At 49.4% G+C, this 576716-nt stretch overlaps 1 protein-coding gene across 1 annotated transcript; it reads right to left on the minus strand.

Annotated features, from left to right (window-relative positions):
• Positions 1–50811: 50811 nt before the first annotated feature.
• On the minus strand, positions 50812–430676 carry LOC148093619 (CUB and sushi domain-containing protein 1-like). The gene is made up of 4 exons (XM_087815025.1): positions 430430–430676; positions 192565–192781; positions 79120–79232; positions 50812–50870 (listed from the first exon to the last, which is right to left on the minus strand). Exons 1-4 carry the CDS (start codon positions 430512–430514, stop codon positions 50812–50814), a joined length of 474 nt encoding a protein of 157 aa, XP_087671151.1. The 5' UTR covers positions 430515–430676.
• Positions 430677–576716: the final 146040 nt, after the last annotated feature.

Genomic DNA, 576716 nt, shown 5'->3' on the forward strand with positions numbered 1-576716 from the left:
CACTGAACGCTAACCTGTGTGTCAGGAAATGAATAAGCGATGAGCCGATGTCCCTCAGCTCGTCCCGTGGTGCTGAGGAGAGGAGCGAGCTCCAGGCCCACCTGGGAGCAAAAGCTGCTTCTCACCCAGAATTACCTGGCAATTAGAGCTCTTAGGAGTCAGTGGAAAAAACTGGTCTTGATAAATATTAATGTTTTAGGGAAAACACAAGCATTTCTCCCAGGATCTGAATGACTGACCCAGGACCTGGAGATCATAGATGGATGTTAGAATTAGAAAACAGTCAATGAATCATGGAATTGGGTTGATAATTTTAAAGACAGTAAGTCAGAGCTTAGAGGTGTGATAACAACTTCTACAAGCCCATACCCTTTATATACGACTTTGGCTACCAAAAAGTCAGCTACTTATATCCATCTGTAACCTCCCCACAGATAAAGATCTGCCTGCAAATTCAAAATGAATTTTGAGGCAATAGTTCCCTCCCCAGAGCCCAGAGGGCGGAAAACTGGGATACGGACTCTTCCCAGTACCTCTGCCCTGTGTGAGCCAGTCCTTGGTCGTTCCAAACCCACCTGCTCTCCTGCGAGCCAAGCACATCCCCTGGCAGGGGTCAGTCAGAGCTGGTTTAAGTAACCACTGTTTTATTTACGCCACTTCAAGTACCAAAAATCCTGTGTCCCTCAATAAACTCAAAGCTTTCAGTAGCATGTTTTATGAACATAATAGTAACAGATTCCTAAAAAATGGACATAAAAACTTAATACCACAAGGAAGCTTTATAAAGGTCTTATCCTATATATATATTTTAAACCCACCTAGGTCTTAGGAATAAATTATTTGGAGGAAAAAACACAACTTTTTAGTATAATAGGCAACCAATTTGAAAATATTACTAGAAACTTATTTTTATTTTATTATAGTATGTAGTGCTATATTGAAAACTATTAGATAGAAGCCAATATAAAAATTTATAATTCTGATAAAGAATCCACTAAATTTAAAAATAGGTAATTTCCATCCTCATAAACCCCCTTTAGAAAGGTCATTTTAAACAAACACTATGATTACACATGTAAGAGCCTAAAGTGAACTGAACTCCCCTTGAATCTTTTTTTCATCATTTTTATGAACATGATATATCTTCAAAAAAATAATCTTCCAAAAAATTTGTAGATAGAAACCAACTTTCTTCTTATAAATCAGATGAATACTTGGCAAATCATTTACATATTAACTCACAGGCTCCAGATAAAACTTGAAATAATGTGTCATGATTATTATGACTATATTACATTTATTCCAAAATTGAAACTATGAGTCAATATTTGGAAATATTTTAATTTAGTATGTTAATATGGAGGAGATAAAATAAATTATTTAGTAAGTAGTAATCAAAGGCATTTAGAAAAATGTTATATCCATTCTTGATTAAAATCAACAAATGTGGGACTATAAGAACATACCACTGTATGTGAATTTTACAAAACAAAAGTCAGTGTTAAACTTAACAATGAAACAGAAAGCATCCCTAAGACAGACCCCTGAATAAGGTGCCTATTTCTGTTAATGTTATTTAACATCTGTTTTTCTGAAAGTGCTTTCCAATGCAATTAGATAAGAAAAAGAAATAAGAAGTGTTTATTTCATTAAGTATTTCAAACAATTAGAATTGAAACAAAAACCAAAATATCATTAACTTCAGAAGACCAAACAAAAGAATCAACGAAGAACAAACACTAACTGGTAATGAGTTTTGCGAAGTTGCTAGTTAAGAAAGCAAACCATATTTTAGCATGTATTAGCCAAAACCATTTCGAAGATATAACGCAAAAAACCCTCATGCAATAGGAAAAGAGATTAAAAAGTAGCAATCAGGGTTTAAAACAAAGTGTCAGCCCGGCCGGCGTGGCTCAGCGGTTGGAGGTAGACCCCAGGATCCAGGAGGTCGTAGTTTGATTCCGGGTCGGGGCACAGGCCCGCGTTGTGGGCTCCGCCCCCAGCAGGGGGCGCACAGGAGGCAGCCGATCAATGACCCTCATCACTGATGTTTCTCTCCCTCTCCTTTCCTCTCTCTGACATCAATAAAGGCACATTTTTAAAAAATGTTTAAAACAAAGCCTTAGGAGTAAACTTAAGGGCTGTGAGAGGCCCAAGTGAAGAAAATGATGAGCCTCTACGGAGGAGCATAAAGGGTTAAATAAATGAGATCAATGTATTAACCGATCTAAAGGTTTCCGTATCACAAAGGCTATAAAATATCGCTTCCTGCCGCTCGGTACCTCCAACTGTGACGGAACCAGCGATTCCTGCTGCGCCACAGTCGGAGGCAGCAACCTTTTTGGTCAGCAGAATGGATTTTTACATCAAATATTAAAAATTAAATACATATTTCTGCCTGCTTAGCATTTTGGCTTCTGCTCCAACCACCGGCCCCCCCTCTTCATTGTCCTCCCCAGTCTTCTTGCCGCCTCTCTTGCTCCTGGAGACACTGCAGAATTATAGGGTTACCCTGAGTATATTTTTAACTAGACGGTGATAAATAAACTTATTGTACTCTGCAGCTCTATAAAATGTAAAGTGTATTACAACTTACCTTCAATTATTAATAATGGGCACAAAATATGTCGTTATTTTTTGCCGACAGACGACACTCCTTGTGGTTATTTTGTGCCTCGGCATTAAATACTAATGTATACGAGCATTTTTAGAATTCTAATGCCTGAAATAAAAAGGTTTCCTCCTTTGTGCTTGACGTATATTCCAACTCCATTTCCGGGGCATATTCTAGAGCAGCTACAGGGCCGGGGGGGGTGAAGGGGGCGGAGAGGCGGGAGCCACAGGTGACCCTAATTTCAGAATTTGTGCGGCTCTAAAATAGAAGCTGTTACCGAAAAGATCTACATCCAAGAGCAACGACCCTCCTACTCAAAGATCTATCAAATCCACATGGTTTTACAAAAATATCATCGGGACGCTCTGCCTGAGGCCATCACAAGGGGACTGTCACTGTGTACCAAGAACAAGGGGCCCGCGAACAGGACGCGTCATGGACGCGCCTATATTTGAACAAACTGGCGAGTCCGTCGATGTGTGAGACAATTATGACCTGAAGTAAATATTAATTAGATTCTCCTTGGCTAATGTTTCCCTCCTGGGTCAATACACTTTGTTAATTCTCTGGAGGGAAAGCAATTATTGTCCCAGCAACTAACGATTGTTAACGGCCCGCCGTGGGGCTCACGCACGCCGAGGGGAGCTGCTGCTCGTGTCTGGAGAGTTTATGCTGCTTAGAGAGACATGTGGTCAGAGTCATCCTCAAATTACGCCCCACGTACCGGGGACACGGACGACAACTGTCCTCCGCTCCAAAGGGGTTCTCAGGGAGCAGCGCTGTGAGCACCCAAGTTCGCAGGAAACAAACAAAATATCCAAGTCCAAAGAAAAAGGGAATTCAGACACGGGACAGGGAATTTTATAAAGTGACACCGTCGATGGTCCGCACTTAAATCAGTCGACAAAAAACGCGTGCACAACGCCGGCCTGGTGCTCAGAGGGGGGTTGCCGGCCGGCGGGTGGGAGCCGCGCGCTCTCAGGGGTCAGGGGCGCCCAGGAAACACCCCGCCCCGTGCAGACGTTAGTTCACCGGCAGCGAGTCTCGCTGTTTGGGGAACAGGAATCAGTTTCCCATTCCACTGTTTCATTTTATTAATTTATTCAATATAGAAGAGAAACGCTTTCCTAAGGACGGTCCTGATTCAGGACACAGCGGGCGCGCCGTGCGGCCTCCAGGCGCCCTCCCGGCGTTAATCGCGCTCCGTCCCTGCTCCCGGCGGCGCAGGCTCTCACTGGGGGGAGTTTGTTTCTCCAGCGCAAAGCCCCAGCCGCCTCCGTCAGCCCCGGGCCCCTCCCCACGCCCCGGTGAAGCAGGCTCCGCGTTCCACCCGTGTCCACCCTCGCTGGCTCTGAGCCCAGGTGCTTTCCCAAGAGCTTTAAAAACAAAACGCAGCAGAAAACAGGCTTATCAACCAGGCTTGCGCTTAGGCACGAACCAGGAGAGATTTCATCCTGGGCTTTATGTTCTGATTGAAATGCTGCCAATGTCAGCTGCATAAAAACGGACAGCACCCAAGCTGTAGGCGGGTGACGCCCCATCGTGTCTCCAGAATTGCCGGTGCTGCCCACCCGCCCTTCCCCTGAAACGTCACCCAAATCGTAATTTGTGCCCGAACCCGTCTCCCCGAGTCCCCACTGCCTGGGCGGCCGCTGCGTTGAGCCCATGAGCTCCCGCAGGGGAAAATGCGATTTTCTTCCAATCGGCCTTGTGTCCATTTAATTATGGGACCCGCCAAGAACCTGGGGTGGAAGGAGGGGAACGGTTTCCTCCCCGGGATATTTCAGGAGCGTCTCTGGGGGTTTTGGGTGGTGGGGGGACAGACGGCGGCAGAGGGGCCGGGGGAGAAAGAACAGCGAGAGAGGCCGTTCGCTGTGGCCCAGGTCACACACTCCCTCCCGCTCGCTTAGGGATTTAGTTCCTATTTTTATTTTATTCGCTACGGTTTCCATTTTTAAATTCTTCACACTGGAGCTAAGTTGTATCATCAAACCCAAATTCCAGCTGTTGGGAGTCATTATCGGTGTTTCCCCCCCAGGTCTCCCCCGCACCCGTCTCCCCCACGCCCAGGTCTCCCCGCACCCACGTCTCCCCGCACCCATGTCTCCCCAGCACCCACGTCAGCCCCGCACCCATGTCTCCCCGCACCCACATCTCCCCAGCACCCACGTCTCCCCAGCACCCACGTCTCCCCCACGCCCATGTCTCCCCGCACCCACGTCTCCCCAGCACCCACGTCTCCCCCACGCCCATGTCTCCCCGCACCCACGTCTCCCCAGCACCCACGTCTCCCCGCACCCACGTCTCCCCAGCACCCACGTCAGCCCCGCACCCACGTCTCCCCAGCACCCACGTCTCCCCAGCACCCACGTCTCCCCCACGCCCACGTCTCCCCAGCACCCACGTCTCCCCAGCACCCACGTCTCCCCAGCACCCACGTCTCCCCAGCACCCACGTCTCCCTGCACCCATGTCTCCCCAGCACCCACGTCAGCCCCGCACCCATGTCTCCCCGCACCCACGTCTCCCCAGCACCCACGTCTCCCCCACGCCCATGTCTCCCCGCACCCACGTCTCCCCGCACCCACGTCTCCCCAGCACCCACGCCCCCCCCCCCGCACCCCTTTGCATTCACTTCTCCACCCTGGGACCCTAGGTCCCCTCCAGGTGGCAGGGCTGGCGAGGCTTTTCCCAGGAGGTGCCTGGAGCGTCCTGCCCTCCTGCGGCACCTCTCAGGCTCCTCTCCTCTGACACCCGGGGGTGCAGGCGCAGCGGGAGCCACAGGGGCCCCGCTGGCCGCACGCCCTTCAGCCCTGCCTCCCCTCGGCGTGCTCAGGGGCTGCCCGCAGCTGAAGACGCGCCCGCCCGCTCCGCTGCTTTCCCGGCTCCCTCTCATATTAACGGCACGTGGTCCTTGTTTTGATCTATAATTTGAAAATAGAAAACCTGGGCTGCAGCCGGCCTCCCTGGCGTCCCCGTGAGGCCCTGGGGCTCTGCGCCTTCCCTCCACCTGGCTCCTGGCCTCCCGCGCTCCACCCGGTGAAACCCATTCTGAGGCCCCCGGCCTTTGAATCAGGGTCTGAGCTCCTTGAAAATGAGGCTCCCTGCGGAGAAGGGGGCTTGAAGCGGTCACTGGGCATTTCCTGTCACTAAGGCTGAACTTTAAACCCTACCCTGGGGAGGGACCTGCGAGAAAAGAAATCGGAAGGGGGCCGCGAGGGGGGCCGAGCGCCTGCCGGGGTTCCCCAGCCGGCTGCCGTGGACCCTGAGCTACACTCGCCGTCACGTGGCTCCACGGGTGACACTTTCACCCGGGACAGTGGGGCACAGCTGCAGGCACCACGGCCGTCCCGCTTGGCGGCCACGCTGTGGGCTCAGGACACAGTGGCTCTGCCTGGGCCCCGAGAGCTGTGGGTGCTCCCCCAGGACTCATTCGCGGGGCTTCCGGGAGCCTGTGAACAGTTCGTCAGTGGTCAGCGGCTCATTAGCAGGGACGACGGCTGTGCTTGGAAAATGCCAAAAAATAATAAAAGTTAAAACCCCCTTATTTTTTTCCTGGTAACAATCGTTGAAATTCTGTAGGAGACTTTTATTTATGGTTCACTGGGGGAAAACCACTAGAATTCAATAAATTTTGCAGAGAAATAATGAAGTCTGAATCAGAGGAGCCAAAATGAATCTAAATGTCACCATTATAATATCTGAAAAGAGAAGAAAAGTAGCTAAAAATCTCACAAGCCTGAAAATTAGCTCTTTTGTAGAAAGAAAAAAAATATTAAAATACCTCGATTTTAAGCTATAAATTACAACACACAACATTAATGGTTTGTACAACTAAATCACAGGTCTCCGTGTTATTAATACACTGAAAGACCCGAAATCAACGGTATTTCCCACCTTCCTCACTTTTATAATTACTCAGGAGCGAGAAAATTAAAACCGCGTAAAAGCCCCGAGGAGCAGCCCTGCGCTGAGTGGGGCGTTCGAGGCGCCCGGGCGCCGGCTCAGATCCCGAAGGACCAGCCGCTGCGGGACACCCCGTGGAGGGGCAGGCTCACGCGCCGACCACGCCTGGCAGTGAGTGAGCATCGACCACGGGCCACGGGGGTTTCACTCTGTGTCCCGGGAGGGCGGGGAACTAGCCGTGGGGCCGGGTGGGGCCGAGATGTCGTCGCAGAGCCGAGTGGCTGGACCACTCTCGGCACCGGGACCACGGGCATAACCGGCTGAGCAGCGGGGACCCGGACAAGCCGCAGGATGCAGCGCGGGGCGGGGGCCGCCTCCTTCCTGCCTGATAAACGGCGTTTCATGAGGCCTCGGCGCGTGGAGGCCGGTAACGCCGTGTTTGTGCAGCTTCTGCAGAAATGGGCACCGCGTGGTGTCTGCTCCCGAGTCTTTAAACTCTATGGTTTTGTGAGCAAACGAAGGGCAATCGATGCTAATAGGGGGAAATTACTGTGACGTTCGATTTCCAGGTTGAAGAAATAAGGGGCGTGAATTTTCATGCAGCGCCTCCGCTGAAACTCAAAAGCAATATTTTCATAAGAACGTGAAAATTGATAATGGGGTGTTATTATCATCACCCTTCCGGCAACACCCTTGCTGTGGTTCTGGGACCGGTGAGCTGTTCTCAGCACACACACCGTCAGTGCGTAGGTCTCTCCCTGCAGCGAGGAAGCGCACAACCTCGCACACCGAGCCTGCGCTTGTTCTATGCTTTATTACGTGTCAGGAAAACACCAACTACAGGCAGGGTTCCATGAGTCCCTAGCACAGATCCAGGCAACACAGATTTGCTATATTTAAATATAATGCGCAGAACCCCGCGCCCCTGAAATCATCAGTTTCACGTGGAAACCTTGTGACTCACCCGCAGCCTTCATGAAGCCAGGATTCGCTACTGTTGCCACTAAATTAGCTCAGGTGACTGTGCTCTTTAGGAGACTTCAAAACTATCGTCAATTCATATAAAATTTATTTGAGTAAAATTAAGCTTGTAATCTGTGATTGCCCAGCAACTCTCAGTAGGCGGAACGGGGCTGGCAGGAGGCGGCCTTAATTCCCGCTTCAGCGCCGCGTGTTTCTGTTCACATCGGTGCTGACCATGAGTCGGTCTCACACAAAGAGAGATGGGTGACAGGCGACTGCCGGGTAAGGAGTTTCTTAGGAAGTTGAAGTCTTACATAGTCAGAGACCCAAGGAAAGGTGAGTACTTTGGGAGAAGCAGGATTAGTAGCCAAGGCTGCTTTTCATGACACAGCGACGCACAAGGCAAGTCCCCTGCAGCTCCGTTGTAAGTTCCAGCCGCTGGTGACAACAGGGTTGGCGTCACTTTATGTTGTTAGCAGAGGACACATAAAACAAACAAACAAAAACAAACAAACGCACCAAAAGGAACAAAAAGACAGAGAAAAAATTCCCATATTCTCTTCCCTTTAACTCTTACAAGAGAGATCTGAGCAACATTGTAAGAACATAATCCTGAAAATACAGCAGACTCTCACAAGAAAACAAGATTGTAAAATGCAATGATAACATTTGTGCGAGTCCACAAATACATATATTTCTACGTTTCCCCCCCTTTAATATCAGAAGTGATGAAATATCAGTTTTCCAATGATTGATATTCAGGGGTAATGAAGAAATGGGCAGGTTTCTGGATTTCACAGGAGATGAGCTATCTTCAGCTTCATTATCTTTAATAGGGGAGTTATAATAAACGCCTAATTTATTTTGAAAATTAACTACCAAGTTGGTCCGAAGGTTGTGGGTTATTGTTAAGCTGAAAATTAACTAGCAAATAAGAAATTAAATTTTCAGATAAGTGACGGATGTTTAAGATAAGCATCTGCCACTCATTGTTTACCTAAAATTCACATTGACCAGGGTTTCCTGTATTTTACCTGCCAACCCTCGTGAACAGTGATGATTCACGGGAAGCGTCTTCCTCCTGGAACATCCTCCCGAGTGTTCAGTTAGACGTGGGCTCTGGGCCCGGCCAGCTCGGTCCCAGTCCTGGCGCCTTCTCAGGGGGATGATCTCTGAGCTTCAGTTTGCTCACGAGCGAGCCGGCCCTGGTATCAGCACCCCCGTCAAAGGGGGGTGGGAATGAAGGGAGGAAACACATGCAGGGTGCTCAGCAAAGTGCGGGCGCTCAGCAGGTGTTTCCTGTTGGCATGGTCACGGTTTTGCTCTTCTAGAAGCTTCTTCAAAGGCACTGGGGTTCGCAGAAGGACGTTTCTAAGTTAGAGACAACTGAACACATTTCCCCCTTAGAAGCTCCACTCGTCCCTTCAAGAGACTTGTAGAGCAGAAGCATAAAATGACTTCATTCCAGCATAGGCATTATTAATAATATATTGAACATATTAGGTAGCACCTCCCCCATCGCTGAATTTAAGTTACTCCAATACAAACTGGTGCATCTTCTGCAAAGTTGAATTAGGCGCCACACGGAAAGGTGAGAAAGGGCCGGAGAGCCCCGAGCTCTGAAATGCTCCACCCGGCATCGGCTCCTCCCCAGACGCGAGTCCGGGACACGCTGACCGTGTGCGCTGCAGTGAGAGCGCGAGTGTTTCACGGTCCCGTCCTTCAGACGGTGCTCAGGAAGTCGGGGCTTTAAGCAGCATTCACAGACTCTCCTTCCTGGTGCCCGGAGCTGCAAAGGTGCTGTTGACTGATCAGTGGGAAGCACCGGGCGCGAGCGACTCGTCCCGGCGAGTAACTGTTCCTCGAATGCTTGTCCGTTTCGTTCGCGGAGTCTGGAACCAGGTCCGCGTTTGCGGGGCAGGCCTCGCTCCGGTCAGCTGTTGACCACGCCTCCCTGTCCCGCGCAGGCCTGGCACCTGGCCCCGTGCCTCCTGTTGGCACATCCATGTGAAGTCACCAGGTCGCGTTTCGTCGCTCGTGTCGCTGGACGGTCTGAGACTGGCACAGGTTCCGTCGCTTGGAGAAAGGCCGCCGCCATCCACAAACCTGGCGTCAGTCTCGCCCTGAAAACCGTCTCGCTGCCCTTCCCTTTCCCAGAGTCAAGTCCCTACGGTCCGCTCACAGGCTTTCCCAAGGATTGCTCCCCAAGCGCGGGCGCCCCCAGTTTCTCAAGGACAGCGCCCCACTGCGCAGGGCACAGGATGCAGCCGTCACACGGGAGGCTGGCAGGCTTCCCCCGGGCCCAGGGGCGGCTGGACCTGAGTCCCCCCAACGGGCAGACTAGCGAGATGGGGCAAATCGCTGAAGCGGCCTCGGCCTCGGGAAGGGGACCGAGGGTGTTCAATCCAGGACAAGGTGCCACGGCACAGCTCTGTTTTCTTGGATTTTCCCCTCAAGCTTTATGTTTAATGATTGTCTGGTTTACTTTGTATTGACGCTGTTGATAAGTAAACACGGGAAGAACGAAAGGAATGAAAGAATTATAACCCCTCTTTTATGTTATTAAAAAAACATGACGAGAAAGGTTAGAGGTGTAGGCTCGTGTGATAAAAGAAACTCTATGCCGAGATGAGGGGGAGCGTCTTTCCACTTCCACATGAAGGGTGAGCGCTCCCCGATCTACATGTAGGTGGCAGGTCCCTCCCTTGGCACCTGAAGGCCCGGGAAGGGTGTGCTGGGCACAAGCCTGTGCCAGGGTCACAGTTACTACCTGGTGGCTCCCGTTCAGAACCGAGTGTCCACAGCTCACCCAAGTCTGAAAGTAATATTGTTCTTACACCTCAGTGCAAAATAAATCATAGGTACAGCTTTCTAAAAATGCAAATGAAAGGAAACTGGATAAGCAGCTTGATCGAAATTTGCAAAGCGTTTCTAAGACAGTGTCCGCTGTGCATTCATTCACTGCTGGCAAGATATGCATTTGGACAAGTGTGGAAACTGCTTTTGCCGCAAAACCAAGAACCCGGAAATGCTGCGACCTTTGACATTTTAAAGATCTATGCTAATGAGATCAGGTTTTGTTACATTTTAGATACTTTGTTCTACAAAGAATCAAATATAACTGGGAAAACACAGATTAACTTGATGCATAAAAATAGAGGATTATTTAAATGGCGATTCACATAAAATCAAACTTTAACTAGGTGGTTAAAATTATTTTATGAATTAGTAATAAAATAAGATGATCTTGATATAATATAATGTAACATTAGTAAGACAAACTCTTCATGTCCAGTGCGATACCGATTTTTAAAAATAGGCAGACGTGTATGCATTTTTGTGTCTGCACATACAGAAAAAATAACTTTGAAAGAAATAACATATGAAAAGAAAGAGCAGAGGTTTTCTCTAGGTACAAAGTCTCTGTTCAAAAGTTAACACCAGTAAGTTTTACTTATTAATCAGAAAATCATTTAATTTAAAACATTAGCATCTATAATTAATTAAGGGTAGGTAATGGAGTAAGAATCAGAATTCATCTCAGAGTAGCCTGTGGGGATTTTCATCTAAAGGCAAATGAAAGTAAAATCTAGTTTTTAAGATACATAAATTCTAGATACATTTAAATATTGAAGAAAGTTCAAAATATTACCAAGATGCCATCAGAATATGCATTTTACACCATGGCATATGGTAATACTGGCACTACTTGAAAAAACTCTTTCCTCTATAAACGCTTGTTATAAAAGTTAAAGTTGAATTTAACATTATATTTGGTCTCTCTCTATATGTATATGCCTGTGTCAGGATCTCCAAAATGCTGCTCAGCAGAATCCTGAATACGTCACCTATGACCCATAACCCTTCCTCTGGGTGTCTACCTCCAAAACCAAAAGCACCTATTTGCAAAAATAGACCCGCCCGTGGTCCCTGCAGCATTACTCTGGTGGCCAAGACACGGGGTGCAGGGTAAAGGGGTCAAATGCACGGCGACGGAGGAGGCTTGACTGGGGTGTTGGGCGCCCAGCGCAGCACACAGACCGCGCGTCGCAGAATCGCCCCTGGGAACTGCGATCTCACGAGCCCATCACTCCAACCAATCCCATTAAAAATTAACAAAAATGGAAAAAATTTCAAGGAAAGGGCTGTGATCACCGGCAGATGAATGACCTGCTGGGCGACTGGAGGGGTGCAGCCCCCTTGGTGGGTGCCGCTTTCTTCCTTCAGCCGGTGCCCACCCGGTGCCCTCGGGCGGAGCCCCCCAGCCCTTTCCGTCGCCTCCGGCTCCTCCCGAGGGCAGCCGCTGGTTGACCAGCGTGTTTGCGCTTCTCTCTCGCCATGTTCTCCACGTGCATCCGAGGCTTCGGCTGGAATGACAGACACGGGCCTCGCGCTGCGACTTGCTAAGGCCCGAGGTTTGCCGTCGGCGACCGCGCCTTTCATCCGCCTCACTCCATGGATCTGCGGGGGCGTGTTTGTAACGCACATCGAGGGGACGCGGGGGCCCAGGGAAGCTTTGTGCCGAGAGCGCTGCTGCTGCATTGTCCGGCCCGCGGGACCCGCGGGACCACCGCCCGACTCGCCGCGCGTCCCTGGCGGTGCTGCTCCTCCGAGCCCACGGCTCCCCCACCTGACGGCGCCCGAGCTGCAGGCCGCGCTCCTCCCCTACAGGTCGTTCCAGGGCTGCGCAGGCTCCCGGCTCGGCAGGAGACGCGTGATGATTAAGACTCAGTTTCATTTTCAATGGGCGGAGCTTCAAGTTTCAGGAGTGTTAAAAAGACAGGGACGGTGCCTGACAATCCACAAGGTGACCAATAGGTGACTCAAACTCATGAGTAAACTGAACTGTACAACTATAAACCATCCAAAATGTGAATACATATTGGCTCACAAAATGGGATTAAATGTGAGGCAACCAAAGATGTACATAAAATCTTATTTTTTGAAAAATAAAAGCAGTAGATTGGTAAGAAATGTGTAATAAAAGGTGATATTAGATGATTATGGCTATTTTTTGAAAAAGATTAAATAAATTCAGGAATGAGGAATCACAGCCTGATTTGTAAATTTAACATGAACAGAGTAGCTTTTTATTGGCCGTGACCAGCTGGCCGCCCAGGAGACTCACCTAAAACCACGTGGTCACCTTGAGCTGTGGGCACCTGGGTGCGGATTAGACGCCGGACAAAGGAGCTCCGTGGGCGGTCAGGGGCCAGGCCTTCCTTTGCACCCCTCAACTGGCCACTGGGCTACTTATAGAATAAATGATTTTCAATCACATTCCTAAACCCAGCGTGACCGTAATAAGGAGCATCCCAGGGAGACCTGCTCCGGGAGCGAGGACACCGGCTCGACGCCGCGCATTCTGGTCGGTATTAAAACTAATACACGGAGTCCGATGGACGCAGCGACGTCACCATTTACCGACCGCTGTTGAAGCTAAGTTATGGGCACTTTCCCTCCCGCAGGTTCCTCTCTACTGCCTGCATGTTTGAACGTTTCCATAATAAATTCTTTCCAGAACAGCACCCATGTCACCCAGCTTCTGAGCAACCCCTTACAGGCAGGGAAAGGGCATTGACGTGACTAAGCTTCGTCCTCCCGCCTCTCTCTCCAGGACACGCACACAGAGAACTGCACAGACACACACTGTGCTGCGAGTGCCCGAGCCCTACTCTTAATCACCCTAATTTAATGCAAAAGGACAACTGCTTCAAACACATCGCAGAGAAACGTGCAGGGCCAGACAGACACGGAGCGAACAGGCGTCCAAACAGAACGTGAAAGGTCCCCCTGAGTTTCCCATCGCCCTGAAGCGGGAGATCTGGCTCCGTGGCAGAGCCAAGGCCCGCGGCCCTTTCGCAGCAGGTCCTCGCGAGCGGGACGGTGAGCACCCCACTGAGCTAACTGCGGGGTGGGGGGCGCGGCCTGGGCTGACCCTCGTCCAGAAGGCGTCCCGTGCTCAGGGTGCTGTACCCCCCAAACGCACTAACTGGGGGGCCGCACGGATCAGTCGAGACCTGGGACCTTGCCCAAGGACCCTGACGCAGTTCGACGATCATCGGGCGACTCGGAGCAGGCATCTCACTTTATGGGTCGTTCACGGGGGATTTCAATGCAGCGTTTCTCCGAGAAAACTGTCCTGCGTACGATCGAGGGGAGGCCAGGGTGCCAGGCGGGGGCTGGATGGTAAAAAGGCCGAGCGCCCCCAGCAGCAGCTCCCTGTCAGTAAAAACAAACGTGAAACAGAAGCAGCTGCGCCCGCGGCCTGCGGATCCCGGGCGTCTTTCTACGGAGCAAAGACACAGTCACGGGAAGAGCACAGCGCGCAGAGCTCGTCGCAGGGGCCGCGGCTTCACTCCAGGCCCTGGGCCCGCGGGGGCCCCTCCCCTCTCTACCAGGGACCCTGCCACCGGACACTGGGCAGAACGTGTGTAAAAGTGAATTCCCGTTTCCGTACCCCCTCCTTAGGTTGGCAACAACGTCAACTCTAAGCCTCTTAATATTTAGGAATAAGCTGAGAAGGACTTGGGACGGGCGGGTGTTCCTTAACAACAAACTAGCCAAGGATCGCTTTCTCTTTGTGGAATATATTTAGCTTACATATTACATATTTGATACCACCGTGCCTTTTCATGATTAATATACATGCGTGTCTTTTGAGAGAGTGAGCACATTTATACATTCTACCAAAAAATGGCTTCCTGTAAACATTTATTTAGTAGACGTGACCCAATTTCTCCGCAGTGCCCACAAACCTGAAAATGAAATCTAACTTCAAAATGAGAAAAGAACCAGTTTCAGCTCTCGCATTTCTGATACATCAGAACGTTATCAAACCCTACATATGTTAGTGGAAAACATAAAGACACACAGGAACGTGACTTACAGTCGCTAGCTTGCATGAAACCACACCTAGCCCTTCGGACGGCGGGCGCCCTGTGGACGGGAGCTTTCGGTCGGAGGCGGCCGCCTGCTGACGATAATTTGTAGGTAAATCGTGAGGATCCGGGAAACATCACGTGGCTGAAACCGCCTAAAGCAGCACTGCTCACAGCCACGCCGTGAGCCACCGACGTGAATGTGATTTTCTCTTTTTACTTTTTAAAAAATTTGTTTAGAGAAAGAGGAAGGGAGAGGGAGAGAGAGAGAAACATCCATGAGAGAGAAGCATCGTCCACGGGCTGCCTCCTGCAGGCCCCCGACTGGGGATGAGCCGCACCCGGGCATGTGCCCCGACCAGGCATCGAACTGAGGACTCTGGGTGCCCGGAATGGCGTCCAACCGCTGAGCAACACCGGCCGGGTGTGAGTGTAATTTTCTAATGGCCACATTATAAAAATCTAAAAGAAGAAGGAATTAATAACATTCAACACCCCATATACGGAAAATTGTCATTTCAAATTATAATCGATATGCTAAGTACGGACTGGTGAGTTTGTTTGGCATTCACTGTTTGTACTAAGTGTGCTAAACAGTCATGGAAATGCTTTTTTTGCAACTTAGTTTTCATAAAATCTGCAATTGGTCAGTTAGACCCACATACTCAAGATTTTCCAAACACAATTAAAAATTGATAATGACGGAATCAAGTGCTGATTTTTTTAAATAATTTAAACTGATTAAAATGCAATGAAATTAAAAATCCCACCCCACAGTTTCCTGAGCTGCATCTCAAATGCTCAACAGCCACACGCTGGTGTCCAGCCCAGGGGAGGCTCAGGGGCAGCAGAGCCGGGCACTGCCCCAGGTGGCGCTAGGTCTGAGGGCAGCCCCAGACCAGCCGGAACGTTTCCGGGCACACTGAGCACCATCAGCCTCAGGAATAAGCCTGGGCGAGACTTGGCCGCTCGCTGAGACCCCGGGGAGTTACCACAATCTCTCAACAGCAAAATGCAGAATGAAGAGACAGGGCTGATGGAAACGGAAAGAAACAGCGAGAACCCAGAATGAAACTGCTCCCCAGGACCCAAGAGGCCTGCGGCCTGGCAGCCAAGACAGATACAAAGGGATTCCTGAGGACGTCTCACCGCCCAACTTACGGAATTAGTTTCAGTGGGGCGGCGATCTGAGGATGGTAGTTCTGTTGCTAGGTTTTGAATTTATCAGGGGTTAGCGTGGATTTCGCTATAATATTTTTCACATTAAAGCTTAAATGAAGGGCCTTTTAAAATGTTTCATAAAACAAATGTAAGCATTTATTTTCTGTAGCATTTTTTAAATCTAAAAAAAGTTTAAACAAAAAATTGAGCTTATCATTTATATATTAGACTTTCCTACTGGATGCATGATTCTGTATAATAACATCTACATGTAAATATATATATTATGTCCATATATATGAGTGTCTATGTATTAACTTCAAATGTGATAACATGAATGTCCTACTTTGTCTTAAAAAGACATCACGAAAAAAAAAAGATAATCTCATTAAATCTTAACCTCATTACAATTACAAAATATTAATTTGCTGCTACTACCTCACTGACACATCTAACGGGCATGAAAACTTGTTTACAAGTGACAAAGCAAAGGCTTATACGGGTTAAGTGACCTGCTGATGACACGGCAGCTAGAAAGCGTCGCACTCGGGCAGGATCCAGTTTCCCAACTGCAAAGCTCAGCGGCCACAGCGAGGGGAAGGCGCGTTTTCTTGAAATGCGATAAGCCTTTAAAAAACAGTGTTTGAAGACTATTTTAAAGTAGGTTTATTTTTTTGAAGTGATTTGTTTGGATCCAGAGAGCCCGGCAGTGAACTGCCTCTGAAGTAGACTAGCAGGGTGAGGCGTTATATCTGTATAGAAATGCAAACACCATCTATTTGGACTTGTCGTTTTACAAGCAGAGCAGGAGGCTCCGGGACAGTCCTGCCAAGAGCCCGGGTCCGACGGGGGCGTCCGGCAGCCGGGAGAAAACGCTCTCTTCGTAGTTATCTTGGGCCTTGGACGGGGAGCCCATCGATGTCCCGGGAATGCCCTCTTTTCTAGCAAGTTCTTAATTCCAGCGGGCAAACAACTGCAATTGTTGCTGTTTTGTTTATTCTGAGACAGTAATCTCCCTCCTTTGAGTTTTGTGTCAGTAAAGAAACCAATGCACTTTTTTCCTAGATAGCACCATAAAATTGATACTAAATGGGTGGTTCTTGGTTGGCTGTAGTCGGGGAGAGACATCCCCGAGTCTCTGGCAGGCGTTTGTCTTTCCGTTGCGTTGGTTCGAACACCACGCGAGAATCCAGTTGAAGGCGACAGCGACACAACAACCCATTTACACTCCGTGGGAAGGAAGCACTTTAATTGCTTGGGAAGGTAATTTGTTTAAATGGCAATATTTTGAGAGCTTTCTGTACTAATTACACTTCATAATGGAGTGAGGCATGTATCGGATTCAATGAAGCATCACTCGGAACCTGACGGGCATTTTCATTTTCCGAAGATCATAATTATATTTTACATGAGTGTTTGAACTTTCTGTGGTTCACTGGTTGCTGTTCAAACATTGTCCTTTCAGACGTGAACCCACCGTTTCCGACAGGGATGACCCTACCTTCCTCCTGCAAGGTAGCCGTCCCCCCTGGGAGCTTCTCTTTGGCTAACGATTCCGTTTTCAAAACGCTTGATGACTAAAAACAGACTATTTTTTTAATGGCAATATCCTGTTTTTAGCAGTTTTTAAAAATTGCTACCAGTAATTAGGGGTGAAGATTCTAAATTGTTGGCTTAGTAAAAGTATAATAAGAGTCTTTTAAAAACATTATATTTAAATTATTTCTAGACAATTACTTTTTTTCTAAATTTAGTTTTACAGGAAACCTTTAACAAACTGTTTAGGTGGGGAATTTTTAAAAAAATGTTTGTTAATGATTTTTAGAGCAAGAGGAAGGGAGAGGGAGAGAAACATCAATGAAGAGAGAGAAACATCGACCGGCTGCCTCCTCCATGCCCCTACCTGGGATGGAGCCTGCAACCTGGGCCTGAGCCCTGACCAGGAACCGAACCAGCGACCTTTCGGTGCCAGGGAGGGCGCCAGCCACCTGAGCCCCCTGAGCCCCCTGAGCCACACGGGCCAGGGCTGGATGGAGGATTTTAATGCAAATTCTCCACCCTGAACTGCATCTGATCTTGTTATTTCCTTCAGCCTGAGTTATTTATTCTTGTCGTGTGGAAACAGGAACACCTTGGCCATCTGGACAGTATCAGTGCATCTTAAACGGAATGAACTGCAGAAACAGACTCTTCTCCTGTGGGTACAGCTTCCCAAATGCAAATTGATGCTCGCATTTTCTCTCCCACTCCGTATAAATATATTTTACCGGTTTTCCGCCCAATATTCATACCGACGGACACTATTATTCTAGAACGACAGGTGCTCTATTTAGTTCCCAATCTTCCCACACAGGTCAGAGAACCGAGTCCTCGGGAGGGCAAGTGGCTCCCTCAGAGCCACACAGTGGGCGAGCCCATGACAGAGACACACAGGCACTGCTCAGTGTCTGTGCCTTTCTCTTAGGTTTCCAAGAGGCATTTGAACTTAAAATAGTTATCCAGGGAATATTTTATCAGATTAAAATTCCAGACAAGGCCGACAAAGGAGGGTAGGGAGAAAGCATCTGTTCCGTTCACCTATGACGCCCTCCTCTTCCCGGGAAAGGCGGCCGACGGTCGGGTGCGCCAGCCTCCTGGCCTGTCTCAGTGTGTCTGTGCCCATTTTTACTCCAAGCCTTTTGCAGGTCTCTCCACATCGTTGTTAAGAAGAACATCCCCGTCAGTCCAGCCATGAGACCTAGGGCTGCCAGGAGAGAGGCAGCCAGAGTGTTACTTAGTTACCACATGTTGCTTTCTCAGGTTGTGTCCATCCATAGGAAGAGAGTGTTACTTAGTTACCACATGTTGCCTTTGCAGGTTGTGTCCATCCATAGGAAGAGAGTGTTGCTTAGTTACCACATGTTGCCTTTGCAGGTTGTGTCCATCCATAGGAAGAGAATGTTACTTAGTTACCACATGTTGCTTTCTCAGGTTGTGTCCATCCATAGGAAGAGAATGTTACTTAGTTACCACATGTTGCCTTCACAGGTTGTGTCCATCCGAAGAAAGAGAGTGTTACTTAGTTACCACATGTTGCCTTCACAGGTTGTGTCCATCCATAGGAAGAGAGTGTTACCTAGTTACCACATGTTGCCTTCACAGGTTGTGTCCATCCATAGGAAGAGAATGTTACTTAGTTACCACATGTTGCCTTCACAGGTTGTGTCCATCCGAAGAAAGAGAGTGTTACTTAGTTACCACATGTTGCCTTCGCAGGTTGTGTCCATCCATAGAAAGGGCGTACATTCTGGTTAAACACACTTACAGTGCAAATGCTAAGCCCAACCTGGGCAGCCTGTGCACCCTCGAGTTAGGTGGAGATGGTAGGAGTTGGAGCAGCAGAGCTCCGAGTCCTCAGGACACCCACAGTGGCACAGAAGGTCAGCGTCATCTCTGCAGTGACATTAACGTACTGTCTTGTATGCTCCGTGGGCACCGGCACTGAGGCTGCCACTGCAGCTGTGGGTCCGACGTCGGTGCTTTGCAGGAATGAAGACAGCGGGGACAGCGTGGGGTGATCACGGGTTCTGCCACACCCTCTAGTCCTCAGTGCTGACGAGGTGCCCATCCTTCAGTCCTGGGTGAGATGAGACGGGGGCATCCCCGAGCACCGGGCTGCGGGCTGAACCCTGCAGGAGGCTGTTTCAGGGGAGATCGCCCGTGTGACTGTGAGCCCCGAGCTAAAGCCGCAGCTTCTTCGTGAGGGACCCCGCGTATATCTGAAGGGAGAAATAACAGACGGTTATGTGGATTTGGGGCCTGGACCAATGTTTTCTTGAAAATGAACCTGCTCCTCCAAGAAAAACAACCAACCATACTTGCAGGTCAGTGAAAGGATTTGAGGGGGAAAATTACAATTTGTTGGCCGTGTGTTTTTTTCCTGGTGGACCTGAGAGCCTCCGAGGCTGAAGGGCTTTTCCACGAGTGAGGCGGATACAGTCCTGGGGCTTCATGGACACTGAAGGATGGATGTGGCCGCAGACGGCAGTCAGGTCACTCGGTGAACCAGTGTTTTTCAATGGACACTGCACATTCACACAATTACATGTGGATAGGGGACCGATTCAAAGTACAAGGCAGACCAATGAATTTCAGCGCAGCGGAGTATGAAATATTCATCGACATTCTTTCTGATGTCACCACAGGAGCGGATGCGAGAGCCGGGCTTCCTGGAACTGAGCCCGGCGTCAGAGATTTGGGAAAATGCGAACCAATCCGTTTTTCTACTCCTTCTGTTGCTGCTATTGTTTTAGAAAATATGGTTATTTTTAAGAAAAAAATTATTTATGTTAACATATAATGAGTTTGTGATTTTATTTTAAATGAATTAATGGGCATTTAAATTTTTTCTTGGACTTAATTTCTAATATGATAAATATTGATTGAGCTGCCCAGAATGAAAGCTCTTTATAGTCATCAATAACATTTAAAACTAACTTTTTACTTTGTGATCATTTCAAATTTATAGAAAAATCACAGAGACAATACGGGAAGTAGTTGTACCCCCTCACCGGTTTCCCCTGAAGTCCGCATCTCAAGTGCCTGCATTGTCCTGGTCAAACCCGAGGAGCCCAGGGGGACACTTTACTGTCCACTCAGCTCCAGGCCCCACTGGGGTCCCGTCAGTTTCCAGCAGTGTCTTGCTCCTGTCCCAGGATCGAATCCTGGGTCACACACTGCATTCAGCCATCAGAATTGTCAGGAGTGGTCAAAGGTCCCGAGACTAAACGTGGGAAACTGCTGTTTAGAAGAAAGTCTCTGTGATGCAGATGACACCTGCCCCAGCCACCTGCTGGCTCCCCCACAAGCCACCCACGCTCACCCATGTTTCCTCCTTCAGTGTGAGAGGCAGCATCGGACATCCCTGGGTGAAATCGCACTTTCTGTCTCCAGAGGAAGAGCTTCCAGCGCCCGGGAGAGGGAGGGTGGCGGCTCCTCGGGAAAAGTGTAGAGCCCAACCACACAGAGACGCGCGCGTGTGCGTGTGTCTGCAAAAACGCATGTGGTCACGCCTGTGGGTGATATTCATGAGACGGAAAGCAGGATTTTTGTCCTCAGGAGCACAGATGCCAGGAGTCGGCGACAGGCCTGTTTGAGGGACCACAGAGCCATGAGCTAGGACGTGTGGGTGTGGACACGGGTCTGAACACGGGCAAGGCGGCCAGACCAGAAAGGTCTCTAGCCTGAGGTCTGAGCTTGGATGTTGCACTGTTGGCAACAAGAACGATCAGCCAATCAAGCAAGCAAACAGGTTTCCAGAATCCCAGAAAGCACCCTTTATTGTATATAAAAGGGAGGAAGAAACAGTGTTTCTCCAGTTGTAGTAAAAATAGAAACAAGGATCGAGGAAGGTTGTGAATGATTCTCCTGCCGCCCACATCCCTGACAGTTTGCCAGGAGCAGGTGGAAACCGTGTTTGGGAACATTTTCTTTGGCAGAATTATATTCACAATTATAACCTGGGTTTAAGTAGCAACTTCAATTACGAAATAATTAGCCTGGGACGGAGGCAACGCTCACTAACTTTACCCACATATCTATAGTTTCGTTTAGGCTTCTCTTCTGTAAGTTCACTGTTACTTGTAGCACAAAATTGTGGTTTATAATTAAAAAAAAAAAAAGATTGTAAAGCAAAGCAAAAATCCCCGTCTGTGCGCTGGGGCCTGCGGGCCGCGTACTTCTGTCCCCTATGGGTCTGGAAGCGCGACGGCCTTTCTTCCCCCCCAAACCCCGCCCCACAGGGACAGAGCCTCACTTTCTGCAGCAGGTGCTAAGTGTATGAGCCCTCATGTCGAAGAGGAGCTTATCTGTATCTCCTTCTAAAACATCAGAACAGTAACTGAATTTCATATTTCCTTTTCTATCATAGAAACTGGACTTCTAAGTGTCGCTACCCAGGCATCTATGTCTCCCTCCATGAACTTGGTATGGAGGTTATCTCAGTTCTGGTTAGTGTGCCTCTTCCATATCTTATTAGGGTTTTGATATGAAAGAAACTTTAAAATACCTAGAAACATGTTTATACTAAGTGGTGAAGAAATGAGTAATTAAAGGGATACATATGAATTAAGAGTAAAAAGCATTTAACACTGAGAATTAAGAAGTACAAACCAGCAGTTACAGAGCAGTCACGGGGATGTCAAGTGCAGCACAGGGAACATAGTCAGTAATATTGTAATAACTGCCGGTGGCCCCAGGTGGGGGCTAATCGAGGTGGTCACTTTGTAAATTATATAAATGTCTAATCACTATGCTGTATTCCTGAAACTAATAATAATATTGTGTGTCAACTGTGATTGACAAATAAAAAAATAAGAAGAAATAAAACTGAGGATAATGAACATAGTTTCCCTAATTCTGTATAATGTTAAATATAAAATAAGTATATAAACATATTCTTAAAGCCACGTAAAATAACTGCCATGGTAAGAACAGATCCTCTAAGTCGCAGGAGACGTGGGCTGGGCAGAGCCAAAGGACAGGACTCTTTTCCTCCCACTAACTTCCACAGGTTGTATTTCGACCATTTCTTTAACAGAGTGTCACATATGTTTTATTTACCAAACAAAACAGCTCCAATGTAGACATTTAACTAAAACAAAAACACGATACTTTACTTTCATGGTCTTTTTTCACAGGATGTGTTTTTACCCTGAAATATTAGCTTCAGTATGGAAAATATTTCCATTTAGAAGTTAATGAATTCTTTCTACAGTGGGTGGTAAAATTCATAAACCTGGCCTAATTAATCAGAGGGTGAGACAGAAGTTAAAGGCTATCAGATTATTGTATTTAAGTGATATATCAGGTAAAAGTAATATTGACTTATATTTTATATAATACGTGTGTCCTTTGTCACATACTTTTGAAATTATTCAAAATTTGGAAACCATTTCAAAATCACTTCAATTCTTTCAAGTCAAAAGTTTCATTTCGGTGTAGCTTTGCCTTCCTGGTGGGTGACGATGTCGCATGGACAGTGACAGACTTTGTCATTTTGGGGGAGAGCCTGGGATCCCTTATTCGCTGGAGCCTGGGATCCCTTATTCCTCCTGTGTCCGTGTGACCCGCTGTCACCGGTGAGTGGGCAGGTCTGGTCTGGACACCCAACCGGAGAATGGAAGCCCGGAGGCTGCAGTAGAGACAGGGCCTGTCCATCCCTGCCCATCCCTGTCCATCCCTGCCCATCCCTGCCCATCCCTGCCCATCCCAACTATGTCCACAAGCTCCATCCCTGTAGCAGGAACCGCCTTGTTCATGCACAGATGCCCCTTTCCTGTCCCTCTGCCTTTAAAGAATTTTCAATGGACTTATTTCCAATTATTCCTGTGACACAGTACATATTCCCATGGAAGAAAATGTTCGTAGAAAAAAATGTCTTAATATGTTTTTTCTATATTATTGACCTAAGGTTATGCTTCTGAGCATCTTTGTTACTGGTCAAATTGAATTTTAAATGCTATATTCAATAGTTTTAAGAATGACATCATAATATCTAAAGATAAAAAACCAGCCTAGATAGAGCTGAGTGCTAAGATGGGTCAGGTCATCGTCGTTCAACAATCCCGGCTGTACCCACAGAAGCGATGACATTGTCGAGACCCACTGAAAGCGTGTCGAGACTGAAAGCGTGTCGAGACTCACGCTAAAAGTCAGACATTTGCAAAAGAGGAAAATAATCCTCTGAGTCAGGCCCCAAAGAAAGCAGATACATACTCAAGTGGGTTCATTAAAGGGGACTTTTTAAGCTCACAACAATTATTCTAGGGTAGTTGTATGTTCAGAGCAAAATTGAGGTGAAGATACAGAAATGTCCCATCTACTGCCACCCCCCCACCCACAGCCTCCCCACCGACACCCCCCAGATGGGACATTCGTCACCTCTGATGGACCTGCACTGAAACGTCATCATCACCAGAGCCCGTGGTGTCCATCAGGGCGGCTCTGTGCTGTGCATCCTGTGGGTTTGGACAAATGTGTGATGACCTGTGTCCATTCTAGCACCACACAGGGTAGAGTCACTGCCCTAAACCCTCTGGGCTCCCCCTGTTCACCCCTCCCCCCAACCCTGTCACTGTCCCCATAGTTTTGCTTTTTCCAGGATGTCACAGAGTTGGAATCACACAGCCTGTAGCCTTGTCAGGTTGGCTTCTGTCACTTAGTCACATGCATTTCAGGTTCCTCCATGGTTTTTCCTGGCTCGGCAGCTCATTTCTTTTTAGCTGAATAATACCCCATCGTCTGGATGAACCATGGTTTATTTATCCATCACCAACTGAAGGACATCTTGGTTGATGACTTTCCAAGATGATTAATTTGTTAATTCCGCACATGTGTGCACAGGGACAGGCGTAAGGAAAACGGAGGAGGGGACTGGGAGGCACCACCCGGCCAGAGGAGGTGAGGGGGGTGGGGTGTGGGGTATGGGGGGTGAGGGGGGTGGGGGGAGTGGGGGGAGCGGCTGCCCCACAGAGGCCCGATCAGCGCGAGCTGTGCCTGCAGCGAGGCTGCCCTGGACCCGCGAGCGCCCGGGAAGGGGCCGGCTGAGTCCCGACTCGATTTCCTCCCCGTGTCTCCCACGCGCTAACTCGGCCTCCCACCAGGACGCCGGGAGCCGGCTGGAGCCTCCTTAGAAGCCAAGCCCCAAGGTCACAGAGGACGCAGGGCAGGGGATAAAAATCAGCCGGCGCCCGACCAACTCGCTCAGCTGAAATTACTTAGGGGGAAAGTGCTAATTTATTATTAATAAGCCAAACCTAAACCTGTTGAGCTACTGTTAAACTCCTACATAATTAACCAAACCTGGAGCCAGGAAGCTTTTAAAATGGATTAATTATACAAATACTTAGAAATTACTATTTATCTGTCTCGCTAAGTAATCTTTCTTCCTGCTGTGATTTAAGAGAACACAGGCCATGAAAAGAATAGAGTTGTTGTTTTACAGATTAGAGATAATCCAGTCAACAGTATACACTGCACTCAAGTAGCATCTTTACCCACCCCTTAGTTCTGGTTGCCTTTAGGGAAATCCTTTGATTTAACAAAAAAGCCCCCATTCATCAAAAGTCTACATTATATTAACACTTAATGAAATGATGGGACTCTCCCTTTTAACAGGATGTAGGTGTGTTTTTAAACTAATTTTGGATGACAGTGGGAAGGTCCTCAGGACCCAGGTTCCCCTCCCTGCCCCGAGGGTTCGCTTGTCCACGCGGGGACGGCGGCTCTGAAGGATGGACGTGGCGCTGCAGGTGCCGTGGCTTCTGGACAAAGGAGTAATAAAAAAACGGGTGCTTTATACACGTGCTCTAGAATCTACTGAGAAAAACAGAGGGTGTTTTAAACCCAAGTACAGCAAGTACTTTTGTAAATTTACTCCCTAAACTGGAAGGTCAAAACCCATCTCAACGTCGGGGCAAACGGGCCGTTTCCATCCCGGGAGCTGAGCTGAAACCATCCCCGCAGGCGCTGGCCCTGCAGGCGGGGAGGCGGCGACGCAGTGCAACCGGGGCCGGGGTCTAACGCCCTGGGCAGGGACCACGGCCTGCGCGCGGCACCCTCCTCGCCAGCTTACGGGGCAGGCGGCGCTCACTGAACTGGAAGTGGGGCGGGCGCCGGGGGGCACGGGCCCCGCTGCGCTGTCACCCAGTTTCCCGAGAACAGCTCCGATCGAGGGGCCTCACACATCGGCGACCACTCCCACAGGGAACCGAGGGACTCACGGGGCGAGAGTGGAACAGGAGCCTGTCCCCACGGAGTCCACGGGACGCAACTGCTTGAACAACGCCGGGCGGCGGCAAATGCCTCCTAGAACCACGGAGACCGTGGATTTATGCCAAACGGCACTAACGTAAAGGAAGAACCTCTCCTTTGGGAACAGGCGTCGAGCTTTGAGAATGGACGCCGGCCTGCGGGTTGCACCTGGCACCAGGGGCCAGCGTAGGAACTGCAAGCCCGAGGGCGCCCGCGCCACCTGGCCGCCTGCCCGCGTGTCCCCGTCCAAGCTCTTCTCGTGCGCCGAGCCGCAGGCGCTTCGGACTTCATCTGGATGCTTAGCACTTCAGAGTCGTGCGTTTTACTAAACGGCACTGCAGAAAAATGGTCTTTGGGCCACATAATATTCACAGGTATTACCTTAATGGCTCCTGCTATTATACTCAGTCGTTCACCGTAACTGTTTAACCATGTGCGCTGCTGGGCATTTATACCCCTTACAATCCTGGTGATTGTGAACAGCAGCGTAACGGCCATTGCTTTTGATTTTTAAATACTTTTACATATGGAAGACATTTATATTTTTAAATTTTTAAGTCCTATTTGGTTAGGGTGATTCTAGAAGAAAAATTGGTTGAACTAAAACACCCTAATATTGTCTGGATAAATGCGGGCGTGGCCTCCAAAGGGGTTAACATCACACGCCACGGTGACACGGAGCTGCCCGGGTCCCAATTTTATGCATTAAATGGTCAGCATGAAAGGGGACAAGCCAGCTCGATACTTTTATTATCTCATTTGAACTGTCTTAACCTCTTTGTATTGATAGTCCCTTAGCTTAAAATCCTTATTATGCTGAATCTAAAGAAATACTGAGCAGAACAGCACACGCTCCACCTTCTGGCTGCCCCGGAGCTGGGGGTGTCTGGCTTCTTTCAGCGTCAGTATCCGGGGCTCCTCTTGAGCGTCTCAGGCGTCATCTTTACGCAGAACCCAGCTCCCTGCCTGCCCGGCTGTGTTCACCATCCAGCCCTTCCTCCCTGGCCAGACGAGATCCCCCCTGTCTCACCCCGCATGGGGCTCCAGGGGTCGTCACCTGCGACTGACAGCGGGTGCCCAGGTCTCTGTCCCTCTGTCTTCCTGAGGACCAGCTGGCAGCCCTCGGTGAGCCCTGGGGCCCGAGGGCCCGGCTGCCGTAGCCCCCGGATCAGCTCATCCCCTCCCATCAGCAGTCCCCTCAGTCCTATAATCTCCAGGTTAGAAAAGAAAGTTTAAATAGACCAAAATAATCCAACTCTTTTTCACTCTCCTTTTGCAAACAATGACCCGCCATTGTCCGTTCTTTAAAAATACGGTTCAAACCCCTGGCCCTGGGATTCAGTGTGTGTGGATTCTGCTCCAAGCGTCTCTCAGATCTCCTCTTGGTCCATGTACCATTGTCTTGGTCAGTCTGCCATCGACCCCATGACAACCGTGTGGTCCCGCTGCTGCCCACGTGGAGAGTGCGTGTGTGTGTGTGTGTGTGTCTGCGTGTGTTAGGATGTTTCACTTGCGGGGAGAAGTCCCCAGTGAAACACGGCAGCATCCGAGCTGGGCTGTTGGCAGGTGATGACCTGTGATGAGAGCAGAACATTCACAAACTCCAGGTGACAGGTGAGGGTCTAAACTGTGAGGCTTCTTGTCCAGCAGCTGTGTCGCCGGAAACCTCAGGCTCTGGCCGCATTACAGCTGCAAGAGCCAAGGGCCACCGCCCGTCAGACCCCGCCGAGGGCTCGTTCCACCCGCTTTCTTTCTCAGGCGTGTCGTACACGTTCACGTGTGTCCTGTAACCTCCGACACACGTGGAAGGAGCTCCTGAAATTAAAGAGTAAACACCTAACAGCAACTCTTCTCCCGCGATGCCCCCCTTCACCCCTGCCGTCGTATCTGTGCTATTTTTATAAAGACGAGTCCTTTCCCGTGGATTTAATCCAGGCCAGGAAGACTCTGCACAGATTTCCTGTGGGGTTCGCAGAGGTGAAGCTCAGTTCCTGGTGTCAGTTTAATATTCTGGTCAAGTGCCAGGTCCATCATCTCCATTAGTTCACCAAAATACGAATAATTCAGCTTCTTGGGTACCGTAATTGCTTTATCTATTTAGAATATTATTTTATCAAGTGAGATGGGAAAACCCTTAGAAAAAGCTTAATGTCGTTTTTGGTTTCGGTTGTTTAGAAAAGGCACTCATAGGGCTTGGAATATAAAAAGGTAATAAATTAGGGGCTTGGATGCGATGTTAAAATATTGACAGCTATAAATAATAGCGAAAATGCTTGTTGTAATACTGTGTGTCAAGCCTACATTCAAATTTACAGCTGAGAAGAAATGGAAATAGTGACTATATTTCTTGTTATCAAATTTCAAAGCTAAAATATGAACCCTATAACCCCATACAAACAAACAAACAAACAAACAAAATCACATGCTCACGATCAATAAATAAAACCCTCAGTTACCATGAAAGTCCCAGTCGGGCTCCCCTCAGCCAGCTCTCCCGGGACAGGCCCGCTGCTGCTGGTTTTGAGTTTGTGATTCTGTACGGTTTGGGGTTATTGCTGTAGGGGTTACAACATACGCAATTACACAAGACGCCTCCTGACAGCCTCCTGAGATCGGGGTCACCGCTTCCAGTGCAGTGTGGAAGCCTTGCTCTCGTTAGGTTCCTCTGCTCTCCCAGCGTTTTAAATATAACTGTCGTATTTCTTCCGCATCCTTAGTGCCACAGCAAATGGTCTTAAATGTGTTTCAGCCATAAAATATGGTTGGGAAGCTTATGAGAAGGAGGAATACTGTGTCTACCCCAGGCCTAGCCATTCTGATGGTTGTCTTTCCTTCTGAAATGCCCAGCCCTCTTCTGCTACACTTTTCTTTTTGTTCAGAGAACACCCTTTATTTATTTTTTAAACTATGTTTTATTTTTAAAACATATCTTTATTGATTTCAGAGAGGGGAAGGGAGAGGGAGAGGGAGAGAGAGAGAAACATCAATGATGAGAGTCATCAATCGGCTACCTCCTGCACGCCCCCGACCGGGAATCGAACCCGCAACCCAGGCCTGTGCCCTGACCAGGACTCAAACTGTGATCTCCTGGACCCTAGGTTGATGCTCAACCTCTGAGCCACACCCGACTGGGCAACCTTTAATTTTTTTAAAATATGTTTGTGTGTTTTTTTTGTTTGTTTTTTTTATTGATTTTAGAGAGAGAGGAAGAGAGAGAAACATTAATGTGAGAGAGAAATTGATCGGTTGCCTCCCATGTGCACTCCGACCAGGGGGCTGAACTGCGACCCGGGCTCGTGCCCTGATGGGGAGTCAGACTGTGACCTTCTGGTGCAGGGGACAGAGCTCAACCGACGGAGCCACCGGCCAGGGCAGGCGCCCCCTCCAGTCGTCCTCACAGGGAGGTCTGCTCCCAAGTCCTCTGAGAAGCTACTCACGTCCTGTCCATTCCTGAGCAAATTCGGGCCTGACGGAGACTCGGCCGGAGGCGGCTTCCACCCTTCCAGGTGTCCCTCCCTCACCCACTTCAAGGCTGTTTCTCTGTCTTTTATAGTCACGCGGTGAATTAGGATATTTTGTGACATTATTTTGGGGGGTTATCTTTTTGGAGTTTCCAAAGTAGATATCTAGAATCTGTAGGCTTATGTTTTTCATCAAATTTGGGAACGTTTCAGTCATTCCTTTGAGGACCTTTTCTAGACCTGTCTGTGCCTACCCTTCTCTGTGTCTGTCTCTCTATCTCTGTGTCTGTCTCTCTGTCTCTGTCTCTGTCTCTGTCTAGCACCACTACGCTGATGATATGAATGTTAAGTCTTGTTTATTTCCCATAGGTCCCTGAGACCCTGTTGATTATGTTAAACTTTCCCAGAGCCCTGTGATCCTGGAGACAGTGGAAAGTTAAGATGTCCGACACCCCCCGCCCGGCCCCACATCCCCACATCCCCACATCCCCACATCCATTTGTGTCTAGAAATGCCTTAGAACAGAGAACTACCTCCGTCTTATGATCCAGACACTGCTCCCCAAGTCTTTTGGGTTGACTATGACCAGGCCAGGTGCAGACCCTCCAAATTCTCATTCTTTGTCTCATCAGTAATGAGATTAACTCTGTTCCCTCTGACTAATCAGAACAAACTATGTGTTAACCCAACGCTGGTCTCTGCCCCACCGGGTCCCTGTAACCTGGCCCCCCTCAGCCTGAGCAGGCTGCCTGGGGGGGTCCACCGAGGCCTCTCCCGCTCACCCAGCACCCGCCCACCGCTTCCTCCCGGCCTCAGGGACTCCTCGCTTCAGGGAAAACCGTTGCTGCCTAATCTTTGAGAGGACACTTTTTTTTTCTAAGTAAAACTTCTTTTTCATAGCCTCACAGAGTGAGGGACACTGACTGACATTTGTCTCATTTTTTAAATCCATTCCGTTCTTTACATAATCAGGCGTGATTTCTTTTCCAAGCTGTGCCCTTTAGATGCATAAAGAGAGAAAAAACAAAACGCAAGCAAACAGATTAACAAAAACTTCTGCTCTCTGAAAACTAGATTTTGAAGGACAAGCAAAAACGTGGCTGCAGAATCCACAAAACACACCCGCCTGGCTGAAGGCAGGAAATGACGTGGGACTTGAGTGTGGGGTCTGCCTGGGGACGCGGAGGCTGCAAGGACAGGACACCCAAGGGGTGGCAGGAAAGCAGGGGGTGGGAGGGCGTTGCAGGAAAAGGGTGACAACAGTCACAAAACTACGCCCATGTCAAAGAACATGATACAGATTCCACATTTCAAATTTATTTTTATAGCAAATTAGGAAGTTTAGAACGTGTTATAAAGGGGATAAGAAGCCTTAGAAGGTGAACTTGATGAAAAGACAGGTAATCAAGACTGGTGAGGTCTGAGATGATTACCTCTCAGAGATGAGACTCCCTCCCTCCCTCACTCACTCCATCACTCATTCCTCCATCCATCCATCCATCCACCCATCCATCCATCCACCCATGAATCCATCCATCCATCCATCCATCCATCCATCCATCCATCCATCCATCCATCCATCCACCCATCCACCCATCCACCCATCCATCCATCCATCCATCCCTCCGTTAATCCATTCCTACTGTTATCGGAGAAACGTGTGGATTGCTTTTCTCCTTTGCTAGTGGGAGTGGAATCCTTACAATTTCTTGAGAAAAAGAGTTTTCGGAGACTCGCACGGGAAGATGAGTGATTTTTATTTGTGTGGAATTATATCCCTATGTTTCTAAAGTCCCATTTCCCTTAATCCAGGCCTGGAAAATGTACAGCTGGGGATTCAGCAGAGTTAGAAGCAGAGCCAGTGTCCAAAGTTTCCATTCCATGTTGGAGCCAGATCCTGTTTAGCATCAGGCTAGTTGCAGCGCATTAGCCCCTTGTGTGGGGTCCACATGGCTGTGGGCCATGTGGGTGAATGCAGGGGAGCCGGGAGAGTGTACCCCTTGGAATAAGAATTCAAGAGTCCCGTGCAAACCAAGAGAGCAAGAGCAAGAGAACTCCTTTGTTTAGGAGATTATACATCTCAGATCTCCCCGTGCTTGCAGCGGCCATGCCTTCTCTGGCCAATGACCTGTCTCCAGGTGTGACTGGCAGACTAGCACCCTCCCAATATTACCCAGGCTAGTTACAGCCATGCCACGGCTACTATCATTGCAGTAGGTGTATTACATCCCACACGCCAACTCAACCACAGAGAAGCAATGATAGTCGATGGCCTTTGGTCAGTGGAGGGTGGGGGGACTGTCACTCAAGTTATCACCCGCTTAGAGCTGGAGCTTTATAGGTGGGCACAGGGGAATGCCCCCTCCCTGGCGGGGGCTGCCCTTCCTTGGAAAAGGGAGTCTACACTGCAGTGTCCACACTCAAATCACCCCGTGCCCAGTAATTCTAACACTGTGGCACTTGGGAAAGCTACAAAAATGTGAGCTTAACTCAGTACATCTAACATTCACTAATCTGAGATTTTTTTCTTCCAAGTTAAATTTCTTTGTTAAGAGAGAATTAAAATCTCCACAATGTATCTCACTTAAATTTCTACAACTTTTTATAGTTCTAATGATATTAAAAAACATGGTGTGTTTGGCAAAAATATAACTCCATGAGGTACTCAGCAAATCTATAAAATTCAGTTGCAATGGAAAAGAGACACGATAAACACAGGCCGTGAAACAAATGTGAGCATTTATAGCTGGAGAAGGTAGGTGGGCTTGGCAAAGGGACCCCATCTGCTCGCTGCCTTGCAAAAGGAAGAAAGTAACATCAAATCTGGAGCTTGCTTATTTCAGCCAAAGGTGAGGTAGAAAGAAATGCATTTCCATACAAGTCTTACAGTATATTAAAATTTGTCATTTTTAGCTAAAAAAATAAGTTTCATAGAAACTGTTCTAATGATTTCCAGGAGTTTAAATAGAATTACCAGTTGTCTAGTTACAAGGACCATATTTATAGAAAGAATAGAAAGATTAGGTATAATCCCAGTACTTTACCTCCAATTAACATGTTCAGACAAAGCCCCACCTGGTGAGTGCGAAGCAGTTGGTAGCTTCTGCCCTGGTGGGTGTTTGGTTGCCACCCGCCAAACCTGACGGAGGGGAGATCTCCCTCCTCAAGGAAGCAAAATCAAAAACAAAATTGAACTGCAAGAGCCCAGACACACAATAAAGTGTGACGCACAGGAAACTAATTCTAAAACTTCAATTAACACACGTGTTTCTCAGATGAATTCAAAGAAAAATCACTGCTTTACATTTATATGTACACTTAAAAAAAAAATGTTTTTATTGATTTCAGAGAAGAAGGGAGAGAGAGAGAAACACCAAGGATGAGAGTCCCTGATCGGCTGCCTCCCGCAAGCCCCTGCTGGGCAGGGCCCTGACCGGGGGTTGACCCTGATCTTCCAGTTCATAGGCAGACGCTCAACGCCTGGGCCACGCTGCTGGGTGGCACAGACACTCTGCACACGCGGGCACATATACTTTTTTTAAAAAGTGATTTACACTTTGGGGATCAGTTAATTACATTTAATTGAACCAACATGTTTAGAGTTCTTTAAGTGTCAAGATCTCCTACAAAGGTTAGTGAGAAAAAGGTAAGGAACCTAAAAGTGGACCCTGCCGGGGGGACAGCTGTGTGACCACCCAGGCGGTGTGGCCTGTGGTGGGTGAGAGACAGGTCATTACCGGGGCAAGGAGGGCCGGCCCTACCCTGGCCTGGAGGTGAGGTTCTTGGGGACGGATGGGGGATGATGGAAACAGAGAAGAACATGCTGTCCATGAATCTCTGCAGCAAAACTACCAACGAACCTGGTCCCGGGGCAATGGAGCTAATGGAGAAGCAACACCCGTGGTCCCCTAGACGGGGGGGGGCCAGGACTGGCTCCTAATTTCTAACAGTTTTTTCCCTCATAATAGGAAAAGGCTAACAACCTTGAAATAACTGCTTGGCCAAGGTTTCAACTGCTTTTCTCCGGTGCCCGGAGCAGGGACTGAGGGGGCCGTTAATGCTGCGAGTGGGACATTCAAGGCCCGAGTCCAGCACACCAGCAGAAACGGGCCCCTGTCCTGACACAGCTGCCCCGGTGTGAGACCTGCGCTGGGTGGGCTGGGGCAGGCCCAGAGGCGCTCAGCTGTCCCCTTCACAGGCGTCAGCGGTGCAGCCCAGAGAGGGCTCCAGGGTCTCGCGGGTGGAAGTGCAAGGCCAGGGGAGCGGACAGTCCCGGGGAGAGGTGCTTGCTCACTAGGTCACTGGGCCTGCTGTGGAGACGCCTGCCCCGTGCGGGCCGAGGCTGCTCCAACATCACCGAACCCTCCCAAGGGGCAGATGGCACCGAGCTCCTCTCAGAGACGGGGCTGGGGGTTCAGGGAATTGCTGGGCTGAACCCACAGTTATAGCATGAAAGGCGGCGGTGACATTTCCAGTGGATTTGTCCACGACACAGTCGGTGTGCTCGTCCAGGGTGGACAAGCTGTGGTTTTGGTTGCTGCTGTTGTTGTTTGTGGCATAATAAAACGTGTGGTTTTTTTTTTCAGTGAGAAATTTATATTTCCTTGAGTAGATAAAACCTGCCTAGAAGAGTCCGTGTAGAAAAAACGTAATAGAGTGTGTGCTCGAGTGCCACCCAGTCTGATGGACTCTAATTGCGACAGTAATGAGGCTGCACAGGAGAGCCCCGGCGCGCGCCCTGGAGGACTGACGGAGCTTCAGCGAGGGGGGCAGGGTCCGCCCTCCTGCCCGGGGGTGAGGGGAGCGGGCCCGGCCTTGCTGAAGGGGCCCTCCTCCCGTTTCTGCTCCGCTCGCTCTTCCTGCCAGGTGAGCCCTGGGAAGGGCTTCGGCCCAGGTTTCCTAACTGCCTGCGCTTCTGTTCAAGTCGTAGCAAGTCCACAGCAAGTCATCGGTGGGAGTGACGTGGGATTTCCCTTGTTCGGCTCTGAAGTCTCCTCTTAAACTGCATCCGGGGGAACAGTGCCTCTGCTTTGCAATCTGCTCTGGTCAACTCAGGTAACTCGGTTGGAACCTCTGTCTGCAGGTTCCAACCCTCTAGGTTCCAAACATAGGTGGTGTTTTATGGCAGAGGCCTCGCCTTCAATCCCAAACAGCCTCTGCAGAAAGGTCCGTGTCCGCTCAGGGAAGGAGGGAGTGGGAAATAAAGAACAAAGTTGTCCCTGACCAGGTGTGATCGGCGACCGCGCCCTGCAGCCCCCTGTGGGTCAGGAGTGACACCTCTGACCGGCAGACAGAGCTCCCCAGTCTGCGGTTTCACTTTCACGGTTTCAATTTTGAATGGAAAGTTCCAGAAATAAACAGTTTGTTAGCTTTCAGCTGTGAGCTCTGGTGCATTCCCCATCACGGCAAACGGGGGCTCACAGGACCCCTTGTTCCTACTGGCCCCCCAACAGGGCAGAGCAGGGTGATTCCACTCTGCAGCCTGAGAGCAGGGCGATCCCCTCGCTCAACAAACAGCGCGCCGAGTAGCCGAGTAACCGTCTCACCCGCTTCCTCGCTGTTAAGTTCCCGGTTTCTCAGCCCGCGAAGGGCAGCGTTGCCGCGGGGCCCAGGTGTGCTGAGGTCAGCGAGAAAACTCAGGCAACTCACCGGCTTCAACACAGAGCTCCTGAGTTATTTTCTTCCAGATGCGCACGCCCATGTTTAATTCCGGTCTATAATTACTCCAAGAGTCGCGGTGGCTTTTATTCCAACGCGTGGCAGTGAATTACACTGATGTAGGTACCAGCCCTAGAGGCCGCGTCAGAAACCTCAACACGCACGTGTGCATGCGTGTGGACCGACGGTTCTCCGGCGTTTCAACATTGAACAGAAACAGCGGCAACATCCTACAGTGGAATCAGTGTGACACGTGCATGCAGCAGGTGGGCAGAGCTTCGGACACATTCATCTTACACTTGGCGCCTTCAGCAAACCTGCCAGAGAAGAGCGCCGTGGCCTGCACACTCGCACACCCACAAACGCGGCCGCTCCCTGCGCACGCACCAAGGCCTCTCGCGGGGCCACGCAAAGGACGTTTTTATATCTTTAAAGTTCTTCCATTTCTTCTAGTCTACTCCAGCCTCACAACTAAGTTCTGGGTTTGATAAGGCACCTAATAAACTTATAATGGGAACAACAGAAACTAAATGAAAGTTTAATGAGGCTCATGAATTTGGCGATCATAAAATGTGCTAACGGCGGAGCTGGAACTAAAATGACAATTTCTTCCTCTTAGGCCCAGAAATGTTTCGTAGCTTAGATTTCTTTCCTGCTAACCCACAATCAGATGTTAAATCTCCTGAAACCGAGTTAAATCCTGTCTACACTCTTTCCCTGCCACTGTGGCTGTTGTACCGGTTCAGCGTTTGGGTTCTCTGCATTGAGAGCTCCGGTGTGATAAAAACGTAAAAAGGAAACATCTATCTAACGTCAGTCTGGACACACAGTGGATGCTCAGAGACGCTCTGAGACCGCATGAAAATGAAAATGTGGCCGCAATTAAGGTCGCGTCTCCGAGCCCCAACCTCTGAGGGACTTTCCCTTGGGGACCGGAGCCTGGGTCCCCACCTCTCACCAAAGAGCTCGCCTCCCTCCCCAGCAGAGAAGCATCCTAACGCCAATGCCATCAGCTACAGGGATGCACTTCTGAGCCAGGCTTTATCTCCTCCAAGCGAGATCTGCAAGAATACCCCTGGCAATAATCTATGGGAAATAATTTAGTTACGGTCGAGCCTAGAGACAAAAGTAGAGGGTTGTTAAGTGCTTCTAACCCCTTCAGTTCTTTCCGTTTCCTGATTTAAATTCACAGGCTCTCCTGGCAGGCTCATCAGCTGGTCCCATAATGAATCTATTTTTTATCTGGTCCTGCCCTGTGTTCATATAAGTCCAGGCTCCGTCTCATGCAAACGAGAGCCTGGTGTTTGCATCAGCTGCAGGAGGCAGCAGCGGGGGGCAGGAGAAGCGGGAGCTGAGTGACGACCAGTTTCAATTACAGGCCTCACCTTTCGTCCTACGTTTCTAAGGACGAAGGCTACCCCTCGAACGGCTTGGGGTTTAATGGAAGAGCCGAGAACAGGTTGGGGACCCTGGCCCATGATGACCTGCTCAGTTAGGAAAACGTTCATCAGATTCTTCACGTTACGTGTGGATGGCGAAAGGTTTCCAGGTTTGAGTAGGTGAGAGATAAAAAGGAGAGATGAAGGTAAAAGCAGAGACGACGAATTAAAGAGAAAGACCGCGGTGAGGGGAGCGAGTGCAGCCTCGGATTTTCTGAGCAGGGGGGTCCCTGATTCTTCCAAAACAAATACGACTCGAGCTTCAAGGGGGCCATGGGGTGAGGAGCCTGGGCACCGACCGGCCTGCAGGACCCGGGAAAAAACACCAAGTTAGCTGCTCCCCTGAAACAAAGGCTTTCTGAGTCCTTGGTAACGGCAGAAATTTCCCCCCAGGCATTTCATTTAGAAAAGCTAAGAAGTTGTCATAGGAACATCCTTTTAGCGTCTCACTAACAGCATTACAGCTTCTTTGTGATCGTTAGATTTGAAAATAAATTCTCACTTTGTCAAGACAGGCTGATGTCTTTGTTCACGATGTTCCTCCCGGACACGCCCAGCGAGTTCCGTGACACCCTGGTCAGGGCCTTCGCAGCTCGAGGGCGGAGGAGCTGCCAAGAGCGGGCCCCACGAAGAACTGGGCACGGCTCGTTTAGCCCAGAACCGCTTCCTCTTGGACGAGGTTGCCATGGGTTCGTTCCACAGACATTAAACAGCGTTCAGCCATGACACTGGGACTCGCCCTGAAGGACTCATCCCGAGAGGAGAGCATAGAGCTGAGCCGAGGTCTCTGCCCTCTAGCCCGTGGTCGGCCGCAGACTCATGCCAGGGCCTCCATCTCCGCAGCGTTTCCCGGTCATGGGAGCCCGCAAACCCAGCCCAGCCTGTTTCAGAGCCTGGGTGGCGCTGCCTTGAGAGCCCAGCCAGCCAGCCTCAAGCAAAAGTCAAGCGACCTCATGTTTCATTGAGAAGAAATGGGGAGAGAGTATCACAAAGTCTTATTGGCAAGGGTGTCACTGGGCCTTTAACCAGAAAGGGGGGGGTGCCCGGCTGGCGAGGCTCAGCAGCTGAGCATCCGCCTGGGATCCAGGAGATCGCGGTTCGATTCCCGGTCGGGGCACAGGCCCGGGTCGCGGGCTCGATCCCTAGTGGGGGGCATGCAGGAGGCAGCCGGTCAATGACTGTCATCATGGATGTTTCTCTCTCTCCCATCTCTGAAATCAACATAAAGAAAAAAAAGATACGTATAAGAAAGGGGCATGAAGGAAAGGGAACAGGAGGAGTTTGAACAGAATCTCTGGGATCAGCTCTCCCCACGCGGGCCTGTGTCACCCACGTCGGCCCTAAATCTCAGGTGGCTGCTCAGCGCAGCAGCAGTTACGTACAAAAAATCCTTCCTTATTCCACCCCCACTTCTGAAGTCTCCCTGATTTGGTTTCCAGTGAGACGACTATGCTTGAGGTGAACCATCAACAAACACAGCCCGCGATTCAAAGAGAGACTCGGGGCGATTTCTGGGCCTGGGAGGGGACTGAGTCGGCACTTTGGGGGTTTATTTCACACCGATGGGTTTCAAGATTGTCATAATCACCCTATTTCCCTGAAAATTATACACCAACTTTAAAATCCACACTCTCAGGCTACGTAAAAGGTAAAATTTGGGAGAGAAATGTGCGAGGACGCGGATATCTCATTTCCAATACCCGGTTGCCTAGGTAACCGGCCTATCTAAGCATCCTGAATCGGTCGGCGCTGATCATCTATATTTGGGGATTGAAATCTGCAGCGAAGGCAAGTTTCCATGGTGCCGGCAACTGCGTAACTGTTTCCCAGCATTTTTTTTTAGAATAAAGTTGTGTGTCACAGGCGTATTTCAGGCTCAGATATATTAGCCAATGTCGTGGCACCTGGTGGAAGTCAACTGGCAGGAGAACACGCAGCTACGGTAGGAAACTGCTTCGTGCCCAGGGCCTTGAACTCAGTGACTGAGTAAAAGAACAGGCTAAGGTTAGGAAGCAGCATCCTCTGGGGCCACGGCATCACCTAACCTACTGGAGGACAGGACCGAGGCCCCTCAGCCAACTAAAACTAGAGCTACCATACGACCCAGCGATGCTACCTCCGAGTATTTATCCGAAGAACACTAAAACATTAATTCACAAAGATATCTGCACCCCGATGTTCAATGCAGCACATTCACAATAGGCAAGATGTGGGAGCAATGTGGGTGTCTCTCAAGAAACAAATGGTTAAAGAAGATGTAGTTAGATATATATAATGGAATATTATTTGGCAATGAAAAATGAAATCTTACCATTGGCAGCAACATGGATGGACCTAGAGGATATTAGGCTAAGTGAGTAAGTCAGACAGAGAAAGACAAACACCGTGTGATCTCACTTATGTGAAATACAAAGAAAAAATAGAAACGCACCCATGGATACAGAGAGCAAGCTGATGGCTGCCAAAGGGGAGGGCCCAGGGGTGGGGATTTTGAAAACGGTGCCACATGATCTCTAAAATAGTGAAAAACATGAAATGGGGCTGAGATGAAGTCTCAGTCCCCAGGAAGCCTGAATGACCCCCACATAGCTAATTCCTTCTACCTCTTAAGAAACATGCTTTTAATGATTTTTTGAAGATAAAGTTATAGGGAAGGGATCACAAAATTTAATGTAGAGCCACGGAATAAAGCAGAAGAAAACCTAAATCAGTTGAGACAGTGAGTCTCATCTCTCATGTCTATGGACCAGCGAGGAGCCGGAACTCAATGGTGTCTAACATCTACTTTAATGGTAACATTTTAAGGTTAAATGAGATTTAACTAGTTTTCTAATTTTATTCATTTTTATGGAAAAAGTATTATTGATTTTTCCTTTATGCATAAACTCAGTAGTGATTTTATAATAATAATGATTACTTCCTAATGTAAATAATAAGTGAGCACCAAGCAGTGTACATGGAAAGGACGGGAGAGTGGATGGAACCCGTTAAGTTTCGATGTCGATGGCCAACAGCCAACGTGGTGAACAGCTGAGCACTTCTGTGCGTGGACGTGTGTGTGTGTGTGTGCACATGCACACGCATTTGCAATGACAATAGGAGGGTCGCTTCACCAAATTAATTAAAAGATAGTTATGAGGCATATTTCTGCCTGCTCCTGGACTCTACGTGTGCTGATTTCGTTCATGTGTGTTTTTGAAAGTCCTTGTGTTATAATTAGGGCTGAAATGATTTCATCAGGACCCTACGAACATACTGATATAAAGAAAGCAACATAATTAAACCATCTGCACACGTGGAAGGTGTAAAACAATATCCTGCAAATTCTTTACTCACGGCATTCTCAGACCTAGCCTATAATTTTGGAAAATAAAACTCTCATACAAGATCTAAATAACTCTATTAAATACTAAGACTAGAAAAATCTTTTGGAGCCGGTAAAACTCCATCTGGTGATGGTGCTTCAACCAGCATGTGGCCCAAGTAAAAGAAAACTTAACATTTTCCAAAAACTTTATCAAATGTATTGGAAAACCAGTGTGAGACAGGCATGAAAGGTCAGAAAATCCAGCCTTGAATATTAGCCTGCATTACAGGGCACAATTAAGCCACACTAATAACACCTTTTTTTGTTTGTTTTGTTTTGTTTTTAAAAAGAACTCTAAGTGCTTCTGGCTCTGCAGGAAACTATCATTATTTTGAGGCCAGTATAAAGTTTCATAAATCATAGCTCTGCTGCTCTAAGAAAATTAGTTTACCCTCCTAATTTGCTCTCATAAAACCTTTATTAAATTCTCTAAGTTTCCGCCTCGTTAGAGATGACACCTTTGCAAACCCTGGAGCGTAAAGCGGGGACTGGGCGAGGGTGAGGCCCAGCTCAGCAGAGCCATGGCCGAGGGCCCCACCCAGGGTCAGCGGGCCTCAGACAGCAGGGCTGTCCCCAAAGGGCTCCAGCTGAGAGCGTCCCGTGGGCTTGAGGCGGCCTTTTGTTCTGTTGTTTACTTTCCAGTTTCTAAACTGAAAGGACCGAGGCGAGGCGTGATTTCCTGGGAAGTCTATGCAGGTGCTCAATGCATTTCCTTTTCTCACATGAGGCTGCCATCCTCCCTGGCCCCACCCCAACAGTAACAACAAAGGTGTAAAAGAAAAGAAAAAAGTTACAGAATGGTTGACATTTTCTAAAGTAAAGCCAGTTTTGCGACACAGTTTTGTAACCATTTTTTCTTTACTGAGTATTTTAGTCTTTTCAGTCCATAGAAAGCCATCAAATATATATTTTCAATTGAAACAGACAAATATTTATTGGCTTTGAAGGCAAATTTAAAAATGAAAGGGAATTGTTTTGCGAGTTGATTTTACAATATGAGATGTTTCCCCCTACACCAATACATTAACATCAAAGCTTCTTAAATCGTGGCTCAGAATAGTTACAAAAATAATTTTAATTACTTACATATAAAAGATTATTTCTGAAACTATTAGAAGAGATATGATTGTATGATTTAAGCTAAGCATCTAAAAATTGGACTTACCATCTCAGTAGCAACCTTTAAATATCATTACAATTGTAATGTGTGGTCCCCCCTGTAGAAAGGAGGAAATTCAATCTCCTCCATACAGCCGTGGGCCCCCGTGGGCCCCGGGATCAGATCAGTGTCTGCATTTCAGTTCTTCTGCGGAGCAAGGCACAGGTGAGAGACGGTCCCAAGCAGACCAGGGGCGTAAATAGAAACTGTTCCATTTGTATTGGCAGGTCTTTCAGAAGGACCCCAGTGTTTCTCAATTTTTTTTTTAATTTATTGTCTCCCCATTAAGAAGTCCTTTCAGATCCATTTTCCCCATCACTGCCTGTGAAGCCGTAATCCTATGCCAGCCAGTACAGCACCGCTGTATGTGCTGCGAATCTGCGCGTTTACACATCTCTGCAGCGACACTGACGTAACTGACCTGTAGCCTTGTCTGAGCTTAAGCTACACGACCTGCTGATTTGATATAATTGCACGTCCTGTGAAATGATTTCCACCATAGCATCCGCTAACACTCCATCCTGTCACAAAATTACCATTTCTGCTCTCATCGTGAGGATACTTAAGATCCATTCTCTTGACCCCTTTCAAGGATACAGTATCATTAGCTGTAGTCACCGAGCAGATCCCCAGACCGGTCCATCTGACAACCAAAGTTTATACACTTGGACCAGCGTCTCCCCATTGGCCCCCCTCCCCAGGGCCTGGAAACCAAGAATCTACTCTGATTTTATGAATTTTGCTTCTTTAGATTCTACATATAAGTGAAATCATACAGTGTTTACCCTTCTCTGACTTACCTCACTTGGCATGACGCCCTCCGGGTCCGTCCATGCTGCTGCAAACAGCAAGGTTTCATTCACTTTGGTGGCTGAGTACCCTTCCAGGGTAAACAGCACCACCCCTTGCTCACCCATCGTCCGCGGGTGGACACTTGGGTGCTTCCGTATCTTGGCTACTCTGAATAATGCTGTAATAAATACAGGGGTGCATGTACCTCAGTGTCCTGTTTTCACTTCCTTCGGATAAATACTCAGAAGTGGCACCGCTGGATCACAAGGAAGTTCTATTTTGAACTTTCTGAGGACCCTCCATACTGTTTTCCATAGTGGCTGTATTATGGTGGAAGTGGAGCTCTTGGGGTGACACAGGGAAAAGAATTTCCTGAGGCCCCCACAAGAGGATGGGGTTTGGGGGAAAGCTTTACTGATGACGTACAATTAAGGGGTTTCCCTCCGAGGTCCCATCTCGGTCTGTCTTGCCACGGAAGAAGTCCAGCCTTGTCTGCAGCAGGGCCAAAATAAAAACCAGTGTCCAGAGCTCCTGCTCCACATTCAAGTCCAGGGCAGTCCAGCAGCTGGTAGCTTAGCCTGTGTTCCCGGCTGCAGTCCACTGTGTGTGGGGGCCCGATGGCCATGCGCCACGTGGCTGTTTAAGGCCGCATGGTGGCCGAGCGCAGGTCAGGGAGCAAGAGGGAGTAATGGGGAACCAGAGGCAAGAGGCAGAGAGCTATTGCACGGAGATTTTTACCCTCCCCAGCTTCTTGTGCATTGATGGGGTCCACCCTCTTAGCCAACGATCTTTTCCCCAGGCTCGACCGACAGGCAAGCACCTTCCCTAAGTCACCCCGACTTCACTGTGCAGGCCCCCTACCCCCCCCTTGGTTGGACCCCTCCCCCAGCGAGCCCCAGGGAAGGGACCTCTGGTTCCCTGGGGAGACTGAAGCTGTAGTTTCCTGGGGGTGCTGCCCAGAGGACCAGGCTCACAGAGTCTGGATTCCCCTCTGCTCCCTTCCTATTATTAATAGTAATAAACTAGCTAATTACAAGGATAACAGCTACGCCAGTTTACATCCCACCCTTGTATACCTGCGCTTTGTACATAAAAACATCGCTGTTTCCTGCCCGCGAACATTTCACCCCCCCCCCCACCTCGAGGGTCTTATCTGCGCATCTTCTCTGTGTCTTTGTCCCTCAAAGGACAACTTCACTGTTTGCAACAGCTGACAGGGTAGAGAAATAACCTCCTCTCTGCTGAAGTTTAGCTCCAGCCCTTCCTCAGAGCCTGGGACAAAGTGGTTCTACCTCCCAGGGTGACCACATTTCAAAGGACGGCTCCCAGGCCCTCCAGAAAGACAGTGCTGGGCTGTAAAACTGGCAAGAGTCCTTTGAAAAGATTTACATCTCCAAGGGGCAGGGAGAGAATTCACAAGGACAAGTTTATTCAAGCTGAGGAGCACATTAAGATCCTCTTGTTCATAGCCAACCTCTTAAAACAGCCAGAACTCATACCTAAGAACATCGCCTTGTCCTTTTAATCTCCTGTTACTAGAATACGTTCCACCACTACGCAGCTGATATAAAATGGTATAATTTGCATTTCATCATTTTTTCCTAAAGTGACACATTTTTAGTTTTGCTTTCTAGAAAGTTCTTTATTTTTTTCAGCTAAAAAAATAAATCAGGATCATAATGTAGTATCCTGCTGAGACAGTACAGGGACTTGGGCCCAGGAATGGAAAAATACCAGGCGGCCAGAAGGAGACCCAGACAAGCCGCCTGAAAGGATGTCACCGTCCTCCCCACCCCCCCACTAAAAAACACAGAGGTAGTTGATGTCGTCTCCCTTCTAACTGCTTCCTTCCATGCAGATGTAGAAACTACTGAGGCTCAGGTCCCGTCGAGCGAGCGCTGGCCCTGCAGACCTCCCCAGCGTGGTGGGAACGAGCAGTCCTTCCTCTCGCCCCCACAGCGCAGGTGGACACAGTCACCAGGCAGCACAGCTGGGAAATGAGGGCGCCCAACCCTGAAATGAAAAATCCTGAGAGTCTGCCTTGTCCAGCAAGCCCCCTTCCTTACAGTCCGGCTTTGCCTCAGCTCATGAAAGCAGCCAGGCCCAGCCAGCCCCTGAGCCGGCTCAGAGGACCTTCCCGTCTTCTGTGCTGCCTCCCTGTGCTCGAGCACAAGCTCAATAAAATCCGTCTGCAGCCCTGTGGGTGTGGCTCAGTTGCTTGAGTTCCCTCCCATGGACTGAAAGGTCTCCAGGCGGATTCCTGGTCGGGGCAAATGCCCAGGTTGTAGGTTCAATCCCCAGGTGGGGCACGAGCCAGAGGCAGCCAATTGGCCAATTGGTGTCCCCCGCCCCCTCCTTGCTTTCTCTCTAAAAATCAATAAAAACATATTTAAAAAAATTCTGTCTGGAAATTTCTCTGGGGTTTCCTCTCCATTTCTATCTTGGAAACCCAGGAACCCCAAATGCTGGCAATAAGAGAATGTCTCTGGATAAAATAATGACCAGATGTGGAAGCTGAATCAGGGCGCCCCTGATGTTCAAGGCCTACCTGCAACGCCTGTGCTCTAAGAGAACTAGGATGACATTTTACAAGATTTATTCTCTTTCAATTGTGAGGACATTTTCCATTTTAATCGGTGGCTATGGGAAGTTTACAGAAAGAGCTCAAATATTTTTATTGGTTTCAGAATGAGAAAATGAATTTACACACAGACTAGTCATATCTAATTCCTAGTTCAGTAATTTTGCTCAAAATACATACTTTGCACCTCGTATGTAAATAAAAAGAAATGGATATTGCTAACGCCTCACCCTGTAAGTAGCCTGGACTCCAATTTCATTTCCTGCGAGAAAAGCTATAAATGCAAATGCCTTTAGGATTACACTCAGCTCTTGAAACTTGCACAGCTAATTCGATGCCGAGGTCATCAAAGCCGTACATTAGTTTTTCAGCGTTTCTCTGCTCCTGGTTTTCTTTCTAAAATTGAAAGTCTGCCTGGCCAGGGTCAGGGGAGGAAGATGAGGACCGTGCTGGGCGGTTTCTGACTCCACGGAAGCGCTGGACTCGGGAGGTCTGCAGGGCCTGGAGCTCCGGTTAAATTTTCTGTGAAATCAGTTACTTGTAACCTTCCCCACCAGGTGAAAGGTACCAAGCGGATACGCTTGTTTCTGTCTTTCTGTCTCACTGTTTACTCTGAACAGGAAAGAAGAATCGCAGGTGCTCCCAGGTTAATCCCCAGGCAAAACCCAGCCCCTCCGCTCCCCGCCCCTCGGGTGTGGCTGAGGGTTCGGCCTGGAACCTGCTTCCAAGGACCACGGTTACACATCAGTCCTCGTGATTCCTCCAATCGCCACACAGATTATATTTTTTCTAAATTTCATCAAGAAAATATCCCTAAAAATCTATTCACATGATAGGTTTTTATTTGGCAAACAAGTCTTTTCCCTTCAGGGTTTTACATGAGAGTGTGTGTGGGGGGGGGTAGTTTCCAAATAACCTTTTGCTATATTTTGTATTCAATGTATTTTTACTTTGTTGGATGAACTAAGAATTGGGTTTTTCAGGGAAGAACTTGGAGCAGGAGACAGGGAGGGGACACGGCCACAGACGTAAGACCCCTGTGTTTCGATACGAGGCAATTCCTTGTACGGGAAAGGGGGTCACCAGAAATTGCTGGAAGTGAGTGTTTCTCTACCTGAATTTCTCTAATCTGCTGTAAATCTGTAAGAGAGGATTATGTTTCAGTGCGAGCCAGTGAGGTACAATCGGGGGCAGAGCCAACTGAGACCATGGTTAAGGAAAAGGCGAGTCACATCTGCCCCGCGCCCGTTTTACCGATTCCCGGGAATGAAGAGCGTCACAGGACCGTCTCCCGCAGCAATGAAAGGGCCTGCGGAGTGCTCGGTCTTTGCCTCCGACATGCTTCCTTGTGCTGACCTCGGCAGTAACCGCGGCAGCTGCCGGTTGCAGTTCTTTCTCCCCACAATGAATCAGGAAACTCAATGCGCTGGCGAGGGACACGCATCCCGGACTAGTGTCGGGGCGCACCTCCCAGGCGCCGGCGGGGGGCACACACGGCGAGCCTGGAGGACTGTCAGTGCCAGGAAGCCGGGAGGCGCCCAACAGAACCAACCAGTAACAAACCCACACGCGGGTTTGTCAGACAGCACAGGGGCCTAACTGACCCCCCCCCCCCAACGCACACGATGTCTTAAGCTGGAACAATTAGAGAAAAAAGCAATATTGGGCTGCTTCGATCCAAAGTATAGCATAAATATCCTTGAGTCCATATTGATGTAAATAAGTGAACTGGGAGAAACACAACTCCCCGGTTCAGCAGAATCTAAAATGATTTCTGTAGACACTTCACCCTGCAGGAGGCGGCTACGTCCCCACCCCTGGGTGCGGGCTGTGCACAGGGACTCGCCCCTGAAGAGTGCGGCAGGGAGGAGGGGACGGGAGGAGTGCAGATCACACCTCCGCATGTACAACATCAACAGTGACAGGTCAGATCCACCGAGTCTGTAATGCAATGAAAAGTGCACTTTATCTCTGAGGCTTTCCTCCTTAAGTCCTCTGCCCAGACTGATCAGAACAAAAACATCAGACAAACCCTAACGAAGGGACGTTCTGCAAAATTCCCAACCAGTCCTCTTCAAAGCTGTCAGTCACCTGCAACAAGAGGACCCGAGAAACTGTCCCAGGCAAGAGGAGCTGAGGAGACCTGAAGACGGAAGGTGAGGGGACAGCCCGGATGGGGCCCGGGGCAGAGAGACAACATCGGAGAAAATGAACAGAAAAGAAAGTGTGGCATTGGGTGAATAGCAGCCCATCCATGGGGGCTTATTACCTGCAGCGCGAGGAGTCAACGGGGGGGATGAAGGTGGAATATATAGAATCTCTGCACCCTCTGCCCTTCTCTGCAAATCAAACACTGTTCTAAAAATTGATTATTGAAAAAAAATAATAAAACCTTCCAGAACTACTACAGAGCCTGCTCCCTTCTATTAAGAACTCAGCTCTTATCATTTAATTTCATCGTATTTAATTTCCCTATGTACAAGAGTGATTTGTGAACATGGCAAATATTTCTCTTCTAAAAATATTACAGAGCTATGGAAGTTTAATAAAAGGTTTCACTTTAATTAAATTAGAAGGAAACACTTGCCCCGGTTCCCCTCCAGGGCGGGGACAGCGTGTCATCCTAGTCGCAGGATTCCTGGGCCCGTCTCCTCTTCGATGAGTTCGCTGTGGTCAGGAGTCCCGGAGGCTGGACTCACTAAAGGACGTTTCATTCATATATATGTGCAAATATTTTCCTACTGTTTCAAATCAGAGGCCGTTAATGAGGCATTAAGAAGGAAACTCTCAATTTCTATGTTTATTTAGAAGACTCTGCTGTCTTTCCTGAATAGACTTGATAAATACTAAGGCAAAAGCCGATACACTATGATGAAAATCCCAAAGCATTCTCAGGAAAGAGACCTGACCAAACTGAACTGAAAAGTTAATCCTACAGCTGGTCATCCAGTGCATTTTACACATTATAGAAACAAAGCTTTGGTGAGATGGGTCCCCTAACCCTGCCCCCTACGGGAGAGCACAGGGCGAGGCATTTCAGAGGCACCCCAACATCATCACTGTTATCACCTAAACAGCAACACCCTTGAGAAGCAAAAATGGAGCAAAACATGATACATGTCAGGAGATTAGAGTCAGAAATAATCACTTTATGGTGAAACTGTAGGGTTACAGGTCAGGAAAAACACAAGGAAAGATCACTCTGGGCTCAAGTCACCTGGAAGCCTTTGTGAGGAGAATGGGACTCACTCTAGGACAGCATCGAAGAGGGACATTGGCCAGGTGGTGGACAATGGCCTCTGCAGATAACCACAGTGACAATGACCACAGGGACAATGGCCCCGGCATCAATGACCGCAGTGACAATAACCACAGGGACAATGACCACAGCGAGAATGACCATGGAGACAATGACCACAGAGACAATGGCCCCGGCAACAATGACCACAGTGACAATAACCACAGGGACAATGACCACGGTGACAATGACCATGGTGACAATGACCACAGCGAGTCCAGAAACAAGTGTCTGGTCCGCCTGATCCAAGGCGCTCGTGCTGTGGGAAGCGAGAAGACACGGAGGACAGAGAAGGGAACCTGAGGGAGGGTCACGAAGCAGGAGGAGGGAAGCTGGCTTTTACCGCAAAGTGTTTTGAGTTTGGGGCGAGATGGCAAAGGCAGTTTTCAGTGAAAAATAGAAACAAAAACAAAAACAGCACCGGACTGATGTCAAGGACTGAGCGGGAGCAGCAGAAGGCGGCCCAGGGCTCCTCTCTCAGCGATGAGCGCCCGTCCAGGTGGCCGCAGTCGGGGGGGAGGCCTTCGGAGGGACATTTGGAGACAGCGGAGGAGGCGACGGGCCTGGTGCTGAGGGAAGAATCTGGGAGGCGTCCAGGTTGTCAGCCTGAGGATCCCGGAGAACCGTGTTCAAACCGAGAGGGAAAAAGGGATTTGTGGGACCTCGCCTGTTGCACACAGAAAGGGGGTGATGGATATCTTAGGCATGTTCACTGTGACGAGCAGATCAAAACACAACGGCCACGGGTGGGTGGAAACACAGTAAAGGGTTTAAGACGCACGTGAGCGGCCATAAAACCCAACGATACTAGAAACACAGAATGAGAGTCAATTAACGAGGAAAAGCAGTGTCGCAGTTTGCCAACTATTAGCACGTGAGAGAGATGTCAGGGCCTTTTGAACACACACACTGCGCAGTTATCTGGAAGGTGACGGGGGGAAAACAGGCCGTCTCCCCACGGGCCTCTCCCCTCTCCCGGCCGCGGGGACTGCGCCTGTTGGCTTTGCCAGGCCGCCCTGAATTTCCACAGAGCGGCTTTCCGATCGCCCCTCCGTCAGCACAGGGGCTCCGAGCACCTCCAGGTGAGGAAGCGCCCGCAGACGGTGGCGGTCAAGCGGGGCCTCGCCTCTGCCCCCCGCTTCTACTGCCCTCAGGCATTCAGGCTCTGCCTCCAAATGCAGATGGAGACACATTTCTCTTTTCTTTTTGCACTTTCGTGAGCTTGAACCAGTGAGGTTTTAATGCCTAGAGTCTGTTGCTGGTCTTTTGGAAGGACTTCGGGCAAAAGCGAGAATTAATCAGAGATTAGTAATTACAGGGAGTGGCTCGGCCCCGGGGGCTGCCTGGAGGAGGGTGGCGGGTGCTGCAGAGCCCAGAGGCTCAGGGGAGGCCCCGGGGGTGGGGGCCGATGCTCGGAGGAGGGGCCTGGACAGGATGTGTACCCCACGGGGACAGCCACGGAGGGTGGAGGCCATGGCCCACCTCAGTTCTGCTTTCAGTGGTTTGGCTCCTTTCTTTCCATAATTGTATCTGAACTACTTTACTTTGTATCTATTTCCATCTGCCACGTGCAGTGCGAGGCTAAGCCTTTCTCGCTCCCCCAGTGAGGAGTCAACTTGAGTACATTTTAAATGCACTTAAAGATCCCACTTGGACACAGGAGACCTGAGATGTAATTCGAGCTGAGCCAGGAACGGCGGCAACCTTGCGACAGGCCAGACACGCTCTCGGCGCCTCGATTTTAACGTCGGCAGAACCAGGAGCTTAATGAAATTATTCAGAAGCTCGGCTAAATATATAAATGTCCTTCTCCTAAGCTTTTAAAAATTTCATCTATTACGCACTTTTGAGTTATGACGCTTCTCGGGCTGCCTGTAATGACTGCAAAGCTATCAGGAAAAATGGATAGTCTGGCGCCTTTGAAACTCTAAGTTTTATGAAATTGTCTATCTACATGAATGGATATTTTGGCCCCGGTGGTTAGTGCCTAAATGAAGTAGCCGGATGACCATGAGTTACTGTGTATAATGCTGAAAAAGAAAGGTGCTCACGAGTGACTCTCACGACAGGGATTACAGCGAACGCTGATGGAACTGCAGCGCTTTCCACAGCCTGTGGACGCCGTGTAATCCCCTCGTTCTCGCTCTCTGTGCCCCAGCAAAGTGTAGCTCCCCCTATGCATGAGACTACTTACCCCTCAGGGCAAACGGGGACAAACGCAGGAGCCACTGTACACCTGTCCCTGGTCACCTACACTCAGGTGCTGCGTGTTTCTAATCGGCTTCCGGCAGCCCCACTGTGCTGTGTGTTCATCAGTGAGATTTTGTTTTTACATTTCCCTTTGCCCACTATTAACATTTGTAAATAGATTGCTTGTTCCAAATCCTCTGCGCCACCTAAGCTACAGAAAGCCACAATTTAGTTGCTATAGAATACTTAGGGCTAATTTAATATTACACGTTTAATTAACATAAGGTGAAATATAACCATGAGAAATTACTTGCATAATTTGCCTACAAGGTGATGTAAAGCATGAACTTATTATGATTTGGAGAAATTCTTGGGAAAATTATTGACTCATGGTCACTATGCAAAAGAGGCACAAATATATGTAGAAATAGTCCACGGAGAGAAAAGTGTATGACAGTCCCCTCACCTCCGGGGGTCCCTCAGCCAGGAAGGGGTGGAAAGGAAGCTGAGCTTGGATTTCGGGCCCCAGAACCCGACGACTGCTTCTCTCAATGACAAACGGCACTGAAATTAATGTACTGTGAGCTTCAGTCAGTCAAGAACATGCTGGTGAGAGGAAAGTATGTGGTTTTTGTGTGATATATTGTATCACTGGGAACAACAAAAACTTCCCTTCAAATAGAAACTCAATTCCATTAAACAAACATCACCAAAGATGTCAAGGTTATTGACTCAGCAGCACTGGGGCATATTGAGCTCTTTACCTAGAAAGTACGACCGAGCTCCCTGGGCCTGTGAGGGTCCAACCTCATTAACCCTACACCCAAACCACCTGGGCCCCCTGCTCACCGTTTACCATCTAAACGTATTGCAAGAGTTATAATAATTATAATAAAACACATTAGAGTAGAAACCTTGCTTGATAAATAAAGTTGGAAAACTTATAGATCCATTAAATCCTAAAGATGTTATACACTCTTGTTTTTAAGTGCAGAAAAATGAACCTCAACATCAGTTTTTAGCATACAGGGCGTAAATTAAAATGGATTTGAATTTACAGTTTTTCATCACTTGACAGTGTAGGTCCATTAACTTTCTGGGTCTAAAGTAAAGAGATCAGAACGGCTCCCACGGGTCAGAGGCTGGAGAACGCCCTCAGCAAATCCCACAGCAACTCACACGACGCCCGTGAGGGCCTCGGGGCCCAGCAAGGCTACGTCCACTGTTTGAGGTCACACCGTTAATAGGCGGTTGAACCGACATCCGTTTCATCATCACGACAGCGCACCCAGAGGCCCATGCAAAGCTCTGAGAGGCCCGGCATCCCGTGCGCGCCAGTGGCCTCTGCGGGCGCCGGGGACTCTGGACGCAGTTTGAGCGTCAGGATTCGGGAGCCACGGCTGCTGCACAATTAAGCTCTGCTCCGTCCACCGGTGCGCGTTTCCACGGGCCCAGACGGGACAGTCTGCTGCCTCCTTTGTTTCCTGATGTCTCACTTTGGTTCCAGATGACACCCAGGGTCACATAATTCCGAGTGTGGATTTGGTGTGTTAACAGCAGCCGTGGTAGAAGAGTCCCAACTCCAGAGTCCGATAGAGTCCATAGGCCTCTGCAGGGGAAAGAGGGTTTCGAGGGCAGGCGAGGGAGGGGAAACTCCTGAGTCAGAGAAGAGTAGTTTATGGCGAAATCATTCTTTTTTCTTACTCAAGGAAAGAGTGGTTCAGAATGTCCACATCGGAGAGGCCTTCAGGGACCCACGCCCCCGTTCGCATGACGTCTGTCTACCCAGATACCACGAATTCAACGTCGTTCCTAATATATAAACTAGAGTACCGTGTTTTCTGTAATGTCCTCCCAGGACACCAAAACGCCCTGGCTCTGGCACATAGGGTCCCAGCACCAGAACCATTTATGACCCTCAGATCCTTCTAGGTGGCCCCTGCGTGTGGAGTATTAACAGACGTTTGCTGAGTGAGTTGGGTGTGAGCCGTCCACAGATTTCAATGTTCACAGAAACTTCCCAAAGAGAAACTGAGATGCTCCAGTGTGGGGAATCCAGTCAATACCAAGCCTCACGAGAAACACAGCCTGTGCAGATAAACCGGCTTCCCTCTCAAAAGTAAACCACTGTTTTTCCAAACGTCAAATGTTTTAACACCAGATATTTGCAAAAGTGGGACTTGAAAATGGTGGCACTGATATGAAGAGACTTTCAAAAGGAAAACCTCTTCCTACGTATATTTCAGACACTCTCCTGCTTATTAATCTTAAACTATGAAGACTAAAGCACCCATTGTCTTTCAGGAAACAGCAGTGGCTGAAGGAGGGCTGAGCGACACCTCGGCCCTTGGTGTGTGTGTGTTGGGCTCAAAGTGATCTTCACTCCATCTCAGAGAGAAGGGTCTCCCATCATCCCCAAACCGTCAACTCCATCTTCGGCTTCAGGTACACCTGAGCCGCCCACCCTAGAAAGGCCAGATTCTCTCCGAAATTCAATCACCTGGTTCTCAGCTGGCGCCTGAGACCCATAAGTGTGCCCCTCCCTTCTGATATCTAAGTGTGCCCCTCCCTCTGCCATTCAGGCTCCCTCTCGGACCACAGCCTTCCTTCCTTTCCCTTCATTTTCCCAACTCTTTCCTCGCCTCCCCTGGTCACAGTGACTCCTCTGGTCTGGCGTCACCGCTGACACCCAGGAACCCTCTCCATCCTGGCTTCTCTATGGCACCAAGTTCTGTTGGCTGCTCTCCAGCCTCAACAAGAATCTTGATTTTTGCCCAAGAGTCTTAGATGCTCTCACCGCTGGCTCCCCTTCCACTGAAACCATGCGCAGTGGTTCTCCACTCTTTGCATCTCCACCAGATTCACCGGCCCCTCAGTGTCCAACACAGGCTCTCCATCCCTGACTGTTTTTCTCTGCAGAAGACTTGAAAGGCCGGCTGGCTGGAAGAGCAAATAGGACTCACAGCAGAGAAAGACACAGGATGGAGGGTGCACAGCTCACTTCCCGGCGGAGACGTCGCAGGCCACAGCTAAACGCGGCCTTTGAAGACGACGACCCTGGCAGTGGTTTGAAGTGTGTATTTCAGAAAAGGGGTGCAGACGGTGAGGCTAGTGGGGGGGGAGAGCTGAAGGCAGCTTTCATTACGGTAAAAACAGTAGGGATGGAATAAAAACATCGTCTGCGCTCTTGAAATTCAAGGAAAAGGCAAGTTGGTATCAATTTTCGAATCCTGGTTGACTAAAAGAAAGATGGAATTATTAATATTAAAAAGTACCTCGCAGGCATCTGGTATCACTAATAGAAAGAAGAATTTGTGGAAAGCAACATGTGAGGATTTGTTACTTGTAGGAAAGGAGTAATTTGAAATAGGCTGTTAAAATGCTGGTGGAATAATGGGATTTAAAAAAATAAAACTGTTGGCTAAGATTAAAAATGCATTTGCTGGGTTTAGGATAAACTGGAGGTTTTTATAAAGCGGACTGAAGGGAAAGTTCTGAACTGGGAAGATGAACCCACGGACGCCACGTGGGCGGCGGGTACCGCGCCTTGTCCACTTGTGTGAACACAGTTCAGTCGCGCATGTCCCCATTCTTAGTTATCCAAGCTCCGGGGGTGGGTTATTTGAAAATGTAGTAACTCTACTGTTTGATACTGATCTTTATAAAAATGTATAATAAGTAGTACATTAGCCTATATTCAGTGGTACACATTTTCCCCTCTGGTTTTTGCTAAATAATAATTAAAAATATTTATGATTCAAAGCTAAGTGTCCAGCTGGACTCGAGCTACATCACCGGGAACCTGCTACTTTGTATCACAATCGCACGGTCGCTCACTGAGAATCTCTCCCGCATGAGCTTGTCCTTTACAACACGCAGGGGCGCTAGAAAGACAAGGTGGTAAAAATGTATCGAATGTTTAGCAAAGGATTTCACAGGAAACACTATTCACAATGACTGAAGATGAAAACCCACATCAATTAAAATATTTCCCCACAAGGCAGCTTCGAGGCAACAGTGCTTCATTTCAGCCAAAACAGACATATTTATTCAACTTATTCAAGAGGGTATCGGGAACCTCACGGGAATTAAAAAGAAGAGCTTTGAACATGAACTTCAAAATCTGTAGGTTTCTTTTTAGAGTCATGAATGACAGCTGCCAACCAACATTCCTTAATGTTCTTATTCCAAGTCCTGTCAGCCAGGATTAGACAAAGTACAAAACAGGACGCATGAGGAGCGCCCCGGGCTTTGTCTGGTGAACGAAAAGTTTGGAACCTGGGACTAGAAGGTGGAGTCCCAGGTATCGAGTTCAAATCTGAACACTCCCAGCAGCCTCGGTCTGTGCCCAGATGGATATTGTTATGAAAACGTCCTTCCTTCCGATGAACAAAAGACCCGCCTTTCCGTGTGCTCCCCCCTGGCCCCCCCTTTGCATCTGAAGCCAGCAGGGCACAGCCTGGCTTTGACAAGATTATTATTTCACACTTTGGAGATGCCAGGATCTCTTCCCCACCTCTTCTCACCACGCTGTTCGCCCAAAGTCCTCACGGCTTCTAACCGCTGCCATCGGGGAATCCTAATCGCACACACTTTATGTGTCTATGGCCTTTGTCACAGAGGTGATGGGTCAGGTGGGACCCAGCCCCGCCAAGGAAGTGACTCCTTGCTACGTGGTCCTGTTCCTGTATTTGTTTTTCCCCCCTCAGCCTATATCATGGGAATGTTTCTGGGAAACCCTGGGCAGGGTGATACGTATTAAAATTTACTTATTTATTATAAAATGTTTCACTAATCTTAGACACAAAATAGCATCTTCACCTGGCCAATTACTATTTTTGGAGCGAGTGACCTATTTCTAGTCAACGCAGCAGGTGCTCCCATTTGTAGCACAAACAAAGAGCACAGAACTGCGAGTTAGAGGACACTGGCCTGCACCTCTGTCCCCGCAGCCTCGTGGGGCTGAGCTCCCCACGCCCTAATCTGCAGGAGGCATTTGAAAATGACAGTCTGCAAGGTCCCTGGAATTAGAACGAAGGAGGCATCGTAAACGTTGCAAAGAAAACAAGAGAAACATCACTTGCATAATAGAAACTTAACAGAAAAATGCAAAGTTCTTTATATTGCTCACGCACTCAAAAGAAGAAATTTTAAATGTTAACTTTTTATCAGAAGAACATTAGATACTTTTAAAGAAATAAATATTTGAAGTCAAGTCAAAGTGTGCCATATGCCTTTTGCAAATCCTGGTTTCTCCTTTCCCTCCCTACAAACAATAAAGATGTAGGAACAGCTCTATTATTCACTTGGTGTAAATATATCCTGTGTTTATAACTGATTTATAAAATTCATAGTTGGACACATATTCTGTTACGTTTAAATTGTTTTGAAATCTACTCAAAATGAAAAGCTATACAACTCCTTTAACTGCTCAAAAGTATGAAGTGTACATGAATATTGTTGGATTAATATACCTACCACCCTGGTGGCAGACTTGGGGGTGTTTCCAGTTCTCCCTGTTCTGGAATGAGGGGGGCGGGTCTGATGACCTGCACGGATGAACAACTAAACGGCTCACAAGGCGCACGTTTAACTGTAGGAGGAAGGGCCGCTCGCTCCGCCAGGTTGCTGCACTAACACCACCCAGCAGCCGCCCGGGCCCCCCCACGCCCGCCACACCTTTGGGACGCCATGTATTTAGATCGTCAATGTTTGCCGATTTCACGTCAATTAAAAGTTATCTCCTGCTTTTGTCAAGGATAGTTGGTCTACAAATTATATCAGCTTCGGGTATACAATGTAGCAACAATGTTTGTATACCTCACAGGGGGTGGCCTCAGTCAGGCTGGGAGCCCTCTGCCAGGAGCAAGGCCACCGTGTCCCGGCTCTGTGCCCTCACCTGCTTACCTTCCGCCCCTCTCCTGAGCCGGGGACGCTGAACCGCAGTGTTTACTAGTCAGGCTTCCTGTTCCCTGCCCGGTTCTTTATTCATTTTCATATTGGGGTTTTTCTGTTTTTCTTACTGACCTGTAGTTCTTCACATTATATATTTATACACACACACACACGTTACACATAATACACATATATAATGTAATATACATGCATGTGTCTATTGACGATATATTGCAAATTGAATTTCATAGGCCACCATTTACCTTATTTATATAATCTGCTTTATATTACCTTCTGAATTAATTTTAAAATTTTTAATGCACTGAAATTTTATTAGAATATTTCAATCGTTTATGTTTTTATAACTTCATTGAATATTATTCCATTACCTACCCTCCCCCTAGTCTTTTCCCCACATAAGGGGAAGCCCTGTGGGGGAAATTAATAGTCAGAACATCACTAGGAAACTCAAAGATGAAAATCTATAGAAAGTGCTTCCAAGCCCAATAGAATACATTTGCCATGAGTGGAAGAGCTGATGAGAGAAATAAAATCGGCTTTGAATTTGGGGACTTAGAAGTGAAGGGAAGAGGAAGAACAGAAGGCAACAGGGAAACCAGAAGAAGCTTTTTCCCAGTGCAAAGGCCAAGCCCTGAAACAGAAACGCACCCGGGCTGTTGGGCCACTCGTTCCTCGAGGAGCGCGCAGGGAGCCAGACGCGCCATTTCCTGAGAATCCCACGAGTATGTCGTGAGAACAGGTCTCAGCAAATCTAACCCGTCAAGGGGGCGGCCGGCCTCCAGTTTGACTAGGTCCTGGGCTCACCGCAAGGGGACACGGCTTCCCCAGCGTCTGCCGCTGACAAGGCTGATAAAGGGTCAGTGTGTGAGGACATCAGTGGGGACCAGGCGCCTCCACAAGCACAGCCCACCAAGAGCGTGGGCTCTGGGGCAGGCTCGGGCCCAAGCCCCAGGCCTTGTGTCTACTAACATCAGTGCCTTAGAGAGTGAGCTTCGACCTTAAGCGGGCCTCTGCGTTTGCGGCATTTTCCTAAGATGCGGTAACAGTTACAGAGACGTCCAGTTCTCCACCCAGAAGCACCACAGGACGCGCCCATGAAGCGTGTGGAGCATAACTCACCGATTTAAATGTTCTTGGGGGGGGGGGGCGAGCTGGTGTGGCTCAGCGGTTGAGCATCGACCTGGGATCCAGGAGATCGCGGTTCGATTCCCGGTCAGGGCACAGGCCCGGGTTGTGGGCTCGATCCCCATCAGGGGGCGTGCGGGAGGCAGCCGATCAATGACTCTCACCACTGATGTTTCTCTCTCCCTCTCCCTTCCTCTCTCTGAAATCAATAAAAACATATTAAAATACATGTGTGTGTGTGTGTGTGTATATATATATAAAATGTTCACAGCACAGGAGATGCGAATACCAGTTTGCTAGGTAATAAAATACACCACAAAATGGGTTGACTGTTCTCAAGGAACCTGCCGGTAACGGACTAATGTGCGCAGCTGTTTAGATCTGAAGCAAATTTCTCGCCCTCCTCAGAGAACCCCAAAGGTAAGGTTTCCAAAAGATACTACCAGCACTGTGACCCAAGCGCTAATTAATTGAAAGCACTATTAAGTATACACACATGTATTATGTATTTATGGAGAAAGGTGTCCTTGGTTCCAAAAATAAATCATCATTCTATTTTCTTTCTTTGAATAATGAAGAAGAACAGAATGATTTTTTAAAAACCTGCCACAGGTGGTGAGGGAGGAGCCATGTTCCCCCTCCTGCGCTTTGATTTGAAGAGAGAACTGGGGGTTGTGTTGGACGCGAACGCTCCTGGCTTGTGAGCCCTACGGCCAGTAAGACGGGGACCCTGCCTTGTGCCCCGGCAGCCGGGGGCGCCGCTCAGGTTCTCTTGTTTCCGAGGGCAGGTCGGTGGGAAACCTCAGGTTCTCCTGCAGCCTAAACTTGCTGCCTTGGGCACCGGCTTTGGCCCAAGCACCCTCATCTGAGCTTTGGTGTAGCTGCCGGGGACTGGACATGTCCCCCAGGCGAGGAAAGCCTGTGACCGTCGCCGGCTTTCTCCCGCTCCCTCCGATGCCCTCGGGCACGTGGCTGCCGCCCACGGCTGCCCGGCTCTGGGCACAGCCAGCCCCCGGCTCCGTGCCTCCTGGTCCAAGCCGCGACCCCTCAGCCTCGCCTGCTGACTCAGCCCCGCCTTGGTCTCGTGGCCCGAGGACCGTCTGGGTCTCTGCCAGGTCCTCTGGGCTCCTCCTGGGCCTGCGGGCATCCTCGGCGGTGACGGGATCGATCCCAGGGACAGAGCCCCCACGGGGAGCGGATCCGCTCCCGTCACAGCGCAGGGTCTCGGGCAGGATCCCCCGGGAGTGGGGGCAGCGATTTCCCTCGAGTCATTCTCACCCCCAGGTGCCGAGGAAATGACACGGGGCCGGCTGTCGTCTGCAACCCCCTTATCCTCTGTACATCCCCTGACCCTCAAACTAACCTCAGGAGAAAACTTAAAGCACTGTCCTCATGACACTGATCCTTAGTGCGAATGTCGGGTGAGGAGACGAGAGGGAATGGGGGGCTCCTGCCACAGCGTCCGCGATAAAAGCGCTGGGAGAAAGTAGAGAACATGCCCCAGGTGCGTGTGGGCCGGACCGGGGTGCGTGTGGAGGGGACCGAGGTGTGCGCGTGGACGGGACCGAGGTGCGCGTGTGGGTGGGACCGGGGTGCGTGTGGGCGGGACCGGGGTGCGCGTGGAGGGGACCGGGGTGCGCGTGGAGGGGACCGAGGTGCGCGTGGAGGGGACCGAGGTGCGCGCGCGGGTGGGACCGAGGTGCGTGTGTGGAGGGGACCGAGGTGCGCGTGGAGGGGACCGAGGTGCGGGTGGACGGGACCGAGGTGCGCGTGGAGGGGACCCAGGTGCATGTGGAGGGGACCGAGGTGCGGGTGGACGAGACCGAGGTGTGGGTGGACGGGACCGAGGTGCGCGTGGAGGGGACCCAGGTGCATATGGAGGGGACCGAGGTGCGGGTGGACGAGACCGAGGTGCGTGTGGAGGGGACCGAGGTGCGTGTGGAGGGGACCGAGGTGTGCGTGTGGGCAGGTGCGATCCCAAGCTCGGTACATGCAGCGACCCAGGGAGTGGCGGCCTCAAGAACAACAGATTCCCATTAGCTCGTGTATCTAAAAAGCACCCCTCAAGCAACTGCCCAAATGATGGGAAGGGTCATGGGAAGGAATAAGGGTAATGGGAAGGAATAAGGGTAACTGGAAGGAATTCCTCAACAGCTTTCCCAATTTCCCACTTGGAAAACGAAACATACCCCAGTTATGTCATTAACTTTTGGATAACTTCTGGAAAGTTTTAATTTAGTAGTTTAATCATGTATTTTTCCTCCACCTACATAGAAGGGGTTGGGGTACCTACTAATATCTGGTCATCCATCACCCATTTCTGTCTTAAACTATCTCCATTCGGGTTAAATACTTGAATTTCTACTTCCATAATGACAATTAGACACTGAATGTAGAAATAACTTGGTGCTAAGTTAGAACAGTGTTGTGCTGTGTCCACCCTGCTCTGAGAATTCAGATAACCTGTAAACACGAGCATGTTCCGCTGCAGATTATGTGTCCATAGAACAGAAAGCCTAAGAATATATCATGTTAAATGGCAAGAAAAATAATCTTATTAGGGTCTTTAGGGATGCTGGTAAAAAAGAAATATCCTAGACTGAAAATTAGGACATTTGGGAACTGCTTCAGGTTTTCATTGATCTTCTGTGTGACCTTGAGCAAAATCACTGCTTGTCTAAGAGTCTTTTTTTTTTTTTTTTTTGCAATAAACCAGAGACAAAATATATCACTTACCCTAAAATTGTGCTAGGAATTATGTCACTATAAAATGAGGAAAAAGATATTAATGTATTTTCAAATTAATAACTCGTCGAATACGAAAATGTAAATGTTTTAGAACATGGTAAACAGATGAACGGAAACCTCTGACAGTGACACGCGTCTAGAAATTACATGTAATCAGACAAAGCATATAGCCACAGATTGTCAGAATACTTCTTTCTAATTAAAAAAGCGTTTTTTTCCCCCCAATATTAGGATGGCATTAATATTTTAAATTGCTACTATTTTAAGGTTACTCTCTAGGAATCCTGCATGGGAAGAGGGGGTTCTCAGGCGTCTACGTAGAAGCCTGCGGTGGTCCCCTGCACAGCGTCGGCCTCCGTCTAGGTGCACACAGACCGTTACTCATCTGTTACTTGGCATCTTTCTGGAAATATCGAATAGCGAGCGTAAGGCCAGGATCAGCCGAGCGAGAGGTCTGCAGCCGTCCATGCCCCACACTCCACATCTGGCAACGTGATCAGAGCGGGTGGCTCTGCCCCACGGGACCCCAGAGGCCTCCCAGCAGCAGGGCCAGGGCAGCTGGCCGGAGGCCATCCCGGCTCCTGCAGACCGGCCTCCGCCCGGGGGCCGTCAGTACCCGCTGGGACTGGTCGCCGTAAAAACCCCTCTGCGCCCTCACTTTTAATTTCCTGCTGCAACGCTTGGCTGTCTTTTCAGAGGGAATCTAGCAGATTCGTGACGCAGCTTCTCAGCTACTAACTGCCAGCTCCCAGTTCCCCCCGAGACTCGGCCTCGCGCAGTTTCTCTCCCGGGGTCTCTACCTGGGAAACGGGGGGTCTTCCAAACCTCAGAACCGGGTTCGTACCAACGAGAAGTCTCCAGCTCACAGGTGCGTTGGCAGAGCTACAGCATCTGTTCTGGGGATTTCTGTGTTGGTTTTTTTTGAGGAGCTTCTTTCTTAACTACTGGGCTCAACTGTACTAATCAACACCGTCTGCCGAGCCCTAACCTGTGCGCAGCCTTGGAGCTTTGCTGCCGGCAGCTGGGACCTAACCCTTGCTAGACGGTGACTTCTGTTTGCTGTGTAAATTCTCAGAGTTGCAGAAGTTTTATGTTTAAAACGAGGAGACTAGAAATCCATACCAGAAACCTACGATCCTATTAACCAATGTCACCCCAATAAATTTAATAAAATTCAGTACCAATTTTCAAAAAAAATGAGGAGACAACCCAAACTGAGAATTATTATTAATAGGGAGAGTAACAAATATTCAAATATAACATCTACAGGGGACCCGACCTGGCAATTCGCACATGTGACACCATTTGTCCTCCCCGTGTGTGACCCACAGCCACAGTGGCAATGACACCCGGCTGCCTGGGAACTTCAGTTCTCCCTGGGGAGCCAGGCGCAGCCTCAGGCGCACAGAGCTGGCGTCAAGTCACGGAGACGCTGTAAAGGGTGCAGTTTCCACAGGATTACAGCCCTGAGTCCAGCAGTTAATAAGGTTATTGTTTTTCCCTTGTGTGACTTTCTTTCTCATGACTTCGCTATTTGTTAGCTCTTCAAAATGTATATTCTGTCATATTTTTCCTCATGCTAACTGAGTGTTTAATTGTAGAATTATGACTTGGTATTCTTTCTCTTAAAAAGAGCCCCCCCATCCATTCACGCCCAGTCATACCCAGCTTCACGTGCCTCTGGGTGTCGGGGCGTGAGCTGTGGGACCCCAGGCCCAGCTGCGTCAGGTGCTGGTCCCTGTGGCCATGGGCCGGGCATCCAACCAGGCCCTTCACTCCTCTATCTCACATCCTGCTGCTAACACACGCGACTGACCGCACACCCTTTGCTCTCTCTTTAGGAAATACGTTTAGTGAGTATTTGTGGGTGAGGGGATTGCCTCCCTTCCCAGCCATCTCATGAAAGTGATTTATCTTCATGTGGTGCTGTGTCTAGTGCGGGAGCAGTGAGGGTCAGAGACCCCGGGACGACCGTACGTCTCATTATAAATTGACGAACTGGCATTTTGTTTGGTCTTTTGGGTTCTGATCTTTGCTCAGCTGAGTCTATGTCGAAAAGATGAAAGCATTTCGCAGGCTGTTAAAATAAGTTTCCTAAGTCATCGAGGTGAGGGGAAGGGCCTGGATCACAAGTCCTCAGGGTAATGCCCGTCTCCTGGGTGAGGTCCATGGGCCTCTCCCGCCGCAGTGCCTTGCTCTGGGCGGATGGCGGGGGCACCCACTTGGTGAGCCCGTCTGCCCGCGTGAATTTCCACACCATCCATGGCGGCAGACAGACACGTGCACAGGTAACTGATACACGGAATAGCACCGTGCCAACTAGCAGTGATTTGGAAAAGTATGTGGTTAGAGCAGTAACTACGGGTTAAACACAATCCACAGAGCTGTTAGGAAGGACAGCAGTTAAAATACACACCGTGTCCTGCGACCGAGGACTGGACAGAGCGGGCGGGACGTGGGCACAGTGCACACGACTCAGCGGGGGACAGGGTGAGGTGCTGCCGTTTGCCACCACACGGGGGGCCTGGGGAACGTCATGCGGAGAGAAATAAGTCAGGCAGGGAAGGCCAAGAGCCACAGGATTTCACTCCTATGTGGGATATGAAACGGAAACTCGTGGACACACAGCCGTGTGGGGGTTGCCAGGGGAAGGGGTGGGGGTGGGGGTGCCTGGGGCCTCATACCTGGGGGTGGACATGGTCTGACTGTGGGTGGTGGGCACACAGAGCAGTGCACTGATCTTCTATAGTAGAAACGTACGCCTGAAGCCTACACGATCCCATAAACCAATGTCACCCCAATACATTTAATAAAAATTAAAGTAAGTAAACATGTGTGGACTTGCATATGTCAACTGTAATTGAAAAGTTAAAAAAAATGATGAGAAGATTAAAAATAAGAGAAAACGTGTGGGCGTGGGAGTGCTGGCTCCCCGGGTCTATGAATTAAGAGGAGCGGGCGCCGTCCACTGGGTCGTGCGGTTCCCGGTCCCACTGAGGACGGTTTTCCCGCGAGGTGCCTGCGTCCGAGCCTCCAGGTGTTTGGCATTCATGTCGTCCAGCGCACGTGTGGCCGGGGGCTCTGGGCCTACCCATTAGACCCAGTGAGTTCTTAGACTTGGCGACGGGTCCAAACGCGGTCCCTGAGAACGGCCTCGGTCGCCTCCCACGCGGGGCCCGCCGCCCGGCCCCCAGGACTTTCCCCAGAGCCCGGCTGGGCACCGCGGCGGAATCCAGGCGCACCGCAGCCTCCAAGGCCTACATTTAATCTCAGTCAGATTTTTCCTGGTTCAGACCCATCTGCCTTTTATGTGAGCTTCTTAATGGAGACTTGTTCTGGGAGAGCCGCTCTGGTGCAGAGCCCGTGATGTTTCCCTTTTGAAAATGTCTCGATGAGCAAATGGTTTTTCCAGACTGTGGGGCACTGGAAGAGTAGCTTTGACTTAACGGCAGGAGGGCTCGGCCGGGCTGCCGGGCACCTGGCTCGGGCACAGGAACGGGCTCGGGGCCGAGGACCACGTCCCGGCTCCGTGGTCAGCGGTAGCTTGAGGTTTGTGTTCCCAAAGTACGTTAACAAGAGATGATTTTTAAAATGAAACATCTGGACGTTACCAGGCTCCGCACTGCAGGGCACAGTGCACTTGACGGCGGGGAGATGTCGCAGGAAGTGGGAGCCTCCAGATAAGCCCTTCTTAGCGGCTCCACGTAAAGCTTTTGTTTGAAGCCCGGAGGATAAGTGTCCACTTACAGTGTGTTCAGAATATTTCTCAACCTGAATGATAAAACAGTCTCTCCAAATGGTTTCCCACACAGCTCACGGATTCAGGCCCCGAAAGCTTTTAAAAAAACACCGCAGAAACGTATGCGCCTTCAGATCTGTAATTAAAATATTTCAATAATATCTATACGGGAGTAAAATAAAACAGGCTCCGAGAGAACCTCAAAAATATCATTACAGCTTATTTACAACACAAATTTTAAATGTTATTTATATTTAGATCATCATGTTATTTTAAATTATATGTATGTGTTTTGTTTTTAAAATGTACATAATTTCAAACCAACAGTTCCCTGAGCAGGTCCCTCCGCCATCCAGAGAGGGACAGACTCGGGAATTCTGGAGGCTTCTGGGCCAGCCCGGGCCTCCCTGTCCCTGCCTCGAGCCCCGTCACACAGGTTGGCGTTCAGGCTGCTAGACTAAGGTCACCGTGTTCCACAGACCCCGCGTGTACCCACCCCCATCCCACTGTACCCTCCCCTGCTCCGAACACCCCTTCCTGGAGGCACCGCTTCCCTGAGGCCCTCGCCAGGGGCACCTGTGGGGTCCCCCCCCCGTCCACTGGGGCTGCTCCCCGCTCATCCCTGACTTACACTCCGACTCTGCTGCTCCACTCTGAGCCCTGGGCTCTGCCCCCCCCCCCCCCAGGCGGCCTTGCTCCTGGGCAAGCCTGGCACCCACGCCGGCTGCACCCCCGCACGCTTCAGGGACGCGCTTGTTCATGACGTGGCTCCCTCCACCCCTATCAAGGTCGGGGCCCAGGGAGCCTGTTCTGCCTTGTTGGGTTTATATTTCACCCCCAGAAAGTGCCCGGCGTGGTAGGCGGTCAGTACAGACTTGCAGAACGAGGGTTGGCATGAAGAGCTGCGCACAGTGAAGACGTCTCGGCTCCGCGCCCTGGACGCCGCTCTGGGCGACACGGGCGTGGCCTCCGGGCAGCTCCAACGGGGCATCATTTCCTGTCTGCGGGGCTGCAAGCCACCTACAAGCCCCTTAATTTTCCAAATTCTAAGTGAAGAAACCCAATAAAATCTGCCCGTTACAGCTTTTATTTTCTCAGAAACGAGTTGATAAACGAATGTTTATCAGAAAGTCATTCCACCCTAAACGTCATTAGCAAAAGGAGATCAGATTCTCCTTTCCGGACCGCGGCTTCGAGCGGGGTGATGGAAGCGGATCCTTAACGCGTTAAACGCTGTCTCTTGATTTACGGAAATGAACTCTCCGCCGGTTTATTTACATCCCTGCGGTAGTTCAGACCGTCCACCCATCATTCATACAGTTTGCCACGTATGCGGTTTTTATTTATACGTCTTTCTGAAATGATTATGTTATAATCTGAGGGGACAAAACCTGAATCACGTCTTGTTGCTGAATGTCCCCCTCAGTTTGAAGTCTTGGTCAGGAAGGCGCTGAGTCCCGGTGACCCGGGCAGGCCCAGCCCGGCCGACGGTCACAGTGGGGACACCCAGGGCTCGGCCCTGACACTGCTGGCACATCCCCCCCCCCCCCGAGACAGCCTCTGGGAAGTTCACTGTGAAGACATCTTCTCAAAGGTTCCTTTTAAAGTGTAAACAGCAGGCTTGTCTTTCTATCTTTGGAGCAACCTCCAGGGAAGAACCGTGTAGGCGGCAAGTGTCTCCCACAGTAACAGTCTCCGTGTGCTGACCGCAGGGACCGGGGACCAGCACCCAGAGGTCCCATTGCTCGGACCAGCAGCACCTGCCTGTGGCCCGGCTCGCGTCGGCCCGAGAGCCAGGGCAGGGCCGGGGTCCCGAGAGGAGGCGGCACACATGCTGCGGCCAGGGGTCGGCGAGGTCGGGGCGGACGGGGGAACCGGGGCCGAAACGGGAGGTTTACAGCCTTCTTCTCAAGCAGGCCCTTCCCCAGGGACCACCCTCTGAGAGGCTCCAGGGACACGGATCTCAGGGTCCGGCCCCGTTGGGGAGACGCTGCTCACTAAAGATCCCTCCTGGGAACCCGGGAGGGTTTTGTTGTTTGTTTTCCTGCCAGGGAACCTGGGTCACCGTGTCTAATCTCCCCTTTCGTTGCTAGTCTCACACGGATTACAAACCCCACACTCAAGTTCTGCATAAAACACCTTTATGTCCAAGTTGCTATAGAGTACAGACCTGGAATTAGTGACGGGACATAAGCCCCGGGGCAGGGAGAGTGGGGAAAACGGCCTTAGGAAGGGGCCGTTCGCGACCACTAAGCAGAGAAGTTTAAAGAGCCAGCTGAGCTTCAGCCAGTCGCGAGATGTGAACTTACACTAAATTCACGACTGGCGTTTAGACTGTTCAGATCCCTTGGTTTACACTGAGTGTAACAACATGGCATTGCACTGACGCCACTAGATTCACATTTAAAATCCGTTTGCGGCATGTTTAATATTATTATGGAGGCTCTTACCTAGATCCGAGGAGCAGCGAGGGGACTACACTAAGGACGTCTCTCCTTCCAGGAGCTGAGGGTCCCAGCGGCAGGCGGTGGTCCTGAGCCGGGCCCTCCCTCCCCTCGCGCGCTCAGTGCTCCCCAAACAGCCCAGGGGGCCCCTAACTCCGCTATCACCATCCTGGCTGCAAGACTTAGAAACTGAGGAGCAAAGGGGCTGAGCTGCCCCAAGATCATCAGGAAGCAGCAGGGCTGGAGCTTGGACGCGGGTGTCTCTGGGGCAGGGACGGTCCCCGCGTCCACCGTGCGGGCGGCCGCCCCACCCAGCGCTGCGTCGGTGCACGTATGTGATTCAGGAAAGAGGGTCTTAGACCCTCTGCCCCCACTGATCAGAGGCCCTCTGGAATGCACCCCCACTTCAGACATCACCTGGGCGCACAAGGCACTTTTTTCTAAGGAGGGTTCTGGTCCTTCCGTCATCGAAAAATGATGGTTTCACGTGAACTGAGAATGTTTAGCTTGGAAAAGAGGAGACAGAGGAAAATGGTCACTATCTCCACAGATGGGAGGGATGCCACCTAATTTTAGGCTCAATATTCTTGCTTCTTAATTTTCTTAGAGGGGGAATGATGATAAATTTGGGCTCCAGCCCCCTGCGAGCTCTATGAGCACAGACACGTTGCTTCGCTCCAGCTGCTCCCGTGTAAAAGGAGGAACTGAACACCCACCGATGTCGGTGTGGTTTGAAATGAGGTGTGTGAGACGCCTGGCACCTTGATGAATAATTATAATATAAATGCCCCGGCCCCATCGCCCCGGATCCAGATGATTCTACTCAGAACATCACTTGTTTTTGTTGATGATGAGAAAGAAAAAGTCGACCACGGCCGGCTCCGCTCTGCCTGTTCCGGGGCAGGACCCGGCCCTTCTCAGCAGCAGGCTCCCGGCAGGACCCGACTGTCTCCTTCACAAAGGCCCCTGCGAGGCGGCCACCGGCGACGGGAGGAGATGCTTCGAGGGGCCTGGGTGCAGCGGGCGACGCCACCCAGGGCCCTGGGCCCGCGTGGGGCCCTCACCTGAGTGGGCAGCCACACACCACGCAGGACAGTGGGGCCCGAGCAACATTCTCGCTCCCTCCTGAGTGGCCCGAGCAGGGCCTCCTGGCGTCCGCCGCCTGTAACAGGCGTGACCGTGACCGTGACTGTGGCCGGGGCCGGCGCCACCCCCTTAGTGGGCTCCGTGAGAACGGGCGCGGGACACCATGCCAGCGGCTTTATTTTCGGTCTGTCAGGAAAGTGACAGCACTAATTCGTTCCTGGAGGACCGGGCAGCTGTCAGATGGCAGGGGCACGGTGGTGCCCCCGCTGGAGCCCAGTTCTGCTGAGCCGGCAGCCGCACCGTTTGCTACTGGAAAGTCCCCCTTCCTTCCCAAGCGGAGCCCGCGACTTCGGGGGGCGCTCGTCCTCAGAGAGCGGGAGAAAACCCCACCCGCTGCGCCCGCTGGGCTCCGGGTGACAGCCGCCCCACTCACAATGACGCCACGCGGGAAGCACCAGCGACGGTGGGCATTCTATGGAAACTGTTTCCAAAGCTCAACTTATTTTTCCCAACCACATACAAATGACATCTCGGCAGCCACGTCTTTCTAATAAATCTACTATCTGCTCTCTGGGCATTGATGAGATGGAGAAAGGGACTCTGGTTAGGTGACACTGCATTTTAAGCTTTGAAGTTGAGCCCGGCCGGGCGGGGCTCAGCGGTTGAGCGTCGACCTAGGATCCAGGCGATCGGGGTTCGATTCCCGGTCAGGGCACAGGCCCGGGTTGTGGGCTCGATCAGTGACTTTCTCACCATTGATGTTTCTGTCTCTCTCTCTCTCTCCTTTCCTCTCTCTGAAATCAATAAAGATATATTTTTAAAAAACCAAAAAAACAAAACTTCGAAGTTGAAGCAGTCCCTTGGGGTTTAAAATCAAAGATCAATGCTGGCAAGTTGGGGCTTCTGATCAGAAAACAGACACAAGGGCCCCCGGGGCTCCGGGCCTGGCACGGACAGGAAGTCACACGCGGATAGGACACGTCCCACCCCAAACGCACAGGCAAACACCTGGAGCCAGCCGCGTGTAAACACCACCAGCCTGTCGCTGCCCAGCTTAAACACGATTAATTTCCTGACACTCCGAGTCACCTGGCGTCTGACTGGGCAGCTACCGAAGCTCCTGTTACAGCAAAACCATCAGCCCCTCCTGATGTCCACTGGCTCTTTGACTGAGGACTGGGAGGGTGGCCTCAGAGTGAAGCTGAGCTGGCGCAGAAGGAAAGGGCTCCGGGTCTGGGCGGGGGGCACCTACCTTTGTAAATAAAGTTTTATTGGAACACAGCAGGCTCGCTCCCATGGGCACTGCTCTGGGCTGTTCTCACGCTGCAGGAGCGGAGACCAGACACTACAGAGCCCAAAACAGCTACCATCCCGCCCTGCACGCAAAACCCCGGTCAGTTCTCAGGGACACCCCACCTGAGCCCCAGCTGCCCTCGGCCCCCGGGGGCCAACGTCACCTTTGGAGAATCATTTACCTCCTGGGTAACTCTATACGAGACGAAGTGTCTATTTACCAAGTTTTAAGGATTAAATGACAGTTAATGTTTAATAGTCTTTTTTATTGTAAAGTATTAATCGGACTCTGTGGTTTAATAGGGCTAGATGGCAACCTGTATTGAGGTTGTTGAAAGTTGAAAGAATTGAAGAAAATGTGGCCAAATACGCCCTAAAGTATGTCATAGTCCGTTAATGTGTGTAGCGTTGTAACGTGACGTATTTCATTGTAACGTCCTCCAGTCATTGTTTAAATTGAGGCCCAAATCCTGTCCTTATTTTATACAGTAGTTCACGCAGAAAATGGTGCCTCGCTTAATTATTTATGAATTCCAGCAATAAACACGCTGCAGGAGGATTCACTGTGCACAGCCATCTGGTCCCTCGGACTTGGTGAACTTGAAATAATGCAACAGCGATGGATGTCCCCGCACCCAGATAAAAAGCCGTAGCTGTGCTCATGGCTCAGGCCCCTGAGCTCTCCTCCAAAAACAGGGAGCAAACCCGCAAATCGGTCCGAGCTGCGGCAGGCGGGTGGGAAAGTCTTAGAGTGAAAGCTGAGGCCGGAGCCTTGGGCCCGGCTCTGCGTCAGGAGGGGTAACGCCCGGGGCTGAAATCTGCCCTGGCCTCGCCCCGCACAGAACCGCCCCTTCTTCCCCCCCGCCCGCGGGCAGGAGGCCGGAGGAGCCCAGCTCCCCGCACCCGCCGCCCACCCTGCTGCCTTCCCCGGTGGCTCCCCGTCCCCTTCGCCTGATGCCCAGAAGCAGATTTTACGGAGAAATAGATGCCTGCTTGGAAAGCTCATCAACCCTCGGCCAGACGTGCGATTAAGACGGCGGTGGGGCTTCATGGGATGCGCGCGAAGTCACGCGGCGAGCCCAGGCCGGCGCCCTCCTCCGGCCACCGGCGCCCCCGGGGAGGAAGGGGCGTGAGGTTGTTTCGAGAGGAGCCAAGTCGGCGCGTCTGCGGGGACCCCGTCAAACACGCGAGGAGGCCGCCCGGGGGGCACCTGGCCCTGCCGCCGGGGGCGGGCGTTCGGGCAGCCCCGAGGCCCCATCGCCGACTTCCAGGGAAAAGAGCTGGGGGAACACAAACAACTGCGCATGTTAACCTCCCTCCGTGGGAGGTTCAATGCCACCTCCGTGTCCCATCACGTGGGTCAACCCCTGGGCACAGTGGGAGGTGCAGCCTCGTTCCGTTTACATTACTCTGATCAGCACTAAAGAGCAAGAAGTGAAATAAGCCATTAAAGGGACAGGAGCCCGGCTAATGTGGCTCAGTGGTTGAGTGTTGATCTATAAGCCAGGAGGTCAGGGTTCGATTCCAGGTCAGGGCACATGCCCAGGTTTCAGGCCCAGTCCCCAGCTGGGGGCATGCAGCAGGCAGCCGATCAATGACTCTCATCATTGGTTTCTATCTCTCTCGCTCCCTCTCCCTTCCTCTCTCTGAAATCAACTAAAAAAAAAAAAAAAGAAATGACTATAGAAAAGGCACAGACTCGTAGAGCAGCTATATGGATGCCTTTTCAAGTTAATCAATAAATCGATGCCTCATCCTGTTGAAACTGAAAATAAACCCATAATCGACTACCTCCCAGAATCTGAATCCTATAGAGGTCACCCTCACACCTATTATTCAAAAGAGACCGTGGATTGCTATTTTCTGGCTACACTTAAACAAAACAATAAAAAATAAGAAAGAAACTACTTAATAGGCTTGGAGACTTTTAAGACTAACATACCCTTTGAAATATGCTTAGATTAGCAACAGGGACACTTATTTGATCATGAGGGACCCTGAACCTTTGGATTGTACAACACAGGTGCATGCAAATTAAATATAAAAATATTTAAGTGCCAGGTCAGGAACGGGAACGGATTCTGAGTCTCCTGCAGACTGATCTGGGAGCTCTTCAGATGAGCTAATACCCGTATCTCTTTCTGTCGTCGGGAGGCACGTTTGGCATTGACTTTGTGATGCATCAGAGGGAAGCAGGTGCTAAAACTCGCTCTTTCCACTGGCGACAGGCTGATTTCACTGGATGGATGCACAGGTCTTGGCAAAGGGCTGCGGAGGGGCTGCTTCCCTAATTCTCTCCAGAGCTGAACTGACTTTCATTCATCTCCCAAGCTGTAATATATTGTGGCCCTGATTCCAACCCGCATGCTCCCTTGGGCGTTCTCGGGTCCCTCTCATCTCAGTCCCAGGGTCGGCCTGGGCTGCTCCTTCCCGGACCTGACCAACCTCTCCTCTCCCATCCCCTCATCTTGCCTCAAACGAACCATCTGTAACCAGAACAAGTGTAAAAAATGCAATTTGGCTTTTCCTCGGTAAGCCCCACTCTATGTTCTTGCTATTTACCTGGTTTCACTTTCCAATTTCTAGGTAAGAGCCAGAGACCCATTTAAGAACATTAATTTCCACATTGTCTTTAGAAATTCCTTTCTTGAGGATGTCAATTATTTGACATTTTTAATGCTCATTCCAACAAGCTAAATAATGCGATTATACAAAGAAGCATGAAGCAATCCTTCCTAATCATTCCAATTGCCCCCAAAGTAATGTATGTGAAGGACTCAGGTATCCCCTACCCCTTTCTGAATACTTAAGTAATATATGCGGTGTGTGCTACACAGGTACTGGGTGCACACGTATGTGTATCTATGAACTTATACAAATATCACTTTAAACATCTTTTTACTGCAATGGGATCATACTACAGTTTTTCACTTTCATGGGCCGTGGACATCACCAGTGGTCAATACACACAGGACTAATACTATGACTATGTTGTTTTTCCCGAGGGTATTTTTTCATTGCTTTTCAGAGAGAGTGGAAGAGAGAGGGAGGGAGGGAAAGAGAGAGACATCGATGCGAGAGACACATCCATTGGTTGCCTCCCACATGTGCCCCGACTGGGGCCGGGGATGGAGCCTGCAACTGAGGTACATGCCCTCGGCGGGAATCGAACCCGAGACCCTTCAGTCTGCGGGCTGATGCTCTAACCACTGAGCTGCACCAGCCAGGGCAACGCTGTCTTTCTAATGGTATTCACACTTTGCAGGAAATGTTTTCTTATGATGATGCTTGAAGGAGAATCGTTCACAGCAATATCATGAGAGCGTGTGCGTGTGTACACACACGTGTACTGGGGTGTTGCCAAGACCAAGGGTTGGCTAAATCTGTCAATAGGCCCCAGAATAAAGTTTATCACCTCAATGGATTCGCAGTGACCTACTCCTGCTGAGTCAGAAACCACATTTCCTAGTGCGCAGAGAGCAGACTCGTCTCCCTGGGGTAAAGGCACGTCCATTAAGTTCACAGAACCCAACCTAAAATCAACATGTCAAATTGGTAAGTTACAACCCGCAGAAACTGGACTATTTCTATTGATAGGACCGCCTTTTACTCCCCACGCTGGGCCTACGGACGAAGCCCACCTGGAACCTGAAGGTTGCTTGCTCGAGCATGAAATCTGAACAACAGAAATAAGAAATCAGATAAGCGACAGAAATCAGATGAAAGAACATTTGATGCCTCGGTGAGCTGAGCTAATACTGTCGATCCACTGAAGTCGCTCTGACCTTTTCATTAGTTATGAAACTTTACAGAATGTGATGAGTCTATGAAACATTTCTCCCCCACAGAAAACGCACATTTATATACAAAAGTCTGCATGTGACTCCAGGGCTTCATAGAAACTGAGGTGACCATGACCCTAAGTTAAGGAAGTCGGGTGTGCAGAGTGGGGACCCGGGCGAGGCTGCCTGCAGATCCAGCCCCACACCAGGGGTGCTGCCGGGGGCACGGAGGCCTCAAAGCTCTGGGGCTGAGCCCCCCGGCCTCCGGGCTCGGGGTGACGGGACGCAGCTCTGCCTCTGACTCTCACTAGGTCTTTCACCCTTTCACCAGGTGTAGCCAGCGTCACAGGTGACACATGAGCCGAACCAATTTCTTGACGGTGGCTCCGCACCTCTCTGCTTTGAGCCCTTACTGGATGCCTTAGAGCTGACCTTTGAGAAGGGGGTCACATTTCTCCCACGTCTGGGTGTTTTGGAGGTGCTGGTATCCATGTCACTAACAGCAAGAGTTATTTTCAAGAGCAATTCTGGAACCTTCGGTTAGGGGTTCCAATGTCCCTACTGCTGAAAACCGGCACTGAGGACGAAAAAGACAGCCGCTCTGACAACGAAGCCCAGTGACGGGCTGGCATAGGACCAGCAGCCCCGCCTGCTACAAAAAGAAAGTGTCCCTGAAGGTGCGTCTTTACCTGGCTTCACCAACCTGGGTCACCTAAACCGTCAAGGAAAATAATTCTGGAAGTTTCCCATTCGTTTCAGTGTCAGTAATTGTCATTAGTGCAAGCGGATGCTAAGGTGTCCCCTCGTGGACAGCTGACCCCTGCTCCCTTCCCGTCCCTTCCTTCAGTGGAAGCCCCTCCTCCTGGTGGGTCGCATGGTCCCTGCTGTAATTCAGATTGAGTTTGGACCATCATTTCAGTGAGAAATAAATCAGGGCTGACATTCTAAATACAGCTTTGAGCTTGAAGGGTAATAATCTAGCTGCTCTACTTAAATCCAGATTCAAGGATGTTAAAGAAAAGAAAACTCTGCTTGAGGGACGCGTCCGAGGGAAATGCCAGGTGCACTCGGCGGACAAGACATGTGCTCCCGGGAAGGAGCCCCCAGCCCTGGCTCGTTACTTAGTGAGGCCCAGGAGGGGAGGGAAGTCTGGGTGCAGCCAAGACTCACTTTTCTGGGATTCTATGAAGATGTAAACCGTTTGCTCCCCTTAGATAGATGCATACTAAATGAGATGAATGCATTTGAGGTTTTACAGGCTTGATTTAATGCCCTGTGCAGAGACTATTATTTTTAAGAGGGGCAGATTTGCACATTGGGAGTCATAGAACCTGTCTGTTTTTATTTTTATTTTTATTTTTATTTTTATTTTTGTTTTTTTAAAATATGATTTTTATTGACTTCAGAGAGAGGAAAGGAGAGAGAGAAAAACATCAATGATGAGAGTCATTGACCAGCTGCCTCCTACAGGCCCCCTGCTGGGGATGGAGCCTGCAGCCCGGGCCTGTGCCCTGACTGGGAATCGAACTGCGACCTCCTGGATCCTAGGCCGATGCTCAGCCGTGGAGCCACACCAGCTGGGCACAACCTGTTTGTTTCAAAATCATTTCAGGGCTTTATAGAGACTCCTGGTGAGAGTGGCATTGACCAGAGAGAAAAGCCCCCCCACCCCCCGTCAGTTCACTGTGGTGCTTATGGGCAGTTTTCCTTTTAGGTTTTCTGGGAAAGACGGGCCAACTACCGAATGAAAGTAAGTTGGGGGTTGAATGCAAATTTTTTTATCAAAAATATTTTTGAATATTTACTTTGTGCCCAATACCAGTGATTCAGCTTTTTCTTTGAGTCTGTCATTGCCTCCAGGGTGCTCAGGAGAATAGCCTGAGATGGCGTATGTGCCGTCCAAAGGCTGTTCAAAGTGCAGCAAGAATTCAGAGCCCACCTAACCCAGGTGAGCCCACTTCTCGCTGCGCACACGTCAGACGCCACGACCACGGTTTAAAACCCAAACGGTGGCAGAACTGTAAGATGGGAGATGTGAGAAGTAAACGCTGCACTAATTCATGGTCCAGTGCTCACTCCACCTGTCCCTGAAGCCCTCAGGGGCGGGGCTGCGGCTCAGGGGCAGAACCACGGGACCCCGACCTTGACCTGGGACAGGTCACGGGGCCGCGCTTGACCTCGCAGGAGAGCCCGGCCAGAGCAGGTCCCCTCCGCTCCCCTTCAGACACTCTCCCTTCAACTTCCTCTCATCCGCCGTCCTTCCCCTGCCCACCAAACCGCTCACGCTCTCCAGGACGGTCACTCGTCCCGTGCGTTTGCCACGAGTCTTCCTCACCCAGCAAGACAGCATGTGTCGGCCGAGGGGACCTCTACTGTTTAGATTTCAGAGAGGAAGGGACAGCGAGAGACTAGAAACATCAGCGATGAGGGAGACTCGTCCATCAGCCGCCTCCTGCAGGAGCCCTGCTGGGGACTGAGCCCTGACCTCGGGGCCAGGGGTGGACACTCGACCACTGAGCGACACCAGCCATGCTGCGGGAGGACGTCAGCCCAGCTCTGATGCAAAGGCGGCTCCCGGCGCCCAGCACCCAGCACCCAGCACCCAGCACGGGACTGTTCTGAGCGATCCTGGGAGACACAGCCCAGCATTAATTCTCTCACCACCTCCACCTGGCCCCAGGGCCACCCGACCTTCCCTCTTGTCCTGGAGCTGTTGCTACTATCAGCACCGACGTCTCTCCCTGTTCCCTTCAGCACCGGCACCTCTCAACCTCTGTGCCTGTCCCTTAGCTCTCACTGGGTCTGGGGTGGGTGCTCCCGAGAGCCGAGAAACTGAACGAGAGAAACGATGAATGGCCAGGCCGGTGCTCACTGACACCTCCACACAGACGGTGGGTGTGGGTTCCTAGACGTACATGCATGTCGCATGTAATTATGTGTATGTGCACACGTGCACGTAGGCATGCATCCATGTGTGACCTGGCAGACCTGTGCCCACAGACACACATGCAGATGAGAGGCCGTATGGTGACTGGTTAAAATGACCACCTCTGGGAGGACAGACTCCTGTTTAATTTCTGCTCCCACTTTCATTAGCTCTGAGCTCCTGCAAATTAAATTGTGGTAGGTCACTCCCTCCCCTTCTCTGTCTGGCAATATTAGGTAATTTTACTTCACTCCAAGAAACCTTGTGAGGAATTAATAACAAAATGGATATGAGAGTTTATACCTTTGTAGGTGCATCATCTCTATCATCTATCATCTCTATCTATCTATCTATCTATCTATCTATCTATCTATCTATCTATCATCTATCATCTATCATCTATCATCATCTATCTATCTATCTATCTATCTATCATCTATCATCTATCTATCTATCATCTATCATCATCTATCATCTATCTATCATCTATCTATCTATCATCTATCATCATCTATCATCTATCTATCATCTATCTATCTATCATCTATCATCTATCTATCATCTATCTATATCTTAGTGCCTCTCACCCACAAAGGTACATATACCTTAGTAAGCAGAACATAATGTCATGATTGAGAGGATGAATAATTTTAAGATTAAAAAAAAACTGGAAAGAGAAAAGTTTTTACAAGAGCATCTTAGAACCCAGGGGAGTCTCCTGAGCCAAGTTTCTGAAACAAGCAAATTTTTGCTATTGACGAACGTCAAATTCCCCCTCACTATGCCTCCAGTAATTTTTTAAAATTAAAATAGATTTTAATGCTCTATTGATTTCATGTATAAAATTTAAGGCAAATATCTTCAAAGATGGCACCTTGGGAAGCTGAGATAAATGTTGAGGGTGTAAAATCAGTATTTTTTGATCAACATATTTGACTTCTACATTTATGGTTAAATTTTTTCCCGTTTCTAAATACCATGTCGGTCAGCATTTCAAAAGAAATTCTAAGGAGACTAGATCCCTTTGTTTCTTAGCTTTGTCTTAAACAAGAATCTAATTTTGCCATCCTTCTGTCGTGCCGAAAGATTCCTGACAAAGTGAATCTCTAAGTCAAAACGCGCATGTGGTTTTCACTCCAGTTTCTTCATAAAACCTGCCATTCCCTGGGCGAGGCCTTTGCCGACGAATCAGAGAAACTGAGCTGCCCGCCCGGCCACGAGGAGCGTTCTGGTCCGGGAAACACCGACTCTGCTGAACACACATGACTCACTGTTTGACGCACAGAGCAGGTGTCTCCTATCCAAAGCGAAGTTGTATTATACATAAAAATCCTATTTCACACCAAAGACTATAAAAATCCAATCAACGTCAAAGCAAACTCATTTCACCTGAAAAAGTATCTAAAACATGAACCTAAATTATGGTAAATCGTTCCTGCAACATATAACCAACACATGACCTTAAATTATGAAAGGTCAATGTATAAAAAATTACCAAATAGATTGTGAAACATTCGAAATGAAATTCAAGACAAAATTAAAGACGTGAGTTAAGAAAAGAAATATTTAAAAATAAATCAGACTTCAGAATCAACGTGACCCACGTTTGAAGTTGGAGGGATTTCGTCACATATTCGCTGGTGTCTGTAACACTCGGTTCGCTGTGTCACTAATAAGAAGATTGATTAGGAAGCTGATCAACCCTCTTTTAAAACATGAACCACTGAAGGGAGCAGGGGGCAGGTTCTTTGGGGCACAATCTCTAGACGCACACAGGTCACCACACTGATCTGTCCTCTCTGTCCTCAAGTCTAACCATAACCGTGCCTGTCACGCGTGTTCACTGTAACTTCTCGTGTGTCGAGACGTCAGGCCAATTTTCTGACCTACATGTTTTTTTTAATATCATAAACTTAATAAGAAAAAATAAATATATATATTTTTAGTAATTGAGATCTTGAGGAAGGAAGGTCAACAAATAGAAATACAGAAATAGATGCTACTTATATACATAGCATCTTATTATTGGACAAATACAGGAATTTCGATAGTATTCCATCTTATTGGAAACTATGTGCAATCCCAATATTTTCTGTTATAAATTTATCAAAGAAAATTATATAAATTCTTTGGTTTACCATAAAGAATAATGTGTATTGATGAAACTACTACGAAACACCCTATTAAGACAGTAACTTCAATTTCATTATTCTGTATTTATGGGTAAAAATATGTTGATTTCATCAGCAATCTATACACTTACTAGCTATGACCCTGAAGGGCTTCATATTTAGTAAGTTAGTGTGAAATTAATAAATATTCACATTTGATTTTCAGGGTTAAATTCAATGTCTGAACACAGGAATTAGAATATTTTAATTTATTGTTTCCCTACTCATTAGGTAGATTAATATTTCAAGTATGAATAATAATTCATGTAAATATTAACTACTCCAAAGTACTGCCAGAAATCTAAAAAGTTCAGTCTCCAGACTGTTTATTACCAAGATTATAGTGTTTAGACAGATTTTAAGGTTGAAAGATTTTCTCCAATTCAAACAAATAAATTTAAATAAAAATTAAATATCAATCTGATAATATTAAATAAATTCTCATTTTAATTGGAAGAAAAAATTCTAGATGACGGAGTAAACTATTTTTTAAAATGCTGATTTAGTATTTTCTATATAAATTAAATTTCCTTCAGATGTCTTGGATAAGAAGTCAACATTTTATTGTGTTATTTGGCTTCTTTTAATTACCTGATGGACAGTCCCATCCAAATAAAACCTAATGGGAAAGAAGGAAACCTGAGTCATCAAAATGGCTCAATGCGTTGGTTTCAAAATAATTTTAGATATTTTTCTGACAATTATCATTGGTTCTGCTTTATATTATATTTAGTTAGGGATAGTTGCATATTTTATACACTCTGTAAGAATATCTCACTTGTTATAGTGACACTGCCTGGGTGTGTCACAGTTGTCTCTAAACTCATGGTGGGAACTGATATTATTATCAGTCAGCTGCTGCTTACAGGGAAAGCTTCACTCTCTTCTGGATAAATTCTCTCTAGTCTTTAATCTTCTGTTTAGACTATAATTATGGTTTTTCTCCAGATAGGACACATTCATTTTCTCAGGAGACCTTTAAGCTATTGAGAAATAAGTTAAAAATACTGATATTAAATTCTCTATACAATTTTGGTTTTGCTGACAAAGCCCTTTTAATTAGGTTTTTTCTTTCAAAACAAAGGCTTGCATTTACTTGTAAAGAGACTATAGTCTAACATCACTATTTAAATATAAATTTCAAAATAAAAGCATTTCAAATATCAAGTCTTAAAAAAAAAAAACATCTTTAACTTACGGTCCTGTTCACGTTTCAAGTCATTTCTCTAATATTTTTTTAAGAAACATAAATATTTTTCTAACAGAGACAGTCTCCCCAATAGTTCTGTGCTGTCCCATCATGACAAGCAACGACCCAACAGCGACAGCTCAGAAAGATTCCACGGAATCGCTCCTGTGTCCATCGCTCACCAGCAGTGTGTCTACGTTCATCTTAGGAAAACGGGCAAACAGGATATTCTAGTACCAACTCCGCCAGGAAGGGGAGGAGATCCCGAGGTTTCCCGAGGGCGGGAGCTCTGTCATCCTTCTCAGCAAAGGGCACGTGCGATGGGGGGACAAGGCAGGTTTCCCAGGCGACCAGGACACGCTGCCTTAGAAACAGTTGTTCTTCTAAGTGTGTGAAGTTAGGGTACATGGGAAGTGGCAGATACAAGGCAGCTGGAAAGGGAATAGTACCTATTAAGGTTAAATTAGCCTGTTACTCTCCAAACATTAAATTATTCCCTGACAGTCAATGATGAACCTAAAGATGATTCATCCTTTCAGGCCACGGGTGCCGGTTTTTACAAAAACACTGTGGCCAGGAGGACACTGAAATCAGAGTATTTGCCCTTCCTAAGGATCATTCCATATAAAACTTAAAAAAACCCACAAAACTGATTTGTTTAAGCAGGCACAGAGAGGAGAGCCTGCCTCACACCGTCTGGCGATTGCACAGCAGCCGAATGCAGCTGCAGGAAGCACACGCAGACTTTACCTCCCACAGCGAGGGAGCCCTGCCCGGGCCCGGAGACGGGACTGGGCCGGGACATCCTGCGTCACAGGTGGGTGCTGCCGACAGGGACTGGCCTAAACCCCGCCCGGGTCTTTCATCCATTCACGGGAGTTTACATATGTTGAAAATAATAGCCTTCGTGTTACACATAAGATAAATTTTAAGACGTCTCTGTGAAACAACAGACCCACTGCGGCATTTACGCAAATCTGAAAATACGAAAACAAACGCAGCGCAACCCGGAGGCCCGGCGAAGACCAAACGGTAAAATCAAAATAATTTCTTCAAGGAGCAGTTCCACCTTTGAAAACAAAAATCCATTTAAAAGAACTCCCCTGACTCAAGCACTGCCAGTATTATCATCCAACGACATTTTAAGAGGACTCATCTGTGCTAAGAATATTTCTCCAGGGAAAAGGCGTGCTGTCAATTAGCGTTCAAAATTCCCCAAACTTCTCTCCACCGATAAAGGAAAATTATAAACAGACGTGTTGTGCTCAAAAGTTTGGCAATGAGAGCAAATGGCGCTCTTCAATCTCCAATGCATCACACAAATCCGAACGCTGACCCCCTTGGGTCCCCTGGGCTTTGCGGTCACACCGACACCCTGGCCCAGGGCGGCGAGGGGAGCCGGTGCGCGGCGGGCGGGCGCGGGCCCGGCGAGGTCCTACCTTCGTACAGGGCCCTGAAGCCCTGGGCGCTCACGGCGAAGTCGGTGGTGAACCACAGCGTGAGGATGGACCCCGAGCTCACGACGGACGAGGGCAGCTGGAACCCCGAGAGCCTGGGTTTCAGAGAAACAGAGGAACACAGTTAAAAAGCAGGAATGGGCCGCGCACGTTAGTGTGAGGACCACATTCGGTCCCTCTTCTCACGGCGGCATATCTATTTGAGATCAAAGACTGGACAATGTCACGATCTGCACACAAGGTGCTCTGCTAGGTAATTAAGCGGCTCCGACCGATCGCTAGAGTTTTTGCGCGTCGACGGTTTTTGAGAATATTCCTCTTGAAGGAGCCAGATGATCGCTGCCCCAAAGAGAAAACAAACAAAGTGAAGTCGCCTCATCCCTGCTACGTGAGACCAGATGCTACTGCGCCTGCTTTTGAGTTTACCGTCTGCCCCTAAATTATTAGGAGGCGGGTTGTCTCATCTCACCGGTAACGAGCTTATTCTTAAAATCTCCCTGACATGAACCCAAGTGACCCTTGAAAAGAAAACATGCCAGTCGCAGCGTAATAACCAATAATCAGTCGTGACCTTGAGCAGAGGTCAGATACATTGATGTTACTCTCTGGATTTCAGGACCGATCTTTTGAATTTTAAGATGTTTTTCACACTTCACTGGGTTTGGATGTCTTTACAGACGCTAATGTGGTGAAGTCATGTCTCTGGGTGAGTGGACGCGTGCGGCGATATTCATAAAACTCTACTAGCAGTGCTTGAAAGGTCAAAGAGGCTCTTTACCCATTGGTATTTTACCTAAAGTCTGCTAATTAAGCAGTTTGTGTACAGATGTGTGGTTTAATTTAGCCTGAGCACAAGCCTCCGATGCCAGGGGAAGTCAGCCCGAACGCTCGTCCCCCCGGGAGAAATTCCCGCTCGCGGCGCAGGCCGCGGTGCTGAACCTAATTACAGTCTCGGTAGGTTGCAGAATCAAAATAGAAACTAATAAGAAGAGAAAAATGAAAGGACAATCGCCAATCACTAAGCCACGCACTTCAAAACCACCCATGCGTCAAAGGCAGTCGCAAGGGACACGGAAAAATACACTGGACTAAATAAAGTTCACAGCGCAGGAGCTACGGATTCGGAATCAGCTAAGCAGGGCAGCGAGAAAAAGTAATGGCACTAAAAATACACTAGAAGGTAGGACAATTTCATATTCATAACCCAAGCTCCCATCTCGAAAACTTAGAAAATAAGAATAAAGTCAGCCTAAAGCAAACAGAAGGCAAGAAAGAAAAGATAAACGCGGAAATCGATAAAGACTGAACGCAGAGAAACAGCACGGAAGGAAAGAGCATTTGTCAGGGGGCACAGCCGACCACGAAAAGACCTCTCGGTGAAACACGCGTGGGGGCCCCCCAACCCGACAGGATCTACACGAACCCCACGGCTGACGTCACGCGTGGGGGCGAACCGAGCGCCCCCTCCGGTGGGGACGCGGCCCAGGGCCGCCTGGCCGCTTTCCTTCCCGGTCCTGCTGGAAGGTCCGGCCAGCTGAGAAATGCAGACGAGCACAGAGGGGCCGGAGAGCGTGAAACACAATCGCCCGCTTGCAGGTGACACAACTATCTACACAATTATGTCAACGGAGCTGTGAGACGACCCCCAGAGCTGACACGTGGGATACGCCCTTGCGTGGGAAACACAATGCGCACACAAAAACCCTTTATATGTAAGTATTTAAAATTATTTTTGTAACTGTTCTGAGCCACGACTTAAGAAGCCTTGATGGTAACGTATTGGTGTAGGGAGAAACATCTCATATTGTAAAATCAACTTACAATTCTTAAATTTCCTTCAAAGCCAATCGTAGTTCTACATTGAGGCACTGAACTCACGGACACCAAAACGAACAGCGCGATGCCATTCATAGTCACTGTCAGAAATAAAATTAAAGGCTTCGCTGCAACAGAACATGGACAAAACTATACCCTGAGGATTATAAATGCTGACGAAAGAAACCAGTCAGTGACTAAACAGAGAAATGTACGACGCTGTATTTAAATTTTTTTGTTACACTGAAGGGTGCATTAGTGTTGTTTTTTTAAATTTATCTTTATTGTTGAAAGTACTACAGACGCCCCCTCCCCCCGGGCCCCTCTGTGTTTAAGGCGCCTGGCCCGTCATCAGCAGGGCCGTGGGCCCTGTCGGTGGGTCGGGGCCAGGTGGAGACGGTGAGCGGGTCTCGAAGGTCCCGGAGAACCTCGGAGAGCAAACGTGTGGTTCAGGTGTTTCGTCATTACTCCAACTCACAAGGAGGGGAGGTCCCGTGAAAGGCCTGGGAGACTCGGCCTCCCTGCAGATCCGCGGCTCACGGGGCCTTTATTACGTCACTTACGTTCTTCCCACGAGGACCCTGGGGACACATTTCACTGTCATCTAACTTCCTTTGAGGAAGATCTATTCCTACGAACAACTGGTTTGTTTTCAGTACCCGACACATCACGGGGCTGTGCGAGGCTGTGTCTTCGTTGAAATGAAATTTCGGGACAGGTTTCTGGCGTTTCCCGAGGGACGTGTGACCCCGCAGAGCAGCCTCCTTTCAGATTCCACACGTCCGTCCCCCTTCGGGACCCGACCTTGCGGCCGCCCATGTCCTTTATGTCTCGTCGGCCTCTCTGCCTCCAGCTACAACCTCGGAGGCGTCGGCAAAGTGGGGTGTAAATGAAAACAAGAAAGAAAAATGCTCCCGTTTCTCTCCACCGTCCCCCGTCTTGCGAACACCTGACTTACTGGTTCGCACACCATGACTCAGACAGAATTTCAGGGGGTTGGGGTCATGTACGGGGACCACTCCGAGGCGACCGGGAGAAAATCAAGCCATGAGGACACGCGCATCTGTTCACCATGGATCTTCTGCCGTAATTTTGCCCAAAATTCTAAGCTGGCATTTCCACATGGTCACGCAGCAGCCGGCTGAGCTGGGGGGGCGTCGGCTCCACCCCGGGTTGAGTCTGGGCACCTAACATCCCTGCCACGGTCCTCACTGCAGAAAACACCCCGATTTTATCCCATTCACGCCGTTAGGACGTCACCTGAGTCATTGGTGGGAGGAAGGACACCAAGGGCAAAGGGGGGCCCTGACCTGAGGCCCAGCTCACCCTCGGTGAAAACCAGCCCGTCGCTCCCTGCGGACGGTCCCCTCTCCCTGTTCCCTGCTGTCCCACAGAACCTCATTTACCGTGTTTTCCGCAGGGGGGGACCCCTCACCAGCGAGCCGGGCGGGCCTGGGGCCTGTGGGAGTGGGGGGCTGTCGGGGGGAAGCCGAGCCGGCTCCTGGGAGCGACGCCCACGTCCAGGGACGGTCACTGGGCGGACGCACGAGCTCCGGGGTCGGGATTGAACAAGCTTGCCCAAGAAATCCCGGGGCAGGCCGCCCTGGGAAACACCTCCGGGCCTCCGCCCTGTGCTCTTGCCCCAGGCACTCCCCCCACGGCCACCAGGGCAGCAGTCGGGGTGCTGGGGGTGCAGGGGGAACAACCAGACACTCAGAGCGGCCGAGCCGACAGCAGGCCGAGTGCGGCTTCGCCCCCGGTGGGCGGGGGTCAGGGTCCCATTAGACACGAGGCTCCCCGCCCGGTCCCCCGCCACAGGCCACACAACCGACCGTGTCTGTGACTAAATGTCGACTATCTTCCTAACTACTGTTTGGTCAAAATGTCAAGTATATATTTTAAGTAAATTAGAAAAAAAATCACTAAATTAAATTTTATTCCAGTGAACCAATGGCTTTAAAGAAAATCTCTGAAAAGCCAAATGTTGCCAAACTCCCGTTCGTACGTGATAGTTAATGACATTGCCCTGCAGGCCTTACGCTCACGTGGGTGTCCTACAACGTCGCCTACAAAAAGGCCTGGCCTGGCATTACAGGTGACGTGAGGAGCGTGCCCTTAGAGTCGGCGGTGACCTTAAATTAGCCCACGTTTCACCGATTAAATTAATTCCTCAGGGCCTCAGGCAGCCACCGCCCGGCTGCGTGGGCTCACCGCGGCGGACAAACGGAGCCTGCCCGGCGGCCCCGGCCCTGGATGTTTAGACCCCGGCTCTAGGTATGTTCAAGCAACCGCCCCGCTGCTAGTACCTGGAATAGGGTCCAGGCCACGGAAAGAAATACGAACGGATGAACCACATACGTCCAGAGACGGGGACGCGTGGAACAGAGGTAATACTTCGAACCATAAAGATAAATTTAAAAATAAAGCAAGTATACGGGGCTTACCGTTTTTCAGAAGCTATTTATTTTGTAGTTGTTACTGCTGTAAGATGCACTGTTTCTCTAGTCGCCTTATTTGAGCCTGAATTTTTACCACGTTTGGTCCCAAGGACAATGTTGCGTAACCAGGATCGACCAGTTTTCCCTTCATTCAGATACTTGCTGGACATCTACTGAACGTATATTCATGGCTAATCCATTTCACGCATTCAAGAAACTTACCGTCTAGAGTGAAGCTCGGGAAATGCTTAGGACGATGCTGGAAGGAAGCAGACGGGGTGATCCGCACAGGTGTTCACCCCCCGCCGCCCGGCTGCCTGTCATTTCACACCTTCGCTCTCGGCCTTTGGAAACAGCGCCTATTTCACTTTTCGCTTCTCTCCGACCCAACACACAACTATTTCTAACGAGCAACATAAAAGATGGAGGCCTACTCAAAACATCAATTTGATTATAGATTCTCATCACTCGGCACAGACTACACGCGTGGGTGTAAGTGTGCGCATGTTCATACATGTGTATAGGGCGACCCCCAAAACATGCCCACGCACTTCAACTCACTTAACTTTCACTCCTCTTTAGGTTTAACTGATCTGAAATAGTGGGTGAAGCCAGACTAAGCCTTGAACAAAGAAAACGTGTCCTAAAGGGCCCCTGGGCTGTTTTTATGGGGACACACAGAGATAAAGTTTACGGAACAAAACCGGCGACAGTGGACGCGCTGAGGGCGCAGACACCGAGCGGAATGGTCCTTGACGCTGGCGATTCCCCGGCGTTGCGTCATCAGCAGGGTCCGGGCCAGAACGGTCATCAGTGTGAAAACAGGTGTTGGCAAAATTATTATTCATTCCTGTAGATTCTTCTAAATGTTGAAAACGAACTGCATGGTAATAAACACGGGCTCTATAATCATTCAAAGTGTGCACACGGTTCTGGGCACCTGCACACAGATGAGGACACACACATTCAACCCCGTCTGTAATTCTGTCGCTAAAAATGGGTTGAGTTTTACACTTCGGGGGTCACTGCTCCATGTGACCTCTCTCTCCAGCAAAGACTGAGTGAACTACCGGACGCTTTCTTTAAAATAATGTTGTTTTGAATTTTTTGGCCTCTTTGGTATGGCCTGGCAGCAAAGATATTTGAAGAAGCTGCTACACGTGAAGTCTTCGTTGTCCCTGCCATTAGGAAACTAAAGCTAAAAGTCTTGTTTCCATTAGTCCCCAGTTGGGTGTGACACGCCTGCTCCGCCCTTTCCCGAGCTCTTACCGCGGCTACGCGGGTCTGGTTTGGTTTTAGAAGAAAAGAGATCCGGGCATCGGGTTTTACTCCTTTATCGCAGCCCAACGCTGAGTACCTAACAATTCTAAGTTGTAATTATTAGTGGACCGGAAAATCAAGAGGCACGAGACTTTGCAGAAATTCTGCATTTACGAAATCCTCAGGAAAGACCCCCATTTCCCCGCACCCCAGGCCCTTCCCAGTGACACACGACAGAACCAGGAGGGGCTCCGGCGTCCCACAGAGAAAACCAAGGCGCCGTGTCATGAGACAACTCAAAGTCAAGGCATCTTACCGTAGAGCTAATTAGGAATTAAAAGCAATTCTAAGCAGCTCGCTATCTGCCCCGTCAGTGGTAACACGGAAGGGACACGTAAAGATTTACTGCCCTTTGAAACGGTTTTCATACTGATTTCAGAAATAAAGAGATCCCCGTCCTCGGGGGTGCGTGGAGACACACACATAGGCAACAATGTATCTTTCCTACTAACAAGCTAGGAATGTTTCTGATTCGTTTAATAACAATGTATACGTGATCGGGTGGCTTTCAAGGACGGGCACACTCCAGAAATGTCATGCTTTGTACTCACCCATGAGGACTGACACGCATGTCCTTGGGCAGAGCTCTTAAAAGCAAGAATTGGAAACCTTGGGGGTGAACGCACAGCTGAAGGATGAAATGAATACTTAATTTTCTTATCGCAAGTTCTGCAGGAGCGGCAGAGGGATATTTTCCCTCGGAAAGGATCATGTTTCTCTTACATGAATATCTTTGGTTATACTTTCCAAATGTTATGAGATTTCCCGTAGCCCTTTCACGTCTTGATAATGAGAATGCTCTATTCTATTCCAAACATTTAGCTTTTCACACGTTCGTCGCTTCCGGGAGGAATCTAGACGGTGCTCTATGCAATATTTCGTTGGTGTGTGAAGGTAACTGACCCATAGTTGGTGCTGGAAATTTGAAGGAAAAATGAGGTTTTCTAAATTAGTGATATGTTATTATTTAAAAACAGACACTAGGACTCAGTACAGATGGGAATGGTGTGCACATGTCGGCCGCTCCGGGTTTGCCACCGCTCGGTGCGGCACTGAGGACGGCCCTGCGTCTGGGCTCGTCACTTAGCTGCTGCGCGTTTATGAAATGCGTGTCGCAGACGTTCACGTAGATGCTCACGGACGTCCCGGAATAGTTTGGCTTAGCAGGCTTACTTTCAGACGGGCTCCCCTCAGGTCCCAGCCCCGCTGTTTGCCTACACGCCCCCGGGTCTAGCGTCGGGTCCTGTGCCGCCCCCCGACTGCCGGAGGGAGCCCACTGCTGGGCTGCAAGCACAGTTCCCGCTGTGGGGACTCGGAGCCGACCCACCCCCGTGCCAGGCACAGCAGGAGGCCCGGGGCCCAGCTCAGGGCACCCGCCCAGGAAGCCGCAGGTGACAACCAATCCCCGCTCCTCGCGCTGCGCTTCCCGTCTCAGCGTAAAGGAGCTCGGGAGCCCTGCGGCGATGGTGTGCCCTCGCTCCGCCCTCACTTTATACCCGAATCATCCCATCGAGGAGGCCGGGCTCACCCTGAGCTCCGGGCCCAGCCGCTTGGCGCACCTTCTGGCCTTAACTCCCCCTTGAGATGACCTTCAATTACCTGCAAACACTTGGCGGAGAGTGAAACCATTCAGATAAGCTGCCCTCCTTCCCCGGGCATTTTATGGATGAAAAGTCCTGCTTACCGCCCAAGATCTGGCTTCTGAAATTAAATTCGAGATGCATTATCTGAATCCACACGGCGTCCTCTTAAAAGCATGAAAACAGCAAGGACTTGTCCCCGTAGAGTTTATGGATGTGTGGCAGCCACACAGGCCTGGAGGTTTCCAAACAGGAATGACCACAGCCCCGGACACGCCACCAGCCGGGGAACGCGAGGCACTTCCATCTCAGCGCGAGGTTCCTGAGGACGGTCTGCAGTGACACTGGCTGCCGGGCCTGCTCGGCGCCCCTCTCCTGACGTGCGTCCACGAGTCACGCTAAGTAACCAGCCAGGCAATCAGTTCACCATTGGTAGGGCCTGTTCTCTGCTTTGCTCAGAGTTTCCTAATGACTTTGTTAAATCACATTCTTACAGTGGTTTGAATTATATAACTTTTCTTAGGCAAATTAAAAATTGAAAATAACCTTTTACCGATGCCCACTTTAACAGAGATTAACATGTATGTTGTTTTTCCCAAATTATAAAAATATTAGTCTAACTTTATGGATGACTGAATGAATTCACATACATTTATTACCTAAAATCTTTAATAATTCAGTGGTTTACTTCCATCTAATTTCTTTCTAACACCCTTTAAAATGCTTCTGTTTTTGCACCTTGGAAGACAGGCAGGTCTCATTTCACTGCACCAGTTTATTGAGCTCCCCACATGTTGTGTTTTTTACAAACTGAAGGTGAGACCCTCCGCCAGCCGCAGGATTCCGACTCCCTTTATTGCGACGCTCTGTTTGGTGCCCGGGACCCAAACCTGAAGTGCCTGCTGGGTCTGCCTGAGCCGAGCGGAGGCAGGTGTGTACATATATGCACATGTATACACGTGCACACATTTCAAGTATATACTTGAAGTATTTGTGTATATATATATGCAAGTATGTAAAATAATATTTTTTCTCTATATTTTTCATTGTAAAAATAAGTATTTATGCATTTATCTATTCCAAGGTAAAGCACAGTGTCTGTAAGGAGCCAGAACAGTTACAGCGCAGACAGACGCCTACTAAACGAGGCTGCAGATTTAATTCTAAGTCCCTATTGTCAAGCAAAGGGGGGTGCAAATCAGCTTTATGTTACCGACTGAGAAGCCCACGGCCGTAAATACCGGCTCAGGCCAGAGCTGTAAATCCAAGCCACAGAGATGAAAAGAACTCAGCGAATATCATCCGTTAAAGATAATAAGGCCGTATAATAAGATCATAGGAGAAAACCGCAGAGGGGTGAGCCAAGGTAGCGGTGAGCGCCAGCAGGCGCCGGGGCGCTTCCATAAAGGGATCAACGCGCATCCCCGACGCTCGGCACCCTGGGCGCTCCCACACGTTTTCCCCTTCACAGGAGTTAAGGAATTTTAATGTAAAAATAAGACGTCAGAGTTCAAGAGTCCGAAGCGCAGTCTGGATGAGGGTCCTGGAAAGGAGCCCCTCCCCCTAGGAGTGCCAGTTACATGTGTGCCGTGCGCAGACCCTGCCTGCCCCGGCCGACGCCCGTCGGCACGTGAAACTCTGGACGGTGCCAGGGGAGCTCCCTAGCCAGGCCCTGGCTCTGCAGGGGCGACGTAGGAGCCGGGCACAGCGGGAAGAAAGATTCCCCTGTATTGATTTCTTTCCCCTTTTGAAAAGTTTTATCATGTGAATGTATTATTTTTATTTATTTATTTATTTATTTATTTATTTATTTATTTATTTATTTATTTTTTAATATATCTCTATTGATTTCAGAGAGAGGAAAGGAGGGGGAGAGAGATAGAAACATCAATGATGAGAGAGTCATTGATCGAGCCCGCAACCCGGGCATGTGCCCTGACCGGGAATCGAACCCCGATCGCCTGGATCCCAGGTCGACGCTCAACCGCTGAGCCACACCCGGCCGGGCAAATGTATTATTTTTAAAAGCTAGGTATTTGAAATATTAATGGAAATGTATGTATCTAATTTAAATTCTAATCTGTACAATACTTTCTCAAACACATTTTCGGACCGTGTGACTATTAGGAACACAAGCTGTCGTTAAGATTATTTCCCTAAAATGAAATCGATGATAACAAACGTCTTGGCATTGAATATTCACGGCGTACTTTGCGGGAGTAGAGGCAGCTTAGCGCGAGGGAAACTGTTTTAATCTAACTGTGGAAATGCTGGTAGAAGCTATTTCAGTCTGGGCGCCGTTTATGCGAGCAGTTTCTGCGTAAGGCTCTCGACAATGTCCTTAAAGGGCTTTGTTATCTACATATTTAATTCTGTCCCTCACACAAGCCATAATTTACTCTAAAATAAGCTATTTACAAGAGTCATTAAGGTACTAATTAAAACATTTGAGGCCCATTACAGAAATGCAGCACTTTATTCAGACCCGGGCTGCGGTCTCTCTCACCCGCGGATTCTGAGCGTGTCGCCGGCCGGGGGTCGTGTTCAACCCGGCTGAGCAGCGGAGCAGGGTCAGGAGGCTGCACCGCCGGTCTCCCGTGTGGGGAATCTCGTTGTGAGTCTTATTTTCAGCCTCTGACGTAATCTACCAACTGTACAGACCGACTCGGTCGCAAAATCATTCCCCAACGAAGGCACAGAAACCAAAGCGAGTCGGCCTGACGTGGTCTCCGTGGGCCTTTCTCGGAGGCGGCCCCGGGAAAACATTTTCTCATAAACCTCCAGGAGCTTCAGCTACTGAGCCGCGTGGCTGAATTCTTCACCTTCTCCCTCCTTCATCTGCCACCGTTCGGCAAACACGTCTGGAGCACGGCTCTGAGCCACGGCAAGGAGCCGTCAGAGACCCCGGCGAGGGGGCCGGTCACAGCGGAGCCGGGGCCACCCCCACGCCTGCGCCTCTCAGAGGGCTCGGGTTCCTCTCCCTCTGACAACAGCAGCACAGTCCTCCAGAATCAGGACACTCACGGGTGCGGAGTAAAGGCGGGCGTCCAGCATCCGCTCCGCCCCGCGGCCCAGGCCTCCTCCTATCCACAGTCTCCTGGATCTTTGCGGATCGTAGTTAGACCCGTGTCGTTTCTCCGGGAAAAGATGCTCTTACTTTACATGTTCAATGAAGAGACTATTTAAGATGAACATGTAACCGATCAGTGATTTCATATCAGTTCCTGATTTTTGCGGACAAGGGAAAACGTGCCCGACCCCGATAAGGAGGATTCTGGCCCCGGATCGTCAGGGGCTTGCGGGTGAGCCGGGACGGAGGCCACCCAGGGGGAGGCGGCCTGGACAGTTACTACAACGGTGCGAATCCAGAGCGCCACTGACGTTACGAGAAAAAAGAAAACCTTTCAACTTCTCGAACGACCAGGGGAGGGACCCCGAAGTAGGTGACCCGTGGTCTGGACCTCGAGGGGCGAGCAGAGTATTGTTCGGAGACGGTGAACAGCATCCTGCACCTGAGGCTGGGACAGGCTCTGCCCCAATCAGCCTCCCTGCAGGTAAGAAACCGAGCCACAGACCCCGAGCCCTGGCCCAGAAAATGCTTTCCCATCAGCTTCTCCCTCAGGCAGCCTGTTCCCCAGAGACGGGCTTGTCGCGGGGGGATGCTTCCCGCATGCTCCTGTGACGGCCTGTGTGAGAAACTGCCCACAGTCAGCGGAATAGGAAGGAAACCTCCAAATGAAGGCTCAGGGATCCTCTTGAAGTTGCGCACGGGTTTTAGGAGTTGAGAAAGGAGGTGGGCACACGCCTGAGGGGTCACAGCGCGTCGGAGGGTGGGGGGTGAAGGTAAAACCGTGGATAAGCCGGCACGTGAGCGATAAAGTGGAAATCGAGACAACGCTCAAACTTACAGCATTGTCTGGAGGACAAACGACGTCGCACCAAAGGACTTTGGAAATCTTTCGCAAGGCACATGATAAATTTTTCAAAATGCCCCCCGTCCTCAGTTTCCCCCACAGTCCCCTCCGTCCCCTCAGGCGGGGCCATCGCGGCATCTTAGGATGAGATGCGAATGTAACTCTAAGGTCGGTCTTTACAATTTTGTTCACTCTTTTTTAAGATGAAAGAGGCAGAGATCCCACTTAACATAACGTTTATCAGCGTGTTCTGCAGCCGGGCTGCGGGCATCTGGCCAACCTAGGAGACGTCTCGGTAAAAACGCTCCTGAGCTTGCATGCGCCAGGCCAGCACGTTGGGCCGCGGGGATCCGTTCCCGCTTTCCGTGACACCGACTGAAGAAAATCTCCGCTTTGGGATTGTTTTCTGTCACTAAATCGTCCAGACCACAGGAACCTTATTTATTTATTTTTTAATTTCAGACTCACACATAATTCTCCTAACGTTCTCAGCATGCAGACTTTTCCTCGAGGTCGCCGACGTTTTCCCTTCCATGCATTTTGTGATTCGAGGTCCTGGGACCAGTCACCCGATCGGTGCAGCAGCTGGTAGAGGAATAGCCCGTCTGGGGCCCCTGGCCACTGGCCACCGCCTCCCGCGGACACTGACCGCCCTCCTGGGACCGCCCTCGACGGTGAGAGAGAATCTGCGGCTTTGCGGAAACTCATGGAGCTCGTTCCATCTCAGTTCCGCTCTGAGTTCCCTCGCCCGTGACGGGCCGCCGGCCCCGCCCAGGAGCCTATGGAGAGTGTCCCTCCCAGGGGACCCAGAGACGTGTGAGCCGGACATCAGGGCAGCGGGAAGGGAAATTCCTCCGTCTTCCTGACAGGGCTCCGGTCTTCTCATTTTCTCAGTAAACACTCAGGGGTGCCTGTCCCATCTCTAATTTCCAAACTCACCGATGGATCACCGGCCCCCCCTTTCCTCCCCTGGGTCCTCGACTATGAACCGGTTTCCACCAACGTCCCGTCTCCGTGGACTCAGTTTCCCTGTGGCCCCACTAAGGCTGCAGCGAGGGCTCTGCCCCTTTTCCTGAACAGGTCGGATGCCCTATAAGTCACTTACCAAAAAAAAGCCACCAGCTAATGAGGTCTATTCAGACCCTGCGGAAAAGTGTGTTCTCTGATGATCTAGTTCTATTTCCATCGCCTCAGAATTATTACAGGGAAAATGTGCAGTTTCCAGCTGGGCTTGTGATTATTGGAAGAAAATTCTGACACGTTTCGCCGGGAAACACTGGAGAAAGGTCGTGGGCGCGTCTGCTGGCTCTGGGCCCCGCCCCCCTCCTGGCGGGATGTTTCCACCAGTTAGGAGATCGGGGTGCCGTGGGGCATTTAGAATAGGCGGGTGTGGGTTCACCACCATTTCCATTTCTATGTAGAACCCAGGCACTGAAACCGTCCTCAGGGAGTGACATGCGCTGAGTCACTCTCGGGATCGCTCCCTAGGCTTTCTCTCTAAGTCGGGGGGGCTGGGGAACAACTGGGGAACCCCATCTCGCCGAGCTGTCCAGCATTCTCCCAATACCTGCAACCCACAGACATCGCAGCAGCCGGACCCCGTCTCTGAGCCGACTGCGCAAATCCTGGGGATGGTCCAAAGGAGAGGCCTGGGAGGGGAGGGAGGGACAGGGGATAGGGCGGGGGGAGCGACAGGGACAGGGACAGGGACAGGGGGAGGGGAGGGACAGGGGATAGGGTGGGGGGAGGGACAGGGACAGGGGAGGGACAGAGACAGGGACAGGGGAGGGGAGGGAGGGACAGGGACAGGGAGAGCGGAGGGAGGGACAGGGGATAGGGCGGAGGGAGGGACAGGGACAGGGGAGGGACAAGGACAGGGACAGGGGAGGGGAGGGAGGGACAGGGGATAGGGTGGGGGGAGGGACAGGGAGGGACAGGAGAGGAGGGACAGGGAGAGGGACAGGGACAGGGGGAGGGGAGGGAGGGACAGGGAGAGGGACAGGGACAGGGAGAGGGAGGGACAGGAGAGGGGGGACAGGAGAGGAGGGACAGGGACAGGGAGAGGGAGGGACAGGAACAGGGACAGGGGAGGGACAGGGGATAGGGTGGGGGGAGGGACAGGGACAGGGAGGGACAGGGACAGGGAGGGACAGGAGAGGGAGGGAGAGGGACAGGGACAGGGACAGGGGGAGGGGAGGGAGGGACAGGGACAGGGAGGGACAGAGGGAGGGACAGGGACAGGGGATAGGGTGGGGGGAGGGACAGGGACAGGGAGAGACAGGAGAGGGAGGGACAGGGACAGGGACAGGGGGAGGGGAGGGAGGGACAGGGACAGGGACAGGGGGAGGGGAGGGAGGGACAGGGACAGGGACAGGGAGGGACAGAGGGAGGGACAGGGACAGGGGATAGGGTGGGGGGAGGGACAGGGACAGGGGAGGGACAGGGACAGGGGGAGGGGAGGGAGGGACAGGGAGAGGGAGGGACAGGAGAGGGAGGGACAGGGACAGGGAGGGACAGGAGAGGAGGGACAGGGACAGGGAGGGACAGGGAGGGACAGGAGAGGAGGGACAGGGACAGGGAGGGACAGGAGAGGAGGGACAGGGACAGGGAGGGACAGGGAGGGACAGAGGGAGGGACAGGAGAGGGGGGACAGGGAGAGGGGGAGGGACAGGGACAGGGAGGGACAGGGACAGGGAGGGACAGGAGAGGGAGGGACAGGGAGAGGGAGGGACAGGAGGGGGGGGACAGGAGAGGGAGGGACAGGAGGGGGGGGACAGGAGAGGAGGGACAGGGAGGGACAGAGGGAGGGACAGGAGAGGGGGGACAGGGAGAGGGGGGGACAGGGAGAGGGGCAGGAGAGGGCTCGAAGGGGGGAGGGAGAGAAGAAATGGTGACAAGAGTGGGCAGTGCTCTGCTGGCACATTTCCGCGCAGCGCATCTCTGGAGCTCTCCTCCCACGTCCCCTCTCAGGGAATGGTTTCAGCATCACCCGGCTTCTTTACTTAGAAACCGCGGCCTCCGTAACATATGTAAGAGCCCAGGCACCACCCCAGCAGCGAGCAGGTGCCCAGCTCTGCCCCCCGCCCGTGCCCACGCGCCCGGTGCCCGACGCCTCCTCGCATCTCCCCTGCGAAGCCTCAGGCTCCTGTCCCGGGACCATCGCATCAGCTGCCTGCAGGCCGAGCCCCGAGCCCCCTCTCCCTTCTGTCTCCCACCCCAGTGCCCCTCCGTCAACTGTCCAAATCATGGCCACGCACCCCTCGTGGTCGCCCGGGACAGAAGGGCCTGGGGCGGGCGGCAGCTAGAACCGTCGCTGAGCGCCCACGCCCGAGCGTGACCGGTCGGCGCCGAGATAACCAGAAAAACACGCGTCCGCATGTCAGGGACACAGAACCAGACAGGAGGCAGGGCCCTGGAGACAGGGCTGGTGATGCAAAAAACAAATAAAATACAGAAAAATAAAGAACTCTTCTGTCGGGAAGCTCGGGGAAGAACTCACAGGGCCGGTGGAAGCCAAGGTGGTCCTAATGACCTGGGCGCAGAGATGGCGAGATGGTAACTGGGGGCAGCTGGGGCACAAGCAGCTCAGAAGCAAGTTCCCGAGCAGAGGAACAGGCGGGACACGGGCGCCCCTGCTGGTCAGGCCTGCGGCTGACACTGGCTCCTGAGACTCAGTGTTTGGGTGTGAGATTCATTTCTGCGTTAAAAACAAAGTGTTTTTAAGAGCAGTTTTTGCATCTACTGTCCCCACCTGGAGACACACACCACCTGCCCCTTTCCCACGTCCCCCTGCACATGGTCCGTTTGCTACAACGGAGGAACCGACACTGACTCATCATGATCCCCAAAGCCCGCAGCCTGTCGGGGTTCACGCCCGGTGTCCTGCACCTGTAAATATGTAATGACGTGTGTCCATCTTTATAGTGAGAGAGTATTTCCGCTGCCTTAAAGCCTCTGTGCTGGGCCTGCCCACCCTCGCTCCCAAGCCCTGGAAACCCTGATCTCCTCACTGTGCCCAGGTTCCGCCTTTTCCAGAAAGTGGTCGAGCTGGACTCACAGTGTGTGGTCCTCTTGGGTTGGCGCGGTCACTTAGTCACACGCGTTTCAGGTTCCTCCGTGTTCCTTCACAGCTTCATGGCTCATTTATTTCATTTCTTCTTTTAGTCTTTCCTCATTTTTTAGTAGCAAGTAATAGTCCATTGTTTGAGACGCCACAGTGTGTTCACCCATCGCCTGCTGACGGGCACCTTGGTTGTTTCCACGGTCTGGCCGTTACGCACAAGCTGCTACACTGATTTCTGTGTGGATATGATTTTTCAGGTCCTTTGAGTAAATACCAAGGCGTGTGACTGCTGGGTCTTATGCTGAGCACGTGCTTCATTGTGTAAGAAATCACAAAGCTGCCCTCCAGCCCGGCCGGCGTGGCTCAGCGGTTGAGCATCCACCTAGGATCCAGGCGATCGGGGTTCGATTCCCGGTCAGGGCACAGGCCCGGGTTTGGGGCTCGATCCCCAGCAGGGGCCGTGCAGGAGGCAGCTGATCAATGAGTCTCATCATTGATGTTTCTCTCTCTCTCTCCCTCTCCCTTCCTCTCTCTGAAATCAATAAAAACATATTTAAAAAACCCAAAAACTGCCCTCCAGAGTGGCTGTACGGTTTTGCGTTCCCACCAGCCATGAGTGAGGATTCCCGCTGCCCCCCATCCTCGCCAGCGTCTGGCGATATCCGTGCCCTGGCTTTTGGTCATTTTAACAGGCTGCAGAGGCCTGCGGCCCGAGCAGGAGGCTGCACCGCCCGGCCGGTGTGGGTACCCGGGGATGTTCGTGCAGCCCTGAGCTCGCCCAGGAGGCATTTCTCAGAAGGTGTCCTGTCCCCCAGCGGCTCACGACTCCTGTGCTCGGCTCTCTCCTCTCCTGCAATCGTCTGAAGTAAAGTCTACTTTCTGTTTAACTTTGTCTGGTGTAATTATTGCTTCGACACCAGAGTGGATCTCAGAACCAATGACAGGAACCATGTAAACCTATGTTTTCTGTCAACTTTTCCTCCAGGAAATGCCTACCTGGAAAGTTAATATTGAGAAAACTTCCAGATTATCATAGAAACGTAAACTTCAGGATAAAAAGACAGGCTGTTACCACACAATGTCCTTCTGCTTTACAATTATGTGATCTTACAAAAATGTGCAAAATATGCCATTTTCCAAACTAAGAACAAGCTGGAACTTTTCCCCCCAGTTTTCAGTGTCCTTCCTCCTCGCAGGGAGCTCAAGCAGGTGACTTCATTCGGGCAGGTGCACAGTCCCCATCGGTCCAGGAGGCCGGCCTGGTGTGTGACTGCCCTGGTGGCAGTCCAGGCACATGCGGCTTAAAAATATTAGGTGTGAGGTTTTAAAGTACATAGGAGGAGGGAGCTGCATTGGTAAATAAGCTATTAAACATTTAAGACCATATTTTGATAATAAATATTTATTAAAAATGATAGAATATTTTCTAGTGTTAGTATTACCAACTGCCTTTCCAATGCAATACTTTGATACGTAATAAACATTTAAAATTTTATATTGAGTATAATAAATAGATCCCAATAGTTATACCATATTTAACACATGTATTAACTTATATCAGGTGTTAACATCATGTGTTAGATTATGATGATGAAAAAACCATTAACATAAAGAAACAAAAATAAATATGTAGAAAAGTAGCCTGCCATTGAAAACGTAAACCCAAAGGACACATTTTAGACAATAGAAACACATTTCAAGGTGAAGCCAGCAATGAGATGTCCTACGGTTATTTTTTTTTCATTGATTTTTTAATCTTAATTATTGAAAGTATTACAGACGCCCCTTCCTTCCCCCGTTGACCCCGCCCCCAGGCCTTCTGCGCACTAATGGACGTTGATGATGTATTTTCACAATATTGAAACTGGAATTTCACGGGACAGTCTCCGCCTCCCCTTGGCTGGCAGGGAGCGTTCAGCTGTGAGCGGTTTCTAACCATCCCTCCCGTGGCCTCGAAAGGCAACAGAACGTCTGTCCCTTGACCGCAAAATAAAAAGAAAGTGATTCGCTTTGATTTCTTTTCCGGTTTCTACTTGTTCTCGCCCCAGATTCTTCAGTGAAAACACAAGAAATTTTAACAAGTCGTTCTGTAAACGACGCTGAAAGTCCTCAGCAATGTCCTGTGTCTGCACGAAGCTCCCGGGACTTAGCTCAGCTAATAATCGGCTTCGATTCAGAGTCAATTAAACCAATTCATGGCAAGGACGCCTGGTCGCAGCGAAGATTTCACTGGCCCATCACCGGACGCCTGATCCTTGTCAGGCATCGCTCGGACGCCGCCCGCCTGCCCCTTGGACGTCCCAGCAGCCCCGCTCCTCAGCCGCCCAGTCCCGGCTGTGAGCCAGGAGAGTCTCCAGGGACCCCCGGGGGACAGAGCCCCACGTCACAGCCGCACCTTCTTTCTGGGCCCAGCGCATCCAACCTGCGGAGAAACTTCATCTAAAACCCTCCTCAGCCGGCTCCCGACAGCTCTTTTCTGTTTTCTGAAATATTTTGCATTTCTTGTCCATATTAACCAAACCAGGGGCAAAGTAAGACATGGTCGATTTGGGCAAACTCGTATTTTTTTATATCTCGAGTCAGGTGGTAAAGTAGATATATCTTGGTAAACATTTTATACATTTTTGGAAATCTTCTCATATAAAGCCGTTTTTACGTGCTTCGGAAAAGAGCCACAGGAAAATCTGGAGAAAATCTGGAGAAAATCTGGAGACAGCAGGAGCAGCAGCCCGGGAAGCCGGGGGTGTAGCCCACTGGGCGCTGGTGCCGTCAGGGCCATACGGGTTCCACGCCTGAAATAAGGGCTGAGCGGGCTGAGCGGGCTGAGCAGGCCGGGCCCCGGGGTTTCAGCTGCGGGCCCCTGAGCTCTAACTCCACACCCCATGCGGGTCCGTCCCAGCCCTGGCCTCGGCCTCCACCCCGACTCTGCTCCTGAAATCCAGCCCTGTATTCAGGTGCTCTCCCAAGGATCTTTCTAAGACACCAGTATTCAAACAGGGCTCCCCAGCCTAGCGCCCTCCCCAGTCTTCTGTACCCTGGGGCACCTGGCGGCTGTTCCTATAGAGGCCCCGCAGGGGCCCCAGGTGAAGGGGGTCGGTGGGGTGAGGTGAAAGGACCAGAAGGGAACCTGACGGAGGCTCTCCTAGGTTATCAGTTGGGTTACAGGTCTTTTAAAGGTGTTACCAACTTATAAAAAAGCATTTAAACACCATTAAGGAACAAGAGAAGATCTGAGGTCGTCAGGGCCCCTGGCAAGACCTACTTGGGGCGGCTCGGGCTGAAATGCCAGCCTCAGGCTCCAAGGTCTGGGTGACTGCGGGGCTGAAATGCCAGCCTCAGGCTCCAACGTCTGGGTGACTGCGGGGCTTACTCCTCTGAGCGTGCGGGGCTCTCCTCCGGGGAGGCATTTGCTCCCCTTTCCCAGCTAAACCCTATTTCTCTTACCCACCTGTGCAGCCACAAATAACTCTTCAAGACCACATTTGAAGAAAATAAAAACACGGTTCACAGCTTTCTAACGCTGAATGCAGGCTTCTTCCAGAACCCCGCGCCCCTCTGCGCATTTTACAACCACAGTGCTCGCGGGGCCCAGGAAGCGTGGCTTCGCCGGGTGCTAATTGCTTCAGCTGTATGCTAATCACAGCAGCGTGTCCTGTGTTTCTCACATAAAGGATAATCGATAGTTATTGAATTGAATTTAGCCCCATGGGTAATTCAATTATCAATTGCGCTAATTATAAATGAGAACAGTGTAAGGGATTTCGGGGTGTTGGCCAACAGGAGGGGGCTGCTTGAAACAACCAGGTGAGTCCAGGAACTCCAAGGAGGCGGGGCTCGGCCTCAGGCGGGTGGGTCCCCGGCGGGGACTCAGGGAGAAGAGCCTGAGGGGCACTGCCAGGCTCTCTAAGGGCGCGGGAGCTGCGCCCTCACCGTTGTTTCTGACGGTGTGCGTGGCCCCAGAGTGCTCTGAGGGCTCCGGCGGTGGAGGGACCCCGTAGGAACCCTGTAAACTAGCCCCAGCGGAGAGGAGCCACTGCCCAGGACCTGACAGGGACTGGGGTGCGATCGGCCTCCTCGGGCTCCCCGGGCTCCCCGGGCAGTGGGGTCAGAAAGAGGCGTAAGCGCTGCGCGTTTCGTAAAGAACATGATTATGAGAGAAAACAAATTCCCCGGGCCCAGGGTCCTGCCCTGTCCTCAGAGGCGGCACAGGATGAACTGAAAGAGCAAATTCAGAGGCGGGCAGGCGAGCAGCTTTCTCCGGCCCCTGCAGATGCCCCCCACCGCCTGCTGGGGACTTGGGGGTCATCTCTGACGGACCCCCTAGCATCGCAAGTCTAACTCACTCAGGGCCCGACTGCTCACCGTTTTCATCAGCAGGGGCTCCGCCCCGTGTCACCGCCCTTCTCGAGCGACGCAGGGAAATGTAGTCAGACCTCCCCTCAAACAGGCGGCACCCTGGCACTATCTGCTCTCGGTGAAACCCAACCAAAGGCCTGAGACGCCAAACGCCCGCCCGACCGGCCCTTGGTTGTCTTGACCCCACCTCATCGCTCGCCCCGGATCCCACAGCCTCTGGCCTCTGTGGTCTTTCCCGGCCCCTCCGGGTACCCGCTTCCTCGGGGGCACCGCCTCCGTCCACAGCCCCCTCCTCCAGGTGCAGGCCTGCGGACCACCTGCCTCATCTCCTTCAGCCTCCGGTTCCCGCCGGCTTCTGCGGCGCACTCCTACCTGGCTGCCGGGCGCCGTCAGCCTTCCCCCAGACTTTCTCCCCTCTCCCCTCCTTTGTTTTCCTCTACAGGCTCATGACCTGAAAACCATCCCTCCAAAGGGAGAACTGCCATGTTTAGGACGCAGGGCTTACAGGAGGCGCTCCAGAAATACTTACTGAAGTAATAAGTGAGTAAAAGAATGGGTGAGTGGAATCAATGGATTACACCCAACGAACTGAAGGCTGTCTAGACTCAAAAATTACATTCCAGCCCGGCCGGCGTGGCTCAGCGGCTGAGCATCGACCTAGGATCCAGGCGATGGGGTTCGACTCCCGGTCAGGGTTGTGGGCTCGATCCCCAGCAGGGGGGTGCAGGAGGCAGCCGATCGATGACTCTCATCATTGATGTTTCTCTCTCTCTCCCTCTCCCTTCCTCTCTCTGAAACCAATAAAGACATATTTTAAATATTACATTCCAAAGTACTGAGCGTATTTGGAGACCAGCTATGAAGGAGAAAATCTAACACTGACCTATGTGTAAGAGCTCGTTAACGACTCTCCCGTCCACTGGCCATCTCAGTAATGAGATGACTTGACTCAAAGGGTTGTGATGACAGAAGAGCAGAGTGAGGCCAACACCGGAGAAGGTGAAGTGAGCTAAGAAAACACTTGTGGGAGGTCGAAGGAGGCGCAGTGACTTAGCCGACCTCCCAGGGTCGCCTGAGCTCACCCGCAGGTCCACCCGAATCCACACTGTCTCTGTCACAGATCCCTCGCTGTTTTGAGCAATTTTAAACTCTGTACATTGTAGATAAGTCACAGAAATGCAACGATTCTATTCCACACACTCGGGAAGGGATGTTTTCCCAATTCCTCTCTGCCTTTTGCAATAAGCCAGTTTTGTATGCATTTGCAATTTATTCCAGCATTATATCCTGCTTATATATGGCTGCTTCTTTGCATTCTCTTTGGGACAGTTTATAACATCTTATTAATTTCCTCAATTAATAAGTTAGATAAAATATTTGACACAAATTCATTTTATACGTGTGTGAAAATACAATTATATTATTTTAAAAATTATCTTTTAACAAAACTGAACCCTTAACACATGACAGGCCTCATATAATTTAATGCCAACTATGAAACTACAGAGAAACAGAGGCTTAGAAATACAGCCTGTGTTCCCTGAGCTCACAGAAGCGGTGCCCTACTTAAGCCCATAGGAACAATACATTTCACACAAAAGTCAGCCGTGTTACTAAAAGCTAGTAGCGGTTACAGTGATCACGAAGAGGGAGCCCGTCTCTCAAAAGCACCCAGGCCAGACTTCAATTTACTATTTTGGGGAGGTCCGTAGACAGGCTGACCATCAGAGAGGCACGTCGCTTGTCAATGGCCACTTGTCACGCTGCCCGGGGCGGGTGCAGGGCTGGAACTGCGGCCGAGTGACCGGGCGCAGCGGCCGCAGGGTTCCCCGAGAGTTAGAACAAACGGCCTCCTGACGAACGTGCATCTGGAGGAGCTCACGGCAACGGGCGAGGAGGGGTCGGCCCAGAGCGGAGATCTGCTTCCACGGGAGGCAATTGAAGGGCCTGGAAAAGCTCATCCCGATGGCGGAGGCGGCTGCGGATCTGAGAAGACACCGTCTGTCTTCGGAAAACGTATTTCTTGTTGAGGGAGAGGGACTGCTGTTTGGAGAATTAGGACAAATGGAAGACTTACGAGGGTAACGGATGTTTCCCGTGATTGGAATGTGAAATATTTCCTGTGAATAGAAACAGCAGACCTCTCGATGGGCTTTAAAGAGGGTGAGAGCACTGACGGAATGCTCTTCCACAGGATCAAGGCCTCTCTCCTCTGACCCTAAGGACCCATGTTTCTTCCAAGTTTTTCAAAGAAATTCATTGGAAACTCACATTTAACACTGAGCTGGAACATCTGTCCTATGTAGTCAGAAGCGAATGTTTTTCTGTTTTTTGTTTTTGTTTGTTTGTAATCCTCACGCAGGTGTCAAATATCGAAATACATTGTAAAGGTAAATAATAGATGTCAAGTCAATAAATTACAAAGCCCTTTTGATGAAAACTCGAATTGGTATTTTCTGCATTAGACTTTTTTTCCAGCAAAAAATCTACAAAAGACCACATGTGTAAATCCATGAAAACAATTGAGTGGACAGCCTTCTGTTTTATTTAGCAACTCTGATGACAGATAACAGCATTATGGATGAAACAGAAAACTACACTTGGCAGAGTACAGCCTGTTGCCAAAGGGCGGGCCTTTCAGCTCTGTGAAGAACGTAACTGTCCGTGGTCACGAGCACGCGATGGTCCTAGTCGTAAAGCTAATTTCCCTACACAATGCACGCTCTGCCTTTCCCTGGCTAACAGGAGGACACGAGACAACTACATAACAAATGACGGTGTCAGTAAAGGCACTGAAATAGTATTTTAACTGGATTTCCATGAGATTCTCACACTGGCTTTTGAAAACCTTTAGAATAAAAGAGATTGTTTTTCTTGCTATTTCTCCCTTAACCTAAATAATATTAAATTATATATATATATATATATATATATATATATAATTTGTGTGTGTGTGTGTGCATGTGTGTGTATGCTATGGATTGTATGTCAGGGTCCCCAAATTCGCACGCTGAACCCTAAGCCCCGATGTGAGGTGTTAGGAGGCGGGCCTTCGGGAGGGATCAGGCCATGAGGGGGGAGCCTTCATGAAGGGGGTTAGTGTCCTTCTAAGAGGCCACAGGGCCCTCCCCCTCCCCCACGTGAGGACACAGGGAGAGGACCCCGTCTGTGACCCAGGAAGCCCGCACCAGACGGGGGCTCAGCTACACTTTGATCCTAGAAGTCAGGCCTCCAAGACTGTGAGAAATGGGTTTTTCTTGTCCCTAAGCCACCCAGTCCGTGGCGTTTGTCACAGCCGCCTGAAAGTACCCAGTCCATGCGCAAGTATCCCAAATAAAAACTGCTCGGTCCGCCCCAGCCTCCGTCACAGCAGCTTCCCAGGCTCTGAGAGTCACGGGGCAGGTTCCGTGTGAGCAGCAGCCCGGCTGTGACCAGTGGGCTCAGCTGCTCCGGCCTCCCTGTCGGGGGGTCGAGGTGCGAGGACAGCGAAGTCCACGTGTTCATCTGCAGGTAGCTGTGTGTGTCCCCACTGTGGCTGCCCTAAGGGACTGACGCTTACCTATTACACAGGATTACCTATGTCTGCAAAAATAATTCATTAAAGTCTATGTTTTAATCTGAAAAAGTAATTGCAACAAATATAAATGACAAATCTCAGGGTTAAGCAAACACCGGGTCAGAGCTTACCTGGCAGTGTTTCTGTTGTGTGCGCTTCCCCCTCCGTGGGGAATGAAACAAGGCTGTGTTTGGGGACTGAAGGCAGCCCGGCTTTGATCACGGGCCTCACCGTTTCTGCGAGAGGGAAGGAGCCCGCCTGATTCTGTTTGGCCAAGCTCTCTGCTAACCCTTTCCATGCGTCGCATCATCTAATGCAAATAACCTCTTAACACCCAAGGAAAGAAATAAAAGCCCAGGGAGGCTGAACACCCAAGGCCACGGGCTGGTAAGGGTGCAGTTCAGAGCCTGGCAGACCCGCGTTACCTCCCCGGGCGTGAGACCATCTCCTGCGGGAAGACGCATCGATGGGGCGCGGTGCCCACCTTGTGCCAGACACTCTCCTGATCACCCAACACAACTAGCCAGCGTTAGCGACCCTCACGACCCCTCCGCTAGACGTGAGGAGCCTGGCACCGAGGATGAATCCGCTCGGCGTGGCCGGGCACAGGGGCTGCCTCTGGCGCCTGCCCCTTAGCACCGCGCCCCCCAGCACAGGGGGCTCGCGAGTCACCAACTCTCCTGAAAGGTCCTCCCCGGGCGGCCCCGGGCCGTCCACAGTGGTCACTAGATGTGAAGGCACCGATCGCATGCGTCCTAATCTGCTACTTCTTTAAACTCTCATAAAATGAGTGACAATATCATTGTCATGAAGATTTTCAAATATGGTAGTTTCTTTTTAGTGTTTTCAATACCATAATAGTAGTATAATAATTTAATAGCATAATAAATAATAGCAAAGATAATACTTAGGAGAGGCAGGTAGGTAAAAGTTTTCTTAGTCAATAAAGTACTTCAATTACTGTTGTATTTCTAAAGTTAATTACATAGGAAGATACAAATTAATTACCATTAAAAAACCGAATTCTTTAATATACCCAACTTCTAGCCAATGAAACACTAATGCAAGAGATGTAACCACAAAAGTACATGCAACAAGCACACAAAACGCATCATCATTCTCATTCACAAAACTTGAAGTCAGATCGTTGATTTCTTTTCGAGAGAAGCAAAGAGTGGAGATAAGACTAATTTAAAACAATGAAATATGATTAATGGGCGAAAGGACACATCTAAAACATTTTTATCTGAAAACAAGCTGATTTGGGTTGTCAGGGAGAAAAAGAGACAAAGGATCACGCAGGTCCAGGAGATAATCTTGAAAAAGAATAAACAATGGATAATTGCTTTCGCATTTAAATTCTCAGTAATATGGTCACAGTCTGTGAGAGTGTCCAAAAACTTTAGAAAATGTAAAAAGCATTGTCTGGACATTTACAATCAGGAGAGTGAATAGAAAATTAGCCGAAATGATCTGCTATTCAGGTGAAGACTGTGGCGCACTTGGTTTTGTACCATTTTTGTCTCACGTGAAAGTACTCGAGTTTCAGCCCCGGCTGGGGTGGCTCAGTGGGGGAGCGGCCCCCGCACCCAGAGGCCCCTGGTCCATCCCCTCAGGGCACGGCCTGGGTTTTGGGCTCAGCCCCAGCAGGGGCCGTGCAGGAGGCAGCCAACAGGCGGTTCCCTCTCATCGCTGATGTCTCTCTCTCTCCCTCTCCCGTTCCCCATCCCACCCTCAGGACCAGTGAATGAAACCCTGCTAGTCCTGTGAGCAGGTTAAGCTTCCTCCTCGTCTCTCCTTGGCTGGATGAGCCGGAACACGCCTCATGTCGCTGCCAGGCCAGTCTCTACGAGGCTGTACGGCCAAGGCTAATCAGGCTGATGGAAATCTGGGTGTTTATAAGGTGGCAATTAAATAAAATAAGTAATAACCCCAGTCCCAAGTAGTTCTGTATCTTTATACGTCCAAATTTGTAGATAGACGACTCTGTGTGTGTGTAAATACGTGTGTGTATACATCTATAACACACACATATCATACACACATTGCTAGTGATAAAACAAATTCTAAAATGCGGTAAAATATAGGCACAGATGCAAAACTCCTCAAGGTGACACCTCTCTCTGACCAGACAGTGAGAAACTGGCTTCCTACTTGCCAAGAATTTCTCTCCAAGTTTTTGTGTGTGTGTGAGTGTGTTTTGTAGCCACAAAATTCATCACCCTGGTATTGACAGATATTGGAAATTCTGCTTCTGAATTCCTTTGTATGAAGTACAATTATTTATTTTCAGCAACCCTGATTTGGCCAAGAAATTATACCTAAATATTAAAGTTAAATGGTTCTCTCTCCCTTTTGCTCTAATCCACACATTACACACAAGCACATAGGCACACACACACTTTCCCCCCAGTTGCAAAGACTGATAACTTGCTGTGGATCCTGTCCTGTGACTCAGGTCTGTCCCCTCCCATTTTACTTCCAGGAATCACACACATCCACACAAACATATACAAGTGTGTGCATATATATACATATATATATATATATGTATTTCATTATGGGGTAATTATATCATATATTTTTTAAATTTTCTTCTTTCATATTGATTTTAATTTTAAAAATTAATTATTATTTATGTCTTTATATGCCTTCACTTTAACACCTTGTTTTGAAGGCAGTGTGGTGAAAGCTTAGCAATACACAAACCGCTCAGTCCTTTTTTCCAGGACTTGATTCACAGACACACACCTCGGTGACCTAAACTTTGTGAAGCAACTACAGAGCGGGAACCTGAGGCTTAGACCCTGTAAAACTCAGAGAGAAAAAGCCATACGAAGTTAGAAGTCCAAAGAAAACTGCAGGTACAGAGAAACCACCCCCATCCACAAAGCCAGGCGATGGCCGATCCTTCAGCCGCCTCACCGGCCTGAAAGACGGAGCCGGTGCCACCTGGCTGCTGCCCGCCACACGTCCAGGGGCCCGCACTGCCTTTCCCGTGGACTGGAGACGGGGTCTCGCCTCGTCGCAGCTGCTCCGGCAGAGCCCAGCCGGCAGCTCCCGGGAGATGCCCCAGGGACGGCTCCGCAGGCTGTGCCCCCAGTCGCCTCTCTGCCGAGGGGCTGAGGCTCCTCAGAAAACCCCAGGAAGGGGGTTTTAATGCATTTCCCTTTCCTACTTAAGTCCGACACTTTTTTTTTTTTCTTTTTGGTCATTTTAACCTCAAGGAAGATCACATAAAAACTACATAATCAAGGTATAATAAAGATGGATGTTTCCAAATTAAAGTGGAAATAAGGCAAAACCATAATTTTGTTTTAAAAAAAGGTTTTTTTATTAAGTAAATCAATTTTAAAAATTGTCCTAAAGTACCTGTTCAAAGAATGTAAAAAGAGCCATACTCAGCCTAACTGCTTTAATTATCTAAAAAGATTCATGTCCTCCATATACTTACAAAGATAATTAACTTGTGCAAGAGACAGTGAGGCAAAGCATGCATTTCCTTGATCATAAAATCAGACCCTTCGTGCCAGCAGTGCCCGAAGGGGAAAATGGAGCTGAAATAAAAACTAGAAAGCCCTGCCCAGCCAGCATGGCTCAGCGGTTGAGCGTCGACCTAAGATCCAGGAGATCGGGGTTCGATTCCCGGTCAGGGCACAGGCCCGGGTTTCGGGCTCGATCCCCAGCAGGGGTGTGCAGGAGGCAGCCGATCAATGGCTCTCATCACTGATGTTTCTCTCTCTCCCTCTCCTCTCCTCTCTCTGAAATCAATAAAGACAGATTTAAAAAACACACACAACAAAACTAGAAGCCTGTGGGCTGAAACTCCTGAGGAAGACGTTCACCTGATACCACCATAAACGTGGTTCACACGTGCAGGGTGCTTGCCGCAGGCTAAGTGCCCTCGACACTCTTTCTACGTAGCAACTCATTCAGTCTCCGCAATAATCCTTTGGGGGGCTGTCCCTATGTTTCAGAAGGCGGGTGTTAAGCAACTGATCCAAACACACAGGGAAACAAGTGGTGGGGACCAACATGGAGCCCAGACAATCTATCTGGAGATCCGTGTTAGAAAAGCCGTAACGCAAAGAACCTGGAGCAGGAGGCTTCCTTCCATCCCCCAGCCATGAAAACCAGGAGCCAGGGACTCACACTGCGCTGGAAAGTGTTGAAATTGGGGCCCCGGAGCCTCCCAGCCCTCAGACGGGCCCACCGCCCTGTGGTCAGAAGGGATGAACCTGGAGGGCGTTAGGCTGAATGAAATAAGACAAACACCCTGTGGTCTCCCTCACACGTGGGATCTGAAGTAGTAAAACTCATAAAAGTAGAGAGATCAGTGGCTGCTGGGCGCGCGTGGGAGGGGAGGGAGGAGATGCCGGCCAAGGGCACATTTCAATCACACGATGAGACGTTCTGGGGATCTTAACGAGGGCCTGGGGACCACAGTTAATAAAACTGCGTTGTATACACTTGGAATTTGCTAAAAGGGTTGGTCCTAAGCGTTCCCACCCCACACACATACAGTTGTGAGGTGATGGACGTGTTAACTCGGTTGTGGTCACCGTTTCACAATATACACATATATAAAAACATCACATCCTGCACCTTAAACATACACGCTTTTCTGTTGCTCCAGCATATCTCAATAAATCGGAGAGAAAACGAAAGGAGACCCCCGAGGTCACCAGTCGCCGGCCTCTTGCGATCCTGCGGGGGTGTTAAGTTGCCTGTTTTCCCTCTCCGTGGCCTCCCTGCTAAGGCGCCCAGAGTCCCTCGCCCCGAGAGTAGGGGACACACATACCCCCCGGTGGAGCTCACCCACTCCCAGGAGCTACTAACTGAACACTTTCCAGCTTTTCCAGGGACGAAGCCTCGGGGTTCAGAAGAACAGGGGTGCAGCTGCAGGAGGTCGGGGGCGGCAGAGACACGGTTCAGGATTCTGGTTCTGAGCCTTCTCGTAAGAGGAAAGGCGCCCAAGGCAGTAAACGCTGACTTAACCAAGTGGGGAAAGTGCCTGTTGGGCACGTGCGTGAGGTGCTGCGGAGCCAGGCCCAGCAGCACAGTCGCTCGGACGAGGTGGGGCGCGGGGGGGCACGGCCCCTGGAGCCCGCGTTTCCCTGGGTCAGGCCCCGCGGGATCGCTGACCAGCTGAAAGACGCTGGGCGTGTGAATTCCCTTCTGTCTCTGTTTCCCCCAAATAAACTTGGAAAGCCCTGGTCCCTCCTCAGACTGTGTGTAAGGGCGGAAGAGCCTCCAGGCGCAGGGAGGCTGCCGCGGCCGGGACTCGTCGCAGGAGCCCTTAGGAAGGTTCCCGAGGAGGAGAGAGCACAGCGGCTTCCCCAGCACAGTGACGAGCGGGGGGTGGTCCAGAGCAGGAGCGGGGGCTCAGGGGCACCGCACAGGACCCGCCGCGGCTCCGTGCACACAGGCGGCCAGGGAGGGCTCCCAGAGGCCACTCCTGATGTGCCAGGGGCTGTGGCTTTGTCGGGAAGGACACAGGTCTAGATGCACCTGCCCAGGCTTTTCTCAGCAGCACCTTTTACTCGTTTCAGCCTAAAATGTACAATAGAATCAGCCCTGTGTCCCATCCGCGAGAACAGGAGCTAAACGCCTGTGGAAAGGACCTTTCAGTAGCTACAGGTTTTGTCTACTGAACCACTCTGCTGATTTCACTTCTTGGCTCCAAAATCCATGGTTTGTCTCCTGGAAAAATGCTTGTCAACAGCAAAACAATATTCAACAAAACAGGGCAACAGAGCTCGGCGGACACCTCGTGAAAGAAGACCCAGAGATGGCAAATAAACATGCCGGAGGATGCGCAGAAACATGCCGCCGGGACACGAGACACGATCACACGCCAGTCAGCACGTCGTCGAAAATACAAACGGTGACATCATCAGGCGCTGCTGAGGACGTGGGGCGGCAGGAATCGCACTCACAGCTGGCGGGAATGCGAGGGGCGGGCACTTTGGAGGGCGGTTTGGGGTGTCTGATGAAGCCATGCTGAACCTCACTATACGATGGGGTGACTGTCCTACCAGACATGTACCCAAATCAGCTAAAAAGTGAGGCTGCCCCCAAATCTGCACAAAAGTCTTACCAGCAGCTTTATTCCTAAGTGTCCCAAATTGGAGGCCGCCGGGATGAGCGGATCAACAAACTGGTTCATCCAGACAGTGAACTATTATCCGGCTAAAGAAATGGAGTGAGCTCTCGCGCCACAGGAAGGCTGGAGCAGCTTAAATTCTGGAAAAGACACAGCTATAGAGAGGCGAGTTCAAGCTTTATTTTGCATCGCAAGTGAAAATGAGCTCAGATTCCCCAAGACATACGGCGAGTTGACGCCGTTTCTTTTTTAACTGAATTTGATAATTATAGTATTGACCATCTTACAGCCATTTCCCACACTATTTGCTTCTATTTTCTTTTTAAAGATTTTTTAATTGAAATTTTTAGATAGAGAGGACGGGAGAGGGAGAGAGACAGACACATCGATGTGAGAGCAAAACATCGATCGACTGCTGTCTGCATGCCCCCTGCAGGGATCAAACCAGCAACCTGGGCGTGTGGCCTGACCTGGAACTGCACCAGCACACACCCGCTCACACCCACTCACTCACACACATGCTCACACCCACTCACACCCACTCACACCCACTCACACACACCCGCTCACACCCACTCACTCACACCCACTCACACACACCCACTCACCCACTCACCCACATGCTCACACCCACTCACTCACACACATATACACTCACACACCCACTCACTCACACCCACGCTCACACCCACTCACACCCACTCACTCACACACATATACACTCACACACCCACTCACTCACACCCACTCACACACACCCACTCACACCCACTCACTCACACACATATACACTCACACCCACTCACTCACACGCATGCTCACACCCACTCACACACACACACACTCACATACACACACACTCACATACACACACACTCACACCCACTCACACACATACACCCACACATATACACTCACACACACACTGACACACTCACACACTCACGCTGACACACACACACTGACACACACTTAAGATTTCTACATGCCCTTAAAAAAGAAAGGGCACCAACTCGCCGAGTGTCTCGGGGAACCTGAGCTCCTTTCCATTTGGGATGCGACCTTCCCGTGCGGGTGCCCAGGGTGATGCCCAGCCAACTGAGCCACACCAGGCAGAGCTCTATTTTCTTTTTACAGAAGGAAAGTAATTGAGCATTTTAAATAAAAAGAGTAAATGTTTTCATTTAATTATACCCACTAAGCACTTTGCTTTTGCAGTGATTTTTAACAAAAACAAGACAGTTGATAGGTAACGAGATGTTTGAGAATCAGACGAATGTGGACCCAGAAGAACGGCCCACAGACACACCTGTCCATGCGTGTGTACCCATGTGATCTGAAGTCACTCCGTGGGTCCCTCACTCTTACTCAGAGCGACAGTGATCTGTCCAGCTCCTGCCACGACACATGCTCTGTAACTGAGAACATTCTGGAAAACACGTTTCCCCTAATGTGGGCCTATGCTGTCCGTTAGGAGAAACTGTCACCCACAGTGAGGTTTCTTATAAAAATTGATTTCAGCCTAGTCAGAGCGTAACACACGGCCCCCATCCTAAAACCCAAGTTGTGTGGGAAGAGAGGTCAAGGGAAGGGAGATGGATGCCAAGGATTTCGGTTCTGAGATGAATACATTTGCTTCCAGGAGCCCATGGACCACCCGTGTGAAGGAAGAAGCCAGTCTGGTTCTGTGACGAGGTTGCCGATATTCCTTAAGGACACGAGAATATTCCTTGGCTCAAGGCAGTCATGATTACATGCCTACCTTTCATGTGCAAAGATGCAATGAATAAAAAGTATTTAAAATTGCTTCAGCAAATAATTGTCATTACCTATTTTTAAGTTAATGTAGAAATCTTAAAAGTGTGAGTGTATACATGTATGTGAGTGTGTGTGTGCGCGCATGTCTGTGTGTGTGCATGTGAGTGTGTGTGTATGTGTGTAAGTGAATGTGAGTGTATGTGTGTGTGAGTGTATGTGTGTGAATGAGTGTGTATGTGTGAGTGTGTGTGAGTGTAAGTGTGTATGTGTGTGTGAGTGTATGTGTGCATCTGTATGTGTGTATGTGTCTGTGTGAGCGTGTGTGTGAGTGTATGTGTGCATCTGTATGTGTGTATGTGTCTGTGTGAGCATGTGTGTGAGTGTATGTGTGCATCTGTGTGTATGTGTCTGTGTGAGCGTGTGTGGGAGTGTATGTGTGCATCTGTATGTGTGTATGTGTCTGTGTGAGCATGTGTGTGAGTGTATGTGTGCATCTGTGTGTGTGTATGTGTCTGTGTGAGCATGTGTGGGAGTGTGTGTGTGCATCTGTGTGTGTGTGTATGTGTGCATGTCTGAGTGTGAGTGTTCACCTGAAAGATGGCGGTCAGTCTGCTAACGTGCATTACCTGATGCAAACACCTTGCAAAGTCTTAAACACAATTTAAATAGAATCCCGTCTCATCAAGACCGTGCCTGCTGAGCTCAGGGGCGTCACTAAAGGACGTCTCTCAGGATAGCGCCAGGTTATACTTAGTCACCACCATGGCGCCCGCACCTCATGTACACGGGCAACGACCGAGGAATGCAAATGAGAGGCCGTGCGTGCTGACTTGATTTTTAACATTTCTTTGACAGGTTACAGAAATGGCCAACCTGATTCCACGCGCCCCTGAAGTCAGTCTAACGTTGCTCTAAGCAGGTAGAGATGAAACAGACGGTTTCGGAGCCCGTGGGACGGGGGGCGCCTTCATCCTGGGTCCCGTTCATGGGTCAGGCCTCAAGGGGGTCAGGAAAGGGGGAGCAGGGGCGGAGAGCAAGGTGAGGAGGTAGAATCGGCGGGAAATCACGCACTGTCTTTAAAACGAATATTCTCCTCAGCCACATACAGGTCAAGGAACCAACTCGAACTTCCTAACCCAACGTAGGTTCAATGTACATTAAAGAAACATGAAGGACCTGCCGTTCTTCAATTCCTGTAGCTTCCACGTACGCAGGCATGCGGTTCGTAGCTACACCCGTGCCCAGGACAAAGGGCCCAATTAAGTTTCAGACTTCCCAAAGTGAACTATAAAAAGCTGTTAGTTTTAATAGTCACGACTCAGTCTCCCTAAGAGGCTAAACTATTATAGCCTATGTTAGTTTAAAAGATTATTGGACAGTCCCACCCAGGTTTTATCAAAATAAATTATTCCTACCTACAGGGCATTATTAGCGATTTATCTGGGCTATGGTTTAAAAATATTACAAGTTGGTGAAACTTCAGAAATCTCATTAAAATTCAAGTTTCCAAAGAAAGTTTACTTTCCTCACATTCTCATTCCTTGGAACCCTCATCACTGTTCTTACCATGTAAAAAAATAAATGTGTCGAACCCCAATCAGTCGGGTTAACTACGCGGGAAGGCTGCGCGCATTGTCTCGCTGATTACCTATTCTCTACTGCACTTCTTTCTATAATTTTGAGGAAAATAGGCTTTGAGGCATAATACACTTAGGAAAGAAAGACAAAGTAGGTAACAATTCTACCAGAAATATGGGAAGAAAAGCTTAAAATTACCATTGTTGAGTGTGGACTGAAAGGAAATAAGACAAACGCAGGTATCTACATGATTAGGATGGAAAGGTAACAGAGAGAGAGGAGGAAGGAGAGCGGGGGTGGTAAAGAGGGGGAAAAATAAAACAAGCAAGAAACCGCTAACCAGGGGAAGGGAGGCTAACGGCCTTGGGGACAGCAGACAGTGACATTCCCCTGATGAGCTGTTTACCCTGCTTCTAAAACACGGACAGTGGGCGGCATTAAGACCAATGTGTAAACGAGCAACTGATATTTCTGTTGTATTTAACACTGCCCCAAATTCCACGAGAATTCCCTGGGAATTTTAATAAATGGGTAATACTTTGAAATTATGAATAGATGCCATAAAAGTATGACAAATACCAAGCGATTTCTCTGATAACGGAGCAGAAAACGACAAGAGAGTAAAATTTATGGAACAAGTCAACCGTCCCGCCCTGGGTGTCACCGGGTGGCAGCTCTGGCTCAGCACGAGGCCCCCTCGAGGTCTGCGCCTGCCTCCACCAGCCCCCTCCACCCCGCCCGGAAGGTGCGCCCTCAAGCCTTATTTTCTCTCCCCCACACTGTGTGTGCCATAGGTTCAAATGTGTCTCCAAAGAAAGAAATACTGAAGGCCTAGCCCCCGGTCCTTCACAGGCCGCCTCCTATGAAAACAGAGCCTTCACAGATGCAGTTAAATGAGGCCCTGCTGGGCTGGAGTGTCCCTAATCCTGTAACTGGGATACTTAGGAGAAGAGAGAAGCGAAGACTCAGAGATTCATACACAGGGAAGAAAGACGCAGGCAGAGGTTGCAGGGATGTGTCCACAAGCCAAGGATGGATGGCTGTCACCGGAAGCTGGGACCAGGCCAGGAATGACCCCCCGACCTGGCAGAGTGAGTGAGGTCCTGAGGACACCATTTTCTCGGACTTCTGCTTCTAATCTGTGACAGAATCCATTTCTCTTGTTTTAAAGCACCCAGTTTTTGGTACTTTGTTATGGCAGCCCTTTGAAATTAATAGTATTTATTTGTTCATCCATCCATCCATCCACCCACCCACCCACTTAATTATTGTGATAGCCACATGAGATTAACAGAGCAGGGTAGGGCCAGGCCATTTACTATGGTTCACGAGATGTTATACGAACTAAGGGGACACGTGTGAAGTCAATGAGCTTTTAAATGTAAGAGGGAGACTCCAAGGAGGAATAAATGAGATAAAAATGAAAAGAAAATGCTGGCAAGTTGTCCAACCTGAGAAAGACCAACTCCCTTCCACGTAGGGGAGGTGTCCTTCCTGTTCATTTATTAAACCTCTGCCAAGTACCTGCACCTTACAAATACACTCCTTCAAAGCCCATCCAGCTGGTGTTTAAGGGACACCATGTCCTGTTTTCACGAATCCCATCTTTCTGCTCAGGCGTCTTCTGAGGCAGAGAGAACAGCACACAGGGGTGAATGTGAGGTGACGGGGCCCTCGAGGCCCCTCTGTGAGGTCATCTACAGATATCAACATCCCTGAAGGAAGCGGCATTCACACCATTTTCCTCCATTTCCTGGCCCCTCAACCCTCCCATCCACAGGCAGAGGTGGCCCACGTTGCAAACGAGACCAGCCTTCTGAACATCCCGGAGCACCGGGCAGGCTCCTCGGCTGAGCGAGACACAGTGAGAGCAACATTTAATCTGAACAGACATGGCTACTATTCCCACTCCCATGATGACAACCAAATTTGGGCCCACATAGCAGAGTCAGAGAAAAATAAGATGCCCGGTGTTGCCAACTTGCCCTCCCTCTGCAGCTATAGTGGGAGCGAGAACTCGGGCTCTGGGCTCACCTTGCTCATCTCCTTGGGGAAGGAAAACAAAAAGCTGAGTTTTCTGCCTGTGCACAGCAGTGGCAGGAGGGTGGGAGGAGATGGACTGAGGTCTGGGGAGTGGACTAACCTCCGAAGACCTGTCCCCTGTGTCCTGTCCACACTACCCAGGAATCAGCCCCACACGGCTCCCCAGGTGGAGTCCGGATGGTGACCACACTCCTGTGCCATCTCAGGAAGAAAATCAAGCAAAGGAGCAGACAGGGGACAGTCTAGGGAAGACAAGCCAGGAAAAAGTGGAACCACATTTGTGTAACCTATTCGTCAGGTGACAGGTGATGCCATGGCTGACCTCAGGACCAGCTGCATTGACTAATGACCTCCTGCCCTGGTGCCGACCACTCAGTGGAGACGACAACCCTGAAAGGACACACCTGGAAAGCTGAGGAATATTCTACTGGGGTCCTTCCACGGAGCCTCTTGGATAAACACCCTCAGGACGGAGGGCCCAGGGTGGCTCTCTCTCTATGGAGCTCTGCCCCCTTTCCCCACCCCCTCCCCCCAGGAGCATTTTCTTTGCCTCTCTCTGTCTCCCAAGCTCCAAGGGCCCGTATTTTGCCTCTGTCACTTGTTTCCTGAGCTCATTTCTTCTATGGCTCACTTCTTCTACCTCTGTGACTTCCTAAATAAACTTTATCTTATATTTGAGTCTTGGCTGTGAATTCTTTCTTAGCCAGCACTTGAGAATGCAGGTTGCTGGACTGAGGTCTGGTCTCACCGCGCGGGTCTAACACCGGGCACGGTTTCAATGCCGCCAGGAGGAGGCTGAGAGTCCAAATGACCTGCGCTGTTGCGAGCTGTCTCCTGCCACCACCACCGCCCAGCCTGCTGCCCCTGCACCGCCATCCCCTCCCCTGCAGCCCCTCTCCCCGTTCTGAGGGCGTGAGCACAGCGCCTGTCCACTCGCTGGCTGATCAGGGGCAAGAACCTCCTTGTTGGGACAAATCTGAGGTCACCGTGGAAGCATCTCCTGCCGGTGAGACTGAGCTGAGACTTGGCTTTTGATGGAGTAATCAGGGTTTACAGAAACGAGTTCACAGAAGATGTACAATATCCCCACACATCTCTCCCAGGCTTGTTTTGTGAATCACCAAGCAGAGGCTTAGAGGCTGGAGGAAGCCACCTAATCACTGACAAAGCTACAATGGTGCAGCGAGGTAAGAAAGCTCAAAAAGAAGGACCGTAAACCAATGAAAATGCCAGCTTCCTCCCTTTCTCTTTCCCCTGCTTCAGTAAGAACGGCTGATAGATGCCACCAGCCCCTCAGCAGCAGTGACCCCCACATCACTGCTGAGTTACCCTTGACTCAACCTTTCCTGGCTTCTTTTAACAGAGTATCCCAGAGCACACGGTGTTTCACCTTCCCTGACCTCTACCCTCTGCTACTCCTGGGCTCACTTCCTCTCAACTTAACTTCACCATGACCTTGAACCTCTCAATTTCACCATGACCCTGAACTTCTCAACTTCACATGACCTTAAGTCTCTCAACCTCACCATGACCTTGAGTCTCTCAATCTCACCATGACCTTGAGTCTCTCAATCTCACCATGACCTTGAGTCTCTCAATCTCACCATGACCTTGAATCTCAACTTTACCATGACCTTGAGTTTCTCAGCGTCTTTGAAACACAAAGCAGAAAATTAGGAAACTATTTTCTACTACTTGGCAGAGTAAATCTATTTATACAGGTCCTGGCTTTGTGCTACACAAAAAAGTCCTTAACAGACACTGTTGATGACCATATTTTGCAGGGAATATTAAGTGATTTTCAATTTATGCATGACCTTTCTAGGCCCAGTTGTATTTGGTGTAGTTATAACCTGTCACGGCTCTTTCTTCTCCTTCGCTTACTTATCCGTGTAAATCCAGCCCATTCTGTAGCGAGCAGCTCTCCTGAGGACCTGGGGTGAAAGACAGATGGGTAGAGGTGGAGGCTGTTGACCTTGGGCACAGCCGGGCACTGAGGAGAAAGGGAACCCGTGCCCCAGTGAGGAAATTACCACACTCCAATTAAATGGAAGCAGAAAGAAAAGAGAGAGCGAGCTAAAAATACCAACTCTTTCAGCACAAAGCTCCTAGAGATTGTTACGCAAGAAATAAGTTTCAGTTCTGAGGCTTGGCAGGAAGACAGCTGTCCCAAATCAATAATAGAAAGTAGTTCCTTTTTCTTGGCTCCAATTTCAGGAAGGTGCAGGTTTCCCCTGCCAGGAGCCTGCCCTGAGCCTTCGAGTCCTGCCACACAGCCGGCCAGCACTTCAGATTTCACGGAGACACGAGCAGTGAGGCGCATACTCAGCCCTTTACAATGAACGTGACAATCACAATGCAAGTCTCTTAGACCCCAGCTTTAGTGCCCCTGCTGGAAGTGGCCCTGTGTTTGCACAACACCTGGGTACCCATCTCTTCCAGTATCAGAAAGTGACATTACACTTGTCCCCTCTTATCCATGGTTTCATTTCCTGGGGTTTCAGTTACCTGCAGTCACCCCAGATCCAAAGACATTAAATGGAAAATTCCAGAAATAAACAATTCATAATTTTTAAACTGCACATCAGTCTGAGGAGTGTGACTCCCCCTCCCCCCTCCGCTCTCTGTCCTGCTCAAGATGAGACTCGCACCTTTATCCAGCTTCTCCGAGCTGCACACAGTCCCTGCCAGTCATCAGATTGGCTATGACAGTGAGAGTGTGACCATAGTCACAAAATTTTTATTACAGTGTATTATGATTTTCCATTTTATTATTATTACTGTTGTTGTTAAACCCTTGGTGTGTTTAATTTATAAATTAAACTTTATAGATATGCATGTACAGGAAAAAAATATAGGGTTCAGTACTGTTCATGGTTTCAGGCATCCACTGGGGGTCTTGGAACGCATCCCCAGTGATTAACACGGCGTGACCGTATCTATTTATTTCCTCTTTTGGAATAAAGTCATCGAGGAGGGGCCGTGTCATAACTGTCTTCCCACCGCAGTGCCCGACCCCGTGCCCAGCACAGTAAGAGCTTGCTGGCTTGACCCTTAATTAGAGTCAACAGTATATGCTTCAGGCTTTCCAAGGTTCTGGTGAGTGAGGCTATTTGCAGACCAGGATGCAGTGCATCGGGGGGGTGGGGGGTCCAAGGGCAGGGACCCAGGTGCTTGAACGGTGCCTGGAGAATGGAGACTCCTCTGACCTAAACATAGTCCAAGGTTCATCCATGAGCGAGATCCTGTCCTTGGCTGGGTAAGACCCTGACGGTCCAGTGTCCTGTCCACCCCCCAGTCCCTATTGAGGGATAGGGTCAGCGTCTCCACTGTCTCCAAAATGCATTGTTCTGTCAACATGGTTAAATAACTATCAACCCTCCACGTACAGTTTCCCGAAAGGGCAGGCTCTGAGATATAGAATAACAACACGTCTTTTTAATTGAGAAACTCGTCTGATATTTGTAAGAATGATAGATAACTCCATAAAATAAATAACAAGGGCACATTCTACTTCTGTCTTTTAGGCAGTTTTTTTGGTCCTTAAATTACATGGAGACACATGATCAAATGCCTTTTGGTCCTGAACAAAATGGAATCAATTAAGAAACTGGTAACCGTACTTTTCTAAGATATTCTCAAATATTCTTGCCTGTTTATGAGGAAATAAGCACATAATACACAACTCCTATTCCAGTACTGTGATTAAATTTTATCTTATACGTCAACAAATTTCATGAGACTAAACTTTTCTATCAACCGAATCTCTGCAAGTTCTCTGAGACGAATTATTGCCATTTGTTTCTTAAATATCCACCACAAAAGCGCTCACTAGCAGATGCCCAGGTAAAAGCTAACCCGGAGCATCTTCTGTCCTCCCTTCGAGTCTAGGTCAGCACGCAGCTCACTGAGGAACGACCTTCGAGTCACCTCTACCCAGGCCCTCCGAGGACCGTGCTACAGGCAGCAGCTCCGCGGTGACGGACGGCGCCCGGCTCTGCCCAGTGGCCGCAGAATCAGCATCGGGCCTTCCTACCCCCGAGCCCACGACAGGGCCGGGAAGGACGCACAGATATTGAATCTCCACCCCTGGAGACCCGAGTTGTCGCAGCGGCTTAGGCACAGGGTCATCGCAGGGAACGTCTATTTCCAAGGGAAGCAAGTGAGAAGGTTGCACAGGAGCGGCGATAGGTAGGCAACTGGGCCGGGCAAAGAAAGGCGGGTGCCCGGGTGGGCAGGGGCGGCGACTTCCAGCTGGGAGGCACCGTGACGACGCCAACGCGCAGTAATGGGACGGGCTTCTCCGCGTGACGCTCGTCTCAGTGACGGGGCTCCTCTGGGAAGCAGGCGGGCCGTGGACATGAGCCTGTCCCTGTCTGACGTCTGGGGCACGACCGTGGGAGACGCGGGGAATCGTGTGGACGGGGCCAGGACACTAAAATCTCGGGCGCAGCGGGCAGGGGACCCGCCTTCTCTCTCCCGCCCAGGAGGCGGCCCCGTAGTCTCCCTGGCGCTGCTTAAACCCCGCTCCCTCCCGGAGCGAACGTTCGCCTTCCCTCGGGCGCGGCCCCTCTTTGCTCAGCGCTCCGGGGGAGGACAGACGAAGGAACTGGAACATCCCGTCTCAAGGAGCTGCGGGCCCGGGCGGGCGGGGCGGCCGGGATCCCGGCGGGGAGCTAGCAGGTGGCACGTTGCTGTCTTCCCAAAGAGCCCGGCTCAGTGCCAAAAGGAAGCGGGCAGAAAAGTTTTATTCTAGAATTTAATTCAGGGATATTTTCTTTATTTTTTAACAAAACCATCCCGATAAACGTGCCAGCGGAGCCCAGCCGTACACACCAAAGCGATCAGGGGCTGAGGGCGATGCCGTCTCTTCATTTATAAGTAAATGAGTCAGGGGCTGGGCGATGCCCCCTGCCACCCAGGATGACCCCGAGTCTCAGGGCAGCTGGTGCTGGGTCTGGAACCGTTTTTAGCCACTTTGAAGAGTAATCAGATGCATTTCAACGTGAAGATGTGAGACACTCATACTTCATTTCAGCTGGATGTCAAAACAGTGAGTCACCAGAGTCAACCACTGAAATATCTTAACATTTACTTTCATTTTTTTTTCTCTTTTTTGAAGAATGCAAAGCTTTCTGGACACTTTCAGAAGCATCTCTGCCTTAAAAGAAACTAACCAAGGAACAGGGGGTGCCCCGGGCGGCACGTCCCACAGGACAGCCCGGAGGTCCCCGTGAGGCGTCTTCGCCTGGCCTCGCTGCGGCCGGGGAGACGCAGGTGGACAGGCCCTGCCCCTTCCCTGGGGCCCTCCCTGCCCGACCCGATGAGCCGGCAAAGCCCCTCCCGTCCTGCAGCCTCCTTGGGGGGAAGCAGCCCCGCGGGAGGGCCGCACGCGGTGGGACCTGGGTGGAGAGACAAGGGAGCGGAGCCGGGCAGGGAGAGGAAGCCCCGGGCAGAAGCGGCAGCGGGCGGACGGCGGGGAGAGAAAGCGGGACCTGGAGAGGGCGCGGGCGTCGGCCGGAGAAGGGCGGTGATGGGAGAGATGCCGTGAGGGCGCCGGGGTGGGTCTCCCCAAACCCCGGGGGCGCCTCAGAGACGAGCGTGGAGTCAGCGGAGCCTGTGCCGAGGGCCCAGCGGGACGCCCCCGGCCACCACGCCGGCTGGACGCATGGCCAAGCCCCCTGAGGGGGCCGTGCTCGGTGCCCTGAGCAGTGAAGCCCGGGGCCTACAACAGCTGTGCAGTTTCGTGGGACGTTTTGCAAAGGTGGCCACTAGGTCCCTGTGCCCGTGTCCCCTCCTGATTACAGACAGACTGCGACACGGGTGCGGATGACCACCTGTGCCCTGGCCAGGCAGCCTGGGACCGTCCCAGGAACATCACCTGGGCAGGTAAGGCCCTCCCGCCTCCTTTCCTCCAGGAAGTCCCAGGCTCCTCCTCTCTGGGCCGGTCCTCCGGTCACTGCCGTGCCCCTCGGACAGCGTCATGTGTAAGGGACACCCCATCTCACGCAACCTGGACTGAGCTTCAACCCCTGAAGACTGTGCCCTTTATGGCCTCTGGGGTCACCCCTCCTTTTCTCTGCTCAGCCCCAAATCCTTCACACGCTCCACACACTGTCTGGAGTCTGTGCAAATTAGTGTCTCGCTACCAACAGGTATCTTTACATTTGCATAAATTCATGCAAATTTGTTGTTGATCAACCCAGGGGACGTTTATTAAATACACTTGTTCTGGTTCTTTTCAGCGGGATGTGGCACCATCCTTTCGTTAACAGCGACTGCGGGGCAAACACAAATGTACCGTTTTTACACGAGCACCGGTCTCATGGCCCAGAGCCAGCAGTCGGGCTGCTACCGCTTTTCACTGACCAATGGAAACCAAGGAAAGCGCAGCCGATTACATCCCACGCAGTCCGAGATCCTGAACACTAATTGTTCACGTCTGTATCACTCTGCATTTTATTCTGAATGCAGAAATTCAGACTATACTTTGGGCTTTTCCCAAAAGACTGCTAGAAAGAAATAAAGGAAAAAATGCATGACCCTAAGGTTCATTACATAAAATAATTCATAGAAGAAAACATCTAGCTTGTGAGATATGATGACGGAGCATTATAATAAGGTTCTAAGGATGAAAGCGAAATAACCGGTTATGACATAATTTTAGACTAACATAGTGAGGGAAACAGCACTTCCTTTAAGCATCGAGCAAAACTGGCTCTGGATCCTGGTTTTCTGAGTCAGGAACTTCCTATCGGGGTAGCCGGGGGCAAACAGTTCATGCCCAGAGCACTGGTTGCCTGGCCCACGCAGTGTGCACACGGAGCTCTGCTTCGCGGAGCCGCAGGGTTGTTGGGGTACCTACGTAAGGCTCCTAAAAACAGTACCTGAGGCATACCAAGCGCTGAGTATATGGATTCCTAACACCCTTTATTCAAAAGAATTTCCATCTTACAGAGGGTGGACCCCAAATATTTATTATATATTTACCATGAATGGGTCTTTAAACACCTAAGGGGCCCATATGTTATTCAAACTGAAGAAATTGGTATGAACAGCTTTTGAGGATTAGGCGCAGTCATCGCTATGAATGCCTATCCTTCGATGGCTGCTCCATACAGCACAAAACGCCGCAAGGAGTTGCTATCAAAGCCAAATTTAATCTAGGCCATAAAAATCTAGCTCAAAGTGGTCATGAAAATATGTATTCGTTAGCTGTTAAATGGAAAACACACAGATTGCAGAGTTCATGAAATTTACGCTGAGTGGGGGACTTATTTGCACCCTAAGAGTATGTATGTCACTTGCATGTTTTAACCTGTTTCGAGTTGCGGTTGTGAAATCCCAACCCTGTAGCTCATGCGTTTTCATTAAATGGATACACAACCTGTCTAGGGAAGGAAAATACTGTGTAGCTCACTGCAAGTCTTATTAGGACTTGTAAACATCTAAAACCACACAAAAGTTTAGCGAAACATTCTCATTTACAGCGTCACGTTTTTACTGGAAACAGAACTTGCCACCCGACGAGGAGACCGGATGGCGCTGCGGGCTTTCCCGTGGCGGACTCCGCGCGTCCTGGTCTCACGAGTCTGGCGTTTCCTTCCTCTTCCCACAGACACGGAGCCGCAGCTGGTGCCCTGGAGCCGGGGGTGGAGGTGGTAGGAAGCCCGAGGGCGAAACCTTCCGAATGAAGGGTGCTCTTTGTAAGGCAGCTTGGGGTTCCCTCAACAAGCGCACGAGAAGCTACGATACGTGGTACATTTTTTGAAAGGAAAGGAAATACACGATAAATTTGATGGCCTCTCATGAGATGGAAACACCACTGATATTTTTAAAAAAATGTCGTTATTGATTTCAGAGAGAGGAAGGGAGAGGGAGGGAGAGAGAAACATCAGTGATGAGAGTCACTGACCGGCTGCCTCCTGCACGCCCCCGACTGGGGATCCGGCCTGCACCCGGGCCTGGGCCCCGACCGGGAATCTAACCTCCCCACCTCCTGGATCCTGGGTCGATCGACCGCCGAGTCAGGCGCAGCCAGGCCACCACTGACATTTTCATATCGAAATAAAATTAACTATGGAAGATCGTTCGGCATGGAGTAAAGGGAAAGAAAGCTGTTACTCTCCCAAACTCTTCAAGAAGATCCTCCTGAGTCCAGGGATAAAGGAGTTAAAGGGTTTTTCTACCCAAAGGTTACACTATTCTTTCCCTTATTAGCAAGCAGCTCTCTCTTGCCAAACTGCAGCCCGTTGGTTTCACAACCACTCCCCATGGGCGACCCTCACACTTCTGAACACTGGAGTCCCCCTCGGCCGTCTGTCTGAGCCGCAGTCCTCACAGCCCCCTCTTCGCAGCTCAGTCGTGGCTGATGGGTTGTCATGTTAACATGTGAAACTATTTACCTCCTGACCAGCAGGGCTCCCCCGTTAGTTCTTAGAAGGTCAGGAATGAGTCTGTTCCAATACTCAGGCCCCACTCAGTGCCCGCCTGACAAATCATATCAGACCCATAAAATACCTACTTAATGGGTGAGTAAATCTGAGCATGGCTCATAAACTTACGGTTTAGGGGTGCAGACGATAAAACAGAAGTAGAAACAAAAATAATAACAAACCATGGAAACAAGTCCACATACAAAAATAACACGTGTAGAGTAAGTTACATGCCGTTACTACCCGGTGCTCCGTGAGCACAGGAGAGGGGTTGGGCCCTGCTTCCAGAGCCAAGCAGAGGCCCACGGCAGGAGGGCCAGTGGGGTACACCTTGAGGGGGAGGCTTCCCTAGATTCGGATCACGGGAAGGGAATCCCAGGCGGATGCATCTACTTGCACATCGTATACGGTTTCTGTTTGCAGGTGTTTTTTTATCCCACCAAAGGTTAATGGGGAAATAATGCAGAGAGCGCCTACAAAGAAACACTCAAAATTCTTTTTCAGGTAAGTTTAAAATAAAGCACATCTGCTCGTGATGTTCTGCTTTTCATTTTTAGATTCTTCTGAGAGAGTGTCGATGGTAGAGCTGAGGTCGTTTCGCTCAGCGCTGGCCCCGGGCTTGCACAGGTGCAGGGACACAACCGCCCCCCCCTCCTACTTCGTCCAGGCCTCGGGGGTTTCACGTGGGAGCAGCTGCCAAGCAACGCCCCCGAAACGTAACTTCCCTACAACTCTGCCTTGGAGGATCTGCTGCAGGTAACGGTCCAGGAATGTGGCATTCACGTCACATTTTAGAGAAAGATGCTCCCTGCAGAGGGCAGGGAATCTGGATGTTCGCAAGTCACGGAGAATCAAAGTCACAGCCCCTAACCCCTGTGGTGCCACCTGGCTGGAAAGCCTGTCACTTGGCGGGCGGAAGGTGTCCTGAAGGTCACGTAGGCCCCGTTTCTAGGAGGCCTCATGGGAGCCGTCGTTCGTGGGCCACTCAGCACTGAGGAAGCTCAGGACTCCTTCGGGGCGGCAGCTGGTCTCCTGGGCTCGTAACAAGTGCCAGGGGCGGGCACAGGCCTGTGGGGTCAGCACCCCGGAGACTCCAACCCTGTCCCCGCTAGTCCCGCCCGTCCCACTGCTCCTGAGGGTTGCCTGCAGGTCATCTCCAGAGGCCAGAAGGAAAGGGCTCGACTCGTGGCTGGAAGGCCCTAGGGACTCCCCCCAAATCTTTGTCATCTTTCTCTAAAACCACAACAAACATAAAGCCCAGATAAGTAGAGCAGGCAGGAAGCACTGCGGAAGAATCACCAACTTGTTTTGGGGTATATTAGATAGGTTTCAACCCCCCATCTTAGATGCTCGATTTGTTTAATTTGGGGGCCTCAGGGGCTCAGCAAGTGTCCTCTAAGTTGGCCCAGTGTCCTCCAGGGCGGCTGTGCTGGAGGAATGGACAACACACCCCTGGGTCATCCTGTTCAATTTTCGACAGAGCCCCGGATTGAGCCATTTTCCCAGGAGCCCTGGTCTCTACGTAGAACAAGGTATTTAGACAAGATGATCATCGGTGATCACTGTGAGCGGGTTGACATTTCTAGACCTTCTCTTTGTGGCCATAAAATATATTTCTTTTCAAAGGAAATGCACCGTGAGTTCATATTGACATTTACAACTCAAGATTACCAAGTTTCATTTTAATTTTACAATTCATTCTCTCCTTGGATTTTTAACAATGTTAATGTAATTATCTGTTTTATATTTAAAAAATATATATATACAAGCAAAAGTCTCAGAATACCAATGCAAAAATTATTAACAATATTTTGAAAAGAGTTGACAGTTTCTTTAAGCTCTTTTTATTTGGAGGGCTGTGCCCCCTAAGTCAGCCAACTGAATTGTAGTATTTACAACTCACTTGACAAGATCCCTTCCTATAAGTGTAAGCCCCCAACTCAACATATAACCAGGATTCTTTGTTCCATTTGCTTGCAGCTTTCAGGGGGCTTTTACATTTCATTCGGATGCACCGGCATTTCGTGATTATGTAAAATAATTCATGGGATTCTACATAAAGTCTGCAGAGCACGTCTGTTCACAGAAACCTAGATTTCATCCTTTCTCTGAATGTAATATTTTTTGTCGTTGCTGATTTTATTTAGTCGTTCAATTTTATACTTCGCTGAATAGACACAGATACGGGGCCAGGTACAAAGACGTCCCCTTACCCGTCGGAGGCGTGCGGTTTCCTCCCAGACACAGTACTCCCATCTCGTCTTTTCCAAGTAACAAGTCTGGAACGCTACGATGTGGGAGATATATCTCACCTTTCTTTTCACGGCAGGATAGTATAAAAAGCAGCCCTTGATTAGGACCCGAGAGCACACTCGGTGAGTGCTGTAGAAGGAGAGTTCTCTGTACTGTACAAGGCGGCCCTTCACTGTGGGTGTTCTCCAGGCAACTGGTCTACAGGTGGACCTTCGGGATGTGCCCAGGTTATTTATTTACTAGTTTATTTATATTTGTTACCATAATAGGGCTGGAATGAAAAGCCATGAGTATACATATCACATTTACTTTCACCAGTATAAATTTTGGGTTGAATTCTTCAAAGTTTGTTGGGTCAGAGCACAATGACTGTGTATTTATTTAATAAAATATTTTTTTAATATGTCTTTATGGATTTCAGAGAGAGGAAGGGAGAGGGAGAGAGAGAGAAACATCAATGATGGGAGAGTCATTGATCGGCTGCCTCCTGCACACCCCCCACTGGGGATCGAGCCCACAATCCGGGCATGTTGCCCCGACCGGGCATCGACCCACAGTCCCCAGGATCGTAGGTTGACGCTCAACCTCTAAGCCATGCCGGCCGGGCCGATTGTGTGATTTTAGAAGGTGTTGCCAAATTTCCCCTCATAGGGGGTGTAGCATTTTGCATTCTCCCAAATAATGTCTGAGAGGCTGTTTTTTCTAGAATCTTGCCAATAGAGTAAGTTGTCAAACTCCGTATTTTTGCCAATCAGTTAAGTGAGAGATGACATGTCAATTTTAATTTGAATTTCTTTTATTATACCACATAAATGTTGATAAGTTCTTTACATGCCAGTAGCGGATTATTTAAATCAGACTTGGCAAAGAAAGACAGTTCAATGAAAATAAAGAAATATGACATTTTAAAATTTGCACTTAGTCATAGGTATCGCTTTGTTATACTTTGGATCTCTTATACTTTTTAAAAACAAAAGCTCATTATTTAAGCATAACTCAAGGGAAAACCTAATTTAGTGAAATATATTGATTTAGAGGCAACTTAGCATGAATGCCACCTGTATCTGAGAAAAATAAAGCATCCTGTCCAGGACCTGGCTTACAACTTTATGAACACCATCATTGATGTGGCTGAAATAATGTTTAAAAAAAGAATATTGTGTGAAGAAACTTTGTCCTATATCCGGGGGACAATGCAATGAATTTTACAGTTTTTCTCTTTTTATTATTACTATTATTGTTGCTATTATTACTAATGATATTCTTTAATTATAGAGTATGTGGCTAATATTTGCATTGTCCAGAACTACTGTGTGTGATCTCAGAAAAGTTTTTAATTCCCTCTGATAAAAGTGCGTTTTCGGATCCTGCTGGAGGCTTCCTGAGCCGGGCTTTCCTTGGACCGTGATCCTGCCGTCTTCCATGGGCCTCCCGTCATTTCCCGGGGGCTCAGGCAGCTGACGCCGACAGGAGCATGGCTCACTGAGCACACCCCGAACATCTGGGGCGTCGGGCAGAGGGGCGCTGAGCCCTGGGCCGGGCCAGCGCTTCCCGGAGGCTGCGCCCACTGCAGTCGCCCGAGGCTCCGAGGCTCCGGGGAGCGGGGCTGGGACACCGTCGGACGTGTCGCTCGGGGAGCCGATCTCCCGTCAGCTTCTCCCTGTGTGAGAACAGCCCGAGCTCACTGACGGCCTCGACAGGCCCATTTTCCTTTAACAGCTGACCCGTCGCCTGACCCGCGCTCCGGTCATGCTCTTGGTCTGAGTCACGGTCCTGAGCGTAAGTGCCGCTCAGTCGCCGCTCATCCCGACAGTGCTGGAGATGTTCGCTACGTACAGACAAACCGTGTGTACAATGCCCGGGGCCCGGCGTGTGGCACGGGTTCAGGTCGCTCCCGGCTCTGGTGTCACCTTGGAGATGGCCCCGGGGTTCAGGTCGCTCCTGGCTCTGGTGTCACCTTGGAGATGGCCCCGGGGTTCAGGTCGCTCCTGGCTCTGGTGTCACCTTGGAGATGGCCCCGGGGTTCAGGTCGCTCCTGGCTCTGGTGTCACCTTGGAGATGGCCCCGGGGTTCAGGTCGCTCCTGGCTCTGGTGTCACCTTGGAGATGGCCCCGGGGTTCAGGTCGCTCCTGGCTCTGGTGTCACCTTGGAGATGGCCCCGGGGTTCAGGTCGCTCCTGGCTCTGGTGTCACCTTGGAGACGGCCCCACTGTTTGGTCCTTCCACCATCATTCAGTACTTCAGCTCCTTCACCGTCCGTGTCCCTCTCCGCCCCTCATGTCCTAAGTTCAGTTCCTGACCCTGCTCCCACGATCCTGCCCATGGCACGTCGCCCTGGGTTTCGGGTGTTCTCTGCAGGTCTAAAATAAAGACGGAGCCGCAGCAGCCCCACCTGGCACCAGCCGCTAGGTCCCATACTCAACTCACACCCCGTCCGTTCACCTTCCCAGCAGCAAAGCGCTGATTTCCATCCACATTGTAAAGAGGAGGCGGCCGAGGCTCTAAGAAGGGACTTACTTCAGGCTACGTAGCTGGCAGGAGAGTAGAAATGATTTTCTAATGCACGTCTGTCAGTTACCAGAGTCCATTTTATTATTTTATTATTTTACTTATTTTATTATATTTTATTATTATATTTTATTTTATTTATTTTCTTTTTTTTATATATATATATACACATATATATGTGTGTGTATATATATATATATTTAATTTACTGGGGTGACAAATGTTCACGAAGTCATACAGGTTTCAAGCGTACAACTCAACAAAACCTCATCTGCACACTGCATCCTGCACCCACTGCCCCAGGTCAAGTCTCTTTCCATCCCACCCCCCCTTCGCCCACCTCAACCTACCTACCCCCCTTTCCCTCTGGTTGTCACCTGTGTCTGTGGGCTATGAATATATGCTTTTTTGGTATAATATTTTAAAATACTATCTGTGTCCTAAAATTCATATTGAATATAGAAACCTTCACTTGCTCAGATGAAAATAAATGAACAAACCAAACCCCACACAAGCCCACAGCGCTAACTCTGGCTCCTGTTCTAGATCGAGCTCGAATAAATAGGAGAGTCGGCCCCTGCCCAGATACCCTCATCTTTTAGGACCAGTGTTCAGGTGCCAGAAAAATGTTGGCTTTTTTTTTTCTTTTAAAAAGTTGAGCGTCAACCTAGGATCCAGGCGATTGGGGTTTGATTCCCGATCAGGGCACAGGCCTGGGTTGCGGGCTCGATCAATGACTCTCTCATCATTGATGTTTCTGTCTCTGTCTCTCCCTCTCCATTCCTCTCTCTGAAATCAATAAAGATATATTTAAAAATAAAAATAATAAAAATTTAAAAAATTAAAAATGCTATGTGATGGCCTTCAGCTCAACGTGTTCTTTGAGAAGAGGCGAGCTGTGGATTTCCTGTGGGTTAACGTGCATCCTGAACTATTTTGACACATGCGTGCACTCGAGATTGGCCACCGATGTAAGTGACCAGATGGGAAATACAGCATTACGCTTTCTCACACGATATTTCTGGAAGGTGGTGTGCCATGTGGGACGTAAACTATATCTGGAGACATTTTTAGACTAAACAGACTTCCAAGCTCTTTTGCTAAGCCCATGGATCAGCAGCAATGCCCTTGGAATGTGCCACAGAAAACTCATTTCATTTGCGATGGGTCACATCTTAATCAGCTCCAAAAACTCATCTTCAAAATTATGTGACAAATATAAGCAAAAAGCTTCCCCCAAACTTTTCTGCCAATGGAATTTCGATGTCATTCGCCTTGCGGGATGAGTTAGCAGGATATTTAGCAAACCTCACACATTTCCCAGCATGACGCTGGCTTACTGTGTTCAAGAGAGTTCAGAAAGGGGAGCTGACCAAGTCCTAAGTTTACAGTTAACACAGATGATGAAATCAAATCACCAAGGCTGATGCTTATGGAGACAATTAGAGGAAAAACAGCCTCGCTCCGTCCCTGAATTACTGAGATATTAGGGGAAAGGTTTTACCTTTAGTCATCTAATCTATAATATTTGGGATGTTTTCAATCTGGTTCATTCCCCATAGGGGTTTAGGGTGATTCTAAAGGAGAATGTGGGCATACTTTTACATACGCTCTTTTCGGGGTCAACTTCTGCCTCAGGATACGGGCCAGGAGGGCCAAAGCCTTAGCGCCCCCGTTTCTCAACCCCGGTTCTTGGGTCCATGTCAGTGTCCAGCTGACAGTCTCCACCATGTCATGCTGCTTAAGGAGCACCATTCAGGCCCCTTCCCCGAAAACCCAGCTCGCCCACCATCTGGGCCGACCGGGAAACTTAGTTTTCTCTTCGCGAACGCGCTCTGCCCCATCGTAGCACACATTCCCTATCCTTTGGGAAAGTTCTCTTGGTCTTTACTATCCCACGTAGGTTTCTCGCTTCTGTACTATTGTGTCTTTTTAGCCAGGAATTCACACACCCGACCTTCCCACTCACCGAAACGCAGCTCCCACCGTTCCTGCTCTGTAAGCGCCACCCCCGGGAGAGCCCTTTCCTGGGCCCCGAGACTTCAGGGACCCGGCCCCCCCGCGGCACAGGCCACACCCACAGCTGTGCGCCTGCTGGCGCCAGGGGCTGGGGGGGCCCTGACCTCCTTCTCAGCCACCGAAAGGCAGGCATTTAATTTAGAAACCTGCATAGGTTAATATACATGGTAAGAACCTACACAACTATCACGACTCCCAAATTGCCAAGCTTCTTATGTAAGGCATTACTTTTCTCTGTAGTAAAAATAACATGAAAATTTTAGTTTCATGAATAAAACTCTGTGTTTTGGGCCGAGGTGTGACCCCCTGAATTCACACGGTGAAGCGCTAACTCCCGGGAAGCCAAGGTGTGACTAACGCAGACAAGGCCTTAACGGGGCGAGTGAGTTTCCGTGAAGCCCAAACGCGGGCCCTGGTCCAATCTGGTCGGTTTCTTATAAGAGGAACTTGGACCTAGAGACAGGGACGGGCTTGTGCTGAGGAAAGAGCTCGCGGGGACACGGCGAGATGACGCCGTCTCGGGGCTGAGCGGAGGCCTCAGGGGAACCTAACCTGCCCACACCTGGGTCTCAGACTTCCAGCCTCCAGAGCAGTGAGAAAGGAAATTTCTAACTTTTAAGCCACCCACTCGAACGAAGTACTTCCTCACGGCAGCCCTGGTGTGCTAATACATTTACATCCCCAATCCCTGTGATGAGAAAAATACACATTAACTCAAATTTTGGGGTCGTTCATTACAATATCACAGTGTGTCTGTGTCATATGTTTTACTAGGTGGCATTTATCCAAATCTCGTGCCCTAACATCATCAAAGGTTCGGCGGTTGCAAACATTTCTGCAAACAAATGCAGCTCTTCCCCTGCCAGGCGGCGAGGCACCGAAGCATCCCCCATCCCCAGACAGAAAGTCATTTTTCATCCATACTCATCTCAGTCTCAGTTTTTAAAAAATACAATGCTGACACCAAGCAGAGGCAAAAAAATTTACTGCATTATTATATGTGTCGCTCTGCAGAAGACAGGTAAACCAATTTTTCTTTCAAAGATATTAATCTTTCAAAGAGATTTCTTTCAAAGATATTTCAGAGATACTAAGGACGGAAATACATTTGAAAACTTCTCGTACGCTTTGCAAGAATGACCACCTTTGTTCCACGGACAAGCTACGTGAGCACATGAACATGGGAAGTGGTGGGGATGGGAGGTGAGGCACCTAAGCTCAGGTCGGGGACGGGGTAGAAAGGAAGCGACTGGTTTTGAACTCGGCTCTGCGTCACACGACGTGGGAGCCTCTGGTGACAGAGAAAGTTAGCTACGATCCTGAACCATGGGATCCCAAACCCGAAGGCCTGGGACAGAAATGAAACAGGTAGTTTTAATTAAAGATAGTGTTACAAGAACGTGAAAATACTGCTTCAGGGGTGCCAAGAAGGGAAGCAGATAACGAGATGGGAAGACTGAAAAAGGCCTCGCCAGGGTCCTGATAACCGCGCATCCGCGGCGTTGCTGACATGGGTCAATCGTCTGTCGCTTGCCAGTACTAAGTGCCATCCACTGACCCTATTTATCCTGCCAGCCCAGTGTGGCAGGTGCTACGATTATTTTTGCTTACAGACGATGAAACGGAGGCAAACAGAGGTAAGGACTTGCCCGAAACGCAGAGACAGGGAGGCCTAGTCTTCCTGCCATGTGCTCTCCTGCCTCCAGCACCAGGAGGCTCGGGTCTCAAACGAGCAGCTACAGCCCTGGCCCGGGGGCTCCACTGGTTGGAGAGTGGCCCTGTGCACCAAAAGGTTGGGGGTTCGATTTCCGGGTGGGGCACACACGGGAGGCAACCAACTGATCTCTCTCTCTCTCTCTCTCTCTCTCTCATATATCCGTGTATATATACACATGTGTATGTGTGTATGTGTGTATATGTGTGTATCCATGTGTGTGCACATGTGTATATATGTGTGTACGTGTGTATGTATGTGTGTATAAATGTGTGTATATGTGTGTATGTGTGTGCATATGGGTATGTGTGCATGTGTGTATATATGTGTGTATGTGTGTATATGTGTGTATATGTGTATGTGCATGTGTATATGTGTGTATATGTGTGTATATATGTGTGCATATGTGTATGTGTGTATTTGTGTATATGTGTGTATGTATGTGTGTATATATGTATATATGTCTATATATGTGTATACATGTGTATATGTGTATATGTGTGTGCACATGTGTGTGTGTGTATATGTGTGTATGCACATGTGTGTATGCGCATGTGTGTATACATGTGTGCATATGTGCATATGTGTGTATATATGTGTCTGTGCGTGTGTGTATATGTGTGTGTATGTGTGTGTGTGCGTGTGTGTGTGTGTATACATATATATGTCGTCTTGGGTGAGGACTGAAAAAAGTAGGTGCAGTTCCTACACGAGGTGACATTAATCACATAGGAAAGGTCTTTGGGGATCTGAAACATCGAAACTAAAACTCTTTTAATGCTTTATATTAACACTTTCTCCAAACTGGTTACCAAAAAATATGACTGTCTGGAGAGTTGAGAATTATGCGAAGTGATTTCCAGCTATCAGAATGAGCCACCATTGGTGTGGGCTCGATTTCGTAAAATGAAACATGTCTCTGACTGTGAATCTCTGGATGGTTAGGCCCCAGCTCTGCCACCACCTGGGCTGTGATTTAGACACACTGGTGACTCTGTCTCATTCTCAACTTCTTAATCAGAAGTGACGGGCTGTCAATAACCTCACTGTGTGTTGCTACGACTATGACGTTGGGTGGGCTCTCGCCGTTGTCTGCTCTTGAACGTATGTTAGAGTGTCCTTATTTATTTCTGTGTACGTCACACCTGCTCCCTGCACTGCCAGGTGGGCTTTCCTGGGACCACAGTGCCACATGCTATAAGAAATCACTTTCCTATCACTTGGTGTGACAAACATCAGCATAATTCTCAGTAAATCCTGACAAAACTGCGCAGCCAGCCTGTGAGGGACGGAGACACTTCACCTGTAGTCACACTCCATCTGCTCCCTGAAGATTGACTGTGGCAAGCCTGGGCCGACGGGATGCCTGGGAAGAGCTGGGGGAGGCCCCCCTGCATCGTCACAGGGAACACCGCAGGCCCAGAGAGGGAACCCCGCGCCCGCAGGGGCGCTCTCCAGTCTCTCACCCACTGAAACAAACGCTCTTTCCTGGTTAATGAACCCACCAGTTTGGGCAAAGACATGCTACATGGAACCCAAACCCTGACAACATTTAGCTCTCAATCTTTCTCAAACCACATTTCTGAACAAAAATATACCACAATAGGATTCATGAGAGATTCAAATTCAAATACTTATTTTTTCACTTTAAATAATTTCTTATTTTTCAATTACAGTTGGCATATAATATTATATTAGTGTAAGGTGCACACCCCAGGGATTAGCCATAATACAACTTACTAAGTGATCACACAGATAAAGCTCCTTCCGCCTGGCGCTGTACATACTCATTACGGCACCACTGGCTATATCCCTGCGTGTGCCTTACATCCCTCAACTACTCTGTAACTACCGATCTGTGCTTCTTAATCCTGCCTCTCAAAGACTTTTTTAGAAGGAAGATTAGGCTCAACCAAGTCAAGTAGAGCCATTAACATATTAATAGAAATTGACATTCTCCAAACAAGAGCATTTCTATACTTTAAAAAACTCAAGTTGTTTTTCCTCCCAGAAGAATAACTGTTAAAAGTATCTCACAGTTGGGTGGACTATGGGCTAGAAAATGCCCCACAGTGTTAATGAGACAGAGGGAGACAAGCAGAAGGTGAATAGTTGCCAATCACGGCTTCACAGTCTCTCTCTGAGATGCAATTCTTGAAGGATTCCTTGAGAATGGTACTTTCTAAACCACAGTATAAAAGTCATTATATGGCAACAGTATTTTACATGACAGAAGACAAGTGGAACCTATTAGAAATCACCAAGTAATTATTTCTATTAGAAATAATTCAATGCATGATCATGAAAAAAAAATAATACAAGGTAAATATTTGGTAGCTATAAGTATTTTCTAAATATTTCAGAAAAATAACATGAAGACAGTACTGAACATTAGCAAGTTAAGAAAAGGCAAGGCCATGAATGTTTCTAAAACCACTACACAAATATCGCACCTGTGCGCACTTACCCGGCTCCCTGTAGTTGTAACCGTAGTGTTTTTGTAACCCACTTATTTTTCCTTGCAATTTGACAAAACATTGTCTCCCATTTTTGCTAATATATGTGACACTGCGATCAACTGATGGCATTTAACATCGGCTTATGGATTGAGCATAAGAACAGAAAAAACACATATCAATCCTTGAAAAGAAACTATACAAGCCTCTGTTTAGGAAAAGAAGACTACGCCTTAGTTACACCTGGCAAGATGTATGCCTATGTCCTTTGTCTGACTTTAAATCAGGATGAATTACAATATGCCCTTTCTAAACTTACTCCTGGACATAGGCTCGTGTTACAGAGCAAACCCATTGTTAAGGGGAGCACAGAGGACGGCTGTTCTCAAACACACTCGAAACTGGAACCAGGCTCCCTGTAACGCATTAGTGTCTTATTTCTTCCAAAAAGGAGGGAAATGAAATTAAATAAGTAGCAAGGAATCAGAAATAGCACATGGGTCTTTAACTTTCTGCCTTTAAATTCAGAAAAAAAGTTTAAAAAAGTTTAAAATTATAATCTGCCATTAATTAGTTACAAGCATACGTGTGATGCTCTCACCCACTGTTTTCTCGTGTACCAGGTGTAGGTGAGTGCGCAGTAAGCTCCGCACGGATCCGCGTGTGCAATGCGCACACAGAATCACATGAAAAGGGAGCAATACACACACAGAATCACGTGATAAGGGAGCAATGCGCACACAGAATCACGTGATAAGGGAGCAGGCATTAGGCTTCGCTTGAAGCTTCCTTGCTGGGCAGCTGTTTCACCCTGGACAGCCGAGCCTGAGTTTTGCTGGCTACCAGGCGAGAGGACATTTACGGGTATTTCCCAGCGTGGGGCCCATACACAATACAGCACTTGTAGCCTGTGCCTGGACCGTTTCTGACAGCAGGGAAGCTCTTGTAAATAAGTATCTTCAGCCACGTCACTCTGCCCCAAATACGCACGTTTCATTCGAGGGAACTTCCATCTACGCGGATGGACCGAGCGCCTAGCATCAGGAGCGCTTTGAAGGGGGGGGACGCCGTACCTGCCCCACGGTGTCCTCCAGTGTGCGTAGGTGAGGCGGCCTCATGACGGCAGACACGGACACGAAAGGGCCTGTGGGTCGCAGGGGCCCTAGCAACAGTCTCTGGGCAAGACAAGCGGGCCTACGGTCCATGGCTCAGGGGGGACACCTGCAGGGTCCCTGACCGCGTGACGAGAGAGGCTTTCTCTTTCCTCTAGTAAAACCCATGTCTGTCAACAGATAAAAAGTTCCTCGGCTTCTCCTTCACTGAGCAATGTGTCTGTCCCTAGAGCATCCACCACCTTCGGGCCCGATTCCGGGCAGCGGTGCTCGGTCTTCCCCTGGGTCACGAAAGCTTCCGTCCCTGTCTGGACCACACAGGGTGGTTCCTGGGAAGTTCATTTCATCAGGTGCCCCTTTATTTTATTTGTAACTTCTCCCTCTTTTCCCCATCACCCAACATCCCTCCCTTCTCAGAAAGGACACGTCTCCCAGGAGCCCGCATCCCCTCCGGACGGGCCCTCGCCTGCCCGTTGCCCTCTGCAGGGCCCACGGAGGCGGCTCTGCTTCCCCCCTTCTCCCCCTCGGTTCGCTCCCGTCAGCTTCCCCCATCACCTCTTCTAATGACGCTTTCCCAGCTCAGCCAAGACCTTCTGGAAGCAAAGCCCAGGGGATGCTCCTGAGCCTCCGCGGCCCCGGACCCTCCGCAGGCTGCACCCCCGCAGGGACTCGTGCGCGCAGGAGGTAGGCGGCCACCTGCTCACACCGGCTCGGTGTCTACATTTTACCTGAGACATCCCACTTGAGCTCCCGACTCACATCCAGTTTCTACCGGGGCTTGTCCATGTGTCTATTTTATAGTCACCGAGAACTCAGCGTCTGAGTCTTCCTTCACCAGTTTCAAGGCGACACCGTCAAAGCCACCATTTCTATTTCCATTTCCACTTCTTGCATCCCAACCCACGCGGCTTCCCAGCAGCCCCGCCCGGGCAGCAGGCCCTCCCTGTTGCCTCTGTGGCCATGCCCCGGCCATGCCCCTAGCCCATGGCATCATCAGGTTCACCTGAGTCACCATGAAGAGCTATGTCCTGCCCTCCTCCAACCCCCTTCCAGGTTCCACAGCACCAACCTCCTGAAACCCATACCTGGGAACACCGCCCTCCTGCTACAGATCTGTCAACGACTTTTAGGGTCAAACACAACTTCTTAGCACAACATAAGGCGTCTCCACTCCCTGCGCCCACCTGCGCCCTAGTCCTGCTGGGTCAGTGGACCCCGCTCACTCTGCTCGAGGTGTTGGAGCTGTTGCAGACCCTTGAATAAGCTACGATCTCTCAGACGATGACAGTTTCACTCATCACCGTTCCTCCAGGGTTAGAACATAACTTGGACATATTACATAGACTCAGTGCATGTCCGTAAGATGAACGGCTGGGCTGGGTTTAAGAAGCGGCACAGAAAAGGCATCCTCCCTCGAGTGGACGCTTTGAGCCGGCGACGCCTGTAACAGTGATGCTGAAAGTGAGCCGTCCACTCATCAAAATTTAACCTGGAGAATACAGAGCTCAGAGGGCAGGGGAGACGCGGACGCTGGTGTGTCTCGCTCTGTTGTGGTTGCCGTCACCACGCGGGACACTGGGCTGGGTGTCCCAGGGGAGGTCTAGAGAACGATTCAGTCATGACAAAATAAAGGCCCAGAAAGAAATCCTGTCTCAGGCCTGGAAAACAAAGGCAGAGCAATTACATTTATCCAGCAAATGTAGGCCACGGGCTCCCAAGCAAGCCCTGCTCCCCGCACACAACACTGTGGATCGTGGCCAAGCCGTGCCGTTCATTAAAGAAAAGGCGCCGTGTGAGGAAGGAGTCCCAGCTATTTTTGGTTTATTTTCTCTGGTGTTGATGTCTTGGAGAGTTCCGAGTCTCTAGGATTGTAGACTCCTAAGAGAGCTCGTGTTGGGCCTAAATAACCCCATCAGAATTGGTATTTAATAAATACTCTACGCTGAGGGCAAAAATGAACAATTCCTTCTGTGAAAGCCATGGAGAGAGAAACACTTTCCTGTTTACTCCTGTGTATATCTCATTTTAATTTTAATAATGTCACCATGAGAAACCAGCTCCCTCTCAGTTTCCCTTGTTCACTGAATATTTATGTTGTTCACTGGGATGCGGTCTATTACTTTGTCACACTATAACATTTCCAGCTTCCATATAAATATAAAATCAATCTAATTGCTTTCATATGAAGCAGCAGATAGGCCCTTGGAGTGGAAACGCATGGAGAGAACAAATGCCTCTCCTTCCACACTGATTTCCAGGCACACGCTTTCCTTTCAAACGTATAATTAAAAATGACTAGATTAGTAATAGATGCAAATGGCTTTTTTCCCACTAACTAATTCAAAAAATCATTGCAATTAGGTGTTTGATTTCCCATCTACCTGTGTACAAAGCGCTTCCCTACGTTAACTGATCTCCGATTGTGAGTGTAATTTCAGGACCGATTTGGAAGCAGGTGGGTTCCCAGGTGTGCTACTGCGAGTCCCCGTGAGATCCCACAACAACCCGGGACACGGGAGGCGCCCTGTCCGTCCGAGAGGGATGTGTGACCCGGGCCAGAGAAAAAGAAAGTCTCCACACCTTAAAAAAACAAATTCCCTGTGACCCCTGAAAAGTGCTTTACACCAGCACTTGACCCCTGTGCATTAATTTTGCATGAAGCTCTAAGACATAATTTTATCTTGTATTTTCAGATTTGTAAGATTATGAGTGATTAAGTTTTGTTGTTTTCCAGTCTTTATTAATCTCTTTAAGCCTTAAAACACTTTTTAAAACTTTCCCTAACTTTACGGTCTAATAAAAATAAATGGACATTAAAGGAATTAAACATGTCCCAGATGAACTCTTCACATAGGAGTCAAAGGGAGATGACCTAGTTGGCCGGAAATATGAAAAATGTCCTATTGGTAGCAATGTAATTTCATCAATCGTATCATCTTTCCTAAGCCCCGCTCCCCCCCCCCCGCCCATGCCAAAAAACAAAATAAAAGGGAAGTTCAAGCATTGAGGTCCTTGGGGGAGGGAAAGGGGGAAGGGAAAGGGGGAAGGGAAAGGGGAAGGGGCGGGGGAAGGGGAAGGGGAAGGAAGGGAGGGGAGAGATCATTCTAGAAATAAGAAAAGCAGCTCTTGCTCCTACCATGGGGAACATCAACGAATCTAAACGAAGCACTTAACCATTTTCTAACTGGGGAAAGCAACCTGTCTTCTGCTGTTCTAACTGTTCCGTTAAACTGGCTGCCAGAGACACACTTCCAACAGCTGTTCAGCCTACAGGCGGGCATGTCAACCCCCGTGCGCCCAAGAAGACGGCCGCTGTCGAGGGGCCTGTGCAGTTACTGGCGCGGGCGCTTTCTGGATCTCCCAGAAGACGCGGGCCTGTCAGCGGGGCACCCACACACTCTTGCAACGGTAGCTTCTGAGTCATGCGTCTGCGCTAATCCAGCACCAGGGTGGAGCAAACCTGTGGCCGGAGTGTCCTTTAGCTTCTTTCTTTAGTCCCAGGACATCTCCGAGTCCTGACAGGCTGCGGCCCCCCTCAGGCGCCAACGTGGTGCATGTCCACTTGGCCGCTGGCTGTGGCACCAGGGCCCACCAGACGGTCGGGGGGGGGGATGTCTGCGGCTTCCGAACCACCTCCTGAAAGAATCGTGCTCGGCTGTCAGGATTTCGTTCCTCCCGCTTCCATGGATGTGGTTCGGGGACCCAACTGTGCTCATGCCCCGCAGCACAACACGCTTTGGGAATAGAAAAAATGCAACAGAAAAGGCTCCGGGGTCCCTGGGGGGGCCCTGGGCTGAGCACCCCCACCGGCCTTGCCTGGCTCACCCCTGCGCTGCTGTTTGAAGGGAAAGTAAAACAGAGCCACTGTGTTTTGAGATCTCTTTATAGTAGCTCCACTTACAGTCTAATGGCGGAGAGGTTTTAACTAAGAATGGGTTACTTCTGCAGGATCTAGTTCATTTCACTTTCCAGGCATTTTTGTAAGTCAGAGGCTATGCCAGTCAGTAATATTTATTTAAGTGACGGACCACAGATATGCGGGTTGAAGATTAGCCTGGATGGCAAATATAAAGGCTCTCTCTCCTCTCGCCTCTTCCATTGTCCAAAGGGCCTCGGGTTCCATTCCTGGTCAAGGGCAGGTACCTGGGTTGCAGGTTTGGTCCCCAGCCCAGGTTGGGGCGCACGCGGGAGGCAACCAATCGATGTCTCCCTCTCACATGCCTCTCTCTCCCCCCTCCCCTTCCCTTCCACTCTCCCTAAAAATCAATGGAAAAAGTATCCTCAGGTAAGGATTTAAAAAATAGAAAGCAAACAGAAGTGAGCCTGCTGCAGCTGCAGGCAGAGCCAAGTTGGGGAAATTCTGCAATTGATAAAATGTGCGCCCGCCTGTCCCGGTCGGGGGTTCCTCTCCTTTCACCTGTATCCCAACCCCTCCTCCTGTTAAAACTCTCCCAGGGGGGAGCACCCAGATGTTACTGAGGGTTAGAGGTAATGTTGCTTCTCTCCGGGGTATTTCAATTATTCATGATACAATGCTACCCTGTCAACAGAACTTATTCAGCAATGACGGGAGACCGGGCCTTCGCAACAGGGCTTCTTCAGGTGCCTGGACCTTCTGGGGAAGGCTGAGCCCCATCTCAGCGCCCAGTGCTGAGCAACACTCCAGACTAAGAAATACAAGGGCCCATTAGCTTCCAACATAGTCCCAACCAGAGTTATGGAATAAAAATGGTATCTAAAGGACTAATTTTATTTAAAGGAGTTTTATGAGTGTAGTTGTGTAAAATATGAAGCCACGTTTGGAAAGTGCCTTACTTCAACAAAGTAAAATCTGTTTTTAATACATAAAGTGAGTCCCTTTCTAGAGCAAAGTGTATTCTTTGAACTTCAAGATGTTTCCATTGGAGTCAATGGATTAAAACTGCGTTGTAATTAAACCTGTCTATTGAACTTAGGGGATGCTCAGCTCACGGGACAAAGAACATATTCAGTTTGCATTAGTATTTTATCTATGAAACTACATTTTTTTTAATTCTTTTGAACTTGGGACATTTTATCACAATTTTTTTTTTTTTTTTAATGTCAGAGCAAAGTTATGGTTTCTCTTGGGGAAAAGAAAGCTCATGCTGCTCTTTCCTCTAACAGTGAATCTTGGCAACTGCACAAATTTCAAGAGTAAAATAGTTTATAGTAACTGTTTAAATAATAGTGGAGGTCAGGGAAACGGTCAAGAATGATTTTATAAAAGTTTAAAACTCACTGATAGCTGATGAGACTACAGGGAGGGCCCCTGGGGGGAGGAAGGACCACCCCAACCTCTTACTGCCCAGGCTCCAGGCGCAGGGGCCCCTGGAACAACCAAGTCACACCACAGCCCCGGTTTCTTCCCCGTCGGGAGAGAAAACCCAACCGCCCGTCGCCGTAGGGAGGGATACGGGAGCAGCGTCTCCCGAATACGTCTCGTTGGTTTTCCCCAGAAGCCTTTAACAGAAGGTTAATGGTGAGACCCAAGCAAACCACATGTTGTCACTGAATTTATTTAACGTAAATAGTAAAGCAAACAAATACGTGTTTGCGTTTCGTTGCCTCGCGTCCGCCGACGTGCATGAAAATGCTCCCAAACCGCCTGGGCCCAGCAGCCTTTTTCTAACGCGACCCCCGTGAACCTTGTTAACAGTCACTGTGGGGACACGGGCTGACTGTGACGTGTTGCCACGTGCCACGGCCGACGCGTCCCGGGCAGTCAGTAAGGGTCCTTTTGCTTTTCCTTCCCTGGTTAACTCGGTCGGTTAGAACTTGGTGAGCTGAGGTCTTGAGCCCAGACCTCACGTGGGACAGACCCTGCTCCGTGCCCCTTATAACGTCTCAGTTCTTTCATAGGACAGGTGTCGAGTTGTCTGCACCGTGTCAATGAAAATCAATAGGCTTTATTTTATACAACAGTTCGAGAAAACCCCATAGATGCCTCGAAATGCCAGGATATGACAGTGAGCCTCCTAAAATCCACAGTGAAATGAGATGACGGTGTTTAAAGTGTGTTTAAAGGCACCTCTATTTTCTATCACCGAATCCATCGCGGAAATATTCTCGGTGCGGAGATGCAGCTCGTGTTTCACAACAGGAAAATTAGGTGACATCCGGACACTGGCAAGCTCGACACTGGGAGGGGAGAGGGTGTCCCAGGCCCAGAAGGCAGAAAGGAAGCCGGAGGGAGGGAGGGAGGGAGGGAGGAAACTTTACACACCAAAGAGTCAATCTGAAGACATGACCAGACTGCACAGAGCTCTGCTCAGGGACGACTGTCCCTTCCTAAGCCGTTCCCTCCTCACACCTCCTGGGGCCTCCCCGCGTCCGCGTCTGTCCGAGGCTGAGTGGCGTCGGGTGGGGGAATCGGGGCTCGCACCTGACCTCTGACATCCCGCTTCCCAGTTTACAGGGCTCCGGAGAAACCGCCTTCGGGAAGCTGGTCCCCACGCGGAGGCCTGAGCTTTGCTACGGGGACCGGTGCCCGCCCGGGCTCCGCGCAGGCCTGGAGCTAAGCCAACAACCCGATCCCGCGCCGCCCGAGCGAACAATCGGTCATTTCCAGGAACATTCGCCTGAACCTCCCGTGGCCCCGGCACAGAGCATGTCGTGCGGCGCAGCGTGAGCTCACCTCGGGCAGAGAAGGGCCGTCACAGCGTCGGGGCGGGCGCAGGCGGCCCGGCTGGGCCCGCAGTCCCTGCGGTGGTGAACTGGAGTCAGCAAATACAGAGGGACGGGCAGGGCCCGCCGGGCTCATAAACGGACGCGCTGAACCCCCCGAGGGGGAGTTTCACCCGCGTGCACGGATCCTTACACTCTGACTTCCGACTGTCCTGTGAACACTTTCATGAGCCACAATTAGGGACTTTCAAGCTTCTCTTTTTAAGCGAATAATTAGCTGGAGAGAAGGCGGCGAGTTGAGTAGAGAATTTCCAGTAAGCACCCAGCTTCTGTCATGAGTCCCACTGACGTCAGCTCGCAAAGCCCCCGAAAGTAGCCACGTTCGCCCAAGTCCGGAGCCCGCCCGCCGCAGACGGGCAGGACCAGCCTGCGCGCCCGGGACCCGCCCCAGGCAGTTGCTTTACGAGGACGGCCCTGCTCCTCGATTTAATACGCGCACACCTGAGGATTATTCGCACCCCCACACTCTAAGGCGTTGTTTCAGAGGCGAACAATAAACGCTGCGCCCTACGCCTGCAGGCGGGTATTTTAGCGGGACTTCATGTTTGCGTAGGTCCTTGCTTATGATCAAGGGAGTCTCCATGCTGTCACCTTATGAGCATATTATGTTTTCAGTCTGTTATGATCTTAATTTGGATAAACATATAATGAGAGAGAGAACTCCCAAAAGGTATTTAGAAATAACAGTTTTAAGTTGAATTGTGGAATTATAGATCATTCGTTTTTCAGTGGCCTGTGCCCCACTCTTTGGTTCTGTCGTAAAATAATTTTTAAAATCTTCATGTTATCTTACATCGATACAATAAAAGATAGCACTTAGGAGGTCATATTGATAAAGAAGGGGGTGAGAAATACACCCTGGAAAATAAAAGAGACGTTTAGGGAGGTGGACGATGAGAGTCCATGTTAACACACCGTTTGCAGGGAGTTTCTATCACGCGCTCTACTACCAGTCAACGTAAAATGTATAAATACATTTCCCGCACACAATGTGTTAAATTCCCTGAAAATTACATCCAGTTTTGTCTGGAAAGTGATCTTTGAAGTCACTGATAGGAAATTGCAGAATCACCTCAATGTGGTGTAACCTCCAAGTCCAAGGATAAGATAGTTATAAATAATTCATATTTATGTGACCTCGTCCTGAAGGTCAGTAGAATTAAAGGGGGAAGATGCTGAGTGGGAATCCCGTCGGGCTGCCCCCTAAATAGCCACTCAGTCCTATTATCAGAGCACAACCGCCGCAAAGAGTCCCCCCGGCACGGGCTTTATAACCGCCCTTTCTCACCCGGGGGAAGGGGGCTCCTGGCAGAAACCCCCGGGACTCGTGGGACCCACCCGGGTCATCTGCTCCAGGACAAAGCCCAATATAGTTTATTTCAAATCCATCTACCCAATTTCAAGCCACTCACTTACTTGAACCCCAAACTCTGCCTTTCGGTTGGAGTATTATCCTGATGCACCAAGGTTGTGGGTTCAGTCCCTGCTCCGGGCACATACGAGAAACAGCCAATGATGCGTAAAAACAAGCGGAACAAATCTCTGTCTCTCTCCCCGCAGACATTTCTGAAACGAAATGCTGTGCTCAAATGAAGAGTGAGGGGTCGTGTGGAAACCTCGGAGTTACTGTCATGATATATGTTTTCTGTCTTTAAGAAAATGTATTTTGAAGTCCACAGTTAAGACACACATGAAAGAAGAGCTTTCACAGAGTTTTCTGCCCAAGAACCTTCTTATTTCTTACTTTTATTATAAGAAGGGCTCATCACCGGGCCTCAGCTGGTTTGACTTATTCCCATGAGGAAAACAGCAACGATGACAACAGCTCTCTGACATATGTCCTCTGTAATAACTTGGGGGAAACTAAGCTAAGAATGTCTCACTCATGGGATTTTCGCAGAAAGCGGAGAGTAGCGAGTGGAGGTCTATCATCTTCTACGCCAGCCCTGGGCCCTGTGCGCACCCGTCAGCCTGGGATGGCCTGCACCCCGCCCGCCCAGCTCCGCTGCCCACAGCCCCCTGCATTTTAAATCAAAGTAGAAGCAATTCCCTGGGAAGTTTCCAAGCAAAATACAGATTTTAAAGCTAATTCAGTCATTCTAGATAGTCTTCTTCTGTTGAAAGGCTTATTACTTGTTCCTATTAGAAATAGTGCTATTGTTCCTTTGAATAGAAAATTATTATTCTTTAAAGGCTTCAGTTTTTCACAGTACAATCTATATTCGGGGTCTATGCAACTCTGAATTTTTAATTTCAATTTCCATACAGGAATGTTGCAAAAAACTTTATAAGGTATTTTTGCCTATTATTTATGTTAAATTTAATGTTCTTTAAGGTAATTATCCAAAATTGTAATTTCTAAGAATATAAATTACATACCTGAAGGGAAGCAAGCACTCTGTTATGTTCCTGAGTGATACTGTGAATTAATCTACAATAGAACATTCTAGTCTATATAGAGATTTCCCACTGTACAGATATAAAAGCTGCCACTAAAGCACTGGTAGCTGGTACCATCTAATAAGATAGTGACAAAGTAGTTTTCCAAAAAAAATTAGGGAATATGTCTGTTATCAAAAGTATGACAAAAGTCTATGAAAGTGGCACAGTACGTGAGAAATTTAATTTTAGTATTAAACATTTTAAATATAAAAAAGGCTGGTCCAAATAGTTTTGATGAAACATGGTTTAATAAATATAAAAATTATTTTTAAAAATCTGGTTATAAATTTATTTGCAAATTATTGTATCAAACATCACCAGGTTTTATTACTTAAATGTAGCTCAATACATTCTTTAATAAATATTGACTGGCTTCAAAGTTTAAAAAAAAAGATTTTGGGGATATCTAAAACTTTAACCCAACTCTAGCAAATGCCAGACTGAAGTGAACCTTAGAAAAAGCATTATTTTCCCAAATCAAACCCTGTGTGTATTATTCCAGCAACTGACAGGTGCCTCATAGTAAAAGAATTGGGAAAAAACCTTAGAAAAATGAACCAGCGCTTACGGATACACAGCTTTCAATAAGGACCCCAGCCCCGCGGCGCCACAGGGTGGCCCGCGATCGCTCGTAACCGTATTCGCACAGTCGCTTTTCATGCATCTCACAACCCACCAGGTGACTGCGGAGACGAATGGGTACGTGAATAAATGGTTTACTTTATCCACTACAGAACATAACTGTGTCGCTCCTCAGAGCTGGTAAAATTGTACGACGTTTATTAAAAAGAAAACCAACAAGAACAAGATGAACATTTACTCGGAAGAGCTGCACGTCATCCCGGGAACTAGTGACAGTGGGGTCAGGAGGGCAGCGAGGGAGGGTCCGCGCCCCCCAGTCTCCCCCGCTCTTGGTCGGGGAACCGAGGAGCTCCCACCTCCTTCATTTCCACCTACGCCTCAAGCCACCGGTAAACTGCGGGAATATTCCTGGATTTTTCAACGACGTACCTACACCTGCCACTCGGTTGAGCTTAAAAGCCTGGGAGGAGCGCTCTCGGGGCTACTGCGAGAAGGTGTCCCTGTGTCGTCCTGGGGAGGGCGAAGGGTCTCACGGGGGACAACGATTTCCCAACACCGCTCAGCTGCGCTGATTATACTGTTAACAACGTGTCCAATCTACACTGCACTTATTTTAAGATATTGCTGGTCATAACATTATTATATCCCAGAAAGTGGATAAATGAGACTGCACAGGCCAATTAGCAGTGGCCATCAATCCAGACTCCACATAAAGTGCTTGGTAAGAGTTTTTATCCTATTAAATTTTAATGTGTTCAGCTATTCGATGACCTGGAATGACACTTTTATTTCCAGCCGAGAGGCCCCGAGCACAGGGACTCTCACTCAACACTGGGCGCCAGTGCCTCTAACTGTCCTTCCAAGAGCCCATTCTGAAAATGAGCTCATTACATGAGTACTGGTTTATAAAACGTGACCTCTTGCTTGATGCATAAAATATTCATATGCACAAGCCTGCTCACATTGAAGATGCACTCTGTGTCTTAATTCTGTGTTTATGAATACATTGATGGGAGAGACCTAAAGGATCGTAGATGTCCGGACTAGCTCAAGGCGCTATGTCTCCCATATCTGGAGGAAAAACAACCTTCCCGCCAAAGCTCACCCAGGAGCAGAGCCTCCCTCTGAGGCACGTTGTGAGTCACAGTGACAATGAGACCTCAAATCTCTGCATCGGGCCATGTACAACCAAAATAAATAAAAAAACTTTCAATATTCAAGTGTCCCTTGGTCCAAAATGCGATCTAAAGGATTCTCCCCTATGATAAAATAACACAGACACTTTTAGGATATCAGGTCAACATCTACTACGCATAAACTATTCTGTGTGTGTGTGTGTGTGTGTTCATTTTTGTTTAAAATATTACAGGTGTCCCCTTTTCTCCCCAATGACCCGTTCCACCCCGTCCCACCCCCTCCCCAGTCCCTCTCCCCACCATTGTCCATGTCCTTGGGTTGTGCATAGATGCATATAAATTCTTTAGTTAATCTCTCCCCCTCCACCCACCCGCCCTCCTCCATCCCTCTGTCATTCATCAGTCTCATCTATGCTTCCATGTCATTGAGTCTATTCTGTCCATCAGTTTATTAAGTTCTTTAGATTCCACGTATAAACGAGATCATGTGATGTTGGTCTTTCTCTGTCTGGCTTATTTCACTCAGCATAATACTCTCCAGGTCCCTCCACACTGTCCCAAAGGGTACGAGATCTTCCTTCTTCACAGCTGCGTAGTATCCATGGTGTGAATGTCCCACAGCTTTTCATCCACTCATCTACTGATGGGCACTCGGGCTGTTTCCAGATCTCAGCTGTTGTAAATTGCGCTGCTGTGAACATCGGGTGCATGTATCCTTTCTGCATAAACTAATCCTAATGACCACCATGACATTAGTTAAGGGGAACTTTGTTTTACTATTGTGATCATCGGTAACCACCGGAAAAGCGGTCCCCGGGAAACAAAGCTCTTTAAAGTTTACTTACAACTTACTGTAAGGGAGGATGTGGCCAAAACGCGCCGAGGGCTCCGGGGCACAGTCCGCTCGCTCCCGCAGTGTTTCCAAGCACCGGCTCCGAGCCAGTGGGCCCAGGGCTGCAGGCTTGCATGTCGCTCCTCAGCGGGTGCCGGCGATCCTCCTGAGCACCGCTCCTCCTCCTCTTACAGCGAAAGGACGGAGACGGCTCTTCCTAATTCCGTAAGTGACGGGGTCACTCTCCCTTCCTCTGTGTGGAGGGTCCACTCCACAAACAGGCTGCATCAAGGTTTCACTTGAGGCAAGAAAGGAGGGTGGATTTCAGAAACGCACAAAACCGCGGTTTACAAAACCACCCGTCCTACTTGTCCGTCCGTGTGGCTTCTGGCAGGTCCATTCACGACTCGCTTCTCGGAACATGACCTGCGGAGTGAGAGTTTAGCGCCAGGGCGGCATCGGGGTGCAGAGAACAGTGAACACTGAGCCCTCGAACCAGCTCTGCGCGCGAGCGGCCCCTCCGCCAGGCCGGGTGCCCAATCTGCTGCAACTCCTGCTCCTCTTGAGGATAAAATAAAAACAAGCTTGTCTAAAAACAAGCTTCTCTCTGGAGGCCTGAGATATATTGACGGATCACACGGCCGAGAGCTATTTCTTGATTTCCCTTTATCTTCCCCTCTGGGCCCTTCATCAACTATTCTTGTTGACCTCAGTCCAAAGCCATTGATGTCTTCAGACCAAACGAGCCCAGTGCTTCCTAACCGCCTGCAGCCCGACTCTCGGTAGGTCATCCTCCCCGGACTGGCCACGGTGGCCTTGCAAATACAGGCACCACCTGACCCCACGCACGCGGTCGGTCCTGTCCCTGCACCGCCACCTACCTCCACCGTCACCGCCCCGGCCCAGCCGCCCTCGGCTCTTGGGCGGACACCTGCAAACATCCAGGTGGTCACTCTGCACCCACCCCCGCCCTCTCGTTAATTCTCCACGACGGGCTGTCGTTCCATGGCGGTCCTTAGGAAGCGGGCTGAGGGTGCGGGGACCCTGGAGCTCTGTGGACTGGGCCCTTCGTAACCCTCGAGACGATCGCTCTGCTCTCCGCCTCACCCTCCGAGGCCCGGATGCCCGTCCAGGTCCCCGACAAACGCCCCAGCCTCCCTCCTGCCCCCGGGTTGGGCCTGGGCTCTGTCTCCTCATGCCTTTCTCTTACAGTCTCTCCTGCCCACGCTTCAGCCCAGACACACACGGCCGGGAGAGGTCTCTCCTCACCCCACTGCCCAGGCCGGATGACCTCTTCTTGCCTGATTTTCATCCCTAGCCCTCAGCGTGGTTGGGAGGCAGATGTTTCTTCATATAGTTTCTGACCAGGGACCCTCGCCCACGCTCCCGAGGGAGCAAGGCCATGTCTGGCCCACTTGCTTTTGGCTGCGGCGAGGAAGTAGACGAGGGGGGTCACCGCGTGTTAGTGTTGAGCTTCCACTTTACGTGGAGGAGGTGCCCAGTACGTAGTGTTGAAGACACAGAAAAAATACACACAACAGTTGCTTTCAGGTGTAAGCACCATAGCTAGGAGACTAAAAATTACTTCCCAAAATGTATCTCAAATTTCATAAATATGTTAATATCTACCCAAAGACATTCCAATTCCAGTGATATTAAGATATTTATAGACATTTACTTAAATATTAATACGTAAAACAATCTACTTTCATTTCCTGTACTTTATGTTTTGAGGCACATGTTTCAGTTATGATTAAAGACTTTTTAAAGAATTAACAGGATGATTATTTAGATTTATGCACTTACAAACCCCCAAGGCTCTCAGCTGAGTTTTCTAATTCAGTGAACACACGGTGGACCTATCTCCATGGCGACAGATAACAGATCTTGAATATTTATTTCCTTAGTATTGCTTTGATTATTACGAAAGGGTCGACAAGATTACGGGATAATCTGTACTTCATTTACAATATGCATAAAATAGATGCCAATCTCTAACTTTCCTTTGTTTTACTTCGCACTTAACTCCTTTTTATTTCTTAGATTAATTTTTTTTTAAAATGTCTCAAAGTCAAACATATGAGTTAAGAGGGAGAAAATTCACTTAATACTCTTAAGCTCTTCAAATTGGCTGAGTTCACAGCTCTCCTCCTGGGAGAGCCTGTAATTTATTATGATAATGAGGCCCCCAAATACTTTGGAGTCTTTATTTCAGAGTCACCTCCTAAGCCTGTGGTGTTTTTAAATCTCCTCCACATAGGGGGCCTTCTATCTGCGAGGCGGGTTTTAGTTTTGGACGCAGACACATTGCGCTCGGTTACCCATCGGGACTCCTCGGGATCCACGGGGGCCCTGGCCCCCCTTCCTCCCCCGTTCACTGGCTGCCAAGTCGGCCAGCGTGCCGTCCACAGCCCGTCCAAGGCCCACGGGGCGGGCGGCCGGGCCTTCTGTCCCCTCAGGTGGAGCCGGCATCGCTCCTTTCTCAGCCGGGGAAGGTTTATCACTCTCGCCCCACCCGAAGGGCCCTCATCCCTCCTGAAGGCTCCCGGCTGCTTCAGAGTGGCCGTGTGGCACCTCACTGACCATGTCCACAGGCTCCTTCCCTGGCTACTGGCCGGCCCGCGGCCGACAGCTCACTGGGCATCCAGAGGGCCCCCCGCTCAGGCCGTGCCAACTCCTGGCTCCGCAGACACCGAAGAAACACGAAACGAGTAGGTGTGAGGTCCAGTCATCCGGTCACAGGAAACAGCCTCAGGTCAGCAGTGGGGTCGGGTGGAGAGAAAATGGACAGACCAGCCTCTGGGGACTCTGCTCGTCCAGGGACCACACACTTGGTGCAAGGCCTTGGCTTTGAACTGACAGTTAATCAATGACAAGGAACCAGTGGGCTTTGCAAATGCTCCCGGTTTAGCTCAGAGTTATTTCCAGCATTTTCCATCTATGTCCAAAGTTTCTCACATTTTATTCTGAGGTGGAAAATCGCATCTTAAAGCGACTACAGGGTGTTCTCCGCGTGACTGAAATAAACACAAACCTTTCCCCAAGTACAGAGCCGTTTTCAGTTTTCTAGTCTGTTACAAGGTCTCTCCGAGCAGGAACGGAGACATGAGGAAAGCATACCTTGCCAGGTCCTTCCTTTTAGATTGTCTTGCGGAAACTACGTGGTGGAAAAATATTAAATCGATACCTTTAATTATATGATTATGATTAAGCTAAAATAGCATCTCTTCAATAATTCCACTGAAAAAATATATTTACGTATTTGTCACGCGCAAGGAAAGGTTCTGCAGGTTTCCTCTCAGATAGTTTACGAAGATCGGGGAGAATCAAACAGGCAGGAAGGCCTGCGGTTAACACACGACCGACAAGGATGAGTGTTTCTGAAGGTGGGTGGCGGCTGGTGGGGGGAACGGGGGAGCTCCAAGGTGAACATGGTCACGTTTGTGTTTTGAAGGCAACTCGGCTGGAAACCACTCTGGGGGACCCATATCCTCACCCCGTCTGAACTCCCAGCCCTGGAGCCAGTGTTAGTGTTTCTGTCCAGCTCCAGCATTCGGCTCTGTTACAAACTTTCCACGTGCTTAATTTCTCTTAATTTGTATACATTTAGTAACTGTAAGTATATAACTGGCTGTTCTGTTCTGGTCCATGTCTCTTATGGATGCATTTGTGAAAATATTTTATAATTATTTTTTTAAATGTGACTGTTGTGTCCTTTGTATCCTTGTGAACTGTGTCACTACAGTAACAACTTAGATCAGGGTGAGTGTGTGTGTGGAGACAGAAAGGTGGGGAAGCTAAATATTTAGTTTCTCTTTTTTATCTTTATTTGTACTGTTGACAATATTGCGAATGTCCCCATGAATAAATATTTCTTTGTCAAACACGTCCATGGCGCTCACTATGTGCCAGGCTCTGCTTTAGCCCCTAATGTAGCCTGAGTTACAGGAGCCGAGTCGCTTACTTACAGGTGTCAAAGCTGAGGCTCAGGCAGGTACGGGGACCCCGACATCCTGCACTGACGACCTGGCAAAGCCGACTCCCCGGCTCCCAGGCCGGGTTCTGGAGTCTGGGCTCCTGCCCACACCCGAAGCGCTGATGACAGAACCAGAGGACAGGTAGGTGGAGAAGCAGAGAGACAGAACAATCGGAAACGAAGAGTGACTGTCGGAGAAACCGGGGCCTCGAGGAAACAGCCAGTGACACTTGCCCGTCCGGAGACAGGAGAAAATGGAGCAGGGGCTGCATCTGAAGGGACAGCGGCGGATCGTTTATCATCACTGATTAAAGGCACCTCGTCACGGAAGTGACCAGGGGGGACGCGCACCGGGAAATCCAGTTTCCAAGTCCAATCTCCAAGTCCGTCGCGGGAGGCACCGCCGAGGAGCCACGTGAGGCCGGCGGCGGGTTTCTCCCCAGAGGCACCGAAGGCGGAGTGACGTCTGCAAGGACCCGCGATGCCGCGACGGCGAGGAGGAGCCTGCACCTCGGACAGTGCCTTAAAAAGCACAGACACTCTCAGGTCGGCAAACGCAGGAGATGCTCGTGGGACCTTCCAGTAGAGGAGAAAGGGTGCCGGGGGAGGTGCAGAGATACGGACAGGAAGGACTGACGGACGGATCCTGAGTATACGTAATGATAAAATGCGTGTGTGCGGGTTTAACTACATAAAAAATAACCACAGCTCCATTCAGCAAGCCCTGCAGGACGACCGCGCCCTGACGCAGCCACAGGCTCGGCTCGTGCCGCGTCGGTTCAGCGGGCGCCCGCTCCCCGCGGGGACCTTCGCCGCACGGCCGGGGCTGCCTGCGCTCGCTGGTGACATGCTGCGTCGGTTTGAAAATATAGTTGTGGCGCGTTGTCGTCTCAGACGAGCTCCATTCCTCTTTCGTTTCCTTTCCTGATTGTTAAATGAAAGCAGGAGACCGAGGGGGGGGCGTTTCTATAAAGTGACCCCATGTCTAACCCGCCGCGTCCACTCGCGCCCCGCCTGTCACACTAGTGCCCCGTCTCTGGCCATAAGCTCGGTCACGATCTCACGCAGGATCGCGGGCTTCACGGGGTTGGTGCGAATCACACCGAGCTCCTTTTAGGGCGATGGCAGCAGCTGCCTGGCGATGCTCCAGGGGCGTCTTAGGGGCGTCTCCCGTCGGCGTCCTGGGTCACACGCCGTGTCCGCTAGGACTCTGGGTGGAGGCCCTTCTCTCCTGGTGACTTATGACATCAACAGGCGGAAATCCCTCTCCGCAGCCTACCCGCCCTCGCGTGGGCACCGCCACACCCTCCCTCTGGGAGACGGGCACTGCCCAGGCCGCTGCGCGTCCCCACGGGCATGTGATGCAGGCGCCCTGCTCGCAGGTCCGTCGCCCTGGTTCCCCGGCAGTTTCCAGCTTCGGCATCTCATCCCAGGCGCGCGACACGATGGAGGAGCCTACTGTGCGCTGGGCGGAGAGGAAGGGGACCTGCCCGCGGGGTGTCGCTGTGGCGGTGCCGACGCCCCCGGAATGGCCCGGAGGGAATGATGCAGGGGCCGGTGAGGAGACGGAACCAATTCCTCGGCACTTTTCACGTGCGCTCGTCTCATTCAGCACCAACTTTATTGTTAAATGGGGTCAACATCCTCCGAGAGCTGATGACTGAGGGTCCCCCTCGTCTCCCGCGGCATCTGGTCCCCGGGGGCCACACAGGCGCCTACATCGCCCAGCAGTGATTTACCCGTAAGAGTCTAACCGCCACTCTCCACAGGGTGGGGGGCCCGGATTTCTAGCATTTGCCAATTTCTATGGTGTAAATTCTCCTACAAATTATTATACTGTGAACCTTAAATTTATGCGGTCTTGTGTGTGAATTATCTCAATATGAAAAAAAAAGGTGAAAAAATTCAATCAGGATGAATTTCAAGCTCCTCATAAAAATATATTGTTTAAAAATGTATACCTCTTATTTTATTCTCTTATTGGTTTTGTTAATTAACATTTCCAGGTGATTATTACATAAAAGCAGCAAAAGTGGTATATTTTCTTTAGGTAGGATGCTTTGAAAATATTCCATTAAAATGGTTCTAAAGTTTTTTAAAGTATCCTATCTCTTATATTTGACTAAGTTTACAAGTTAGAAATGAGTGCTAAATTTCATTTACTATCTTTAATATTTACAAATAAAATATTAATAATCTATTATATAACTAATAATATGGCTTTATTATCTACTGATATATTTACTTTTCTAATATTTAATCCATTGCAATTTTACTAAAATGAGTCTCCTTTACCTTTTGTGCATTCATTTTTAATTTACTCCCAAACTGTGCATTAATATTTAGATATTTTGAATCAGCATTTTATATGTGAGATTTGCTATAGTTATCTTCTCAGATTTTTTTAAAAATGTGAAATTCAGAAATTTATTTAGAGAATTATTTTTTCAGTTTATATGCTGGAGGAGTTTTTTAAAAACCTCAGATATCTTAACTAATTCACCCAGACCAGTCCTTGATCTCACTGCATTTTCAGGACCAGAGGGTGATCAGTTCTCAGGTGCTGGGAGAGGCAGGTGCTCACCCCGAGCGAATGCAAATGGCACAAAAAACCTGCCATGTCACTGTTGCTGAAGAACAAGGTTAACAGAATTTCTGCAGAAGCAGGAGTGTTAATATGATTTTCCCATTTATTCCCCTCCTTTAAACATGCACATAGCAAATTAATTAAATGCTGCGAGGCACTGCTAAAGCTTTGTTGTTGTCATGATAAAAAATTTAGCGTAATAATTGTGGTGCCAATTATGTATCTTTGGCAAACTGTTTCATCTCGATAGAAATATCCCTAAGCATAGGAAGATGGTTATTTAATGGAATCTCAAAATAAAAGAGAATGCTTTTAGTCTCAGGTTAATTTTCAATTACAAATAGTAGCACATAAAGTGACTATTTGTAGCACTTAACTTTATGTATAATCACACTTCACATCATAATGAAATGCAAAATAACAAATGGCAAAACATTTTCGTGAATTTTTATGATCAGGATTCCGAAAGCTCTGAAAAGATCTCATTTTAAAAGTGTCAGTAATGACTTCCCCTAAGCGCTGATTGGGAACCAGCTCTCTCACGTACAAAATCTCTTCATTTCACCCCAAATCCTGTCGCTATTGTGCAACACTGTTTTCATTTTACAGAACAGTTAGCATTCTCAAGGAGGCTAAGTAACAATGTTAAAAATGTTACAGAAATGGATTCACTTGCCAGGGCAGCCGTAACAAAGTACCGCAGACGACTTGGCTTAAGAGAACAGAAACATATCGTCTCAGTCTGGAAGCTGGACGTCCAAACGCAAGGTGTCAGCAGGGCCACGCTCGCCCTGACAGCAGGCTTGCCTGCCATCTGCGGCCTCCCGTGGCACAGAGAGGCATCGCCCCCTCTGCCAACTTCGGCGGCCTCTTCCCTCTGTGCCTGTTGTTCCCTCTCCATAAGCCCCAGTCCTGTTGACAGTGACGCGGGCTAACCGCCTCATTTCCACGCGGCTACTTCGATAGCGCTTACTCCCAAATGAGACCACATTCTGAGCCACTAGGTGTTCCGACTTCAGCAGAGGAATTTTAGGAGGAGCACGATTCATCCATAATTGATAATAAGAAGCAAATATGTATTTGAACCTGTCCCTCCAACTTCCAAACCTGTGTTTTCCCTGCTGCCCACGCCGCACTCTGATCAGATCATAAAGCTACACGCGCCCCTTTCAGCTCAGCGCCAAAGCTGCCAAACACCTGTCTGCTTGGCTGCCTCTGCTGGAGGCTCTGGGCTCCTGGGGCGGGCACGTCACCTGGGGCGGGCACGTCACCTGGGGCATGGGTGCAGCCTCAGCACAGCACAGTGTCCACTGCATCATGTTTTTGTAACTATTTATTGTGCTGAATAGAACTGATTATTGGACAAAAATGTGAATGGATCCAGTATATACCGTAGTGTGAATGTTGAGATTACATATTATAACTCAGCGGTGGGCTCTGTTTGAAACTAGATGCCTAAGAAACGAGATGAAGGGAACACATTTTGGTGTCTGTACTGTGACCCATTGTTGGAACGTTAAACAAAGCTCAGAACAGTAAACATACGTGTGGCCTTTTTTACAGCTTTAACAGAGCTGGCATTTACAAAGCCTGGAATTCTGACAACCCTCATTTAGCTTCTGGAGTAAAAGAGTGTTTTTAATTAATTGCTGAAACATGCTAGCATGTAAGTACATGAGAACAGATCTCATTTAAGCTGGTTACGACTCTATAATCCTGAGACAGAAGATACTGTGAGAAATAGAAAGGCAGGGCTATCCCAAGGGCAAACCCTACCATAAAGGGTAATCCTGTTGTTTTGACAGTTTCTCCAATTGTCTTTTAATTTGTTTATTCGTGCATTAATTTATTTCCTTTCATCCACCCATCTCTCCTTCCATCCATCCATCCATCCATCCCTCCATCCATCCATCCATCCATCCATCCATCCATCCACCCATCCTTCCACCCACACATCCATCCACCCATCCGTCCATCCATCCGTCCGTCCATCCATCCATCCATCCATCCATCCATCCATCCATCCATCCATCCATCATCCATCCATCCATCCATCCATCCATCCATCCATCCACCCACCCACCTACCCATCCATCATCCATCCATTCACCCACCCACCCACCTATCCATCCATCCATCCATCCATCCATCCATCCATCCATCCATCCATCCACCCACCCACCCACTCATCTACCCACCCATCTATCCATCCATCCGTCCGTCCATCCGTCCATCTACTAAACCATCGCCATGCACTAACTGCGATGAGAAGTCTTGGTAGGAATGTTCTGATCCCATGGCTTCCTTCTGGATGCCTCTCAGACAGATGTCCACTCCTCCTGCAGCTCGTATGGACTATCCTGGAGGTGCAGCAGGGGGACCTTCTCTAATTGCCTCCAAAACACTGCAGTCCTTGTCAGAAACACTCACAGAACAGCACTCTCACCTCATCTTCACCAGTTCTCATCCCTGAGCCCTTTGCATCTTTCCTCTCTTCCAGATACTGTGGTGTCTGCACAGGCCCTGGCCTCTCGGAGCCCTGGCCTCTTCACTCTGAATGACCCTGCACTCAGCCAGCCCTCCCAGGATCCTGCTGTAAAGCTTTTCATTCTTGTAACTGTCCCCACACGTCCCACATCCCCGTAACCAGACCCCCGTCCGACTGCTCTGATGGACAGTCGGTCCTTGCTCATCTCTGTTCAAGCCACCTCTCTGCAGGTTCCCCCCTGCAATCACGAGTGGAGTTACAGGTCCTAGAAACGTGGGTGAGCGCTTGAGTAATTCTGCAACAATGCAGGGTCCCTGCAGCGAGAGATTGAGGTTTTGAGGTTTTGGCGGGAGGGATAGATAGGTAAAGAGGGAAATTACAATGCAGTTTATTAATAATGACGGGAGTGGTGCAAAACCCAGTGTGCAGGACAGGATTTAGAGAAGATTCCAGAAGGAAAGGCCTCAGGGAGACTTTCTGGAGAAGTGAGGTCTAGAATGAACCCCAAGAGAAAAGTTTCTGTGCATTGAGATGCTTTCCCATTACGGGGTATAACACTTAACATTTCATGGACAACACATAAAGCGTTATTTCTTAACAGTAATCATTTTCTCATCGAACAAAATATTTACCTGCCTTTAAAAAATTTTATAGTAACTAAGAATTCTCTGCAATGGATACTGTCTTCCTGCGTCAGCACAGCACTGTCTTGGTTAACTCCCTGCAATGACTGGTATTTCCTCTTTATAGCACCGAGTTCTACCGTTTCAAGGTCAAGTCCAAGTCTTATTCTTTCACAAAAAGCTCACTTTGAAAGGAGTAACAAGCAGCGACTGAGACACACAGAGTGCAGTGTGTATTTTCCAGCTTGGAAGGCACCGCAGGCCGTCACCTCTCCCCAGCAGACACGGGCGGTGAAGAAAGTGCAAGTTCGCTGAATGATGTGGGCAGGTGCCTGGTCCCTAGGAACGGTGGTGACACAGCCCAGCGGCCCGGCCCCTCGCTCGAGAGCTACATGTACACGGGTCACCTCACCAGGTCCTCAGCAGGACCCTTCAGACAGCCAGGGGCCCGGCGCCCCCCGCGCATTCCCGCGGCGGCCGGGGTGCTGACCGACGCTTAGGCCCGGAGCCCAGGCCCTGCTTCTCCCGTTCTCATGGGCGCCACTTTCCTGACTGCCTGTCCTCTAAGTTACATTATTTGTCTTCCAAAAATAGACGTGCGCATTTTCCACGTTCCTATCTTTCAATTCTATTTGAAGTAGAACTTTCCCCACCCCCAAACTCCCAAACTCATACAGCAAAGAGTGAAATAAAATATAGAAATGACAGAGTATAATTTGGATCCAAACTATGTACTTTTTATATCCTGGGCATACGATAGCTTCTCAGCCAGAACATGTGCCTCGCTGAGGAGTGTCATTAACTTCCCTGCACCACGGTGGTGTAATCACACCAAAAATGGCACATTTTAGCTTTTCTTCCATTTCGGTAGAAAAAATATTGGCTGACTCCTGTCGGGCAGTCCCTGTGCTCTGCACCAGAGCCACAGAGGTGGGCACGCGGGTCCCTGGCCACACGGACACCATGGCCTCCTGAGAGAGACACAAATGGGTCCCATGTGTCCCCCCTCTGGGAGCACCTGTGGAAATCATAGGGGCTCTGACAAAAACATCAATGTCACCTCCGGTCCTGTTTAAGGACACAGTTCATTTACTGTTATAAAATGGTGTCACATACAGCGAGGGGGAAAAGTAGGTTTACAGTGGGGTTCAGATGGGAAATAATACAATAATTAATAAATAACAATAAGAGAATAAGCTCTGTTTCACGAACTCACAACTGTAAACCTATTCTTGCCACACCCTGTATATGTGTGTGTGTGTATATATATGATATTAAACAAGAGGTTCTTTATTAAACGTTTCTGTATTTATTAAACCTTTTGTGTAAAACACATAAAAAGGAAATAAGCTAGGAAAAATGGTTCCCCAAATTTCCCTGTATCACCCGACCGACCTAACCCCAATGAAAATGCAGGTTAGGTGGTGGAGCTATCGCTCAGCGGGGCCGCTCCTGAGACGCCCAGAGCCCTCCTGTCTAACTCACGCTGCGCCTGTTCCGCTCTAACGGGATGCGTGGCGATCTCTGTTTGAACCGTAATTACTGCCCCTCGCACACAAATAGCTGAGAACAGTGCTGGAGGTCGTGGCTGGTGCCTGGCCACCGGCTGTCACATGGGAGACAGACACCCCGCCATCAGCGAGGGCACCAATCAGAGCTGTTCCGTTAGCAACGCGGCTGCTCCATGACCAGACTCCAAACTCAACTCTGGTCACAATATATCTGCCAATGAAACTCCAGGGAGACTTACAAGTTGTTAAAAAGCATAGAAGATCCACTTTCAATATATTTCTTCCCATGTGAAATAATCTCAAATAAAGATTAACTCCACTAAGACTGAGCCAGCCAGGCCCTGCGCAGAATACTCATCACGGGGCGAGTGGGAAGCAGAACTCACTGGACTAAGCTTATGGAAACAGAGAGGAACTATCATCGTTCCTGGCAGAAGAAAATGCCCTTTTTTCTAAATTCGATGAAGATCTTCAAAGAAGCAATCGAATCAGTTGTCCGTCACCCGCCTTTTCAACCAATTCCTTAATCTTTCAAGCAGATTGCTAATCTGCAGGATATATTCTAAACTAGTTTCGAGATTAACTGTGGAATTTGTCTAAATCTAAAGAAGCCATGAAAGACGACCTCATTCTAAGCGAGCTCTAACGTTGGGGTTGAGAATGAAAAACGTGCCTGTGGACGGCCGCCTGAAACAGAGCAACGCAGTAAATCTGCGGGAGACGCGAAAATTCACGACGGTCAGACACAGACAAGAGGGACCCCTCGCCCTTGGCGACTGCACGGCGGGACCTGGAGGGCAGGGTGCTCACGGAACGAGCCGGTCGGAGGAGGCAGGTGGCACCTGACCGCACTCAGGCGTGGACTCCAAGGAACAAGGTCAACTAACTAACAAAACAGAGACAGGCTCCTAGATGCAGAGGACGGGGGGCCGGCTGCCGGGGGGGCTGGGGCCGGGTGAGGAAGGTGCAGGGATTGAACAAACGCCCCCCACAGGCACAGACAATAGGGGGTGACGGGGCGGGGGGGGGGGGGGGGAGGGGGTAGTGGCGATGGAAGGAGGCTTGACGTGGGGCGGGGGACACAGTGCAATATACAGAAGACGTATATAGAACTGCACACCTGAAGCCTATATAATGTTATTAACCAGTGTCATCCCAACAGATTCAATAAAAAAGTAAAAAAAATAAATTCCATAAAATAAATTTTACAACAGTAAAAAGCCTAGAAGATTCAGACACAGCGCCCACAGCGAGGAGAGAGCGGGCTGGGCCCCGGCGGGCCAGGCGCGCGTCAGGGACGAGGCAGGCTCACAGCGGCCGTGGCCGGGGCCCCTGGCGGCGCAGGCCCAGCGTCAACGTCGCCGCAGGGGCCCCGCCGCTGACAGGGAGGCAGCGGGACGCCTGAGTGGACACTAAAGGGTCCTATAAGGTAATAAATACACAAAATTGAAAGAAGCCTCACTGGGAAATTAGGTCAATGAAGATAAACGTGAGTTCCTCCGGATCACGCTGTGGACATTCCCTGTGTCATCTCGTGTCCTTGGTTACCTGAGGGAATGACGGTCAGGGTTCTACCCACCCGCCCGGCGCCCGAAGAGACAGTCAGAGCACAAACGACCCGGGTCTCCGGCTCCCACAGAGGCTGGGAACAGCCGGGAGCGCCCGGCAGACGACAGTCACGACAACGGTCGCCATGTATTCAGTGGGCACCGAGGGCGAAGTCCGTTCAATACAGTATTTATCATAACAACCCTGCTCATGCATGAACGACGCGCCTTTTAGAGAGAATCAGTCGCATTCAGATAAACTCCCCAAGGCAGACTTGGGGTATGAACCCAGGCACCTTCAGGTCTGAACCCACATGGACGCCTGGCCACCCCATCGCTGCCCTGGGTGGAGGTGCTCACAGGTTAGGCCTGGACATGGGTGTCCAGGTGTGGCCCAGGGAGCAGAGGCCGCCGGAGGCCGGCCGACGCTCTGTCACTTAGCCGGGTAGGGGTGTCATTTCCCCTGCTCTGGCTTAGTTGGGGCCACGGGGCTGAGTGGCAGCGAGCGGAACGCGGTGCAAGTGACAACCCCGCCCCGTATCTAGCCGCACAGACCTTCCCCGTGACGCCCACTCTGTGTGTCGCCTTCCGCCAGCCGGGCTGCAGCCCCGGGAGGAGCCTGGACGCTCTCCCCGGGTGACAGCGTAACGGCACAGACGCGGGCGTATTACAGCTGTAGCTCCGCTGCGAGAGCGAAGCCCACGCGTGCAACGCTCGGTCTGAGTGAGGAAGAGCTTCCGTGGACACGTCCGCTCTTTCAGAAGGAACGTCAGGTGATCGCCAACGTCTTTTCCCAAACTCCGTGACCGGATACGATGTGCCAGATACGAATCGTTCCCGTTAGCCTGTGCACGCTGGCTAATCACAGCGGATTGTAGCTGTGTCCTAATGTGCCTTTCATCCAAAAGAAAGCAATTCTGTGGTTCAAATTCAACATCAAATGGTATTTGTCAGATTAAATGGCAAATATCACCATAAACCAAAGGAGAAGCTGACAAAACTAGTTCACACAGATTGGGACTGACATCGTTTCTATTCATAGAAGGATAAAAGTGTCGTCTTATCGGCTCTTTATGGAAATTCATGCATAAGAATTGTTAGTAGCTTCAACTTCTGGAAGAAAAATTTCCCCAAAATTGACCTGTTTATATGTCTGGAAAAATATATTCTATCTCACTTTTAAGCAAACCATTTCCCGATCACCACACATAAACTGATTTTTTAAGGAAGGTCTCCAAATAAAAAAAACTAATGCACCATTCAAATGTTCCCCAAGACAATTTCCCTCTTGACTCGATAAAAATCATGACGACAATGCAGGGAGAAGAGAAATATCAAAAAATGAGGGGACACTTTGGGAGAGCTCCCCTAATCTTTAAAACTCAGACTCTGTGCCCTGTCTCTTCAGGAGAACGGACGCCGCTCTGTAAGTCGCTCCTTGGGTGCCCCGGAAGGCCGCCCCCTCATCTGCGCCTCCATCCTACGCCCTGAAGTTCAAGGACACCACAGTCTCCCGGTTCTAGGCTCACGTGATGCCCCCCCGTGAGTCCTGAGGTCCCCGCTCCTGCTGACATTTTCCGAATCGGCGCCCATGCAGTTCTTCCCGCCCCGGAGGCCTCTTCCCAGCCTCGCCTCGTTTGTCCTGAGCCTGGTGAGTGGGTGGTGCGACATTCAGAAGAGGAAACGGAGGTGTGGGGACAGTAGATGGCTGGCCAGGGTCCCGCAGTCGGAGTATTAAGTGCTGAATCGGGGTTCAAGCCTTCTCCCCAGAGCCCGACATTGCTGGTTACTCAGCGTGAGCGACTCCGCATCTACCTCCCTGCCCTCTTCCCTGGGAAGGGGTGACAACCTCCACTCAGGACGCTGGGCTCACAGCGCCTCCTGGAGGTGCGCAGACACACGTGGCCCCTGAACGTGGCCACTGGAGGGGGACTGGACTTGTCCACGTCTGAGCAAAGAGGGCGAGAGACATGGTGAGCTCCTGCCAATACGTCACCTCCCTGCCCAGGCCTGGAGACTGGCAGGTCCCAGGTGAAAGGGGCTGATTATACCCTCGGGTGGGGGCTGCCCCTGGTTCGGGACCACGAGCTCCGTGGAGCAAGACCAGCCTGGAACAGGCCCCGTGAACATCCCGCAGGGGCGGGTGCCCCCGGGAGCCGGTGCCCAGGGGGAAGGAAGGGCGGAGGCTCCCCAGCCAGAGCTCCTCTCCCCGAAACTTGTTATCTTTACCTGCAAAATGACAGCTGCCGGCAGGCAGTCCCGAAGCCTGAGCACAGGCAGATAAAGGATGTAGCAGCGAGGGGACCAATTGCTCGCCCGGAGATAAGAGCCCCGGGAAAGGGGCAGAGCCCGCTCCCCGGGAGAACGGGCTTAATGTAAAACCACGTCCGCCCCGCAGGCCTGAGACGCCGCAGTCCCCCCACATCTCTGACAACTGATGCGGCCGGGGTGGCGGCATGGACGAAAATCCTTGTTAGAAAAGGAGGGGCTGTGACGAGGCACCTCAGAGGCCCCGCGTCAGAGCAGGTGACAGGCAAAGGTGCAGAAACTGACCACTGGTCTTTGGTCTCAGGCGGCAAGCTCAGGGACGGTCGTCGAAGTTTCCGGGCCCGGCTGAGCCTTACTGAGCACGCCAGGGCGTCCGGAAGATCACGAAGCTCGAGCGCAAGCACATGATAAAATCCTAAATATCAGGAATGCGTTTGTTATTTCAGTTATTGAAACAGGACAGAGAGAAACTCCACAAGGAAAGCAACGTGTGACACCCAGAGAGACTGGAAGGTCTACTTTATTTTCCTGCAAGTGTTTCTTGATTTGAAATATTTTCTTTTATTTATCTTGACTGCACTTGTTACCGGCAAAGAAGCGGCCACCGTTTAGAGAGATGGGTGCTGAAAAATCTAGAATAAGCATCTTCTAGATGGTCCCCTACAATCACCGTTGTGGTGTAAGGACATTAACGTTGCCCTGTATTAGTGGAGATGACCAGAAGGGTCACCTTTTGCTCTTATCACCAGGAGAATTACAAAGATCAGCGGGAGAGAAGGCAACTGGGATGCTGGGATTACTTCATAAACTAATGAAGTAGCTTCATAATGAAATAGTATTGATTCTGCAGTTGAATTTCTAAAGAATTAACTAAATGTATGATTCTAATGCTAAGTAGCTAATGAAGGAATAATAATTTATATGCACTAAGACCAGTTTGAGCTGAAATTTTTTATGAAAACATTGTTATATTTATGAATTAAAGCAAATATCAATTCTCATTTCATTTATGAATTCAAACAAATGTGAATTACAATCACATGCTTTCAAATATTGACTATACCCTAGAGCACAGAGGAAAGTCCTCCTATCTTGCCCCATGGTCCACTATGTAGGTTTTATTTTTCATTTTCTCTTTATTTTCACATGTCAATCAATTCTTTTTTTGTATTCACTTTTATTTTAAAAATTCTAATGTATCAATTTTTTTATAACTGATATCAAAACCTTAGGCATGAAAGCAAATCTCCATTCAAAATGTACCCTGGTTAAGGTGTGCGATCCCTAGAAATATTGCATAAATGATACAGATGAGCATTAACCCAATTTCATAAGGAACTCGGCAGACAGGAAACAAACTGTCCCGTGACCTCACAATTTCGCTTTGCAAAATATTTAGTGCAAAATGTAAAAATGAAATGAAAATAATCACCTCAGTCAAAATTGCCTCAAAATGTTTTTGGTATCAGATACTGTGATTTTTTTCAATTTCTCAATCTTGGGTAGCCTGCTAATCGGGAAGGTTCTTCGGCAGGAAGACCACTGAGGATGATTTGGTTGCATTGAAAGTGGAACGAAAAAATAACTTTGGTGTTTGATAGAAAAACACATTTTAAATATCCATGGGAGGGTGATTTCTAATTTACAAGTCCTGTTTTTGAGAATTTTGGATATTACTGAATTTCCAAAGTGATTGAATTTCCTAAATTAATACTATGGTAGATGTTTCTAAATAATCTACAAAGTTGGAATATTTTACAATCTATTAACTGTGTAAATTATTTTATAGAAACCAGAGGCCACATATCAATTTATTGACAATTGTTAACTTTGGGTCGTGGGTATATAAATGCTTTCATTTTTTTCTTTATGCTCATGTTTATGTTCCAAATTTAGTTTTCCAGGAGTAAATCTATTCCACAGTCCTCAGGGAATCAGAAAAGCAGACGTGAGCAGCCGGTAGGCCTTTAGACTTTGGTTGACTGAGACCTTTATCCTAAACGCAGGTAAAGTCCAGCGGATGCAAAACACCGCTGTCCACAGGACAAACCTGGAACCTGCATCGGGTATTCGTCACGTGTAAGACAGTAGTTCTGAGGGCTGAGGACTGACACCTCCGGGGTGTCCCTGCGGCTGAGCTAGTGCGGGCTCATTTCTATGGTCTCATCTTCTGCCGTGATTGTGACGGTAACAGCTACAGACAAATGAAACTCTTTAAAGCTTCTATCCGTCAACAGACAACCGAGCTTAAGTGTATCATAAGCATCTTCTAGATGACTTCTTCTTTGTTTGTAATCAAACTGAAGTCATGCCTCAGAAGGAACGTTAACCAATGTTCACTCTGTTCCTCACCACCCCAGAGAGGACCCTGAGGTGGGAGTGATCACAGTGGGTGGGTTTCACGGGAACATTTATGCACAAAGCACTGTTTGCAGTTAACTTAGAGAAGTTCTGGTATAAATATGCTTCTTGATCAAGAGTTATATCTCTATTTTTTCAGCCAATGGTATGTTAAGAACAGAATATTCTCGATAGTGAGAGGCAGTTATTCAAGATTTACTGTTGACTGTGTTTGGGGCTCGCAGTCATGCCTACGCTTGCCAGCTCTTTGCCAAATATGCAATGTGTCCTTGAGGATCTGAGCCAGGAATGACTCAGGCTCCCTGCGGTGCTGTCCTGAACACTTAGGCAACAGCCCGCCTCATGTTCCGTGGCCGGCCACCAAAACTCCTACCTAGCTCCTGCTAAGCTACTGGGACCTAACAATTACTTGCACACATATATACACATATACATAAATATATATACATACATAATGTATGTATTTAATGACTGAAATAATTATATCATTGGCATTTCAACTTGCAAATAGAAACAAAGTGAGAGTCCTTACAAATGCACTCTGAATTTAAGACAATAATCATGGGCATGTTAATTTTACAAATAGGTCAATGGTCCTAACTAGTTATATTAACCTAATGGAGCTTACCTTTTATTTATTTATTCATTCATTCATTCATTCATTTAAATATATCTTTATTGATTTCAGAGAGAGGAAGGGAGAGGGAGAGAGAGAGAGAAACATCAATGATGAGAGAGTCATTGATCGGCTGCCTCCTGCACGCCCCTGACTGGGGATCGAGCCCACAACCCGGGCTTGTGCCCTGACCAGGAATCGAACCCCGACCGCCTGGATCCTAGGTCAACGCTCAACCACTGAGCACGCCCGGCCGGGAGACAGAGCTTACTTTAAAAAAAAGAAAAAAGGTATTTTCCCAGGGTTGGCTGTCTTTAACCAATGAACCCGGATGGAATTTTCTGCGACCAGGGCTGGGCTCTCACGGTGAGCTTTGCTAGACGTCCGCACAGATTAAGGAAGGTGGGAGGGAGGTGGGAGTGAGAATGGGGGCAGCTGCTCTGGGCCGTGAGCGGCGGCCGTCACAATCTGCCCCGTGTGGCAGCCCGGATTTTCCATTAGTAAGTCTGTCCCATCACCGGGAGAAACCTGTGACCAGCAGGAAGCAGTCTCCCCTGGGCCGGAGTTTACCGAAGGGAACAGAAAGACATGGGTGGGCAGGAGGACACGTATGATGGCTCCCTGTTCATGTGCTTGTGACCACTCATGGCTGAGAGCCATGTCGAGGTTGAGTCCCGTGACCTGACTGTAGATCTGGAGGGGAAATGATGTTGTTTCCTTTAGGGCGGTTCAACCTCTACATCCAGCCTCTGTGGATGGCGAATGACCTGCGGCGGCCCCCGGGGTGGCCCTGGCTGTGGCCACCCATCTTCACTTCCTGCCCTACAACAAATCCACCTGCGTTACCCGAACATCTGCAACCGGGCTGGACAGAGGCGACAGAAATACCTCCCTACGGACAGAACAACTTACCCCCTCACCTAACAGGAGGGGCAGCAAAGTGGAAAAAGTCAGTCCGATCGGACCCCATTTGCTACCATCACAGATGCTTTTAAAATGTTTCTGATCGTTTTTAAATGATGGTTTCACTCTGCATTCTCTAGACTGCAGTAAAGATGGTTCCTCCTCGCAGGGTCGTGGCTTCTAGATCTGGGGCTGGTCAGGCCGCTGTTCTAAGCGCCTGCGCGGCCCAGACACGGCGGGTGCCAGTCACGCTGGTGGCGCCTGGGGCTTCAGTTGCTGTGTCAGAGCCCAGCCCTGAGGCTGAGCAGCGGCCCTGGGAATACTCCCAGCATTAGAGCCGAGAGAGGGACACGGGTGCGGCCAGGGCCTGTCTGAGGCAGACGGGGCCACGCCAAGGGCAGGCCAGGCTCCTGTGAAACTGGGATCGGGCAGGAACAGTGGGCCTTTCTATTCTGGAGGCGGGAGGAGAAGCAGGTGGGGGAGCCCCCACCTCGCCGTCACGGCTGAGCCCCCGGAAACCAGGGGCAGGAATGTGTCACACTGGTATGACGTTCTGAATGCAGGGCATTTAGCTTGCACCGGGCCCCCCACTAACCTCGGCACCTCGCAGGCCTAAGAGTTAGGAGAAAACGTGCTTCATTTAGAAATAAAAGCGAACCCCAGACAACAGGCTGTGTCCCAGGAATATGGTCTGTTTGAAATTGTTCCGTCATGAACCAGGGAGGAAAGGGAGAGGAAACGCCAGGCTCGTCCTGGGCCCGTGGGGCTCCAGTTGGCTCCTGGCTCCCTGGGTTCGCAGGGGTGATGGTCCCTGTGGTCCTTGCTGTAACTGCAACATCACCCGATGCCCCTTGCGTGGGTGGCTGACGACAGGGCCAGAGGCGGGGCCGAGGGCAGCAGGCCGCCAGGTCCTAAAATCAGCGCAGGTCTCAAAGGACCGGTGGTATCGGAGCCCCTTGCGCTGCGGAACCAGGCGAACACGTACCGAAGGTGACGGTCAGTCACAGCGCGTTTTGCTCACTGGGACAACTTTTGCACGTGACCTGTTTTTATTGCTCTGGTCTATCCCCCACTCTCACATACTGCAGTGCCAATAAAACTGGAAACAGTCCTAAAGGAAACAATACCATTTCCCCTCCAAAATTAGAAAATCACGTCCTGGCTGGGCAGTTAGGAGGCGGCTGCTGATCCAGGTGAGCCACGGAGGCGGCTTCAACGTGCTGTATTCGTAGAGGTCGTAAGAGGACCTTTCTAGGTTCATCCTGAAGGTTGTCTCGATCTGTCCGGCTGCTGCACCAGAATGCCCAACCGCAAGGCTCATAAGCGACGATTATCTTTTGCAGTCCCGTGCACCAGAGGTCCGAGATCAGGGTGGCACTGCGGCTGGCATTCCTGGTCTACGAAGGTCCATCTTCTTGCTGTGTCCTCACATGAAGGAAGGGGTCAGGCACCCTGTGGGGTCCTTTTTATAATGGCACTAATCCCATTCACGAGGGCCCCACCCTGATGGCCTAACAATCACTCCCAAGGGCCCTGCCTCCGAATACCATCATCTTTGGGGGTTAGGGTTTCAACATATGCATTTGGGGGTGGGGGACACACACACACAGACGCCAGCAAAGGTAAGGTGTGATGATTTCTGATGGATCGGACATGAGATATGAGAGAGAGCAAGTCAAGAGAATGAATTATTATTTGGGGAGTTCAAATAATAAATATACCAGCACTGTGATAAAAAACGGCTCTTCTCCATCACCAAGATGAGGGACACTGGCATGAATTTATATTATTAATAGTTAATTATCTTGTAATCTGCACAATAAATTTTAATTGTCATTTATAAAGCAAAGTCCCAAAGTCGTCCTTGTAGGTTGATGGAAGGGATCCTTCAGGCATTGAGAAAGGCAAGTGTGGGGTTCGTGTGTTCCCCTGTGTGCCGGTGTGTCCCCTCCACAGGCCGGCTTTCAGGGGTCAGGGATCCAGCGGGTCCCACGTGCGACGGGATCGATAACAGCACGGGGCCCGTGGCGGGGGAGGCACGGCCCCTGCTCAGTTGGGAACTGGGTCACGCTCACCTGTTCCTTTTAATTTACCCGTTTAACATGTACCCAAATTAAATACTCTGAAGCTTACTTGGTTGAACTCTGGAAAACACAGCCAGGTTTTATCTTGTCGAGGTGTTAAAAGGCAGACAGCTCTGGGGGGTGGGAGGGTCGGGGGACTGAGAAAAAGAAAAGAGAAAGAACTTACGGACGCGGAAGACAGTGTGGTGATGGGGGTGGAGGTGGGGAGGCCAGCGGGGGCATAAACGGAGATGGAAAAACAATAATAATAAAATCATTATTTCCTCCCAATCCTTCGCCATAGGACACTCTTACTTCTCCCCATTGCTCTGTTTCCCAGGGAACGTGCACCATTCCAATGCGGACAGGCTGCCAGCACCTTCGCCTTTCTTCCACTCTCTGCGACTCCACTCACAGTCTGAACGTCAGCCAGACGTCGGGGCCTCTCCCGATCGCAGTCACAGCTCAGTTCTTCACAGGGTTCAACCGTCGGTGCCCGGGCCGCCCTCCCAGCCTGCGGAATCGGTCCGCCTCCTCCCGCACTCAGTCCCAGGGGCGGGCACTGTTCTAAGCCTGTTACACGCATTCACCCTCTAATCCCCCTAACAGACTCCGCGGAAAAGATCAAACGCATGTGCCTTTCATGGAGGAGGGTCTAAGGCCCGGGGTGAGCGTCTTCCCCGGGGGGCAGCTAGTAAGGAGCCGGAATTCAGAGCCCAGGCGGCCGCTGGGGCATCCAGGCGGCTCAGGCGGCCACACCGAGTACGTTAATCACCCCCATCCCTCCCTCCCTCCCCCCGCTCCCCCCCTCCCGCCGCCTTGGTGAACACAGGATGACTGGCTCACCCGCCACTGCACTTAGAAGCACCCAATTACGGTCAGACCATTAGGTCCCTCCGGTGACTTAGCCTCTCATCACTCAGAAATCAGGGTCTACGGTTATAACAGCTTTAAGACGGTTCTTCTTGACTGAACTGCCAATTACATGAATTACTTCATGGGACAGCACTCCTGTCGCCTTCCACGAGGACCTGGACGGCACGCACACACGTGAGCCTAAGCAACCGCACGCGTGGCGAAAACCTCACATGGTTTCGCTGTTAAATCGCTTAAACTATATTTAATTGTCCATGAAGATTGATGAGATTCAACCCCTCTGTTGGAAATTACACGGAACGAACTTTTGCAATTTTAAACTATGGACTGGATGCTTCCCTTGGGAAACAGTGATGATTTTCCCTTGGAAAGTAAGCAGGTCTTTATTTATCCGACTACAAAAAGTGCAGCTGAGTAACAAGAGGCCACGGAGGAGACGAGTCCCGTGAGACGAGTCCTGTTACTATTCGGTTGTGTGTCCTAGGATTCTGTCCAGGGATCTGTGCACCTGTCTGTATGCGTACACATGAGATTCAGATATGAAGGAAACGGCACTGGAGGTGTAATTTGCTAATTTACTCTCCCTTAATGTGTTGTGGAAACCATTTCACATTAATAACTATGCCGTCTCTCATCTTATAGATGAAACAGGGCCCCGCTCCGGGGTCTAAAGGGCCTCCCGGAAACACCTGGTTTGCTCTCATTTACTTAGCATCTGAAATTCCACCGAGGCGGCCTCGGGGAACACAGCCCTTTCCCAGGGGTTGTCTTACACGCCCCCGCTGGAAGCAGGGTGAAGCTCGACAAGCTAGTGAAGACTCCTGCACCTGCTGCCAGGCGCTCTCCCGAAATGCCCCCCACGTCCACGCACGAGACTCACTTTCCCTCTCACCTTCGATGACTGGAAATCATTTTGTTAAGAAAAAAGGGTTTCTCACAGTCATGTCAGGTGCATTTCCACCACGACTAAAGACAGATGGTCATTGTTCGTAACCGGACTCCCTCTTTTGTCTGGTATCTCCCCAAAATGCAGCAAAATCACTCCGCAGTTCCCTTTGCTTTGTACAAATACTCTAATTTAATCCCGGCTGAAAATGTTAACTCCTCAGCAGGCGTCCACGCGCCGCGCACACTGGGTTTGCAGCGTGAGTGTCAACTGACACCAGCCCCCCCCCACTGCTGATGAGTCGCCGTGAGCGCGGCCCCGTCGGCGCGGTTCGCCGCCTTCGCCTTCCCCGCCTTCGCCTTCCCCACGCTCAGCTCTCCGACGGGAGCATCTACCAGCTCAAAGTGAATGGAACGAGCACCGCGTCTCCCGCGGGTCCCGGGGCGGGCGAGGGCTGGACACCGGCACCCCTCTCCCCGGGGCGCCGTCCCGCCCTGGGGCAGGGCCCGTCTCTCCCAGGACACGGGCGGGGAGCTCGCCCGCAGCACCTGCCATCACTGTTTGCTTTTCCGTCACTGCAGTTCCAGCCCAGCCTTTTCCACGCTGAGGAGCTGGAAGGACCACTGAGGGGACCCGGGCCAGCGATACCCCAGAAAGAGAGGGGACCAGGTGCCCTCTCAGAGGTGCCCACATCCAAACACTCTGGTCCCACATCATGCATCACCCTCCTCTTGCCCTGAGGATGTCTGGGCCAGGTGCGTGTCTGTGCGTGTCTGCATGTGTCTCTATGTGTCTGTATGCGTGTCTGTCTGTGTGTGTCTGTGTGTGTGCATGTATGACTCTCAACACGCAGCAACATGGGTGATGTGGCTGAATGTCAGCGTCCCCCAGATTCACGCTGAAAGCCGCACCCCCAATGAGGCGGCACTAGGAGGTGGGCCCGAGGGTGGCAATGAGGCCGTGAGGGTGGCGCCCTCAGGCATGAAACCGGTGCCCTTATGGAAGGGCTGCAGACGGCGCCCTGGTCCCCGCTGCCCTGTGAGGACCCGGTGAGCCAGGACGCAGGTCCTCACAGACACTGGCCGGCAGGGGCCTTCCTCTTGGGCTCCAGCCCCCAGGCCGCGAGAAATAAGCCCCCCTTGTTAAGCTGCCCGATTTGGGGTTTTTGTTACGGCAGCGGAAATGGACGACGGCCCCGAGTAAGAGGCTCTTCCTCTCGGGGACGCAAGTTAGAGGCTAAACGACAGCACAGATGCCACCGAGTTAGAGCAAGGAGGAGGTGAGCTTCTGGTTTTCTGAATGTGGTTGTCAGGCTTTTTATACGAATCAGGTGAAACACTGATGCGGGGCAGAGGGGCTGAAGGTCTACCTGGAGAGCGCCCCAGGGCAGGGGGTAGGTGCCCCGAGAGCCCGTGCTTGGCCATCAGTGAGGGCCACACAGGTTATATGTGGGGTGGGGTGTTCCGGCCACTTTTCCAGGCCGGGTAATAGCTGAGGACACACACGAGCTTACCGCCTCCCCACTCGAGAGGAAGGACCAGTCCACTTCTCTAAACTGCCCCGCTGCTGAGAGGAGAGCCGTTTGTGGGATAGCGACACAACCGCCTGTCATTAACGAGACGTGACCATGACCACGGGTGCAACCGGTGTTTCCTGAGGTGTCACTGCTGTAGGCGAGACACCATGGCAGCCACGGCCACGTAGCTACCACAGTCCCCTCACAGGGACACCTAAAGGAAAGGGGCGTGGCGAAGGTCACCCTGCTGCCGAATAGAGGATGCCCCGTGGTGTGCTGCCGGCAGGAGCAGGTTTTCTGTCCCTTTCAGCCAAACACAACCCCAGAGCGGACCTGTGCCCGTGTCCTGGAGAGAACTCAAGTGCCAACCGCAGCCTTGAACGCGCACACTCACGACGGCCACGCGGCGGCTCCAGGTGCGTGGATTTCCCCCGTGTGGCTTCGCTGGGCGAGCCGAGCAAGGTTTGCTTGGCCGCCCTTAGTAAGTACGTGCAACAGACCCCATTTTCCGGCTTATTTCACTAGCATAATGCTCTCCAGGGCCACCCACGCTGTCCCGAAGGGCGGGTTTCCGTCTTTTTCATGGCCGAGTGGCCAGCAGGGGAAGCCAAGCACCACGTGATTTCACTCATATGTGGACTCTAATGAGCAAACTGAACTAACGAGACTCATAGACAGGGGGCAGCAGGCGGCTTCGGGGGCGGGGTGGGGTGGAGGGATTGCGCAAAAAGGAACAAAGGAGAAAAATCCTCATGGGCACGGACACCAGGGTGGGGACTGCAGGGGGTGGAGGGAGGCAGCGGAGGGGAAGGGGGTAAGTGGTGATGGACGGAGACTTGACTTGGGGTGGTGAGCGCACAGCACAGATGATGCGCAGGACTGTGCACCTGAAACCTGTATGATTTCATTTAACAGTGTCACCCCGATAAATTCCATTAGAAAAGGTAAAAAAAACAAAGTCAATTTTCTGTCCAGTGGCAGGAGTGAATCATTCAGAAGTGAAGAGAGTAGGAGCCTGAGAGTCAGTCTGGGCCCGTAGCTGACTCTGCCCTGCCCCAGCATGCGGGCCACGGGGAGGGGGCTTCCCGGGAAAGGGCAGCATGGGGGCTCTTCTGAAGGCAGAGGCCCGCGTCATGCCAGAAGTCCCCCATCAGCTCCCTCTGGGCCTGGGATTTATAATTAGAGAGTGTTTCTTTTGCATTGTTGATTTTAAGTACCAACTATCTCAAGAAACAAGGACAGATATGACTATAAAACTATGACTAATAAACAGAGCATGGGTTTGTGCCGATATCAATGTGAGAGGCAATATGGATGGGCTCCGTGAGAAATAATTGTTAAGAGAGAAAAGGGCACCAAGGGCAGTAAAGGGCTTTACACATGGACCAAAGCTAATTAGGTTTCTTTACATTTGAGTCTGGGGCCTGAACAGACTGAATCAGAGGTTAAAACCTGGTAGAAAACCCTGTCTTGCAAGTAGCACCCTCTGTGCCAGCACTTCAGCTCCTCTAGAGGGGAGATTGGCAAGGACAAGGCCCGACACCCAAGAGGAAGCCAGGGCCTCACGCAGCCTCTGCCACTTGTTATCTGTTTGTTTCTGACCTCAGTCCTCAGCCTCCAATCTGAGGGCCTCACTCTTATGGTTGAGAAACTAGAGAGGGTTTTGAAGGCAATTCACACGAAAGTATCTAGAACATAGAAACACGGATCATAGGAACCACCAGCTGAGAGTGAGCTGAACGGGTCTCTACACACACTCACATACACACACAGCCTCACAGACATTTCACATACTGACTCACACTCACACACACACAGCCCCAGATAACAAGGCAGTGACTTTCTTAAAATACTCAACAGAGCTGGAAGATTAAAGTTTCTCCCCTAAGATGATATTTTAGAATCCAATGCATCTGCAGCATTTACAATGCATCAATCTTACTAAAAAATATAACACTTAGCTTTTCTAAACAATAGTTTACTCTTACATAGAAACTAAAAGCGAAATCTTTTTTTTAAAGTAAAAACTGTCCAACCTCAGATAATTTTCTAAAAGGTTTCTAATTTTCTCTGATTTATCTGTAAAGCGATTGTATTTGTAGCACAAAGTAATTTCGCCTGAAAATTAGAGCTGGAGGAGCCTAATGGCTTCACGCTCATTTCCAGATAAGAAGAGTTTCTGTTTTGTTTCTTCTTGTTGTTGTTTTTGTTTTCGTAATTGAGTTGGTTTATATGCTCTAAACATTTTATGAATTTAATGGAATTAGCTTCTATCAATTCGTAGGGGTCTTAATGTACAAGATATTCCAAAATAACCAAGACATGGATATCACATTTCGTAAAACCAAATCATCTTAAGATGTGAAGGAAAAGTGAAAAAATTTCTCGATTACACAACTGGAAAGTCTCCATCGCATCCCACCAGGGACTAGGCCCTGTGTCTCCATTTGCATTACCAAAGAGAATGACACCAAAGCTGGGACTCCAGCGCTCCCACTGCCTTCACTTCTTTAACATCTAGCTCTTTCGCCCTGGGGCAGGGAGGCTGGGCAGTGCGCTCACCACGGTCTCAGAGCGAGAGGAGCAGGAGAGGGCTGGGGAGCTCAGGGAGGAGCACTGGCCTCTGGACAGGTCTCCTGCTCGACCGGGGAACCTCACGCCCATTCTCAGATCAGACTGAGGCTCCATACGGTTAGCTCCTTTGTTCAAGGCCACCCAGCTGGTGAGTAAGTCGTGTTGGGCTTTCAGTCAAAATAAGACTTCCAGTCTCATATGGCACTCAGATAAGACACGACATCGGTTTGCGTTTTTTGGGTAGTGAACCATTACAGTGTCTCCTATTCTCACGTTCAGGGCTTCTAACCTCGAGGCAGTGCCGTCCTCCGAGGCGACACCTGGAAATTCTGGGACTGTCTCTGGTAAACCAATAAAGGGGGCGGCTTGTGCTCCTGGCTTTAGAAATCCAGAGTCAGATGTGCCGCGGTGCTGCCGAGAGCTCCACGGACACCTCCTCTGTCTCAGGATGCACAGCGTTTCCTGGTGGATAAAACCGCGGGCTCCTCATGGGTCCAGGAGGGGAGCGGTGGGAGCATCGGCTCCCTTGGGCGTGGAGTCAGAGAGGCAGCGACGGGTAAAGGGCAGGGTGGAGGGACAGCGGCCCCGAGCCCGCACAGGCTCAGCAGGGGGAGCATGTGGCCCCTACAAGAGAGACACCTGCGTAGAAAGGCAGAGCTGGCTCCTCGCTCAGCAGGTCGCAGCAACTTACTTGCTTGAAAACGTCCAGTTCTTCATTATAAACTCATCGAAATCTTAAGGGGTCACTTAAACTATCCAGGCACTTGTTCAAAATTTGACAAATATCCCAGAGCAAATTTCAGGTCTTCACACAATGAGGACAGAAATTTAATTCAAATCAAAAGCAGCGCTTCACCCCAAAGCCCTTAGTACATGAACAGTGTTTACGAGCGTAAGGTGCTGCTTCATTACATGGCCTAGCGTGCCCACATCCGCCGTTTATTCTACAGAACTGTCCTTATGATAATGCAAAGAACATAAACATAAAGCACGGCTCCATTTCAGTCGGTACCATTTCCATGCCTAACGCACGACTGTTTCAATCTTGTTCCTGATAACGTATTAACCACCCTCTTTCTGACACATCATGTTTTAAAAGGACTAGTTGAACTGCATCAGATGGTCCCTGATAATCTGCATTTTACCCCTTTATAAATTTAGATTGAGAATCTGGCCTTGGCTATTTCCAAATTGCTATTCATATGTACACAGCGCCCTTTGGCCGGGTAATCCCCAGAGCGGCCTTGGAGTGAAGGTGGGGAGACTGCCCCAGGGCCCGGAGCTCAGTTCCCAGGGCGGCCTGCGGGGCCCCGGCTGCACAGAGCCTGCTACAGAGCGCCCCGCCCCTGGCCCTGCGCTGCGGGAAAATCAGCTCGGAAGCAAGTGCTCCCCGCATGCCCGGTGTCCTTGGAGAAGCCCCACATCCTACTATGAGGATCCTGCAACTGGAGAAAGCAGGATGCTCCCGAGCCTCCGCGAGGTTACCCCGAGTTCCCTGGTGAGCCCCCTGTTCAGGAAAAGGAAGGGGGGGACCCCCACCTTTCCTCCCGACGCCTCTGACCGTCATGGGGGACCTGAGAGGCAAATGACAGCCACCAACGTCCAGTGCAGCTCAGGAACTCTAGTTTTTGTGCAAAAACATGATAATTCTGAGCTGGTTACAGACCAATCTTTCAAGCGCATTCTCTGTACTGAAGACACTAAATTGCACCAAATAAAAGATGTTCTCATTCCTACATGTCAGCAAAGTATTATTTTTAATAAAATGGCATTTTCATATGATAGGTTCAGTAGATTATAGTTTAGAAAATATCTAATGTGTAAGAAACAGGGTCTAGCAACTAGTAACAGCCCCTAGCAGCCATCCCATAACTGAGAGTCAGCTGACGCGAACTGAACCTACTTCGGGGGCGTTTTGGGGCGCCTGCCATCCCCAGGGGTGGCGGTCATCACGGTTCCCTAGAACGCCGGCACAGGCGCCTGCCGCTCTCCATGACACAAAGACACCCAGGAAAGGTTCACGACGAGAAATTCATTTTAGTCTTTTGCGCAGGTTCATCTTTTTACCGACATTTGATTGACTCTAAATTACTTTGTCTTAATTTTACCTTGGATACGACAAAAACAATAGTCCTATTTAAAGGCCGATTGCAAATTTATTCAAAGCAACATTATTTTTTAAATGTTACCTGATACATTGCTTAGCATTTCATAAATGATTTCTACTAGGTTTTTAAATTTTTATTAATTGATTATAGTTTAGGGTTGTTATTTTGAAATAGATTTGTGATTTTTTTTGTTTTTTTGTGTGTGTTTTTTAAATGTGTTTAAAAATCCTTACGGGAACTAAGAAAGCTGTGGGTTTTTTTACCACCATCTGCTCTTTTGCCATTTTGATGTACTCAAGCTGCTGCTGGCACTTCGCTACAAATAGATGGATAAAGAAAATACGAACAAAATCCTTTAAGAGCCGCCATCTTCTTTAATTTCTTTCCTTTGCTAAAGTACAAAAATTGATAGAGATGTAAGCAAAAACTATTCAGACTAAATAGAAACTAGGGCTGATTCCAACATCACTGAACAGCACCAGGAATGAGGCACCTTTATTACTGAGACGGACGTTCTGGGAAAGCCAACACCCGTCCGCGAGCACAGAACACGGGCACCCACGTGCACCATATGCCACCCAGGCCAGAGCCCTGCGCTCCCAGCTGGATCTGCCGCTCCTGGCTCCACCGTGACCCCTCCCTCCCTGTCTGTGGCCCATTTCATGGATGACCATCCTTAGGAATGTTCTAGAAATAAGAACCTGGTTGGAAAATAAGCCCCTGTGTTTGGTGACTCTGAATTGGAAGTGCTCTCCCCCAGATCCCATGTGGTTCATTTCTTACTGTTCAGGATCAGCTTGAAGGGCACCCCGTTCATGACTCTGTCCTTCGCCCCCCCCCCCCCCCCGCCAGTTCTTCCATTCCTTTGCCTTGTTGAATTTCCGTCTTGGCATTTATCATTATTGGAAATCGTATTATTTGCTTGCATATTTTTAAAATTACTCATCTGTCTCATCCATCAGACTATTTCTTCCAGATCATAGTCTTGTCTCTTCTGGTCTCTTTTCATATGAAATGTTCAGTGGACTATAGTTAACAAAACCCAGGTGCAAGAAACAGGGTCTAGCAACTAATAGGAGGTTTCCCCCAGTACCTAGACCAATGCCTATAAAATTGGTCACATGCAATGTGTGTTAATTGAATGAAAAATAAATACAGCACTGATCCTTTAAAATGGCTATAACTTGATGGCTCCTTATTTCTATAAGATCACTCACAGCCAGCTTGTCTTTAAACAGCATTTGGGACCTATAATAAACCAACCAGAATATGCACACTGACGACAGGATCGCTACCAAATTCACTTGGATCTCATTTTTCACAAACCGCCGAATTGCCAAATGCCGCCTGAGAGGTTCCTGTCCCCTAAACCAAAACAAAGAACTGGAGAATGTTCATAGGCTCTACTCTATGTGACCATCCAGATCCCCTGTCTGGGAAAACTCAACTTACAGAACTCAGCCCAGGACTAATAAACACCCTTCCCGAGTTACCCGATTTGGGACACAACCTAGACCCAGGAGTCTAGTGACCTCCTTGGGGAGCAAGAAATTCAGGGAACTCAGCTTTGCCAGATGAACAGGCCGAGCCAGGTGTCTGCTGTGGAGCCTCCGAAAATGCAGACATACTTTTGAGGACTTTAGCAGAAGAGAAACGTGGCCCAGACTCAGATATAGTGCAATTACTTCTCTAAAGCGTATGTCATATTCTGGTTGGGGGACCAAGCAAACTTCTCAGAGAACTAGCTTTTTTTAAAACTCTGTGTGTAATGACTTCCCAATTTTTCCTAAGTCTTATATCCAACAGAAGCATATTTTTTATGTTTTTCTGAGCCTCAGAGCCAGAAGCATTATCTTGGGAAGCAGTTAAATTACTGGCTTGGTCTCAATCAGGCATCACTTCAGCTAAACTAGTAGGCCCAAAATGAAGCTCTTGGCCCTGGCCAGCTTGGCTCAGTGGTTAGAGTGCTGGCCCATGGACTGAAAGGTCCTGGGTTCAATTCCGGCCAAGGGCACGTACCTGGGTTGCAGGCTCCATCCTTGGTCCAGGCAACCAATCTATGTGTCTCTTGCACATGCACAGCAATGTTTCTGTTTTTTTCTCTCCCCCCCCCCCCATTCCACTCTTTCTGAAAAGCAATGGAAAAAATACCTGAGGGTAGGATTAAAAAAAATAAAATCAATAATTTTTAAAACAACAAACAAATAAAAACAAAATGCAGCTCTTGGACCATGTTTTATATTCAAAACTGAGGGGAAACGTTGTCAATAGCTCTCTAGAATCATGGAGAGGCCCAAAGTGCATTTCCGACTTCCCGTCTCAGGGAAAATATTTGAGTCTCTATGTGACCTTACAGTTAATCAATGGCATTTAAAATGCAAGAGTGTGTGTAACAAAGTAGATATCGTGGGTAGAACAAAGTCTTCACAGAAGAAATGGCAAGAACAAATCCATATTTTATTTCCAGCAGACACAGCACAACTTGCAGTAATATCGGCAGGAGATTAAAATAGTTCAATTCTGTTTCCAGAAGGATTTGCCTGCTTACCCTCCGCTCAGGCATTTCTTCCTCAGGAATGCCAACCAAACAGTACATGATGAATCACATGGCTAAATTTTGCTAATCTTCTGCTCTGGATTTAATATACATAAAAGAAATTACAAGTTTTCCCTTACTTTTTGGGAGGAGAGGCAGAATATCTATATTATCAGTTTTTGATAATATCTATATTATCAAATATTAATTATTGACTTTTTAAACTGAGATGCATTTGACTACAGATATGTAGAAATGCTGTTGAATATATTGAAATAGTAAAATTAACACCATGCAGTGTGCTCTAAAATCTAAATGAAGGTCATTTCAGTCACTCGAGGACTGAGAACATTTAGCTCTAAGACTGACCTTGAGCTCCAAGTGAGCATCTGTGTCCCCACAGAAGGGTTAATGCGGGCGTGGTGGTGGAAGCGTGGAGAGGAGCCCCCTGGGCCCTTCAGTTACCAATCCTGCCTCCACCTCCCGCCCCCACGCCACTCTGGTTCCGCGTCCCCTCGCACTGGGGTTCAGGTGCGTGGGTCACCTAAATACATCCAGTCCTACGCCCACATTTCCTGCTCTAGCCCCCCATGCTCTCTGTGTTCTTGCCGCACGGGACCCCGTGTTGACCAGGTAGTGAAGACCTGTCAGTGAAACAGAGTCCTGGGGCTCCTGGTCCCCTGCTTGGAGGGCACGTAGCCTTTTGCTCTCTTCTCAGGAGGAAGCTCCTGGAAAGCAGGCACGTTCTAATAATCTTGGTCTCCACAGAATGTAACATGACGTATTTGATGCAGAACACATCTTGTTAGGGATTAAATAACTTCATAATATGGCAAAGTTATTTGCTTCATTATTTGAGGATAAATAATAATAGCAGAACTATTATCAAGGTAATAAGATAAAATGTTAAATCACTTAATAATAGATTTATATTTATACACTGGGAAATTTTCATAGACAGCTGAAAGAGGCATAATTATAAATATGTCCATAAAAATTATTTCCCATATGTATTAAATTATAATCACTGAGAGTGAACTAATAAAAAATTATATTATTAGCTATGGAAATATAAGTTTTTCCTTTTTGTAATAGTTGATCTGTGAAGTCCTGTGTCAGCTGTGCTTGGTGTTCAGAAAGTAATTTTAGACACTACTCAGAAATGCTTTAAAACAACTACTGAATAAATTATATCAATGACTAATACTCTATAGAAATATCTGTTCTGTTTCAAAAAATACAGATTATATATGCATATAAACACACATGTACATATACATACATATATATAAAACAAATATTCATATTTACTTATGTACTTTGAATAAGTTAAGTGACTTGCACAGTCTAAAATTCAGTGAACGGTCATGGGTGACGCTTCTCTCCTCCATGAACTAACGGCTCAAGTGTGGGAGAGCTACCCCAAGTTTATAAGAGATGCACAAAGGATGTTTTAATGAATGTAAAAGAATAAAAAAATCAAACAACACTCTTCTTAATATTTCATCTACCAAAGATGGAATCATAAGATAAAATGAAAAATATATTATGTTAAATTGATAGAAGACATGGCACAGATAAAATAGTGACTTCATGGAAGCTTATAGCTTTAACTATTGATCTTATAAAAGAAGAAAGAGCTAAATTAGTGACCATACATTCTACCTCACATTGCGGGGGGGGGGGAAGAGCAAAAAAAAGGGCAGAATAAACCAAAATGAACAGAAGGAGGGTGATAAGAAAAAGAAAAGTTAAATAAAAGAGAGATAATTGGGATTATATCAAAGCCAGTTTGGTCTGAAAAATCAGGAAAATTAACAAACTCTTAGCTGGAAAGAGAAAAATGGACGCGTGAGAATACAAATCACCAATATCAAAATGAAAATGATTTATCACCACAGCCACTATGGACCTTAAGAGAATTTAAAATAATACTGTCAATAACTTTTTACTAACACATTTGATGAAGGAGATTAAATGGATAAATATCTTGAAAAATACAAGTTAACAAAATTGACATCAGAAGAAATAGAAAATCTAAATAGCACTAAATTGAGAATACGCATTATTTTTTTTTTTTTATAAAAGATTCACAAAAGCAAAGTCCAGACCCAGATGTTTCTTTGTTGAAATTTGTCAAAAATAACACCAATTACAAACACTTTCTAAGAAACCGAGGAGAGGGGAGCACTGCTCTATTCCATGTGTTGAGATTGCCCCAACCCTCCCAGCAAAACCTGAAAAGTGTTCAAAAAAATCAAAAACCAAAATCACTTGTGTATATACATAGAAATTCTTAATAAGATATAAGAATTTCAACCTAATGATATGTAAAATAATATCTTATGACCAAGCAGACTTCATCCTAGAAAGGAAGTTTAGATTAACATTAAAAAAACTAATCAATGTAACTGACCATATTAATAGAAAAAAATAAAAGGTACCACAATTCCAATGGACGGAGAACAACCATTTCACAAAATTAAACACATTCATAACAAAAGCCTCAGCAAACCAGCAATAGGAGAAAACTTTCTCAAACTGATAAAGAACGTTTATGAAAAATGTACAGTCAAGTCAGCCAAGATCCAGTCAAGAGACAGAAACTACACCAACAATCTGAACAGGGAAAAGCTAATATAAAGACTAATTTCCAAGCAGCATGTCTTGCAAAATTTTTTTTTAGATAAACATTATTTTGTGTTAGTAGGCAGTAAAAGATGAATTTGTTTTAATATTTACACAATTTTATTCCTTATTACCCTGAACCCAATTAAGTTTGAGTCTTTAGCTATAATAATCAATACAACAAAAAAATAGGCAGATCAATGGAACAGAAGAGAGCTCAGTAGTTCCTCACATCTATCAGAAATTGGTTTTTGACAACGGTGCCAAGTCAGTTCAATGAGAAAAACAAACTCTTTTCAACAACTGATATCAGATCATCTAAATTTTAAAAACATGAGCATCAACACTTACCTTACACAAAAAATTAACTTTATAAGGAAAATGGTATTGTCAATAAATGTTTCAGATACAATTGGATATCCACAGGCAAAAAGCTAAGTTTATAACCTAATTCAAATCATGTATAAAAAATTAACCCAAGATGGAACACAGACCTACACTGATGAACTAAATGACTAAACGTTTAGAAGAAACCATAGAGGAAAATATTTATGATATCAGAGTATGCAAACTTTCTTATATTTTGCAGAAAATCATAAAACAAAAGCTAAAAAATATTGATAAATTGGACTTTATCAGGATTAAAAACATCATTCAAAATGCACCATTAAGAGAATAAATCTGGGAGGAATTATCTGTAACACATATATCAGTGGAAGAAGATTTTAACAGACAAGTCTCAGAAAGGTATTTGAATGGCCAATAAGCACATGAAAAGATACTAACATCATCAGTCATCAGAGAAATTCAACTAAAAAATAAAAAACCCAATCACTCATGCATATACACAGAAATTCTTAATAAAATATAAGAAGTTCAACTCAATGATACATAAAATAATAATATCTTATGACCAAGGAGACTTTATCCTAGAGAGGAAGTTTGGATTAACATTAAAAAAAAACTAATCAATATAACTGACCATATTAATTGGAAAAAAATTAATGGCACCATGATTTCAATGGACGCAGAACAACCATTTCACAAATTTAACACATTCATAATAAAACCTCAATAAGATAACACTTCCTTATACACCAATTAGAAGGACTGAAATTTAAAAGGCTGGATGCACAGAATTTAGGCAGATTCGTGGTGCAACTGAAATTCACACCCACGTGACCCCCTTTATCTTGCACAAAGAAACTCAGATACCTCCTAGGTAGGTCTATGTGCACACCTGAGTTCCACACCAGGAAACTCCAGGAGCAGGTTTTCTCAAACAACTCAGCAAATCAATACCTAATAATTACATCAACTTACTCCCTGAAAGAGACGGACAACGTGTAAACACACCGTGGATGCGTCAGGGCTCACCACTGAGGCGGAAGGTTCAGCAGGAGGAAGCTGGGCTCTCTCCCGGTGACGCCGTTGAGATCGGATTAAATCTCCACTTTCACACTAAGCGGCGACCCTCCGGCCTCTCCAGCCGCTCCGGGGCCCGCTGACTTGGGGACCCCTTTGCTCTGGAATCAGCCACACACGGAGCTGACGGGGGGCAGGTGTTAACCCGGCAGCACAGCGCTTGAGGGCCGCTGCTGTCCACCCGCGTTTCCTCCGGCCTGAGCTGCCGCTTTATATTTTCAGTCGGAAATGGACGTGCCGGGCCCTTGGAGGACCCGCACGCAGGCCAGCCTGGCAACGGGCTGGCAACGCCGCCTGCCTTCCGCCCACCGCCCAGCAGCAGCCACCTCCCTCCTCTCCCTCCAGACATGAGTCATGACCCTCCACTGGACCCCGGGTCCACACAAACTACAGACCACGTCCCCCTCGGGGGCCTGGTCCCTCCATAACTCAAGGAGCAGGACAGCCAAGGGCTGAGGTCACCTGAGCCCTCACAGATCTGGAATAAAGAGGGTGTGGGCAGGGCTCCTCTCCCGATGAGCTAGAGGCCAGCCTGCTGGTCAACGGCACCCACCAATGGTCCCCAAACACAGCCACAGCCACAGCACAGGGGACATTCTCACGCCAAACCCCTGTGGCTTTCCCGCTGACAGACACGGCCTTCCCAGCACAATCTGGGCCAATCCGGCCCTGACCCCTGAACCCAGGGGGAACAGGCCAGGGAGATGCTGCGGGGAGGTTCCGGCCCTGACCCCTGAACCCAGGGGGAACAGGCCAGGGAGGTGCTGCGGGGAGGTTCCGGCCCTGACCCCTGAACCCAGGGGGAACAGGCCAGGGAGATGCTGCGGGGAGGTTCCGGCCCTGACCCCTGAACCCAGGGGGAACAGGCCAGGGAGGTGCTGCGGGGAGGTTCCGGCCCTGACCCCTGAACCCAGGGGGAACAGGCCAGGGAGGTGCTGCGGGGAGGTTCCGGCCCTGACCCCTGAACCCAGGGGGAACAGGCCAGGGAGATGCTGCGGGGAGGTTCCGGCCCTGACCCCTGAACCCAGGGGGAACAGGCCAGGGAGGTGCTGCAGGGAGGTTCCGGCCCTGACCCCTGAACCCAGGGGGAACAGGCCAGGGAGATGCTGCGGGGAAGTTCCGGCCCTGACCCCTGAACCCAGGGGGAACAGGCCAGGGAGGTGCTGCGGGGAGGTTCCGGCCCTGACCCCTGAACCCAGGGGGAACAGGCCAGGGAGGTGCTGCGGGGAGGTTCCGGCCCTGACCCCTGAACCCAGGGGGAACAGGCCAGGGAGGTGCTGCGGGGAGGTTCCGGCCCTGACCCCTGAACCCAGGGGGAACAGGCCAGGGAGGTGCTGCGGGGAGGTTCTGGCCAACCCAAGAGGTCCGCCTGTACTTGGGAGCACAGGGCCCCCGCTGGTCCTCCAGCACCGCGGGGTCCTCACGGTGGACACGCTCTCCAGAAAGAGCGGGTCAGTTCCACGTACCGCACGCGGCAGGTGGGGAAACAGAACACACGCCCGCCACGGCTCTCAGAGCTCACTCACCGCACCCCCGGCTCTCACCTGCACCCTCGGGCCTGGCTGTCATCCTGAAGCGGCCAGGGGTCTCCATGCATCCCAGGGGCCCTGCTGCCTGCTCCGGAGGACGGGACCAGGGAGCCTGCCCCCCAAAAACAGCCCTGGGGCTCTTCTCTCTTTTGACCCAGCTGCCAGCACCCTTGGGTGGGGCAGCTGGCCCTTCCCAGGGGCACCCCCGGCAGGAAATGTCCTCTCTGTGGAGAACCCAGGGAGCGCCCCAGGGTTGGGTCCTGGTCCAGGTGCTTGGAGTGTGGGGTTCCCAGGAAGGCAGGCAGGACCCCCTGGACCCCCCGGGTCCCCATGGAGGGGCTGGGCAGCAAGGGCTGTGGTCAGCTGCGCGTCCCGACTCAGAGGCCTGCAGTCCCCCGGCCACCTCTTCCCACAGGACGCCGGGCCGGGGAGGCCGCGAGAGCTACAGGCGGCCTGCGCGCGCCGCCCAGGTCAGGGGTTTCACGCGGCGGAGCGCAACTGGAAGGGCCGCCCGTCAGCGTCCGCGGGAGGCTCTGGCCGCACAGGGTCCGACCCAGGCGGCTGCTGGGCAACGGCGGGCGTCGGCGGCACCTGCTGCCCCTCCAGGGCGGGGTCCCAGCAGCAGGCCGCGGGCTCACCCCTGGTCTCACTGACCCGCTCCCGGCCGGCTGCAGCAGGCGGCCAGCCTGTGGCCCTGGCCTCGCGCGTACAGAGTGGCAAAGGCAGGCCTCACGGTCACAGCAGCACCTATCTGCTCAGCGCCCATGGGTGGGGGGGGCATTCAAACACCGGGAACTCTTTCTGAAGCGCAGGGGTTATGAACGGACGGTGCAGGGAGTGGGTCCATCATCATGATTCATTCTTTATTTAAGTAGCTTCCTCTTGACACCGTTGAGATCATGGGCGGGTGGAGGGTGGACCACCGGCACCTTTGGAAAGAGACAGGACTCGCAGAGGTCGGGGCCAGAGAGCTCGCGGCCGGGGAGGGGACGGTGAGGGGCCTGGCCAGGTGCGGGGCTCGCAGAAGTAGGTCCCGGAGCCCGGCCACCCCTCCCGCTCAGCGCTCAGCCCCGCCTGCCCCTCCGCTCATTCACCTCTCCAGCAGGTTCACCCGCCTCCCGGCAGCAATCGGCCCCAGGCCCCAGCCTTTCTCCAGAAAGAGCCCGTGCCTTTGGCTCTGCACTTGGGAAGGAAACACACACGCCTGTTGCGTAGAATGTGCACTTGATTGAGAAATGCAGGGACCGCTAAGAGTCTGCGGGGAACACTGTGTCTATCAGTCACCATCAGCTTTAACGTTACACAGAATGTTTTCTCCTGAATCGTGAAATGCATTTCTTACCCTGGGTCGCAGAGTGTCATACAGAAGGGAAAGTCCCAAAGTGACGTTTACTGACCCTGTCACCGTCCCGAGGTGAGCCACGCGCGTTCACTTGAAAGCGGTCGATTCCTTGGCGGCGTCTGATTCTCATGAGCACGCGTTCGTGAATTTGTGAGTGCGGTGACGGCAAACCCGCCCGCCACTCCCCACTGTAAATTACGCACCACCGTGTTCCCACTCCACTAGCACTTGTCAAAGGTAGCGTTTGTCTAGCTCTACTAGGTTAAAAAAAAAACAAAACATGTACCGAGCGTTTGCTTTTTAGAAATATCTACTCTAAAAAATATTTTCCGGTGCAAAAACCATTAAACCTGAGCAAAAAAACCGACAACACAGTGATTAATACGCCTGTCACAGTCAAGACAAGCTCGGTGCATTTCAGGTGGCGTAGACAGGGACCTGTAGGAACGGATATTCTGAGAAAGAAAACGCCAGGGAGGCCCACGTGTGCCCCGTGAAACGGCAGAGGCCGAATCCCTCGGGAAGGCACTTTCAGAACCTTCCGGGAGGCCCCGGCTTTATTGAGCTCGACTCTCTTCTCCGGCTGAAAGGCGGAGGCTGTGGGAAGGGTTCGCGTGTGTTCTTTCTGCTCACTCTCTGGGTCTCGCTACCCAATTAAGGCTGAGTCGCCGGGACTGTTTCCGTGGAGGTTTATTCAACAGGAGCGATTTCTAAAGAAAAAAGGAGCCGACTCTGGTTCGAAAGTCATGGAAGTGAGTAGTCGTCAAACAACAGTCAGGCCCTCCAGTTTCTGTGGGAGTGAGATCAATACACCCGAGTGTGGGACGCGGCGCTGAGGACTCGCTCCGGAGAGAAAATGTTCTGTCCTTCAAGGTTGTAAGAGGGAGGCCAGTGAGAGCTGGGCTCAGGGCGGGAGGCCAGGGAACCCGGGAGGGTCAGGGACCGCAGGGCGCAGGGCAGGCCGGCCGGTCCTCGTGGGACCTTCACACGGGGGCTCTCCTCCCCACGCACGCGAGGCCCTCCCTGCCTGCCCCACTCTCCAGGGCGAGGACCCGCCAAAGAGGAGATCTGAAGGCTTTACCCACTCTGTCTACAGGCCTGGGGGCGCAGAGCAGACCTCCGAGCGGCGGGGCCCTGAAGGCTTCAGGGTCTCAGAGGCTGGCAAGGGAGGCGGAGGCCAGAAGAAAGGGGGGCCGGTACTTCTGCTCCTGGAAGCCTTGTTTGAAGGAGCTTTCTAGGAGTAAAGGTGCTGGGCTGGGAATACTCTTAATTGCTTAGACAATTTTTATTTATGATACTAGTTGCTGGTTAAACACACAAACTCATAAAATGTCTAAATATCAAAATTATGCCAGAATAACAGCAACATTTTAAAAGTCTGAGCTAAGACTCCTTCTAAGATAAATATGTTTATATTTTTTATTATTTTCAGGACATTCAGATACAAAGAAAATCATATTTATATGTAAAGGAAGGGAGATTGCTATGTTATACAGCAGACACGGCCTAGGAGTTTTTGAGTATTTGCACACACATGATTATGACCGTCCACAGACGTGTCTGCCTGGATTACTGCGGTTTCCGTTTTATAACGGCTCAGACGCTGGAAAACACCATCGGTTTCCTCTGCCCCAGAAACCATCACCACCAGCAGGAAGAGGGTCAGAATTCAGATATGTGTCAAGATCTGCTGGTAGGATTTCAAAGGCAGTCCTCCCTACCTCCTTAAGTGTTTTGCTGTTTTATCCCCAGGATTTCTAATTACTAGCACTTTAATCATTTTTTGTTTATAAATATAAGCTTTATGAAAAAAGTATATAGCTGCTCTCAATCAAAGCTGAATATTAAAATCAGCTGTAGGGGAGAGATCTACGTTTACCTGTCATCTATATATCTAAGTATCTCCACTATATATCTATATATCTATATATCTAACCTATATCCATATCTTATCTACATCTATTTATATCTGCATTTACCAATGTCTAGGCCTCAGTCTCATCCTTGAACCTCTCGTTTAATTGGCCTTGTCTTCCATCTAGCCAGCTGTAGACAACTTACAAAAATTAACTCACCCGGCCGGCGTGGCTCAGCAGTTGAGCATCGACCTAGGATCCAGGAGACCTCTGTTCCATTCCTGGTCGGGGCACATGCCTGGGTTGTGGGCTCGATCCCCAGTCGGGGGTGTGCAGGAGGCAGCCGGTCAATGGCTCTCTCATCATTGATGTTTCTCTCTCTCCCCCCTCCCTTCCTCTCTCTGAAATCAATAAAGATACATACATTTTTAAAATTACCTCAACCTTACCCAATAACTAATGACCTTGCCTATCAGTTATTAATTTAAAATATATATTACGGAAATAAATTTGAATGCTGTATCAAAGAAAGTGATGTTTAATTGTATCGTGTTAAAACAGGCACGTAGAATAGTGAACAAGCCTGACAAATTCCCACAATAACGGGGACGTGGGGTTTTAGACGAGGGGACGTGGGGTTTTAGACGAGGGGACCAACTACTGCCCCCGCCCCGCCCTGCCCCGCCCCTGCCCCAAGGGTCTCCAGGGAGGTGTGAGCTGTGCAGTCAGATGCCTGCGCACGGCTGGGCTCTGGGCTCCGGGCTCCCGGCTGAGACCCCCCGGGCGTCTGTGCAGGGAGCTGTGGCCTCCACCCAGGCTGCAGGCCGCTGCCGGGCCCCCCCTCAGCACTGCCTTCAGGTCGCTGGTCGTTCCTTCCCGCCCTGACCCCGCAGCTGGGGGAGGTGATAAGATGTCAGGATGTGCTTGTTGTTAGTATGAGGTTCCGTCCCCTACAGAAGCTTTAGACAACTTTACCCCGCGATTATCCGAGTCTTAATTGGGGCATTAGTCACCAGCCAAGCTAAAAATACAATGATGCTTTGATTTCTCTCTCACTATTGATCTGTGAGTGGCTCCCTCAGGGCCTCAGACCAGCAAGGGGGCAGGAAGGCAGAACGCAGACAGCGCTAGATCTCTGCCCTGAAATAACCCGAATGCCACCGAAACCCTTTCCCAACCCCTAAAAGAATACACATCCCCAGTGGTGGTTAATAACACGTAGGCTGCCTAGTTAAGCGCTAATGCATTCAAACACACTGTTACGGAGTATAAAAAAAACGGTTGGAATAAAACTGTGATATTTCCGCAATATGTACTCATAATTCCCTGATTTTAACTGTTCTCTCACATTCATCTCTAACCTCTTCATTACCATCATTGCAGAAAATTAGGGGTAATTTTGCGAAAGTTAGAGAGGGACAGAGTCAAGGTCACTGCCGGAGCCACTTCTCACAATAGCCATGGGCTCACATACACTGACTTTCCACATTTGCATGGCACAGTTTTCCTTCATAAGCTCACTTTTCTTCACTTTTTGAGGATATAATGAGATGTCTTTTGAAAGTTTGATATTTTAATGTTGTCACCCTTGAAAAGTGGTGTCAACCTCAGTCATTTTCTGATTTTGAGCCACATAAACTCTACTTCACATGGCGAGAACATGGACTGGACCCTGGTCTCCCTGTGGGAAAAATACTCATGCTCACCTGGCAGACATGGTTCTGCTAAGTCCCGTGGAGGCACACACAGAGGACAGGGGTGAGTGGCCCTGAATCCAGAGTATTTTAAAACAAAGTCTCCCCACAGGGATTTATTGACTATTTTAAGGCATGTCTGTCATCACCAGAGAAGATGAATTCATGGCGCATCCGTTGGCCTCAGAGGCCGTATGTGCTGCCTGACATGCAGAACAGGGAACATGCAACCTCCCCCAAGAGGCAACCTCAGGGACGGTATGATTTCCAGGCGCACATGCTTCAAGGTCTACGAAGTAGAGACACAGACAAAGAAATAGAGGTGATGAGCTTGGTTTCGCACAAGCACAGGTCACGGATTAGGCCAGACGTTCACTCAACTGAAAACTGAACAATCCCACAGTGCTAGAGACTCAATGTGCGGGTCCCTCCCGAATTCACAGGTGACACCCTACCCTCATCGTGATGGGATTGAAAGGCGGGGCCTTTGGGAGGTAGTCAAGCCACGAGGGTGGAGCCCTCCTTAATGGGATTAATGACCCCTGGGGGTTCCCTTGCCCCTTCTGCCAGCTGAAGACAAAGTGAGAAGATGCCATCTATGAACAAGACCAAGGCCCTCTTGGACTTCCAACCCCAGCACTGCGAGGAGTGAGTGGCTGATGTGTTGAGCCCCCAGGCTGTGGTGTTCTGTTAGAGCAGCCCAAAGGGGCTGAGACACCGAGGGAAAGTGTGGAAGAGATGGAAGGCCAGAAACGCCGTTTGCAGTCGAGTTGCAGAGTTCCTTGACTATCAGGGTCATGTGTACTAGAAAGGTTCGCCTACTGGCAAAACAATGGATATAGGACTATGGCAAATGCTTCAGGACCAGAGCGGGGTGAGCCTAGGGCAGGAATGGCACTGGGTCGGTGTACTGGTCAACCAGCACGCACTGGTCAGCCCGCCACAGAACGGGGTCTTCATTGGGGTGTTTTCTGTGAGCAGTAAAACGGGGGGCGGTCAAGGAAGGGATGTTGAAAAACCAAAAGCATAGGGTTCTAGGGCCATACAATTGGACCTCTGTGGACATTTAAGCAAGAAAAGGTGCAGAGTCAATAAAGACCAGAGATTAAAACAACAGCAATAGTGTGACAGCTCCTAAAATCAGTGGCCTTAATTCCAGGTAACTCAAGAGATTTCGTTTTCTAATTGCGAGTCACATATCTTCTTATGCTTACGAGAAGTCTTAGTTTACCTCCAAGTCTACATGTTAAAATTTAATTTACTGAAGGAGGCTCACATCTTTTATGTCTTTGTGTGTTTTTACTAAAATGATCCAAGATGATAACATAAATTGTGCATTAATTTTTCCTTTAAGGACTTTTTTTTTTTTTAATTAGGGTAAGTAATATATTCTTCAGTGGAGATCAAGTTACAATGTAAACATCAACATTTCTAACCTCCAAATTCTACGTTTTGTTATTTAGGGATTAAATCTAAATCTTACGTATTTAGAAAAATATTTCTTATTGTGGTTAAACAAAAGAAATTCCTTTGTGATAAAATGCTCAAATTTTTTTCAAAAAACAACAACTATTTATTTTGTGGTTGGTGCACCTTTTGCTGCTAAAAACACTTCAGAGCAGCAGCAAAACAACAAGAGACCGTGACGGTCTCAGTAATAACTTTTGGGACAGCCCCACGGACTAGCAGCACCTCCATCAGTCCTCTGCCAACAGTGCCCTTCGCTTGAATCCCAGCGTTTCCGTGAGTGTGGTGAGCTGGCCGTGTCTGAGAGACAAACAGTTGTTCCCAGACGGGCGAGGCCCAGTTGGTGGAGCACCATCCTGGGCACCGGAAGGTGGCTGATTCGATTCCCGTCAGCGCACGTGCCCAGGTTGTGGGTTCAGTCCCCGGCTGGGCTGCGTACTGGAGGCAACCGATCCATGTTTCTCTCTCACATCAAAGCCTCTCTTTCTCTCTGCCTTCTTCTCTCTCTCTCTAAAATCAACAAAACCTATTTCTAAAAAAGATATAATGGGAAACGAATTACATTAATGTCTCCCGTTGATCAGAATTTACTATTTCTGAGTCTTTGCCCGTCAGCGGATGCTGGAGTGTTGCAACCTCCTGAGGTGCCCGTTCCAGCGACACTCGTATTCTTAGTTCACATCACTACTTATCCGGCTTTTTGTGAGTAAAGACCCACAGCCCTCAGCAGGCCCCGGGGCATCCGACTCTGAGATGCTCCGCAGGTTTGTTACGATCCTTAGGCTTCTGCGTCCAGAGCAGTTCCCACCCCACAGGGCGGCCGCTCAGAAAGGCGTCCTAAGTGTAGGGCCGGGGGAACGTTATATAGATTAATACGGAGACGAGAGCACCTTCCTTCCTTAAGGACAGGAAAGGGGCAGAAACAGGGCATCTTTGTTCTCTGGCCCCAAGGAAGAATTACCGGTACAGCCATTTAAATGGGCCCCAGCAGCCTCTTTCCTCCACCTTTCTTGTTTCTGGAGTATAAACAAGTGAGCACAAGGACCGTGACCCCACACATGTAACTCAGCGATATCTATAAAGCTCTGGGGGCTCGGACGCCGATTCACAGCCTGTACCCCGGGACCCCCAATCACGTGCAATGAATCGACTGGTTCCGGCCTCAGTATTTCCAGTGCCCACCTTCCATAACTCCAAGAACGGCAGGGGCGCTGTTTCCTAAACGTTACAGCTATTAACACAGGAAGCAACCACGGCATCGCCTCAGAATGTAACAGGGTACATTGTTTTTTGTTCTTTTTGGTTTTTTTAATATGTCTTTATTGATTTCAGAGAGAGGAAGGGAGAGGGAGAGAGAAACATCGATGATGAGAGTCACTGATCGGCCGCCTCCCGCACGCCCCCGACTGGGGATCGAGCCCACAACCCGGGCATGTGCCCTGACCGGGAATCGAACCCTGATCGCCTGGATCCTAGGTCGACCCTCGACCGCTGAGCCACGCCCGGCCGGGCATAACAGGATATATTGTTTAAAAAGAGGTCGCCCATCAAATTAGTATTTACAACAAGTTTCCTTTGGAAGAGGAGGGACTGGCAGGAAAATGCTGACAAAGAGGAGTTTTTTAAGAGTATTTACTGGGCCCTTTTTTGAACCGGAAAGAGAGAGTGACTTCTAACGCGCAGTCACATGCCTTGAGATTTGTTTACTGACTTGAGAGAGAGGGAGGGAGGGAGAGAGAGAGAGACATAGGGAGGGGGGAGGGAGGGAGAAACCCTGCTCGGTCGCCCCGCTTATTTTTGCCCCGGTTGATTCTTGCATGTGCCTTGACCAGAGATTGAACCCACAACCTTTGCCTATGGGGATGATGCCAACCCACCAAGCGGCCGGGCCAGCACATGCCTTGATATCCGAATAAACTAGACTCTTTTTTGTCATAACCCTTTGCGGTTCCTATTACGATTATTTTCTTACTACAGTGTAGCCCTGTTCCCTAGTAGCATCTTTATTGGGGATAAAAGCAAATAAACGACTCGTGTTTAGAAGAGCAGCAAAGAGAAAGAGAACTGTCGCGTCCCATGGGCAAGCGCTGTAGAGGTAGACGCTGCGTCCAGACCTCTGAAGGCAGGGCCCTGCCCGTCAGACCGGGGACCACATTCACCTCAGTCACAGGGACACGGCCGGGGGCGTGGCTGAGAGAAGGGGAGGGCAATGGACACGCTCCTGACCACAGCCACAGGCGTCGCAGGTGACCAGAGAATGCTGGACGGTGTTTGACATTGGCAAATGCAAATAAAGTACATCTGGAATATATTACTATAACATTTTAATATATTAAATATACTGTTAATATGTATGTGTATATTCACTACACATACAGACATAATTATATAGTTTGTAGTAAGAGATGTTCCCGGTTTGCATAATCATGAATAAAATACATAAGACCCATGATTTGTGGGCATCACTGGGAACCTCAGCATCTACACCATTGTATTTATCTGAGCAGTACAATTTCTTCTGCCTACTCTCCCATTTCCTACATGGCTCTATATATTCAGAGACTTGATTTATAATTAATGCAAAATTTTAAAACCAGAGGGTAAAGCTTTATTTGCATAGATGTATATATTTAAATATATTCATCAAGTTAGCTAAGAAGTTCCAATTTTTTGAAAAGATATACATCTTTCCTTTGCAAAATTAAAAAACACACACAACAGAATAGTTGCACGGTGCACTTTTTCTGTGTTGGTAAATGAAAAATGTGACTTAAAACCATCCAGAACACATTTTTCTTTCTTCATGGTAAAAATCCTAGATCACCAGAGAAAACTAATGGGAAGGCGCCATATTACGAATGTGTAAAACAGGCATCCTTCAGAGGGCAGTGTCCTTGCATGTTTCCCCCACTCCCTACGTGCTTTTTAAGGAATGTTTTCTCTGACGAGGGAACGGCTCCTTTTGTGTTTTTCTGAATTGTACTCTGAATAAGGGCTCACTTGCCCTCATTTATCTCTGTGCCCTTTCTCTCAAACCCAGTTGCTTAAAAACAATGGCGTAAATAACGTTACTTAAATCACCTTGACGACACTGTCTCACCAATCTGGGACCATTTGATGCTCATAAAGGAAGTCAACCATTGCTTTCCGTAAGAATTAGGTTTTTAAGTCCTGAAGAAACTGTGCACACACCCACTGTCTTTACCTTTTCTTTATAGTGGGTATAGAAATTTCTCTTTTCTTGGAATTCCATTCAAACATTAATTCCGATTAAGTTTCCGATCTCAAAGGCGCGACGTCGCGAACGGGGGAGGGCCAGCGCCTTACCTCACTTTCAGGTTGCCCTGCTGGAGCTGCCCATCGTAGACGGACAGGATGTCGAAGTCCTCCTCCAGCGCGAAGCTCTGGAAGGACAGCTGGACCCGGTGGCGCTCGCCACTCAGGATGACCCAGGTGCAGTTCGCGTAGTTGGGGTAACCGTGCGGGAAGCCTGGGCTCTCGATGGTGCCGTTGGGGCCCTGGACTAGGCCGCCGCAGCTCTGACCTGAAAAAAACACAAACATTTTCCTGGTTACTGTTAACCTGTGATTTTTTAAAAATTTCCCAACTATTTTGGCCAAATGTTATAACGACTTATTTTGTGATCCTTCGGGGTGGGGCTAAGTAGGTTTACAGTTATGAGTACGTGAAACTGTGTACTCTTGTTTTATCGTTTAGTAATTATTGTTTTATTTTCCATACGAACAGCTGTAAACCTACGTGGACCCTACCCCGTGGGAATGATAAATTGCCAGTGTCCTCCAGTCCTAAAAGACAAGTGGCCCAAGTGCAGGGAGGACAGACGGGGAACCTACACAGCATTTGGAAACTCATGTTAGAAGCTGGTGGCATCGACTGCGGAGATTCTCGGATTTGAGGAGCCGTCCAAGGAACCGGGCCTTCCGGGTAAACTGCAGCCCGAGGGCTCCCGCCAGGACCTTCTGTTGGGAGGACGCCTCGGGGGGTCGGTCGCAGCCTCACAGCGGACCGCCCGCTGCACCCCAGCAGCGAGGCCGGCTCTCGCAGCCTTCCGCCCGACCCCAGGCCCCCTCCTCCTGCCTCACCCTTCACCCGGCTCTGCCGCGGCTCCCTGCTCACCCGCGCCCCCGCTTCCTCTGCCCAGGGTCGACGCCCCACTGTGTCGGAACTCGTTCTGATCCATCGATCTCTCGCGATGCGCCTGCCACGGCCACGCCTGGGCCAGCCGGACGGACGGACGGCAGGCCGTGGGGACCAAACCCAGACAGGCAGGCGATCGGCCTCCCTGACGACCACGTGCGGATCGTGCCGACCGTAAAAATCGCCCTCACGGAGGGGACAAAGCTACTCCTCTCAGACCCTTCCAACGTTTAATTAGTCTGAGGTCAGCTATGAAGTGGCCCCCAAATACTGTCTGCAGTGTTTCGTTTCTTCTTTATCCGGCCACTTCCCACCAGTAGGTTTAAGTGAATTAAAATGTGGGATTTTTTAATATAAAAAATGTTATTGAATTTATTGGGATGATATTAATAATCTTATATAGGTTTCAGGTTGCATTTCTATACACATCCACCCCAAGTCCAGTCTCCCCCCGTCACCATTTACCCCCCTTGACTCTCCCACACTTGCCCCCCCCCCCCCCGCTTCCCTCTGGAATCTCCATGTGTCGTCTCCACCAGTTGTTCTGCCGTCGTCTCTGTTTTTGCTTAATCCCCTCACCTTCCTCACCAGCCCCCCCCCCCCCACGGCCGTCAGTCTGTTCTCTGCATCTATGAGTCTGTTTCTGTTTTGTTAATTTATTCTGTTTACTAGATTCCACATATAAGTGGAATCACGTGGTACTTGTCTTTCTCTGACTTATTTCTTAGCCTAAGACTCTCCATGTCCATCCCTGCTGTTGCAAAAGGGAAAAGTCCCTTCTTTTTTGTGACCGACCAGCATCCCATGGTGTAGACGCCGCACAGCTTTTTCACCCGCTCGTCTGCTGATGGGCAGCGGGGCCGCTTCCAGATCTCGGCGGCTGAGAATAACAGCACAGGGACACGAGGGTGCATGTGTTCTTCCGAATCAGTGCTTTTGGGTTTCTTCAGGGTCAATATCCAAAACTCATATAAATAACTTACACAACTCAACAGGCCAAAAAACGCAGAATCCACTTAAAAAATAGGCAAAAGACCTGAATGTAACTGGTTTGACGGTAAGAAAAGTAAGAAAGTTTGGGAGGAACCCGGGACACTCAGACTGTCGCATGTGGTGTAAGAGCCTGAATGCCAAGTATTATCCCAGCTCTTATGATTGAACTGGAGACAGAAAATTATTTCCAACTACATTTGACACGTAAGAACCATTTCACAACAGTAGCTCTCAGTGAGCTCCAGCTGTTCACAGTCATATTATCAGATGCGATGGGAGTGTGCTAACTCTTAATAAAAACGGTTGCCTGAAAGGGATTTATGAGTTTAAAAACCAAAGGACTAATAAGACGACCATTTTCCACTAAATTTAAATCTAACAATAACCCTGCAGCAAGTGCACATTAAAGCTGTGGGATTTTGAAAGGTCTTAAAGAAAAGAGCTCTCCTGGTTTACCCAGCAATTCTCACTTCACCGTGACTCAAAAAGTGAAGACTTGGTGATAAACCAGAGGGAAGAAAGAAAGAAATTCAACAGAAGAATTGTCCCCTGGAAGGCCCTTACTGCTCTAGACCCATCGTGGTGAACCGGGCTGTCAGAAACCAGATCTCCTCCAAGGACTAACATTTAGGCTGTTTGGGGACCAGTGCGTACAGTGCATTTTGCAGAATGAGACACTTTTGACCAGAAGATAGACTTTTCCACAGGCCCTGTTGGAAACTCGGTGGACTTCTCAGAAGTTCTTAGAAGAGGGGCTCCCCAGCTTGGCTACTCATCCCAGTCAACCGAGGGGTTTTCAAAGTCTCTATTCCTGATACAGATTCTGATGTTGATGGTCTGGGCCAAGAACCCCCAAGACAACGTTGAAGAAGAACTGAACCAGAGACCCTGTGCTACGCAGTATCGCGTCTTATTACAAAGCCGTAGTAATCCAGACAGTGTTTAGCGGGTGCAGACGCAGACAACGGGCCAATGGAACATGATAGAAAGCCCCAGACAAACCCACACAGATACAGACACTAGACTGATGAAAACTGGGGACAGCAGTGCACGGACACGGTGGTCTTCTCCATCGACGGTGCGGCCAATTAGATGGCCAGATGGGAAAACAAGCCTTGGTCGCTGCCTCACAATATATATAAAATCTATTCCAGAAGAACTGCAGACCTAAATGCAAAATGTGAAACTGACACGTCCAGATGGAAACAATAAAGAATGCCTTTATTACTCTACGTAACCAAAGATCTCTTACCTAGAGCACAAAAAGTGATAATCATAAAAGTAAAGCATGAAAAGAACTCCAAAAAGTAGGATGCATTTACAACACATATATTCAACAAATGACATGTTTACAGCATGGTTAGGAAATCTTGCAAATCAGTAAGAAAAAGGCAACGCAGTAGAAAACAGTGACCCAGGCAGCTGGAGATTCGGAGTCAGAGACGGACTTTTCTAAAACTGGGAAGAGACCAATGGACCACGAAGTGGAAATGTCTCCGAAGCCCTGATCTCCTTGGCCCCTGGGTCGGGACCCTCCTGTCCCTACCTTCACGAAGGTGAGAGAAAACGGCATCTGTGCGTAAAGAAAACAAAATCTAATTTGTCTGGCCTTTTTAGAAAAAAAACTCCACTTCCTAACTCTTGTTCACACCATGCAACTTTCAGTCCCACTAGGAAAATGCAAAAGTTCTGGCAATTTAGTATCTCAGACTCATGAAAGCATCTTGCCTTCAAAAAAAAAAAAAAAAAAAAAGAGCCACATGCTAATAATCCCTTGTAGAAGCAATGGCCCTCCAGTGGTATTGACTAGCGATCCGCAGAGGAGGCAGCTTCGGTAAATCTATGCCACACTGAGTTGAAAGACGCCCCCTTCATTATTCCTCCAAAGCTGTGGGTCTCAGCATCTTGGGGTCCGGGGGAGGCCGGTGCTTCCTAACACACTCACAAGAATAACGGCTGATGCCATTTATAGTTCAATTAAAACGGTCTCCAAATGGGAATCCCAAGAGGTAAAGCGGTTGTGATTCATGAATGTAAACAATGGATGGCTGAGCTTCTTCCTCGGTGCCAGACCTTAACCCAGGTGGCATGTGGATGTACGTCCGAAATAAAGATTGTTTCCATGGAAACAGGAACGTTTCGTTGAATAAAGTAAAGCCATCGGTACATGGATTATAGAGGACCTCTGTGTACATTTTCCAATTTTACCTGCACTTTCACAGAAAGATAGAGTATGGGGCTTGCCCCCCACCCCAGCAAATGCCAAGGTCGGGGTTTCCCTCAAATGTTCCCAGAAAAAGGTTGAGCCTGTCTTGTCCCCCTCAGTGCTGACACCCTCAGGAGTCCCTGCCCGTGACAGAGAACAGTCCAATATTCTGCAAATGATTTCTTTCCAAGTGGCTTGTGTCTACGCTTGATTTCGATGCAGGCCTTAAACGCAGCTCCAAATAAGCAGGTTATTCTACCTGGGAACACTTTTAATGAACAGACTTTTAAAGACTGCAGTTGTAACCATGCATAGCATGCTGCTCGGCAGGAATCCGCCGTGAGGCCTTGGTAACTTACATTTCCTAAGCGCAAAGAACTGACATGCAGGGCTTCAGTGATCGCTTTAATCTTTTAGTGAAAGTTATGTTATTTTTGCTGGACTGAAAGACGCAATGGTTCCCGGAGAAAATGTCGCATGGACTTTCTACAAGTCCTGAGGAAGGAAGCTACCGAGAAACCTCACGGCCAGCGGGGGAGCAGGAAGCGTACGTGTAGTTCGCCTGTAAACCGCATGCACACCACGCACACACATCGCACGGACGTGTACACTATTTGCTTTCACTTGCGCGGATTCAGACAATCCCTCATCAGACAGCTTCAGTACACGGGGTAATTTCTAGAATCGGTGTCACACTCGGTCTAGATCTGAGGCCGTGAGAGGGACGCGCGGGGCCTCCTGGAGTGAGCTCCCTGCAGGTCCCCGCGCAGCCCAGAGCCCTGGGCGCCGCAGCTTCAGCACAGGGGTCCCGCAGCCGTTTCATTCCCTTGGTCCTTCTGGAGCGGGGCCGCGTGTTCACGCACATCTCACACGGCACCTTGGTCGCCCGGGACCGGCAGCAGGTCCTGCGATTTCACGGACGTGGGAATGCTCACGGGAGCCGAGCGAGTTGTCCCACCAGGTCTCCCGGAGGGACGTGGGACCTTCTGGCACCAAACACTGGTGTCTGTTCAACCAAAGAGCAGCTGTGTCACCAGAGACAAGCACCCTGTGGCCCGCAGCCTTCCTAAGCCGCGGGGACACACCGGGCCCCCGTGTCCATCGCGGCGACTGGCTCAGACCACACCACGGAACAAGGACACTCAGGGACTCCGACGTCAGCCCCTCTTTATAACTAACCAACCGCGTGGAGTGGCATCTAAGGGTATGCAAAGCTCTCGGGCCCCGCCAGAGACGGCTGCTGCTGTCGCCTGGCTGACCACCCTTCTCATCGGCACTTATCACTGTTGAACGACGCGTCCCCGCTGACCCATGGTACGTGGGCAGCTGTTTCTGGCTTGCGCGCCCGCCAGTCCCGCCTCATGAGCCTCAGAGGACACGGCTCAGCCGTGAGGAAGCGTGAACACTGCTCTGCGACAACACGGATGGATCCCGAGAGTGCCGTGCCGAGCGAGACACGTCAGGCAGGAGAGGCGAAGAACCAGAGGATTCCACTCGCGTGCTGGATATAAAATAAAGCAACCCAGGAACCAACAAGGAAGACAAACGAAAACTCACAGACAGCTTGGCGCTCGCAGAGGGACGGGGGCGGGGACGGTAAACGGTGAAGGCGGCAAGGCTAGTGACAGAGAGACTTCACTGGAGTGGTGGGCACACAAGGCAACAGACACCACGTATCGCAGACACGTACGCCTGAAACATATGATCTTATCACCATTAAGTTTAATTAAAAAGGAGAGTCAGTGTTGGAGACAGTTGACTGGGAAGAGGGCCATGCCCCCGGCCCTGGTCCCTCCGGGATGAGATCCCGCTCTGCCGAGGGTCCCCACACCGGTCTGCGCCCCTCCGAAGCTCTGCGCCTAATGTGCTCCGCTGGGCACCCACCCTCCGGGTCCTAGGGGGCAGCACTGGCTGCGCCGATTCGTGGGCGACTCTGTGAGCACTAGAGGAAGGAGCGTGACACAGACGAGCGTCTTCCAGGAGCCACGAGATGCTGACCTGGACTGGGGACCGGTGCCCAGAGAGCACCGGGGCCTTGGCGGGTGCAAGCAGCTCAGCTTCTGTTTCGTTAGCTGTCCCGATGCTTATTCGGATGGAGATCTGCGATCGGTGCGGCCGTCGGGGGTAAACCCCTTTCTGAGATAAAACGCTTTCTCTCCGGGATACGCCAGCACGTGACCTGGTCCAGTGGCTCCAGGGGATGTGGTCTGTTCTGTTCAGCACGTGAAGGAAGCCTCGCGGGACAGGGTCCCCTGTACTGAACTCGGCCACCAAGGGAACCGGTCCCACGGCACCAGTGGTTGGAGGAGCCACAGAGGAACCATCTGGAGATGAGCAAGTTTGGGGAATAGATGGATGTCTTCCAACAAACTGACCTGTTATATATTATTATTTTTAATCCACACACAAGGATACGCACACACACACACACACACAATTCATTTTAGAGAGAGAACCATCGATTGGCTGCGTCCCGCATGCCCCCTACGGGGGATCGAACCCACAACCTAGGTTTGTGCCCTGATCAGGAATCAGACCGGCAACCTTTCGGCGCAGGGGAGACGCGCCAACCAACTGAGCCACCCCGACAGGTCCTGTCCTGACACTTAAAAGAGAAAATAGCTTTGTGTGTAATACCGAGCACGAAGAGGTCACCCTGCCATCACAACTGTCTGTCTCGCGGAGACGGACATAAAAAATAAACAACTTTATGATCCGTTTGCAACAGGCCCAGGCGACCACATTGGTTCATTTTGAAAACAACGCAATTCAGGGAAGAACAGTTAAGTGTTTATTGTATTTATTGTATTCAGAGGTGGTCCCCTTTCCCGATTTCCATTCTGTGACCACAACAATTTGCATGTTCAGGTCTCAGGAGCATTTCTATACAGATGAAGCTTTACTCCTTCACAACCAGATTTCGGCCTCGAAGGCGTCTCCTGTCTACCCTTCTGCGACCCTGCGGCGTGGACCCCTGTAGGTTTGCCGCAGGCTGGACCGGCCCCTCCCTTGGCTGTGACACTGCAGAAACTCCCCCGTCCCGGAGAAGCCTGCCCTGTGACCTTCACTGGAACGGCTCCCTTTCTTCAAGGACTAGGGGGTAGGACCTCGAGACTAAGGAGAGGCACCTGCTGGTGAGTGGATCCAGGACTGGGCATCGGGCTCCACCACCTCCCGGGGGCGCGGGAACGCCTCTGGTCGGGCGGAGCTTAGGGGGGGCAGCAGACAACTTGAGGAGGCAGGAGGCTGGCAGGGCCTGCGGCAGAGCCACCGACCATCTCAGGGTCCCAGTTATTTGGAAAATGGTTAATTGCAAAAGGATCACAGTGCACAGCGCCCTTCCCAGAGCTTTGATTAACGTGTTTCAGGATTGAAGTCCTCAGGCATTTTCCAGGATCAACAGGCCCTGAAGGAGGTTTAAGAGCCTACGTTCCTCAGGTTACAGGAGCAGCGGGACGCGGGCTCCAGGGACTGCCTGCCGTCCGGTGCGAGGCTCAGTTTTAATCCCAGGCACTTACGGGAGATTACTCACAGCGTGAGCCAGCGGGTAGAAAAGCCGCGCTCGCCTGAGGGGGACCAGGGAACAGTTCCTCCCTAAGGACGCCGCTGTCCCCAGGCAGGGCCGGGGGGGGGGCTTACACTGCAAATGAACCTGGACACCCAGTCTCTGCTGCCCATAGAGGAAAACTGGGTATTAAATATAAACAGGCTTTGTTCATTCCACTAGAGTCTGTTCTAACCACACGCAGACTGGGCCTGCTTAACGTCCCTGCTTTCCTGGACCCCGCCAAGCTTGGCCCCACCTCAGGGCCTTTGCACATGCTCCTCCCCAGGCCGTCTCCTTTCCAACATCTCCTCGTGCAGGTGGCGGGCTGACTGCCCCCCAGATCCCCATCACTGCTCACCCTCCTGCTCCCTGCTGTGTTTCCTGGCGATCAATCTGTGAAAATATCTTGTTTATTTACTCACTGTTTACCTGACTCTAACTCATGTGTCAGCCTTCCCAGAGAGAGGCACAACCTTCCCCATCTTTATCCTACTTCCCAAAACAGTGCTGGGCACTCGGTACTTAATTACCAGAGCTCGGGGGTGAGTGAGGGCGTATGTGGGGGGAGCCCAGGTGGTATTTGAATGGACTCTGAGCACACACACCTGGAAAGAATAGGTACAAATACCAAGCGGCGGTCCTGGAAGGAACCTGACTTGTGCTGAGGCAGGAGAGACCGAGAACACTCAGAGCGTGGGGCTGTCACTCTAATGCCAAGAAAAGGGACCCGGTGACCTCAGCCCCGATGTTCAGCAGCCTGATCCTCAACAGCTCCTTAGAGAAACTGAAATACTCTCTGCTTTCTCAGGAGCTAATTCTCCCCCAGGCAATCCTCCTTTGAACCTCACCAGCCCCGCCGCTCCTTCTGGAAGGGGGCCATGACTCAGGGCAGGCCAGGCGGGCGCAATGACTCAGACCTGGATCCCGCGGCTGTGACGTCAGTGATGTTCCCCGGTGACTGCACCCCAGGGAACGTCTTCAGTTCATTGCAGCCCCTCAGTGCTGCAGTGTTTCCACCAACTGAGGAATGGTTGCACTAATGGCATTCAAGTCACCCAGTGCCCACCTGCTCTCGAGACAAACTGGAAGAACACGGTGCCCGGAGGAGGGCCCAAAGCCCTGGGCTTCTGGGGTCAAACCAAAGACGTGATCAATTCCCAGCATGGATCACTGGGGACCCTGGGGACAGAACAGCCTCCTGGTCGACCCAGCCTTGGCCCACAGACGGGGAATGGGGATGGGGCCTGCTTTGCTGAGTTGTTCAAGTGACGGGAGACAGGGCAGGTGGGGTGAGTTAGAAGCTGGAAGGGGGTCAGTGGTGCTGTTGCTACAAACTGAGCCCAGGGGTGCGCTGCCGGACCCCAGGGGGCTACGCACACACTCCGGCTGCTTTAGGAGATTTGGGGGAGCTCGGTGGGCAGCAGAATTGCTCAGGTCTTGCATGAGATAACGTTAGGTCGGCACAAGCATGAACAGGACAGAAGGCGCCAAGGACACAGCCATGGGGACCCCTGGAGCAAAAGCTCCGTTTATGGATTTGCTGCTGAAATCGACCTTCACCCCCAAATCTATATTCATTTTCATGGCCTTTCAGCCTTTCCCTGGCTCCCGTGCTGAGGGCAAGAAAGGAAACCCTGGCTCCCGTCCCTGATTTTATCTTGACTGTGTGATGTTTCCGAAGACACCCGGCATGATATTGAAATTCCAGGGAGGATCAGTGTTTGTGGTACAGACCACGTTGGCCAAAAAGGAGCTGCCATTCTTGCAAATCTGTGGCCTTGAGCTGAAAAAATATACAGTCTGTGGATGATTTTGTGCATATTTTTATTTTACTGGTTTCTGATTAGAACTCAAGACCACAAAAGGTTACCCCCACTTTAAATATACAGGGTTCCCCCAAAAATGTACATACACGTTAACCGCTAATAGCTCAATCTTGAAAACGAAACGCGTGTAAATACACTGCCTTCACAATTATTCAAAGCGCATGTATACGTTTTTGGGGGACACCCTATAGTTACTCAGTTTATCTGGATTCTGTTCTTTCTTGTCTTACCCTCGTTTGGCTCCCAAGGTCGTAGATCAGGACAGGACCAGGGCCACACGCAGCTTGTTTCCAGATGAAGAGCAGTAAGGGGAGTTCTGTCTGTGTCGCAGGAAAATGCCAGCTGGACTGGCCTTGCTTTAACTACGGCAAAGGAACCTGAAGGCGATGCTCACAACTTACAACACTTAGAACAAGAGGGAACCTGTGCCCAGCGACGAGGGCCCATTTGCAGGGTTAACTGACGGAAGCTGCCGGGGCATCCGGACAGTTAGGCGACCAGAGACGGCTGGGGAGCCTCAGGGCGCGGCTGAACCGGCACCGAGAAGACGCTGGAGCCACGTGAGGACTTTGCCTAAACTGTGAAAAAAATCCCCTGATGTACAGGATCCCGTGACACAAAGGTGCACACACCAAAGGCCGCCAGGGAGCTAGCGCAGGCCGGGAGAGCCTTACCAAACACTGAAACGCGTTGAATCATCAAGAATTAAAATGTTGCTGGAGTGGGCGGAGGGGGTAAAAGGTGCAAAGGTCCAGGTCCCGGGACGCGACGTCGGCACCGCGGCCGCGGCGAGCGATACCCCACAGGTCTGCAAGTTGCCAACAGAGTAGATCTTACAGGTTTTCATCCAAAAACCGTTTGTAACTGTGATGACGAATGACAACCAGCCTGGCCATGGGCTCATTCATAACACGCACGCAGGTGGCATCCTGCGGTGCCCCTGACACTGATCCCGTGTTACAGGTCAGTTATGTGTCAATAAATACAAACGACAATCCGAGTTAGGTAGCTGGCATTTGCAGGAAACCAGGCGGGCACACCTCCCTCTGAGGGCGCCGTGAATGTGAGACCCGGGACCCCCGGGCCGGGCGGCGTCTCTGGGCCCTGAGCCCCGTCAGTCCCAGTTGTTCCCGTGCGGCTTGTTCACGGCCATTTGTGGAAAAGAAAGCTCTGAACACCCACAAGTGGGGCAGAGACAAGGCGCCAAGTTGAGTGTCTCTCTCAGGGCCACACGCTCGCCCACCCTGCGCACTCAGCTCCTCTCCTCCCGGCGCCGGGTCCCCAGCTGCAGGACGAAGCCTGCCCGTCGGCTCTCGCCCCGGCCAACCTCGCCGCCCCTCGCCGCCCCTGGCCGCCCCTCGCTGCCCCTGGCCGCCCGGGGTGTGAGGGCACTGCGGCTGGCGTCTCCACAGGGCTCTCGAATTCACGCATTTCCAAGTGAAACATGCACATCTGGCCCCAGGTGTGCTCTGCGCTGGGGACGCTGCCTGGCGATTAGCGGGCGGGTTTCATCGACGGAACCAAACAAAGCGCGTCTGAAGGGGGTCGGATCCGGGACGGCGCCCGGGCTCGGGCAGGGACGCGAGGCTACGCCGACGGCCCGGCACTCCTCAGCGAGCTGTGGGTGACGAATTTTACTCGATAACCTGGTCCAGCTCCCGAAGGTACGCAGAGGAGACTGAATGAGAAAATCTCTAAGTCCCGAGCTTCCTCCGAGATCCCAGAAGAACGACAGGAGCCTGAGTCAGGGAGAGCTTGAACGGTCAGTAGTTTTGACGTCGCATTTCAATTAAAGTACTAACAGCAGCGGATTAGGGGAGGCCTGGGGAAGGCGGGATCAGTTCTCTTCCCGACAATAAAGAGCCGAGAGGGTGCATGAATGGGGTCTTCCCAGGAGCCGCAGAACCCTAAGGAGGGGATTGGCAAAGGCGATAGAAAACAGTAAATCCCATCCCACTCCTATTTGGAGACCGGGGGTAACTGAGAAACACAACTGGACATTTCTCGTTACTCTTATTTTTTTAATACATTTTCATTAATTCCAGAGAGAGGAAGGGAGGGAGAGAAACGTCCACGATGAGAGAGAAACATCGATCGCTGCCCCCTGCACGCCCCCGACGGGATGGAGCCTGGAACCCGGGCTGTGCCCTGACGAGGAGTCCAACCGGGGACCCCCCGGGGCATGGAGGACACTCAGCCACTGGGCCACCCTGGCCGGGCAACGTTGCTCTAACTTATTAATACCAGTAAACTATTTTCAATACAAACATGAGACTTCCTTTCGGACCCGCAGCCGCTTCTCTCCGGGGGGCCGTGGAGGTCACCGCGGAGGGGCGAGGGCCTCCCGGGCTCCGCAGGAAGAGGGGCTCTGCCCGCGGGCCCAGACGGGCTCTGCCCGTGGGCCCAGACGGGCTCAGGCCAGCGCGGCCCATGGGCCGCTCCTGTCGCACCCACAGGCGCCTCGGGACTTGTTTATGAGACAACGGGCGCCCTGCTGTTTCCTCACCACAAATCAGGCCGTTTAATAAAACTTCGGAAAGTAGACTGTCTGGCGATGGCACCAGCTGGCGGCTTTAGAGTTTCAGTGACTTTTTTAATTCTCACCCGAGGATATTTTTTCCTTTGCTTTTCAGAGAGAGAGGGAGGGAGGGAGGGCGGAACATGGGTGTGAGGGGGACACATGGGTCAGCTGCCTCCCACATGCACCCGAAAGGGAGGCGAGTGCCCTTGGCCAGATTCAAACCCGGGACCCTCCAGTCCACAGCCAGCCCTCTAACCACTGAGCCCAAGTGGCCGTCCAGGGCTCCGTGACTTTTCTTATCGACACAGGTAGGGACCCTTTGATCCACTATTACGACAACTAAGAAACTGGAAGTAAGGTGACCATCAACAACACACAGTAAATTGCCAGTTTTACTTTAAGTAGATTATTAAGAAGGCCTGGGGGGGGGGGCAGGTGAGGGGCAGGAAAGGCCTCTGGGGAAAGGGGAGTCACCGTAACACTTTCAACAATAAAGATAAATTAAAAAAAAAGAAACGGTGAGAAACTGATAATTTAATCTTAAAAAAAGGAAGATTCATGGTTATTTTTCATGCAGCAGCAAAAACACATGAAACGTAGTATTTTTTCCCTACTACTGAAAATCGTGTTATCGTGGTTGGATTGCCAATGGTAACTTGCTATTTCCCTGTCTGGGCGAGTTTTAAATGAAGCAAAGGCTTACAGGCCACAGAGGTTCTAAAATAGACGCTCAAAACCAATGATGGCGGTTGTTTCTATTTGTCTCAAAAATAGAACCTTGTCTTGGTGATTTATGAGGAGCATTAAACAGACCTAGATAACAGCGCAGGGAAGTCAACTCCACCACAGGGGTCCTGATCTCAATGGGACACTTGGGTAGTTTCGTGGCCCCAGGCTGTAAATAACCATAACACAAATGGCAAAAAGGAAACTGCGAGGAAAACCTATTTTCAAACACATTTCTCGGGGCCTCCCTGGCAGGCTAAATATCCTGCTGGGTTTTAATTGAAGCATTTTGCAAATGAAGGGTCTTTGCCGAGGGTCCCGATTTCAGGGCCCTGAGGAAGACTCACATTTTTCATAGCGCTCTTGGTACAAAACATCTCAGTAGCCGCTTTTCTACAAAGTATGTCATTGAGGATATTTTAGGATTGAACTGGTTTCATTTAATCGCCATTAGGGTCTTGATTCGAAGGATTAAGGTGAGTTCTGCACATCATGTGATCACGATCGTCCACATCTCATAACTAATCTCAGGGGCCCTTGTCTCTCTCTGGGCAACTGGGTCCAATTTAGCACGAGCTTTACTTGGCGTCTATCTACCGTATTGCCTGCGGCCTCATGTCTTAAACTGTCCTTCTGAATCGGTCTGGATCCAGGCCTCCCAAAGCATCTAAAGTCATTCTCAGGAATTCAGCTCGGAGAGCCGCTCAGGGGGATCTCAAATAAACACAGATATACCTGGAAGGATACAAACCAACGGCGCTGAGATGATTTTTCTTGTATGCGGAGCTGACCCCATTAGTAGAATATCCCTGGTCTCCCTCCTCTCCCTCCCGCACACACTATCCCACGAGAAGGAGAGAACATTGTGCGCTTGCTGATATTGAAGGAGGGGATTGGAAATTTGGGACAACGGTCCTTTCTGTGGCACCTCCAGGCAGCAAGCTGTCCCCTGCTCGCTTCCAGGGCAGGGTCTGCACTTGCAAAGATACCAGCAGAGTTTAATGAGGGAGAGCGAGGGAAGGACCAAGACTGATGCCAGAGCTTCTTGGGAGAAAGTTCAGATGTCTGAAGACTGAACTGCCCAATGGGAGCTCATTTGGAATAAGGTTCCTTATGTTTGTTAGGTCCCGTTGGCCTTACACCTCAGTCTTACTTCTCCATTTATTCATAACTTAAGGAGGGGAGAAAGGTTATGTATTGGGCCCCTTCTGTATACACAGGCAGGCGGCTTGGAAAGATAGACTTTGCTCGGCCAAACTGGAACCCTCTCTCTCTCAGGAAGACTAGTAACTAATGATTGCTGGAAAATGAGGTTAATTAAACACCCGACACACAGACATACCTCCCATCTCTTCTAAGGCCTCGAGCTGCATGAAGTGTGCTCATCAAAAAAGGCAGATGGGTGCTCTTCCTTTAATAAGCCAAGGACTTGGTCTAAGGCTCAGCTTTGATTTCCTTGCATACATACAAATAATAACCTTTTTCATTAACTTGATTTCCTTACTCCTGTAACTCTTTCCCTTATAATTATAATGGAACGAAAGCTGTTCTCATGTTAATATACTGGCTGCTCCTGGTTCCCATTCCACCTCCTGTCCCCAAAGCACTTTCTAAGGCCTTGAAAGTGGCCGGCAGGAGACAGGGCAAAACACGGCGTGAAAAGTGAATGTTAACAAACATAATAGTCTATGCGGAACAAAATGCGAATCCTGGCTTATTTTTACTGTTAATTGAAGTAAAATCTACGGTGATCAGAATTTAAAAGAGAAACTCGAATTGTAATATGTGCTTCAACTGGCACTCTACAAAGACAGTGACAGTTAAATCACTTCAACTACGTGACTGCTGAGCGATTGTTATGTACGTAACTTCATGGCATTTGCTGTAGGAAAACACGATGTGTCATCACCTCCATGTCTAGGCAATGCAATAGCTAAGCAGGGCACACAGAGAGGTTAAGCTGAGATTATTTTAATAAGAAAAGCACAACTACTGATGTTTATAGTAAAATTTAATCTAGTGCATAAAAATTAAGTACTGAAGGACCCTCGTCGACATAACAAGGATGAGAATTCTGCTAATTCCTTTCATGAGAACAGGAGAGGGTGCATCCCGTCGCTCACAGATAGTCACTGACTGCACACTTTGTGGTTCCTGGGTTCGAGGACCCTGAGCCCCATCGGGGAGGTCAGAGACCCAAGTCCGTTGGTCTCCAGGTCAGTGCACAGTGTTAGACAATACACAGGGAACACTGTAAACACACACACATTGTATGCTGTTAGGAGATGAGATGGTTATGGAAGAAAAGGAAACGTAAGGCAGGGTGAGGTCAGAGGATGGCCGGGCGCCGGGGGGAAGTGTGAATCAGGTGGCAATGGGGTGACCTGAGCTAGGACCTGAAGGAAGAGAAGGACCCTGAGCGTATCTGCAGGCGGCAGAAGGGAGCTGAGGGAGCTGAGTGAGTGGAGACATCGGAGGAAATGAGGTCTCAGAAGTCACCGTGGGGAGGTGAAGGCCAGATGAGGCATGGCTGCGTAAGGTCACCATTATTTTGAATTCTACTATGACTGAAATGGTGAGACTTTGAAAGGCTGTTGATATATATTATACTGTTACGCATTTAAAACTTGAAGGACTTGACTTTAACTAAAGAGAACATTTGCTAAACATCTAATTAAAATATAATTGCCATAAATAGAAAATTACTTGAATTTGTTATAGAACAAGTCAATAATGGTGTCTAATAACTTTAGCTTTAAAGTATTCTGAGAGAGTCCATAGTCATCGAGCACATCGAACAAAGTATTTCGTCTGTCTGTCTTGCTGTGCCTGGGAGGTTACCTGAGGACTGGCATAAAGGGGTGGTCTCTAAAGGTTTTGCTGAATTTACAACTCAAGGCAGAAAGGGGTAGAGAAACCTCAAACATTTTAAGGCAAGTGAACAACCAAAGACACCTGGGGAAAATACTATATTGAGGCAAACGACAGAACACTAGCAGCCTGGGAAGAAAAGCCGTAGAAAGAGCTTCTTTGGAAAACTGGCACATTCTAAAGTGTGTGCATAATAGGAAATTTAGGAAGTTAGGCACATGACCGGGTAGAGGGCGTTCTCAGAAAGGACCCGAGGCGTCCCTAATCTTTCATGTGTTGTTGGTCACTAGATTCAGTGAAAGCAAGAAGGGAAAGCAAAGGCAGAGTCGCAAACAGCTGTTTGGATAAACACCGAAGGAGTGCCCATTCGGACGGTGCCCATCTGCAAACTGGGGGAGTTTCATTTTCTCGATTTTCCTTTCTCCCCTCCCCTCCCCTCCCCTCCCCTCCCCTCCCTCCCTCTCTCTCTCTCAGCACTTAAGGAAATTTCTATGCAAACACTAGTTGAACACAAGCTACCAGGGCAAAGACGTCAGAGAACACGCATGACATAGATACAGACAGGCCACCATCAAGCAGTTCAGTACATGCACCATGAAAATCTCAGAAGGAGGGGAGGAGAGGGGAGAAATAATATTTGAAGAAACAAAGACAAAACTTCCCAAGATTTGCTCACAAAAATGAATCTACACATTTGGGAACCTGAGCTAACTCCAAGGAGGGTGCATTCAAAGAGTTTCCCACTGAGGGACATTATAGTCAACTTGTCGAAAGTCAAAGTGAATCTTGAGAGCGGCAAGAGACAAGAACCTGTTATGTACAAAGAATCCTCAATAAGATTAAAAGCAAGTTTCTCATCAGAAACCGGAGAGGGCGAGGAAATGGAATGATGTTTTTAAAGTGCTGGGGAAAAATAAGGCAACAACCTGTCAAAAAAATATTCTCTATTCAGCAAAATGTTCCTTCAAAATGCAGGATTAAAAAAAAAATACAAATAAAAAAAACATGAAAGTATGTTTTTGTGCACCAGCTCTACCAGAAATGCTCAGGGGAGGCCTCCAGGATCAAATAAAAGGAAACTAGATGGTAAGTCACACAGAGAAATGAAGAATTCCAAGAAAGGTACATATAAGTAAATACCGAGGTCACTATTATCCTGTCTGGTTTAGAACTCTTTTTCTACATGATTTAAAATACAAATGTATGACACAATAATTATAAATTTAAGCATCAAATAATGTATAAACATATATTTGTGACAAAATTAACCACAGGGGAAGTTTCAAAACTGTATAAGAGCAAAAATTTTATATGCTATTGAAGCTAAGTTGGCATCAATTCAAACTAGGTAGTTAAAATTTTAAGATGTTAATTATAATTTCTATAGTTACCATTAAGAAAATACCTGGAAAATATACACAAATAAAAGTGAGATGGAAATCACTATGCTAGAGTACAAAAATTAATTAAACACAGGGGAAGGTGGTAGTGAAGGAAATGAGGCACAAATAAGTTATAACACATATAAAGAATAAACAGTAAATGTCAAAAGTAAGTCCTTTTTATTGATTTATTTAAGTGTAAATGGATTAAACTCTGCTCTTCAAAAGGGAGAGATTGACAAAATGGATCTAAAAAAAGTAAACCTGATCGAATTATACGCAACCTGAGAGACTGTTTACATACAAAGACAGAAATGGGTTGAAAAATAAAAAGATGAGAAAGATATTCCATGCAAATACTAATCAAAAGAGAACTGAGATGGAAATACTAATACCAGCAAAAATAGACTTTCATTCAAAAACTGCTATGAGACGAATAAGGACATTTTATATTAATAAAAATGTCAATTCATCAAGATGTAGCAATTATAAACATATATGCGCCAAACAAAAGAGCTCTAAAATATATGAAGCAACTATTGACAGAATTAAAAGAGAAAGAGCCAGTTACACAATAATGTTTGGAGACTGCAATAATGAATAGAACATCAGGACAGAAGATCAATAAGGGAACAGAGGACCGGAACAGTGCTATAAATCAGGGAGACATAATGACCTGTATAGAGCGCTCCAACCAAGAACAGGATCCTTCTTCAGGATAAACCACATATTAAACCACAAACAAGTCTATGTAAGTTAAAATGATTTAAATAATACAAAATGTCCTCTCAAATAATCATGGATTTGAGCTAGAAATCAATAAAAGAAGGAAAACAGAAATGCACAAATATGTACAAATAAAACAACCATTAAAAAATTACACAACACACCAAAAAATATGGAACAGTGAAAGCAGTGGTCTGTGGTAAATTTATGGCTGTAAGTATCTACATTAAGCAAGAAGAAAAATGTCAAGTCAATAACCTAGCTTTATAGATTAAGAACTTAGAAGAGGAAGAGAAAAACAAACTAAAAGTGGAAGGAAATAAAATAATGAGAGATAAATAATACAGAGCTTAGAAAAACAACAGACTCAACACCACCAAAAGTTGGTTCTTTGAAAATATAACAGAATTGACAAATTTTAGGTAGACTAACTACGAAAAAAATAGATAAGGGATAAATAACTAAAATAACTGATAACAAAAATTACATAAATAGGCAAACTTCTAGAAACATAATTACCAAAACTGAATTTAAAAAATAGGGCAACATCAACAGACCTACAGCAAATACAAGGTGTTCAAACCGTAAGACAACACTCTCCTCAGAAGGAAAACTCTAGAAGTGGATGACCCCACTGGTAAATTTTACCAAACATTTACAGAATTAAAGCTTTAAATCCTTCTCAAAAGAGAAAGCAATACTGTCAATTCTTTCCAAAAGGTCAGTGTTATCCTCATAACAAAGAGAGACAAAGGAAACATGAAAGAGAAAACTGCAGCCCAGTGTCACTTAGGAGCATAAATGGGAAATTCTTTGTTTTTAATTCTCACCAAAGGATACTTTTCCCCATTGATTTTGTAGGGAGAGTGGAAGGGAGGGGGGGAGACAGGGAGAGAGGAACGTTGATGTGAGAGACACATCAATTTGCTGCCCCTGCACATGCCCTGACCAGGATAAGGGCCGGGATCAAGCCTGCAACTGAACCAAGGACATGCCCTTGGCCAGAATCAAACCTGTGACCAGTCCACAGGCCGATGCTCTAACCACCGAGCTAAACCAGCTAGGGCCAATGGGAAATTCTTTAAAGCAATACAACCAAACTGAATCCACAGAATAATAAAAATGAATAATAATAATAAAAATAATATGCCATTACCTAATATGATTTATCTAAGAAATGCAAGGATGGTTCAATATCAGGTAATCATCAACATCATAAATCACATTAACTGAAAAAAATAAAAATAAAACACATGATCACATTTTCAATGCAAAAAATAAAATTGGCAAAATCCAAAATTTTTTTATGGCAAAAACCTCCAATAACTAAGAATAAATGAGTAATTCCTCAACAAAGTAAAGCACATTTATAAAATCTCAAATAATAATATGCTCCAAGGTAAAAAATAGAAAACAATGCCCCCTCAAATAAGAACAAGATACCTACTTTCACCACTTACTCGACATTGTAAAAGAAAAAGTAAAACTATCTCTATCTACAGATGACAGGAGTTTTTAAATATAGAAAATCCTAAAGAACACCCACACGATTATGCCCAGGGTTAATCAACAAATTCAGCAAAGTTGCAGAGTCTACCTCCAATGGTTCATTAAATGTGCATAAATTTAAGATGAATAATTTTAAAAAAATCAATCGGTTCAACTTTCCATATTAAAAGGATAAAGTATAAAAATCACATAAATCATTAGAATCATATCAATGAATGCAAAAAAGCATTTTACATAATTCAACACACACTCAGGATAAAACCACCCAGGAAACTGGGAATCAAGGGAAACTCTTCCAGTTGATAAAGAGCTTCTATAAAAACTATACAGCTATAATTATACTTAATGGTGAAAGACAATTTCCTAAAACCTTCCTAAGATCAGAATAAAGAAAATATATCCACTCACACCGCCCTATTCAACATACTGCTGGGAGTTTTCAGCCCATGGTATAAGGCAAGAAAATGAAATAAAAATCAGACAGATAAAAACAGAAGAAGTGAAACTGCCCATAGTTATAGACGACATGGTTGTCTGTGTGGAACATCCCAAGGAATCAACAAAAACTCCTGTATATGGAGTTTAGAAAGTCTGTCACATAAACAGAAACATTAAACCGGCAGCACCACTTAACATCATTCAAAATAATCAGGCAGAAATCCAAGAAAACACATACAAGACTTGTGTGTCGAAAACCAGAAAACATGGGTGAAATGAGAGGAATCTGAGTACATGGGGAGATGTACCATGTTGGAACACTCAATATAGTGAACATATCAATTCGCCCAAAACTGATACCCACATTTCACAAGATTCCTTTAAAAATCCCAGCCTAACTTTCTATATTTATAGACAAGGGTATTCTGAAATTTATATGAAAAGGCAAAGGAACTAGAATACCTAGAGATAGGAAGACACGTTCACACAAAGCCTTCACACAAATGCTTACAGCAGCTCTATTTAAAACAGGCAAAAGCTGAAACAACCAAGAAGCCCTTTAACAGCAAGAGGCTGAATAAATCGCGGTACATCTGTAACATGTCACGCCGCCGGCAAGGGGAGCGAACAGACTGCTGACTCACGCATCAGGCTGGGGGAATGTCAAGAAAAAATGTGCTGAGTGCAGAAATCCCCAAAGGTGACATACGCAGGATTCGGTTCATACAACATTCCTGAGCCAACAAAATCATCGACACGAGGAACAGATTAATAGTCGCCCTGGGTCAGGAGCAGGTGGGGTCGGGAGGAACGTGGGCGTGGGTAGAATGGGTGACGTGATCTTCCTGGTGATGGAAACGGTCCCTATCTTGTTCGTAGGAACATCTGTGATGTTCTGGCTTTTTAAGACGTCACCATTGGGGGAAACTGAGTAAAGGTATAGGAGAGTCTCTCTGCGTTAATTTTTTTAAAAATATGTCTTTATTGATTTCAGAGAGAGGAAGGGAGAGGGAGAGAGAGAGAGAAACATCATTGATGGGAGAGAGTCATTGACTGGCTGCCTCCTACAGGCCCCCTGCTGGGGATCAAGCCAGCAACCTGGCACTTGCCCCGACCGGGAATCGAACCGCGATCTCCTGGATCCCAGCCGGCTGAGCCAAGTCGGTCGGGCTGCGTTTTTATTTTTATAACTACCTGTCAATCTACATCTACCTCAAAATAAAAATTTTAATTAAGATTGAGAATTCAGACTCAGGCAAATTTCCTTCTCGAAAGAATATCAAATCTTGATAATCCTAAATTTAAAAAACACGTTAGCTTTTTGAACAAAAATTTAAAAAAATAAAAAACACATTAGAGTTGGGAATACAGTAATAGGTAAGACAGACCGTCTAAGTCCAACGTTCGCAGGGAGATGAGGGAAGGTTCCATGTTTCCATCAGAATGAAAAGAGATATTTACAGGGAATATCTAGCAATAGGGTTACATCAGCGGACGGATGTCTACATGGTTCTACTAACCTACAGGCATGTGACACACTTGCCATAACCGTTCTCTGAGGTCAGCGACCATTTCATTAGCAGGAAAGAGGTGCGTTTAGACTTCATCAAAGAGAAATTTGGAGCCAGAGAAACACCACACACATTAAACTCCCTGACTTTTCAAATACACGGGGGTGAAATGCGTAAACAGCAAAGGAAATAACATCCCTCTCAGAACCCCGCGCACACCCTCTAATAACTCGGGGCGCTCTCCAAGTTACACCGGGAGAGTTTTCTGATGATTAACAGCAAATTTAATAACATTCCTACTCGGTAGACAAATAAGGGCTTTCTAAAAATAAGCGGCTGCGCTCCTCAGAGGAAGTGAGCAGAGGCGGGGGGGTCGGGGGTGTTTCTAGGAACAGGCTTTGTTCTGGAAACGCGGAGGAGCCGGGCTGGGCCTGCAGGAAGGCCACGCTGACGCCCTTTCCTTTAGCGACACTGATTTCTTCCTATTTCCTCCCGAGAAGCTCTTCGTCGCCGAGCCTGGCGCCGCCCCACCCTGAAAAGCCCACCTGGGCCTCCTGCACCGTCCCCGGCGGCCCTGGATGCCGACAGGAAGGCGCCTTCACGTGCCCGGCGGTGTCCCCTGGGCCGTCCCCGCCCTCCCAGCCGCCCTGCGGGAGCAGAGCCCCCTCAGCAGCCGTGTCCCCCATGTCCTGCTCCCAGCCACGTGTGCACACCGTTTCCTGCACAGACACCGGCCTCACTGTTCCCACGAGCGCCTCCCTCCCTTTCCACTGGGGCCTGGGCTCCTGGAACAGACACGCCCGGTGCTGAGCACACACCGGGTGGGACACGCGTCAGGGTGCCCGGTGCAGAGCACACACCGGGGGGGACACGCGTCAGGGTGCCTGGTGCTGAGCACACATCAGGCGGGACACGCGTCAGGGTGCCCGGTGCTGAGCACACATCGGGCGAGACACGCGTCAGGGTGCCTGGTGCTGAGCACACATCGGGCGGGACACACGTCAGGGTGCCCGGTGCAGAGCACACATCGGGCGGGACACGCGTCAGGGTGCCCGGTGCCACGCATCAGGGTGCCTAGTGCTGAGCACACACTGGGCGGGACATGTGTCAGGGTGCCCGGTGCTGAGCACACACCGGGGGGACATGTGTCAGGGTGCCTGGTGCCACGCGTCAGGGTGCCTGGTGCACGAGCACACACCGGGGGGACATGCGTCAGGGTGCCCGGTGCTGAGCACACACTGGGGGGGACACGCGTCAGGGTGCCCGGTGCTGAGCACACACCGGGGGAGACATGCGTCAGGGTGCCCGGTGCCACGCGTCAGGGTGCCCGGTGCACGAGCACACACCGGGGGGGACATGCGTCAGGGTGCCCGGTGCTGAGCACACACTGGGGGGGACACGCGTCAGGGTGCCCAGTGCTAAGCACACACCGGGGGGGACATGTGTCAGGGTGCCCGGTGCCACGCGTCAGGGTGCCCGGTGCACGAGCACACACCAGGCGGGACACGCATCAGGGTGCCCGGTGCTGAGCACACACCGGGGGGACACGCGTCAGGGTGCCCGGTGCTGAGCACACACCGGGGGGACACGCGTCAGGGTGCCCGGTGCTGAGCACACACCGGGGGGACACGCGTCAGGGTGCCCGGTGCTGAGCACACACCAGGCCGGACACGGGTGACAGTGTTCACACCGAAGTGAGAGAAACAGAATGAAACCAAAGGACTGGGCTCCTGCTGTTTCCTGATCCACGCTGAGCCTTTTGCCCCCAGAGCATCTCTGTTCGGCACAAACTGACTGAAACGCTGTGAACCTTGAGTCAGCCAAACTCCCAGTGTGCCCTGGGGCAGCAGGAGCTGGGCGCCCAAAAAGTGCGCACACACTTCAACAGCTGGTCACTCACTCAATCTTCACTCCTGTTCAGGTTTAACTGACCTGAAATAGTGGGTGAAGCCAGACGGAGCTCTGATCAAAGAAAACGTGTCCTAAAGGGCCCCTGGGCTGTTTTTATGGGGACACACAGAGATAAAGTTTACGGAACAAAACCGGCGACAGTGGACGCGCTGAGGGCGCAGACACCGAGCGGAATGGTCCTTGACGCTGGCGATTCCACGGCGTTGCGTCATCAGCAGGGTCCGGGCCAGAACGGTCATCAGTGTGGAAACAGGTGTTGGCAAAATTATTATTCATTCCTGTAGATTCTTCTAAATGTTGAAAATGGACTGTGTGAGTGAACACTGACTTTGTCACCACTCAAAGTGTCACCACACTACGGTTTTTGGGACACCCCATACATGGGCGCACGGAGCTTGTTCCCGCCGGAGACAGGGGGGGACCCTGGGGACCTGGCGTCCTTGGGAGACAGGAGGGGACCCTGGGGACCTGGCGTCCTTGGGAGACAGGAGGGGACCCTGGGGACCTGGCGTCCTGGGCGAGCCAGCCCTGCCCCCGGGACCCGGGCTTCCTTCTGCTTCTCAGGGCTCACGGGGTTTCTACAGGACACTAAGCTGGCGCGGGGGGAGCTCCCTGGACAAGGCCCTTTCTTTCTCAGGGGGCAGGAGCGCTGTTTTTTATTTCAGCTGGGGAGTGATGTCATCAGAGCCCCCCCACTGCTGCCCTGCGCCCTGAACCCGGGTCCTGCTGACCTGCTTCCCGCGCAGGTCCCGTCACGGGCAGGCCGCCTGCGTCCCCTCGAGGCCGTCTCAGGCCGCTCTGCAGGGTGCTGGGCCGTCCCTGCGCCTCCCTGCACACCCCCTGCGCCCTCCCCGCGCCTCCCTGCGCCCCCCCCTGCGCCTCCCTGCACACCCCCTGCGCCCTCCCCGCGCCTCCCTGCACACCCCCTGCGCCTCCCTGCGCCCCCCCTGCGCCCTCCCGCCGAGCCAGGTGAGAGGACGGAGCGCCGTGTCTTTCCACAGGGCGAGGCCCGCCAGCGCCCTGCCCCTCCATGTCTCCGCATCTGTCCCTCGCCTTGGTCCCCTCAGCTTGCTCCCTGACCACCGAGGACTTCTGTCCTTCGTCGCACACTGTTCGCCTGATAGAAGCCTCGAGGTGGTGCCCTTCCCTCCTGGGCCCCCCCGCTGGCTCTCTGTCTCTCTCCCCAGCTCTCCCACCTCTGTCTCTGTCTCTCCCCATCTCTGTCTCTGTCCCTCTCTCTGTCTCTCTCCCCAGCTCTCCCACCTCTGTCTCTGTCTCTCCCCATCTCTGTCTCTGTCCCTCTCTCTGTCTCTCTCCCCAGCTCTCCCACCTCTGTCTCGGTCTCTCCCCATCTCTGTCTCTGTCCCTCTCGCTGTCTCTCTCCCCAGCTCTCCCACCTCTGTCTCTCACTGTCTCCCCCTCGCCCGCCCGTCTCTGACCTCCCTCCGCGCCCTCATTTCCATGGGCCACACTATTCCGAGGGCAGGTTCTTATAATCCAGGCCACCCGAGTGCACCTGCTCTGATTCTTTCATGGGTCCTGAATGTTGTCTTTATCATATGCAAAACTGCGGCAATTCTGCGTTTCTCCCTGGGCTCATTAATCAATACCTCTCTCTAACTAGATTGTAAATCTCATGAGTTCCGCTTATAATCACCATTGTATCCCTGAACCCCGTTAGAGGTCTCGGCACATGATAGGTGCTCATTAAATGCTTGTGGGGAAAAGAGGAGACAAGGAGGGAAGGAAGGAAGGAAGGAAGGAAGGAAGGAAGGAAGGAAGGAAGGAGGGAGGGAGGGAGGGAGGGAGGGAGGGAGGGAGGGAGGGAGGGAGGGAGGGAGGGAGGGAGGGAAGGAAGGAGGGAGAAAGGAAATTAAAGGAAGTCGCTAAAATGATATATTAACAGTTATCATTTTGATGTTGCAAAGTAATTGAGATTAGTGAAACTATATATTGACTCCCTAGGTAGAGCACTAGAGGCAAGAAAATGAAAGCAGCGTTGTCCTTCTATGTCATTGGCAATGATAAATAAATGACTGTAAGGAGGCATGGTGACTATTTAGTAATAGGATACACGGGGCGCACATGCACACGAATTAAATAAATCGTTTTATCAGGTTGGATGGAGTCTCCATACCTGCAGAGAAGAAATGCTTTTAGTAACTTAAGGACGCTCATGTATTTATCACATATAAAGTCACCTATACATGATCGTTCTTATGTTATTGTAGATCCACGATCAGTGAGTCTCAGAGAGAATCCTTTGTGTTGAAGGAACCCGACAATATAGCCAAGAACTAAAGTGAAGAAATAAATTCAACGTAGAGACCACCACTAAAGAAATATGCTGTCTAGATGCTTATTTGGGGAAAAGGTCACATCACGTGACAACTTTGCCACATAAGGCGTTTGAAGTGAAGGTGTTTGTGAGGAGGCCTGTTGTTAACCCCACATGCGAATTCAAACTGGTATCAGCAGCAAGGTTGTCTCTCTTCTTACAAGGTTTCTACCAGGGACGTAATGCATTTGTGACAAGGGTCTGGTTTGCGCACAGGTGCACCCCGGTCACAGCCCAGTGTGTCGACTCCTCTCACTGAGAAAAGGCAAGGGCCAGGGGTGCTTGACGAATGAGTCAATGGTATGTACCCAGGTGACACCGACCAAACCAGCAAAGTTAACACGGCGTCTAGTCCACCCTCACCCACCCCAGTCCTGGACAGCAGGGTTTGGCCAAGAGCTCAGCAGGCACTGCCCAGGGGGCCTCACTCTCCGGGTCCCGGTGCAGGGGTCTCTCAGGACGCGGGCCCCCCTCTGCGGACCGCAGGCCGAGCACAGAGGCTGTTCCCAGTGTGCGGAAGGGGGGGCGGGTTTCAGACCCCTGCCCCGTGTGCCCCCTTAGTCACAATGCGCACACTTTCTGGGGGGACAGTTTTTGCGTTAGAAGCAACCTTCTTACTGATCAACGCTTCAAACGGTCTTGAACGCATCCTTGCTTTTGATAAACATTAAAATACTAAACCTCTCCTGAGTGCTGGTGAAGTTCAAGCGGAGAAAACCTTGGTTCGAGGAGCCACGGCCCTAACCTCACCCAACAGACACGGAGGCTTCCTCTGGCTGGGACCTCCCAGGCGGCGGCCAGTGTCCTCGGGTCCCCTGGGGCCCGATGTCCGGAGAGGGCACTGCCCTGTTTTCTGCACAACTGACTCGGACCTGTTTCTGTTGTTCACAGTTCTCTAGATACTAAGCTTCCTGAGCGTTTGCAGAACGACAGCAAAACAGCAGGTAGAGATCCACTCCTGGACCACGAACCTGTGCAGCTGGGGCCATTCATCTCACTCAGGAGCCCACCGGAGCGATGACCGATGTGAGCAGGACTCCACGCGCAAGGGAATCGTACAGAAAGGCCATTCACTGTGGTGAAATCCGAGGAAATACTCAGCACGACTGGCGAGACAGCGGCTAAATAAATTACCGAACATCAACATGACAGCATTTTATAAGTTTTAAAATAACTGCTCAAAAACGTAAAATCTGGGAAAATTTGCATACATGAAAAAGCAGAATATAAAATAACTTTTCCATGTATACATAGGCCAGGGAAATAAAGGGATACAAGTAGCCTAAATACCAGCAAGTAATTTCTGGGACAGAACATTGCAGGCACAATGTTTTCTACTTAATATTTTTAAAATCATCCTATAAAAAGTATGTACTGATTTTAAAACACAAAAAAATCGGATCGATGACGTGGCAAAAATAGGTTTTCTGTCTCTCTCACAACATATAACTGACCTTGTTTCCCTGTCTGGTTTATATTAGATTCCAACGCTTACAACTGGCACCTTGCTCTTTGAACTGAATATATATATTTTTACCATAACTAGTCTGTTGTCAATTAGTTTGTTCACGTGTAATGTATGTTCCCTAAGGATTAGATTGGTTTGCAATGGTTTCTAAAAGATCGAGGGAGAGCTTTACAGAGAGAGCTATTTTCAAATCCAGGCTCCGCCATGGACATACCTGGTACATTGTCCTAGTTAATCTATAGCCTATTTGAAGACTTCTGTGCAAATTAAGAATATTATCATCAGAATGTAAGGATGGTTAAGGTAATAAAGTAAAAGACTGTAAGTAAAGTATCATCAGCGTTAGCTTCCTGCCTCCTTAAGGAGTCACAAACTTAAGTGTCTTGAACCATAAATAATTCATCATAAGTTGCCAGTGAATTGATTTTGTGCTGTCAGTTCTTGAAAACATTATGTGAAAAAGCAGATTAATTGCTCATCCATGTTAAAGAATATAACAGACCAAAAGTTTTCTTCTTACATTAATCAGTCACTTCACAAAATTATAAAATTCAGTAGTAATAATGCCTTTTACATTTTACCAATTACTTCAAATTGCTGAAACAAAGGAGTGTCTCCCGCCTAGTGGGGAAAATTGTGGAACCAACACAGGGAGAATCGGGACTCAGAGACCAAGTGGACACAGGGGCTTCCAACATGAGTCCTCTGGGCCTTATCTAGTGACGACCACGTTTATTGCCTTCAAATATCAGTAAAAATAAAACTCTATCAAGGGAATCACAGAACTTTACAGTATATATTGTAAACAAACTTAGTGGGTGAGAAAGGCTACAGGGAATCTCAAGTAGAAATAAAAGCATTTAAGAAAGTAACGGACAGGAGGAAAAAAAAACATATATACCATGAAAACAATATAACAACAAAGCCGCTGTAACCAAAACAGTCTGGTTCTGGCACAAGAACAGGCATATCGATCAACGGAAAGGACAGAGACCCCAGAAACCCACCCACGCCATTACGCTCAATTAATATTTGACGAAGGAGGCAGGAGCATACACGGGGGTACAGTCTGTTCAACAAATGGTGCTGGGAAAATCGTACAGGACACGCAAAGATGAAACTAGACCGCAACTTACACCTTACACAAGAATAAACTCAAAATGGATGAGCCGTGAAACCATAAAAATCCTAGAAGAAACCACAGGCAGCCAAATCTCAGACATCTCTCGTAGCACTATGTTTGCCGATACATCTCCTAGGGCAAGAGAGATGAAGGAGAAGATAAACAAATGGGACTGAATCAAAATAAAAAGCTTCTGCCCAGCAAAAGAGACCACTAACAAAACAAAAAGGGAGCCCACTGTATGGGAGAACCTATTTGCCAACGACACGTCTGATAAAGGGTTAATATCCAAAATCTATAAGGAACTCATACAACTTAACAAAAAGAAGACAAACAATCCAATTAAAAAATGGGCAAAGGCCCTAAATAGACACTTCTCCAAGGTGGACACACAGGTGGGGGAGAAACGTATGAAAAAATGCTCAACAATATTTTAATTTGGAGAAGATAATAAAATCAATTACATTTTAAATTTAGTAAAAGGAAGTGAAGTCCTAACACAAACTCTAAGACACATCTTCAAAATGCTATTTCAAATCTGTTGGTAGAATGGCGCCCTGATTTCTAGGTTTGGGGGAGGCTGCACTCGCTCCAGGCCGGGGCTCCTCAGCTCTCCCAATGGATCCCCGAACGCAGGGATCTAGCAGGTCACCTCTGACGTCCTGCGCTTGGTAAACGAGAATGGAGACAGCAGAGGCTGCTATTTCATAGGCTTATTTTTTCAATCTAATTTCCTGATGTTATTTTCCGAAGGGAAGTAATTAGCCATCTCATCCTGCCTGCGACACTCAAGTGGTCTCCTCCACCTTCCCATTAGGAGCCTCGTGTCGGAATAATCTGTTGAGACACCCAGCTCTGCCTTTCCCACGCTCTGGAAGAGAAGCAGCGAGGCCAGGGCTCTTCCTCCGGGTCCACAGAGCTGTAAAGCCTTTCTCCCTGCGCTGTCCTGGTTTCTCCTGAATAAAGGTTAGTCAGACTCTTTCTTTCCAGGGGCTGCTTAGAACAAACCCGCCTGCAAACACGCCCTTCCTAGCCCTGTGCTCTGTGGAAGGTTGGACACAGAAGCCTTGATGTGGAATAAATGTGGGGGCACATGCGGGGACTGTGGCCCAAGACCAGAGGAGAGGGGTGAGCCTTCCCGCCCTGGGGCGTTGGAGGAGCACGTGGAGGTGGAGGACACCCGTGTCCAGTCCTAGACAGCACCTGGGAGGTGGCTGTGCTCTCGTGGGCAGTCACGTGGCTGGCTGGTAGAATTCGAAGCACTCATGGAAAATGTCTTCTGAGGCTGGGCTTCAGGTGACCCAGCTCCGGTCAAGGCCAACTCTTTATAAGGTTTTGTGTAACAACAGATGATGGAGGGTCAGTAGGAATGGGCACCAGGACAACCAAAGAGGCAGAGGCCATCAGCGGGAGCATCGAGAACCAAAGACAGGCCTTATCAGACCATGGTCCAGGTCCCTGTCCCCATAGGACACTTGCACTATCAAATAAATGGGGGTGGGGACCTTACTAAGGGCCCATTATGCACAGCCTACCAGTCAGGGGGTGGCGAGATGATGCTGAAGCCAGATTAACTGGACTCCAGAACATTAGGTGATACGCTGTAGCCTTTAGATGTCACAGAGAAAGACCTATTCAAACGGAAAGGAAATAAAGAACCTTCATACAAATTTGATGATTTAAATCAATACTAATTCCAACCAGCCAGTTTAGAAGTAATTTGTGGGGGACACACCAGACGACAGGAGTTCCGGCACCAGCCCGGGTTATTGGGAATCGAATCTGCAAAAATTGTATACAAGCAGTGTAAGAACTGAGCACGAGAGGCACTTAATCCACACGCTCTCTGCTCAGCGACTTAGAGAGAAGCCACTCAAAGGACAGCGTTGGCTCAAGGCACATGCCCACTCTCTGCTCTTGCAGAGGGTCCGACTCTGCCCCCTCCCCTTTCCACTCGGGCTCTTCTGCAGTTTCTGGCTCTCTCATCAAGCCCTCTTCTCGGCACTGATGCCTTTAGTACACGCACACGCACACGCACATGCACGCACACGCTCAGCTGTCAGAGGCCTTGTGGCAGGGGGCCCTGGACGAGTGTAGGTCGGATACGCAGCGGGATGGCCGACGTTTCACATGCTGACCCCCTCGCTCTGCTCACCCAAAGCTCTCCTTCACTCCCGCTTGGTTTCCTCTGTGTGCATTTCAAAATCCTGCCCCCTTATTGGAGGATATTTAACTGATTATTAAATGTCCTGAGCCTTTGCTCACTTTCTTCCCAGTTCTATGGCCTGCGAAGGTAGAAACGGGGGGACTGAGCTATTCCTCCCAGGGAACTCGACTCCAGCGTTTGCTCTGAGTTCACTAGAAGGCTCTGTTCTCTGGAAGCTAAATATCAGTTCTTCTACCTCAACCTCCAGCCTTAGGAGCAGATCCCCAGGCGGGCCGCGGGGTCTAACAGCGTCTTTCTCCGTGAGATGAAAACGCGGGACGTGGACTGAAGGTCAGTGAGCTAAACCTAAGAAGCTAGGCCTGGGCGGGATGGCTGGATGTGATGCCGAGCCCGGCCCGATGACATGCCACCTGCAATGCCGCCCGAGGAGGGGCAGTCACCTGCGCTCCCTGTCCCCAGCGGGGTAAGCATGGCTACTGCAATAATAAGCATGATAGATTGAATGTCATTAAAGTACCGAGGAAAATCCTCTAAAACGGCTCTTAATTAAATGGTCTCCAGCTAAGCAGCAGTCAAAATAGCAACTTTCCCTACATCCTATTCAACCGAATGTCACGTTGACTACGAAGCCGGAGGGGGCCTTGTACTGATGACAACGCTCCCTGTTCACATGGCTCTTTCCATAGGAGACCCACGCGGGGCTTTAGGAATATCGCCTAGGGCCTCACTCCGCCAATTACGGGGCTGGGGGCGCCCAGGGCTCCGAGCTCCCTGTCGTTGTGAGGCTGGTTCTCTCAGCATCATCGCTGGTCGAGCGTTACCTGGGTCCTAGACTGGGAAATGAAGTTTGATATAAACTCTTTGATATAAACTCTTTGATATAAACTCTTTGACTTACAACAGCGTTTAACAGCACACACAAATAAGTGGCTGCCCATTCAAGCATTGGAGTTCCAATTTTTCAAGAAATAGCCATGTTCTCATTCTGATATCAATGACCCCTGGTAAATGACAGGACTAAATTACCTGATCACATGAATCCAATATTCTGGTGCCCACAAAATAATACCTTTTTAAGCGGTGAAGGAGTACATTGATACATTTGCCCTAAACTCGTGATAATTTATTAATCTCATGATTCTTGGAGTCAGCAAATGTACGTAGCAGGCTCTGAATCTGGGAATTTCAGTATGAATGTGCTTTTGGGGGATTTTTCGCATATTAAACTGATGGTAACAGCATCAATAAAAACAAAAGCTACTAGCTTCTCAACTTTGGACACGTAGAAAAGTAAACTTGGGCATTGCTAGTTTAAGACTTGATACCAACAATACTCGTTTAAAACTTGAAGAGCTATATTGCAAGTTTTAACTTGTCCCCATATTTCATAAGAAACTAGAAAACATGTTTTATCACATACAAGTTATAAGAGAAAAGGCTTGGTAAAAGGCTTTGCTTTCTGAGATGTATCCCGGACATATTCTTGGACAATGTTGAAAGCACCATCTGCATTATTATGAATATTCATGGCACAGTATATTTTTTGAAAAGCTGAAGGACACATTCAGTCAGATCCTTTGTAGTTCAGGAAATAAAAAAGGTATAAGAGAAATAACAGGTCTGATGCGACAAAAAAAAAAAAAGCTATCTTTTTTTTTTTTTTTAAATGCCTTTGTTTGGTCCCTGGCCACGTGAAAAGGCACAGTGCGTCTTTGCTACGGTGATTCCTACACTTCAGGTTTGTCTCCTGTTAACTTGTTAGTGTCTCCAGCTGACAACACGTGGAATCTGTCCTAGGAATCCCAGCAGGGCCTTTTTCGGTGCCCTGATTACTAGTCATCATATGTTTACAGGAATGATCAACATGATTAACCAGATAAAAAGGGAAACCTCCATTTAAGGACAAGGTACAGATATTATCACCTCCCCCCCTTCAGGAGGTGGGTTTTATTACCACATTAAACTTAAAGCAAACAATTTAAAAATAAACAAACAAAAGTCGTGGGATCGGAAGACAGTGGTGCTTGAAGCACAGTGAACGTCCACGGGAGGGTGTCAGTGTCCTGCGGTCCCTCGTCCCATTCCGGGGATTTCATTACACAGTGAAACGCTCACGACCAGGCTCATGACTGAGGATTACCAGTGCAGTGCATTTGTTTGTCAACACACTACAGTTTTCCTTAACTGTGGGACGTTTCAGGACTGTCTGCATTTCCAGTCCAATAAGAAAACCGTGAATACTGAGGAGAGGGCCCCAGCCCCATTCCTGAGGAAGGTGATTCAGCACTTTATGACCTAATTAAAGTAAAAAGCAATGTGAGAATTAAAGCCTCGGCTTCTCACTTTCTCTCCCCGGAACAAATTAAACGGAGGAGTGTTCTTAGCACGTTCAGAATCTTAAGTGATGAAAGAGATGAGACGGCTGCAGAATTTGAGGAAATGCCAGAATCTTTCCTTTTTAAATGTGTATTAATAAATTAGGATTTTTGTCTCACATTCCATGGAAAATTTTATCTATGTTCCCATAGTGAATTCCAGAAACAGGGTAAATTCTAAACCCAGGAATGTTCCATTAGCAGAAACGTGTGTGTCTGTAAATCATGTAAATACAGTCAGCAGAGAATCAGGCCAGGACTTGTGATTTGACTTTACACCCTGAATAATCATATGGCAGCCTTTTTATATGGGTCTGGAATCTCGAAATTATTGTTATATTACCCTATGCAGCATGCACCTTTCAAATTGTACCTGAATATTTTTAAATACACCTTTTCCATCTTAATGACAGAAAGAAGTGGCACGTGGCATTTCTACTGGGAGTCAAGGGAACTAAGGAATCAGAAGGAGTCACCGAAAGAAAGCGCAAATCAGCAACCAACCGGTGGTGACATACGGCCAAGCGGAAATTCACCTGGAAATCCTGCCTGTTTCGGAAGTTTCATTAGGTCCACACGCACTGTAGTGGGATTGAGCCCAGAACGGGAGCTCTGAATGTTTGACCTTTAAATCACTGTTCTAATCGAACCACCACAGATAAGCTGAAGAGGTTTACATCAGCCAGTGTGTCCACAGTGCTCAACCACACGCTTTAACTTGGCAGAAAATGTGGCTCGGGCTGGGACCTTTCCCCCTCACGCCCTATAATCACTTTATGGCAAAGAGGCTGCCACTGTCACCTTCTGCCACCTAAGTCCACCTACTGCCCACCAGGTGAACCTGGAAACTGGCCACCTGGGCGCACACCCTCTCCTCCAGACCTGGCCTGCCACTGGCTCAGCCCCCCACCTGTTGGTCACCTTTCTCTCCCGGGAAACCAGCAGCCTCTGGTCTTGACCCTTCAAGGGTGTGTGTGTGTGTGGGGGGATCCAGCTGACCGACCTCAACCCAGCCCCTGGAATCAATCGGTTTTAATATACACATGTCAATGAGGCTTAAACTCAGTAGTGAACTTGGCTCAATAACCACCAATTAAGACACTGGCGTGAAGAGAGGTTGTGGCGAAAGCCTGAATTATTATTCAGCTCGCCTGCTGTCACATGATGGATGGAGCGTGAGGTCATCCTGCTCAACGCGAGATGAGCCTCTTTACTAGACCACAACAAATTGAGAATCGCAGACATGAGATTTCAAGAGACATTCTCCACAGCCCCTTACGCAGCCGTATTTCTCATGCTAACCACTAACAATTACTTAGTGCGGGATTTCTTGTCTGTTCTGAAGAAGGAAAGGAAGAGCATCCTTTTGAGAAACTCATTAAGGGAAATTTAAAGAACACACAGAAGAAAAAAGCATTGAAAGAACAATCTCAGGTTCTACTTCCCAAACACAAGCCCTAGTTGCTTTCTTTGGCCAAGACTTGGAAACAGCCCCAGTGCCCATCACATCAGCAGATGAGTGGATAAAAAGCTGTGGGACATGCACACCATGGAATACTACGCAGCTGTAAAGAAGGACCTCTTACCCTTCGGGACAGCCTGGAGGGACCTGGAGAGTATTACGCTAAGTGAAATAAACCAGGCAGAGAAAGACAAGTCCCACATGATCTCACTCATATGTGGAACCTAAGGAACAAAATAAACAAAGAGAAAAAACAGAACCAGACTCATAAGTGCTGAGCACAGACTGAGGGCTGTCAGAGGGGACACTGGACCCGTCCTTGCTGGGCCACGCTCTTCTCTTCCCTGCGGCTCCAGGGACAGAGAACTTCAGTGGGAAGCCACGTATAGGCTCCCATCCAGCACCCATCCTTGCTGGGTGCCGTGACCGCACTGGAAGGATGCCTGACGTTTTTCTCAGAAGGTCCCATTTTCCACTGGAACCTTCTGGGTGTCAGCGTCCCTGTGCCCCAAGCTCTTCTCATTCCTTCACGTAGCAAGTGGAGAACTGAAACCTGAGACACTGCGCTCAGTCCTGGGCACAGCGAGGAGCCAGACTGACTCCTGGCTCCCAGCAAGGCCGTGTCCACCGAGCGGTGGTGGCCAGGGAGGGGGAAGGAGGGGCCGCGCCAGGCAGCTCTTCCTCAGACACGCTGTGCTCTGTGTGGTGGGCACCGGAGCTCAGTGGGGAGGAAATAGTGGGTAACACACTTTTCTAGAGCAAGTTCTGGTTGGATTGGCCTCCACGATCCTAACCTTTCAAGTCCTTTGGCCCCTTCTCTACTTACTCCACAGGGCCTTCAATCCTCTGCTAGGGCTTTTCTTCATTTTCTTTGGCCACCCCCTTCGATATTACTGATTTTTTACACTTACCTAAAGTGTACCCAGGTCCTGAGGTGTCCTCAGTGAGAGGGGCATTGAAGTCAAGAAGCTGGTTTCTTTGTTAGAGCCTGTCAAACGCGTGGCCCTTCACATCTGCCCATTCCCAGCACTTATCTCTTTCAAACCCTCTCTCTTCTGGCTTTTCTTTCCACGCGAATAAAAAGGCTTATAGCTCTTTTCAAAGGTTACCCATGATTTCTTCATTGCCTAAGCCGCCTCACACATGTGATGTTTCCGGTGGCCTCTCGGTCACAGCTTCTGGAGATTTTGCACTGAAACGCGTCCCCCAGTTTGAAGTCAGGTCTACCCAGTTTCATTTCATAAAAAAAAATCACAAAATGTCAACACGTACAGGGCTATAAACTGAGTTCTGGAAACACAGAAAAGGCTCCTAGTAAGTAGACAGGCGCTGGATGAAAGCAGGAGAGCCACATGGGATCCCATCCTGACAAATATTTATGACACTGTCACCGCCCCCCCTCTGATTGTTTAGGCACCGGGATGAGTTTGTCTGAGCGCTCGGCATGATCCTAGTTGCTAATAAGGCGAGTCCGGGGATGTAAAACAGTTTAGCTCTGGGAGAACTGCTGTGTCCTGCGTTTACTCAAGCGGGGGCACTGAGCCAGACAACTAAGTCGTCCGAGTGACCGCGGACGAGGGGGTGTCACAGGGACAGACAGGAGTGGCTGGTGACATTGTTTCCCTGGGACAGTTTTAATTACTGGACATGAGCGCTCTGCGATGTGAGTCCTCCTTAATAGCTCCAAGTACAAAAGGGAAGCATTAGTCATTTGGCAAAATAAACCTCGATGAAGGGCAAACACAGTGACAATCTACAAGCGGCAGCCCACTCAGCCTCGGCCTCATAATTAGTAAATTGCTTAGTACTTGCAGCTACTTATGTAACGTGGAAAAGCACTTTCCCGGTATAAGAGTGATCGAGAGGGGTCACACTGCAAGCCTCGGCCCTGTCAAGGCAATGGTGCCATTTAAGTCTGAGTGTCCATCACGGTCTGCAACTGGCACTGAACACCTAACATGCACACAGGAGGAACAAGGTTGCACGTTGGAATAGTCTGATCAAAATATTTTAAAAACCCCGAAAGCGTTACATGAAAACCACTTTCCAAGTCCATGGGCATCTTGATCTGAATGTTTGTCTTGTCTGTTCTTAAATAGCATATTGCACCGTATACCACAACCCCACGGCGTCTGCTTATTTATCTCAATTAATATGATGCCTGATGTGTCATCGGGATGAAAATTTCATTTTCAGCTTTGGGAGAGGTGTCGCTGGTCATGTAAATGTTCTTTCAAAGGTGCCTGCGGTGGGACAGTGAGCTCGTGGATCCAAGTGTTTGTAAAATGTCAATGGCACTGTTTTCCCATGTGCTGCTCATCCCAACGTTCTTAACGAGCTTTTTAAGACAGGGACAGTTTTTATACATTTTTACATTTTCTCTTAAACCCAGGATTTGCACATATGTAACGACAGGAGATGACAGCTTGAGGATTCTGCTTTCGTGCAGAGTGGGTGTCGGGTTTGCTTTGCGTGGTGTGTGTGGTGTGTGTGCTGTGGGGTAGCATGTGTGGTCTGGTTTGTGTGTGTGTATGTGGTGCTGGTTGTGTGTGTGTGTGTGTGTGTGTGTCTGTGTGTAGCCTGTGTGGGGGTGTGTGTGTGTGGCATGTGTGTGTATGTGGTGCTGGCTGTGTGTGCATGTGTGTCTGTGTGTCTGTGTGTAGCCTGTGTGTGTGTGTGTGTGGGTCTGTGTGGGTCTGTGTGTGGGTGTGTTCAAGAAACTGACGCAGCGGAGGGGGCCGGCTGTAAGTCAGAGGGAGCTGGGAGTGAGGGAAGTTGCTGCCATGGTTTCCTGAGCTCCCCGCCTGGTCCTTCACGGAGAGATGCTCCCTGGGGAAGTCCCGTGTGTGACACTCTCCCCATATCCTGAGCAAAGAGCGTGTGTGTCTCTGGAGTGACCAGCAAGGGGACAGGTGACTGAATGGCCAGCAAGGGGACAGGTGGCTGAGTCCCTGTGGTCATTCCGGAAGGTGCGGAGGTGGCTGCACTTAGGAGAAGGACTCGGCCAGCAGCAGAGGGAGACTCGGGGAGGGAGCAGGACAGAGCCTCAGGGCTGCCCTGATGGGGAGACACTGAATTAGGATCCCCGAGGCCTGGCGTGAGGGGCAGCCAGCTGGCAGGTCTCTGTATCAACTACGGGCCCTGCTACGGAATCGTCGTTACTGCTGCACTGTCCGAACGGGTCCCAGGTGCCAAGTGTCCTAAAGCCTGCCTGTGCTCGTGTGAAGACTGTTTGTCTCTCCTCTCTGACCTTCAAATATCCCATCATATAAACTACTTAACGCTCCTGGAAATCTGAAAGAGTGTGACTTTTCCTTCAAACCTGAATGATCCTCACCATTGGGTTGACTCAGTCTGGCTCTGCCATCCTAACCTGACAGGTGCACACACACCGTCCTAACCTGACAGGTGCACACACCATCCTAACCTGACAGGTGCACACACACCGTCCGGACCTGACAGGTGCACACACACCATCCCGACCTGACAGGTGCACACACACCATCCCAGCCTGACAGGTGCACACACACCGTCCCAGCCTGACAGGCGCACACACACCGTCCCAGCCTGACAGGCGCACACACACCGTCCCAGCCTGACAGGCGCACACACACCGTCCCAGCCTGACGGGCACACACACACCGTCCCAGCCTGACGGGCACACACACACCGTCCCAACCTGACGGGCGCACACACACCGTCCCAGCCTGTCGGGCGCACACACACCGTCCCAACCTGACGGGCGCACACACACCGTCCCAGCCTGTCAGGCGCACACACTCCCAGGCTGACAGGCGCACACACACCATCCCAGCCTGACAGGTGCACACACACGGTCCCGACCTGACAGGTGCACACACACGGTCCCAGCCTGACAGGTGCACACACACGGTCTCGACCTGACAGGTGCACACACACCGTCCCAGCCTGACAGGCGCACACACACCGTCCCAGGCTGACAGGCGCACACACACCGTCCCAGCCTGACAGGCGCACACACACCGTCCCAGCCTGACAGGTGCACACACACCATACCCATTGTACCATGTACCTGGCCGGGCTGGATCACGCTGCTTTGTTTTCACTGGCTGTGTCTGGGATCAGCTACATCCCCAGGACACACCTGTGGGCCAGATTCTACACCAACACGGAGCCAGGGAGACTGAGAGGTTTCTAGGAGGCTTCGGTTAAAAGTATAATCATCAGTGTGTAGTAAAAAGCCAACGAGCTTCCTTATTTACCTTCAACTTCACTGCTGAGAAAAAGCATCTCCTCCGAGAGACAGACAGTCTGCCAGCTATCGACCTGTGGAATGTTGTGCTATCGGAATTGTTAGACAAAAACATTTTGCTCAACTTTTCAGACAAATTCATGTTTTGTTTTGAAAATTACACAATTTATAGTCAATGAAAATCAACATTTCAATGTATTATTGAAAATAAGAATTGATCAGCTCCTGTCTGAGTGCGTGGCCTTGGGGGAAAGCGGATCCGTGGACCAGCTGCTGCGGAATCACCGGGTGCACTTCGGATCCACAGATTCCTGGGTCCACTGCGGGAGCCCCAGGTCATTAGAAGCCTGAGGCCCAGGCTGGGGCGGGGGCGCCTGTTCAGTACAGGGGTCTCCGTAACAAACCCCCGCGTGGTCCTCAGGGGATCTCCACCAAGGCAGCTCCTCCAGACGGGCCGGTGTATTTCTGGTATTTGGATAGTGGTCACTGTTAGGAGGCCTCACAACAGACTTTAACTAAACTTTCTCTCTTGGCACTTTCCACTCTTTTACCGTCCATCCATCCTGTGGAACAGTAAGAAATAAACAAACCCTTTCCCACGTGATAGCCTTTCAGTCTTGCATTTCATACTGAATCGAACTGAACCGTAAAGAAATATGGTTAAGTCGATGGCATTTAACTCATATCCTGCCACATTCACATCAGTTCAAACACTCAGCAAGCGGCTAGTGAGCACAGAACATTCTGCAGGGAGTGAAGCCACAAACTGCCCGGCATCAGCGGCCCGCTGGACGCCGGCGGGGACACGGGAGCCCAGAGAGAAGACCTGAGTGAGCGGAGGGAGAGGCGCCTGCTGGGGGGCAGCAGGAACGCTTTCGGGAAAGAGAACGCCCGAGTTGTGACTTAGAAGATGGACACGGTTGACCAGGCTGAACAAGTGGAGGGAAGTCTTATAAATGGAAAGAGCAGCCCCGTGAAATTGTAAAAGGAAGTCCTGGAAATTTCTAATTTCATGAGGCGACGAGCAATTCATCCCAGGGAAGCTGGCGGAGGCTGGGGCCGGAGGAATAAACAGGAAGCGGCCTGCAGGGGACCTCGGTCCTGGCGGCTGAGGAATCTCGCGACAGGTCTTGGGACTGGGCATGGTCACATCTGAAACCCAGGAAGGTCTCACCGGCAGCTCTGCGAAAAATTAATCAGACACAAAGGACACCCAGGGAGCGACCGCGGCGATGCGGGTCACCTGCTAACGCAACACCAGCTTCGGCTTAGGGGGCCCGCGCCGCGCGGGGGACACCGGCGCCGCTGTGAGCTTTGCACAGGTCGTGTTCTGGTTCTTACAACAGTCCTGGGAGGTAAGCACATTCAGCCCTCACTTCAAATTTGGGGAAACTGAGGATCAGGGAGGTTGAAAGGAATTTCTCGAAGGTCAGAAAACAGAGCTGGGATGTTATCTGAAGAAGTTCCAACTTCCAAAACCCTGGTTTTAATCATGTTAAGAAACAGAGACAAAAATAACAGCCCAGGGCACCGATGAGGACACTGGCCGCGGAGATTCACACGAGAGCCTGGATGTCCCAGGACCCAGGGAGACAATCATCACGGGAGGAAATAAATGAGAAAACTGGGGACAATGAGTCCCAGGGGCCCAGCAAAGACACGCGCTCCACCTGCACCGGAGACGGGCCACAGGCGGAGGCATGAGTGTGTCGTGGAGCCAGGCCCCCGGCAGGGGAGCCCCGGCCAGCGCTCGGACCAGGGGCGGGAGGCAGCAGATGGGAGGCAGAGGGGCACGGAGGCCCAGATGAGAAATTTTAAAATATATCTAATAAGAGTGCCAGGCAAAAATCAACCGGGAGGCAACATTTACAGATAAAGTGGCTAAAACAATGTTTATAACCGTAAAAGGGCCCGTGTCTCATACTGGGTTCTGCCAGGTCCTGAAGGTGTTGGACGTGAGCCCGAACGACATGTAACGTGACGGACAAGTGGTCGCAGGCGTTTGGGCTCCTGAACCACCGACGCACAGAAAGCTGGGGCGAGTCACGGCGTTTTGGAAAACAACTCCACGCAAACGGCACGTTATCATAAGAGAAGTCTTTGGAAAACGGAAAAAATTCTGCTTAATTTTTGCAATAATGACCCTTTTTTTAGCCAGGTTCCAAAAGTCAAACATGAAGTCGGAGATGCAAACCACACTGAGATCAGGTCGCCCTAACGACGCTCATAAAATCACAGGAGTCCTTCTTTTTATTCTACAGATCGAAGGGCAGAGGAAGCCTTTGTCCTGTTACTGAGAAGGGGCCACGTCTTCGGGAGATTAACTGGCCTTGTTTTATTACCACATATTCTTAGGTAAGAGGATTTTTGGTATTAGCTGCATTTTTTTTTTAAAGATATGAATAGTACATTGCATTTTTGTAAAGCAAAATTGACTTCCAGAGAAGCTATTTTTGGGGACAACCATTCTAAAACAGGTACAAGAGAACTGTGTGATAGTTTTCCAACCAAGAACAAGAAACGTGGAAAGGAAAACGTTAGTACTAAGCTTGAAATTGAAAATATTACAAAATATTGTCGTCGTAGGAAAGGCCATTAATATAGCTATGGCTACGGAAGGTAGTGTGTAATTTTTTTTCTTTTTAAATGATGTTAACGGCTTTGAGCCTAGAAACATTTTAAAAGAATTCTCCTGGAAATTTCTTCAAAGTCCCCCCACAGCCTCACCCTCCAGGACAGTATTCAAACAGCTGGGAAAGCACCTTGGCCATGGAGTTTGGTTCGGTCGCAGTGATTATCACGAGGAACAAGGCAGTGAGGCTGCTTCAATTACAACAGATGGTCGTTGGGTGCCCACCGTGGGCAAGGCACTGGGCTCAGGGCCGCACACATCCATCTCATTTCAGGGAAAATTTCCACTCGAGCCAGTGATCTAGAATATGTGACTTATTAAGGTGCCATAGAGGACGTGTTCCCATGAGAAATTCTATAAAATGCATGTTAAGCGCCATGAAGAATAAATTACTGACTCCCTAGAAGCCGTTTAGTGGGACTGGCCTTTACTGAAGTTGGTTCATGGGCCACTGAATCTCTTCTATTTCATTTCTTTGGGCTCAACTGCCTGTGAATGCATCAGTCCTTGACCTCCACTCACGGTTTTCAGCACAACCTCATTTTTGTAAATGGGCTGAGGACAGCCCAGGCTGTGCGTGCACCTGAGGGTGGGAGCATCATTTCACGGTGGCCATTTCCAATATCCAGGGGCCTCCAACAGACCGGGGCACAAGTGGAACCACCCCAGGAATCACTGAATTAGAATCCAAGGAAGGCACACCAAGACCACCAGCTCTTACTTTGAGGTGTTAATTAATTTTTTCCACGTCAAATCAGAGAAGTGGCCCATTGCTTTCGGGGAAAGCTGCCTGGGGAGAGATCAGGGGTGCACAGAAAGCAGGGGCTTTGGAATGCCGAGGCTTTCGGAATTAGTAGTAGCCTGTTTCTGATAAGCAGACGCACAGCATTTCTGTTCTCTAACTCAGCAATGAGTAAAATTTCACAAGTGTATATAATGACAGGTAATCCACATTTCCCTCTATTTTAACTTGTAATACTCAATATGCTTCCTCTCTCTCATTCTTTCGGGACTGTGGACCTCTGCTCCAGTGTTGGGGTACGTATATGAATGTGACCTCTACATTTTTATTGCAGAGAGCTCTGATCTGGATATAGATCGATTACAACGATGTTTAACAAATGAGAGAAAGAAATTCTCAAAAATAGCCGTTGACCTACATGCAAGGCCCAGGAAAAGTCACATTTCCCACACGGGTGAGCCTGCAGGCATTAGAGCAGTAATATTGGGCTCCCTGGACCACACAGTGTGATGTTAGGGATACTGAGACAGTTCTGCCAAGATTGGTCCCTGCTGCACCTCCAGTGCCCACCATTAAAGTCATTCACTTGAGTTAAGAAAATTGCCAGTAAGACCTCTATTAAAATGCAAATGTGTTCCCTGGGTGGGAAAACACATTAAATCATTATCAGCCATTAACACTTTAGTCCAAATTAGTTTCAGATTTATTAGCCAATTACTCAAAGTACAGCACAGAAAGAATGCCAGGCCTGCGAGGTGAGTCCCGGTTGGTTTGGAGAGAACTGGGAGACTGGCAGAGCCTCCGGTGAGGTCTTGCAATGGCTTTCCATTACTTTGAAATAACTGTCAATGGTTTTGTTATCCAGTAGTCTTCTGTATGTAAAATTCTCACAAAAAATACAAAAAGGGGAACCTCTCTCGACAAAACAGAGCTCAGGGCAGGAAGCTCCCAGTGTCACCTCCTCCCCACCTCCCACGTGGCTCTTGAGGCAGCTCCGAAAGAGGGAGACCCCTGAGAAACACAGTTGGAAAACCATTATATTAAGGTATTTCCTTTAGTGGCCACGCTCTGCTTTGCTCTCTTTTTCCCAGATGCTGAAATGGAGCAGAAGCCAAAAGTGTAGGTGGAGGTAGGACTTGGAAAGGGGCTCGTAAAGGGCACAAGGTATCCTGCGTCCTGGGCCAAAGCCCAGCTCAGCTCCGGGTCTGACCGGCCAACAGCTGCTCTGTCGCCGCCCCAGCCTCCAGGGGAGTCAGCAAAACACAAGCCCGTCCCAAAGGAATGACGTGTCCCTTCCCCCAGACTATCCTGGACAGTCACGTCAAGCCCAACCAGCGGAGGCGGCCGCGTTTCGGGTCTGAAGAGCGAGCGCGCTGGCCCAGGACACCCGGGGAGCCCTTCTGAGAACGGGGGCGGGAGGAGCGCTGAACAGGCTCTCTGGAGCGGCCTGGCTAGCCTGGCGTCTGGCTAGGTCTGCGGTCCTCAGTCCCCTCGAAGGGACTCGCACCCGTGGGCAGCGGGAGCTGCGGTCTTCAGGCCCAGGAAGGACTCCCTGCTGCCACGACGCGGGCGGCGAGCGGGACGTGATGTTCCTCAGCCCAGGGGCCTTCGCGAGGACGCCCGGGCCATTCCCGCACAGCCAGCGGGCGGGGGGGCGAGGGGAGGCCCAGGTAAGAGCACACGGACACACGCGTGTGAGAAAAACGGGCACAGAACGGGAGGGAAGCACGGAATCGACGGGGAAATGAAGAGCCTAAGTCCCCGTACGGTGCTGACATCCATCCACTTACTATTTTCTCGCAGCGGTCAGCGCAGAGGGAGGGTTAACATGAGTCCCTGAAGCCTTGGACTGTTCAGGGTTTGAGGAAGGAATCTGCTTTAAATCAGGACAGGTCTGCATAACCAGAGCTCCACTCGAGACGAGTTAATTCTGTCCCTGTAGGGGAATTAACCAGAAGGTGGGGTCTAAATAAAAAAGGGAAAAAGTCAGGGTCTGGCTATTTTTTGTGTCACATTCCGCAATCTCTTAGCAACTCAAAATTTGTTTAAAAACCAAATCTCATGTGATTGTAGAATGGAATTAATTCTCTAGGGAAGTGGGAGAAGAATTGCCAGCCAGGTTGTTAAAATGAGAATCCACATGTAAGAAAACAAATGTAATTCTAATTCCGTGAAAATGAAGATGCTGGTCTATGAGCACGGCCGCAGGAGACAGAGTAATTCTGAACGTCATAAGAAAATCAGCAAGAGAAAGAAAACTCACCCTCTCACCTCTCTGCCTAAAAATGTGATTTTCATTGAAACACGGAGACATCATCTTCAGGGGAAACGTGTTTTCGGTGAGATATTTGGAAGCCATGGCAAAGAAATGAAGGGGAGACACTCAGAGAGGTGAGATGCTCCAACAGTGGCACCACTAAGGAAGGGAGCACACACACACACATGCACACGCACACACACGCACACACATGCACGCGCATGCACGCACACGCATGCACACACATACATGCACACGCATGCACGCACACGCATGCACACACGCGCACACACGCACACACCCCTGTGCGTGGGAGGGGCCGGGGGAAGCCGCCTCCAGTTCGGTGGCGGTGCGAGGCGGGTGCGGCGGTGCTGACTCAGGGGCCTGCGTGACCTAAGGGGTACCCAGGGGAACCACATTTGGAGGAAACAGTCTCCGGAGTCTTCAGAGTGTGAAAAACCAAAGAACCTGGAAGATGGGTCAGTCAGGTCTCACCCCCCACCAGGCATCACTTCACATAGTAGGTCCAAGACCACCCAACACCTCGTCACTCAATTTTTAATAATAAATGGGTCTGCTAAATATCGACACAAAAACAGATAACAAAAGGTAGGAACGCGGTCAAGTTTGTAAGTCAATCAAATTTAGGAAAGATGTCTCGGTTACTTCTCGTATTATGAAAATTCCATAATTACTGTTGCTAAAATCCATCCAAGCACTCAGAGACCAGCACCTCCTTAACGTGATAAAGGACATCTAGCTCACCCCCAATCCAATCTCACCCTTCACAGTGAAATCTTAGAGGGATCACTGCTAAAAAGGGAATCAGGCAGGGACTGCTAATGCCTCCAGTATCACTTAATATTTTACAAGGATTACTAGTCAAGGCAAATATCTAAGAGAAATAAATCAAATTTATAAACCATGAAAATGAGAAGATAAATATATCTCTATTTGCTTATAATATACTAAAAAAGCAAATAAAAACAATTTTAAAATAGCTACTACACACTAAGAAAAAATTTATCAAGATAACAGGAACTACATTATTATGAAGGAATTTTAGCTTTCACATAAAAAACAACCAGTTAGAAGGTTTCATGGAAAAATAGTCCGTTTACAATCGCTATAAAAACTTACAACAGGAGGGAATAAAGTTAAGAGATGTGCAAAAATAAATTTAAGAACATTTTAAAACACTCCCTAGAGACACCAAGACATACATGAATGAAGAGACATTTTTGGGGGAAACTACACAGCTTTGTAAAAGAGCAAGGGTGCTCACTAATATCGATGTTTAATTTGCTTCCCAGACAAGTTGTTATGAGAACAGAACAGTAAAGAGGAAGTTTTATCCTATGTTCTCATTTGTGGGGAAAAGAGGGAGATTTAGAACGGTTTTTAGAAAGCGGTTTGTTTATGCGCGAAGCTCCGATAGGTGGGGAAGAAACTGGTGTCACAATTCCCTGGAGGAGACGGCTCCCGGCAAAGGCTGGGGGGGTGGGAAGGAGACCACGCAGGAAACCTTTTTAAATTTAAAATTTTGTATGTCGTGCATGTCACTGCCATGGCTGGAGAAATCAACCGATGAATTTTAATAAAAACGTTGACGCGGTGGCATCATTTCCTCCCTCTCCCTCTCCTTGTCTGTCTGTCTCTGTCTCTCTGTCTCTCCCTCCCTCTCCCCCCCCACGATTTCCCAATTTACTAAGTGTCCTTATAAGGCTCATACATTTGCTGTTTCAGTTCTTCTGAAACTGGGGCTTTTCTTTTCTTCAAATGAGTTAAAACTAAATTTGTTCTTAAACAACAACAGCAAAAACCTAACAACCAACTTCCGAAATGATTTTCAAGAATTGTTAAAACATTTCCAAGATATTCCATAATTCTGGAAGGAGGGTGATTTAGACGGGTGAGGCAAAGAAAGAACTGGCTCCATTTCTTATTTTTTTCAAAAGCTAACTTTCCGTTTATTTTGTGCTCCCAGGTGAAAGTCACTTCACTTGTGCATTTTAGTGAAAGCCAGGGAGTTTCCAACTACTTAACGCAGTCTCAGTGCGCATCTGTTATTTTGGAAGAATCAGTTCCTATTTGCCTGCCGGGCCCTGAGCTGTGGCCTGTCACTTTTGTAAACGAAACTTTATCTCATCGAAGTAGCTCAAAGCCCAGAAAAGTGCGTCCCCTGTGAAGAAGCCTCGCAGAAGCCTCGAGATACACATTCAGCCCCACGGGACGGTCTCACCAGCTGCTGGTAGCTACTGAGGCCTCCACGTGGAATGTTTCCCTTTTTATTTTGCCTGGAAGATAACAAGCCATTCTTATTGAATTTAAGTGCTTACTCGCGCATCATTAAACCTTTTAAAGAGCGAATTCCTGGGGTGAGCCTCCTCATACAATGAGAAAATCTTTATAATGTAAAATACCAACTCTTAGTTTATGGCTTTGGATTTTAGGATTGTGGGTTCTCCAAGGCAGGTACATATATATTTAAAAGGGAAGTAGGATCCCTTTTGTGTTTTAGTAATAAGTATATAAATGGAACAGAGCGCTTTTGGAAAATCAGAAGAGCTTCCACAAGTGTCACAGAAACAGGGCCGTGGGATTCCTCTTCAAACAAAACCTATTTCACCAGGTAATATGGTACAATCTTAAAGGAAACACGGGAAATGAGCAGCTATTCTTCGTTACTTAAAGTATAATATGAAAATAATTTCCCTACTTACTGTATTTATAAACTGAAGTTTTTGAAATATCACCTTGGCCAATATTTTGTGACTTAGAATTGTATTAAAACATTGACAGGGGGCAGGATGGGAGAGCAGGAACCACCAGCAAACGGAGGCCCAGCGTCGCCCGTGGCACCAGCACCCTAGTGACCCCGACCAGGTGCGTTCATCTCCATGGACCCCGGGGACCCCATCGCTGTAACCTGCCTGCCTACCTAACGGGAAACCTAGTTTTATTGGAGCTGAGTTTAAGTTTATAGTGGTTTAATAAACTTCTCAAGATCCAGGTGAGATTTGCATGGAAAGGATGAGACAGGTTTTGAAAACTCAGAAATACAGGCCCTGCCCGGCCGGGCGTGGCTCAGCGGTTGAGTGTCGACCTAGGATCCAGGCGATTGGGGTTCGATTCCCGGTCAGGGCACATGCCCGGGTTGCGGGCTCGATCAATGACTCTCTCATCACTGATGTTTCTGTCTCTCTCTCCCTCTCCTTTCCTCTCTCTGAAATCAATAAAGATATATTTATATAAAAAAAAGAAATACAGGCCCTGCTGCGCAAAGCTCATCAAACTGCGCTGCTGAAATCTGCGTAGTTGGTCCCCACAGCTGCAAACACTCAAGCAGAGGACGGCGCTTCCTTACCCACGTGTCTCGGCGCCTCGCACCCTGTTCAACGTGCTGACTGAGGAAAGAGATAAACGTGATTCATTATGTAATAAAAAGTTCGTGTGGTTTGAGATTAATGGAAATATTCTATGTTTATTCAATTGCCTAAGGGCAAGAATATCGACTAATCAGCTGTTACCCAGTGGAAACCAGCACGTCTCTGACTATTGCGATTTACACGGATTTTGAGCCATCTTGAAACCTATAGGTTATTCTGAGGGAAAGAAGACCATTAGAATATTTAACATGTAGACAGATTTTAATTTTATCCAGAGAAAGGTAGCTAACTAGAACCACCCTCACAACGCCCTGCACCTCTAGCCTGGGCCAACCTCACGCCGCCTCCTTTACACGCAGGGCCCATGCCTCTGTCCTGCAGGCCCCAGTCCCTACGTCCTGCTCCCACCAGGGCCCGTCCGGATGGGCGACTCTCCAGGATGACGCCCTGACCGGGGTGGGGTGACCCAAACCCCACCTCCCCAGCTCATGGGACCCCTTTCTGGACGAGGCCTGGGCGCAGGGTGGACGCCCCGGAGGGAAGGAGAGGGGCAGTCTCAGTCTCTCGTCCTGTCCTCACGGGAGCAAAACCTTCGAATTCCAGTGGGATGAAGGGGCTCATTTCACAGAACAACAACGGCGACAAAACCGGGCAGGCCCCGGTCAGAAGACAGGCGCTAAGGCACCGACGTGAGCACCCAGGGCACCGCGGCTCCCGTCAGCCCTTTGCCAGGCCCAGAGCTAAGCCGGCCGGGGCTCAGGGGCCGAGGCCACCCAGGAACAAGCTGCCGACTCCCCACCACGGTGCCACCTCGACGTCCGGCCAGGGGCGCGGAAAGGGTCTCTCCTTTCACCGCGGGGACCCGCTGTGAGCTCCGCTCACCTCCAGGCCCGGGCTCCCTGGGGTGTCAGGCGGGCGTCAGGGGACACAGCCCCGCGGCTCCTGCACAGCAGTATCGCTGTCCACTCAAGGGCGACGGAGGTCAGCTTCTGCCTGCCGCGGGCACCCGGCACCATCCAAGCCTACCCGAGTGCACAGCGGGGCTGGCATCTGCCACACGCGCTCACGAGAACCCCGCTGGGGGCTGCAGGGGCGTCTGCTGCCCTTTAAAGGCTTTTAGGGGCCCTTCGTGCGGAGCTTTGGCCTCATCTTCCCAGCTAACTGGGGTAACCCAGTCGCAGCATCGTGACACCCAGGACGGGCGCAGAGACGGGACAGACCTCCAAGCAGGAGACATTTCATTTAGTCTTTTTTTCCTGCTAAAATTGTTTGGATTTTATTCTTAAACACTGTATATTATAATCTAATAGAATAAAGAAAGAAAGAAACAATTCTCATCACAAAAATTTCTTTCTGGAGCATAATTTTAAAATTAGAATGTAATTGCCTATAGGATATAAAACCTACATAAATGTTTAATATTATACATTTTATGAAAAAAGAGAAGTTTTAAAAAGCAAATAATTACTGATTTAGCAGTTTGCTTAGCTAATGATCAGATATCTGTGTCTGTTTTTACCACCGCTTTTTAAAATTCTAATGAAAATGCCCAGCAAATATACATATTTCAAAACCATCAGAAGAATTTTGGTGATTCTTGTAAGAACCTAAAACCTGAGTGTAAGGCGTGCTGGAGGACCCCGAGGCGGGGCTGGCTCCTGCTGACCCTGGAGGGCGTCGGAGCTCAGAGCTCCCTCTGTCCTCGCAGAGCGAACCCCCCTGACGGGGGGAACCCTCCTGTCCGTCCCCACGTCGGCAGCAAGGCCTTCGGGGTGGCCCAGGGCAGTCGGAGTAAATCTGCGTCTCGGAGGGCACAGGGCCGTTCTTTCCACACTGTGTGCCACTGTATCAGGTCTCGGACGTGCATCAGTGAGTCATTTTTATAGGACTTTAGGTGGAAAAAGAAATCTATCTGCACTTGAGTGAGACTCCACAATTTGGCATTTTCCGGGAAAATAAAACAAGAAAGGACGCATGCTTCATAAAACATTTCATGATTTTTTAATGAAAATTACCATCATCTCAAAGCAAAATATTTGACTCAGCACTTGTAAAAATAGAAATTTCAGGTTGGAAAACGAACACTGACAGATGAGTCATTTTTCAAAAGCTATGTCCAAATTATATGTCAACATGTTTATCATCAAGATCAAGAGAACTGCTGATTACGTGAAAAGCTAATAAAGATCATTCAAATACAAGAAGGTATTCTGTTTTATGCCACGTGAGACATATGTACTTTAATGCAAAATAGGACTGGAATGTGTAAATAATAGATTCAAATATAGTGCTCTTGTCACCTATATGTAGTTGAGAAATAGATGCCATGGTACTGGGTCTTCATATCTATCTATCATCTATCTATCTATCATCTATCATCTATCTATCATCTATCATCTATCTATCATTTATCTATCTATCACCTATCTATCTATCTATCTATCTATCTATCTATCTATCTATCATCTATCATCTATCTATCTATGCAAGTCTATTCCAGAAGCTGGAGTCCACAATATATCATGTGATATTACTTGGAAAAAATAAAAATAAATGTAAGTTTCACACAAAGACTTAATGGACTATGTTTTTCATTAACATTATTGAACATTTTTTTAAACCAAATACCTAGATCCAGTCAATCAACGATCAGGTTTTACATTTATTCTCAACACATTCTTTAAGTTAAGACACAGAGTAAACCTTGTCGTCTGAATCAGGTTACACATGCAAGTCGGGAGCAGCTGGCATATGTAACTTGAAGTCTGACAATAGTATACTTTATTTTTAAAACTCCAAATATAATATGAATGGAAAAATAATTCCGCAGATTCAAAAAATAAGATGATTACTGCTGCAGAAATTATTACAGTCTACAACTGAAGTCCATAAAATAATGGAGGAAAGAAACGTGTTGCGAGAACATACGTTGGATATCTGCACCTGCCATTTTAAACGTGGTTTTTGCTTTGCAATTCTGACTTTTCAAATTAAATGCGTACCTGGAAAGTATTCTTCATGTTACAATGGTAACATGAAGGACCCAAAGAATGAGAGGGAAACTGAAGAATAAAAATAAAAAGATTAATTTAAAGAATCATGCGCGGCCAATGCGGCTGAGCGGCTGAGCGTCAACCCACGACCCAGGATGCCACGGCTCAGCTCCTGGCCGGGCACAGGCCGGGTTGCGGGGCTCCATCCTCAGTTGGGGGCGCGCAGGAGGCAGGAGGTCAATGACTCAGCCTCATCACTGAGGTTTCTCTCTCTCCCTTCCTCTCTCTGAAATCAATAAAATCAGAGTAAAAAAAAAGCATCGCACGCTGCTGAGCAGCATCGGTACAGTTTCACCGCCTAGTTCCAGGAGTGGCAGGACTGACGTGTCCACGTTTCCTCTGCACCATCTCTCCCCGACTCGAGTCGGTGCTGTTACCTTCTAGGAAGTCCGAGCAAAGTTAACAAAGGATGACGGTGGTGATGACGACAGTTTTCCTTATGAACCTACAATAATATAAGCCAAGTCTAATATGTATAGTTGCTTTCTGTTATTTTTAAAAATCAGAAAAAAACATACGCCGTGAGCTCCTACACTGAGCACAATGAGCGAAGAGATTTCCAACTGACGTTTCTCTGTTCCGTGTGTTTCTCGTCAAGGCTAATGAGCCGGCACCTTCACCGCAGAAGCAACCCGGTGCATGTCTGAGATCCCCGCTTCTCCGGAGACGCCTCCCGGAGTGGACGCAGCTGAGCATTTTAGCTTTTATAGTCTCACGGAAAATCCAAAGTTGCTTTTGGTATGGAAGAAAAAAAATCTGCATTTATCCAAAATAATTCAGCAACGAATTATCCTGGATTAATAAAGATATTTTTAAATTGTTCTATGAATTGTGCATTGCATTTTACCCTAGGAAGTTGAAGGGGCCTGAGCAGGAGTTTCAAGATGTTGCTAAAGCTTCCCGTCCAGACTCTGGGTGTGGAAATGGACGTCTGTCCTGGGAGGGTTCTTTCCGCTCTGTGGCAAAATAAAATGACCTAGAGCACGCTTTCTCGAGGAGCAATGACCACAAATTTGACACAAGGGACATGTCACAGGAGCTTCCTTTAAGAGATATTTTAGGCCCGGCTGGTATTGCTCGGTGGTTGAGCTTCAACCGATGAACCAAGAGGCCCCGGTTCCCCTCCGAGTCAGGTCACGTGCCGGGGCTGCATCGGTTTCTAGAAAGCGGATCGGTTTCTATGTCTCTCCCCTCTCCCTTCCTCTCTCTCTGAAATCAATAAAAACTTTTTTTTTTTTAAAGATGGTTTTGGTTGCTGGTTTGTTTCACATATTATCAGCTCAAGGCACTGACAAATGACTCCCAATACGTCGAAAGCACATACAACACACAGGAAGAGCAAGGATGGGGGAGCAGGAGACAGTCGGGCGTCGCTGGGCAGCCGCTGGCATCCGCCCGGATAAATGCCGAAAGCTGTTCTGATGCTGAGGCTGGAGGTTTCCGCTGTAGCTTCATCACTCTGATTAGATTAGAAAGGGCTCTTTTGTGTTTCTTCTGATTTCCCCCTTCTTTGATCCTTTGTAGAGGTAGAAGCTAAGTGGGTAGCCTGTTCTTTTAAAAACTAGCTTTTCCTATTCCCAAAAAGTGATTATTATGACCAAAAGCTTTCTCTTGGAACCACTACAAACAGTTCCCCCGCCTTGGGCTGCAGCCAGCAGAGCTCGTTTTCGCTCCAGGGCCCGGGCTCCTCACCCTCACATCGCTCACGGCCTTTCTCGAGTGAGACCCGAGGACCGAGCGTTAGCGGGGACCTCGGTGAGGCTGACCGAGGGGCAGGGCTATTGCCAGGCCGGGCAGGTGAGACTCCCGGCCTCTCATCACCGTGGACACAGAACAGAAACTCCGGCCACGGATTCCTGGGCCTGCAGCAGGGCACCTACTGCTTCACCCGCGTCCCTCCCAGCAGCGCTGACTTGTCCCTTCCCCTGCCCCGGGGCCTTCGCCTCAGCACGGACTGGACCAGGGTCCCCTGTCCTCTTCTGAGTCCCGCGATGTGTTTACAAGGACAGTAACACAACAGTTGATCCGGGGATGCCAGGGCATAGGGGGCCTTCTAAAAGCGTCATGCTTGAAGCCAGTGTTGTAACTATGAAGGCCTGGAACAAACAGCTCTTATGAATTCCTTCAGGGAACTGTACGTGGGCTTAGAGGAAATACATCGATGAGATCATGGGGATGGAAAAGGAGACCCTGTGAGGCCTCCTGGCAGAACCAGAGGGTTCAGCGAATTTCCAAGGAGAATAACCTGGGGTAACCTCAGAGCTTTTGAGTTGCTGACTAGGGCGAGGAAGCGGGAGCCCACCAGGACCCACCGCTCCTTCCGCCAGCACCGTGTTTGCCAGCCTGCCCTGGGCCGCGGCCGGCCCCACCTGAACACTTCATAGCAGCCACGCCTGTAACTGTGATTAAGTCATTAAGTAAGTGTTGTAAAAGCCAGGGACAAAGGACGTGAAAGGAAGTGTTCATAGAGACAATAATTCCCTACTTTGAAAGCTCTGGAAATGGTCCTAAGTGCACCCTGTGTATAAATACTTCCCTGGAGGAAGGTGTAACTCTGAGAGGCTGGGGCAATAAGGAAAACGCAGAAGAACCTGGCACTAATCACCAAGTTAAATGATGCACGATGGGTGTGGTTGGGGCAAAAATATAAAAAAACAATGCAGAACTCCAAGATACAGATAGATTTTTGATCCAGTTCCATCGAAATACCAACTTCCAAGGTCACATTTCCACGACCTGCCTCCCGGCTGAAGTCCCGCTGCCCAGGGCACCTCTGTTCAGAGGTGACACAGGCCACAGGCTCGAAGCCAAGTTCCTGAGCTCTACCTGCAATAATCTCCCCTGTCCTCTCCTCCTTCATTCCAGGGATGGTTATGCATCTGGTATATAGTCTGTATGTGTTCCTACAACTAAAGAGAGACGGATAAAAATTCTTGTGTATGTTTTCTTTGGTTTAAAATAAAAAGTTGATATTGTATATACTTCTGTGATTTTTTCTCTTTCAAAATATGTGTTTGCTTAACTAACACAGTCCTCATTATATGATACAAGAGACCGCCTATGTCTCGCCTCCTCAGAGGGCGTCAGTTTGCGGAGCATGAACACCTGAGGCCAAAACCGGTTCAAGTCTTGTCGTCAGTTGAATTTACAGCACATCGCACGGAACTGGATCCGAGTAAGGACGCAGTAAGCAGGCGGCAAGTCCGTGAATGGATGACTCTCACTGGTTAGTGTAGTTAGAGCGCCCGTGTCTTTGTACAATTCTAATATTTTCAGCCATACAGCCTACGCCCTCCCAGATCCACATCTAAGCCCAAGACCCATCTCGTTGAGAAAATCACAACCAGTTACGATTTACGTATCTAACGGAAAAGACCCTCGCGGGTCGCTGTCTTACACAGTTCTGCCTGCGACAGGATTCAGCAAGCGCTGGGGCAGGATTATCCAAATGTCGACTGGACAGAAAACCGGATGTTTGCTGGCTACTGAATGAAGTCGAACTACTTTCGTTCACATCACGCGGAAACAAAGGGCTGGCATTTACTGAGATTAAAAATAAAAACTCAAATGAGGAAGGGAAGGTCACTGCAGGGAGAACAGGGGAACGTGACCCTGAGCAGAGGAAGCCTGCGGACGCCCTGGACCTGCCTGGCCTCGGCGCGGAGGTTCGATGGGCAGCTGGAGTTCCCGGGTGAGGTCGGCTGAGGCGACGTGACCCTGGGAGTGGTCAGCACCTGGGTAAGGAACTCGGTAACCGTCACCCATGTAGCGAATGGAGGCAGACGGGGTGCGTGCTCGGCCCCAAATCACCCCGACAGCTCAGAGCGGCTAACGCGGCAGGACAGGACCGGGGGTCACAGCCAACAAGGGACAACGTTGTCATAATGACACATGATAGCTCTGTCAGGCTGTGCTGGGGGAGAAACTAAGCCTGGGGACCAACCATGATTTGGAAATGTGATCGCCGATGGCCACCTTCAGGGGGTGTTCGTGGAAACGCTGGGGACAGCACCCGGCTGGAGCAGGCTGGAGAGGGTGGGGGGAATGAAACGGGGGGGGGGGGGCGGCGCTGACTGTGTCCGGGAGAGGGCGGAGCGAAGGGTGGCGGGCGAAGCGAGATGTCCGCACGTTAAAATGCGGGAAGACCCACAAGCTTTAAACCTGTTGAGGATGATTCATCCAGCAAATGTTGATGATGTCAGAGAGAAAAATAAAACACCTGAATCCTGGAGCAGGTGAGCAAGGGGTACTACAGACGCCCATGCTCAGCCGCCTGAAAACGGGAGACTACCAGCGGTTTCCAGGTCCCGGCGGCTGTTTAAAGGCTGCGCTCAGCAGGTGCTTCCTACAAGGCTGGGGGGCGGTTCATGATTAACTGAAAACATGGAAAAACAGCTCATGGAGTGAGACGGGTCCCAAGCATCGCAGTGAAACGAGCCCTTCTTTTTTTTTTTTTCTTTTAAATATATCTTGATTGATCTCAGAGAGAGGGAGAGAGAAACATCAGCGATGAGAGTCACTGACCGGCTGCCTCCCGCACACCCCCGACTGGGGATGGAGCCCGCAGCCCGGGCCTGTGCCCTGACGGGAATCGAACCCTGATCTCCTGGATCCTAGGTCGACGCTCAACTGCCAGCCGGGCAGTATGAGCTCTTCTTAAGCACGGATCTGTTCTCAGAAGCCCTGACCTGAGATCGGCCCGGTCACCGGAAGCCTGGGCGAGCGGCCGGCTTTCGTGCTCCAAGGCCTGGCGCTGGGACACGCGCCTCCGGGCGGACGCACCGCACAAGGAATCTCCTCGCTGTCCGAGTCTGAACCGCACACCTCAGGACACAGTTGCCGCCACATCCGTGTTGTAACTACCCCCGTAATGACCAGAGAGCGGAGGAAATTGGGCGACATCTTTATCACCCCCCTTCTCCTCATTTCAAAGCCTCTGAAATTACTTGGCCGGGCTCCCAGAACATCGAGTGGGGCCCGCGCGCGGAGCAGAAGGGGATGGGAGCCGGAGAGACGGAGGAACGTTTCCTTTGGAGGAAACTCAGGACAGTTTTGGAGACATTTCATTAATCAAAAGAGAAACCGAGCCCAATAGAAACATTTGAGGCTGTCCAGAAGGGCCTTGGAAGATGAACGTGTATCTAAAACCAATTTTAACCTTGAGGATAAAAGGAAGCTCAGTCAGGGGGGCAGTTCCAGGATTAAGAAGAAAGGGGGCGCCCCGGCCCGGGGCTTGGCTGGTTGGAGTGTCATCCATGCACCTAAAGGTTGTGGGTTCGATACCCTGTGGGGGGCGTATGGGAGACAATCGATCAATAATTCTCTCTCATCTCTCTCTCTGTCTCTGTCTCTCTGTCTCTCTCATATCTCTCTCAAATCAATAAAAACAGAAAAAATAAAGGAAGCGAGTGGACAGGGCAACAGCTGATGTCCCGCGTTTCTACGCCCGATTCCACATTCCAGGACTAATCGGCGTGGTGGAAAACGCACCCTGAACAAAGCCATCCGAGGCCCACCCAGGCTCCCTTTTCTGACCCCTGGAGCCCAGCAGGGCTCCCGGTCTTGCCTGTGGTGAGGCTGCATTTCCCTCACTCGGCAGAGCTCCGGAGTTGTATTTCTTTTTTTAAATATATCTTTATTGATTTCAGAGAGAGGAAAGGAGAGGGAGAGAGAGAGACAGAAACATCAATGATGAGAGAGTCATTGATCGAGTCTGCAACCCGGGCCTGTGCCCTCACCGGGAATCGAACCCCGATCGCCTGGATCCCAGGTCGACGCTCAACCGCTGAGCCCCGCCCGGCCGGGCGGGAGATGTGTTTCTTGGTTTAAGTCCCGGGCTCAAGGCGTCGGGAAGGCAGGCTAGCTGCTTCCTCTGGGGATGGCTCCCTGCGCAACTGGCCCTCGTCCCGGGCGTTGCCTTGTTCAGTGAGGACGCAGCCCGTGGCTCAGAGCAGGGCTCCGCTTCCACTCGGTCTGCGGGTAGGATCAGTCTCCCGCGGTGCCTCCTGTGGGGCTGTCACCCTCCTCCTGCTCCACCCTCCGGGACCATGTCTCTTCCCCGAGAGATGTACCCCGTTCGGGGACGGAACAAGCGGCACAGACTCACATTCCCACACCTGGTGTACTCTGTAGTGTTCGTTTTTTTCCATAGCAAAGGGCATTTTAATCATTCAAAATTCACAAGTGCACTTGAGGTAGTTTGCCTTTGAAAGGGGAACATAAATACCCATTCGGCTGCTACCACATCCTAACAACCAACCCGTCCATTCACCCCTCGGTCCACTATCGCATTCGGCACAGTTTTAAATGGAGATTTTGGTCAATGTGACAAACAAAACATTAACAAAAGCTAAGCCATCCCTGCGGCCAGTGAGCTCGCCAGCCCGGGGCTGGTGGCCCAGGACGCAGGTCATCCTACCGCTGTGGGGAGGTGACAGGGCCTCCATGGGGCGCTCTGTGTATCTGGGGCGCAGCCGGGTACACGGGGTGTCCTGATTATGTGAGGCGCACACAACCCCGTCACACAGGCCTTCGGGACTGAACCGTCTCTGAACTTTTCTTTTAACGTGAGATGCTTAACGCGCCCCAAATAAAAATCCTACAAGAACCACCACGATGGCGGTAATAATAATATTATTACTATTAACCACGCTCAGGGGAAGGCGAGATGAGAGGAAATACAAGCAGCAGGGGCGGGACAGCTCACCTGTCTACTGGCCGCCTGAAGCTGTCCACTCTCCCCGTTCTTTACAATAACCCCTTTCTCAACTCCATCCCGCGCCCAGGCTTCTGAGAACTGGTGACCCCAAACTCAGGCCGAGGGCCCAGGGTGCCGCAGTGCTGAGCTGAGGAGCGAACCGGGTGAGAACGCAGATTCCTCAGACTCCGGACACAGAACTGTCTCTCCTCCCGCAAAGCGCCTCGGGAACCATCGAGCGCCTCCTTCTAGATTCTAGAAACCTGCCGCCAAATTCAAACCCCTTCGGCATATTAGTCCTCTGGTCGCTCTCCTGGGCCCCGCGCTCTGGATGTGTGGACCCCAAGCCCTTATCCTGCTTTGCAACTGCCCCCAGCAAGTCCTTGCAAGCGCTTCCTTTGGCCAATCGATTAATGTGAGAATGATGCGATTCCAGTCTCCAGCGCCGCTGGGTGTGGTCTGTGCTAATGAAAGTGACCTGTCAGAGCCACCGGCCTCCCTGGCCGCCCTGGAAGCAGAGGACAGCACATCACACCCCCGGGCATCACAATCAGGACCGGTGGCGTCTGCTGGCCGTGTCCTCGCTCCCACTGAGCGAAGTCCCTTGGAGTTTATGTCGTTTTCAGCCCTTGTCGAGATAAAAACTGAGCAGCCCTTTACGGCTGCAATTGTGCCCAAATCCTCCAGGATTTAGTAACTCCGGGCAGTAAATCAGCCTGGAGCTTCTCCGCAGGCTGGCCGATGCCCACACTCATTCTTCCAGTGCCATCTGCAGGGGCCCTAAAACCCGCCGTGCCTGCGGGAGGGACAGAGCTGGAGGGGTGGCCAGGTAGACACCCACAGGGGAGGCGAGGACCCATCTGCCCCCCAAATTCAGGTCTCCCTCCTCCCTTCCCAAAGTCTACCACGTTTCTTTAAAAAACAAAATCAGACCCTTTCCCTCCCTCCCTCCGTCCCTCCCTCCTTCCTTCCATACCAAACAGTAACAGTGCTAGAAAAACCACCACCGAGAAAATCTGAACACTGAATCCCAGGTGAGAATAATCCGGAGAGCTCGTCTAATAAACCCCATAAATCCTAGTGCTGGAAGAACAGGAACACTGGGTGGAAGGAACAGATAAATGAGAGAGCCCATTCGCCCCGCGGGTCACCCCAACTCTAATCGAGGCCTCAGACGCAGCAGGTGATGACCTTCAGGCCCAGAGGAAGCATCTCCTGGAGGGAAGGAGGTAGACTGGGGGGCGGTTACCATCCACAAGGCCTCTGCTCCCGGACACCCCCAGAACCTGCCTGGTGACCGGCTCTTTCACACACGAGGGAACTGCCCACCGGAGCAGCGAGACGTGAAGTGTGCTCTGCATTGAAACCGACGAGGACACACGGGTAAGATTACATGAAGACAGTGTTTCTAACACTCTACACTGCGTTTTTATTCCCGGTGAGAGAGCGAGAGAGAGACATGGATGTGAGTGGGAGACATCAGCTGGCTGCCTTCCAGATGCGCCCTGATGGGGCTCAAAGCCACAACCTAGGTCTGAGCCCGGGCCAGGAATAAACCTCCAGCGTTTCAGCGCCTAGGGTGATGCTCTATGCGACTGAGCCACCCGGCCAGGGCAAGACATCCGCTATGGCTAAGGACAGAAAATACTGGCTGTCTGTTCAGTGAATTTCTACTGGTGCTGTCTCCTGTCACATTTGAGACCTCTCTCTTGCCCGGCCGGCATGGCTCAGTGGTTGAGCATCGACCTATGAACCAGGAGGTCAGGGTTCAATTCCCTGTCAGGGCACGTGCCCGGGTTGGGGCTCGACCCCCAGAAGGTGGCCTGCAGGAGGCAGCCAACTGATGATTCTCTCTCATCATTGATGTTTCTATCTCTCTTTTCCTTTCTCTGAAATCAATAAAAACATATTTATATAAAAAAAACCTCTCTCTCAAGGACCCGTGTTTGTCCAGTCGGGCTCCATGGGCTACTTTTTAGAGAATGACTGTGCTTGTCCCCCACTAACAGGGCCCAGCACGTGGCTTCTCCTAAGAGCCTGGCTGTAGGAAGGGCTGTCGTGCCCTGGGGGCTGTGGACACTTCCACTTGGACGACCATAAAACGTTGCTGGGGTGCTCGGAGTGTCTGCAGTCACATCAAGGTTGATGGAGGGACAACATGGTCCAGCAGGAGCAAATCGCTGCTCATTAAACTTGGAAAAGAACAGGAGGGGAGTTTCCACAGGGATGGGTACAGGGCTTTTGGAGCAGGTACTCGGGCTCTTTGATGCATGAGAGGTGGACGCCCACACTGGGGTGAGGGACCCCCCTTCCTTCCTTCTCTGAACAGTTATTGGTGCCGCACGAGTGACCCAGGGCACTTCAGTCATCTTGTCGCTGAAAACTGCCAAGGTCTCATTCAATGGACTTTTCCAATTGCTCCTCCGACGCCAGCTACTGAGTTACCAGCCAGGACGCAGTCGTAGAGTCTCTGTTGCCAGGACAATTGTCTTCCTACCTTCAATTTTTCAGCCCAAAGACACGTCTCCCCTGCTTGAGTGAGAGTATGCCTTAGGCAGAGCTGCAAGCTTAGTAGGAACAGAGGTTTTACTTGAAATGTCGAGCTTTCTGCAGCATTAAATCCAAATTAGATTAAAGGTGAGCATGGTGTCCCTCCCTCCCTCCCTCCCTCTCTTAAATGTCTCTTCCCTAGGACCCCACATGTTGCCAAAAAAAGGGTGGAAGACTCTTACTAAACATAACACCGATGGTGAAGATGGTGAGACAGCAGCCAGGCACTGAGGCAAATGCAGCGCAGGCTTCCTCCTGCTAAGTTCTCACCCTGCCCTGCGGGGGCGCTGTTGGCCTCACTGCCCTTTAGCTGGGGATTTGAGATTCCGAGATCTTTGTCTGAGGCTGCATAGCTCTGACTGGTGGTGGCAGAATTAGAACCCAGGTCCTGATTCCAGGGCTCAGGCTCTGAACCCCAGACACTTTTGCTTCATTAAGAATTTAATGACCGGCAGGTCTTCAACAGCCATTTCTCAGACACGGCCGTCATCCCATTTAACATTTTTCTGAATGGATTTCACACCTTGATTTCCTAACATTATTAGAGCTGCTCAGGTTAGCTTTAGGCCTTTGTAGCGCCCCACGTCAGCCTTCCCGGAGACGCCTGGTTTTCGCTGGGAAGCTGAGCTCTGGGGAGCTGTGAGTTGTTCTCAGGTAGGAGCTCGTCCGGGGCCTGAGTTTCTCAGTCTGGACTCCGGCCCTTCTAGTTAGCTCTCTGTGCTGACGGACCAGCAATATCAAATCTTAAAAGGCTGTGGAAACAAAGAAAGGACAGAGAAAGAAAGCCTCCCACACTATTTCCCCTGCAGGCCAAGCGTGCGATGCTTTGCCTTTGGGAACACAAGGTGATTATTCTCAGCAGCCTGCAGGCAATGCAGCGTCGCTATGAAGTGACCCAGAAGCACCTCCAGGACCATTCAGAAATGCCCAAGGGATTCGGCCAGAACAAAGGGAGGCCAGTCCTTAGGTGGGAAGGTGCGAGAGGCCTGGAGAAGCCAGACCTTGATGTTCACACTCAGCACAGACAGGCCGTGGGAGCTGCAGGGAAACACCTGGCCAGGTGAGCCGTCGGTTCACAGCGTCAGAGGAAGGTTTGAGGACACTGACTGTGTCTGTGGGTCAGCTAAGGAGGGTGCACACACACATACATGTGCATGTGTGTGCAGTTCGCCTCTTGGTGTATTTCATTCTAGATTTCCTGTATTTGTCCAGCACTGATGTGGAGTGGAGTCACGCTATGCTGTTGAGATTGTCACTTCCAGGCTTGTAATTAAAGAGAGAATTGAATTCGGAGCTCCTGCAGGACACCTGAGGGGAGACGCGATGAAAGACCTGGGTGTTTAATGGGAGATGTGACTTTACTGTAAGCTTCCCAGATGCTCAGCTCTGCCCAGAGCCCCTGTTTAGTGCCTCTACATCTGGCACATCCTTACTTTCTAGAAGATAAACAGACAGAAGGACGCGAGGATATGGCCGAGTTGAAGCGCTTTTTAAAAATCAATGGCTGAAATAAACAACAAAATTCCTCTGCACTGTGACTGGCTTCCAGGAACTAAAAAAAAAAAAAAATTCAAACTCAGCCCCCAAGGAGCCTCCCGCTCCGCAGGAGAACAGGCTGCCTGCGGAGGCCCTGGGAGCTCGGCGCTCAGCAGCGCAGGGCGGCGGACTCACAGGTGAGCGGTCCCCGCCCCGGGCCCATGAGCTCCCAGCATCAACACCCTGCAAAAGCCAGTTCCTCTCCTTCAAGTCTCCGTCCCCTTCCTGCAGCAGCCTCCGGCCAGGCCTGTCCTGTCTCCCTCACCTCACCCCTGCTCTTCCCAGCCCTGAGCAGCTGTCCCCGGCCCATTCTTTGGAAGCTGCCAGGGACAAGCACATTTCACATCTAGACCTGTGCAAAGGTGCGCATCTCCTTCCAGGCAGCATCTCCCTTTCCAACCCTCTGCTTCCGCGTCCTGAAAAGCAACAGCTCCAGCAGCCCCTCCTGGTGGGATGCCACCCTGCCCCCGGCAATCCCAAAAGAACCTAATGACCTCTGTCACTGTTCCCATTGCATTTTACACACACCAGCATTATAACAATTGTCATTACATGGTACGGCTGTGTGACCAGAGTGTGAGCACCAGGAGGGCTATCTATCTTCCTGTTCAATCCCCAGGAAACAGTGAAATTTTAAGCTCTTTAAAAAAAAAAAAAATTCTCTATTTTTTAAGAGTTTTATTACAAGGTCTTAAAATTTACCTTAACTAACATAAACATAAAATCATTTTAACACATACTTCACAGCATTTTTTTAAAATTAATAAGCTAGTTTAAAGGAACTAGAATAAAACAGGATAGAAAATATCAAATTCAAGGAAGGAACTTAACTGGTTTTGTTAAAGTTATTGGTCTTATGTTATTTTACTGTTCTTAAGTATTATAATAAGAAAAATTATTACTTCCTCCATCAAAATGAAAGAAACCCTCAATACCGAAATTCTGATCTTTGGATCATACTGCATATCCCAAAATCCACGCTGGTGACTTATTTCTTTGAGTGGAGATCTCGGTGGAGTTTGGTCTTCAATTACTTAATCTGCTGTATTACTGAAAGATAAGCCTGGCTTTTCTAGAGTTAAATGGTTTGAAAGTGTTTTGAACAACATGTAGTTTGAGAGTCTGTTGCGACCTAAAATCTAGTTTGCCTTTTGTCTGCTTTTTAAAACATAAGGAGCAACCAAGCAGCACAAGTTAAACTTACACATGAAGAAATAAATGTATTGCTCCTCTGTGCTCTCTTCCCCTCTGCCCCCGTCAGCCACCCCAGCCATCCCTTCCCCGAGGGATCAGCTGCCCCTAACGCCCGCCCTTTACCTCCACTCTACGGCACTAACACGTGCACTTGAACGTCCGTAAGAGGTAAGGCCTTAGGTAGTTCTCGGAGATGTGGAGAGCCACTGTTTTGCACCAAGTAATTTCACTGGTGGGGGAACCCATTTTTCCATTAAAACAGTTACGCTCCCTTTACGCTGGGCTCTACCAGGATGACATTTCCTTCATGTAAGGGGAGAAGGGGGATTATGAATCTGTTTAGTAGGAAATACCTGAATCCCCCCATTTTTTGCTAGGTTCATGCAATGAGCTCAAGTTCCCAGGGAGAACGTGTCCCTATACTTAAGGCGATACCCAGGCACCGGAGGGGAAATAACTGAGTTCCAGCTAAACCCTTTGCAAGGACAGGATGGAAAATCTGGCTCCAACATACATTGGCAAAAGGTGTAGGGTTTTTAATTTAAAAAGGAAACCAAACAAAACCCAGTGTTCGCTCATGTTGGGATGTGGCCACAGGGAAAGCTATTTTCACCCAGGGCTTGCTTTGTTGTAGGAACAGAGGATCAGGACGGAGCAGGAGCGGCCGAGCCTAGAGGTGTTGGTTATTCCGTTTCGGAAGCACTGATAAGCCCTGGGAGACAGATCCAGGAGGATGCATCCAGAGGAAAGCAGAACAGTGGGTGACAGAAGTAAACTTTCCGTCTCCAAATATGGGCCAGATTATGGTGGGAAAAAGATACCTTGACTCATTTTTAGTACAGTCTCAGATGGAAGAAGAAGCCCCAGCGGCAGAAGGCAGTGGGAGACGGAGCTGCCTGACTACGCCGAGCTCTCGGCTGTTCAGGGGGACGACCGGAACCCGAGACAAGAGCTGTCCCTCTTCTCTTAATATATTTGCAAGACACGGGTGCAGCGCCCTCTCCTGGAGGCTCCCGGACGGGTCACTGCACCAGATGAGCTTTAATCAACGTCCCACCCCAACACATCCTGCTATTTAAATTTTTTTCTGCCAGGTAAAGCACCTCGTTTTATATACAAAGTTTTGCAGTAAATATTATAAAAGTATTAGTATGCATCAAGCATATCCTCATTTCTTGCTCTTTCTTATAAAATAAGCATAAAGAAATGTACAGAAAATAATTTACCAGAACCCAACAACTTATTACTCAGCTTCAACAGCGTGCCGCTGACGTATAAGATCTAAGGAATGAAAACATCCACTCTTCATGCCCTTCGACCTGTCACTCTCCCCTCTTCTTAGAGATGCCTCCCCATCCCACTGTGTCCACGGTTCTTCTTCAAGTGCACACTCATTACCGACTTCTCAGAAAGCAACTCTTAATAGAAAGCTCCAGAGACATGCACACAATCCATTAACCTCCCTTTAGTTACTGAGAGAAATGCATCATTGTTGAATTTCATTATCATTACATCATAATAAGTATTACTGTAATTCAAAAGTTTGAAGTTTCAGTCAAAACTATTTCTACACTGTGCTACTGTGATGTGTTGTAAACCAATTATTGTTCATGCCACAAAATTACTTAAATAATAAATGGCCAGGAATTAAAGGCGTCATGTTATTCTTAAATGATGAAATGTTGAAAATGTATCTGATATTTTATACCCATAATGAAGATATACACAAAAATTGTAGTAGAAAAATTTCTTAGAAGTCATTTTTTTAATGTGTGGAGAATTTGAGGAAGAACCAAATTCCAGTCAAGGAAATTCCGCAGGTCAGTGTCTCTAGTACAGCCCTGAAAACTAAGTGGGCAGGAAATACAAGCAAATGAAAAAAGTTCTCACAGAGATGGAAATCATCATCATGAAACTCAGGACACAGTGTCTCCAAATCAAGAATGTGTGAGTGTGTGTGTGAGTGGCTGTGTGTTTGTGTATGTGTCTCAAGAACGGCCGGAGTCCAGCGTGCTCCTACCTGACCCATTCGAAGGGCAGAAGCACTGGGAACTGACAACCTACCTGCCAGACCTGACTGACCACTGGGCCAGTCCCGACAGCCACTTGTTACTAGAATTTATACACTGCCATTCTCACGTATACATTGGTCACCTGTGAGGTTGGCTAATAGGAGCCAGCTCTCCTCTCACCTACTCAGCTATTGACGTACGGATGAATTTTTCTCTGGACTCTAAGTCCGCAGCTCAGACCTTGAAGTTCACACACCGCCCATGGACGCCGCAGTGTGTGGCGTCTGATGCCCTCAGATGCCGTTCTACCTGCTTTATCTCAGACAGAGCTGCGGGATACCCGCCTCGCTCTGTGCACCCCACTTACGTTCTACCCACTCAAACACTCCGTTTCCTCCCCTACGTCCAGCCAGGTCCATTAAAGACACGACTTCGTAAATCACAGCCTCTCCTCCCTCGCCCTGCCCACAGCCTGACTCCACAGGAAAACCGCAGGCTGGGAGCGAGGCTCTGAGGTCCACAGCCTCCGGGTTGGAAACACAGGCCTCGTTTTTCTCAGGGGTCTTTTAGGATGATTTTTTTTTAAAAGATTTTAATTGATTTTTAAAATTTTGTTTTTAGAGAGAAAGGAAGGGAAAGAGAGAGAGAGAAACATCGATGTGAGAGCATAACATCCAGTGGCTGCCTCCTGCACGCCCCCTGCTGGGGATCCCGCCCGAAACCCAGGCATGTGCCCCGACTGGGAACTGAACCTGAGACCCCCTGGTGCCCTGGAGGGCACCCACCCAGCTGAGCCACACCCACCGGCAGGGCTCTTTTGTGGTGATTCAACGCCACAGTGACAAGCAGGGGAAAATTCAATGCGCAATATAGGAAGACGCCCAATGAAGCAGGTGCCCTGGGCTTCTATACAGAGCCCTTCAGACCAGGCTCAGGGCCACGCTGCCCGAGGTCACAGCTGCAGGGTGCTGAGGGGCACCCACCAAGCACCCCAGCCAGAAAGTCCTTACCAAGGACTGTGCCTTCACCCCAGGACTTCAATGTTCCTCTTCCATCTCACTCCCCTTAGTTTCTTTCTTTGCTGCATTACAAACAATTCACTTCGCTCACTTCCTGCCGTTTCCCGCCTAAGGTCGTCCCACAGACATCTCGGTGTGGTTCTGAACTGCACCGAGCGGAGCTCTCAACTCTGTGCCTGGTCCACAGGACGAAACGTGCTCATGACGAGTGAGGGTCTGGCCCTGGCCCGTTTGGCTCGGTGGTCAGAGCGTCGGCCTGCAGACTGAAGGGTCCCAGGTTTGGTTCCAGCCCAGGGCACGTACCTGGGTTGCAGGTTCGATCCCGGCCCTGATTGGGGCGCGTGCGGGAGGCAACCAATCGACGTGTCTCTCTCACATCAATGTTTCTCTCTCCCTCCCTCTCTCTCTGAAAAGCGATAAAAAAAAATATCCTCAGGTTAGGATTAAAGAAAACAGCAAATATGAGTGAGAGTCTGTGCTTCCTTCGCATAGGCTTTCTTTGTGATAATTATATATAAACATGCCATCCATGTTCAGAGCGGTGAGCTCAGTGACTGGTTATACAACCAAAATGATGACATTAACATATTTAGTTGGTGGTAGCAAAAAACAGCACTTTGGACAGAAGCATTTCTAACAATATTATTATTTTCAGTTTTAAAAGAATGAACATTTTGAGCATATCAGATATTAGTTCATGAAATACTTTTCTCAGGTCACATTTTAACAATAATCCTTATGTCAGCTCGTGCACGGATGTAGGATCTTTATTCACTGACATCTTGTAGAATTTCTTCCTGGATTAACTTTCAGGAATTAAAAGATTTCATATATTCAAACATTAAAACTGAACCAAAAATTTAAAATATAATTCTAATGGTTCAGCTTATATAAAAACTCTAATTCAAATTTGAAAAAACCTATTCTTCAACCAATTCAAATCAGACAAATTTAAAGGCAAAGTTATTTCAAACATCAGCATTTTATAATAATTATTAAACTGAACTAAGGCACCGATAACTCTGATTTTTTATGCAAATACAACCTATTTTTTGTGAGTCAAATCTTAATAAAGACATAGAATTTCCATACCAAACATTAACTCAGATTCGTACATTTATAATCAGATTTAACTATGTAGATAACGGCCATCCAATCAAGCATTCACATAGGGTGCATTCAAAAGTCACATATATTTAATTTCCTTAGCACTTGGGGGATCCTACACAGAATTAATTTTTTGTCTGGACAGAAAAATGAAGGCTTTTAAAAAGTCTTTATTAAAACTACTGTAGCCTAATGGATTTTACTCTTTTTATTTCTAAAAGGTAGGAATAAAGGCAATTTTGGTAAAAAAAGGCTGAGTAACTGCGTGAGCAGCATGGAAGCTCTAGTAAATATGAAATGTGAGCCCGCAGCCGAGTGAAAGGGCTCACGGTCCGGCCCGAAGCTCCTCGGGACATTCGCCGCTTGGCCTTCGGTGCACAGCGTCCCTGGACCCTCCTCACCCTGCTCAGGAGCCGCCTACACTTTTTCATGCTCGTCTGAGCCTTCGCTTATTTCAATAAAGGAGCCATTTCTTAGGTTTTATGAATTAAAAATTCAATTTACACTTTCAAATTCTTAGCGACTGAGGACTAATTTCCTTTTAGCCCACTTCAAAGGAATGAACGTTCTTGAACACATTTAAATGTATAAAAATGAATTTCTGAACTCGTACTATATGCAAAGGGAGACGCTAGGCTCTGAAAACGTACACTCTCCTCCCTGAGGGCCTTTGGGGCAGCTACAGGGAGGTTAGTGCTCAGCCACTCCCGTCCCGGTGACCCAGCCAGTCTAAGGTCCCGGAATCAAGGTTTCCTCACCTGTAACACAGGTGACAATCGTCAAACCGCAACTGCCCCCCTGGCAGTATTGTCTGAGACCCAAGACACAGTTTATGTAAAATAAACCTTGTAAATTATAAACTACTGTAAAGATGGGTTGTTATTAAGAGAATTTTGTTTCTATCGCCACCTCCCATCAGAAACCCAGAGACCTCCCTGTCCCTTCCCCGTTAAACGAACCCCTCTTTGTGTCCGGTTTCTAGGGGCGCAGCCTCTGGTCCAAGCCCTTTGCACTCTATCCTGCAGACTCCCCTGCAGCAGAGCCACCTGGGAACATGACAGCCCCGGTCCAGGGCGGCAGCCCCTCCTCCAGGAGGCCCAGCACAGCGGGGCTGGGGCGCGGGGCAGACGCCGGCCACTGGGAACGGAAGCTGCGGGTGCTCTGCAGGGAATCAGGGTCATGCCTTTAAGTGAGGGGCCCTTTCCTTACCCCTCGAGCCTCATTTCAAGGCGAAGGCAGCATTTGTTGTTACGAGTAAGACAAGGCTCGCTCTCCACAATGCCAGGCTCCTTCCAGAATGACTGACCCGTCCCTCCTTCATCAGAGAGGACAGCACCTCAGAGGCCACGTCTTCTCATCGTTGGAGGGGGAAGACGCAGCCAGGTGCAAGCGAGGTAATGAGACCTACTCCAGGGCACAGCCCATTGCACACCGGCTCGAATCGTCATGAAATCCGGCCAGAGCGACCCAAACCGTCGCAGGGGGTCACTGCATGCAGTCCAGTCATTCACCGTGTTGGGCACATTAGTAAGGTCAGTATTACTCCCTCTTTGAGGGGCTCAGGAACACCGACTTCACCAAGGCACTGAGGGGGTGCATTAAGACCTTACAACGTCAATGGAATGACTGTCTATCGGCAAGAGTCACCGTGGATCACAAGCAAAAGTGTTGTGTGGCTTTTAAAAACAATACTCTTTAAAAATAAAGTTATGCCTGGCCGGGTGTGGCTCAGCAGTTGAGCATCGACCTGGGATCCAGGCGATCGGGGTTCGATTCCCGGTCGGGCACATGCCCGGGTTGTGGGCTCGATCAATGACTCTCTCATCATTGATGTTTCTATCTCTCTCTCTCTGCCTCTCCTGTCCTCTCTCTGAAATCAATAAAGATATATTTAAATAAATAAATAAATAAATAAATAAATAAATAAATAAATAAATAAATAAATAAATATTAAATTAAAAATAAAAATAAAGTTGTCCCAGATTAGAATCGTGGGAAGTTCTGCTGTCATGAAGCCAGTGGCTCAAATTCGGGTCCACATGGGAAGTTCTAATGTAAGGAGGCTGGAGATTCAATCACGGTTCCAGAGTAGAGGGAGAGAGAAGCAGCCAAAACCCTCCAAAGGGGGCCTGGTGAGGGGCCAGCACTTAGAAGCAGGAGGTTGGCCCCCACCCAGCGCACCCCCCCCCCCCCACCGTCTGGGGCCACCGTCACAGGGACAGAGCCCAGGTCTGAGGGTGGCAGGCGCTTCCATGCTCTGCTCCAAGGGAGTCAGGGAGCTTGGGGCCATCTCTGCTCCAAGGGAGAGAGGAACAAAGTCCCAGCACTCTCCCCTCTGAGACGAGGTCTACTTGGGACACGCCTCCTCCATAAATAGCACAGAGAACATGGAACGCGCCCTGGTTTTGTTTTTATTGGAACGTCACCTGCCCTATTCAGTCAGTCACTCATTCGTTCACGAGTCCACTCCCCTCACGAATGTGGACCGAGTGCGTTACACACGCCGCTCAGGCTGTAGAATTAGGCCTCCGAGGGAGACGGACAATTCCCAAGATAAATAAGAAAACAACCGTAGGTCAAGGGTGATGTGGATACTGCAGAAAATCAAGCAGGAGGGGGGGAGAAGGTCCTACGTGGAGAAATGTCTCGCAACTCAGGGCAGACCAGTCGCATGGGCGTGGTTCACGCTGTGAGTCTGCTGTGGGGCCAGATCCCTCGTCTTCTGCTAAATAATCTGAGTGGCGTATTTTACTAGCTATTTCTTCCAGAGCTGGCACCACATCGCCCTTACAGCCAGCTTTTCATTCTGTGTTGGGTCCCCCCGTGAGACGCCAGGTTCTGGGCCGAGCCCATCAGAGCTGTTTACAGGCCTGAGACGAAGGCAAATCTGAAAGTGTCTCCACGCCGTGGGCGCTCAGGTCTCTTCCGTCAGAACGCACCCCAGGACGCTTGCTGCTTGTCCCGGAAAGAATCAGTGACAAGCAGCAGCCGCTGGCTGAACCCCCCTATGTCCCGTCATCTCCTCGCCATGTCAGGCACTGGCTCTGCTGGTACATTTTTCCCACGGAGTCGACCTCTCCTGCTTCCAGTCCTTAGAGTACAAGTGAAAACACAGGGCTCTGCTGAGCCCCCTGATTCCCAGGACACGGGTTCCAGCTACAAACCACCTATCCCCTATTTGTCTACTGAGTCACCTTTGCCCAGGGACAGGACACTCAGGGGGCTTTCGCTTTAATGGAAACAAAAAAATCTCAATCAGCAAAACAATTTAGAAAGCAGAGAAGTAAATAAAAGTCACTTTCTGCAAGAGAATGGAGAGCTCATCATCTCAGATGGAAAAGTATGTACACAGAAATTAGTTTTTTCTGGATCAGACAACACCAAGGTGGTTTGCCCAGAGCTTATGAAAAATCTCCAGGTGAGCCAGGCATGTGCTCCGGCTGGCAGGTGGAGTGAGGCGTGTCCCTAGGACACAGGGGACAGGAACACGTTGCTCAACGATCGTAATTTGCAGACACAAGAAGGAGTTACAGAAGGACCTGGCAGGGAGGGGCCTGGTTTTCTGCTTCTTTCCATAGTTTCAGAACCAGAAACTAAAATGTAGCTCGATGATATTCATGCCCACAGGGAAACGGAAAATGCAGAGAACGTAACCCGTCGGTTTTCATTTCTGACGACCTGTCGTTCCTGAGGACGACGCGTTCGTCAGGACGGGGCCTCAGTGTCACTGGTTCGGGGTCTGAGCGGCTGGGCGGGGAGCATGGGGCTTTCACGGGACATTATTTGTTAGCTGGAACGTTCTCAGGAATCTACAGCTCTGTTGAGTCCAATAGTCACGTGTGTAGATAATACCCGAACTGGAGTTTTCAAAAGAACGTTAAAAAATTAAATGTGTTTTCATGAAGTACAATTTCATTTTTGGTTGGTCATTGAAAAGGCCGAGACCAGCACTGGATCACCATCGCGAACTTGTACAAGCACATGTCCCTTTACGGCAATTATTCGAGAAAGCTATTCTCGCCTAGCTACTCTGAAGCCCCCGAAACCCCCAACTCCCCACCCCCCGCAAGGGACACCCCACCCCCCGCAAGGGACACGCACTGCAGCCGACACGGGAAGCGATGCAGCTTCTTCACCTCCCCGCAGGTCTATGGAAAAGCAGTTTAGAGGTTCCTCAAAAAATGAAAAATAGAACTATTCTATGACCAGTAATTCCGCCTCTGGGTATTTATCTGAAGAAACAACAGACAACAATCCAAAAGATACATCCCCCCCCCCCGTGCCCATCGCAGCGTGACTGCAACAGCCACACGTGGACGCAGCGGGCGCCCAGCGCCAGGCGCGGGTGGGAAGGTGCCGGGGCCGCGCCAGGGGCGCTGCTCAGCCGGAGAAGAGAAACGGAATCTGACCCTTTGGGACCACGGTGGGTGGACCTAGGGAGCGTTACGCTGCGTGAAACAAGTTGGCCGAAAAGCATAGGGTTTCACTTCTGCTTGGAATCTAAAGAACGAAATTAAGCAAACAAAACAGAAACAGACTCACAGACGGAAAGAGCAACTGATTCTTGCTGGGGGGGGGGGGGGGGACGGGGTTGGCCGCAGGGGGGACGGGGTTAAGGACAAACCTCCAGACGCGGGGGGGGGGGGAACGCACAGCCCGGGGAACCCAGACCACGGCGTTGCGATGACTGCGTACGGTGGCAGGCGGGCGGGTGCCAGGCTCACTGCGGTGACAGTGTCTACGCTGAGCCACTCACTATGCTGTGCCCACCGGGAAATAATATAACACTGTGTCAACTGTAATTAGAAATAAATTTAAAGGAAAAAATATATATTAGCACATTAAAGAAAAACAGACCATCTTCACTTTAAAGCAAAGAAATATAAATTAAAACAATATAAGATGCAATTTTTCACTTAAACTTGCAAAGTAAAAACCAAGAGCAGTGCACAGGCCACAGGAAACGAAGTCACCAGCTACTGGCATTAACGGGCGGGTCGCCTGCGCTGCAGGCACCCATCCCGACCCTGACGCCCTGTGCGTCCCGACCCTGACGCCCTGCGCGCTCAGGTCCAACTTGCTTTGCTCCTAAACTCTCGGCCACAATGCATGTTTTCATGAGCCATCGATTAGAACAGAAACGACGTCGATGGACGGCTCTGCATTCGAGGCCTCTCAGCAAATCTGAAACTTTTCCATCACATACAGTAAAGGATTAGTCGTCACCTGTCTTTGAGGGAAATGTGCTAGAACATTTTACGAGTTTTTCTGTGGAATTACCCCACGGTTAGTCTTGGTTCACCCCTGAAGTACAATAAAATCTGGGATTAAAGACAAAAGCCTCTTAAATGCTGAGCAAAGCTCCCCAATGGTCCTTGATGGAGCCAATGATTCCTACAGGCAGAAGGTGCGAGAAGTACTGGCACCTGGCCATGGAAATAAGGTTAATGCCCTTTGGAGAACGGAAATCCGAAAATCGCTACGGACTGACACTGTGCCTTTGGCACGCTCGCTCTTTTGGTTCTTACTTTCCTATGATCTCTAGACACAGGTTGTTGACCCAGGAATGTGCCAACGATCTTGCGCAGAGAAGTTACAGTCCCCGGGCTGCGTCGCTATCCAGAGTTTCGATTTAACAATCCCACTTTAATAATTTCACTTTACTAATTTAGTAAGTCAACAGTTCAATTTAAAATGTTGACTTTGGCCCTGGCCAGGTAGCTCAGTCGGTTAGAGCTTTGTCCCCATAGGCCAAGGTTTCCCGTTTGATCCCCGGTCAGGACACATATAAGAATCAGCCAACGACGCATGAGTCAGTGGAACAACAGGTCCATGTCTCCCTCTCTTTCTCTCTCCCCTCCTTTCTTTCTCTCTTTCCCTCCCCCTCTCTCTAAGATCAATCAATAAAATAAAACATCGACGTGAATAATTTTAATAATTAATTAATCAACATACAGCACCTGGATGTAATAAACTCGGTGTTGGTGCCCGCAGGTAGCCCTCTTTCAGCTGTAAGACCTCTCGTTAGTGGATGGAAAACCCGGGCGCAGACTTGGTGCAGCAACAGGAATGCAACTTAAAACCCCAAATCCTCACCCTTCCCCAGACTCTCAAAAATCAGGAGTGCAGGCTAGGTTTTCACTGTTTATGTGTCTTTGAATCACAACACGTTTCCCCTTTGCTCAGCGGCCATCATAAAGGGACGGTCATAAAGACACAGCCAGTGGGACAGTCTTGGGCGATGATACCACCTCCCTCCTTCTGGAAATCTAATAAATAGCTTCCCCAGTGCAAGAAGCACCACAGTCACCCTCCGTCACTCTCTTAGCGCTGCTCACGGCCAGCCCTGTGACACAGATCGATTTTGTGTGTCAGTCTGGTGTGGAGGGAGGAGCTTGTGTTGGCATCACAGTGACGAGGGTCTGCATTCTAGCTCTGCCCCTGCCAGCAGAACCCTCCACCTGCCCAGGGCTCTGGTCCTCCGGCTACGGACGGCATCATCCAGGCCTCACTGCAGCCTCAGCGTCCCAGCCAGGGACACCTCTGCTAACGGGGACAGAGGAACTGTGAAGAACAGAAGAATGTCTTGTGTGTGCATGCGTGTGCATGCGTGTGCATGCGTATGTGATGTAGGTGAGTGTGAGCGTGTGCACGCTCAATAGACAATCTCGTTAGCACCTCATAGCCTCTCAGAGAAAGAAGTAGTAAAATACGCAATTCTTTTCTATTTTTAAAAATAAAAAAAGAGCCGGGGTTCTCATTTGGCGTGACTTGTCAGGCGAGAGAATCAACTTGTGACCCCAGCATCTCCGTTCGTGTACTTTAACTCCGCCGTAAACAGTCCGATCGCATCTTAAACGGCTTCCTCTCTGTGTATTGCTCTGCATTTGTCTTGACTCGACAATTTCTTTCACGACCATTTAAAACCAGCCTCTTTCGCCTCCCTTGCCATTGCTTTATGCATTTCTCTGTGCTCGACCTTTTTTATTCTGTTGAAAAAAATAGCCAAACCAAAAGCTCCGGATTTCTGTAAGGTCACGGGTATGGGAGGACCGTGCGCCTGGCTGTTTCACAGAACTGTATGCACCACCTCAGGTAATGAAGGCGAGCTTGGCCGGTGGCTTCGAGCAGAAGGCCTGCCGTGTGAGACGCTATTTGTTGGAGATGAAGCCCGGGGCCCAGATGCACACAGTGAAACCAAAGTGAATTAAACGCATGAGTGAAATTCTAGAAATGCGTGAGGGAGAAAGCGAGAGAGGGAAAGACTGCTTTGCCGTATTTCTCGCCCATACATAACTCCTACGGCAAAAGGAGCTTGCTCCGCACGGGGACTCGGTTTACCAGCAAGGCTGGGAGGAGCGGGCTGCTTGCATCTCCTCCTTGGAAGACTAGATGTGTGAGGCTGCGGGTAAACATGAGAGAGGGCGCCAGGGCCCAGGGGGAGTCCCGGGAACATGGCTCAAGGGAGCTGTGCAGGTAGCTCCACCACAAGCTTACCCTGAAGGCCTTGGGCTACACCTGCCAGGACCGAGATGACAAGAGGGACTGCCCGTGGGGCCATGATGCTGATGGCAAACCCAAAGTAAAGAACTTGGAAAAGAGCATGGAGGGTCCTCAAGAAATGAAAAATGGAACTGCCTTATGACCCAGTGATTCCACTTCTGGGTATCTCTCTGAAAGGCCCAAAACACTAATTTGAAAGGCTACATGCACGCTATGTTCACTGCAGTGTTATTTACAATAGCCAAGCTGCGGAAGCAGCCCAAGTGCCCGTCCACAGGCAAGTGGTTAAAGACGACGTGGTACATACGATGGAATATTACTCAGCCGTAAAAAAAGAGCAAAATCTTACCATTTGTCAAGCACGGATGGACCCAGAAGGTATTATGCCAAGTAAAATAAGTCAGAAAAAGACAAATACTACATGATTTCACTTAATGTGGAATCTACAGAACAATATAAATGAACAAAGGTTGGGGAACTGTGGGGGGCTGGGTGAAAAAGGTGAAGGGACTGAACAGGACAGACTGGCAGTGACAAAATACTCACAGGATGTAAAGTACAGGGACTAGAGTCCATAATATTGTGATAACTATTCATGGTGCCAGGTGGGTATGGAAATACCAGGGGGAACACATGAGAGTTTAACCACTATGCTGAACACCTGAAACTAACACAAAATAATACTGAATGTAAACTTCAATTGAAAAAGTAAGTAAATAATTTTTAAAAATAAAATATTAAATTAAAAAATTTATTTTTGAAACCAGTGCTGGGTGGTGTGGTGTGTGCTGATTGTTAACGTTTGCCAATGTTTAATGAAGGGTGTTGCTTTATCTCACCCAATCTTCACAACATCCTTGAAAGGCAGATGCTATTTTTGGAACCACATTCTGGGTGACAAAAGTGAAGCTTAGGGTGGTTAAGTAACCTGCCCGAGACCAAGCATGTCGTGACTGATGCAACAGGATCAAACAGGCGCTCGTGACGCTGGAGCTCATTTATGAGTTTCCACTGCCCTGGGCTGGCTCATAAAAAAACACGTTCCTGAACTGTAGAGGCCATGAGGGGTCTGGGAGCCCACGAAAATGGCGAGAGGAGAGGGGCGGGGACAGTCGCCCTGCCATCCACTCCCATGGCACTGCCCCTGAAGGGTGCACATCCAGCTGGCGGGTCCCAGCAAGAAACAGAGAACTTGCAGTTTTCTAACCTAAACATTTATTTCTGCAGAAAACAAATTATACATAAACATACGAAAACTGTCATCCGGCCGGGCGTGGCTCAGCGCTTGAGCGTCAACCTGTGATCCAGGCGATTGGGGTTCGATTCCCGGTCAGGGCACATGCCCCGGTTGTGGGCTTGATCAATGACTCTCCCATCATGGATGTTTCTATCTCTCTCTCCCTGTCCTTTCCTCTCTCTGAAATCAATAATAATATATTTTAAAAAAAGAAAAAGAAAAAAAGAAAACTGTCTTACCCACTCATGCCTATTACTACCCAAGCCCACTCAGCGAGGTACACATAACATAGTTTGACACGCAGCACACGTTCTGCACCTGCTTTTGCACATACGTCCTCTCTGGCTCGCTAAGACTTCTGCTCCGGTTTTGAGACACCTCAGAAAGTCCAGAGAAATGGAAACCAGAGAGTCCCTGTTTCGCTGCCACCTCTGGCTCCATATTTCTTATAAGTTAGAGGACCCGGGCACGAGAAAAGCAGCCGCTTCCTGGGGATCACCTTGGACCTGCTAGTCTACAGCCCCCTGGTCTCGGACAACAGGAGAGCGCGGGCCATAGCACGTGGGGTGGGGAACATGGGCACCTGTTCTCAGCTCTAAGGCAGGTGATCGCCCGAAACACCCTCCCACCGCAAACAGCCCAGATGCTGAACTCAGATGCAGCGGCGGGGACCGTGGGACAAGCTGCAGAGAGAAAGGGGGACGGACACCGGGCGCGGGGACGGCGGGTCGGCTAACACAGGCATCAATCACATCGGCAGCGGGAACAGGCGTCAGGGCCGGCCTGCCCCTTTCACACCTGTGGCTGGACTGTGTGTTAAAACGAGTCTAGATTTTTTTAAATTCAGGTCCGTCTCTGAGAAAACCACTGTAATTGTCTGCCATTCAGGTTTTTGAAAACTGACAGGTGAACCAATAAAACATAGATTAACCATTATAATAACTATTGTGCATTGAATTTCTCCCGGGGGCTGGCGAGACGCTAACTCAGCCTTTGAAATCACTCAATACCCATAAAAATGTTCAGCACCAGGATTTTCACAAATTCAGAAGGACGGCTGGTGAGGAACAACAAGTTTAACCCGCTTACTGGGATCAGGGAGCTAAGGGCGTCGCGGGCGTGGGTGGGCACGCACCGAGGCAGGAAGGGGCCCGGCGCCCAGGCCGGCGAACGCCGGGGACTGTTCCAGGGACGAGTTGGAGACGCGGCCCGGAAGACAGCGTCTCCACCGAGCTGAGCTCACGTCTCCCGTTAGCTTTTATTAAGAACATGTCAACAGTTTTTAATAAAAAGTGATGTGGAGCTTGACACAGGGTTTCCTGTCCAGATATTCCTTCCGCTTCTTTCCCTGGCTCAGAGCTGCTCACAGCAGCGCCCCGGGGGGAGGCCGGCAGGCGGGGCGAGGAAACGCTCGGGGGCGCTGCGGGGCCCGGGGCTCGCTCCCCGTTTTCTGGTGATAAGAGCTGCGGGCCCCTCGCGGCTCGGCTCTTCCTCCGGGAAAGACGCTTCCAAGCCGTTTCCTGGCTTCACCTTTTTCTCTTGCGATGAGAACTTTTAAGATTGTTCTCTTAGCAACTTCCAGCCACGCGATCCGGTGTTAACTACAGTCGCCACGCTGGGCGTCACACACCGAGGCCCATTCGCGTCACAGCCGGCAGCGTGCTCCTCTGGGCACCAAGCTTCTCCCCTCCATTCTGACTTACAGCTCCCTGGACCTGATCCTTTACGCTGTTTATAACTTTTAAAATTCACTTTCTTCTATTTATTATGAGTTTTCATTTGAATTTGCATCAAATCCTGAGAAACAGGCAAGGCCTGGCCTTCGCAGGACAGCAGGAAGTCTCAGGGTGCCGAAGGGAACCAGCTGGGGGCCCCGAGGGCACCCATCAGCCAGCAGGGGGTTACTGAGCAGGGGCTTCCGGGGGGCAGCGGGAGGAAGCAAGGTCCTCGGTGACCAGGGAGATCTCCGTGGGGGGGGGGGGGTGCCTAGCAAACAGTTGACTGGGCTTCCTGAATGATGCCCTAGGTCAGGTTCCCATGGAAACAGAGATGAAGATGAAGTTCGATCTTGGGGAGCAAGTCTGTAGGGGCTGAGGGAGAGAAGAGGTGAACCGGGAAGCAGGTGTAAGCCTCAGCCTTGGGGGACTGAGACCAACCATTTGCAGATGTTTTGACTGGAGGCAAGAGGCTGAGGTCTCTGGAGGCCACCCTCCCCCAGCCCCGGGATGCTGACCACCCTCAGGAGGGGCAGGGCCTCAGGGAAGGAGCTCCCTTCAGTCCTTGATAGATGCCAGGGGGTAAGTCATCCAGGAGCCCTCAGGGCCCACCTTGCCAAGGACAGGCCCAGGGGACAGCACCCCAGCACATGGAGCGGAAATGACGTCTGATGACCTCAGTGGCTCACACACCGTCCACTGCGGGGAGCATCCCCTGCAGTAAACCACAGGCCACTTTAGAGTAAGTCATTACTACCTATGGCTGCACTGGTCACATTCAGGACATTGTTTGTTGGTAAGTAATCGGCAAACGTAATTGCCTAACCTGTGAAGAGAATCCTGCCGATCGTTTCTAAGCTCCCAGGCGGGTGTCTGACTGAGCACACGAGGAGACGGAGGACCTCCTTCTGGGGAAAGTGAGATGAAACTCAGCTCGGTCTACTCGAGCCCTTGGCATTAAGGGTGGACGATATCTTAGATGCCTACCTTGTTACTGAGCAATAAATGAAGCTCTGTATGAATTCAGGCTCATTAATTTTCCCATAAATAAGCATTTTTAAAATTTAAACGTGCTTTAGCCTTATTCTGTGTAAGATGTGGTACATGTAGAAAGCTGTGCACATTCAATACATATACTCAGTGAGTTTGGGGTTAAGTACTCTCGCCCTGAAAACCATCCCCACCAATAAGGCCGTAAACAGATCCATCACCTCCCAAAGTTCCCTCCTGCCCCCTCTACTTAGCCATAGACATCTAGAATAATCATATATATGGAAAAGTGAATCGATAAATATACCAGAATAGTACTTTATAAGTATTTTGATATAATGAATACCATTTTGTCTTTTTATTTTTCCATATTTTTCAAATTTACACCAATACAATGTGTATTTTGTGATGAAAATGCTTCCATTTGAGGGAAGCAATCTGGCAAACTAAGTTGTGTGGAAATAACATTCAACGAGACCTGTCCCATCAGCAAGGAATTATGAACGAAAACCGCCATTGCTATTACATGCCGCTCCCGCTGTTGACTTTTGGAAAATATGCAGGGAAAACGTACAGTGGAGTAGCATCTTGAGCTTATTAATAAGTGTACTGACTTACTGGAGACCGACTTTGTGGTCTTAGTGCCAAAACTCAGCTCCCTGTTCCTTCCCTGGCGAGAGTGCGTCATGCACACAGCGGCTGGCGCTCGGGGCAAGTTACGGCAGCCTGGCAGCCTGGGTGCCGCAAGAGCTGCGTGTCTGTTGTCAGATTGTCGGGAGGCTTGTGCAGTGAGCCAGTGAACGTGACTCCTGCACCTAAGTTTAAAAACTGTCACAATAAAAACAAGGCCCGAGATACCTGGCTGGAGCAGGGCTGTCCTACACGTAGCCGGCAGCCACCTGAGGCTCGGGGCCACCTGCAGTGGGGCCGCTCCGGATGAAAGGGGGGAGAGGGGCAAATGCACAACACATTTGGAAGCAGCAGCCAACACGAGTGTAAAATGTCCCATCAGTCTTTTTCATACGGACCACATGCTGAAATGGTAATATTTGGCATATATTACTTTAAAAAAATTTCTTAGAATAAACGTCACCAGTTTCTTTTATTCTTTAAATGTGACTACTAAATATTTAAAATTGTATATGCAATACTTACAGAACTAAAAGTAATTGTTTTCTCTTTGGACTGGGATAAGCCACATCAGTAAAACCAGATTTCAGTCGCGTCTCTCTCTTTACATGTTAATTCCCAGGAGTGGTGTGTCTCCCCCCAACCCTCCCATGTGTTCACTCTGCTATGAAAGTCCATGTCCAAAGGGTGTTTGTGAGTCCATGCCTTTGTTACCACATGATTAAAGAAATGAAGAATGAAAATATAAAGTAAAATGGTATATGCAGTTTGCATTTCATTTCTGTTGGACAGTGCTGACCCAGAGGTTAAAATTTCTCATGCAAACATTGCTGCAAAGGGTCAGTTCCTGCTGTAAACCTCTTACAGTTTAATATTTGCAAATCAAACCATTAAAATTCCCAAGTATATAAACTTCTTTCACTAAAATTAGGATTTTTTGCCAAAGTAATGATTCAGAAATTATTTATTCTAAAATAATGAATTAGGTCAGATTTATTTTTACATGAGCATGTGACCAGTTTTTTTGTTTGTTTGGGGTTTTTTTGGTTTGAACATTTTGAATACTTTTTATAATAAATCAAAAAGTAGAATAGTACGTGAAGATCTATATTGGAAGCTGCTTAATGGTAAAGTAGCCCAAATTAACATGGGAAACTTAATTACAACTTTCAAATACTATAATAGGGCTCAAGATACTAATTAAAACCAGAGAGGTCCTCCTGCGATAAGAATATGGTAGTTGGTGTTTTAAACTCAATTTCCCTTGAAAATAACATAATAATGAAATAAAACTAAGAGGTAAGATGTCACCACCTAGCACAGGAGAGCAAAAATATCTCGCACATTCATGATTAGACTACGAATACATTTCCGTAGAGCACTCGCTTCAGCTATTTTAGAACCTGAAATAATAAAATGATTTTATGGTTTTCTGATATTTGCAGCTTCATTCAGGGTGAAAGAAGTCAAATGAATAACTGCTTTAAATGAATAAAAAAATCTAATAAAATCAATTCTGAATTCTGGGGTATTAAATATATTTTCAAAGTATATTGTACATTTACTTTTAAGTGTCTCAGTTATTTATTGCTTTGATTTAAATTGACCTTGTCTCTGCCCTGGCCAGTGCGGCCCAGTGGGTAGAGCGTCGGCCCACGGAAGGGTCTCAGGTTCAATTCCTAGTCAAGGGCACGTGCCTGGGTTGCAGGTGTGATCCCCCGTCAGGGCACCGACGGGAGGCAACCAATTGATGTGTCTTTCTCACATTGATGTCTCTCTCTCTCTAAAAATCAATGGAAAAAATATCTTCAGATGACGATTAACCAAAAAAAAGTTGTCTTCATTTACATATGTGAGCATACACATCTCCCAATAATGAAGATTAAAAAGGGACTGGCCTATATTTCAAAAACTCAGAACCACATCAACAGGGGAGGAACTCATTACTGCCTGAGGCTGAGTGATCAGCCTGGATTTGCATAGGACGGGCCTCTCCATCTCTGCCCCCGGCGTCCTTCCCAATCAATAAGGTCATCATTCAGGGCACAGATGTGTCTCCAGGGTTGTCTGCTGTGCCGCCTCCATCTCAGTCCTCAGCTCCTGGGCCACAACCTCCTCCGAGCTCTTTGAAATGAGGCCAACAAGTGTGTCTAAATCACTCCATTTACTAAGGCTAAGAAAAGACCTTTCTTTGGTATTATTGGAGTTAATAGTATTTTTTAGGCATCTCATTGATGAACCCTTGCCATGGTAACATTGTGGGGAAGGTTATAATTTTAAAAGTCTAGACTGGTTTATGCTTCTCAATACCTGGCAACGCGTCGAGGGAGGAGACAGAAGAGGAAGCCGTCTGCAAAGAAAAGATGGGCGTCCCAGCTCACTGGGCTCCCGCAACAAGGCGGCTGGAGCACCCCCATGAAGTCCGGGGTCTAAAGTCGTCCCCTGAACAGAGATTATGCCAAACCAGCATCGAATGTCAGAGACGACGGGTTCATGCAGGAAATGAAAGAGAGGCTGGAAACCATCAACTTAGCTCCGGGATTATTGGGTAAAACAGAATTCAAAACTTATCCTGGATTTTCCTTTTGAAAACTATTTTGGACAAAGGCATAACAGTCCTCGGTAAGTTCTACATGCTTTGTACACATAAAATAATTCGGCTTTCCCTCCTGGCTGATTTCATCTCTTATCACCCCAAGGTGCCCTTTTCCGTCCAGAACCCCCCCTCCTGCGGTTTCCAGATGTTAGCTCCCCAGCCCTGGCAGCAGGTCGTCCATGGGGGGCTGTGTGGGTGTAAGAGGGACAAGCAGCTCCGTAAGGGTTCGGTCGCTACTGATGGTTATTATAACATGCCAGTCATTTTCCTAGGAGGTGCGTTACCATAGAAACAGAAGATCTGTTCTCTTACCAGTTGTTTACTTTCCAAATAACTGATTTCTCTCCTTTCTGACTCCTTTTTACCAACTGTATTTATAGGATAAATGGTCCCTGAGATGCGACTAACAATGTACGTTGCAAGGAGATTCTGATTTTAAAATACTATTAATTACTCAGACAGCACGCAATGTAATAACGGTTGCAGAGTTCATACGCAACAGTTTCTTAATATATGCTGATTTATCTGAAACACTTGAATTAATGTTATTAAATCACTTTGCTTTAATTTCCACTTAAGATATTTTCCTGAAGGAAAACAAACAAAAATACACAAAGCACAAGATCCAGCTATCACTCCATAGCCACAGCCGAGCTCTGTAAAATCACAATATTCCTCCTGCGACTTATGAGGTGTCAAAATATTAGACGCTGGTAGAAAATCAACGTCTATTTTTTCATTTTAATTTTATGAGAAGCAGCTGCTAACTGCCAGCGGACCACAAGCTGTGTGCATCTCGGCCCCAATCTCCATCGCCTTAGAAGTGATAAACTTTATACAGATCCTGCAATACTCTTCCTTTTCTGGGAACCATCCACTACTGAGGTCCTGATGGAGTGACAATGCCTTTCAGAGGCACACACAGGATTTAGCGAATGATAGTACAGAGATTAGAGAAACCTGTTTGTTACAACGGGCGTTGGGGTGGGAATGAAGTCATTCTTTTGAAAACACAGTAGACCAAAATATACAGATTTAAATACCTAGAGATTAGCATAAGTGCTCAGAGCCACAATGGATTAATGGTTCCCTTACATATTACCATTTTATAATTTTAGCGAGTTTGGATCCAAGTAAATGGAAGATAATTTAACGTTACCCTCAGTATTCCTAAGAGCATTAAGTTGAAAAGACAATTAGCATTCCAGGGAGTAGAACATTTTCGAATTAAGTGTTCTGCCTAGATTGGAAACCAGCCAAGCCACTCTCTAAAAATATCAACTTAAACTACTGTTTTCTAAGATAGTGGAAAGATCTTGTCTTCTGGATTTAGATAATTCCTGTGTCCTCAACCCATTTTTCATATCTGAGCTCCTGGAGGTACAACAGTTTTGATGGTAGCGAGAGGCCTGGGATAGCAATGTTTTTCAGCACCTATTGGGGTTTTTTATTTTTTAAAATATATCTTTATTGATTTCAGAGAGAGGAAGAGAGAGGGAGAGAGAGAAACATCAATGATGAGAGAGTCATTGATCAGCAGCCTCCTGCACGCCCCCCACTGGGCATGGAGCCCACAACCTGGGCATGTGCCCTGACTGGGAATCGAACCGCGATCTCCTGAATCCTAGGTCGATGCTCAACCCCTGAGCCACGCCGGGCCAGGCTATTGCTTTTTTTTAATGTTTGTCCCTTCAAGCATTCATTAAAGCCAATGAATACACTGGGCCTTCCACCCCAAAGCAGGATGTTTTCACAGAAAGATACTTTGAGAACGTAAACAGTGAATATTTTGTGGTGGTGTCATTTCTGTGCAATTCAGGTCCTGAAGCCATTTCCCTCCAGCTGGACCCACTTTCTGTAAAAATCCGGCATCTGTGCGAACCCTGCGCAGTGCTGTTGACTGATCTCTGTGTCGGGAGGTAGCTTGAAACTCCTCTAACAGAAAGCATGAACATTTCCCCCACCACTGGAAAGGTACCGTTATTAGGATTATTTTTATATAAAACCATGCTCTGTGGAGCAACACTATGATAGCGTGAACCTTTTCCAATAACCAGATTTCAAAACCATGGGTGAGTATCCCTTCAATAAATACGCAGAAAGTTAAGTGGAAACCATAAGGAACCCCGCATTGTAGGGAGTAAGGGATAGAGCTCACCCTACCCAAGCCCAATGAGAGTGAGGACCCGTCTCTTCCCACCTAACTAGCAAAAGGGTTCTACAGTCATAAACAGTCCCCAGGTTTATGCTGGCAACATCGGGCTGGGTTATCTGCACACAAAAGTACATACCCAAGAAGAATGCATCTCCTACCCCCTTCCATCCAGGGCTTCCCAAACCCACGAGCTGCCCCGGGCTGATCCCGTCTTTGGAAACCCTCCTGCAATGGTGTGGAGCTCAGAGGCGGGGCCAACGCTCAGCAGGACCCACTTTCCAGTCCTGCTTACACCCGAAAGAAAATGGGAAGTGGCATTTCTCTGATGCAGGTAACTGCTTAACAAGGATTCGTGTTTTCAAAAAAATATGTATTTAAGGTTGTTAACTGAAGATGATTTTTTTTCATTGCCAGCTTTCCATTTGAACTCCTAGAACTGACTTTACATTGAATTTCTTGCAATAGGGCCCTTCGTGCTGAATGGGGGGATGGGTACTTTTGCCTGCACTTGGGGGTTCTGCCCAGGCTGTGCTCCCGTATGCACCTGCATTCAGTACGTCCCGACAGCCTTCGTCTTCTCAGTTTTCAAATGGAAATAACATGAAAGTCATGATGTTCTCAGAAGGATACTTGGCATCACTTGACACAGCGATTTGCCCAAGGTGGCACCCGTGAGCTATTCCCAGGGTGACTGAGGCTGCCGGGGGAGCCCGGTGGATGGGCTGTGACCCCCTCACTCACAGTGCTCTCTGCCTCCCTTCCCTCTCCTCCCCAGCCTGTGTTGGAAAAAGCTGAAAAACTAATTTATCTCAAGTGGACATTTTCTCAGGTTACTCTTTTCTCCCCGAACCCTGAGTCTGGGTGCTTTAAGGCTCCACAACCTTCCTTTAATGCATCTCGTTCTGGGTTGACAAGCCTTCTCCTTCCATTAGATCAACATTCGCATTGTCACCAAACTCTCACGCTCACCTGTTTCAGCTCATTCTGTCTCATTGCCTCAAATAAGTTTCCCTCTCTGCCCACTTTGAAAGCCCATTTTTAAAACCACTCTCAAATGCTCTCGCCCTCGTGGTTCTGTATATTCTGAATTTCCCTCACCCACAGTCTCTTCAGCCGCTGGTCTGTATTTCATTCAGCAGCGTATCGCTTACTCTGTGATTTATGGCACACACTTCTGCTCCCCTCAACGCCCCTGAACTCCTGGAAGCCACCCCTTGTTCTCCAGGCCCTTTCTCCGCACAGCCTCCAGCTGGAAGGAGCTCAGCTACCCGGGCCACTGAAGACCTTCCAACAGGTAAAGAAGGAGACCTTTAAGAGAATCAATTTCCACATCCTTCCTCAAATGTTTATGCTAAATTTAATCTGCCCGAGAGAGTGCTGTAATTTTTATCCCATAATTTTGTTAGTTATCTTGTTCTTGGCCTCTCCCATTTTACAGAAACATGACATATTGCCCATCTATCTTGAATCACACAGTGATGGTTGTCTGTGTGCCAAGCAAAGGGTTTTGTAATTAACGACTCTCATTTTGGGGCAGCTAATCCTCCTGCAAGTCAGTTTGTTTTAAGCTCGTTGTTTTTGATGAAATTGAAAGAAGACACCATCAGACTGCCAGATGATAGATTGCTGGAGATAATTTCTTCAAGATAATTTACTAGGCAGTGTTTCAATGCATAATTCAATTTATCACAGTTCAGTCCAGTTCACTAGTGTTCGCTGGATACCTACTGTGTTCAAAATTGTAATATTGGGAAGAAAATGCAAGGGAGAGAAGGGAATGCAATTAACTAACTGATTAGTTAATTAAGATGTAGGTAATGAGATCAACCGAATGAACAGTCCAGAACAAAAAGAACCCACGGGAGAATGGGTTCTTACAAGAGGTGCATTCTAGTAACTATAGAAAAGAAGGGCAAGGCCCGGGGGCAAGGCATGGAGGGGAAGGGATCGAATTGGGCTGTGAATAATCAGTGTGGTTTCCACAAGAGAGGCAGGCTTTAGGGTTCAGGGAAAGGTGGCTGGATGCAGAGCTCACCATCTTTAGACTTCCGCTGGGAGCTTAGAAGTTGAGCTGGTTGCTCTTGGGCCCCAAACAAATGTGATAGCCTGTAATATAACACAGATTCATATAAATAACTTACCGATTTTTTTGCTGGTGGTCTAAAAGCATTTTTTATGATCGAATGCAAAGACAGTTTAAAGAATCAAGCTTCAAAAATCTATTTCTTGAAATGTTTAATATAGTAATATTTAAAATAAAATATTTAATGTATGTTTGAATGAATGCTAAGCAATGTAAAAAACATTTATCAGTCTTTATATTAATAGTTTGAAGCTATCTGAAAAATAGCTTCAAAAAGGCATTTTACCCAATGGTGATTAAATTAGTATTTTACAACCAAATTCAGTTTCATTAAAATGTACACTGATGCTGTGTCAGTCTTGTAGACCTGACGCAGCGTCCACTGGTGCTCGGTGGTTGCCTAGTAACAGAGAGCGTGTTGGCCACGACTAGAATGAACAAAGGGAGGAGCTGAGTGGCCGTCATGAATATTTAACTGCTAGTTATCTATTTCATTCTTACAGATCCTATATGACAATTTCTATGACAACATATCATTTCAGTAAGATCACTACTCATTAACGGTGCAGACTTCAGCCAGGAAATTTGTTTTAATCTTCATTGTATTTTTATGAAATGTTTTACTTTGTTTCATAATGACTCTCACAGAATTAGCATCTGATAGATGGAAGACCACAAGGGCACCCACAAATAGAGATCTGGGCTCCGTTCCGTCATTTGCTCTGGTGGGATGTTATTTTAAGTGTGCACGTCTTTGAGAATGCTGAGTGCTGTACTTTATAAAGGTCTGCCTTCATCATTCCTATTTTCTTTATTATGTCTAAAAGGTCTATTCTATTAATAAGCAAATTCTCCAGGAATGTCCTATTTAATTAGTTTTGATTTTATGAAACAGAAATGCATAGGAGAGCATTGAAAAGACTTGAAAGAATCATCATTCATTCAACAAATTTCTACAGGCAAACTAGATGCGATTATTTCTAGGTATTAGGTACAGAAGAGTGAACAGAATTAACTAACTCTTCACTTTAAAAATGAGAAAAATGAACCCTGAATAAATTATGTAACCTTTCCAAGGTCACAAGGCTTAGCTTTTAAGAGCAATGTTATTGACTCTTTATGTGAATGCATATGTCTAAGGGTGTAACTGCGAGCGTAGACGACTAAGAAACACATGAATTTCCATCCAAAAATGCAAGGAAAGGTATGGTTCCCGCCACTGCATCGCCTGGGGCGGGGGCCTGGACCAGGGTTGTTACCACACAGAAAGAAAATGGGCCTGGAGATTGAAGGGAGAGGCCTCCAGAGCAGCGAGGCAGAGCTCTTTCCAACACAGACCTACAAGGAAGGCTGAGGGGCTTCACAGGAGTGCGGAGAGACTGGCAACGAAGACAGAAAACACAGCCACTCCTTGGTGAAGGCAAAGCCAGGGCAATCCACAGTCAGGACAGTCGAGATTGTGCTCAACTCTCCCTTCCCATCTCCTAATACCTGACCTGACACAAAGTAAGGCATCCATCCCATGCTTATTCTAGAAATAAAAGACAAGTTCATGATGATGATGGAGACACCCACTTGCAGCTGGGGGTGGCTGGTGAGAGGTGAGCCGGACTCTGGTTTCCAGGCTAAGAAAATGTCCCTGTCCCTTCAGTGTCTGTCCACTTATCTACGGCGGTTCCTACACACAAGAAGAGCAAGATTCTATACACACACAGATAATCAATAATCTTACACCGATTTCTTTCCTGGGGCCCCAGAACTAGACCTTATTCATAGTATGTACAAAAGAAAACATGTTGAGGGGTTAGGAGAAGGGGGTATGTGCTCAGGAGGGAATTATTCCTTAACTAGCAACTCCTGGAAACTGGGATAGAGCGAACAATCAGTGGTATGTTTTAGGAAACACTGCTTTCAGATGTTAAGTCTGAACTAGAAATCCTTGCATCTTTTCATCTGCAGAGAGCTCTGGATTTGGGCAAAGGAACAAGATTAGCTGGGAAGGGTTCAGATGCCGTCAAATAACAGCCACAGAGAAGCCCTTGGCTTTCTGAGAGTCTATATTATCAGGTGTCTGCTATCAGGTCCCAGATGAATGAAACATAAAACAAAGTCAAACTTTAAACACAACCTATAGGGGGCCATCCTGGTGACAGAAAACGGACATTTACCTTCAACTACCGGGACTTACGACCATGATCACATCACACTCCCTTCTGTGAATCGAGGCCCTTTATTTCCATCAGGGTCCTGGGGGCCCCACCCTCACCTGCTGACTCAGTTAACAGTCCCCTTCCGTACTTCAGCTCATAAATGATCTCATGCACTTAGCACAGCAATGACTATAGATTCAGCCGGGTATTTATCTTTTAGATCGATGTCTCTCTCAATACACTGTGAGCACCATTAAGATGGACTGTGCCCTATTCTGCTCCCTCTCCAAACTCCCAGGTCTCTCAAGCTGCATCTGCTCAGCAAATGCAGGCTGAATGGACGCGTGGTGGTAGGTTCCTGAGACATCACTCAGGTCGAACCCACTCGCAGAGAGTGGACCGGGGCCCAGCAATCGCAGCTGCTCGGACTATGACCCTGCAGTGTGCTCCAGGCAGGGCCAGGATGGGAGAGAAGAAACTGCCTGCAAATCCACTCTTCTCTTTTTAAATATTTTTTTACTGATTTTAGAGAGAGGAAGGGAGAGAGAGAGAGAGAGAGACAGACAGACAGACAGACATCAATGAGAGAGAAACATTGATCCGCTGCCTCCTGCACACACCCTACTGGGGATCGAGCCCACAACCCGGGCACATGTCCTGACCAGGAATTGAACTAGTGACCCTTTGGTGCCTGGGATGACACTCAACCACTGAGCTACACTGGCCGGGTAAACCCACCTTTGTAATCCAACTCCCTCTGCCATATTTCAGCAGCATGAGTACTCCTCTAGCTGGTGATAGGTAAACTGATTAAGAAGAATGCCAGGCTTTGGGCTATACTGAGGGAACTTCACGACTATTACAGAAACACTTGGACTTTTTAAAAATCAAAATGTTATCTTAAATAAACATTCTCACTGAAGAGCCCCATCCCGAGAGCTCGCAGCGACACATTACTGATTCATTTAGAAGTTATTAGTTTGCCGCCAGGCATTTCCACCCTAAACAGAGAAATCCTGGGAACATTCAGAATACGTGAGCACTGAGTAACTAAAGACAGAGACTCTCGGGGATCCTTGATTTAGGATGTGCATTTTATCCCATCAAATTAAATCCTGAACCAAGGAGGACACTGCACCCCGAGCCAGCCTGTAATGGGAGATGAATGCCGTTCGTTCCATATGGGAAATCGTTGCCTCTCCACTGTCCCACATTCTTTACCTTTGACTGTAGATCCTTAAATAATGACCATCTTTTTAATGAGGTTTTAAGGTGAGAGCAGAGCGTGGTCCACGGGTTGGGCATGGAGGGGACAGTGCCACATGGCCCCTGGGTCCAGTCTCTGCTGCCTCAATCACCACAGACATGGTGGCTGGAAACAAGACCATTTCCACTCACTGTCCTGTGGGTGCAAGTCCCAGGTGGCCCCACCGGCCTAAACGCAAGGCGTTGCCAGCTGCACAGCTCCTGGAGGCTCTGGGAGACAGGGGCGCCCAGGCTCATCCAGGTCTTCAGCAGGATGCTTCTCCGCCTCCGGAGGCAACTTCAGTTCCTTGACCCGTGGCCCCTTCTTCCATGTGGAGGCCAGAAACAGGATTTTTTTCACCTGCAGCTGCCAAGCTTTGAACGTTACAGAAGATATTTGGGGACACGCCAAGCTATTTTGATCACAATAAATATGGAACTCCACAGTACAATCAGGATCACCGCCCAAGCTGATTAGGGACTATTATCACCAGGTCCACATGTCTCTGACAAAAGTGCATTGAGACACTGTAAAGCATGTTTTAATATTGAAAACTTTTCTTAATAAATATTTTCATAATAAAGAAAATGTAAAGACATAGGATGTTCAGCAGTAGAAAAGAAACCATTAAAAAAGTGTCTGTGTAAGCCAGGGGTGGGGAACGTCCAGCCTGCGAAATCACTTGGTCTGGCCCTGCCAAGGCAACTGCAGGTGTAACTCGAAATCCAATAAATTTAGGAGCTTTTTCCATAGCAACAATAATTTTGTATGGCCCTCAGATGGTGTTATAAATATCCAAACGGCCCTTGGCAGACAGAAGGTTCCCCACCCCTGATGTAAGGGGTGGTACCTGACTTGAATGCGTTTGAATGTTGGAGTCAGGGGTGGGTTCAGGGCCTGTTAGGTCCCTTCTTGTTGGCTGTAGAGTCCCCGGGAAAGGATGTCAGTCCTTAATTTGGGATAATAATATTTCCTAAGTTTGATCTGTGGAATCGACACACAGCTAGTTTTGACTCATTCAACGATGGCAGATTAGAAATCTACTCTTGACAGTAAAAAAGTATTTCTTTCTTAAAAAACTCTGTCCCTGACATGGCTGGAATATAAAACACTGAGTGTCTGAAGATGCCTGTTTCAGCATCATTAGTAGAACTGACTAATGGCTGAGAGAAACCCTCAACAAACTGGCAGTTGAGTTTATCAGCTGACTTTCTCTTCTCTTCAGAGACAACTGATGTGTCTCAGTCCCAGAAAATGAGAAGTCAGCACAGCGTCCCCGCAGCTCCTGGCTGCTTCTGGAATAGCCGGTCCACTGACGCGCTCCACCGCCGGAGGCCCGGGCGCCCGGCACACAGACTCTTTGTCCTGGATGAAGAATCGCTGGGCTGCTTCCTCCGTCCGTCACTATGGTCCTGTTGGAAGACAGTCACTTTAACTTCCACACTGAGTCCCCTGTCTCATCTCTACCGGGGAAACCAAGGGTCCATTTATCAGCCTTTCCTTCACTTGCTTTTGGGTTCTCGCGCTGGCCATGAATTGCTATTTTACAGTCTTTCTCAGCGCATGGGTAGATAAGCGACACTCTCATTGTAACTTCACTGCTCTCCTGTAAATACGGATGCGATGGTAGGAATGATGTAATGAGTAGAATTAATCTGCAGCCCTGTCACGGATTCCCAATACAGAAACTAAAACACAAAACAAAAACCAAGAACCCTAATTACATCAATCGCTGTTTGAAAACCATCCGCTCTCGCCTCCACTGAGTTGCCTGCTACAAATGGGGTTTTTTCCCCCCTTTTTTCTTTTAAACACTTAGCATTTATGAAGAAAAGTAACACTGGAAGTTGTGCGCTGGTGTTTTTCCTTTTAGGGAGGTGGAGTATTTATTTATTTATAAATTATTTTATTATGTTTTATTTCTTTTAATTTTACTTAATTTTATTTCTTTTTTATTTTATTTTTTATTTTATTTCTTTCTATTTTATTTTTTCCAGCATCATTTAGCCCCTCTATGCGATCTGCATGTTGCTTTTTGGGGTGAGTCACAGTAACTGTCTAGGAGGAAAGGTCTCAAAAAGCCGAATGAAGGAGGCGGTGAGTAAGCGCAGAAACCCTGATGTTACTCAGTTCAGACTTGATTTGAAAAGATCAGCAGAGAAACATAAATCCATCATGTTAGAAAGTATAGGAATCAAATAATGCCATTTAGGGTGACAGGCTTGATGTTTATTTGCATACAGTAAATGACTTAAAGTAATTTAAAAATACTTTACCCTGAGGAAAATATATATTCATATAAGAAATACAAAATATAAGCGCTGGGATTAACTGCGCATAGGACACTGAGATCTGTAAGATGTCTCGTTATACAAGACAGAGGAACAGGAAGAATTAAAACAATTTATGCCAACAGAACCAGCCCATGGAAACTCTGCGAGCTTCTCCCATTAGCCTCATCACAGATGGAACTTCATTGTTTTTCTGATTTGGGGGCAAATAACTAAACTAAAAAAGAGAGAATGTGAAGATAAATCAGAGAAAAATATGACGATTAAATCAGACCAAATACAAAATCTTCGGGAAAATCAAGGTCTTATGTCATGGAAAAGACATAAAGGGGCCACTTCACGTTTTAATAGAAAATGTCACTCAAACATAGTCATATTTGGAGTTTCTGCTTATCTGTGTATAACAGAATAACAACAGGATCTATAAAGCGCACACGTGTTTACTGCATTCAGCTAGAGTTAAAAATATCAAACAGCAGGGTATAAAACACACACACTTGTTTAGTTTCCGAGGACTCCAGAGGCTTCTGTCTGCAGGATGAGAATGGTACTTAGAGATGGGATCACTTTATGAATGATGGAAAAAAAGAAATTAGATATCATCTCATAGTCAGCTAATCAGTGTTAATTAAAAAAACACTTTAGATAACACTCTCATTTCTCTCAAGTTATCTTGAGACTGTCAGAGAGAAGATTCTGAGTCAAGGCAGTGGGTGACCTGACCACAGGCCCCCAGCACACACCCCACCAGCCACAGTCCCCCCATCCTTTGTAGAATGGGGGTGGGGATTGGTCTTTTTAAGTGCTACAGTCCTTCCAAAGTTCTATTAATTTGGTGGAACAATCCCTTCACTCTAATGCAGCACAGAGTAATTCGGGCACAGGGAGGAGAGAGAGAGAAAAACCCCACGGGCCGTGGGGGTCAGTAAGCACAGCTCTCGTCAACACCCAGCAGTAAACGGGGACGGTGGGTGGAGGGGGCCACAGCACCCTCAGGAGCACCACGAGGACAACTCGGCGCTTCCAGCACTAAGGATCCACATAGGTGATCATCCTAAAAACGAGTCATTAGACCTCCGATTCTGGGAAGTGCAAACCAGCCCAAGCTGTGAGGACGGTCAGGACAGACCAGCAAACCGCGCTGGGGAGGTTGGAGACGACCCGCCCGTGAGGAGGAAGCCTGTTCCCGTGGCCACTTGAACCAGCAGTCCCATTAAATGCCTCTATAAGGAGAAACTTTGACTTCATTTCAAAACCTTTCTGAAAATTTAAATTAGCGGCAAATAAAAGGTAATAGTATTACTACTAATTTTGGAATAATTACACAGCGCTGTTACTTACACACTCCCTTTATGACATCCCTGGGAAATTGCCATGACCCTTACTTTGTGGCCACGCACTGTGGGCTCAGAGATAAGAAGCCCAGCTGTGGTCAGAACCAGAGCGCAGGGGCCCAGGGTTCCTGCTGAGAGGGGCCAGCGCATGGCTGTGAACCTGTGGTGTGGGCTACGTGGTCCTCAACTTCACATACAGTCGCACGTTAAAGGTGTTCTTACCTAGAAGAAACTGAAACAGGATGGTTCCTATTGGTCCAAGTCAAGATGCTCCTACCTGATGGAGCAAAGCCAGGTAAAGGAGTTTCAGCGCTCCGGCTGAACTCAAGTCTAACTTTCCGCCAAGGGCCACACGTTGCCCTCAGCGATGCATCCTTTATCCCTAAGGACACTTCAGAAGCAGTTGTGGAGATAGAATGAGCGTTCTTTTAGAATCTAGACTTTAATTCTATTATTTCCCCAACTCCCTGGTCTGCAGCTTCCACAGATCACGTTACCGTTTTCTGATCTTCATTTTTAACAGGAGATAGTAGCACTTTCAGAGCGTTGCTGAGGGTAAAGGCCCTGGTGCTGGTAAGAGCACCCACGGGCTCACGGTTGCTTGTTAATATGAGTTTGGCTCACCCTCATGAGTCGTGAGACTGATTCCACCTGGTAGGTGTCCGGGGTCGTGTGTGACTCCAGCCGGGGTCTGACTGAAACCACTGTGCTTAGGTCAGTCCTCCACGGAGACGCCCTCAGACATGGAGACAGATACAATGAAAAGGGGTCGAGTCCAACGTCCTGCTTTACCCCGCGGTTATTTTCCCAAAGTGAGCCAAACCTCCCTGAAAACAGAGCACCCCCCAGGAGCAGCAGGCGAGGGGGAAGAAACGATTAAGCCCTAATTGACTCAGCAGGTGGATAAAAGCCGGAACTGGGCCTGGTAAGGGATCGCGGCCTCGGTGGGGGACGTGTCTGCCTCAGCCTGACCCGGGTGGGGCTGGGGAGGGCACTTCCCTGACAGCACTGCCCACTAGGTTATGTGGCTGGGAGTGGACGTGCGTCTAAGCCCTACGTAACAACATCAGAGTTAGAAACAGAGCAAACACCCAAAGGAGTGTATTCGTGAAACATCACACTTAAAAAAAAATCCATAAACACAGTTTCCTAAATCAGCCAACCCTGAACATGCAACAAGAACATACCCTGAGGCAGACTGTGAAAAACACCGTACGTGTGTCTAATACATGTAACACACACTCACACACGCAAAGGAGGTCAGGGAGCCCAAGTGCACGAGGCAGCAGGCGTCCTCCAGGCTTCCCGCCCAGGAGCCTTTAGTGGGGGCGGGCGTGCGGTTCAGCTCCGACCCCCTAACACATCCCTCACTCACACCACCCACCCTGCTGCGAAGGGCTCCCCTCCCAGCGCGGGGCCTGCAGGGCCCGCGGGAATCCTCACGAGCTAAGCTTCGGGTCCCTGACAGCAGATTATTTAAACATTTGTGCTATTTAAACATCTGTGTGCCAGTGTGTCAACATAAAGAACATGCTTATCTGTGTTACTTACAAGGATGCACTAACTAGAAACACGTTGTTTCGAAATGACCCCCGATTTGCCAGGATCACCCACGGGGACTATTGTTCTCATTTGCCGTCACTAAGGGGCACCCTGGATGGAGGTTTGAGGAACCACAGCGCACGGGCCGGGCGTGGGCTTGTGCAACCACAAGGCCCAGGGCCCTGTTGACAGCCTGTATTATGGTCTCTACTTCCTCCAGCCTTTTGAATGTTTTTCCAAAAATCCCGATTCTGGGTTTTTGCTGGTTTTTTAGTCTATTTCCATACATGCACGTTGTGTCCCTGGAGCCCCCGGGAACATTGGGAATTTCCCCGGGATTCCTGAAGTGTTGTCTGTGTCCTATAAGAATTTAGCACAGACGTGGGCATGGGGTTAGCACATAGCAGATCATAACGTCACGTAGCAGAGGCACTTTCTGGAGGGAAGATCCTCCTGGCGCTCCCCTGAGGGGACTGGGCGCAGGTACCTCTCGCCAGGACGGACTTGGTGGCCCCTTCGGGGGAATCGGGCATATCGAGGTCCCATAAAGCTGGAGCAGCAGCAACCAGCACCACTCCCTATGGGTGTGTAACAGCTGAGGGCAAAAAGCTCTCGCAGTTTGCAAGGGAGCACTGGGCACCTTCTTCCAGCTATTTCTGTGGCAGAATTGATGTAATGCTGGACATTCAGACGGTGCTAACTTTTAGGGGCTGCTGTAAAGTTGTTTATGAGAGGGGAAAAAGATTCTTACGTTTCACAGTACTTGGAAGAAACATGCATTTCTTGTGAGTTTTTAAACAAACATAAAGCTGCACCCTAACATTTAGAGTGTTTATTTGTGGGTGTACAGTGGATATAGACACACAACAACCAGACCCATGCTCCTAACTAGTGTCTGAAGGACCAGCACCAACGCACACAGGTATAGTCGCTGTCAGGGGTGCTCATTTCTAACTACCTAGAACTTTTAGAGCCCTTCCCAGGGTTAACTAAAGCCCTGTCTAAAATATTTTCCAGTGGTGGCGAATATTTGCTAATCGGTCTCATTAATATATTTTTTCACGTGGTCCAGCTCCCGGGGAACCTGACCTATGTTCGCATCCCTTCCATCTACATTGTACTTAAGGGCTTCCCAAGAGCTTCAGGATACGTCATTTTTATGTTCTGAAATATCAGGTGTGGCTAACAGACTGGCTCACAGGGTGCGTTTCACAGAACTCCTGAGCCTCGGAAGTGTTTATTCCCGAAGACGACACTCCCAAAACGTACAGGGTGTCCCCACAAATGTATACACTCTTTCCAAGCTGATACCTCACTTAATGTTCACTCCTTTATGGATTTAATGGATTCGAAATAATGGGTGAAGACAGACTAAGCTCCGATCAAAGAAAATGTATCCTAAGGTGCCATTAGGCTTTACTGGGACACATAAAAGATAAAGATTATGGTACAAAACCGGCAAACAGCTGATGCATTGAGGGCGCACAAATACCGCACGAAATGATGCCCGATGTTGGCGATTCCGTTGCTTCGTGTTATCAGCAGGGTCTGGACCAGACGGTCATCAGTGTGAAAACAGGATTGACCGAAAAAGTATTCATTTCTGTAGATTCTTTTAAATTTTGAAAATGAACTGTGTGTTAATAAACACGGACTCTATAATCATTCAAAGTGTGTCTACATTTTGTGGGACACCCTGTATAGTCACCAAGCTCAGTAACACTTTCCCCTCAGTTCCCTGCGCCCAGTCCTGAGCCTGAAGCAGCCGCAGAGCGGGAGCACTGCCCAGGGTTAGAGGGACTCAGCGGGTCTCGGGTTAATTTCAGGGGATCACAGGCAACATGAGCTGCAGCCTGCGGCCTCCAGGCGGCTCCTGCAAACGGGTCCAGTGGTTTATAAATAGTCCCCGCTGCCACAGTCCATCCCTGAGAAAACCCAGACGTGAGTGCATAAAACCGAAGGGAAGTGTAAATAAAAATAAATCCTGCTAATTGAGGTTTGCTGATGCGGAGCCCTCTGGGCAGCGAGGACCTGGGCTTCCCCTGCAGGGGGGCCGATGAGTCTGCAAACTTCAGCTTGGACACAGTACAGGAATAATACTCCCGGACTCATCCCTCCGGCTATTGCTTTTCCTTTTCTTTTTCTAAATAAGAAAATAAATATACCTTCCTTCCTCCAAGCAGTGGTTAAATAAGTCCCTGCCCTTGAAGCAGACGTCCTGTGCTCCGCGTTAGCAACACAGATGGAGAAACAATTGGGGCCTAGTCCTCAGGGGGCCACGCGGGACTGTCTACCTACCACCTGCACGTGGTCATAACATTTACTCCAGTCGTGGGCTCACAGCGTAACTGACCGGACATCCCCAGTAGGTATATAGTGGGTTTAAATAGGAATTACATAAAAAAAAACCCAAAAACCCATCTCTACGAGGATCTTGCAGGTTAGTGGACATCCCCCCCATCCAGGTGTAGCCTGGCACTGGCTCTACATTATCTTTAGTCATTAAGGCCTGGAGCAGGAGGAGTGTAAACGTCACCAGCTCGATACTCTCAAACTCAAAGCACTCCATCCTGCTATCAATATTTGTTGTTTTTGCTTATAGCTCTTTTAACTGGAGGATCTCTCATGTCCAAGACCTGGTTCTAATTATGTTTTAAGAGCAGGAGTCATCCTAAGGTTTAGGCCCTGGGCCATTCCTGTCACTGCCCCTGGATTGATATCTTGCCCCAGGTAGGGCAGGACCACCTGCAGACAGACGTTCCTGCTGCTGCATCCCCTTGTTAAGACACATCCTTACCCCTGGTGGTGCCTCTGCTTCCAGGGATGGGACTGTTACCTGGATCTCACAGGAGTGGCTGTTTGTCCAACCCACAGACAGGTGCCCCCAAGAAAGGACAGCAGGTGGGGAAAAGGTGATAGTGGTGAGGCCCAGTGGCCAAGCGGGAAAGAAAATTGCTTCCTAGAGAAGACAAGCATCACACAACCTTACTAGTTCACTCATCTGTGGGGTGCAGAGCTGGAACTCCTACACACAGACCACAGGGGGTAGTTCCAGAGGGAAGGGGTGGGGTGGTGAAGGGTGAGGGGCCGAATATATGGGGGCGGAAGATGGTTTGACTTTGGGTGGTGGGCACACAATGCAATATACAGACCTCGTAATACGGAAATGTACCCCTGAATCCTGTATGATCTTATTAACCAATATTACCCCAATACATTTAATGAAAATAAAAGAATAAAAAAATAAAAACGTTCCTCCAAGAAAAAACCATTTAAGTTCACATTTGGTTGGCAACCATTTATGACACCTGGATCCCCTTCTCCATTCCTGTCCTCTCCATGGCCGGAGTTCGGCCTCTTGCCTCTCCGTGCTGGGCTCCGAAGTCTCTATGTGGAGCCCACTAAACACCAATGACCCCAAACCACCACGGCACAAACAACTGGGCCACTGCTTCCCAAAAGTTTCATTTTTGTGGCTTGTTAAATTATGAGCATTTTTAGTTTAGAGAAATCTCATTAGAGGATTAGAATTGTAGATTTTTGTCTATAATTAAACCATAAGTATATTCTAAGACATTTCAATTTTGCACTATTTAGCTTAGAAACACCTACATCTCGTTTTCTCTCTAGATATTAAAATACACTCTGTGTGCACAGCTATTTTTACTGTATATTTCTGCACAGTGTAGCTCTTCAGTGACTCATACTTCTGCAGATGAGCATTTCATCTCTCTTTAATCTGAAGCAAAAAAATCAAAGTGCAGAGAATCTGACTGTATTATTTTCTGGTTAATACTGGTTACCGAATCCCTGCTTCTATGCATTCGCACACGGTCCACCAAGTTGAATCTAAAAAAAGCTTAAGCTCTCTGTTCCATGAACACATGCCCCCTAGAAAGTTCTATGCTATACACACATTTTAATTTTGGAAAAAGATAAGAGGACCATATTTGGATTTCACCTAATAAAAGAATGTTTTAAAAAATCTGACTTTTTTTCTTTATGATCAAGGATGCGGACAGCTTCAAATTGGAAGGAACCGACTCAAGTCGAGGTCGATGTGGCACAGCCACCTGGAAAGGACTGCGTCCCCGCCGATTAGAAAGGAGGGCCCTCAGAAATGTACACAGGTGGTCACTGAGTCGGTAAAACACACAGCTTTTCATTCAAAGTGAACATGTCCTTAGCAATCAGCACATCTGTCTCCCCCACCTGAAATTTCACAGGCAGTAAAATATACTTATTGGTCGTTGCCTACAGAATATGAACCCCATTTGGTAGGAATTGTTAGAATCCCCATTTAGAGAAGAGGAAACCGAAAATGAGGTGCTCACTAGTGCACTCGATGCCTCACAAGGGTGCAGGGGTGCTGCAGCCCAGCTGACCCCAGGCCTCACAGGGGTGCAGGGATGCTCCAGCCCGGCTGACCCCAGGCCTCACGGGGGTGCAGGGGTGCTCCAGCCCGGCTGACCCCAGGCCTCACGGGGGTGCAGGGATGCTCCAGCCCGGCTGACCCCAGGCCTTACGGGGGTGCAGGGATGCTCCAGCCCGGCTGACCCCAGGCCTCACGGGGGTGCAGAGGTGCTGCAGCCCAGCTGACCCCAGGCCTCACGGGGGTGCAGAGGTGCTGCAGCCCAGCTGACCCCAGGCCTCACAGGGGTGCTCCAGCCCAGCTGACCCCAGGCCTCACGGGGGTGCAGGGGTGCTCCAGCCCAGCTGACCCCAGGCCTCACGGGGGGGCAGGGGTGCCTGAGGGAGCGCCATGGGATCGGGAGCTCTGTGTCCCCACATCTCCTGGGAGATAGACTCGGGGGGGATGTGCCAGCTGTGGTCAGGCGCCGTGTGCCGCGGCCAGGACGGTCCTCACAGGGGTGCTGTTGTGGACTTGCCTGAGCAGTGTGGTCTACACCTTATTACCAGAAAGTCAAGCTCAAGCCAAGGAGCATGTCAACCCTCTCCTGTCACCAAACTCGCAGCTCCCAGGTCAAATATTAAAGCACGTGGCATTCGTCCTCTCTGCAGGGTCATTTCATGGACTGTGTTACATTGTAACAAACAATAACAAAGGGAGCAGAGAAACTCCAGGTCCGCAGATGTTTCTTTGAGCCTGTGAATGGCGGCTACAGTAGCACTTGCCCTGAAACCCTAACTGCTGACGGTCCGGGCACCGGCCAGTGTCCAAATATGACCCCAGGAGGCTGTGCCTTTTGACCTTTTAACCTGTGTCTTTTCTGGGGCACACATCTTTTTTCCTATATAAGTACTTTGTTTTCAATTACACCTCATTTTTCATGGGTTTTCAATATCCTCGTGCCTCTGCTATGAGAGGGGCACACATTTTTTGCACATTCAAAGCGACCCAGTAGAACACAATGGAGGGCAGTGTGTTCTGTGTAATATTAGATTTAAATGAAGACCTGTCTGAGAAGATCTTAACCAACTGCTCTCTGCGGATGACATGAAAAGAAGAATCGAGGCGCAGCCTGCTGGGTTGGCAGGGGGGCTCGAGAGACAGGATGGCATCAAAACTGTAATTATTAAGTTCCTCGCCAGCCCTTGTTCAGATCACATACTGAGAGCATTGGAGATTTATGTTTGCGAAGGTGACTAAATTGGGCTCCTACTCAGTAAAATACTCAGCACCAGAATGGGATCAAGTTTTAGTGGATATTAGAAATTGTGACATCCACTCCGGGCCCAGGAATATTAAAAGTGGGTGTTTCTAGAACCACAAGGCAAAGACAGGTCCCAGAGGCCACCCATGCCTCTGTCCTTCCTCAGGAGGTTTCAACCATGTGGGAAAGACAAGAGTGCGTCCCCGGGCCGCTGCTGGGCCTGATCCCGATGACCCCGGGCCCATCCGACTGCTCACGGAAGGCCATCTCCTCAAGGCTGTTGGTGGGAGGGAGTCGCGAGGAGGTGAGCCTGGGGACCGGCGGCTTCTGGACACACTGGGTCAGTTACAGTAAAACAAAGCCTGGGTGGGAAGTCTGTCCTCAGTCTGGTTGTAATGGCATCATTCGCTGTGGAGCTGGCCTTGAGGGGTAACGGAGCTTAGAGGGGACAGACCCGTAGCTGGCAGGTACCAAAAAGTCCCTCCCTGCACCTGCTGGGTACACAGGTGTTACCTGCACCAGCCAGGCAGCTGTGCAGCCAGAGGCCGGGGAGGTTCAGGGAGCCCGTTACCCTGAATATGGCAGAGAGCTGGGCTGCCTGCGGGGCTGAGCTACTGCGGCCTCCTGAGCCCCCAACACCTGGGGGGGCCACCTGGACCCCCGGGGTCCTGGTCACTGCAGCTCACACTTCCTGTGACTGGGCATGACAGGGACTCTGGTCCTGGACTTTGCTTCTCTGCTTTCACAGGAAAGCACCGATTGGTACATCAGATAAAGGGGAATGAGGGGAGACCGTTCTGTATTTATCACTGAGCGTGTCCTTAGTACCAGCTCCTTATACAGAATCACAGCCTTTGATTCCAACGGAGACCCTGTGGGATGGCAGGTCCATCCCGGACTCTATAGTGAGGAGCCTGGCACCTGGAAACGACTGGGGACCTTTCCCTGACCCTGAGGCCTGGATTTGGCCCCAACAGTGACGGCACCGCAGGCAGACTATGCTCTGTCCCGCCCCTCACTTCCCCGGTTCACCGTCAGGCGAAGCAGACTCCTCACCCCGACGCGTGGGGAGCCTCGCCCCGCAGGCAAGGGCGGGCCTGGGAAGCAGAAAGGACCGTCCACGTTTCTGTACACGGAGAATTCTGCAAATATCAACAAGTCGGCCACGAGGTGGGAGAAGCATGGGGAGGCAGAAAAGCAGAGCGTGTTTGCTGCTGAAAATATTTAACACTCACCCATCTACCGCCTTTGCTTATAAACATGAGTTTTAGTCCACCAATGGAATTCATCAGGAGCTAAAATATCCACGTAGGCCCTGGCCGGTGTGGTTCAGGGGTTAGAGCGTCGACCTGAGCACCAAAGGGTCTCGGGTTCCTACCAGGTCAAGGCCAGGTACGTGGGCTGCAGGTCTGATCCCCAGCCCCGTTGGGGTGCATGTGGGAGGCAACCAGTCGATGTGTCTCTCTCACATTAATGGGGCTCCCTCCCTCCCTTCCACTCTCTCTAAAAATCAATGGAAAAAGTATCCTTCCCTGAGGATTAACAACAAAATCCACTTCGAATGTCTTTCCTCTTTCTTTGTTCTAAAAAGTAAACACTCCCAGAATCCTGCTCTTTTTAAAAATACATGAATTTGGCTCCAATGTTTTAGGTTAGAAGTGTGGGTGGGGAAGAGGCCTTTGCTAAGTAAATTAATAGACATTCTGGTGTGGTGTCCAAGGCACTCCTATGCTCCCCGCTGATGTATTTAACAGCCGGCACATTTCATTTTATGGGCCATGAGAAGGAGACTGGTGGCTGGGAGTGTTTCTGCTTTTAGACAAGATAGTTATATTTAGAGACCGTTTAAAATGCAGTGGTTTCAGCCTTTGAGACAGCAACACCATCATGATGCTTGGGCCTCGCTCTGATCCGAGTCTCAATCCCATCTGGAATACGTTCTTTAAAAAATCCTGTTCCATCTGGTTTTCTTTAAAACATGATAAGACTTTTAAAATAGGATATTGTGCTTCATTTTTCCCCTTTATTGTGTTTAGTCTCTTCCCCAGTTCAGAAAGCATGCCTGGATTCGGCAATTCATCCCGAAAGAAGGAAGTAATGAAGCCTGGCTAACACAGACTGCACGAGATAAATACAAGTCATCCTAGACCCGGAGGTAAAGGGATACGACTTAAATTGGATTTAACATGTATGGCCACATGCAGCTCAGGCATAAGAAAGAAAGACTGGGATGGAGACAAGCCCACCCCGTAAGCAGACCGCCTACAACCATATAACTCTATTGTGCGGGCACAGGGACCGGGCTGGGGGAACCGTCCAGCGCCGAATCCCTCAGAGGTACCTGGTCCTTCCCATCCCTGGAACGAGCGGGGGGTGAGCCAGCTTCGCTCCTGCCACACCATGTGCCTCTCACAGATCTCGTTGGGCAGAAGGAACGTTTCACCTCTACTTAAAGCTTGAAGAAATTTTTAAGATCTGAAGTGATCATTGTAAAGCAAACCAATGATATGCTCAATTAAAGAGTTAAAGAAACTCTTTAGCCCAAACAGGATTAGATTTTATCAACACCCCAGGATACAGACCATAATGTTGTTTGGGTCGACGTGAGATTAGCAATTATTCCTTTATAACACCTGAAAGAGACAAGTCTCTCTTACACACACACACAAGTTGATCTCTACAACCCACTGTTGTTAACTTTTTTAAAAGAAATTCTCCCAAATTACAGGGGTGTCCTCCTTGGAGCAATGTTCATACCGCATTCCTGTACCAAGAGTTAAATTTACCAGGAATTAGAAATTGGCAATAAGTCTTATTGGCTGCAGTTGGCTGGAGTCCTATTGCCAAGTGGCTCTTGGCTACAGCCCCTCGGGGTGGCCTGCCTCACTCCAAGGCAGGTTTTTCACCACCTCCCGCATGGACTTCCACTGCCTACCTCCTGGCTGTCCCTCTGTCTGCTTCTGGGAATGCATCCCCGTGTTCCTGTGGGCCCTGGCCCTGGGCCTGCACGTCCTGAACTTCACGTGTTCTGGGTGGGACCCCCTCCCTTGTCTATAAATGCAGCTTGTGACCCTGAACTAACTGGACAGTGAACCAAATTTCCTCAGGGAAAAACCAACAACCAAATCCCTCAAACTTGCATGGGAACCTCCGGAAAAACATATTCTGTCTTTTCTGGTAGAAATTAACCTGCGGGTATCTAGCACTGGGCCTGTGCAACCATGTGGCCAACACGAGTGTTGACTCATCTACACAGGGAACCTACACAAAACGGTCAGGCAAGACCTAGAAGAGAGGCCGGGCCAGGGTCCCAGGGGTTCCCGAAGCCAGATCTCCCCCCACCTCCTTAGTTCATGAGCTGAAAGATCCACCAGTGGAGGTGGGACTTGCTCTCACGTTGACCTTCTACCTTGATGTTATGTTTTGTAGCTGCATCCAGCCAGAGTTGACTTCTCTCACTTTCAAAGTGGCTTCACTTAGTTCCGTTATGTTTGTTGTCTTGTTTTTTTACAAGTGTTTCCACAAGTGGTCTCCCCACGATGCACCTCCAAGGTCATTCCTGAACGGCCTCACGAGGAAACAAGGGACGTATCCAGCCAAGGGCAGTTGTCCTAGTTTTCACTTTGTCTTTTTGCAGATTCTTCCTCTGTTCCCCCAACAGAATCTCCTCCCCCTGCCCCCTCCCCTCCCATCCCTCCCTTTCTTTCTTTGTTAATTTCTTTCCTCCCCCCTTAATATATATACACACACACACACACATATATATATCTCCCTACCCATAGGTATTTATGGACTAAACACAATTAGCCAGACACAGAATCAGATGGTAAGTGATACCGTTGTGCATGAGAGATCTGCATAAGTGAGGACCCACACAGTGTTCCTAGGTGACAATTTTCCCAAATGAATCTACAAATTCACAGTGATACCGATCCAAATCTCAAAGTAGACGTTCAATAATTTGAATTTTTTCTAAAGGAGCAATTTTGTAAAAGAAAAAGAGATTTAATATCCAAATATGTAAAACCTATATTAAAAAGTACAAAACTGAACGCAGATCAGTGCTGGTATTTTGACGGACGAGTTAATATCAGTCCAAGTGTGGTGGTGGGGGAGGAGACAGACAGACAGACACCAGACTGCCGTGTGGAAATGGATGTTGAATAAAAAGGGATTCTAAAAGCTGGCTAAAATTTGGGGGGAAACATATACCAGTCATGGTACACTCCAAAATAACTTTGCAGAAAAGTAACATCTTTGAAAGTACTAGAAATGTACATATATTAATATGTATGTAGCATCACGCTGATAAAGACCTCATTAGTGAAACTTCAAAAGGAGAGGCTGGGAGGAAAAGATTAATCATGTCGACTGCCCCAAATTGCGCACGACCTCTGTGTACCCGACACCGCAAATAAAACAGAAGACGAAGCAGCTCCTAGGACAAGAGGCTCCACAGGGCGTCTGAGCTGGGGCATCTTGGTCCGACCCTCCCCACCCACTCCGCTCACACTCCACCTGCCGCGGCCCCTCCCAGGCCCCCCCTCAGCCCCCGGGGCCCTGGTTTCCAGGCGGTTTCCCAGCAGGAGCAGGAGAGCCAGGCTGGGGGCAGGGGGAAGACACAGGCAGTCCTGCAGCTCAGCCCTTCCCTGCCCGGCTCGGGGTGGCGCTGGCCGAGCCTGCAGGTCACGGCTCCTGTGGGCTCCCACCCCCAGCCTCCTGGCTCCCCCTGGGGCTGGGACATCTCTCTCCAGCAGTGCCCCTCCCCTGGGGTGGCCCGTCCCTCTGAGCCCCGGGGGACCCCCTCCTACCTGGGCCACCTGCCCCTATACTTACAGGGCTCCCCTGTCATGCAACACTCCCATCAGCCACTTAGTTGCCCCCCACCCCAGGATCTGGACCAATTTAAAACACGAAAGACGCTCTTTAACAAGGTTCCCATGTGACAGGGACGGGCAAATCAATGAGAGAAAAGATGAAAACTGCAGCCATGAAAAGGTAAATGATAAAACCGATGCAGCCAACCGGTTCCGTACGGAAGTGATACATCAGCCATCAGGGCCACGAAAGACACTCCACTTAATCTATAATCAAAGGGCCGCCCATGACAACACCGCAGTGTGACTTCATGCCCACTCGGTCGCACAAGATTGTTAAAAACGATCCCTCCCGAGCAGCCACACAGCCATCAGGCACCGGGGCTCTGTGCTCACCGCCGTGGGGTAAAGAAGTCGGCCCAGCATTTCCCGAAGAATCTGCCGTATACACCAAACGACTGTGCATCTGACCTGGAAATTCTACTTCTAGGCATGGATCCCACGTTAAAAAAGGTGTCTCTATGCAAAGACACACGTCCAAGGATATTCATTCCAGCGTCGTATGTTTCCACCCATGTAGAAAATAACCTAACACTAAACAGACTTCGACTGGTACCAGGAATCACACATCCAGTTAAAACGACTCGGGCTCTTACACACACGCACAGTACACTGAGCTTATTTTTCTTCTACTGAAAAAAAAGTCTGAAAAAACAGGTCAGACGATAGTAACAATTACCTTTGGATGGCAGAAAAACTGAGTTTTTTCTTGAAGTACATCCCATTTGCTTTCTATAAGACACTCTAACAGACAAAGGAAACGCAAAGCAAACAGCCTCTGTGTGCCCAGAACACGCCCTAGGACATGGAGTCATGGGACAGAGACTTTTCAAAGTCTCCCCGGATAAAACCAGCAGGGGCTCGGAGGGAACGAGAGGAGCCAGGCCAGCAAACCCCACGGGGTGTCAGGCACAATCCCCAGGGACACTCTGGGGCTGCGAAGCCCAGAATTTTCCAGATTGGCCCTGGGGGTGGCGAGGCTGATGCTCAGTGAGTGTCAGGAATCCTTCCACCCTTGGGGCATGTTGCTTGCACCTCAGAGCCTGACCGTGGCAGGCGGGTGGCGGGACTGTGACCGGGGGACAGGCTGTGGGGGTGGGCGGAGCAGGGAGGGCGTCTCAGGATCATCAGCGTTGGTTCTGGGCATCACCTACTGAGGTCAGGGTCTGAACTAGCCACACAGGCACCTTATGTCTGAAATCTCTCGAATGTGACTTGTAAGGTCAGCCTCCTGTGCGTGTGGGGACGGGAGTGTGGGGACTCCGGGTGTTCTCTCAATTTCGCTGTGGACCTAAGCTGCTCTAAATAAATAGTCTTTTTTTAAAAAAAAACAAAAAAAAATTGCTCCTTTCCTTGGTTTTTCCCCAAGTTGTCCATGGAACCAGAACTGTCTGAGTTCTGCCTTTAGCGTAGCAAACTCACCGTCAGACAGACTCTTAAGTCAAAAGTGAAAGGAATGAATAAAAACACCCTGGAGTTATAAAATGAGGGAACACGAGGCAGCTCCCCTTTCTCCCTTCTGCCCGGAAACAGGCGCCGGCTGGGGCGGCCCCTCCGGGCTCCGCTCCTCTCTCAGCCTCACCTGACTGACCTCCTGGGAACCGGGATGTGACTCGCAGCTTCTCCAAGTCCCTCCAATTTCAAAGTCAAGTGTGGGGCCCACAGACTGAGGGGACAGAGGCAGAGGGAGGGGAGCCGAGGACCTGCCCCCGCAGGAGGCGGCCACCGTTCCTGGGCCCTGTCCCAGCCAGTCGGCACCCAGTAGGCCAGGGCCTCTGACGACCTTTTTGTTCTGTTTTGTGTGTTTTATGGAAGGGAATCCTTAATGCTATCCTGAGGGAACTGGGATAGAAAGATTAGCAGGAGAGAAAGAGTCTTTTTCACCAATTTAATTTTTTCTGTCTCCATTGGCCCCGGCAGCCTTGTCACCGTCAGGATTCTGAGCTCAGGTCACCCTGTGCCCGTGTCCCCAGCTGGTCTAAGGAGACAAGTTAGCCCAGACGCCTCGCAGGTCAGCCTTGGATGTACCAGAAACACAGAAACTTTGTGAAAAGAAAGAAGAAGAAGAGGAAAGAAAAGGAAAAACGTGCGAGTAAAACGAGTCCCTAGAATGACAAAGGACGGAATGAACTTTCCGGAGCACGCGGACTCGGGAGGCCGGGGATTCCGCGGGCGCAGCACTGTTCCGCGGCCCCCAGCGCTCTCTGCGCTGCTGCTGCTGGACCGTCTCTTCCTTCCGCATTCGCTGGGTCTGCAGCTGAAGGCTCGGCACCCTGCCGCCTCCGTCCAGGCGTGTCAGGGACGCGCACTCGTCTGCAGAGTTCAGGGACGCGCAGGCCCAGGCTCGCAGGGGCTCGGCGATGGAGAGGGAGCCTCCTCTGTCCACGCAGCGCAAGAACATCTGGAGGAACCACAAGCTTGAGAGGCCACGGGGCAGAGGAGCCCGTGCGGGTCACGGACGGCACCCGAGATGCTCGCCGATCATCAGAGCCGAGTCCACTGGACCCAGTGTCTCCTCTGCTCTCCCACCGCCCCGCCCAGGCCAGGGCTTCAAGCTCAGGGTCTCACTGTTGACCCCCCGCCCGGCACCTCCCTGGGAACAGCCGGCCTGCAGGCACGTGATGCCTGTGTGGGGTGGGGAGGGGCGTCTCCCAGGGGATCCAGCTGGAGGGGTCAACCGTCCCCGTATCTGCCTTCTGACAGTAGAATCCAAAAGAAAACAAACCCCACAAACGGAACCATAAAACCAAGACGGCCCTGAGAAGAAAGGGCCACAGGACGGGCTTCCAGACAGCTCGAGAGGGTGCAACCTTCAAGTCAGGTGGATCCCAACGGGTTCAAAATAGCTCCTCCGATGCTGAATCCATGGAGCCGACAGGACCCTTCCAGTGGCCGGCCGTGGCTTTCCCTGCTGCCAACTTTACAAGAAGGATCCCTTACCCTGTGAGAAGCGGGGAGGGACCTGGAGAGTACTGTGCTCAGCGAAATAAGCCGGTCAGAGAAGCACAAGTACCCCAGGATCTCACTCGTCTGTGGAATCTGATGAACACAATAAACTGACTAACAAAATAGGTGCAGAGACATGGAAGCATGGAACAGGCTGGGGGACCTCGGGGGGCGGGGGGAGAAGAGATTAACCAAGGAACTTACATGCATCTGTGCATGACCCATGGACACAGACAGTCCTGTGGGGGGGGGGGTGTCAAAGAGGGCAAAAGGGGAACATCTCTGATACTTTTAACAATAAAGATAAGTTTAAAAAAATAATGCCTCATTCATTCTGTGAAAGGACTTTTTTTTTTTTTTTGATGTTTTCTTGCTAAGAGAGACATACCAATGTTTGAACAAACTTACACTGCCTTACTTGTCCTTACTTCCCGACCTAGGGATACGTGTGCTTTTGTAGGGCGAGGGTGTCGTTAACCACACGTAGTTCTGGAGACATATGACATGTGTCCTTTCCGATGCAGAAATAATAGAAGACGCATGTGCTGCAAACTGTGTGACGTCAGCCAGTGGGAGAATCAAGTGATCTTACATCGGCTCACGAGAGAGCTTCTATTTTCAGAGCCTTCTGCTCTTAGAGCTCCGAAGTCACCAGATGTCCTTCGGTTTCCTCCCGTGCAAGTTCCAATTCAATAAAAGGGGCTGTGATGTCATCACACATAAAACCATGCATTAGAGAAGGCGCAGCTCCTTAGTCTCAAAGATCACACGCATAATGATTTCCTCCTATAAAATGGACTATTCACTGATATTAGCTAATTGTTAATATACATTAAGGTGATCCTGGCCCCTCTCCAGGGTAATGATCGATTCCGAACGTTGATTCTAAGGTTATGATTTAAGACTGGCTTAAAGCACTTCCCTAGAAGAGCACTGACAGGAGTCGTTCCCTAGTATACAATGAAGGATTCATGGAAATGACCTTTGAAATATAAGTGAGGTGACGTTCACTACTGAGTACTAATTATTTAACCACCATAAGTTATTAAATATTCAACATTTATCAGCTCTTATCTCTCTTTTAAGAAGGGGTGTGGGTTTAGGGGTCTGAGAGCCATGTGCTGAAATTCGACTCTGACACACTCACCAGACCAGGACTTCATCAGGAGTTAAGTTAGACTCAATCTCAGTTCTTTTGTTCACAAAATAGAGCATATCTGGCCCTGGCCGGGCAGGTTAGGGGGTTAGAGCATCGACCCAATACTTGAAGGCTGCAGGTTCAACCCCCCAGTCAGGTCACACACAAGATGCAACCAAAGATGCACTAATAAGTGGAACAACAAATGAATATTTCTCTCTCTCTTTCTCCCTCCCCCCAATATCAATAAAATTAAAATAAAACAGAGCACATCTTCCAGCTGGCTCTTTTGTACATATGAGTCGCTAAAAAGACCCTTGGCTCCCAACAACCCCTTCATTTAATTCAAAATAAAAACACATGAAAACTTAACATCAGTGAAATGAAGTTAAGTCTTCCAAATTCTCCCACTGATGCCCATTCTAATAACGTTTACACAGGACGCAGGTGTTTTTAGAGACCGTTACCGGGGGGGCTGCAGGTCTGTTTCTCCACAGCCCTACCTGGGAGCTCAGGCTCCTCATGGGATCTCCCAGCCCTGGCCTCAGACCTCACGGGAGGCTCGTCGGAGGGTGAAATGGGAACACGGTCGAGGGCTTGCAGAAGCAGCCGGTGCACACGCAGCCCCAGTCCACTCAACACCGGGCTGCGGTCGCTGCTGTGCTCAGTGTGTCCAAGGCTCTGCCTCTCTGGCCAGAGACTCAACTGTCTTAACGCGGCTGGAAACCACGTCTGGTCAATGCCAATAAAACTGCTGGGGTGGGGGTGTTATAGTCCACGGTCGCTGAGGGTTCTGTTCAACAGTGAACCTTGTGCCTAAAATGATTAAAAACTATTTCCTGTCCAAGTCAGAACTAAATACGCCTGCATCGGGGAATGACTGCATTTCCCCTAGATTCAGGCCGTACTTAAGGGCGTGAGTCGACACACGTCTCCTCAGGTTCCTGGAATACGGGCTCCTAATCACGGACGTTGGGAACCCAACGGTCAGAAGCAATAATAGAAAAAAGTCATTTTGTGAGATATTCAGAGATTAAAAATCAACAGACTGTAACAGCAACTGTCAACCTTTGTCATCTCCTGGCACAGAAACTAGTTGCTAAAATTCTGTGGCACACCAAAAAATGTATTTTTGCCAATCTGACCAAAAAAAATAGGTATAATTTTGATTCAGTCACATCGGAGGACTATTGCTGTGCTGGCTGTTGCCTTTTTTTTTTCTTCAATTGGACAATCTAAGCGTGAAGAGGTCAGTGCCCCTGACTACGGAGTCAGGTACTTCATGTTTTTAAAATTCTTCTAACACACCTGTTGAAGACTACTAACTAAATGGACTTTGATAAAATATTTTGAGAAGGCACATCACTAATAAGTTGTTTGTGCATTTACTCAATAATTTGCCGATCGCGTCCTACTTCTTTCAGCGTGAATGTGATTTAACGCCAGAGGGAACTCCTGACTTATTCTGTATTATCAGCAGGAAAAAAGATGGGAAGGGAAGTGGGAGGGAGGGCGAGAGGGGAGAGCGACGCTGGAAAGTTAGACTTTTGAAGGAAGGAAGGGAGGGAGGAAGGGGGAGGGGAGGGGACGGACGGACGGACAATATTACACAGAATTTTTCCTGATCGCAATTGGGAACCAAAATATGCGCCTGCACAACACGGAGGAGCACGCAGGGAACTTCCAAGCGCCTTAGCGCCGCTCATATGTCTGCATGATGCGGTCTGTCTGTCTCTAGGAAGCTTAACACAGTAGCGTGACCCAGGCACCTCTGGACAAGGCCCGGAGAAGAGCTCCTTTCACGCAGCAGGGGGAACAGTGTTCTCAGGATGGGCCGCTCGCAGAAACAGGCCCCTGAAAACAGCCCCAACAATTCAGGGAGAGAACCAAAGGCCGTCTGCCTCCTGGCGAACGTGCACGGGGCGATCTCGCATTTGGAAAAAGGCAGGGGAGAAAATGACCTTTGTGACAAAGCCGTTCACATGTGGAGACGGTTTAACGTGTCCAGCTACCAGCTGGCAGAGTTCAGCTGGAATATAAAGGCGGGCATCGGCCTGGCTTTGTGTTAGACCCACCCCACCCCTGCTCTTCTTTAACCTGGACATTAGTTAACTCGCCTGAATGGGGAGGTAACCTCTGAGGTCCCTCCAGCCCTCAGTGTGACCCCGGAGCACGCGTGTGCGGCCTCCTGTCTCCTCTCCCTCGAGTCCCTGCACATATTTATCATATTCTCTTTATTGGGCGTATCTGCTCCGCTTCATGTAACGGCCAAGTGTCCTTTGGAAATGACGAAGCACTTGGCCAACGGTGGCCTTTTCCACACTGGGAGCTTCCGTGAGAAGTCGCTTCTTACCCTTGAGGGGACTGAGATCCTGCTTAATACGCCCGGAGACAGGGAGGCAGAGAAGTCTGGGTTCAGAGGCCGCCCCCTGCTGGCGGGATCTCTGGCTGCCTCCCTGCCGCACGCCCGGGTCCTATCACTTAACCTCTTGCTCCCACTTGCTTGAGATCTGAGAGGAGATGATGGTGCCCAGCCGAAGCCGAGGAAGCCCGGCCCACGTCACATCACTAATGCTTGCGAAGTATCTTCAAGACACAAAGTATTTTAAAAGAAAATGCTTAGCGTCTAAGTAAGAGAACTGACCTGGTAAAGACTCACGTTATATAATCCGTTCAAATTCCCACCCCATCCTAATTCCACTGATGAGTCAGGATGGTGCTTAGGGCGCAGCTGCGGGGACGTGAAGTGCAGCTCAGGGAACGTGCCAACCCTGTCGTAATAACCGTGTAGGGTGCCCGGGGGGGACTGGACGTATGGGGGTGATCACTCAGTATTACGTAAGGTCCAGTCACTGGGGTGCACACCTGAAGCTAACAGAAAAGTGTATGCCAACTGTAATTCAAAAATAAAAACATGTTTAAAGAAAGATAAAGAATCTTAAAGGGTAAAACGAAATACGCTCAGAAGGAGAGGCAGTCCCGGGACGGGAGAACCAGCAGGCAGGCCGCTCGGGGCGCAGGCACTGTCTGTCGCGAGCGGGAACCACCCACCCAGGGCGCCCACAGCGGGCGGCCCGCGGCCTCGGGAGGGAACGGGGGCCTCTGCCACCTGTCCTTCAATCACTGGGCGCTTCCCTCCCCACTAACCAAATAGTAAACAACAGGATGACCGGCGTCTCCCCATGAAACAGGGAGGCGACCGGGGCCTGGCCATCGAGTGTCATCTGCAGACATTTCTAATATTCAAGTGAACCGTGAGGTCGTCAAGTCCCTGGAAAGCGAAGACTCGAGTCCGTGCGATGCGTCCGGACAGTGGCCCTGAGCAACCACACAGGCCTGGAGAATTTCACACACACTGAGGACGGAGGTGGGGCGGGTGGTGCTCAGGGCAGACCCTGGGAGCTGACAGGGGCCCCCCAGACTCCAAGGCCCCGCTGTGTCCTCTGCTTAGCCTGTCATCTGGGACTAGCTTCCACCCTCCCAGCCCGTGGAGAGAGCGACTATTAAGGCGTAAAGACCCCTGGTTGGTGTGACCCCCTTACACCTGAGGGATGTTATCACCCCGCCCTCGCCCTCACCCCACGCAGGCCCCTGCTGCTTAAGCGGAATTTCCTTCTTTCCTCTGGGCCTCTTTTCCAGCCACTGTCGGGTCAGCACGCAGGGAAACGGGAAGGAAAATATCATTTTAAATACCATAAAATAATTTTCTACACTCATCTGGAAACACTCCTGAGCGTCATTGTCGGTCACACAAAGGACAGACGCCCCTCACGTCGGTCACACTTCCTGGGTGGTCCAGGTGGAGCCCATTCGCTAAAGCCCTTCACTGAAGGGTGAATTTCATTCCAAAAACACCCATTTTCTCACAGATCCAGCCACGTGCGGTCACCGTGGAGCCCGAGCCCCGGCCTGGGGAAAACAGGGAGGCGGGAGGGCGGAAGGAAGTGAGGTGGGCGCGCGGGCGAGTCGAGCAAGACCCGAGCAGGTGCCGCGGGCACCGACCTCACCGCTCCTCCTCTTTCGGTTGTTGACTCCATGGCCGTTCGTAGCCGGGCGGTGCCCTCGGGTGGCTACGCAGGTGAGCGAAAGGAAGCAAGACAGGTTCTTTTTCATTCTGTTTCGTTGCTTTTCTTCATGGACGCACAGGGTGCATGTCTAGAATTATTATTTGATAACAACACTTATTAGATTTGGACGTGTGCGTGTGCACGTGTTCGTGTGTGCGCGCCCCTTCTAATTGGGTTTTCAGGAAAATATGCAGATAATGTAATTTTGTATTTCACAGATAACCGAACTGCATCTTTATACCCTTCCAACGAGTTAATGAGAACCGGTGGCCTGGAACGTCTCATGATTCCTACGCAACAATGCGTTTACGCCGAGGAAATTGAAAAGGCCTGAGAAAATGCCGTGCATGTCACCAAGATAACAAACTGTATAAAGAGCGAAGACTGGCGCTTTATAAATTAGTTCACGGTGTTTAAATTATTTACAAGGGAATCGAGAGACCCTTCAGTCTGAGGCACGTGAAACTGAACGGCTCCCTTCCCCTCGCTGTGAAATTACAGACGGGATGCAATAGGTAAGACGTGGCAAGTGAGACGGCAGAGGAATGTCTGTTCTCAGATTTCCACTCTCTCACTATTGCGCCCAGTGAAACGTTCACTGAAATTAAAGGATTTGTCGGGCTCTATCGGGGGAGGAACGGGAGCGTTTCGGGGGGGGGGGGGGCGGTGAGTCGAGAGCTGTTATGTCACAGCCATAGAAGACAAGGGGGGGGAACTCAGACTCCGGGGACGTCGGCAGCCGCTGCTCCATTCATGTCCCCTCCTCTCATGTCCTGACCATGGTGAGGTGCAGGTTGAACGAGAGACCTGTAGACAATCCCATTTCACCGCATTTCAGGTCAATCTGCTTCAATAAGAAACACAAAACCGATATCAATTCAGAAAGCGGGCTTTTGTCAGAGAGGTTCCCTCAGTCCAGCCCCCTGGAAGGTGGGCTCACAGTTGTTGAACCGCTTGAACAGGAAGCTGTTTTCCAAAACTAATATATTAAGTGGAATCATGTCAAAGTGTTATTTGGCCCGGCCGGTATTGCTCAGTGGTCGAGTGTCGGCCCATGAACCAGGAGGTCAGCGGTTCAATACCTGCCCGGGTTTCCGGCTCCATCCCCAGCAGGGCGCATGCAGGAGGCAGCGGACCAGTGACTCATCACTGATGTTTCTCTCTCTCTCTTCCTTTCTCTCTCTAAAAGTCAATTAAAAACCATATATATTTTTTAAAACAGTGTCATTTGCCTATTTTGTTCTAGAGGAATATAATCGTGAAAGATGCCATCTAGTGAAACCTAGAGGTGTGATGACCACGCAGGTGCACAGCAGCCAGGGGCGTCTGTGGGCTTTAAAATAAGAAAAGATTTGTGCTCATTCATTCCTTGGCTTCCTTTGATCTCTTTCTAATACACAATTTTAAGACAATGGTTTCAAATACCAAGTATTGCAGAGCAACAGGCAATGACATGCCGTTGTCCCCAAGACGCGGTGAAGCCAGCACCGCGGCTGCCCTGAGTCAGAGAACTGCTCCCCCGCAAACGGACTGCTTCCCCTGATGGAACAGCCTGAGAGGAGCTTCCAGGTGGGCCGGGCGGCTGCGCGCTGCGGGTTAGAGGATCAATAACGCAGAGCAGGAATAAAATTTTATCACCATAGCAGGAGGCCAAAAAGGACGGCGTTTTATATGCCCTGTCACTGAACGCAATTTTGCCTCCGACGTCACCGACAATTCGTGCACAGCTGGACCAGCCACGTCGGCGATGGGAAGGGGACCGATGGTTTCCTGCCCTGTAGCTCACTGGACGCCCCGTGTGGGCAGGCGAGATGACCACGCATCTGAGCGGGACACGGCCACAGCCCAAGTCTACATGTCACAGATGAACGACTCTAAGTCAGGGGGTGAGGGGGGCTTCTTTTATTTGGGATCGTGGCTGCTTCCCATCTAAGACATGGGGGCTTTGAGTCCCTTTTAATCTAACGCCCAGGCACATGGAGCAGGTCCACAGACCATCACGAGGCAAGAGCCCTAATTTACTCTGCATACTCCAGTCCATTAAAGACATAAGCTAGAAAGTGAACACGAAGGAAGGAAACTGCTAGTTAAGAAATTGCCTTTCTTCCTAAAGTAGCCAGGATGGAAATTCCCAGAGTGGGTGCTATTTTGTACACGCTCTTAGAAGGAAAACGCATCTCCAACGCTCCTTTCTCTACGGCAGCCGCTGCCACTGGGGGTTCCCGGGGTGCCGTACGTCCCGTGAGAAGCAGGTGAAGCCGCTCGTGTCAGGAGACAGCACGTGACCCCCCACGTTGCTTGACAAAGCTCTCGGCACGAACGTTCTTCCAAAGCCTCGTCTCATCCATCCGCTGAACTCACGTCAACCTTGGGTTCCAGAAGGGCAGATTTCAGCTTGCTCTGAAGACCCCTCTGGTAGACCTGGATATTTATGTATGACTTACACAGCTGAGAGAACTACTTTTTAAAATGTTTAGTTCATTCTAAATCAGGGACATGTATGTCATTGATTCATAGACTGAAAGAAACGCTGCGGGTTTTGGTCTTAGGAATATATTTAAGAAGAAAAGGTGCTCAGAGAAACCAAACATGGAATGCTAGGAAAGGTATTTCTGTTAAAAAAAATATATATATATATATATCACTTCCATGCAGATCTTATGTTTTGAAGAGAAATAAAATTCACTCAAATTCTTTAAAAAAAAAATCAGAAGTAGGTAAACCTGCCACCAAGCCATCTGAAAACAAAAGCTTAATTTATGGCCTACAAATATGCCTTGTTCTCTGTGTTTTTCCTGCATACAAGGGAGTTTCTGAAAATAATACCAGAAGCTTTCTGATTTTTCATTCTAATCATGATGAGCCAACACCCGTGGATGCCTTAGCTCCTCCCCGAAACCCTGGAGGAACATGCTCACCGAAGTTCAGGTCTCTGGCGAACACCTTCTCCGGGCCTCTGAGAGGGTCCTCAGAGCTCTGATAACTTCAATTCACACATTGTGTGAGAGAAAGACGCACTGTTAAGAGATTCGAGAATCCTCAGTAATTCAAGATGAAAACAGCCAAGATAAACCCCTGACACACAGCCTTTTCAGAAAGTGCATTGGGAGAAATCACACGGCTGCTTGAAACGTCTAGAGTTGTCACTGAATTTCATAAGATATGAGAAAATAATTCTAGAATATAGTGCAGCATTCTCAGGTTCTGTGCCGGTTTTACTTTGTCCAAATACAAGGTGAGCTGAAAAGAATGTTTGCAGGAAGGTCGATCAACACACTTTCTCTAAATTTCTTCAGTTTTTGTAATCACATGTCACTGATCAAATAATCAATAATGATTTATAATTGCATAAAACCATTCCCAAGCCTCATCACAATATTTAATTGAGAATGTGATGTAGCGTTTCAACGGCAATAACTTTTAGAAAAGAATTTCAAACAAAATTTTAATGACAGGTATGGAAGCTTCCTAAAATATATCATGAGTTTCCTAGAAATTGCTAGAAAATTAGATTTATGCAAATTTAAACATAATCAGTTTTATAAAAGGTCTATTTGCACAAATAATGAAACAGTATTGTATTATTTTAACAAATATTCATTAAGTGCCTGCCCCGTGCTGGGTACTGCTAGGTGATTGGGGACATAAGGTGAACACGGCAGATAACCCAGGTCACGCGGCTGCATCGGTGACGCATGTTCAGTATTTTGTTCCAGCACAGGTGTTATTGGTGACAAAATGTTCCAAAATATCAAACTCTCTCTTTATTAACTGTAGCTTATTGGAAAAACATCCCCCAAAATTGTAGTGTTGGGAACTCTTAATCATCACTAGGTGGATAATATTCATTAATATTTAACTGATAAAAATAGTCCTTAGTCTTATGACCATGTTTTGTTAAATTGATGATTTGATGGTCACTTTATCTGTACGTTACTTGTTTTAATTGATCTTCATATTTCATAGATAATCGTTTTCAATTTTAAAGTTTATTCATTACACAGACATAGTTTACGTTTCCTTCTAAGTCATGACTCGACTGGTAGGAAATGCAGTTGGATTTCACCGGGTGACTAGATTTGACAGGGTGGGCCTGAGTCGGTCAATGGCGCCCGTGTCAATATCCCCGGGGGTCGGAGGGCATCATAATGAACGTCCTCAGATCAATAGAACTGAGTGTGTCAGGGCAAAGCCCTGTTGTTTCATCATTTGAACAGCTACATTAGCAATCTGCTTTAATTGGTTGCAAATCGGTCAACCGGCCCTGGGCGCTGACCTCTGGGCCTCCTGAATTAAGCACTGGGCGTGATGTTACGTCCCCGTGGCCTGAGCTCGCTGTGGACACCTGCCTTCTCGGGGCCCCTTTGCCGCACTGCGTTAACAAGGAAGGACGGGTGGACGGGTGTTGGCACCGATCAGCTTTTGAGGGTTCCGGGGCCAGGAGATGAGTGAAAGGGTAGGACGGAATGACAGGGACAACTGCACCAACCCCGGACTGTACCGTCCGTGAGGCCGGAGAAGGGGAGCGGTCAATGGACAGACAGTGGGTCGGCCACCTGTATGTGGAGGCCACCTGCTGCGCCTCCTAGGAACCGACAGAAATTCACCCTGCCTTTCTCCCCAGGGTTAGGTCGAGCCCCGGGAAACAGACACCTCGGGGTTAAAACTTTCTAGTAAGGAGCTTTTAGGATGATATATTCTGGATATTAATAATTCTGTTTTAAGAATATCTAAGTCAAGGATGCTGGCGCCCAGCAGGGCAGCGCTGTGATGGAGAAAAGCAAGACCACTGGGCAGGTCCAGAAAGATCCCCTGGGTGGTCCCAGAGGCGGCCTCTGAAGCAGCCTCGAAAGGGATGGAGGTTTGGACGTGGGAAAGTCAGAAGGACCCTCCTGGGGGAGAGAGAACAAGAGCAGCCAGAGAGCAGAGCCTGGGCAGGGCCCACGAGGCGCTCACGGGGAAGCAGAGCCGGATCGCGGAGCAGCCGGGCGCACAGCGGACGCAGAGGCTGGTCCTGAAGCTGGACGGTGGTCCCAGGCGCTTCCCGGCTTTGTCCAGGTGAGTCCCTCCAGTAGGGTTTCATTCCCTCTTTATTCAATGCAAATGTCTATCAAGCACCTTCTGAATGTCACCGGCTGGGGCACCCTGGATGAAGAGCACTGTCCCCTGCTTCCACAAGCCTAAGGTTTTAGGTGAAGTCTCATCAGAAATCGAGGCACCGACTCCTACAAGGGACTAGTTACTGGAGACGGTGGATGGGGGCCTTGGGCAGGACTCAGGAGGAGGAGGGTGGGCTGGAGGGACAGGGCTGGGGGACGGTTCACGGCCATGCTGATGGACTAGGTCACGGATGACCACAGGGACGGAGTGTGGGCGTCTCAGAAACAAACAGCTGTCTTCCTGGGTTTCTAGAAAAACAAACTCCCATCCACCCCCAGCAAACGCACTTCCACGTGGAGGCAGCCACTGTTTAACAGAAAAGGGAAACTGCCAACTATGGCAGAGCACAGGTGAGAAAAGTGGGCTCAGAGGCCCCCGGACGGAAAGTACCTATTAGGTTTTACAGTCACATACGCAGAGTTATATCTTGTCCACAGAGTTTACTATCTATTTATATACCCATGTATATATCTGTCTATAAGCATATGAACATGTTGTAATGTATACATAACTACATAAATACGTATACACATATATACAGGTTTTATCTCTGCATGACTGATTTTAACCTAGAATTACGGTTAGTGATAAAATATGAGGATTCTTGTCACATGGATATACGCCAGGGAGTCCCTCGGTGTTCAAGATTTTGTTATTTTCTTTAAACTCACATTTCACATAGGCAAAGATAAAATTTACCATAAAAGTGAAGATGGAATCCGCTTGGGAACCAAATTCCTGTCTCCTGCCTCAGCAATGAAGGCGTCCCGGAGGAGGGACGGAGATGCATCTCTTCCAGGTGACGTTACGGCACGTCCACGACACCCCAGGGTGACTCCAGCCACAAGCAAGGTGCCAGACACCCTATCACAGGGGGCGTGGCTCACTTTTCCACTCAGAATTACAATTTCCCGCGTTTTGAGTTTCTCGTGTCAAAATACAATTTCTAAACCCAACCATGGAATTTCAGGGCGGAATTATGAAGAACGAACACTACTGCAATTAATACTTTAAACTGCATCATGCTTGTGGGCAAGTCAATGTAAGTCGGCGGTCACACTAACTCTGTGCACCATACGACGAGACCATCAGGGAGAACATGCGAATGCGGGGAGCTCGACTACGGCGTTGGAGGTGGTTAATAATCTGATGAAGTGTTGGCAGAGAAAATTAGAACAATCAGCCGCAAGTACCGCTGGCTCCAACACTATGTCCTAACCTGTCAACTCCGCCATTACAATAGCGTTGAGAAGCTAAATTCCGCTTCCAGATATCATGCATCATTCTGCACAACAGCATTCAGGCAGCAACTCAGTGGCCGACGTCCTCCATACATGAATCATAACGTCACAGGCAATCAAGGAAGGTACGTAACACGCGACAAAGGGCTTGGACCTCCCCACAGGACCGTGTAGCGTATGTGACAAACGACATTACAAGTTCCTAATATCTCGTATCACTGTGAGTTTTCCTGACCGGATGTATCTAAACCTATAGTGATAGAAAAGTCACCCTAACTTCCTAACGATGGTTCCACATAAATCCCCTGATTTATTCTAGAAGAGATCTAACTAATAGTTTTACAAATTTGCTACAGTTAAACCACAAAAATAGTTTTGTTCATTGCCTATTACATTGTCAACGCCATTTAAATAAATTCTACCTAATCTTTTCCCTTTAGCAATTCATTATTTAAATAAAGCACAAACACCACATAACACCGAGATTTCTCTACACCCTGATTACCAGAAAACCCAGGAACACAAAATTAGATTCAGTTTTAGCAACAAGCTTGAGTTTCAACATTTTTCTCTCTTTTCACTTCCACTAGTCATGGTCTCCATACATACAACCATATACACACATGTATGCATGGAAATATAACTAAATACATGCACGGATATATAGTTTTCATATGTGTTGATATTTAAAATACTAATTATATTCAAATACACATAATATATGGAAACATATATACATGTATATACCCATATGTAGTTCTATATATACATATAAAAATATGTTGCTCCTATTTACACATTTCCTTGAATAATGTTGTATCAGGCCTCATGATTCATTCATGGGGGAAGGGGCCATTTAAAAACAAGGTAATGTGGCCCAGCCAGGGTGACTCAGGGGTTGAGCGTCAACCCCTGAACCAGGAGGGCATGGTTTGTGTCCTGGCCATGGGCACATGCCCGGGTCGTGGGCTCAACCCCCAGTGGGAGGCGCGCAGGAGGCAGCCCATCAATGACTCTCATCGTTGATGTTTCTTTCTCTCTCCCTCTCCCTTCCTCTCTCTGAAATCAATAAGGAAAGAAAAAAAGGTAATGTCTTTAGAAAAAGAGCAAAGGTATAAGTAGATAAATAATAAATGTATGTATGTTTATAGAGGAACAACCATTATACAGGAGAGGAGCTTCCTATGCAAACGTAAGTCCCGGCTGAATATTAAAGTCATGTCTACGTATCGCCTTACTGTCAACAATGCAGAAATCCCTTCCTCGAACTCGATCGGTCCCTCGCGGTCGAGCCTCAGCACGATGCAGGCAGGTGGCCTGAGTCTCACCTCCCAGGTAAGAGTCCAGGCAGAACTAAAACATGTTCAGTTTGTTAAGTGCGAGCACATGGTCTTGAACTAGGTTTTGAATTCCGAAGCCTGTAATTTAAGTAGCGATGGTGCCTCAGCATCTCTGTCTATAAATGGGAGAAATGATATGATTTACCATCTGTGGCTTGTGAGAAATAGGTGGCTTAGGAGACATAAAATACTAGACTAGCACATGATGACAGTGGCCTGCTCCTGAGTGTCACCGACTGTCATTACACGGGGAAGAATCATGGCACATGGACTGTGTTTACCTCCACTGTCCTGTGCGCCTTCGGTTCCAGCCAAGACAGATCTACTTTTCTGATGGAAGAAATATTAATAATTATTATTATAATACTAACTAATATTTGATATTTTAAAATAAAAACTAAACTCATTAAAAAGTATTTATATCATAGAACAATTACGCCAAACAACACACCTCATGCTGAAGTGGAGAATTTATCTGCTGTGTCCATTTATTTGATATGGAAATAGGTTCCCCAAATTTGTTCCATTTTATGTAATTATTTTGCCAGATTTATAGAGAGAGAAAAAAATAATAATTCCTGACCAACTTTCAGAAACATTTTTGCTAGATTTATGGCCAACATACCATAAATATATGGAATATATTGTCCTATGTCACTTTGGCCTTTGTTTTTCTTTGGGTTAGACTGAGTTTTGACACCTATAGCACAAGAAGAGCTGATGTGGTCTGGTTCCCGTCTTCAAGTTTTCTCCTCCTGAGACTGGAATGTCAAGCATTCAGCCCACATCTGTCTCCACTGGTCTTTTTTTCCCGTTGGTCTATTTATGCTGAGTGATAGGTGCGTTCTGGGGAAGTGTTTCTATAGAATTCTTTCAGATAAAATCACTGAATTGAAAATGCACACGTAAGACACCTGGCTGCTCCGGCACAGGGTTCAGGGCCTCGGGGCTGAGCGTTTGGAAGGGGAGAGGCTCCCGAAGCTGCAGGTCGAGGCTCAGACAGAACGGGGGCGGCTCTGTCTCCTGGCCTCCCCGAGAGCGAGACTGCCGGTGTTAAAATGTGTGCTCTCTGAAGTGTTCTTAATTGATCAGCACACTGTGTTTTTCGTGTGTTTTTCTTTGTTTTTTCCATTGATTTGAGAGAGAGAAACATCTCCGAGAGAGAACCACCGATCATCTATCGGCCTCCCACACGCCCCTCACTGGGCATCGATCGAGCAAATCAGGCGTGTGCCCCGACGGGGAATGGAACCGGCACCTCTAGGTGCAGGGTTGAAGCTCAGCTCACTGAGCACACTGGCCATGGCGATGAACGCGTTGATTTTGTTGTAATCAGTAGGCTTATAAAACCATTCTATTCGCCAATATACGGGTTTGCAAGATGGAAGTTTCCCACCCGCCTCGTGCCTCTGGCCCCAGGGAAGCTGCCAGGGAGGACTGGCGGAGCTGAGGGGCGATGGGCACGCTCCTCGCTCCCTGAGAGCCAGCGCCACTCATGGCACTTGGTTTCCCAGCCTGCCGTCAGCTGGAGGAAGGGCCTGAGCGCTGGAGGAAGGGCCTGTGGGCTGCCGAGCAGAGTCGTCTGGTCTGGCCACGCAGAGCAAAGCCACGGAACCCAGGCCATCACAGCCGAACAACTAGGCACAGTTCGAGCACCTTCGAAGCTTGGGCATTGATCACATTATGAAAATATAGCAACTCGAATGTAAATACGGCTGAGATTAAATTATAACTTTCACGGGTTCTCCTGCCGATGGTAACCTAACGCCGACGCAGAAGCCACGAGTGCACAACCACCACCCCTTCAGAATGACAGAAAGGTAAGAAAATTAACTAGAAAAGGAACTAGGCCGCGAACGGCATAAAAGCAAGCGAACACACTGAGTTCTCGGAAATCGTCAAGCTGACTTGAAGATTCAGAATCACTCTACGTCGCGCTTACTAGTCATTCCAGCGTCTCCGCCGTTTCCTTCAGAGGCTGGAGAGCTGGCGAGTTGAGGAGGGTTGGGATTTGTGCCCAGATACGTAGACGTTTATCCCTGTTTTGCTACCTTTTTACGTGACCCAGGACTCAGGGGCTCTTCTGCAAAACGCTGGTGATAACGACCTTGCACGTAGTAGGTGCTAACGAAGGGCAACTATTGCTCCCTTTCGATGGGAGCGCTGAGCTTATTTCCTGGCTCCGGGGGTGTGCACCCTCCTGCTGCTCCTCTCTCCTGGAGCTTTACTTTCCTAACCACTGAAAAGGGCGAAAGGCTCCATTCACACGCCCCGCGCGCTCCCCCACGGCGAAGGGGTGCAGCGGAAAGTGCGCAGCAGGAAGCGAAGCTCTAAGTGAAGAAATACGCCTGGAGCGCCAGCCTGCGATCTGGGTCACGCCAGGCCAGGCGCTCACCTTTCTCTGAGTCACGCGACCGCTTTCCTCACATGTACCCAGGTCGCTGTGACATGCAAGCGCTGTCAGCGACGCAAAAGCCTTTTCATCAGCAGAGGGGATTATTTTGCCATTTCCACTCAGAAATATTGCTGAATTAAGGTACACAGGAACAGCTCGGACCTGTGCCGATACGATCCGACCAGCGTGCGGATCCATTCATCAGGCCAACGTTCCCTCGAAAAGAACAGTCTCCTCGGAAGCGCGGGCCGCCCCCGGGAAGCACGGAGGTGCCTCTTCCTGAGCGTCCCCACAGCCATTTAATTGTTAAATCTCACACTACGCACGGAGATACTTTAGGTAATAAGCTTTTCCCTATCCATGCACACTGCCCTGCGTTACTGAATCTGCGGAAGCGACGCGCAAATAACATCCGGCTCCTCACTGAAATTCCCAGGTAACAGAGGCCGTTCCCACAGGGTCTCGCGAAGCCCTTGCTGTTCACTGAACCTCCCAGGAAGCTGTATTTTGAAAGAGGGAATGGTAAAGTCAGTTTCTTCGGAGAAAGAGCCACGTCGGTTATGGGTAAACCCCAGGCCAAAGGGGTGTCCTGGAGCACGAAGGGACAGGGTCCCTCCTGAGACTCGTATCAGACACTCGCCCGCGCAAGGAGCTGCGGGAAACTGAATGAAGGGTGTCACCACGTCAACAGCAGCCGCCCGCAGTCCTAACACCTGAGCTCCGGTCCCCTGGTCCCCCCGCGCCCCCCGCTGCCCACTGCCAGGGGCGGGAACCGCGCTGCTTGCCCGCTGCAGGAACGTGAGGGGAAGCGATGTGACTAAAGTATCTCAAAGTCCAACGGAAGCGAAAACGTTCTGCAGAGCGAGGCCCCCGCCGCCACCGATCTTCCTACCAGGGCTCCTTCCCTCCGGTTCCTCTCTCTTCCCTTTTTATGGGACAAAAATTCCAGCTTTCAGGCAATTCCGCCCCCTCTTTCCCCACGTTGAACACCACCAGCCTCTGACCTGCCCCAGGCGTCCAGGTCCTCACAGAAACAAATAAAGACACAGCTGTGCCCGGGGCGTGGTGGTTCGTGGCTGGCTTGACTTCTTTCACTGCGCCCACTGCGCCGGAGACTGGTGATGAGTCCGGCCTATGTCACCCGCTGGAACCCTTACCACCCGGGGTGCTCGTCACCGGAGGCGTATTCTCAGCGACGCGAGAAAGCGCGCCCACTGCCTCGCGCACCCTCAGTCCACTCCGACGGTTCGCTGTATGGATGTGTGAACTCGGGGGACGCGAGGAATGGAACGAGCAGCGTCAGTGGGCCGTGCCTGAGCCCAGGCGGTTCCCGTTTGCAGGGTGGGGGGGGTCACCTGCCAATTAACCTGCTCCCGGTTTAACAAACTCTTTATAGGGGGAAAAGAGGCATTAGAAGGGTTAAGGGCAAACTTATTTTTGGCAATGCGCAAATATGAAATCAGAAAGAGACTTAGAGACTCTGCCCATGGTTTTCATTTAATATTTAATCAACTGTACACAATTTCCTTCATGTTAACTTTCCGGTGGATAACTTAATATTTGTGCAAATAATATTGTTTTTAGCTCTCAATGTGTCAATCAGGTTTTTCCGGAACACAGCCCTCGGTTTGATAAAACCGCCTATATTTTGTTCCTTCCATAATTTTCTCTTTTCTTAGATTCACAGCGTCTTCCACTATATCTTATTTTAATTTGAAAAATGCACAGTGCGCCTTCTGTGACTAACATTTCGTGGCGATAATTAACTTATTCTGACATGTCTCTGAAGATCCTGCCTAGCCGTCATTTGGAGGGTCCAGTAATTAAAATATTCCACCGGGTGCTGTTCTCATTTCATGGCTGTGTCTGTGAAATGCATTGTGCTGCTCTGTCCACTGAGCTTATTTCAGGTGACGTCCTGATCGAGGGTGATGCTGGCTGTCAAATGGGCGAGTCTGATACTTTACGCAGCAGCAGCAGCAGAATTTCTGGCTTACGCAGGACTTGTTGAACCCTGGGTTCTTAGTAGGTTTAATCCAAACGTTTAAGTTATTTAATGATCTAACTCTCATGCCGATGGCTTTACATGTTGACTTTTAGAAATAAATGAAGGTGGATCATAAGCCCTCTCTCCAAATTTTAGGTTTCATTTCATCAATGGCTTATTTTTCAGTGTTTTTTTATATGACCTTTAAATTATACTTCTCTAGGAGACTGAGAAAAATTCACATTATTTCACCAAGTTTTCTTACTTCTGTGCTGTGTAATGATGATGCCCATCTCCCACTCTGTATTTTTCCCTCCTTCTTCAAACTCAAATCTATTACATTTTTGTTTATTTGTTTTTCAAAAAAAGTTTCTTTTCACTAAATGGCTTTTGACATATGTCATAGCCATTGTTGCGGAATCGGTCATCTCAGGGGACCACTTATCTCCTGTAACTTCCCCAGAAGGGGAGAGGAAGTGGGGACCATGGTCGCAGGCGGATTCCCTGTTACTTAGTGGGGTGTGACCCGGGCAGATCCCCTAAACGGCCCGAACCTCCGTGGGCTTCCTCACTGGTAGAGCGCGAGCTGGGATGACTGAGGACCCGAGCGCCTCACACACGCAGGGTCAGCGACGTGCCCGCCCCGCAGCGAAGGCCACGAGCCGTGGGTCTCAGGGGGAGCGACAAGTCTCGATGGCATCGAGCCCAGTAAGCATGGTGACGGCAGGAGTTTGTCCACCCAAAGGACACCGCTGACCTTCACCACAGGTCCGTGCACCAGCCTCTCTGATGAATGACAATAATAATAATAGAGACACTGACGTACGAATTAGTAATTCTGTAGGATGAGAATTCATACAATGGGGTACGGATACTATACAAGTGAGGTGAGGCGAGGTGGGACACCCCCAGAGTGGGGGGCGCGGAGGTGGGGGGGATGATTGGGGGGGTGAGAGAGAGAGAGAGGAAGGAAGTGGGGGGAAAGGACTTCAGAGGTTAAATACAAATGAAGCTTTAGAAAGTAAAAGGAAGGGTTCTTATTTGAGTTATACTTTGAAATATAAACAGAATCTTGCCATGTAACAAAAAAAAAACCAAAGAAGCACATTTCAAACAAAGGAAATTGTACAAATCAAGGCATGTGAGCACACACACACACACACACACACACACACACACACACACACACACAGACATATGGAAACGGGAAACCACAACTGAAGTCCACAGATGGCATCTTGGGACCAAGCATCCCCCTGTCACATCCCAGCATCTAGAGGAGCCGGGTCAGAGGGTAGAGCCGTGGACCAGATGATGGAGAAACAGGTAAGAACCTTCCAGGGCCTACTCGGCTGGGAGGCAGGAAGCCGAAAGGCTGAATGAGACGCTAAGTTTTGATTTATCGGGAAGTGTGACTAAGTCTCTGAGGCTTCTAAGCTAATGTGGTTCTAGGAGGAAAAGTTACGTGATTAAAAAGGAGCCTGTTTCTTGTTAGAGGGATAGGATGATTTTTAAATAGAGCGACCGCACAACCTTGTCCCGCTTGAAATATTTCGGGAGTGAAAGAGGCTCTGTTACCATGGACTCCGTGGGAACCCTCTCAAACACAGCAGGCTTCTTAGTTTCAAAGACAGCAGTTGATGGGGGGAGGGTGTGCTCGTGTGTGTGTGTGTGTGTGTGTGTGTGAACCAAATAAAAGGGTCTCATAACACAAGCGACAATTCTGCTTATTCATTTTTACCCAATGAAATAACATCAGACATCACGGCACGACTTGCAGTAATGCTCAGGGAGCTTGTCACTCAAAGACAGAAGCCAGCGAGGGCAATAATTGCTATTTTCATGCACTTACTAGAATGACCAGGTACACAGCCTACATTTAAGAAAGAATCAGTTTCCAAGTGAAATAATGCCATTGTAATAGACACTGTCACAGGGTAACGGGCTTTTACTGCCACTTAAAAGCCAAAGCAGAGCCAAGACATTCCCGGGAAATAAAAGTTGAGGGTAATCTAAGAATTTATTTTGAAAGCAAGGGAAGCGGAGCACAAGGCCACGCGTAGGACACTTGGGTTGGTTGTCGCTTCTGAAGACAAATTTCTGGGCCGTTCCTTCCCTCCCCTTTTAAAACTTGTATAAATGTATAAACTAAAGAAAAACACAAGCTGCTGCGTATGCTTTTAGATCTCAGCAATTTCCTACCTGGAAACAGTGGGAGGAAGGTGAGGACAGTGGTGTTTGGGGCTCAAAGCCTCGGTGGCCTTGCAGAGGGGCCTGGGCGTGAGGGGGCGGCTCTGAGCCTGTCCCTGTGCACAGCCCCTCGCGCCCTCGAGCGGCGTCTCTTCCTGCGGACTCCGAGCTGCTTTTTCTCAGCTCTTTCTTGGGCTGCAATCATCAGGGCCCCGTGACCAAGCCGGAGGGGCAGTTCTGTTTTAAACACGGGTGCCCACTCTGCTGTACAGACACTCACGTGCGCATCAAATCCTCTCACCCACAAGGACAGGTGGTCTCCACCTGTCTGCACGCCAGTGAGAGGAAGGGAGCACGTGGCTGGCCGTGTCTCCTCGTCGCCTTCTCGGCCTCGCTTTTCCTGGTTCTCAGGGGGACTAATATCTGGGAAAGTTGTCAAGTGCACGGGCTGGAAGCAGCTCAGTCAGCTGGGAATCTTGACAAAGACGATTAAAGAGACTATCTGTACTAGCAAAGGTTTAACTTCCATGCTGTTTATCAAATTGGAGAACTCAGGACTTATCTGCATCAATTTTTGTCAATCCCAAGTCAATTTGGGGCTTAATCTTGGCTTCGTCACGCCTGTTCCAGGCCGAAGATGAGCCCTTCACTCCGCCTGAACTCTAAGGCCGGCCAGGAGGACAGCAACACAGAAGGGCTCACAGGCCCCGAAGCCGGCCGGGAGGGTAGAAAGGCTCTAAGAAATTATTTATAATTTGCAGGAAATGCTTCACTCAGGAAAAATAAGCGGCACTTAGGATAAGCTGAGCATTTTGCAAAATATTCTAAAACTTTTCTGCCGAGATTCCTGGGAACGCTGTTGGCAAACCCATCAAGGCTTTAATTGTCCATGAAGACACGTGCGGCGTTTGGTTCTAGGCGCAAGTTTCAGAGGCATCGACTGCTAAGTCAATAGCAGGCATCTGCTTATTGTTTCTCCCCGATTTACTGAAAAACTGCCATGGAGCACATTTGTCCTAATTATCTGCAGCTTCATAGACAATGTGTTTCACTCCAGTGTGACCGTCATTTTCCCAAAGGTTTTTTCACTCAGGGCTGACCTGAGCTGGTGCTTAGGCCTCCTGAAAAATTTTACCTTAATCTACAGGTAAAGTTATTCAAACTCCTAATTTACTTGAGCTTGGACATTTAATATCTCTCTCTTCAAACAACTGAAACACAAGAATGACAAATGCTATGCTTGTGATAAAAGTATGGGGAGAGAAATACGAAATTTTAACTTTTACACAATATTAAACTTTGTATATAAAATATATATTAAATATTTAAGACAGATTCAAAAACAGCATATTGGGATTTTTTTGTTTGTGTTGTATAAATAAAATATACTTCAGGGTTTTTTTGGACAAAATTATGTGAGGTTGAATTTTCAACACAGCAAGTTATTCCATAAGGTAACTGACATCCGGTTGTGAACATAGAGCTCATTCGAGTGTCTTAGAAACAGTGCTGCGGTCACTTGACATTGACGATGCTAAGCCAACATCATCAGGTGAAAAATGTACATACACTCTATAGTTCTGTTAACTTCGATGGGAATGGTGTCCACACACTTTCTGTCTTTTGTTGTAGGCACAAAACAAGACAGCGTAAGCCCAGCCGTCAGCCTAAATGTGGAAGAAAACGATGATTTTCCTACAGTGACCTGGTGGAATCATGAGTAAGTTTAGATTCCAAGGCAGGTGACTTGACAGGTAATCCTCTCTCGGTCAAAACCAGAGAGGAAGCGACATCTCTGCCCATTGAGTTCTTTGTCTTGGAGTCAGATCCCCAAGCACCTGCTGGCCCTTTGTTGAGGGCACCGTGCCATGGCCTGCTCTCTTGAGGTGTGAGAAACTCTAGGTACGGGAAACTCTAGGTATGGGAAACTCCGGGTACGGGAGACTCTGGGTATGGGAGACTCTAGGTACTGGAGACTCTGGGTACGGGAAACTCCGGGTACGGGAAACTCTAGGTACGGGAAACTCCGGGTACGGGAAACTCCGGGTACGGGAGACTCTGGGTATGGGAGACTCTGGATATGGGAGACTCTAGGTACTGGAGACTCTAGGTACGGGAAACTCTAGGTAGGGGAAACTCTAGGTATGAGAAACTCTAGGTATGAGAAACTCTAGGTTTGGGAGACTCTAGGTTTGGGAAACTCTAGGTATGAGAAACTCTAGGTGCGCACAATTCTGGACTGTCCTGCTTCCACCCTCCCTTCCAAACCTCTCACCTGGAGCTCCTTCTTCTAGCCAAGGTCATTTCCTGGGCTAACTGGTGTGGGTTTGGCCAAATACAGGGTAGAAAAGATCAGGGGCACAAAAGTCAAGCCCACATGGCTTAAAATCCTAACTCTGCTGATGGGTAAGTTTCCCACACCCCTTGTGCCTCCGTCTCCTTACCCTTAAAATGAGATAAAAACACTTGCCTAGCAGGGCTGTTGTGAAGACTGAACAAAATCGGTCTGAAAAGGCCTGCAGAGTCCCTGGCTCAGAGGAATGACAAACGCCCCCTGCACACCTACTACCTGGGACTCCAGGTGCGTGAAGAGGTTAATCAATCAGCCAAAGCCACACAGCCGGTCGGTCCCAGAAGATAAAGGTGATGAGGACTCAGTCTGACTGTGGGACTCCTGAGCTTCCGGCGACATTAACCTCAGGAATAATGACTCCTCGAAAATGCACCACTGATTAATTTCATTAAAGTTATGATATTGATTAATAATCGCGTCATAGGTCACCTTTCTCCATGACATTTGAAGTTAACAAAGGGATTGACTAGCAGTTAAAATATGTTCCATCCTTTTGGGTGGATGACTGATCCTGCCCATGGAGACCCAAACCCAAAATAGCATCTCCTTTACATTATTTCACAAAGACGCCTCGATTTGGTTAGATGAAGACTTTGCTAGGTGCAACGGTCGTTCTAATTGTTCCCCGCGAAGGGGTTTGTTTTACAACACCCGCTCGTACGCTGTACTCCACCAAACACAGACATTATCTGTTTAATTTCATCAACAACCCTGTATTGAATATTAACAGCGGGCAACATTCTGTGCGAAAAGCCAACGAGATCCGGAGGCAAAGACGCGAGGTCGCCGAGTTACTGCAGAGAAAGCAGCAGCTCGGCCGTGGGAACGCACACGCGCGCAGCTGACGTAAAGAACATTCCACAGCCCCGGGGTGCGGGCGGTGTCTCTGTCTTGGGGACAAGGACTGGTCAAGGTTGTACAGAGGGGTTTCCCCTAAACCCACCCTCACAGGCAAGGTCCCCATGGCCCCATTCAGAGGCCTTCTGGTAGGGAGTGAAAACTCATAAAAAGACAACTTGCTTATTGGTGCATCTGATGACACGTGTTCCAAGCTCCATGACAAACGACACCAACCCCTGCATGACACCCGTCTCCTTGAGGGACAGTGACCGATACGTGTGCATGTCCTTCTTGGCCCTGGGAGCCCTGGTGCTGAAGGTCTGCCTCCTGGAAAGGGTGGCCCTGAGCCCGCCTCCAACAAATCCGGCCACGTCTGGCCGCACACAGGTCTCGCTCCACCAGTGGGACTGTGAGAAAGGAAAACCTTCCTATGCTTCCCCTGCCTGACGCTGACTCAGACTCGGGCGCCTGGGGGATCCCCGCTCCTTCCCTGCTCCCTTGGCCCCCAACCGTCAGCATCTATCAAGTCCCTGCACGCGCTGTGGACAGCTGGTGACCATTGAAGGAATATCTCTTGGCCACAAAATGACTGCAGCAGAACTGAGCTTGTGCTTTCCTGGAAACAGTCCTTCTTTCCCACAGTCCCTTGGGAGCTGGGTTTGTGTTGGGTTTTCGGGACGTGAGGATTGAGAGGCTACTGCCCCTGAGAGCTGGGCAAACCCAGCAGCGTCTCGTGTGTTAGGAACATGAGAGGCTATGAAAGGTAGTGTGCAGACGGACAGACAGACAGGATGACAGAGGTCAGAGAGGAGGACAGACGACAGAGGGACGGGAGCACGGTGTGACAGCGACAGGTCCTCCCGCCAAGCGTCACAGAGAAAAGCGTGCTTCCCGCTGAGGACATCAGGTACCACCAGCCTCGTGCCCGTGGGACTCCGACGGAGCCCTTGCTTCCTGAGAGCTGGAAACACTGGTCATCGCAGAGCCCGGCGGAGTCTCCGAGGCTCACATGGGGAGGGAAGGGGGAGGCGAGGGACAGGAGCTCGCTGGGGGGGATTCTGGAAAAAACAAATATCACGCAACTCTCTAGAACAGAGTCCGCTGAACTTTCGGTGAATTACTCTGCGTCCTGCGGCGGCGGCTCATCAGGCAGCTTCGAGGGCCCCATCCCGGCTCCTGGAGACAGTGAGTGACCCGGGCCGGCCCCGCCTGGCTCCACCCGCACACAGGCCCAGCGGAGCGGGAGGGCTGCTTCCGCCCCACCGGCTCAGAGCCGAGGGGAGCCATCAGATCCTCACCAAAGCATCAGCTATTCAAGGGATGAAAAACGTGGGCTCTGCAAAGCTCCGCGATTTGCAACTGTCTTTTCAGTTCCCGCAGCTGAGAAACAGCGGATCACAGCTCCCAGGGACGCCCGTCCCACGGGCCTTTCATCTTGGTTCCCACTCTCATCCGACATCTTCCCCATTGTCCCAGGGCCCTTCAATCAGCATCCTGATCATGAACAGTAAGAGCAGCTGTCGCTTACCGAGAACCTGCGATGACAACGCGGGGCCCGCGGCAGCCGGGCGTTTTGAGCGCAGCGGGTTCATTGCACTCGGGTTGCGCAGTCGAAGGAAGAGGGCTGCCGAGGGCCTAAGGAACATTCCCCGAAGGCGGTACGGGTCGGACTGAAGCCCAGGTCTGCGTGGCCCTGTAGCCACACCTTCACGCTCACTGCCGAGCGGATGTAAGGACGGTCTCGGTCTCGGTCCCCTCACAGGCCCGTGAGATGGGAGAGTCGGGAGAGATTTGAGAGCCGAGGCCACCTCCTGGCCCCGGGGCTGCGGTCTAGTCTGGGGGAGATGGCTGTCCGGGCGCTGTGCTGACAGCCACTGCACCCCCGCACCCCAGGCAGGGCATCCCTGCCGTCCCCACACGGAGAGCTGAGGGAGGAGACGGGGGCAGGAGGCTGCTTACACAGCAAACAGACCCCCCAAAGTACAAGCCCAGGGACCCGAGCCACAGTCTGGGAGCAAAGCTGCCGGAGCCCCAAACCTCTGTGGGGCCAGTAGTTTCCGAAGGAAAGGGGGCTCCTGGGAGCTACGCCCGATGTCACCTCACCACCAAACTCAGCCGCTCTCTCTCTGAAAGCCCGGGGTGCCCGGCTCGCTGCGCCCGTTTCCCTGCTCCCCGTGTCTTAGTTAAACCCCAGACATCAGCAAACACGCACTGAAGGCTCAGCGTGTGCCCGAGGCCGTGGAGTGAGACGCTGGTGCTGGGCGGGGAGAAAGGTGCCGGGGCCAGCAGCCAGCAATGGCGGGCCTGCCAGGTACTCAGGCGCTTGGGGGCAGCGCAGTGAGACGGCTGGGGTCACGGAGCCACGGGCTGCCGCCGGGACAGGACAGATTCCAGCGTTAACCAAAAACACGGTGGCTGTTAATTTCTACCAAGGATATCGGGGGTGGTGTTAGAGAGAGGATCCCGTGGCCATGGAGAAAGACTGGAAACCGTTGGGGCAGCTTATCTGGGCAGCAGGACCGTAGGAGCAAGTCAGGAGCCTGAGTAAGGCTCCGAGGCTTTATGGGGAGGATGGTTGTTTAACTGGGGGAAAATGTTAATAGTAAGGTTTACTGAGCATATACTAGGTGTCAAATTATCTGCTGAGTGGTTTAACTGCATTATCTCATTTATTCTTCATAACAAAACTCTCAAGCGGATGCTACAATTATCTCCATCTCACTGACAGGGAGTTAGACCGAGAGGGAAAACCTAAGTGGGCAGGCGCATCCCAGTATGAAGGGTGGACCCGGCTAACCCAGCCACAAAGCGAACGCACAGAGGACCCGGCAACCCAGCCACAGGGCCAATGGGCAGAGAGGACCCAGCAACCCAGCCACAGGGCCAATGGGCAGAGGACCCGGCAACCCAGCCACAGGGCCAATGGGCAGAGGACCCGGCAACCCAGCCACAGGGCCAGTGGGCAGAGGACCCGGCAACCCAGCCACAGGGCCAGTGGGCAGAGGACCCGGCAACCCAGCCACAGGGCCAGTGGGCAGAGGACCCGGCAACCCAGCCACAGGGCCAGTGGGCAGAGGACCCGGCAACCCAGCCACAGGGCCAATGGGCAGAGGACCCAGCAACCCAGCCACAGGGCCAATGGGCAGAGGACCTGGCAACCCAGCCACAGAGCCAACGGGCAGAGGACCCGGCAACCCACCCACAGAGCCAATGGGCAGAGGACCCGGCTAAACCAGCCACAGGGCCAGTGGGCAGAGGACCCGGCAACCCAGCCACAGGGCCAACTAGGACCTCAGTGGTAGCCAGTGCACCTGTTGGGGGCGGGGGATTGCTGGATCTTGGACAGGTCAGCGCTCCTGCATTCTAGGTTTAGGTCATTCTCCAGAAAGTTCTATTCTGGTCTCAGTGAGGGGATCCCAGGGCCCATCTTGCTCAAAACCTCTGATTAAGACTTACTGAGTTGACCCTCACTCCAGCAGGTTGACGGGAGAATTTCAGGTGGAAAGTGCATAATACTTCCTAATTCCTATTGGATTTAAATAGGTAGGCGAGTTCTCCTATATCCCTCATTACAAGAGGAGAACTGAAGTCCACCGTACAGAAGCTGTCAAAGCCAGGACGCTGAACACACCTAGTGGATCCTCGGGGCGCAGCTGAGGCTACTGAGTAGAGCTTTACGCAAGCAAGTGTCCAGTGGGCGCCTAGTGGAGGAGGGTAACGCTTCACAAACACTAGTTAAGCAAGTCCTGGCTGACCGCTGCTGCACCTCACAAAGGAGAACTGAGGTCACAGCTGAGTAAGACGGGGCCTCCGGACCCGCGGCTCGTCCCCCGTGCAGGTCGCTCGTGCTGACAGCACATGAGGCTGGGTTGGTGCCTGACACCTACGGACCCTGCAGAGCCCCCCTGGGTGCAGACCCCCACCCCACAGTCCCCGACGGTTCCCCAGCTCCCCAGTGCCCAGAAGAGTGCGTCTGGCCCCCATTTTTAGGAACAATAGCTCCGGGATGCAATATCCCACGTGGCCAGTAGGTGCCACCATCAGCCACATGATTTTACAATTTGAATCCCAGATACTTTTAAAAGGAATTACTTCCATTCCTTGTTTATGCAAACGGCAGAAAGCGATGATTACTTTTATAAACATCGAATTCATGCAGATAGAAACAGAGGTGAGTTAAGGGTCAGATTCGAACCTATTCGGTATTTTCAGAGAATAGCGAGGCTTCGAATGTGGTAGAAACAGGAAGGAGAAAGGCTGGGAGGGCAGGGAGAGAACCCGAGGGGTGCAGTGGGCGCAGGGCTCGCTGGGCCTGGGGGCAGACACCAGCAGGGATCCCACAGGGCACTAAAGGGCACTGCACATGGGAGACAATAAATCAACGATTGCCATCAATATAGGTATAAATCCCAATCAAGGTATGAAAAAACACAAAGAGAATTAAGTAGGTAAATGGGCTCTCAACCCATCAGACTTTCACAGGAGGGGGGGAATAGAGCTGAATCGCACAGGATGAGGCGGGGGGAGGACAAGAGCAGCCGGAGGGAGGAGAGCAGGTCCCATCCCAGGAGCTGGAGCGGACGGTCCTGGGGGGAAGGGTCTGGATGATGGAGAAAGGAAAGGAAGGGCCTGGGGAAAGCCACGAGATCTCTCAGTCTACACAAAGGACTTTCTACGTTGTCCTATAGATATTAGGGAGCTGGGAGTCTCTCATTTTTAAAATGACTCTAGAAACAGCGTGCAGGGTGGACATGGGGAGGTGGGGGGTTGCGTCAGGGACAACAGGTGACACAGGACTGCACAGTGACAGTGACGGAGGGGGCAGAGGGGAGAGCCTGCGATCAAAATACCTTTGGCCCGGCCGGTGTGGCTCAGTGGTGGAGCATCGACCCAAGAACCAAGAGGCCACTGGTTTGATTCTGAGTCGGGGCACAGGCCCGGGTTGCGGGCTCGAACCCCAGCAGGGGGCCTGCAGGAGGCAGCCGATCAAAGACTCCCTCTCGTCATGGATGTTTCTCTCTCTCCGTCATGCTCCCTTTCTCTATAAAAAAAATCAATAAAAGCATACTTTTAAAAAAGGAAAATATCTTTGGGAATGAGGTCTGATGAGCTTGGAGGCAGGGTGGTCGTGAGCGGGAAGAGCGCCGATTTAGCCACCTGGGAAGACCGAAAACACTCATTTAGGAAGCAGAGCCCAAGAAGACACCGCTCACTAAGGCACAGAGAAGACCCGAACCCAGCTATTTGGAAGTGGGGTGGTCGTGAGTCAGGCTCACCCACTTAGAATCTACGACACCTACGAAACACCTCGGTACACACCCCCAGGGGGCAGCTGGAAATGCGCGAGCGGCGAGGCTCGAAGATAAGGAATTGAAGTCATCCAAATACAAATCTCCAAATTTTATACGCAAATAACCTGATTTTCCAAGGGAACACAATTTTAATAAACATGTGAGTTTATGTTGAACAGTAAAAACACTATTTTCTTTTCTTTGTCCCACTGGATTTCCTTTGATGTGGTCAGTTTATGTGGGTTCAACACTCACCCAGGTCCCCCCACAGGCACACACTGTGCCAGGCACGGCGACTGCACAAATGAGTGCTTCTCGGCCACCTAAGCTTCCCGAGGGACCCAGGCAGGCAACACCGATAAACCAGCCACCGCTGGCCAAGCTCACAAAATGCTGGTTGGTTTAAATGCCAAGTCTTTTCCTTTTGTATTTTTTGGAAACTTTCAGTACAAAGAAAGGGGATATGGCTCATTTATTGAGAATTCTTCAAGCATCAAGCGCCTCCCAGGTACCCAGAGTCCTCCCCATCCCCAAGTAGGACGGGACCAGTTGGAGGAGGAGGGGCTTCCAACGGTTTAGGGTCTTGCAGGTGACACCTGCACAGGGCACACAAGACAAGATGGACCATCCAAGCTTCAGGGTCCCTGTGTTCAATGTAGGTCTAATAAGGCTCCTTTCAAAGCCGGGCTGTTAAACTGTTAATTGTGAGTTGGATCAGGCATTCATTTACCTTGAGGTATTAGATAGGTTAATTAACTACCATGACTCACTTTTCAAATTATAGCAAGAAGACTCATTTCCTTACCTCTGCCTCCAAGATCCTAATTAACACAGTCTAGCATCGCACCATTTTCATGTGCAAGAACCGTCCCCCCCGAGACAGATCAGTCTCCTACCAGCAGAAACATGGGCCTGGGCAGGGTGGTCGTCACGGCCAGGGGACAGGTGTGCCCAAATTCCCCTGAAGAGCGTTTCCGAGGGCTGGGCGCCCTCGAATGAGGCAGGCAGGTACGTGAATCATGCCTGTGCTAATTGTGATAGTGAAAATATTTAGACACGGTGAGGTCTGAACTTGAACTCTATGAATAAATGTTGATTAATATGCAGTGCGAGCAGTATGCTTTGCTTTTGTTCTAACCTGAAAAAGGCAGTCATTATTAAATGATGCTTTGAAATCTTACAGCTGTTTGCATTTCTTTAACTGGAGCACAGAAATCACATGTGTCTACCTCGAAACATCAGCACACAGGTCCCCACAAGGCCCGACGCGTATGTGGAAACATGGATAGAGACAGGCCCCGTATCAGCTAGTCTTCAGGTGAGTTGGGCAGGTGCCGCCTGCAGCCAAGAAGCGAACGGGGCAGGGCCATTGCTGTGTGAGACCAGGGCTGCAGTTCTGACCACAGTCCCCGCCTTGACCACCATCTATGCAAGCCCTCCGCATCATAGACGACTCTTTCTATTAAGACTGTTCTCTCAGAGCCACCCCTGCATTTTTTGGGAGAAGCACAGTAAGGAATCGGCAGTGTTCATGAGGATGGGGGTTAGGAAAAGGCTCGGACCCGGGACAGAAGGACCGTGAATTGCCTGGGGCTTCACCTGGCAGTCTCATTTCTAACAGAGCCCAAGGATTTCATGTCCACACTGGACAGGCAGGACACACATCTGTTTCAGGCACAGATCCGGGCACCCCCAAAACACGTACAATGGCAATGTCAAAGGTCACTGACCACAGGTCATCCTAACAAATATAATAATAATGAAGAGGTTTGAAACACAGCGAAAACTACCAAAATGTGACACAGAGACAGGCAGTGGGCAGAGGCTGCTGGAAAAAGGGCATCGAGAGAGGTGCCGGAGGCAGGGTTGCCACAAACCTTTAATTTGTAAAATACGCAGCATCCGTGAAGCACCATAAAGCAACGTGAAATAAAACGAGGCGCGCCTGCATTATTGGGAGGATAAGACATACACATATGAAAAGATGTGTCACAATAAAAAAGGTGAGTTATTGAGTATGGTGGAAAAGAGGCAAAGGTGATTTTCATGCAAATGAGCTCTTTCTGAATGGTCTGAATTTTCGCCTTCCTTGGAAAACTACTTGTCCACGCTCTATAATGGAAGTTTCATATTCACCTACATTGAAGTCTCTTCCTCACGTTATGTTTCCTTTACAATCCTCAGAACTTCAAATACAAGCCAATTTTAATGATTTTTATCTCCTGAACTACTCTTTACCTTTCATGAGTTTCCAGGTGCAATGGATCACCTGAGGAAAAGACAGACTGAAAAGGGCATCGAGTGTTTACTTATATGGTGAGCACAGCAGGGAACAGCAGAGAAGCCTGGGTGTCTGCTCTAGGGGCCTGGGGCAGCTTCGTGCTACGTCAGACCCGGAGGGGGTGCTGCCTCTCTGTGGCCAGGGGAGCCTACAGCCCTCGGGAACCCTAGTGAAGAGGGAAGAAGTCGGCCAATTCTCCAACACCTTGTAGACAGCTGGTACTATCCTTTGCTTTCTCTCATATACTATTATTTATTCCTTGTAATAACTTTGAAAAGCAGCAATTAACAGTTGCATTATACATAAATGTTAACTGAATTTCATAAAAAAGTTTAGTAATTTTCTCAAAGTAGCATAGCTTTTAACTCAATGCTTTTTCTACTTTGCTTTGGGTCTCACCAAGAGAACAGTAGAAATGCAGGACAGAAATGAACCTTAAATGTCATGTAATCCAAGGTTAGCAGATACACAGGAAATGGGACCACTGGGCATGAAAACAAGTGACCCCCCTTTTCCTTATGGTCAGAGATCTATCTTAACCTGCACTTCAGAAATCCCCTGTTGAGACAACTTAAGAGAGGTGGTGCTCATTTACCATCCAAGGGCTAAATATCACCTTTCTGATTTGTAAGGGTGTGGGAGGTTGAGACTCAAATAAATTAATAAGCACACTCAAAGCAATACCACCAGTCTGCTCTCAGGGCAGGGATATCCCACACCACTATAGTGAGTATTGTGATTGCAGGGATTATGATGATGTCTCCCTAACCAGAAATATCTCAGACATGTCCTATTATTTGGGCTAGTATTTCAACCATCAGTGATTCACTCTTGAGGCTTACAAAGTAATAGCTTATTAAATACATACACATTGAGAAGATGAAGACCTTACGAACTCTTCCTGCTTTTCAGTGTTTACATGATTCTTTACTGACAGTACATTTTGATTCATTAGAATAGGAAAGAGATGAAACCGTAAAGGAAAGAATCAGAGATTTTTCCACTTAACCCTTCCCTCCATCTCTGCAAGTCCAAATCCCTGGCATCTTGTCAAGTCGCAGTGAAACAGAGCTTCCCATCCCCATGAAGCCAAACCAGGTCCCAGCCTGAGGGGTTTACTACCTACCTAGCCCCTGGTAATTCAGGTACATGTTCTATTTACTCATCTAGAATGGGATGCTCTGTTTTTCTCACTGCCTACTGCAGTGCCTTGAGCTTGCATCTAACCTGCATCCAGTACGTGCCTGCTGAATGAAAGATAAAATAAAATCGGGAGCAGGGGAAGAGCTGAAGAGGTAACACTTGTGTGTGGAGCCAATGGAGGTTCAGGAAGCCTTGGCATAACCCCACCCCGCAGCCAGCTGTTTTCTGGGTGCACGAAGGAGAAGCCCAGAGGCTGAGGAAAAGGCCTTCTTGTGAATGGGCACTGGCATGAGACTGTGATGCATCCGAGAAGGTGCTCTTAGCATGCAGACCATGCTCACTGGGTGCACGTGAAACCCTTCCGATTTCTACCCACTGGGGAGAAAATGAGTCCATGCAGTGTTTATGTAATCTATGATACTGATTTACAAGTTCTATTTTTTCCACCCAATATGAATCATGTTCTACTATATATGGCACTGTAAAAAAAAAAAAAAAAAAGACATTAATTGTAGCCACCTGGCAATTTCAAGTAGCACCCTAAGGTTGCGTTCCCTACTGGAACCAGCATTTTTGCACTCATGTTTGTGTTTACCTAAACATCCCCAAGCACCAGTGGATAGGCCTTTGATTGAATCATTTATCACAGAAAAGATCAATGGGAAGGGACTCGGGCCCTCCCCTCCTTCCCAAAGGAAATGAACAGACCTGAATATGGATGTCAAAGCTCCCACCCACCCTTTTATTTTGGATTCCTATTTACTCAGCATAATGCCATCTTTCTGCTCATAATCGCCTCAATCAGCACTCTTTTGCTGTTTCAAGGTCAGGCCCGCCCGCTGAGATGGCCTCGCAATTCAATACGCAGCCATGGGGGGGCGGTGCACAAGCTGAAGGGACCCAGATGGCGTTTTCTGTATCTCCATTCAACAGCGTCCCTCTGAACCACGCACACCCGAGAAAGTCGCTCTCAGAACTGAAAAGGGAGTAGCATTTACTCATTAGTAGTCTAGACTCGAAAGACTTAATAATAATAGGAATTTTATTTAATATTCTGATTTACACTTGTCAGGCCATTCAGAACAGCCTTTCAGGGCCAGCGTGGTAAGAGGCATCCCAGTGGATCAGGTACCTAACGCAACACATGGCTTAGGGGTCCTATTTAGCTCTGCACCCCCCAATCCACGAGTTCACTGGAAACTTGCAAAGCTTAGTAAGTAGAAGCAGCCCTAAGGCATCTACAAAAATCTTTCACACGATATTAGCCAGTATTTTCCATGAAATTTAGGACATACACTATATTAGATAATCGATACTCAAACAAATACATATATGACTCCTTCACAAAAATAATGTTTCTGTCTGATAAGTATTAAAAATTATTAAGCAAGCATGCTGGCTACATATTTGGGTAACAGTACTGGTCATTATTATATCAAATAAAACAAGAGTTTTTAGAAAATAAAGGAGACTGAATCATTAAAGTGCTGGCTGGTTTTCTTGAGGGTAGATATTTACTTAACCAGGCATGCACCCCCCCACACCCCCCCACATCCATACATATACTCACACAGACACATAGCCCCCCAAACACAGATATACACACATACACACATACACACACACATACACACATACACACATGTATACACACATGTATACATACATGTACATACACCTGACACACTATTTTTCTATTATTTACATTCCTTCCACTTTCACAAAGAATTTCAATCCAACAATACTACACGTATATAAGCAAGAAGTCTGAATGGTGGCAATTCTGCACTAAAACCCCCATCAACAGCGTATTTTGGCGATGGTTCAACTTTGGCAGCCAGTATGTCTTGGATTTTGAGCAATCAGTCGCTATTTACTGGTTTCTACTGTATGTCAGGCACTATTTTAGGAGCTTTGGAGTCAGAGCTGGAAAAGCCGAGGGCTTTACACCCAGGTTCCAGACAGGTAAGTAACAGGCTGCGTTCAGGTTTGTCTCCTCTTGGGACAGAATCTTACGCTCTGCACTGAAATCCTCTGAGGAAGTCACGCATGTCTGTCAGGGGGGCTACTCAGGGCCTGAATTAAATCCTGTTCTGAAGGCAAATTTAGCTGCAGAAAATTCATACTCACATCTGATATCCATTTGTAGCTGAATTTTCCCCACTACACAACATGAATTTTATCAATCATCTCGGCTAACTAAAATGGCAAGTTTCTCCTACCCTTTGAATGTGGCCTCATTTGCACTGAGATTTTTTTTAAGAGCATCAATGTCATATAAACCACCAACCACACGACTGACCCATTTAAACCCAAGAAGACAGCATGTCTCCATTTGCTATCATTGGCATCCTCCATCAACCTTCCCCAGTGTGAGGGGACCGATCCTTCTCATTTCCCTAGAGATCTACTCTCCCTCCTGACATTTAATCTGCCTCTAGGTCTAACCTCTGTGCCTCCTCAGCACATCTTAAATCTATCTCCTTCCTTAGCACGTATTTTCTTTCGTGGTTACCTGTGTTATTGTAACATTCTCCTACCTGGGCACACCATAAATTTTTTCTCTCCCATCTATTGCTGCCAGAATAATTCTTCCAACAGTAAACTAGTCAAGGTGTTTGTATGCTCCTCACTGCATTCAGGGTAAACACAACTACCTTCATGTGACATACGATGTCCCCTAAGGTGAGGCCCTGTGTACCTCCTGTCTCATTACTCACCACATCCTCGTAATATCAAGGCCCAGCTATCTTCAATCACTTACAGTATCTTCCCTTGTAAATACCTTCACATTCCTGCTTTCCTGCTGAAGACACCTTCTGAATTTACAGCATGGAACTCTGCAGACCCCTCAGAGCTAGGTCTGGCCTTCACAGTTCCTGAGCGCGAGTCAGCACCCATGCTCACCTCTTGTGCTCCCAGAACTACCGTTCCGACCACCATTACACCCCGCACTCTGGGTGTTTGTTTATCTATGTCTCTTTTGTTCCAAGCTCCTTGACGGCTGAATCTCCTCTCATTTGCAAGGGCTGGAAAGTCTCCTTGCACTTAACATGTATTTAATGAATGTTTGTTGAGCAAATGTGTGAATAGGAAGTTAATAGTAGATCATCACTATCAGCGGAGAGATTCTCCCAGGCTATTTGACTACGTTTTTAGACCATAATGTATCATTGCAATTGTGCATCGAGAAGATCCAGCACGGAAGGTCCAGCCTGCGTACAATTGCACACCCACATACACACGAAAGCTGTGTGGACTCGGGGGACCCTGATGGCAGCTTGATCTATTAGAACACAGCCACCACCCAACGCACGTGGAGAAAGGAACCAGAGTTTCAGAAGTTGCACAGGAGGAATTAGACGATCCCTTAGATGTGCCTCCACAGTGAGTACAGAGTTTGGTGTCTGGGGAGGACAATGGAGGAAATGAAGTCAGCAGATGTTACAGAGAAAATAAAAACACCTTTGAGCTTTGTCACATGACATTTTATTAATAGAGGTATCGGTGAATTAAAATTTCTCTAAATGACATATTCTCTCAAAACTGACGGTATTCTCAACCACATTTATTCTGAAGGCACCAGAGTGTCACCCTCCTCCCCGTGAGAGCCGACGACGTAGAAGACGCCGAATCCAGAACATCTGCGCTTGAACCACGGACAACGTCTAGGAACACTCGACACACTGCTGAGTGTTTCAGTAAAAAGTGTGACGTGCTTTTATTTTTATCTCATACTCTCATCCTCACAAGTTCTAGCAACCATTTTATGCTGTCATTTCATATTCTCACAAAAACAACACCCCCCTCGATCTATGTCTGCGCTGAAGAAACCCGGCAAATTTCTAGTTTGGATCCAAGAATTTGATCAATAATAAAAGCCTTATCACATTTCATTAAAATCAGTGTTAAATGTTATTTTGTCTATTTCCTTTCTGTGGGGTAATTTTGAATGGAATATTCAACCCTTTAGAAAAAATGCAATAAAAAAAGAAATCTTTCTTAATTTAAAACTGCCTTTCTGTCAGGGTGCAAATTAAAAGCAAAGAGCAGTTGAAATGTTGCTTCTCTTCATAATTGGATCCCAAAATAAATATCAAAGCATTATTCAAAACGGTTCATATTTGATCCAATACAGACCTACTTTCCTCAATATTATTATGCTTTATATTAATAGTGCTTTTATTTCTGGAGCAACTAATCTCTTCTGTCTCCATGTTACATACGGGAGTGGGCACAAGTAGGTTTACAGTTCCGAGTATGTGAAACAGTTTGTTCTTGTTATTTATTATTGTATCACTTGTTTATTTATTATCATTATCATTTATTATCGTATCACTTGTTACAGCTGTAAACCTACTTGTGGCCACCCCTGTATAGAATGTAATTATAGAGCTTAATCTGTACAATTACAAGTTAAAACTGAATCTGCTTTTTTAAATTGATCATTTGTGTGGAATTTCCTCTAACATCTCAAATGATAATGATGTATCTACAATAACACATCTGCCCTGTGGAGGGGAGCACACATAACATATACACACAATTTTGAATGATTATGCAAATTCATTTTATATATATATATATAAAAAAGAAATTATATATATATATATATATATATATATATAATTTTTTTTTTTTAAATCCTCACCCAAGGATATTTTCTCCATCGATTTCTAGAGAGAGTAGAAGGGAGGAAGGAGGGAGGAGAGAGACAGAAACATCATCGTGACAGAGACAAAGTGATTTCTTGTCTCCTGCACGTGCCCTTGACCAGGAATCAAACCCAAGGCCCTTCGGTGAGCAGGCAGGTGCTCTAAACACTGGGCCAAACGGGCCAGGGCTCATGATATATTTTGAATGTAAATTACAGACAAACAATTACTGAAAATGTGCCCATCTCCCAATTTCCTAAAAGGATGGTTTTTGTCACACGGCTCCCCATACACTTGCCTAGAGGTGTCCAGTCTAGGGACAGGCATTGGTTCCCAGAAGCCCAAAATGTCATTTAATTTCTATTTGGTTTTTGCAAATGTGCCATTTATGGGCGGAAGCACCATAATTTTATTTTTCTAAAGTTAATAATATTATCTTTATTTCACAGTATCATTAAGTTATTAGCTTTATTAATTTTAAAATTTCATTGGAAGGTCTCCACAAGCAGATCTTAGGGCTGTAAAAACGGAGGTTAGCAAAAGCCTCTGCAAGAGTAAGAGAAACTACCTTGTAATTTTAAAAAATTCAATGGCTAAATCTCAGATGGATAATAAAGATTTTATCATTTCCATGTATTGGCTAAAACAAATAACGTTTGCCTTCTCTGAGATGTTTCAGTTCACATAACGTTTTAAAATGGGTGGCCTACTATCCTCAAAATATTAGGTTCTATGTCTCTCTTCACGCATGCACACACGCAAACACGTAAACACAGAGATACAGTCACACATGTGCACACACTGGCATCCCGCAGAGCATAATTAAATATTATCCAACAATTATACATATGTATAAATATATGTGTACTATAGGTTTTACATATATTTGAATGTGGGCTGATATTTTAAAATCAAAATACGCATAATGCTTGCTTAATTCTGGTTTTATCTCAGTAACCTGAACTTAAATGATCGTCACATATAAAAATGAACCCATTATTTGGAAAAATAGAAATACTTGCTGATATGAAAAATTCCCGGTTTAGAGCTACTAAGAGAATGGCATACGCTGCTCCGAGGAAAGCAGTCTCATGGTGAGTCTTGTGATTCACAGCAGCAGGACCAGCGGCTGACGCTGCCACCAGCTATCGAAGCAAACCAAGGGCTCTGAGTGCTAAATACGCAACTTCAAAACCACTTTCCCGCTGACCGAACGATGGGACAACCTATCAGATGCTCATGTGGGAAAGCACAGCGCTCGTCAGGCCGACAGTCTCCCACACGGTGACCACGCAGACACCGCCGCTTCCATTTCCACGTAGATGCAAACGCGACAAGTCAGCCGCCCCCTCGTCGGCACAGGGAAGCCGGGGCCCTTCCCTTCCTCCCGGCGCCCGCAGCGCTTCCTTCCTTCACCCGGGCGAGGACAGTGCCCCCCACGGGCCTTCGTCCACAGGGCCCTGGTCCTTCCACAGCACCACTGACCAATCCTTCTTCATTTCTACGGATTTCAGGGCATTTTTTCCCCTAAAATACTATGTATGTCACTGGCTTATTATAAAAGGATATAACTCAAGAACACCCCGGTATGCCCGGCCGGTGTGGCTCAGTGGTTGAGCGTCGACCTAGGAACCAGGAGCTTGAGGTTCGATCCCAGTCAGGGCACAGGCCCGGGTTGCGGGCTCGATCCCCAGCAGGGCGTGCAGGAGGCAGCCGATCAAGGACTCTCATCATGGATGTTTCTCTCTCTCTCCCTCTCCCTTCCTCTCTCTAAAATCAATAAAACCTTTTTTTTTAAAAAAAAAAAACAGCCAGAAAAAAGGCAGGCGTGGGGCGAGGAATGGGGGATGGCGCTGAGCTTCCACTCCCCCACCTCCAGGTGCTCACGGGAGCGAGCGGAGACTGGTGGACACCCTGCCCTGCGCCCTGGGTTCTATGGAGGCCTCGTCGCACAGGCCGGAGATGCGATCATTGGCCATCGGTGATTGATTCAGCCTCCAGCTCCTCTCCCCTCCCCTGAGCGTGGGGGTTGAGACTCCTTCCCACTTAATTTTCACTAACCTCAATCATGAGCTTGGAAGAAAAATCATTAGGAAGGACTTTAATCTTCCTGTGTAGATAATTTGAAAACTCTTTCCAAAAAATTGTACCTGTCAGTTTATATTTACACAGGAAATCCTTGCAATGGAACGGAGCTGCAACAGCTGAACTGAGAAGACTGGCATTCTGTCACAGCAAGTCCCCGAGGTCCTGACGCCTTAATGGTGCCAAGCCTACAGCGCCCGTCAAGGACCGCACTCCCACCTCACTGCGGCCCAGAGGGACTGGGATTATGTCACCTCCACGGCGGAGTCCCTGACGCTGCTAAAGGGGTGGGTGGCACCATTTCTCTTCAGATGAAAAGCCCCCACAAAAGCTCAGTTCACTAGGCTTCCTCGGAAACCCCTCCTTTTCATGATTCCTAGTCGCACTGCAAATACAGGGTGTCCCCCCGAAAAACGTATAAACACTTTGAATAAGTATTAATTCCAATGTTTCCTTCTTTTCAGATGTAACCCATTGAAATTAATAGTGATTCAAAGTGTATACATTTTGGGGGGACACCCTGCCTTGTAAGTATCCAGTAATGTACCGAATTCCCTGGGATTTGCTGACAGGTTGCTCTTTGAGGGCATCTCCCGCGGATCTGAGTTTCCTGGTCGCTCCTCCAAGGTCCACCGAGGAGACGAGGGAGCCGCTCTGTTTCCTTCAAAGACAGACACCTACTTTTTAAAGAACATCTGCTCTCATACCTGCTTCACGCGAGACACTCTCAATCCCACAAGATGAACACTATAATTTTTACAATTAAGTGAATAGAAGCCCGGAGGAGCGAAATTATTTCCCTAACTACACGCTCACTTCTCGGTAGTTCAGTCTGAATTTAAAACAAAGTTCCCTCCCACACTCGCTCGAATGCGTTTGCCTTCACCAGATTTATAAAGAAATGCCTATAAATAAGATGAAGCTTCCAACGTGAGAAAAATCATTTTCCAAGCCGGTCTTCCAAACTGATTTCTATTTAGTTATTATAAGTGGAAGGTAATGAATGAAAAGAGAAGTGCACATGCCAGCAAGCCAGGATCCTCTCTGCTTTATGATCTTATTCCCCTAACCTCGCTGTCCGTAGAGAACCCTTGTATTTTGACTTTCTTATTTAATACGGAGCATGCTGAGTAGCAGGGGGATTTCAGATGTCAGACTATTACTATGAATCAAGCCCCTGAAAATTTCAGTTGCTAGAGTTTTTTATTAAAACCACACCATCCGGAAAGCGCTGTTTTGCTTGGAACTTCAGACAGCGAGACGAGCCCCGTGGTAACAGGCGTCCACATGACCTTTACTTCCATCGTTTACTTAACCGCGTTGCAGCTGAGAGATGTTGACCTGCCTCGCTCACCGTCCCCCAACGCTGGAAGCTTTGGGGTGTCAAGCTCCAGGCAAACGGGTGGACACTCTGCACTCAATTCGCTCCTGGAAACTGAATTGCCCACTGTTTATATCTTGTCATCCAAGGGCATTTGATTAAAATTTCCCTCTTTACATAGACGACCGGCACTTGATTATATTCCATGAAAGGTGCCACTAGCCTGCGGACCCTGAGCCTGCGCCATGTGAATGAAGACCTCCCGGCGAGCTGCAGCTACCTGAGGCCAGCACACCTTCTACCCAGCCACACTCTGACCCTAAATTTCTGTACTTCTGCACGAGCATATTGCTGGCCAGCCCCACGGCAGCCGCAACCCGGCTGTTTTCATCGATGCTGTCTTTGGTACCACCTTGCGTTTAGCTTCATTAGGCTCACCTGCACGCGTGGACAGAGAACAGCTGTGCTCGGGGAAGCTACATGTTGGGATGCCCTGACCTACGGGACATAAATGTCAGAGACAATGCCACCTCTTTGGTAGAAAGCTATGTTATTCTGGAAGCTTGGACCACCACAGAAGGGTGTTTCATATAAGCGGCCTAATATTTTATTCCAAATAAAGACATTTAGATGAAGAAATTTTTCAACTCAATGCCTTTCGGAAATGGTAAAGGAAGGAAGGAAGGAAGGAAGGAAGGAAGGAAGGAAGGAAGGAAGGGAGGGAGGGAGGGAGGGAGGGAGGAAGGAAGGAAGGAAGGAAGGAAGGAAGGAAGGAAGGAAGGAAGGAAGGAAGGAAGGAAATAAACAATTATCAGTGTTGGGGACACATGCACAATCTCATTTGAAATAACCGCTCGTGTGTGTTATGGTTTTATTACCTATCCATCTCTGTATCTACCCACCCACCTACCTTCCTACCATCTATTTATCTGCCCATCCTTGTGCTAAATCCCTGATATAACCAGGCTCTATTCTACAGTTCTCCCCAAACTCAGCAACTAAGCACAACCTTTCCTATTTTCCAAGGTGCGCGATGCTTACATCACAAGGGATGAACTATGAACAGCTGCGATTCGTAACATCAAAAGAGCCCTTTGGCCACAGTTTGGGTCAAAGCACATAATCTACTATGTCCAATTGTTTTATACAGACTTTTGTTTGGGCTGCTGGTCAACTGGTTTATTGTAAGTTTAAGAATTTTTTTTTATATCAAAGGGAACGAAGGGGGTGGTGGGAGAGATTCCCTGGGAAATGGCTCCTGTCACCATGAAGAGTAGTGGCAGCGACTTTATTTTTAAGTTACGTCTGAATTTTTAGTGCCTTTATGTACATATATAGAGACATACACACCCACAGACCAAATGAGCATACGCAGAGTTGGAGCCTGGATAATTTGTAATTTTTCAGTAGACTTCAAAGGATAAATCTTTCCACCAATTTTAAATTGTTTTCATTCATCTTCTTTCTTTTTTATTATTTTTCCCTCCCTCTGAACTCCGCCCTGATACTAAAAGCTCTGGAGCCGGGTTCGCGTCCCCTCACCTTCTGCCGCGGGCTGGACCTGCACACCTTGGGCCTTCCCTCCCCTCTGTCCGCAGAGCCAGCCGAGGACCCCGCGAGCACAGGAGCTGTAAGGGGACAGGGTTCCACCCAAGCCCTCGGGCGACCACAGCCCATGGACTCTCGCTTTGAAAACACGATTTCGCTTGGAATATATGAGAGCAACTTAAAATTTCAGAATTGAAAAGCGATCCGCTTTCTCCCACCAAAGCCACCGTCTCACCAAAATGAATTATGAAGTGCGGGGTTTATTTTACATGTGAGTTAAAGCGCAGAGCTGTTTACATCCCGGGTGATACGGAGGCCCCCCCAGCCCCTCCCGGAGACGGACCTCGCCACCTGTCTCGCGCCATCTGCTGCCACCTCGCGCAGAAGCTTGGACCCGCCTCCCTGAGCCGAGGCCTCTGCTGTAGAGCAAGTAGAGGCAACAGACGTCACGGGGGCACAGAGAAACCAGGCGAAAGAAAACTGGAAACCCAGGTGATAAACAAACGGAGAGAAACTAAGATACACACACAGGCGCGGAACACATTCAAGTTGACAACCACAGAGAGGGGGGAACAAGATGGCCGGTGGGAAGCCGCGGTCCCCGCCGCCTCCGCAACATCAAAACCACAACTAAGACACAGAACCACCGTCACTCGGAGCCTCCTGAGATCCGGCTGAACAGAAGCCCCACAGCCAGGGAGCTGAAGCAGCACCGAGACCCATAGGAGGGGCGCAGACGCCGGCGAATTGGGGCTGAATCCCGGAGACGCGACCGCGGGCCCACCCCCAGCGCCACGGGCCCACACCCGGTGCCGTGGTTGAAACCCGGAAGGGACATCTTGGTGGCGGGGGTTTCCCAGAAGAGTGAGGGTCCCACCCCAGGGCTCCAGGGCCGGGAAGAGATGTCGCCATAGCTTTGGGCTCTGAAGCCAGCGGGGACTGTCCCTGAGGGTCGCGGAGGCCGCGGGAGCCCCAGCAGCTCCTCTAAAGGGCCCGGCGCGGACTCACCCAGGCGCTCCCTCTGAGCCCAGCGCCGGGCAGCAGCCGGAAAGGACTCAGGACACTCGGCGGGGAACTAACCTGCCTGAGATCCGGGCGAGAGGTGGAGGGCGGCTTCCTCCCCGGCAGAAGGGCTGGCGGAGGCCATGGCTCCCGTGGCGAGTCCTCCCCGCACAGCCCCAGGCAGGCGCCATGTTTGAGTCGCCAGCACCTGACCCACACCTTTGGCCCCGCCCCGTGGTTCCCGGAGGCCCCGCCCCTCCCCACCTGCAGCTCATCCAGGCCATTTCCAGGGGCTTTTCTGTGCACGTGGCCCCTCGAGCCCCATGCTTAGGACTTTCCTAAAATCTCTCAAACAAGCAGCAGCTGCCCCATGCGGCTTGATAAGTGGCCCCAGGCCTGGCACTAGCGGCAGCTGTACTGGCTCATAGCTGGGCCTCTCCTGGGCACCTCCAAGCCCAGCACAAGGAGCAGCCAACTATGGTTTGCTGTGTAGCTCATGCTGGGGGGCCCTGGGCAGGGCACTGGCACAGGCTGACTTTGCACCTCCCGGGAGGCCCCAGAGACAGTGCACCTGGTGGTCAGACTCGACCTCACTGGATTACAACCCTACCACATCCACGAGGGACACTAAAGGAGAGAACTTGGTGAACACCAAAGCCCCACTGAAGTAAATCCTGCTCCATAGGGGTGTCTCCAGCACAGCAGCTCTCTGGCTATAGATGCAGCTGGTCCTCACAGCTGATTGGCCTGGGGGTCGGTTCCTCCCAGTGACACCAGCAGCAACCAAGGCTCAACTACAACAGGACAGTGCACACAGCCCACATAGGGGAGCACCTAGAAGGCCCAGCTCAGGGGACTGCGGAGGCTGAGCCACTGGGCCCTACAGGACACCTGCTACACAAAGGCACTCTACAAATTCCAGGAGACACAGCAGCTCTACCTAATACATAGAAACAAACACCAGGAAGCAGCCAAAGTGTGGAGGCAAAGAAACATGTCACAAAGGAAAGAACAGAAGAAATCTCTAGAAAAGGAACTAAATGAAATAGATCCAAGCAAGCTAACAGATACAGAGTTCAGAATAATGGTTATAAGGATGCTCAAGGATATTAGTAAGAGTATGATGAAAATAATTGAGAAAATTGATGACATAATAAAGGACCAATTTGAAATGAAGGCTAGGCGAACTGAAATGAAGAATAATTTACAGGGAATCAACAGTAGAGGAGAGGATGCTGAGAATCAAATCAGCAATTTGGAACATGAGGAAACAAAAAACACCCAACCAGAAGAGCAAAAAGAAAAAAGAATCCAGAAATATGAAGATAGCATAAGGAGCCTCTGGGACAACCTCAAGAGACCCCACATTTGTATTATTGGGGTGCCAGAAGGGGAAGAAATAGACTTACAAATCCAGGAAGCACAGAGGGTCCCAAACAAGAGGAACCCAAAGAGGCCCACAGCAAGACACATCATAATTAAAATGCCAAAGGTTAAAGACAAAGAGAGAATCTTAAAAGCAGCAAGAGAAAAGCAGTTAGTTACCTACATGGGAGCATCCATACAACTGTCAGCTAATTTCTCAACAGAAACCTTGCAGGCCAGAAGCGAGTGGCAAGAAATATTCAAAGTGATGAAAAACATGGAACTACAACCAAGATTGCTCTACCCAGCAAAGCTATCATTTGGAATTGAAGGTCAGATAAAGAGCTTCTCAGACACGGAAAAGCTAAAGGAGTTCATCACCACCAGACCAGCACTACAGGAAAAGTTGAAGGGTCGTCTTTAAGAAGAAGCTAATGAACAAAAGTATATGACAAACTAAATGGTCCAGAGACACTGACATATGTAACAGACGATCATATTTCAGAGGGAAGGAGGGTGGAGGGTGGGAAGAGATTAACCAAAGAAGTTATATGCATATATGCATAACCCATGGACACAGACAATAATGGGGTGAAGGCCTGGGGAGCGGGTGGGAGCAAGGTGTAGGGGGTCAATCGGGGGAGAAAATGGGACACTTGTAATACTCTCAACAATAAAGATAAATAAATTTTTAAAAATTAATAAAAAAAACAACCATAGAAGTTAGGAACCTCTAAAAATAGTGTTTTTGTATATGTAAATATTCAGATACACACACACACACACACAAGTACAGCCCTAAATAATTGATTAATGTCATTTAAAAACATCTGTTTGATCAAAGTAAGTTGTTTTTTAAGATTCAGAGAAGAATGTAATTCATTAATGGGGTACCTTATTTTCATATTTCTCTTTGAATAAAGTTGTTATTGTAACATAAAGTAAAAAGTCTGAATTTCAGTTAAATAAAAGTCACACTGAAATCCATTAGAAAAGTAGCACATAGCACAACAGCTATAACAAAAGTACAGTGAGTTCAGCTTGGTGCTAACAACGGGGAAATGAGAGCATGCGGATGACGGCAGAGGCTCTCTCCTCCCGCTGGGTAATACCGAGAATTTTACCAAACGTGTTGGCCACTTTCCTCCCATGGTCCTCCCGTCATGTTACTGGGATATAATTTTACCTCTGTGACAAGATAACTATTAGGCTGCAATCCCTGCTTCTTTACAAGAGAGTGGCATTCAGGGCAACACAGACCACTCAGAATCCATAAAAATGGTTGTGCAGGAATTCACACCTCTGCCAAATACAGAGAAAAGAACTGTCAAAGAAAACAAGTGGCCTGTTTTTGTCAAGATCTTTATTTCATGCAGACTTGAAACTCTTTTTATAAGTTTTATGCTTCATCTTTTTCAACTAGGTTTCTTTGGACTACGCGTAAACATAAAGAAATCTGCTAAGTGAAATAAGCCAGTCGGAGAAGACGAGTGTCGCGTGATCTCACTCCTATGCGGACTCCAAGGAACAAAATAAATGGATGAACAAAATAGATCCAGAGACGTGGAAGCATGGAGCACACGGAGGGATCGCAGAGGGAAGGCGGTGTCGGGGTGCGGGGGCAGGAAGAGATTAACCAAAGAACTTAGACGCATCTATGCAAAGCCCATGGACACAGACAATAGTGAGGTGAAGGCCTGGGGGGCTGGGAGTGGGGTGCAGGGGGGTCAGTGGGGAAATAGGGGGGCATCTGTCATACTTTCAACAACAAAGATAAATTTAAAAGAAGAAATTGGCGTATTTCAATGCTTCCTCAATTCTAACTGTACAAAAACATTGATTCACATATCCCTCTTTTTAAACTTTGCAAACCAGCTGATAATTGGGTATTTAGCAAAGTACAATGAAACGTTTCAAATGCGTGGACTGGTTAAGTTCTCTCGCTGAGCGAACTTCCAAGACGACGGTGGTGACCTCCTTCCTGGTGCCCACGGCCCCGGCCTGCATTTGAGTCGCTTCTCAGCCTTGTGGGAGGTTCTCTTCCTTCCCTCGCATCTCTGTTAACTCGAGCAGCGGCCGTCGGCGGCCTTTCGGGGAAGGCTGAGCAAGGGCGGAGGCGGGTTACCTGGAGGGGTAGCTTCCTCCCAGCCCGCGAGCAGGCCCAGGCTTTCGCGTGACATAAACTTACGAGAAATGAAAAAATTTAAAAGTAAAATACAGACTTAAAAGATCAAAGAGTTTCACAGAAACGAAATAAAAGGCATGCTCTTCATTTGAAGATTAACCGGAACAGCTCTGTTTCAAGCTGCCGGTGTCTGGGCTCCTTGCGGAGGATTAGGCTCTGCGGCTTATCTCCCTCTCGCTCCTCAGGGCGCTCTGCACCCACACAGGCCGCTCTGCACCCGCACAGGCCTCTCTGCACCCGCACAGGCCGCTCTGCACCCACACAGGCCGCTCTGCACCCGCACAGGCCTCTCTGCACCCGCACAGGCCGCTCTGCACCCACACAGGCCGCTCTGCACCCGCACAGGCCTCTCTGCACCCGCACAGGCCGCTCTGCACCCACACAGGCCGCTCTGCCCGCGGCCCCCTCAAGCCGGAGCGTAGCCGCCGAAAACTGCGACAGAACCTCCCGGACGGGCACAGAGACATCCCAACTGGTCTACAGTATCTTGACTATAATAACAGAAAGTCCATAGCGTTTAAAAATTCTATAGTAACAAACACTCACATAACTCAGGTTCCTTTACCATTGTGTTCATAAGGAGGCCCTCCAGGGCAAAAAATCAGAAGCAAAACTAACTAAAATCGGCGAAATCGTCTCTGTAAAGAGCACCATTGACCCGCCATGTGTTTGCTCTTCAGAAGGAGGCAGCTGCTCTCTAAGGTGCACCTCTAAAGATTCGGTGGCTCAGACCTTCTGGCTCACAGCCCATCTTCTCTGCTCCACGTGAAACGTGTAAACAGCAGAACCGCTCCAACCAGCACAGCTTCGTGAGCGGGAGCCGAGGTATCAGTGTGTCAACTTGGAAAAGCAACCTCTTCGATAGAGACAAATAAAATCCACAGACACACATGCACATGCTCCTGTCCCTGTCCAAATGCCACCTGTTAGCCTCCCACCGCAGTGTGAACAGGCCACTGAACGTCTGCAGGTTAAAATCCCCATGATAGGCTCCCACTGCCCGAGGACACTTCCAGCTATTTTAAACGTTGTTCTTGGTTTCCTCCAAAGTGGATTCTAGGAAAAGTATTTGAGAGAGAGTCACTTATTTAGGAGGTGATGCCAAAAAGCACTGGGAGGGAAGGGCCAGGTGACCCACGGAGAAAAGAGGGGAGAGGAGCCGGTTGTCGGTGTGCAATTAAGCAGCGTAGCCCCTGGGGACCCAGCTCGGTCTTAGTCATCCCACCTGAGGATTGGGACCATATAGTTAACTATGTCTTCTATTTTCTAGAAAGATATGTAGAAGAACAGGGTGGGAACATGATTTACTGAAAACATTATTCTACTAACGTTCTGTGTACCTTTCCTTGTAACCTGTCCAAGAAATTAATTGGACAGTGTTCACACACGTGATTCCGCCTACAAAGCACCGTTTTCATCATGTGTCAGGGGAGCCCATGGGGATGCTTTGGGGGAACTTTCATTGTGTGTGTCAGGTTTTATATTCTGTTTCACAAAACTTGCATTTCAGACAGCACAGTGACCTTCCTCCAGGGAACAGCCACAGCAAATTTGGTCACTGTGAGATCACAACTTGGATTTCTACCACCCATGGGCATCTGAAAGGCAGGATAGAGGAGGGATTTGTTCATATGCGACAGAGACCTGAAGGGTGACAAGGCATGACCTAGACACACAACAGGGTGGGGTTCCAGGCAGAGGGACTGAAACCGGAGGGAGGAGGGCCCATCAGAGCAGGAGACACACAGAGTGGGTGCTGGTTAGGCCTGAGATGCAGGAAGCAGCTGGCACATCGGGACTCCAGAGCAGATTCGAGGGTTCAGGTGGGATAGCTTAATGTCGCAGACACCCAGCCCGGGTTGGAAACAAACATAATATAATACATATGTTTTGGAACAAGGACTATGGTGGTAGCCCAAAAAATGTACCAAAGGAAAGAAAACACAGGGGGAAGGGATCAGTTAGAAGGTCACTGTCTTATTCCACCAAAGGGTGAAAGTCTCAGTCAGTGGAATGTCTGCGGAAACAGAACAGAGGAGATATTTTCAAAAAATGTCTATAAATCTATGTGGTAGGACTTGAGAGGCAATCAAAGTCGGAGGAGTGGGGGGAGGAAGGACAGAAAGATCTATCACAGCCTTGGTCCACGGCAGGACGTGGTACAATTAACAGGGGTCTTGAGAAAGGGTGGGGCAGCCTTGGGGTGGGGGCGAGATTACAGGAGCTCCCGCGGGAGCAGGAACACGAGTCTGTAATTCGTAGTGAACATGAGGCAGAAATGCTCCCCTGGAGTTGTTTACAAGGAGGTGAATGCCATGTCCAGGGAGCGTCTACAAAACAGGCAGAAAGTGGGAGGAGAGAGTGGACCTAGAAGAGCCATGTCACTGAAGGGAACAGAGTGGGAAAAGCTGAGACCAACTGGCCAGGCGAGGCGAGAAGGACCATCGGGGAGGCCCACGTCTGAGTAAAACAGCACGGGAAAGGGAGCGGGGCTCCCGATTGCCGCAGAGCTCGGAGATCACAGCTGCTGGGACGACAGGTGACTGTGCCCACCAAGTAGGAAGTCACCTGATGTCCCTAGAAGTCTGCTTCTTATTTCATGAACTCTCCAAATCCAAGCTCATTTTTTGCTGTTGTTCAGGCTCATTACTTTTAGTTAAAAAGTAATACTATATCTGAAACCAGCTCCTGACTGATCTAGTCTTGGCTTTAAAATGAATGCCCTACCTTTCTGCTGGACTTGCTAGCTTCCGTGGCCAGAATCTCATTACCTGGTCTTAGGGGCTCTGCTGCTTCCCGTTTGGAGATGCGGTGGTGTTTCCTGGGCACACGAGGCGGTCCTCTCAGAAGATACGGAACACGCCTCTGTCACCGGAGACACAGCGACATGTTTCCCGAAGGGTGGGGAAAGGTGAGGTGGGCTTTGGGGATTTCGTAGAACACAGTGATCCCACTGCAAACTCATCAGCTGCAGCAAAGACGCTCAGATTTACTCGGAAATCGGTGAGCCACTGAGCGCACGAGCCAGTCCTGCGCTTCGGGGAGGGGGAGTGTGAGGTACAGTCGTGTCCCTGAAACGCGTCCGGCGAGTCAATGGTGTTGCTTGAGAAGAGGCTTCCAGTGGCCTCGATTACCCACGGATCCTCTCGTACAGATCGCCTGCCTTTCAATGCACCCCCTCCTCTTCCCCGTGCTTTGAAGTCTCTCAGTTAAATACACACAACCTCCTGTGTTCCCAGAGCTCTCACGGACTGGATCAGATTTTAGATTTGCTTGCTTAGACGTGTTCTCAGAGAATAATCAGAAAAGGAGACACAATGACACTTTTCTGTCATGCCTGAGGTTGCCCCCGTGTCCTCTATAAATGCCATACCCTTCTACGCGGCGAGATAACTGGGAACAAATCTTTCGGCCGTCGACGTGCTCAGGGCAGCTGTGATATTTCCTCCCTGCAGGTCAAATTCAGTTTCAGTGTTTGTTGTCCTTCTTGTCCCCAAAGGCATTCCTTGTTTACTGTTGTTGGACTTTCTGAACACTCTTAATGAGCCAGAAATGCTGTCCTCACAATCCCTGAGACCAATGACAAAAGCTCACTTTCCTTTCAACTGTCCAAGTCCTGCCACTTCTAATGGATCAGTTCCCAACTCTTCCTCGAGGACCCGCCAGCTACTCCAGCCCACACTGATCTACCTCTATGAATAGCATCACCAGCACTTAGAATCTGGATTTAATCACATTTTAGTTGCTAGATTTAGCAGTTTCTCTTGTGTGCTATGTGAATAATAGGCTGCACACAGGCCCACTCATTTTAGTACTTCTCAGCGAATTATCAGTCTTTGTGTCTCTCTATGAATTCATCGCCTGGCTGATAGCTCCATAAGGACAGTAACTGTGCATATGCTATTTTTGAATAGATAGTAACTGATACACTAAGTTCTCGATAACTATTTAGTGAGCAGGTAAACAGATAAATAGTTGAAAAAGTATATTTAGTATTTATATCGCTATCTATCTATCAATCATCTTTCTACCTACCTACCTACCTTCCTGCCTATTTATCTGTCTGTTCATCTATTTATCTATCCAGCCAGCCAGTCAGCCAGCCAACCATCCATCCACCACCCATCCATCCATCCATCCATCCATCCATCCATCCACCATCCATCCACCATCCATCCACCATCCATCCATCCACCATCCATCCATCCATTATCCATCCACCATCCATCCACCATCCATCCATCCACCATCCATCCACCATCCATCCATCCACCATCTATCCATCCATCCATCCATCCACCATCCATCCATCCATCCACCATCCATCCACCATCCATCCATCCACCATCCATCCATCCATCCACCATCCATCCATCCATCCATCCATCCATCCATCCATCCACCATCCATCCATCCATCCGCATTGCCTCCCTACCTACAGGAAGCTCTTACCTACAGATTAAGCTCTGATTTCAGAAACTAGGTGAATTTCATTCACCCCTCAGTATGGTATTTTACAAGCTCACACTTACTCAATAAGCTTCTGTTTAATTTATTTAAAAGTTGCCCAAAGAACCACCTTACAGTTTTGCTCATCTTCTATATTTTATCTCTATTTTTCAAATTTTTGCTTTAATTTTATTATTTACTTTCTCCTGCTTGCTTTGAGTTTAGCTTGCTCTTCTGTTTCCAGAGTCTTAAAGTGGAAAGTTGGGTTATTGATTTGAGACCTTTCTCCTCTCAGATATAGAAATTTATAGCTATGAATCTCCCTGTAAACCTTGCTTTAGCTGCATCTCTTAACTTCTGAAATATTGTATCTCTATTTGCATTCATCTCAAAGTCCATTCTAATTTTCTTTGTAATTTCTTCTTTCTCTTATCAGTTATTTAGGTGTGTGTTATATAATTTCTACACATTTGTGAGTTTCCCAAATTATTATTACTTTTTTCTTTTACATTTTGAGAAATTGAGTGACTTTTCCAACCACTGAGATATTATACAGATTGACAGGGACCTGAGAACAGATAGAGCCCCATAATGATGAAAAACAGGTATTTATGAAGTGTCAAACTACATTCACAATATTTTCATTAGTTAAAAAGAGAAAAAGTAACACCAGAGTGGAGGAATCTGGCAGACACACCTTAGTCACATGCTCAAAGTCAACATCACCAGTCAAGAGACCTCTTGGCATCATGGGCCCCATTGAATAACAGACTATCAAGGGTGCAGCACCAGTTATATCACCGCCATAAATGCAGAGCCTGAACTTAAGCACAGAGAAATAGCCAACCAGCTCAAACCCAGGGGTGTTCTACAAAATGAGTTTTCTTCAACTGTGGCACTGTGTCAAGTTCTTGAAACTCAAAGGAAGGCCGAGGACTATTCCAGACTGAGGAAAATTTAAGAGTCACGACAACCAAATGCAATGTGTGATCCCAGATCCTATCCTGGCTTGGAAAATCTGCCAAAATTTGAATAAACTTCGCGGAGTGTGTGATAATCTTGTATCAATGCTATTTTTCTAGTTCTGACCATTTTCCTAAGGTTATATAAGGTGTTAGCATTAGGGGGACTTGGATAAAGAATATACGAAAATTATTTGTATTTTGCAAATGTTTATAAGTACAAAAGTTAAAAAATAGAAAACTAAGGCCGCCTTAAGGCTACTGGTAGAAATAAGCAACTAAAAAGGTCGGGTTTTATTTAAAACAGGAGAGTGAAAGAGAAAGTAAAAGTGATGAAAGGAAATTAGCTCCAACTAAGCCCTTGGACATTTAGACACATTATATTTCATTTTTTGTCCCTGGGCCCTCCTAATGAAGAAAGGAAACATCTTCTGAGTGCCTACTACGTATCAAGGGGACGTCAGAACCAGTCAGAGCTGAGGTTGTCACCTGGTCTCCACAGGTGACGAAGCGGAGAGTCAAACGTGAGGAGCGCACCCAGGGCACAAGCCCTTTGGGAACGTGGCCCCCTCCGTGGCCAGAATCGATGACCTTTCTAGACACCGAGCCTGCGTCGCAGAGAAACACCAGCGTTCACATTTTAATCAATAATTAGTAATGTCACGCGGTCTCTCGAATCGAAAAGGTGAAGATGTTAAAGCCGTTTTCAACTATTCCATCAATCAGAAACTAGTCCTGAAAACTGAAAATGTTCCTTTTTGGATGACCTACATAGAGTACCATTTTCCCCTGAATTCCTGTTGCAGAAATCCTTTCTAGTCACTTAATTGAAATTTCATAAACATGGCTGGTGCCTGCTCTCCCTGGCCTAAGACGGCCTTTGCCTCGGGTAGCTGATGATTTAGGAAGAGAGGACGGGCACGTTCGGCGAGGCCTGACCCACGGACAGGTAGTGGGCAGGCCGAGGAGGACAGAGCACGTTCAATTCCAGGGGGCTGGGGCGTGTTGGAAATGACGAGCCCTCCAAAACAGACGCGTGGAAATGGCTCCGTTCCTTAAATACCCACAAGAAGAGAATTAATAGACTGACTACGAGGAAAACTGGGCTCCAGAGCTAAGAACTGCCTCCTCCCAGGGCTGTTCCCACCAGGGTCTGCGAGCTGCGCCCAAGGCGATGAGTGTTCCAAAGACGCGCCTGTGAGCTAAACACGTGACAGCCATGTTTCACGATCAAGAGCTGCTGAAAAGCGAAATCCTATGTCCTCATGGGAAAGGAGAAAAATCTTAGCCGTGAAGACACTCAGCCAACCACGTGGCCTCCTTAAAAGACAGGCTGCGTTCAGTGCAGAGCATTTTATTCCTTGAAAACTTACTATTTGTTGGTTGATTTTTTGAACGCTCTAATTTACCCCACTGCGTGTGAGCCTACCTTGTTTACAATAGTCTTTACATCTAAAAAGTTTATAAGTAAAATAAAGACTCACACATGACTACACTGTATTTTTCCACACAGTCCACCTTGAAGACATAGCATCGTACGATTTATTGATAGTCTCTTTTAGGAACTGTCTCGACTGCGTAATCCGTTGTTTTGTTGCTGAATTCAAATTTCTTAAAATTGCAAACATAATGTATCTTTCCTTCAAGGCTCATATCACACAAACCACCTAATAATTATTAGAAATAAGACCAAGTTCTTGCCTGAAGCTCCCCAGGCGTCTGAGTCAAGCATTTAGTCAGCAACCCATGAAGCCTGAATTCATTAATTCATTTGCATTATTTGTGTAGACACAACCTTGTGGAACAGTCACTCTTCCATGTTCCACTTTAGCAAGTACACAGATGGTCGGCGCTCAGACGGGGGGGCAACATGGCCTCCCGGGGCTCCAACTGCAAAAGGGGTGAGACCGAGACAGGTCCGAAATGGGGCGAGGGGAGCCCCACACACACCACCCGATGGAGACAAACATCGTCTGAGTCAGGAGGAGGTGCGGGGGTGGGAAGAAACAGGATTTGCTATTTCCCTCCGCCCCGTCCCATGTGAAAAAAGGTGATTTTTTTCCATCTCTCACCTGCAATTTGAACAAAGTAGCTTCATTTAGATATAATTGGAACAACGCTGCGAGATCCTTTTGAGGTATTAAAATACGCTGTCAATAAACCATCCCTCTTCCAAAGCCCTGAGCGAGCTCGCGTGGCAGGTGTGCCTTCGTCTTAATGACCGGGAGTCAGTCACGTGCGCTGACTTTCGTGGTAAGTGTTCTATTTACTTTTTCCGCTTCTGTGAGGAAACCGCACCCATAGAAAGAGGGGTGCTGTGCCTGAAGTGGGGTGCAGCCGAGTGTCCCACGGGGATGCAGGCCATGGAGAGAACAGCATGGCTCCGAGTCTGTTTCCCCAACCGGGAAACACCTGCCTGGGAGGCCCAGGCCAGGCTGAGCATGGATAGGAAAGGGGTTTATTAGGGCAGCACTGAAAAACGGTTTACAGAGCCCTGGCTGGTTTGGCTCAGTGGTTAGAGCGTCGGCCCGGGGAAGGGTCCCGGGTTCGAGTCCGGCCAAGGGCATGTACGTCGGGTGCAGGCTCGACCCCCAGCCCCGGTCAGGGCTCGTGCAGGAGGCAAGCAGTCCATGTGTCTGTCACGTGGATGTTTCTCTCTCTCCCTCCCCCTTCCACTCTCTCTGAAAAGCAGTGGAAAAAATATCCTCGGTGAGGGTTAAAAAAAAGAAAATTAAAAAGAAAATAGTTTACATAACCTATAAATATTGCTTAATTGCCAAAAAAGAACAAAACATAAGTATATAAAGAAAACCTAAGGGTCCTTCATCATATAGCTCCCAGCACTGGCCACACCTGACGGTGCTCCCCATTGGAAACAGCAGTTCATTCTTCTGACGCATTTCCTCAGAATCTGCGTATATCTCTGGACGTTTACTGATATATTATCATGTTTACCTCTGACTGGCATCCCCTGCCTGCCCGTGGTCACATCCAGTGACGGCGCCGGGTCCACGGAGGCTGCCGCTCTGCGCCGCGCCCAGCGTGACCGTCCTCGCCCGTGTCACCGGCCCGAACGCAGAGGCGGGAAGGCCGGCCTCCCTTGTGCTCTGTGAAATGCTGACGCAGTTACTACACTTGACGCCGTTCTTTGCGTGAGCTGAGCAGGTTTCGTGAGCTTTCCCAGGGGTGACACTGCCTGATGGGACGGTGCTCGTGCGCTGTGACCTTCCATCCTCGCTGCCACCCGTTGCCCAGGAACAGATGCCAGGCCCGGGCCCCGCCCGCCTTCTTCAACACCGGCTGCCCTGCGACGGGCAAAAGTCCCACCCGACTGCTTTACTTACTCGCCTCCCTGAGCTGGAGCAGGTTCATTACCTCAATAAAACAGCTGCCTCGGTATCTGTATTTATTTCAATGCCTGGCTGTACTTTTACATACATTCCTAATTACCTTTTCTCTCTATACGTAAGTCCTGATATCAGTATCCATCCTGCCTTATAGTTGTTAACGTTTGTCTAAGACATTAGCCCTCTTATACCAATTTCTAAATAGACGTGTCTTCGTTAAACACATGTGAGCCGATGCTGGTCCACACGCACACAGTGCCACACACAGCATGTTTTTTAACCCAGCATTGGTGTCATCTGCCAATGAAGGAGTCGTGCTGACTCACGGATGCTGATTACAGACCTGTCCAGGCTTCTCCTGGGCCTACTCCTGTTTCCCCATCCTGTTGCTGGGTTGTTGAGGTTCTTTCCAAAGAGCTACATCCGTTCTGTTTGTTTGTTTTTTAATTGCTGTGTTGTGTGGTTTTTTGGTTTTTGCTACTTATACATCTTCTCTCTATTCCTCTGGTAATGACAATTTAGTTGTAACACAAATATTAAAACTTTTGAAACATGCTCAGAGGCATTCGGTACCTGTAACTGTCCCCAAAGGCTGGGGTTTTAGGGGGATGTTATTAATCTTCCTGCCCATCACACATCTCGAGTCTGCTTTCAGACAGTTCTTGACTCTTTTTAAAAATCATTCCTCAGTACCGATTCAGAACTAACCACAATATTCAGCGCCCCCTTTCCTCCCCACACCTCTGGCCCATGGAATTCTCTGTCGTGATAGCTCTGGTGCAAAGTCAGGAGTGGCCTTCAGAGCGCCTGCGATCTCAGGCTTGACTGTGGAATTTTATATAAATATAGCGACAGCCAAGACGGGTGCATATTTCCACCTCCAGGGTGCAGACGAGAAACAGCCCAGAGCAGTGGGTGTGGAATGAAACTCACATTAGGTCTGTCTTACCCCCACTGTGCCAAAACCCTTTGACAATGTCAAACAAAATATATAAGGGTTCATTTGGGATGGGAAATAAACGAATATTTTCAAAAAAGGTCAAGAGAGGTACTGACTGAGCCCATTTCAACAAGATTGAGCGACAACAAATAGGACTGACTGAGAAGCCAAAAACGTAAATACGTCTTCCCCTCCCACGGAGAGGAGGAGCATCTTTAACCAGTCGTTTGGGGTGTTACAGACCCTGGTTCTAACCTCTCAGGTCCTCTTTACTCGCAAATCAAAGCATGTACTTGGTAAGGTCTCACAGAGGGCGACTGTTACTGGTTCTTAGAAACCCAGAGTCACAAACACAGCTCATACCTCATTCTGCGCCAGTAACTTAGTGCTTAGGAATACGGGGTTACCGGTGGGGTCCCTCATAAAAGGAGAAATCCCCACTGGAGACTTGTTCCTACATCGCACTGCTATTCAGATCCCAGGTGGACAGACAGGTGTGGAAAGAGTGACAGACGACTGACAGATTCATGGCAAAGAGACGGAACAGAGACTGGGCTTTTCCCGTCACACCCGGGTAAATACAGAGCCCGGATTCTGGAGTCCTACATAGCACCGTAAAACCTTCGCCTTCATGTTCAGAAACGCCGGCCATCGCCTTCATCCACGCCTTGCAGAAACGACAGACGTTACCCCCTTGGCCCCACTCTCCCTTTTTCACGACGCGCCTAGTTTTCAGTTCCTGCGGAGCACGGTCCTCTGGCTCCACGCGGGAAGAACCGCGCCCAACCTACAAAACCAAGGAAAACTGAAGAAAATTGTTTTCTTCATTGTAAATAGTTAGGCATAGGTTATTTCTCAAACAAAATAAACAGACAAGCACGTAACTAAATTAATAAGTACTGTACATCTATGCGCACGTGTCTGCTGACTGTACAATGCGGCCTGGGGAGCCCAGCACCCATCTCCCCACCGCACATGGAAGAACCGCAGCACACGCGTGAGCACGTGTCAGGGTGCACGCAGCCCCAGCCAGAAACAGCACGCTCACTCCGTCACCTACTGACAGTGTCCGTCACGTGTATAGCTGTTTGTCATGATCGTAGTCACACCCGACGTCCGACGCGCTCAAGCACAGTGGTCCTCACAGCGGCTGGGCGGTGGACCCCAGGGACGCGGGGGGCAGGAACGGTGAGGGCCGCCCCAGGCCAGGCGCCCGGCTCCCGGGCTCGTTCCAGCCGGCGCTGAGCAGGTCTCCCTGTACCTGTGTTCACTGCCACCCACGCTGGGCACTGCTCCCAAATCACACCCCAGTGCTTTGAATGCCCAACAAAGACAGTCAGCGGAATGAAAATGTTTATGAAAAAGCTGTCAGATTGTACAAGCAGGGACGTCTGAGCACATGAGCTGGAAGAGATTTCACTGCCGTCCTTCCAGACTGCTCCCCATAGGGTGTTAATTTAGTTCACTGTCAGAGGGAGGTGGAAAGTGACCAGACACAAATTGAATGATAAATATTTATATTATGTAGCAGTATTATTAAATTTGGGGCTGAATACAGGTCATAGTATGTTTTATTTATCGAGGTTTTAACATAACAGAAATATTCATTGTAGTTTGATGAAATTAGATTTAATATATATTATCCTAAGAATACAGTTATAAAATTATTTTCAAACATTGAGATAATCACATTTAATTAAAAATTGAAAACTGCGAGTTTAGCACTAAATACACTGCCCTATTTCAGACCATCTGGTCCTGTTCTTTTATTGATTTTTTTGTTTAATTTTTTTAGCTTGATTTATCGCGTTATAATTGACGCATGGGAATTGTATATATTTTAAATACACAACTGGATGTTTCGACATATGTGTATGTTTTAAAACGGTGACCACACGCACCATAATAATTAACAAATGCACCACCTCAGGCAGTTGCCACCGTTCCGTGCGAGCGTGTGTGGGCTTCTCACCATCGACCTTCTCAGCAGATTCCGAGTGGGCCGCACGCTCCTGTCCCCTGCACTCACCCGATGCACACCGACCTCCGGAGCTCGTCCACCCTGCAGGGGCCAGATTCTGTTTCCCGCAACGTCCCCTCGTGTCCCTACCCCCAGGCCCTGCCAACCACCCTTCCACCCTCTGCCTGCGTGAGTTTGATTATTTCAAGAGATTCCACATGGAGGCGAGCGCCTGCGGGGTCTCCTGTCTGCTTATTTTGTTTAGCACAGTGGTCGACCGGCTCGCCCATGTCATTACAGCGGCAGGATTTCCTTCCTTTGTTTTCAAAGGTGGACTAAGACGGTATTGTGTCCATAGTCCACACGTTCTCTATCCATGCTTCTGTGGGCCGACATTGAGAGCGTTTCCACCTGTTGGGTTTTGTGGAGAATCCTTCCATCATCGTGGGGGTGGAGGCCTCCATCCCTGATCCTGCTTTCAGTTCCTTCGGATGGATACCCAGAGGTGGGACGCCCTGTCCCGTGACTTAGGTGTGACGAGTCACTGAATCGGACGTGGCCGCTGGATCACAGTCACAGTAGCGACGGTGACGCTGGGCTAAAACTCTCAGCTGCCTTTACACACGGGGGGCGGGCGTGCGCCTTGGAGAGAAATGTCACTTGAAGCGAATGCTTCAGGGAAACTTTGGCTGACACAGGAAGACATTGCCCTTCACGCATACCTACCAAAGCAGAGTTGCTCAATAATATCGCTTTTTCTTCCTTCTGAAATTGAACTGGCTTATGGTGACCAAGGAGTGCGTCTGCCACGATGAAGTTTAAAATGTTGAGAATTATTTAGACAGATACGAAGGCACTTCTCCCAAGAAGTGTTTTACGGAATTGGGAATTAAGTTTAGAGGAGTATCTGAGGAATGAAGAGGAAAGAACCAGGAAACCTTCGGTCTCGTGATGGGATCAGAGGAAAGGTCAGTGAGCGCATTTCAACCGCGTCTTCCCGTTGCGGTCATCTGCGCACTAAGAGTCAACATACGTGTTTTCTAGTTAAGTCACCTCTGGTGACATACTTAATAGTGTCATCTGCAGTTCTGCTGAACACGTGAGGTGATCATGTCTCCAGCGCACGTTAGAGCCCACGATCTAGACATTTCTAATCGTGCCTCAGACGCCGATTTCGTCTACGGCGCGAGCAGGCACGTGTCACAAGGTCGCCGTCCGCAACTCGAGCACAGGCCCTGCAGTGGGCGAACGGGGCCTCTTCAGACGCCTCAGCGCTGGCCTGAGCGGACGTGCAGACCAGCATTCCAGCTGCGGGGACGCTGGCCGGGACCCGGGACCGGGGCTCTGTCCCCAGCAGGCCCTCAGGAAGCAGCTGGTGAATAAATGCGTCTTTGTCCTCAAGAGCGTTTCTCTCTTCTTTTTTTTAATATGTCTTTATTGATTTCAGAGAGAGGAAGGGAGAGGGAGGGAGAGAGAGAAACATTGTTGATGAGAGTCATGGATCGGCTGCCTCCTGCACGCCCCCAACTGGGGGTCAAGCCCACAACCCCCGGCATGTGCCCTGACCGGGAATCGAGCCCCAATCGCCTGGATCCTAGGCCGATGCTCCACCGCTGAGCCACATGGGCCGGGCCATGTCTCTCTTCTTAAAGCATCTCTTCCCTCGTCTTCAAAACACAGCAGGTCTCTGTTTTCCCCCTGGCCTCTGCGCCCCCGCCGGCGCCCCTCCTGCCTGGCGCCGTCCTCCTCGCAGGCCAGCTTTCCCCGGGGACCTCACCACGGCCACGCCTCTGCCCGGGCAGGGCCGGGCGGCTCAGAGGTGACGCTCCTGTGTGCACGCACCTGAGCTCCACCGCCCGCTGCTGCCTCGCCTGGGCTTTGAAACGGGCACGTGCCACTCACCCGCCTCCCAGGTCTTCCGTCTCCGTGAAGAGTCACATCACTTGTCAGTTTTCATGCAGAAATTTCAGGTTCATCCTCGGCAGTCTCCTGGCTACACCCTCCACGTCACAGCTGTCACCAGGTCCGGCCGGCCGTCCCTTCTAAATAACAGTGCAGTTTATCTCCCCCCGTGTCCCTCTCCTCCGCCCAGGTCTAGCTGCTGTCATCTCGTCAGCCAGTCCCTGACCGTTTTTCTGCGATGCGGACGGTGACTCCCACACCCTGCCCCACGCCACCTCCCTGCCTCCTCTCATCGCACACCCGGGCTCCGCGTCCTGCGTGGCCCCTGCATGTCTTGGTGAATAGAGGGACTGGAATCCATCCGTAAAGGCTCAACACTTACAGGACAATTTCAAAATCGCGCGTCTTCCAGTGGCCCTTGAGCGATTGTCATGATTTTCCAAAAATTATTATAAATTAGAGAAAATGAAAACATAAGACTAGGCTACTGGCAACTAAAATTACAGTGTTAATCATTTCACAGTACATCCATGTATCAAATCATTACCTTGTACACCTTAAACTAATACAATACTACATGTCAATTTAATCTCGGTAACGCTGGAATTTTTTTAAATAACTATTTTATGATGTAGGACAAAGAAAGAAACCAAAATCCTCCTCAATGAAAAAAACATTAAAAGGCATCTACGTTTCAGAAACTGTCAAAACCACACCCGCTTTTAAAACATCAACAACCGACTTTCCTACCAAAACATACATTTTCAAAAAATCCCAGGCTAATGTCTTATGCAAATACCATAATATATACTTTTGTTTCTGTTATCACAGGAAATCAACACAAAACGAAGCCGGTGTCCAGAACTCTACAGAAACCCGAGCAGCGTGTTGATCGTATCTACAGGTAGCTTTCAAAATACAGAGCCTCAGAGCATGTGGTCCGAAAACAGTCAACCTTCGAGTCATGTCCAAAGGAAAAGGTACCAAGAACCAGCTTATCTCCATGAACATAACAGCCCCTCGGACACTGAGAGGGTAGCTTTGCTTAAGAAAGGAACAAAACAGTTAAAAATGCAAAGTGGCAGATCTCAGAGGGCAGGGGGTGGGGGGACTGGAAGACATCACCAAAGCACGTTCACGCCCACAGGCAAGGCCCGTGACACAGACAGTGTGGGGAGGCCGGGGAGGGCGGGGCCGGCGAAGGGGAATGTGGCGCCGAAACGGGACACCTGCAATACTCTCAATAATCAAAAGTAAACTTTAAAAATGCAGTGAAAGTGCCATATAACATTTCGGTCATTTATGGATGTTAATTAACTGCAGATAACTAAGGAAGCTATAAAAAGAAACTCTGATGGATGCAAAACACCAGCAAAGGCCAAAAAAGCACCCTGAGCCGTCCTTCATCACCCGCGTGACCACCCAGCCTGCGAAACGCCGCCCGGTGTGCGGTGCCGCCTTCGGATCCTCGGCGGGCTCCTGCGACTCACCAAGGACCGGGGCTGGCGACCCGGCCGCTGCGTCTGATCTGCTTGGGTTTAGCGCACTGTTCCCTGAAGACGACGCGGGGTCTAATTAGAAACACTCTGCGTCTGTGCCTAGCCGAGCCCTGCAGCCCCACTTAGAGTGCGAGGCTGGGTTCCCCGGGGTGAACTGCATCTAACTGTTTTCCTTTCCATTTAGCGGTCGCTTTACGGAGAGAATAGCCATTTTTACCCCGAGCTTTAAATGTGCGTCCGTGGTTTCATTCCTGAAGCCTCGGGTTTCTAAAGCCCCCTCCAAGTGATTTTTCCTCCCTCGGGATGGTCGCTGTGCTCAGCACGTGCGAATGCACAGAGGCCCCGTTTTACTCTTTGACGGTTTTGTCTAGAATTGTATAAATACTCGAACAGAAGACACCTGCACAGAGGCCCCGTTTTACTCTTTGACGGTTTTGTCTAGAATTGTATAAATACTCGAACAGAAGACAGCAGTTAACACCTGTGAACATCAGCGGGCTCCATGACCGTATATTTTGAAACGAAAGATAATTTGATCAGAAATCCGCTCTTTAAAGCGGGTTATACGGGGCTCAGTACTTGTAAGGGAGGAACTCACAGCCCCAGGGCCAAGGAAGGGCACACGTCAGGGAGCGAGAGCCCCAGCCCCCCGACCGGGAAGGGACTTGCAGGCCCTCAGCCCGAAAGGCCGAGAGGCCACCCGCCCATCACTTCATGTCACCCACTGTCTGAGGTGCCGCCCATAGGGATGCAAGTCGTCCAGCCTATGAATTTGCTATCAAAACTCAAAGAAACGTTCCCAGAAAGAATAAAATCGTGTTCCTTCTTTCTCAGTGGTCTGCTCGGCCCTGACCCTTGCAGGGCTGGTAGCGGTCGAGTAGACAAGGGCCCCGGCGTGAGGTCGGGTCTCAGTCGACGCCGATACAGCTGGAACACATCTGGGCTGGGAGAGAACAGGCCGGGAGCCTCGCCCAGGTCCCTGAGGCCAGGCCAGTCATGACAATTCACACTTAAGTAATACAAGCTCTGGACCTTGCTCGATTTTAAACTGCTGATTCTAGAAACAATGGGAACGTACAGTAAATGTACAGGGGTAGGAAAAAGTACGTTTCCAGTTAATACAATACCATAACTACACGAGAGTTAATAAATCATAAAAATGCAAAAATAATCTCACAACTGTAAACCTACATTTGCTCACCCCTGTGTTTCTCATATAAAACAGTGATAATTTCTTACATCCATAGGAACATCAGACAATGCAAATCTTGTATGTTAAATTTTTCAAAATGTTTTTATTGATTTCAGAGAGAGAAAGGGGGAGCGAGAGAAACATCAATGATGAGAGTCATTGATCGGCTGCCTCCTGCATGCCCCCCACTGGGGCTCAAACCCGCAACCCAGGCATGTGCCCTGACCGGGAATGGAACCAGTGACCTGCAGGGTCATGGGTCAGTGCTCAGCCGCGGAGCCACGCTGGCCAGGCTTGCGTGTTAATCTTGATTAACATTTGATCGCTTTCACAATATTCCGGGAGAGGAGGTGTGGCCTGCACCTTACAGGCGAAGAAGCCGGTGATCTGAAAAGCCGGGTGCCATGCCCAGGTCGAACACCGGGTCCAGTCCTGACTCCGGGCCCGGCGCCCTTCCAAGGCCCCAGGCTGCCTCTCCTTGGGCACGGGGGTCAGCACAGAGTCCAGGAGGCAGCCGTGACAAACGCCACCAGGTGAGTGGCCAGAGGGTCGGTCAGGAGGGCGGCGGACACAGTCTCGTGGGTACCAGGGAGGCCAGAGGAAGAGAGCAGCACCAGCGCATGTGGCCGGGCCTAACGCAAAGCTTCTAGGATAAATTTAAATTCTGCTCATACCCTCGCCGGTTCCTGTGAGTGACAACCGTCACGTGCCGCAGAGAGCGTGGCAGGAAGACCCCCATCGGCCCTTGTCTCTGAGGTGCCCCGTTCCTGACGGGGCCTTTCCCCTGCGACGGAGAAAGCGGGCGAGTCTACGGTACCGTCCGCTGCTCTTCGGGGCCGGGGAGCTTAGCCTCGGCCTCGGCAGACATAGTAGACTTTGCAAAGGCATTACTCAGGCTCAGGTAGTGTTGGAGTAGAAATTAAAAATAGCAGGGGCCTTCTGAAGCTCTGGAACATTTTTCTGCCAGTTTAGGATGGTTCCCCACGGTCTATTTTTAGTGCTTCACACACACTTACCACTTAAATGTCATAGCGATGAAATCCTGGGACGACTCAAACCCATCCCTGGGGGAAAGGAGCCCTGTTCGATGTCCCACCCGTGATTCTGATGCGGCTTCATCTCCTCCGTGAGCCAACGCTCCCCGGACCCCCCTGTCATCTGCTGAAGCCGGTGGTTTCCAGGGTCAACCTCGTGACCGCTCCCCAGGGCACCGAAGGGTAGGGAGCAGAGCGTCCCCAGGGCGCGGCGCAGAGCTGCCCACCTCCCCCACTCAGGGAAGAGCCAGGCTCGCCGACCCGTGGACGCGTTTCAGAAATTCACACGGTATCAGTTTTATGTGAATCTAATGAACAAAATAGATTGGGACACGTGGAACAGACCGAGGGGTCTCAGCGGGAAGGGACCAGCCGAGGCCGTAGGAGCGTCAACGCACAGCCCCCGGGCACAGCCAGTGTGGGGAAGGCTGGGGGGCGGAGGGGGGGGGCAGTCAGGGGAACGTGGGCACATCTGCAATACTTTCAACACTAAAGATTTTTAAAACGTAAAAATAAATACTCACAAGGGCTATAAAACCTTCTCATGGTCCTGTCATCTATGGGCCTGTATTGTAAACACGGAATTTCCCAAATTCCCACATCAACTTCTGGAACGTACAGAAGTTTAAAATATATGCATATATCTAGATACATGCATATATTAATATGTAAATATTTCTGTGTATTTAAATATGACAATATTTAAATGTATTAATTTAAATATATGTAACTTGAATACACAAGTATAATTTAAAAATATATAAGTAAATACATATTCACACAAACATAACTAGGTGATAAATGCCTATTAAATATCTTTGCCTCTACATCAGGGTTGCTCCCTCAGTTTCAAATGACCTTGCCAACGACCCTCCGGGGGGCAGCTGGGCAACGGGCTTCAGCAGGTGCTGAGGGCAACTATCGAGCTCATGGGTGCTGACCCTGCCCCTGAGATCACCAGGGGACTCGGTTCTGTGGGTGGTTTCCTCTTAGATCTGACGGGCAAACCCCTGTCCTCCTTCCTGACACCTCCCCTTCCCATCAGGGCACCGAGAGCCCGGGGGGGCGGCGGGACTCGGGGTCGCCTTAGCCCAGCTTCTTGCTTGGACAGTTAGATAAAACAGGTCCAGGGAGGTGAGGGTTTACCCGGAGTTGCCGCCTGAAAGGGATCTTGGCTCTGTGTGTCACCCACACCCTGTGTCACCCACACCCAGTGTCACCCCAGCCAGCGTGTCTTCTCCTTCGCCTGCTCTGTCCACAGACGCAGGGATAGTCAGGGGACGATTTAACGACTTTAACAATGCTTGAGAAGCGGGATTTTAACTTAAAAATGAACGAACGCTGGGTCCCCATGTTGCTGTATCTAGTCACACGCAGGCTCACTGCGCTAGGGAAAAGTAACATGACCAGAGACGGGGCTGAAAACGTTCCTAACTGACTCCACGATAAAGCTACAAATATACAGTATAAGGCACATGCCTACGTGTGCACATATACACCACATAAATGTGAGAAAACAAACTAGCCTTTCAGGAGTCAGCACGGCCCGACCGTTTCTCCTCAGCCAGCACCACAGTCGGGGCTGTGGCTGGAAGCGCAGGTTCCTGCAGTGACATGTCCACAGTCTTCTGGACATCGGGGCCCTCGCCGTGCTCGCGCCCTGCCCCACAGGGAGGGAGCGGGACTCCCCTGAACGACGCGCCGTTGCTTGGGCTTTGCTTTCGCTCTGTAAACACGGTCGGCACAGCGTTGTGGGCGGAACATGGATTTTGACGTTCAGTGGAAACGGGTCAAGTCCTAGCTCGACCGTCTCAGCTGCGTGAGGACAGCCCCGAACCATCGCCATTCAGTGTGGTCTGACTGCTGAGGGAATTAAGACAACGCTGCATTTACAAGACCTTGCCTAACGCCAGAAACAACACCTATCAATTTACGGGGAACACTACTGCCCTTTAGAGTGCTCACGTGAACGGTCGTACAGACCCAATAATCCTAAAGTATGTTCTTTTCAACCTTCTGTATTTTTCAGAGAGAGTGGGAGGGGAAAGAGAGAGAGAGACATCGATTGGCTGCCTCCTGCATGAGCCCTGACCAAGGCCGGGAGCAAGCCTGCAACCCAGCCTGTAACCTGCCCTTGGCCGGAATCGAACCCGGGACCCTTCAGTCAGCAGCCCAGCACACTAGCCACTGAGCCAATCCGGACAGGGCAATTCTATGGTATTTTATTTATTTATTTATTATTATTTTTTAAATATATCTTTATTGATTTCAGAGAGAGGAAAGGAGAGGGAGAGAGAGAGAGATACAAACATCAATGATGAGAGAGTCATTGATCGAGCCCGCGACCCGGGCATGTGCCCTGACCGGGAATCGAACCCCAATCGCCTGGATCCTAGGTCGACGCTCAACCGCTGAGCCACGCCCGGCCGGGCTCTATGGTATTTTAAGTCAGTTAATTCCTAAAGATAGGAGAAGCTTTACTTTGCCCTGATTCTAACACGTGCCGCTGAGGGAAGCAAGCCTTCCCCCGACTGTGCGACAGGAGGCGAGAGTAACGCCCGGTCACCGCAGACACGGAGAGCCCTGTCGTCTTCCGAGGGCCTTCCACGCGCCAGGTCTCTGCGGAGCTTCCCCACCTGAAACCTCTGACTGTCAGCCAGGCTCCAGGGTTGGCTGCATTTTATAGACTCAGTGGGGACACTGAGGCTCAGAGAAATCCACAGACTGGGCAGAAACTACACAGCAAGAGGAAAAGCCTGGATCCCTGTTGTTTCTAACTTCAAAGCCTCTGCTTTTTAAATATTCAACATAGATTCACATGGAAAAACAAAATAAAACAAAGAAGCAAACACACATGTTTAAAATCAGAAAGGCTCTCTCGCTGAGCAGGGCGGGTTCTGCCCGCAGACCGAGCGCCGGCACTGGGAGAGGGGCGGGCGGGGGACTGCGCCAGACGGCGTCCTGGGGATCCCAGTGGGATGAGGGGAGCGCCGGAAGCGCCTGTTAGATTTGGGAAACTTGCTATTTTCACAGGAGCACTTGTGGAGGGCGGAGGCCTGTGCCACCCACAGCAGCCAGGAGCTCATGGAGCAGAGGTGAGAACGGGAGCCGAGGGTCGGAGAACAGGCCTCAACGCGGGAACAAGGCGCCGGCGCCCTCACCCCCGGACCCCATCCCCGCTCAGCGACTTCGCCGGGGCCTCGGCATCCACAGCCTCCAGAGCCCCCCCACGACGTCCCTCTAACTCTGTTTCCATTCGACGTCCCTGCTACAAATAGGTCAAGCGCCAAGGAGTTTAGTGCTGATTTTGGGTTGTTATTGTCATTTGGGGATGTTTTGTTTGTTTGCTCCAAATCCACAACCACCACTGAATTTCAGTGAGTTTGAAACACTCACAGGCCAAAGGACATAAAACACCAGCTGCGTTTTCACAGCCTGTGAGGGAGGCAGAGAGAGCACCGTGGCTCCTCGGGGCAGCGGGACCAGGACTTGGCACATGGGAAATCCGTGGGGAGCTTCCCGGTTCCAGGTGATGTCAGCTCTTTCCTGTTCTTTAACCACAGACGTTCGAGATCTGCTGTTGCCCTCGTCACGTTTCATTGAGCTCACTGTCAATACTCGCCCACAGCCGAGGGTCCCTTCCTAGCACAGCTCCTAGCGGCTGGGCCACTGCTTTCCTCGGTTGGCTCCCGGTGCCGAGTAGATGCCCAGGCAGACGCTCCACAAGGTTGCCGCCCTGGTGTGGTTAAGGACCAGTTGTCCATCAGAGTGAAACACAGAATAAAAACCCTCCCTGGAGCCTCACTGAAAGGGGCCTGCCCTCCAGGGCTCCGCGGGGCCGGTCACTGTCACCCACAGACACCCGCGCCCCTTGCGGCACTGACCGCGGGGCCAACACCGGGCTGCAGGTCCGCCGGGCGTCGTCCACAGCCCAGAATTCCTGTTCAGTACTTCTCCTGGCTGTAATTAACCTCAGGAAGAGCCACTGACAAGCCGGGGAGCGAGGGGCCAGTCCACAGGATTAGGTCCACGAGCGCCAACGCGCAGGCCCACCCTCCTCCAGCCCGCGGGGCGTCCTAACTAGGAGGCTTCTCCCGCCAGCAGCTGTGGGGACATTAGGGTTTGGACGGAACCCAACTACCGGGCATCCTTCTCAATTAATGTGATTATCAAAGGGATCCAGGAAAAGTGGGGCTCTAATTAATTGTATCCAATTAAGATTTTAAACTCTGAATTCAGCAGTTATTATCTCACAGGTTAGGTGTGATGCTGTGTCTTCTCCAGACGCTTTCTGAATTGACCGGTGAGGACACGATATTAAACGGGGCGGAGGGAAGACTGCAGATGGACAGTGACAACTATGTTGATTTCAACAATGTTGAAAGAGTTGATTTCCTGAAGAGTTTCTCCCAACAGCGCAGCTTGAAGGCTAAATAGATTTCAAATAACAAGACTGTAGTATCGTGGATCGAAAATTTTTGTTGTTGTTTATCTTCACCCAAGGATATTTTTTCCACTGATTATTTTTTTAGAGAGAGAGAGAGATGGATGTGAGAGAGGCACACTGATTGGGTGCCTCCCACATGCGCCCCGACCAGGCCAGGGATGGAACCTGCAACCCAGGTACCCGGCCCTGACCAGGAGTCGAACCCGCGACCCTTCGGCGCCGGGATGACACTAACTACTGAGCACACCGGCCAGGACGATTGAATAATTTCCTTTAATACCTTACAGGGTGACACCCGTGCATGTATGAAGGGGGCGGAAAGAGGAACGTTCCGTTTTTTAAAACTGGGAAATAGAAATGAAACGGTCTCCTCCTACTTTTGCGGGTTTCCTCACAGAATCTGAGTGGACGCTGGTCCGCACGAGCGAACCTCAAAAAGGCAAGACATAGAACAAGTCGGACGCCCGCCTTCAGGACTGTAACACACTCCCTCCGTTTGTGGAGCTGCTGAGTAAGTCCCGCCCACAGCGGCGCCTGGGAAGCGCGCAGACCACACCCGCGGGCATCCCGGAGCCTGACCCGCTGCCCTGGCACCCCCCCTCCCCTCCCCCAGCGGAGCTCCCAGGAGGGTTTGCAGAGTTCTCGTCACCCCGTCCCACGTCGCAGAAAATCTGACGAGAACATTTGATCCAAGGAGACAATAGCTTTTCTGTTCTTGTCAAATTTCCAGGCAACAGCCTTTGTGCTTCCCTGTGATAAATGTTCTGAAGGTGCGGCCAGTGCTCACGGTGAGGAGGCTGAGCCCAGCCAGTTCTTAGGCTGGGGGTGGCCGAAGGAAGAGCGTAGAGTCTGTGTGCTCATTACACACACACACACACACGTAAATATATACACACACACGTGTGGAATGTGAGCCTCAGAGAAATCTATGCCTGCGTCTGTGGGCCTAGCCACGGCATAACCCACCCACCCAGACAAGCAGACTGTCCTGCAGGGTCTGGGTTCTCCGTAACGATAAAGGGCTATTTGCTGGTTACTTGCGTCCCTGTAGCCTCGCTGCCACTGGCTCTACCCATATTTCACATATCAACGTGTTTATGTCGAGTTCTCAAATAAAAGACAAAACAGCGTATCTGCATACAACCCCCCTGGTCTCCAGTCACAGTTTCTTTCCTGTGTTTTCAAGACCAGCGCCCACGTCAAGGAGCACAGCTCCGAGGTCTCACAGGCTTCCTGCCCAGCTGGGCGGGGCCTGCAGCCAGTTCAGCTCTGGATTCTCGTCCCCAAGGCTTCCCGCCGGGACCTTCACACAGTGGAAGTCAGGGCCTGGCATCAGTGGGACTCCTGCGAGCATCGGGCCTCACACGTCCCGCCCAGGAGACAGACACGCGCTCGGATGAGCCTGGCGGAGGCGCGGGCTCTTCACGGAGACACTTGATGCGCAGAGTGCCTGGCGTCCCGGCCACGCGGAGGCCCATCTGTCAGAGTGGCATCCTGCCTGTCCCGAGTCGGTCGGGGCCTATCGGGGGGCCGCAGGTGCCAGGCAGGGAGGGTCCTCGCGGGGAGCATGTCTAACCTGCAAGTGTCCCCTCTCCCCGCCAGTCCTGCCCCCGGCCCAGCGCCTCGCCATCGCCGCCGCACCTGTTGACACTTGTTCTCAGGATGGACTCCGTTTGCCCCGGAAAGCAAGGCCGAGCGGGCGCTTCAAGCCAGCCCCGGCGCCAACAGGACAGGTGGCGCGTCAGCAGGCGGCTGATGAACTCAGGAAGATCACTCGGGGCACAAAAATGTTTCTGTAAGAGAAAGTAGAGTGTTCTCCCTGGGAGCATTTCGAGGCAGCTCCACGTATGACCACGGCCGTGAAATTATGTGGAATGTCAGCCTATTAGAAGGATCAGAACGTGGGGTGGGCTGATGTCAAAAATAAAAGGGTGTTTTAATAGCAGCAGATCGAGCTGAAGGTCTCTGTGTGCACCCAGCAGCCGCGGCGTGGCCCTCGGGGGAAGCACCACGGCGACAGGATGCAGGTGCGCCGGAACATGTGCGCGACCCTCACCTACGGTCGGCCAAGTGCCGGCAACGAAGGCCGCTCTGCTCTCTGTAAGGTACGCGCTTTCTTCCTCCCTGAGAAGGAAGACCAACCAGGATTGTCTAGAAGGAAAGTGCAGGAGACACCCAAGGCTGCTCGTGTGAACGAGACCCCTGGGCGAGGGCAAGGCAAGAATTTGAAATTTCAGGGTCTCCTACCTTGGAAACTGTAGTCACGACCCGAATGAAAATATGTTACCTGAATAGTTTTCTATTTTCCTTTATAGATGATTTTATATAAGCAAGTGTCCTAACGTAACACAGCTAGTATAACATTGTGACCAAAATAAAATAAAAAAGGCTCCAAGGTTCGTATTTTACCGAAGCTGCGGCTGGATGTTAAACTAGAATCGCAGCCGAGCGCTGTACTAACATTACAAGCGGTCAAAGCGTTTAACACTCTGAGAATATTTACATTTGCCAGACAGGGCCTGGCTGTCCTCAGTCCTCAGTCCACGCTGCGGCGTGACTGGTGGTTGTTGGCACGTGCTGGGGGCTGTGATGCACCTGAACAGGCATCCACAGGCATGTGGGCGTCAGTGCGCCCTGAGGAGGTGAAGGTCTACGGAACCGGCGCCGAATCCACAATTCCTAACAATGAAACCAGACCAGGAGAGGCCCTGGGAGGCAGAACACGAGAGGCCCGGCTCCGGGGAGGACAGGGCTTCTGGGGACTCTGGCACTTGAGGTGGGCGTTGGAAGCGAGGCAGGGGTCCGAGCAGGCCACCGACCTCCAGGCTCTGACGGTCAGAGAAGGGAGACAGGAACCCGAGTAAAACATACGTTTAGGAGAGTGAGGATTGCTCCTGCGGGTGACAACGAGGCTGCACTGACACAAAGCTCACTCGTTAACGACACCGGACGGGGGTGTCCCGGGTCCTTCCATTTCTAGCCCCCTAAGAAAATTATCACCGTTAAAGAGAGAAAATAACTTTCAAATGCATATTACATTTTTAAAAGTGTCCATCTGAGAAACTCTTTCTTTGACTGGAATTACGCCTGGGCGTCCTGTGAGCCAAGCAGGAGACGCTGTCCTGGGGGAGGCTCCCGCCCTCACGGTCACGCACCTGGGCCGTGGCTGGTGCGTGAGCTTGCAAATCACAGAGACGGCGTCTTCCCCCTCCCTCCTTCTTCCCTCCCTTCTGCTGGAAATGGCAGAGCCACACTCAGGTGCTCCGCAGGGCAGGCCACGACCTTCGGCTCCCTCTGCTCCCAGCCCCCCGCGCCTCCCGGCCACCTTGGCTGCATCACCCATCTCCACCGGCGGCACCATCTGTACCTCTGCTCGGATCCCTCTCGACATGAACACAAGCGAACCTGCGACACCGGCACAGAGCTGGGAGGCGGCACCTCAAAGATACAAAGGGAAAACCTGACGCGCAGTCAGGTTCCTTCCAACCCATAAACGTGTTTTCTTTACCAATCTCACTAGCTCAGGGGAGTGAGTTCATTATTTGAATTATAAATCTTCCATGAATTTATAAAAAGTTTTCATCAATCAATCTGATAGACATTAATTAATCTGAAATGCACGCTGTGTTCTGTAATGTATGTGCACGCACGCACGTGTTACTATGTACCTGCAGCATGTATTTTATATATTATGTGAATTATAGGTGCATAATTCATAGACCATGACACAGGCATGCCCAAGAAATGAAACTTTCCGAGAAACAAGATGGCGGGTAGGGAGCGGCTGTGCCCCCGCCGCCCGCAACCACAACAGAATCACAACTAAACACAGAACCACCAGCACTCGGAGCCTCCTGAGATCCGGCTGCACAGAAGCCCCGCAACCAGGGAGCTGAAGGAGCATCGAGACCGTAGGAGGGGCAGAGACGCGGGCGGGTCGGGGCTGAATCTCGGAGACGTGGCCGCCGGCCCACACCCGGTGCCACGGTTGAAACCTGGGAGGGAATGTCGGCGGCGGGGGTTTCCCAGAGGAGGGAGGGGTCCCAGCACCACAGAGGCCCCCAGCCCAGGGCTCCAGGCCGGAAAGAGACGTCCCCAAACCTTAGCCTGTGAAACCAGCGGGGACTGTCACTGAGGGTCGCAGAGGCCGAGGGAGCCCCAGCAGCTCCTCCAAAGGGCCCGGCACGGACTCACTCGGACCCGCCCTCTGAGGCCAGCGCCGGGCAGCGGCCTGAGAGGACCCAGGACACTCGGGAGGAACTAACCTGCCTGAGATCCCGGCGAGAGGCGGAGGGCGGCTTCCTCCCAGGCAGAAGGGCTGGCGGAGGCCATGGCTCCTGTGGCGAGTCCTCCCCGCACAGCCGGCAGGCGGGCACCATGTTTGAGTCGCCAGCACCTGACTCGCACCCTTGGCCCCGCCCCGTGATTCCCGGAGGCCCCGCCCCTCCCCACCTGCAGCTCATCCAGGCCATTTCCAGGGGCTTTTCTGTGCACGTGGCCTCTCGAGCCTCATGCTTAGGACTTTCCTAAAGTCTCTCAGACAAGCAGCAGCTGCCCCATACGGCTTGATAAGCGGCCCCAGGCCTGGCACTAGCGGCAGCTGCATTGGCTCATAGCTTGGCCTCTCCTGGGCACCTCCAAGCCCAGCACAAGGAGCAGCCACCTACGGTTTGCTGTGTAGCTCATGCTGGGTGGCTCTGGGCAAGGCCCTGGCACAGGCTGACTGTGCACCTCCCGGGAGGCCCCCAGAGACAGTGCACCCGGTGGTCAGACTCGACCACGCTGGATTACAACCCTACCACATCCACGAGGGACACTAAAGGAGAGCACTTGGTGAACACCAAAGCCCCACTGAAGTAAATCCTGCTCCACAGGGGTGTCTCCAGCACAGCAGCCCTTTGGCTGTAGCTGCAGCTGGTCCTCACAGCCGATTGGCCTGGGGGTCAGTTCCTCCCAGTGACACCAACAGCAACCAAGGCTCAGCTACAACAGGACAGTGCACACAGCCCACACAGGGGAGCCCCTAGAAGGCCCAGCTCAGGTGACTGGGGAGGCTGAGCCACTGGACCCTACAGGACACCTACTACACAAAGCCACTCTACAGATTCCAGGAGACACAGCAGCTCTACCTAATACATAGAAACAAACACCTGGAAGCAGCCTATATGTGGAGGCAAAGAAACATGTCACAAAGGAAAGAACAGAAGAAATCTCTAGAAAACGAACTAAATGAAATAGAACCAAGCAAGCTAACAGATACAGAGTTCAGAATAATGGTTATAAGGATGCTCAAGCATATTAGTAAGAGTATGACGAAAATAACTGAGAAAATCGATGACATAATAAAGGACCAACTTGAAGTGAAGGCTGCACAAGCTGAAGTGAAGAATAATTTACAGGGAATCAACAGTAGAGGAGAGGATGCTGAGAATCAAATCAGCAATTTGGAACATGAGAAAACAAAAAACACCCAACCAGAAGAGCAAAAAGAAAAAAGAATCCAGATATACGAAGATACTATAAGGAGCCTCTGGGACAACTTCAAGAGGCCTAACATTTGTATTATTGGGGTGCCAGAAGGGGAAGAAAGAGACCAAGAAATTGAAAGCTTATTTGAAAAAACAATTACAGAAAACTTCCTCTGCCTGGGGAAAGAAATCAACTTTCAAGTTCAGGAAGCACCAAGGGTCCCAAACAAGAGGAACCCAAAGAGGCCCACAGCAAGACACATCATAATTAAAATGCCAAAGGTTAAAGACAAAGAGAGAACCTTAAAAGCAGCAAGAGAAAAGCAGTTAGTTACCTACAAGGGAGCACCCATACGACTGTCAGCTGATTTCTCAACAGAAACCTTGCAGGCCAGAAGCGAGTGGCAAGAAATATTCAAAGTGATGAAAAACATGGAACTACAACCAAGATTGCTCTACCCAGCAAAGCTATCATTTAGAACTGAAGGTCAGGTAAAGAGCTTCACAGATAAGAAAAAGCTGAAGGAGTTCATCACCACCAGACCAGCACTACAGGAAAAGTTGAAGGGTCTTCTTTAAGAAGAAGCTAATGAACAAAAGAACCTGATGAACTAAATAGATCCAGAGGCATTGACGCATGTAACAGACGATCATATTTCAGAGGAAAGAAGGAAGGGGGATGGAGGGTGGGAAGAAATTAACCAAAGAAGTTATATGCATATATGCATAACCCATGGACACAGTCAATAACGGGGTGAAGGCCTGGGGAGGGGGTGGGAGCGAGGTGGAGGGGGTCAATTGGGGGGGAAAAATGATATTCCTGTAATACTTTCAACAATAATGATAAATTTAAAAAAAAGAAGAAGAAATGAAACTTTCTATAACTCATTAGAGTGACTTTTTAAAAAATGTATTAAAGGCAACTAAATAATTACCAGAGGTGAGTGAATGAGACTCTAGAGTATGTGTGTGCATTTGGTTCATTTGTTTTTTGTGTGTTTTAACCTGGAATCTATTATTTGGGCACCTAAAGTGTGTGACGATAAGGTGAGTCCCACAGACACAGGGATAAATATAGCAGAGCCGCTGCCTTCAATGAAGCGATACTTTGACAGACAATTATTTACTCATCTAGGAAACGGTTCAGACTTCACTTACGAAAGGTGAACACAAATGTGCCTGCTGAGTGAAAGTCTCTGATGTAAAATTTAAGTCTTACAAAGGTGAAATATACTTGAAATTTAAACTCATTCTAATTAAGTCAAAGCTATAATTCAGAAATACTCTCTTGACCAACAAATAAGTAATAACAATAATTCTGCTAATTAAAATATATTTAGAACCAAAATTTAGGTAAAAGTGCCAAATTCTTTGACCTTGCTAACAAACTTGGCTGGTTCTTAGGCTTTAGCAGAAAAATGTACTAATAATTTTGGAACAGTAGAAAAATGGCCATATATTTTCAGATTAACAATAAAAACTCATTGAGACTCAACTTGCATTACCTTCGAGACATCCTCTGGCAATTCAAAGTTTATATTACCTGCATGATCACTGCCAATACCCTGTACACCTTGTCTCAATAACACAGTAGGGAAAATAAAAAGAAATGACAAACAGCAACGTTGAGACAAATAGAGGTAGTTTATTAGACAAATCTGTAAAGCTGCGTCAATGCCTTTCCTAAGAATCAAATGCTAATTAAGCGTAATCCTTCAAGGCTCATAGTTTTGCCCTGACTATACTCACATTTATTATAAATAATGTCATTTTCATAATTGTTTGAACCAACTGGCTCAGCAACTGACTTGAGTCCACACTGGGGAAAATTTAAAAATTCTAACAGTCTTAGGGAGAAAATGTACCCTGGAAAAGCTATGGTGAATCTGTACTATTCAGTCATAATTTGAAAATTAAGTGTAATAAAAAATATTTTTCAGTGGAAAAATACATCCTTACAAGAAGATTATCTTTTCTCAGTACTCATGAAGGAGGCTACGTGGGGACTTTTCTCAAATCTGTCCTTGCGACTGCAGGTCAGGCACAGCCAACCTTCAGGCTCCCTCCTCCTGCGTCTCACTGAGCAGCCTCCGCCACCAACACAGGTGACCTCTGCGGTCTGCCCACCTGAGGAAAGTGCAGCGCAGGTGAGAGCGCGCTCGGACCGTTTTAATTTCTGCGTAAATCCTTGATTCTTCCAAAAACCACTATTGTTTTACACTAAACGTGTGTGTAGTGTGAATTTATGGGGGATTTTTTTCCTTCAAGATCATTTCTAAATAATTACAATGCCCTGTCCCCAACACTATAGGGTTCTGCACATGCATGTGTGTGTACATGTGTGTGTTTAAATACATATACTTATATATAACAAACTCAATAATAACTGTTAAAACAATACTCTAAACTGTGAACACAGAAACTGAGATGCACATTGATGCACAATGTGTGCACTAATTTCAAAAATGCATTTTATTTCGCTCAGATAATAGGATAACTGAGGAATATTAATTCCTCGCATAGGTGGTGGTGGTGGTGTGTGTGTGTGTAGGGATGTGTGTGTAATGTTACTCACCCTAAGAGAAATTTGGTTTTCATTGCTGTTCTAATTACTTAGTCTTTTCCACCAGCCTTTTTTTTTTTTACGTTTTGGATTTCTCAGACCATGGGCAAGAGGCCTTCCCAGGTTGGGAGAAACTTGGCTTAACTGGGAACAATGCCCCAGAAGGACTGTACTCACCTGAAAATGAACATTTCATGCAAGAAGCCAACCCCAGGCCCTTTGCATGCACTTTCCCTCTGCCTGGAACACGTGTCTGCTCCTCCCACCTCCCGGCTCTGCCTCAAGTCCAACCTTACAACCTCCTTCCTATGGAAAAGCTTCTGAGAATCACCAGTGTGAACACATTGACTTAATCTGTCTCCCACTAGGTAGTATATTCTAGAAGGGACACCATTCCATTGTCATTACCCACTGACTGTAACCTGCCGCCCACTCGATAGTATATTCCAGAAGGGCAGAAGCTGTGTGTGTCCATTTACTGAGTCCTCAGCGCTAAGGGCAGAGGATCCGCACAGTAAATGTGTCACCAACAGGAGCATGACAACTACGTGAATAAGCACCGTTCATCCCTGACAACCTCTCCTTGCCCTGCATATCACCCGGGGCTGCTGATTGTGCATAATTACATAAACCAAATATTTGTCTAAATGCGGTTTATATAAGAAAATTTAGAAATTGAAGGCTAAAGAGACATTCAGCAATATGAACATTTAATAACCTGATATTAAATATTTTATATGTCTCCCCCTCATCTTCAAATGTGACTTATTTTAAATTATTGGCCAGCCCATCTATTTATGCTCTCGGTTTTTAAGCATACATACTATAATATTTGTTTTCTGTGGAAGTAATGCTCAAATTCTGAAGAGAAGATGGGCACATACAAGGAGTGTCCCACCCTGTCCCTGTTTAAAATGCTACCGTCTGAGTAACTGTCCCGTAGCCTCTACAGACTTCAGATTACAGACCCGCCCGTCCTATTATACGCACTGTGTCCTCGTGGTCCTGTGGTAGGAAGGGGTCCCCAAGAGGTCACCGGAAGCCCGACGTCACCCTGAGCAGGGTTTGCTCCTCCATGGGGCAGCAGCTCTAACAGCTCCTTTAACAAGTCCTTCCTGCAGCTGGGCCCTAACTGGAGCCTCCTCTCCGTCCCCAGAGGGGCTCATGCCGGCCACCCGCCTCTCATCCGACCAGGGGGCAGCTGCACCTTAAGTGCCTGCCGAGACAATCCACCCACGGGGGCCCTGACGGGGTGCGGAGCGTCTCCGGCGAGGGGGGCTGCTGCTGAGCATCGCCTAAGAATCTTTAAACTCGGGAGAACGATCTAAAATAGATTTTGAAGTCAACAGATTTTGAATGTCAGTTATTCTAGCGTGGAATTAGAATATGCGATACGAGTTTCCTAACTCGGTGTGAGCCCCGAAGGCCTGCTCCACGGGTCCCCAAGAGCGGTGCAGCTGTTCATTTACTGAGCCAGCCTTGGCTTCCGTCCCCTCGCATTGGACTCACATTTGCCTCATCCTCAAAGTCAACGCGAGGCGGTGGTTCTGAGTGGGCCATGGACGCACAGCTCCTCTGGAAGGGCCTCCCACGCCTCCTCGGAGGTCCCCGCTCTCGCAGGGACAGTGCCTGTCACCGCCTGACCCAGGGACAGAGCTCAGCGGACCATCAGCGCTTTGCCGTTAAGATGATGCGAGAACCTGCCGGGAACCTCACGGAAGCCGCCCCACCCCGAGGACTCGGGGGTGGTGGGTGAGGAGGAGGGACTGGAACGCCAGGCTCTGCAATCGTCAAACGGATGAAGAGAGGCCGCGGCTCCACACACCACACGCCCCATTCGGACGCCACGCGGCCGGCAAGGTTCCTTCGGCCTGGGGCCCGGGGGCAGCTCAGCGGGGGAGCAGGACTCACCGCCCCCCAGCTCACTTGCAGTCATTTCAGAGGCAACCACGAAAGTCACAAAGCTCCACGATCGCCAGTCTGGGCTCTTCCCTTAGCACGTGTCCTTTCTGACGTGTCCTACACACGAACGGTGGCCCGGCCAGCCCAACATGCAAAATATTTACAGCTTTATTTACCTGCGGTTTAGCGCATTCTCGTAATTCTCAGAGCTTTCTGCTTTGTTCCCCGATTTCAGGTTCAGCACTTTTATTTACAGTTAATGAGCACAAATGTGAGCGCTCACAAAGCCAAGCTAAATGAATTAGAAAAACAAGTATTTTTAAAATGGACTTGTGCTTTGGAATTTCCTTAAAAATCAGGTTATATTACATCAACTCTGATATTCGGGAGACGACCATCTCATGAATCCAAAGGAAAGACAAGCCTTTCGGCTTTGACGTATCCAAATTTCAGGATGAGGAGCCCATGAATTAATGGACAAACCTGGTGTAAACGTGGACTTTTTTATGGCTCTGACTACAGGAAGTAATGACACACCCGTCAGCTGGTGCAATGGCCCTTCCTCGGGCTCCGCCCCTCACCACAGCTTCTGGGCCCGAGAACCACACACCTGCCATGTGATTCTCCCAACCTGGACGCTGATAGCTAACTCTCTCAACCTGGACGCCGACAGCTAACTCTCAACCTGGACGCCGATAGCTAACTCTCTCAACCTGGACGCCGACAGCTAACTCTCAACCTGGACGCCGATAACTAACTCTCTCAACCTGGATGCTGATAGCTACCTCTCTCAACCTGGACACCGATAGCTAACTCTCAACCTGGACGCCGATAACTAACTCTCTCAACCTGGACGCCGATAGCTAACTCTCTCAACCTGGACACCGATAGCTAACTCTCAACCTGGACGCCGATAGCTAACTCTCTCAACCTGGACGCCGACAGCTAACTCTCAACCTGGACGCCGATAACTAACTCTCTCAACCTGGATGCTGATAGCTACCTCTCTCAACCTGGACACCGATAGCTAACTCTCAACCTGGACGCCGATAACTAACTCTCTCAACCTGGACGCCGATAGCTAACTCTCTCAACCTGGACACCGATAGCTAACTCTCAACCTGGACGCCGATAGCTAACTCTCTCAACCTGGACGCCGACAGCTAACTCTCAACCTGGACGCCGATAACTAACTCTCTCAACCTGGATGCTGATAGCTACCTCTCTCAACCTGGTCACTGATAACTAACTCCCTCAACCTGGACTCCGACAGCTAACTCTCTCAACCTGGACACCGATAACTGCACCAACGGATCACGCCAGGATCTCAAGGACCGATGTAGTTTTCAGTGTGGATGTGAAACTCACGTTACCCTTTGTGTTTTTAATCAGTGACTCTTAGGGGCAAAAGCAACACAGGCTCAGAGGACCAACCAAACACAAACAATAAAAATATACAGAGAATTAAAATAGCCCTAATCTCTTTGAAAAAAGATAAGTGTGATAGACGTTTTTCTGCCTGTCCTTGACTTGTGCTTTGTCCTGGTTGCCACCGACCACTGAGGACTCAGCCACCACCTCTCGTTCCTTCACTAGCCTGTCCAGGGCCTCTGTCTACTGGCGCCCTGACTGCATGTAGCTCTTCACACGTCTCCAAATTTATTTTGAAAGTTAATTCTCCAAAAAGAACTTACACACATAAACCACGGACAGATAACAGTGTGGTGAAGGCCTGGGGGGGTGGGGGGGTGGAGGGTGCCAGTGGGGGAAAGGGGGCATCTGTAATACTTTCAACAGTAAAGATACACTTTTAAAAATGTCCATTCTCAATAAACTTTAATCTTTCCCCAGGTTTTGGTATAATAAAGATATTCTTGTCTTAGTCAACTTTTAAAACATTCACTTGGACCCAAGTTTTAAAAAAAAGAAGCATTCGGCTATGAAATATGTTATTTTTTTTCCCTAGAAGATTCGGCTAAGTCGATACCTTGTATCTAAAAGACATTCTTTCTTATGTCTTGTGGTAAAAAGACATACTGGAGCAAGAGGCACGAAGACATGTATGAGGGAGCATGTTCTGGCCTGAACTAGGGCTGCTAGGACCCTGCGGGGCAGGAATCTTGACAGTGTGTAGTTCAGACCCAGGTAAGTCCGGCTTCATTCTTAACAAGGTTTGTTTAGACATCAACAAGCCCACTCATATTTTTCCAACACTGTGTCATTTGCTTTAAAGCCATGATTTAGTTTAATCCTAGCCCAGGTCCCTGTGGCACAGCTCCAGTAACTGCCAGGGGGAGGGACGTGTGAAACCACATGTGGGGCGCCAGCTTTGGGGTCCTGGGTGCAGGTCTTGCCTTTGCCGAATGGCTCCGTTCTGGTGTTTTCTGAGAGCAATCGAGTTGGAAAGGGGCGGCGGCCGGCCCGTCGGAGCCGCGCCCTGGAAGGATGCGGGTGGAGCCGGACGGAGCCGAGAGGGTGCCGCGCTCAGGCCACCTTCGGGCGGTGGGGCGAGACGGGGAGCCAAGGCCACGGGAAGGGAATGGAGACACCGCGTCAGACGTCACAGGTCTGGGAGGTTAAACGGCCAGGACTCTGCAAACACACGTGTCCATGTGCTCAGGCTGGAACCTCGGGTTCAGACTTGACCCCTCCCTCACTCAGACCCATCAGCATGTCCTGTAAACTCCACCTTCGGCGAATTCCACTCGAGTCACGAGTTTTATCTGGTTCACGTAACCAGCACGGCCCATCTCCCAGAAGCCTCAGCCGGCCTCTGTGTGCAGATTGAACTGGACAGTCGGGGCCATGTCCACCACGAGCCATGGTCCCTGGGGAGCAAAGGGGAGAGTCGCAGGAGGCGCCAGCCACCCCCAGCCGCACGCCCCGAGCGCCGGGGGACCACAGTCGGGCTCTCGACGTGAGGCACAGCCAGGCGGCCTCGGGCGTCAGCAAGCGCGCCAGCCGCGAAGAACAGGTGCGTCGAGCGCTCACTCAGCTCCTGCCCGGAGCAGGGGTCCCGGGAGGGGGCGGGAATGTTACATTTTAATATTGATAATAACTGAGGAGCAGGATGGAGCTGGGCGGGGACACGGGGGCCGAGTGACGCCACCGGCGAAGGCGCCACAAGCCACTGACCTCTGTGGCCTCATGTGCTTTAGGTTCTAGATTCAGGTGACGGAAAATAGAGGGATGACGGGAGGTTCCCGGTCCCAACATGCGAGTGGCGCCCTTTCATATCCAAGATGCTTTCTACTCCTTAATCAAAACAACACTAAAGTAATTGATTTCATTCGAAGAATACCATGTATAACTAATATTCACATCAATTCTTATTGCTCTATTCTAATACTGTAATTAAAATGATAATAATCCTGATTTTATACTTATGTATCTAAAATCCGTTATTAGTTGTACGCACATGATTTTGAGATATAAGCTCTTTTTTCTTTTGAATATATTTATTTTAAATACAACAAAAAGTATCTGTATTTATACAGAAATAATGGAAGCTATTAGTGAGTGAAAGAAAAAAACATGAGTGAATCTACATATTTTTTTTGTATTGAGAAATAGCCTGTTAAAGAGAAATTTGACATTCTGTTAATTTATTAGTTTAGTCAGCACAGCTGTGCTGAAAATTGTCCGACACTGTGGTCGAGTATACAGCTGAGTAAGCCAATTCCGAGGCCCAGCATATTTTCTATCTAGTTTAAGATCCCCTGCCATGATTGGCAAGGGTAAGAATACAATTACATTTATCACCTGTCTCTCCAAAGACTAGTGCCTGCCAAATCCAGCAATGCTAATATTCCCTACCCCAGGGATCAATTTTTAGGTCATTTATATTGTAGATAATACTAACTAATTCTTAGTTCTGGATACAGGAAGGTTACAGGTTCTAGAAAACCTGTCTATAAATAGGTGTGTGTGTATATATACATATGTGTATATATGTAAGTGTGTGTATATAGATACACACATATACTCATATATGTAAAAATATGTTTGTGTGTGTATTTGTGTATATGTGGAGAGACAGAGAGAGAATTTCAACAGCAAAATCTCCATTTCTTTGACTTGAGACCAGCTTACATCTAGGCTGCATCCTCACTTTCTTAATAAAGTTTCCTAGAGTCTCCTAGGTTCTGAATCACATCCTTTCATGCATCCCACCGTCAAGCACAGTGCTCGGCCTCCTACAGAACCCCACATTTATAGATGTTTCCTGAACTTTGAGTTAAAAATAAAAACGCACTAGATTGTAAGTGCATCACCAACAGGAGGCGTGAGGAAGAGCCGACTTGCCATTATAATGGGGCCTAACTGATTTTATTACTTCCCTCTTCATTTATGTCTCCAGTGAAATAATTTGCCACATATCAAATAGATTAGAGTCCCCTGCCCTTTCGTGGGAATGGGCAGGGCACCCTAACGGCTTCTCTTCCAACTTTGAACGTTCTGTGCAGCGTTACCAGTGGGCCCAGCCGCGGAACCCCCCCCACCTTTGGTACGTGTGAGGGATACGCCTCCTGGCCTCTTGACAGACACGGCCCCGGGTCTTATTTCAGCCAATGACACGTGAGTGGAACTGAGTCCTTGCTGCACTGCGTCACCAGCGTCCACTCCAAGCCCGTTTCCCTCCTCTCCGGGACCCTGGACACTGGCCTTTGCAAGGATGCTCAGTGCTGAGCCCGCCTACAGATGGAGCTGCCAGAGACGGGCCCGGCCTGCGGCCTATTTCCCCTGAGGAGTTGGGGGACCACTTGCTGCTCCACCCTAAGTGGCTTCATCTTGCATCATAAAAACCCTACGGCCTATCTCCCTGAGACAAAGGAATTACAGACACCTTCCTATTCGAGACCATGTAAATTGGACCCAACCAACAGTTCATGACTGAGTTGCTCCTAGTACCTTCTCCCCATTGAAGCAAATTGAGAACATGGTTTTCCTGCAAATGCATGGTGACAACCGGAGAGCCATTTGCAAATATTTTAGTTGTTAAACGTGTTAAAACACAGGATATTTTTAGGGTGTTTTCAGAAGCCCTAAGTCTGTGGATTGGTATGTGGATACATGTGTTTTATAAATATTCCTGGGACCCTGGGATGCTTAAATCACAAATCCTTACACAACAGGCATTTGTTATACAAACCCAGGGTGAAGATTTGAACGACTTCATTTGAGGGATGATTTAATACTGGCGTTAATAAATAAAGTGCATATTGCTAACACTTTGTCGCGTTACATGTTAAACAATGGCCCGATTGTGTTTACGAAAGCAATTCTTACCTGGGAGTTTTTGGTTTTAAATCACATCTCAGGGGCACCCAGATAGATCCTTTAAATCAACAGAGAGAGCTCTGCTATAATTAAAACTGTGAACCGAATTTGTTGCCTCCCTTTTATTTTGGGAAGCCTTTTAAATATAACTGGTCTCCTGTTAGAAAAGTGACTTTTACATAAAATAGTTTTAAAACGGAACATTTGGTATCGAGCAACTACACACTTGTCATGTCTCTAAGGGAGAGAACAGAAAACGCCCGGAGTCTGATTTCAGAAGCTAGAGCAGCCGCAGGCCGAGTCCTTCTGGAGCCGCGGAGACGACGCTTCCACTCGCTGGCAGTTCGTCTTGAAAAAAGCCATCTCCTCCCTCATTAAGCCTCGTTCAATTAAGATGAAATATAAATGAAAGCATTTAGCCAGAAGCTAACTGAAAATAAAGCCCTCTGTGTGTCACATAGGCCACTGTCTTGGAAACTGTTAGTCCAGGACTCTGGCCACGCGAACCAGAACCTTCACGAGATGACACGTTTCTGTCACGTTTCTGTGCCTTTGAGAGGAGCTGCTGGGGAGGGCACAGGGGTGACTGGCCCTCGGGTGGGTGAACCCCAACAGCACACAAGGGGCTAACCACAGAAACCGCAGGCTAAGTGTTACCCCTAGAATAGCTCTGCAGTTTAAATTGAGGAGAAATAAGGTTTTTTATGTATTTAATCAGGTTTCTTAATCTTCCCTCTCTGTGCAATGGTTCAAGTCTTCAACCACAGGCCATGTGTATCTCCCCAAAACGTACTAATGTCCATCTGGACTATGGCTCACCGCCGACGCCTGACACTGAAGTCGGCACTATAAATAATGCACTGTATGTGCCCAGCCGAAGTGCCACAGTAAAGACAGAATTGTTTAAATACTATAAATATTTTCCTTTGCTGATGAGTTAAAAGATTTTTTTCACACTAAGAAATCAGGTAACAAACACGGGTCCTCTGGTAGCGTGAAGCATCTCGTTCCTTTAATCGTGGCCTCCCCTGGTTCCGTCCAGCACAGCCGGTCTCCCCGTCTCCCCTCCTCTCCTCCCCCCGCCCACCGGCCACGCTCCCCACTGGGGACCGGGAGCCCTACGACGGCTCCCGCGCATTTTAGAAAAGCGCCGGCCACCCTCCCTCAGAGGAGCGCAATCTGTCCAGCTGTAAGATCGTGTATTAATAGGCTGCTTATAGATAGTATCCCCCCTTCTGGTAAATTGTAAGTTCTGCTGCCTCCTCACCGTCTGTTCCTCTGGGGAAAGGAAAGTCATATTTTGGGTCTTTGTGTCAAGATAAAGAAAATGAATTTCAAAGCCGGCGAGGAGGGAGCTGCTGGTGCAGAAGGTAAGTAAATGCCAGCAGCTGCTCTGTGCCTTCAAGACAGAGAGAAAAACACTAATCAAAAACTGTACTTGGTGCAAATAATCCAGGCGTTTTCCAGCCAGCAGGACACCCCCGGCCCTCCCCCGGCCGCCCCCCTCGGACACCCCTGCGCAGGTGCGGATGGCGGACGGAGGGTGAGTGGCGGGGGAAAGGCCTCCCGGCGCCCGAGGTCCCCAGATGTCCCTCCTCGCTGTCTGCTGGGGCACCTGGAGGCGGGGCCCATATGTTTGTGTCAAATAAAAATATTTGCTACAAACATGCAGAAAAGATGCAGTCGTGTGGGATGACTGCCTAGAGCCCTCCTGTGCAGCGTGGTGACCGCAGGTAGGAGCGCGGTCCTTGTGGAGATGAAGTCCCACCACCCTGGCGGACGCTTCAAGGAGACTGGGAAGTACCAGGGGTCGGGAAGTACGACTTGCAAGCCCGAGTCCACCGAGCTAAGCAACACCTGTTGGATGTCAGGCCGCCTGATGAGTGTCGGACGGACGGACGGACAGACGGATGGGTGGAGGACAGCTAGGACACGTAGTTATGAATTCCATCTTAATTTCACTATGTTCAGCAATAAGGCCGTAAGCTCTCCTCAGTCACCCCAATACTCACAAATGTGGTTTCAAACTCTCGGATGGTCTCACGGTTGGAATGGAAGAAGCAGGCCCCGTGTGTCCCCACGTCTGCGGTGGAACGCGAGGCGGCCGCAAGCAGAAGGGAACCTCGGCGACTGCCGTGCTGAGCGAAGCAGCCGATCAAAGAAAGACACGCACCGCAGGATCACACTCACACGTGGAATCTCACGAACAAAATAAACTAACAAGATAGAACCAGGCTCATAGACACAGAGAACAGACCGGCAGCTGTCAGAGGGGAGGCGTGGGGCCTGGATGACAGGAGGTGAGGGGATCGGCCCAAGAACGTCCATGCACAACCCAGGGACACAGGCCAGTGTGGGGATGGCCAGAGGGAGGGGTGCGGGTGGGCGAAGGGGGGTGGGCATCTGTAACAGTGTCCACAAGAAAAATAAAGTAATATATATATATGTGTGTGTGTAAGCGGTCTCACTGCTGAGAATCTTTTCAAACACAGTGGGGATTTTATATAAATATAATAATTATTTATATTGTTTTTAAAAATGAACGGGAAGTTAATCTGATGGAAAAATAAACCCTAAGCTGTCCTCCTGTGATTCAGAATAGAGACGATCAGAAGGACATGCACGGCCGCCGGAGCGAGGGCCTGGCTGGCCCTTTACAGGATCCAGGCTCAAACACCATCGAATGGGGAGCGTGTGATGTGGGGAACCCCCCATCCCCGAGGGGACTCCAGGATGTCTCCCCACCTCCCAGAACAGGGAGTCCTGTCCCGCCCCGTCCTGTCCTATTCCATCCAATCCTGTCCGCTACCTTCCCCGCTCCATCCCGACCCCGAGCATCGCGCCAGGTCTGGAGGCAGGACCGAGCCCACTCCCTGCGACAGAGATGAAACTGGGTCGGCCGAGAGCCTTCAGCAGAGAGCAGGGCTGTTTCATCCTTGGGTTTAAACTTCCAGAACGAACGCACCAGGCTGAGCGCGAGCGACACGGGGGAAACCGACAGCGAGCCAGGCCGTGCAGGCTCCGGGTGGGCAGACACGTCGCCTTCGAAAAGCGAGGACAGGCTCGAGTCGATATAAATGGAAAAAATAACAAAGGAGGAGGAATTCTGTCCAGGGCACGTAATCGTCACGAGACTTTGAAACTGGCTCACCTTTTCCAGTGTGTCTGTGGTTGGCAGGTTGCACCTTTCCAAAGAAATGTCTGGGTGGAACATCTTAAGTATTTCAAAGTGGAACTTAGAAACAAGTCATTTAATACGGGGAGGGGCAGGTAGATTTACAGTCGCCCATATGGAAAATGATACAATAACTGATAAATAACAATACAAGAAGAAACTGTTTCACGTACTCACAGCTGTAGACCTACTTTTCCCCACCCTGATACGTTAACATTTTAAATTACTCATAGGCCTCGTCAATGGATTTTAACCCAAGAGCAGGTTATTGACATAAAAATCACCTGCATCCAGTAAGCCTTTCATTGCACAATAGCCCCCTTACCGGGGGGATACAGTCCAAGGCCCCCCAGGTGCCTGAAACTGAACAAAGAACCAAGCCCTAGGCATACGCTCCACTCATTTTTATAATAAATTTCATTTATGAATTAGGCACATAAGAGATTAACAACAATAACTGATAATAAAAAGGAGGAATTATAAACATATAGTGCAATAAAAGTTTTACGAATGTGGTCTCTCTTTCCCCAAATAGCTCCTATACTCTGCCCACAAGTTCACATAAAGGACGTGCTTTCTGGCTCCTCGTCGGTGGGTCTGAATTGCCAGCACCCCTGCTCCTGTGCTCTGGGGACATTATTCAGTAAAGTGATGGTGACCTGAGCACAGCCTGTGACACCAGGGTAGTGGCTCTGATGACCACGGCAGCTGCTGAGTGACTAAGGGATGGGCCTGCCCCGCATGGGGACACCGGACGCAGGGGCGCATCACACCCCAGGGGGGACAGAGGGGGCTCCCGCGGTTTCATCACGCCACGGAGCATGGCGTCTAATTTAAGACTTATGAGTTGTTGATTTCTGGAATTTTCCATTTAATCTTTTCAGGGTTTGAGGGCAGGTAACTGGAACTGTGAACAGCAAAAGCGCAGATGAGAGGGGACAACGGTAAATCTTTAAGCATCAATGTTTGTAGACGGGACCAGATAAAACCCATGTGATAATCATCAGTATTCATGGCCCCGAAAAGCACTCTAAAATAAGTTAGGTTTTTTCTCCTTAAAACAACATTGCTGACAAATAAAAATAACAAAAAATCCCCAAAATATTCAATATGGATTTTCCCTGCTCTTTGTGACAAAATACTTCTCTCTGACTCTCCTTCGCAAAACATTATTGAAAAACACCTACAAGGGAAGACCGGAGGGATTAGTCCTGCCCTGCTGTATTCATGAAGCCCAGGCGTTACTTTCCGCTCCGTTTCGATAAAATAGCCAAAGGATGGGCGCTGGTCCCCGATGCACCGTCAGGGCGGAGCCTTCGCGCGAAGGTCTCTTCCCGCCCCGGGCGAGGCCGGGGAAGGATGTGCACCGAGGGCCGCGCAGAGGCCCAGGGGCGAGGCGGCCCCGAGCCAGGCACCCGCGTCTCGTGCTGTGCCCACGAGGAGCAACAAAGAGAAGGGGGGTCCTCTCAGCCCCTCAGCCGTGCCAGGCCCTCCGAGGGGACAGAAAATAAAAGCGCAGGAACTGTTTTATCCCATTTAAAACAGAACCGTGCTTTCTCCGGGCGCACACGGGGCCGCGACTGCTCAGCCTGGGCAGAGGGAGGAGAGTGGGAGCCGACCTGGGGGATTCTCAGAGGTGCGCGCACACACACACGCACACACACACACACACATGCACACACACAAACATGAACACGCACACACAAACATGAATACACATGCACACGAACACACACATGCACACGGACACACACATGCACACGAACACACACATGCACACACGCATGCACATGAACATGAGCGCACACACATAAATGTGCACACACGTATGCACAGAGACACAAACCCACATGAACACACATGCGAACACACATGAACACACACAAACACACGCGCATGCACACATGCATGAACATGAACATGAACACACATAAATGTGCACACATGTATGCACACGGACACAAACCCACACATGAACACATGCGAACACACACATGAACACACACAAACACACACGCAAGTCAGAGCCTGTCAGACTGTAACAGAGCAAAGCCACTTACAGGGCCGAAAACCAGCATGCACACTCAGGTCCATGCTCTGACCTCTCTCGGACCCTCAGCTGCCTGCTTCCTAGGCTTTGCCTCCATTTACTGTCCCGCGTCTCTGACGGGAGTTTTGTGGGCATCTGGGATGAGTCCTCCCCACAGGAACCTTTGTTTTAAAAAATACTTAAGAGAACAAAAAGCAGGGACCTTCAAGTGCTCACACTTTTACCCCTTTTAGTGTCAACAAGGATTCTTAGGTTAACAACTGAACGTTGCCATGATATTTACATACTAACTTCAAAACACGCGGCGCCCTGGCCAGTGTGGCTCGGCCGCTGGGCCTGCCCCGGGCACGGAAAGGCGCAGGTTCGATTCCCGGTCGGGCACGTGCCCGGGCTGCGGGCTCCATCCCCGTCGGGGGCGTAGGGGAGGCAGCCGATCAGCCCCTATTTCCCTCTCACATCCAGGTTTCTCTCTCTCCCCCTCTCTCCCCATCCCTCTAAAAAAATCAATTAAAAAATCTTAAAATATATACAATTAAGAGACTGTCCAAAGGAGACAGGAGTGGGCAGTATTGTGTGCCTCTGGCGACTAGCGACGCTTGGAGAGAACGAACGAGAAAACCTTTCAGTGAGTTTCAAGCCGTCTGCACAGTACTTTGAAGAGTCAGGCAACGAGTTACTACATCAGAAACGTCGAGCGTCTTCACGAAGCTCCCGCACAGTGGCCTCGCAGTCACGGTCAGCCCAGCACCGCACCACGCCGGCTCCCCGTGAGCACGCGAGGCGTGCGCGCTGAGCTGTCTCTGGCGGTAAAGAATGTTTCTGAGGCTTTTCAGAAAATTAACTCCTTGCGCAGGTACCTGTGAGCGCCCTGGGCGCTGCGTTTAAAAGGCAGAGATCCCCCCATCCCCACAGGGCTTTCAGGCTTGTGGGAAACAGGCATGTTGTAGAAACATCTAGGCAAACAGGTATTTACACAAACCCAGTGGTAATCCCTGGCGGGCAGGGGCAGGCGAGCAACGTGCATGCGAAGAAGAGGGAAAAGCCTGGAGAACTTTCAGAGGAGGTGTGTTGGTTGGGAAAGTAAGTTTAGGAAATGTGGCTGAGACAGGGGTTAAAGACGAGGCAGGAGAACCCTACAGAATCCAGACCACGCAACGGCCGTGGGTCAGGTGAGGCCACGGGGGGCCGCGGGAGCATGTGAGGCAAGATATTGACTGATCAGCTCCAGCTGTAAGCACAGAGGACCAGTTTCACGGGGTATTTGAGCTGAAAGTTTTATTTATATTTTCATTTAATTAAGGTTAATCAAATCAATCTTTTGATCCTTGGCTACCCAACTGAGAGTGTATTTGAGAAAAACAAAGGTAGAAATAGGATGAACAGCTGAGAGCCTATTGAGTGGGAACTGTTGGGGTTTTTTTAATTGTTACTATAATCTATTAAATCATATAACCCAATCATTAAATAAAAACAAAAAATATTTATTGAAAAACAGTAAGCTCCTGCATTTCTTCAACAGGCCCTTTTGATGAAATGTGCATTGTCCTCAGCACAGGATTCAGAGTAAACGTTTCCCCCTTTGAGTGCTCAGCATAAAACCACTTTCATGCTCTAAGACATTTCCGATGTTCTGTACCCACCATGTTCACACTGCAAGCCACGGCACCCAAAGAATTTCTCACCATTTCAGAAACGGACACTTGAGTTTTTAAAAAAATCAGCTGTCTGTCTGAGTTATTTTTCCGCAGGCTTTGTTAATTTTCTCATTTCTGTTCTGCAGATGAAAACCATCAGGAGCTGGATCACACCCAATCTGCAAACGGGGCTGCCTATGAACCGCTTGTGTGAACGTGTGGGCATGTGTCTTATCTGTTGCTTTTAAATGTCAAATAAATAGGACTCACATCATTGTTCTCTTCTGTGTCATTCTGAGTGTATACGATGTGTCACTCATTTACTTTAAAAATATTTCTCTGTTTTCAATTTTCACAATTAACACCTCCAACCTCCTAAATACTCTACTCCAAGATTATAATCATAACAACATTATAATATATCCCCTAGTTAGTTTTCAAGTCACTATTTTCATCCAGCACGCACACATACGCACACATGCAGCCACATTTTCCCTCCTCTACCTGAACACACCTCCCTAAATTCAACAGCATTTCTCCTTCAATCCACACCTGACTCCCACACGAGAATGACTCCCTCCTCTCTCTGCGTCCTCACACCCACTGCTCACTTGCTAGTGTCACCTCGATACGCCAGGTTAATTCACGGGCACCTACACTGTCCCCATCAGATGGGCGGGGTACAAGCAGTGCTCACAACATCCGGCTACTTTAGTCCACATTTGTTAAATTCATTGTTTTTAAAGGCTTTCCCCTGACTATTAAAGTAATGGGTGGATTAGTAATTCTCACGTATTTAAAAGTGTAACTCTACTCAAACAAACAAGTGACTAATAAGTCATGTTCCGATGTGTATTCTGCCACACCTCTCAATATACCCATCAAATACCCACCTCGGGGGCACTGTGGTTCCCTGGGATGGGGATGGGCTGACACAAAGAGAGGGGCCAGTGACTGACCTGGACAAACACAGCGAGGCAGAAACGCCAGACACGTGTGCTCGAGCTAGGGCATTAGAGGCCGTCGCACAGGTGAAGCGGTGACGATGTGTGTTAGAGGACTCCAAGAGACAGAAAACACATTGTGTTCAAGCTACTCCATGAAAAATCTTTGGAAAGGTCTGAATATTGAAACAGTGTGGATGGTGGGTGGGCATTCGGGGTGGGGACAGATGGATGAAGACATTTCCAGAGAAAGTAAAGGGCTCCCAGGACTCTGCGCAGAGCTTGGCTTTCCTTGAGCAAGGCCAAGTCGAGACTTTTTGAGATATGAGGGTAAGAGTTCGGGAACAAGTGGTGCCCTTGCCTGACTCTACAGATTTTACAATTTGAAGGAATCCTACAGGGTTCATTCCACGTCTATTCACTTAGTAGGCTCTTCATTAGGTCTATATTTTCCAAGACCAGTTAGCCCTTGGCTTGAAATTTTTCACTTTTCTATAACCAATTATATTTATAAACATCTCTAATAATTACAAATATATATTCCATATATCAAGTAAAAATTGGCTGTGATTTCTACCATGTTAATGAAGTTATCATCCCTAGAACTTTAAAGACTATATCCCATACCTGTTCCATATGTCACCCCTTAAAATATTTGATGATATCCATCTTGATACAATAGGCAAAAAAAAGTCAAGTAGGTTGTTCTTCAAGAAAATTACATGATAAAAGCCATCCCTTAGGAAGAGAGATTTAGCAGCAGCAGTATTTGGAGCAAATCAAAGCCAAGATACAACCAAAAATAGATGAACTAGCTGGAGAGTCTTAAAGGCACACAGAATTGAGGTCATGGAGGACTGGGCCAGGATCTTGATTGTGGAAAAAGAAAATGTATTAAGGAAGGAATATGAACAAGAGTTGGTGGCTATTTTATTTCTCAAGGAAAGAAGACTAAGGTGACAGCAATAAGGTCAAAATGTTGGAGCCAACAGAGTGAAGGTTTGACAACATGGGGACCTTGGGAATAGAAGAGTTGATACTGTTGAGTTCTAAGTATCTGAATTACTGGGAAGTCTCATGAAAGACAAATCTAGGGTCCTAGAGTTGGTCATTCTTAGTAGACATGATAGTTTAAAACCAAGAGGTTCTAGAAAAGAGGGAAGACCTAACAGAGCTTTGGAGGTTCAATGCTATGAGGATATTAGAGGTAAATGCAAAGTTTGCAAAGGAGATCAAGAGAAAGCAAGCTGTGAGCGACTTCAGAGGTAAGTTATAAGGGTCACCAACAAATACACAACAGCATGATCAGATGGTACAGAAATTCTCTTATTCAAAGTTTTTTAAATACAACGTTCACCATTTTTGACATCTTCATTATCTAGCTGAATACCTCACAGAGCTGGTGAAAAACTTAAAGAATGTACCAGAGATTCAAAATTAGAAGCAGTTACTTAAAGGAGTTTGCATCCGCTGAGAAGACAAAACTAACATACAAGAAAGAAATAGGAAGATTAATTAAAATGTTATGTGATATGGCCAACAAGCAAGTGAAAAGATACTAAGCGTCATTAATCACTAGGGAGGTGCCGATCACAACCACAATGAGACATCAAAACAAGCAGGAAAGAACTCCGTGAGGAGGTGCAGACACTGGAAAAGTTTGCATTGCTCCTGGGAATGTAAAACGGTGCAGCTGCTATGGAAATAGTATGGCAAGTCCTCAAAATATTAAAAATAGAATTAGCATAAGATCCAGGAATTCCACTTGTGGGTATATACCCAAAAAGAATCAAAGCCAGAATCACGAAGCGATATTTGCACACCCAGGTTCATAGCAACGTATTTCACAATAGCCAAGAGGCAGACGCAACACAAACAACCCCTTACAGATGAATGGATAAACAAAACCTGTATGAATATATAATGAAATACATGGAATAGTATTCATCTTTAAAAAGGAAGGAAATCATACCCGGTCAGTGTTGCTCAGTGGTTGAGAGTCAACCCATGTGCACCAAGAGGCTGCTGGTTCAATTCTCGGTCAGGACACATGTCCAGATTTCGGGCTCGATCCCCAGTAGGGGGTGTGCAGGAGGCAGCCGGTTCTATCTCCCTCTCCCTCTCCTTTCCTCTCTCTCTAAAAATCAATAAAAACATATTTAAATAAATATTAAAAAAAAAAAAAAAAATGGGAAGGGAATCCTGACAGACACAACACACCTTGAGGACACTGTGCTAAGTGAAATAAGCCAGTCTCAAAAGACAAGTACTACATGATTCCACTTAGTAGTCAAATTAACAGAAACAGAAAGAAGAATGGTTGTCCGCAGGGGCTGGGATAAAAATGGAGAGCTGTCTAATGGGGATAGAGCTTCAGTTTTCAAGATGAAAAGCTCTGGAGACAGACGGTGGTGATGGTTGCAACCGAAGGAACTTAATGCTCCCAAACTGTACACTTGAAAATGGGTAAGACAATAAACTCTATGTTATATATATTTCTCCAAAACTAACAAAAAATAAAAAAATGCCAGTCACAAATAAATAAATATGGACAACTAATTAATTAAAATGTAGAGAAAAATCAAAGGTTAAAAAATGTGACACTGAGTAAATGTACTACTGAAAACAAAAAGACTAGAGTAACCAGAACAGACATCTGGAGAGAAAAATCCTATGTGATAAATGCAAACTGGGAAAATTTACATGTTTGAATGAATTTGAGGAAATGAGTATTTTCAAGGTAAATTGGCATTAACAAACATATGCAGAGGAAACTAATTACAGGTTTTCCGCGGCTTAATGAGGGAATGATGCACACTGATATATTTTCATACTGAGTGTTCAAATAAAGACCACTGGCAATACCTCCATTTATTTAGATTTTCAGTGACTTTCACTAAAGTCATAATCTTTTGAATACTGGTCTTGTAAATGTGCTATAAGATTTTTGGCAGTTTGTTTCATTGTCATTAGAAATGGTACCTTTTTAAATTACAGTTTTAAAATTACTGCTGAAGTACAGAATTACAAATATATGTATAAAATCTGTAGCTTGTTTGCTGAACTCTCTTATGTTTCTAATAATCAGTGTATAACCTTTTGGATTATCAACGTAGGCGATTATGTCATTTAAGAATAAAAATAGTCTGACTCCTTTGTTTATAGTCCCCAAGCTCTCCATGTGGTTTCAAATCTCCTCGTGGCCCTGGGATGGAGCTGCAGCATAGCTGGTTTAGAAAAGGTGATGGTGGAGATTTTATTTATTCCATTTTTTAAAAAATGTCACGTTTTTCTGCTATGAATAACGTTTCCTGTAGAATTTCGTAGGCACGCTTTTGGATATACTTTATATAGCAAGCCCCATACAGCTGATCACTGTAAGGAGGCTTCCCTCTGCTCCTGGTTTACCAAATGTCTTCACCGCACAAGTGCAATTTTACCAAAGGCCATTTCTGCTTCTGTTGGGATAACTGTATGACTTTTGTGCGCTACTTTAATCTGTAAAAGTGGTAAATGGCAACAGTTTTCTAATAGTAAACTCCCTTGTATTCGGGGGACTAGCTCCGCTCGGCCCTATTCCTTCCCCGGTGCGTCTGATTTGTAAATAATTCTGCCCCGGAGTTCGCGGCGCCGTCAGGGTGATGATGGCTGAGGGGTCTCCCGCTTCCTGCTATCCGTGTCTGTTTTGGTATCAAAGTTATCTTGACCTTATAAATTGGTATTTCTTTTTCAATTCTTTGGAAGTGTTTGTATAAAATTGCCGTCATCATTACCTTCAACATCTGGTGAAATTTACCTAGAAAACAATTTGGGTTTGTTGTTTCCTTGGTGAAGAAAAAGTTCAAACACTGGTTTTTTTAAAGTCAGTGTGGAAGTATGGCCAACACATCCGCAGGGCAAGGCTCATGAATTCCGCATTAATTAATATCAGACTATTAAGACACAGGTTTTCCCCATTGTTTAAAGTACTATTGTACCATATATACAATATATATTATTTTAAACAACTAGCGTAAACATTTTTATTTTCTCACCATGGAGATTCTGATTAACGCAGAATGGCCTGAGGGATCATGAGAGCAAAGCACCCAGAGGCGGGAACTCACGATTTCACAGGATTAAAATACGTGCGTGTCCGTCTGGGCTCCGTGACGCGGGCTACTGTGGGGTAGAATGGTGTCGTCACAGCTCTTTGTGCAAACGTATTCCAAGTGGCATTTAATGATCTTCCAAATCATCTCAAAACACAAAATCGATAGTTTACCCAAATATTCCCATTATTTTATTGTTAATTATGACCTGTGAGTAAATGGTTGACATGAGTGACATGTGCAGCTGTCTTTCAATGAAAGAGTTTTTAATTAAGCCAACAGACGGTTAACTCAAGGCCAATGCAGCTTCTAAAAGCAAGTTTCAGAAGTCGGTAACTGTAGACGCGTCCGCTCAGCTCGACTGAGAATGAAACACCCACGAATGAAAGGGCAGAGATAAAAACAATCACCCTCGGTCCACTCAGCAAACTTAGTTTTAAAAATAAACATGTACCTTTTTTTAGTGAAACTCCCCCTACTCTGAAGCGCATGCCTTGATGAAAGGGAAATGGCATCACTTTTTTGGTAAAGCGTGTCATTTTAAAAATCAGCTAAAAACTCCAGGAAAGAGAATGTAGAGATTGCTTTGGTCAGTGGCAATAAAAAGAGGCGGCCACACGGTGCCCTGCGCTCTGACCCTGCGCGAGCAGCTCAAGTCCTGCGGTCGCCACCTGGGCACCGCTCACCCAGCCGCTGTGCCCTCGGGGCTCCAGCGGGCCCAGGGATGCCAACCAAAGGCCCACGCGCGTCAGGCCCCGAGACTGATAAACAGCCCACGTGTTTACTACACTCAGTGATAAAACAAGAGCGTTCATGGAGAAAGGGCCTCTACAGAGTTTAACCTAAAAAGTGGCTCTAACAAATACAAATAACAGACGAAGGTTATTACTTGTGGGAGTTTTTGCACGGGCGCTGCTCCTCTAAGACGGGGCGGATTCCTCCCCAGAAGGGGGCTTGAACCGGCGCCCGCGGCTCGGACCTGGCCCCTCGCTCCCGTGGCCTCCTGTTTCTATCGCACGCCGGCCTCCCTCTTGGTCTGTGGTCATCTGTATTCCTCAGTCACCCCTTTGTCCAGGGTGCGGTCCTGTCCTGTGTCATCACCGATGGCGACTTCGGTCTCCGTCTAAAATTGCTCGAAGTGCAGTGTCTGAAGAACAGGCCTCATGACCACATTTCTGTCCCTGGAGCCTTTTCGGCTCTTAATTGCTAATTGTTCCAGCCGGGCTGGTGCTAGAAGTGAGACGACCCTTCAACGTGCGCTGAAAAACACCCGCCCAAAAAAGCCTGTAAATACCCGTGAAAGACGTCTGGGGACGTGAAATGCTTTATGAGCTTTTTATATTTAGTAGAAAGTGAGCAGCCCGCGGTCGCGGTGCAAGATCCCCTCCCTCTGCGTTATCAGTAAGTTCGTTCAGTGTCTCCCCTGCGCCCTGACCCTTCCCCCACCCGCGCAGCAGGCGCCGGAGCTTTGCCCTCTCACAGGCCGGTGGGAATGGCCCACGGGGTTCATACAGTTTGCAGGAGCCCAAACACTGCACCCGGGCAGGCACAGTCCCTGAGCAAGGAGACCAGTGCTTCTCACCCGCATCCCTGCACTCACACCCAGCTCTGCGTACCCCACGGGCAGGAGTGCCCATTAGAATACGGGCTCTGTTGAGGCTAAAAAAATTACAGTCCCCAAAGGAAACAGCCATTCAAACAGAATCCACAAAGGATATCAGCCCGTATAGAGCTGACTGGATCCGACTCTCAAGGTAGGAATGTTCCAAAGGTCCCAGGCCGCACAGGAGGAAGCTCCGGCCGCCTGACGACTTTGGCTGCACGGTCTCCAGTCCGTGTTCTGAATGTGCTTCTCGCTGGGTGACGAGGTCAGCCTTTCAGGCAGCACGGTGCCCATTCAGACCCGAGCTCTGCGTGTCGGGATCCATCACACACACCAAACCATGACGCATCTTTCTGAAATGCTGCCGAGCGTGACGGACAGGTGGCATCTCTACCATTAGCACTATTACTGGAAATTCAAAGTGAACGTCTCAGGAGCAGCAGGTAAAGATGCCAATAGGCTCGTGATGCTGAGCCATGAACTGCGAGTGAGTCCCCAGAAGGCCTCGTCTTCATCTGTGGGGGGCTGGCGACAAGTAATTCCTAACTCATCATAAAATTTAATGAAGAAAAAACTGGTAATACTAACGGAAATACATTGATGTAATCAGATTAAATATCAATCACATTATCGATATTTTTACATGACGCTAAGTTTGTCTTTATATATTCAGATCTCAGTGCAAGTCGGTACCTGTTCCTCCGCTAATCTCTATGTCTACCTATCTTCAGTAATTTCCCAAAGTTGGTAGATGAATGACCTGGTATATGAATCCGGAGAATCACCTGGGATTCGTATTACAATACAAACTCCAGGAGCCATCCTGGGCTTTGAGAATGAGGCTGCCCAGGGCCGGGGCCAAGGATCCTGATGGTTACAAAGCTCCTCTGAGCGTCGGCTCAGACCAGAGCCTCCTGCAAGGCTGCGAGGATTGCGGCGGAAAGGAGGCCTTTATCCCGCCTCCCTCGGCAGAGAGAACAGACACCACGGGGTGTGTTTTCCTCCCCAATTTCATACACTTATTTCTTCCATGAATTCCTACCTATCCCAGTTCAAATGCCAATTAACAAGTTATTAGTTGGCACTAAAAAATAAAATAAACAAACAAAATATATCACATGTCCCCTAACCTCAAGGAGCTCATAGTTTATGGATTTATTTTTAAACAACAATCGCTAATTACAATATGATGTGGTAGGTGTTATAACAGAAGTGCCAATAACAGGTTTTAAATAAAGGAAACTCGTTACAAAAAAATTTAAAAGGTGACATTTCCATTTGTACCTAAAGATCCCACTGTGGTTTGGGGTTTCTTTGTTTGTTTTCTGATGGAAGCTGCCAGTTTCTGGTTAGTACTCCAGGTACTGTCTGCAACTGAGAGAGTTGACATCATTTCGTGATTTAAATGATGGGATTCATTCACTTTGCATAAAAAATAGATTACAAAGTAACTTTAATTTATCCATAATTGTTTTATTTTTATAAAACTACCTTTTTTTTTTTAAAGTCAGCACGTTTTACCTATTTAGAATTTGCATATATTTTAAAAGAAAGGTGCACTATGGAGCAAAATCCTGCCAAACACACTGATTTTTACTCCCGTGAATGGCGCCTGCGAGCATTGTCTCTAAGCCCTAGGGGACTATACTCGCACTACGGGGATATGAGGAGACACGTGGGGGTAATGGAAATTGTGACAGTAACTAGTGCTGGACAGAGTTCTGGTTTTTTCATATTTGGCTTTAAGGAGAAAATTCTTACTTTTTGCTTTTGGAGTTGACAAGTTTGTACAAACTGGCCCATCACTCAGGGAATTCAGAGAATCTTGACTACAGAGGACCTGATGAGACGATTGTGAAACACGGCTTTCCTTCCTCTTTAACCATCCCTTCTCTTAGCAAGGTCCCGTCTGATTTTTCTGGGTTTCCCTGCCAGAAAAGAACACCAGCATCCCTTCTCTGAGCTGCTGTGGCTGTTGGTGGCTCTCAGTGGGCCTGGGACCAGCAGGGTCAGGAGCACCAGTGAAGTGACCAGAAGGGCTGGCACCCCCTACACCCCCTAACCCCCTGCCTCGCTGTCTCTGAGGCTGTGAATGGAGCCCCCTCTGGGATGAAGTGGCTCCTACCTACTCCCAGGAAGGGGCATTTTCAGAAACTGTGCCCGTCATTTGTGAAACACAGTAATTATCAAAAACTAACTTATATAAAATTATAAATAAATAAATTATATTAAGCAACCAAAGGTAAAACTCAAAACTTTTCACTTCTCACTCATTTTAGCATTACTGGGCTATTTCGTCTTGAGGTGCCCGGTGCTGCTGTGTCCCTGTGGCAGGTGTGCTAGAAGATTCCACAGCGCCAGGTCTCTGCCAAGCCCATTTCACGGGGCGCTGGGAGCGGCCTGAGACTGGCCATCATGGGAGAACTTGGCAGACACGGCAAACCAGGGCCTTTCCCCCCAGAAAGCGGTTGTTAAGCACTTATCAGAACTACACAGGCAGGAGCTGCCATTTACAAGCCCTGCCAGTGATCCCGACGCAGGGTCAACTCGGGAACACGGCTGCGTGTCTACTCGCAGGAGGAAAGGGTCCGGGCTCTCAGGGTCAGGCTGCCCCGAGCTGTGTGCTCAGGCTGCTGGCCCTGTGACGTGTCCTGGGGACCCACAGCCAGCAGGGCTCTGTCCATTCGGGGGACAGTGGCCTGGTTACCAGCCTACAAAAAGCTACCACTTCCTCCCACATAAGAAAGACACACTCCCTGTCTTCTTCATGAAGCTGTTCGACACTTCCACAGACTTTGTTACTTCTACTAAACATGCTTTAATTTAAAGGGTAAAACCATATATATTCTCATAATCAAATAAATAAACATTAACTTCAAATATAAAGGTGTAGCTGCTTATCATAAGATATGATGATATAAAAAATGTCTATATTAACTAAGTTATAGAATAAATGCAGAAAACTATGGGAGTAAAAGTGAGACTGGAGCAAAGCAAAGTGTTCAGGTTGACAGCCAGTTACCTCCAGCGCAGCGCACCCAAGGCCCCCCGGGGGCGCAGAGCCAGCGCTGCAGGAGCGGAGGCCGGGCTTGTCTGCAGACTCACCTTGACTCAGACGCGCTCCGCCCAGCTGTCCCCCGCAAGCCAGGAGGACGGGTCTCCCCCAGGTGGGATGGGGGTCCCCAACATGGCTCTCACTTTCGTCTACAGCCATTGGCATGTGACTCAAGGCGGACGCGGCCACCTGGGGAGCCCAATCCCCCTCTGCATCTGTCTCCGCAACGCAGAGCCCTGGCCAGCGAGGACTTTGGGAAGATACACAGGTGAGACATCCTTCTAACTTGGAGAAGAAACGTAGATTAATTTACAACTGTTGCCAAATAGGCTGGAAATATGAATTTGGAAACAGAATACAGAAGAAAAGCACACGTGAATGAAATCTGGTAACTGCGTACACAGGCCCTTCGTCACAGCCGAGGCCCCTGACCGAGAGCCGAGGCCTTGGCAGGCATCCTGCCCGCTGTGTAGACGGGTCCCACATTGCCGTCTGGGGTCTGGAGGAAGACCAGAAATTCCTGCCCCCAACAACGCTCAGAGCCCCTGTGATTCTCACACAAGGAAAAAGCATTGGCTGCAAAGGATAAATTTTGTGTTCACTAAAAATTGATATTTTAAGGGGAATTATTCACAAATCCAACGTTGCCCTGGTCAAGAATCTCATAGAACAGTTACCTTTTGCTTCTTCCCAGAGCTCCTGCAATAATTTCAGGAAATAAAAATACGGAATAGAGATCACTACTTTTTCTCAACGTTTCTCGTGTTTTACATGAGAAATGGGTGTGAGGTTGGTGTCTTTTTAAAAGATTAAAAAATAATCTTGTAAAAGATCCTCATGTGGATTAAAATTCACTGAAGAAATAAATCATGTTTGGCTTTCTAGGGGTAAAAGTAACAGAAGCATATGAAAAGTAATTGCTCTATTAGGATTATCCAACTTGCCCTTCCCTTCCCCTCCCCCTCCCCCTCCCCCTTCCCCTTCCCCTTCCCCTTCGCTCGAAGGGCTCATTATGCTAAATGTAAAACTTATAAGCAAACACACCGGACAAACGGGCCTGAGCAACTGGCGGATTCACGTGCGTGGCGTCGCTGAAGCGGGTGTGTGGCAGGAGCTCAGTCACGTGGAGCGCTCCTCTGCTTCTCTCTCCTTAGGAAGATGCTATTTTTCCACAATTGGGATGTCAACAGATGGTACAGTCACGACGTTGAAGAGAAGGAATCTTTAGCACATTCATTTGATATTATAAACCTGTGAGTACTTGTATTTCTTAATCCATAGAAAAAGGGATCTCTGGGATTCTATGAGGTCCTTCAGGTACTTACTTAAAATCTATGCTCCTGAAAAACCAAGATTTTCTTTTGATCTGTGTTTAACACATTCGGTTTCTATATTATGCTATTTATATTGTCCATAAAAAGTCAATATATTCGTTATGAGATCAGAAAACCAGGTTCAACCAAAGTCCACATATTTGACGCATCAATACTAATGTAATTTTTTGGAAACATTTCCCACCATCACTGCCAATTTAGAGGTTAAATGGTTGGTCCTGGTCCATCTATTTTAAAACCACAATTAATGGATTTGCTGACTGATGAGCTTTTTTAAAAGATGTGAATCTCTAATAAAGGTATATGAGAGCTAAAAGTATTAAGGGGAAAATGCAATAGATATTGAAGATACCAAGTCTTTCAGACCAAGCGCGCCACAGCCAGAAATATTCCCATAGTTAATTTATAAACTTGCAATGAATAGACATTCTGACAGCTTCTTGAGCGAGGCCGGGCTCGGAGCTCTGGTACAGTAATAATCAGCTATCCGAGGATGGGATCTGTGTGAATCAGTCTCCTCTTTTTGTGAGTTACCATGGAGTTTTCAAGAAGAATAGACCTAATTAGATTTAGTGACTCAATAAATAAATGAAACTCTTTATAAGCCATCAGTAATTATCCCCTTTTTAAAACCAGGAGTGAAATAAGCAGAGCTGTCATGCAGGAAAAAATACCCGGTGCTCTTGACAAGTATCTGAAAAATGCATGTCCTTTAGTCAAAGAAAGTAGATAATTTATTGACTTTTCATTCACCCAATAAAGAGAAAAGAATATTCTTAGAAGAAAATATGAAGAGCTGCACTTTGCTTCCTTAGGTTTTGGGAGAATCACAAAATTAAAATTGAGAAAATGGTGAAATCCTAATTGCAAGTTTTGCTGAAACTACCGAGCGATGTTATACAGCAGATCTCACATCAAACGGAACAGGCTTTTACAGAACAATCCGGGCCACACTTAGCTCCGCATTTGTCTTGGTTTCTATGACAGCATTTCCAAATGCGTTCTGTGCAACGTGAGTGCACAAAATAACGGTTACACGTTTTTCCCCCTCACCCGAGGATATGTTTATTGATTTTAGAGAGAGGGGGAGAACCATCTATGTGAGAGAGAAAGTTATGTATTTTTTGAAAGGATTCTAAGGCCAAATATTTAGCAAAGCTAAGGGAAAATATAACTGGTTTGCTCACTGCAGGACTTCTCAGGGCCGCGTTACTCAAGGTTTATAATGCCGTCAGGGTATCTCCTTCATTCTTTGGGATACACGAACCAGCTGTCACCTTCTTCACTGTGGCCATGCAGGTCCAGGCGTCACCACCACTGGCCTGCCCCACTGCTGTAGGCCTCTAGCTGGATTCCGTGTCCTACCCTCATCCCCTTAGGCCACAGCCTGGTCTCAGCACCGCAGCTATCGTGTCGACCTGTCCGAAATGCCCCACCAGCTTCTCCAGCCACTAAACATCAAAACCCCAGCACTTGCCCCAGACAGCTGCGGGCAGCCCCGTTCCGCCAGCGGCTTCTCCCCGGGACGCTGATGCCCCGATACCGGCCGCGCCAAGCACGCAACCTTTTAAGTCTCGTTTAAACAGTTTTTGAAAGAGATGACCTGCCTCGCTGGAAATGCAACCACCCCTCCTTATCCTGCTCTGCGTTTTCCTTTTTAAAATGACACTAAAATACTGAAACACATTCGTGTCACGTGCCAGTTTATGGTCTCTAACTCCCGCTAAGACACAAGCTCAGGCAGGGAAACGGGTCCAACCACTCAGCCAGGACGGTGCCCAGGCACAGCGGCGGCTCTAAAAGCAGCTGCAGAAAAATAAATACATTTTTAGAAGGAATATATTGTATTGATATTTCTAAAATTGATTAGGTCCCTAAAACGGTATTTCATTTTTTTCCTAAAGATGGTTGCCTGGACATTTTGATCTAGTGCACTCAGCAACCGAGCTCTGCGGGAAGGTAGGCACCAAAGGGTGGGTGAGACTGAACGTAACACAGATTTGACTTTTCATGTCCCTAACTACAGGCATGTGTTGAATGTTCTGGCATTTTACTGAACGGAATAAAGACATCTCACTGTAAAAATGCATATTCGGGGGAGCTGGTAGGCTGTCTAACTCCTCGACCACTGTTCCCAAAAGAGCCCCAATTAGAGATCGAACCCACAACACTTTAGTGCACAACCAACCGAGCCACCCGGCCAGGGCACCATTTATAATTCTTCAAAGAACATGAGAGAAGTGCAGTTAGATGTTTGCATATTAGAGGAGCTCCTGCAATCTTCACACAGAATAAATAGAAATATGGAAAGACATGCATAAATTATTGATCGGTTTAGTTCATTACTTTCCAAAATTCAAATGATAAGTCTCTTCATTTGTCTCAATGTAAAGAAGCTTCTCAAATATAAGCGAGAATAGCTGATCATCCATCACAAAATAGAACTACTTCATCAAACAAACACATTCACATTGATCTATGTTACACAGCAATAAAAGCTTATTTAGAAAGATATCTCAGATCCCGAAATGCACCTATTTATAATCCATGTGTCTGTTTCTTCTAATTTAACTGTACATTCCTAAATAAGGCATTTTTTACCCTATATATCGACTTGCTAGGCTGGTATTAGAGCACTTAGCTTTCCGTGAGATGTTTTTCTCACTTCTCACCCTCCAAAGCAGCAACCACCCTTTTTGGTAACAGCAAATTCAGTGTTTACTTTCCTATGACTATACAGGGAATGAGCCTAAGGACAGGATGATTAGTTTCTAATTGTCTACAACTTTTGAAATTTACTGAACTCATAAATGTGTTCCTTCTGAGCACAGCCCCTCCTATGTTCCTCGTGACTTTTTTCCTCACAGCTCTGTGGTGCTGTAAAATCTTCAAAATATGAATTCTGATGTCATCAAATGCCCCAGTAATCGATCAGTTCCATTTTCCCGCTGAAGACGGCACTCTTAGGGCCCTCAGGCCGCTCGTCCCACCTGCCTGAGGGCCCTCTCCACACCCTGCGGAGAACATGAGGGCTCCTCGCGCCCGGCATGTCCTATTCTGGCGTATGTCCCCTCAACGCAATGGAAGGGATCCCCCCGTAGCTTCGCACTCACCCCCAGCAAGCGCTCCTCCGGCAGCTGCAAGTTCATTTCCACGCAGACTGCTGAAGGCCTGCTCGTTGCCACGTAGAGCTCCCTCCTCTGCCATCATATCCCCAGCCCTTGGATCTGCCTATTCTTTCCTTAAACTTGTATACTTTTCTTTCTTTTGTTTGAAATTTTATAACAGTGCCGTTCTATTTGGCTGGGGTATTTTTGCTCATTCAGACAATATTTTCAATCTGGTCATTTCTGTCCCTTAGTTCTGAGGTTTTGGGGTCATGTATTTGGTTGGCACAGTGGACCTCACAGCGTTATTCCTTCCTGTCCTTTCTTGATTTCAGCTGTGACTTGCACTCCTTCTCCCCCCACGGATCCCTGTGACCCCGCTCTCCTGCCCATCGGTCGCTCTGCTCGGCTGCCCTCTTCCGACTGTCGGTGGCTTTTCTCATTCCCACCGCGCCCAGCTCTGCTCCAGGGATACAGGAGCCCTCTCCTCTCTTGAGACTGACGCGCACCGTGGAACGTTCCTTCTGTTGACCTCGCTGCATGTTTCCATGTGCTGCCGGTTGTATTTCTCTTTATGACGGAGGCTCCTAGGATTATCCAGGCAAACACACGTGACACAAACGCAAAGTTCACATCCCGCTCCCTGAGGGTGGAGGCTGCTTTCCATGAGCTTCCCGCGGGGCCGGCAGAGCAGATGGGTTTCTATCAAGCACCCCATCTCCCCTGCACAGGGGTGGGTGGAAAAGGGGTTCGGGGGGGGGCGAGGGGCTGATCCTGCAGGCGGTGCGCCCGGCCGCCCTGCCGTCCAGTGAAGGCAGAGGGAAAGCAGAGGATCCGCTATTAAGCTGGGCAATGCCACGTGATCTTCGCCGTGTTTAGTCCGCTGTGCTTAGTGTCCCAAATCCAGAGGCACCGTCATGTCATTTAATTCCCCTGGAAATAAGCCTCCAGGTCGCTGGGAGGCGGGGCAGGGTGATCCGTGTGAGGGAGAAGACGCAGGGACCCAGCCGCCCCGCTGCTCCCGTGTCGCGTCTCCCTCGCCCGGCGTCCACCAGCCCCGGGCCGTCCCGCGGGGCCACAGGCTAGTCCCCAGGTGTCCCCCCCTGCGGGCACGCCCTCGCCCTCCCCAAGCTCGGCTAACTGGGCCGTGAGTCCTCCAGGCACTTCCTACCTTCCAGAAACACCTTCCCCTCGCTGGCTGCTCTGCCCATCCAATTTTATTTGTACTGTGACTTTATACATTTAGTTCTATTATTATCATTTGTTTACTATAACTCAGTTGTCTCAGGTGAGAATTAACATGTAGAGCGTGTGTTTGTGTTGACATTCTTTGTGTAGCCAGGATATCAGAAAACAATTCTTTGACCATATAGTTTCAATACTCAACTAAACTTCCTCTGGTCACTTTAAAAAAAATAACACGATTTGCAATGGCCATCTCCAAATAATGAGAAATCTAGTTATTTAATTTGCCACTAATTACGGGAGTTTCTCTGGAGAGGAACCTACCTAATCAGAGGATTGTAGAACTATCTCCACTTTCCAGTTCCGACGGAACAGCTTTTACTCTAATGCTCTGTAAGTTACAGGTGGCCACACGCTAGGTGCCTCTGTGAAGAACGTGGAATTTATTATGAATCTGATAGCCGGGGGTCTGGCAGCCCAATTCTTGATTTCTGGGTTGTCTTGTTTTCCCTTTAGTCACTCAAGAGGCATCACCGTCTCTTCATCTTCTCATTATTTCCAAAGATGTGGGGCCAAGATGCAGACTCAAGACAAGGGGAAAATAAATCTAGAGCAAAATGAGTCACCCGGTAGCAAGTGTCCCAGCACAGGGACCTGCCTTACTCACCACACTGCTCCGAGGTATGTGGATCCACCAGAAGATGTCCTCTGACACCCTTAAAATCTTCTCAGGGACACTCCTTTCTCTGGGTTCTAGAAATCCCACTGTGGCCCCAAAACCAAGATTGAAAAGAAAAAGGAAATTCTGTGTCTTTTAATCAGAGAAAAAATCATTAAGTGAGTGAAACTGTCCATCATCTGCTTCCACCTGTTTGCACCCGGCAGGGAGTGAGTTCAGTGCCACGTCCTCTGACGTGACTGATCCGACTGCCTGACTGCCCGGGTGCGGCGTCCGGGGACCAGAGGCCCATCCCTTGGCTGGACAATGCATCTCAGTCCCTCTTCTCACCGGGCAAGGTGCTACCTCAGAAGCTATCTTCCACAACATGTATTTTGTTTTACTTAAAAAAGGAACCCAATATTTGTCACTGGCCTCAAAAGTACCTATTGTAGGCAAATAGGCAACGATGTGAGTATATGTTCCTGCTTTGGGGTGCAAGCAAATATTTTATATCGTGTACAGAAAATCATGAGTTATGAATCTGACATAAAATATAAAGGGTCTCTGAAAAAAGGATTTCAGAAATATTTCAAGCGGAACGAAGCCGCCATTGGCAAATATTAGCCAACATTTACCAAGTGCCTACTGTGTGTCGGGCACAGTTACACACAAAACTTCAGTCAAAGCCCAGTCTGCCTGTTAGGGCAACGGGAGCATAACCACCTGTCCAGTCCTCTGGGTTATCCACCGGAATAACTTATTTTGGCAAACACAGGGACGACTTGGTTGAGGGAGGAAGCCGAGTATTGGGAGCCACGGGATGGCGGTATCTGTTCCACACACATGTGGTCCTGCCAAGCAAACTTAATTTACTCGAGACTCAGTTTTTTTGTTTTTCATTTATAAATGAGAGGATTGGGTTTATCCCTGGAGTTCCCTGAAATTCACTTTCGTTATCTGTATAAATGGAAGGAAACACACACTCCAAGTTCTCCCTTGAGGTTGTTTGGATGCTCCAGGATCATAACAGAAGTAAATGCACTTTTTAACTGTATGGTGATACACAAATGGCCATTTAGGAAGGAAAAAATGCCCAGATTTAAATCTATGTTTATGAACTTTTGTAGACATTTAGGACGAAATAAATGCATTTGCCCATTTCCTAGATGATAAACAGGTTAAAACCCAGGATGTACAGCAACCGGTAAAAACGGGTCCAGTTTTTCATATGAAAAATAAAACGATAATTAATAAATAATAACACAAGAACAGTGTTTCCTGCGCTCACAACTGTAAACGTACTTTTGCCCCACCCTGTAAATGTTCACACACATTCAAGGACAACTTGAACCAGGACCCACAGGTGAAGTGAGAAGGGCCCTAAGCTCCGTGAGCATCACTCGCCCCGATCACAGCGTCTGGATGCAGATCAGACTGACGGACACTTGGTGCTGATTCAGATCTTTCCAACTGAACAACAGCGACTATGACCCAACTTAGAACTGAAGAATTCAAACTATCTCCCGGTATCTGGACCAAGTTCACCTATTAAGCTAATGACAGTCACAGTGACTCTCAGGTCCAGATCCCGACAGGACATTCCCAAGGCTCACACACAGAGACGGGACACCTAGGATCTCAACGCTCAGGGCCCAGCCCCAGAAGGCGATAGGTGGGAACACGGGACACGTTACACACACCTGCGACTGAGCGACGCCGCCTAACACTCACCCTGTGGAAACCTAAGGGCTGTGTCCAAGCAAATCGAAGAGATGCTCTTAGCAAAAATGTCTGAGGAAGGTCCCACACGTCAGCCTTGTAATGATTTGCACTTGGAAGAAAACGAAAAGGAACCGTAGAGTTGGATTTAACATGCGCCTTGATGAAAAACAGCTCAGATGCACTTTTTTTTTACAGTTTATAAATAAGCTGTAAAATAACCCAAGGAATGTGTGGTATACTCTCAGCACACCCTTCCAATTACTGAGCTGGACTGTGTAAGAGCATTTTTTCCGCGATTCACAAGCAGAGAACACAACTCGAGTGGCGATCTATGGTGCAAATCCTTTGAGGGCGTGTTGCCTTCACGGGGAGAAATTGGCCAGATATCTCCGCCTTCTGGGGGGGGGGGCAGGCAAGTTCACTAAGCCATTGATTGGAAATGACTGAGCAGATAAACCTGCCTTCCGAAAAATGTGCGGAATCGATCAAAGAAATAAAGTCCTGCATTCGTCGAACAATTATAAAGACGAAGAACTCACTTGCCATTCGCGCGCGAGGAAGGAGCACAGCCCTACGAGAAGAATTAAAGCTAAAATACACCTAGATTAAGTGTATCAGTTCTGAGGTTTTCTTCAGCCTTTTTAATTATTTTTAAATTATCCTCCGCAGAGCAATTAGTCGTCAGATCCTCCAGCTCTTCTGAGAGCCCAGGCTCATGCTCTCATGACAGCGAGGCCGTGGCCGTCGCATTGATAGATGGGTTCCGCTGAGACCTGACTGTTTCGAGCCTAATTGTCAGCCACCCGGACAACACCGGGGAGTACGCGGGCTCTGTGTACGCGCTCGGAAAATCACTGCTCCGTCATTGTATCTAGATCTTAAAACAATGCCTTTCTCCATAGCAGCTTGAAAATTCCTATTAAACAGCTGTAATTTTCACGGAGCTTAATAGAGAACAGCGCCTGCACTTCAGATCTGCGCTCAGGCCTTACAGGGCTTTAATTCTGCAGTGTCCAGGAGCGTGCATCTGGGATAATTTTTTTAAATATGTTTTTATTTATTTTAGAGAGATTCAGGGGTGGACACACAACCACGGAGCCACGTCGGCCGGGCAGGGGTCCTTTTCTCGAGGCTGTGTGCATTCATCGGGGCAGCCCTGGCCCACCAGCGACGAGGCCGATTCGGGGACCCGGGACTCCGAGCTGAAGAGGTGTCAGAATTAGACACGCGGCAGCCGGCCCGAAAGCAGGACATGAAGGAACAACAGCGTCGCTGCTCGAAAGGCACGCGTGGGCCCGTGGCGCGGTGCAGCAGAGGCGAAGGCGGAGCAGTCCAGACTTTCCAAAATAACTGAAAAGGAGGCATTTTCTCACGGAAGGACAAGAGGGGGATGTAGCAAGGCCAGGGCTTCACAACGGCGTAGTTTCGTGTGAGTGAGTGCGATCCCTGAGCCAGGCGGGCCAGCCGGAGTCCTCGGGTGAGCCGGGAGGGAGGCCCGAGTCAGGGCGGACTCCCAGTCAGACACGAAAGTGGACAGGTGATCCTTACAAAGCAGGAAAAACGCAAACTCCATGTTTTTCTGGTAAGACTATGAGTGCGCATTTTTATATGGCACTGAATGTGCTAGGAGGGAACCAGAATTCCAATATCCACTCTCAGGTGAACCCTGTGAGATGATCGACACGGAGGCCCTGGCAGTGAACCCGCTTTTTGCAACGAAGACAAATGATTGCCTTTTGCCCTGCCTTTCCCCACGCGCCCCCTTTCAACACCGTAAGCTTGGCGCCCACCCGTCTTCCCCTCGCCCATCCCTCCCTGATGCGGTCGCTGCCAGGAGCTTGGCGTAAACCCGCCTGGATCCCCGGGATCCCCAGGAACAGCCCGAGCCCCGGGCAGGCGCTGGAGGTGCCTCCCCCGGGCCGCAGACCGGCTCCCCCGCCTCTGCTCCCTCACACCCCCGTCCCAGCTCCGCCAGCTACTGCCGGAGTGTTTCTGTAATAACCCAGATGTGTCTCCCCCTCGCATTCAAATGCCCGGCAGCTCCCCCTTCCCCCTTCCCCCTTCCCCCTTCCCCCTTCCCCCTTCCCCCTTCCCCCTTCCCCCTTCCCCCTTCCCCGGCGAGGGCCGATTCCACGCCACGCGGGATGCACACGAAGCCCGAGTCCACCGCCGGGACCTGGCCACACAGAGCCCGCCCCTTCCCCTCCCAGCCCTCCATGCACTCCGAGCCTCCGTGAAGTTTTACATGGTGGTTTTTTTAAGACCAAGAACTTAGTGTGTTTTTTGAGCCAAGAATATTGCTTCTGCTGGAAAACGAGTCTTCATGCTCTAGAATTCATCCCGAATGCCACCAGGTTTGTAAAGTTTGGCCCAAGTCACCGCCCAGCGACCTCCTGGTCTGATTTCCAAGGTCGCGAGGCACACGCCCTATTAGAGCCTTTATCAGGGACCTTGTGTCCGCCTGTTGGCCTCCTCAGTCACCGCTACACCAGTGACTTGTGCCAAAAATTTTAATAAGAAACTACTAATGCTCAATAAGTTCACGTTCTATAAGCGACATTTAGGAATCTTCGCTTTACCAGTGAAAAATGCTGAATATCAGAATGTTGGACCTCACAGGTCTCCCTTCTCCACTGAGCCTCCCGTGAGGTGAGATGGGGGGACGTGTACGAGACCCAGGGCCCAGGTCAGCACACACCACACTCAGGAGCCAGCGCACAGCGAGCTTTCTGGTCTCTCCCTTCCCCTCCCCTCCCCTTCTATCTGTGTATCCGTCTATCTTCCTACCTACCTACCTCTCTTCCCAGGCAAGGACAAAGCAAACCTCCGGGAAATGCCCTTTTTATCTCAAAACAGCCCAGTTCACCTTTCATCTCGGAAAGCGAGGGCGCATAGAAGTACCCACAGGAGTGTGGTATCCGACGTGCTTTTTAATCTGAGCGCACTGGTGTGGAGTGAGCCTATAACACGGATTCATGGGGTGAACTCCAGCCTCCAGTGTCCTTTCTCTCCACGCTGTGGCCTGTAATCCACTATTTTAGGTTTTGAGTGGAGCAGAATAAAGTGAGTCCTGTCCAGAGTTTTAACATAGTCTACTTTAAAAATCTCTTGCAGATAGCAGCTCATTTTATCTCTTAAACACGTAGGATAACGGGTTGCTCTAAATGTGCCGAGAGAGAGAGGGCTGAGACAGCTACATGACTGAGGGTGTAATTTGTAATTACATTGTGGTTGAAATCGGGTTAAATGTGCATTCTCATATTGTAGATATTTACCACGTTTTACGTGGTACGTACACTAACTACTTTGACACCTAAAAATTTAAAGGCAAGTCAATGCTTAATCACAGGATATGGGAATGACAGCATTGTCGGCTTCACAGAAATTAATATAGAAAATAACCACATGTAAAAATGCTATAAACGCTGAGAGAGAAGTCCCAGCTCACTGCATGAAGCCCAGGGTGGCGGACGGCCAGGCTTTCCACTGAAACAAATCCCTGTTTCTGTCGTTCGTCCCTCTGGAAACTGGGGCCACGGTGAGTCTCTCTCAGCCCCAGGCCCCTGATCTGCAAGGTGGGGAAAGCGATCTTGCCAGGTAGTGAGTACTGAAGCACCGGGCGCAGGATGCAAAAGGAGGCATAAGTCATGATGTTGTTATGCTATCAAAATATTTATCTTCACAAATTCTTGAAAGATGCTTTATATCAGGGGAGGGGAACGTCTGGCCCGAGGTCCGTATACATGACCCTCGGAATCATTTAGTCTGGCCCTGCCAAGGCAACTGCCGGCGGGACTCGAAATTCAATACATCTAGAAGCTATTTTCATAGCTAATTTTTAAGATGATAATTTTATATGGCCTGCACATGATGGTATAAATATCCAAATGGCCTTTGGCAGAAAAAAGGTTCCTCACCCCTGTATATGAACTAAATGTAGCCGACCATTCATGACGTCCCGTGTAATTAGAAAGGTCCTTTCAAAACTGTAAGTTTGGGCAAGGCACAAGGTTAACAAGTACTAACAATTTTGACTTTGTCATCAGAAATAACCGCAGTATATGAAACAACAGAAAGCTTGGGTGACCATGCCATTGGAATATATATATCATTAAAGAGACCAGAAGAAGGTGCTATGAGGAATTAGCCCGGCAAAGGCCATTTTAACTCAAGGTAGACTCTGTGACAAAGCAAATGTCAGGCTCCAGTGTTTATAAAACCAAAGGGGGGTTATTTTCCTAGCTCAGAATCTCAAAGAGGGGATGAGATCAAAGTTCTAACCAACAAAGTAAAAGTGTGACACGTTTTGTGTCAACATGTTACTGACAAAGGGAGGTGATGGCAGGCCCTGTATGTGACAAGCCAGATTCACTCTGATTCTCTTACGCCTGCGGCTTCTACGTGCTGGGGCAGAACACAGCTGATCCACGGTCACTGGGAGGGGCGCCTCCTGTGGGAAATGGCCCTGATCTGGGCTGGTTGTCCCTTTGATCTGGACTGTGGCTGGGATTCTGCTCTGGGTTACATTTCATTCATAGACCGAACGAAAACTTTGAACAAACTGAAACCCAAGGCCTCCTCCAGTTCTTACAATCTATAGTTTCTGGGCTCAAAAACCCAGAGTATGGTGACATAGAAATAGGATCTTTGAAAAATGAGATGTAATGCTATCAAGTCCCTGTAAGTTGATAAAGTGATTAAAAATTACCATTTGAGACGGCGTGGAGGAACCTGGAGAGTATTAGGCCAAGCAAAATAAGCCAATCAGAGAAAGAAGTATCACAGGATCTCACTCATATGTGGAATCTAATGAACAAAATAAAGTGAGGAACAAAAAAGATCCAGAGACATGGAAACATGGAACAGACTGAGGGATCTCAGAGGGAAGGCGGGGACGGGGGAGTGGGTGGGGAGAGATTAACCAAAGAACTTACATGCTTATATGCAGAGCCCATGGACAGAAAATAGTACAGTGAAGGCCTGGGGGGGGGGGGGGGGATAGGGGGAAATCTGTAATACTTTCAACAATAAAGATAAATTTTTTAAAAAAATTTTTCACATAAAGCTCTTAAAAATGACTGCAACACGGATTTCCTCCATTCATTCTTGATCATGAATTAACTCTGATCTCACAAAACCTCAGCAGACACCACCTCAGGAAGGCATAGTTGGAAGGCTCTCCTCTCTCTAACTCTCTAATAACCCAAATTTCCATAATCCTAGTCTTCTGGAGTGAAGGTTGGCATGCAGGTGCCAGTTGCCATAATTATGAAACTCAAGAAGGAAAGGAAGGAAGGTTTATTTTTATCTGACATAATTTCTTGCCTTCTAAGTCAGAAATGTATTTAGCAGTAGGCTATGTTCATCGCTGGTTCAAGACTCTAATTTCTAACAGCAAAGGCAGGCATTGAAAATGTGTTGTATTATTCTTATTTCCTCGCACATATATGGCTGGAGAATATTTTTTTTAAAATATGTCTTTATAGATTTCAGAGAGAAGAAGGGAGAGGGAGAGAGAGAAACATCAATGATGAGAGTCATTGATCAGTTGACTCCTGCACGCCCCCTGCTGGGGATCGAGGAGCCCGCAACCCGGGCCTGTGCCCTGACCAGGGATGAAACCGATATCTCTTGGATCCTAGGTCGATGCTCAACCACTGAGCCACATGGGCCGGGCTGCAGAATATTTTTGAAACAAATTATTTTCCATTATTAGATGCTCCGTTCAAATGCTGTCAACTTTTGTAAGTTATATTTCCTCCAAAATTCACATAATCACCATTATTGTTAAGTGGAAGCACTGAATTCAAAGATACGTTGACTTGTTCAACTGAGTCCCTATTAAGGAAGAAACAGCCTTTAAACCCTTGTGAAGTCAGACACACGGGTACCCGATCGTTTATAAAGTACTTTCCATAAACGCAATTCACTGGGAGCAGACGTTATGCATTGTTGGGATAATAAATAGCTATTAGTGATCAGCACTTATATCAAAGGCAGCAGCCAACAGCTGGAAGAAGTCTTAAGGGACTTGGGGGGAAATGTGAGAAAACAAAGCTAAGACGAGGTGGGCAAGAAACGTGCAAGCTGTTTCCAGGTGTTTTCAGGTCTATCTGACGAAAGGAATAATATCCCCAGAGTCTCCTGCGGCAGAAATAACCTCCCACGTCACTGTTCCAGGACCCTGAATAAAGTCAGGCCTTAGGTGGGGAATTATGTTCCTGAGCAAGTGTGATCTCAAACATACTGTCTACACATATATCTAAGTCACCGGAACCGTGAGGTCGGGAGCTATATGTGACCCTGTTAATCACGCTCTCTCCCGGATTTCTGTTGCCAGCGTCTGGAATAAAATGACACCGCATGAAGTGTTGTTCAATCAGTGGAGGGACTGACGCCTGTTTTTGGAGGGTGCTCACCAGCTTAGCTGTCATCATTAAAAAATAAAACCCGTTTGGATTTTCTACGGGATTTGATACTGCCTTACCACAGTTTTCCTCCTCTCAAAGACGTCAGGAAGAAGGCGAAACTGCCTCAAACCCCAGCATTCGGGGTGCGTGGGCATCAGAGGGCGCGCGTGCTATCTTGTGTTTATTCAAGGGAACAGCGTCCTGAGGAACACGCTTTTCCTTGAAGAGCCAATATCTTGTAGCACGCTTTATAATCTTTTTAGAGCCTGTTTGGTTACTCTGATTGCATTATCGAGAGGAAACATCCTTACTGTAATTGTAAATGTGCGAGGGCAGGGACTTCACTCATTCACGTTTGATCCATCGCAGCGAGCAGAGGACCTGACTTATAGGGGCTGCTCGATGAAGGTAATTGGTTCAATATTTAAATGAATTTCAACAGCCCGTGTGAGATGTACTTGTCCTGGAAATGTGATTTAGTGGTATTGAAGCATTGCTTTTCCCAGTTCAGATTACAGAACTCTTTCTAGCACTTCAAGGGCACGTTTCTTTAAAAACCAATATAAACACAGGAAAACATGGTTAACATCGCCACAAACCTAGAGAGTCTACTGCTGCCTAAGGTAGCGGCAAAAATCAAAGCGTCTATGGGATCAAATGTGAGACTGGCAAAGTCATAATTTCCTGTCTCCACAGACCTTCCAAGGCCTGTAAGGATGCTCTGTCCAAGAATGACATCACTCCTCCTCCTGCCCTGTAACCAGGGACCTGCGTGGTGACAGGCTGGCAGCCTGGGCCTGTATCTGCTGGTTATACACCAGGGATTTAAGAGAGGACCTCGGGGCTCCAGGTGAAGGCTAAGCCTCCTCTGATCAGGAGCAGCCCCCTGCCTTTCCCACCCAATCAATCAACCTGGCTGAAAACGTCTTCTCCCAAAGTCTGTCTGTTTCCTGAAATAAAAGGAAATGTAATTAAAAAGAACAGATAATTCTATAAAATGAAGCAGCCCACGGCGGGGTTTAGATTCCCGCCTGGAAGGGTCCCGCCCAGAGGGCAGCCTGTGCTCAGCCTGCCTGCGAAGACTGGGCTGCAGGGCTAGGGATCCCCTTGATTGTGTCCAGTCTGCATGTTTAGAATCTAGACGTATACTGGCAGCTTTTGGCGGGACATTAGAAGGTTCTACACACACGGCGTGAGCGTCGCTAGGTACAGAAGAATGACCAGCAAAGAGCAAAGATCTCAAGAAAAATCACCTGAGAGGTAGTTCACCACCCAGGATCTTCAGCAGAAGACCCTAGTCAGCATTTCGTAGTTAGCTGCGTAACAAACAGAACCAGCACAGAGCTTGTCCTTCTCTATGGAGACAGAAAAGGGGCCTCCGTGATACATCTAACAGAAGTAACCTCACAAGATGATCCGGTCGTAACTTCCTACAGCGCAGGTCTTGGCAGGTGGTCAAGCCCCAGGCCTATTAAAGAGTCTCTCCGCCTCAAGCCAGCCCTGACCATTGTTCCTGAGCATCTAGGTTAACACACCTTCGAAATGCCTCTTTTCGGGGGCCCCTTGGAAGGGTAACCACCCTCCAGAGAGCACATGATCTCCTTACCTACCCTGTCAGCCAACCCCAGATTCCCCAGCCTTGCTTTCTCCCACATTCACTGAACGTACCTATGTTCCCTCCTTAGTTCCAAATGTATAAAAGAAGCTACAAAACTGTCTTTTGATCCAAGAAAGATCTTGCCCCCGGCATGTCATCAGATTGCCTCAAATAAACTCTTACAAACATTCTCTAGAGGTTTGGAAGTTTCTTGTGTGGACACTGACATGATAGCAGGTCATGCGGTTGGAAGGCAAGGATGGTGATGAGACTCGGAGACCTGTGATCAAGGCAGAGGCTGGGAAAACGTCCGTGGTCTTTGCCTGCAATGCAAAGCTCATGTCAAAGTGCCTCAAAGTCCTGTCAGGAAAATGTGAGCTAAGATGCAGCCCTGAGCCATAGATTCAACTCGGAAATTGACGGAGGGCAAAGGCTATGAGAGAACAGGCGTTTCCTGCAGAGCCTCAGCAGCCTCATGTCCAGAGAGAATGCTGGGAAAGGAGGCCTCTGCCTGGAGCTGCAAAACTTACCCTCCCGAGGGCGAGGCCCATGGAATAGAGACAATCAGCGTGACCTCCCGCCCCGCGAGTTGACAGGGAACCAAGCACCTGCTCTATTAACACACCAAGGTGACTTCGTGCTCAAAAGAGTGGTGAAATATCAGGAGAAACAGGCTCAAAGAGTAATTAATTTCAACTTATACTAATTAAAATAAGTATCTACTTTATGTCATTGGAGGAGAGAAACTGCCAAGTGCTGAATGCAATGCACTGGAAGTAAGAGAGGCAAAGAAAAATTAGACACACACAGAACACGGATTAATTCTACCTCCTGGCTGCAAGTGGCCTTATCGAATTCAAGGCCCCTCTGCTATAACCCGCTAAGTACGTATTGATTAGCTGATTGCTGCTGGACTTCGAAGTCGGGGAATGTCAGGGCTGTGAGGGAGAGGGCAAAGCCACTTCCTTTCCCAGGAAGAATTTAAGCCCAGCGAGGTCTCCAAACCAGAGGTAAGGAGCCTGCACTAGAGCCCCTGCCCTGCTCCCTCAGGCTCGGGTGCAGATGCCGCCTCTGAAGGGAGCAGGCGTCAGCCTGAGGGCATGGGCCGGGAGCTCGAGAAGCAGGCCGCAGGGCCGTCATCCGCTCCGCCTGAGCGCCTCCAGGCCTGTCTCATGGACCCTGGACCAGCGTCAGCAGCCAAATGTCTTGGCAGCAAAGACAATGACAACCGTGGGTATGTTATTTGCAGTAACAGGAAAGGGAAAAAGGAGTGGCTACTGCTTAGGGAGCCCGAGTGCTCTGAGATGAACTGAGTGGAAGGGTTAATACTGTTTACTGAATGACTCTGAAAAATACAATTTTATTTACCATGAGAAACCTGGTTGAAAAAGGGTCCTTTGTAAATGGAGGGTTAGGCATTTCTGGTTTGGAAGGGAACCTCCGTTTAGTTTCAGGTAATAATTTCTTAACTACGAGGGTGAGTCAGCACTCATGTTAGGGAGCTATCACACACCCTGGTTTGGTTTCTCTCTGACAATTTACCTACAAATGTATGTGCCAACTGCCTCCAAAGGGCAGCTATCCCGTCTCACTTTCTTTTAATGTCTTAAAAGATATAATTCCTCTATTTACAAACTATTCTGAATTAATGAAGACACCTTAACAAAATACAAAAAAAAGTATATTCTTAAATATAATTTAACAAAAATATATAAAATGATTTTATAACGCCCCTCTAGTGTCCCATAGCGTTTCCCTTTTATCTCAGCGTGTGTGAAGTTCAATACCTACAGAACTCCGCAAGATAATTTTTCACATTGTCCAAAAGAATCCAAAAATTTTAAAATAGCTTCCAATTAAATGTGTCACCTACACGCCCCTCCATCCTGAGCAGGCTGAGATGGTATCTCCTTCCGGGTTCTGCTCTGAATGAGCCCCACCTCGTGCCAAGCCTGGGCTTGCAGAAAGGTGCCCTTTCAGAAATCATTTGACACGGTCAGTTTATCAGGCATCGACTCCTCCCGCCGGCCTCTGTCTTTATAAAACACTCACTAGGTAGGCGCCGCCGGAGGGCAGCTGTGCTTAAGGATGGGCCCAGATCTGTGAAGCCTCGTGGGGCGTTCTCACCGGGCCCGACCAGCAAGTCGCACCCCTCAAACCTTCCTTTGAAAGTAGCCTCAGATACTCTTCTTGGGCAAGTCTAGGCAGTTAGACAAATATACAGACTCTTTCCAAACACAGGAGCACGGTTGTAGAGACTGCTCGCAACCCACCCACCGGGTGTGCAGGGCAGCCTTGCGGGGAAGTTTCTACTCTTTTCTTCTACTGCTCCTTTGGGGGTCACCTCAGATGTCCGAGAGGCATCCTGACCACACATGACTTTAAAAGGCACCTTCCCCGGGCGACGTGGCTGAGCAGGTGATTTTACTAACACGGAGCGTGACGCGCGAGGTTGCGATGAGATGCCGACCCCGCTGCTGTTCTGCACCGGGCCTCCCGAGCAGCCTCTATCCTCATCTGCAAGCGAAGGAAGGAAGACGGAAGCGTTCTGCAGGCCCTGGAGAGTTCTAGAAACTAGATCAGGATTCTCCTTACACCCAGGAGACACTCAGTCATGTCCACATACAATGATCACGTCCACCTACAAAGGACCGCTCCCCAGAAAAACAGGACTTCCTCCGACATCACTTCTGGGCTTGTAACTGGAATTGACGGGCTAAGTTTTTAGTCGCCATAAAATGGCTGAGAACGTTGATTTAAAGTCAGTGACTGGCGACCCCGGTTCCAAGCGCCTCCCGGGAGCTTATTCATCAAACCCTTATAACGCTCGGTCTGGCTAACGACCCTCTGCAAAGGGGAGGACGCCCAGTGTCAGGCAGTTTTATATTTTCCAAGGTTTTGTGTTCATTTCTGTCCTCACCGAAATGGAGCCCTGAGCTCAGGAAAACAAAGACAAATCATTTCCATCATGAGACGTTAGCTGCCCATCTATGCGATGAACTGGCTTCCCCCCGTAACGTTATTTCATACGCAAGTCATTTTGATCCTTAATAAACGTAAACATGCAGCATCGAATTGTACTAATTCCAGCAGTCCCAACAAATAAAATATTTCAGTGTTGAGCTCTTTCACACTGAGTATTCTGCAGTGACAAATGTGCCATTCAAGTTATGTTGATATAAAATATATTAACTAGCTAACACCGGGCATAGCAGCACTGTGCTTTGCAGTGACCAATGAAAAATTGCTGTAGTGAACTGTTTAGAAAGCAGCTAAGCCCTTTAACGCCTTCCCACCTACTGAGGGCCCTGCAGCCTGGTGGCCCTGCAGCCTGGGGTCCTGTAGCCTGGGGTCCTGCAGCCTGGGGTCATGTAGTCTGGGGTCCTGTAGCCTGGGGTCCTGTAGCCTGGGGTCCTGTAGTCTGGGGTCCTGCAGCCTGGGGTCCTGTAGCCTGGGGTCCTGCAGCCTGGTGGCCCTGTAGTCTGGGGTCCTGTAGCCTGGGGTCCTGCAGCCTGGTGGTCCTCACCACTTCAGAAGCTTAAATATTGACTATCCCACTTCCCAGCTGCTGGGATAATACTGGGTTTTAAATGTAAGCCCAGAACTTTCCCAGGCATCCTACCTTCCCTATGTCAAGATGCAGCAGAGAGGGAATCAAGAGGGCAGGAGGGAGGCAGAGGATGCCTGGCTGGGCCCGTGAGGGTCAGTGGTTCTCAGGGATTGAGTGTCATCCCAGGCACCAGGAGGTCGCTGGTTCGATTCCCGTGAGGGCACATGCCCGGGTTGCGGGCTCGATCCCCAGTAGGGGACGTGCAGGAGGCAGCCGATCAATGACTCTCTCTCTCAACATTGATGTTTCTCTCTCTCTTTTTCTCTCTTTCCTCTCCCTTTCTTTTCCTCTCTCTGAAATCAATAAAAACATGCTTTTTTAAAAAAAGAGATATCTGGGCTCCCCCAAGAAGATCATTCGCTTAGACTGAGCTGTCTCACTTCCCAGTGCATTTGTGCCGACACCTAACTCCTCTGGACACGAGTGAAACAAGGCAGTTGGACTCATAAACCTGAAGGTCGCGGCAAGTTCAAAAGTCTTATCACCTGTCCAGGGTCCGCCCGTCAGCACGTTCTGCTAAGAGCTGCTCGTCTCTCTCGCTGTTGCTCCACGTAATCCTTTTTAAGAACTATTATATTATGTAGGAAAGCACTCGGTAATTATTCCAAGGCTGGAGCCCCATTTGAATATCAATGCTGCAGTGTGTGTCTCTTCTCAGATATTTTTACCTGTGCGGAGAAGTGGCTGGCCTTTCCCTACATAAAAATGGAAACTAAATATACATACGATTTTGAATGTTCAACTCAAACTCTCACCATGGAAACAGTTTCGTGTGGGCAGTACAGTGTGTTACACAATCCATTTAGCTATTTTAGGGTGGTGGACGTTCAAGCTCTGCCCAAATTTTCACTATTGGAGAGGGGCTAACGTCACTAAGCACAGATTGCTGCAGGCGGCATCGCATTTCTGACTCTCTCATATTCAGGGGTACGGACAAATTCTCTGCACCCCCCCCAAATTTTTCCTAGATAGACAACAATCCCATATGGAAGTGACCTCCCTGTGCACTTGCTAATACACGATGTACCAGCTGTTTCACGAATGCATCGTAGAAAAACAGCATTGTTTAATTTACATTCTTTAGGTAAATATTAAGTTTGGGTACGATTCCCCTACATTCATTATTTATGTTTGTTCTCTCTGTAAAATACCAACTTAAATTTCTTGCCCACTTGTACTCAGGCCCTGGGCCCTTTGCCTATTGACTGCATCATGTTCTTTATACATTAACACATCCCCAGGATGGTCGCGTGGACAGACTCTGCAGGCGGCCCCCAGGGTCCCACCTGCGGACGGTCGTGGCCTGTGTAACTCTCTCCCCCTGGATGTGTGCAGGACCCGGGCCTTGCTTCTGGGACTGTGTCCCCATGGCTATGTGATTACAAACAACACTGGAGCTCCCGACTTGCCCGTCTCTCTCCCTTTCTCTCTCCTTCCAGGGCTTTGAGCCATTTGGGAAACCCGATGACACAAAAGCATGCGGATGGGCTCTAGGAACCGAGGTGGCCTTAAGCAACAGGCTTGAGCTCTAGGTCCTACACCCACAGGGCGTGGAATTCCTGCCACCCCCGAGTCGTAGGTGGTGTGGGAGTGGGTCCCGCCCCAGCTGAGCTGTGGGCGAGGCTCATGTCCCTGCTGCGCCTGGACTGCAGCCCGCGAGGCCACCGGCAGGGGATCCGTGGGACGGGCAGAAGCTGGGAGGCCCTACTGTGCGCTGCGGGAGCTGCTGCCTCCGTGGCGATGTTACCCAGCGGCAGGAGGTAGGTGACGCAAACAGGCTGAGATGGGAGGCGCCCCTCAGGTGCGTCCCGTGACTGTTCTCTCGCCCTTCAGTCGCCCCTGGTGGCGTCTAGTCCTGCAGAGGATCCACGTGAGCAACAGAGGACAACGTAACATGACCTTGCCAAAAATGTCTTTGGCTCTCTGTCCCCAGTGTCTCCTGAATTTGGGACAAAAAATATGAAAAGGCATAAAAAAGTAGCTTGAATCTTGCAGCCTCATGTGAAGGCTGCAATAAGCGACGCCCGACCCCTTACATACGCACTTCTGTTTTCTTCCTGCTCACCTGTTTCTCAAATATAAAAGCAAGCCCACCTCATGGCAGAAATGACAGTCGCTTCACCCTGTCATCTAACACTTTATATTACTTTACACCCTCTTTTTAAAAGGCCGCCTATTGTCCATCCATCATAAAAATGGAAAGAAAAACACATTTGCTGGGAGACATCAATCATCCTCCCGGTTCAGCGCGCTCTCAGGTCGCGGGACCCTCACCCTCCACAGGCCCGACCGCCGGCCCCGCCCTGTCTCCTGTGGCCACTGGAAACAGCGGGAAGGGAGTTTCTGTAATTGGGGTGGTCGAGGAAAGAGACTGATTAGTTCCTCTTTGTTCCATAATCCTCTTATGTAATTCTTCTAAATTGAAAGCTGAGAGATAAAACAGTCATGAAGATCCAAACGGCAACGTAGGTTGACACCTGCGGAAAAGCTCTAATAGCATCGAACCACTTTCCCGGGGAGAAAGCTCAACCCGCCCCCCGACACCTCACTCCGTACACACGAGGAGGGACAATGACGACTGCGAAAAGGAAACACGGATGAGCCGGGAGCCGGCGGAGTCCCAGCCCAGCCCGTAAGGTTCCAGGCGCATCAGTGCAGCCTCGGTGTGTCAACGAAGGAACCGTGGACCGGAGGCCACCGCCACTGCCCCCTGCCTCGGGTCGTCTCTCCTGAGTCTCCCACAAAACGCTGTCACACATTAATTGGCTCTTAGGAAAGGGGACAGAGCCGGGTGCGGGAGAGCACGTGCTCAACAGAGGGACCGGGAGCGTGAGGCAGCGGGCCCCGTCTCTGGCTGCAGAGCATCTTCGCTCCTCCGGGACTTGAGGATCCATGCGGTGAGCTCCATGGGCACAGGGACAGAAACAGCAACCGAGCAACGGCGTATCTTTTAAAAGATTCTAACCTCGCGATTCCCTGCGTCGTGACCCAGGGTTGTGGAGCACAGGCGGGGCAAAGGAGTCTGGAGGGAGCCCAGGCTGGGTGAGTCAGAGCTGGGCAGAGCTGGGCTGAGTGGGGACAGGGGTGCATCTGGGACAGCAGGAACCTGCTTGGGCCCTGACGGGCCCAGGGCCGCTGAGGGAGGCGGAGCCGTGGGAAGCGCAGGGGACTCCGGTCTGGGGGAGCGCGACCTCTGCACATGTGGGCGCAGCACACACGGTGCCCGAGGCGGGGACGCCTACGGCCAGGAGGGGGAAACTAGAAAAGGCTGCTGGCGGTTTGCGCGCGTCCGTCGGCCTGTGTTTCCCACCCAGGGTTCTATTAGTGCTGCATCCCGAGGTCACGGCCACACAATGACAGTAACAGCATGGACCGTGGAAAGCAGAGTTTAACAAGACAAGAAAACCTTCCTTCTAAGAAACAGATTCACAATCCAAGCAAGGGCTTGGCCCACTGCTGCGTGAGGAAAGGAGGGAAGACCTGGGACAAGGTGCTCGGCTTCGCTCACTGCAGGAAAGGGCCCGGGACAGTGAGTCACAGTCTCCGTGGGTTCACCCCCACGCTGGACACTAAACGAGGCTCCTGCCTGTCCTCAGGCCAGTTCCCACTCAGCACCCTCCTTCTCACCGACTCTGTTCCTTTCTCCCTCTCTCCAGGTTTTCACCTCCTGGGGACTCCTCTCTAAAATCTGCATGATATTTAGTGTCTCTGTCACAGTCTCGTATTTTAATAAGTACGAATTAAGTCAAGTGACTTTGTTTTGTTTCGTTTTTTTAAGGAAGTGAAAGATCCATGAGGGCAAACACAGATTCATCTTCTTTATTCAAGTATGTAGGTAAATAGTAAGGGATCGTGAACTGCAGTTTTACTGACGTGAGCGATTCTAGCAGGGATTCTAGCAGGTCCACGGCCTAACTCTTCAGGTGCGCAAGGTGATTACTATAATCCCATTTAAGAGTCTAGACTTCCCAAATCTCTTCTTCAACTCCCTAGCCTTCATTGGGAAGGATGCTAAGAGACTAAACACATGTATATTCCCCCCAAATGGTAGTAGTTCAACTTACTTAAATATATCACTAAACAAAGGTCATTCCACTTACCTGTCACAAGACAATTGTTCTCACTTGACTTTCTCTTGATATTATCTACAATTTTATTAAAAGTATTAAGACTTATATTTTAAATTTTTTACATCATTTTCATGTAAAATGGAGCACCCAGAAAGATCCAGTACCCTGCAACCTCATATCTATAGCCAACAACACACACAAAAGAAAATCCCAATGGCCAGATTTGTCTTAAGCTGTTCACAGTAATTATATTTTGCAAAGAACTGAGAAAAAGAGTGAGAGTGAAGAAATGCAAGATTGACGCCAGGGAAACTTACATTTCCAGCCCAGAAAGGGAAGCATCTGCTCCATTCAGTTAACATCTTGTAAAATTGTGACCTTCTTACGTCCTCAGGGCCCCTCTCCTTCTCTGCATGAAGTGCCAGCCATGCCCTGCAAGTCTTAACTACCCACAGCTGTACTGTGCATCGAAGCCTACCACTCTCCTAACCAATGAATTAAAAAGATTTTTTTTTAAAAGATAATAGTTTGAAATATGGAGACAAAAATTGTTGATGGCCTTTGAACACACTCTTATTGTTCATTTGAAAGAAAACAGAGTATCTTTAAGTTCAGGAGAACCCAACATCTTCATAAGAAGGAGCCTGTAACCCTGAAGATTACCACTGGCATAAAAATCACACGTCTGTAGTGTCGGTGATCAATTCAGTGATAGAAAGAGAAGTGAAAATTCACTCAGAGTCAGGGGGTAAGAAGCACAGTCACATCAAGGGTGTGGGATTTTATAGGAACATGAACGATGAGAGTTCACCATACATTTTATATGGCTATCAACTTCATGCAGAAAATGACTCGCTTGTAAAAGATCAATAAAGATGCTTTCTACTAAAAACAAGAGGAGAAATAAGTTTCTCTGAATCAAGGCATAGGACTTCACCAAGCATCTGGAAAACGACAGCTTAGAATTCACAATTAATTTCAAAGGCTTTTAATTCATTAGTGATCACTCCACAAATAATTCTAATTTTAACTCAACATTTAGTTCTTTCTTACATAACACTAATCATATCAGAGTATACTAAACAAGAAAAGAAAAATAAAGTAATTCATTCGTACAGTGTTTTTATATGAAAGAGTAAAATTTTCCCTTGAAGTCGTCCCAAGATATGAGCATTACGGATAGGGAGTTTGAATCTCAACTTTGTTGTAAAACCTTTTTTAAAAAAAAAAAAAGATTAACCAGTATAGAATGATGAACACTGAAAATGGAGGCACTAATGCTAAAGAAGAAATCTTTGGAAATAATTGCACAATTTCATAATAGAGTATATTCATCATGAAATCAGCATGGACCAGTCAGCCTGTGAAGGCTCAGTAAATAGGTGACTTGATTTTGATGGTGTTTATTGAAAGGGAGGTAGAAATAGATAGACAGATAGACAGACGATGGATGGATGGATGGATGGATGGATGGATGGATGGATGGATGGATGAATAGGTGCATGGGGTGGATGGACAGACATATGTAAATGCAGATTTCTGACACCATCCAAAACTCACTTACTGAGAATCACTTGGGGGAGAGGCCTTGGAATTTATAGTTAAACAAGACCTCAAGTGATTCTTACGCACACAAAATTTACAAAAGATTATTCTAAGACTTTACACCACGGTCACAATGCCAACATTTACAATGACAATGGTGACACATTTAGTGCAAAAAATGCAGAGCTGCCAGGATAATTGGGGAAATGCTGGGTATCCTCAGAAGCTGCCCTGATTCCCCTGGGACTCCTGCAGCCTCCAGTTATCTGGATCATTCAGAGAGGAAGTTCGATTTACCTTTATCATATCTATGCGTCACATCAGTTTTCCTCGAATTTTATTGAGGTCAAGGGTCTTCAAAACACATAAAACAAAAAATAAGTAAGTGAATAAAAGGTACTTGGACTTGAGCCCATATTTTATATAAATTGCGAATAGGTTGCAACGATACTCTAAACGTAACTCAAGGATGATAAACTGCTAAGTGGCACCAACAACTTGACTCCTTCAGGCCTGTATTTCTCCTGATCTCATGTCAGCAACAAGAATAATTTCTAACTCGCGAAGCATTACTCATGACTTACTTCTTTACAAACATAGCACCCAAGAGGAAGCGCGTCTCTTACCCGCTGAGGCCGGGGAAGGGCAGCCCCAGACGGCCCTTCCCTCTCCCAGCCCCGCGCTGAAGGACAAAGCAGATGTTGGCCCATAAATGACAAAATGCACCAGAGAAATGCGTCAGAGAAACACTTTAACAGGTGCCCATGCCGGCGCCTTTCTCACCCACCAGAGAAGTTTCAGCCAGAGACAAATGTGGCCACTGCGGGTCAGAGTCACACTGAGTCTAAGTAAGTTAGTTTGTTGACATTTCATTCCGCAGTCAGCTGTTTACAGCATTTTCAGAAGCAGGTTTTGTTGAAGGAGACGGTGCTGCCAGTGGATCATGAAATCTCTCATCCAGCGAGAACAAAGATGTTGCAGGCCAAAGAAAGATCCTGCAACTTCCCTCAAGCACCGCTGGCATCTTCCTCACGCGACATTAGTGGTCGATTTACATGGCTTAGAGAAATTGCAGCTGAGCTCAAAAAAGGGGAAAAAGTGTTTCAGGCTCTGCATCCAAAAGGTTGATTTTCTTTAGGAAAAAAACAACTGCAACTTGTGAATTATTTCCATTAAGCTCCTACAATCAGTCATTTTTAACCAATTCAATGAAACAATTTTCACCTATTCTTCTTTACATAATGGAAATTTTAATTCTGTTCCTTATCAACCTCAGGACTAGGGGAGAAATTCTACACTAAATACAGACATGCTAATTAGTCACAGGTCATTTAAGTCATGGTCAAGTCAGTGTGGAAGAGTCTTCTTTCCCTTGCACTGAGCAAAATACCCAGTATGACTGATTTCCACGCTGGTGGGCTGTTCTGAATTGGGCATCCCCTGGGCTGAGCGCAGTGGCTGTGCAATTGAAGGCTCGGTCAAGGGTTGATTTCCTCTTGGACTAACTGTGTTGCAGCCCAGCCAAAGGAGGGATTTCTTGGCTTCAGGCGGTACATCCAGGACAGTTCCACTGTCTCAACCAATACCTGTCTCCAGTTCCTACGGTGGCCCCGCCACAGAGAGGAGGTGGTCTGGTTCATTCAGTGACCACGGCTGGTCCACTGACCCAAGTTCCAAGTCTACCAGCACAGGGACCACAGGTTTCCACTCACACCCAAGCAACCCAAAGGTGCAGACCCTGCAGACTATAGAATGTCTATCCCTCTACTCATATGTCTCCCTCTGATTTATTAGCTAAACAAGTAAACTTAAAATAAAAGATGGCATAGCTTGTCACCTACTCTGTTCAAGGAGTTCAATTACTTCATTCAAGAAGGAAATGAACCAACCAGAAGAAGCACAAAAGGCTGAAGGGAAAGCAGAGTTTAAATTGCATATGCAGGTGGTAGTGGCTTATTTCCACCATGAGCTCAGCAGAAAGCCAACCGGTGGGAGACACATTGAGAATCCAGCCCCGCACGGGGTACTTAACATGCGATTTGCATCTGGACAGCTTAGCAATGTCCACACTGGCTTTGCTGTCTCGTCTGCAGTGAGCACAAACCAGCCTCGGCCCTTGTTTATCTATTTCTTAAAGGAAGCAGAAGCATTTTCTTGACATTTTCAAAGCTCTGTTGGTGTTAGTGGCGATGAAATGGAGACAGGGAAGCGTGGGCCCCAGGAGGAGCTGCATTCACCCACTGGACTTCGAAGTCCCTTCCCAGTGACATGACGGGCCAGCTGAGAGCCGGTGAGCTCTGTGATCCCCCTTCTCTGCAGGCCAGTGTGGGAGTGGAGGCCAGAGACCTGGGCGAAGTCCACCTCCAGGGCCGCACCTGCCCCTCTTCCCAGGACCTGTTTAGTGACATCTCCCCACCCTGCTGTGACAAGTTCAACTGTACAAAACCTGTCGCTTCGGAAGACAGCCTCCCCTTTTCTTTCCTTTTTAAAGACTTAAAATCTCAAACTAAGCATCGTGGAGGAGCCCCAGATGCACCAGCGTGTTCTGGCCGAAAGGTTCTGAATTGAATCAACAAAGAATCCCCCGGACAATGCAATAAAAAATATTTGCCGAGGAAATGATGCCTGCAGAGGCCTCAACTCCCTCTCACCTGGCCCACCTTTTTAGTGACTAGGGGTTTTCTGTGGGAGTCCCCGGCTTCCCCAGGGGGAGTGTGTGTGCAGTGGCCAGGCCAGGAAGGAATCGGACTGCCCAGTGGAAGGTCAGGTGGTTGGGGAAGAATGCCTGGCCCTCTCCCTCTCCCCCTCCCCCTCTGTTGGGTTACACGTTTCCGTGGAGACCCCACAATGCACAGTTACACCTCTTTGCGGAGCATTAGGGACGCCAGGACTGTGAATTTGGACAAGAGCCTTTCCGTCCGGGCTTCCTGCGGTGACACCTGGGGAAGCATTTCACCTGGCCCCTCAGGAGGCTGCTGGGCGCCGCTGCCAACAGCCGCCTCCTCTCCCCGCTGCACGAACGCGGGGGCAGCTGAGAGGCAAAGTCTGTTTCCCCAACAGCGGGCAGGTCAGCCCCAGACCAGGGGCGCAGCCGGGCGCCCCCGGGAGAGTCCCTGCCCCCGTCGCCAGATGGCAACGCGCAAGGCCTCCCCCCCCAGGGCCTGCCGACGGGCTGCTGTGGGGCAGCGCGCACCCGCCGGACCATCAGAAAGGAAAAAATCACCGGCGAATTCCGGGCGCCCCAACCTGTGGTGAAGCTAAAAATACAAGCAACGAACGCTGAGGGCGGCGGGCACTGGGGGACCCGCGCCCACCGACCGCGCGGGACCTGCCAACGCCGCCGGCGACGCCCGCGCACCGCGCACCGCGCACCGGCCGCCGGCCTTCGCCACGGGGAGCCCCCGGGCTCGCGCAGCGTGGGCGGCGGTGGCCCGAGCGGTCCCCGCGCCGCTCCCGGGAAAGCCCTGTGCGCGCAGGCGCCCAGCCCAGCCCCCACCTCCGCCACCCGGGCTCGCCCACGGGTGCGACCCCGCCCAGGAGCCACGAGGGAGGAGCGGGCGGGGACTCGGGCTGGCGTCACCAGGCTCCGGCCTGCGGCCCCGCCCGGCGGCCCCTCCCCCAGCCCGACCCTGGGGCGCAGAGACCCGCGCACGGGTGGTGCGGGAGCGGCGGGACCCCGAGCCAGGCCGGGCACTAGGGGGCCGCGCAAACACACGCACACACGCTCACACACACTCACACACTCACACACACACATACTCACACACACACGCACACTCACACACATGCACACATACTCACACACACTCACACACTCACACACACTCACACACTCACACACACACATACTCACACACACTCACACACTCACACACACTCACACACTCACACACACACATACTCACACACACTCACACACTCACACACACACATACTCACACACACTCACACACTCACACACACTCACCCTCACACACACTCACACACTCACATTTTCACACGCACACTCACACACGCACACTCACACACACTCACCCTCACACTCACACACACATTTTCACATGCACGCACACACACACCCACTCTCACACACACATGCACACACACACACTCTCACACATGCACACTCACACCCTCACACACACTCTCACACTCACACACACTCACACACACGTCTTATTCTTGTTCCCTAAACGCCAAGCAACCCAAAGATGCACTTATGGCTTCTACAGCCCGGACCGGGGCTCCCTGGGCGCAGCGGGCGGTGCTCTCCCGGGGTGGCTGCCCCTCGAGGCTCCCGCGTGTTCAGGGCTTTGCTACCCGCCCTGTGGGCGCTGGGACCTGGGAGCGCGCGGCTCCTCCCTCCCCCGCCCCTCGCAGCGCCCGGCCCACCCGGGAGCGGAATCCTCCCCCACACACGTGTGCGGATTGTTAAGCAGCCCAGGCAGGGCCGGCTGCCGTCTCCAGGCAGCAACTCCTGCTAATTGCGGGGGAAGGGCGCCCAGAGCACAAGGAACAGCAGGAGAGGAGAGTGTGCTCAGAGGCAGAAGGAGGCCCCTCGCAGGCCCAGAGAGCTGAGCGAGGGGAAGGGGCGGGAAGTCGAGTAGAGTCGCCTACCAGGTGTCTTCTCTCCTCCGAGGGGCTTGTCCCCAGGCCCTTGCCCCACCCTCCACACCGATGGGCGCACACCTCCGGGGGACGGCCCCCTGCTCCACTGTTCTAGCTTCCTCTCCCTCTCCAGGCAGTCCAGGGCTCCCTGAGGCCACTGCCCACCCACCCAGCGATGCCTCGGAGGTGCTCCCTGCACCCACTCCTTACGCGGGGCATGGGGACCCAACCGGGCGGGTGGGTGCGCAGAGGGCCAGCGTCCCTGGGTAGCTTCCTAATCCCCAGAGAACGTGAACTGGGCCACTAACACCACCGTTTGCTCCCTGGGGTGCTGGGGACCATTCCCACAGCCCCCTCTGTGAGGCAGGGCGCCTGTGTGGAGGGACATCCCTCGTGGTCAGCTCGCAGCGGCCGGAGCAGCCCCTGGAGAAGAGCTCCAGGGGGAAGCCTGGCCTGCCCTCCTCCCCTGCCTCCCGGGCCAGGCCCATCCGGACCGTCCGAGTGGAACCAGAGCCGGTCCTCCCTCTAGTCAGTCACCCCAGAATCTGCAACACTGAAGGGCCACGAAACGGGGAGACAGCTGGGAGAATCTGGAGAGGGGAGGGGGATCCTGGGGGGAGCAGATGACCATGAGAAACAACCCGCAAGACTTGGCTCCAGGCGTAACAGGGACCACAGTGAAATCCACACGCTATTTGCAGGAGCGGGGATGGGGGAGGGCGTCCGAGGAGCCAGACCGGGAGCGGCACGTACTTTGCAATGTGAAAATCGATCGATTATCTCTCTCCCCCCCTCTCTCCCCCTCGGAATCAAGAGGGAGCTTGTGTGCCTTCCCGGAGAATAGACAAGGGCAGAGCCACTGCCAGCCCCGAGGCTGCAGCCCGTGGGCTACTTAGGGGGAACATTCCCTAACTCGTTTCAAGGAGAAAGCCAAGTGCACAGCGCCCCGAGCCCCAGGCGCAGCCGGGGAGCCCCCGGCCCCTCGCGGACGCGTCCGGGGAGGAATCCCCTCCCGGGCGCCCCGCTCCCCCGGCTCCTCGCCGGCGCCTTCCAACTTGCGGAGAGCAAAGTGCGCGGAGAAGGCGGGGGGCCTCGCGGAGTCACGGAGGCAGCGCCTCGGGCCCCGGGGTGGCGGAGGGGAGGCCGGGATGCTCCGCGGGCGCGGGGAGCCAGGGTGCGGGGCGCCGGGCCAGCCGGCTGGTCTGCCCGGTGGCGCCCCAAACCCCCGGAGAGCCCGAACTTGCGAGGCCGGCTTCCCAGCACCACTTTCCCAGCTGCTCCGGGTCCGGAGAAAGTCCTGGGAACCAGCCCCCGCCGCCCCGACCCGCTGCGCCCACATCTCCGTGGAGGCAGCGCAGCCACGACCGCGCAGCCGGCCCGCTGGGGTCTGGCTCCTTTCTCCCTGACAACCCACAGCACCCAGAAAAGCGGCGTCTCCTTCGGGCCGGAGCGAGGGGAAGGCGGCGGGGGGGTGGGGGTCAGCCCGCGCTGGGGGAGGCTCGGCTCGGGCGCTGCCTTCCCCGCCTCGAGCATCCGCAGACGCCGCGCCTCGGTCCCCTGCCCTCCCCGGGCAGACACCTGCGTTGGCCACGGGCCTCCTCGGAGGGCTCGCCCGTCTCCCCGCCGCCTCCCCGTCTCCCCACCATCTCCCGGGCGCCCGCAGCCTCCTTACCCTTCGCTGCGGCGAGGAGCCCGGCGCAGAGCGCCAGCGGCAGCAGGAGCGGGAGCGGAGGCTGGCGTCTCCTCCACGCCGTCATGTCTGCAGATATTCCACACGCGCGACCACGAGGGCTCTTCTCCGAGGCGCCGACTCCTCCCGGCACGCGGGCTACGGGCAGAGCCGGATGGTCCCCGAAGGGCAGGGCGAGCAGGACAGGGAGCCGGGTCCCCGGACCGGCCGCGCGCCCGACGCCTCCCGCAGGTCTGGGCGCCCGGCTCGCCTCGCTCTCATAGCATCGGTGCGCGCCCGGGGCCGCTGCGGGGCCGAGCGGGCCGGGGCCGCGGGCGGGGCGAGGCGGCCCGGAGCTCGCGCAGCCTGGAGAGCCCTGGAGCCCGGAGCGGAGGCAGCCGGAGCGAGCGCCGGCGAGTGGGAGCGGAGGGAGGGGCGCGGGGAGGAGAGCGCGCCGGGGGGAGGCGGGAGCGCGGGGGACGGCTGGCGCGCGGAGGGCCGCGGCTGGACTCAACCATCCCCGCGCCGAGAGGGGAAGCGCCGGCTCCGCAGCCCGACCCGCCCGGCGCAGCCTCCCCGCCCCGCGGCGCCGCGCGGCCCCCTGCGCAGCAGCGCGGGGCTGGAGAGGGCGGGCTGGCGGGGCGCCTGGGTGGGGACGCCCCACCGCCCACCCGGAGAGGCAACTCCCGCAAACTAGAGGGACCCCTGGGGCAGAGGCTGGTCCCCATCTCTGACCTCTGTTTACGCGCTGACCACAGAGAAGCCCCCCCCATAACTTAGCAAAGACGGGCAGGTGGAAAGGGCGCAGACCCAGCTCTAACCCCAAGGGAGAAACAGCGTTGTTGTTGTTATTATTATTTATTATTATTATTATTATTATTATTATTAGACATCATCTTTGGCAAGAGGACTCTTTGCAAGGGGTTACAACAATTTTTCTATTTTTGTGACTCAGGTTGTTTTCTGTTTTTGGACTCAGGTTGTGTCGGGGTTATCTCCGCACAGACAGGTTCAGATCAAATTTGAAATCAGGAAGAGTGCTTGGAACTGACAGCGCGGCCTGGTCAGGAGAGATGGCGATTGGCGCACCCTCGGGTGAAACGACATGAAATGCAATGTTGGGAAGGGGCTTCAGGAGAAAAGAGGCAGAGCCTCTGTGAATCTGCAAAGGAATGAAACTGGCAGAGCAGCGGGAACAGAGCTGGAGCGTCACAGAAGCTGATGGAAGGAACCAGGTTTCACCCAGTTTCCTCCTGGAATAGAGAAGGTATTCCTGCAGTCCCTGGGGAACAGGGAAGGCAAGGCAGTTTAGGGGAAGGTGGGAGATTCGTGGAAAAATAGGAGCCATAGGTGAGTGATAGTGTTCACAAAGGGGTAGCAAAGCATTCTCCATTCTTGACCAGAAAGCTTTAGGTAACTCCCTTAGAGGGTAGAGGGACCAGAACATGGGAGTCCACAAGTGAGGGAAACATTGTAGCACAACAGTGGTGTGAAACATTGTATCTCCTGCACCACCGCATGATGTGGGCGGAATGGAGACCCCATGGTTGGCCATGGTCATGGTGCTTCATTCCACCTGCAGTTTGTCTCAATCTTCAGGATTAAATAGTTGACAATTCCACATGTTTTATTTCCTTGTCTTGTTTTTCCTGGACTCCCTTGGTCCCATGGGTCTCTAGGCTGCCTAAGAGTGTGATGGTGCATCCAGGAAATCAAGGGCTACGATCTTGAAATGTGAGCAGCAGAGCATGGTTCCCTTAGTGTCTTCACAGCCTACGGGGAACAGCTGAACACACCACAGACGCCTGTCTCCATTCTAGAGAGAGGACTCTGAGCACCAGGAGCCATAGCTGCTTCTCTGAAGGCTGCTGTCCTGAATGGGGCCTGGGGTGTCCACCTGCAGAGCCCCCTTGGCCTCCCTGAGCACTAGAGAGAAAATAAGACAGGAAGCTGGAGTGTGGGGGAGTTTCCACTGGGACCCATGGACCCTGCTCCTCAGGCTGAACTAGACATGGGGGGGGGTATCACCCACTCTGTGACTTCAGATCAGACCCCAGATGGTACCTGACACTCAGCAAGTGAACAAAAATGCTCTTGAAGACCCATGAAGGGACCCACCAGTCCATTCCAAGATCCTCATCAGAAACAACAATTGATCTCTTTCAGGAGCTGAAGAGCCGACCTCTCCTTGAGAAACGGAGCCTGATCTTTGGGCCGCTCTTCCTAATGACTCCTGTCACCAAGAAGGATTTCTGCCATTAAAAACCGTTTCCCAAACCTAACTACCCTGGGCAGGACTCACAGGTGATTTCTACTCCATCAGGCTCGGCGATGCTGAATGTCACCTGGGAAACTGAACACCTTCCCACAGAACTGTGACAGGCTGCGGGCCACAGGTGGAGCCGCGCCTTCCTGGGGCTGGGTGTAAATCCTTTCTCCTCTGTGCAAAAAATCCACTTGAGTCCCACCTTTGAGAAAAATGACCCCAAGTAACTGGTAAATATCCACTTTTGCTGTTATTTCTATGGGGGCATTTTCTTTTCCAGATTGTACATCTGAGACTTACAGTGATTTATGCCCAATTGTTTCTTCATCAGCTCTACGTGGAGGGTGGGGGTGGCTGTCAAGTAAGATAGGCTGATCTTGTAATACGGTTGTATTTGTGTTAATATTGCTCTATTTTCCCCAGGATTTCAAAGCCGGGTAATTTGCAAAAAAAACAACAACCATGGGCCCCTGCTGCCATCTAGTGTCCAGGTTTTCTTGTTGGGCGTTTGCACAGAAATGGGTGGTCCCTGGTCTTACCTCTCTTACCTAACCCAGCTTCCCTGCCAGTTTCCCAGGGTCCCTCCAGGGCCCTCTCGGGCCCCAGAAGTAACCTGGCTGTAGAGAGAGACTCTTATCAGCTCCTAGAGGCTCTTCTCCCTTTCATTTTCAAATGAAGGTAAAAGCCCTGATTTATGGCTCAGCTCTAATGCCAAGTATTTAGAGGCATCTCCACAATCGGGATTAGAATAGGTGGGTGCCCAGGGGATGCCCCCCCGGCAGCTGTGCGACTTCCTTTCGGCTCCTGTGCTGGGATTTTACCCCCATGTCCCACCTGGGCATATTCTGCTGTCGCCGGGAGCCTGGCTGAGCGGCACTGGAAATATCGTCCTCTCCTCAGAGCTCAGGAAGGAGGTTGAGCAGAGGGAGGAGTAAAGGCAGAGAGAGTGAGGTGCCAGGAAGGGTAAGGACACCCCTGACACCCTGCGAGGACTGAGCTAGGACGCAGTGGGAGAGGAAGGTGCTGTAGCTCATGAGGGGGAGTGGTCTCATTTTAAGTGAAATCGTCTAAGGAGGTGTCAAAATATGAACAGGGTGCTTGAGATAAAATTAGAAATTAAAACCTCTGCACAGAAGAAGATGCTAATGATGCAGAGAAGCTGTGCACGCCCGAGAGTCTTAGAGAATGTGGGTGCGCCGTGGTTGGCGGATGGACGTCTGTGGCTTGTCCGAGGCCGCATCCTAGGCATCGAGGGGGACTAGAGAGCTGGGGACATTCTCTCCGTCACAGAGGGGGCGATGCCAGGGCCAGAGGGTCCCTGAGCCCCTAAGGGCAATGCCTCTCCCAGGAGAGCAACAAGTAGGGGAGCTTAGAATAGCAGAAGTCGGCGTAATCGCAGAATGATGACATTGTTTGCAGTGATCCCTCTGTATGGGGACTGTTGTCATTATTACCCCCTCCCAGTGACAAGGGCTTGGTGATGAGGCCCTGGTGGCCTTGAAGAGCCAAGGGGCCTGCAGGAGGTCACCGCTTACTAAGGGCCAGCTGGGGCTCCCCCTCAGGCCTCTTGCTGCATCAACGCTGCAAAGCCATCCTGGCCACATGGCGTCAGCAGGACAGGAGGGCTCCCGCTGACAGGGGCCTCCACCGGCCAGCACTGCTCATGAGGGGGCCCCACTCAAAGGGCCTCTGAGTCGCACGTCTGGGAGGGGCCCCAAGTTCACGTCTCTGATAAGTGTCCAGGCATCAGGGATGAATGCCACACCGTCTTGGAAAGCACTGCATGGGGCTGCCTTTGGGGTCCAAAAACTGCTTTGAATCCCATATCTGCCACTTTCTAAACAAGTGACCTTAAGAAAATAATCTAATCAAAGCATAATTTGTTCACCAGGAAACATGGGGAGGGCCGTTCACCTCACAGACCTCCTGGAAAACTCAACAATATAAGCACAATGTCTGACACACAGAAAACTCTTAAGAGTAGTATCTTCCTTTCCTAGGTCAGCCTCTGAAGGACCGGAGAAGCCCAGCCCCGCCCCCCCCCCAGGGTACTCAGTGGGCTAGAGTCATCCCCATACACCAGGGTTGGGGGGCGATCCCCGGCAGGGCACATACGAGAATCAGTGAATGCCTGAGTAAGTGAACAGCAAACCATCGTCTCCTTCAAATCAATAAGTAAAAAATGAAAGCCGCCGCCCAGATGGGGACGGCCTTTCCCACCTGTCCCGGCCGTGCTTCGGGGAGGTCAACAGCGCTTCCTCGGGGGGAAAAGCAGCGCCCCCGGGGCCGGGTGGAGCCCACAGGGGCTGCGTGGGGAAACCGCAGGCCCTGCTGCCCCTGACGTGTACGACCAGCCAGGCTGCCTCCCCCGGGCTCTCTCCCGAGGCCTGAGAACACCGGAGGCTGGCAGAGCTCAGCCGGAGCTAAGTGAGGGACCCTCTGAATGTCCGATAAGAACACTGCCCCGTCTCCCTAGAGCAGAGCCGGGCGATGCTGTTGGCAGCCTTCCCGCTCTACCCCGCGGGCGCCGGGTCCGCGCGCACAGGCCACCGCTCCTCCGGCAGCGGCACCGTGGAGGCACAGTGAAGGTCTCTGCATTGCCGCCTGCAAAGCAGGCCACCGCTGACCCCCGGGCGGCCCGACAGCCTGGCCCGCGGAACGGAGTGCAGGAGGCCCGGCGGCAGCGTCCCCGCGGGGCTTTCAGGAAACGCCGCCCGCCGAGACTTGGTTTCCTCACCTGCCTCTGACGTCGTCGCCCTTTTCTTCCTTCCGCCCCTCTGCCTGCATGTTCCCGCCCCTCGGTGTAGGTTCAGTGAGTTATTCCAGGGAAAGGTATTCCCAGACTATACTACGAAAATGTACATGCACCAGGACGGGCTGCAAAGAGGCGGCCACGTCACACACACATGCACACGCATGTGCTCACACACACACGCATGTGCTCACACACGCACATGCACACACACACCTTTGCATTTGTTTTCATCTGTCAAATAAAACTGACTTTTTATATTTTCTTCTAAAAAGTCAGTGAGCTGCAGTGATCACAAAACTGAAAACCACCCTTTTGCCTGAAATGTCTCGGATTCGGACACTAAGAGGAGACAGTGACATGCCCAGTGCGTTGCCTCCCGCCCTTCTCACCAGTGGAGACCGGCTGCGACCTGGCAAGTTCCTTAGACTGAGAAAATGTGTACGAACCAGGTTCCCTCGTCTTGGTCGTAGAGCACATGGGAGGCAACCATCGTTCCGACCGAAAGCGGGCGTCTGACACGGGCTTTATTCTGTCCCTGCGACTGGGACATGGCAGGTGCTTGTCTGTACCACCCGCTTGTCACTCTGCAGATGTCACGTATGAGAGGGGCCTGGCGGGGCATCCACGGTGCCCGTCGTAGATGGATGGACCCAGTCTTCCTCCCCTTGCCTTCAGAGGTTTCCTGGACCGTGTGGTCGGCCAAGGGACTCCCAGTGCCGTGTGGGGAGGACCTGGGACTGCCACTCGCGTCTCGTCCACTCAGGAGACACAGTCCAATCAGGATCTTCCCATCTCGTCTCCTCCGCCCACCAATGAGTTTGTTCGCTCCACTCCTTGCCCATTTCTCTCTTGACTGGCCTTAAAGACGGGCAGCTGATATGCTTACCTATATATTACATATGTAAAGGCCCCGGACCTCCTTGCATGTCCGTATGTCTGGAAGGACCCTCAGAGAGTCTTGCCCTTTGGGTAACGGGGGCGTTTCGGTATTTTAAGACACCCTGTGAGTTGAAGATGCTCGTAGGAGCTTCGAGTTGAGACAGTCAACTCCTGTGACCCACCTGACCTTTCCTTGAGTAAAAGTGCCCCCAAGAGGGCATCCCAAGGTCGAGGACCGACAGACCGCCCTGGCCCGTGACCTCGCAGGCCCTGCCTCAGCCGTCCATCAGCTGCATGGGCCATATTCTGCGCCGAGACCCCTGGTTGGGAAACTGGATTCGCACTAACCTACGGCAGTGTCCTCCATGTTCCCCGCCCACTGTGTGCCTTCTGCTGTCCCCACGGGCACCAGTTGCCCAGGCCCTAAACGAGTACCTATTTTTTTTTAACTCACATGATTGCTGTGAGAACTAATTGAGACCATCTATGAAAAATACTGAACTGGAATTTGAAAGAAAAAAAAAGCAAGGTCAGCTCCCTTTTGTCCTGGTCTCTTTATCTCTGCTGCTGAGTTTAAATATATTTTGATATTTTTCCCTTGAAAGATTGACCTTTCTTTCTTATTGATTGAAATAACATCCTCTAAAATACTTCCTGAAACTGCATATACAAAAACCTTTCCAATTGGAATAGCTTTTAAAAAATAAAAAAATAAAAAATAAAGCAATAGTTACCATGCTTGGAGTGACTGCAGCAGTCACCTCTTGGTTTCCGCCCATTCAGGGTGGAGCGGGGCCGAGTCTGGGCTAAGAGGGCAGGTGACCCCTGACATCACTGACAGCAACGGCAAAATGTGACCGACGCGGAGCTTCTGAAAGGCGTACGGGTCTGAATTAGCACCATGGCGTGAGGCGTGGCTCCTTTCTCGACCATTAGAAGAGGGGAGATGCCCTAATGACCGACCTACTCTGTCTAAGTATTTGCTCATGCAGACCCTGAAAGATCGGTAAGCGTGCCCTGGTCACCTAGGCAATGGTCAGAGCAGCTGGAAACTTCAGCTTGAGGTCCGGGCTTTTCCATGGCCCCTCCTGCTTCCAGAGCTGCTAGGGGCACCCTGGGCTCCGCCAAGCTCTCGGGGACCCTCACGGGAGGCGAGTCCGGACTCTGGAGGAAGGGCCTGGACTTCGGCCGCTGTCGGGAAGCCCAGGTGTCAGGAGAAGGACACGAAAGTGGGTGAAGCAGGCCTGGCCCAGGCCCCTGGTCCCCACTCACCAGCTGTCAGGATTCTGCAGTCATTTAATCTCGCTCAGCCTTAATGACTCTCGCTTTATAATGACTGTGCAAATACCTGCCTGGCCCCCTCCTGTGCCACTGTGGAGTGCAGAACATTCTACATGGGACACACTGTTGAAATTAAGGCTGTTTCTACAAATATCAGCCACCATTATCCTTGGCGTGGTCCAGTTTCATTAGCAGAGATTTATTTGGAAGTAGCTCCCATCCGCTCGTCTTTGTAAACATCTCGGCGTGACTATTATCAGGGGAGCCAAGGACATCATGGATACGCCTGTTTATAAGCAGTAAGATGCTCTCACTTGTTACTTTAAGTGAGAACAACCTGATGGCCAGGGCAGCTGGGTAGGAAAGAGGCGCTCCTTCATCTCACAGGGGACGCAGTGCGGTGATGAGGGGGGCACCCCCAAAATTACTCAATGAACCGCTTTGAGTCCCTACTGTGTGCTTGGCATGCTGCTCAGCACTGCACACAGCCACTGAAATCTGCATTGTCCTCTGCACCTCCGCTTTTAAACTGTGCCCGTGACCTCGTTGGGTCCCCACAGTAGCCTTGGTTGTGGGTGTGACAATTTCCACCTGAGGAAATGAGGCTCGGAGAGGACATTGACCTGTCCAAGGACACAGCCCATGTTGGTGTGTTGGTTATGGGACTAGGGTGCTTCCCAAGATCTTAAATACTGTAGAGAAAGGCCCTGGACCCGGGTGTGTGCCTGTGTCTTCAGGGGACAGATGGTCACCCGGATGGTGTGCAAGGGTGTGGTTGCCTGGGCTCATTTTCCTGTGGAAACAGCCCACTGCTCCCAGAACGTTACCCCTTCCTGATAGAAAGAATTGCTTAGTTTAGATATAAAGCTGTGAAGGAAGGGTCCCTGGACTTCTGATAAAAGGCTTAACTCTTGTTGAGAGAACGGAGCAACCAGAACCTTTCCAATGCCGCGCACCTCTGTGGTGAGGGACCGGGGGAGGAAGCGTCGGGAGAGTCACTGCCTCTCTCCCGCCCCTGGGAGTCCGCTGGCCTGGTCCCGCCTGCCTGCCAGGGCAGAACTCCCTCTACCCCGGCCCCGGAGCTCGGCACAGCCCGGCTTCAGGGTCAGGGTGGCGGAGTTTCTGCCACTTTTATTATGAGCGGTTCTCCCACCTGGAATTCCCGCAGCGTGAGCCCAGGCCTGACGTCTGAGGTTGGCTTTCCTGGGTCTGACTGACCAAGGGCCCCCGGGGGTCCTGGCCTAGCTGTCATCCCCCCCACCACAGCCTGCTCCACCTGGCCGGCGATGGGCACCCCGGCACCCCGGGAGATGGGGGGGCATGGCCAACACAGAGAAACAGAGAAATAGCACCCCCATCTTAGTCTGCTCAGGCTGTTATAACAAAGATACTATCAACCTATGAACTGGGAGCCTTAAAACAACAGGGACTTATTTCTCAGTTTGGAGGCTGGAAGTCCAAGATCCAGGTGCTGGCACAGCCGGTGTCTGATGGGGCTTCCTGCTCCATCGACGGCCGCCTTTCCCTGCGCCTGCTTCATTCTCTCTGGGAGGAAGGGAAGGCGGCTCTCAGGGCACTAATCCCATTCACGAGGGCTCCCCCTTGTGACCTCATCACCTCCCAAGGCCCTGCCTCTACAGGGCATCACTTGGAGGGGACAGGTTTTCACATTTCGCATATTCGGTCTATAGCGACCACCACGGAAGCCTAGTGTCCAGGGAGGGCTCCAAGGACCAACACGGGCACAGGCCACGGTCAACAGCAGCATCTTCCACCTCAGAGCCCCCATCAGCATCCTGTGCTCGGGCCTTTCTCTGGGATCCCCCCTCCTTCCCACGCAGGCTCTGGCTCTGTCCTCGTTTATTGTGACTCCTTCAGGCTCCATCCCTGAACCAGAGCGGCCGCTCCCTGAGGTGCTCAGAGTGAGCGGCAGGAGGTGGGAGTGACGCAAACCGAGGGCCAGGCTGTGCAGGGACAGCGCTCACCTCACCTGGGTCCTGTTCTCTGGCCCAGCGACGGTCAGGAAACTCCCACCTTCCTGCAGTTCAGGACTCAGCCAACTGCAAAGAGCCGCCGTCCTCATGGGACTTAGAGAGGACTCAAGGGGGACCCTTGCTGGTCTGTGACAAGGCTAGTCAGGGACCCCTCAAACTCCCACTTTTTATCTCATAAATGCTTCCCCACTGACCATTCCAGCCAGACTGCCGGCCAACCAGCACTGAGGACCTTTAGCTGCATTCTCACACTTCCATGGGCCCTGAGCATTGGGCAACCTGGGCACCTGGGCACCGGGATGGGGAGCAGGCCTCTGGGGGAATCTCCCAGAACTGGCTGAGAGGTCCTCTCATCAGTTCACTGGCTCAGGCCACCCTCCCACCTCAGAACCCCTAGCCTTGGTTACCCCTCTCAACTAGAGAAACGGGCATTTCTGCCTGAGGCCCCCACAGAGCTCAGGGATCCGGTGTCCTCCCCCCTGAAATGGGCTGCCCTGTAAGTGGGTGTGTTTTATTTGAGGGGAGTCAGGGGTGGAGGCCTCTCAGCAGCTCCTGAGCTCCGTGACATCTGATCCCCTCTGAGAAGGTCACTAAAGGTTTCTCTCTGCAGGTTCCTACTCAGCAGAGTCATCTTACTTTTGGAAATGGGAGCCTATGTCGCCTGCTCTTGGCAGGACAGCCCTCTAATTGCTTTCAGACAGGCTCATGTCAGGTTCCTTCTCTCCTGCTAACAGAAAGGGGGCTCCGCTCTCTCTGCACTGCAGACGCTAAGATCCCCTCCCTGCTTTTCCACCTTTTGCCCAAATAACAAGCATTTTGCCACGACTTCTCCAATGAGTTTCTCATTCAGAACTTATGAAAGCTTTAAATTAAATTACAAAGAATGCCTCTCCTGGAAAACACCCCAGGCAAAATATTTCTAAACCTGGCACCCATCTATAAAGGTTTAAAAAGTTTTTCAGTACATTTACGTCATGAACTTATATTTAGACAAAGCAGTTTGAACAAATTCTGTGATGTTACAGCACCCTGTAGCTTGGCCCTAAGAGCATTCGTAATCGGAATTTGCCCGAGATAGCCGTAGGTTCACAGGCCGCCAAGGACACACACAGGGAGGATCCACACGGCATGGTGCCCAGTTTTGCTCGATGGTAACAGTTTGCAGAGGATCCTGTAATATCACAAGCAGTTTGTAAACGCTTATATGGGTACTGATCTCCTCCAGAGTCCCCAGTTCCACTTGCCATCATCGACGAGTGTGTGTTTACGAAGTTCTGGATGAGTGTGTCCCACCCTCCCACCCTAGGCAAGTTCCTGAACGGCCCTAACACCACAAAGATCCCAGTCTTGCCTTTTCTAACAACATTCAGGTCCTGATAAAAAATGTGCCTGGGGCTTGTCTTCGTCAGGTGAGGTAAGACACACAGTTTCTTTCTGCTTGGAGAACATCCTTTAGCCAATTTCTACAGGAATGTCCCATGGTGACAAATCATTTGTTTTCCCTCATATGAGAATGGTTTTAGTCATCTTTCATTTCTGAGTGATTTTTTCACCAGATACTGAATTCGCGATAGACAGTTCTTTCCTTTTAGCCCTTGGAAAACATCATACTACTTGTTTCTGGCTTCCATAGTTTCAGATAAGAAATCTGCTGTCCTTCAAACCATGTTCCTTGTAGGTAATGCATCACTGATCTCGGTGCCTTCAAGATTTTTCTACAGCTTTAGTTTGCAAAGTTTGATTATGAGGTATCTCTCTGCATTTGGGGGGTATCCTGTTTGAGGTGTAGTCAGCTTCTTGAATCTCTAGGTTTTAACTTTTGCCAAATTTGGAAAGTTTTCACCCATTACTTTTTATAATATATTTCACGACTACTCTCATTCTCCTCGCCTTCTGAGACTTCAAAGAAACAAATGTTGGATATTTGGTTATTACCCCGCAGGTCCTTGAGGCTCTGCTCACTTTTTTCAGTCTAATTCTCTGTTTTCAGCTGGGTGAACTCCACTGTTCGCTAGTTGACTGATTTTACCCTCTGTCATCTCTCCACTGTTGGATCCCTTCATTGAGATTTTTATTCTGGTTGTTGTGCTTCTCACATTTTTATCTATATCTGGTGCTTTCTATACATCTCATGTCTTTATTGAAATTTTCTATTCCCCCCTTCATGAATTTCAAGAGTTGGACATTGAGGGCAAATTAGCAAGAGCAGGAACGCATTCTGAGCTTGCAGATGCTCAGAAAGAAGGACCAGCAGCCAAAGTAATGGCAAGTGAAAAGAGCACAGACAGCGGGGAGACGTCAGAGAAAACAGAATCCAGCAAAGATAAAGACAGGCATGGAGGGAGCAATGACAAGGCCGCCAGCCTGGGTGGAAGCACCCACATTTCCTTCCCTTGTTTCTCTTTTCCCACATTTCTTATATAACAAGTTATGTTTTACAGAGTCCACTGCTATTGACTATCACCTCATCCTGAGCCTTCGTACTCAACGTTGCTTCTCCCAGACAGCACGGGGCTGATGTGGAAGGTGCTGTGGGCTGTGTGAGGTCCTGTCCCCAGTTAACCTGCTCATCAGCTCCTCAGGAACCTGAGTTTCCTCTCACATCATTTTGAATAATATTCCATAGTCCACAGGGTTTTTATGAAAAGTAAGAGATAAATGAGAAGTGTGGCAAGTTTTTAGAAAGTATCCGGTGGCTTTCAGTACTAACACTAGCAGGCATTGGAAGGGGCTCCAGCTTCATTTGTGTGACCAGCCTATGGTGGGGCCTGAGTTTCCATTTCAAGCATCATCTTTACCCAATCTCATGGGTGTGGCTGCCTGGTCTCTATCATCTGACTTTTCCTGACAGAGTAACATGTATTAGGTCCCATTCCCCTTTCCCACACAGAAGTTCCATTTCTTCCTTTTGACCCGTAGCTGACTTAGTGACAGTTATTTGAGTCCTGCTGCTCCTCAGGCTTAGTGTGGGGAGTAACTGCTGTCTCCATGCTCAGTGGGGCTTTATTTTAGGCGTAATAATGCCAATTATCTCCTGAGTGCTCACTAAGCACCAGGAACCATCTACATCCGCTGTCTCATTTCACCCTCGCAGTAATCCCATGGGGAGGAGAGTGCTTTTAATTTTTACCTGTGGAAGTAGCTTTGCCTAACTCTTAGCCGCCTATGTAAATCTGAGGAACTAAAGACTAACCAGGGAAGATCTTACAGCCTGCAGATGGCAAAGCCTAGCTCTGGACTCTCTCCACCGTCTCATCCTGGAGCTCGCATGCTCCCTTACTCAGGTCTCCTGCTGGTGGAGACAAACCCAATGTCTGTCTTAATCCAGAAGAATGAATGGGGGGAGGACATCAAGAGACAGCTGCCCACAGAGGTTGCTAAAGATTTAAAGTTATAAAAGAAAATTCTCACAGCTGGGCAAAAAAATAATCTGAATGAGAGAGCTATTTCATTCTTTACAACATTCCCACCCATTTGGAACGGAAATCGAGGTTGTTTTGATGGCGGTAGTCATTGCTGGTCATCTTGGGGGTTTCACTTTCTCCAGGGGTGACAGGAGTTACAATGTCTCCAGAGGACCGTCCCTTCAGTCTCATCAATCTCCCTTCAGCTTGGGCAGGAAGGTCCCGATGCCCAGTGTCCACTGTGTAACTCACATCCTACTTTCCCTCAAGTCCTCAGTAGCTCAAGGGTGACTTTCAGGCATTAATCATGGTATCATATTTAAGGTTCATGCTTGGTTAGAAGATGGACTTAAATGGCCCTAAGTCTCCCTTCCCTCCTTACCCCACTCTGCACATGGCATCCTATTTTCATTTCAGCTGCTCCTGTGCAGAGTCACATAACTACAGGGTCATCCACACACAGGGATTTAGTTTCCGGGGCTTTCCAGTAATGAGTAAACATTTCATGCCGATAATTCCACTGAAATTATTTATTTATATTGTGTGCTTCATCTACTCACCTGTTCATCTTTTATTTATAGGTTGTTTACTATGTGCATCCTTGGACTAAGCATGTTGTGAAGCATATAGAAAGACTTGGCCACCGTTACACATGACCCCACTGGATTCCACATGGGATGTGCTTTAGAAAGAGGGGGTGTGGGAGGGTGGAGAGAGCACGCTCTGTGCCATGGAACCAAGAAGGGAAGGAAGGTCATATGGACAGGCCTCCTGAACTCTCCCCCTGCGTGGGGCCGCCTGTAAGTGGAATGAATGATAAATGAAAGTGGTTTTAAGGGGATGGTGGTCACAGTAGAAAATAAACGGGAGCATGCACAAGGTGTTTTCAGGTAGCAGGCACGCAGGAGACGTGTTCTCCTGACCTCTGTGAACAGAACTTGTTTTGCAAAAATAATAAGACATGATTCAGGGTATTGAATCTAATCTTGAAAGTAGGCCTATCATCTAAAATAAGGAACCTATGGAATTTAAGATGCTTATTTACCAAAGAAAGCAGCGAAATCCTACAGATGATGGAGAGGAAGTAGGAGGAGCTCCAGATGAGGACCGCTGAGCCGACTTCGGGGGCAGCAGGGTGCAAGGTAAGTTACAGGAAGAGGGAGGAATATCTGTGGGGACGAAACCATGGGACAGGTTTGGAAAAGCCCTTTTGAAATGAGAAGAAATGTGAGTGTAGGTGAAACTCTACCTTCTGTGACCATCACTAAGGCAAAATGAAGCTAGACCCATGCCTCCTAGCTCAGTGCTCTCGGCTGCGATTCACAGCTGCACAGCTGGGGGCTCATGCGCAGCAGACGCGTGCTTCTCACAGTCTGGGGGCTGAGATCAGGGCCCACATGGAAGGTTCTGGTGAGAGCCCTCTTCCAGGTTGCAGGTGGCTGACTTCTCACTGAAACCACACCTGGCAGCAGGGTGTGGCCAGGTGGCGGCTCTAAGGGGCAGTGCTCGTGCAGGAGCTTCACCTGACTGTCACTGTTTTAATCGGGACTCTGATCACACAGCTACCTGGGCCTGGGAGGGGTTGGCCGATGACCTGATTTTCTCTGTAATCCTGTGGATTTGAGCCCATGGCTTTGCAGAATATCATGTTTTCAGAAGGCAAATATGGTGTTACAGCAGGAGTACTTGCATTATTTTACATCGTTACAGGTAATCATCACTCCTACTTACAACTGTCTCCATTTACAAAGATAAGTTTAAGCAGTTTAAACCATCTGGATTCTGAGTTAAAACTCTTGACTCCTAGGGGTGTCCAAGGTTCTGCTGTGGGTGACCTTGGCTTCAGAAACAAGGTTAGGCCTGTGGCCAGGGAGTGTGATCTCTGAGATCCACTGAGCAAAGCAGGTCACAGGGAGGTAGGAGGGGACGCAGTGACTGCCTGAAGTCCCAGCCTTCCCAGCCAGGAGGAGATACAGTGACTGCCCGAGGTTCCAGGGTTCCCAGCCTACTTCATAGTCGGGTCCTCTGCATGTAAATGGCTTCACAGAAACACACAAAACATCCACCTCTGACCTCTCATCCAGATGCTATTGAAGAAGAGCTGTTTTACTTATTTTTAATTATAGCTTATTTTTTAAATCAATATTTATCTCTAACTCATTACTGCTTTGCTGAATTTAAAAGTGACCTTTGTCTACCTAATGATCTATCAGGAGACCAAATGCCCAGTAATCTAGTCCTGTCACACGATGTCAGGGGATATAAATCCTTTCCTGTGACAGAGCTGGGTGACAAAGATGCCAGGGCCGTGGGGAGATGGAAACAATGAGGCCTGGTGTTATGGACTAAAAAGCATTTGTGCCCCCTGCACACTGGATTCATATGTTGAAGCCCTACCGCCTAGGGTGGCTGCATTTGGAGATGGGTTTCTAAGGAAGTAATTAAGGTTACTTAAGGTTAAAGGAGGTTCTGAGGGTGGGGCCCTGGTCTCATAGGATTAGAGTCCTTATAAGGTGGGACTTTGCTCACTGTTTCCGTGCTGAGGAAAGACCATGGCCACAAGCCAAGAAGAGACTCCTGGCCAGCAACTGAAACCAGACCTTGACCTGGGACTTCCAGCCTCCAGAAATGTGAGAAATAAATGTCTGCTGTTTAAGCCCCTGATCTGTGGTTTTTGTTATAGTGGCCCAAGCTAATACCCATGGGATCAGATAGCCATGTAGCCAGTGGTCATGGCGAGTTTATAAAACTATATCCCTTTAATTTGATGCTAATATCTACTTACCTTGTAAATATTCTAAGTGCAAGGCATTCAAATAATAAAAGTGCTACCCCAAATTCAGAAGTACAAATGTATAATCATTTAAAATATAAATACTCTGCTAATTTATAATCTTGTACTGCAACTTTCCCAACCTAAGAATTTCTTTTGAAATTAGCCTCTTAATGTGTGCAATTCCGAGTCCAGCTTTGACCACCTATAAGCCAAAGTGCTGAGCTCTCTCCAGGTGAATGAGCTGCCATGGAAACACGTGGGGTCGCCAGGAGAGCCCCATCACTCGGCAGTATGTGGGGCGTGGGCTTGCAGTTCCGAGTGATGCGTAATAATATCGAGCTTTGAATGGAAAGAGGCAGTGCTGTGTGCATAGTGTGAGCAGCAGGTATTCATCGCTAATCATCTCATTTTCATTTACTGATCTTAACTTTCTGAATGGAGAAGATACCTGGGCATGTGGCTACGGAGCTAGTGGTGGTGAAACACTAATGTAATATTGATCTAATGCAGGTTCCTCAAAGGTGAACTACCCATTGGCTTCTGCATAAACAGCACAAACGGAACAAAATACAAAATGTGCCATAGAAAAGAACCTTGCCCGGCTGGCGTGGCTCAGGGGTTGAGCATCGACCTAGGTCCAGGAGATCGCGGTTCGATTCCCGGTCAGGGCAGGTGCCCGGGTTGTGGGCTCGATCCCCAGTCGGGGGCGTGCAGGAGGCGGCCCATCGATGACTCTCATCACTGATGTTTCTCTCTCTCTCCCTCTCTGTTTCTCTCTTTGAAATCAATAAAGATATATATTTTTTAAAAATAGAAAAGAATCTTAATGTCTAATTACTAAAATCACAGACTTTGGAGGAAGTAGGTGCAAACCAGTCATAGGAAAGTGCCTTTAAACCCAGCTACACACACTCAGCAGTTCTTCTACCTCTTCCATTGTCAGCACACTCCCTGGGTAGCTGATTTCCATTTCTCACTTGCAAATGTGGCAGGTTTTCCATCTTTTGTTCCAATGAATTCAGAACTTTGATATCCTGCATCTTGACATTTGGCCCACTGAGAAAATGTACAAAACCTGGAGACATCCTTAGTCATCACATCAGGCGCTACCTGCATGGGCAGGTGCCTAAAAGTGTCCTGCTAGTCACTGTCTTAATTACCCCACTGCCGGATACTGAAACGCAAGAGGGAACCTTACCTCGGGCTCCTGGGAGGCCCGGGCGGTACAGCGGGACTGTCACCTGCAGAGCCAGGAGTCCCAGCGGCCTCCGCCCCCCTGGCTCTGAGCAAGACCCGCTGCTCAGAAGGGCTTTGTTTCCTGACACGAGCAGGGGGCGACTTAGACAGGAGACGAGCACAGCAGCTGGTTTATCTCGCCCCCATCACTCGGAATCAACAGCAGGCTGAAGAGCCCTCGTGTCACGTGTCTGCCCTTTCAAGTCTCATTTTTTAAAGAGTCTTGAGATAATAATTTAATTTCCTTAGAAAGCGGTCCCCTGCTTCCCTATATCTTTCACTTATGATCACATCTGACAGAGAGAAACTCAGATATCAAATTACGATGTCTCAGCTTAGTTATTTCTCAAAACATATTCTTTCTCACCCTTCATAATACCTTTACCTTGAACTGCGTGGGGCATGAGCTAAATGTAAACAGTGCTTATGAGGGAAGGTGTAAAGACAAACATTCTCCATGACATAAGTTCACTCTCCTAGGTTACGAACATAATTGAGTAAAATATTGGGGTATCCGTGTGTGAGAGCATGTGTCTGTGTGTGTACATATGTTCATGGTCATATCCACTAACCCGGCATAAAGCTGGGACAGGAAGAAATAGAAACAGCGAGGCCATATTTTTTTCTGCATATTAAAATAAAACATAGTCAGGAGGTCAATTGGGGGAAAAGGGGAACATCTGTAATATTTTCAACAATAAAGATAAATTTTAAAAAAGTAAAATAAAACATTACCACACAGATGTTTGCTAGACTTATGGTGATCATTTTATAATATATGCAAATATCAATCATTATGTTATATACCAGAAACTAATATAATGGTATATGTCAATTATATCGCCATAGAAGAGCAAGCAAACAAAAATAAATACAAAAGGACTCAGATGATTTCTACCCTGGAAATCATGTTAGATTTGTAAAGACAAGTCTAGATGTACATTTTATTGTTAAATACCTGGTAATATTTCAAAAGTACCTGAAGCTTCCCCTGAACTTGAAGATGGATGTTACTTAGGCAAACAATTTAATAACAATTCTGTCACTGAGAAGCGACAATCACCATGTTAATTTTTGTTGGTAAGAGTGTCAGGTGGGTCTGACCCTGTCACTTCAGCAGGGAAAGTGGGGGAACCCTATTAATTCAGGAGAAGCCCCGGGGTACCTGGGATTTGAAGGTGGAAGCAAAGGGAGTGACCTCAGCACAGTGGTGGAGAAAAGCTCCGGCTGCCTCTACGGAGAAGTCGAGCTCCCGGCAGAAACTGCAGGCACGACTGCGTCCGGGCTCTGGAAACACAGCCAGAGGGCCCAGCAAATGCTGAATCAGGAAAGGCGACTGGAACAGGCTGGGCGCCCTGTGGCAGGCTCAGCTGCCGGGGCCCCTCCGCCCTCGCTGGCCCCGCGGTGAGCCTGCGTTTCCTGCCGGGGACCCCGGTCTCCAGCTCAGGAGGACAGAGGGGCCCTCTCCACTCATTACTGTGTGCGTCTGTCCTGAGCCGGCCGGGCTGCCGCGAGGGACGACGCAAGATGCTCGGCCCTGTTTCACCCACTCGGGCAGCAAGGGCTGCTCATTGCAAAAACATTGTGCAACCAAGGAGAACCCGCAGCCACGTGGGGCAAAAGGTGATAAGTAGTTAGGACAAGCGATAGAACAGCAAGGCCTGGGAGGAGAGTCAGGGGGGTTTCTTTGGGAGGGTAGGCGCTCGGAAGCACCTGTGTAGCCTGGGGGTGCCAGGAAAGCCACGCCCACACCCAGGACAAGCAGCTGCTCAGAGGAGGCCTGAGCAGGCCCCAAGCGGACCTCCAGGCCGGCACAGGCAGGCAGAGCACATCGAGGGGGAGCTGTAAGACGGCCGAGCTGGGGTTACAGGAGTGCCTGGACCTCAACCCACAGCGCAGGGAAGCGTTTTTGTTTGTTTCTGTCCTGTTTGCTTTGCCTTTGGCTCTGGGTACTGAAGGAAATCTTTGTCTTAAGGCTACACTAGTTAAGCAAAAGGTCAGCTTTCAACCATCAAGAAGAAAAAAACCTAGGGAAGGGAGAGAATCTGATTTACAGTTACCACAGAGTAATATTTTAATGTCCAGTTGAAACACAACAACCAAGAGTCACAAAGCATGAAATAAAACGAGAAAGTATGGCCCATATGAAGGAAAAAATAAATTGACAACAACCATCTTCGAAGAAGCCCAGACACTGGAGTTACTAGACAAAGACTTTAAACAAACTCTTCTAAATGTTTTCCAAAAATTTAAAGAAAACCATTGGCCAACAACTAAAGGAAACTACAAAATGAGGGATGAACAAAATGGAAATATCAATAAAGAGGTAGAAATTATAAGGAGTAACCCAACAGGAATTCCAGAGCTGCAAAGATCAATTACGGAAATGAAACATTCATTGCAAAGGTCCAGTAGCAGATTTGATTAAGCAGGAAAAAAAGCCAGGGAACTTAGATAGAACAATTGAAATGACTGAGTCTGAAGAGTGGAAGGAAACAAGAATAGGGATGGTGAGCTGAGCCTAAGCAGCCCTGGTCACCGTCCAGGAGGCCAGCAGGCAATGGGCGTCCCAGGGGGAGAAGAGACAGAGGGCCAGAGGCGCATTGGCAAAAACAGCGGCGGAAGCTTTCCAAACTCGATGAAGGAAACGAATTCCACTCCCTGGGATCTCAACCAACTCCGAGCCTCTGTAAGTCAAGAGATCTGCACCGCGACACCTCACGGGCAAACTGTGGAAAGGGCCGGAGCAGAGAGCGGTTCCTGAGTGCGGTCAGCGCTGACTAAACATGGCGCGCGCCTGGGGAGCTTTCACACGTGCTGGGTACCCTGGCATCGCCCCCGAGAGAGCCTGGTTTAACCGAAGTGAGTGCCGTGAAGACGTGAGAATATTTACGGTACCTCCAGGCAATTCTAAGTTGCAGTCAGGCTGAGGACCTCACATCAGGGCATCAGAGCTCACAGGTTTGGGCTCCTCAGAGGCCTGGCCTCAGCCGGGTGGTTTCTCCCACCACAGTGGAAGCCCCGGAATCTTTGGTGCCTCAGATTCACCGTTTCAGCCGCCAAGTATGGTGGCGGTGGGGGTGGGGTTCCCTTTCTCTGTAGTTCACCCTTGAAGAGACGACGCTAATGCCTCAAACACCCTTACACTGAATCAGCCCGTTACCTCTTAGCGTCACCTATTGCTCATGTTTTCCAGTTTGGGAGCAGCAGGAAGACCACAATTAAACCCTAGTCCGACTTACCTTAAAAAAGCAGAGTTTGGGACGTCTGGGTTCTGGTCCAGATGCGAGGAGCTTGTGAGTCTTCGCTCCCGTCCTCACCATGAGAACAAAGCTGAGCAAACTGAGAAATCAGCAGCTCACTCCGCGCACGTCAGGGCAAACCCTCACCACGGGGGCCGGAGACTCAGGAGGCGGGCGGAGGCAATCAGGGCTACCTGGAGCCCAGGCCCAGCTGGAGCTCGTTGGGAACACTTAGAGGGGAATTGGCTCATTTCTGGAGACTGAACATGGGTTAGATTGAGACCTAAGAGCTACGAACCCCAATCTTGCTTGAGTTTTACCACCAGGAGCCCCATGATGTTCTCAGGTGAAGACCAGAGGAAACCCCTCTCAGGCTTCCAGCAGGTGGCGGGGAAGTGATCACATTGAAAGACGCCTGGAACTTTCTGTTACTGTCAACGTGGGCCCACCCTCCAGGGAAGCTACTGAACACCTGGGTTCCCTCAGAGCCTAACCAGCCCGGGGGAGGCGACGTTGTCCTCTCCAGGCCTCTGGGTCTTCCCTTCTTACCTAATGGAGGGGAAAGCTGAGCAGCACCGGGGAAGGTCACGGCCCAGGGACACAGGCCCAGGAAAAGGCTGAGGCCTGAGTATAAGGCGACAGCTGCTCCCCGGAGGTCCCCTCTCCGCTCCCCACATCGCTTCCTGCGTGTGTCCACTTCTGCAAACAGAGCTCTTCGTGTATGAATCACGGTTGCTTCAAACCCCTGACCTGTTCATTCCAAAACCCCCTTTATGTCTCGGGCTGGTGATGACACTTGCTCGGTCCTGTCAAACTGTTCCGGGGGGTGGTGAGTTCCGTCATTCCCTGGCGGTACATGCTTGGCGTTGAGGGAGAGGAACTGAGGACACCGGCCTTGAGCGTGAGGCTCCCTGTCTGTCCAGCGCGGTGGGCTGCTGGCTGGCCTCTCCTCCAGGCCTTGCCTTTGTCCCCACGTCGCCCTGGGCTGACCTGAGGCCCCTCGCCCGCAGCGCGGGCCTGCAGCTCCCTCCCGCTGACCCCTGCTCTCCTCCGCGGCCCGTGGGTGCGGCCGCCCTGTGCGGAGGAGGGGAAGTGTTATTCTGCAGCTAAGGTTTGGTCCCGTTCCTTCTGTGTTTATTTACATACGGTCTGGTGTCCTGAGTTCCTCGCCAGCACCCACGGGCAGGCCTGGCGCATCTCCTCCAGGCCCCTCTCCTGTTCTCGCCCGGCCTGGGCTGCTTGGTGGTGGGCAGTCAGCGCGAGGGCGCAGGGAAAGCAACTGGCGCCCAGGGCATGGCTTTGACTCGGGGTGTTTACAAGTAATTCTTCGTGTAACACCTGATAGTCATCGACGTGAAAGAGTATCTCCCGTGGTGCTTAGTAGTTTAAGGACTGGTGAAGTTTATTTATTTATTTATTTTAAATATATCTTTATTGATTTCAGAGAGAGGAAAGGAGAGGGAGAGAGAGAGAGAGAAACATCAATGATGAGAGTCATTGATCAAGCCTGCAACCCGGGCCTGTGCCCTGACCGGGAATCGAACCCCAATCGCCTGGATCCTAGGTCGATGCTCAACCGCTGAGCCACGCCCGGCCGGGCAAGAACTGGTGAAGTTTAGAGCAAAACCCTTGAGGGAGGGACGGCCGTCTTCAGGTTTCTGCGCACCTGCCCCCATCACAGAGCTGAGGCGCCCGAGGCTCCAGGGTGGTGTGAGAACTGGAGGTGCTGGTGCAGCAGCTTCTCTCCTCACCACATGCCCGTTGGATGCTGGGGGTCACCACAAATCTCTTTCAGGGTCTGTCCATAAAACAATTTTTCTCCAAAGATCACCTTTAAGACTTTGGTCCTTATTTTTAAGATTTTTAAAAAAATACATACTTTTATTGATTTCAGAGAGAGGAAGGGAGAGGGAGAGAGAGAGAAACATCGATGATGAGAGTCATTGACCGGCTGCCTCCTGCACGGCCCCTGCTGGGGATCAAGCCCACGACTCGGGCCTGTGCCCTGACCGGGAATCGAACCCCGATCTCCTGGATCCCAGGTTGACACTCAACTGCTGAGCCACACCGGCCAGGCTTTGGTCCTTATTTTTAAGTAAATTTGTTTCACTCGACCTGAGGTCTGTGGATTTAACAATTCAGTCCCAGCATCTTTTCCTGTGGTCCACATTTCACGTTAGGAGATACACAGCATAGTGGTGGGAGCTGTGGCTTGTCCATTTTTTTCATGGAAGAAAGAGGTTATTTTTCCTCTTTTCCTCTTTTTCTATTTTTTCCAGGTTGGAAGAAAGGGAATAAAAGTAAAAACAAAAATAAAACAAAGCAAACAAAAATGTTTGTACTTCCGTTTTGTTGAATCCCATGTCCCCGTTGACGCTGTTACTTCCACCACTATAGTTTTGGCTGTGACTTTCTCTAACGGACCCCTGCTGACGCCCTCCACTCCCTTCTGACCTGTACGCTGTCAGTTTAACTTTCATGGATACAGAATTCTGTAAAGGTCAGGAGGGGCTATAATACTTATTCATCCATTCAACAAATATTTATTGAGAAGTTATTAAAATTACTTCAGGAAATAGCTGAGAATAAAAATGAAAACTATGTTTATGGAATGATATAAAAAAGGGACAGACAATAAAAAGTAAACAAATATGTATGTAAGTTATGGTAGCAATAAATGCTATGTAGAAATATTTTTTTAAAGAAAGACAGGAGTGCTTTTTTAGACAGGATTTTCAAAGATTTATCTAGAAAGATGATATTTGAACAGGAACAAAAACGTTTTGAAGGATTAAGTCGTATTAACGTCTAGGGGGAGCATTCCCAGTGAGGCCAGAGCAAGTGCAAAAGGCCTCGTGGGAGCAGCCTTGAAACGTGTGAGGACCAGCAAAAAGCACGCGTGGCTGGGATGGTGGGACAAGGGCAAGAGTGACGGGGGGGCAGATCAGAGAGTCAGGGGCAGAGTGTAGGCCTGATGGGTCTTGGTAAGGACCCAGAGTGACTGCACTTGTCAGCAACAAGGGACTCAGAACCACCTCAAGACTATGAGCTTAGCAAAGCACTTCCAAGCGCAGGGAGCCCTCATCTGTCCATCCGTCCATCCGTTCCACCTCTTTCTACTGCTGGGTGAACTGAAACCCCAAAAGGACTCTCTTTCCCAAGGCCATGGAGCCGCTCAACAGCGTTCACTCTAGAGTGTCTGAAGGGCTCCTGTGTTTGGGGCAGGGGGTCTCCATCACGGAGGATGAGGGTTGGAGGGTCTGGCTGCTGCCTGAGAGGGTCGGCGAGGGGACACCCCTGGGCTTGGCGGACTGACCCTGGGGTCTAGCACCATGAGGTCCCTTACACAAGTTCTACCCCAGAAAGTACTGCTGGGCCTGGGGGCAGTAAGCTGGAGCCACACGCTCCTTCTGCCCTTTCACTAATGAGCTGCATAAATGAGGCAACCAGGTAAAATCCTTTAGGCCTCAGTTGTCCCATCTGTAGAATGGGAATAACCTTTACCTCTGAGGTTGCTGAGATGGTGAAACAAGGCTACAGTGAAGGAAGGGGTTGTGTGCGATGGGAACACAGGGGAGGAAACTGGGCCTCTGGAGTGGTGAGCTGGAGAGTTGCCACAGCCCAGTGTTTGGTGGCTACATGGGCTCTGGCTCAGTTGAAGGGGCTCCTAGGTAGACCTCCAGTCCCATCAGTATGATTGGTGGGGTGACGGTTCCCTGTACCTTAATGACAAGTTATCTTTAAGAAGCTTTTTGAATGTCCAACTAGAGGTGTCTTGTGAGCAATTGGAATTCCTAGTATAAAACCGAGGAAAGAGATGGGAATTTAAAATGTAAAATTTGGGAGTTATCAGTTTAAAGATGGTGTTGAAAGCCTAAGAATTGCTTCGGGCTTACAAAGAACAGGAGTCTAGGCAGAGAAGAGAGAAGAGACCCAAGCAAAGAGCCAGCCCCAGGGCACCTCCACATGGAGGGCACAGGAAGCAACGGAGAAGCTAATGAAGGGCTTTGGGAAGGTAGGGCAGGGAGACAGGAGGTAACCAGGGGAACGCGTCGTCCCAGCAGGCAAGGTAAAAACGTCTTTCAAGAATCTAACTTGCGATTACCTGTGTTAGACAGTGAAAGGTGGGGTAAAATACGAACAGAATCCATCATTGGACTCGACCACATGCCATTTGCCAGTGACCCTGTAAACAGATTTGCCTGTGGAATTGAGAGGCCAGACTCCCATCAGGATTGGTGTGAATCAACCAAAGAGAGAAGTGAGGCAGTTGAGACAGTAAATACAGGCACCTGGGATCAGCAGTTTTGCTGTAAAGGAGAGACTAGGGCCCTGGCTTCAGGGGATATGAGCACCTGGGTTTTAAATATGGTAGCTACTGGAACAGGGTTATGGGTATAAATATAAATCAGAAGAAGACAGAGAAGAGGGACTGGAAGGAGGAGCCCATGCCTCCAAGAGGACACAGGAGGCAGGGTGCCTGATGCTGCGATTATAAGAAGGACGAGTGTGGTCCTTGCCCCCTTCCCCGCACGGAGCTCCTGAGACCTCGAAAATGTCCTTTGTGCGAAGGGTTGTAAAGGTGTCTTCGTGATGCTCATGACCTGGCTCCTGGACTGCACCCAAGGATGGGGGATGGCTGCCAGTAAGTCCAACCCTGCGATCAGAGGCTCTGAACTCTCGGTCCCACCCCCACAACCTCGGGGAGAGGAGAGGGGCTGGAGGTTGAATCAGTCACGGCCTGTGGTCTAGTAATCATGCCTGTGTCATGAAGCCCCCACAAAACTGTGAAATCCCCAAAGGAGGGGTTCAGAGAGCTTCCAGGTTGGTGAGCATGTGAAGGTGCTGGAAGAGGAGAGGAAATGGAAGCTCAGCACCCTCGACTGCACCTCGCCCTGGGCATCCCTTCCCCCCGATGTTCCTGAGTTACATCCTTTGGTGATAAACCAGCAAAGCAGTGAGTGCACTGGTTTCCTGAGTCCTGTGAGCCACTCTAGAAAAATAATCCAGCCCAAGCAGGGGGTCCTGGGAACCTTCCATTTGTAGGTGGTAAGTCAGGAGCCCAGGTGAGAACTTGAATTTGAGATTGGCATCTGAAGTAGGGGGTAGGCCTGAGCCCTTCACCTGAGGAATCTTATGCCATCTCTGGGTAAACAGAGTCGCAATCAAAGAGCTTGTTTGCAAATGTGCATAGCTCATGGACTTAGACAATAGTGTGGTGAAGGCCTGGGGGGGGCAGGAGCGGGGAGGAGGGTTCAATGGGAAAAAGGGGGCATCTGTAATACTTTCAACAATAAAAATTAAAATAACAACAAAAGTGTCACAATGGAGTTGAATTGTAAGCCTCCCAGCTGGTTTCTGGAGAGTTGCTTATTGGTGTGGGAAAACTAACCCTCCCCTCCCAAAAATATCCTCTGCAATTGGATCCAGAATTTGGAAAACAGTTGAATCAGTGAAAGGGTTGCTGCTAAACAGCGGAGGTGAGTAGTTTAAAGAAAATAAGTGGTAGGAACTCTTGTGTTCCTATTTTCTCAGTTAAATAGAAAGATGGCCATCAGGTGGGAGAGTGAAGGGGGTGCTGGTAGTTAGAAGAGAGACAACACGTGAACTAGTATTTCAGAGAGAAGATGAGGAGGGCCCACATGCACATTAGTCATAAATATGAGAGCAGTCAGCACGGTTGTGTGTGGGTTTTTCCCCAATAATTCTCAGGTATTTCGATGCAGACAAAATTGCCAAAATTAGATTTAATTTAGGGATCATGGAATGAGAGGGTCATACAAGTTATAAGCATGGGGTCCAGGTTGGGTGCAGAGGGAGCTGGTATTGAGTGGGGCAGTGAACACAGAAGTAGGAGCGATCGCTCTATACACTGGAAGTCTTTGGGTCATTAAATGTTTGTTCAAATCCTGGAATTTGAGGAATGGACATGAGAGACAGGAGGCTGTGGTCGGAAGGCCAACTGTTCCGGGGGACAGTGAAGGTCGGAGAGTTGTGGTGCAGCCTCTAAGGCGTACCCCTGGGAGAGGGCTGCGGAGTGTAAGGGAAGACAGAAATCAATGGGAGTGCGCAGGGCCGCGAGCTAAAAGCCTGGGGTGAGACAGGTTGTCTGCTGGGCTTCTGACTCCACCAAGGACACCAGCCCCGGTCATAAACAAGAGACTTGGGCCAGATTCTAAGCCCTCGGGGAGGGGGGGGAGGGGACGTGGGCGGGGAGTGACCGTCCAGCGTGGGCCTCGTGGTGTGGCCTTACTGCGTGTGATTCAAAGGAAAATGGAATGTGTTTACAGGGAGGGGTGGGAGCAATGTCTGGAAGTGGGAGTGGGGACCAAGGAGGCGGCCTACCTCATCTCCAAGGTCAGTGGGGTGCGGAGTGGGGACAGGAAAAGACAGACCCCACTCGGTGGGTGGGGAAGGATCAGCAGTGTCCTGGGGGAGCAAAGTAGGAAGGGGGCAGACCAGAAGAACGGGCTCTGAGACACCCGCACAGCGAGGGTCCCCCCTGACAGAGCCGGCTTGGAATCCCAGCCTTTAAACCCAGTTCCTTCCCTCCCCCGATTATTCTTCACGTGTGAAAGGAGAGGGAAGAGACGGGAAACGTGAAGCGAAGGACACAGACCTGGAGGCAAAGTGACAGGTGAGCTCAGGGCCAGTACAGGCTCCTGCTCAGTGGGGTGGCTCTCTGGGTTCAGATGCCTGAGGACCCAGGGAACCAGGGACTGTGAGCCTCACTTCAGGCACCGAAACCAACCTGCTAGGAAAACTCTAGCTGGGCCAGAGCAATGGAAGCAAAATGAGCTAAAATATTTACATTTAAAAACAAGGCTCCAAACTCCAAGTACTCTCTTTTAAATGCATTTTGCACATTTTAGCAATGCTAAAAAGGGCAAAGTTAATGTAAATTTAATCCAAACTACTTTTCACTGTAAATGCATAAAAATGCAATGTTCTCCTGCAAAGCCTGCAAAATCTAAACAAAAAGGTATTTTTCAGAATTATGATCAAAAACAAAATAGGAATTTAATCAGGTGGAATATTTTAACAAGAATACCTCATGTTGCAAATATTATTGATGGACTATTATTAAACAGTTGGGTTGGCAGTGACACAAGGGCTATCAAATTATTACCATAACCTTTCTATATCAAAGTACCTCTTTTTGATACTTCATTTACATAACCAGAATTAGAAAAACTTTACCGTCACCTTATCTTTCTTAAAATACCCATAATAACATAAAAAATTTGATCCTGTTAACAGAAAATGTTTATTCGCATGTAACACCACCAGTGAGACCGGAGGAGATGGAGACCGCGGCGGTGTCCCTTTGAACTCGGAGTTCTTTGTATTAACACCTTTGGGGCCAAGCACTTTCCGGAGGACACAGAGGACACTGGGCGATGGATCCATCCCCACCTGGACAGATGTCCCAGACACCTGCAATGCGGACATCCTGTGCCAGAGCGGAGGTGACGTGTGGTCTGCACTGGCCTTGCAGGCGTCCGGCAGATGAAGCGGTTCACGTCCAGAGCGCCCGTCCCTCTCCTCGCGCACGTCTCAAAAGTGGATGCAGGAAGGAGTCCAGGCTTATTCCCACTGGGGTGGAGTGATCAGGGCTGATCGTCGAGAGTAAGGACACGGCTAAGGAGATAGCAGAGAGCCAGGTAGGGAGAAGTCAACCTCAGCATGGGGGCATGCGGGCGGGGCGGGGCGTCTCCCCCAGGAGACTGGAAGCTGCCTGGGGGGCAATGGCACCCGCCCCCCTGCTCAGGCTGCTGGGCACGGAGATGCAGCCACGGGTGCGAGCGGCCCGCGAACTGCACAGCGCGTTACAGGGAAAGAAAACTTCTGTAAAATGAGTAAAAGCTCAGCCCAGAAGGTGAAGACCGTCCAGTGGAAGGAGACCCGTCAGGTCGTTTGCGGCCGAATAGCGAGCGTCCTGCGCACACCTGTGCCAGCGCCCGGCAGGCAGGCCTGTGCTCGTGAATCTCCCGGGCGCCGAATCAGTACAAGAGAGTGGCAGCGCTGTCTTCTGCTCTTGAGGGCTCTTGAAATTTTTTAGACTTTGTTTTGATGCCTGAGACCTCTTATGGCCTGATATTCTCTCAAAAAACCTGTGTCACTCAGGACTGGCCTTTGTGACGATCACTGGTCACAGGACAAAAAGCGTTGCTGGGTGGGGGAGCTGGAGCCTCAGCCCCTGAGTGGAAGAAAGAAGGGAAGGGGGAGTGGGCGCGGGGAGAGGCCCCTCGGGGCGCTCGGCTGGTGTCACAGCTGTTCAAACGCTCCCGGGCGAGGAATGACACACAGCAGGGTCATTCAGCGAGCGCTGGCTGAGTGTCCCACGCCTTCTCGGAGATGCAGAAACAGAACGGACAGTTTTCCCATGTCAGTGCCTTCCACAGACATGAAAACCATCCACGTTAGAGGGTCAGTGTTGATAAAAATAAAAGGCAGGACAAGGTGCCGTAGGGTGCCCCCTGCAGACCGGGGAGCTGGACTCCCCGTTTTCCAAGTCAGCCTGACGCTGAACAGAGAGAACAGTCTCCCCCCAAGGCGTGGTCGGGGCGCCAGGCCGCTGGGAAATTGTATTCAGAATATAAAATAACTTCTCAGTGTGTGCAGAGCGTAACGTCAGGTAAGTTGGCACTTGCTACAGGGAACGCATCACGAAAATGCCGTCATTAGAAGCAGATTTAACAGCTTTGACTCTTCACCATGTGCCAAGTCCCCTGCCAGGGCTCTACATATATTAATTCAGGTACAAACCCCGGGGCATGGGCATTGCCCTTCCATCATGTGACAGCGCAGGCGAGGTGACTCGCCCAGACCAACAGCTACTGAGACCCGGAGATTTTAACCGGAAACCCCTCCAAAGTCCACGCCCCTCACTGCCAGCCCCAAAGGGAGGTGGCTTTGTCGTCGTTGTTTTCTGCGCACCTTCCACACCTGTCTTACGCCTGAGACGCCTTCTCTTTGCCGAGTCCTGAGAGAGGAGCCGTGGAGTCAAGTCGTCAGCCGCTCCTTGCGTTCCAGTCATCACACAATTATCCCCATTCGTTCCCCGCAGACATCTCCCCCCGAAAGGCTGCGCTGCGCGATTTAACAGGAGCAGCGTCTCCATCCTCAAAGTCCTCCTTCTGCGAGGATCAGACGAATCTTGATCTTCCCACGTTAGGAGATTAAGCAGCTGTAAGCGTTTAATTGGAGAACATCAAAGCCACGTTTCTGAAGACTTTAATCTTCCTTCTAACACCAGTCCTGAGTTAGCGGGGCTGTTTTGTTATCTTTTTTAAGGAAAAAAATAATACCTCTTGGAATAAACATAGTGTTTTCTTTTTGATTTTCTTGTTAGTTTTTTCAAATATCTTTAAAACAGGATAGATAAGATTAAGCTTATCTGGGCCTTAAAAAAAAAGAGAGAGAAAATGCTGCCATCACTAGGGAGCTCTGATTTCACCTCTCTCCTGGGGAAATTGCTTCACATGCAAAATCTTTTATTTGGCCATTTGGTCTAGTTTCAGGACTAGTGTTTTCATCAGTTACTTCCCTGACCCGAACCCACAGGGACCCCCAACCCCCCACAGACACAGGACGTTTGTGGGACTGTACTTTCCATTACCTGGAAGTCACCACTCTTGCTTTCATCCCGAAAGATTTACTTTTTCTATGGGAAGAATCCACCACCAGGCTTCCCCAAATGTGTGACTCAGAAACTTCTGCTCCCTGTCTTCTTAACGAGAAATGAAGGCCGACTTCTAACCAGCAGTTTCAGATGCTCCTTTTTGTTTCTGTCCAGTCACTTATGATTTTTTTTCAGTTATGTAGAATGGAAATAGTAACTCAATTTTCCTGACCTGAACATTTTAACCTTTATGATAATTTTTAAAAAGGCAGATTTTACAACTTTTTTCTTTTGAAATAATTATAAACTCACAGAAAGGGGCAAAAAAAATCATAGCTGGAGGCTGCAGCTTTGGCTCAGCCTCTGCGGACGCTGGTCCCCAGCGGGGAACTAACGTTTCATATTACCAGCCCTCCCCGCCCCAGGGCTCCGCCACGGCCCCGTTTCCTGGCTTTGGTGCGAGTTATAAATGCAGTACCTGAGGGCTGCCATGAGACTACAGCCTTTTGAAAGATCTATTCCTAAAGCCACCTCATGAAAACGTGGCCTCTCGTTCTTCCGATTAGGGCTCTAATCAGCCCGCGTGAGTTGCAGGCGACCGCGCCTTCGAGCGCATCAGCTATTCTGTTCCCAAAAGCGCTCCCACGTCCACAGCCGCGCTTATTCCCGGAGAGAAGCAGCTGTTCACACCTGGCTCCCGCGGCCGGCCTCACCTGGCGGCCCCTGTGCCCGAGAAAGGTCCCCGCTAGGCTGGGTCTAGTCCATCCAGGAGGGTCGAGGGCAACGCGTAGGGAGGAAATAATGCAGACAAAAGAGATGGGAGCGACCATGCACAGTGCAGAGCGAAAGGTGACCAGCCGTTCCCGTGGAAAACGTGATTCCGCGATGTGGTTAATTCGGAGACAGACGCAGGAAACATTAACAGCGAGCCTGGCCAGGGGAGTCCACCCTGGTCCCAGGCTCAGACTTCATGTTCTTTTTGGTCCGGAGGAGCCGCTCTTTGCTGGCTCTGACCTGGGGCTCCAACGCGAGCACCCGGGCAGGTCCGGGGGCCTCGCCTTCCCAGCTTCTTCCATCAGGGGTGGGAACCTGGAAAGCCATTCACCTCTGCATTTTATTGTCTTTCTCTGAAAAATGGGTTCAGGGTGTGTGCTTTTCTCCAGGCCCGTCAGGGTGTGTCCAGTAGACACGGCAGCTCCCATCAGTCACACGTGGACACAACAGGCTGTGAGCAGAGAGCGGCCCGGTGACAAAGCATCCAGGGTCACTCCCAGCCTGGTGACAAAGCATCCAGGGTCACTCCTGGCCCGGTGACAAAGCATCCAGGGTCACCCCCAACATATGCTAACTCTTAGTACCCGGCTCTTATTGTCAATAGCCTCAGCATCTCCGAAAGCAACGCTCCTTTCAATCTGGGGTTTGCCCCAAGGGGCCTTTGAATGTTGCTCTGACAGGAGTTTGTTTAAATGAATGTCATCAAACAACAGGTATGCTTAAGTTCCATCATTCCTAATCCATTCCAGAGTGAGCCTGGCAGAAGGGCCCGTGGCTGTGGGCCTGGCCCGGGGCGGCTGGGGTGCGGGGGTGGCCTCCCTCGGGCTCGCTGTCGCCCCCTGTCGGTCCTGCGTCATCATTTCCCTTTTCTCGGATCTGGTTTTAGGTTGCAGCCCTGCGCTGCCTGGAGGAGCCGGTGTGTCCTGGGCATTTTAAATCTACCGAGTGCCCAGATGACCCTCAAACCTGAGACCGCACATCTGTTGTTTGTATTTTTTCTATCCCCACCTTTGGCAATAGTTAAATTTCTTTCTCTAGTCACACATGTTCCTGAGTTTTAGATCTGCTTAGGAAGGGTGGTGGAAGCTGTCTACTGATCACTTTGTATTAAACTTTCTTTTATAAAATAAAACCAGATGGGCAAAAAAATTTAGAGCGAATAGTATAATGGATCTCACGTGCCTATGACTCTCCATCAATTTTTCTTTTACAATTTCGTTGCATTTGCCGCATGTATCCAACATTTCTAAATTTAATTTTTGATAATAACGTGGTTTAGGGGAAATGCCAGATACCATGTTCTATTCCCACACACCTCAACACTCATCTCAAAAAATTGGACCTTTTCTTACATAACCAGAGATTATTTATTAAGTTAATAGAATTACCAGTCATTCCTTCTGCCTGTACCATCACATTTTTGCAATTTCTAACACGCTGTTTTAACACTGGCTTGTTTGAATCCAGATGCAAACAAGTTGACCACAATGCTCAGCCATTTTTTTAATGAATGAAGAACTTGAACATAAACAAGAAATTAACAGAAAGCTGGAAACACCCCAATGGGCTGGAAGCCTTCTGTAGTCACGGGGGTTTACAACAGAAGCCAGGAGGCACCGTGCACACCCAGAGCGCCCTGTCATCGTCGCTGCCAGGGCGGCCGTCACCCTGGGAGAGCAAACGTCTGTCGGCGATAGAGCTCTGGAGAACTTAATACTATAACCCCTGCTGGTTAAAATAAAAAATAAAAAAATTAAGAATAAATCCATAGGAAATGCGCATGAGTGAATCGCTCGCATTTGGACCTGCTCAGTCTGCGGGGCATTGTGTGGAGACAGTAGAACCAAGACTAAAGCAAAGTAGAAACTAGAACATCCGATCCAGCGACGTCCATGGGCCACGCCGCCTCCGTGGTTACGTGTAAAAGTCGTGGCGTCATGTGCACCCCCTTCTCCTCACTACAGTTGTGTCCGGCGTGTTTAACCAAGAAAAAGGAGTCATGACGGGCTAGCGCTCGAGGCCACATTGCAGGCTAACGTCCAGCGAGCGCGGTGCAGGTCCCGGAGCAGGACGGGAGCCAGTGGGCGGAGGGGGAGCCAGAGGCCAGAGAGAGAGGGAGAGAGAGAGGGAGGGAGAGGGGGAGGGAGAGGGGAGAGCAGCCTTCAAGTACTGAAGCATTGAAGTTACTGCAGGGACTTGGAATAGAAGTGGAGCATTGACCAGTCGTTCCCAGAAGAGACTCCCACCATTGGGAAATGCCCCCTCCAGAGTCCTCTGCATCCACAGTGCTCTCCGAGGGGAGAAAGAGCTGTGTCCTGGGCCCTATGATTGCGCCCAGCCTGCGCTCTTTTCTGGAACAGGACTAACTGCAGCCCCGAAGTGCGGCCGCCATCAAATGCTTTCACACCGAGAGCCAGTCACCACTGGAGCCAAAGAAACTCGAGCCTCGGTCTCCACACCTGTAAAAGGGGGCTCTTCCATCTGCCCCGAAAGAATTCCATGAGGTTTGCACTATTTAGCATAGTAGTCATAGGATCTTAATAAAGCTTATCAATAGTAAATATCTTTAAGTATCTATGATTGTGTGCCGCATGGTTAAAAATAACATAACAATTGTCTTCAGGAATAAAACATAGTTTCTTTGTAAACGGACCTGATGTCTTGTAAAGTTTTTGGAATGTAAGGTAGTTTTCCAATTGAGTTTACCTACTTTGAAAAAAATATATATACCTGGAAGTCCCTCCTTACTTGGATAATCTTGGAAATTAAGTTTCTAGAATTTGTATAAAAGGGTTTTATGTAGGATTTTCAATGGCACAGGGTATTGGATCTGTACGTTTGATGTTGACCATCCAAGTATGAAGATAGACATGAAGATTACTACTCAGAATATTCCAGTCTGCACATGAGATAACTGCGCAGGGACTGAATCAAGACTGTGGAAGATCTTTATTTAGGAGAACGAGCCCAAGAGGCATCACGAAACTTTCCCCACTCGCGTGACTTAACTGGAGTCTTCTGTGGATGGAATTCACGGGGTCCCTGAACTGAAGGGGGAAATAATTATGTATTTATGTCCACTAACTTTTTAGTAGAATGTAGCACCCCTTTCAGTTATGCAGACAGCAAGTCCCAGAAGTATCAGTAACTTCGTGCGTCATTCATAAACATCACAGATATTTTTATATTATTCCACAGATATTTTGCAATGTTTACACTCATCACTGCTCTGAAATGAAGGTATTATTTCCAGGCTATTTATTCAAATTGAAACTTCATAGCTTAAGTGTTTATGAGTAAATTGCTGATGGAAATTTCTGCCCTGAAAATCAAAGAGCAGAAATATATCCTTTAGTCACATTCTATTTACAGAAACGTTTCTGGGCTGGGAGGTTTAACTGCCTCCACTCTCAGGTCAGATGTCACAGACCCGGGACGACATCTCCGTCAGAGAGCCCCAGCCTGACTCCGCCCCCACGCACCACCCACCGGGCAAGCGCTGGGTCACGTTTGTCCCGGGGTCTCAGACAACCGTGACCCCTGCACTGTCTCAGCCGGAAGTCACAGGTGCATTACTGCGGCTCCCTGTCCCTCCTCCAGGATCATCCAAGTCCTGCAGGCCAGACCTGTACAAGAGTCTCAGAATAAAATATATGCATATATGCCATTTATACCCCATATTTTTATTTTTTTTTAAAAAATTGTTAATTTTATTGGGGTGAGATTGGTTAATAAAATTATATAGGTTACAAGTGTGCAATTCTATAACATCTCATTGTATACTGCTTTGTGTGTTCACCACCCAAAGTCAAGTCTCCTCCCATTACTTAGAGAATTAATGCCCCCCCCCCGCTAAAATCAAAAACAAAATCAAAAGAACAACACTTGCGTTTTCTTTATTTTTAAAAAAATATATGTCATTTTTTATTTCAGAGGGAGAGGGAGGGAGAGAGAGAGAAACATCAGTGATGAGAGAGTCATTGACCCTCTGCCTCCTGCACGCCCCCTACTGGGGATCGAGCCCGCAACCCAGGCATGTGCCCTGACCGGGAATCAAACCCTGATCTCCCGGATCCTAGGTCAATGCTCAGCCGCTGAGCCACACCAGCTGGGCAACACTTGCATTTTCAAAATGGACCAAAACATAGTCAGGAAAACTCACTGAAAAGGGGGGTGGGAATGTATGTGTATTATATATATAAGTATATAATATATCACGTAAGTATATATCTGTCAGATATATGTTTATTGTTAATTTACATAATATATATAATCACTAGTAGAGATGAAGAGAAAGCTTTGAGGGTAAAGTTTAAGTTACATTGGACATAATATTGAAACTCAGTCTCATGGCCTCGAAGCACAGACCCCCCCGGATCAGTTTCTCTCCACTATTGTGCCCAGACCGCCTGTGATCGACATAAACGCCAACCGCTCCCCTCCCAGGCGAACACCATCAACTCGCACAAGCTGGAGTCTGCCTTCCAAGCACATCTGCAGGCCAAGAAGGTTTCAGGATTGTTATTTTATATGGAAAAGGTTCCATTTCTCACTTTGCAAATAGGCCTTAGAAACTGGAATGAGGTAGGAACACTCGTTGCCCCTGGCCCTCCGCCGCGTCCCCTGGCGCCCTGGTCAGGGGCACCGCTCTCGGCAGACGCGGGAGGTCTCGGGAACGGCGGGCCCCTGAGGGTCTCGCAGGGCACAGGCGGGGAATGGAAAGCAGTGAACACAGAGAGACATTTCTCTTCTCCACTCTCAGTCTCTATACTACACGAGAAGGACATAGAGAGCGATCCCTACGGGCATTTCCTCGTTAGGAAATTGTGTTTAAAAATGTTGTGGCTTGGAACTGCCTAGCATCCGTGTAACAGGAGGGTAAGGCACTGCTCTCCAAATAAAGGTTACATATATACTCACACATGCATGAGTGTGTGTGTAATGTGTATTACGTATATAGATCATGTACACACATCTATGTATATGCATCTCATATGTATATGTAATTAGTTGAAAGATAATTGGAATCCCGCACGTTGGACATTTCGCAGCACGTGGACTTCCAGGCTGCGGGCAAGGAGCACCGGCACACACTGTTCAGGCCTTTCTGTGCAGCCGCCCTGAAAACGAAGAAAGACACTATTTCTGCCCAGGATGTGATTCTAACCAGAACCTGAGATGCACTGCACCGTCTCAAAATCCGTCACATGTAACTTAAGAAGCATAGAGCTTTTCATCCCACTGTTCGGGTTGCTCTAAAAGTTGAAAAAGATAAGCAGAGGAAACGAAAGTTATGTTCCCTCTTACAACGCACGTTCACGTTAAACCGAAGAGCTGTGGGCTGGAAAGGAAGTGGTCCTTGAGTCTCCAATCCATACACTTGGATTAAAATCTCCGAAATTCTATCAGAGTTGGGAGTCGAGGAGAGATTAATCTTCAGTCTTATCTATGGGTGATTTCTTTAGCTGAATGAAGCCTATATTTTTCTTGGGATTTAAAAAAAAAAAAATGCAATACATCCTTTGTCTTTCATTTTCTTAAAAAATTTAAATTATTCTTTAATAAAACTATTTTGCCCAGTCATTATTCACCAATGGTTTTCCTCTTTAGTCGGGTCCTGCAGTTGCTTTATGAAGCTACCTAATGCCTTCGACAGTTTCATTAATGGGTCTTGCTCCTTTCCTTTCAGCAAGTGCTCTATTTACAGTGTATCAGTCAACCTAGTACCACTTTAGGGTTTATTTTAGGACCTATGCAGAGAATAATAGGAAAGAGGTTATTTTTATTTTATTATCTTAAGGACTGATTCTCTATCGCATGCAGAGAACATACCAACATGACACGCCTTTCCTGGTTTGGCCCAAGTACAAGCGATTATCACGGATTTTAGGTGAATGGATATTCAAAGGAGTCACTACGATAACCACCTTAGTTTGTTACCTTTACTTAGGGGAGAGGGTCTGAAAAACATGGTTCACACTATTCAACACTTATAAAATGGGAATTGAACACATTTCCTCAAAATCATTCTATTCTTTGGTTTAAAACTAATTTCCCAGAGACACTTGGGTTTATATGGGTGTTTATTATTTCATTTTAACCTATCAAAATCACACAAAAATGTTATCTGGAAGTAAATATATCACAGAATGTTTCCACACAAGGCTTCAACTTGAATAAGTTATATTGCACCATGAAAAACTTGCAATAAAACTCAAAACCTCAAGGATCAAATCACACACAAAAAAAATGAGAAGATTTCTAGGTTGGTATGTCTAATACTATGGGTGATACGGATTGAAATTTCCTATTTATATTTGTATCTCTTTCCTTTCACTGAAATACTGCTCAAAGTCATTTCTAATCATGTTATTGCTCTATACATTTTAATATAAAACAAGCATGTTTCTGGCTGTGTGTGTACACACACACATATATACATATATGAAATATATGTATTTCATATATTCGATAGCCACATCTACATTTTCAATTTTGTATGCTAGGCAACTATATAACCAGCAAAATAATAAAATAAGAGTTTATCTTTTCACTACTTAGAAACCCAGGAAGAAAGACATAGTATAGTAATAAAATTGTCTCCTGATTTCTACTGGAACCATAAGATGATAAATTCCTGTGTGTAGAAATGTAATCATCTGTGATTTTTTTCATTGGCGCTCAGTTTATATGACCGATAAACCCGTATGGACCGTTGTACTTTTATTTAAGGCCGACACACAGAAAGCCAATTCATAAACTCAGCTAAGCGTTTCGAGAACGAAATAGTGAGGCTCGGAGCCGCCCTCGGCCGCTGTAGCCGACAGGCTGCCTCCACCGCGGGGCTGCTGCAAACTGCGGGGGCCCTTCGTCCACCCACCGATCCCGAGAAGCAACGGCCTGTGACTGACCCTGTTCCCCCTGAGACCCAGTGTCTGGAGGGAGGCAGGCCTGACACAAGCCGCCTTCACCTTTCCTCCCTTTCTCTGGGCTCCGGGAATCCCAGGAAACCGCCGCTCTAAGGTCCCTCCTTGAAAACGACTCCCCCCCGTCTGAGCAGCAGTCTCCTCCCCAGACCTGTCTCCACGGCCTCCCTGGGGCCGAGGCCGCCAGTCTCCCTCCTGAAACTGGAGAGGCAGGAGCTCGTTCCTGCTCTTGAACAAAACACAGACCTAGGCGCGAAGGGCATTTAAAATAAATGTTCTTAAATAAAATCCCAAGGCTGGCTTTTCTACATTCGATCACACAGCATTCAAAAAAAATGGATCAGGATGCCTTATCCCAACACGCATCCCACGTACAATATCAATATGTCCAACTTTAAAACTTGTGAATTAATCGCTGGTATTTGAAAGAACCAGACTGCACTTGTTTTTCATATTCGAATGAGTCCCCTCTGCGGTGGTGTTTTCAAACTTGCACGTAATAAAGTGATCACACATGTGCCAAGTTTTTCCCCCCAAATGAGTAATGTATTCACCTTTACAAAGCCAGTCTGTTTAAAGGACTGTAGAAATCCATTCTTTCCTGTGTCCAAACATACCCATCCCGGGGCAGACAACCAGCTTTCTAGCAAAGTCTCTGCCACCCCTTCCTCTTTCATAGAACAGAAACTTTGGTTCACAGTCAGTTCACTGGTCTGTTGTTGTTAATATTCACCCAAGAACATTTTTTCCATTGATTTTCAGAGAGGGAAAGAGGGAGAGAGAGAGAGAGAGAGAAACATCAATGTGAGAGAGGCACATGGATTGGTTGCCCCCCGCAGGCACCCTGACTGGGGCCTGGGATCCAGCCTGCAGCCCAGGTATGTGCCCTTGACTGGGAACCGAACCCTCGACCCTCAGGTGCGCAGGCCGACGCTCTAACCACTGAGCAACACTGGCCAGGGCCACAGTCAATTCCCTTTTCCAGTTCTGTCGACTGGAGACACTGTCCTCGCCTCAGGCTCTGGGGACTGCCCCCTCTTTCCCCAAGAAAAGATCATCCTGAAAATGCCGCTAATAGCAGGCGGCCTTGGCCCCTCCTGGCCCCTGGTGGAGATCCCAGGGTTTCTGTTTGCTGAGTTACTAGGCATTAAGCTTAGACCTCTGGGTGTCAGGGCCGTTTCTCAGCTCTGATCATGGTGGTGATTGTGGACTGGACAATAGCCAGCGTGCGGCTGGCAGGAGGCCCGGGGGGCAGGGCGAAGTTGTTCTCTTGCACCCATCGCAGAGCCGGTTATTATTTATTTGGTCTGCAGTAAACTCCTCCCGTGCCTGCAGTGAGCGCCTCTGACATACGTGTCTGCTGCTCTTACTGCTTTGCTGAAAGTCGTGAGGGGGTCACTAGAGAACTGGCAGTTTATCTTTATCCAGAAACCCCCACATCTGACGTTCAATATTATTTATTTTTAACCTTACCGAAAAACAAACATAATTTTGGAATCGGGGGAAAATAACGCTGAGATTTTATAGCTCCTAAAACAAAGAGAAGGCGTGAATACATCTCGGGTTGGAGGATTTCTCCACCTGCCTTTATTCTCAGGGATAATTTCCAAACCTGGAATTAAATGGATCAGCTGAGACATAAAATGAGATTCTGTGGAGATTGGTTATGAAACTCAGGTAGAGTCTAATCTGTCTTTCTAACGCTCATTTTTTCCACCCACTACATCACCACTTTCATTAACAGTGATTAAAGCTAAGCCTCAGAGCCTCAGAGTTGGGCGAATTCTCCCGTCTTCCTAATGGCGACGGCCTAAAGCACCCTTCGGGGAGATGAAACTCAGAGGCTGTGGACACTGTGGACAGAGGCTAAGGATGAGTCACAGCTTTGGGGTGCACAGTAGAGGGAAGGCCCAGTCCCAGGGTGGGGACTCCAAACCCAGCTTGTAAATGCCCAGGGCCTCACACACACTCATTTCTGGAGCCTAATTTTGCACCTGTGACTCATGGATCTGCTCAGGATTATTAGAAAACATGATGGGGTTTCTTGGGACTGAAGGAAGATCCCACATGTAGCTCAGAAGTTAATCACCAGTTTACTCAAGTCTTGGAGTGCAGTGAAATGGGACTTCTAAATTTTCAAATAAATTTTGGGTAGCTATCCACCTGTCCTGTCATGGAATATTCTAGGTGATTGCTATAAAATGTGGAAGCGAATACATGCCTGCTCCAAGAAAGGCGGGCGGTGGGGAGACGCGCTCAGAAACTTACTCGTGATGGAACAGTCTCAGGAGGGCCTGCCGGCTGCCCTCAGAGGGATCGGGTTGGAGTGGAAATGATTACGTATTGACCTTTCAGCCTTTAAAATTTTGCAAACATCTTAGAAGACATGATAGAAGATCCTGCTTCCTCACATTTCCTCGAATAGCTGAGCGATCCTGAGTTACCCCTTTACTTGCGACGGCAGGTTAACGGAGCAGGTATCCGATGGTGGCAAGGGGACTCAGGAACGGCGACTGTGACTGGAGGAAACAGGCGTCTTGCCCAGCCGGGCGTGGCTCAGCGGTTGAGCGTCGACCTAGGATCCAGGAGATCAGGGTTCGATTCCCAGTCAGGGCGCAGGCCCGGGTTGCGGGCTGCAGCCAATCAATGAGTCTCTCATCACTGATGTTTCTACCTCTCTCTCTCCCTCTCCCTTCCTCTCTCCGAAGTCAATAAAGATATATTAAAAAAACAAACAAACAAACAAAAAGAGGCGTCTAAGAAACGAACACGCCAAAGGGGGAAAGGAAACGAGATAAAAAAGCGAGCCCCGGCCGGGCAGCTCCGCTGGGTGGAGCATAGCCCCCATACGCCAAGGCTGAGGTTCGATCCCTGCTCAGGGCACATATAAGAATCAACCAGTGAGTGCAAAACCCAATCAATATATAAACTTTTTTTAAAAAGTGAGAATAAAGTACTTGTAAGAGGACTTTAGAAATTTTGTCTAATTGAATATCTGCGTGTTTTATCCTCACAAGCCGGTGTGATACCTATAGAGGACTGAGAATAACGTGGCTGTTAGGGAAAAAAGTGCCACGCTATTCGAAAGGGAATTATTTTTCATCTTGCCCCTTGTATCCTGTGCCCGAAAACTACTTTCTAGAAGCGGCGGAGCTGCCCCGCGGCCGCCCTCCCCAGCCCCCGGCTCCTGAGTGGATCCGGCTGGGAGAGCAGCTGCGGCAGAGCATTCGAGCATGTGTCTTCTCTTCTAAATGAAACGCTCGCTGGGAAGTATTGCTGCGGGGCCCGGCTGACGCCGTAGCTGCCGGGACTCAACAGACATTTGTCAAGGGCCACAGAGTTTACCACCGAGCCTTCTCAGCTGCTAATTCCATTTTACTGATTTAGAGAAGTGAAAAGTGTGTATCTTCCCAAGATTTGTATTCAAACAAATTGCAAATAAAACCGTTTCTTATGCTCATCTCGGTTGGACTGTTTAGTTTCCACATTGCAATCCCGCCGACAACAGAAGCCAGTGTTGCCCGGTTTCTGCTTCTTTAAAATGACGTGATGCTCCAGCCTCTTCTCGTGCAAAGGAGGGTGTGAGGGCCCGAACCACCGGGCAGAACGTCTTGGGGGGAGAGTCATGGAGGTGACGGTCAGAGGAGCGGGGGCTTGGTGACCAAGTACTGGACTATGGGGGTGACGGTCAGAGGAGCGGGGGCTTGGTGACCAAGTACTGGACTATGGGGGTGACGGTCAGAGGGGTGGGGGGCTTGGTGACCAAGTACTGGACTATGGGGGTGATGGTCAGAGGGGTGGGGGGCTTGGTGACCAAGTACTGGACTATGGGGGTGATGGTCAGTGGAGTGGGGGCTTGGTGACCAAGTACTGGACTATGGGGGTGATGGTCAGAGGAGCAGGGGCTTGGTGACCAAGTATTGGACTATGGGGGTGACGGTCAGAGGGGTGGGGGGCTTGGTGACCAAGTACTGGACTATGGGGGTGATGGTCAGCGGAGTGGGGGATTGGTGACCAAGTACTGGACTATGGGGGTGATGGTCAGAGGAGCGGGGGCTTGGTGACCAAGTACTGGACTATGGGGGTGATGGTCAGAGGAGCGGGGGCTTGGTGACCAAGTATTGAGAGCAAATCGGAGAGAGGAAGGTGTGACCTGGACAGAGAGGTGATACCCGTGGGTGATGACAGTGAAGGAAATCCTGGAGGGACCTGATTGTATAAAATCAGTAGATTTTTTTCCTCCAAGCTTTGGTTTTGCAAGAAAATGGGAGCCTGGAAGAGCAGGAATAAACGAGGGAAACCAAGAAATAAAGAGAGAAGATAGGAGAGGAGAGAAAGAAAGTAAAGGCGGAAATGCTGATGATTAGCCCTGCTCCTGCCGACTAGAGGGGGAGGCCGCGCAGAGGAAGGTAAGACGGGGGGCGAGCGGAGCCGCGTGGAAACAGTGGGTCCGTCACCACCTGATGGCCAAGGGGGCGGATGCTGCGGTTGGAACTGACAGAGTGGGGGGCAGGGAGCCCTGAGGGTGGGAGAAGGCGGCGGGGCCAGGAGAGAGCCTCCGAGGGGGCGTGAGTCCAGCCTGGCAGCGAAGGGGCGACACAGACACTGATGACGTTAGACGGGCTCGCGGGGATGTTACCCCAGAGGGTGGGGTTTTATTTAGGTGTAAACACACCTTGGGGTGTTATATTCTTTGAAGGGAAAATAGCTAGATGCTCATGGAACAGTTTTAGGCCACGGACGGGATTTCATATCGAATAGCTGAGAAACAGAACCCCTGAATCTACACCCGCAGGGCCTTCCTGGGGGAAGGAGTGGTGCTGAGAGGACACCCTTTCCCCAGAGGAAGGGAAAGGGTTTCAGCGAGCGAGGTGGTGATTAGTAAGCCCCTTCCTGGTAATTACTCGGCAAGTCATAGCTTTAGGGGTGTGACTTAATGCAAAAGCCTGTGGACCAAGACAGACCCAGGGGCCACGAGAGCACTGGCTGCTCCACTCTGAGGCCAGGGACGTCACAGCCAAGGACACTCTCCTAAGAGGGGAAACTCCATTTCAAAGGTCTAGAGAGCCAGCCACGGTTTAAGGACAGAACCTGAAGTCTGTGCGGGACGATGTGGGAGGCGACCCCGCCTGCAACGCGCCCCAGGAAGCACAGCTGCGCTGAAACCTGTAAGTAACCGGGTGGAGGGAGCCAATGGGGGAGAAGCGGGGAGCATCTGTAATACTTTCAACAATAAAGATAAAATAAAATAAAATCTGTCAACAACTGCCAAGACTCAATGTGGCTCGCGTGGCCATCTCCAGGTCATGGAACAGGTAATGAAGACTTTATTTCCATTATAAACGCTTCGACTGTGCGCAGCGCTTGGGTTTACTACGATGGCCGCGGGCAAGAACTCTGCGGACATGAGGTAAAGCCGCCACCTTCAAAGAGCGAAATATTTATCTCCTTCTACAGAATCATATAAGGAAGCCGGAGGACAGGGAACAGCGAAGAGGTGAGAAATGGAAAACCCGAGGAGCTTCCTGTAGATAGTCAAAGAAAGAAGGGAGGGTGCCCAGTGGGAGTGAGGTCGGGGCCTGAACACGGGGGCTCCAGTTCGTGTGACGGGGAGGCCGGCGGCGGGCAGGCCGTGCCGGGGCTGCGGGGCGGGGGCGCTCCCTGGCACCCTCGGTACCAGGGGAGAGGGGGAGCGGGCCCTCCTGATGGAAACCAGCAGAAGACAAAGGGAGGCTGTCTGATGCCACGGCCAGAGGAGAGTGGGCCGCGTGACAAGCAGCCGAGGGAGAAAGAGCTCTTTCAACAGCAGCGGGGAGGCTGCCAACGAAATTCAAAGAGCAGGGAATTTTCAGGCAGCGAGAGTGAGGCTCGCGTTCTGCACTTTGCTTCTCTGTTGCGTGAAGTCGGGCAAAGGCCTTCGCTGTCCTCCACCTTGGTTCTGCGACTGCCGGAGATTCCTGTCAAGCGTAGTTTCCAGGTGTCCGGGGGCCCATCTCGTGAGCACGTCTGTGATAATCACGTGGGATGTGCCCGTCTGTCCCACACGCCGAACGCTGAGAGACGGATGCGACAAGACCAGTGCTTCCCAGGTCCCAAACCCACCTGACACGGTTTACCAGTTACAGCCTCAAGGGCCTGAAATACTCAGTCCGGATGAAAATCATTTTTTTCTCCTGAATATTTTTCTCCTCATTGAAACATAGAATTTTTGGCTTTTTTTCCTAAACATAAAGGCATCGTATGGACACTATTATACTGTTTCAACCCTGGATAATACCAGGAGCCATAAAGAAGAAACAAAACATGATCCATAATTCTATGCCCAGAGATAACCGCTGTCGGTGCCTCCCACTTGCTGGGCAGGTAGGTGGGGGGGTCTGCATATAGCTGTGTAGTTGTTTATACACACACACACCTGCAGACATACACACGCACACACCTGCAAACATACACACGCACACACACCTGCAGACATACACACACACACACACCTGCAGACATACACACGCACACACACCTGCAGACATACACACACACACACACCTGCAGACATACACACGCACACACACCTGCAGACATACACACACACACACACACCTGCAGACATACACACGCACACACACCTGCAGACATACACACACACACACCTGCAAACATACACACGCACACACACCTTCAGACATACACACGCACACACCTGCAGACATACACACACACACACACCTGCAGACATACACACGCACACATACCTGCAGACATACAAACGCACACACACCTGCAGACATACACACACACACACCTGCAAACATACACACGCACACACACCTGCAGACATACACACACACACACACACCTGCAGACATACACACGCACACACACCTGCAGACATACACACACACACACCTGCAGACATACACACACGCACACACCTGCAGACATACACACACACACACACACCTGCAGGCATACACACGCACACACACCTGCAGACATACACACGCACACACACCTGCAGACATACACACGCACACACACCTGCAGACATACACACGCACACACCTGCAGACATACACGCGCACACACACCTGCAAACGTATAAACGCGCACACACCTGCAAACATACACACGCACACACACTTGCAAACATACACACGCACACACACCTGCAGACATACACACGCACACACACACCTGCAGACATACACACGCACACACACCTGCAAACGTACACGCACACAGACTCTTGAAGAGGGGACCATACGATGCCTGCTTTGTAATCTCAGTTTTCACGTAACTATCTCAGGAACATCTCTCTATGCAATAAGCACATAATCACTTTTTAAAAATTTATCTTTATTGTTGAAAGTATTAGATATGCACAGATGTCCTGCTTCCCCCCGTTGCCCCCTCTGCCCCCAGGCCTTCACCACACTGTAGTCCGTGTCCGTGGGTTAGGCAGACCTGCACAGAAGCTCTTTGGTTAATCTCCCCCCACCCGCTCCCCCGCCCCCGCCTTCCTCCGAGATCCCTCGGTCTGGTCCATGCGTCTAGGTCTCTGGATCTATTTTGTTCGTCAGTTTATTTTATTAGATTCCACGTATGAGATCCTGTGGTTCTTGTCTTTCTCTGACTGGCTTACTTTGCTTCTGCTAAACCACCTTAGAGCCATGTACCTAGAGAGAGACACCAAACACACGCACACTGCGTGTCCACACAGGGAGGACATCCCCAGACTCTGAAGGAGCCTGGCGTCTTAGTGTAAGACAGGTGTCGTGTGAGTAAGAACTCGAGTCTTCAGGGTAACTTATTAGATCCCTGTGGGGGAACGGAACACCCCGAGCGGAGGCGAACGGCGGGGTGGGGCAGTGATGAGAGGTCCCATGGCCCCCACAGGCCACAGCCTGACGATAGCTCATGGGACAGTCACGTCCTGCTCCCCGTCAGTTAGAGCATCCTCAGCCGGAACACGGAGGGGACAGCTCGGGAACCTCACGGTAGGTAAACAGAAGCCTTAGATCGGTGCCTGGATGAGGGCGCCCTTGAGGGCAGGCGAGGTGGGAAGCGCCTGGCCTTTGAGTTGAATGAAACTGGAGTAAGGGTGGGTTGGGAAAGAGACTGTCCCCTGGACTAGCTCAGGCCTCCCTGGTTCACCTCTCCCAGTTCTCCGGGCTCTTCTATAATGTTAGTTTAACGATTATGATTAACGTTGTGTGTAGTGATCTGCTCAGAGTTCCCTCATTTTTCCTACGTGGGAAATTAGTGAAGGGACAGGCCTCGGGTTTCCCCACCGTGTTCACTCTCTGTACACTCCACGGGACACAGGGCAGGCGCTCAGGGCACCTGTGTCTTGGACACGTGTCGGGAATCCAGCAGACACGCGGGAATGAAGAGCACCTGAAGGGGAGCTGAGCCCGCCGGCGAGGGGCGGCGTGGGCCTGATCAGCTCCCCGGGCTCCCTCCAGATGAGCTGGCCGGGGGCTCCGCGGAGCATCACCGAGCAGACACTGCCAGCGGGGCCTGGGGAGACGCCGGGTGAGTCAAGGCAGCCGGTTAATAATAAGTAATTACAGCCATAAACTCACGCCGACACTGGAGCCCGAGAAAATCAGTGAACAGAAACAGCAGCAGAGAAAGAGAATTGAAAACAGTGACGGTGGAGGTCAGAGCAGCCCCTGAGGGGCTTGGATTTTCATTCCACCACCAGAGAGTGGCGTGGGGCAGGGGCAGACGTCTGGGGACCGTGGTGAGGGCAGGTCGGACGTCTGGGGACTGTGGTGAGGGCAGGGGCAGAGGTCTGGGGACTTGGGTGAGGGGAGGTTGGACGTCTGGGGACTGTGGTGAGGGCAGGGGCAGATGTCCGGGGACTGAGGCCATTATCCCCACCTGGGAGCACTGGCCGAGTCTGCAGGCGGGGATCCCGGAGCCCATTCCACACTCTCTCATCTTTTAGTTACAAGGCTTCGAGCAACTTGCCGCGTCCATATTTCTTTACCAATAAAATGAAGGAATGAATCAAGACGATTCCTGTCTTTGTGACTTAACACCTTACGACAAAGTGGGAAGCGCATCACGGACGTGATTTCCCCGACGCAGCCAGAGCTGGACTCTTCACACAGAGAATTGGGGGGGAGGGGAGTTGCTGGAATGACAGGGACGCTGGTGAAGACAGAGCGACCCCACAACCCAGACGTGGTGATAAGAGGGCCGTGGGTCCCCTATCAGCTGCTTCCCTGCACAGGACGAGGGCTGCGGTAGGAAAGTTTACTGAGATTTATTATTTAAATTTCTTAAACTAACACATCAAACTGATTTTTCAGAACAGGCATCTGCTCAGACTGGAACCTGTAACGTAGATAAACTCACTGCGGACCCGTGAATTTAAAGAAGTAGAAAGTAACCAGGAACCAGGGAAATACACACCACAGTGGCTCCCAGGGCCTGGAAAAAATCCCCTTCTCCTGCACCACAGATTCATCCCGCTTGCCAACGCATTTATTTCTTGTTTGCTTTTAATCGCAGTAAGAAGACCGCACGAGACCTACAGTCTTCACCATGTTAGGTGCACGTGGCATTGTTGTCGCTATGGGAACAACGTGATCAGCAGAGCCCTAGGGGGCATTCACCGTGCACAAGTTAAACTTTATTCCCACCAAACCGCAGGGTGCCTTCCCCCAGCCCTGGCACCGGCCGTTCTCTTCTTGCTCCTGTGAGTCTCACGGCTTCAGATGCGTCACGTAAGTGGCACCAGGCAGCACGTGTCCTCCTGTGACACTAGGAACGTTGTCCTCCAGGGTCATCCTTCTGACACAAGGCTGAGCGGGATTTTAGTGTGTGCGTGTTCGAGGGGAACGTCTCACGACACTGCTCCCTGCAGTCATTTCTCAGATACGGCCCCAAAGCACAAGCCACAAAAGCGAAAGTAGACCAGCGGAACCACATCAACCTGAAAAGGTTCTTCCCAGCAAGGAAAGCAATCGGCCGAGCGGAAGACAGCCTACAGAGCGGGAGGAAATACTCGCAAAACCTACGGCTGATAAGGACTTAACTCCCAAATATATTTCCAAACATGGAAGGAGCTCCTACGTCCTCCCAAGGATCGCAATAGTGATGAAACAGCAGCGGCCCGATTAAAACCCGGGCAAAGCGCCTGAATAGACGTTTCTCCAAAGCAGACGCACAAACGGCCGGCAGACGTATGAAAAGACTCTCGGTCTCACTAATCCCCAGGGAAACGCAGGACAAAACGACAGGGAGACGCTCGCCTCGCCCCCGCTGCGGCCTGTTGCCCGGGAGGGACCACAAACGCCCTTCGCTCTCGACAAGGACGCGGAGGATGTGCAGCCCCGCGCCCTGCGGGGAACGTTGGCTGGCACAACCGTCGGAAGGACCGTACGGGGGGCCTCAAAAAAATTAACAGCAGAACTGCCTCCGACTGTCGGATGTCAGACGGCGCATGAAGACCGCCCTCCGCTCCCGCAGACAAGGGGAGCCGGTAATGGGGGGGTGACTCACAGTCCACACGGGCGGTCATCTCTGTCTCTCTGTCTTGTGTATCGTCTGCCCGAGACAGGCACACACACGCCTCCTACGTACGAACATGCCTGCATTTGTCACGTCTGTGCCTGTGGCGTCCCTCGTGCGTAAGGTGGGGGTGCGGGCGAGCCCTGCGCTGCAATCAGCCGGCCTGGCTGCCCCCGGCGTCGTTACCAGCCGCGTCTAGGATGCGCGCCGGGCCTCACGCCGAACTCTCACCACCTTTCCCTTTGGCACGTGCCCGGTGCTCAGTTTACAGTCGTGCATTTAATAAATGCCGCCCTGTGAAACTCGCTGCTGCTTTTACTCTGAGGGTTCCTGGGGTGACACTCGCCACGTGCCGCGAAGGTTACCCTCTGCGGGCCCGGGGCCCCCTCCCCTCCTGTGAGTGTAAAGAATAACCGTGTGCATTCGGGGCAGCTACAGGCAAGGGCAGTGTGGCCGGTGCCCTCTCCCCTTCGCCCTGCTCCCCGAGACCCCTCGCGCCCGCCCTCCAGCAGCAGCCGGGGCTCCGCCACCGAGAGGCTGGTGCAGCTGCCGGGACGCGGCTGCCGGGCACCAGTCAGATTCTCCGATCGGCGCAGGAAGAGCTTATTCCGGGGAATCGCGGCGCCTTAGGGAAGCTGAGGCAGAACCGTTGGTGGGCAGCTCTCGCTGGGGCCATCAGAAACCAAGGCAACCGTTCTGTCATTTATTTCTCAGACCGAAGGGTTTGCCGTTTCTCTGCATGTATTTTATTAAGCCTTGTAGATTTTCTCGCTTGTTCCTATTTTTAAGTAAAATGAAACATAATAAATAAACCACATGACTTACGTTATATCACCTCTTTAACCTCAGTTTCATAGCACCCTAAGTAATCGCTTTGATAAGGGCTATTCAAAAAGTTGAACCGTGTAGCTCTTTTAAAAAATATATCCTAACTTAAAAGTCTACTATATAGAAATAAACAATCTGCAGAAAGAGCCCCCAGGAGGATTCCCAGAGCCCACAGTAAGCCTCCGTGGTCTTTCCGTTCCACTCCTGAAACTGAGTGACCGGGGCTCTCAGGCCCAGCAGGAGACTCGGGCAGCTCCCGGTCGATTTCTCTGAGTCGCAGATCGCGGCAGGGCTCAGGTGGGCGCCGCGGGGTCCGGAGAGGAGGCGCGGGCCAGGAATGCCCAGCCTCTCAAACGCCTGTTAAATACACATTGGGGTCCCCTACCCCTATTCTTTGTTTGCCTCGGCATGTTATCTATTTTTCTTTCACTGTGTCTCACAGGTGCATCAGTGGTCATTCTGGAATCATCCTCTTTGAACAAATGCCTGCGTGACCTACGTTGCCTCTTTACACCTCAGTTCCATGGTGCACAAATGGGCTTTAGATAAAGCCCTGAAAAAGACCCACGGGCCTGTCCACAGAAACCCACTACCCAAAGAAAGCAGGAGTGTTGACGGGAGGGGTGCGGGTCTAGAGACCGGCTGACTCCGCGCCTCCCCCGGGGCCCACGCATCGCCACCCGGCGAGAATCAATGACGGTAGGTCAGTCCAGATGTGCAGCTCTAGCCCCAGCCTGCGGAGAGACTGGTCAGATGGAAAGGAAAAAGGGGAGGGAGGGGGCTGGCGGCCTGGACACAACACAGGCGCAGGTTGAATGGCTGCTATCCAGTCACAAGAACGACCTCGCCCGTTTGCAGGAAGCTCACTCCCCGACGTCACCTGTGTGTCGTGCTCTGGGTAAGACGAGAGCCTTGCAGCTGACTTTGGTAACCCACCATTTCTCCCATTACCTGCACTGAGTCTAAAATTTCTCTTTTTAAAGGTGTTTTCTTCAATGCGAAGATGTCAGAGTGTTGCGAGTGCACATGACCTAGCGGTCGTGTGGCTGATGGGGAGCCGTCCCCTGAATTCGTGTTCGGCCTCCACCACTGACGCTCCCTCAGGTGTCAGGCGGCCCCCTCAGTGCCCAGGGAGACGCGGGACAGCGGTCGGCTGTGCACCTGCTCTGCGGCCTGGTCCCAGATCCCCAGCGAGCGACACAGCGGCAACAAGAGTGGTTAAACCCAGAAGCGACGGCCTTGGCTCTAAACTCGGGCCACAGTTCCCAGCGCAGGAAGGAGAAGTCTCAGAATGGAAAATTAAATATGCATCTGGAATGTTTTTAGATGGACAGGAAGTTATAAGAAAAATACACTAATTTTCTCTGATTTACGACAGCTCTGGGTTTGGTGGGAACTAAGGGGCTCGAAGTCTTCAGGAGAGTAGAGTTCCCGTCACCACAAAGGGGAAGGAGGGGACAGGAGGGCGAGGCCCTCGGAGGTGCTCGGGCGGCTGGTTAAGCTGTAGTGGGAAGTGGGCAAGGAAACGATCTCCCGAGACCCTCTAGTGGGTGGGAAAGAAGGTGGGACCCTCGAGCCGCCTGACGCTGGAGCTTCTCCGCCCTGGCCCATGGCCCGGGCCTGACGGGACACGGTGGGAGAGGGAGGGGTGCTGGGAAGAGACACGCTGTCCCGGGAGCTCAGAGCCGACGGCTGAACGCGGGGAGAGAAGGCGGGGCCTGCGGAGAGCATGTCCGAGGACGGCCTGCGGGCTTCAGGCTCGACGGGGAGCGAGGACTGTAATGGAAGCTGAATCATGGGGAGGGAAGGAAAGGCTTGACCACAGAAGCGTTCCCCAGTATGTCGTTTCACAAAAGGAGGAAGGCGAGGTGTGTGGCGAGAGGGCCAAGGCCCGTCATGAAAGTCAGTAGCTGAAGCCCTGGGTCTTCTGGGTGCCTGGACCCCACTGCAATGTGGGGGGCTCCCTGCACCTCCAAGTCATTCTCAGACACCAGTCCAATGGCAGGGTATCCAAGGATTCAACACAACTCTTCTCAATTCTGACACCACCCGCCCAGAGGTAGTGTCAAACTCCACAGGTAAAGGCCCCATGAGACCGCCCCCCACTCAGACCCCAATTCTACCCGCAGGGGGTCTCCTGCTCTCTGACCAACCGGCTATAAGTCAGAGGTTCCCACCACCCCTCCTTGAGTTTGATTAATTTGCTAGAACAGCTCGTGGAGCCCAGAGAACCCATCCACTCACTACATTACTGACTCGTTGCAAAGGATGTTCAAGGGCGCAAGTCAACAGCCGGATGAAGAGATGCAGAGGGTGAGGCCCTGAGCAAGGGAGCTTCTGTCCCCGTGGAGTCTGGGGCCCGGCATGTGGCACTCGGGCCCACTCTCATTTCCCAATTACATGTCGGAATGTTATGAGTAGTTATCTTTAATTCACATAGTTATGTCTGTCTTCATATCTAGGTTTTCACATTAATGTGTATTTTTCTGTAATTAAGAATATATATTATGACTAGCAAGGAAATAAGAAAAGATATGTCATCTGTTGTGTTTATGAAGTTTCTCCCCCTTCCTCCCTCTGCTAGAGTGAAGAGCTGCTCTCTCGGGGAAAATCTTTCTCCCCCAGTAAAATATTTATAAGGAGCTTCTCTCTGCAGAGTCTCCTGTGGCTCTGGTCTATGAAGTTGTTCACAAAGATATAAACACTGAAATGTCCTCACAACAGTCATCATCACTCACGGACTCTCTCTCCAGAGTCAGTTCTTTGAACTTGGATATGACTTCAAACGGAACTTTTTATCCAACTTACCACATTTATCAATTTTTCTCCTGGTAGGGTCTCAGCTCACCATCAAATCTGATCTTTACATGCCTTTCCCCTTATGAAGCACTTATAGGAGGCACATGTTCTCGGATTCCTTTTATGCTCCCACAAGTGCCACACCCCATCCTTCTGTGGGTTGTATTATGTTTACTAGGCCCGCGGGGTTGCTGCTCTATTGTGTGTCTCAGCTAATCACCAGGTGGATGTGCTTCCCGGGGTATCCTGGAGGGACTTGCTGTCCAGAGACGGGAAAGGCTGACCTAAGAATGTCTCTGTCACCCCCCCCTTCAAACATTTTCTGACCAACAAAAATGACACATGCTTAGTAAACATCCCTGGAGAAGTCATCACTTCCAGGGACTTAAACATATAAATACTGGAGATCTTCAATTTCATAATCTTTTTTGGTAAAGACACTTTCCATTCCTCTAATTTCTGGTCTCCCCAACAGAGCTGGGAAGTCTTATTGGCACTGACCGCTGGAGGATTCCCACAAAGTGACAAGATGTTCTGGCTCTCGGGTGCCTTTTGCTCTAAGATGTCTAAGGGGCCATTTCGAGGTCGTCTTGACAATAATACAGATCAACATGTTCCCAAAGTTGGGGTTTCAGGTGTTTTTACAATGACCAAGCATCACTGTGCCCTTCCTGTCCCTGCTTCCTGACAATTCTGTATCTTTCCATTCCTCCCAGGAAAATGGTGGCCTCCCTTGTGAATTCCACTGACATGTGGGTGAAAGTAACACAAAAATTCTTGTAGGGAAACAAGCCAGTAAAAAATAAAACCCAGCCCGGCTGGGCATGGCTCAGGGTTGAGCATCGGCCTAGGATCCAGGAGATCGCGGTTCAATTCCGGGTCAGGGCACAGGCCAGAGTTGTGGGCTCCATCCCCAGCTGGGGGCGTGCAGGAGGCCCCAACTCTCTCTCCCTCTCCCTTCCTCTCTCTGAAATCAATAAAAAATAAATAAATAATAAACAAAATCCAGTATGTTTTTATAGAAAGCACTCTCCTAGCAGATTCCCCATAAATTGAAAACATTCAGAAAAAACAAAAGAAACAACACTGTCGTCCCACCCTGATCCATTCTAAGGTAGATGTACCGTGTACTATTAAACGCCTTCCTAATTAGTCTCTAAAATGATCATCTAAGGCAACATATACTCTATGCTGAGTATATGCTGGTGCTTTTAGGAAATGTTTTATGGTGCACTAAATAGAAATAACATGTGGCTCAGAAATTCCACATAACTTGTACCTAATCATAGTGAAGTGCATTGTACACAATCCAAAGTATATTCTAAAGATGTTTAATTCTTTATTAATGTTAGAATGTGCCATTGACAAAGAAATGCCAATGAAATTTAGGAATGTGTAAACAAGCCATCTCCTTTCATAAATGCTCCGTAAATCCGATTGAATGGAGAGGAGCGAGAAGAGCCCCATGCTGTGTACTGCGAGTAAACCGTGTATGACTTTCTGCCTTTCCTAAGCGGTCAGTCTAGCCTTTACCCAATCGAGCATCCGTGCGGGGTTAGGAACATTTTCAGAGAGGTAAGCTCCACCCGATGGTCCCAGCACCAACAGGACTCTCAGGTGGCTGAAATGCGTCACCGAGTGGCTCGCACTGAAGGGAATCCATGGCTGTGTTTTGATGGCAGGAAGGGCCCTTCTGACCAACACTCCCGGGAGCCCATAGGAACGATGACCCTTGGGAGAGGCTAACGGCTTCGAAGCTGGGGCCCCACATGCTGGTCTCTTCCAGGATGTACCTGGCTCTGAGCTATTCAGAAGCTGCCCGTCTGGTGAGTCCCGGCTCCCGGCCCTGTGGACTGAGCGGCTGGCACTGTTGGGGCTCATGTGTCTTTCCGGTCATCTTGTCTCTTTGAACCACATGTGTATCGCCAGTGCCTGGGCGAGGTCTGACCAAATGTGACTAATTCAATAAATAGTTATTGAATCTAGTGCAGAAATCACAGAAAGACTCCAGGGGTTCAAAACAAAACTGAGAAAAGCAGACATTGTCCAGGCCTTGCCTTGCTGACCAGGCAGCGGGCGGGGGTCGGGGCTTCAGCCCGAAAGGTCCCCGAGTCTAAACAGCTGCCACCCGGGCCAGCCTCAGCGCCGGCCCCGACGCGCCCTCCCATGACCGCAGCAAGCGGTTTACACCACAGGCCGTCCATTCAAATTTCCGCTTGCCGATGCTCGGGAATTGCACATTGCTTTTTTAAACAATTTGTAGCTCTTCCAATGTTTCAATTCCCTCAAATATCTTAATTATTAATTGCCTTAGTTATCTATTTTTCATATGCACATGAAAGAGTAAACTTCAGCCCTGTTTTATAAGGTGAGTCTGGTTCTTCTACCGATTATCTTAAATCTGAAGGTGACTAGTGTCTCTTTCATAAGAGATGGTTTTATGTCCGAGGTCATATAAAGTGCTATGTTTTCTAATACAAATGAAGTACAATCTTGAGGCTAGTGTTTAGGTTTGAATTACAAAAGGCTTATAAAGCGTGGCCCTGAGTTCCCACCATGTACAGGATCACCCACTAGGCGCCTGTCTTGTTCGGCTTGGAGGGGCTTCTCTGAGAGGGGCAGGAAATGAACTAACATTTACTGTGCCTCTAGTAGGAGACAATATATGCTCGAGTCTAAGCACCAGAAGCTTTTGAACAGGTCTTTCTAACAGGATTTCGAATAACCACTCAGTTTCAATCCCTTTGTAACACACACAAAATGATTCTCTAAAGTTTTAGCGAATGATACCAGCACGACCTCTTCAGTTATAAACTGGAGTGGGCAGCCACCCGGTGCCATCCTGAGGAAAGCGGCATGGGTCAGACAGACACAGTGACATCACAGTGATGCCCCTTCCCACCCTTGGCAACGCGGCTCCGTGTCCTGGAGCAACAGCGCAGTGCTGAGTTGCATGATTCATAGGCGCATGATAGACCTCCCCCCTCACGTAAAGAAAATGCCACCCGAAGGCCCTGTGGATAGGCCAGGCTTGCTTTCATTCTATGACTGTGAGTTCCTTGGGTTAAAATATTTAAAAACACGGTTAATAGGGATCAGAACAGGATCCAGATAATCCAGTTATTGATCCAAACACCAGTAGCTGACAAAGCACTTGATGGACATTATTACAGTTAATTTTGAGGTATGTGGTGGACCCGTTTTACAGAAGACTGTTTCTCTAAGAGTTTTGAGTAACTGAGCGGCAGCCTTGTAATCATTTGATTGCGACACAGCCATGTAAATGCAGATTTCAAAAACGGTCGTCTTCCAGCCACTTACAATTCACCATAGTCGTGTAGGAAATATATTGAGCCAAATTGAAGATGAAATGTAGTAAATCATGTTTCTTCCTCCCCTCCTCCTCTTCTTGCTGAATGTGACCTGGCTGTTAGGGGGCGGCACTGGGAGGTCAGCTCCATGTCACCCTGGCCTCATCCTGGGGCACCTGGTCCTTGCACTGTCTCTGGTCCTTCCCGGACCCCATGGAGATGTGTCTTCCTGTGGGTTCTGGGTCCATGGCTGGTGTGACTCATGGTCTGTTTTCTCCAATAGGTCCACGCATAGGGCCACGGCCACCTCCACTCCTTTCTTCGGTGATGTGGCCAGTCCTCAAAGACTCAGGGCACCTCTGTCACCACCCCTTCCACTGTTGGCTCTCGAGTGTGTCCTACATCCATGTGACAGCACCTTCCTGGCCTGGTGCTAATTCCCAATTCTCAGCCACCTGCTGTGTCTCCTGGGAGGGCCCTGGGACCTCAATAGGTCATGTGCTGGAAAGACAGTGAGACACTGAGGTGGCCTGTGCCCTGGGCTTTCTCAGGCCCCCCGCCCCGAGGCACGTCACGTTGTCCTTCTGTCCTGGTGTGAGGTGGCCTCCTCCCAGAATTCCAGACGGAAAGCGGAGCCAAGGTTCTCCTGATGATGGACTCGCAAAACCAGCCGGGGTGTGTAACCCTCCTAAACCCCCGGGGCCGCTCAGCCGAGAGCAAGCCGTGAGCCGGGGCGCACCCCCTTTCTCTCAGGCTCTTCACATCCTTCCCCGAGCCCAAGATCAAGACAGGCTTTTATATGAGCCTCCTGAGAAGTGGGAAGAAACCGGTTTCCTCTCATATTTTTATCTCACAAATGCTGCAGATTGTAGTAAAAATGCTCTGCTCAGTTCACCAAGCTCCTCTCTTGTTAGTTAAAGTGCAGACTGGAGAGCTCTTTCCTCTCAAGTTTTATGTGATGGTCGTCTCTCCCGTGTGCTTTTAAAAGTCCATTTTAGAAGTAAAGGGTGAAAGTGGTTCTTTATTCTCGGCAGGGATCCGCCTTCTTGAGGACCGAAGCAGAACGGCCAGACCTGGTGAATTTGCTGCCTTTCACCAAGTCTTGTCCGCTTCCCTCAGTAGGATCATTTATCTATAATCAGCAGATATTTACTGAGTAACTTTATACACCTCTAGGCTGTGATAGAGAACCAAAGACACAACTGTAAAATATTTAAAAATTGACTATACAATAAAAACATACAGGAACCAAAAGGTCCTGAAGATTTTAAGCCTGCGAGACCCCACATCCTGGGACAAACCAGGACTTGCCTTGGGGTCGCCGATAATCGGAACCCTGAGGTGTCCGTGATTCAGGGTCATACTGACACGATCCAATGGAGGTTTCACATGTACAGACATGCTAATTGTTGCCGAAGTTGCTGTGCCCTCTCTGGCCATCCCGTCGCCCAAGCTCTGTCCGAGGTGCGTACACGACCATCTATTGCAGTCCCAGGGCCTCAGTAATGAGGTCCCCCCCTTGTGCGGCGTGTCCCAGTCACTCTGAACCCCTATGAAGGTCCCCCAGGGACCTTGGGAGGACACTCTCCTCACAGGTCGATTAGGGAAATTCAGTTTTGTGTGTGTATTCCTTTATCTACCCGTGAAAATGGTGATTTGTCCATGAAGAATACCTGCATTTGATCACTAAGTGCCGGCCCCCATCTGCTATCATCACATCAGGAATCATTCCTTAATTTATCGCAGGACGCCCATATCTTAAAGTTAGCACCACGCTCATGAAATATAGAAAAGCAAAATATAAAACAAAAGTAACCGCAATTGTGGAAAGATGGGCGAGAGTCCCTCTTTCTCGAACAGTCCTGATGCCTCCAGCCTAATGGAAGTGATGGCAGTTTTGGTAAAAGCTTCCTTTTGAAAATAGAAGAATTTATTTTGTTATTACAGCAGGTCTAAGGAAGAGGAGACATGAGCTAAAATGATCTTTTTTTCCTTTTGAAGGATGTTCATGGTTAAATATCTCAATGCCACCCCCCCCCGCCAGGCAGCTGCTCAGGCGCCCGGCTCCCGGAGCAGGAGGGGTTCAGTTCCCTGTGCCCCGCAGACGCGACTGAACAGAACTTCTCGTCTGAGCGACTCTGGGAACCCCGGAGCCTGTCTGGACTGTGCATTTACTAGCAAGCGGGCTTGTCTTGTCCCAGCAATCATTCTATGCATCTGATTAACCACTGAAGGTGGAAAGTAGAGGATGACACTGAGGGGGAGGAATGGGGGTGACAATGACAGTTAATATCAGAAGAAAACAAGAACCCCTGAAATGGTAATTCTCAGCTTTTCCTCACAGACGTTCTGCACCGTGAATGGTTTTCTTAAGTGTCTGTAGGTCCACGATAAAGTGTGTCATAAATCCTAGTGATCTCAGTAGAGGACAACAGCCCCATTGGCCTTGTCGCCCGTCACTTCTAAAGGCAGAGGCCCTGGGACTATCGTGGGATGTGTCAGAGTGAATCTGAGCTATGAGACGAAACAAAACAAAACAAAACAAATCCCGCTCTCGCTGAAAGCAAGGCTCAGTGCTCACCTTTGGAATAAACCCACGCACTGGGCACCACCGGTTCCAACGTTACCAAGGCCAATGACACTTCCCTTTGGCTGATCAGGTTCCACGAGTCGAGACAACGGCCTTACTGAGGACGCCTTTTCCTAACGTGGGCTCAAGAAAAGATGTCTGTTCGCATTGACGTTCAGAGGGGCATCTATTAAAATGGTCCCTCAACGCCGTGTTTGCTGCCCTGGAGATATAAACATTGAAAAGTTGTTTTTCCTCAGCAATTACTCGCTTTGACAGGCTTAAATCCTGAGCTATGAAGAGATTTTTTCTGAAAATAAGGAAATAAGTGTTGTCGTGTGTATAAAATTGAAGACAAAATTGATGTGGGATGTAAATGGCAAATGCGTATTTCTGATTCCTACCATCCCAGTCATTTCCTGAAATTGCAATTGGAAACAGCTCTTTTATTGCCCATTCTTTATGGCTAACACTGAATGAAATTCAATTATCATAAAACTAGGCAGTGAGTTTCAATTTTGCATGTCCTGTTACTTCTTAAATTTGGAGCGTCTCCCAATCACTCTGGGGCTATTGTGTTGTCTGAATCCATGGCATGGGTGCACTCCCACAATTGTGACATGTTTTCAGAAAAGCAAAATGAACTACATGCCCAGCCGAGCTCCTCCAGGCAGAGGGACAGGCTTGAGGCTGGGCTGCTGCTCATCTCTTGCCAAACTCTCCCTCTCTTCTCTTTTGTTTGGTTTCCACAAGATACAGGGACGGACAGAAGACACGTCACCTGTAGCCAAAGAGAACAGGTCTCTCGGCACCTGCTCTGCTCACACGATATTTAAGCAAACGTGTTGTGGAAGAAGGTATCTGAGCCGACTGAACAGGAATTTTGACAGATAATCCTCTGTTAAACCCAAACACATTAACCAGGGGCAGTTTACTTGAATGATTGATTACGACGTGGCTGTTACATTTATAATCTGGCCAACGGCTGTTCATGGTTTATTCACAAATCATGTTGTGACCCCAGCCTACAGAGGTAGATGGCCTCCAATCGCACTATTTCCACTTAGGAATAGGTTTAATATTTGTATAACGGACCCTGCTAGCTCTTTCTCAAGTAAAAGATCTTTTCCTGAATACAGCCCAAGAGCCCGGGAGACTGGAAGTCACTGACTCACAGAACGAAAACCACCTCTGAACTTTTAAATGTCCTTCTGGGACAGATGTGTCTGTATGATATTCTTACTGGTCGAAATCATTTTTATAGTGTTGAAGAAAGACTAACCAATTCACAGTTTATACATAACCTGAGCTACGGCTTCCTTGGGGAAATAAATTCTTTCTAAACAGACATTTTGTGCCTTCTTGTCATCAATGAGGACGGCTGATGGCCTTTTCACACTGACCACCACAGGGATCTGGGCCGCCCTGGGCAGGCCATTGAGGCCCAAAGAGGTAGAGAGATTGGGTCCAACCGCACGGCTGGGCTGTAAGGTCAGAGTCCCTCCGATTAGTCCCAGACACTCAACTCATCTCTTTTCTCACCTTCACCGTAACCCCTGTTATAATCCTGCGGGGCCCCCAATTCTGACCCCACATTTATGACTTTGCAAAGCATCATAATCTCTCCTTCACCCTTTTATTATTTTTCCCCTTTTCTCCTGAAAAGACAATCCTTCACGAAATTAACACAGTCCGTCTTCAAACTTCCTTCAAATGCTTCATCACCTCGGGGATCGGCAGGCATCTGGCTCAGTGAAGCTCGGCCGCGGCCCACGCAGGGGGTCCGGAGCCGCCTGCGCTCTCCTCCGGGACAATTCCTACTTAGCCTTTAATAACAACCTCAAGAGCGACGTATATGTTTATATGTTGAAATCTGAAAAATGAATGTATCATTTGAAATAAATAAACTAGTTTCAGGATTTAGATGTAATTGACTCAGCAAACGTTAATTAATTATATTACCATGATTTGTTGATTCCATTTTTTTACCTAATAAATATTTTATCATTCATCTCAGCAGTTGTTCAGTCTGCTTAATTGGATCCTGAATTATGCCTAGGGCAGGAGAAGGTATAAAACCCTACACAAGAGTTAATGGCAAATTGATCCTGTGCTATTGCATTTTTAAAGACTTAATATTTTAGAGCAGTTTTAGGTTTATGGGAAAATGAAGAGGAAGGTACAAAGATCTCTCATATACCCCGGAACCCACCCAAGCACAGACGCCCCGTCCCCCCCCCCATTATCAACGTCACTCGGTAGAACGATGGGTTTTGACTTTTTACCAAGGATGAGCCTGCGTCGACCCATCACAATCCCAAAGCCCACAGCTGCCATCGGGGTCACTCTTGGTGTACATTGAACTGCGGGTTTGGACAATCGCCTAATGACACGTGTCCACCATGACGGTTTCCCACGTAGACCTTTCACCGACCGCTGTTGCAGTTTTACTCCCTAAATCTCCTTAAAATACAGCAAATTACTTTTTCAAAGAAAAAACTCAACAAAGACATGTAAATTGGGAGGAGAAAACAGCAAGAAGAAAAACTCAGTATGGACGGGAGACGGCTGATTAAAACAGTCCCAGTAGGTCCTAAAAAGCCACAAGAATCCTGGGAAGCAACCGTGTTCTTGTTGACTGGCTCCCAAGTGTCTGGAAGTCAGAAAACAACATAGGAATAGAAACCGAAAGACTGGCTGAGAGTTTAAGAGCAGTTAGCAGCCCTCCCTCTCTCCGTTCATCTCGCTGGCCCTGCCCTTCCTCTCAGCAGAAGCCCCAACGCCTACTTTCTGCGCAAAGCAAATCCGAGGGCCCTGACTCTCCCCTCCAGGCCTAACCGAAGGTAGTGTTTTCACTTTGAAAGTAGAGGAATAAAATAAATGTTTATACACAAAATGTTGAGACTCCCAAAGATCTAATTGGATCCTAAAACTTACTCTCACAGTTTTAAAGCATGCGCTGTATAATCGTGGAGCTTTTCATTCACGTCGAAGCAACGCCAAGTCGGGGAGGGGCACCCGGCAAAGTGAAAGTCTCGGCATTTACATTCCTCGATTCAAGACGTGAGGCAGCTTTCACTTGGCGCAGCCCCGCGTACCCGCCTGTGTTCATTTTCATGGTGGCATTAAATGATTTCACAAGGACTCAAGTGCAATAGCTTCTCTGCAGCTGCTGGAATTTGGAAGCCGTTTCCAGGGGCCGGAAGCAGCCCTTGGGTTTTGAATGTGTCCTAAGTGGGCTCAGCGAGGACGTGCGAACAGCCTCAGTGGGTGTCCGTGGAATGCCTCGTGCAATCAAGGTGAGGCAATCTTGAGTGTTGCCTGGACTCCTTCCACCCTGTGAGCAGTTCCTCAGCCAAGCTGCGTTTACAAAGCTTCCCCACAGGGACAGCCAGTGGCAGGACCCTGTTCCCCTGGTTTCCCTCAGATGCAGGTAGAGTCCTGAGGACCCTTAGTCTCTCATCAAAACGACTAAGGACAACGGGGCAGTGTGCTGGTGATGCTGTGCACAGTTTCCTTTCCGAGGTGAAAGTACCTTTACATTGAACAAGTCACAGACTGAACGGATCCTTTAGCTTTCAAAGATCAATTCTAATATTCAATTAATTATGACAATCTACCAATTCATGAGACTATTCAATTCAGAAGGTTTGAGTTTAAACCGCAGAGTGGCGTTTAGCCGGATGGTTGAGTTTAACCCATGTTTGTAGTGTTGCAGTTTTTCAGAAAGTTGGCTCAGGACACAAGAGGAAGGAAGAGAGCCTGTGCGTCATCGACCGCACCGCGGGAACACCTGGACCCGTCGGCCTCTCCTTCCCTTGTGATGGGAGGAGGCAATGTCCATACCTACTCCTGCACCACAGTCTCCATCCTATGTCTCTCTTTTTATTAACAATATGTTTTTATTGATTTCACAGAGCAAAGAAGGGAGAGGCAGAGAGAAACATCACTGAGAAGAAACAGGGACCGGCTGCCTCCTGCACGCCCCCCCTGGGATGGAGCCCTCAACCTGGGCATGTGCCCTGACTGGCAATCGAACCGGGACCTCCTGGTGCCCAGGATGACACCCAACCCCTGAGCCACACCGGCTGGGCTCCTTCCTTTTCTGTCGCTGCGAGTGATCGCAGTTCTGGCTGGTATGTGTACATAGGCAGGCGGTAAAAATAATGACCTTCGTATTTGAAGCCAACACTGGAAACCATGTGCTCGCGTAACAAGATTGTGTAGTTGGGGTGTGTGTGTGTGTGTGATGGGTATTTGTTTTGTGACTTAGCTGCAAAAATGCTCTATTTGTCCCCTCCCCGAGCTCCTCTGCCCCGTGAGGTTGCCCCGACTCTGCCATTTGGATGTGGGCGGGTCCTGTGACTGTGATGGAGGGACGCTGGCCACGTGCTGGGACAGTCCTTACGGAATGGGCGCCTTCTTCCTGTTCCTGTCTCACTCTCACCTTCGCTTGTTTCCCCTAAACCCGGCATCGTGCTGAGAACTCCATGCCGCATGGAGAACACGTGCAGGCACTCGGGTCACCAGCCCCAGGTGAGACGGTAGCTGCTGGCCAGCACCTGCCGACACCGTGCGAGTCACCTCAAAGGCCCAGCCTTGTCCAGCCTTCAGGCGACACAGCCTCAGCCCCCTGACTACAGGGCACAAGGGGCCTTAAGCAAGAACCACCTCGCTCGTCCTGGCTCCCCCACCAACCCTGAGAGTGGGCAAGCCGTTGTTTAACACACTGCATCAGGCGTTGCTTGTCACACAACAATAGACTAGCACAACCACAGAGAAGGCCCTCTGGCATTTTTAGAACATCTGCCTAACTTGGATAGGTCCCCACTCTCTAAGTCGCATCTTTCTAAAACAGACCCAGAAAACACGCCTCTCTCCAGGCGCCGATCGAGGTTCCCAGGCACCCGCGGACCTCAGTGCAGACGTGAGCAGCTTTAGGGGAAAGCCTGGGCGCAGGACCTACTCTTCTGCGGTAGGGACGGGAGCCGTGGGCATGCTGAAGACTTCGAAGGCAGGAAACGACCCAGCAGGTTCTGGGGTTGGTGATGGTTTGTCAGTTAAGCCAGAGCAGCAGGCGTAGCAGAAGGCCAGTCTGGTGTCATGGTTTGGAGCGTTGTCTCTGCAGTTTTATTCTTAAGTATATTTCTTTGGCCATCTCAACGATTCTATGACTCACTTAAGAACCTTTAAAAATGTACTTTCTACTGAAACTACTTAGAGAGAATCCCATTTTCCCAAAGTGAGGAAACACGGAGCGTGCATGACCGAAGCATGCCTGAAGAAGGGCCAGTGTGCCCCAGGGCTTCGCGTGGTTGCCAAGGGCAGTTCACAGGAGCTCTGATGAAGGACATTGTTACGTCAGTCTGGCCCGCAGGCCAAGAAAGATGCAGCTGATCTGCACCCTATGTTCACTGCAGCCTTATTTACAATATCCAGGATTTAGATGCAGCCCCAGTGCCCATCCGTAGATGAGTGGACAAAAAAGCTGTGGTACATCTACTCCATGGAATACTATGCAGCTGAGAAAAAGAAGGACCTCGTACGCTTGGAGACGGCGTGGAGGGGCCTGGGGGGTATTCTGCTGAGCAAAATAACCCAGGCAGAGAAAGACAAACATCACATGATCTCGCTCATACGTGAGATCTAATGAACAAAATAAACTAACAAACAACAGAAACAGACTCATAGAGACAGAGAACAGGCAGAGCTGTCAGAGGCGAGGGGGGCTGGGGGCTGGGTGAAAAGGTGAAGGGGTTAAACCAAAAAATAAAAATAAAAACAAAAACCTCTTAGACTCAGACAACAGACAGCATGGTGGTTGCCGGAGGGAAAGGGGGTGGGGGAGGTGGAAGGGAGAAGAGTGATGGTGATGGAAGGAGACTTCGTGTGGGGTGGCGAACACACATGCAACGTATAGATGATGCATTATAGAAATTTACACCTGAAACCCATGCACACTCATTAACCAATGTCACCCCAGTAAGTTCAATAAAAAAATTAAACTACGAGAGAAGATGCGGCTGATCCTGTGCTCACGTAGCCCCTGGACTTCTCCAGATGGATCCGAACCTGCAGTCAGACGGCCGGGTGAGCACCACGGGTGACCGTCCCACGGACTCCCACGGACTCCCACTGACTCCGGTGGGGCAGCCGGGCCGGCAGCATCAGCACGTCCAGGAGACTGTTCAACACGCAAGTTCTCAGTCCCAGTGAAAACGCCTTTGAGTCCCACAGGGCTCTCGGACGCTCCTGGGCCGGAGCCCAGCGATCCTCCTTCTCAACAAGCCCACCCCAGGTGACTGGTGCCTGCTTAGCCTTCACAGCCCTGTCCTGGGGAGACGTCTCACGCCCTCTGTAAAGAAAACAGACCCGTGGCTCCAGCAGGGCCCGCTCGGCGAGGATCCACACTGAGCGCGGCCCGCGCGGTGCTCACGAGCCCTCGGAAGCCGCTGAGGCAGCAACAGAACTGGCCCGTGTGACCTCCCTGTCGCATAAATTAACTGGGTCCGTGTGCGTTCGGGGCCCTCCCCGCCGCGGGCTGTCTCTCCGCCACAGCGTGGCCACTGCGCTCAGCTCTAGCGTCGATCCCAGGGGACGGTTCATGCACCAGATCCTGAGTCTCAGGAGAAGGGAAACCGACTCCCGCCGCCCGAGGAGAAAGGGGCGCGCGGGCCCGGGACCGAGGCATCCCCATCCCGAGGCCGCCTTGCATCCCCGGCCCGTCCCCGGCCCGTCCCCGGCCCGGCGGGTTCTCACGCACCGCCCGCAGCAGCCTCGCCCTTCCGCCCATCAGCTAGAACTCCAGGGGACCGAAAGGTCTTTCTCATCCCCTGAGGCCGCGACGGGCCTCTCCCCTCGGTCCCCTGGTGAACTGCAGGTCAGTCGTCGCATCTCCCGTCCGGTCAGACGCTCCCGTGAACCCAGGCGGGTGATGGAACAGGCAACGGCCGGGCTGAGAGCGGGAGCGGGCGGGTCCCCGGGCGAAGCCGGCGGTGTTGTCGGCAAAAGCGGGGCGAGCAGTGGGCAGGCCAACAGCAGCGCAGCCTCCAGGGTGCTGCGGGTGGCAGCCCTGCCGGACTGATAGATAAATGACGGCGGGGCCACGGCGGGTGACAGGGCTCTCGTCCCACAGACGCCACATACCCGAATAGAACAGGCGGTTCTTGGCGAGATGAGAGAGGAGACCCCCCCCCCCGGGTGGCATCAGCAGCCTCCACATCCCTGCTGCTCGGGGCTGAGCCCCTAAGGGTGTCTCCTGAAACCATCAAGGAGACTGGACTGAAACAGCCAGAGAAAGGCGGGATCCCCAAAACAGCGGGCGGTGGTCTTCCTCGCCCCAGAGGTGATTCGTATCCCTGCCATTTTGTTTAACCTTTAAACACGCTCCTCTTAATACTACAGGTAACTGAACTTTTTGTGGCTTTTTATTTATTCAACCCACAATGCGAGAAGTGAAGGTCATCTCTGGAGTAGAGGAAATTGGTAAAATATTAAAATTAGCATTTCTTTTGAAACCTGGCCCTAAGCAATACTCCCAAATTATGATGCCGTGAAGGGGCACGGTTTAGACAGAAGGTTTTCTTTAGGCCTCGAAAGTAGACGGGACTCGGACGTTCGGCTCCTATCTGTTGCATCCCGAAGTACTTTTTAAAACATTTTTTATTAAAGTTTAGTTGGCCCATGATATTATGTTTCAAATGTATAGCCTGGTGTTTGACACCGATACACCTTAGGATGTGATCACCATGGGAAGGCAAGTAACCGCCTGTCCCGTACAAAGTTGTTAGGATGTTACCGACTCCACTCCGTCCCTGTGCGGATGTATTTACAGCTGCAAGTTTGTATCTCCTTCCTCTCCGCCTTTTCACCCCTCCCCCGAGCCCCGCCTCTCTGGCCCCCACCCATCTGTCCTCTGTACCCATCACTCTGGTTTGCTTTGTTCGTTTTTGTCATTTATACTGAACTATTTTTGGCACTAAGGGAATACGGGGAAATGGAGAGTCCTGATGGCTTCCCCTCCAGGGTTTCTAAGAGGACAATGTAACAGCAAAGAGTTACTTTAGTCTGTATTTGCTTTCTAATGGCCAGACTAGCAGTAAAACGCTCCTGCCTACTTCCAATGTCGGGAAGGCCCACGTCAGCCGATGGGCTGTCAGCAGCCGCGGGACCTGCGTTTAGCAGAGCACCCGTCCCGTAGAGGAGCCTCTTCCTAATCTCACACTTGCGTGACCCCTGGAGCCTCATCTCACAAACCCGGGAGCCACTCAGACGCGGGTGCTGCTCGGTGACGGCGGAGGGGCTGGGAATTGACGCCTTTGGGTGACGCGGTGGCTGCTGATCTGGCAGCGAAGGATGGATGGGTGCCTTAAGGAAGGACCCGCTTCCCCTCCTTCCCCCCGATGGGAGTCATTATTAAATTGCTTTTTATACAAACGCTTCCTGTCATCAGAATCTCAGGTGACTTAACAAGAGGCTGCCGAGCTTCACCCGACTCGACCCAGCTCCAGGTAACATCTGCAAAAACGCATCTCGGTAAATTAGTTGCGTGAGTTCTACCGTTTACACAGCCAGCTGGACGGGCACCCAGGGAGGTGCCCAGCCCTCTGGGACCCCCAGAGAATAACACTGAAAACCCACTGTTTTCAGGAATGCAGGTTTGAGAAGGACGCGTTCAGCACGGAAAGAGCCTTGGAGACCATTGTGTTCTGTCCTCGGGCACCATTTAGGAAAATCAAACAGCGACCCGCAGGGCTGGCGGGGAAAGGAGAGGCGGTGCCCGCGTCTGGCCCGCTCAGGCTCTGCGGAGGGATGGAGCGGAGGCTCTGCGTCAAGGCGCACAGCGGGGCAGGGCCAGGGAAGGGGCCGAGCCACAGCCACTGTTGACAGAGCTGATGCAAATCTGCAAATCCCTCGATCTTGGCCTTAGCAGCCCTCTGCTGTCGTTCATTGCTCCTAATTTTCATGGCTTTATCTTTCATATTTCCAAACCCATTTTCAGTTAAGTTTGCTGAATAATCGTCTGATTTCATGTGTTTCCAAATAATCGATTATATTTCTTAGTGTTGTTACGCAGCGTTTCCCCACGTATTGTGAGAATGGTGTCATTTACAAGACTCTCGTATATACTGAGTTTCTTGTTAGCCTGTCTCTTCTGCTCTACTCAGCACCGTTTCTGTGGAACAATGTTATAGGTTTAACTACGGGGACCGTAGAGTTAGCTGAGCTTAGTGAGCATGACCCCGAACCTCCTCGAACCTCCTCGAACTCAATACCACGTGTGCTTTCAAATGAGTCAATGAGCCACGGTCTTGTCTTTTACACATTTTAGCACAGTGTCTGCATTTTCTTGTCACACTGTTTGAAAGGTGCCTGTTTTATTAAAGTTGCTGATATAGAAAAAAAGTGTGAAGAACCATAGCGTGAATCTGGGGAGCTGTTTAGCGCACTCCCCAGGTCGTGTAAATGTGATCTTTAGCTCTCCCATTATGCAGAGGTTTCATAGGACGTGATTTGAAAAGCCCTATAGCCGGGAACGCCGTGCAGCCGGGGTGGAGGGCGCACTCATTCTAGTTTCTCAATGTCTCCGCAATGAAAGTGTTACTTTGATCTTCAAGCTAAAAAGGATCTTAGAACTACCTCGTTCAAAGCCTTCATTTTACTGCCAGGAAAATAGAGTTTCAGGTGCGAAGCGAGTGGTGCAGCCTCACGCCTCGCCCCGTGGCCGCGTCCGGGGGAGCAGGGACCCTCTTCATCCCGGCCCCCGCCCGGCCCCTTTCTACCCTCCCGCTTCCTCCAGGAGACAGCTCCGTCTCAGTGGTTTTGTTTTGCACGAGGATCTCTGCAGGGCCGGGCGAGTGTGAAGCCTGCTGGAAGACAGGCGACGGGAGAAAGCCGAAGCCACCAAGGAGAGCGGCCGGAATGCAAACAGGTCTGGTCCGTCCAGAGGCCGGGGCTTGAAAGGAATCACGTGCCCGTCAACCAGGCCAGAGAGGCAGCCTCCCCTGTGCCCGCCCCGAGCTCACTGCGGGCGGCAGCCCTGTGATGCTGAGAGCGGGGGCCTGGGGACCCCGGGCTGTCTCGCTGCCTCCTATCTGGAGACGGAAGAAAGGGCCAGACAGCCCATCATCTCGGAACGCATCTGGAATAGTTCTGAGAAGCAATTGTTCGGGAGCTGAGCTTCCAAATCTCAGAGGCTGAGCTACGGAGGGGAACGTTTCCATCAAACACAAGTGCGCACAGAGGGGAAGGCAGATGGGAAACGGGAGAAAATTACAGTGTTTGCTGAGATGAGTCTTCGAGAAAGTCGTTTCCACGGGGAGGGCCTCGCCGCCGGGAAGATCTGTCATTTCAAATGCGAGGCTGAACACGCAGCCGGAAACGCCTGTGCGCGTCCTGAAGGGGCCGGGCCACCTGCAGGGTCCCAGCCACTCACCTGCCTGCTATTGTGCATAAAAACAGCCTCACTGAGCTACGAAAATCACAGGTATTGTCATATAATGTACATGCATGTAAGTTATTATATTTTGCCCAGCCAGGCGTGGCTCAGTGGTTGAGCGTCGACCTGGGATCCAGGCGATCAGGGTTCGATTCCTGGTCAGGGCACATGCCCGGGTTGCGGGCTCGATCAATGACTCTCTCACCATTGGTGTTTCTGTCTGTCTCTCTCTCTCCTTTCCTCTCTCTGAAATCAATAAAGATATTTTTAAAAAAATTATTACATTTTATTTATAATTAAATAGACACACGCATGTCAGCAACAACACGAACCACAAAGTTCTCAGCTGTTTTTCTTAAAAATGTCTCCACTTCTGTCATCTAACTTAACCTGCCCCCTTTTGAGTAATTGCTGTCGCCTTAATTTTACAGTCGATGGAAGTGAGGACAGTCGGGTCCTGTTTCTCTTAGAAACCCCTCCCGCGGTTAGTCTTTGAGCGGATCGGTACACAAGAGAAAATTTGGATTTTAAAAAATACGTATCAAACTCTTTAGTGTTGCAGGAATAGAAACATGGACTCATCCCGGTTTTTCTAAGTAATTATGGAGCTGAAGGAATTGGATGAGTTCTTCTCATAACGGGGGCACCTGTAATAGCGGCAACAATACAAATAAAGACTAAAAGCTCTTTGGCTGCGTGGGCGCATGTGAGTGAGAGCAGAGACGCTCACCCACCCGCACTCGCCGCCAGGTCACAGGGACCCACCTCACGTCTGGTTTTTCACTAGTGAGACAGTGAGGCTGAAATCGAGTAACGTTTGGAGGCTCCGAGGTGGGAAAGTTTCCGAGCCAGGGGGTGAAATCAGGCCTTTCTGCCCCTCTTCTGGGGTCCTTAGACCATAAAACATTTTCTTTCACAAAAGAAAGTAACAGGACTGGAGGTCTGCTGGGGACCGTTGACTAATCAAATAAACACATTAAAATAATGTCGCTGAGCTTCTGATGCCGTTTTACTGGGACAAAAATAACCCTGTGAGAAGTATAATCGTTTTCAAATCGTAAGTCTCCGGTTACCCGTGACTTACAAACGGCCAGCCGGCGTCTCACAGGAAGCGCGTGAGTCAGCCTCGGACCCTCGGCTGCAAGGAGCCCAGCGGCACCAGGGAAGCACTAGGTGCACGAAAAATAAATCTCGAGTCAGGCGTGCAAGGTAACCGAGAGCTCTTCCCCGCTCAGGTAAACGACGACACTGTCCTAGAGACCCTGGTTGGCGGTGGCTCATGGCCACGGTGGCCCGGGGTCCCGGGGTCCTTCCTCGGTCTTCACTGCCACCCGCGTGCCACCTCTGGAGAAGACAGAGAGAGGAGAGCCCCGGGCCAGAGGAGACACGTGTCCCCGTCACTCGCACATTCCCTTGGTGAGTCGGTCTCAGCTGCACAGGGGACGTGCGGATAATCCCCGCTTGCTACAGGCACCCTTCAAGGGGAAACATGACCTTACAAACGGTGCCCAGACACCTTCTCCGGACCCCTCCCCACTCCTCCCTCCCCCGGGACAGACGTTCTCAGGAACCCCGCGCTTCCCCTTCCCAAGAGCGAAGTGCTGAGACCAACGCCGGGCACACAGCAGGGCTCAGGGAACCTGCTGGGCACGTGGCTGCACATTTGTTCGCCCTATCGCTTGGTGGTGTGTTAGAGGTACTGAAGCTGCCTTTTCCTCTGCGAGTTATGCCCCTTTAACCTTACTGTGGACTGAATACCCACAGCCTCCGCCCGCCTCACCCTCACGTCGCATGACATGCCCGCTGCGTCCCCCGCTGTCCTGGCGCAGGACCCCGGGCGTTTCCCGTTCGGACGCTAGAGACAAGACCGCGTGCCCTTTCCCGGCGTCGCTCCTCGCCTGTAGCTTGTCAGGGGCACCCTGGCCGGGGGAGGACATGGCTCCGGCCTCAGGATCGCCACGTTCCCCCCACGTCAGCCCCAGCGGCACTCCCCAGGCAGCCTGATGTCCCTCTGCTCCGGCCCCGCGTCTTCAGGTCCCTTCCCCCAGCTGTGAGCCAGGATACCGGAGGCGCGGAGAACGCAGCGAGCCCCTCGTGGGCCGGCGTGTCCGAGGACACATCCACGAAGCGAGACGTCCCGAGGGCCCAGACATCAGTCCAAAGGGGTCGGGAAGAGGGAGGAGGTATTCGCTTGAACAAGCCGGCAACATAAGGGGGCCGTCAGATCCTGCGACTGAGGGGGCAGGGGAGTGGCAGTGCCACCGACGCGCACCCGGGGTGGAGGGTGGGCCCCTGCGCCCTGCGCTCAGAGGGGTGGCTTTCGAATGCGCACGCACCCTGCTGAGCGCCCTGAGCTTCCTTCACCCCGTGGAGCCCCCGGGGTGTCCCTGGCACGCCTACCGTTGGGCCAGCGAGGGGGGTCGGGGGGCACAGGAAGGGGCCGGGCTCTGACCGTCGAGATGCCCGATCTGCAGCCAGAACTGGGACGAACGAGTCTCCAGAGCCTCCCCAGGGGGACATGACTCAGCTGGGAGAGTAAACGGCACAGGGATCTTGCGACGCTAATTGCGTGAGTTCTCCCTGTAATTACCAGAAAATTATTAGGTACAGTAATTTCCAGGACTCCGCCAGGGAAAATGAAGTGACTTTGAATCACAACGGCAAATTGGATGACACGGAAACATGGGGCGGCCTGTGTAATTTGGGTCACTAATATGTGCTGTGTCCCCAGATGTATTAAAATGGTTGGAAATTTTTGAAACCTGTTTGCATCTATTGTATGAGGCATAGTTTTCTGTATTTTTCTTGTAATTTTTTTGTCTGTTTTTGATATCAGAGCAATGCTGGCCTCAGAATGAATTGAATTTTCCCCCTTTCTTCCGTTTTCTGAAAGACTCATAGAATTCGCCAGTGAAGCCATCTAGACATGAATATCTTTCAGGGCAAGGTTTTTAACAATAAACTCAATTTCTGTGATAGATATAGAACTTCTCAGATGATCTATTCCTTCTTGTGTGAGTTTTGATAGACTGTGTCCTTGGAGAAACTTCTATTTCATTGTGGCGTTGGATTTATTGTCTTGAAGTTGTCCATAACTTTCCCTTATTAGACGCTTAATATCTTACTATCATCTTAATTTGTATATTATAAATATACATTCACCTTTGGGGCACCTAACTTTGTATTCCTTGTCAAAAAAGAGGGACTTCAGCGATTGAATCTTCTAGAAATACATGGTCTGGACCTGCTCCTGTTATTAACTTGTGGAGCCCTCTTTGCGGCTGCTCCTCTCAGATGCACTTTAGCTAATTTAAGGACCTTTTCAGGGACACCCCCCTATACCTGGCCCAGCACCCAGCCTCTTTCGACCTGGAATGGCTGGTGATGAAGACAAGGTTAAGCAGGTGATATTTCTGGAGACTGGGTGGCCACCGTAATTGAGAGCAATGAGCACAGGTCCATCATTTACCAGCCTGGCAAGTCTCAAATGCTAACCTCTGTTGACCCTGAGTTCCTTCAGCCACAGACGCCAGGGGTGATTTAAATTCTACGGATCAGGAGCATTTTCCTTCTCTTAGCTCTTAAGAACTTTCTTTAAGGACTGCGGCTAGGAGGCGATGAAGAGAGGTTTCAGACGCACAGCTGCATGGCCGGCTAACGTTGATCCTCTCCTGGCATCTTTCACAGCAATAGTACATGGAATAAAGAAAATGCCATGCAAATAAAATTAAGAAAATGCCAACAACAGGAGGCGAATCCGCAATCACTCGATGGGACTCAAGGAGCCTCTGTGACGATTCCCTGTCATGTTAGTGCCTGAGTTTCTGGCTCCTTTCTATTTATTTCAAAATTTATTACTGAACACTGTTTTCATGACTTAAAAGGGACTTTCGTCTTTCCCAGTTTCATGGATTGTCTGTCCATATTATGCTCTTTGAACAGTCTCTCCACCTGCTCACTCACATGCAACGTAAGGGATGTCTTTCATCGCCAGTCCTTGGAGAAAGATCATTCATATTTGTCCATAACCATTTAATGCAACCTCGAAGGTGCCCTGGGAGACGTCTCACCCAATTGAATGCTCAACCATCCTCAGCATGCCGGCTACATTTACATCACCATTGACAACACTCCATACTCCAAAGTTCCCCGGCCTATAGAACAGTATAACTAATGGTCTTCCAGGATTCCTCATTGCAGCATGTTCAGGGACATTAATAAAAGGTGTTATCCGTGATATTCCTGTTCAATTCTGAGTATTTGTCAGATTTTATCTACTTGCCCAATAACTGATGGTTATGGAAGGGACAGGATTCAATAGTCTTCATTTCAGTGTCACTCTCCTACAAAATCCTTACAGCTACATCACACCACGCAAACCCTCACGGGCCAGGTGAAGGATTTTCCTGGAATCCAAGAAAGAATCGGGTTCTGAGGATGGGGGGGCATCCACCCGCGACAGGTCCATGTCTTCACATATCAAGGACAACGAATGACAGCGCAGCCTGGGTGACGCGAGATGACCCAGGAGAGATGGGAACACGCTGTTGGTATGAAGGTGCTGAGATGAAGGGTGGACGTGGAGGGGGGGTTACCCAGAGAGCCGGGGAGAGGTGCGCAGGGGCAGAGGCGAGGGCGGCTTTAGTTCCTCGGCAGGACCGGGTTCGTGAGTCCTGGGAACGTGGCGCCTGCTGACGCGGCAAAGGCCCCTCCTGGACAGTGCGCTACAGGTCGGCGGGCGGAAAGCCTTTTGCCCACGGGAATCCAAGCTGACATCTGGGTCCTCCTCTTCATGTCCTGGGAGAATGTTTTTAATCTCCCTGATTACAAGTTTCCCAGTCTAGATAATGGAGAAAATAGGAGCAGTTGTCTGCTATGCTCACAATAAAAACGAAATAAGAGCTAATGGAAAGACCCAGTGCGGAGCCGGGCAAACTGTCAGGACACAAATATTAATTCCATAGGCTGCATGTCTGCGTGTCCCCCAAAGTCATATGTTGAACCCTAACCCCAAGTGTGATGGTATTTGGAGATGGGGCCTTTGGGGTGTGATTGGGTGACGGGGTGGGGCCCTCGCGAATGGATTAGTGCCCTTACTGAAGGGGCCCCTGAGGACCCCCTCGCCCCGCCTGCCGTGTGAGGACACAGCGGGAACGTGGGTGCGGGCGGACCGCTAACACGTGTGCTCATACCTGGACCCCGCCCTTCCGCCTCCGGAACCGTGAGCGATCGGCTGTGTTGTCTATGAGCCATCCAGGCTATGGCACTCGGCTGTGACAGCCCAAACGGACTGACACGGTTAGCAAATGTTATGTCAGCCTGGTTTAGACACACACCCACAGGGACGGAAGGAATTGAGCCCGTTTCCACCCCAGGTAAGCGGCCGCTCCGGCGCCCCAGCCCCGCTCCCTCAGCCCGCGCCCCCGAGGTGCACTCGCTCGCGCTCTGTCTCCCTCTCTTTAGTTCTGCCAAAGCCTTGTGCTTGTTACCACAGAGCTGGGCAAAAGTAGGTTTAAAGCTGTGAGTACACAAGACACAGAGTCTATTCTGGTATTATTACTTATTAACTATTGTATTATTTTCCATTTAAACGACTGAAAACCTACTTCTGTCCCACCCCAGATCTTCTTGCAGCAGACGATGTAATATAAATACTCGAGGCGCACAGGTGACTCCGTGGCCCACAGCGATGACGGGAACCTAGGCCTGTGCTGGGAGACTCTAGGATTCCTCACTGTCAAAGACGAGCAGCAGCCAATCAAGGACACGCAGTCACAGGAGAAAACCCAACGCTGCAAGGAGCAAAGGCAGAAAAGGGCCGTCGTCTTAACACTCAGCGAACTGAGCAAGTTAAAGAAGGAAAATCAGGGAACACCAGGAAATGTGCTTACATTCATTCCAGATGACACTGTCCACATGAAACAAGGAATGGCGCTATGAATAAAGAAATTTGGACCAGGGTTGGAAAGTGGTAAGCGAGAGACTGTTGTCTTCACGACAATGTTCTGTAACATGAGTTTTTTTCGGTATTGAGTCACAGCATAAAAATTACAGGTGCACAGCGTGAGCTATTACCCAAAATCAACATCCCCAGGTGAAGACGCAGTCACAGCCCAGAACAGATTCTGTACTTTCTGTTACATGCATCTATCCTTCGATTTAAAAGTTATGTGCATTTATTGATGACTAAATTGATTACAGCTATAAGAATGTTCAATTTATATTTTACCAGGAAGATAAGCTTTTCTGAGAATTAAACATTAAAAAGCAGGAGAGAGAAAAAAAAAGATTTCAAACTAGGAAAATTCTTACCCGAAGCCTACCAAGCAATTCCTCGGGTGGATTCCGACGATTTCACACAATGACAATACAGAAACTGAATCTCAGACTTTAAGTAAATCCCAGAGAAAATGGCCCTTCATCACACCCAAAGGACAAAGGAAGCCGATGATATGTCCGTGTCCTCTCAGACGGGGAGAAGACCAATTTACAAACGGGGCCATTTTTGTTCACGAGCTTGCCCTCCTCCGGGGGTACTTTTTGACCCCGAGAGTAGCAGCTCGCAAAGTTCTTACCTAGTAGGAGCCATGGGTCTGGAGCATCTTTTAAAAGACACACACTGAGGAAAAGACCGCGGTTCTGGGTGCACAGCCAGGCCCGCGGGAGTCAATCTTCACACAGCAAGGATGTAAACTGATGCTAAATCGTAGTCACTCTCATGGGCAGAGAGCATCGGAGACAGAGACAGAGGTGGAGACAGAGACAGAGACAGAGACAGACAGAGACAGAGAGAGAGGCAGAGACAGAGACAGAGACAGACAGAGACGGAGGCAGAGACAGAGACAGATGGAGACGGAGACAGAGACAGAGACAGAGACAGACAGAGACAGAGACAGAGACAGAGACAGAGACAGAGACAGAGACAGAGACAGAGACAGAGACGGAAACGTCCTCGGCCTCCCCATGGTGCCGTCACCCTGCTCTTAATAAAAATTAAATCTGCAAAACGCGGTGCTTCTACACAGTCACGTTTTTACTTCACACCTCTCGAGCCTCATGTTTGTTAAACCACAGGATCGGGAGGGAAATGTTGAGTCTTGAAGAGATAAGTCCCAGTGTGTCCCGATCACGGTCAGTTATGTGTCAACTTGGCCAGGCTGTGATGCCCCGATAGCTGGTCAACCACCCCTTGCGCGGTTGCTGTGAAAACATTTTAGTAGATGTGACTAACATTGAAATTACTAGAGAGATGACTTAACTCTGAGAAAAGTAAATTATCCTCCATCAGGTGGGGGGCCTCATGCAATCAGCTGAAGATCCTGAGAGAGAAAGACCAACCTCCTGCACAGGCCGAAAGAAGAAATCCTGCCTCCAGCACCCTTCAGACCTGAGCTGCGGCATCAGCTGCAGGAGCTGGGCTGCCCTGCGATCACAGGAGCCCATTCCTGAACATCGATCAGCACCCCCGGGTCCCCAGGGTGCTGGGCTGCCCTGCGATCACAGGAGCCCATTCCTGAACATCGATCAGCACCCCCGGGTCCCCAGGGTGCTGGGCTGCCCTGCGATCACAGGAGCCCATTCCTGAACATCGATCAGTCCCCTGGGTCCCCAGGGTGCTGGGCTGCCCTGCGACCACAGGAGCCCATTCCTGAACATCGATCAGTCCCCTGGGTCCCCAGGGTGCTGGGCTGCCCTGCAACATGAGCCCATTCCTGAACATTGATCAGTCCCCCCGGTCCCCAGGGTGCTGGGCTGCCCTGCGACCACAGGAGCCCATTCCTGAACATCGATCAGCCCCCTGGGTCCCCAAGGTGCTGGGCTGCCCTGCGATCACGAGCCCATTCCTGAACATCGATCAGTCCCCCGGGTCCCCAGGGTGCTGGGCTGCCCCGCGACCACAGGAGCCCATTCCTGAACATCGATCAGTCCCCCGGGTCCCCAGGGTGCTGGGCTGCCCCGCGACCACAGGAGCCCATTCCTGAACATCGATCAGTCCCCCGGGTCCCCAGGGTGCTGGGCTGCCCCGCGATCACAGGAGCCCATTCCTGAACATCGATCAGTCCCCTGGGTCCCCAGGGTGCTGGGCTGCCCTGCGATCACAGGAGCCCCTTCCTGAACATCGATCAGTCCCCCCCCGGGTCCCCAGGGTGCTGGGCTGCCCTGCAACACGAGCCCATTCCTGAACATCGATCAGCCCCCCCGGTCCCCAGGGTGCTGGGCTGCCCTGCGATCACAGGAGCCCATTCCTGAACATCGATCAGCCCCCCCCCCGGGTCCCCAGGGTGCTGGGCTACCCTGCAATCACAGGAGCCCATTCCTGAACATCGATCAGCCCCCCCCCGGGTCCCCAGGGTGCTGGGCTGCCCTGCAACACGAGCCCCTTCCTGAACACCGGCCAGCCCCCGCCCCATACAGCCGCGTCCCCACCTCTGCTGGTAAGGGCTGCACTATGTCTTCTCTGAGTGTCATCTACATGGAGCCCACGTTTACTCCTCATGACAGCAAGGCCTTCCTGACCCTCCCCCCCGCTGCTTGGCCAATCGGGGGGACGGGCGTGTTCCCTTCATCACCCCAGCAGGGCCCGTGGTGGTGGCGGATCCAACGCAATCAGCGCACCCTCTTAATAGGGCGAATCAGGCACCGCCCTTCAAAGTCCGCCCAGAGAAGACTCGGTCACCGTTGTTCGCATTTCATTGCCCAACCTGTGAGCGTCGCCTCACTTAAATTAAAAAGCAGAGCAGAAGGATAGTTCTATTCTGTACCCAGAAGAAGAAACGGATATTTGAGAGCAATGGCCGTGAAGAGCCGCGGGCAGCCTCCCGCACACGCGGAGCTCGGTCCCCTCCCTGCGCGGCGTCCGGCACACTCGCCCGTTCCCAGCGGGTGCCATGCCGGGTCTATCAGGACGCCGGGCCAAGGTCAAAGCCTAGGACCTCTGACTGATGGGCCTCGCTCTCAGGCGATGCTGCACTGTGACCTCCCTCCATGGACTGGAACCAAAATGTGAGCCCCTCGCCCTCGGGCCACACAGACTAACGGGCAGGAAAGGTCGCCAATAAACACCCCGCGTTTGGAGGGGGGGTGACGCACGCGTTCCCTGCCCACAGCAGTTCCACCGCCACAGGGAAGGCGCCGGGAGGGTGCAGCGTGTTCCCCGGATGCCCGATTCTTACCGTCAGGGGACCAGGGTCTGTCCGTCGGGGGGAGAGGTCCTGGTTCCCACGGTCCTCGGCCGCGCCTGCAGCCCCGCGGGCTCTCCTGGGGCCCGGGCGTCCGGCCTGCCTCCTGCCAATGGGACATTGGAGTCTCAGGTTTGTTTTGCGTGCCCACTGCCAGCACTTTCTGAGGCTAGCATTTGGTTCCTTTAGCAACACAAAGAAAACCTCTTAAGACAAATCTTATTTATTGGATCCCAATCAGCCTTTACTGCAGATTTTTTTTTTTTTTTAGTCCAAGGACGCACAGCTGCCACTTTCTTTTGTTCGCGGAGATCCTGCGGAATATAAATACCATTGTTCAGGGGTCCTTTCCCTAAATGGGTAGAAATGTGTTTCCGTCCCCTTGTTTCAGAGAAAAAGTGATTTAAGTAAGAGAAATAACCCAAAGGCAATTTTAGTAAAATAAATGAAGAAGTTAATTGCAGGCCAATTAATTCCTTGTAGAAATAATGTCAAATATTAATCCAAGTTCAATCACAAGATTTTTAAGTAGCTTATCGCAGAGAAAGTACTGCTGACGGTGCCCCGAGGCGGGGGTTAGGCGACGGGTGAAAAGGGGGAGGGCCTCAGGGCAAGGCCATCGCAGGGGCAGTGCTCGTGCCAGGCTGGGGGTTGGCACGGGTCTGGGGTGAGGGTTGTTAAAAGTGGTACTGACACAGCCACGCCCATTCGTTTGCTATTGTCTACGGCTGTTTCTGCACCACAGTGGCAGAACTGTGGGGCCTGCAAACAATAATCCGCACAATTAAAATAAATCCTGCAGAAAATTATAACCGCAAAGTGCAGTTGGGTAGCAGCCTCCGTCTGGGAACAAACGGCGGGCTGGGTTTGGGGAGGAGACATTTACTGAATCGTGAGCAATGAAGTTAAATAACTTTACTTCTGAACTATGACGATTAAAATACATTTTCTTATTCAGAAAATAAGTCAAAACATATATAAATTAATTTATTTTAAATCCAAACGCAAGACAGAGAGGAGAGGCAGGAGCACTGCCGCAGGAGGCGGGGGCGACCGTGAGAACAGAAACCGCGAGGCGATCGCGGGATTTAAGTCGCGGAGCAGACGCGCCGGCCTCAGGCAGTGGCCCCCCGACGTGCGCTGAGAGCCGGTGGGCAGAGGTCACCTATTACCTTCCACTCTTTAAGTCTCGCCATCTGTAGGGAATATCATTGAATTTTTGCTGACATTAAAACATATGCAAAGAAGATTGAGCAAAAAGCCCCCATAGGCATGTGGATAGACACACGGCATGAACAGCAGGGTGGCGATGGGGGGAATGGGGGGCAATGGGGCGGAAAGGGCTTTGCTTGGGCGGCGGGCGCACGCACTGTGCAGATGGCGTTTTGAGCTGTGCACCTGAAACCTGTACGGTGTTCGCAAACCAATGTCACCCCAATAAGAGAATAAATAAAATAAACGTAATAAAATATATGCAAAGATACATATGCTAATTTAATGTAGCTTCATCTGAGAGGCACCAACTGATTACATACCTTCAAATAAAATTACAGCTCAGCACTTTTTTGTATGATCAACATAAAAAAATAAACTAAGAAATCTACTCAGTGATTAATGAGTCCTCATGGGAATTAAACTCAAGGAAATCACCCCACCCCATAAGCTCAGTGACGGCACGTCCGCCCTGTGCGTCGTGTGCAATCTTGGTGACCTTGGGGACAGACCCAAAGTGACCACCAGCTGTCTCAGGGTGGGGGCTCCACGGCAGGGGCTGCGAACCCAGGGGCTTAGCGGGTTTTAGTCTCCCTGGTCCGCGGGCCGAACTCTGCAGCTTTGGACAAGTGACTGAATCTTTCTCTGTCTTGGTTTCTTCCTCTACAAAACACAGATAACAACAGTATGTGCTTCATAAAGTCACTTTAATGATTAAATTAACACATAATGGTCAGCATGCACTTTCCACACACACCCCCCACACCCAAGGATTCGCTGTTATTACTGATGTTTTAATAGATCTTATTATTATTTTGGGCACGATAACTGCACATTTCACACATTTTTCTTCCACACGTAATTGTAGGATATCAAATTATCCAATTCACAGGGTGGTTTTTTTAAAATTATCAAAATACTGTGACTACCCTGGCCTCGATCCCATCACCTTGAGCTTCTTTATTGTCATTAGAAAAACTACTTGGTACAACAGGCATCAGATGGAGACGAGACCTGTGATTAGTACCTGGACCCGTGGGTGTGAGTTCCAGCAAACTCAGGAAAGAGACCCGGGTTTTCTAGTGAGAAAGAAAACTTTAAAATGGACAGAGCTGCACTTTCCCCCTTGATAAAAATTTCTCTTTCCCACTGAGTTGTGACGAGTTGGCCTCTGGCTTTCGCAGGACTTCCTGCTGACCTGGATTATCTCCGGCTGCCAAGGATAAGAGGCCTTCACCTCTCCCGCCCGCCTCTGCAGAATGTTCTTCTAAAATCATGCGGAGCTGAAATCAGAATTCCAGATTGAGCTCTACAATTTAATTCTGTCCATGTACATAAGGGTTTTGTTTAGAAATGGTAATTGTTCACATAATCAAACCAAATTAATTATTTTCTTTGTGATACAGAGAATTTCGGAGGAAAAAAATCACAAGCTTGCATGACTCAGCAGGGCTTGCCCCTGAAGGAAAGACGGTGGGGATTTCTTGTTAAAGGTGCGTGTCAGAGGGACACCCCACCCAGTTAGGACCTAGCCATGCAGGCGAATGTCCCCCGTTAGCTGTAAGCGGCTGGGGGCAAGGGCTGGTTTTCATATTTCCAGACAGCCTGGGAGTGTCCTCCTCGAAGTGGCTGGATGAAAAATTCCTGGTGAGTATCCACGCATGGTGGAGACAGCAATTTTGAATGAAACTGTCATTCTTTTCTTTGAACAATCTTGATTAACATTTCTAAGCAATGCCTGACTTTTTTTTCCCCTGAGGGGCTCGAGTGAAACCACTAGCATTTTCCTTCTATTAAAATGCTATTCACAATATAAATTAATTTCAAAAGTAATTAAAGTATTAATTTTTAAATATTTAATTCAAACTTAAGACATCTTCATTGCATCAGCGTGGTGATTAATCTCCCCTGCATTCTGTAACGCGCCTGGGGGGGCTGCAGGCCTGTATTCACTGAACACTAGCATTTTGAGGGTGTCTATCCCAGCCCTGCTTTCGAGGGAGAATTCCGAAATCTGTTCGCAAGGTTGGTGACGCGGAGCAGTTTGTCATGAACTTTATCTACTCATGGCTGTGAGAAGACATATTTCAAAACTAAATGACTGACTATGGCAGCGCAGCTGGTCCCAAGGAGCAGGACAGGATGTGGGAGCTGGTCCTGTGGGTTTGGCAGTGGGGGGGTCTTCACATGGAAAAACCAAACTGAACCTCCCCAGAGGGATGGAAACAATATGGGAAACCGACCTGGCAGGATAAACACTGTGCAAGCGGATGAACAGCGTGAGCCAAGGGAGCGAATGGGGCCTGTGATGTCCCGTGGTGAGAACACTGATGTGAGCCCTGCACCTGTCCCATGATAAGGTCTGCATGTCTCATAATCTAGGACACTTCGTTTCCTTTCTCTAACTGCATGCTATTGGAAAAAGTCATTTTAGTGGGACAGCGTCTACGTCAGCACCAGATTTTATCCAATTAAATGCTTTGAGATATCATGTGGTGGAATTCCTGAAAATAACAACAGAAAAAGGGAGGTAAAGAATTTAATGTGAAGTTAGTGCTGGGGGGTAATTTACCAAACGACTGGAGTAATGAGAGTTTTAGTAAATAAGTTAAAAAATAATACCATGATTGCTTAAAATGTCATCATCACAACTATCTCCCTACCCGATGACTATAATGTTGCGCAGAACGACAGGATCCACACCTGAAACCAGCGGATATTGTGAATTAGAACAGTCTTTTCTGTACATCACCGCGCATGTATTTGGAAGACTGCACGCCAAGAAAATGGCCTGGGCATAGTAACGATGCTGTGTGCGGGTAAACACGCCAGCTTGGAAGGTGAGTAGAAATAGCCTAAAATAGTTCCATAAAATGGGAACCTACGCACAGTAAATGTCTGCAGTTCTCTTGGTCGGACCAGCCTCATGGGAAACCTCTCCCTTACCGTCCTGTGTGCTCCGAGGTTGCTCAGTTGCCAATATTTTTAGGCCTTGTCCTATCACATCGAGGCACCTACCATCTAACCTCGACGTGACTGAGCACAGCTGATCTGACCTTGGTCCCCTGGCTGGGTGATCAGGTTCCCCAGCATAAACTTACTGTTTTTCTCCACTTCCCGTCCTGTGCCCTTTGGAAGGACGTTGCTAACACGACTGAACCGCACACGGGAGACCTCCCGCCGCGCCTCCCGGAGGCCCGCAGCGCACAGCGATCCCCGGGAATTCCGCGGGACATGTGTCCCTCTTTCTGCATCTACATATTCGATCCTAAATTTGAAACAGGATGGACTCTAGATATTTATTTTATGCCTGGGGTTGCAAGCTAACGTTACTATTACACTCACAATTATTATTACGCTCAAATTATTTCAGCTCAGCGATTGAGAGGTTTTCATTGGCACCTGTGTCCTTTCAGCACAGTCCCATCATTACGGGTGCACGTTGCTTTTTATGAGTATTTCCTTATTTTCTGGCACTACGAGGTACTCCAGGCTCATCGAATATAAACTCTCCCCAGCCCTAAAATCAGCCACTCTCCAGGGAGTTCTGGTTGTTTTCATGGAGAATGGTACTAAAGAGCAAGAACTGAGGACGGTGCGTTCACCGCTACTGGGGCGTCGCTGCTTCTAGGCCGCCGCAGATGAGAATCCAGGCGCGTTTACTAACCTGGGTATGGACGCGTATCTACAAATATTTCTGCACGTAACCATCTGTATTTCTATAAAATTAAACATGAGTTCCCACTGTCCCCCTCTCTCACCAGGAAGCAAATGGATGTAGGCGGAATCAGAACTAACTCCCACCCTCGCACCCTGAAGAAACTGCGATCAGCTTGGGAGTGGAGGCTCCGGGGGCTGTCAGCCCAGCAGCCGTCCCCGCCAGGTCCCTTAGGGCCGGGACCTGGCCGGCCGCCTGGACACAGAGCCCGACTGTCGGCCCCTGCTGGCCAGCGCATGGGCCTCGCCTCCCTTCCAGGGTCCCCGCCCGCTGACCGACCCACGGGGCGCTTGCAGCAGGCCTAGGGGCCGGCACCCGGCACCTGCAAAGCGTCCCAGGCGAGCGCCTCCTCTGCCATGCAGTCCGCCTGGGCTTCTGGCAGGACCCGCTGCTGTGCTGATCGCAGGCGGCCCCCCGGCTGGGCCTGGGTGACAGGCTTGCGGGTCTGGGCTCTTCACTGCTTCCCGCTGAAGCCGCTGCTCGCCACCCCAGGCTCCCACGGGGCGCGTCAAGACGGGCTTAACGGACCACGCGTGGTATTTTGCTCAGTATCACTGTTTATATGAAACCGGGGGGGGGGGGGGCAGATACTTCACACCCGCTGGCGCAATTCTATCACTGTGTTTGTCAGCGTAGGTTTGTTTCATCTCCCCTCTCCTGGAAATCTGCCCGTGGCCCCCATGACAAAATCGTGATATATACGCGTTAGCCGGGGGTGGAGGCGGGTCTCCTAGGAACGGAGAAGAAAGGGTGCTCATGGTGACCGGCCACCGTGCCAAAGATGTGGCTGGAAATCAGCCCAGAGCTTTCTATTTATTTATATTCTATTCAACACTTGTGTTGTGTCAGGGTTAAATGAATAACAATTCTGTAATTAATTTACCCAGGATCCTCTGATCTTTTAGAGAACCGAGGATTCACTCTCTAGGTGTCCAACGCAGGGCAATATGCCAGCCTAACGGTGCCTTTAATTCACGTACCAATTACCCAAAAACCTCTCTGAGAAATGTGTGTCCCAGGGACACCCCATCTCTCCTTTGGTACTGACACAAAGTCATTCACATCCACCCTGAGAAGCATAAAGAAGGAAGATCTCACTGAATTTCTAAAATATGAGCCTCTTAATCTCCCTTCTTTTCCCCTCCAATTCCACTTCTTAAAATTTAGAAATATAAGGGCGGGGGAGAAAGAGAGAGAGAGGAAGGGAGGAAGGAAGGGAGAGGGGAAGGGGAGCTGGGTTTAGTCTTAGCTAAAGGCCTCGCAAGCTGTCATGTGAAAAAGTTAAACATTCTTAATATTCTGTTCCGCTTGCAAAACAGTTTTCATTATTGGAGTTTCTACTTTGACTCGAAAGCTTTAAAAACTTTTAAACAGAGACATTTTAGGGAAAAAGACAGGCTACGTCCAACCTCAGAGCAACTGCTAACATCATATTTATTCAAACAAATGATTTTGGTTTTTTACTGAGAAAGCCACACAGGCTGCGTGAAAAAGCCAAGTCGACCTTGAACACCCAGGCGATCATGGCAGAACACTTGACTGCACAAGAGTCGGGAAAAGGGAATTGTGAAATTAAAATAGCTCCCTCAGTTCTTTCATTTGCTTACAAATGATCTTTTTAAATATCAGTGGATGTAGAATATGCACCTAATTTCCAAGGAGATGCTTTGCCAACAATAGGAGAAGAGCTGAACGCGGAGTTACTCAGGAGGGAGGGAGGGACAAAGAGGCCCACGCAATGGAGAAAGCCTGCTGGATTGGGGATTTTTAAAAAATTTGTCTTTGTTTTGAAAGCATTACAGATGTCCCCTCCTATTTCCCCCCTGACCCCTCCACCCGCCCCCAGCCCCGCCCCAGGCCTTCACCACGCTGCTGTGTCCATGGGTCATGCACAGGCGCATATAAGTTCTTAGGCTAATCCCCCCCCCCCCACCCACCTCCCTTCCCTCTGAGGCTCAGTCTGTTCCATGCTTCTATGTCTCTGGATCTATTTTGTTTGTCAGCTTATGTTGTTCCTTAGATTCCACATATAAATAAGATCATGTGACACTTGTCTTTCTCTGCCTGGCTTATTTCACTCAGCATCATTCTCTCCAGGTCCCTCCCTGCTGTCCCAAAGGGTATGAGCTCCTTATTCTTCACAGCTGCGTAGTATTCCATGGTGGGAATGTCCCACAGCTTTTCTATTGTAAATTGTTCTGCTATGAACACGGGGGAGCATAGGTTCTGTCGGACTGGTGTGCTGGGCTTCTTAGGGTGCATTCCTAGAAGTGGGCTCCCCGGGTCCAATGGCAGTTGCAGGGACTTGGAATTCGATCCCTCGCTGACTTCTCACGGTCTCTCTGAGACCTCAGATAAGCGGAAACCCTGTTTTCTTTTCTGAAAACTAGGAGCAATACGACCATATTGTTCTCAGTCACCCTGGGAACTGAGTCATTGTCAGGAGTCAGTCCACGTGTGTCTGTGGACACATCTGGCTGGCAGCAGATGTAGAGAAAGTCTTTTAAAACAGAAATAGGGGGATATCCCTAGAGAGGCATCCGTGCAGGTAGGATGGGGTGTCATTTAGCATCCGCTCCTTTCATAGCTCTCCCCTTGAGAAGAGAGGCCTTCGCTTTACCTCCACGATGTCTCCCTCCTAGTGCCTGAAATGGAATTTAGACTGTGAGATGGTGTCAGAACTCAGCTTTGAACCCGCTGTGGAGTGGCCCCTAGGTGGAGCCGAACACGGAAAACAACTGGCTTTGTGAGATGGCTGGGGGGGCCCAGCCCTGGCGCAAAGGTGAGCCCCGTGTTCCCAGCGGCTTTCTCCAATAGCAGGACTGAAACGGACGTCTCCACTTACAGACCTTTGGATAATATGGGTTGTTTTTAAACTTCAGGACAATAAGCTTGAAAATTTTGACAAAACTGACAGATCCTTTGAAAAACAAAACAAAAATTGGCACGAAAATAAATATAAAACATGAATTTAAATGAATCAAATCCTTAATCAGTAACCTTTTCATAAAGAAAACGCCATCCTCAAGTGTCTTTGAGAATTCTCCAAAGTTGGTGAGAAAGACAACACCAGTCCTGCATTAAAACTGCAGAGGCTAGTAAGCGGAGAAAATGTTTTCAAACCCATTTTATAGGACTAGCAGAAGCTTTACACCAAAACCTTGTAAGGACATACCAATGAAGGAAAATTAGCAGCTAGTATCTCGGAGGAACATGGATACTGAGATACTAAGAAAAATATTAGCAAATGGAGTCCAGTTATGTGTGTGTAATTAGTGGTGGAAAAAAGTTTCAAGTAATGGGATTCACTCAAAAGCTACAGAGATGATTTAATGTATTTAAAAACAAATGAATATAGTTCATCATATTAACAGATAAAAAGGTAAAATAATCACTTCAATAGATACTTTTTAAATTCCTAAGTTCAAAACAGAATTTCTTGATTAAACTCTCAGCACCTGAGGGAATAGTCTCAATCTAGTGAAGAACTTGCTATAAAAACTACAGATAACCTCGTACCTAACTATGAAGTTTGGGAAGTATTTTCCTGATGGTTGAGTATAAAACACGGATACCCTGGCTGGGGGGCTCCGTTGGCTGGAGGACCAACCACCTCATGCACCACAGGTCGCGGGTCTGGTTTCCAGTCAAGGCACCTACGCGCCCAGGTTGCAGGTTTGATCATGGGTCGGGGCACCCGTGGGAGGCAGCCAATTGATGTTTCTCTCTCTCTCCCTCTCCCTTTCTCTTTCTCTAAAGTCAATGGAAACATATCTTTGTGGTATGTATTTAAAAAAATAAAAATTAAAAATAAAGCATGGATAAGCACTATGGCCAGTTCAATCAACCCCGTACAGACACCACAAGCTAACATAAAAATGCAAGTGAACTCAGTGTGATTCCTGGAAACAAAGTCCGTACAGAAATAATCACTTATACTTCCCTGTACTAGCAAGGCTGGTGGATTTTAATGCAGAACACAAGTTATAATAATATTTGAAAATCATCAAGTATCTAGAAATAAATCAATTAAAGCACTTGCAAAACTCATACACAGAGGTGGAGCGAGATGGAAGAATTCCTGGCCAGTGGGGGAGCTTTGCTATGTCCATAGGTGAGAACACCGGATATAGGTCAAGTCTTCCAGTTTGTCTTAGGTTCAATGCAAGGGCATTCAAATTACAAGGATTTGGAGGAAATTATCACCCTTATTCTAAAATTCATACAGAAATATGAAGATCCAAGAACAGCCATAAATATCCTCATGTTGAAAGCTGCAGGTCTCATTTACCAGATAATAAGATGAAAGGTTTTCTATAAAGATCCAGAATTTAAGAGTATTTGCTACTGATGGATGGACCAAGGGACAGAGGAGAGCCCAGTAAGAAACCCACTCACATAAGTGAACGTGACTTTATAAAGGCAGAACCTCATTTAAGCTCGGGAAGTACAGTCTTCTCAGTTAACAGTGTCGGATCACTTGGGTAATTATTTAGCAAATTAACAAAATGTAACTTGAGATGAATTATGTATTTGAAAGTAACAGCTACAATTTTAAAGATTCTAGAAGGAAATCTAGGGAAATAGCTTCATGACTAAGACAGAAAGAGAGATTTATTAAAGAAAACTGAAAAAGCACTTTCTGTAAAAGAAATTTAGTAAGTTGACTTTAAAAATAAAAACTTTCACTCATTTTCTTTCAAAAAGTGAAAAGTCAGGGCCTCTGAATGGATAATATATTTGCAATAGATTTATATAATAGACTCATCCATCAAAATATAGAACCATTTCAAATCAATAATAAGAGAGAGAAGCTAGTTAAAATGAGCAGTTACAATAAACACCTTACAAAGAAAATATCAAAGTATCTATTGATATAGGAAAAGCTGTTAAACATCACTATTCATCCGACAAAGGGAATTAAAAATAACAAGATGCGCGGGAGCCCCACCATCCCAGCTGACATTTAGAAGACAGAGGCCGCAAGGACGTGGGACGGTGAGAACTTGCGCCCCCTGCGGACGGGAGGTGGGCGGTCGGCGCCTCAGGAAAGGTGAGGGGTGTGCAGACGCTGGACACCGGCCTCGCCTGCGGCCTGCTCTGCACGCCCACCCCTGGGCCTACAATACGCAGCAAGCGACGACTGTGTGTGAAAATAGCACATGCACGAAGCTCAAGAACGGCCACAGCTGCTTTATTTGCAACAGCCCGACCTGCAAAGGATGCCGACCTCCTCTTCCATCAAGCGAGCCGAACGGAGCAGCCACGCACCTGACCAGCACGAGGGGGCCACTGAAGCCCGGAGCAGTATGAACGCATCTCACGCGAATACTGGGTAAAAGAAATGGGACAGAATACAGAGTGTTTCCAGCCTGCTTTTATTTACGTGCAGAACAGGAAAACCAATCCCTGGTACTAGAAGTGAGAACAGTGATTGCCGGGGTGTATGAACTGGGCGCAGAGGGCCAGAGAGGGGCGGGAATTGCCCCAGACCTCACCCGGGTGGTGACTACAGACATGCAGGCCACTGAGCTCCACCCTTAAGATGAGGGCATTTGCCACAAATTACACCCACTTTAAACACTGAGCTTTTCCAAACACTCGTGTAACACTGAACAATCTATTTAAACTCCCTCAGTCTTAACTCTTTCATGTGAAAATGAGATAGGCCACAGCAAGTACAATAGTCAGTAGGACTGTTAGATGAGACGCCGCGGAGAACGCGGCCCGGCTCCCCACACCCGGCCCGCACTCCCCCGGCTGCCTTCCATTCAGTTTCTGTCGGCCACACGGACACTTTAACTCTGTTTCAATGTCCATGAACACAAATTCCTAAACATCACACGTAACATCAAGCACGTATTTCTTTAATAATGAAAATAGAAAGAAACGCCCCCGTCGGAGCAAGGCACTGCCCCGCCATCAGTGAAGGACCCCGGTAACTTTAAGTAACGGGGGTCATGACCGAAACGGGGGCAGCGGTGCCGCTGGAACGAGATGATGCTTTAACAGAACTTAGCATCTTCGAACTGCAGGTCTGTGCTCTGGCCAACGTCCCGGACACCCCACCCCGGCCCCTGGCAACCACCCTACGCGTCTCTGTTTCTACAGTTTGCCTTTTCGTAGACTCCGCCCGGGAGGGGGCCCAGGACCCCCAGGGAGGCGTGAGACCGGGGCCAGCACCCAACACCGAGTACATCGTATTTTTCCTATACGCACTCACCCATGATAAAGTTGCATTTATAAATTAGGCACAGGAAAGACTAACAGCAAGAAGTAATGGAAAACAGTTATAACTATATTCTTAACTAGGGTTCTGGGCACGTGGCGTCTCCCTCCCTGATGGGTCATTCTACTCACCTGCCCTTCACACGAAGGACACACATTCCCCACGTCCGAGGGCCGGTCGCTGGTTCTGTGCTTCGTCCATTACTAAGTGAACGAAGGGGCGCCGAAGCTGGAGCACCGTGGTACCCGGGGGGCAGACCTCGTTCCCGGGGCTGCTGCGTGACCCAGGCAGGGAGCGGGCCCCCGGGATGCTGCACGGAGGAGGCGTCAGGTCCGGGCGGCGGAGCGCGAGGCCGGAGCCTGTCACACCCGGATCTCACCGCCCTGCTCAGAAGGAGGCGGAATTTGAAACGAAGAATCGTTTACTTCTGGAATTTTCCAGGAACTCTTTTCAGACCTTGGGTCAAGCCCGGGTAGAGCGCAGGTAGCCCCAGACACTGTGGCTCGGCGGGAGGGGACCCCGCATCCCTCCCGGGCAGCTCCACACCGTGGCCATCTGACCTCCGATTCCCTGCCCAGTCCCGTGTGGTCGGGTGACAGGCGCATCCCTTCTTTGTGAGCAACGGGAAAGCGTCACCCCTCGGCAGTGACCAGGGGATGCCGTCTGGGCCTCAGAGCAGGCGCAGGGCTCAGGTCGTGTATTTTCCTCAGTTAAAGCCCTAAACAGAGTTGAGCAGGGGGCAGCAGGCGCTCCCACCCCAGGCCCGGCACCAGGCTCGCGCGGCCCCCACCGAGAACAGCAGCTGCTGATGCTCAGGCCGCTCCCCTGTGAAAACTGCTCTCAGCCGCCTCGCTCAAGATTCGGTTCCCTCCCAGGCGCTAGTCCCGGGCCAACCAGCAGGGATAAGAGGCCTGACCCTTTCCCTTAATTTGGGACCATCCCAGCTCCCAAGCCCCCATGGGATCGGCGGAGGCCTCCGGTGCAACCACAGGGCAGGGGAGCTCCGTCCGCCCCTCCTGCCCTCCTCACGCCCTGACAGGTGTCTCCCGGAGCCCTCCAGACAGACCTCCTGCCCCCGGTCGTCACCCAGCTGCCTCCCAGAACCCCGGCTAATACAAGCCATCACTTCATTCCACAACCCTTCTTCCCTGCCCACTATACGGTGCAATGTGCCGGGTCCTGAGGATACGATGGTTCCAGACACTCAACACGGTTATGCAAGATTCGGAAAGCATACCTACGCTTTGACTTGTGTTTCAACAAAAAAGAAGGGCCAATGTTTGTTATTTTCTTAGCTTTCAAGCACAAAATAGAAATATGAGTGTCTTCTAAATATTAGCTATCGATTCTTACATTTGTCATATTTTAAAGTTGGCAGTGGTGGGTGGAGGGGGGAAAAGTGCTTCAGGATTATAAGTGTTTTTTACTGAATGGTCAAAAGGCACAGAATTAATAAACTTCTAACCTTGGGTTGCCTATTAATTTTTCCATGTAAATTACTAAGCTGCTTTGCCTTCTTAAAGGTCATTTTTCTGATCTCAGAGTGAGGCTGTGAATGTATCTCTGAGATTAATTTTATTAGTGTATTTTTATGAAATTAGCCACTGAGGTTTCAGGTGGTCATAGTGCGGGGGAGACGAGGGCATCCTGAGTGACAGGTGTTGGCGCAACAGCCGTCAGCAAGAAGTTAGAGCAGCCCCGCCGGTGTGGCTCAGTTGGTTGAGCACTGTCCCAGGCACCAAGAGGTCGTCGGTTTGATTCCTGGTCAGGGCACAGGCCCAGGTGTGGGCTCGATGCCCATAGGGGGTGTGCAGGGGGCAGCCGATCAACATTTCTCTCTCATCCATGTTTCTCTCTCTCTCCCTCTCCCTTCCTCTTTCTGAAATCAATGAAAACATATATATACACATATATATATCTGTGTGTATATATATATATGTATACATACATATATATATAAATATATATGTAAGTATGTGTATATATATATAAAGTTCAGAGTGAGAGAAGAGGCCCAGAATTTCAGAAATAATCGGAACTGTGAGCTAAGTTTCTAGGTTCTTCGGTATTTCCATGTAATGGTTCAGATTCCCTAATATTGTCCTTTTACTCCTTAAGTAATGGCAGACACCAAAATGGAAGGCAAAAATAACTGGAGAATTAAAAGTGAGACTAAAGCTAGATTTATTAAACCTCACATAAATTTATATGCTAGAAATTAATAGCATTTTAAATGAGGAAACAGTGCACGAACCCCTGTAACTTAAGAAAGTGCTATGGTTTCAATGCTTTTTCCTGATTTATATGCATTGCACAAATATTACACAACAATAAAAAATAATTGCGAAACGTCAGCTCCCAACCCCCCTGAGTTATGGTTTTTCATTTCCTAACACGTCACAGGAAATAACGGATTGATTAGTCTGAACCTCACCGAAGGAAGAAAAGCCTAACCGGGCTCGTTGGACTCGGTGGCATCTCTTATCAGAGGCCTGGCGGGTAAGATTCGCTCCCCTCCGATGTGCCCCCGGGCTCACGAGGAGGCCGGAGCGCCTGTGTTCTTCATGCCTGTCACGTGTCGGCATCAGGATTGTGGTTTCTTCCCATCAGCTGGAGCGTGTGGGTCTCAGACCCTGGCTGGGACATCAGGAAGGGAGCCTGCACGGGAATTGTAAATCTTACGAGTGTGGTTTCTTTAGAGGTTTGATTGGGTGTGAAATGAGCCTTAAGAAAATGCAGGAACCTTACAAAGCTGACTCAGCAGGCTCCGTAGATGGACTTTTTCTAATACCTGAGAATCGTCCCTGTTTTAGGTGACCTGCCTCTTCATCAGAGTCCACGTGGGCCTCTGGGACCCAGGGCCGCTCATCCCACGGAGGGAATGGATGCACTCATGTGTTTATCACAGGGGCTGAAACAGGAGACAGTAAAGAGAAGCAGGAATCCCAGGTGGAGGAAGCACCCCGGGGACGGACGGATGGACGGAGGGGCGAAGAGAGACGTGGCTGTGGCTGTGGCTGTGGCCGTGGCTGTGGCCGTGGCTGTGGCCGAGTCAGGGCTGGGCTGCTGGCCGGCACTGCGATGCTGAAGGAGCGAGAGGGGCCCCAGATTGTAGCCAGGGCCCCAGAGGGAGAAGAGCATTGAGGAGACACTGTCACTTCCAGGGAGACCGGGACAGAGATCTCTGCAAACCTGTTAGAAGGAAGTGAAGCTGTCTCGTTGCTCCCGCCGCAGCGCTCAGGGAGTCAGGACCGGCGAGAAACCAGGCCCGCCCAGCCCTGAGCCCCGCTCCCCTCTGCTGCCCACACCTCCCTGCGGGGTTCTGGGGGCTTCCGAGGGGCTGCGCCACCTTCTTTAGGGTGACTCGGTCCTTGGAGCTGAGGGTCTCAGAGCAGAGCCTGCAGTCCCCTCGTCTCCACAGGGAAGACCTTGATCCTCTCTGATCGCGTGGCAAAGGGCCGGTCAAGCCTGGGCACCTGTTTACCAGGATGGGGCGGGAGAGGCCTCGTGCACGGGGCACAGGGCAGTAAACACACAAAACGTGGAAGGGAGAGAGGTGGCCTTGACGTCGACGTTGCCACGTGGGCTACATGCTTCCATCCTTCTGTGCGTGTCGCCAGAGCCAGGCGCCACCTGGTTAACAGGCGAAGGCAGCTTAGGAAGATTGACGGCCCGGAGCGGCTCCCCACTCAAGCAGCAAAGAGCCGGGAGAGGGCAGGGGCGCAGGGCGCAGTCCAGGTGGGAGGAGCGTCAGGGTCAGAAAGGCCGCAGGGACACGGCGAGGGGCCGGGCGCCGGTCTCAGAAACAGGACGGAGACCACGCTCAGCCCCAGGGCTTGGGCAGCGTGGATGAGCCTCCCGTGTGGGAACCAGACCCCCGTCCTGTCCTCAGAGACGGCGCCGGGCATCGGGACGGAGCCGCTGGGGACAGAGGAAGAGCGGCGACCGGCAGACAGGCGGGGCCCAGGAAGCCCAGCGCTTTCCAGAGGAACACAGACTTGTTTCTCAGGAACAAAGCTTTCTGATTTCCTCTCCTATGTCAGCGTGCTTGTAGCTACTGCAAAACTTTCCACTAAGAAAATACTCCTCGGATCTCATCTTTCTTAATTCACTTTCCTCTCCTGTTATTGATTGAGCTAAATCATATAATTAAAGCAACACAGTTTTGTATATTGCCTGCAGTCAGGGTATTAGCCACCAATTTTTTTTTTGGAGTTGTATATAATTATATTAAACTGAAGCTTTTCAAACTAACCCAATCGATCCTCAATAGAACATTGAATTAAGTAATTGATGTCAGGAAAGTTTTTTATATATCTTACTCACTTTGAACTGAACGGCCCCCGATGTTTCTATATTTGACTGAGCCCATGCATCTTGGATGCCCCGTCACGCACGGCCCGGCTCTGCCTCGAACCTCGGTCCTTACTTTTAGTTATTTCCCTGTGTCTTTATAGATGCTTTGCAGGTAGGTGGCTGCGATCTTTCAGAACTGCTCTAATCGTCTAAAAGTGGACTGATACCTTCCATGTTCCATTTCATAATTTAAGGCAAACCATCCATTATAATCAATCATTCATAAAAATTTAATACCAAAGAAAACTTAATAGCAATCCAAAAATAATCTGTTTATCATTAAGAGAAACAATGGCAAATTCTGCATGAATGCCAACGGGGTGAGCTCCTAAGTGCATCTGATGGCTCCATAAAATATTGATACCACAGGAGAGGTCTCCTGCATATTTGACGAGTCTTCCTGGAACACCCTGACATGAAACCCACTCTCATATTTATGGTGAGAGCGTTGGTGTATTGACGGCAGGATCTACAACTGTAAGTGGGGTTAAAATACCCCGGTGCCTGTATGAGACTCTCAGACAGAGGTCCTAGGTGCAGAGTAATTACTGGTAGATCACAGTGGCATGAAACCTCTTGCAAACACGTCTGCGTTTTGCACGCCTCTGAGCCCACGCTCTCCTAGAAAGGAGCATCGCAGGAAAGGAAAACGTGAGAAAAAACACAGGGAGATTTAAAAATAGATGCCTGAGTCAGCAGTGGAGTCTAGCATCGTGTTTTTTAGAGCAACTCATTTCCATCCGCTCCCTCGGCGCTAACACATCAACGCGTCTGGGCAGGTCTCAGGTACTGTCTGACTCACGGGAAGGAAACCGGGCCTTTGCCACGGGAGACCGTGGCTTCGGTGTGGAGAGAGGGGCCAGAAAGACGTGAGCGATGGAAGCCTCTGTTCTGGTACTTACGTCTGCTGCCTGTTTTCAGGACGCTGTCTCTCTACCACATCAAAACCCTCCAGCGTATAACCTCATAGCATCAGGCTGGCACAGAATTTACACGAAAGATAAGAAAAATCCCCAAGGTCGAGCTTCTTAGCTGGGGAGCCCCAGATCTGCATGTGGGCTCCAGGAAGCCTTCAAAGACTAAATGTTTTGTGTATTAACCCTTGCAACATTTATTTTTCCTGGAAAGGACATCCATGGGATCACAAATGGTTCTTTTTGTAAAATGTATCTTCATTGTTGAAAGTATTACAGATGTCCCCTTTTTAAAATATGACCTGCCAAACAAAATTTAAGAATTGCTGCTGAAGGAGAAACTGTGGTTGGTACACACTTCTCCCTGGATCTGCTCCCGTGAGCAGAGGTTCGCCCTGGACTGTCTTCACCGGGATGTTTACGGAGCAGGTCATCCTGGAAGACACACAGAGCCTCCCCCTGCAGCGGCCAGAAAGATCTGCGTGGGGCCTCGGCCGAGGCGGCCAGCATCTCTCTCTCGGGAGCCCAGGGCCAATTTGCTTACTGCAGTGACGGCTGCAGCTTCATGCCCCCAAGCCTCCCTCAGGGTTCCTCTCCTGTGAAGGGGGTCACTGCATGTGAAAGTGTCACCTGGATCTCTCAGCATTGTCCAGTGGGAACCGGGACCCCGAGACCCGGGACATGGAGATGCTGACCCTCCGGCCCCTGCACTGCGGGGTGCAGTCCTGTCCTCACCTTGACCCTGAGCGGTGGGTCTCCAGCCCCGCCAGCACCCAGGGGCCTGCGGCTGACTAGCTGCACATCTCCCGTCAGTGTTGGCCACAGCAGGAGGGTGCTGACAAAGGCCTGACTTTGTGGACAGGGGGGAATCAGAGGCCTTTCGGACAGATTAACAGGATTCGAGGGATAGTCCCTGCTACCAATCAAGTTGACGAAAATGACGGTCACCTGGGCAGTAAGTAGACCTTCACACCATGGCTGTTCATGAGTAGGCAGCAAGCCAAGTCCCATAAACAGGTCCAAAGCCTAATGGGGCTCCAGTCACTGCTAAGTCTCCCCCGAGGGGGAGGTCACTCCCGCCAGCGGGCACCAGCCTCGGGTTGGCCCCACTGTAAACACCAGGATTCTCCTTGGGGCACAGAATTTCTCACCACCTTTCAGACAAGAGCCACAGAGATGCCAACCTGCTGACTCTGGGAGGAGAGACACCGGTAACCCCGTGGGCAGAAGCCAGCGCAGCGGGAGCACCAGCTGGCGTGCTCAGGAGGGGGGAGCAGAGGGTGGGAATGTTTGTTAAAGGAAAGCAGCCGCGACCAGCCCTCCTGCAGCCTCCCACGCCAGCCTCAGGTCCCCCGGGGGCAGCAGTAAAAGGTTCTGCCGATTTCTGCCGATTTCTGCAGCGGGTCCTGGCCCCTGGAGGAACGTGGACCGTCTGGGGAAGGCCCATCGCACAGGAAGCCACCGAAGAGGCTGACAGTAGAAGGAGGCTCTTCCTCTGAGCTGGGCTCCCAGGCTGATGAACATGCCCCCGAGAAAGAGACTAAGGGAAGGAATTTTAGATGAATGATTTCAGTCCTCCTGCACCTAGAAGACTCTCCAAGTCCGCTTGTTGACAACAGCAGAGGGCTTAAGATGAGTTGTCTTCTCAATGGGCCAGTGAGTCGGAGGACTCCTTACGGAAGATGTCACCGTGTGAGTCCGCCCAGGTCGGCCAACGGATTCAAACCTTCAACCCCACAGAGGCACGTGGCCAGGATGCTGAGTCAGAGGCCCCCAGAGCTGAAGGAGGCGGTGTCAGAGTGATGACCTTGCTACCCGATAAAGGGAGATCCAAACACGTGAATTCTGTCCGGCTCAGCCGGCCGCCAGCGGAAGCCACGCCACTCAGAAAAAATCTATGAGTCTCGTCCTGGTGGAGCCACACTCCCCCTCCCTGACCCTGACGCTCCCTCCCCAGCTACTCAGACCTCAGCCGGCCGAAGAACGAAGACGGTTGGGACAGGCCACCATCTCAGCGGTCAGGGAGGGGAAGGGCTACGGATTGCACGGCTCTGCCGGAGCCAAAAGTCACCACGCGACCACCCTGCTTGGTACTGTGGGGAAAAGGGACCCCTCAGTTCCCTAATGGGTTCTCCACAGGGAGGGATGTGACGCTGACCCTGACCTTGGGGGGGGACCAGTTCACTGTGCCTCAGTTGTTGCTCCTGCCTCTTCCTCTACAGGAGTGGAGGTGTTTGTGCCTGCCAGTCCCTGTCCCATGTCACGAAATCCCAGAAGGAGGATTTCAGTCGGGGGTGCCTCCTGGACAGGATTGCTGGTACCTCCGGGACCCTGCAGTCCTAGCGAGCAATTCCAGCCCTAAACTTCTCCGGCCGATGCTGTTTCCAGATGGAGCCTCTGGCAAAGGGAGATGCTCTCGTCACAGAGACCCCTGGGGTTTGGGTCTCGGCGTCCTCTGGACACGGCTGCCCGGCACACCCAGCTTCCACAGCAGCCCCCGGCTTCCTCAGGGCACTCGGGCGTGTGTTCCAACCAACCCCTGACCCGGAGGCCTTGAGGCCGGTGTGCTCCTCGGGGTGTGTCAGCTTGGACCCAAGGGCTCACACTGTGGGCCGGGCAAGCTGACTCTCACCTGTCAGATGAAAATGGAATATTCCAGAAGGTAACAAAGACTGTTTCCTGGACTGACCTCTAGCCAGGTAGCCAGGCTCTTCTGAGCTCCCTTCCTGACTAGCCCCAACCTTGGCCCATGGGAATTGCAGGCTCTCAGCACAGGTTGTCGCCCACCCCACACGCTGAAAGACCGGAACAGGCATGTGTTCCTGGTCTCAGGCTGTATGTCCAAGATCAAGGAGGTCAAGGTGCTGGGCGATGGGGCTCCTGCGGGTGAGAGCCCCTTCCCGGCCTGCATACAGGGGAGGGAGAGAGCACTGGTCACTCCCTCTTCTTAAAAGGCACTAATGAGTCATCTAAACTTAATTACCCCAGAGGCCCACCTCCTAACACCATCGAAGGGGGGACCACGGTTTCAACACAGGAAATTTAAGAGACAGACATTCAGTCCTTCCAAGCACTGGCATATTTTCTACAGCTCAAGGCCACATTCTACAGCTCACAGCCCCCCTGAAAGTGCCTGCCTGAGAAAGCACAGTCGGGCCAGAAAATGTACTAAACTAGTTTAGCCAAAACTACATGTTGGGGAGATGGGCCCCTGAGCCCCTCCTGATTTAGAAAGGTAACATTTACAAGTCCTTTCTCCCTAAACCCCTGGGAGATGTAAATCTTCCCCTACCCACAGCTGTCTCTTCAGGGACCTGAGAGCCTTCAGTCTGAAATGTAAACAACCAGGAGAAGTCTCAGGCCCTGTTCCTGTGGAGGGCGGGAGCCCATTTCCACAATCCCCTTAGCAGACCCTGATTAACTGCCCCTTTACCTGTCCCTGAGCTTTCCCGGCCTGGCTCTGCCCCGGCCCTGCACTCTCCTCCCTGCTCCTCTGTCTTCCTCATGACTCCCAGCCGCCTCCCCACACATCAGAGCTGACTTCAGGTCACTGTGGACTCTTCCCGCTATTCTAACAGCATCACTGAGCCAAACCTACTCTCACCATTTTGGTTTTTTTAAAATACATCTTTATTGACTTCAGAGAGAGGAAGGGAGAGGGAGAGAGAGTCGGCCCTGAGCAGCAGCCTCCTGCATGGCCCCCTGCTGGGGGTCGAGCCCGCCACCCACCCGGGATGTGCCCTGACGGGAATCGAACAGAGATCTGGGTCCTAGGCCGATGTCCCACCGCTGAGCCACGCCCGGCCAGGTTCACCATTTTAACCAGCGTCCAGCTTTATCTGTGACACACTCAGCTGGACTGGCCCCCGCAGCACCTCGGCACCGCCTTGCTTCAACTGCCCACAGGAGCACAGGTGGAAGTGGCCACTGCGCCCAAATTGGAGACCCTCCTGGACGGACCTGGTCCCTGCCCCTAACAATGATGACCCTGCGTGTGCACCCTGCTCACCAAGCTGCCCCCCGCGGCCTGTCGGGTCAAAGTGGAGACACACCGGTGTCCGTAAATTCTATTAATATGGGGGTTCAGAAGAAGCACCCCAAGATGTGCTTCTGGGGTACCTGGGTTGTTTTAAGCTAAAGGCAACTTTAGCTTCAGGCTCAAGAGAAACGCCTGCCCCTCCCTTCACTACCTAAAAGAACTCGAAGGAGGGGCCCTGACCGTGGTGAGAGCTGATCCGACGTGTCTACAGAGCCGGACAGATTCCTGATTATCAAGTGTCTGCTCTGCTCATGGCCCCGCAAGGACCCTTGGAAGGCCAGCCCCTCCCCTGGTCCCTGGCCCAGGACGCCCCCTTCCTGTCCCTGGGCCTCTCACATATGCGGGGTCCTCATGCATATGTGTGTACTCAGTTTGTCTCTTTCCTTGCTAACCTGCCTCATGTCTATTTGATTGTTAGATCAGCCTTCAGAAGGGCACTGAGGGTACCGGTTTTCATCTCCCAAATCCCCAGGTCCTGGGGGCTCAGGGTCCGTGGGACATTCTAGGGCAGGAGAGAAGCATGTGGGAAGGTGCTGCTATATTTTATTTGAGTAAAATTGGCCAAATCCCCTACAGAGCAGTGGCTGAAATATGAAACAGAGGCCAGGGAGGCCAAGAGGATGGGAAGCGGGCATCGGAGGTGGTTGGTTTATCTCTTCAACCACAGGCCTGTCTGCCACCCTCCAGACTGGAGCGAGGCCCCTGCAGCCAGGTGACCAGGTGCAGTGCCGTGTGTGAGTCTCCTCCAACCCAGCTCTAACGCAGTGAGGTGGAAACAGTGCATGGGTCTAACTCCATGGGCTGTATGTATGTGTTCTTATAACTTCTAGAGCATTGTTGATAGTCAATATTTGCTTAGTACACGAATTAATAAATATATAGAATACAGTAAGCTCCTAGAGAAAGATTTTTCTCTTTCATATTTCGTATCGCCCTGCGCACCCCAATTCATCACTTATTCATGCTCCCAGTTAGCTAATAAAAACAAATAGTTGAAATGAGTTGATGGGAAGAAAAGATCACCAAAAAACCCCAAATTAAACCTATGTGAAGAATTGTGAGAGGTCCGCTAATTTATCCTACTTACAAGCTGAGACTCCAGCTGCCAGTTTCAGGGATGCTGGCTGACACACGAGCTTCCCGGGTCAGAAATAAAGGGCGTTATCACTCACAGAAACACTAGTCAGCAGGAAATCAGCATTTCTTTGCAGTGGGTTCCACAAGCCCTAATTCTCTCGGAGCAACACGGGGAGGCCAGATGTGCCTACGAATACAGTGGGTCGCATTACAGGGGAGGGATCTTTCTCTGGGAACATAACTCTTCTGTAATGGCCGGTAAATAAACTTGCTTTTGCTCTGGATAGTGACACTCTCCCTCTCTTCCAAGACCGATGACTATGAAAACATCCTGGACATTTGGGAAGAAAGATATTATGAAACAAAGGCTGTCAGTACCTCTGCTTTAACGCAAGATAAGCAGAAATCCGAGAGGCCCACGGGGAATTGTCTCTCGACAATAAAGCCACTCATTTCTGCACTGTCGTGGTTGGCGAGGTTTCCTAGGAGTAAGCCGCTCCTTCAGCCGCTGATTAATATGAGCCGAAGAGGGTGGGACAAAGCCCATTCAGTGTGTCTCAATCGGCATCGATTCAAGGCTGCCACCAACAGGACCCCAGCGCACCATGGACCTCAACCGTGCACCCCAGGGTCCTGGACACAGCCAGCTAAGCACACGCCAGAAAGCATCAGTGTCCCCCTGAGACCTTGGTGGCTGTCTCCCTGAGTTTCTACGTAGGCCTCTCCCTTGGCCTGTGGCATTAATCCAGCACAAGATGGGTTGGTGATTGTGCCCACTCCGCCCTGGCCACAAGGAGGAACCGACCATCTCTAGGGACCCTGTCCAGTGAGCTGAGCCCAGGAGTCATCGCTGAGCCCTGGCACTCATGTCAGGAACACGGTTTTACTCCCTCGCCTCGTTGGATGAGTCCCATTAGGAATAGTTGCTGCGTGTGTTTATAAATCCCAGGTGAACAGTCCCTAGGAAGCTCCCGCCAGTGGCCCAGGGTGGCTGCATGTGGAAGAGCCCTCTCCAGCCACCTGAGGCCCACCTGGCATTCGCTGGCCTTTCCCGAGCCACGCGCGGTCTCGTGAGCACCATGCGTGCAGGAAGGAAATAAGTGAATGTCCAGCTTCCGCACGAGATGTGCCACCTCAGGGTATGTATGGTGCCCCTAGGAAGAAAGAGCTTTTGAGGTTTCAGGGGCCGTGCCCGTGGGAAATCCACCATGTGGAGGCACCGGGGGCAGAGCCGCCAACGTGTCCTGATGGCAGCAGCAAACCTCAGGGTCCCCAGTTTGTTGGAACAACTGATCCCAGGCAAGCGGCTGTAGGTCCTGCCTGAGGCTGTCAGTGCAGCCGTCAGCTGCCCCGGGGCTGCCTTCCCTGTGTCTCTGTCTCTGAGCCCTGAGCTCCCCTCTTCTCAGGAACACCAGTCATATCTGATCCAGGACACTCCCTGCTCCAGGGTGACCTCATCTTAAATTAACTAATTCACACGTGCATTGGCCTAGTTCCAATTAAGCAACTTTCTGAGATATTGGGGGCTGGGTAGCAACATATATTTCCGCAAGACACAATTTATCCCATAACACACACACATACACATACATACACATACACACACATGTACACACACACATTCACATACATATGTGCACATAGTGCACACATGTACGCATGCATGCACATGCACAAGAACATGTGCACATGCATGCACATGCACACACATACACATACACACATGCACACACACAATTATGGCAGGACTTGTTTTACATGAACTGTAAGGATGATTTAATGTCAGAAAACGTGCCATTATGATTCATCATTAATATTCACAGAATTATTTCAGTTGATGGTGGAGGGAACCTTACGTCTAACTGGACCCATTCATCCTACAATGATGGAGACTTACTTTAATCTCAATAAAGCTTATCTACTAGAAAACTTCCTCCAATAGCTCGCTATTTATGAAGCTTTAGGACAGCCAAACGGTCAGAGGGGAGTGACCGCCCCCCCACTATAACATCGTTCCCGAGTTCTTAATGACGTCCCAGAAAAAAGCAAAGCAGATTTGCATGAAAGTTGGGAAAGAAGAAACAATTTCATGAATTTGGGTAACCTTATATATTCTTAGGATTTTGCATAGACTTATCAAAATGTGTCCTTAATGATGTTGAGTTTTTTAGTGTTAATTACTCTTCAGCGAGGTGTGAAAAAACTATATTCTGGACTGATGGACAGAGGAAGTCACTGACTGAAGTTCCTTCTGGACACAGATTGGGAATGCCTGCTAGTACAATAAAACCAGCTAGAAGAATGGAAACCCCGAAGTCTCCTCTGTCCCCCGTGTTTATCGCTTACGGCTTTACCATCAGCAACGCCTGCAAGCTGGGGTTCGGAAAGACAGGACACAAATCAGAAAGACGGGCACACCTTCCACTCTAATTAGCTGGGCCCAGGAGTAAATTCTCACCCGAATTCTAACAGGACGGCGCTGGTTAGTAAGCACCCACTTATTCCCGCCTATGTGCAATATTTCTGTTTTATACCCGTATCCATCGTATTACTCACATCATCTGCTGCGTCCTAAAGCCTAAAGATAAGCACTAACCGTATCATTATCAGAGGAATCATTGATCCCAGTGGGTACAGGAACCTGAAGCTTCTACCCCAGCGCGCAGATGCTCACTCTAACCCGCCCGCCTCAGCGCCGAGCGTCAGCTTCCTGGGTGCTGAAGCTGCGCGGAGAGACCCGAGGGATGGAGGCGACCCCCCCCCCCCCCCGCTCACTGGCCAGGCCGAGGCGCCGGCCACGCTGGACTCGAGCCTCCTGCAAATTACCCGCAGCGGTCAGCTTCCCACAGGGCGCCCCCCGCGCCGCAGAGCGAAATGAGGAACGTCCAGCCTCGACTCCGATCACAGAAAGTCAGGTCGACCTTGAGCAATGCCATTCTCAAACATGAAGCACAAAAAGCAGAGCCCTTTAATTACCATGTTTACGTCTCCTTTTTAGTCACCCACAGACAGTAAACATGCTTAAGAGCATCTGCAATTACACCGCTTTCAGACTCTAATTACGCGGGAATCAATCACCGCGGCTCCATCCACGGCCTCGTTCCCATGCCCTAGACCGGTTTTTAAAAGTGAACGTTTCCCTTAGATGCGCGCTGACATCTCCCTCTTAGACACTTACCCTAACCGTTTAAGAAAGATTAAAAACAGAAATGTATCATTCTCTTACACTTTCTCTGGTGTTGGCTTTCCCTCCAGCTTTTCAAGGACCGTCCTTTTGTTCGCACCCGTCACACCGCCATCCTTGCGTGTAGATGCACAACTGCACCTGTCTCCCCAGAATGACTGCCATACGCCTCCGCGCCCACGGTCTCACTCACAAGAAGCAGACACTTTCATCTGCTCCTTAAAGCTTAAATTAAAAAAATAAAATAAAACTAAGTAATTCTGTATAATCATTTCTGCATTTATGCCTCAGAAAAGCTACTGATGACCTTGGACCCGGGAGTGGGGGTCAGTCTTTTCCTGGGATTTAACACACAGTGTCTTGCAACTAACTTCTCCGCTGTGCCTGGAGTCCTATCTTGTCATGCAGGCCCTCCGCTCAAAAGCTAAGCCCGATGATCCGGAAGACAAGGCGAAGGGGCTGGCCAGCGGGCGGAGGACAGGAAACCCTCCTGCCCTGCTGGTGGGAAGGGAATCGGTGCAGCCGCTGCGGAAAACAGCATGGACTCCCTCAAAAATTAGAAGAGAACATACGACCCCACAATTCCACCTCCCGGTATATATGCAAAGGAAATAGAATCATTATCTTGAAAAGCTACCTGCACCTTCACGTTCATTTCAGCATTATTTACAGTAGCCAAGGCCTAGAGCCCAACGGGGACAAATGCGCAAGGAAAACCTGCTCTATACAAACAATTATTCAGCCACTAAACGAAGGAACTGCTGCCATTTGCCACCATATGGATGAGCCTGGAGGGTGTCATGCTGAGTGACAGAGGTCAGGCAGAGAAAGACAATTACTGCTCCATCTCACAGGGGGGATTTTAAAAAGTCAAAGAGCCAGAGAGCAGAATGGTGGTTCCCAGAGCCATGGGGGAAATCAGATGTTGGTCAAAAGATACAAAGTTTCAGTTATGAGATTAACGGGCTCTGGGGTCTAATGCCCAGTGCGGGGCTGCGGTTGGTGCTGCTACATTGTATCTGGAGACTAAGGTGACACATTGTAAGTGTTCTCACCATCAAGAAAAAGCAACCGTGAGGTGAATATTCCATCCACCATGCTGCTGTATATTAAATCAGCACATTATATACACCCTAACGTACATTTAAACCACGGTACTGTTAAAACATAAACAACCCAGGGCTAACAAAGCTCCCTTGGACGCCAAGTTCGGGATCGCTCCTTATTGGCGGCCAGCTCCACCGCCCAGGGAGCTCCCCGAGGTGATATCACTTGAGTTTACATTTATCTAGATCACTTGGAATTCACAGTGCAACGGTTTTGTAAAAATATATGGGAGTATGACTATTCCTCTGGTAAAACCCTTCGTGTCTAGAAAGAGGATGGTGATGCTGGTAAAGCACGAATTACAAGAATCAAGAAGGCGTTGGAGGGGCCGACGGGGCTGCGGGGGGTTATTTTTATACGCAGCCCCAACGTGAGCCACACAAATCTAAATGTGAGAAACCGTCTCAAAACGCTTATTGCAAAACATCGGCTACGAGCGAGACGTGCGGTGGGCCGGGTCAGGTGCCCCCTGGGGTCCTGTTTGGCCGGTTTCACTCCTTTCAGCGAAGCAGTTCCCAGCGAGGGAGGGAGACGAGGGAGGGAGACACGGGGAGAGACCTGGCAGCTGCTCTGAGTTGCCTGCGGCTGTATTTCCCACCTCTCGCTGGTGCCTCTTGCTATGGAAATGTGTCCTGTGGTGAGGCTCTGCCACGCAGTGACCTCGAGGGAGCCACCACAGGCCTGGTGACTGAACGGGCTCCTCTTCCGCACCCATGGTTTTCAAGGAAGAGACAACCACTCATGTAAAATGAGGACATTTCGGAAAGACGCTTGCGCATCTCAGGGAACCAAGGAGATGAGTGAGCACAAGCAGCCCTGAGAGGGGGATGCTGCGGCCCCGCCATTGAATTTAGCCGCCGAAACCCACGGAGCTCGGCCCCAAGCCCGTCATTCACGTGACATTGACAGACCCCCGAGTGAAAAGGGCTGGAGATCGGTGACGTTCTCGGGGTGCGGCAAGAGTGCGTAAAACATGCAGCCCCCGACTCCTCAGTCAGGGCGCGGACCCCTCTGCCCTGAGACAGTGAAGCAGAAAATGCCCACGGCCGACGCAACAGTGACCGTCCAGTGTGGCGGAACCAAAATCACACCTGTTTCTGGTCAGGTGGACAAACAATATAATATATATTTTGGTGACCACAGAATGTTAGTAATTAGTTTCTGTCCATGTGACCGAAGAGGTTGAAAATCTCTGCCGTAGGTGTTTGCCAGGCAGACGTCAGGATGGAAGGACGCTGAGGTCAGGGCCTGTGACAGAGACTGGGGGCCGCGCTCAGAGTGGGGGGCTCACTGGGCGCAGAGCCAGAGGCCTTTACCCGTCACACGCGGGCAGACGCGTCTCGTCACGCCGTCCAAGAGAAAACCACGTGGGCCCCGGGCTTCGCTGATGTCTCTTCCTTCCTCGGACGGGTCAGAGCCCCTCCTGATTTCAGAGAGGGGGCTCCTTGAAACGCCGCTGAGTGCGAGTGCGGGGCTCTGGGCCCGAGAGGGGCGCCCAGGAACGCGGGGCCTGCGCAGGGCGCCGAAACCAAAGGACAGAAAAGTAAAGTGAGATACAGGGAGGCCCTTTCCGACGGCAATTTTGCACACCCTCTGTTCACAGGAGGAGTGTGAACGGACGAAGTTGAAGTTCATAGATTGGGGCAGAGGGATGGCAGTCATTCTGAAAAGCCCTGTGATTTTTGAGGATTTTTCTATAACAAATAAATCAGTGGCTCAAAATTTACTTCTATCTCAAGGATTATTCAAAATATGATTTGCAGCTAGTCAAATAAGATAACAGTTTTTAAATGTGTTTGCTTCCTTTAATAACAATACATCCACCGTGTCATCACTGGGGAACAGAGTTCATTTTAAACAGAACCTCGCAAGTATGTCAAGCGTCTCATCAAACCTTAATGTTCTCGAAAATCATCAGTCACCGGCAGCATGGGTGACGGACTTAATTTACCATTTGTGAATCTTGCACAGAAAGTAAACACACTGCACATATTCAAAAAGTGGTTGCGTTCGTGTTTGAATTGTACTTTAAATTACATAATTCTATTTAAAAATTATTCTAATATGACAGTAGCCAAAATATAATTCTGCAAGGATAAAAGATCGGAACTGTGCAACATTATAGTCAAGACCTTTTGTATTTCATTTGTTTTTATTTTTAAATTTTTTTTTAGAAAGAGAGGAAGGGAGAGGGAGAGAGAGTCATTGATCGGCTGCGTCCTGCACGCCCCCTCCTGGGGGTGGAGCCCACGACCTGGGCATGTGCCCTGACGGGGATCGAACCAGCAACCTCTTGGTGCCCAGGGTGACGCTCAGCCACTGAGCCACACTGGCCAGGCTGTATTTCATTTTAAACGTGTGATAGTCCTATAGGTTTATGTTTAATGCACTCAGTGTTAGGCTGGAGAGAGACACGTTACAACTTTATATTCCGTTTGTTTATCTCAAAGGGGCTTGAATGGATTCTTCCACGGTCAGCCTTAGAGAATGAAGCCACTCGAGTGGACGGATAGGAAGAAGTCGATTTAATCGATGGGAGCGGCTCTCTCACCAGGGTCTACAGTATCCCCCTGGACGTGATTCAGGGCTGGCCTAGAACCAATTTTATAGTGAGGGTTTCAGAATATCGACTTTTTACCACTGTTTCATGAGCAGCGGCGGTGGATATGGATTCCACTCTCACCGGAGGGCCCTCAGCGGGCTGATCTGTCAGCTGGTCACCAATCGCTTGGGCGTCGGAGAAATCAGGTCTGCGAGAGAGGAATGCGCTGCCCAGAAGGCCGGGTACCCTCCGAGCCGCCCACTGCACAGCCGAGCACGTGCAGGCGCCTTATTTTAACACAACACCCGACTTCAGTGTGAGGGAGCCAGTTAGGTAAAAAACCACCAACGACGACAGGACGGCATTTCCCCCACGGTTTAGGTTTGCTCCCGATGTTCCTGAAGCGTGAAGCAGCTCAGGGCTCCCACAGAAGGTCCACGGCCGCCGTCTGCACTGAGGAGGGACACGGCCCTGGCGCCTGGGCTTGGCTTGTACAGCTCACATGCGATAATCGCTGCGGAGCCTCTCATTTCCGGAGGCGCAAATCCCTGATCTTCACAAAAGGAAAGACCTGGGTCAACTAAGAAGGGGGTCGGATGCAAAATCTTTCACATCGTAACAAAAACCTCAGACCCCTAGGAGCTCCTCAAGCTCACGGACCTTTGATACAATCACTTCTTTTTGTAATCTAAAAAGGAAAAATTATTTATTCTGAGCTACTTTTGTTTCTCTCTATGATTCGCAATCTCCTTGGAGAGAATATATTAATATATATGATCAAGGGTTGCCAGGGGGGTTCCTGGACCTTACAGAAAACAAGCCTAAGAAAGTAAAACATTTCTGTATGTCATCCTCCTTGGATCCAGAGGTCACAAAAAGAGCCCCCAAAAGAAACAGAAAACCCTGTGACACGTGGATGGAAAGGGGACAAGACTCATTCATGCCACAGAGTGACTCCCACGTGACCCTGATCTTACAGGGAAATGAGTAAAATCCAGATCCTTGAATCTGGGAGCGAGCGGAGCAGGCGAGGGAACCTCCCCTTTCATACAAGCCACGTGCACGGCACACAGCCCGCAAGGCGTCCCGGGTGTCCGCAGAGGACTCGGCATTCTGGTGCTTTCTCGGTTTTTATCAGGCCTCCCCTGCGAGCCGTCAGGGCCTCGCCCGTGACCCGCGCTTGCGGTTGTTAAACAAAGGTTTTCAAGCACGTAGCAAAGCCCGCTGCTGCGTCCCACTCAAGAAATTGTATCTCCCGGGAATAATAAAGAAATGCTATGTGCATATCTATTTATATGTTAAAAAATTCTACATGCAAATGGCCAATGAGATCTCGGGTTTTACTAAAACAACGCATCCACATTCCAACGAGAGGATCTGCTGGCCAAGAGCATTCTCCGGGCACAGACACCTTCAGCTTCGCTCCACCGTCACCAGAAGTGCCTGGTTTCCATACTGTTCCTTCTCTGCCTGGTAAACTCCCAAATAATCCTGTTTCCCCCGTCAGAGACTGCAATTTCCGAGTTTTGCTTTGGGTTTTGGTACTGGTGCTGCCCAGCAGCAGGGACATACGGACATTTAATGAGAATTTAATGACATTCTGAGGGTGATTTATGGACTGGACCGGTGATGTAATGAGTAACAGCTCTGAGTTTGAGAAGCTAACACATACATTGGCTACCTTCCACCTAAGGAACTGTAATAATCTGTCAGAATGTGTCACAACGTTACAAAAAATAAAGGTGGTTGTGTTTTGTTTGTTTCATTTCCCGATACGGTCCGTTGTCTCCGCATCCTTCTTGTATCAGTTGCTGTCGCTGCTTAAATTAGCAGCCACCTGGCCACTGAAAGCGCCGTGCAGATGATGTCGGCTCCCTGGGTCAGGGGCCTGCGCGTGGCCGGGTCCCACAGGCAGCAGGAATCCAGCTGCTAGACAGGGCGTCTCACGTGGGGACCAGGGTGCTCCCCGAGGTCACCCAGGTGGTCGGCGATTCGCAACAGTCAGTATTCTGGGCTATCCTTTCGCAGGAGAACTTGGACGAACACGTTGTGCCTTTTTTTTTTTAATTTACATCTCACTCTTGAAAAGCTTTTGACCACTTAAAAAAAAGGCAATCTCCTTCTGGGGTAATGGTTTAAAGAGCAATTTCCCCAGAATATGGGGAGGCAGTGTAGTTCCCTGGGGGTTTCATTCTGAACTCTAAGTACTTTCGTGTTTTATCTCTATGCATATCTTCAAAAGATTTGCCTCAAAAAAGATTCTTGGAAGGATGTCAGCAAATAGACAAGGCAGTTCCACCCTCTCTTCTGCTACAGAGACATAAAAAAAAAAAACCACAACAAACAAACAAACAAACAGAAAAACAGTGGGATCGCCGTCCTCAGAGCTCTGGTAACAGTCAAAGGCTCACAGCAAACAAAACCTCGTGGGAAAATATTCACAGTGGTCGCGGGGGCTGTGCCCTTTCCTCTTGCCTTTGACCCAGCCCCCCCACCCCCCCCAGGCACAGTGGTGACCGTCTCCCCAGCCCCTCTTTCTCTTTTTTTTTTAAATTTCTTAATTTTATTTTTGTTTAAAATATTACAAATGTCCCTTTTTCTCCCCAATGACCCGATCCACCCTGTCCCATCCCCCTCCCCACTTCTTCTCCCCACCATTGTCCGTGTCCTTGGGTTGTGCATATACAGGTATGAATTCTTTGGCTACTCTCTCCCCCTCCGCCCACCCATAACTGATGAACAGAATAGACTCAAGGACATGGAAGCCTGACCCCTCTCTTGCCCCTGAGGGAGCACAGTGGACGTTGGTGAACTGCTGGGTGTGTCTGCTCTCACCTGTCAGAAGGACACCTGAGGGATGGACACGGCGCTTGTCTCTGTCCTGACTGATGTCAGGAGAGAAGCAGACACTGCTTATTTAAGTATCAAAGGCTCCGAATAGACTTTAAATCAAATACGATTACAAGAGACAAAGATCATTCCGCATGTGTAAGATATTCAGTGCACAAGGATCACAGAGCAATTATAAACGCTTACGTACCGAACAACAGACGGTCACATTATATAAAGCAAAAACCGGTAGAATCAAAGGGAGAAATGGGCACTTTTAAAATAGTGGTTGGAGACTTCAAGTCCCCGCTTCCGAATGGACAGAGCGGCCAGACCAGAGGACAAGCGAGGAAATACTGGACTCGACCAGCACAGTGTGCCGACGAGACCTAGTACCCATCTGTGGAACCTGGACCCAACAAGAGCAAAACGCGCCTTCTTTCAAACACACAGAGCCCTGTCTCCAGCACAGGCCACATATTCGGCCACCAAACAAGTTTTCATCGATATGAAAAGACTGAAACTAGGCAAAGTATCTTTTCTGACCATAATGGAATGAGATTAGACATTAACAGCAGAAGGAAACATGGAGCTTTCATAAACGTGTGGAAATTAAAAACGTCTTCTAAATAGCCAGTGCTCAAAGAAGAATTCACAGAAGAAACTAGGAAATAACTCGAGACAAATGAACGCAAAACCATAGCACAGCAAAACGTCGGGGACCCCAGGACGCGGGGCTGGCGGGGAGCGGGCCCTGCGAGGACGGAGGGGGAGGCCGCTTAGGCTGCGGGAGGCGGGGACACCCGGGGCCACCAGAGTGGGAAGCGGAAAGGACGGGCTCTCCCGAGAGGCCGTGGAGGGGGCCGGCCCCCGGGACACCTCGATGCCACACTGCAGACCTCCACGACTGTGAGAGATGAACTTTCCTTGCCTTAACCCACCCAGAGGGCCATTTGTCCTTTTTGGGTTCCCTGTGAAGCTCCTTGAAGGACAAGTGGGTGGTTCCCTCGAAGGGTCGACCAGGGATGTTTTGTTGATTCCTGTACCTGTTACAATGTACACATTCCTTTCATTTTCACCCCATCAAACTGTCACAATGTATCCACTGCTGGCTAATGGCTCACACATAAGCTCTGGTCCCTGACGGTTCAGCAGCATCATTAAGCCTTTGGTGTAAGATTTGAAGTGAGAATATATTGTGTCTTGATTCTCTTATGTGTGTAGGAAATAAATCAAAGCGTGTAGGAAATAATAAAGGGCTTATTAGCTTAATTCCGTTATCTTCAACGATAAATTAATTAATACAAAAACATCGACAATAGTAACGCATGAATGTAAGAGTCTCTTAACGCAGCTTTATTATAACATGTCACAGGCGGGCATATCCCGGTCCCTGGGTGGATTGGGGAAGAGTTATATTTAGAAAAGCGTACATAAATATCTCAGCAGCCAATTTTAATTCTTACTCGGGCAATAAGAACTTTCCCCATGAGGAATAATCCAGATTAAAAGTCACCTACCACAAGTCGGTACTAATGTGAAAACGATATAAAATGGGGGGGAGGCGAAAGTAAGTTTATAGTTGTTTGTATGCAGGAAATACAGTGATTAATAAATAACAGTACAAGAATAAATCTGTTTTGTGTACTTACAACTGTAAACCCACTTTTGCCCCGCCCTGTACATGTCCCAGTTTCTTTCCCAAATTCACATCAGGGGTGACGACTCTCTATTTGTTCCTACGAAGTGAACAGGGACGGAGGGGACAGGACACACGCCCCGCGGTGGCCAGAGTTCCCCTGCGCAGGACGGACGTCCCCGCGGCTCCTTGGGCACCCGGGCCGACTGCCCACAATGAACTGGCATCTGGACGCTCTGGGAGAGCCGAGGGGCACACGCTGAGCTGAGTTTCCAGAAACGGCTCCAAAAGCCCCATCGCAGACGCGCTTCGCCAGGTGAACCTCTGCTGTGCCACGCGAGAGCCGCCTGGGGTGGGGCGGGAACAGGCCGCAGGGGGTCAATGGTGGGAACATGGGGCAACACCTGTAATACTCTCAATAATGAAGACTTTTTTAAAAGACTGTCGGTGTAAGCTGGTCAGCGATGTTTGCAGGAAGCCTGCGAGAGCGCACTTCACGCTAAGCACAAATGGGCTCAGGGCCCTGCCTGGGGATGGCACCCGCCCCAGCCCCTGTGGCTTCTCGGGCGGAGACCATCGCCCTCGCCCTTCGGAGCATCTCCCTGCCCCGGGATGGGGCCACCACCTGACTGCTGGGGAGCCCCTTCGATTGCTCCCCCCGCTGTCTTCCAAACCCTAGTTTCCTGAATTCTTTTCAGGGCGCTGTTGCCTTGCAGACGGCGCAGACGGTCCCCTGAAGACTTCTCCGCCCTCCTCTGACACGTCCCCCGTTTCCTTTTTCCTTCCTTTCACGGTTCCACTTTCCTTCCATCTGTTCCAACACCGGCCAGCAAAGCACTAGGCCTGGCTAATTGCTAGAAGAGCCCTAGTGACGAACCCTCCTTATGTGAAAAGCCAGCTACGACGCATTGAAGCGGAACATTACACGCAGAGGAACAAGATTAACGTTCGACTTCATACACGGAAACGGTCAAAAAGAGCTGCAGTGGAAGCGGGGCCTGCTTGAATTTAAATAGCAAATCTCTGGATTCAGGAAGGAAAATAAACCTTGATTCTTAAAAGTCGTACAGTAGAATGCCAGTCCTGGGGCTGCTACGCCCGGGAATATCAGCAGCGTTTTCTAACAGCGCCGGGCCTCGGCAGTGGAATTTGGCATTAACACCTGGGCTATGCCACTGTGAGGCTGTAAAAGTGTGGAAACGTATTTAAGCTGAGAATCTTAATCTATAAAAAGATGACGTTGTCAGAGATCATCTCCCTTGTGCTTTTAAACGACTGGATATGAAACCTCTTGTTATTTCAAAACTATACTTCAAAACAATGCAATTCCACTGTTTCACTGCAAAAATATATGTCTAAGTCTGTGTGTGCGCATGTGCACACATGTGTACATGTATGTGTGTGTGTATATATATATAATTTAACAATTTGGGATCACTATTGTTGTGTGTAAATTCAGAAAAAATTTAAGCATACATCAACACACTTTCAAAGAAGACCATTGAAAATATGCATCCCAGTGAAAACAGAAATCGACAAAAGTATAGTTCATTCCATTATATTTTTGGAACACTGACACAGTCACCTTGAGTGCGAAAGGCTGATATAAATAGCGACGGCTTTCCTCCGGGACAGGCACTGGCTTGTCTGGTCCCCGTGTCCCGACTGCTCATCGGAGGTATATATTCACCTCCGAGTCTGGATCAGCTCATTTTGGCCACATGCAAACGACAGGTTTCAGATCGAAAAGTGACAGCAGCGGGATGAGGGAAAATGTATCTAATGAAAAGAAGAAAAAATTCTGAGCAAGCGAAGTGGGGCTGGAAAACGGTGAAAGCTGATCCGCAGTCTTGCCCCTGCGTCTGCGCAGCCAGCCTCCTGGACGCGGCGCCTGGGAGAAGCCCTCCCGGCCCCTCGCACGACCGTTGTAATCACACACGCGGGAAACGAGCGCTGATTCTTTGTTCCTTTACCACAATCTGCATCTCTATACAGGGACCCCCCCTCGGACCCTGCCCAGCTTAGCGAGGGGACGCCTCGCAGGAGAGGGGACAAGACCGGCCTCACCGGGCCTAACCTAGAGGGGCCGCGTTTCGTTTACGTGACTCATCTCCATCGGTGGGTAGAGTTTATCCTTTAAAGAAAAATTCTCCTAGCATATTTTTAAAGCGGATCATATCTGGGTTTTTTTCTTATTTTTTAAATCTCCTGATTTTTTTCTTAACGGAGAAACATTGATCTTGCCATTGACAAACACGCGTGCAGCGAGCCTCAGACGACAGGGTCGTCAGAACTTGGTTTGGCTCAGGTAAGAGTAACGCATGCGAAATATTTATCCTAGAAATCGGCGCAGAAGCACATGCCCCTCACTGAAGCGCCGCGTGGGGTTCATCTTGATATCTCGGTGGAGCGGCGCCCCGTGAGCGAGGTCACCTGCCTTCATAATCCTGGGAGGACAGGGACCTAGGAAGGGTCCTACCCACGTGATTTGGGAACCGATCCTGTCACTGCTGCTTTGACATCTACTGTGATTAGTAAGGGTGATGTGCTTCAATCTGGTTTTTTTCAATGAAAATTCTGCTTTTGATTCATTTCCAAGTGTAAGTAGAGTGAAATGACGCACAGTTTATCATTTAAAGATGCCCAGGAGGTCAAAGGAAGAAAAACTCCAGCTCTAAGTCGTATGTCAGTGCTTCGTTCATTCCTGCTTTATTTTTTCCTAGAGTTTTGTGCTGTTCAACTAACCTTATACAGTCAGTTTCTTCATCTATTAAATAGCAGTAATTCTTATTATTTTAAAGATTAGTTTGTTGATGTGGAAGAAACCACTCCTGAGTAACACTACAAACGTGATAGGATTAGACAGAATAAAAGCTTCATTCAGACACTTCCTACAACAGGGCTGCGAGCTAATAATTTCCCGGTGCAGCGGAGGCGTGGGCCTGGGGAGAGCGCGGGCGCCGGTCGCCCCGGGTGGGGTCCCCCACTGTCTGGGTTACCGACGGGCAAGCTCAGCATTGAGAGGGAGCCCGGAAACCATTCACCAGGGGTTCCCAACACCTCCACCAACCCCCCGCTTATGGCATCCCATTTATCAGTTATGGGCCACTCACTGTTTGTCTAAGGCCCACTTTAATTATTTCAACAAGCAAAATCTCCAGATTACGCAGAATGGTCCACACCAACCGCGAGCAAGGAATAGGGTAAATTTCATAAAACAAATATAACAACCATTAGATTTTTAGGCTCCTTTAATCTTTTCCTGTGCCCACATGGTACGTAATTATTTAAACAGCTTAAAAAGTGTCCACAGATCAACATAGAAACTTGCTCAGAGCATAAGAAAAACTATACAATCAGGTGGTCTGTCACTATTGAGTGGATTTTCAATTTTTGGTGTGTTCCCGCCGGTCTTTCTCCTGTTCCCGCCATTGCTCTGGGACAGACGGATAAGCCCCGAGGAACCCGGTTCCCAGTCGAGCAAATGGGCTGACGCCCAGGAGGCCAGGCCGAGCGGACACTCGGCCCCCGGGGCCAGCGTCCTGCTCCTTGGGGAGGATGCCTGACTCCCAGCTGGGCCTCCGCCCGTTCCTGCCTCCACGTCTGTAAATTATTCAGCACCAGTGGGCACGTGCCAGGCACTTTCGCACTGATGCCCTGAGCAGCGCGGCTCCCTCCTTCCAGTCTCTCTTCCTTCCCCGGGAGCATTGACCACACGCGGTCACGCCGTCTCCCGGAGGCCAAGCGGCTACACTCAGAGGCGCGGTCGCCAATGTTTCAGAGCCGTAGTCAGTTCACAAAGGACCGAGCCCCGGAAGGATCATTTCCCTTCTCATCTCTTTACACATCAGCGGAGTAACGCGAGGGTTGGCGCAGGTGCAAACCTCTGTTCTGGAATTAGACGACCATAATGTTATTTTATTTTTATTTTCTTTTAGATGATCACGACTCTAACATGCAAGGGAAGAGACGTTTTCCAGGTGGAGGTGGGCTTGTTAGTGCTCTTCTGTCCCCTGAGGTCCTCGGTTGCTGATGATCTAATTTTCTTCCACATCACGGGATCTTTTATTGTTTAAGAAGCAGTTGTCTACTTGGACCTTAAGGTGATTAACCAATCTCTTATTTCTGGTTTGTGGTAGCTGTTCCTCCCTATTTACGTTTATATCTTGTCGACTTTTAAATGGGTAACGTGATTAATTTGGTGATCTTTAGTATGTGTCCGCCTCTTGGTATTTTGTACAAGGTTTCCTTTGAGAAAATTCCAGAATGCCTCCGAGTCTCATTTCCTTACTTTCTAACTAAACTTTCTGAGATGACTGTAGATTCACATGCAGCTGTCAAAAATAATCCAGAGGTTCCACATATCCTGTACCCATTTCCCCCCAAAGTCAGTATCTCATGAAACTATAGAAGAAAATCAGGACAAAGAACGACTTCAGCACCACCAGCATCCCCACGTAGCACTTTCACAGCCGCACCCACCTCCCTCCCACCCTCACCCCTTCTTAAAACCCCTGCCAATTTCTGCTCTGCTCTCCGTATTATTAATTTATTTCTAGAATGTCATGCAAACGGACTCATACGGTGTGTTAACACCTGGGTGTGGCTTTTTGGTTCCCAAGGCCTGGTTCTTGGGGGATTATCCGGGTTCTCCTGCTGTCGGGAGTTGCTCTTCACAGCTGGGTATTATCCAGGGCACAGAGGCACCACGGGGTCCACAGCCACCCAGGCGTTGAAGGACATCTGACTCCTTTCCAACGTTCGATTATTATGAATAAAGCTGCTGTAGACACTTGTCTTCAGGTTTTCGGATGAACATACGTCATCGTTTCTCTGGGAAAAATGCCTGGGAGTGTAACTGCTGGGCCATAAGATCACTGTGTGTCCAGCGTATTTATGAAATTGCCAAACTGCTCTTTTCAATTACGGATTCAATTTCTTAATATTTAGAGGCCATTCAGATTGTCTGTTACCTTGCTTGACTTCTGGGCGTTTGTGGGTTGTGAAGAACAGGCCTGTCTTGCGTAAGCGTGAAATCTACGAGCACGAAGTTGCCGGTCGTGTTCCCTTTCGTCTTAATGGCCACGGCGTGTAGAGATCGCTCCCATTTCATTCCTGCTCCTGTTTTCAGGACGTTCGTCAATTTTACTGATTGTATTGATGTTTTTAGAATGCCCAGTTTTACTGTTTTTATTATTTTCTTTATTATTTCCCTGGTTTCAGTTCCACTGACCTCTGCGCTTATTCTCATTTCTTCACTACGCCGTCGGTTTGTTTTAACATCTTTCTGAGGTTCTCTGATGTAGAAACTTACTTCATGAATTTCACCCATTCCCTCATTTCTAACTTGAGCATCGTGCGCTCCAGGTTTTATTCCCTGCACTCTTATCCGCATCCCACATAATATGCTGGGCTACACTGTCACTTAAGTTTAGTCCTGTGTATTTTCGGTTTTTTTTAATTTCCTTTCAGGCTTCCTATCAGACCAATACTTACTTCGATGTGTCTTGTTTAATTTCCAAAGTGTAGTGATGTTACTGTGCTCTTTCTGCTACTGGTTTCCGGTTTGATCCCATGATGACTAGAAAATATTATGCTGAATGATTTCAAGTCTCTAATTTTTTAGAGACTTGTTGGTGCCTGAATACAGCCTATGTTATGTCTGCTGCTGTTGGGGGGGACCTATGTAAAGCCAGTTCGGTTATGCCGGGGAAGCCAGTTGGGTGATGCCGGGGAAGCTAGCTGGGCGATGCCGGTTGACTGTGCCGTTTGGCAGTTCTGCGCCCTTGCTGACTTTACATGTATTGCTGACACCGGTGTAGCGAACCCTCAAATCTAACTGTGGATTTTCCTGCTTCTCCCGATCACCCCGTCGGTTCCTGCACTGTCTCTGGAGCCCTTTTATTGGGTGAAGACACAGGATGGTTATGTGGCCCTTTGTCAGCCTTGTACCTGCCACTGTCTTTCCTGGGAAGTCAGCTCTGTTGAACCCTGACAGCCGCTCCCGCTGCTCGGATTGATGTTTGCATCGCTCGTACTTGTCTGTCCTTCTACGTTCCAAGGACCTGTGTTGCGTTCACAGCTAATTTCTCGTAAACACCATACAATTGGGTCTTTCATTTTTCCACCTACATTATTTACTTTAAAAATTATTTAGTAACATGCACCTACTTAAGGTGTCTAACATCACGTATTCACGTACACGTATGTTGTGAAATGATCACTACAGTGAAGCTCATTTACACGTCCATCACCACATAGCTACCATTTGGGGAAGTGAGAACACTGAAGATCTACTCTCCCAGCAGATTTCAAGTGTGTAATAGAGTTTTATTAGCTGTAGTTGCCACGCGCTGCATTAGCATGTTCTCCCTTATATATGAGAATCTAAAAATGTCCAATTTATAGAAGCTGAGAGGCTGGTGATTACCAGGTACGGGGGAAGGCCCGGGACGGGGCTATGAGACGATGTTGACCAAAATTTCAGTTATGTGGGATGAATACATTTTCAAGACCTAGTGGGTGCACTTCTTACTTCACACTACAATCTGTCTCACACGTTTAGATCATCTATACTTGAGTTATTTGTTGATATGTTAGAACCTACCTGCCATTTTATTACTCTTATTTTATTATTTCTTATTTGTTTCCTGCTTGTTTCTGTTTTTTCACCTTTATTGTTGAGAGTATTACAGACGTCCCCCCTTTTTTCTCCCCACTGACCCCTCCGCCCGGCTCCCGCCCCCAGCCTGCCCCACACTCCTGTCTTGTCCACGGGTCATGCTCAGGCGCGTGCGTTCTTTGGTTAATCTCTCCCCCTCCCTCCTGGCTTCCTCTGAGATTTGTCAGTCTGGGCACTATAGTCTCTGGCGTCTGCATGGTCACAACTGGCTTCATTTTCTCCGGTGGGCACATCTTGCCTGAGAAGCGAGGTCTTGAGTGGCACCTTTACCTGAGCATCTTCACCCTCTCGGTGGTCTTCCAGCCTGAAAGGAGGAAATGTCACACCGAGTGACGCCTCCTGACTGTGCTCATTCCTCCGTGGAGCTATCTCCAAGCTCAGGCTTTTCTTCTGCTCAAGGAAATGATTTCCATTATTTTTAATTGCTTTCCGGTTTCCCTCTTCATTGTCTGTATTTCAGGGGTTGACCTGGATACACCCCCCAAACATCTAATATATTTTATATCTTCTCATATCTAATTCTTTGTTTTGCATAAGTTGTATTGCTTTCCAAAATCAACATCTCCAAATTTCTTGATTAGAAAATGTACTTAATTTGGAACAGATTTTGTCATTCTAGGTATGAAAATCTTGCATACATTCTGAAGAGCGTGAAATTATTCTGTTTGATTTCATAAAATGCAGGCAGATTGAATATTTTAAAATATCATGTGCTTTATGAATTTATACATATATATGAGATTATTTGGTAACATGGAATGAAAGTAAATGGATACTCAACTTAAGCAATAAAGCCCAGACTCTGAATATGAGATTTGCCATCATTACTGATTTTGGCTCATTTTAGCTACTATATAAATACAGTTAATTTTATGAATCCTTGAATAAATTAAAGAAATCTAAAGTTCTCTTATCATGTATGTTAGGATATGAGAAATTCTGAAGCCAAATTTATTTTCTGCTCTGAAACTACAGAGAGAGAATTTATTGAGTATTCTGACTCCAGAAATCATATTAATGGAAGACAAATGCTCTTCCATTCGCCTGGGGCTAAAGGTTTTATAAACACAGAATGGAATTGTCCAACTTTGTTCCTGAAAACGGAAGGTTTCCAGCATTTTCTCACTAACCACTGGGGCTGAGGATAGCCTGCTGCGATATTCGCAAGAGAGAGTCCTGCGCAAGGGTGCAGAGTGCTGTGTCCACTATTTATGTAACAAAAGCTCCACGTTTCTCTGAAGTCAGGTTTTCCTAATACTCCCTCTTTCAGGGAGGTGATTCATTCTGAATTGGACAGGACACAAGTGTGACCCACAGGGAAGTCCTCTCCCCTGTGAGTCGGGATTAAGGGAAACACACTTCGACGTGCTCCTGGGAGACTCTAGTGGGACACTCCGTGTATACACAGCGTAGACATCACCCATGAAGTTTACGACAGTGCAAGCGCATGACCCTGACAGAGTGGAAGTGTTTAGTTGTTTCCTAAATAAACACACTGCTGTTTTTAGAAGGCTAAACACATTGAATAATGCTATTAGGAAGGTTGGCATGCTGCTTACACATTAAGTGCGAACTTTAAACACAGGTTAGAGGAGAGAATTTGATTTGCAAAACAAATACACCAGGGCCTTGTATAGAGTCGGGGCATTTTAACCCCACCATTCATTAGTCCCAGAGAGCAGAGGCTCCTTCAGTCACAGGGACCCCCGCGCGAAACCCACGTTTCTATCGTTTCTGCCAATATTTCAGCGCGGCCTTAGGTTGTGGCCAAAGAGCGCTCTAGTAATCTTTATCCCACAAGGTGAGAGATGAGCGGAATCAATGTCTACGCCCTAAAGACAAAACCCCCAGCCCTGGACTTCACCAGACTCCGTGGCTTCACAGGACCTTGAGTAAGACCCCAAACCATTCAGAGGGTGTGGGAGTCACTGCAGACGCAGCTAGTCCTCTATTTTAATAGCAAAAAGAACATGAATCACAGAAGATGTACATAAACGGAAGAACTGAAAATAATTTTAAAAAAATTTTTTTATAATTTTTTTAAAAATATTTTTATTGATGTCAGAGAGAGGAAGGGAGAGGGAGAGAGAGAGAAACATCAATGATGAGAGTCATTGATTGGCTGCCTCCTGCCCCCCCCCCCCGCCCCGGGATGGAGCCTAAAACCTGGGCATGTGCCCCGACCGGGATTCAAACCGTGACTACCAGGCTCATGGGTTGATGCCCAACCACTGAGCCACACCAGCCAGGCAAAAACGAGATTCTTTTTGCTGTTCCTCCTGCGGGCTGTCTGCTGCAGTTCCAGGCACACAGATCACACAGGCCTCTCTCACCCTCCAGAGCACATATCCTTGGGTTTCAACCTCTGTAGTGATGCCTTTGTGCGTTTTCTGGACCATTTCTGGGCGCCTTCAATTTCTCACGGAGCCCTGGGACCTGGGACCACTGCCTGGTGTGAAAGGGAAGGAGGCTGACATGTACTAAGAATCTACCCCCTGGCGCCTGCTGGAGAAACTTGCCAAGCGGTGTCTGCACAACACCCTCGGAGGAAGGGATTTTGTCCCCGTTGGAGGACACCGCCGTCGGGGACATGCCCGCGGTCTCACAGCCAGGCAATGACGTCCCCGGCCTCCCATGCATCTGCTGACACCAGCTCTGCCCTTAGATCCTCTCAGACGCCGTATTACCGTATCGTTTCCTCTCCGCGTCATTCTTTCTTTCTCTGCCATTCACGTACGTGGGTTGAATCTGACTCGGCTGCGCCCGGCCCACGGTGCACACGCTGTTTGCCTCGAGGGACCGGTAGACACGCGCCGAGGTTGAGGTGCGCTACCTGGGTCACATATCCGCACACGGACTGTCCCCGTCTGTTCTCGTGTCACAGCTTCTCGGAGACGTAGATACTGTTGATTTGCGTGACTGCAAAAACGTTGGTCTTTTTTTAGAAAAGCGATGAGTAAGCGATGGAGAGTCGGAGCTTCTAACACTGACAGGCACCCAGGGGCCACGTCAGACAGGCCCAGCCTCGGGAGACCCACAGGGCGCAGGAGCCGCTCTCGGGAGACACAGCGTCCAGCACCCGGGCCGCAGGAGCCTGACCCGCTCGATTCCACTCGGCACTTCCCAGTGTCCAAGCTGCGCTTAGTCCCTTTGTGACGGACGCTCTCGGGCCAGCGCGTATTAAGGAACCGTGTTCTGAGGATCTTGTTTCTTTGGCCCACTCCCGCCCAGGCCTGTAAACCAATGCCGCGGGGGTGGTTACGCAAACTGAAAATTAACTCCCTGGGCAGCATACGCCTGACCCAAGGGCAGAATTCCCCTTTTACAATAATGTCCGTGTTTGTGTGGGGGGGTGACCCTCTCTGAGCCCCGGGGGTGTTTCCAGCGGCTAATGTGTGATTTCGTAGGTTCGGCCGTGGTGTGCGCCCGGGGAGACACCAGCCGGCAGCAGAGCTACGGCGGGGATGACGCCCCCACGCACGCGGGGGGAGCGAGCATCCGACTGGAGGTTCCCCTTCGACGTGTGAACCGTGTAAACTTAGAAAACCCTCATTTAAAAAATATAGACCATCCACCTTAGTGCAGCATCTTAGGTTTATGTTTCAATGAAATGGTTTCAACTACGTGCGATGTTACAGAAAATTTTCTAAGCATTTTTATTCCTGGAGACAGTGAGTCCTGAGAAGATTCTATTCATTTTCGGTTTTGTTTACAAATAGATGTGTGTTTTCTAAAATGTCTGTTTCAGGGGGCTTCTCTGGGCAACACTTAGGGCATACATTTGGGGGGGGAAACAAATTTATTTTATTCTACCTATATCCACTAAATCCTTTCTCTCTACTCATGTTCCAAAAATATATACACGCAGCCCAATAGCATATAAGAGCTGCAAATGGTCCACATTTTCACCGACACTTACTGTTGTCAGGCTTTTCCCTTTAGCCACTGTGGTGGGTGGGTGTCATTACAGGGAAGGAAATGACATTAACAGAAGGAAGCAGAGACCTCGTGAACTTAGGACATAAGGAAATGTAGTATCTGCAAAGTGTTCGAGAGCTGATTCTAACACATTCACATTAAAAATATATTCAAGAGACAACCTGCTATTCACACAAAATGAAAAAATATATATATATATATGGTTACTTTAACCGTTTCTGAAGGTTCAGTTCGGGTTTCTGCAGCCTTGCATGTAATTAATGACATAATTAACGTGAAGTAATTAAACTTCTCCCCTGTCAAGCAGAGACGGAAAGCACCGCAGGCTCCCTGATCCAGACGCAGCGGGAGCCCAGGCCTGCAGGCTGGGGTGAAACAGAGCTCCCTCTGTGAGCACCCCAAGTCTGGGAGGGGTCCCCCTCCCACAACCACTGGGGAACGTTAGCAGGACGCCTGGCGCGTGAAGCGGAGGAGAGGCCAGGTGCCCCCGCAGGGCCAGGGCCTCGCCAACGCAGCCGTCGGAACCGCTCCCCAGCGCTGGGCCCGTCTGGCCCACGGGTCTCAAGTCTCTGAACAGCCTCCGGCCCTTTTAGAGAGAGGGGCTGACGCTCAGGGGCCACCACGGCTGGATCACAGGTGGGCCGCTGCCTGGATGCCAGTGCCCACCCCGTCGGACACATGGACACACAGACGGAGACAGACAGACAGAGACACAGGGAGAGTTTGGAGCGGAGATTGATTAGGGAATAAAGGGAAGTGGCGAACATGCTAATGTTTCGGGAACCTGGTCGAGGTTACGCGGAAATTCTTGGTACTTATTTTGACAACATTTGTTGTGATTTAATTTATTTTAAAATAGAACCATAAGCAAATTAACAAGGACTGAAAGAATCTGACGACTGACTGATTTCCTAGCTTTCCTAGACTCATCTGGTCGTCAATCCTGTGAGTTCATAGTGTGATTTTTTAAAAATGTTGGCACATATATAGTCACAAGAAGAAATTTATTTATAGGTATAAGAAGTGTATTTCCAAATCTATACCTGGTGCTAAGGAACTCCCTACTGCTTATAAAAGTGACCCCCCAGCTCCACTAGGTTGATAAATGAAATTCTGCTCTGCACAGATCATAACTGAGAACTGGGAAAGCAATTTAATTAGGTTTATAGATGGAACACGGAAACAGTGTTTTACATACATACTTTTATACTTTCATAAAATATTCTACTATATTGAGTACATTTAAATCCTCTCTAAAATTCAAATCCCTATAAACAGCAGTGAGAGACTTGTAGCCTCCACTATAATTTATTTGGATTTGATTGGATAAAGCACGATGTAGTTAGGGTGAAAATTAGTGCAAACCGAACGTACGGAGGGATTTCTAATAAAATCACAGCGACCGTTTGATATTAACATGTAATTTATGTGCAGCGCGCCGGCTCTCTGGTTAATCCGTAAAGAGCAGCTGATTAAAGGGTAGAACAAGCGTCTTCGCCACTTGACAGTGCGTCAGCGCAAGGTCCCCAAACATCGCGCGTTTCCAATTTCATCAAGGAGCAACTGTCAGCTCTGGCCCCAAACCCTTGTTCTTCAGAGAAAGGACGCCCCTCAGAGAACGACCAAAATGCCTGGAAGCGGAGTAGCTCATGGAGTCAAGAGCAGCGTTAGAGGTTAGAAGGTGATTCACTTATTTTTTTCTCAATCAATATTGCTGTGTTTGCATACGATGTAGTTAGGGTGAAAATTAGAGCTTCCAAAGCTGATCCGAGCATGTCATCTCATCAAAAAGTCATGAAAGTGCTTTGAAAGTTCAACAAAATACTGTACTGTGAGCCCTGCCCGGGTAGCTTGGTTGGTTAGAGAGTCATCCTCATAGGCCAAGGTTGTGGGTTCGATTCCTGGTCAGGGCACATACAAGAATCAAGCAATGATGCATCGATAAGTGGAACAAAAATTTCTCTCTCGCTCTCTCTCCTTCATCTCTCTCTTTCAAATCCATCAATCAATAAAATAAAATAAAATAAAATAGAATAAAATAAAATCCCTTGATTTGAGCACGAGATGTTATCCCAATGACACTGCTGCGGTAAGAGATGAAGACAGAGAGAAAAGGGCTTCCTCGCGTTCTCACGGCTAAGGGAATGGCAGACACAATCTCACATCAAATGGTTCGTGGCATCTAGTTATTCTCAAGATCGTTAAAACATCTAATACAGACAAATGGTCAGTTTGATGAAAGAGACGGAGATGGATGCAGATACGGTATAGGTATTGACAGGTAGGGTGCAGGCGTGGGTTCGGGCATAGATGTAGATTAATGGCGAGCTGTTTATGCGGAGAATCAATCTCCTCAGGCACATCCAGGTGTATGGAAAGTCCCCCCGGGTAGAGCACATCAGAAAAATCCACTGAATTTTTTAAGACAAACAAAACTACAGCAGGGCCAGTTGAAAGGGAAATAAGATGATTTTTCCAGATGATAAAATTAAAAGGGAACATGACTCTAAGGTTTGGTGGATTTGCTCAGAACTATTTTGACGCACGGAGCCCGAGATGTCAGGTAACGGAAAACAAGGCAAGTCTGGTCACCTGTCTCCTCACAGGAAGGAGGGTAACTCATGGAGACACAGCAAGAGCGGGCTCTCCAAGGTCACGCACGGCTGGGGAGAGATCCCCAGACCCCACCGCGACACTGACGCCTGTTGGCGCGTCTGGACTTGAACAGTAAAGTTGTCCCTTATCAATGATAGACTGGTCCCCAGACTGCAGTGGCCATTGGCACTTGAACTCGGCGATCGGCTTCAAATCTCATCTTCACCGTTCTACTTGTCAACCCAGTTGTCTTCTTTTAAAAAATAAATAAATAAATAAATAAATAAATAAATAAATATATATAAATATATATATATATCTTTATTGACTTCAGAGAGAGGAAGGGAGAGAGAGAGAGAAACATCAATGATGAGTCATTGATCGGCTGCCTCCTGCAGGCCCCCGCTGGGGATCGAGCCAGAAACCCAGGCCTGTGCCCTGACCGGGAATCGAACCTGGATCTCCTGGATCCTAGGTCGATGCTCAACCGCTGAGCCACGCCGGCCGGGCTGTTATTCCTTTATTTGCATTATTTAGTCCCTAAAGATGACGGAAGCGTGCTACTTTATGTCCTCCTCTTTCCAGACCAGCTTGGCGGACGGGTGGTGTCCGCTCCCCTCAGCTGAGCGTCCTGTCTGTGAGGTTACAGGACGAGGGCTGGTGTTAATTTTGACGTTTTTCCTGCGTGATGCAATGCCCTGCGGAACCTGAGGCCACCTCTCTCATGTACCATTGCACCCTCAGCACCCAGCGCCGGCTGGGCATGTAGGAGGCGCTCAGGGCGCGTGAATGGCAACATCAGTGAGATGCAGGGATTTACCGGACCTGGTTATTGAATGTATATACTATTAGGTGAATTTTCTTGGGCCACAGCTCATATCTACACTCTGCTGCTGCTGCTGAAATCCCGGCCGTGTTTTGCCTTCAAGAATAATTGCGATGATACAAACAGAGCCCATCAAGTGTGATTCTGACCCAGAAATCTCAGCGGTTTGTCTATCGAGTGACACTGTCCCTGTGGAAAGTCACAGCCTCCGCGGTGTCACATGCAGTGTTTTCCAAACTTCCTGTCCGCATCTCAGGCTCTGCCCTGAGAGTCAGGCCCGGGAGTCGTCCGTGCATCTCCCCGTCACCCACAGGAGCCACGCCTTCTGAAGGGGCGCAGAGAGGGCTCCCGGCAGGAGGAGGTCCTGCTGGCTGGTGCACCATTCCTCACACGGCGACAGGGCTGTCTGCTCCGTTTTTTGTTTGATATCATCTGTGCCACTTGGAAATAAAAGAAAACAAACAAAAAAACCAGGTGGGAATAAGGTGATTGGGGGGCGATTAGTCCAAATGCAACAGAGGTCAGAGCAAACAGCCATCGTTCCCGAGCGCTGGAGAGCCCCCTGCTCCCTGCACCTGGCCCCCTTCCCCACCCGGGCCCCGAGCAGGTTACCCGTCCCTGGTCCCGGTCCAGAGGGCGGGGCGGTGAGACGGATCCTGCCTACGGGGTTGGGTAGAGGCGACATGGCCCCATCTGTGCTGCTTTCTCGCTCTCTCGTCCCCTCGGGTGGAAGACTTTGAGCCCTGGCGTTGAACAGGAGGGACCAACAGGCTACACCCAACGACGAGACTTCTCTCACCTGAGCCCCTCGGACATGCACCGGACGGACGGAATAAACGAGAGACAGCTCTTTGTCTTCTAAGGGCCTCGGATCTCAGGGACGTTTTTCCCGTAGCACAAACAAGCTATATAATCTCCTTTAAAAACCCACTTACTTACGTTTGACAAGATATAAATAAATAACTTGATAATAGCATAGCAGCTCCCGGGAAGGAGGGGAGTGACAGCGTGTTTTAGAGGAACCACCGCCACCCCGGCTCCAATTACAGCTGCGACGCTGTGACCCGGGCCGTCCCGAGACGTCGAGAAAACCGTCGCCGCTGACAAGCGCCTCGCCCCGGCGTTTCTCCCTCTCCCGCCGCGGCCGCGGGAGGGCTGGGCCAGTGCTTTCCATGGTGAGGACTGTCACTCATCGGCCGCTGCTTCCTACAGGGTCACCCGACCTGACGTCCGTCAGCATGAACACGCTAATTTCAAATTTACTCGGTCCTGCCCTGTGGCCCCGACTGTGGCAGAACAGGGACGACACTGAGGCTCGTGGGCGAAAGTCAAGGGCAAGGACTGACAGGAGGCATCCCCGGGGAGGCAGAGGGGAGGCGAGGAGGGGCCAGAGGGGCAAGACGTGCGCCCTGAGCGGGAGCAGCCGGCAGCGGTCACGGCGAGTCCCCAGGACGACCCGCGCCAAGTGCGTGCCACAGGCACCAGCCCGTATGCCCGCTTGCGGGGAGCGTGTGCAATACGTGTTCTTGTAGATTAGCACGCGGTCACGGACTGTCGCTCTTGCTAAGTTTCCTTAAATTATTTGTCATGGGTGTATGTAGATTTCACATGTCTAAGATATTTTTATAACTTATAAGCTTTATTAAAGAGAGGATTAATATAGTAGGGGTCATTGAAGATTAACTTGTCATGTATCTTCCTAGGTTTATTTCTGACAGCTATATTTGAATTTTCAGAACAGCAGTTTTTAATTTATTAAACAATCTGAGTACCCTGCAATTCTAGATTATGTGCTAAAGTTAATAAATTTACATAAAGGCAGACTTGTTAAAAATGAAAATATAAAACTGGGCAAAGTCTAAAAATAGCAAGTAGACCGTGGCTTATATTAGAAATGTCAGTTTTTATCAAGCGGAGATCGTCACAGAGAAAGAAAATCTATTTAGAAATGGACACTCATGAGTGGCAAGACAAGGAAAACCTGAAATTGTACCAAGACTAAAAATAGCGATAGACTTATTTATTTGAAAATGTTGGTTTTTATCTAGCTGAGCCATTCGTGCATGGAAAATTACCATTTCCCGAGGAGATTTTTCTTCAGAAACAACTTAGTGCTCCTTAACTCAATATCCAGTTAAATAACACATAGTAGGATGTTTCTTCCTTAACACAATTACCCATTACACTTGTATTACCTCACTAGATCTTTAGACAAATGAAAACTTGATCAAGCCATCCCAAACTGTTCAGCAGAAAATAAAATAGCAAAATATAAAAACCCTCAGATTTTTATTACTATTAAACAGTAAAAATACTAATGAAACTAGACACTGAAAATGTGTTTTTTTAGTAATGATAAAATCACAGTATGATTTCTAAGTTGTATCTTAGCTGTGTGTCACCATCTCCTGTTACTCAAGGTTGGTTCTAAAATTGTAAATTAAAAAAAAAAATCCCATTTTCTCCATATTTGTGGGTAAAACAGAAGACCTTCCCAGCATTAGAGTAAAATAGAAGACCTTATGTTTCCCAAACACATACTATCTGCCCTTTCTCTGAGATAGTCTATAGTTCAAGACCAATTTCTGAGATGAAAAATTGTAGGTAGTATATTACTTTTTTTTTTTTTTTTTTAGGTAGATGGTGAAGGCCAGCTTCTCACTTTATATTTGTGATAGATTCAAATATTTAGGGTTTACACATGACTTCTGAAGTCAGGAAATGCAGTAACTGGAAAGTTGATGAAATTTCCAACACTATAACTGTTTTACTTTGGAGAAATTGTTGGGATGTGTCATTGGCAATATAAAGATATATATGGTCAGGAGGTTTAACCTTTGAAATATGAATTAAATCAACAAATGTGCTTTTAAATAAATAATTAAGCTTAAAAGAAGGTTTAAAAATTATCCTTATGGTATAAACATGAAAATGGAGCTGGATTTCTGAGTCCCAGGCCAACCTGAGGGTGAGGGACTCTCAGGAAGGGGCTGATGATGCTACTGCTGGGTGACAGGGATGGAAAGCTCACTTCAAGGATGGGGCCTGGCCTTGGGCTCACTCGTGTTACAGAGTTTAAACTCCACAGAAATGCAGACTACGCTCTGAGACCTGGATGCAAGTTTATATAAGTGAAATGAATAATAGCAATTATTAGGCATAGGAGAGAGGAATTTGAATTATTTTGTTATTAGAAAATGCACTATCTATGAAATGGCAGTGTTATTTGAAAGAGGAGTTGGATTAGCTTCTTTGCAAATGCTAAAGAAGCCACTAATTTTTTTTTTTAAAGGAAGTATAACTGATGTGCTAAGAAAGAAGAGAAAATTGAGTCAGATAAAAGACTCCATTAAAACTACAAAAAGCAGAAAAACAGGGGAAAAGAAAATAGGAATGGACAAGTGAAAACCAGTAATGAATGTGGTAGATATTAATCCAAATAATTACTCTGAACATCCATAGTCTGAATGCACTGATTAAAAGACACAGATTGTCAGAGTGGATTAAAAAAATAAATAAAAGAGCCAAGTCTGTGTTATCTACAAAAAGTCTACTTTAAATATAGACACCTATAGATGAAAAATAAATTGGTAGAGAAAATATACCATAATAACACTAATTAAAAGAAAGCAGGAGTCGCTATCTTAATTTCAGACAGAGGACTTCAAAGCAGGGAGTGTGATCAGAGATAAAGGCCGCTACACACTGATAAAGACTTAACAATCCTCAACACATACGTGCCGAACCGCAGAGCAGAGCATCGAACTGTCGGAGGCAAAAAAAGATAGAATCGCCGAGAGAACTGGATAAATCCATTATCGCGGCTGGAGACTTCGACACCCATCTGTCAGCGTGGACGGCTCCAGCGGGCAGACTCGGGGGGGCGGAGGTGAGCTCAGCAGCTCCATCCATCAGCTCGATATAATAGACACCTACAGACTGCTTCACCCCAAACAGCAAAACACGCCTCTTCTGAAACTCACAGTGAACATTCATCGGGAAAGACCACATTCTGGGCCAGAAAAACACATCTTCACAAATCTGAAAACATACAAATTATACACAGGCCGTGGAATTTAACTAGAACAAGAAAGATAACTGAGAAAGAAACGCCAAAATACACGGAGATTACAAACATGCTCCGATGTAACACCGGAGTCAGCGCGGAGGGACAGGGTCTGCGACGAACGAGGGCCTTCAGGCAGAGGGGACAGCCGTGGGGCCAGTGGCAGGAGGCAAGTGCTTAAGGCCGTTTTCCTCCTAAGACCTTTCTGCACAAATGAGCGTCTCCAGCACGGACAGGGCGCTCTGCAGACTCTCACACGCGGATTGCACGGAACCGCCACCGCCTGAAGGACGCCAGGCGTGCGCACCCCTGTGGAAGGCTTTCCCGCTTTACGCTGTGAAACACTAATGCCAAGGAACCGTGACAAGGGGAGAATGTCTATTGCAACCCCCAGAGCGACTCCCCAAATAAGTCACGTTATAGTTAAACAGCTAACGGAGAAAATAAAACGGGCAGCTACCGAAACCCTTAAATAATACAAAAGTCAGGGGAGCAGGGGCAGAGAGGCAAACGAGAGGCGAGGGGACAAGGACGGGCTTGCCGCGGGCCTCCCGGGCCGGGCTGGTGGTCCTGTCTGCCCTGGCCCGTGCGACCAGCCCGCCGCGCTTTCCCCGGCGCGGGGGCCGCTGGGCCCGACACCCGGGCTGGACGCCGCTGGCAAACTCAGCAAGGTGACAGCACAGGCTGAGGGCTCCGGACAGCAGCACGTCCTCGCTGCCCTCAGCCTGCGGGCCCACAGGACCGATAGGGGCCCTGCTGGGAACTGGGCCTGCAGGAGACCAGGCTGCCCCACAGGGAGGGGAAAGGCCTCTGAGCTCAGCATGGGGGGTCCCTCCGCCTGTCTGCCCTCCTGCCCTGCGCCCCCTGCTGCTCTCCCATCGGTTAAACAGAGGCCAGGGGCAGGGACTGGGGTGGCGCCATCCACGGGGTAAGAGCCCCAGGGCGGGAGCGGGGCGGAGGCATCTCAGGGGAGACGCGAGGGGAAAGTGGAACTGGCTCCTGCCCCAGGCTGACCCCCGCCCCCCGCACTCCCATCTCATTGAGATTCAGAGCACAGGGCCACCGAGAGGGAATCTGATGGGCCAGAGTATCTCTGGTTGTTTCATGCACAGAAGGAGTCGGCTTTTCTAACCCTGAGAGGCCCTAAATTGCTGGGCACTTAAATATTTTAGATTAAAAGCAGAGATGGGATGGGATATAGCTCTATTAAAGAGTCTTCTCTGCCTAAAGTCTATCAACTTGCCCACATTTCCCTTTAATTTTCTTTCCATTCCTCGCTGAAAGCACCCAAGCGTCCACATACATCAGTGTTCCGCGTTTTTATAATTTCTCTCCCCGAGCCCAAAGCCTGGGCAGCGAGGACGTGCCTTGGAGTTGGCTGTGGCTGGTAATCTCAGCAAATGTTCCTCACAGCGCTCGGTGTCAGCAGTGTCATTCCCGTGCTGATTGTCCCCCTTCCGGTCACTTCCCTAATCACCTGCCGGGCGTGAGCCGCCCCAGCGCCAAGGACGCCCCCCCCCAGGCTGATCAGCACGACGCATCTTCGCGGTTATTTCAGACAGTTGAGCTAATGTACTTGAAACAAGTATGAAAGGGGAAATGGATCTCTAGATAGAGCTATAATCTCTCCTGATAAAATGTAGAGGAAGCCTGAGTCCCTCCCCAAGGCAATTTCAGTCCCGCTGAACAGAGAAACTCAGGGCTCCTGAAGGGCAGTGGGCAAGGCTCATTCCCAGGGTGCGACCCTGTCCTGCCGGTGGGCCCGCGGGAGGGCGAGGCGCTGAGAGTTAATGTCATTGAGATTTCAGGAGTGAAAGCTGGGGGAGAGGGCTCCGGGGAGGCTCCTGTGGGTCGAAGAGCTTTGTGTCCTTTTTGGAGCTAATATCTTTAATTTGAAAGCTTCTGGGCGCACAGATATCACACACACATTTAAAGGGACCCAGGGTAAGTACTGAACACCAAGTCGCCACAGATCCATGCATTTCTAAACGAACTGCTGAACAGGGCCATCCTCCATGCTGACTTCCCTAAAGTTTAGCATACTTTTAAAAATGGAATACTTTCTAATATGTGTATTCTCGTAGATATATATGAGATATCAATCTACCTATCTATATGAATTATACACACACACACATATATATATCTCGTGTGTGTGTGTTTCCTATAAATAGTTTAGCATTCGGTATACTTTATATAAAGTTTGGGTACATTAGCCACTTTCCCTGACTTGACTGTAAGTTCACAGAGACCAGTCTGTGGCTCCAGGTTGGTTGGCTTTACCTTCCGTAAGCGAAGTGAACTGGGCCTCACTGGCGGCACGCACAGTCGTCCATCGTGAAAATGACCTGACTGCGTGTTCTGAGCGGGCGTGTGTCTGGCCCCTCTGGGTGCCGTGAACAGTCACACACTGTGTTGTACAAATGAGCCAGAGGTGGTCTCCGAATACTGCCTCGTAGCTTATTTCTTGACAGTTCTCTGGCCATGTCGAATTGGATCAAAGGCCTGCTTGCACCAAACTTAAATTTCTACACCTCCGACTGTGTTAAACGTAGCCCCAAAAAGCAGATACTTAGCCATGTAGAGCTGTCACTTTTGCATACTGTACCCAGCATCCTCTAGGTGCAGAGAAGATAAACTGTGGCCACAGAGACCCCAACCCCGGCCAGCCTGCAGAGCTGTGACCCAGAGGCTCTGCCCTGCTGCCGAGGGACATCAGCGAGTCACACAAGCCCCTCTCCAACCCTCCCTCTTCCCCAGGAGCTCTCTTGCCCTCCTTTCCCTCTGGCTGGTGGCCTCCGAGCCACATCGTAGCCTCGGACAGCCTCATGCTGGAAGGACCCCCCCTTGCAAACCCATCTCAGCAGCATTTACAAAGCTCGTGGCGGTTACTGCCCCCTGGTGGTCTTATCATTTTCCTTCATTAGCTTCAAAAGCCTTGAACCCCCAACACAACGGTCATATGAAGATAAATATTATGGGGCGCTGGCCCTGAGGGATGACGCGATCTGGTGAGAGAGTGGGAGTGGTGCGAATTAAACTGTGGCTTTTACGGAAAGTCAAAAAAGAGAAAAGGCACATCACATACACAGCCACTTCACTGCCATAAAGTAGAGCTCTTTCCAACTCGTGGTGTTGGCTGGTACATGTGATGAGAGCATTAGAGCCCATGTTCCACCTCTTGCAGTTACACCAAGAATCTCCATCACGTCACATCAGACCAGACACACTTTGGGTGCCAGGCCAGTTGGTACCCAAATGCAATTCCAAAGCATAGATCCAAAGGGTAGGACTGTAAATACTAATGCTTAAAACTGTTCTCAAGTTTTATAAAAAAGTTCTAACAAAATAAATTTCTAATTTCATGGTAAGTTGAGTTGAGAAAATTTAAATAATTGCATGGAATATATTTTTATTGTACATATTATGTTTAATTTAATATCAAAAATCCACTATTTTTTAAAAAAATCTATGGATTTAACCTTTACTAGTTGTTATCTTTAAAAAATCACAGTTAAGGTAGACTAAAATTAATCTTAATTTTATTTTTACAAATAATATATTTTGATTCAACATTCATTTTAATTCATTAGTAGTGAAAAAATGTTGACGTTTTTCTTTTGGAAGGAATGTCTGTAATTATAAACAACTAGATTTGCTAATACCATATTATTTACTTGTGTGCAAGGCATTTATTTCAAAATGTATACCTGAGAACACTTTCTTAATATATTAGAATAAAACATACTTTACCACCATGTGGAATATTGTGTTTGTACATTTTTAAGAATTCCATCCCTAACGCAAGTTTTCATAAATGCTAATGGCACTGTTTGCTCATATGAGTGGGTTAAGTGATGAGACGGCCATGGATGGACTTTCTGTCCAACAGCCTTCGCCTGAAGCTCTGAGCGGGCGTCTTTCGCTAAGGCCTTGCACGCAGGTGCCGGTCCTCACCGCCTTCCGTAGCCTGAATTAACAGCTCAGGGCGTTAGGGTAAGAGCCTCCCCTAAATCACTTTCTCCCTGAAGGAGTCATAGCGCTTGTGTGTCCTACAGAACGTTGCTGTCCAGTGTTGACATTCAGGAGACTTTCACTCAACAGAATTTGCCCAGACCACTCATTATTAATGAGAATCTTGCAAAAGGTTTAAATGCACCATGGAGACTCCACAGATCTCCAAAAGATATCAGTATATATCAGAGTTAGGATATAAACATACTAGAATTAAGACAAAGGAAGAAAGATGTGTGACATAAATAAGATTTTGGAGCTAAATGATAAAATTGCTTTCTAATAAAATCAGCGTATTTTTAATTAAAAATGTTTAATAGCAAATACTTATTGAGATTAATGTGTAAAATTCTTAAATATTTTGCCATCTTAAATATAATGAAACACAGACAATTCAAAAAGGAGAAACATAGATATGCCATTGTTTAAATAAAGAGTGCCCCACAAGCAAATGACGGTGAGCGTTAACTTCAAAAATAACAGTGAAGGAAAATTCACACTCTAGTAATTTTAAATTCATGCCCTAATTTGAATTTTGACCCAAACACCATTATGACCTTTTTTCCTGACTAAAACAATGATGAAAGCACTAGGCATTCTGAATATCAAATATTATCCAAAACCGTAACTCAAAGTAGCAAATTGGGCCCATAACCAATGATGTCATCGGTTGAGAGTGGTAATGACTTGGGGAACACTGACGTCATTGGCTGAGAGCAGTAATGACGTGGGGAACACTGACGTCATTGATTGAGAGAGGTAATGATGTGGGGAACACTGACGTCATTGGCTGAGAGAAGTAATGGCGTGGGGAACACTGACGTCATCGGTTGACAGCGGTAATGACATAAGGGACACTAGAGGCCGGCAGGGTAGTTCCCCCGGGGGGACTGAAGGACGGCCTCGTGGAATAGCTGGTACCTGTCGATGAGATTTGGGATTTGAATTTGATGGAGCAGATCTGGGGAGGGTGCGAGTGCGTGAAGGAGCGCAGGCAGGAACGTGAGGCGATTCCAGGGCGAGTCTAAAGATGCAGCGGGCCAGCCCGTGGGAGGCCCCACGAGCCCCTATAAAGAGTCTGGGCTTCAAGAGGAAATGAAAGGCTGTAGCAAAGGTGAGACACCTACTTAAATGCTCTGAGTTATTAACGAAGCGGGGGGCAATGACAGAGCTTAAGGAAGAGAACGGAGGCGGGGGATGAGTTCGTAGTGTCCAGCCTCCATCTAGTTTGTCAAGATTTTAACTGGAAATGGGGTGGAGGCCATGGGAGTGGAATAAAAGGTGGGGCGTGTTGGGTGTGGGCGGCAGAAACTGAGGCTCCACCTAAAAGAGGGCAGAGGATTCCCCAAGGACTGGAGAGAAGTTAGGTCACTCATATCATGGGGGTTAGTTTCACCCAGGGGTAGGTGTGGCTTTTTTAAAAACTTAAATAAAGGAAGTTGCCTTACAATACTGTCCTTTAGAAGTTTATAAAACAGTCACGGGGTGGAAAGTACAGCATGGGAAATACAGTCAGTAATAGGTGTGGTGTCAGATGGGTGCTCGAGTTATTGGGGTGATCACTTCATAAGTTATATAAATGTCCAATCACTACGTTGTACACCTGAAACTAATATAATATTGTATGCCAACTGTAACTGAGAAAATAAAAAATAATTTAAAAAAAGAAAGTTTATTGCCAGGTATATATGTAATTATAGAAAAAAATTAATTTAGAGAGATCAGTGAGGGGGGACTGTGTGGTATTTGAGGTCACAAGTAATAGAAGCCTAACTGGGTTTTTTTAGGAGACAAAGTCAACAACATTTCCAAGAGATATTGTGAGACTCTGATAACGGATGTAGCAAGAGAGAAAGAAGTAGTCTTGCGCCGTAATAAATTCAGGACGACATGTGTCTGCCGCTAGTGATGCGAGTAACACATAATGGTTCTTTGTTTCTGAATCTGAAGTCTCCTACCTTCTTCCAAGACCCATGCAATTCAGGCAGCCTCAGTCGTTAGCTTGCAAGGACAGTAAAATATCCGACAACCACAGTCCCTGGCGCCAAAAGCCGCAGAGATTTTTATTTTCTTAGATATCTATCCCTTAAGAATATTTATAAATCACCTTAAGATCTTGGTTCTTTTGGGTAATTCATGGACACACAGAAAATGGCCCTCTGCCCTTCGTGCGTTGAAATGCACTGAGGAGACGCCCTTTGAACCCAACAGAAGGCTCCAGGCAGCACAGCCGCGTGCGTTCCCCGTGTCACAGCGTGGCTGATGCTTCTGCCTGTAAGTCTCGGGGTAACTGACGGTCTCGAATTGAGCCTGGGCGGGGACCCGCCGGTTTGATGGGTTAGCGGGAGCCGAGCACATGCGTGAAGAGGCGCCGGAAGGTGACCCTCGGGCAAACAGAACGACGCCAGGGGAAGCGTGGACATTGCAAGGGATCCGGTGCGTCTGCAGGACACCGGGAGACTGGCTAACGTGTGGATCGATTTGGGGGAAATGACACAAAGCTTAAGAGACACAGCTCCACTGAATAGGACACTCATGAAAGTTATTTAAAGAAATTGCTCTTGATCAATTAAAAACATCGTCTTTTGAAAGATTATTGTGGGGAAAAACATACTAGGAGGACTGAGACTTAGCGAGACTGTAGCCACCCAAATTCACCCTAAAATCTGTAACTATGGGGAACCATTTCCTCTGCCGTCAGGAGGAGCCGAGTATCACACACCCTCAGTTCTGCATCGCGTGTGGGTGCAGCTGGAGGACTCCTGTCATATTATATAATTCACGGTGTAACTTTCCTGCCCAGGGAAGTGAGGCCCTCCTGGGCTGCGACATTCTGGTATTTCTCTTTGGGCATTTATAAAGGTTATTACTCTTTCCCATGTTCTGGGTGTTCCATGGGTTATTTTAATAGATAAACAGATACGTTGGGTTCTTAGTTTGTCCCTTTAAAATGTTTATGTTAGGTTTCATCTCTCCCCTGCTCCCCTGAGTTTCAGCAAAGTAGATAAATTACCCTCAGACAAGAGCTCCCTGGAAGCCACTCTGAGAGGAACGCCCTTTCAGATCTGAATGCTTATTTATTCTCTCCCCATCATTTCATAACTTTATAACATTTTTATACACCACCACCAAGCCTCTTGACGAAACTGGAAAAAAGAGAAATATTTCTATAAATGCAGTACTCACACTCCCGAGGCCTTTGAAGAGTTCGCCGATAGGTAGGGAGGGGACACTAACCGCGTCCCAGGAGCGCCGCTGACGGCCACCTGCACAAGGAAGAAATCAATACGGCTGATCAGGCCCGAAGATGATCGCTCAACAGATTCTCAGGATCATGTGTCAACCCAGCAGTGACCGCGGACACGACATCCGCTGACCAACAGAAATAATAGTAAAGAGAGCACAGAAGACAACTGTGAAACCGGGGGGCCTGTGTCAAAGGAGAAAACCTCCAAAAATTCAGCATCGATCTTGGGAAAATTATGGGGAATAAAGAAAGGTTTTTCTTAAAAGCATTTTAGACCTATGGAGCAGAAAACCAGTCGGGCAAAACATGTCGTGTTCTGAAAGCTCAAAAAACATTAGGTCTGAACAGTTTAGCCTTTAAGGTCTTTATAGACCAATCGTGTCTTGCGGATTAGTCTTTAATAGGGGTTTATATGTAATCACCTTCCAGCTGGATAGAGGGCTTGAATGTGTGTGTGTATACACGTGTGTATGCATGTGTGTATACATGCGTGTACACATGTGTATGTGTACACACGTGTGTGTACGTGTGTGTGTACACGTGTGTGTCAGGGTAGAAACGTGCTGGGCTCTCTCCCTTTCCTTCTGCTTTGTGTCCACAAGTCTTCCCCTGTTTACTTCTTTCCACTCCAAAACATGAAATACCGCTGTCAGGACTGACGGGAAACAGCCGCGCGAAGGTGAATCGCCGAATAAGTTACAGCCTATTTTTTATTATTTGTTCCCGGAACTCGGGAAGCGAATCCTAGTGATTGAGGCTCGAAGACACATTGGATGCTAGATCAACGAGTCAACGTTGTGTGTTTAATCTCAAGAGGAATTACGGAAAGGACCGCCGGGGAGTGTGTCTGTAACAAAGCGAGAGAACACTTGACAGACACAGAAGGAGCCGGTGACGCGAGCAGAGCAGCAGCGCCCACACCCCGACAGCCTCCCCCGAATCCGAGCCGGCGCGCCCGGGCCGAGCCTCCGCGCACCCCGGCCGCTGACCTCGAGCAGCGCGCCGTCTGAGCGGCTGCACAATGGGCAGAAAGGCCACCGACGGCACAGGGCGGCCGCCGGGTTAACGCACGGTGCTCGGGACCGTGCCTGGCACGTGGGCAGTGTTCATGCTGCAAGAAATGAAGTTCATTCCTCTGAATTTATCTCCATTTAGGATTCCGACTAGAACAAAAAGGGAGGTTTTCTGATGTAATAAGAGATACTCTCTGGAGGAAAATTTTAAGCCCGTTGAACGTCAGAAAATTCAACACTTGTTAATGTTCATATGCTGATAATTGGGGTTGTCCATATTCCTGCATCAAATGGTAAATGCCCAGTGGAAAGCACTCTTTCAGAAGACGTGCCCTGACCCCCCGGGCACGGGCAGGTCCTGGCTGTGGGGAGAGAAAGGCCAGGGGCTTTCAGCTCGTCGGGCCCATGAAGCAGGCAGGCTGCAGGACCAGTATTCCAGTCTGAAACCTTACCTGGGGAATGTATGCAAAACGTGTGTAGCCAAAGAGTTCATATGCACATATACAGAGCCCATGGACACAGACAAGGCCAGGGGCGGGGAGTGGGTGGGGGTGCAAGGGGTTAATGGGGGGAAAAGGGGGAACATCTGTAATGTCTTCAACAATAAAGATAATTTTTTAAAAAATTATGAAAACAAAGGACCCTTTATTTTCATTTTCAGCAGCTGTCCCAGGGAATGGTGAAATTTTCAGGGTGCTGGGAGATGCAAGCATGGACATCTCCAGGGAGGAGGTTTACAAATCTCCGTCTGTGGAGCCTTAAAAGATGGTGCAGGGATCGTATAGAACAGATGTAGGAAGATCTAAGCCCATCTTGCTCCATCTGCCCAGGGATACGCCTTTGTCTTGAAATAGAGACACGGTGATGAAAACCAAAGAGGCAGATCGGAGCGTCCATTGGTCACTGGGCCCCGTTTTCATTGTCCCCACTTGCTGACTATGAGCCATTATAGGAACAGGTCATCTACAGAAAAGGCAAGGGTGTGGTTTAAGCCGTAATGCACATATGTTCCTGTTTAGCTCAGTGCCTGGTGGAAAGGATCGGCTCCATAAAAGCTAAGAACTAGTAATTACTTATGAAATCCTTATGTATTACTAATATTAAACAGAGTCAAAATGGCAAAACACTGCGAAAAAGTTAATTAAAAAATACAAAGGAAGACGTACAGAAGACCTGCCAGAGGGAATTACGGCTGGAATGAGAATTACGGAGACGGGGACCCTCGGGCGGTGCAGCTTCCCCTGTGGCCGGTGCCTCCTCGGGGACAGGGTTTCCTTTCTGCCCCAGGGGTGCAGGCAGAGGCTAAGGGGATTTTGCCTCCAGGGGCTCTTGCTTTTGTACCTACGGACTTTCCAAGGACAGTCCCTAGCTCTACAAGCCCTGCCAAGCGGGCGGAGAGGCAGGTCAGTGCCCACAGCAGTCTAGCTCACAGTGACCGCCTGTTTCCTGCCGTCCAGGAGCAGGACTAGGTCCTGGGGACCAAAGACGAACCACCGGGGGACGACTCACACCAAGCTCCAGAAGCCCAGGCTGTTGACTGGAGGCTCACCTGCCTGTGACATTTGCCACAAGGGGACCCTGGCAAGTTTCGGCCCCCTGTCCTCTGCACTCTGCTTCCTTAGGGACAGGGATAGGACGCTGGTCCGGGAAGCACTCGGCCAGTGCGGGTGGGACGTGCCCCTCCTCCCGCCAGGACCAGGGAGAGGGAAGCGGGTGGGGCGGCTGTGGAAGGGACGGGAGCCACCGGCTCTAAGTACGTGCATTGAGCTCGGGAGGGGCATGGTGGCCAATTATGTTCCATCTGAGGGGAAGGCCACAAACCATAGAGAGACGTTATAACAAATTATAAGGGGAGGGTGTGAAGAAATCCATGGACATAGCACAAGCTGCTGAAATTTCCCAGTAGAATCTAAGCTACTGAGCCTGCGCTTAACATTATTAGGGTCTTAGCAAATCAGGAGGGTTTAAAGTTGCAAATACCTGCTTCCAATTTTACAACATCCATTGCCTCACATTTCTGCACATTTCTCTTTCAAGTATGTCACCATTTTCACTTGTGATTTCCTTGTAAACACGCATGTGAAAACGGATTCCAAGGACACTGCCAACGGCCCGTTGAACTGTTTTATGGGTCAATAATCTGGCCTCCTGGAGGTGGAGACCAGCCGCCGGCCTCCGAGCTCACTCACCGGGGAGGGATACGATCGCTCATTAAACATCACGGCCGCGCTGCTATGAGCAAACGCTAAGCAAAGCTCTGTGGGGTCTCCATCCTGATTGAACAAACATCTGTATCAACAGAGCACCTGACACCATGCCAAGCCCATGGTGTCGTAAGTACAGATACCTACTTGCCCCCAGTAGATTTAAAATACTAGGAAAGGTGACTCCAGGAAAGGTGACTCCACGGTAAATGCTCATCTGCTGATGCTAATGCCTGGTTTACTGGGAGTGAATTGCATTTTACTGCATTTAGAATGCGATCCACACGATCAGGAATGACTGGCAAGTCCGCGCCAGTCAGAGCTCTCCGCATGCAGGAAGGGTGGCGAGGGAAAAGGAGAGGCCCGCTCAGGTCGCGCACGCGTGCGGAGAGGGGGCGCCTGAAAATCGCGAGCGCCCCCGGGGGCCCCAGGCATCACTCACTCCGCGTCCTCGCCCTCAGATGCGCCGTGCGGGCGGGCGGTGCGCTCTGCGTGCAGCCTGGGGCTCGGGGTCTTGGCAGAAGAATGTTCCTGTTACTGTCTAAATTAACCCTCTGCTGTGACGGAAACCAGCTCCTGCTCTGCTCTCTCTCAGCAGAAATGAAGTCCAGCCCCTCACCCCCACTTCCACCCGCCCCTCACCATGGCTGGCCCAAAGCACCCCTTTCCGGCCACACTCAGCGCCACATTGGGGTGGTACAGAAACACGGTGCATCAGCTGCACAGTACAGACAAGGTAAATTACAGAGATGTCGACCCGGCTCTCATTTTCCTTGATTCTTGGCTGTGATTCCTTTGAACATTAACATGCATTATTTTTTTAACGATTTGCATCTGATGTAGCATACGGAATGGCCCAGATGTGGTTGGGCTTGACTCGGTTGCTTATTAATACATACATACACGTATATATGCCTATGTATATATATTTTAAACCCTCACCTGAGGATATTTTTCCACTGCTTCTCAGAGAGAGTGGAGGGAGAGAAAGAGAGAGAAACATTGATGTAAGAAAGACACATCGCTCGGTTGCCTCCCACATGGACCCCGTCCAAGGACTGGGGGGAGCCTGCAACCTAGGTACATGCCCTTGACTACAGTCAAACCCAGGACCCTTCAGTCCGAGGGCCGACACTCTACCCACTGAGCCAAATTGTCTAGGGCAATACATATATTTTTTTTAAATTTTGCAGATCTCACACATGAAGGGCATAGCTGGAAAATATGGAACTGTACTGACCGATGTATGCAGTGGGCCCCTTATCGATGGTTTCACTTCCTGCAGCCTCAGTTACCTACAGTTAACCGTGGTCCAGAAATATTAAATAGGTAATTCCAGAAGTAACTCATAAGTTTTAAATGTGTGCCGTCCTGAGGCGTCACTTAGTAGCTGCCTCGGTTATCAGATCCCCCTTTGCAGTATCACAAAGTCTGTGTTCAACTCACCCCAGTTTTACTAAATAGTGGCCCCAACATGAAGAGCATCAATGCTGGTGATTTAGACACACCCACGAGAACGTGGAGGCCGCTGCCTTCAGGGAAAAGGGGAGTATGTCCAATATAAGCTATTTTGAGAGAAAGAGACCACATTTACAAAACTTTGATTACAGCTGACAGGGTTGTATCACTAGAAGGCTAATAGGACTTTGCGGTCACTGACCAACGCTTCTTAAAATTTACATTATTCAGCAGGTTTCTGTAAAGACAGATAAGGTGCCCATTAGTGAACAGAAGTTCACATTTGATAGTTTTAACTGTTAGTATCTCTTAAGGAACAACTTTTGCAGATTGACACTAAGGTTTGTTTATTTGGTTACCCCAAATCAAACTCTGGGATCACACTTTTGGGATCATGTTGAATAATTAAATTCCCAAACCTAAATGCAGAAGAGTATTTCTTGGAGAATCTCTAAATTATCAAGAAAATTCCTTGGATTATAGTTACCACGTTAAGATAATGCCACCTGGCCCCAGTGTGGCTCCGTTGGTTGAACCCTGTCTCATGCACCAAAAGGCTGCCAGTTCAGTTCCCAGTCAGGGCACCTGCCCGGCTGTGGGCTCGATCCCCGGTCGGGGGCGTGCAGGAGGCCGCCGATGGACGTTTCTCTCTGACATCGATGTTTCTCTCTCCCTTCCTCTCGCTCCAAAAAATCTTTAAGAAAAAGATCCCACCACCTGAGTGGACCTGTTGGGTAGCATTGCTCAGCCCCCAACTTCAACTTTATTTCACATTAGAGCTCAGCCAGGGAAGCGGTGTGCTCATCCCCTCGGGAACGGAGTGCTCTCTCGGGGACGCGGGGCTGGGCAGCTCAAGAAAACCATTTCCTGACCCTCACTTTCCACGCTTCCTCTTTCCTGACTGGTTCTGCTGGGACCAACCTCCCCTTTCACATTTCCAAAGACAGACATGCCTCTGCCCCCCTGGAGTCTTATAAGGAGTGTTTCATGGCCGGAGGGGGAAACCTGCATATGGAAGCCGAGTGGAGATGGTTCAGAGATTGCTGCTCCTGAGGGGAGCCCGGCGGGCGCCAACGAGCCACAGAGGGTCCGGGGGGAAACGCAGAAATGGGAAGCAGTTTGTTTCACACAGGCCACGAGCACCGAGGGCCAGCCTCCCATCGGGCGCCCAGTCACTCACATCCCGTCGGGCCAGCATCCCATCGGGCGCCCACTCACTCACATCCCGTCGGGCCAGCATCCCATCGGGCGCCCACTCACTCACATCCCGTCGGGCCAGCATCCCATCAGGCGCCCAGTCACTCAACAAACATTGCCGTCTGCCATGAGCCCGTCTCTACTCTAGGCAGGATTACTTTTTGTTCGTTTTTTCCTCTATTTAGCCCCAAGGTTTTCAATCTCTCTGTGCATGTATGTTAGTTGTTGGGAGGAAAGTATGTCTTGTTCGTGCCTCACAACCAGTTCCCGCACGTTGCTATCCACAAGCTTCTTAATTCTATGACAAAGAGAGTTTTTACCCCAAGGCTGTGCTCCGCTGCACATAGTTCTGAGCACGCAAAGCAGTTTATTCTTGTATTATTATGGATTAATTATTGTATTATTTCCCATACGAACAACTGCAAACCTACTTTTGCCCCACCTTGGTGGACATTTTGCACGAAGGTGGACCTGTGAACCCCGAGGTGCGTTATCTACAAGCGAGTCAGCGTCACCTGTGCTGCGTAAGAAGATAAAAGTGGGACGTGCTGCAGACGTCTGTAAAGACGGTGGTTCAGCTGGGTCAGGGCGAAAGGACCATGAGCTGCCGCTGCGCAAACCCAGAGGGTGGGCCACGTCTCTGATCTGCACAGGGTGGCGGGATATACGACGTAAGTGCGGCCAACTCTCGGGTACATCTACTTCTGGGAGGACGGAATTTGTTCAGAGAAAATAGTTTGACAGGACAATTACCACGAGAGCAATAAAGAGATCTTAAAAAGTGAGCCCCGTGATGGAAATGACCAGGGGAGGCAAGCAAATGGCTGCAATTAGCTCTTGGGGAAACACCCTGCACCTCCCGCCCCTTGTTCTCGACGCTTCTCTGTTCTCCTGGTTCCCCAGCCTCTCCCCCTCCTTCCCCTCACAGCGCAGAATTACTTTAGGAAATGCCCCGTGTTTCAGATCATCCAGCTGAGCATTTGCAAGGAGGTCGCGTCTCTCCCGGGGCCCTTCAGACAGTCTGTTCCTCACCTGCCCCCCGGGAACCCACCTTCGCGGAGCCCTCAGCTGTCCTCGAGCGTGTTCCACCCGAGGCCACGGGAGGAGAACGCTGACCGCAGGCGGCCGCTCCTGCCAGCTGCCTCCCTGGGGGGCTACCCGGCCCGGCGACTAAGGGCCGCTGCCCTGTCGCGGCAGCACCTTGACTCCTCTCTCCCTTGTCCCTCCCGCCGGGGACAGTAGCCGCCGAGCTGCCTGGCCGGCGTCCACACTGCGGCCCACGGTTTCTCTGTGCCCCTGCTATTCGAAAGGATCCGTTCACAGATGAAGCCTCTGGATGGTCCCCGTTGCAAAGGCCTCTGTCCCCCGGCGGGACACCGGCTGACGCAGGGCGCCCTCTTCTGATAAAGGCCCAGACGCCCCGGCCCCCAGCGGGCCCCCCACCCTGCCTCCCAGAGGGCTCGCTGTTCTCCGTGTGTCGTCTGCTCGTCCCTCGCTGTTTTAGTGCCGTATTAGGATATTTCTACGGCCTACTTTCTCATGTCTTTAACTTTCCATAAATTAGTTTATACTTTTTGTGTTCTCCTGAACGCGGGCTGTTTTTACTCAGCTTCACATTCCAGAGAGTCCTCCGTGTTCTTGCCCATAGTACGTGTTCGCCGCTGCACTTCCCCAGCCTCACCGGGTGCACCGTGCCACACCTTCCACTGCCATGAGCACCTGCGCCCGGCTGTCACACATCCTGTAGCTACCGGTCGGTCGCGTAGGTGTCCCGGAGCCCAGGTCCCTCCAGGTGTGTTGCTAGGATGGTGAGTTTCGGCCTGAGAACAGCGTCAGTTTTACCAGCAATGAAACAGTCTCTCCAGTAACCACGCTGTTTCCTAAGCCGGCAGGACTGCGCGCCACCACCAAGAGCCCCGCGTCCTTTCCAATCCTTCATGTTGCCCAGCCTTCCAACTTTTACAAAGTTGGCTCACATAAAAGTGTTTTTATTGCAGGTAATTTTCAGGCCTCTCCAGGACTAATTAGGTGGCAAATCTACTCCTATAATTTTTCTTTGAGTTTTCTGCCCATTCTTTCCTAATGGATTGTTGACTTTTACTGATTTGTAAGACTTTTTAAAAAAATATTCTACCCCGGCTGGCATGGCTCAGTGGTTGAGCATCAACCTAGGATCCAGGAGATCCCAGTTCAATTCCTGGTCAGGGCACAGGCCCGGGTTGTGGGCTCGATCCCTCGTTGGGGGCGTGCAGGAGGCAGCCGATCAATGACTCTCTCATCATTGATGTTTCTATCTCTCTCTCTCCCTCTCCCTTCCTCTCTCTGAAATCAGTAAAGATATATTTTTTAAAAATTCTACATATAAATCTTTTTGTAAATTATGTTTGACAAAAAATTCTTCCACTATGTAGCTTTACTTTTTACCTCTTTCTGGAAGCTTTGAATGAAGACGTGGTTACATTTACAACCCCTCTTGTTCATTTCTGGTTTAGAATTTTTATGTCTCACTTAAAAATATATTTGCCAATCATGAAGCCATAAACACACTCAACTTTGAATTTTAAGTTGTAATTTTGCCTTTCATTCATCTGGAGGTTTTAATTCACCCACAACTCATGCCCAGGTGCACAGTAGGGGTCCAATTCTCGCCGCTCCCTTCCCAACCGGAGAGGACTCGGGATGAGGTAATTCACTGACTAATCCTTTCTCTCTACACTGCTGGACAAAATACTTTTGTCCACTCAGGTGACATACATGCATAGCTGCTGAGATGTTTTTTTCTTTTCTTGTGCGCATCATGATTTGTTTGACATTTTGCCTATATCACTGTATTTACATATAGTTTTACTATGGTCATGTTATAACTGGGTTTTCTCACTCTTCTCTTACACCCAAAGGTCAGACATGTCACTTGCCCAGGTCACACCCACAACAAGCCAGCAGAGCTGGGCCCACGATCCAGACGGGACTGGGAAGCCTGCTCCTTCCTGCTCGAGCACGAACCGCAACAGCGGGCAGAGAGCATCCTGGCCTGAGGCCCTTGACTGACCAAGTGGGCACAGAGCTGGGACAGTGGACTCTTAGGGACAGTGGACTCTTAGAGACAGTGGATTCTTAGGGACAGTACCTCAGATAAGGAGAAATAGGATTTTCTTCTATGAACACAACTTATTCCTACTTCGCCAGGTTTCTGACCCCTGAATAGATTTGGGGGCCATAGAGTAGATTTGGCCGCAATCTTCAAGGGCAACGTCGAAGCTTAATGAAGAATCACAGAATACGGTGCGTGTCATGGGAGCCTGGCATTTGCGGCAGCAAATTTACAATTTAGAGGCAATGCACTTTTTGAAATGAGATCCTGGACTATCTGGATGATAAACATATAACCAGAAAATCAATGTTTCCTTTCTGGAAATGACTCTTTATTATAGGTCCATCTTAGAAAATGTGCAAGTTAATTTAATGAAGTACACTAAAAAATACAGTTATCTGATCTGGAGGTATTTGGCAAACTAAAGTAAGCTTTAAAAGTATAAGGAAATCCTCAGACCACTCGCACCTCCCTCCTTTGCTGGTTAGTTTCATGCTTTAGCTGATGTGGAACTCGAAGGGTTGGTTCCAATCTGCACAGAGTGAGAAATACCTGAAGTCTAACGAAAATCTCTCTCTCATAAACCATGAGTGATATTCGAACCTTCTTGTATAAAACAAATGGGCACACAGTCCTCAAACCATGTCACTTCCTGTTGAAGTTGACATCCATGAGCCACCCTCAAAAATTCCAAATAATTCTTAATTCTCTAATTAAGCTACAGCCTGTAGGCCTAGTCTGTGTAAAGGTTATAGCATTATTCTCAAGTGTGATTAAATTGTTCTGGAGTTTTATAATCTTTTATTGATCAACAATTATTACTGTTGGTGGATAAAACTCTGTTTATAGTAGATGAAATTGGCCATTTTAATTCTCAACTCAAAGTTAATGGACACACAAAAAATGGGACTGGCAGGGGAGGGGGAAATGTTACTAAGTTTTATAGAGTGGTAACCAAATGCTGTACTTTAAGACATTTCTTATTACTTATTTAACCTTTACAGCAACTCTATTATGCTCTTTTGGTTTTGTTTCCACGTTGTAAAAGATAAGGCTGAGTGTAGAAGAATTATAATTTAAAAAATTATATATTTTTATTGATTTCAGAGAGAGGAAGGGAGAGGGAAAGAGAGAGAGACACATCCATGATGAGAGAGTCATTGATCGGCTGCCTCCTGCACACCCCCGACTGGGGATCGAGCCCGCAACCCGGGCATGTGCCCTGACCGGGAATTAAAACAGGATCTCCTGGATTCTAGTCAATGTTCAACAGCTAAGCCACGCTGGCCGGGGAGATTATAACACACTGCAATGGCTCACCAAAAACCAGAATTAGCAGAGTGAGTTTTGGCACCTTCTTGAATCCATTACTCACGCTCTTTCCAGTACTTGCCTATTATACACATACGATAATAATACTAAACACAATATTATAAATGCATTTTCTTAAAATGAACAAAATTAGCCCTGGCCGGGTGGCTCAGTTGGTTAGAGCATCGCCCCAATATGCCAAGGTTGCAGGTTCGATCCCCGGTCAGGGCACATACAGGGACAGCCAACGGATACATAGATGGGTGGACAGCAAATCAATGTTTCTCTCTCTCTCCCCCACTTCCTCTGTCTCTAAAAAAAAAGTGAAGAAGATAGATCAGCCTAACTCTCCTAAGCAGTCGCACCGGGTAAACCTGCAGTGTTCATCTTTGTAATCCTGCCCTCGGCTGGAAGCAGCTCCCAGGACTCAAACACTCTTCCTCTGTACCATGCTCAGCTCTCCATGAACAGTCTACACTTCTAAAATCTACTCATCAATGTAAGAGAGCCGAGGTGGGGAGAACCTGAGCTAACCCTGGGGACTGGGGAGAGGCCCTTGGTCTCGGCATTTCTCAGGACACCGCGGAGAGGGGTGGCCAGAAAACAGGCGCTAAGAGGGCAGTGGGAGCGCCTGGCACGGCGCTCGCCCGTCTGTTCTCGCGCGGCGCTGTGGCCTCTCTCCCCCACCGCCTGCCCCTCCTGTAAGTACCTAAGGCCATCGGGTCTAACGTGTCCTTAAAGCCAGAGGTTTCCGTATCGATTTTCTGCCCCCTGCCCCTTCTTTACGGTGACCGCGGCACGAACGCGCCTTCTCCCCTCCCCCACGGGCCCCCACCCCGCTCCTGCTCCCGCTTTTCCTGCGTCTCCTCAGGCGCTGACCCCCGACCCCACCGCTGTGCCCCCCCCAGCTGCTGCTTCTTCATGGGCCAGTTCACGTCTCCCCACGAGGGAAGTCCGGGCAAGTCCATTCTGAGTAGTTACCAGCCTGGCTCGGTGTC

This window comes from Miniopterus natalensis, chromosome 2 (genome assembly GCF_054644295.1).
Source record: "Miniopterus natalensis isolate mMinNat1 chromosome 2, mMinNat1.hap1, whole genome shotgun sequence".
NCBI lineage: Eukaryota > Metazoa > Chordata > Mammalia > Chiroptera > Miniopteridae > Miniopterus > Miniopterus natalensis.

Bases quoted from the DNA above. Each gene is read 5' to 3' on its own strand.
- LOC148093619 (XM_087815025.1), bottom strand. From the start codon at position 430,514: ATGACGGCGTGGAGGAGACGCCAGCCTCCGCTCCCGCTCCTGCTGCCG. The intron at 79,233-192,564 runs GTAAGGCGCTGG...TCTGAAACCCAG, and splicing joins CAGGGCAACCTGAAAGTGAG to GCTCTCGGGGTTCCAGCTGC. The intron at 50,871-79,119 runs GTAGGACCTCGC...TTTCCCCTGCAG, and splicing joins CTTCAGGGCCCTGTACGAAG to AGGCCTATGGACTCTATCGG.